Source organism: Halichoerus grypus, chromosome 2 (genome assembly GCF_964656455.1).
Source record: "Halichoerus grypus chromosome 2, mHalGry1.hap1.1, whole genome shotgun sequence".
Classification (NCBI taxonomy): domain Eukaryota; kingdom Metazoa; phylum Chordata; class Mammalia; order Carnivora; family Phocidae; genus Halichoerus; species Halichoerus grypus.
This window is the reverse complement of record NC_135713.1, coordinates 50,863,215-51,417,323: the sequence shown is the minus strand read 5'-3', so window position 1 is coordinate 51,417,323 and position 554,109 is coordinate 50,863,215. Positions and strand designations below refer to the sequence as shown.

Below are 554,109 nucleotides of genomic sequence, written 5' to 3'. Positions count from 1 at the left end.
CTCCATTTCCGGAATCATTCCCTTGCCTCGAACTCCATCATTCTCTGGATTAGGAAAATGGAGGGGGGAGGAGAGAAGATTAACAAAAAGATTTTAGAAGTCAGGCAAAACCGTCTTCTACTTTTTTTTTTTTTTTTTTCCTGCCCTCTTCTATTACCCTCCCTGGTGACTCTCCACCCACGAATAATTATACACTTAGGGAAGGAGGGTGTGTTTCAATATCAATCTAACTAAATTTCCAAGGAACCAGGGGCAACATAGTTCTCTCTTCGGATTTTGTGAATGGGTGTTTGCAGCACAGAGGAGATGGGTGCTTTCTTTCTTTTCTTTTTTTTTTTTTTTTAGATGGGTGCTTTCTGAAATGGCCTGAAGCTCTGGAAACTGTCCCTTCAGTACTTGCGCCAGACTAGGTAGGAGGCGCTGAAAAGATAGGGTGCCTCCAGGTAATTCTTCTGGTGAGTAAGGTCCGAAATTTGAGCTCCCTAGTTATTTTGCCCAAGAAGACTTCTAGCAGAGGAGACTTTTTTTTTTTTAATAGGGGCGGAGCTTGGCAAAGTAAAGAAAAACCTAAATGGCCAGTCTATACCACTCACTGGTTTTTGAGGCTAGAAGCCTTCCTTGACCTTGTGCTGCAATGCAACCAGCTTAGGTGGTTAAAACTTAGGACAGGTGATTGAAAATAAACCTATCCTATTGAAAAAAAACAAGGAAAATAAAACTGATGACCACATTCAGAATCGGGCTTGGTAATCATGAGTTTTGAAAGGGAAATGTTACTGGGAAATGATTTTAGAAATAAATCTTCAAGGAAGAGAGATTTGAAGATCATCTTATGTTGCCTACTCTGTTCAGATAGGACAAAGGTCAATGTATTCTTAAAGATATCCATTGAGGATCATCACAGCTTCCCTATATGACATTACTCAATTTTTATTTACTTATGTACTTATCCATTAATTCACTTACTCATTGAGCAGTTCTGAGAATAAAACTCACTTCAGTAAAGTTCTGAAACCCTGGGTTAACAATTAGAAAATACTGTTTTCTTACCTGACAATATAAAATGCAATTCCATAGTTTTGTTTTGATTCAACAAAGACTGATAGTCCTAGAAATGTAATCTTTTCATCTTTTTTTTTTTCCTCCTGGTAAAACTGTCACAGCTCCTTCTATTCTCCTCTGCAAATGGGAATAACTTTATATCCTATATCTAATACCATACAACAAATCACTCTACTGATTGTTTTTTTTTCAATTACAGTTACTGAAACGTTATCATTTGCAAAATACTCTGAGAACAATGTCAATCACATCTTTCTTCAGATTAAATGTTATGTGACTATCCAACAGGATACAACTGCACAGCATTTCCATACGTTTTAAAACAATAAATATTTATAAATAATTATTGGGTTTATCTTAAAAGTATAATGCATATATGGAAATGGCAATGTCCATACTATGATCCTCTAAGTAAAACAAGGCAGTTTTTACTAGATGATATATGTATGATTTGTTTTGGGACATATATATATTTTTTTTATTTATCCATTTGACAGAGAGAGAGACTGAGAGCACAAGCAGGTGGAGCAGCAGACTGAGGGAGAGGGAGAAGCAGGCCTCCCGCCAAGCAGGAAGCCTGATGCGGGACTCGATCCCAGGACCCTGGGATCATGACCTGAGCCGAAGGCAGACGCTTAACCGACTGAGCCACCCAGGGGCCCCGGGACATATGTTTTTAATAAATGAATTTAATAAATAAAGTGTGGCTGTTTAAAACATTGATAATTTTTCTACTCCAAAAATAACAATTGCAACTCTAAATTATCAGTGTGTTTATTATTTCCCATCAAGGTATCATTAACATATACACATAATACCAAGGAATAAATAAAAGAAATAATATAAGAAATTAATGGCAAGGAAATAATTACTTTATGTTGTCTTGTTATATTGAATCTTTTAGATAATTGGTGACACTCTTGTTTTTTCTTCTACCTAGGGGAATAAATCCCTTCAAAGTGTGTGTGCATCTGATTGAAGTAAGTTTTTGAAATAGTAATAACCATGATATTTAATATTCTTAAAGTGTTTACTTGGTGCCAAGTAATATGCTAACAAATTTGCATAAATCATTTACTTTAATTCACAAAACATGTCTGTGAGAGATAGTCTTAATATACCTGCTTTACAAATCATTCAATAAATTATGGATTAGAGAGAGTGAGAGATTTTCCAAAGGTTACATAGGTATGGAATGTTCATGCTAGAATGCAAACCCAGATCTTCTGACTTCAAAGCTTATTTTCTTAACCACCCTTCTACATTACTTTTATTTCCTTAATTACTATACAGTTGTAAGTTCACGTTAAAATCTGTTTTATTCATCTTATATCTATGTTTGCCATTTTCATATCAGTTACATAAAACCTACCTCTGAACATTTTTTAAAATATTTGTTCGGGACAAGATTCTTTCTTTAGAATGCTGGTTTAGTGCATCAAACTGCAACACAGTGTCAGGCTTACTTTAGTGTTTCAGAGGTTTCTGCTATTTTCCTTCTTACGAGGCCACTCCCTCAAAGGACCTCCAAACCATCACTGGTTGTAGGCAGAAGGGATTTGAGGTCACACCTAGGACCACAGATCCTGGGGAGGCCTAATAGCTCTATTTCCAGTGTTGTAGTCTGGTACATTTTGCTTTTTCTGTCAATTTTAAATGGCAGGAAGCCCTGACCTAATTGAAGAAGTGGTACTGATTCTTTTCAACAAAAATGTTTTTACTTTCTCCAACTAAATGTTAACCAAATGAGAAAAAAAGTAGCAAGAGTGTTCTCATTAATTCAGTGTGGCTTTTTATCATTTACAAAATAATTTGAGGTGAGGGAGAAGAAGAAGCAAGTAAAAATAATGAGATATCAAATAAGTGTCAACTGAAATCTAGAATAAAGTGGTCTTTTTAATGTCTTTGCATGGCTTAGATATGTATGTTGAAAGTACATTTTGGGGCGCCTGGGTGGCTCAGTTGGTTAAGCGACTGCCTTCGGCTCAGGTCATGATCCTGGAGTCCCGGGATCGAGTCCCACATCAGGCTCCCTGCTCAGCCTGGAGTCTGCTTCTCCCTCTGACCCTCCTCCCTCTCGTGCTCTCTGTCTCTCATTGTCTCTCTCACAAATAAATAAAATCTTAAAAAAAAAAAAAAAAATTAAAAAAAAAAAAAAAAAGAAAGTACATTTTAACATGTAGGAAACATGGTTATCATTCTGCAACAATAAATGTACAGGTTGCAGTTAAACATGATGCCACCTACATTTATTTATATATACACTCGGGTATTAAAATGGAATTTTTTTTTTTTTTTTTTTTTTTTTTTTTTTTTAAAGATTTTATTTATTTATTTGACAGAGAGAGAGTTAGCGAGAGCCGGAACACAAGCAGAGGGAGTGGGAGAGGGAGAAGCAGGCTTCCCGCGGAGCAGGGAGCCCGATGCGGGGCTCGATCCCAGGACTCCGGGATCATGACCTGGGCCGAAGGCAGACGCTTAACGACTGAGCCACCCAGGCGCCCCAAAAAATGGAATTTTTTTTAAGATTTTTTTTTTTTTGACAGAGAGAGAGCGAGAGAGGGAACACAAGCAGGGGGAGTGGGAGAGGGTGAAGCAGGCTTCCCGCTAAGCAGAGAGCCCGATGTGGGGCTTGATCCCAGGACCCTGGGATCATGACCTGAGCCAAAGGCAGACGCTTAATGACTGAGCCACCCAGATGCCCCTAAAATGGAATTTTTATACTCACTAAACTAGTCCCCCTTTTCTGATTCCCTATTTATCATACAAACCATCTTGCTAATGAACTATATGAGCACATCCAGAGGGCTATACCTTCTATTCTAATTGGTACTGAAATAATAGCTCAGTGGGAAAAAGAACTGCGATTTAAGTAATAGAGTACTTTTTGTACCTTCACCTAGACACCTTTGTCATCTGGGTTACTTAGACAAATTCTTTTTACCCATGCTAGAAGGCTAGTTTGACATCTTAGCATAGTGAGAGACAGGGTATGTATAATAGAAACAAAATCAACATTTTCTCATGTTTGGCTCATAAATGTTTGGCACTCTAAAGGGATTTAGAGATTGTCTGCCCCAACCAATTTAACAGATCAAAGATTATGTAAGGAAAAACCTGTGATCTTTGTAGAAGTAGAACCTGGGTTAGCATGGCACACATGGATATATATCTGAAGTCATTGGTATCTAATAGCTTCATGACCACTGGTATACTGCTGAACTTTTCTGAACCGCATTTTCTGAAGATTTAAAATGAGGTAATGCAATGGGCACCTGGGTGGCACAGTAGGTTAAGTGACGGACTCCTGGTTTCCACTCAGGTCGTGGTCTCAGGGTTGTGAAATCAAGCTCCACATGGGGCTCCATGCTCAGCGCAGAGTCTGCTTCAGATTCTCTCCTTCTGCTCCTCCCACTCATGCGCGCTCTCTCTAAAATAAATAAATAAATCTTTGAAAAAAATAAATGAAATGAGGTCATGTTACCTCATTTGCTGATTGTGGCATTATATGGGAAAACAAATGTGAGTCACATAGTCCTCTTGCATACACCTAGGAGGTATCCAATGAATGCCACTTTCCTTCACGCTCTTTTATCTCAATGCAAATTCATTATTTTTCAAGCACTGTAATCCATTCTGCACAGCATCTTCATATAACTCACAATAATGATTCTATTATCCCTATTATATATTAGATTTAACTGAAACATGAACTCCCATTATTGGCCAAGATACCACAACAAGCTGGCTTACATGCCAGGCTTAATCCCAGGCCCATATTCTTATCTCTATGTTGTTCTGAGAAGAAGAATGCTTCTCACTACACCTGCCTTAGGCACTGAATATTTAACATACACTCTAAACCAGGAAATTTGGAGTCAGCTCCAAGACAGAACCAACCACAACACATGCTTCAACCACAGCTTCTACAGTCAGCCACAGACACCCCCCCCCCAAGGGACATTTTACAACGTTTTCCCATAAGATTCAAGAAAAACACAACTAATACCTTTTAGGAATAAAACATATGTGTGAGAGCCAGACTCTTTTTAATAGTCACGTAACTAGGACAGTACCCAGTTTTCTTGTGGCAGTTTTCAGTTTATCAGCAACTCACGTGTAACCCAGATTCACCCATTTTCTTTCAACATCTTTTCTTTTCACAGATGTCAAACACATCAACCCAGGCAAGAAAACGCAGATTTACTCACAGTTCAGAGGAATGATAATAAGCTGATAGGTGTAAGAATTATTTATTTTCAAATATCAAGTATCAATAATTTTCAAAACTTTGAGAAGATTTTAGACTCTAGATTCCATTAGCAATGTGAAGACTGCAATGCAAGTCAGGAGGGAGGTAAGAAAATGAGCATAGTCTATTAAAATGTTGTCACAACTCTAGATTGGGTTTTTTAAATGGCATATCCTATATAACTTGAATTGAGGAAACACGCATTCTCTATTTTTATGGTAACATTAAGCCATTCAGGATGTGTCTTCTTTGGTAAACTTCAAGTGTGTATATGTACACATAGTCTGGGTAAACTCCTCTAACTCATTAGAATGCATATTTGCCCTTATTTTTCTCTGTTAAGGTGAACATAATGAATAGCTCTTCAATCAATATCAGTTATTAAGTGTCTAGCATACAGAAAGGAAAAATAAAGATCTGAGTTGGGGAATCAATTTAGAAAGATTACTTATCAGAAACAGTAAAAAAAAAAAAGTCATGTTGGTACCAAGAAATTGCATTTAGTTTATGCAGAATCTTTTGACATGATAAGGATACACCTAGTTTAGAATATTTGAGGATTTTAACATGGCCTCATTATCCTGTTGGGCAGCTTCATTTACATATTTGTTTGAAATCATAAAACATAAAAAGTGACACAAACGTTAAAGCAGCATTTAAAAAATCATTCATCATGCCCTGAATGGCCATAGGATTTGTGGAAAGGATATGAAATGGAAGGATTTACTAGAACAAAGATCAAGAATTAAGACACTAATGCCCCATCTGTTCAGTAGCTCCCAATTTTTGATGTTTACAATAATTGTGTTCTGTGGAGTCAAATGAAAATGAGTTTGTAGCTATGGATGCATTTTTATTATGGTTGGTCATAAATATATCCCAAATCATCTAATGTCCTTGTGTTAAATGTAGAACATAGAACCAATTAAATTTTTTTAACTATAATTTACAACTAAACAATCTCAACCTAACTCACTTCCTACTTTGCTTATAAGAACATTCAGCATACTTTCTCTTGGAGAAAATTCCACAACTTCCATTTTAATTATATATATGATCTTGGGCAGGGTTAGGAAGGAACAAAAGAATTTTAAAGATGAGTAATAATTACTCTTGAGTAATTTCATTTATGAAACAATCAGCCCATGCAAATCTCAGGAATGTGGACCATCCCCCATGAGAACTGGAGATTTAGTCCAGAAAGCATTGCTCTAGATGGGGAAAGACATACAACATCAGAAACCATATAGACCAATATCAACTTAACATAAAGGATCAAGATGACAAGTGAAGCTAGATTTACTTGTTCCACACTTCATCTGCTTATAAAGATGACAGCACAAAGTTGCCTTTGAAAGATGTAAAGTGTAGTTCTGAAAGCAATAGAGCGGGCTTACTGTTTGTTACTACTCACATTTAGTATTAGAATTTCAACATAAAGTGGACCGTTCTTAAATTTCATTTAAGGAGGTGAGAGAATGAATTCTAAAATGCCTCCCCCTCCCCCCATAAAAGAGATGATCTCCTATTTAGTAGCTAAAGTATACCAGAAACTGTGTTGTTTTTCTCCCCCCACATAATCTTTGCTATTGCAGTCTTGCAATAATGTTGTTCATAGACAGAGAACCTAGGTTCAAAAGAATAGTGGACTTTCCTAGACACACCTGGTTCATAATTCAGGGCCCAGATTTGAACCCAATGAAGACATCGATTTTGTGGCTTCCAAAAACTCATGATTATAAGGTAAGTGAAGGTAAGTCCCTTCCTCGTAGGCTGGGAGTAGAACTGTCATGAGAGACTCATGAATATATTTCTGATCACAGTTTGCGGTTTGTGAAGAAATGTAATTATATGAATTAAAATTTTAAAAATGTTTAGTACAGGGAAGCAGAATAACATATTTAAGAAAGTGGAATTTGGAGTCAGACGTTTTCTTTCTCTGTCAATTACTTACTGTTCAGCCACTTAATTTTTCTGAATTTCTGTTTCTTTTTTTGTAATAGAGGATTAATAACTTCATTTTACATGGAATATTCATGAGATAATAGCCATAAAGTAGGTAATACATTAAAATATTTTCAACAATTGGTAACTATGGTTATTATTAACAAAATCTTTATACCTTAACCATTTGTGATAACATGTAACTTTCCTTAAAACGTTTCTTAGCTTTTCAATTATTAAGTTTTTATACATGGCAACCAATTAAGTTATGGCTTTGTAGTTGGACCAACTCATTCAGCCCAAATTTATTAAATATCAGATTGGCCATTTGATTTTTTTTTAATCATATAGTTATTGCCTGAAGCAAGAAAGCATTGGCTTTTACAAGGAAAGTGAATTCATTATTTCAGAGAAATTCGACTCAGCAGGTGGTAGAACATAAGACATAAAATGCTTAAGGCGGAAGCAACTGCAAGACTCAACCATAACTCCACAACAGGAGATGAAAAATTCTCTCTTCCAACTTCGCTCAACTATTTTGCCAATAAGATGATGTAGGTTTAGTCAAAATATAGGATGGCTTAGTATTAAAATCAGATAAAATGGAATACAAAATAAATGGGATAAAAATTAATGAACAAATTAGAAGTTAAGAAAAATGATCTACTCTTACTACGTCTAACTCTTTTTCTGACAATTGGAGTAGATAGATATCCCTGAAGGAAGAAGCAGTTCAGAAATTCTAGAAGGGAACACAGAAAGGCAAATTATTTCTTATGGATTCAGCAAATTCTGAAATTGAAAAGTAACTTTCACTAGACAAAGAAAGGATCAGGGACAAGTCTTGCAGAGATTCATTTTTTTATACCATGCTTTTGATTTTATTTATTTGTGTGGGAATATTTGATTTTATCAAGGAGGTTCATTCCATAACAGACCACTTGAATCATATCAATGTTTTAGAATTCAAATTAAACACAAATATCAACTACTCCTGGATTGAAAATCATGAAGAGCATTTTGTTTGTTTTACAATTCTTTCTATAAGCTAATTTCAGTTAAATGTATGCTTTTCTAAACTGCCAAAGTGGAATAAAGGCAGAAGTCAGAAAAAAATGTTTGAAAACCAGCTTCACTAGACTGCTGTTCTGTTCTTTCCCTTCATTATTAGTTCTGTGAACCATGTTAAAATATTATAGTTACTCTTTGAGTGACCTTGAGAGACTTGATACCTCTAGGAAAACTAGCTATTTCAGGGATTGAACTGTCCTAAGTTAGTCTGACAGCCATATGTTTAAATCATGATTTCAGTGCCTGGAGAAATTTTTGTCAGGCTCCCAAGCAAGTCAGCGAATTCAGGAGAATTGCCTTGTGGTTTTGGAAGAACGTGGTTGGGGAAGGTCAGTCAAGGTTCAGAAGCCTTTGTCAAAGGCTTAAGGAAGACAAAAATACAAGCCCTGTTCCCAGACAAAACAGCATCAATCTCCCATTTACACTCTCATGGAAGGCCCCATAAACTAAAAAAAAAAAAAAAAAAAAAAATCCATTAGAAAATTTGCCTACCTCACCTCCCACTTTTTAAAATAAGTGTGTGATTTTGTTGTGAGCAATATATAAAAACAAAAGAAAAAAAAAAACAAATAGAAGAAGGGCTAATATTTTCCTTGAGAAGAGCTTGTGAGTCACCAAAAAAAGGTAAGAGAAAACCCAAATATTTTAGGACTAAATTTGTTTAGACTGTAGAGCAGCTCCTCTACTCTAATATATGGGAACAGGTAGAGAAAGTGTTTGCAATATTTGAAATTATAATCCCCAATTTTATCATTCTTTCCCTTTGAAAAATCATGCTAAATCTAAAGTTGCTAAACTCCCTTCTCTTTTGAAGCACATTTTTTTTTAAAGATTTTATTTATTTATTTGACAGAGAGAGACACAGCGAGAGAGGGAACACAAGCAGGGGGAGTGGGAGAGGGAGAAGCAGGCCTCCCGCTGAGCAGGGAGCCTGATATGGGGCTCAATCCCAGGACCCTGGGATCATGACCTGAGCCGAAAGCAGACGCTTAACGACTGAGCCACCCAGGCACCCCTCTTTTGAAGCACATTAAGACATAAAGAGAAGTATAGTCTTCAGAGCTCAGCACACCAAATACCACGCAAAACTAAAATTTTATATAAAAGTCTTAACAAAAATGACTCCTGGACAATATTAAGTAGTTATTTGTTCATGACATTTTTACTGAAAGAAGGTTCAGTAACTATCCTTTGTATAGATCCTTATTTTTATCTAGTTTCCAAATCCAAAACCAAATCTGAGATTTCCTCATTTAACAGCACACTGTATTAAAGGACTCACCTGCTCAGGTCTACTACTTTCACTTTCTCATACCCACTTGCAAAATTCATGTCTATAATTATTACTGCCTTTGAGTTTCTAGAATTTATTTCATTCAAAATCTTTACAAATATACTGAATAATCTAATCAGTTTATTTTTAGAACTGTTTAAGTCAATTCAAAAGTTCTTCTGAGGAGTAAATAGGAACAAAATCATCAAAATATTTTTGGGAGAAAATTCTAGGCATAGGGATTGTTCTATCAGATATAAAAATGTACATGAAGAAACTATAGTAAATAAACTAAATAGTTCTGGCCCAGATGCAGATGAAAGCTTAATGTAGGATTATCTGTAAATGCCCCTAAAATTAGAGGCATCTTAAATGTCCAAAAATAGGGAAGAAATTGAATAAATTTTAGTATATTCATATCATGAAATTATATGTAGTACTTTAAAAAATGAAGTAAATTTTGACCCATTCACATAAAATGATACTTACAGTGTATTGCTACATCAAAAAAGCAAACATATAAATAGTATGATTACTGTTTTGTAAAATACATATAACAACATAAAATATAGGTCTGAAATGGTACACATTCAGATACATAGAGCTGTCAATAAAGATCACACCTTTTAATTTTATCCTTTCCATATAGTATTTTTTGTGTATGTATACCTTTTGTAAAATTTTTTATAAAACAATAACAAAAAGAAAAAAAGAAAAGCGATATGATTTAGCTTCCTGGATACAGAAGAAATGAAACATTGACACTAACCCCAGAATTGTGACTCTAGGTTTTTTACTGTAATTGTTATCACCCAGAAAGAGTTGGATTCTCAAAATTGCTGAGATTTCATTCACTTGTCTTAGAAGTTGAAGAGGAAATGGTAGCACAGTGCCAGAAATTCAGACTCACTTTCTTCATCTTCCTAATTATATAGTGATCCAGGAGTGAAATTTCCCTTCAGAAATAAGATACCTAGTTCACAATCTTAGGCACTACTCCAAATGAAATATTTATAGGTTTACTGTAAACTCAACAATAAATGATCAAAAAATAAAGGCTGTCAATCAACTAAACAGACATGGTTGAGTATAAAAAACTCTCTGGTGCATGTTATAAATCTCAGATCATTTTACAATATTACCATTCTGGAGCCTTACAGCCACTCTTTTTCTTTTCTTTCCTTTTTTTTTTTTTTTTTGTGTGTGTGTGTGTGTGTGCCTGCTGGATACCCTAGGGAGCATATGTTTAAATATGTTAGCATCACATTGATGGGAACCAAAGCTCTTCACCTAGCTCTCTGCCTATAGACCTTGGAACTCTTCACTAGTCACATAATTCTCACAGTTCTATTGTTAAATGAATCACCTCCTCTTCCTTATGTTGAAGCATGTGTAAGTTTAGCTGTGTGGTTTTCCACAACAGTTATGTAAGTAAACATCTCCAAATCCCTATTAAGCATGTTCTTTTCTCTCATTTGAAAGGTTGTCTCCCCACCCCCTGCCCCCGCCCCCTGACACACACAGCCTTGGCAAGAAGAGCAAGTTTTAAATAGAGAGTAAATTTAAATGACACAAATTTCTTTGTTTCACTCCTAAAAAATGTACTATCATAAGTTAGTGTTTATGGAAACATTAAAGAAACAGCCTCATGGTCAGGAGAGAATTATAATTCTGCTTTGCATCTTTGTATGAAGAAAGAAAAACAATTCTTCCATATATGAATAGCACTCGACTTTGGGCATCTGTTTTCTATGGGTTGAAAACCTCTCTGTCTATTTTTTTTTTAAAGATTCATTTATTTATTTGAGAGAGAGAGAGAGGAGGGACAGGCAGAGGGAGAGGGAGAGAATCCTCAAGCAGACTCCATGTTGAGCACGGAGACCAATGTGGGACCTAATCCCAGGACCCTGAGATCATGACCTGAGCTAAAACCAAGAGTTGGATGTTTAACTAACTAAGCCACCTAGGCACCCTGAAAACCTAGCTTTCTATCTAAAGGGTGAAAAGATCAGTTACTAAAACACTTCTAAGTTTAAAACTCTGATCATTACATTTACTATTAAGCTGTGGTAGATGAGATTAGCATTTCTTATTTTTCACTTAGCTAAAATAGGTTTGCCTTTCAGAAGAGTAGGTAAGCAAAGATAAACTTGACAGTTGTGTAGTGTGGGCATGCATCTGTCTCCAGATTGGTTGTAGAAAGGATTTCCTTTTTTCTCTTGAAATCAAATGAGAGTAGATGTTGGCAGTAGGGGCTAAGTGTCCAGTCTTGGATGGGCATAAAGATGGCAGAGATGTTCTGTTCAAAACTCAGTGAAATAAAAGTCCAACAGGAGAACAGTAAAGCAGTTTCAGGGAAACACGGGTCATGTCTGAACTCAGCTAATTACTGAGCTGAGACAAGTTACTTAACTTTTTTGTATTTCCAATTTTTCATCTGAAAATTAGGAATAAGAGCCAATTTTTTCTTAAGAAGCCTAAATTAGATAACTTAAAGTGCTTAGCACAGTGCATGGCACATGATAAATGCTCAATGAACACTTTTTAATGTTACTGATACTATTTCTACTCATTAATATTATATCATCACTACAATAAAACCTTTCTGATATTCAGTTTCTAAATTTTTATGGATTGAGATTAATATTTCTTCCTCACAGTGAGGTTAGAAATCAATAGTCCAAAGGAAATTGTACTATAGACACTATTACTGGAGACACTGACATTATAATGTTTTTATTTAGGGAATACCACTATGTCACCATCACTGGAGAATTTACAAAATAGCCATGTAAATGGCACCCATCAGGGAACACATGTCTCTCAATGCACTGTACAATTTAGGATTTAATGGATGAATTCAAGATTCTTAGAAGAAGTGATGCCAATGTATATTAGCATGAACAGTCATTATATTCTTTAGATAACCTTATTTTAAATACAGCACTCTATAGTCACAGAGATTTAAAAAGATTCAGGTTATAGAAATACTGATGTTAAATCAGTCAGAATGCACAGTTACTTCTCCTTGGCTCCATGACTCTATGCATAGGTGAAAATATGTTGATGTTGCAATTTTCAAATTGTGTATGCTCCCATTCTCTTCCCTGTTTCTTTTCGAATATGAAATCCCATGTGTCTTATTGTAATAATTAAGCAAAAAAATTGTTTCCCAGTATATCAGCCCCCAAATCCCTTATGCATAAAGCAAAGACCTAACCGAACATTTGCAAAAACTTGACAGCTCAGGTATCGATGCCTAGGATTCTCCTGGACTAAAAACTTCCCTCCCCTAATCCTGACCCTACAAATATAGACTGACTGTATTCCAAGCTATGATAGGCCCATTTCCAACTCCAAAGTATCAGAACCATGATGATTAGGGATATTCTGGTTATTAAAAATTCCAGTATTAGTGATTCACATGAAGGATTTCTTCTCAATGCAGTCATGCTTGAACTTCTCCTGCTGGGTTTAATATTTCTAAGTGCTTCAGAAGACACCCAACCCTCCATTCTCATCAGAAAGTATGAGTTGACTACCTCCTGTCTACTATACTTAGGGAGATAGCTCCAAGAAGGAGTGGCAACCACTTCAAGTATTTAGGAGGCTGTGCTCACGGGAGTGAGATGGGGTAGGGAATGCTGGTTTGGGAGCTGGAAACTCTGGATTTCCTTATTCACTAACATTAGATTGTAGGTTCCCTGAAAGCCAGAAATGTTCAGAGTAAACAAGTAAATTGGATATGTCATATAAAAGGTAAAATCTAGAAGAGCAAAATAGACATTGGGGTGAATTGTAAGAGTTAGAGGGACTTATTGGGAGGCAATTCTCTATTGTTTTCCAGCATTTCTGCACATGTTATAAGCAGAGAAAATGATTGCTTTGTTCCAGATTATTTTTTCAAGGATGTTTCTGTAGTAAACAGTCTGGAAGGTAAAGACAGCATTGCTCTGGAACAAAGGGCAGGGCGTGCTTCTTATAATAAGAGATGTGGGCTCCTGGGGTGCCTGACTTGCTCAGTCGGTAGAGCATTCAACTCTTGATCTCATGAGTTCAAGCCCCATGTAGGGCATGAACTCGACTCAGAATAAATAAAATAATAAAATAAAATAAATAACATAAAATAATAAGATAAAATAAAATAAAATAAAATCTTAACAAAAGAGATGTGGGTTCCCTAAGTTCCAGGTTCCTATCCTGTGATGCATCGTGCTCCATACGCAGGTGCCATCTGGCCCTCTTCATGTTGCCCTGTGGAAATTGGGGTATGGAGCACTGATGCAAACGTTATGCTGCTGGTTGTGCTTTGAATAATAAAGCCCTTTGTCTTTGACCCAGGTGTCTTACGCCTTCTGTGTGCATCTAAAAAACTGCAGAAGAATAAAGCATTAGCTTGCAAGTAAAGTATTGGACACCTCATAGTTCTTGACAGAATATAGAGAAATAAAGGGATACAGCATATAAAAGAACTCTAGAAAGGTAAAAGTGGAATACCACTTCCACAAAACTACCAATGGTCATAGGAGATAAAGATAAACAAAATCCCTTTATTTCAGCAACTAGCCTGCAATTCCCTTCCTTCATGTTTAATAAAGGTTCACTTAGCATTAATTCATTTATTCATATATTGAGCACCTTCTTATGGGCAGGTATTATTCTAGGACCAGGAATATAGTACTGACTATGACTGATAATGCCTCTTCTCTCTTGCTAAATGCCTATGAATAACCAGAGACAAATATAAATAAGTGAACAAATACATCTTAAAATTTCAGATGGTCATAAATGTTATAAAGCCAAATAAAAAGGATAATGTAATTAGGGACAGCTTCTTTAATTAGAGTGGTCAGGGAAAGCCTTTCTTTTTTTAAATTTTTTATTTAAATTCAATTTAATTAACATATAGCGTATTATTAGTTTCAGATGTAAAATTTAGCGATTCATCAGTTGCATATAACAACCAATGCTCATTACATTAAGTGCCCTCCTTAATGCCTATCACCCAACTACCCCATCCCCCCAACCCTAGGGAAGGCCTTTGTGAAGTGGTAACATTTGGTATAAGGTCTGTCATGTAGAATTTGGGGGAAGAACATTCCAGGAGGATAGGGAAAAGGAAGGGAATGGAAGAAAGTGAGGAGAGAAAAAGGAGAAAGAGAGAGAAACAGAGACAGCATGAGTAGAGACAAGGAAGCTTGAATAAGAGAAATAAAAGCAGTGTTGCTGGAACATGAGTGATGAATGAGAGGAAAAGTGACACTGGATGATTTTAGCAATTTGTGCAGGAGCCAGATCATATTGTAAATTATAGACTACAGTAGGCAATCAGATGAGATAGATGCTGTCTCTTTTCCTTTGTGAAATTAAATTGGTTCACTTTCTTCATTATTTTTAAAAAGATTCAAAGTTTAATGATGTTATGAAAATAAGGAATACATTTGTGCTGCGTAAGGCAGGTGTTTGGATTTACAGAAAAAATGAAAAAAAAAGTTTTTGCCTAGAAACTTCTGGAGAACAGAGCTAAGTATATTTGCAACAAAGTACTATTAATATTAAAACACTAATACTTCTATTACTACTAAAAATAACAATATAAAGATAAGGAAAAGGATGAGGAGGGAGACAAGAAGAAAAATAGCAAATTATAGAGAGAATCACTGCCAAGAATTATGCTCAATGCTTTACATACTTTTTTTTTAAACTTCAAAATTATGCTGCAAAATGCTTTGATGCTCCTTTCAGAATTGGGAATTCAGGCTCAGAGAGAAGAGGTCTTTGCCTGAGATTTTCCAGCTAGCCTATGTCTGAGCCAGGATTTGAACCCTGGAACTCTGTGGCTCCAGGGCCAGAAACTTTGCAGAATATTCAGCCTGTATTCTAATGCAGCATCTCTATGCGGAAGATGTTCTTTCCTTATAAAGCAGGCAGCTTTGTCATCAGTTGATAGAGAATTGTAGTATCCCAGAGATTGTTAGATTTAGTCATGGAACAAAATGATTGGTTGTTTTTATCTGCATTGTTTGAAAAGTCTGGCTCTATACAGAGGCTGAAATACAGCACATAATATTTTTTTCCAGTGGATGCCATAGCAGACCACAGACGTACAATGTCTATGCAATAAGATGGGCAAAAATGCCTAAATCGATCATCTAGCATGAGAATATAGCTGACCCATGCTTTATTCCAGGTGCTTCTAGACTTTGGTCCTCTGGAAGAAAAATGATGAGTTTCTGGAAAATATCTCTAAAGAGAAAGGATTATTGTCATCCTAAAGAAAATACTTCATAAATGCACAAAGTCAAAGGTAAGGGAACAGAAAAAAAATTCTGAAAACTAAAAAGGCAGGTTTTGATCTAATAGAACAATAGAATATCAAATCCAAGGGGATCTGGAATTTACTTCTTAGGTAATTAGTAACTAATAACATGTTATACTGGGGAGAAATGTCTGAAACAGATTGTCTAGATGAATGCTTTCAAAACTGTTGCAACGAACGCATGTTTCTAGAAATGCCAAAATTTCATGAAATTAAGATTCCATTGTTTGGAAAACCTCTAGCAAAATTTACCCAAATTTCTTCTTTCTTATAACAGAAAGAACTCTTATTTAGTTTTATTTGGGGTTGAAGGTGAGGCCAGTGGTTTGGTGGGCTCACTATTGGTGAATTTAAAACATAAGAGTGGGAATTTAAGGCAAAGAAAGAGAAAAACAAGCAGCCAGATGGTCAGTTATTGAAATCAACCAATCTCTTTAAAACAAAGGAATGCGGGGAGAGGTGTCCTGGCTCTTTCTCTAGTCATGTGGTTGGCAATGTGTTTATTGGAGATAGCTATCTTTGAAGTGGATGCCCCTTTGAAATGGATGTCTCAGCAATCAAAGCTTAAGTCAGGCACTTGGATCACAAAAACCTACAGATGAGACTTACTCTGTGGCATTGCCTCATCAGCCCTGGTGTACCATCTTAACTCTTTTTTTTTTGGTGGGGGGGGTGAAAATATAAATCCTAATGTGTTTAAACAATGGTGAGTAGATCTCTGTTACTTACCAGCAATTGCGTGCAATTCTTGATACACCCTGTGTATTATACATTTCACTTAAAGGTTTACAGGCACATTTACTCATTAAAGACTGAAAATTAATGTCATAAATAATGCATTCATAAATAAAACAACTATTAAGAAATTACTATGTGACAGACACTGTGCAAAATGCTGAGGATGTGGGAAACTAAAAGACAGAGTGATTGACTCTGAGTATGTCATGGAAGTCTTCTCAAAAGAAGCTCAATTAAGTCTTGAGGGGTGAAAAGGAGTTTTGTAAATAGAGAAGAAATGGAAATACAAGACAGGTAGGAAATGTGATAAATGAAAAGAGATAGCAGAATGTCCCAAGAACTTCAGCATCTTTGATAACAGCTGAGGAACAGAAGTAAGTTGGGTCTTCTGGGTGTATACATGGTCCTGTGACAGAATTACACATTTGGAGAGGTAGACAAAGGCCAAACTATGCAAGGCTTTTTATGTCAATCTACTGCACTAAGGCATTATACTCTAGGCCATGTGGCACTATTAAGCAATTTTAGACAAGGAGAAACAAAGTCAGTTTTGTGTTCTCGAGTGACCTCTCTGGCATTAATGTGGAGAATGGATAAGGGACGTTGACTGTGAAAAGTGGGCAAGGTGGGGCATGAAACCAGATATGAGAACATCAAATTGGGGTCTACTCAAGAGGCCATCAACCACTGCAGTTGTAACTTCTCTGACTTACTAGCAAAAGGCTACTAATATTTATTTGTGGAACAATACCACTTCCACAAAACTACCAACGGTCATAGGAGATAAAGAAATCCTGACTTCTACACCAATAGAAAGCCTACGTTTGAGGAAACTGATTCCATGAATTAAAATTTTAAAAAACTTCCCATTTTCCAATTTGTTAAAGAACAACTTTTTGGGGGGTGCCTGGGTGGCTCAGTCATTAAGCGTCTGCCTTCGGCTCAGGTCACGATCCCAGGGTCCTGGGATCAAGCCCCACATCGGGCTCCCTGCTCAGCGAGAAGCCTGCTTCTCCCTCTCCCACTCCCCCTGCTTGTGTTCCCTCTCTCGTTGTGTCTCTCTCTGTCAAATAAATAAATAAAATCTTTAAAAAAAAAAAGAACTTTTTTTTTTTTTGAGAGAGAGAGCACACGTGTGTGTGCGCACGCATGCGTAGGGGGGAGGGGGAGAGGGAGAGAATATTAAGCAGGCTCTACACCCAGTGCAGAGCCCAACACAGGGCTCGATCTCACCACCCTGAGATCATGACCTGAGCCGAAATCAAGAGTGGGACACTTAACCGACTGAGCCACTCAGGTGCCCCAAGAACAACTTTTTTTAAAGAGCACAAAAATGCAGATACATCTTTCATCTACTCTGATTCTCCCACTAACAGCTCCATGCTGAAGATGGTTTTGATTTCTTTGCCACTTTGCAGATATCTCACTATCCCAGGATGAGAGAACAGAGTCTGTTCATCTCTTCATGTCTGTAGTCAAGGAGGTTTCCATTTTCCCAGGGGCCAACATTCCTGGCATTGAGACGATGCTGAGAAATTGTCCACTATGGTGTTTAGCATTACACTTGCTTGCAGCATTGTGACTGAAGCCAGATCATTTTCACTGAGGTAGTACCATTGATACTAAGAGTCAATGACTGCAGCGTCAATAAAAACCTGCATAGTCCTGATTTCAGAGTGATTTCTGTGGGAGACAATAACACCTTTCCACTACACTTAGCATCCCTAAAATTAAAAAAACTACAACAGTGCATATCCAACTTCATGAGCTCTTGTAACAACCTTCTACCACACCAAATTATGAGGAGATTCTGAGCTTTTGAACAATCCTACCTCTGAAGTATAGAGTGTTTACTTTGTAACTTTTGTGGAAGAGCTGTAAAATATTTCTGAATGAGATTCCTAGATTCCCACTTTTTTTTAAATTTTATTTATTTATTTGACAGAAAGAGAGAGCACAGGCAGGGGGGAGCAGCAGAGGGAGAGGGAGAAGCAGGGCTCCCCGCTGAGCAAGGATCCTAGGACCCTAGGAATATGACCTGAGCCTAAGGCAGACGCTTAACTGATTGAGCCACCCAGGTGCCCCTAGATTCCCATTTTTATCAGTATCTTCCTCGTGAGGTGGTTGGAGGTTGGTTATCTTTTTTATTGTTGTTTTGCTGTCGTTTCTATCCCTTCCACAACTCTCATCACCTCCACCCTGCCAACTAGATTTCAGGGTGGAATCAGTCAGTGTGTGAAGAATTAGAACTCAAGTTCTTTCCATGATGCTTTTGCCCACCATCTATATTTTTTTACAAAGACTCCTGCCTCTGATTTCATTCCTTTAGGAAACTTTTTCCTTTCAAACAAATGAAATGCATCACCTTTTGAAGAGAATGTATCCAAGAAACTCTACTCAGAAGGATTTCTGGCAGAAAGCATCACTACCCCCATCAGATAATGGCAGAGGCTGAATATACAGACTGGGTGGGGGGGGAGGGATTGTCTGTGTTACATACCCAGTAAGCTTAATAAATATTTTACTTAGAAAGTAATGATTAGAGCAGCCTACTTATAGAAAAGTATAAAAGTATATATATATATATTTTTTATTTGGACTTTACCTAGTTCCCAAAGAGAACAAGGAGTAGCTAGTGGTATACACTCCCTCTGCTTTATTAACTGTTCTACTGAAAGTTTTGCTGAGGTCCCAGAGTATAAATTCGAAGAAAAGGACACCATTACACATAGTACTTTCTCCTTTCCTGAAATTGAATTCAACTTTTTTATTTCTGTAAGAACAATATATTCAATGAGATGAAAAGGCAGCAACAGTTGAGAATTAGGAGGAGAAAGAGCCATGTGGCTCAGTCTTTGTTTTTCACAAATGGAGAAGAAAACATTGAGATAAGAATCATGGTAGTGAACCTTTAAAATATTTACAAAGCAAATCTTTTCAAGAATTAGAGGCATGTCCTCAGGTCTAGAAAATATCCTGACTACAGCCCTATAAAATTAGTAAGAATCATGAAATCTTAACAGATCCTGAGATCAGTTTTTGGAATGATCATTTTTAGAGAGCATTTAATCCAATGCTTAAACATCACAGTAAGAAAACAAACATTCCAGAGCATTAAAGTGACTTTTCCAATGTCACGTGGTAATAGGGGCTATCTGGACGGGGCTATATTTCAAAATTATTACTATGTGGTGTGCTCCCAGGCAATTTATTCTAGGGGAAAAGCCCTGGGCAGGGATGCAGGTTTTCTCCCTTCCACAAAGTAGACAGGTGTGTGTGTAATTTAGGACACACTGATTTCCTGAGTTTTTGTTAGAAGATACAATCTTGACTTTTGAAAATCTAACAAAAAAAACACCTAAAGTAACAACATCTGAACCCGTGTCAGAGATCAAAGACTGAAAGTTCCCCTGTTTAGAAACTAAATGTGATATAATTCAAATCAGATTTTCAAAACTAGGCAGAACACTTTGTGTCATTACTTCCCTTAAGGAAGGGAGACATGAGAACACCTTATTTCAAATAAAAAGGCCTTTATTATATTCAGTTGAGGCTCCACCAGTTAAAAGATTAAAGAAACTTCTTTAGGTTTCTGGAAATACTTAGTAACCCAGTTTCATAAGATCCCATCGCATCACAGCAGGATGCATGTTTGAGAGCTCTTCGATATAAAAGTTTAGACCTGGGAAAAAGAAGAGCCAATCTAGTGGAGGGAAAGTATTCTCTTTTTTTGGAGTTTTACCTTTAGCAATTAAATTAATCAAATAGATATTTTTCACTTTCCTTCCATAAAATACACATTTAAAGACCATTCAAATATAAAATGCTCTCAAAATCATGCTAATTGGCTCTCTGGTAATTCAAGAGATGACTTCTTGATGAAGAAAATAATGATGAGCTCTCAAGGGAATGTAAGGAATTTTGATTTTTAAGAGTAGTCCCACTTACATTTTTTTTCAAGTTATAAATAAGAAACACTTTAGAATGGAAGCTTGAGAAGGGTTCCTGAAAGGGAGAGTAATGGCGATAATTCATCATCTCTAAACCTCAGGGTAAAAAGAAGGGAAACCTCAGAATTACAACCTTTAAGTTGAGTAAGATCAGATAATAGGATGAAGCTATGTGTCCCACTTAGCTTCACAGGTATGGTTTTCCCAAAATGTAAAGACTTTGTAAATGCTTATATTCCATTATTGTAGGTGAAAGAGAAAGACCATTTTCTACCTCTGTGCTGCAAAAGAAATGCTTAAAATTTATAGAGCAGAAAGGCAGAAATATTCCTGGAATCTAGAAGCCTAGCAGTCTCAGTTGGTTGCCCCATCTGCCTACTTTTTTGCTGCAGAACCTCCATTTGTTTGGATATTCACTCTCACATGGTTCAGAAAAAAAAAAAAAAAAATAGAGGAGGATAATTATGATAGGTCTCAAACCCCTTGGTTGTGATTGATTAGGTATGAATGTGTGACCCAATCCTGACCAAAGGGATAGACAGGTAAATCTATCAGTGTGGCTTCACAAACAAACAAACAAACAAACTAAATGATGCAAGAGTAGAAATATCTCTCTTTTTCACTAGATATGGCCATATGTCAAGATGATAACACAGAACTGCTATAAACATCTCACAACCATAAGTAAAAACATTTCCAAGTCGCTAAAGATAACAGAAGACTAATGAACTGAGCATCTGGGGCCATGATGATATTGTTGCCTTGCAAAACCAATTCTGGAATCAACCATCAGCTGAGCACTGAGAGACAATTTTCCATGGGTCTCTTCATTTCTGCACATCTTACAAGCAGCAGTACTGCCTGCCTTTGTTGCTGACTACATTTTCAAGGATGCTCGTATAATGAAGAGACTTGGAAAATAGAGATAGTGTCTCCTGTAACAGAGCCAGTTTGTTTACTTTTCAGTATGATAAAGATAATGTTTACCTCCAAGACAAGATGTAGGCAAGCCCACTAAAAAAAGATAGGTTTCCTAAGCTTAGAGTTCTTCTCTTGTAATGCAACCAACTTTATGGGCATGTATCACCTGGAGCTTTTAATTTCCATGTGGAAATGTGACTCATGAAACCAGCAAAAACTGATACTCTGGCTGTTGTTACTGTTGTAATAAAGCCTTTATTTCTGACCCAGAGTCTTGTAGTTCACATGCACTCATGAAACTGTTACAGGCTAATTATGTTACCTCACATGTAAAGTAAAATCTCAGACCATTCACAGTTATTCATATTAAACTTCCTATTGTGTGAGGTAATATATATCCTCAATAATTAATCTCTTTTTAGTGGGACATTCTACTGTTTATGGCTAAAATCATCCACTGAGATACTGTCACAAAACTGTATATTTTTGGAAGAGGAGAGTAAAATATTTTCTAGGTGTATGCTTCATGTTATCATAAAGTCAGAGGCATGATATAGTGAAACTGGAGGAATTGGATACTTCTGAGATCTTAGGAAACTATTTGATCTTTTGGCCTAAGTGTTCTTTTTCATTAAATGGTGACAGTAAATATGCTCTACCTACATATGCTCTTATATAAGGGCCATGCTTTGCAGAAAATGTAGTTATTTTTATTGAATTAAAAAAATCATATAATTTACATGATTATTCTCTAGAAATAGACCTAAAACTGTTTATATAATTAGTATCTCAATACAACATTTTTTATTATAACACCAGGGTTTACAAATGGAAGATGTCTTTAATTCTACAATAAACACCTTTAATTTAACATAATTTTGGGGGGGATAGAACTGCAAAGAAATATCTTAGGCACAAGTATAGAATCCTTTCTTTCTTTAAAAAAAATTTATTTATTTATTTTAGAGGGAGAGAGGGCGTGTGCACATGAGTTGGGGGAGAGGCTGAGGAAGAGGATCTCAAGCAGACTTTGTGCTCAGCTTGGAGCCCAATGTGGGGCTCGATCCAACGACCCCAAGATCATGACCTGAGCTGAAACCAAGAGTAAGACACTGAACTGACTGAGCCACCCAGGTGCCCCTAGAATCATTTACAGATAACTCAACTGTAAATATGTAACCCAAAGAGCAACAAGAAAGAGCTGTTTTTTCCCTCTTCTTTTCCTTTCTTTTTTTCATGTTGGTATAGCATAGACTTTCTTTAATGAATATTTTGTGAAGTACCCATCAGTGGACAGAAATGTTGTTAAAAATTCTTTACCAGTCTTTCTTTCCTTTCTCTTTCCTTTGTAGAGGAGAACATATGGCACATGGAATGTGAGGTGGAGAGGGAAGAGGGAGTTGAAGAACTACATGGAGGTATGGAATGGCAGGATTGATAGTCAGGGATGCTGGGCAGACCAGAAGATGTAATGACCAACAACAGGAGTAATGAGAAGGTCAGAGATGACAGAAAAGATGGCTGGCATGGCTAGAGTTCGGTTACATTGAGCAAATAAGTAAATGTATTGAGAATAATATGAAGCCCCTGGAAGCAAGAGAAGATATTAACAAAGAAAGGTAAAATGATGAAAAGAAACATGAGGTGTTTGACTAAAATTAAAGATTTTAATATAGACGCATGATTTTGTAATATATATACACAACTATATGTATAATAGTTGTAGTTGTATATGCGTTCATATACATATCCTTCCAAGCTCTGCCCATTGATAGGGCAATGATACTCTTTAACAGTAAGTACAGTGAGTACCAAGACATTGGTTTTCTAAGTGCTGACCTCACTAAAAAGAACCAGGGCTTCTTGAAGTACTAACTTTTCCTAGGACAAGGACAAGGAAAGTAGGAGATGAGCTCTGAGTATCGTATTGTGCCTGAAATTAAGGTAATGCTCAATGAGTGTTAAGGACATCTCTAAAGCACATAGGAGCCAGTTTGAATGGGATGATTTTGGTATTAAAGTAAATAACAGTAACAATGGATTGCAACCTATTGAATAAGTTAAGAATCCATGATATATTGATAATAAATGGATGAATAAATGAATAGAATTATGGGTTCTATTATATATTCTATTATAGATAGATTTTATTTATACATCTATATATTCTATTACAGTTATATACAAAAATATATGTATAGATAAAATTTTTCCTTACAGTAGAATGCCAACAAATTTTGAAGGAATAATGAAAATAGAGAATTGCCATTTGGCAACTTCAGAGATCATGATTAATTAAGTAGATGCTATCAATAGATACCAAAGTCATTTGGTGGTGGTTTGATGAGGAATGGGTTTATATAATTATTATGAAATATTTCCCTATATTACTCTTGTCAATTAAACTGGTAAAATGCTGGCTGTAAGTGGAAAAACTTGGCAAAGGCCAGTATTACCCAGTGTTTTCAGTTGAAGTCACCAGAGAAAGGACTGTTTCACAAGTGTCTCAAGAGGTGATGCACCAAGAAGTGTGCAACAACATTTCTGCAGAATTCCTGCCAAAAGTGATGAGCTGAGTCAGGACAGGAAGAATTACCACATGGACTCAGGTTGAGGGTCATATTATATAGAATGGAAGGCCTGCTACCTTTAAACTTGTCAAAGACACAAAAGACAGAAAAACACTAAGGGACTGAATCAGGATGGAAGAATCAGAAAAGACCTAACAATTAAATGCCACATGGTGTCTTGGATAGGAACCAGAATCAGAATGGGAAAGTTGTCACTATTGGGGCAACTGATAAAATTTGAATGGGAACTTGGGCTTGAATGGTAATATTGTACTAATTTTAAATTCCTGATTTGGAGGGTTATGTGATTGTTAATCAAGAAAGCATGCTTGTTTGGGGAACAGAAATATTGTACTGTTTGGAGTAAGGGGACACTATGTCCACATCTTACTCGTGAAACTTCAGAAAGAGATAAAAGATAATGGCTATATATTTATATACAGAGAGAGAGAGATTGGGAGACAGAACAAATGTGGCAAAATTTAATAACTGGAAGATCTGGTAGATATATAGCAATACTGATGTGCACATAACTATTAGAAAAAATGGAATTATTTCCATTTAAATTTAAGGTGGGTATTCAATATATCATTTGTTAGTCCAACAAATAGTAGGATTCTGCATTGTTTGTCCCATATTTTGGGTGCAAGATTTACAGAGGGAACAAGAAAAACACTCTAGACACTAGTGGAATTCATATAACCATGGAGGTCTGTGATTCCTTTTTTGAAGTAATTAATTCATTACAACATTATTTTCATTTATGCTATTTTTAGACATTCCAATGACCTTGTGGAAGGCAGCGAGGAAATATGAGCAGAAAATTATAATATTCAACAAAATAATAAATATATCCACTGAAGCCTGTACTTTATAACAAATGTCCTCTATTTCTTAATTTCTGGGATCTGGAGTCTAGAAGGTATGTCATTTCCATTATTGTTACCAGAATTATGAATAGAGGTTGCTTTTTTTTTTTTTTTAACTTTTTCAAGGACCTTCGCAAGTATGATCTCGTTTGTCAGGGCTGAAAGCAGTCTAGTAGTGCACTGCCTCCTCAAATAATAAATACTGTATTTCTTTCCTTCCAGCTCCCAGTTCCTTAAATTTCAAAGGTCAGCAGCATTCTGAATAAAAGAGTAAAGACCAAAAACCCTTATAAATTGTGGTAGAGGCCCTCAGTGGAAACATTATTTTTAAAGTGCTTAAATCAAAACAATAAAGAAGGTGGTTTCTACAATATATTGACACATTTCTTCCAAGTTCAATTTTTTTAAACAATAAAACTTTTGTTGACTTTATTCTTTATTCTGTTCTGTATCTATCAGAAGTATAGACTTCCAATACCACAAAATATATTAAAATTCTTAAGAATGTTTGCAGTCTCACAAAGGGTCTATGGTTTATTTCCCTTTGTTTTGTTAAGTTGCAATACTTTTTGCCACTGAAGTTTGACAGATGACTAATAAGAATTATCCTGGATTCCCTCTTACTGCATATTGTGAATTTATTTTATTTCTATGTGAATAGTAGTTATTCAGGATATCTGCATATATGAAAAGTTGATTTCAACCAGAACATATTTGTCCAATGGCTGAACTATCTCAAGCCCAATGCTACTATACACATGAAACATAAAACAAATGAAAAGTAATCCCTCAACCGGAAACTCATTTTGGTAATAAATGATTAAGAATCCAGTAAAGAAATCCATTACTCTATTCATAAATAAGGGGTAGAAAAAATTGAGAGAAAAGTGTGACTCTCCAATTAAGGAGGTACCAGGGATGGTTTTCTGTGGAAGAGAACAATAACCAAGGTTTTAAAAATGAATAGAAGTTTATCTAAAACTAATGATGTAACGTATGGGGATTAACATAACAATAAAAAAATTAAAAAAAAAAAGAAATTATTATCTGCATGGCTATAAAAAAAAAATGAATAGAAGTTTATCAAACCGAAAACTAAAAGTACCCAAAGATACAGAAACATAGGAAAAATAATAGCATGTGATGAATATATTCACTACTGCCTCAACACAGAATATGGGTGTGTGTGAGCAAGATGAGCAGGACTGCTTGTAAATGTGAGAATGGAGAGGGATAGAGGGGCCAGATCATGAAGAACTTTAAATGCCTGCATTTTATCCTGCAAAGTAAAAGAAAATGGGGAGCTAATAAAGAACATTAGATGGAAGAATCACATGGTCCTAGAAAAAAAAATCAAAGAAAACCATACTTAATAACTGGATAGTATGCAGGAGTAAAATGCATCCTAACAATGGAAAATATATAAGTCATCATTACACACTGAATATTTTGCATATGAAATTATATCTAGTTCAGTGTTCCATTCGTATTAGAGTTGCCATCTGTACGGTAGGGTCCCATTCCATGTGAGGCTGCTCATGCTGCTGCAGAGGGCAGGCAGCTGGACAGAGAAAGAGGGAGACATAACATTTGGTATTCAGAGACGTGGGATGCAATCATTAACTTCAGTGTCACCATGTGCCTAGTACTATGCAAAATCCTCTTTTTCCCCATCCTATAAATCCAAAGGCAGCATGTGGGGTGTGAAGGTGTATGTGCATGCACGTATATTTTGCTCATTCCTAGTTCCTTCTCACACAACAGCTAGAGTGACTATTCAAAAACTCAAATCAGATCATCTTACTCTTCTGGCATAAAACTTCCAGTGGCTTCCTACTGCACTTGGAATAAAATGTGAATTCCTTTACATAACTTATAGCATCATGCAGTATCTAGACTTTGCCCAATTCTCAAACACTCTCTTTGTCACTAATTTCTGACCATGCTGGCCTTTTGTCATCCTGTAGAATAACTCAGGGTCTCCCCTAAAATATGGACCTTTGAACTTACTGATTCTCTTGCACAAGATGTCCTTTCTACTAGCAGAGTGGCTGCTTTATATACTTCATGTTAGAGATGAAATGCCACTCAACTCTGGAAGGCAAATCCATATGGTTCAAACTAATATTACATAATGTTGCTCTTCATGGCCATGGTGACATTAAATGTTGGAAACAAGATGGAAACAGTTGGCACAATGGGATGTCCACAGGGTTTGGGCCCAAATCTGTAGTTAAGATTCCAATTGTACAACTTACTAACTGTGATTGTTTAGATAAATTCCTTAACAATCTCTTAGCTTCATTCAATTTTGCATTCACAGATTCATTCATTTGTTCATGCAAGCACTGTTCTAGACAGTGGGGATTAAGCAGGGACCAAGATAGATAATACCTCTGCATTTTTTTGAAGCTTCCACTGATGATGGGGGAGATAGATAGATAGATAGATAGATAGATAGACAGACAGACAGATAGATAGATAATAGATAGATATTACAAGTTCAGAGAGTGATGAGTGATATGACTTGGGTAGAGCCTCTTTTCCACAGTTTGACCAAAAAAGTCTTTCTTAGGAAGCATTTTGGCTAAGTGGAAAATGTTATATAGTGAAATTAGTGACAGAATGTCAGCAAGCACCAATCCAGAAACACTACTGGAGTGCTTCAGGATTAAAATTTATAGATACTGAGACCACCATTTTACAAGGTTCCTATCCTAGGAATTAAGTAAAGTGTAAGATATGTAGCATAGTGCATGAAACCTGATCAGTATTCAATAAATGTTAGTTTCCCATACAACAAGGGACTAATGAGGACTGAGAAAAAGATAAAATCACACTGATGTTGGCCAGCACTGTTATTTCTTGCAAACTCAAATACTCTCTCTCATACTCTGTCCGTGTGCACCTAAATGTGGCAAGTTATATATATCACTGAAATATAATACACTAGGGGAAAAAAGTTATTTCTTTCCAAATTCTTGAACATATTTCTAATAGCATATTGATAGGTATTTCTAACAATAGGAATTTCCCAGTAATATAATGTAAGAAAAGGAGGGATTTAATTCAAACCACTTTTAGTGTGAGTCTGTGATCCATCATTTGCTAGTTGTCTGACCTTTGTTTAAAACACCTCATCTTTTTGAGGCTTAATTTTCTTATCTATAAGATAATAGAATTTCAATCATAAAGTTAACATTTAGTGTGCCTGTAATGTCTCCTTCTGCATAAGTGTGTTACATGTGCTAACATATATTCTTCATAACCACCTCCTGATATATTCGTATGATTACTCCCACTGTACAGATGAGGAATCTGATGTACAGATAAGTCACTTGCCCAACATCATATCACGTGAGTGTAAGAACATTTGAAAAAAAAGAACAAATATTTGAAACTAGCCTACATATAAGTGAAAAATTAATATTTGTCATTACAAACTATTGAGATCTTGTAGTTGTTCATTATCACAACATGGCTGTTGTGTTGTTGGAGTTTTAATATACTCATGCATTATGACTCTAAAGAGAGAGCTACTGTATAAGCATTTCTCAAACATTTTATTTAACATATTCAACAATTACTACGCATAGGCAATGTTTTAAGAACTTTATAATTATTAACTTAATTCTCATATCAACAGAGATGATTACATTAGCATTTGTAAATTATGTGGCATTATGGTGCAGAAGTGAATTATTTTCTTTAACTTTCTTATTTTGAAAGTTCAGAGTTACTGGATTGCTTTAAAAACTATCTATTGGCAAATGATGTGTATTAGCATGGTACAACATGAGTGGGAAAACTTCAAATTTTGCATGATGCTGACCACATAATGTAAAACTCTATGCAATTTATGAAAGCTAAAGCAAACATATATATATTATATATATTATATATATATATATTATATATATATATATCACTGTGCCATAACAAGACAAAGTACATATTTTAGAAATAGTCTGAATTCTGATTTTCTCCTTTAGGGTCTTCCTATAGCTTCCATCTACTTGGTGAGACATTGAGTTAGTATCATAGGATTGATGGCTTGAAAAGAAGTATTATTGGTATTCCATCACATGTCACTATCTACACAAAAATGTTTAATAAGAAAAAAAAATGTTTGCCCTCCATGTTGCACCTTCCAATAGCTCTTCACATGACCCTTCTTTAATGGGTATTTGCAGACTATCTCAGGAGAAAGAAGACGGTCACTCTGAATATGTTACCATCTTTTTAAAAGTTTTAAGCCGCAGTGGACCTAAGTTTCTCCAATATTGATAATTGCTGTGTTTGCAGAAAGGTCAGTGGAGGGCTGTTCTTGAGAGTGGTAAGGAACATTCGTACGCTCAAGGTTATTTATAGTTCAACCTACCATTTACTTATTAAGGATCACATGAGCTTGTTCACCTAATTCCATCCCACTCTCCCTAAATATACTTGGTGCCCATGCTAGTATTATGATAGTTTTTTAAAAAGAAATTTATTTATTTTTTTGTTCACTCACAGCAGATTTGGGAGGAAGGTACAGAGATTTCCCATATATCCCCTACTCCCGCATATGCACAATCTCCCCCTATTTTCAACATCCCCCACCAAAGTGGTACATTTGTTACAATTGTTGAACCTACATTGACACATTGTTATCAATCAGTTCATATGTAGCATTTTCAGATTGTTTTCTTTCACTTAGTAGTATGCCTTTAAATTTCTTCCAAATCTTTTCATGGCTTGATAGCTCATTTCTCTTTAGCACTGAATAATGTTCCACTGTCTGGATGCACCAAGTTTATTCATCCATTCACTTGCTACAAGACATCTTGGTTGCTTCCAAGTTTTGGTAATTATGAATGAAGCGGCTATAAACATTCGTGTGCAGAATTTTACGTGGAAGTAAATTTTCACCTCTTTTGGAACATGATTGCTGGATCATATGCTAAGAGAAGCTTTAGTTTTGTAACATACCATCAAACTGTCTTCCAAAGTGGCTGTGCCATTTCATATTCCCACTCTTGACAGGGTCTTTTGCAGAGCTGAAAATTTTAATAGAGTACAACTTACTATTTTTTTCATGGATCATGCCTTTGGTGTGATACCTAAAAAGTCACAGCCATACCCAAGGCCATCTAGGTTTTCTCCTATGTTATCTTCTAGGAGTTTTATAGTTTTGTGTTTTAAATTTAGGTCTGTGATCCATTTTGAGGAAATTTTCATGAAGAGTGTAAGTTTCGTGTCTACGTTCATTTTTTTGCATATAGATTCCAAATTCTCTCAGCACCATTTTTTGAAAAGACTAACTTTCTCTACTATATTGTTTGCTCGTTTGTCAAAGGTCAGTTAACTATATTTATATGGATCTGTTTCTGGGCTCTCTATTCTGTTTTATTGATCTGGGTATTCTTTTGCCAATACCATGCTGTCCTGATTACTGTAGATTTATAGTTAAGTCTTGAGGTCAGGGAGTGTCAGTTCTCCAACTTCGTTCTTCAATATTGTGTTGCCTAGTCTAGGTCTTTTGCCTCTTCCCATAAACTTTAGAATCAGTTTGTCAATATCTACAAAATAACTTACTGAGATTTTCACTGGGATTGCATTGATCCATGCTAGTATTACGATATATAGATTTTATAGGTTTCTAAGTGCTATTTCTACACTGAAGTGTGAAACAAACATCTTTAGATTTTGTTTTAGTCTAGACCTAAGGACAGGAGTGCCATCTGCTGAATTATTGGTCACCTTTCATATCTTGCCCAGATTAAGATGTGAAGACATCAAACCCTGGAATAAGATCATGTGATACTTAAGGGTCCCATAAGCCTTAAAGGGATGATGGATAGCTAGCACTTTTTATTTTAAAGATTTTATTTATTTTTTCATGAGAGGCAGAGAGACAGAGAGAGGCAGAGGCAGAGGGAGAAGCAGGCTCCCCATGGAGCAGGGAGCCCGATAGGGGACTCGATCCCAGGATCCTGAGATCACGACCTGAGCCAAAGGAAGTTGTTTAACTGACTGAGCCATCCAGGCGCACCACGCTGGCACTTTTTAGTGTATTAAGCCACTAAAATTTCATCTTTAGTAAATGTTTCATTAAAGTGTAAGTTTTTAATTATTTTGTGGTATCTTTCTTTTACAGGGCATCCTCAGACACTTTCTATCTGACTCTAAATTATATACAGGGAAAAAAAATCTACTAAGTGACTCAGAAATCACTTGTTTAAGTTTCATTGTTGTTTTGCCTATTTTTAAGTTATGGTTCTTTTTCCAAATAGATGCAACACATACTAAACCTAACATAGTGAAAAGTTTAGTCATTGAAACATGGAAAAAATATAATGATAATCTCACTGTTCAAGTATGTCTGTCATGAATATTTTATTTCTCATTCTCTTTAACTTTTGTTATTAATAGAAAAATACCTACACATAGAAATTAATCTTTTTTCCTCTTCATAAATGTCATAAAATAATGAACACTTTTGGAAATGCATATTCAAGGTAGTAAACAGTATGTCAATCTGGCACTATAGTTAATTCAATATCCCAAAAACTGGATGGATTTACATTTGAGGCTGGCAGCAATTTAACGAAAATTTTATTTAATTAATCTTTTCATAATGCTTCTGGATTTTAAGCATACTTTACCAGAACTAGAGTCTTTCAAAAATTCAGTTACTATCATTTGTATTCCAGATTCATAACTTTTTTCAAGTATGTAAATTGATTTGATTAGTGAACGCTTCCGTTTAATATCTTTCAAATGGCATTTTCAATTCAGCTGAATAGATAAGTCTTCACTACTTGCTAAGGAAGATGTACATTCTTAAGTATAGAACACTTTTTTGTATGCTTATTATATTATGAGTAAGGTAAGATACACACACAGACACACAAACACACACAAAGCAGTGAAATAATATGATATTGCTTAGATTTGGTGAAAATAAATAAGTAAAACAGAAACCTCATTGTTCCCTTCATCTATGGCAGCATACACTATGTGTTTCTGAGATCAGAAATGGAAATTTTCTTGTCTGGAGTCAGGGATAATCTCTAAAGAAGAGCCATTATTCACCCGGTTTCCAGTCTTGTGGCACTGTACTTCATACCATAGCTCTGTGGGGAATGATGGGGGACAGAAAAAGTAATTTTGCAGTATGGAGACTGGTGACCTAAGGAGCAAGCCGAAGCTGGATTTAGAGACAAATGGATGAAAATGAAGGCAGGATACCAGGTGCATATGGTGAAGAACCTCCTATGGGTCCTGCATCACACTCTGCACCTACTTTTCCGTGTAGGTGGTCAACAATATTTGTTGAATGAGCTAATGAGTCAGGTTTAAAATTTTCTTAATGACTAGGAAGAAAAGCTGACATTATCAATGGGGATTATTTACATTGAGTTGATGAAGTTTCATACCCAAACTCATATATCAGGTTTGATTGCTAATGTCTCTTTGAAAACAGATCTTATGAAGCTAGATCCTCTGCCAGTAACACACGTAGGAGAGAAGGGGCCAAAAAAAAAAAAAAAAAAAAAAAAAAAAAAAAAAAAAAGCCATGAAATCTGAAACTACAATGCTTATTTATTTTTTTCAGGATATAATTTTTTTTGTTTGTCTTTCTCTTTTCTGTTTCAGGTGATTTGAGCTAATGACTGAAACTAGGTAAAACTCTTATAATTTCTTTTGGGTCTTTTTAAAATGTAAGGAAAAAGTCCTCTTTGCTCTTCTTTTGTTATTGGGAAAATATTTTGAAAGCAATAATATTCTCTAAGCTAAAATATATCTTGCAAAACTGAAATTTTAAAAGATTTCAGGAACTGATGCCCAAATCAATGATAAATTATTCAGTTTAAAATTGATGCCGACTGCTTAATTTTTAAATAATTGTCTAAATATGGAATTATAATATTGTAAGTATTTAGACAAATATCCTTGGTTGTTGCTTTTATTAGAGCCTCTGTTTATGTGTAGTTTACTAAAATAAATCTAAGTATGTAGTTATATTTATCCATTAAAAATGTCTTGTATTAATAGCATTCACTCAATATATTTGTATATATTCCTATTGTTTGTAAGACAGTGTTCTAGGTGCTGGTTAGTATCAGTACAACAGCAGCCCAAATTTTCTCCCCACAGAGCACTTTCATCCTAGTGGGAAGAGATCACATAAATAATATAAAAATTCTATACTTGGTTAAAAGGTATTAAGTATTAAAGAGAAAAAGAAAGCAAAAAAGGGGTATAGGAAGGATAGAGAGGAAGGTGAAATCTTAAGGCGAGTGACCATAGAACACCTCACTGAGCAGATGATATCTGAGCAACATCTTGAAGAAAGTGAGGGAGAAAGTCCTGTGGTGGTTTGAGGAAGTGTTCCAGACAGAAGGAACAGCAGTGGCAAAGTTGTAACACACAATGCCCAGAATATTGCAGGAACAGAGAACAGGTACTGTCTAATCATAACCACTAATGAAGAACCAAAGCTGGGATTATGCCCCTAGAACACATGTTCAAGACAAAGGCTTATAAATGAGATCAAGGATCAGGAAGTATTTTTGCTTCAACTTTCCTCTCCCTCTATCTATACGGCATAAAATAATGTATCTCTGTATTAACCTATACAGAACCCAGCCACAGAAAATATGTGTGATTCTGTATTTTTTTTCCTGACATTGTTCCAAAGATAGTGTCCCTGCTTGAAAAATAAAGCAGACCATTATGATGCTATCCATATAATCCAAGCAAGCAAAAATCCCATTAGTCTGAGTTGCTGAGATAATTTAGCCAGGTCACTGCATCCACAGTTTCTCTGCCCATTGCACAACTAAGCAACGCTAGGTCTTTGTTTCTTCTCTCTGCCTCTTCTCGTTGTAACAACCCTATACGCAATAAATCATTTATGTGGAATCCAGATAGTCAAACATACCCAAAGAGATTACCATATTACGCTGCTCTGGTAAGACCAAAGTTGCAGCCCCCTCACCAGCTCTTAGTGGAACCCGCTTTTGTGTTACCTGCACACTGCACCCTCCTCACTTTTGCTTTAGTCCCTTTCAGCTCAGCTCTCTCAGGCAGACAGCTAAACCTATTCCCTGAAAATTCATTCTGAATGAAATGCTGAAGAAGAGCTTCAAAGAGTATCTCTCCTAAGGGAAGAAGTCTGTAGGGTAGAGTACTTTCTAGTCAGCCTTCAGGCAGGCTGACTTTCTCACCTGGCCTGTTATTTTCTGTCACCTGGGCATTCTCTAAAACAAGCCAGGTTCCTGGATAAAAGGAACAAAAAGTATTAACCTAACCAACTGTTCTTTCTTATGCTTTATATCAGAGACACTTAAACAAAGGAACAGAGGATGTCAGTATCTGCTAGGAAAGACATAGGTAAGATATTTATCTGTGGATAGATATTTGGGTTCACAATATGATGCAATGGCATAAAAACATTTAAAATTGAACTTTGGAAAAACTTAGATTGACAAGAGCAAACTTCCAAGACATAAGAATAAGTGAAGAAAGCATTCTACAATGTGGTATGTCTTCATAAATATGTGTACTCATGCATCTGCCTACAAATACATATATAGGAATGTACAAATATAGAGGCAAATATATGTGCATAAAAGAAATAAAACATTATCAGTAGTAGTAAAATTATAGATAACTTTTTCTGTATTTTCCAATGTATATAGTTCATCTGCAGAGCTAGTTTTACTTCTTCATTTCCTTAGAGATTCACACAAAAAACAAACTTATAAACAAGTAAGAAAAACCTGTTGGAACTAGTAAGTGAATCAGTAAAGTTGTAGGATACAAAATCAACACACAAAAATCAGTTGTATTTCTGTGTACTAACAACAACCAATGTGAAAAGAAAACTAAGGAAACAATTCATTTACATTAGTTAGCATCAAAAAGAGTAAAATACTTAGGAATAAATTAACCAAGGAGGTGAAAGACTTGAGCACCAAAAACTACAAAACATTGATGAAAGAAATTAAAATAAATAAATAAAAGACATCTTTGTTCATGGATTGAAGAATTAATTTTTTTTAAATCTCCATATTCCCCAAAGTGACTTGTAGATTCAGTGCACTCCTTATCAAAATCCCACTGACATTTTTTTACAGAAATAGAAAAAAATTCTAAATTTCATATAGAACCACAAAAGACTTTGAATTGCTAAAGCAATTTTGACAAGAAGAACAGAGTCAGAGGCATCACATGCCCTGTAACAAAGCTATAGTAATTAAAACAGTACAGTTATAGCACAAAAACAAACATATAGACTAATGGAAGAGAATCAAAAGCCCAGAAATAAACCTATTCATATACAGTCAGCTGATCTTTTTTTTAAAAATATTTTATTTATTTGAGAGAGAGAGAGAGAGTGAGAGAGAGCACAAGCAGGGTGAAGGGCAGAGGGAGAAGCAGACTCCCCGCTGAGCAGGGAGCCTGATGTGGGATTCAATCCCAGGACTCCAGGATCATGACCTGAGCCAAAAGCAGACTCTTAACCGACTGAGCCACCCAGGTGCCCTGCAGTCAGCTGATCTTTGACAGATGCCAAGAACACACAGTGGAAAAAAGATAGTCTCTTCAATATGGTGTTGGGAAAACAGGATATCCATATGCAAAAGATTGAAATTGGATCCTTACCTCATAGCATATACAAATATGAACTCAAAATGTGTTAAAGACTTAAGCATAAAATCTAAAAGAATAAAACTCTTGGAAGAAAACTGAGGGAAAAACTACTTGACATTGGACTGGGTAATGATTTCTTGTATATGACATCAAAAGCACAGGCAACAAAAGCAAAAATAGACAAGTGGGATTATATAAAACTAAAAAGCTTCTGGGAAGCAAAGAAAACAACAAAATGAAAAGGCAACCTACAGAATGGGAGAAAATATTTGCAGATCATATATCTCAAAAGGAATTAATATGCAAAATATATAGGGGACTCCTCAATACCATAGCAAAAAACAAATAACTCAATTAAAAAATGAGAAAAGGACCTAAATAGACATTTACCTAAAGATGACATACAAATGGCCAGTAGATACAACATCACTAATCATCACGGAAATACAAATCAAAACCACAATGAGATATCACTTCACACCTATTAGGATATTTTCAGAAAAACAAAACAAAACAAAAACAAAGGATAGCAACTGCTGGTAAGAATGTGGAGAAAAAAGAATCTTGGTACACTCTTGGTAGGAATATAAATTGGTAGAGCCATTATGGAAAATAATACAGAAGTTCCTCAAAAAATTAAAAACAGAGTTACCTTTTGATCCCAACAATCCCAGCTCTGGGTACATATCCAAAGGAATTAGGATCTTGAAGAGATATCTGCATCCCTGTTCATTGCAGCATAATTCACAATAGCAAGATACATAAACAATCTGAATGTCCATCAGTGGATGAATGGATAAGAAAAATGTGGTATACACATACAATGAAATATTAAGGCTTAAAAGAAAAGGAAATCAGACCATGTGTGACAACATGGATGGATTTGGAATATATGATGCTAAGTGAAATAAGCCAGACAAAGAAAGACAAATGCTGCATGATCTCACTTATATATGGAATCTAAATAGTCAAACACAAAGAAGCAGAGTATAGAATTAACAGATCTAAGAGGATAGATCTTATGTTAAGTATTCTAAACACAAAAAGAAAATAGGGGGGTGGCAAGAGGAAACTTTTGGAAGTGATAGATAAGTTTATGGCATTGATAGTGATAATGCTTTCACAGGTGTATATTTATCTTCATACACATCAGGTTGTAGAAATTAAATATTTACAGTTTTTTGTATGTTAATCATACCTCAATAGAGCAGTTAAGATTGTAGTGTTTACAATTTAGATTTTACAATCAGGGAAAATGGTCTTTTCAAATGATATATTGTATTATCTGCATTATTGTTTTGCTTCTGTCCTCAACAGAGAACCAAATGTATGTGTTAAATAGGAACATATCTTAAAGACATAAATTCCTTATGGGGGAGAAGAAAATCTTACCATCAAATAGTTTCTCTCCAGCCTCTATGGCACCAACTACAGAGATGCACAAGTTGCTAAGGTCAAGGAGTATGTGACCGCTATTGTGTGTGGACTTGTCCCCAAGGGGGTAATTCAGAGGACACTCAGCCTGGTGAATATGGCAACAAATGTCCTAATTTCTCAGACTGTTGCAACATTTAAATGTATTTGACAGCCTAAGCACATAATTTCTTTCTGAAGGAGGTTTTCTGCTGAAGGTTATGCTGTACATTTCATTAAAACATAAATCTGTTGGCTGTTTGTTAAGCCTCCTGTACAATGAAATCAAAGCAATCGCCAATGGATATGGTTCACTGGAAAAATGTAAACTGGCTTCTCCATCCCAAGAAAAATGGATTCAGTTATGCAGGAGGTTTTGCACACATTCTCTATACACATCATGTCTCTTCGTAAGGGAAAGCTTTACTGCAACACTTCTCATTGCACCTGCCAACTCCCTCTTTTCTCCTGAAAGCACAAATCCCCATTCTACATCGAAGAACGACTAATGCCTCTCAGTGCCCAGAATGTGTTTGTAATAATCGATATTTCATCCTCTGGTGCCAGGCTAAATGAATAGAATGCTTTATGTTGAAGGCTCAGGAATGTGCTTTTATCTCTTTGGTATTGTAGGGGAGGAAAACTTCTCTTCTTCCCTTCTAGGTTCTTTGGCTGGCCTAATGATTAAATTGACATAAGACAGATAACAGGAGAAAAGCAAATTTAATTTTGTGTGTACACAAGTCCCATAAGACACGAAAGGTTAACTGACATGTAATTGAGGTTTATATGCCATCCTGAGCTAAAGAGAAGGAGATAGAGGCCTAAGACTTCAAAGAGGAGGAAGGCAATTCATAAATAAATGTTTACCATGCCATGCAGAGAGGCCTTTCTTATGTAAAAAAAAAAAAAAAAAGTTATCTTTGGTAATAGCTCTCTTCAGGGTATAAGCTCTTTACATAAAATTCTTTCAGAAAGTTAAGGGACAGGTAAAAACTCTTGAGTCTGTTGGGTTCTGATCATTTTCAGTTTGAAATAATTCATATGCAAATATGGTACATTCTGGGGTGGCCTGCCCTGAACCCCATCAGTATCCCACCCAGATTAAATATGCCCACAATCTATGCAGGGCCAATGCAACCCAAGCACATAAGACAGGTATCTCACAAAGTACAGGAGCACCAGAGGTTTACATAATGTATCAGAGATATACAAATTTTCTTTGGGGGAGATAAAATATGATATAGAAAATACCTGAGGGAACCAAAAGCACCTCGGTTTTTCTAAGTCTGATCTTTATTCATAGGGACATCATGGCATGGAATTTAGACTCCAAAACTTATCATACCTCTAAACTTCTTTATTTAAATCAAGTATTGTAGTTTATTGTTATAAACTGCCTCTGCTCTTCACCCAAGCTATCTCCACTCTTATACTTTACATCAATGTTTAATTATAAAAACAGATAACTCTTAATTTAAGTAATTTTAGCATAATTATCTACCACAGTGACAAAAGAGAATAAAAGAGAGTGGGAAAGGAAAAATGACCTTAAAAATAATTTGATGGTTGGTATATGAAAAGTCAAATATCTTTCCAATACTGGGAGTTTAGGAGAGAAAAATCTTTTATCATCATATGAATCTCATCTATCATTTTATGAATGTAGCTCTATTATTTAAATAATATTAAATAATTCTTATCCATTTATTTAAACTTCTCTTGGATATTCTTGACTGTGAAATATGAATTATAAGGGTTGAGAACGAAAACTGGTATCTGTCTCTGGGTAATTTTAAAAAATGCATAGTTGGTGATCAGTTGGTTATTTGTATTACTAATTAATTGGTTGATAAATTATCAGCATTTTTTCTATTCCCTATACTGTTCCACCTCACCTATCTATCCCATCCTCACACCTTCACAATGTAGTATTTTTGCCAAATCAAGGAAAGGATAACTAACCTAAGCCTGACCCTAAAATGCCATCAATTGAAAGTCAAAGTTCTCATTTTGCATCCTTTGAAGATATCTCCAATTGTCATCACAGTCAAGAGTTGAGCCCTTGAGATTGGGAAGCCTGGAAAGTTCTTTTTTTTTTACATTTCTTTTGCCTACAGTACTTTCAGAACAACAACAAACATGACTTATTAGGTGCTTGTTATGATCATTTCTCCCTAAATGGAACATGCGCATATTTTTATCTGACCACCACTGAGACTCTTCCAGGCTTCCCAGTCTCAAGGGCTCAACTCTGTACCAGGGCCAAGGTTTTCAATGGAGCTTCTCAGAAGTAAAACCATTTGGGCATATGGATTATTTAACTTAAACACAGCTGAACACCAACAATGAAATATCTGAAAAAGAAATGCTTGCATATATGGTCAACTAATATTTGACAGGGGAGCCAAGGATACTTAATGGGGAAAGGATATTCTCTTCAATAAACAGTAATGGAAAATTGGATAAGCATATGCAAAAGAATGAAACTGAACTCCTATTTTACACCACTTACAAAAATTAATTCCAAATGCATTAAAGACTTAAAAACAAGACCTGAAAATGTAAAACCTCTAGCATAAAACAGGGAAAAAGCTCCTGGACATTGGTTTTGGTAGTGACTGCCTGGATATGTCACAAAAAACACAAGCAACAAAAGCAAAAATCAATGTGGGACTACATGAAACTGAAAAGCTTCTGAACAGCAAAAGAAACAATAAACACAATGAAAAGGTAATCTACAAAATGGAGAAAATATTTGCAAGCAGTCTATCTGATAATGGGTTAATACCCCAAATATATAAGCAACTCATACAACTCAACAACAACAACCCCAAACAGTTCAATTAAAAATGGGCAGAGAACCTGAATAGACATTTTTTCAAAGAAGACATACAAATGGCAATAGGCATATGAAAAGGTTCTCAACATAACTAAACACCAGGGAAATGAGATAAAAACCATAATGAGGTATCACCTCACACCTTTCAGAAGGACAATTATCAAAAAGTTAAAAAATAACAAGTGTTGGCTAGGGTATGGAGAAAAGGGTGCTACTGAGGGGAATGTGAATTGGTGCAACCACTATGGAAAGCATTATAAAGTTTCCTCAAAAAATTAAAAATAGAACTGCCATATGATTCATCAATCCTACTTCTGGATGTATATCAAAAAAAAAAAAAAGTGAAATCAGGATTTCGAAGAGGTATCTGCCCTCCCATGTTCGTTGCAGCATTATTCACAACAGCCACATATAGAAACAACCTAAGTGACCATCTACAGATAAATGGATAAAGATGTGATATGTATATTCCACTATATGCAGCCATGAGAAGGAAGGAAATGCTATTTGTGACAACATGGATGGAACTGAGGGCATTATATTAAGATAAGTCAGAGAAAGACAAATACTGTATAATCTCACTTACATGTGGAATTTAAAAAGCCAAACTCACAGAGACAGAGAGTAGAATGGTAGTTGCCAAGGCGTGGGTGGTGGGTAGGGGAAATGGGGACATGTTGGTCAAAGGGAGCAGACTTTCAGTTTTAAGTTGAATAAGTTCTGGAAATCCATTGTATAGCATTGTATTACATACAAGAAAGTTGCTAAGAGAGCAGATCATAAACATTTTCACCACACACACACACACACACACAGGTAATTATGTGAGATGATGGAAGTGTTAACTGACGCTCTGTTAATCATTTCACAATATGATACAGGTATTAATTCATCACCTGTACACCTGAAACATATACAATATTAGATATCAATTACATCTCAAAAAATCTGGAAAAATACATAGTCGAAACCACTTTTCTTGAGTTCTGCATTTGATATTTGTCCGTATCCAGGTTCTATTATTAATAATACATCTCCCCTGGCTCACACATGTCCCTTAACACAATGACCCTGCTGGGAGCTCAGGTCTTATGTAGTGTTATCCCAACTTTGGTAAGTCTAACTTCCTTAAGCGTTAAATTTGTACTCCAGTCTTTTCTCCCAGGTTACTCATCGAGGCCTGAGCCCAATTTAATTTACTAATCTAGTCATGTATCTTATGTCATGAAATCTAATTTTTGAGTTTCAAGCTTCTATGAAAGGACATTGCCTGGTACACAATGTTGAAATGGGAAAAAGAATAGCTAGGTAAATAGAGACTGGCTGTCAGAAAATATATGGGCAGTAAGTTGCAGTTATAGCAGATGATTTGAAAAATGATGGCCCACATTGTGTAAAAGGAAACATCCTCTAAGAGTGGCAGAAAATGGCAATGGGAGAGTTTGAGAACAGGTATTACATAGATATTAGGACTGGTTTTATTTGTCATAAAATTCAAGAATTAGATGTATAATTATTGAAGTATTTTTTGAGAATAAAACATCTTAACAAACAACCACCTTTCTATATTTCACACATTTGTAATTTAGGGAAGGAAGAGTGACGGTACTCACACAGACCTGCAGTACAATCCGCCACAGGAACTTGGCTCCTGCGGATTTCAGCCAAAAACCTGATTGTTTTCATCATCTAGATTTTATATAATTTCAGTGGATAAAGCTAGTATTACTTGAAGTTCTCTTACAAGTAATGTTAAATATTAATAGTATTTATTTTTTATTCCTCTCAGTATAATCACTGACGTTAGCTTTGGGCTTTAAAATTCATTCATTCATTCATTTTTTAAAAACTCACTGCAGAAAACAAGTATTTGTTAGTTGCTTATTATTTGGCAGATTTATGCTACTCACTAGTGATATAAAAGTGAATCAAATCAGTGAGGTTTCTTCTCTCAGTATCCTAACAGTTAAGTAGGGGAAACAGACCTTCATCAAATAATCACAGAAAAACTATAGTTGAAAAATTTGCTAAGTCCTATGAATACTAATAATTAAGATCAGTTGAGAGCTTGTTATGTGCCAGACATTGGTGTAAATACTTTAACAGTATTAGCTCATTTAATTCTCACCACCACCCTAAGTGGTATATCCTAGTATTATTTCCATTTTACAAGTGAAGTCACTGAGGCCAGAGATAGTAAATCATGTGGTATCTTAGAACACAAAACACCAACTAGCAGAATGGACACTGACTATAGGAGCGTGATCTTAGAGCCTGTCTTATATTAACATAACCTTACTTCCTCTCCTGTTAAAAAAAAAAAAAAAAAGTATGCTATGACAATGCAAGAGTCAGCTTTCACTATATTACGCTGAAATAACAAATATACACCCAAGTCTCTGTGGCTTATAACAATGAAGGTTGATTTATTTATTGCTCATGTCAGTGTCCCTTGCAGGTCAGCTGCAACTCTGTTTCATGTCCTTTTCTTTCTGGAATCCAGGAGAAAACAAAATTTCCTGTCTTAGCTATAAGACCCGAAACCTCTTAGTAGACATGACATCACTTCCACTTGCATGTTACCGTACAAAACAAGCCTTGTTATAAAATTGGGCATCAATGGGGAAAGAAATGTCTTCCTCCTACAAGAAGAGATACCTAGGAAGGGTCCTACCAGGGTCAATCGAGAAAGCAGGAAATATTTTTAACAACTAATATAGCCCACAAAAGATATGTAATGTAAGAGAAATCCTTAATCTAGTCAAGGAGTCAAAGAAAGCTTGAGGTACTGTCTTAGTAGTGTTCTAATGGATAAAATGTGATTACCTAAAAGCTGTGGTCCACAGAGAACATTCCACACAGTAGAAATGGCAGGCACAAATATCATGAGATTCAAGTAAGCATGGCCTTTTAAAGAATTGAAAGAAATAAGGCTGAAGTAAAGACTATAAAGACAGGGGAGACTGTCCTGAGATGAGTATGTAGAAGTAAGCAATGACAAAATTATACAGGCCCTTCGGGGCCTCATTAAGATTTTGCACATTTATCTTGATAGGAACACACTGAAGTATTTTAAATAAGGGGATGATTTCCCCAGTGATTTTGGCTGCTTTATAAAAGAATCATTCTAGGTGAGCTTCACTAACCTAAAGATGTCTCCATCTCCCAGATCTTCCTAATACTATTGTTTTAACTGTTTAACAAGAGAAAGTAGAGCTAGCTTTTCTATTGTTACCCCTAGCAGAGTTCACTATCAGATCCATCCAAATACAGTGATTCAGAACAGAGTCAGTAACTTCTTCCTTTTTTCTCAGAAGGCAGTTTATACCCTGTCACTTCTATGGTTCAAGTTCTCCCCAGTCACAGGAATCCTTCTGTGTTCCCCTCTTGTCCCTGAGGAGCTGAACAGGGAGCCAACGGTGATGTAGCAAGTCTGCACAGGAGGCCCTTTGCCCTTTATAGTAAGGAGGAGGACTCAGCTGGGAACTGTAGCAGTTTAGAATAGAAAATACGTGCAAATTACTTCTCAGTAGAGCATTCAATTTGGAAAAGTTGCAGCATGTGCTTCAGATGTTTTTAGTAGAAATAAGTGCCACCACCTCATTGTCATGGCATCCATCATTACGTTCTGATGTGAACTCAGGTTTGCCTCAGGCATTCCATGAAGAATTGTGCCATCCCCCAAATGGTGTGCAGCCCATCCTAGCCTGTCTTCCTGCTACTGGTAATATAGGTCCGTTTTATCTGTCTCTTCAACTGCTAACATTAACTTTCGGATTCTGGTCAGTTAAGAGAAAAACAAACAAGAGAAAAAGCACCCATTGTATATGTTGTATGTTATGCTACTGCAATACCTGGGAAAAGCTACCAGTCTATATTTGTATCAGCTACAGAGAGCACACTGTATTTGTTAGAATAGTGCCAGGTTCTACCACTGTGAAGCATCAAAATTCCAAATTCCACTCCACATTAACTTATCATAGATGCAAGTGAGCACTTCTAAGTGATCATTCAGGAAACCAGCATCCTTCCATCTTGTGAGTCTACTATCCTTGAAGTCCTCTTATTAGTCCTCTCATTAATCAGTAGATAAGGAGAAAACCCGGAGGAACTCTTGATGCACGTATTTTAGGAAGCAAGTATGGAAGGGGAGCATGTTAGCTTCTGCTCACACTCCACACGCCATGAGCTGCAACCCAGCCATATGGCCACACTGAACTAATGGAACAGCTGGGAAATAAAGTATAGCTGTAAGTACAGGAAATAGAAGAAACAGATTTGGAGAAGAGCTAAGTACTCTACCACACATGTTACGTCTTTATTTAATCTTAAAATTTGGAAATGAAATGGTAAATTTTATGTTACATATATTTTACCATCACCACAGCAGAAAATATTGGGGGAATAGGATCTTCAGAAAAGTCAATTTCTGGTTCATTAAATTTTACTAAAAAATATCCTTTGGGTGGTCCAGCTCTTACTACTGAAAGTGAGATTCAATGAACTCATTTTCCTGTCTTATTTAGCATAACACAGTTTGCAATTTTTGGCATCCAGATTGAAGTTCCAGAGGGTGATTTTAAAAATCACTTGAAGTCATACTAATTACAAGTGACTTTGTTTTTTTTTTTCCCTCAACATCCATTATTTTGTTTATTTTTCCAACAAGTATCTATTGACTGCCCATTATATTCAGAAACTGTATGAGACAATGGGTACAAAGAAGTAAACAAACAGATAAATCCCTAACCTGACCTTGTGGAGTTTCTATTCTTTAGAGGCAGAAGAATATTACACAAGGAAAAAAAGCCAGTCTATGAACAACTATATGTTGTCATGACAATGTAGAGCTAGAAAAACAGCTGTGGTCTGTGTAACCAGCAGAAGTTAGTTGCAAGAGAGAAAGTGGGTGGAAAGGCATTTCAGGCACTGCTGGTACAAAGACTCTAGTTGGGAAGGGGTGTAGCAACAATAGAACAACAGTGTGAGGGAGGGGGAAGGGGACAGGAGATAATAATAGGGAGTTAGGTAAGGTCAGATTAAGCATGGACATAAAAATTCTAAAGGACTTTGGACTTGTTTCTGAGCGCAGTGTAGAGCCATTGAAATTTTGGAGCAAGTTATCAGTTACAATTTGGAAAGATGACACCGGTTGTTCTTTTTGTTTTGTTTCTGGGTTTTGTTTTTTTAAATTGTTTATTTAAATTCAATTTAATTAACATATAGTGTATTATTAGTTTCATATCTTCAAGCACTTCAAACTTAATAAAGGCCAAACTGACCCGACCTGGCTCTGCATTATATCCACAGATCCACCACTTACTAATAAACCCACTAAAAAAATTTCAGCTCCCATTTCTCCAAAATCCACATCTAGTTGGTGGATAAATGTCATTGACTTTACCTCCTAAATATCTCCAAGTCCCTTCACTGCTCTCCAAGACCTCTGCATTATCAGCCTCTCTTCATCTTTTCCCGGGTTGTTCCAATAACCTCTAATTTGCCTTACCCTTCAGTGGCTTGTTCTTACTTTCAAGATAAACCCCAAACCATTTGAAATAGCAGAGACACTTCTCCAGCTGGCCAAATCTCTCTCTTCTTTCTCTTCTCCAGCTACAAGCTTAACCAGTTTGTGTTTGTTTGATAATAAGAATTTCAGTATTAATAAGAGTAATGTTATTTTCCCTAAGAAGCCTCCCTGGCTTGTTTCTTGTGGCAGACTTAGCCATTTCTTCCTCTTGGAATCCACAGCTCTGTGTGTATTTTTTTTTTTTTTTTTTTACATTACTTGTACAATTGCATTGTAATAGGTTGTTTCCATGTCTAGCTACCAGCTTGGGATTTGGGCCTGTGGTAAAACATTTTACTCATATTTGTGTGCCTAGTACGTCACACTGCCTAGGCTTACAGTATATGTCTAATATTTACTGAGAATGAAAAATACAGGTGAACAGATAATTTAAAAATGTGGAGAGTTGTATTGATGGTGGGCATTTGATGTTATTAAAATTTTTAAAGAATTTTGCTATGTGGTTTGCATAGACTATTACAAATCTGAAAGCAACTCCAAAATAAGGAATATTATCAATTGACTCTAGATTTCATACTTCAACATTAACAATTCTTCCATTATTTAGAAATCTTGTCTTTGAACTTCATAGGAAGTGTCTACTAGATAAAGTCATTAGTCTCATGCTAAGGATAATTGGTAAGAATTGATAGCTTCTTATATAATTACTAAGAATAAAAGTAAATACAAACTTTTATAAATGTGACTTGGCAATATATTTTGATAGCCTTTAAAAAGTTCATGCAACTTATACAGCAATTTTATCTCTAGGAATCTATCTTAAGGACCTCATCAGAGTGCATACAGATATTTAAGTAAAAGGATATTATGACAATGTTATTGTGTATACAAGCCTGACTGCAGTGAATTGGGGGTAAGTAAATAAAGATGACAAATTTCTAAGAGAGATTATATAGTCACTTAAATTAGTGTGTTTAGGGGAATAAGGAATATAAATATAAGCAACCAGAAATGTGAGATTTATAAAAATACACAGAGATCCTACATCTTTTAAAAAAATGTACATACATAGTATTGGAAACATATGCATGAAAAGAGACTGGAGGAAAATGTACCAGAATAATACAATAATTCAGTGTTATGAAGATAATCATGAATTTTCTTTAACTATTAATTTTATAATCTAAAAAAATAGCCAATAAGTACATGTTCTCACTAGTTGTATTTTGTACCTGCCCGCTTTCCCAGGATTTCTTCTCAGAAATTTGTAACTGTTGATAGCCCTATTGAAAGGTCAGCATGCTACATAACACTGAGCCCACAAATTGCCCAAATAAATTTAGTCTATATGTTGTGTGGCTACTTACTTATAAGATATTTTACTTGGCATTTTTGTTTTAAAGATTTATTTATTTTAGAGAGAGAGCACACAAGCAGGGGGAGGGGCAGAGGTAGAGGGAGAGAAGCAGACTCCCTGCTGAGCTTAGAGCCCATGCAGGGCTTGATCCCAGGACCCTGACATCATGACCTGTGCTGAAATCAAGAGGTGGCTCCTTATCCGACTGAGCCACCCAAGTGCCCCTTCACTTGGCATTTTAAAAATAGGGTATTGAAGGTGTTAGCATTTGGAACCAAAGTATAAGTGTTTTAATAAAGAAAGAGGCAATGGAAACCAAAGGAAGTAAAAGGAAACTGCAGTGATAATTTGTTAAGAGCCCAAAGAAGCAGAGGCAGTGATTTGGCATTGAGAGAGAGATTGACTGGGCAAGACTAGCAAGGCTGGACTGCCCGCCATTCAGCTCCTGAGAGGGACAGAGAGAGCTGGGTCTGTTTCTGAAAGTTTTCCTGTTTCTGTGATTCCTGGATGTATAGTGACCTCTGTACCTCAATCCCCATGAAACATATGTCTCGTTATGATAAATTCCCTTTCCCTCCTTCTTTAGAGATTACTTGTGTCACTGTTCCTTGCACCCAGAAAAATTCTAAATAAAATAAGCCTTTTCCAGTTCATATAGGCAGGATATAGAACTATTGCTCATTAAAAGATTTAATGATTCCCCATTTCTGTTGACTTCACATATTGTTATTCATGTCACTCATCACATAGAACTTGAGCCCTTCATTATAGCACTTAGGATATTTGACTTTGCAATAAAATTGTTTCTATACCATAATATCCAATAGAGGGCAAGGTCCATGCCTTTGTTTACTGTCTTTTATTTTATTCATTTTATTTATTCCATCCACAAAGGTGTATTAACTTCCTACTTTTTTCAAGGACCTAGTACTGTGTGAGGCTCTGGGGATACACTATTAAACAAGGCAGGGGCGCCTGGGTGGCTCAGTCGGTTAAGCGGCTGCCTTCGGCTCGGGTCATGATCCCAGGGTCCTGGGATCGAGCCCCACGTCGGGCTCCCTGCTCAGTAGGAGAGTCTGTTTCTCCCTCTCCCTCTGCCTGCCTCTCTGCCTACTTGTGCTCTCTCTCTGTCAAATAAATAAATAAAATCTTTAAAAAAAATAAAATAAAAAAATAAACAAGGCAAACATTTCTGATACTGTGGAACTTACAGTGCAGTGCAGGGGACTAAATTCTCAGGGTTGCATGGAATAAAGACTAAGTTAAACATTACTCTTTAATTTTTTAAATTTAAATTCAATTAATTAACATAGAGTATATTATTGGTTTCAGAGGTAGAGTTCAGTGATTCATCAGTTGTATATAACACCCAGTACTCATTACATCACCTGCCCTCCTTAATACTCATCACCCAATTACTCTATTCCCCCACCCTCCTCCCCTACAGCAAACCTCAGTCTGTTTCCTATGATTTAGGGTCTCTTATGGTTTGTCTCCCTCTCTGATTTCATCTTTACTTTTTCCTCCCTTCCCCTATGTTCCTCTGTTTTGTTTCTTAAATCCCACATATGAGTGAAATCATATAATTGTCTGAGTGACTTACTTCATTTAGCATAATACCCTCTAGTTCTTTCATTCTTTTTTATGACTGAGTAATATTCCATTGTATATATACACCACATCTTCTTTATCCATTCATCTGTTGATGGACATCTGGGCTCTTTCCATAGTTTGGCTATTGTGGACATTGCTGCTATAAACACTGGGGTTCAGGTGCCCCTTCGGATCCCTGCATTTGTATCTTTGGGGTAAATACCCAGTAGTGCACTTGCTAGGTCAAAGGGTAGCTCTATTCTCAACTTTTTGAGGAACCTCCATACTGTTTTCCAGAGTGGCTGCACCAGCTTGCATTCCACCAACAGTGTAAGAGGGTACCTCTTTCTCCCCACCCTCACCAACATCTGTTGTTTCCTGACTTGTTAATTTTAGTCATTCTGACTGGTGTGAGGTGGTATCTCATTGTGGTTTTGATTTGTATGTTTTTTTTTTTTTTAAAGATTTTATTTATTTATTTGACAGAGAGAGAATGAGAGAGAGAGCACATGAGAGGGGGGAGGGTCAGAGGGAGAAGCAGACTCCCCGCCGAGCAGGGAGCCCAATGCGGGACTCGATCCAGGGACTCCAGGATCATGACCTGAGCCGAAAGCAGTCGCTTAACCAACTGAGCAACCCAGGCGCCCTGATTTGTATGTTCTTGATGCCAAGTGATGTGGAGCATTTTTTCATGTGTCTATTGGCCATTTGTATGTCTTCTTTGGAGAAATGTCTGTTTATGTCTTCTGTCCATTTGTTGATTGGATTATTTGTCCTTTGGGTGTTGAGTTTGATAAGTTCTTTATAGATTTCCGATACTAGCCCTTTATCTGATAAGACCCTTGCAAGTATCTTCTCCCATTCTGTAGGTTGCCTTTTGATTTTGTCAACTATTTCCTTTGTTCTGCAAAAGCTTTTTATCTTGATGAAGTCCCAATAGTTCATTTTTGCCTTTGTTTTCCTTGCCTTTGGCGAAGTGTCTAGGAAGAATTTGCTGCAGCCGAGGTCGAAGAGGTTGCTCCCTGTGTTCTCCTCAAGGATTTTGGATACCTATTCTTCTGAAACTGTTATAAAAAATAGAAATGGAAGGAAAACTTCCAAACTCATTTTATGAGGCCAGCATTACCTTGATCTCAAAACCAGAAAAAGACCCTACCAAAAAGGAGAATTACAGACCAATATCCCTGATGAACATGGATACAAAAATTCTCACCAAAATACTAGCCAATAAGATCCAACAGTACATTAAAAGGATTATTCATCACGAACAAGTGGGATTTATTTCTGGGCTGCAAGGGTGGTTCAACATCCACAAATTAATCAATGTGATATACTCCATTAATAAAAGAAAGGACAAGAACCATATGATACTTAGATGCAGAAAAAGCATTTGACAAAGTACAGCATTCCTTCTTGATTAAAACTCTTCAGAGTGTAGGGAGAGAGGGTACCTACCTCAATATCATAAAAGCTACCTATGTCAGGAACACGGCAGGGATGTCCACTATCATCCCTGCTGTTCAACATAGTACTAGAAGTCCTAGCCTCAGCAATCAGACAACAAAAAGAAATAAAAGGCATCCAAATTGGCAAAGAAGAAGTCAAACTCTCACTCTTTGCAGATGACATGATACTTTATGTGGAAAACCCAAAATTCTCCACCCCAAAACTGCTAGAATTCATACAGGAATTCAGCAAAGTGGCAGGATATAAAATCAATGCACGGAAATCAGGTGCATTTCTATACACCAACAGTGAGAAAGAAGAAGGAGAAATTAAGGAGTCAATCCCATTTACAATTGCACCCCAAGTCATAAAATACCTAGGAATAAATCTAACAAAAGAGTCAAAGGATCTGTACTCAGAAAACTATAGAACATTCATGAAAGAAATTGAGAAAGACACAAAGAAATGGAAAAACGTTCCCTGTTCATGGATTGGAAAAACAAATATTGTTAAAATGTCTATGCTACCTAGAGCAATCTACACATTCAAAGTAATCCCTATCAAAATATCACCAGCTTTTTTCACAGAAATGGAACAAATAATCCTATAATTTGTATGGAACCAGAAAAGACCCCGAATAGCCAGAGGAATGTTGAAAAAGAAATCCAAAGCTGGTGTCATCACAATTCCGGACTTCAAGCTCTATTACAAAGCTGTCATCATCAAGACAGTATGGTACTGGCACAAAAACAGACACATAGATCAATGGAACAGAATAGAGAACTCAGAAATGGACCCTCAACTCTGTAGCCAACTAATTTTGGACAAAGCGGGAAAGAATATCCAATGGGAAAAAAGACAGTCTCTTCAACAAATGGTGTTGGGAAAATTGGACAGCCACATGCAAAAGAATGAAACTGGACTATTTACTTACACCATACACAAAAAGAGGCTCAAAATGGTTGAAAGACCTAAATGTGAGACTGCAATAGAAATATTAAGAATAAATTCATTTTCAATACTACGCTCTGTCACTGTTCCCTTAGAAAACCACACTACCATCTTCTGATTTCCAATAAAATCACTGATGAATCCACCAGAGTTCATTGATGACTACTTCAACTTTCAAATGTTGGGAGCATGGTATATTGGAAAGGAGACAAAAAGCCAGAGTCAGGAGATTTGAGTTTCTCTCCTGTTTCTGCCACTAACTTTATTGACCTCATATAAGCATAGAACCATCATGGGCCTGGTTTCCATCATCTGCAGAGTGAGAAGAATGAACTCAAACATCTATTCAAAAGATTTTCCACCCTTCTCTGATTTTTTTTTTTTTTGGTCCTAATTTACATCGACAAATGAAATGGTTTATATTGGATACTAGCTAAGAGCAAGGAAAGGGACCAGATGAATTGGCAGGTTTATTTCCAGAGATACCAGAATTGCTATATCTTGGATTAGCTGAGGGATGATGAGAAAAAGCACATAGAAACACCATTTGTTTCATTAACTTATTTATTTTCAGGCTAATGCTTTGCAGTGGTCATTAAAATAAAGACTGCAAAAGGAACTGGGATGCTTTATCTATTAATTTCTTTATTGTCTTGTAGTTTTATAATTTCATCTCTATAAGGATCCTTTCTTTCATCAGGTCAAAAATGTATTCACTTTACCCAACATCAGAAAAAAACAAACAGTCCAATTAAAAAATGAGCAGAGGACTTAGACATTTTTCCAAAGAAGACTCACAGATGGCTAACAGACATATGAAAAGATGCTCAACATCACTCATCATCAGGGAAATACAAATCAAAACCACAATGAGATATCACCTCACACCTGTCAGAATGGCTAAAATCAAGGATAAGAAACACTAAGGATTGGTAAGAATGTGGAGAAAAAGGAACCCTTACGCACTGTTGGTGGGAATGTAAATTGGTGAAGCCACTGTGGAAAACAGGATGTAGGTTCCTCAAAAAATTAAAAATAGAAATACCATATGATCCAATAATTCCTCTATTGGGTATTTACCCAGGAAAAATGAAACACTGACTCAGAAAGATATAGGCACCCCTATGTTTACTGTTTACTGCAGCATTATTTACAATAGCCAGAACATGGATGCAACTTAAGTGTCCATCAATAGACGAATGGATAAGGAAAGGCTATATTTTCTGACTGTAAAAAAATGTACTCACTTTATTCTTAAGCGTTAACCCCCCCCCTTTTTTCCTCTCATATGTCTTTTTTTTCCTCTTTTATTACATGTCCTTGAATAAAAGGGAGAGTGGGTCTTGGGAATGACAAAACTAACCCTTTGGCAATCAACATAATTGTTCAGTTACTTTCTTATCATGCCCTTACTCAGGACAAGTTTAGTAAAAGGAAAATTATGTTAGCAAAAATTAACATATTTCAACTGTATTTTCTCTTCCCCTGTCATTTATTCCGTGTACAAATAAATGCATTTATATTTGATTAATTATCCAAGTGAGGTCTGACTATAATTCTTTGTTGGCTATTTATTCTTTTAAAACAAATAATTGGTGCTAATGATTTCTTACAATATAGTATTTTATAATCCTCAAATGTGGTTTAATATACTTTTTCTTAGGAATCGAAAATTCTTGAGAAGTAGTTCCAGGGAAATAAGGTCTCCAATGTACAGATGATGAAGTGAACATCTTAAGATGCTAATTATTTTTTCTAATTAGTTAGCTAATTATATAGCCAGTCAGCCCAGATTTTATAATAAAATGAGACTCACTCTATATTCTTCTTTTTCCCCCATCTTTTTGGCCTTATGTTTTCTAAAGCACCATTCAATTTATTTTCTGGCAGAAAAATTATGAAATTAAAATACGTCCAGATATTTGCAACTATGAGTAAAACATGCTTCAGGTGAGAAAATATAACTATTTCAGTTTACAATATTCCTGTATGCACAATTAACACTTGTTTCTCATCGTAGTGGTGCTGCCTGACCAGTAAGATGCTAGGAACACAACAGAATATCTGGACTCCAACAAAGTCCCCAGATAATGCATAATTGTCACATGCATGGTAAGACTGATGTCATAGACACTGGGAAATGATCTGAAGTTCTTTCATGTGGGTGTCTTTACAACCTGGCTCACAGCAAGCACACGTAGGGCAGGGGAGTGCTGCACCCCAGGTCCTCGAATATCCGGTATGGTGCCTACCTGCCACTGATCCCATAAGATTAGTGTAAAGAGGGGCGCCTGGGTGGCTCAGTCGTTAAGCGTCTGCCTTCGGCTCAGGTCATGATCCCAGGGTCCTGGGATTGAGCCCCGCATCAGGCTCCCTGCTCAGCCAGGAGCCTGCTTCTCCCTCTTCCACTCCCCCTGCTTGTGTTCTCTCTCTAGCTGTCTCTCTCTCTGTGTCAAATAAATAAATCTTAAAAAAAAAAAAAAAAAGATTAGTGTAAAGATCCTGTCAAGAATTTTGGTCTTATCAAGTTGACTGGCATGTGGTGAAGGAGGATTGCACTCTTTTGATATTCCCCACTGATTCTGAGACACTTACATGAATGCTCATTGGGTCAAATAACAAAGAACCACCAATGTCACCAAATTATGAATTCTAAAGGATTTCATCCTTGGCAAGCTGAGATATGAGTCTACCTAAGGTCTTTCTGATTTAAATTAACTGGATTGATATCTCTTGGCTCTCACTGCTACTAGAAGCAAATAAGAATACAGTCAAGACTCACAAAGTAGATATAAAATTTAAGGACCCTTCTGTGTGCTGCTTTATTTTCTGGGCCAGTAAAAATAGCCATCTGACTTTTGTGACAGGTAACTAAATTTTCTGCCAGACTTTCTGTTCAATGGAAACTTCATTTAACCAGATGCCTATTCTCAGCATTGTTCAAGGCATCTGTCTATGCTTACACCAATCTGTGTTCACCTACCAAGACTCAAAATACAGATTCTTGATCTTTGTTTGCTTTTTTGGTTTTGATGAGTGTCAGTGGGGGTAGACTTTTAAACACCATGTTCTAAGTAGAGGAAATTCTTAAATAGTAATGCTATGTGCAATGCTAATTCTTTTGAAAGGTTAAAAAAAAACTCAATGTGCCTTATATAACATGATCTATTTATACTCTGTCACTAAGGAGAGTCAGCTGCATTTATGTTTGGGGTGAACAGAACAATTTATTTGTACCTTCTCACCCAAGTGATCACTATCAGTTTATCCAACTCACTGATGACACTCCGTTAGGTCATGGGAAGTTATCAGAAGCATTAATGTGTTTGGAACTGAATTATTTAGCATAAAAAATATTTAACATAAGAATTCCATGAACAGAGAAATTTAAACACCAGAGTTTCTGTATCTTCTTCCAGTATCATTTAAAATATTAAGTTCTGCCAAAGGATATTATGCATGACAACAGTTACTAAGAGACTCCTGCAGTCTCAATCCCAAATTGCTTTCAAAACTCCTTTAGTATTTCCAGCACCTCGTAGTGACTACTGACACCTCATGTGAGTTTTTTTAACCAATAAGAAACTCTTTAACTGACTCTAAAGCAAATTATTGAATTGTGACCATAACAGAAAATTCAGGAAGGGGGAGAGATATATTCTGGATTGTGTAGCTTCTGAAACCAAAATCTGACTATGATTTCCTAAGACTATTAATCATATCTCCCTCATTTATGTATGGAAACCCACAATACATCAAATATTACTATATTTACATCCCTCTCTTCTCTAGGCTTTCCAAAGCTTGTATCTGCTCTTACTACTTATTTGACGTTTAGCATATACTTTCTTCTGCTTTAATATTCCTCATAATAGGGAGTTTGTTGTATGGTGCACTGTATGGATCACATTACCTGCTATGTTTCCACAAACTGTCACAACAAACCTTATGCAGTAGGGACTACTGTTATACCCATTCACGGAGGTAGAAACTGAGGTTTGGCAAGTTAAGTAACTTGCCTAAAGTGATGCAGCATTTGAGTCCTGACTACCTGCCTTCAGCTTCCACGTTCTTACTCTCCTTCCTCCTTCCCTCATTTTTCTCCCTCCCTCATCCCAACATGATGGCAAAACCAAGGTGCTGGGAATCTGAGACAAGAACAAAATGAAGCCAGTGTCTACATAATGGAAGTCATTGACAGGATTAAAAATAAATTATTTTAGAATTAGACTGTATTTCATGCTTCCTAATTTTTTTCTCTTTTCTAAATCTTATAGATAGGAGGATGCCACTTTTGTATACACGGACCACACAGTTCTCCACCTGGCTGCAGAGACACTGGAAAACCTAGCATGCTGAAAGGCACCATGAGGCTTCCCACCTCAGTCAGATATTTATTACACAAAGGGGCACTCTTTGAAGATTTGTTATTAAATGCTTCAAGTTCCTTTTTGTGTCATTTCATATCTCACTAATGGGCTTCAGTTTAATTCAGTTTTATTTATTCTTTGCTTATTTTATTACAGTAAAAAGGTGCCATTTATAACCTCACAAATTACATCCCTCTTTATATTTGTGTTGTGTAAGTTTTTTGGTAAACCTTACAAAGCAAGGTGTAATGAAAAATGGCCTGCAATTCAAGAAACTAATACAAAGAAAACAGTGCTTTGAGAATGTAAACATAAACAAGTGAAGAATAAATTGGTAAAGTGCACTGTCATAACCACACATCTTTAAGACGTTAAATTACACATAATTTTAAATTCTTCAAATTAGTTACTTAAGGATGGCAGGTAGTTTTAAATGTGCTATATTTTTCCAAGAGAATGATGCTCAGGTTGGAGTTTTTCTTACTGTTATCTTTTGTATTTTTTTTCAAATATGATAACATTTCCATGTTTTTTTTTTATAATACATCCATCTCCACCAGTCAAACTAAGAAATAAAATAAAATAGATATGAACTAGATACTGCAAATTTATTTAAATCAGACAACTTACATATAACCGTGAGATTTAATCAGACTAAAATAATAGGCTAAAATTAATATATCCACCTTTAAAACAATCTAAAATATAACAGATTTATAAAGTTGCAAAGATAAAAAAACTGGCTCTAAACTTTCTCATAATTTCAAAGCTCATGCAGTCTTAAGACTTTCTCTACAGTATAAACATTATTTGAACTGCAACGAGCCCAATAAGGAAATTGTACAAAAAGGGGTGTGAAGAATCAGGATATAGAGTATTTGCATAAATTTGCATCACTTACACATCCAGAAAAATTTCACTCACCAGCCAAATTTAGTTTAACAGATGAGAGCATTTTGATTCAAGCTCCAATTTCTGACTGCAGCATTTGCTTCGGAGGGCCCTGTATCCTCTACTCTTACAAGGGCTTTTGTCGCTTCTTCTGCACACATATCAAAATCTACTGCACAAATTTGGGGGCAGGTATTTGCTTAATGCCTGTTTTCTTCTATTGCTATCGTAAATTCCACAAGGGCAAAACCATTGCCAAGTCTCCCTCTGTATCTCCCAGTGCCCTATTTAGTGCTGAGCATATAGTAGATGTTCAACAAATATTTTTTTAAATGAACAAATGAATACATTGGATATCTCATTAAAATTCTCAGAAGAAGCAAAAAGCATCATCTACTGGCCTAATTTAAGTACTTTTATTCCAGTGCTATGCTGGTTCTTTGATGAGTCTGGCTCATTCTGATGACTAGGAATAACATGGTTCCAAAGTAATCTGAACTGAGCAAGGGAATTAGAGCTAGAGAGATACAGTATGTAGTTTTGGCTCAGAATAGATTTTTAAACTATTTAAATAATGTTCAGGTTTGGTAAGTTAATATTAGAATTTTTAATGGTACTATAAAAATGTTTTGAACTCTGATAAGGTTTAGATTTCAGTTTTGAGGATGGTTTAGTTTATTTTTCAGTTAATTTGAATTAAGTTTCCTAGTAATAACCTACATTCCAGCATGCTTCTTAGAGCAAACTTGTGTATGTGTGTGTGTATGTGTGTGTGTGTGTGTGTGTGTGTGTGTGTATGATACATATATATTCAAATGTACCATCATTCTGGGGCTCCATGCCTATCTCTTCTGGAATCTGATATTGTCAAAATAATGTAGGAGTCAGGGGCGCCTGGGTGGCTCAGTCTGTTAACGTCTGACTCTTGATTTTGGCTCAGGTCCTGATCAGGTTTGTGAGATGGAGCCCTGCATTAGGCTCTGTGCTGGGCGTGGAGCCTATTTAAGATTCTCTTTCTCCTTTTCCCTCTGCCCCCACCTGCCTTCCAAAAAAAAAAAGCTAGAACACTTTGAGGCACCTGGGTGGTACAATCAGTTAAGCGGTTAAGTATCTGACTCTTGGTTTAGGCTCAGGTGGTGATCTGAGGGTTGTGAGATCAAGCTCCACATGGGGCTCCTCAATCAGCACAGAGTCTGCTTAAGACTCTCTCCCTTTCCCTCTGCACCCGCCCCTGCTCTCTCCCTCTCTCAAATAAATAAATCTTTTAAAAAAGTAATAATGTAGGAGGCAGAATTGGGGGACCTCTTTGTACATATTGAGTTACTGCTGCCTATGTCCTTTATATACCATATGAAGACAAAGATATTTAATTCAATGACATGTAGGTTTCCTTTAAACTTTAAAATTCCAAAAAAAAGTCTGTGTAGCCTATACTCACATTTTAAAAAGTACACATCTACATTAAAGTATGCCAAATAATATCTATATATCCAAGATTATAAATACATACCAATTTCCAGATATAAACCACATTGCAAATCCTCTAATTGTTTTAAAAAATAATCGATTTATTCTATCTAGTTATATAGTTTTATTTCTCTCCAAGCTGTTTTATTAACTAAATTAATTTCTGATTTATAGAATCAAAGAAATATCTCTGTATTCATTTCTAATGCCTAATTTCACTTAGCATTCCTGAGACGAAACTTACAATCGCTTCACTGGGCAATCTCCATTCCTTACCACCATCTTCAGCCCTATCTAAATGGAGACCAATTTGCATGTCTCTTCCTTTAGAAGTGAGCAAAGATAATAATGAACAATGATTAAGTAATGAGTTCAATTAATTAATACATATGTTTTAGTCCTTCATTTATTTTGTTTTACTATTTTCTTCCAAAGTCGTCTTTTTGAAGTTCTGCAGAGTGGCCAATTTCATATTTTTTCTTCCTATGTCTCTTCTAATTCAAACATGCAAATGTGTTATTGTGTTGCTTGCTTTTAAGCATTCTGCCATTTTTCAAACTGAGCCTGGACTCAGCCATAAATATATGCTTCAGCATATGTGAATCCCAGGAGCCACCTTAAGTCACTACCACCCGCTGTGACCTCACTCCTTCTGAACTCACAGTGTGTGAACTACTCGTGACACTCACTCAGCAATTAATCCTGCCTGCCTTGTGACATTTCTGATGATGCATATTTAACATCACATAGTTATATAATTTGTCAGTGTATCTATGCCCAGCCACCTCAATTGAACTGCAAGCTCCTTGAGGCAGATTCAATGTTTGCTCTACAGAATGCACTGTAAACAAGGAAAATATGTGCTGATTAATTATTTGATTGACTATATGCATTTAGTTATGAAGGAGGTCAAGCAGCATGAACAATGGAAAGTTAAAAATGTTTTCCCCTAATCAGATCTTCTTGGTTATATTAGTGTCTAGGAAGCAGTTGTGACAGTTCTCAATAAAGAATCCATAGATTTCTTTGCCTTTGAAAAGTCAAGAACAAGAATGAGGTATGAACTGCCATAGCTGACCTGATACACGTTGAGTCCAAATCTTTCTACACTAAGATGCCATTTCCTAGAAATGGTGCCCAGTGAAGTTAACAGTGTGACTTTAATAATGGGACCAAGAATCAAATAAATTTGAGAAGAACTAGCATAAATAACATTAAACAGATTTCCACCTGGTCAGAATTCACAGAGCTTTTTTTTTTTTTTTTTTTTAAGATTTTATTTATTTATTTGACAGACAGAGAGAGATAGCAAAAGAGGGAACACAAGCAGGGGGAGTGGGAAAGGGAGAAGCAGGCTTCCCGCTGAGCAGGGAGCCCGATGTGGGGCTCGATCCCAGGACCCTGGGATCCTGACCTGAGCTGAAGGCAGAAGCTTAACGACTGAGCCACCCAGGCGCCCCTCACAGAGCTTTTAATATTCTCATACTTCCCAAGGTGTGGGACAGAGAATACAGTACACCTCTTTACCCAAATTTGTGTAAGCATAGATTTCTTTTTAAAGCATCTTACAAGATGTGTGTGTCACAGTGGTCACTTTTAGAAACCCTGAGGTAGAAATTTCAGGCACATCTTACATAAATCATAATGCCTAAAAATGGGTTATCAACTGCAGAGGACCATTTCTTATTTTGTGGGCAAAAGTCCAATATTAACTTGACTTTGGTTCTTCACTCCTTTGGTACTTTAAAGGTCCACAGCAGATCCTTCAACCTCTTTCCTATGTGGCCATTTCCCCCCACTGTGTTAATGAAGTTTATGCATTTTGATACTGTGTTATTGCTTTTTTAAAATTCATCTCATTTAACTAACTGGATTTTAGAAATCTATATCATTTTTTCTTTTTCTTCCATTGCACTGTGATGTCCTCTGCAGATTGTATAAGCATGTCTGCCTGTGTAGGATAGCAAGCAGTGTTAAAGACAGAAGATCCATAGCAAAGTCCTACCCTACAAAGTCCTACAGTCATTAGCTGTATGAGATCTAACTTGTCACTTCCCCTTCTAGGTCTCAGCTTTGTTCTCTGCATAAAGATAAAAAATTATAAAAAGGAGAGGTCTTAGTAAACCATCAAATACTTTGCACATGCAAGGTATTATTTTTATGTCATCTTACAATTAATTTCTTATATTTATTCCTATTTTGGTTAATGAGAAACTGTTAATAGTTAAGTCTGGGGTATGAAACAGGAGGTGGTAAAAAGCATAAGGGAATCTTCTACACTATACCTCTCTGTGCTTTTAGAAATTTTATTTTTTTATTCTAAACATATTTTTCTCTATATAACATATATTTAATATAATAATTATATTATAATTATATATATAATATAAACTCAAACCAAGTACCCTCATAATATCTATTTATTTCAAGAGACACAAGCCTAAAACTATAACTTAAACAAATGTGGAACTTCCAAGGGCAGGACCAAATATTGATCAAAATGTTAATAGCCTATTCAGTTCTTTACAACTCTAGACTAAAAAGAACGAACTAGTGCCCTATCCAAAGGGAATGCACAGATGATCTGCCAAAGCATAGTTCTCATCCTTGTACCTCTTTGATGGGAGAAGGCAATGTCCTCTCCATTTTCTTTTATGGATTTGACAAAAACATTAATCACAGCTTTTGTTTGTACTATGAGAGCATCATTTTTTAAAGGAAACTCTTGTGTTTCTCACATTCAGATGTTAATCAGTTATGTCCTCCTTTGCCTTTGGATAAAAATCAAACAAAACATCCATTAGCAAATTATGTTCATTAGACTCTGGGGAAATTTTGAATAATACTTTTAGAGACTCATGGTGCTCCCAGGGGAGACAGTCGTTAAAGAAGCACTGATCATGGAATTAATATTAGTAAAAATTTACACTTACTACTGAAGATTTTTATGACAAATGGTGTTTTCATTTACTGAGACATAGTTTTCTCATATTAGAAATAGACTTTTTCTACATTTAAAAATACTTTTATAGAACTGAAGAAAAATCTGCCTTATTGCTAATGTCAAAAACTGGGTTACATTTTATCAATGTTAATAAGAAGAAAATTACCAAATAGATTTTCTTCTAAAAGTAGAAACATCTATATGTATAATAAGTATAATAAGTAATATAAATATCTGTAGCTCTGGATGGACTTCTGTGCATGTAACTCAGGTTGGACTTCTTTGCAGCACCAGAATCGGGTGTTTATCAAGAAGTCTAGAAAGTTTATACTTTAGTTTTTAAAGATTTATTTATTTATCTTAGAGAGGGGGAGAGAGAAAGAGAGAAAGAAAGCATGGTGGGGAGGGGCAGAGGAAGAGAGAATCTTAAGCAGACTCTGTGCTGAGCACAGAGCCCATGATCCTGAGATCATGAACTGAGAGGAAACCAAGAGGCCACGCTTCACCAACTGAGCCACCCAGGCACCCCTATACTTACTCTATTTTAATAATAGCTTATTTCTTTAACTGTCTTTGGCTTTTAACTGCCCTCACATTTTTCATTTCTATGAGTTTCAAAAGATGTTTGGTATTAAAGTGGCATAAGTTTTATTAGAATTAGAGAAGTTTTTTTCAATATAAATACTCTTACAAGATTTTGTCCAGGCTGTGGCCTTCAGAGACCTTGAACTTTCAAAGAAGAGCTGTAGATTTCTTATCTTTTAAAGAAAGTCATTCCAAAGTCCTTCTCATCTTAGTTCAGGCTTATAACTAAACAATCACAATACTACTTTAATAAAGATCTTTAATTCTTGACTGTTCTCTTTCATATCCACCCTATCCGCCCTTTCCTCCACCTCAAATCTATTCTGTATCCAATGCTTAAGCTTCTTTATTTATGTCACCAGCATCCCCCCAAATTTTCCATGTTCTACCTCCCCCCACCATACTGTAGGATGAAGCTAACATTTAAAATATTTAAGGCTCCTCTAGAATGTGACTTTCCTGACCTCACTACCATTTTCTCCTATTCTTGGCCTACTCAATGACTGCCAAATTCACCCCATACTTTTCTGATTTCATCCCTTTTTACCATGTGCCCTTTATCCTGCCTCTTTATTCTCTACCACTCCACATATGTCCATATTTCTGGGAAGAAATGCTGGACATTTTGAATATCACATTGCTGAGAGCTCTATTTTGTTGTTTTCTTTATAGATTAATGCGCTTTATTTGGCTAGCAGTAAGTTACTTGCAGAACATCTGACTCCTTTTAAAACTTGTTTTTATGCTTTGTTTGAGCAGATCTGTTGTAGTCTTTACAGCTAGTTTGGCTTCCTACAAAGTCTTGTGCACTTTGCCTAATGGCCTGAGTGCTCAACAAAGACTTCCTCGCTCATTGCTTGGAAAAATTCTCCCAGCTTTGAGTAAACTCTAAGAATGTTCTAGTTTACAATTCCCCAGTTATTTTTTTCTCACTCTTGTAGAGTTTCATTCAAGGTACATCCGTTTTAGTATTCAACCACAGATACATGGGGACCCCATTGTAGATTTATGATGTTGTTTTCTCTGTTTAGCTCTCTCTTCTCTGGTGCTCTGACCACAAATATCAGCTGCCTCAGGCTTCTAATATTCCAATTTCTGTCTACTCCACTGAATAATTTGCTGTGTTCTGCTTGGTTTCCTTACTCCTACACTCTGGTCCAGAAAGTGCCCCCAGAAAGCCAAGGTAATTTTAGGCTCACCTCACTTTTTTCTTTCTTCTAAGGGCTGATAGTCCTACACAGCATATTGATCAATGTCTGTAGCAGTTGATTCATACATTTATTCACTTTTTCATTTCCCATTATGGAATATCACGTCTGGTTCCAGTTATTCCATCATGACTAGAAATGCCATACCTAACTTTAAGTAACACCTAGAGTCTCAATTACTTGTTTGGTTTGGGGAGATGATATAATTCTCTAATTCTTATTTTATTCACTGATAAAAATTAATCTGACAGAGACTTTTGTGTTTCCCAAAAAGTTTTCACTTTTTTCCCTGCTATGCTTGCAGTAACAAGTGGCCATGTGACTATCTTCTGTCTAACAGACTATGAATGTAAGGGATGATAGGCACTTTGGGGTTTGTCCCATTAAATACCACCCAGTAGTCCTCTACCCACTCTCTGTCCCTGTTTATTGGATGAATGCAGAATGCTCCAAGGACTTGTAAAATGGGTTCACAAAATGGAAGGCTGACTATGAAGCATATCCACATTGGATGAATACAAATAAACATTTACCATATAACTCCCTCACCTCTTGAGGTTGTCTGTTTCAGCAGTTTGTCTACCTTGACTGAATGAGTGAATAACAATAATGCCTATAAACACATTATTATTTCATGTCAATGCAATTAAATAAAATTAGAAAATATATTTTAATAGGTACACTAGATAAGTTTCTGTTAATGACAAATCTTACCATTGTTACTATTATTCTTACTAATCCTAATATATATATCTTACTATTTTAGTAAAATGATATTTTAAATCAACATTAACATGCTAGATAATATTTTATAAAGTAAATGCACAAAAATAAACTCAGTTTTATATCTGTAAACAGTCAACAAATGTACATAAGTTTTAAGATCTTGAGTATCTTGTAACATTTTAAATTGCTTTTGAATAGGAAATTTGTTCAGTAAGTGGAAATTATTCAAAATAAGAGCTTTTAAGGCTGGCACTGATAGGTTCACCAAAATCATCCTATCCTTTCCTGTGACTAATCTAAGATATATTCTGCCCTTAGATACTTGGGTCTGAATGACCCTTCAGACTTAATATTTGTACTCAATGTGGCCAGAACAGTCATCTAGAAAACAAAGCTGAGAATTCTGTGCTGATAAAGAAACTACTAAAAGTAACTAAGAATCAGCTCTGATGGTCTGTGAGCAGGGAGGAATAATTATTTCTTCTTATAACTCCAGGCTTTCTCCTTGAGTTGTATTTTCTATTATTAGCAATTAAGTAGACTTTAGAATGTCACTTGAATTCTCCATCTCAGCACTGCACTTGGATGATTAAGCAGCCACAAGAGTTAGTAATGATCTAAGGTTGCTTTTAATAACAGCTATGTTTTAGTCAAATCAGGGTGAGGTGGGTGTTAAAGAAGGTGGAAGTAACCTTAACCTGCAGATTAAACAGGCTGCAAAATATGATCTCCTACACAAGGTGCAGGGTGCCATTGCACATCATGGTATGTTTCTAAATCCTATCTGATTCATTACAGTTACCCAACAAGTGAACATCTTTAACACACTATAAAAAGCCTGGCTGACAAAATCACCTCCTGTTTGTGATATGGTAAAAATTATGCATTTTCCAGCCAGATTATCAAAGTAATTAGTTGTTAGTGATGCTTCCAATGTTGGCACTTTATTTATTAGTGGCTCCATGAATTTAGTTTAAGCAAAAATTTAGAAAACTGTCAGAAAATTATTTGTTTATGTCTTAGAAAAATCTGTTCATGTTAACCAGCTTGGTTAACAAGTTTTAATTTTTCATATCTTAGGAAAAAAATAAACATTTTTCTATTAACTAAAAGAATAGTTTTCCAACATTGGTGCCCCCTGGTAAATACTGGAAAACTGCCATGTCTCTCAGGAGTTATTAAAATGAAAACATGGGAAGAGAAGGTCACAAACATGTCACCTGGGATAATTTAATAACACTTTATTTCACAGGATGCTTAGAAAGTATACGTAAAAATAATGATGCACTGAAGATAATGTGTCTTTATATTTACACAGAACAGTGAAATATATACATATTTATGTAATATATGTATACTTTGTGTATGTAATATATGTATACTTTGTATATGTATGTTATATATACATGTATATTTGTGTGTATACATAATAGTAAAATATTTAAGACTATTACAATGGATATCATTTAGAGGGCTCAACAAAATTATCTAGACTAAAATGTTCTGCAATTGTCCTACATCTGCCTGTCCATCTGTCTCCCTTCTTCTCTCTCTCTCTCAACTCTCTAGAAACTGAGCACATCAATGACCTAGCACCTTGAGGGTTAGAGTCTTTTCCTCCCAGGTGTTGTTAGTCTTCTCTACCATAGAACTATGTTTATTTTTCAGATTCAAGAAGATTTCAACTTGATAAGACTTCATTTTTCTTTAATAAAGATTTAGCAACTTCCTACCATGTGCCATCATTCTTCTAAGTGCTGGGGAAAAAATGGCAAAGAAAGACAGGCAGAGTCCCTGCTGTCATGAAAGATGCAGGCCAGTGGAAGAATAGGTCAATTCAAAAAAGGCACACAAATACATAAAACTGATAAGTGTCATGAATGGCTAATATTTGATCATGTGAGAATACGGAATAGTCAAATTTGCCTGAATAAGGGAAGCCAGAAAACACTTCTCCCAGGAATTAATGATTAATGATTAATTTGAAATCCACACAAAATAATGAATCAGGCAAAGAGTAGATGAGAAGTTTTCCAGAGAACATCCATGTGCAATTTATTTCATCGAGAGGAAACTGATATTCTTGACAGGGATTAAAAGCTAACTTTATAAATATAGAGCTTAAATAAATTTAAATATGGAAAGCAAAAAGTAAACAGAACCTCAGTTCATCTCAAAAGTATACTTTTTTGGGGGGGGAAGTCAATGTGGTCTGTTTTAAAGATGAAGTTAAATTTGGGGAGTAATGTTTATTCTGGGAGTATGCATTTTATTTTTTACATCCATTTGATTTCAACTGCTCTTTTTGATGACAACAATGATAAAAATGCTAGTTCACAAAGGTAGCAAATAAAGCAAAACTTAGAAAAAGTTTCATTGTCGGACATTGATCCTCATGCATTGATGCTCAGCAGGATTCTACAGGACTTGTGGAGGGGACTGGATTTGAAGCATTTACTTTGCTCACAAGATTGTTTTTGGCAAGTTTCAGTTCATCCATAATCTGAGATGTAGTATAGGAAGAGAAATCCACAAATCAACTTTAAAGTCATTTAGGAATAATCAACCTTCAGAAGAGTTTGACCCTCCTTCTGTATGGCAGTTTCTACCTACAGAGAAGTCAAGAAGGCTTGCCACTAAGAAGCAGTTACTCCCCAGCGCAGCAAAGTCCAAGTATTTGTTCCCATAAATAGTTCACTGTACAGTGGCAGACTGGTTTAGTAGCTACCTTCGGTCGCACTTTGAGGTAGCTGAATGAATGATACTGAATAATAAAATTTACTTTATTCAATGGTTCAAGTAATTTACTAATTAATCCCAAGCAATTAATATACTCCTTATTTTAATATTTAATGTTCAAGTTGAACATTTTTTCACTTCTCAAAGAAGTGAAGTATCTGTAAAAACTTTTTCTTTTGCTATTAAGCCATAGATTGTCTGTATCGTCAGAAATTCTCTTGACAAAATTTTAATTGGTGACTTTTAAGCTGGTGGGCAAGAATTATTTGAGGATTGCTGGCAGCATCTTTCACATCATTTGATGCCCATGGGTTACAATGACAGAAGAATTTCTTGTTCCAAGAGCAGCAAACTAGATTTGTTGCCAAGATCCCAGATGGCCCATACTTTTTTACAGTCAAAACTTTGCTTGGCAAAGAAACTTTTTATCATTTCAAAGATCTCAATTGCCTTTGCAGTTTCCAAAAGGAGTTTACAAAAATAGGGAGTTTTTGATGTTGTTAGCATGCACACAATAAAGGAAAATCAAACGTTTGGTTGCACTGAGAGAAATCAGTAGTTTCTTTGTTGAATGATGAAAGAAAATGGTGTCATTGCAATTTTACTATGTCCGGTGTCAAAGTCTTAGAGAGAATGTCAGCAGACACACAATAGATGTCATAATTTATTAGAGGGCTTGCTGCAATTTTCTTCCTCTGCTCTAAGCCACAAACTGTATTAATTCATACACATTAGTCCACTAAACTCACACCTGTCAGAGGTCCTACTCTGACAAAGCAATAAGCAGTGCAGTGTAATTAAAGTCAAAGCTTTTCTGTAGGGGCAAACCTAGACTTTAGTAAATGTCCAGCAATTCCAGACTGAGATGTTATACTTCAAAAAGGATCCACATTATCTAAAGTATTTCTCAGCATGGGAAAAGGCAAAATGCTCCTTCACCTCTTATTACTTTAGGCTCCTGTTGTTAGGAGACCTGCTATAGAGTAAGCTTCATAACTTCCATATCTTATGTGTTTTTATTAATCAGAGTTCTCTAGAAAAACAGACTCCAATAGGATATATATATAGAGAGAGATCTACATCTAGATCCCTCTCTATATATATCCAGATCTAAAGGTCTGATAACCAGGACTGCTGAGGAAAGAAGACTGATGTCTTAGTTCACATAGTCAGCAGAAAGTGAATTCAACCTTCCTTCACTTTTTTGTTCTGTTCAGGCCCTCAGCAGATTGGATGATGCCCAACCAGACTAGGGAGGGCAATCTACTTTACTCAGTCTATCAGTTCAAATGCTAATCTCTTTTGGAAGCACCTTCACAGACAAACCCCAAAATAATATTTAACTAGGTATCTGGGCATCCTGTGACCCAGTCAAGTTGACATAAAATTAACTATCATAGTATTCCTTTACATTCAAAAAGCAAAGTAAAATTAAGCACACACAATTTATCACACCTTGTTTTCTGTCAGTTTTTACCTTAAGCAAGACCCAAAGCATGAAAAAAATAAGATACCATAATCATAATGGCAAAGTGTTTTTCTTTAATTCCCATCATGGCATGAGCACTCACATCATGTAAATAATGATAACTGTGCATTATGTGAGTATGCCTCCATGCTGCCCCGCACATGGCTGACGAGAGAAATCATAATGACATGAGTTTACATAATTATTAGTATCTCATAAAGAAAATGTGCAAAGTAACAGAAAAGGAAAGAAAGCAGGAAAAAAAAATTCCCACCTTAGTACTCCATGAAATCCATTTATGTTGATGTAGCTGACATGTTAAGATCAAACTCCCATCCTCCCAGAGAAACAGATACTGTCAGCTGGAAATTAACAAAAAGTCCCTTAAGATAAATTAATATAATCAATCATATATTCTGAATGTAGTAGTCATTTCCCTATGGTATTTATAATTATGTCTCCTCTGGACATTCTGCAGATTTTTTAAGCCTTAATTGGCTAAACATGTTTGTGAAGTGCCTTATTATCAAACTCATTATTATTGTTGTCAAAGTTGTGCCAAGCATTGTACTAATTGTTATGTCAATCTCAATTTATATTTACCTTTATGTCTATACATACATTCTCTGAGAGAAAGAGAAGGCAGATATTGTTATCTTCATTTAGAAGTCTAAGGCCTCACCACTCAAAAGACTTAGAGCCTCTCACCCTAAAGTATTCACTTTCAGAAAAATGTATATATTATGATGTATATCATACATCATATGTATAATTTATATTTTTTCATTGACATACCTTCAAAGTTTACAAATTTTTGTTTCTAAATAATTTTCCATTTCTTATACCATCTAATATTTCAAAACTAATTTCCTTTTTATCCTGGCTTCTTTTCATAAACTAATCAATCCTTTGTCACTTAATTAGGAAAATCATTATTGAAGTAACCCAGATAATTCAATTTACCAGAAAATTCACCGACCTTTCATTTTGTTAGTTGAAGATTTTAGAACTCTATTTACCAGAACAGAAAAACAACTTTAATTTTAAAACTTCTGAAAAAATTTCCAATAAACCTAATAGTAAGTTGAAATTTTACAATAGTAAGTTGAATTATTACATTAACCATAGCTACCATCTATTGTTTTCTATGTCTAATTACTGTATTCATATATGTATGTCATATATTATGCATATATATAATTTCTATATATGCATATAATTTCATATCTTCATGTATATATAATAATTATATTGTAATTATTATAAATGATAATAATTATATTTATATTTTATATAATTATTAATGTATATAAACATAATTTCATACATAATTTAATATCTTCTCAACCATACTATGAGATAGACATTCTTTTCCAATTTATAGATGACAGAATGAAAGAACTGAGGCTTACAAAGATTATATAATTTGCCCAAGATTATAATGGTAGTGAGCAAGTGGGTATTTGAAACCAGAAAAGACTGATTCAAAATTAGATACCTTACACATAATGCTACACTTTGGTCCATGAAAAATATCTCTATTAATTAATGGTCATATTCCTATCACAACAAGTTATAGCCTAACAATGCTATAATAAATATTTTCTTCAAAATTTAAGGATTTGATGGTTTCTCATTCTCAACAAATTTACATTTAAAGATTAGTCCCTATCTCAAGAAGATATCTAGGTATCTCCAACATATAAGTTGTTTCTTTTGGACTGTTTTTTGCCTTTACTTTAAATTCTAACAGGGATTTTCATCTATTCACTCAATAGGCAATTATTTAGGATTTATTATGTTCTTTCCTAGACCCAAATCATTCAGTGATGAACATTACATATAGGTTCCCAGCTTCATGGAATTTGCCCTATGAAGACAAACAAACTACAAATATATTACTATAGTATAATCTTGTGTTGTGTCTTAATTTCTGAAAATATGAATGTTGAGGAAAAATGAATGTAAGATTTCTACAAATCTGACTGTGCTAATTAGAAAGTTACTGAATTAGTCTGTTAGAGTGCACCTATTCATCAAAAATAAATTCCTAAATACTTTAACAAGTGCATCCTGAAATTCTTAGTAGTACTTAGTATGCAACCAAAATTTACTCATAATTATCCTGCCTGAAAGAGTTAACTAGCAAATAAGCCCCTCTCAAAATTAACCTAAATTACAGGTGACTGATTTCAAATTCCACTAACAATCATCTTTGTGTTATTATTCTTAAAAAAAAGGAAAAATCATTTATTAGTTTAGGTATCATATGCTTAATATTCTATTATCTCTAAATTAAAAAAAATTCAAATTTCCTTTCTATTGGTTAATTATAATCAACATCCAGGCAGAGGGCATGTTTCTGTCTGCAAGGTTACCCCAAAAACATTCAACTATATTCAATAAAATATTCAATAAAATTGATGCTTTGTTTTCCCCAGATCTTAGTGTGAAGGGTTTAGGAAACAAATGGATTACATAACAGTTACTATTTAAAATAATAAGTTACCCTGTCAAATTACTGCTAAATTTATAACCTAGAAACATTCACGTGATTTTCAGAGAAACCCAACTTATCACAATGCGGTATCTTAGGCATTAAGAAGACTCCCTGGCTTATAAAATGATAGGAGGTAAATTCAAAAATACTTCTTTAAGGTTCATTTCCCCTTTCTTTTGAGTTACTAGAAAACATAAGTTTACCTGATCAATAACATAAACATAGTTAACATTATAATATGTTAAACCCAGGTGTTAAATAATGAAGCTAGCATCAATTGACTGGTTTGTAGTCAAGCTAAGACAGGTCTCCTGACTTAACATTGTACTCTTTTTGAACCATGTCTCATGTTGAGGTCAAATTTATTTTCAAAATTGTTGACATACTTTATTTGAATAGCCACAACAGATAATGAAATAATTCCAAGTAATTCTGAAAATGTGTTTTATTTGTAGGTCATTTTTGTTTTAGAAGATAAATATCAAAATATCAATTTTGAGATATCTAGTATCTCAAAATCAGATGATAGATAAGGAACAAACAAAATCAACCTTCAAGAACTATTCCCCTTTTTGCTATGTTCATGATAGACATTTCCAACACTTCCTACTCATTCCAAGCATGGTTTTAGAATCCATAGCAGTATATTACTGGAGGCTAGTACCAGTTCATCTTGGTGACATAAAAGCTGAAACCTCTTTGAAAATCTTTGTTTAAACAGATGATTGTTCTGAAACATCCTGCGTGTTTGTCTCCTTTAACAGAGTCAAACTTTCGGAGGCAACTTCATGGGAAATCCACAATTTATATTGGTCTTGAATCTTCCAAGTTTTTCTCCAGCAAAACCTAGAATCAGGGTCCTAAAGTTGGAGATGGTATTAGAAATCTTAAATCCTCTTCTCCATAAAAGATCATGTCCTTCTTTGATTTGTGTGTGATTCAGTCAAACCACAAAAATGTGTTATCCTCTTCTACACAAAACAACTCGTATTTGTAGATGCAGATATTATCTCCCTTTAGTATTTGATTCTCTAAGATGAATGCATCCAGGTCCTTTGAGGTTCCTCATAGAACATTCATTCTAGAGTTTTCACTATCTTGGATGCTCTAATCTGAACACATTTGAAATTACCACTATCCTTTTAATTATAGAGCCTCAAATATCCTGTATATCACTTTCTCAGGAACTATTTGGGAGTCTGTTAATCAGAAAAAAGTGAAACTATTATTTCACTCAGGGAATTTTTATCTTGAGCTACTCAGAACACATTTCCAATCACTTCCCACTTCACAAAGAGTCCCATTAAAAAAATATTTTCTGCAAAGCCCCATCTAAATATGCATTTTGTCTGTTCATTTCTTCCCTCCCTCCTTCCCTTCTCTCTCCCTTTCTTTCTCCTCTCTCATTTTCTTTTTGCTACTCTGGTTTAATGTTTTTTGGGGGTTTTGTTTTGTTTTTGTTTTTAATGATGCTTACCGTTCTCATAGCTACCCATAATTCCCTGACCCATCTGAGCCTGGTGAATATCCTCAAGTTAACTTTCTCCCTCTATGCCCTTAGGGAACTCAATTATTCCCACAGGGCCAGGTGTGTGTGTGTGTGTGTATTTCTATATATATATATTTCTTCCCATTCTTTCTTGAAAAATAAGCCCTTCTCCTTGGCATTTTTTTATGACCAAACCCATGCCATGTAATCAGAGAAAACTAGGCCAAGTATCCTGTATTATTCTGAGGTACTTACAAAAAGCTTAATATTAAAGCAGTTTCCCATTGTGCAGGCAAATCAGAACACTTTTGAATGTGTTCCCTTTCTACATGCCCTTTTCATATTTCATAGATACCCAGATGTCTAAAATAGCTCTTGGGTTTTGTGTGTATGTGTGTGTGTGTGTGTGTGTGTGTGTGTGTGTATGCAACAGATTTTCCAAACAGCAGACTGTGACCCATAAGTGGTGATTATAGCAACTTAATGGATCATAAGCAATTTTTAAATGAAATATAAGAGAAATGAAAGAAAATATGTGAGTAGAGAATACATACTGCAGATAAATATAGATGTATATGTAAGTGTGTACTGTGTTGTGATATCAGATGGATTTTTACAGTGTATCACAATGAGAAAAATATTTGAAAGCCACTGATTTAACTAATTTTGGGGGGACATCCTTATTAATTTTGTCTCTTGCTTCTAAGTTTTTTATAGTTCTTATTGTGACCTAGATTATGCTCTATAGTTTCAAAGTTAGACAATTTGGGAATTAAAGAGCAAGATGCTGAAATGATCAGCAAACATCTGGAAACACTCTGTCTGGAATATTCTAAAGTATATGCAACTCCAGAAAATACAGATTCCACAATCCTCTTTTCCTGCTATTTTCTGATATAAATCTTTTATAAACTTGTTTCGAGAGGTACTCTTATGATTATATAAGACATCACATTGCTCACTTCTGTATAGAATTGACTTCATAAGAATAATACATTCATCCAAGTTCCCAACTGTTTTGCCTTTATCTCTTCAAGCTAACTTAGGGATCTACCAGAGACCACTACTCTAAGGAAGGGCCAATGAACATAATGGTTTCACTTAAGAATAGTCTTGTATGGTGACAGATGGTGGCTACACTTGTGGTGATCACAGCATAATGTATAAACTTGTTGAATCATTGTGTCATACACCTGAAACTAACATAACATTGTGTGCCAACTCTACTCAAATAAAAAAAAAAAAAAGAATGGGAATATTGAGTTCATTTACAACAAAAAATCTTAATTATGGTCATAGGTGTTTCTTCTGCATTTTGAATTTGCCCTTTTCTTGCATTCACTTTTACAAAGAATCTATGTGTACATTTATCACAAAATGCTTTGTAATATAATTATATGATAAGGAAATTACATCCCCTACATCCAGTGACATGACAGTATAGCTCTGTCCCTATTCTACAGGCCAACGGAATCCACGTATCATCACATTTCAGCATGTAAACAGTTTAGCACAACACCCAACATTAGAGCAGAGTGTCTTTAGAAAGTGGCAAGTGAGGAACAAAGGGCTAAATCATGACTCTTTCTTACTAAAAGCCTAGGTGTTGGATTTTCAAATGAAAACAGATAATAGTATTTGTCTATTCATGTTAGGATAGATGATTAATTTCCCAATGTAGTGTGCATTTAGCATAAAATGGTCCCATATACTCTGGGGTCCTTGGTATTTGTTAGTCATTTCTCTTGCAAAATTTGATGTCCTGGAGAGACACAATCCATTTAGAAATTTGAATCAGCAGTTAAAGTCTCTGCTTTTCAGTGTATCACACATCTTATTTTTAGTAAGAGAGGGCTAATCTGTGTGATTATCTACTCCCTCTCTTTCTCCCTTCCATCCTCCCTCATCCCCATTCCCAACCTTGGAATTTCTCTCTTTCATTTCTTACCAGTGTGTTAAGATGTCTCTCACACTTGGAGAGCTGTTATGTGCAGCAGAAAGGAAAGAAATGGCAGGTGTAGACTGGGAGGATGCAGTGTTAAGATTCTGTAGAAATGGTGGTTATAGAAAACTCAGAAACAATGAGGATGATAAACTCTAGTCCAGACCTGGCTCCCTCTAGACAAAAATAAATCAGTACTGGGAAAAGTCCAGTGAGCTTTCAGTAACTTACAGGCTAAAATTAGTCCTCTCTAAAGTCTATTAACTACTTCAGAGAGGTCTAGGGTTGATGCTTATGTGGCATCAGGAATAGGTCATTCACTACAACCTCTTGGTTCTATCCCCAGGCTGTTGCTGCCAAGATGACCCTCATGAACACATGTGTCTGAACCATTTAGTGACCACTCCGCTCTTCCCCCTTCATGAGCTCAGTGGACAGGATCCCTCTTTCCACTTTTCTATTCTACCCCAAGCATAGAGAAAGATCTTCCATTCTGTTTGCCATGTTGCTGAAAAGCCCAGACTGTATTATTTCATGAGAATTTACTGACAGCTTGAGATAATGGGAGGGAAGTATAACACATAAACTAAATTACTTTTCCCCAGGAGCTCTGCCTAAGCTTCTTCTTTGCTCTGGGATGTCTCCACATACCCAGAAGAAGCTCAACACCCACTCCCTCCATGGGCAACACTCTAAGAATCTCCATGCTCTGGAATGGTTCTTACCAGAAAGGGGAGAAAGTTTTCTCTCACTAATGTCTGAGGATTGCCTTCTGCTGCAAGAATGACCTCTTCTCAAGATATTTGACAAGGAAAAAATGTCGTTGCTTTAAAAAGAAAACCTCATTCCTGTCCATAGCCATTAACATAGTTTTCTGACATTAGAACATCTATTGGACTTATTATTTAATCAGGCTTAAATAAAATTATGTATGGGGCATAAAGAGTACAATTTTGGTAGACTAAAACAAGCTAATTCCAATTTTCAAGCTTGCAAACATTTGCGAGATTTTGAATCACTGTAGTTCACCCAATGGGAGTCCACTAATATGGAATTCATGAACTTTTTAGAGTAGTTAGCCTGATGTTTTCTTTTATTAAACAATGAAAAAAGAATTTTTGAATTCAAATATTAGAAATGTGCAAGAAAAATCTCAAATATACAACCTAAGCTTACACTAAAGGAACTAGAAAAATAACAACAAATGAAGCCTAAAGCCAGCAGAAGAAGGGAAATAATAAAGATAAGAGCAGAAATAAATGATAAAGAAACAAACAAAAATCAGCAGAACAGATCAATGAAACCAGGAGCTGGTTCTTTGAAAAAAATAAAATTGATAAACCCCTTGCCAAACTTAACAAAAAGAAAAGAAAAAGGACCCAAATAAATAAAATCATGAAGGAGAAAGGAGAAATCACAACCAATACCACAGAAATACGAACACTTATAAGAAAATACTATGAAAAACTACATGCCAACAAATTGGGCAATCTGGAAGAAATGGATAAATTCCTAGAAACATATAAACTACCAAAACTGAAACAGGAAGAAATAGAAAACTTGAACAGATTGATAACCAGCAAAGAAACTGAATCAGTAATCAAAAATCTCCCGACAAAAAAAGTCCAGGGCCAGAAGGCTTCCCAGGGGAATTCTACCAAACATTTAAAGAATAGTTAATACCTATTCTTCTCAAAATATTCCAAAAACTAGAAATGGAAGGAAAACTTCCAAACTCATTCTACAAGGCCAGCATTACGTTGATTCCAAAACCAGCCAAACACCCAACGAAAAAAAGAGAACTATAGGCCAATATCCCTGATGAACATGGATGCAAAAATTCTCAACAAAAACACTAGCAAATTGAATCCAACAGTACATTAAAAATATCATTCACCATGATCAAATGGAATTTATTCCTGGATTGCAAGGGTGGTTCAATATTCGCAAATCAATTAACATGATAAACCACATTAATAAAAGAAAGGATAAGAACCGTATGATCCTCTCAATAGATGCAGAAACAGCATTTGACAAAGTACATCATCCATTCTTGATAAAAACCCTTAATAAGGTAGGGATAGAGGGAACATACCTCAACATCATAAAGGATATACACAAAAAACCCACAGCTTATATCATCCTCAATGGGAAAAAACTGAGAGCTTTCCTCTGTGGTCACGAACAAAACAGGGATGTCCACTCTCACCACTGTTATTTATGTATGTATGTATGTATGTATGCATGAATTATTTATTTATTTTTATTTTCATCTTGATATTGTCTTTATTCATGTACTTGAAAAGGCTTCTAAAGCTAAAGTAAAATATTTTCAAATATTCAAATGTTTTTTTTTTTTATTATGTTCAGTTAGCCACTGCATAGTACACCACCACTGTTATTTAACACAGTACTGGAAGTCCTAGCCTCAGCAATCAGACACTAGAATGAAATAAAAGGCATTCAAATTGGCAAGGAAGAAGTTAAACTTTCACCTTTTGTAGACGACATGATACCCTATGTAAAAAACCCAAAAGACTCTGAAAAAAAAAATTCTAGAACTGATAACACAAATTCAGCAAAGTCACAGGAAACAAAATCAACATAGAGAAATCTGTTGCATGTTTATGCACAAATAATTAAGCAGCAGAAAGAGAAATCAAGGAATCAATCCCATTTACAGTTGCACCAAAACCATAAGATACCTAGGAATAAACCTAACCAAAGAGGCAAAAGATCTGGATGCTGAAAACCACAGAACACTTATGAAAGAAATTGAAGAAGACACAAAGAAATGGAAAAACATTCCATGCTGCAGGTGCCTGGGTGACTCAGCTGGTTAAGTGTCCGACTCTTGATTTCAGCCCAGGTCATGATCTCAGGGTTGTGAGATCGAACCTCATGTAAGGATCTGCACTCAGTGGGGAGTCTGCTTGAGATTCTCTCTCTCCCTCTCCTTCTGCCCCTTTCCCCCATACTCACTCTTTCTAAGTAAATAAATCTTTTAAAAAACAAAACAAAAATATTCCATGCTCCTGGATTGAAAGAATAAATATTGTTAAAATGTCTATACTACCCTAAGCAATCTATAACTTTGATGTAATCCCTATCAAAATAACCACCAGCATTTTTCACAAAGCTAGAAAAAACAATCCTAAACTTTTTTATGGAACCACAAAAGACCCCAAATAGCCAAAGTGATTTTGAAAAAGAAAAGTGAAACTGGAAGCATCACAATTCAAGCTATATTACTTGAGTTATAGTTACCAACACAGTATGGTACTGGCACAAAAACAGACACATAGATCAATGGAACAGAATATAAAACCCAGAAATGGACCCACAACTATATGGCCAACTAATCTTTCAACAAAGCAAGAAAGAATATCCAATGGAAAAAGACAGACTCTCTAAGAAATGTTATTGGGAAAACTGGACAGCAATGTGCAGAAGAATGAAACTGGACCACTTTCTTACACCATACAGAAAAATATATTCAAAATGGATGAAAGACCTAAATGTGAGATAGGAAACCATAAAAATTCTAGAGGAGAACACAGGCAGCAACCTCTTTGACCTTGACTATAGCAATTTCTTACTAGACACGTTGCCCAGGGCAAGGGAAACAAAAACAAAAATGAACTATTGGGACTTCATCAAGATAAAAACCTTCTGGACAGTGAAAGAAACAATCAACAAAACTAAAAGGCAATCTTCAGAATGGGAGAAGATATTTGCAAATGACATATCTGATAAAGGGTTAGTATCCAAATGAATGAAGACTTTATCAACCTCAACATCCAGAAAACAAATAATCCAGTTAAAAAATGGGAAGAAGGGAAATACAAATCAAAACCACAATGAAATATCACCTCACACCAGGCAGAATGGCTACAATTATCAACTCAGGAAACAAAAGATGTTGACAAGGATGTGGAGAAAGGGGAACCCTCTTACACTGCTGGTGGGAATGCAAACTGGTGCAGCCACACTGGAAAACAGTATGGAGGTTCCTCAAAAAGTTGAGAATAGAGCTACCCTATGACCCAGTATTTGCACTACTAGATATTTACCCAAAGGGTAAAAACATAGTGATTTGAAGGGGCACATGTATCTCAATGTTTATAGCAGTAATGTCCACAATAGCCAAACTATGGAAAGAGCCCAGATGTCCATCGACAGATGAATGAATAAAGAAGATGTGGTATATATGTACAATGGAATATGACTCATCCATCAAAAAGAATGAAATCTTGCCATTTGCAACAATGTGGATGGAGCTAGTGTGTATTATGCTAAGCAAAATAAGTCATTCAGAGAAAGACAAACACTATATGATTTCACTCATATGTAGAATTTAAGAAACAAAACATGAACATAGGGAAAGGGGAGGAAAAATGAACTAAGATGAAAATTGAGAGGGAAGCAAACCATAAGAGATGCTGAACTCTAGAAAACAAACTAAGGGTTGCTGGAGAGGCAATGGAAGGGGGAAGGGATAATTGGGTGATGGGCATTAAGGAGGGTACTTGAAGTAATGAGCATTGGGTATTATATGCAAGTGATGAATCACTAAATTCCACCTCTAACTAATAAAAAAAAATTGGCAGAAGACATGAATAGACATTTTTCCAAAGAAGACATACAGATGGCTAACAGACACATGAAGAGATGCTCAACATTACTCATCATCAGGGAAATATAAATCAAAACTACAATGAGATATCACCTCACACCAGTCAGACTGGCTAAAATTAACAAATCAGGAAATAACAGATGTTGTCAAGGATGTGGAGAAAGGGGAACCCTCTTACACTGTTGGTGGGAATGCAAACTAGTGCAGTCACTCTGGAAAACAGTATGGAGGTCTCTCAAAAAGTTAAAAATAGAACTATCCTATGACCCAGCAATTGCACTACTAGGCATTTACCCAAAGGATACAAAAATACTGATTCAAAGGGATACATGCACCCCAATGTTTATAGCAGCATTATCAACAATAGCCAAATTTGGAAGGAGCCCAGATGTCCATCAACAGATGAATGGATAGAAGATGTGGTGTATATACACACACACACACACACACACACACACAATGAAATATTACTCAGCTATTAAAAGAATGAAATCTCGCCATTTGCAACAGCATGGATGGAACTAGAGACTTATTATGCTAAGCAAAATAAGTCAGTCAGAGAAACAAATACTACATGATTTCACTCATATGTGGAATTTAAGAAATAAAACAGATGAACATAGGGGGAAAAAAGAGAAAGAGGCAAACCATAAAACAGACTCTTAACTATAGAGAATAAACTGAGGTTTGCTGGAGTGGAGGTAGGTGGGGGATAGATTAAATAGGTGATAGGTATTAAGGATGGCATTTGTGATGAGCACTGGGTGTTGTATGTAAGTGATGAGCCACTAAATTCTACACCTGAAACTAATATTACATCATATGTTAACTAATTGGAATTTAAATAAAAACTTGAAAGAAAAAAAAGAAATGTGTTGCAAGAGAAATGTAGTCTGATGAATACAAACTTTTTTCTTAATCCTTTTTACTTCCATTATATAAAATTTTTATGTAGTTGTTCAGGCACATTTATAAGGACTGGCCACTTGACAACATTTTTAAGTGACACTGAGTTTTACTTACTGAAAAATATTTAACTTTTAGTTTTAAATAATTTTAAATGGAAACAATGGCCAGGTAATACATCTAAAATGAATTACCTAGGATTTTTGTCTTGATTCTTCTCAACCCAGTAAGTCAATGAAATAACTGTTAAGATTTACAAAGAAGTTATGGATTCTAATCAACTATGAATTACCCGTGTTGTAAAGAATCAAAGAAATAGCATGGATTAATGGAACCCCCAGGAAATCCAAGAGCCACATTTTAGCCAATAAATTCATGTGAACTGCTAAGAGGTAGCCAGAATGATTGATTTAATATTGATTTCCTTTTCCTCACTCTAAAAAAAGGTATAGTAAATGTCTGAGAATATATAAAAGGAAAAAAACCAAAACTTTCATGACAATATGCATGTATATATACACACATGCACAAGATACACACATTTTTTTGGAGAGGGTTCTTGTACTTTAAATTGGCTATTGTATATAAATAAGTACAAATTCTCAGCATGAAAATTTGGCAGTGGTATTAAAATGTTAGCATGTTTCACACTTTTTTCAACCAGGAAATCTATGTCTGGAATATATATGTTAAAGAAATCATCATGGTTGTGGGCAAAAATCTAGCAACAACAAAAAAATTACAGCATCTGTATCTTCCATGAACACAGAACATTTATCAGTTTTGTTTACCATTATATTTCCAAAGCCTTAGATGGTACCAGAAAAACAATCAGGTGACAGTCAACATATGTTTTATGTTACATACACACACACACACACACACACACACACACAGACATATATATAGTCTATATATATAGAGAGAGAGACAAAAAATAAATGACATCAAAAGAATAATATTCATTCAGGGTCAATGGTATTAAATATTGATGATATTAGAGAATAAGCACTAAAGTAAAAATGATGGATAAAATATAGCAAAAACTTTTTCAAACACAAATGACATATTGCAACATATGTCTAATAGAATTTCTAAAAAGAGACAACAGATATTAAAAGCTAGAGTCAATATTCAAGAGGATAATAGTTAAAATTATCCAAAATTGATGGAAAACAAGACAAGAGAATTAATGAGAGTAAATCCACACAAAGACACAATGTAGTAAAACTTCAGAACCACAAAAGCAAATAATAAAATTGAAGCATCAGAAAGAGAAAAAAATGAATAATTTCTTTAGAGTGTTGAAAAAATGGAAAGAAAATACATATATAAAAAGATGATATATAATTTTACACATAATACATTTGAAAACTTAAATAGACAACAAATACCAAAACTAGAGAAGGAAAAGAAAATCTGAATAAACTAACCATTGAACAATGTGACTCTATAACTGAAAATCAGCCCATGATATCAATAATATCAGATCTAGATAGATTTATGGAAAATTCTTCCAAATTTCAAAGGAAAGAATAATTTGTATCTCAAATAAAATATTAGGGAGAATAGAAAAATGGAAAATGTTCCCAAATCATCTTATGAGGCAGGAATAAAACTGATACCAAAGCAAGGCAAGAATGGTATAAAGAATAAAGTTACCATCCAATCTTACTTGTAACATGAAAAAAATTCCTAAAACAAAAAAAAAAAAATTAAAAATCATATGATTATCTCAATAGATGCAGAAAAAAAATTTATAAAATTCAAACCAATCATCATAAGGATTCTTTTAAAACTAGGAATTGAGGACATTTTTATTCTGATAAATTGCGTATCAGATACTTCTTGTTCTTGCCCCCAAACCTCTCAGCCTCCTCTAACTTTGTCAACTGCTGAACCATCTAGGTTTTTGAAGAGCTAACTTGGAAATAACTCTCTTCATCTTCAATGAATATTTCTCATCTTCTGTCCCAAAGTTTCTCTGATGTCATGGGTTAAAAATTTATGAGAACCTACCTGGCACTAACATATGTGAATTTGGGGATTGCTGAATCATAGGGTAGTTCTATTTTTAATTTTTTGAGGAACCACCAGGCTGTTTTCCACAGTGGCTGCATAAATTTACATTCCCACCCACAGTGCATGAGGGTTCCCTTTACTCCTCATCCCCACCAGCATTTGTTGTCTATTGTCATTTTGACACCAGCCATTCTAAGAGCTGTAAGGCAATATCTCAATATCTCATGGTTTTGATTTGCATTTCCATGATGATTAGTGATGTTGAGCATGACTTTTCATATACATTTTGGTCACTTGTGTGCCTTCTTTGGAATGTCTATTCAGTTCCTCTGCCATTTTTTAACTGGATTGTTTGTTTTTGCTACTGAGTTGTATGAGTAATTCATATATGTTAGATATTAATACCTTATCAGATATATGGCCTGTGAATATTTTCTCCCATTGTGTTCAATTTGTTGTTTGCTTTGGGGTGCAGAAACTCTTTAGGTTTATGTAGTCCCACTTATTTTACCTTTTGGTATCTGTGCTTTGTGGTTTGCCCAAGAAATCATTGATGAGACCAATGTCCAGGATCCTTTTCCTTATGTACTTTTTTCTAGGAGTTTTATGGTTTCAGTTCTTATATTTAAGTCATTTATCCATTCTGATTTCATTTTTGTGATGGTATAAGGGTCCAGTTTCATTGTTTTGCATGTGGATATCCAGCTTTCCTCACTGCATGTTCTTGGCATTACTGTCAAAAACTGGTTGTGTGGGTTTATGTCTGAACTCTCCATTCTGTTCCATTGGTCTATGTGTCTTTTTTTTTTTTTTTTTTTAGTGCCAGTACTATACTGTTTTGATTACTATAGCTTTGTAATATAGCTTGAAATCAGAAAGTGTGATGCCTCCAGTTTTGTTCTTTCTCAGGATTGCTTTGGCTATTTAGGGGCCTTTGTAGTTCCATACAAATGTTAGAATAGTTTTCTATTTCTATAAAAAATGACATTGGAATTTTCATAGGGATTGTGTGAATCTATAGATTGCTTTGAGTACTATGGATATTTTCACAATATAAATTCCAACCCAGGAACACAGGATATCAATGTCATATAGTTTTCAGTGTACAGGTCTTTCACCTCCTCGGTTAAATTTATTCCTAAGTCATTTATTGTTTACAACACTGTAAATGTTTTCAATATTGTTTTCAATATTGTAAATATTGCTTTCTTACTTTCTCTTTCAGATAGTTTGTTAGTCTATAAAAATGCAACTGAGTTCTGTATGTTGATTTTGTATCCTGAAACTTTACGGAGCTCCTTATTAGTTATTAGCTTATTTATTATTTACTAATCCATGTATATGACAGTTTTTAGTGGAGTTTTAGACTTTTCTGTATGTAAGATCAAGGACAACTTTGCTAGGCAATGTATTCTCATTTGGATTTTTTTCTTTGAACACTTTGAATATATCATCACATTCTCTCATGGCCTGCAAGGCTTCTTCTGAGAAATCAGCTTATAGCCTTACTGGGATTCTCTTGTATGTGATGAGTCTTTTTCCCTCTTGGTGCTTTCAAATTCTCCCTTTGTCTTCAATTTTTGAGAGCTTGATTATAATGTGTCTCCATGAAGATCTCTTTGGCTTGTATCTGTTTATGGATCTGTGAAGTTCATGTACCTAGATGGCCATAATTCTCCCCAGGTTTATGTTGTTATTTGCACATTTAAGGGCACAATCATCTCTTCTGGCTTTTTTGGGCTTGCTTCAGTGAGGAAAGGCATTTACCTGAAGGTAGCTGCAAGGACACCAGCTGGATGGTATGCAGTGTCTTTGGTGCCAAGAAGGTGCAGTGATGTAATGCAACCCCCTCAGCTGAGGTCAGCATCAGTGCAACTGCGCACGGGGGGGGGGGGGGGGTTCTTCTGTAGTCAAGGCTATGGAGGATCTGTAAGTGGCAGTGATGGATGAGGCCATTAGGATCCTCAGAGGCTAAAAGTGTTAGGCTTTTCCTGTTCTATTTTTGCCTGTGGGAGAAAGTTCTCACTGACAGGATCTCTCATGGTACCTGGGCTGGCATGCTGGCGCTCAGAGCAGTAGCAGAACTAGGGTCCTGGCATCAGGTACATGCAAAATTACCATAGCACCTGGGTCCTGGGACACAGGTGCACTTGGTGCAGCTGTGGCACTGGTGTCTGAATGATAGGTCTGTACACATCTCCCATGGAACTGGGGTCTGGATCTCTGGGGCTCACCACAGTGACTCTGGCCTGAGCAGTGAAAAGCAGTAGGGTGACAAGGTGTATAGAGCTTGGGCTGAGGGGGCAGAGTGCAGTAGCAGCATGGCCTGGGACTACTGGGTCAAAGTCTCAATGCTAGCCCCAGGGGAGGGGGAGGAAGTCATAGGACAGCAGCTTATCTCCAGTTGTATTCCATTAAAGCCACATGTCAGGACCCAGAGAGAAGTGCCCAGATCAATTACAGTGTGGCTGGGCAATGACAAGTCAGAGATATGACCTGAGACCCAGGAGGTGGATCTTAGGACAACAGCAACTCTAGTCCTGTCTATGGCAAAGTACTATGGCAACTTGATCCCAGAGAGTGGTGTACATCCATGACTGGGGACCCTAGTGGCAGGTCTTACTGCAGCATTTCCTGTCTTGGGAATTAGATGCCGTGGGGGCAACTCCAGGCAACTCCATCATCTGGGATCAGCATTGATACACATCATAGAAGACACTGGTCTTCTGCAAATTTCCACAGAAGTGAGACATGTTGGGATGCTCTTACTTTTTTCTCTGTGGGGATCCCTCCTTGTACTAAGCTTCTCTGAACTGGGGGATAGTGTGAACAGCTGAAATGTTTCCTGTACTTTCTATGAGGTCATCCTCAGCCTTTGAGCTCTGCAGGATTTTTGCTCCTTCTTCCTTATAGTCCAAAGATTTCTCTGAACTGTTTTTGTCAATTTGTAGTTGTTTATTTATTGTATTTGTTGCTTTTCTGGGGAAGTTAAGATAAGGACCTCTTAGACCTCCATTTTTCTGACCCCCCAACCCTCCGTTTACTTTGAGACATTTTTGAAAATTAGAAATGAAATAAGATTGTGCACACAGAAGCAAAAAAGTGAATAAATCTCTGCTCAAAATTTGTAGAAGAATTTTATTTTTTTTTTAAAGATTTTATTTATTTATTTGAGACAGAGAGAATGAGAGAGAGAGCACATGAGAGGGGGGAGGGTCAGAGGGAGAAGCAGGCTCCCTGCCGAGCAGGGAGCCCGATGTGGGACTCGATCCAGGGACTCCAGGATCATGACCTGAGCCGAAGGCAGTCGCTTAACCAACTGAGCCACCCAGGCGCCCTGTAGAAGAATTTTAAAGCCCAAAGCCAAATTCTATGAAAAGGAGGAAACCATATTGCATCCAACTCAGGGATCATTTGCGTAATGTCTTCAAAACAGTAAGGTTTATCAAGCAATTTTCCCTACTAGGATAAACACAAAGAAGCATTTATGATTACCCACAGGCTAAAGTAGTGGGTTGAATATTGTGTCTGCAAAGGTATGGCTGTACTCCTTGGCTTTTGACCCAGAGGAGTGATGCAGAATCCCAACACCTATGATTAAAACCATCAGAGCACACCTCCCAATAATACATTCTCTTCTTCTCAGTCACCACAGATGGGCTTGGGAACAGAAACTGAAACCAGATTCAAGAAAAGTAGAATCTTAAATAGAAATGTGATCATATCATCAGAAATAAAAATTAATTTTCAGGGGGGAAAAAGAAATAGGAACAAGAGACATCTGATTCACAAAAGAAGAAGGAAGATTTGAGGAAAGTGTTGCTAGAGTAAAACAACAAAAGAAAATTTGAAAAGACATGTAGCCTCAATGAAATAACAGTGGATACTGAAGCAGCAAAATAAAAATGGAATATTATTGTATCATGTCATCAGTTGCTTGTTTATAATTTGTTATTTTAAAATGCAGTTAGATATACTAACATTAAAATATGTTAATTAAAGTAAAAACTCAATAGATGGACTACAGCCCTTTGGTTATAGAGAGAATTAGTGATCTTGAAGATTTGAGTCCAGGAAATTTTTCAGGGAAAAATAAAATCACTGGGGTGCCTGGGTGGCTCAGTTGGTTAAGCATCTGCCTTCAACTCAGGTCATGATCTCAGGCTCCTGGGAAAGAGTCCCACACGGGGCTCCCTGCTCAGTGGGGAGTCTGCTTCTCCCGTTGCCTTTCTCTCCTGCTAATGATTTCTCTCTCTCTCTCACTCACTCTCTCAAATAAATAAATAAAATCTTAAAAAAAAAAAAAAGAGAGAAAGAAAATCACCAAATAAAGAACCTAAAAAGTAACAAAAACTTAAGAACAATGGAGTCTAAAAGTTTCAACATCATCTGGTGTACCAGAAGAAAAGGTCAAGAATAAATAGGAAGATAACATTATTGGCTGCTTTCTCCATCTCAACTCTAGAGAGAATACAGCAGCTAAACAAGACAAACAACAACAACAGAAAGAAAGAAAAAAAAACAAAAACCCAAACCCAAAGTGAAATAACATTAAGCTGTGGATCTGCAGAGCTTAAGAAAAAAAGGAAAACCTTGGAGAAAGGAGGAAGCTGTGCTCTCCCATAGAAAAGGAACACTGGTTGGGACACAAAAAATTAGAGAGTCAACTGTGAGTGAGACTTTTCTTTTAATTTTTAAAATTATGTGAAGATATATAAAACTAGAAAAAAAGTTTATATGCCACTTTGTTTTTCAAATATTACCTATCTTGTTTCATAAACCCTCCACACACACTTTTAGAATTTTTGCTAGAAAAGTCCTTTGATTTGACTTTTGTACTATAGTATAAATCTTGAATAGATAAACCCTTTCTTTCATTATAGTGCCATTATCACACATAATAAAATAATTATAGTTCTTTTGGTATCATCAAATAACCAGTCCATATTCAAATTACTTTATTGTCACAAAACTTTTTGAGAGTCTTTTTTAAAAATTCAGATTCCATGTTAATCACCATACATTACATCATTAGTTTTTGATGTAGTGTTCCATGATTCATTGTTTACATAATAAAATAAAAAAAAATTCAGGTTCCAAATAATTTCTATATTGCATTTGAGTGTCATGTCCCTTACTGTTTTTTTTTACTGTTTTTTTAAAGTAAACTTTTGTTTTGAGGTAATTATAGATTAACATCCAATTATACAAAATAACACAGAGAGAAGTGGGTGTGGACACAAAAGGGCAACATGAGTGATCTTTGTGGTGATGAAAATGTTCTGTATCTTGATTATATCTAATGTAAGTATTCTGGTTGTGATATTATGCTATAGAGTTGCAAAATGTTCCCAGTTGAGGAAACTTGTATTTGTATTATTTGGTATAACTGAAAGTATTCTCCCTGTATTATTTTTTCAAGATTGTTTTAGCTATTCTAGGGCGCCTGGGTGGCTCAGTTGGTTAAGCGACTGCCTTCGGCTCAGGTCATGATCCTGGAGTCCCTGGATCGAGTCCCACATCGGGCTCCCTGCTCGGCAGGGAGTCTGCTTCTCCCTCTGACCCTCCTCCCTCTCATGCTCTCTGTCTCTCATTCTCTCTGTCTCAAATAAATAAATAAAATCTTTAAAAAAAAAAAAAAAGATTGTTTTAGCTATTCTAATTAATTTACACGGGGAACTTGACTTTGACATTCTTGAACTATTGAACAAATGTCAGAATCTAACTTTTTTCAGACCTATCACATGGGAAAAATAACCCATTTGACATAGAAAGATAACCCAACTAACATAGATTTCTGTAATTCACAGAAAGTGCAAAATCTAAATGAACATGAGTACTAGCCAGCCATATATTGAGATATAACCTGAGAACAATTGTCAGCAAAATAATTATACTATTGGGAAAGCAACAGGTTAAATACACCAGACAGACATGAGGGCAGAAAATTAGACCTACAAATATATGAGAATTTGACATACAACAAAGATAACATCAAAAAACAAGTTCTGGAACAAAATGGCACAGATTCACTTTTCCCTGAGCTTTCCCTCTAAATACAATGTAACACTCTGGAAATAATTCAGTAATTCAATCATAAAAGAACTCTTAATGATGGATTGAAGAAAGTGGACTGGCCTGAAACCACTGGCTTGAAGAATGACACTACAGTGAGTTTCCCATATATTCTAAGATTGGGCACCAGAGAGTCCTGCAACCCAGAACTGCCAAAAGGCATGTAAAACAAGCAAGCAAGCAAGCAAACAAGAAGGCTCTGCTTTCTCTATGCAAAGGATCAGCAAGGGAGAAGCCCAGATGGGACTTAATGAAGAGATCTATGCCCAGTGGCAGTGGTGGGGCCTGATCTGCCTGCAGCAACAGCACCAGCAGAACCCAGATGAGCTGTTCTATCCCATGCCCAACATCTTCCAGCAGCAGGAATCCTGATATTCCTGTACTTGTGACACCAGCAGAATGCAGAGACAATCACATATCCCTCCCCATACCTGCTGACAGCCGATAACCTGGTCCGCCCACAGGAATGGCAAGAGTAGAACCTGTACTAGCTAACTTGTATTCTGTCCCACACAGAAGAACAAAGCAGACCAGAAAAGCATTACAAAGGCTTAGAAAACTAAATCATCATTGGAACTACGGCCCACAAAAGTAGACTGAAACTTATACACTAAACTTAAAGAGGGTGGATTCTTATTAAAATACAAGATTTAAATAGAATAAGAAATCTCAAAATAATGTCCAAAATGTCTAGGATTCAAGTGAAAACCATTTTTCATGCCAGAAAGCAAAAAAGCAACAACTTAAATAATAAATGACAATCAAAAGGTGCCAATAAAGAAATGAACCAGATATTGAAACTACCTACTAATGATTTTTTTTAAATCCATCACAAGATTGTCTCAACAGAACTTTTGAATTTCTTTGAAACAAATACAAAAACCTCAGCAAAGAAATAGATGTTATTTAAAACCCTCAAATACAGACTGTAGACAAAAAAATAACTGAAATAAAAATAAAAACTCGCTCAATGCAAACTTAATTAAAAAATACAATAACCAAAATAAAAAGTGGATGGATTTGACAGTAGAGATGACAATGATATAATTAGTGAACCTAAGGATAGATCAATAGAATTTACTTCATCTAAACAGAGAAAATAGACTGGATAAAAAACAGACACTTGGGACTCTAAGAATAACAAAAGAGCTAACATATATATCATTGGAGTCACAGAAGGAGAGGAGAAAGGATATATGGCTGAAATATTATTCAAAGAAATAATGCCTGAATCTTCCTAGATTTATGCAAGATATAAGTCTATAATAAAAGAAGTTAAAGGAATCTTAAATTAGATAAACTCAAAGAAACACATGCCAAGACACATCATAATTAAACTTGTGGAATCTAAAATCAAAGAAAAAAAAAAAAACCTTAAAAGCAGCAAGATAGAAATGATACATTACCTATAGGGGATATTAATTTGATAGCCAATTTCTTATGTGAAATCATGGAGGACATTTTTTATGTGCTGAAAACAAAAAACTCATAACTTCTAAATCCAAAGAAACTATCCTTCATGAATGAAGAGGAAATCAAGACATTTTTAGGTTCAAAAAAACAAAACAAAAAAGAGCAACAACAAAGAGAACTGTTTGCTAGTAAAACTACTCTTAAAGAACAACAAAAGGAGGCTATTTAAACAAAAAGGAGATAATAGAAGAAAAATTGGAACTTATATAATAAAGATAAACAATGAAATTGATAAAAATAGGGTAAACCACATTGATTATCCTTCTCCTAAAGCTCTTCTTAAGTCATATGTGAAGGTTGAAACAAAAATTATAACACAATCTGTTGTTATGTTCAACGCATGTAGAAAAAATTCTTAAAACAACAATATTTTAAAAGTGTGAGCATATAGGGACCTAAATGAAAGTAAGGTCAATAAATAATAGTTTGTGATAAATTACTTATGGATATTAAAATGACTAACACACCTATATAGTTTACTCAAAAACAGCACAGATAAGAGGGAATCCCCAAAACATTAAAATTACTCAAAGTAAGGCAAGAAAAGCAGAAGAATGAGAATTAGAAGATATAAATATAAAATAAATAATAAAATGATAGGCTGAAACCCTAACATATCTGTAATGGTATTAAATGTAAGTGCTCTAAACATACCAATTAAAAGAGAGATTGGTAAAGGGGAATTTAAAAAGTTATGACCTAAGTATATCTCTATAAGCTACCTATAAGAAAATCACTTCAATAGCCATGAAATAGGTAGGATGGAATCAAAAGGATGGAAAAGACATATCATGATCATGTTAATTTAAAAAACCCTATGATTAGCCATGTTACTAGCAGGTAAAGTAGAGATCAGAGAAAAAGATATAACTAGGGGCAAAAGGGGACATGACATAATCATACATGGAAAAATCTACCAAGAAGACTAAATATTTATGCAATGAAGAGCAGAGTTTCAAAATGCATGGAAAAAAACTGATAGAGCTGAACAGAAAAAAAAAAAAATTAGAGAAATCTACAACTACAATTAGAGAAGCTAATACTTCTCTCTCAATAATTGATAAAAGTCCTACAGAGAAAATCTGAAAATATATAAAGTAACTGAAAAATGATGTCAAGCCACAGAATATAATTGACAATTATAGAGCACTCCACACAACAATATCAGAATACACATTATTTTCCATTGCCCATGGAACATTCATTAAACTAGGCCAAATCCTGTGTCTTAAAACAGACCGCAAAAAACTTAAGATAATTGAAATCATACAGAATATTTTCCAGTCACAATGTAATCAAACTAGAAATTAAGAGAAAGATAAGAGGATATATCCAAACAGTTGAAAACTAAACAAGATATTTCCAAATAATTCACTGCCCATTTTAATTAAAAATGAAAACACAATACATCAAAAGTTGTGGGATGCAGTTAAAACAGTGCTCAGAGGGAGATTTATAGCACCAAAAAATGCCTACACTAGAAAACAGAAAAAGTTTCAAGTAAATAATTTATGGTCTTACCTCAAGAAGCCAGAGAACAACAAAATGCACACAAAGTAAGTACAAGAGAAGAAATAATAAAAACAAGAGTAGAAACCAGTGAAATTGAAAATAGGAAAGCAATAGAGAAATGCAATGAAACCAAAAGTTGGTTCTTTAAAAATATCAATTAAATTGATTAATCCCTAGCAACATTGATAATGGTCAGAAGAGAAGAGATACAAATTGTTAACATCAAGAATGAAAAGGGATGTCACTATAGTTCCTGCAGGGAATACCACATGCAAATTTAAGCTCAAAATTTCAGCAACTTAAAAGAAATTGGCCAATTCTTTGAAAACTACAAGCTGTTAAAAATCAATGAAGATGAAGAAGAAAAGTAATTTTGTTTTTTGTTTTTTTTAATTTGTACTTTTAAAACTCCTGAAAAAGAAATTTCCATGCCCAGGTGGCTTCCCTGGAGAATGTTACCAAAAATTAAAGAAGAATTAACCATTTTCCACACAACTTCTCCCAGAAAATAAAACAGGAGAGGAGACTCTCCACCTTATTGTATATGGCCAGCATTACACTGATATGCTACCAAACACAGCGATTGGGGGGAGGGGGGGAGAAAGAAAGAGAGAGAAAGAGAGAGAGAGAAATACACAGTAGGGGGAGAGAGAAAGAGAGAGACAAAAGAGAGAGACAGAGAGAATTACTACAGGTGCATATCTCTCATGAATTTAGGAGCAATATCCTCAATAAATAAAATAAATCAAATCCAGCAAAATATGAAATAAGTTATATAACATGTCCAAGTAGGATTTATTTCAAATATGCAAGACTGGTTCAATATTTGAAAAATCAATCATTATAATCCACCACATCAACAGACATAGAAAGTTATATATCCATTTTTATAGGAAAATCACTCCACAAAATTCAACCACCATTCATGATAAAAACAAAACAAAACAAAAAACCCTTAGCACTCTAGTCAAGAGAATAATTTCCCAATATGATAAAGAGCATCTACAAAAGACCCCACTGTTAACATCATACTTCATGATGAAAGACTCAGTGTTTTGCACTTTAAATTTTTAAAAAGGCAAAAATTTAAAATTTTACCACTGTTATTTAACATAGTGCTGAAAGGCTGTGAGCCAACCTAGAATTCTCTACCCAGCAAAATTATCTTTAAAACTGGATGAGAAATAAAAACTGTCTCAGACAAAGCCAGAGGGAATTTATAGCCACCAGACCTGCCTGAAAGAAACATTTAAAGGAGTTATTTAGTGAAAAAACAATTGATATAGGGCAGAAATTGAGATCTACATAAAGGAAAAAGAGGTATCTGAGAAAGAATAGATGAAGGCAAAACCTTTTATTTTTATTATTTAATTCATCTAAAAGACAACTTGTCATTTAAAATAATTATAGTAAAAAGGTATTGGGTAAATGTAGCATATTGATAAGTGAAATAAAGGACAGCATTACCACAAGGGATGGGAGGGAGGAACTGGAAATTCTGTTGTACATACTTCACTACATGTGAAGCAGCGTAGCATTATTTGAAGATCAACTTAGATAACTTGAGAATATATATTGTAAACAAAAAGGCAGACACTCAAAAGTAAAAAAATGTATATATTTTAACAGAAGAGACAAAATAGAATATAAATATAAAATGCTCAATTAAAACTAAAGAAAGACAGAAAATAAGTAGGGCAGGGGGCAAAAATAAAAGCAGTGAATTGAAGACAGTTACAGATTTGATAGATATCAATATGATTATATCAATAATAACTGTAAATGAGAAAGACCTAAATGCATGAATTAAGAGATTATCAGAATTTAAAAAAAAGACTCAACTATCTGCTGTACAAAAGAAACCCACTTTCATAGATGAAAAAGAAGGAGATGGAGAAAGTTATACCATGTAAACATTAATGAAAAGAAAGGTGTAGTAGCTATATTAATTTCAGACACAGCAAACTTCAGAACTAGGAAGAATATTAATAAAGAAGAGCATTGAAAAATCATAAAGGATTGAGTCTCCAAGATGACACAATAATCCTTAATGTGCATTCACCTAACAACAGAATATCAAACTACGTGAGTCAAAGACTGAAGGAACTGAAAAAAGAAAAATCTACTATTATATTTTGAGACTTCAATACTCATCTGCCAAATCGAGCAGGCGGAAAAATCAGTAAGAATACAGATAAACTTAGTACTGCCAAACAACCTGTTCTAATCAATATTTTAAAAATACTACATCACACAACAGCAGAATACACTTTCTATTTAAGCATAGTGGGACATTCAATAAGACAGACCATACTCTGGGCCATAAAACATATAACAGTTTTTTTTAATAGAAATCTTACAGTGTATATTCTCAGACCACAATAGGATTATACTAGAAATCGTAACAGAAAGACTGCTGAAGGATTCCAAAATATTTGGGGATTAAACTGTACATATCTAAATTTGATGTGGGCTAATAAAGAAGTCTCAAGAGAAATGAAAAAACATTTTTAAATGAAAATGAAAATACAACTTAACAAAATTTTTAGGATGCAACAAATGCAGTGCATAGAGGGAAACTTACAGCATTAAAAGTTATATTAGAAAAGAAAAAAATTTTAGAACAATAACCTAAATTTCCAGTTTAGGAAACTAGGAAAAGGAGAGAAATGTAAACCTAAAGCAAGAAGAAAAAATAAATAATAACAATTAGAGGAGAAATCAATGAAATTGAAAACAGGAAAGCAATAGAGAAAAATCAACAAAACAAAAGTTGGCTCTTATGAGATGTCAATAACCATCTAACCAGGCTAACCAAGAAATAAGACACAATTCACTAATATTAAAAATGAAGAAAAAAGTATAATTTTTGATTCTATGGAAAAATTCCTTGAAAGACACTGAAGTGCTACTATTCACACAAGGCATAATATATAACTTGAGTGACCCTATTTCTATTAAATAAATTGAATCAATAATTAACATTTTGAAAAGAAAGCAACATACCCAAATGATTTTAATTAGTGAATCCTAGCAAACTCTTTCTATTTTTTTATTACGTTATGTTAATCACCATACATTACATCATTAGTTTTTGATGTAGTGTTCCATGATTCATTGTTTGCATATAACACCCAGTGCTCCATGCAGAACGTGCCCTCTTTAATACCCATCACCAGGTTAACCCATCCTCCCACCCCCCTCCCCTCTAGAACCCTCAGTTTGTTTTTCAGAGTCCATAGTCTCTCATGGTTCATCTCCCCGTCCGATTTCCACCCCTTCATTCTTCCCCTCCTGCTATCTTCTTTTTTTTTTTAACATATAATGTATTATTTGCGTCAGAGGTACAGATCTGTGATTCAACAGTCTTGCACAATTCACAGCACTCACCATAGCACGTACCCTCCCCAATGTCTATCACCCAGCCACCCCATCCCTCCCACCCCCCACCACTCCAGCACCCCTCAGTTTGTTTCCTGAGATTAAGAATTCCTCATATCAGTGAGGTCATATGATACATGTCTTTCTCTGATTGACTTATTTCCCTCAGCATAATACCCTCCAGTTCCATCCACGTCGTTGCAAATGGCAAGATTTCATTCCTTTGATGGCTGCATAATATTCCATTGTATACATACACCACATCTTCTTTATCCATTCATCTGTCAATGGACATCTTGGCTCTTTCCAGTTTGGCTATTGTGGACATTACAGCTATAAACATCGGGGTGCACATACCCCTTCGGATCACTACATTTGTGTCTTTGGGGTAAATACCCAGTAGTGACATTGCTGGGTCATATGGTAGCTCTATTTTCAACTTTTTGAGGAACCTCCATACTGTTTTCCAGAGTGGCTGCACCAGCTTGCATTCCCACCAACAGTGTAGAAGGGTTCCCCTTTCACCGCATCCCCACCAACATCTGTCATTTCCTGACTTGTTAATTTTAATCATTCTGACTGGTGTGAGGTGATATCGCATTGAGGTTTTGATTTGGATTTCCCTGATGCCGAGCGATATTGAGCACTTTTTCATGTGTCTGTTGGCCATTTGGATGTCTTCTTTGGAAAAATATCTGTTCATGTCTTCTGCCCATTTCTTGATTGGATCATTTGTTCTTTGGGTATTGAGTTTAAGAAGTTCTTTATAGATTTTGGATACTAGCCCTTTATCTGATATGTCATTTGCAAATATCTTCTCCCATTCTGTCAGTTGTCTTTTGGTTTTGTTCACTGTTTCTTTTGCCATGCAAAAGCTTTTTATCTTGATGAGGCCCCAATAGTTCATTTTTGCCCTTGCTTCCCTTGCCTTTGGCGATGTTTCTCGGAAGAAGTTGCTGCGGCTGAGGTCGAAGAGGTTGCTGCCTGTGTTCTCCTTTAGGATTTTGATGGACTCCTGTCTCACATTGAGGTCTTTCAACCATTTGGAGTCTATTTTTGTGTGTGGTGTAAGGAAATGGTCCAGTTTCATTCTTCTGCATGTGGCTATCCAATTTTCCCAACACCATTTGTTGAAGAGACTGTCTTTTTTCCCATTGGACATTCTTTCCTGCTTTGTCGAAGATTAGTTGACCGTAGAGTTGAGGGTCCATTTCTGGGCTCTCTATTCTGTTCCATTGATCTATGTGCTTGTTTTTGTGCCAGTACCATACTGTCTTGATGATGACAGCTTTGTAATAGAGCTGGAAGTCCGGAATTGTGATGCCGCCAGCTTTGCTTTTCTTTTTCAACATTCCTCTGGCTATGCGGGGTCTTTTTTGGTTCCATACAAATTTTAGGATTATTTGTTCCATTTCTTTGAAAAAAGTGGATGGTATTTTGATGGGGATTGCATTGAATGTGTAGATTGCTCTAGGTAGCATTGACATCTTCACAATATTTGTTCTTCCAATCCATGAGCATGGAACGTTTTTCCATTTCTTTGTGTCTTCCTCAATTTCTTTCATGAGTATTTTATAGTTTTCTGAGTACAGATTCTTTGCCTCTTTGGTTAGATTTATTCCTAGGTATCTTATGGTTTTGGGTGCAACTGTAAATGGGATCGACTCCTTAATTTCTCTTTCTTCTGTCTTGTTGTTGGTGTATAGGAATGCCACTGATTTCTGTGCATTGATTTTATATCCTGCCACTTTACTGAATTCCTGTATGAGTTCTAGCAGTTTTGGGGTGGAGTCTTTTGGGTTTTCCACATAAAGTATCATATCATCTGCAAAGAGTGAGAGTTTGACTTCTTTGCCAATTTGGATGCCTTTTATTTCTTTTTGTTGTCTCATTGCTGTGGCTAGGACTTCTAATACTATGTTGAATAGCAGTGGTGATAGTGGACATCCCTGACATGTTCCTGACCTTAGGGGGAAAGCTCTCAGTTTTTCCCCATTGAGAATGATAGTCACTGTGGGTTTTTCATAGATGGCTTTTATATTGAGGTATGCACCCTCTATGCCTATACTTTGAAGAGTTTTGATCAAGAAAGGATGCTGTACTTTGTCAAATGCTTTTTCTGCATCTATTGAGAGGATCATATGGTTCTTGTTCTTTCTTTTATTAATGTATTGTATCACAGTGATTGATTTGCAGATGTTGAACCAATCTTGCAGCCCAGGGATAAATCCCACTTGGTCGTGGTGAATAATCCTTTTAATGTACTGTTGGATCCTATTGGTTAGTATTTTGGTGAGAATTTTTGCATCCATGTTCATCAGGGATATTGGTCTGTAATTCTCCTTTTTGATGGGGTCTCTGTCTGGTTTGGGGTTCAAGGTAATGGTGGCCTCATAAAAAGAGTTTGGAAGTTTTCCTTCCATTTCTATTTTTTGGAACAGTTTCAGAAAAATAGGTATTAATTCTTCTTGAAATGTTTGGTAGAATTCCCCTGGGAAGCCATCTGGCCCTGGGCTTTTGTTTGTTGGGAGATTTTTGATGACTGCTTCAATTTCCTTAGTGGTTATAGGCCTGTTCAGGTTTTCTATTTCTTCCTGGTTCAGTTTTGGTAGTTGATACATCTCTAGGAACACATCCATTTCTTCCAGATTATCTAATTTACTGGCATACAGTTGCTCCTAATATGTTCTTATACTTGTTTGTATTTCTTTGGTGTTGGTTGTGATCTCTCCTCTTTCATTCATGGTTTTGTTGATTTGGGTCATTTCCCTTTTCTTTTTGATAAGTCTGGCCAGGGGTTTATCAATCTTGTTAATTCTTTCAAAGAACCAGCTCCTAGTTTCGTTGATCTGTTCTATTATTCTTTTGGTTTGTATTTCATTGATTTCTGCACTGATCTTTATTATTTCTCTTCTCCTACTGGGTTTAGGCTTTAGTTGCTGTTCTCTCCCCAGCTTCTTTAGGTGTAGGGTAGGTTGTGTATTTGAGACCTTTCTTGTTTCTTGAGAAAAGCTTGTATTGCTATATACTTTCCTCTTAGGACTGCCTTTGCTGTATCCCAAAGATTTGGAGCAGTTGTGTTTTCATTTTCATTTGTTTCCATGAATTTTTTAAACTCTTCTTTAATTTCCTGGTTGACCTGTTCATTCTTTAGTAGGATGCTCTTTAGCCTCCATGTATTTGAGTTCTTTCTGACTTTCCTCTTGTGATTGAGTTCTAGTTTCAAAGCATTATGGTCCGAAAATATGCAGGGAATGATCCCAATCTTTTGGTACCAGTTGAGACCTGATTTGTGACCTAGGATGTGATCTATTCTGGAGAATGTTCCATGGGCACTAGAGAAGAATGTGTATTCTGTTGTTTTGGGATGGAATGTTCTGAATATTTCTGTGAAGTCCATTTGGTCCAGTGTGTCATTTAAAGTCTTTATTTCCTTGTTGATCTTTTGCTTAGATGATCTGTCCGTTTCAGTAAGGGGGGGGGTGTTAAAGTCCCCTACTATTATTATATTGTTGTCGATGTGTTTCTTTGCTTTTGTTATTAATTGGCTTATATAATTGGCTGCTTGAGTTCGACTTGGTTAGATTTTAGTTCTTTTATTTCTCCAGAAAGCATTTCTCTAATAACTTCCATGCTTTTTTCAAGCCCAGCTAGTATCTTTAAAATCATCATTCTGAATTCTAGTTCCAACATTGTACTAATGTCCGTATTGAGTAGGTCCCTGGCAGTCAGTACTGCCTCTTGTTCTTTTTGTTGAGGTGATTTTTTCCATCTTGTCATTTTGTCCAGAGGAGAATAGATTAATGAGAGAACAAAATGCTAACAGGGTAACAATGTCCCCAGAAAATATACTCTAAACAAATCAGAAAAGACCTGAAACCAGGGGAAAAGAAAGGGAAAGAAAGAAAGAAGAAAAAGAAAAAAAAAAAGAAAATGATAAAGATAAAAACAAACAAAAACAGAACAAGACAAAAAAAACAGAATATGATCAAATATGATCAGGCTGGTGCATAGATCAGTGCCACACACTAAATTTTGGGTGTATTTTGGTCTGTTCGAAGAAAGTGCCTCCCAAAATTTTAAAGAAAGAAAAACTTATATGTGTACAAAAATAAGGGTTAATATGATGAAGGGATGGAATATGACTGTAAAGATGAAAATTATAAAAGATTTTATAAAAGGAATTGATAAGAAGTTGTTTGAAAAAAGAAAGAAGAGATTTAAAAAAGAAAAAAGAAAAAAAAAGGAGAGAATGTGATCAGGCAGGAGACTAGAACAAAGCCATACTCTAAAGATTTGGGGTATATCTTGATGTGTTAGAAGAAACTGTATCTCAAAATTTTAAAGAGAGAACAACTTATATATATATGCCAAAAATAAGGGTAACTACTATGAAGGGATAGAATATGACTCTAAAAATGAAAAATAAAAACGTTTTTTAAAAAAGGGATTGATAAGATGTTGGTTGAAAAAGGGAAAAAGAAAAATTCAAAAAAAAAAAAAAAACAGTTAAAAAAAAATTAACTTTGAAAGACTAAAGAATCATGGTAAAAAAGCCATGGATTCTATGTGCAGTATTCCCCTAGCGCTGGAGTTCTGCCGTTCTCATTGATCGGTAAACTTGGTCTTGGCTGGCTGTTCTTGCTGATCTTCTGGGGGAGGGGCCTGTTGCCATGGTTCCCAAATGTCTTTGCCGGAGGCGGAATTGCCCCACCCTTGCCTGTCCAGGCTAAGTAATCTGCTCTGGTTTGCTCTCGGGAGCTTTTGTTCCCTGCAAGCTTTTTGTACAGCTTTGGAGGATGAGAGTGAAATGGCGGCCTCCCAATCTCCGCCCTGGAGGAGCCAAGAACTCGGGCCCCGCTCCTCAGTGAGCCCCCAGAGAAAAGCAGTCAATCACTCCCGTCTCCCTGGTCTCCGGCCGCACTCCGTGCTCACCCGGCCTGCGACCAAGTGTTTCTATCTCTGGCACCGGACCCCATGTGGAGTCTCCAAACCCAGGAGATCCCTGCGGTGCGCTCCTGTGCTGCTCCTTCCGGGGGAGGAAGGGGAGTCTCCCCGGATCTGCCGCTTTTTGGGGTCCCTGCTGGAAGAGCAGTGGCCCGACTGTGCTGCAGATCACGGTTTATGGCAACCCGAGCTGAGAGCCCGAGCCTCGGCTCCGTCTCTGCAGCTGGCTTCCCCGCTCTGATACCAGGGAGCTCTGCTGCACTCAGGTTGCCCTGGTCTTTCTGTGACCCCGAGGGTCCTGAGACCACACTGTCCCACGAGGGTTCCACCCCCCGCTTAGCCACTGGAATGACGTCCCTCAGCGGAGCCGACTTCTAAAAGTTCCGATTTTGTGCTCTGTGGCTCTATCACTTGCCAGAAGCGGCTGATGGAGGCCCCCTCCCCCGCCGTCTATCCTCCCGAATATCGCCTCGGATTCACTTCTCCGCATGTCCTACCTTCCAGAAAGTGGTCACTTTTCTGTTCAGAGAGTTGTTGTTATTCTTTCCTTTGATGTCCTGTTGAGTTCATAGGTGTTCAGAATGGTTTGATCCCTATCCAGCTGAATTCCTGGGACCAGACGAAATCCAGGTGTCCTACTCCTTCGAAATCTTGCTCCACCCCCCTCTAGCAAACATTTTTTTGTTATTATGTTCAATTAGCCAGCATGCGGTAGGTACATCATTAGTTTTTGATGCAGTGTTCAATGATTCATTAGTTGTGCACATCTCACATTTAAAGGAGAAATAATACTAATTCTTCCCAATCTGTTTCAGAAAGTAGAAACAGAGAGATGCCTGCCTTCCTAACTTGTTAACTTTCAAGTAACTTACAAGTTAGCTTCTTTATCTTGATGAAGAACATCTATTTAAAAAAATGTACAATTAACATCACACTTAATAATGACAGAGTAGATGCTTTTTCCCTAAGCAGAGCTAGGCAAAAATGTCCTCTCTCACAAATCCTAGTCTATATTGTAGAGATTTTAGTACAATAAAAGAAGAAAAAGAAATTAAAGATACACAAGATGAAAATAAATAATAATGTTGTTATTCTCAATTGACAGTATCGTCTATGTAGAAAAACCCAAGCCACCCCCTAGGACTCTAAAACTCCTAGAAATAATATGCAAGTATAATAGGGTTTTAGAATTAAAAGGTCAATACACAGATCAATTGCTTTTCTATATACCCATGACATATTATTGGAATGAATAAAAAATACATTTGCAACAGCACCAAACAAGCAATACTTAGGCAAAAATCTAACAAAATAGGTCTTAATTCTCTTCATACATTTATCCATCTGTCTATCTATTCATCCCTTCATTAAAAAAAGTATTTCCAGAAATTTATGGGCACTATGTATTTGGAAATGAACTAAAATATCACACAAATAAAAAATCATACATGTTGATAAATGTAACAGGGGAAACAAACAGATTGGAAGACTGCCACAAAAGTCCTTTCTAAGAAGGTGGCATTGAAGCTCTGGAAGCGGTGAGATAGTCACAAGAAGAGGGAGATGAAGTACAATTCAAGGAATAGCAACAGGCATCTTAGAAAAATCCTCGAAAGGGAACAAACTTCACGTGCCAGCGAACTGAAAAAGGAATTGTGGACAGTAGAGAAGTTGGCAAAAAAAAGTTGGAAAGGTTGCCAGAAGCTAATCCTGAAGCCCACATTAAGATTTTTTTAAAAGATTTTATTTATTTGAGGGAGAGAGAGAAAGAGAGCACAAGTTGGCAGAGGGAAAAGAGAGAAACAAACTCCCCACTGAGCAGGGAGCCTGATGTGGGACTTGATCCCAGGACCCTGACATTATGACCTGAGCCAAAGGCAGATGCTTAACCGACTGAGCCACCCAGGTGCCCTGAAGTCCACATTAAGATTTTAAAATTTTTGTCCTTAGTAATGTGGATCACCCATTTGACATGTTTTTAAATTATAATAATACAACCAAATTCAAGCTACTCACTTAGAAAACAGGAATTAATCATACACTAAACGGGTGTATCAGAGAAGCGAAAGGCAAGATTTTAACAGCCCCAAGAAGAACCTAGAATATGATATGGAAGAGCTGATAGGACTCCACAAGCAATCTCCGCATTTCTGCTTTATTCTTTTCTAACTAATCCTTTCGGGTTCTCAGGCCCATGAGCTTATCTTTCCTTATAAATGCAGATAAGTGGGGGGAAGGGCAGAATTGTCAATCTTCCAAGCACAATCTGATATCCATTATATCATATTGCTTCCCCACCCCATATGCGCCAGAATTCTCTTTGCTCTACATTTATTTGTTTTATATAATGTAGAGTGGTTTGGCCTCCAGTCCCTTTCTATCCATTTCTTTAAAGCCCAATTTGTGCCTCATCTATATACAGAAAATCTACCCATGCTCTCTTAGTCTCGATAAATTACTCTGGTTTCCTTATTCTCAAAACATGGTTTCTTTTTTTTTTTTTTTTAAGATTTTATTTATTTATTTGACAGAGAGAGACACAGTGAGAGAGGGAACACAAGCAGGGGGAAAGGGAAAGGGAGAAGCAGGCTTCCCGCCTAGCAGGGAGCCCGATGTGGGGCTCAATCCCAGGACCCTGGGATCACGACCTGAGCCGAAGGCAGATGCTTAACGACTGAGCCACCCAGGTGCCCTTCAAAACATGTTTTCTTAAATATCTTGGTATTTTATTAAATTTTGCCTTCAACTATTTTTAAATAAATATCTTTTTTAAAATTTGTATCTTGCCAACAAAAATTCTAGGTATTTCAGGACTCAAACATTTGCTGAGCATTCACTGTGTGCCTGTATGTATAATTCCCTATATGCCTCCCATTGTGCCACACACACACAGTGAATGTAACAAAACACACAGTGAATGCTCAACGAATGTTTGCATAGCTAAATAAATAATAATATTAGATACATAAAACTATTATTTATAAAATGTATTTTAAAATGTTATGATGTATCCTTGTTGGCAGGGTTTATAAAATACTTATATTGGACCAGTTTAAATTTAGCTATAGGATAGATTTACTTTACTCCACCTAGCCCACAAGTTAAGGAAATACCATATCACTAGTCATTCAGACAAGGGTATTCTCATAAGGAGGGAACCCCTTCCTATATTCCTAAAGATCTTCATTTGTCATCTGGATTATTACATTAGCCTACACTCTGGAACTTGCTTGGCCTTGCCCCTCTTTCAATCAGTCTTCAACAATGCTGCCTAAGGAATCCTTCCAGTGCATAAATCCAAAGGCTCACTGCCCTGGTTTAAACCCTTCAATAGATTCTACCATTTGGATAAAATCCACACTAGCATAACACTCAAGGTCCACTATGATCAAGCATCTTTCTATCTATTTTTATTGAGTTGTCTATTGCCAGTCATCCAGAGATATACTAGACATTCTGTGTTTTCTCACCCACAACCATCCTTATTGAACCCTACTCACTCTTTAAGTCTTAGCTGAGGAAGCTTCGCCTACAATCATTGAGATAAAGAACTGATGTTTTACCCTTCAGTCACCAATGGTCATCTTGTGATAAATCATGAATCCTGGAGACCAGGGATAGGGTCTGAACTCTTTTTAATTAGTTAGTAGCACATGTCCTGGTGTTCAGTGGATTCTCAATTAGAATATGTTAACTAAATGGGGCGTGGGGAACACTGGTACCCAAAGGTGAGGTTTAAAAAACTCTAATTGCTGGGGCGCCTGGGTGGCCCAGTCAGTTAAGCATCCAATTCTTGGTTTCGACTCAAGATCGTGATCTCAGGGTCATGAGATGGAGCCTCGCATCAGGCTCTGCACTTAGCAAAGAGTCTGCTTAAGAATCTCTCTCCCTCTTCCTCTACCCCTCCCGCTCATGCTCTCTCTCTCTAAAATAAATAAGTAAATCTTAAAAAAAAAAAAAAAAAAAAGCTAAATTGCTTAAATGGACTGATTTCTGCATTTTGTGCCAAAAAAACCCTGGATTTTGGATTGAGTTAATAGTCCCAGAACAGAAAATATTTAGACTATTTAAAATCATCTTAATTAAAAGTTCCTGAAAATATCTAAATTTTTTTTTTTTTTTTTTTTTAATAAACAAGACTTGCATAACCTCAGTGACCACACCATCTGTTAAGATTTTAGTAACATTACTGAGAGTGAATTGCATTTTCTAAGTTTGGCCCATCACTCATCTGTTCTGTGTGGTAAAAGGCATGGCATTTTTAGCATGTTCAAATTGCAAGTAATTTAGCATTTCCGAAAGTTCCTTGGTGATTTGAGTCATATTCAGACAGTAATTATGATTTGTTTGAAAATGGACCATAATGCATGATTATTGTATCATATACATTGAAATGCATTTATTGACTTTCTAAATTTTGAGTACAGTAATTACCCTGAAATGAAGCAAAGCCAATTTTACTTGTTTTTATCAACTCCAAAATGTGCAAGTTAATGAGATTTACACACTGGCAATTTTTATTGTTTTACTTGCTCTGTTGTGAACATTAGCATCTCAAATCAATATATGATCCCTTTGAACTGACAGTCATCAGAGGAATAGGTTAGGTTTTATTCTCTTTTGTTTTTTCATATAGGTGATACTCTAGATCATGAGGACAAGTCAAGATGGAAGGGTTTTATTCCCCAGAGTGTCTTTTATGATTGCTCAGGAGCAATGCCCTCCCTATTTCCACTTCCCCATCAGCAGGTAAATGTAATAGCAGACTTACAACCAATGGTGAGAATAACCCAGGATATTTACATTCCTGGTAACAGGTAAGTCTTTAATTCATTCATTTGTTCTTTCATTGATATGTATTTAGTAATCATTTATTATATGGTAGACACCATTATAGGCATAGAAGGATTCTCAATAGAAAGGCATGCTCTCTGCCTTCATGGAGCTTATAATGTGGTATGGGACAAATGTACATAAATAGGCTAAGTAAGACACCAGTATGTGCTATGACCCAAGAAATAAAGAACATTCGGTGAATGTATAAGAAGGACAGGAAATCCAGTTTGGGGAATAGGAAAAACTTCCTGACCAGGGTGACAACTCAACTGAGAGCTAAGTAACAGGGGAGGAAGCTCCCTGCCTAAGTGATGCAAGACACCTATGTATAAGATCAGGTCTGAATCCTGGAAAGTAAAGCAGTTCAGACCATGTGGTCCACAAAGTACCAAAACAGTAATAATTGTTCCTAAACAAACATCACTCCTTTCCACCTTTTGGAAATTGCTGTATTCATTGTTAAATGAGTCAGTAGCAGGTCTCACCGTAAAGGGATAACCTTGTACTTTTGCTCTCCTTTGAGAAAAATGCAGAGTTCTGCCAGCTTTTCCCTGTTTAATCATGTGTTAAATCTCAAGAGCTCCTTTTAGGACATTTTTTCTTTAAATGAGTCCCTTAACAAGTCTAGATGCTAAAATCACACCTCACCTGAATATACTTCAGAAGGTTTGGTGCTATGCACGAGTCTTCATTAGGAAAGTGACAGAATCTTGATTGTTATTTAATTTAGAGAAAATGATACCTCGTGTCTGGGCATGCTAGTTTGTGGATTTAAAAATAAATGTGAGATCTCAGAGTCAGGTGGACTTAGCTCAGGCTGTGTGGAATTCTGAACAGGGAAAATGATTCAGTGATTAGGACAATTTAGGGGACTATTTTTATTCATTCTTTAATTTTGCATTTTTAAAGGATCCTCATATTATTTGCAAATTCACAAGAAGTGTTTAGTATATGAGACTTTTCATAATACACGTCTATTTCTACACTGAATTAGAAGTGCATATAATTGATCTGTAATTAGAGTTTTGTAGGATCTTGGGCAGTAAATTCCTTCCTTTCAAAGGGCTTCTGTTTTGTCATCTATAAAATGAGGGAGCTGATTTAGATAACAAAGGGCAAACACCTGAGAAACACTGCAATTTCCACATTCTACACCCATGGTAGGCACCATTACTCAACCACAGCACTCCTCCCTACTGAAGCCAAGTGTGGCTTCAGAATCATTCTTAGCACAATGCCCTAGGCAACTGTAAATTAGAGCTAGAAGAGAAAATAAAATATATTTACCATGTTTTGGCCAGATCTCTTTGGCCTCTTATGCCACTAACAGTCCTCAAATAGGATAATTCTATGGAGTGTTGTACTAGCTTTATTTTATTTTCTATTTTAAAAGATTTATTTATTTTGAGAGAGAGAGAGAGCACGTGCATGAGCACAGGTGGGAGGGGCAGAGGGAGAGAGAATCTCAAGCAGACTCCCCGCTGAGTGTGGCCTCATCTCACAACCCTGAGGTTACGACCCTTAGATCACGACTTGAGCCAAAACCAAGAGTTGGATGTTTAACCAACTGAGTCACCCAGGCACCCTATGGAGGGTTGTACTGGTTTTAGTTCTCAATGTTACTTTTATGCAAAGAATAGATGCACATTAAAAAAACAAACTCAGGTAAGCAAAATAATAAAAGGAGAATAAAAGAATAATCACTCTTAATCCTGTACCTAGAAATAGCTCTTATTAATATCTTGAGAATTTTTATTTTTTAGCACTATACATAGTGCTAAATTTTCTTAAGAATGCTTTAGTTGGAACTATTTTTTACTCTCAAAATGTTTGGCCCCCAGATGAACAAGGTTTATTTTGAACACCTATGGATTAACATGATCATTTTCAAGGCATTTTGAGGATTTTTTTTTTAAATGTGAGATCTCATTTTTACTGACCAATTCTCATCTTTTCCCTAGGAAAGCAAATTCTCATGTGACCAATTAACATCTTTATAACTAGAGGCCAAATGGCTCCTCTTCTTTATTCTCTTTATAGCAGAAGGGTAATCTGTCTAAAACTTGTAAGGAATAGGAATGTAGTGAAAGGGAATATAGAGGAAAGATAACCTTTTACTAACAGTATGTTTAAGAAATAAAGACACTAGTGGCTCTTATAGTTTTTAACACATAATACAACTTTATAATGTGCAAATTTCAGGGAAATAAAGTATTCTATTATAATGTTTCTCTAGCAACCTTGTTATTTACCTGCAGCTAAATTTCTAGGTTTCTCATATTTCAGTATATATATACACCTTAAGTATATATACTACATATAATATACATACTTTATTATACAGTGTATAAAGTATATATAAGTCATACTCAATGTATATACTTAATATATATAACACATACTTCAATATATTTATTTTTATATATTTATATAAAATACAAATAAAATTATACTTAATATATATATTTATGCATTTTATATATATACTTTATACTGTAAATATACACATATACTTAAAAGACACCATTTAGTTTTCATATATTGAAAATGCAATATAATTAATTATATAATTAAGAAATTGGAGCACTATATTCAGTCTTTCTCATCCTAAAGGTATGCTCCAGCAATTCTCCTCTCACCTACATTATTTTTCACCCTCTAGTGGATCATCTCCATGAGCATATAAAAAGATATTATTATTCTCATTTTTTAAAAAAATCATTAAACTCATTAAGAAAACACGCTACTCAATAAAAAAAAAAAAAAACAGGCAAAAGATCTGAACAGACACTTCACCAAAGAAGATATATAAATGCTTAATTTAAGCATATAAAAAGATGCTCCATATCATATGTCACTTGGGAAGTGTAATAAAAATAAAAATAAAAATAAAATACCATTATTAATACCTATTAGAATGGCCAAAATCTAGAATATTGACAACACAGTATTTGTGAGAATGTGGAGCAACAAGAACTCTCTTATTCATTACTGGTGGGAATGCAAAATGGTGAAGCCACTTTGGAAGACATTTTGGTGGTTTCTTAACAAAACTGTTGAACATAATTTTACCATAAAATCTAGCAGTTACACTCCTTGGTATTTATTCAGATGAGTTTGCAATGGACTGCATGCTTGTATCCCCACAAAACTGTATGTTGAACTCCTAATGCCAATGTGATGATATTTGGAAATGTGGCCTTTAGGAAGTAATTAGATCTTGAGGGTAGGACCTTCACGAATGAGATCAGTGCCATTAAAAGAGGCCAGAGAGATAGCTACCTAGCTTTCTTTCCACCAAGTAAGGATACAAGAATTCAGCAGTCTGCCCTAAAAATCCTCTGTACTTCACCTATTCATCATCTCTCCCTCCACCTTCCACCTTGGCAACCACTGACCTTTTCAAGGTGATTCAATGTCACATAGTTAGAATCATACAGTACATAGGCTTTTCAGGTTGGCTTCTTTCACTTAGTCATATTTAAGCTTCCTCCATGCCTTTTTACAGCTTGATAGCTCATTTCCTTCCAGCACTGAATAATATTTCATTGTCTGGATGTACCACATTATCCATTCACTATGGAGGACATCTTGATTGCTTCAAAGTTTTGACAATTATGAATAAATCTGCTATAAACATCTGTGCGTGGATTTTTGTGTGAATATAAGTTTTCCACTACTTTGGGTAAATACCAAGAAGCACGATTGCTGGATCATATGGCAAGAGTATGCTTAGTTTTGTAATAAAACACCAAACTGTCTTCTAAAGTGGCTCTACCATTTTGCATTCACACTAGGAATGAATGAGGGTTTCTACTGCCTCACATCCTTGCCAGCATTTGGTGTTGTCTGTCAGTGTTCTGGATTTTGGTCATTGTAATAGGTATACAGTGGCACGTCACTTTTTTTTTTAATTTGCCTTTCCCTGATGACATATGATGAGGAACATCGTTTCATATGCTTATGCTTATTTTCCATCTGCATAACTTCTTTGGTGAGGTGTCTGTTAAAAAAATTTTTTTAATCAGGTTATTTCCTGATTTTTGAGTTTTAAGAGGTCTTTGTATATTTTAGATAACAATCCTTTATCAGGTATGTCCTTTGTCAATATTTTCTCCAGCCTGTGGCTTGTCTTTTTAGTCCCTTGCTAGTGTATTCACAGAGCAAAAAATTTCAATTTTAATGTACAGCTTATCAATTCTTTCTTTCATGATTGGGTCTTCGATATTGTATCTTAAGAATCATGACCAAACACTACATCATCTAGATTTTCTTCTTTGTTCACTTCTAGTAGTTGTATAGTTCTAATAGCTTCTAAGATATTTGGGGAGGGTAGTTTTATATCCACACAATCATATTATGTATTTTTGTACTGTATACCTAATATCTTCTCTTGATTACACTGGCTGATGCTTCCAAGACAATATTGTGCAATAACATTGACAGTGGGTCCTTATTTTCTTTGTGTCTTTAATAGATTGCCCCTGGTGTTTTGATAGTGGTGATGTTGATTATATATATATATATATATATGTATATGTATACATATATATATGATTTTATATATATACACATATATATGTAAAAGAAACCTTAATTAGCTTATTATTTATTTTTTCTTACTTATTTTTGTGTCAATTTGAAATATAACGGACTGAAAAATGTTAGTCACACTATTATTTCATTTCTATAAATGTTTCTTTGCTTTTCCTATTGATTTTATACCCTGACTTTTGTTTCTATAATTCTTTGTTTCTTAAAGATTCATGACATAGAGATCTTAAATATATTAAAATGGGATCCTTAAAAATTAGGTGTCCTCAAACAACAAGACAGAAGAAAGAGAAATTAAGGAGTCGATCCCATTTACAATTGCACCCAAAACCATAAGATACCTAGGAATAAATCTAACCAAAGAGGCAAAGAATCTGTACTCAGAAAACTATAAAATACTCATGAAAGAAATTGAGGAAGACACAAAGAAATGGAAAAACGTTCCATGCTCATGGATTGGAAGAACAAATATTGTGAAGATGTCAATGCTACCTAGAGCAATCTACACATTCAATGCAATCCCCATCAAAATACCATCCACTTTTTTCAAAGAAATGGAACAAATAATCCTAAAATTTGTATGGAACCAGAAAAGACCCCGCATAGCCAGAGGAATGTTGAAAAAGAAAAGCAAAGCTGGCGGCATCACAATTCCGGACTTCCAGCTCTATTACAAAGCTGTCATCATCAAGACAGTATGGTACTGGCACAAAAACAGGCACATAAATCAATGGAACAGAATAGAGAGCCCAGAAATGGACCCTCAACTCTATGGTCAACTAATCTTCGACAAAGCAGGAAAGAATGTCCAATGGAAAAAAGACAGTCTCTTCAACAAATGGTGTTGGGAAAATTGGATAGCCACATGCAGAATGAAACTGGACCATTTCCTTACACCACACACAAAAATAGACTCCAAATGGTTGAAAGACCTCAGTGTGAGACAGGAGTCCATCAAAATCCTAAAGGAGAACACAGGCAGCAACCTCTTTGACCTCAGCTGCAGCAACTTCTTCCTAGAAACATTGCCAAAGGCAAGGGAAGCAAGGGCAAAAATGAACTATTGGGACTTCACCAAGATAAAAAGCTTTTGCACAGCAAAAGAAACAGTCAACAAAACCAAAAGACAACTGACAGAATGGGAGGAGATATTTGCAAATGACATATCAGATAAAGGGCTAGTATCCAAAATCTATAAAGAACTCATCAAACTCAACACCCAAAGAACAAAGAATCCAATCAAGAAATGGGCAGAAGACATGAACAGATATTTTTCCAAAGAAGACATCCAAATGGCCAACAGACACATGAAAAAGTGCTCAATATCGCTCGGCATCAGGGAAATCCAAATCAAAACCTCCATGAGATACCACCTCACACCAGTCAGCGTGGCTCAAATTAACAAGTCAGGAAATGACAGATGTTGGCGGGGATGCGGAGAAAGGGGAACCCTCCTACACTGTTGGTGGGAATGCAAGCTGGTGCAGCCACTCTGGAAAACAGTATGGAGGTTCCTCAAAAAGTTGAAAATAGAGCTACCATATGATCCAGCAATTGCACTACTGGGTATTTACCCCAAAGATACAAAAGTAGGGATCCGAAAGGGTATGTGCACCCCGATGTTTATAGCAGCAATGTCCACAATAGCCAAACGGTGGAAAGAGCCAAGATGTCCATCAACAGATGAATGGATAAAGAAGAAGTGGTATATATATATACAATGGAATATTATGCAGCCATCAAAAGGAATGAGATCTTGCCATTTGCAACGACGTGGATGGAATTGGAGGGTATTATGCTGAGCGAAATAAGTCAAACAGAGAAAGACATGTATCATATGACCTCACTGATATGAGGAATTCTTAATCTCAGGAAACAAACTGAGGGTGCTGGAGTGGGGGGTGGGGTGGGAGGGATGGGGTGACTGGGTGATGGACACTGGGGAGGGTATGTGCTCTGGTAAGCGCTGTGAATTGTGCAAGACTGTTGAATCACAGATCTGTACCTCTGAAACAAATAATGCAATATATGTTAAGAAAGAAAAAAAAAAAGAAGAAGAATGTAGCAGGAGGGGAAGAATGAAGGGGGGGAAATCGGAGGGGTAGACGAACCATGAGAGACGATGGACTCTGAAAAACAAACTGAGGGTTCTAGAGGGGAGGGGGGTGGGAGGATGGGTTAGCCTGGTGATGGGTATTGAGGAGGGCACGTTCTGCATGGAGCACTGGTGTTATGCACAAACAATGAATCATGGAACACTACATCTAAAACTAATGATGTAATGTATGGGGATTAACATAACTAAAAAAAATTAAAACACACACACACACAAAAAATTAGGTGTCCTGATTCTCTGAATCGGGTGGAAGAAAATCCTTATTATACCAAATTTTAGTCATATATATATATATATATATATATGTAGTCCTCTATTATATTTTCAGAATAAAGATCATAAATTCTCTTACTCCATTTATGTTAATGCATTTTTGAGGAATTAGGAAGGAACTACCCTTGTTTGTAGGTAAAAAATTGGGTTTTTTTGGTACAAAGATGTTATTTGTACAATAGTTATGCATAATGATATTGATCTCAGAGCATGAAATGCCATTGGTTTTTTTATATAGTATTAGGAATAATTTTGCCTTAAGACATCCACATTTTTTTCAACCAAGCTCTTCTTTGTAAGCATGAATAAAAATTGATAGATGGCCATCACAGGTTAAAAGTTTAATCTGACGTCCATGGAACAGGATGGATTAACCCAGAAAGGATTTATCTTTACAGCCTCCTTACAGAAATTAATGTGGCAATTTACAAGAATTTGTGTGTATTGTTCCATAAATATTTGAGTATTTTATTGATAGTCTGTATTAAATATTTTAAAGGAAGGGAAACCAAATTGTGCTAAGCACTTGATAACCCCTGCTCCTAATTCTTAAGATTCTTATGATATACTATGTTTTCTTTCCTAATCTATATACAAAACAACCCAGTAAGAGTCAAACAGTAGGACAACTGCTACTTATCCCATTGAGAGCAATAAATAAGATCCTTTATAGATGAAGGTGATGGCATTGAAGTTTTCCTACCAGTGCAAAAGTTTATGACTACACTTAAAATAAAGCTTGACCTCCTAAGTAGATTTGTTAAATTTATGTTTTATCCTACCTGCACATAATTTCCTGTGTTAAAGATTTCACAGTTAAATCCAGAATACCTAATGCAGCACAGCAAGTGATAAAATGTATCTTAAGTTCAGGAATAAAACTGCTATTAGTCTTCTATGACAGTAACACATAGCTGTATTTGCAGGACTGTGTTTGAACTCCATTAAGTATCATTCACACACAGCCACACTTATACACACTCATTAGATAAGTGAATATATTGTGGAAAATAACATTTTAGTGATTATGAATGCTGGTGACTACAGCAGTGATCTAGATTCTGCAGAATTCTTTTTTTTTTTTTTAGATTAATTTATTTATTTGAGAGGGAGAGAAAGGAGCATGGGAGGGTGCAGGGGCAGAGGGAGAGGGACTGAGTGAGGAGGCGGACATAGGGCTCCATTTCAAAGCCTTGAGATCACAACCTGGGTAAAACCAAGAGTCCGAAGTTTAACCCACTGGGTTACCCAGGTGCCCCTAGATTCTGCAGAATTCTTAATTCAAATTACAAAAGAAATGCTGCTGATAATAAAAAAGGAAAACACCTCTACATAATAGAAAACCTGTTCTATGTTTAAGAGCAAAGCAATAAATATTATTGATCATTACATCTTGCACAGTACTTGTATATTATAGATGTGTGATTCATGCCTGGATTGATGGATATATCAGGCTGCTATATAGCCAAGCTATTAAAAAAGCATCAATTTATTACGGATTATCCACTGGCTACTACTTTAACTCACTACTCTTAGGAAACTATTCATATAAAATTCAATTAAACCCTTCCTTTGAATAGAAATTTTTTATGTAGAGGGATAACAGTTTTCCTCCTCGCCACACCTCCTCATTGCAGTCAAGTACTCCACTGAATTGGTGGAAATGGATGTAACTTAGCAAAAGTATATATACAATTTATAAATATGTCTGAGTGGTGCTTGAAAATAAGAACTATACAAGTCAACAAATCCTGTGGCCAACACGTCATTTTAGGCTTAATAGAATAGGATAGGAGATAGTGCACCTTTATATTGGATTAAAACTTGTTTGACCAATTGTTTTCAGGTCTGAGCTTACATGTGTAAAAAAAAAAAAAAAAGAAAAAAGAAAAAAAGATGGTGCCTGCAGCCGAGCAAGCAGCGCAAAGATGCCCATCCCCAGACAGCACCCCAGCCGACTGACTCCAGTCGCCAGTTCTTCAGGCTCACGCTTCAAGAGGAGCAATTAGGCATCTCCAAAACAAAGTCAGCGAGCCCCTCTAGCAGCCGCTTCTGCGTTGGGCTCTGCCGGGGCTGAGTCAGAACAGGTGAGCTCCTTTCTCACATTGCTATACCCACGTGGGTCTCTTGGACATGAGCCTGTTTTCGAAGTTAAATGTTTTGAGGGCTTGTGTCTTAGGTGCAGGTCTTAAAAGTCGGGGTGCTGTATGTGAGGTTTAAACCCTTCCCTCCTCAGGAAGAAGCTCCCATTTTGAGCTCCCTCCCGCCTGTCGGTCGCCCTGCTGGGGTGGGATTTCTGGCGGGATTGTGTCCCAGCCTCTCCTACCTGCTTTCATGTGGGCCTTCTCTCCTTCCCTCAGGCTTAGGTGTTGTTAAGCTGGGTTGGTTTGTTTGTTTGTTCATTAAAAGTTGTTCCCCACGTCTGTAGCGTCCATTTGTTCCCGGGAGGAGGCGAGTTCAGGGTCCTCACGTCGCCACCTTGAATCGGAACCGCACTCTTAGTGGAAGAGTGAAAACAGCTGAGGGAGACACGGTGCGAGAGCGCAACAGCACTTTATACAAGGGCAGTGAAAGGAAGTGGGGGCAGGTGTGTTTAGCTTAAGACGCGAATGCTTAAAAAAGAGTAATGCTTTTAAAATGTAAGGTTAAGAACACAACAGCAAAAAATAAAAGGTAAAGTCATTTTATTCTGTTTAAAACTATCAAGTGGAGTCCCATCTTATTCAGAGAAAGATGGAACCTCTAAAACAGTGGTTGTCAATGATGTGGAAAGAGTGGATTTTACCTAAGGATATTTAGCAAAGTCGGGAGACATTTTTGGTTGCCATCGTGTGGGATGAGTGTGCTACTGGAATCTGGTGGGTAGAGGTCAGGATGCTGATAAACATCTACACTGTACAGGACAGCCCCTCATAAGAATCATCCAGCTCAAAGTGTAGGTGCTGAGGTTGAGAAAGACCTAAAAAGACCTCAAGGCCCTTCTTAACAAGCTCGGGTCACTTCTTTGTCATCTCCTCCAATTGTCCATGTATTTGCTGAGCCCCAACCATAATGGCTTCCTCCCTCTTTCTAATATGTTTCTTCCTCAAAAGTCTTGTACTATTCCCTCTCTTTAGAAGCTACTTTCCTCAAATAACAGCATGGTCTTTGTCCTCATCTCTTTCAGGGTTTTGCTCTCAGTAAGCACTTCTTGAACTCTCTGCTTGAAATTTTCTTCGCCACTACTGTCTTCGTGGCCTATGCTTCTTCCTTCTCTATATTGCATTCATTTATTTTATTGCCTACCTCTCCCCACTATCATGTAAACCTAAAAGGGAAAGAATTGTATCTATTTTGTTCCCTCCTGTATCCCTATTTCTGGGAATTGTATTTTTGAGTGAATGAATAAAAGGAAGAACTGTATAAAATTTCTCATGTAAAGCATTCTATATATATGAACAAAGAAAAATTTGGGACCAATTGACAGGGCCTATAGGAAGATGAACTTCAAAAAATACAATTTATTAAGGTATCAAAAAAGAATTAATAGAGAGCTCTATGTTGCAGATTTCTTTATGTTCAAGCAATAACAAAATTATCACTGAACAAGGATAAATAGATGGGATTCAAGCATTGGCTCTTAAAGTTTCTGACAAGCTACAAGGTGGTAATATGCACAGGCTTTGGAGCTAGACTTATCCAGGCTTGGCTTCAGTTCTACCACCCTGCATATTCACTGTGAACCCTTGGGCAGATTACTGAATCTCTCTGAGCATTACATTGCTTTTTATGTAAAATAAGGATAGCAATAATATATTCTGCAAAAGATCAATTAGAGGAGTAAATAAGATATTCTGTGTGATGTATCTCACACATAGTTAAATGCATATATTTGTTAATAATAATAATTATTGAAAAATAAATAATACTTACTAGTGTTAATATTATATTTTTTCCAGAGTATATAACTTTGTCTCTTTTATTTTAAGTATTTCAGATTTGTTATCTCTACCTTAATACCCACCATATTTTCCCCAGAATTTTCCTAAGGACAGAAGCTTAATCAATCCTCAGTGCCAGTACAGAATTATTACACTACTCTTCTGTCAACCCAGGCCCTCTCTCAAAATACTTAGGATAAGTTCTCAGTCTCAATGCTGACATGCCTATTACATTTTAAATGTCTAGAAATTTTATTTGCAGAATAAAAATAAGAATTTTATTCATAGAAATTTTCCTGTAGCTCTTATTTTTTAAATTTTATTTTATTATGTTATGTTAGTCCCCATACAGTACATCATTAGTTTCTGATGTAGTGTTCCATGATTCATTGTTTTCGAATAACACCCAGGGCTCCATGCAATACGTGTCCTCCTTAATACTCATCACCGGGCTAATCCATCTCCCCACCCCCTCTCTTCTAAAACCCTCAGTTTGTTTCTTGGAGTCCATAGTCCTCATGGTTCGTCTCCTCCTCCGATTTCCCCCCCTTCATTTTTCCCTTCCTTCCCCTAATGTCCTCCATGCTATTCCTTATGTTCCACAAATAAGTGAAACCATATGATAATTGACTTTCTCTGCTTGACTTATTTTACTTAGCATAATCTCCTCCAGTTCCACCCATGTTGATGTAAAAGTTGGGTATTCATCCTTTCTGATGGCTAAGTAATATTCCATTGTATATATGGACCACATCTTCTTTATCCATTCGTCTGTTGAAGGACATCTCGGCTCTTTCCACAGTCTGGTTATTGCAGACATTGCTGCTATGAACATTGGGGTGCAAATGGCCCTTCTTTTCACTACATCTGTGTCTTTGGAGTAAATTCCCAGGAGTGCAATTGCTGGGTCATAGGGTAGCTCTATTTTTAATTTTTTGAGGAATCTCCACACTGCTTTCCAAAGTGGCAGTATCAACTTGCATTCCCACCAATAGTGTAAGAGGGTTCCCCTTTCTCCACTATCTCTCCAACATTTGTTGTTTCTTGCCTTGTCAATTTTTGCCATTCTAACTGGTGTAAGGTGGTATCTCAATGTGGTTTTGATTTTAATTTCCCTGATGGCTAATGATGATGGACATTTTTTCATGTGTCTGTTAGCCATTTGTATGTCAGCTTTTGAAAAGTGTCTGTTGATGTCTTCTGCCCATTTTTTGACTTGATTATTTGTTTTTTGGGTGTTGAATTTGAGAAGTTCTTTATAGATCTTGGATATCAGCCCTTTGTCTGTAGTGTCATTTGGAAATATCTTCTCCCATTCTGTGGGTTGCCTCTTTGTTTTATTGACTGTTTCCTTTACTGTGTAGAAGTTTTTTATCTTGATGAAGTCCCAAAACTGCATTTTTGCTTTTGTTTCACTTGCCTTTGGAAATGTATCTTGAAAGAAGTTGCTGTGGCAGATGTCGAAGAGGTTACTGCCTATGTTCTCCTCTAGGATTTTGATGGATTCCTGTCTCACATTGAGGTCTTTCATCCGTTTTGAGTCTATCTTTGTGTATGGTGTTAGAGAATGGTCGAGTTTCATTCTTCTGTATATAGCTGTCCAATTTTCCCAGCACCATTTATTGAAGAGACTGTCTTTTTTCATTGCATATTTTTTCCTGCTTTATCGAAGATTATTTGACCATAGAGTTGAGGGTCCATATCTGGGCTCTCTATTCTGTTCCATTGGTCTGTATGTCTGTTTTTGTGCCAATACCATGCTGTCTTGGTGATCATAGCTTTGTAATATAGCTTGAAATCAGGCAACGTGATGCCCCCAGCTTTGTTTTTCTTTTTCAACATTTCCCTGGCAATTCGGGGTCCTTTCTGATTCCGTACACATTTTAGGATTGTTTGGTCCAGCACTTTGAAAAATGTCATTGGAATTTTGATCAGGATGGCATTGAAGGTATAGATTGCTCTGGGTAGCATAAACATTTTAACAATGTTTATTCTCTGATCCATGAGTATGGAATGTTTTTCCATCTTTTTTGTCTTCTTCAATTTCTTTCATGAGTGTTCTGTAGTTCCTAGGGTATAGATCCTTTACCTCTTTGGTTAGGTTTATTCTGAGGTATCTTATGGTTTTTGGTGCTATTGTAAATGGAATCGATTCTCTAATTTCTCTTTCTACAGTTGCATTATTAGTGTATAAGAAAGCAACTGATTTCTGTGCATTGGTTTTGTATCCTGCCACATTATTGAATTGCTGTATAAGTTCTAGTAATTTGGGGGTGGAGTCTTTTGGATTTTCCACATAAAGTATCATGTCATCTGCGAAGAGAGAGAGTTTGACTTCTTCTTTGCCAATTTGTATATATTTTATTTCTTTTTGTTGTCTGATTGCTGTTGCTAGGACTTCTAGTACTATGTTGAACAATAGTGGCGAGAGTGGGCATCCTTGATGTCTTCCTGATCTTAAGGGAAAGGCTCTCAGCTTTTCCCCATTGAAGATGATATTCGCTGTGGGTTTTTCATAGATTGATTTTATGAACTTAAGGAATGTTCCCTCTATCCCTATACTCTGAAGAGTTTTAATCAAGAAAGGATGCTGTATTTTGTCAAATGCTTCTTGTGCATCAATTGAGAGGACCCTATGGTTCTTCTCTCTACTTTTATTAATGTGTTCTATCACATTGATTGTTTTGTGAATGTTGAACCACCCTTCCATCCCGGGGATAAATCCCACTTGGTCGTGGTGGATGATCCTTTTAATGTATTGTTGGATCCTGTTAGCTAGGATTTTGTTGAGAATTTTGGAATCCATATTCATCAGGGATATCAGTCTGAAATTCTCCTTTTTGATGAGGTCTTTGCCTGGTTTGGGGATTAAGGTAATGCTGGCCTCATAGAATGAGTCTGGAAGCTTTCCTTCTGTTTTTATTTTTTGAAACAGCTTCAGGAGAATAGGTATTATTTCTTCTTTGAATGTTTGGTAGAATTCCCCAGGGAATCCATCAGGCCCTGGACTCTTGTTTTCTGGGACGTTTTTGATCACTGCTTCAATCTCGTTACTGGTTATTGGCCTATTCAGGTTGTCAGTTTCTTCCTGTTTCAGTCTTGGGAGTTTATAGGTTTCCAGGAGGCATCCATTTATACCAGGTTGCTTAATTTATTGGCATATGGTTGTTGATAATAATTTCTAATAATTGTTTCTATTTCCTTGGTGTTAGTTGTGATCTCTCCCCTTTCGTTCATAATTTTCCTAATTTGGGTCCTTTCTCTTTTCTTTTGGATAAGTCTGGCCAGTGGTTTATCGATCTTATTAATTCTTTCAAAGAACCAGCTTCTTGTTTCGTTGATCTGATCCACTGTGTTTCTGGTTTCTAATTCATTGATCTCTGCTCTAATCTTAATTATTTCTCTTCTAATGCTTGGCTTAGGCATCATTTGTTTTTGTTTTTTTTTTCTCCAGTTCTTTAACGTGTAAAGTTAGTTGGTGAATTTGGGATTTTTCTATTTTTTTGAGTGAGACTATGTATTTCCCCCTTAGGACCGCTTTTGCAGTATCCCATAAGTTTTGGACTGATGTGTTTTCGTTCTCATTGGTTTCCATGAATTGTTTAAGTTCTTCTTTGATTTCCTGGTTGACCCAAACATTCTTGAGCAGAGTGGTCTTTAGCTTCCAAGTGTTTGAATTTCTTCCAAATTTTTTCTTCTGATTGAGTTCCAGTTTTAAAGCATTATGGTCTGAGAATATGCAGGGAATAATCTCAATATTTTGGTATCGGTTGAGACCTGATTTGTGACCCAGTATGTGGTCTATTCTGGAGAAAGTTCCATGTGAGCTCGAGAAGAATGAGTAATCTGTTGTTTTAGGGTGGAATGTTCTGTATATATCTATGAGGTCCATCTGGTACAGTGTGTCATTCAAAGCTCTTGTTTCTTTGTTGATTTTCAGCTTAGATGATCTGTCTATTGCTGAGAGTGGAGTATTGAGGTCTCCTACAATTAACATATTATTATCAATATGACTCTTTATTTTGGTTAACAGTTGGCTTATGCAGTTGGCTGCTCCCATGTTGGGGTCGTAGATATTTACAATTGTTAGATCTTCTTGTTGGATAGACCCTTTAAGAATGATATAGTGTCCTTCTGTGTCTCTAACTACAGTCTTTAGCTTAAAATCTAATTTGTCTGATATAAGAATTGCTACCCCAGCTTTCTTTTGAGGTCCGTTGGCATGGAAGATGGATCTTCATCCCTTCACTTTCAGTCTGGATGTATCTTTAGGTTCAAAATGAGTCTCTTGACAGCATATGGATGGGTCCTGCCTTTTGATCCAATCTGCAACCCTGTGCCATTTTATGGGAACATTTAGGCCGTTCACGTTGAGAGTAATTATTGAAAGATATGAATTTATTGTCATCATGTTGCCTGTGAAGTCCTTGTTTCTATAGATTGTCTCTGTAAATTTCTGTTCTATATCACTCTTGGGGTCTTTCTCTTTTTATAGAACCGCCCTTAATATTTCTTGTAGGGCCAGCTTAGTGGTCACATATTCTTTCAACTTCTGCCGGTCGTGGAAGCTCTGCATCTCTCCATCCATTCTAAATGAAAGCCTTGCCGGATAAAGTATTCTTGGCTGCATGTTCTTCTCATTTAGTACCCTGAATATGTCTTGCCAGCCCTTTCTGGCTTGCCAGGTCTCTGTGGATAGGTCTGATGTTATTCTGATGTTCCTCCCTCTGTACGTAAGGAATCTCTTCCCCCTAACTGCCCCTAAGATGGTTTCCTTGGTTCTAAGATTTGCGAGTTTTACTATTACATGCCAGGGTGTTGGCCTGTTTTCCTCGATCTTGGGAGGGTCCTCTCTGCCTCTAGGACATGAATGTTTGTTTCATTCCCCAGATTAGGGAAGTTCTCTGCTATGATTTGCTTAAATATATCTTCTAGTCCTCTCTCTCTCTCCACCCCCTCAGGGATCCCAGTAATTCTGACATTGGAACGTTTCATGGTGTCAGTTATTTCTCTAATTCTGTTTTCATGGATTATAAGCTGTTTCTCCAAGGCCTCCTCTTTTGCCTTCTTTTCTATCAATTGGTCTTCTAGATCACTAATTCGTTCTTCTGCCTCGTTTACCCTAGCTGTTAAGAGTATCCAGGTTAGATTGGATCTCATTGATAGCATTTTTAAGTTCTGCCACTTCAGCTTTCATTCCTGGCCTTAGAGACTCTATGTTGCCATTAATCAATTTCTCCATTCTAGCTATCATCTTCATAACTGTTACCCTGAAGTCCATTTCCGACATCTTGGTTTTATCTGTATCCATTTGTAAATTTGTGGCAGAAGTCACAGTCTCTGAGTCTTTCCTATTTTGGGGTTCCTCCACCTAGTCATTCTGTTGAGGGGTGGTTGAGGGAATGTACAGAGTCTAAATTATTGACCACAACCCAAGCAAGATGCATTTGTTTTGTAGGGACCTTAGGGTTGTTGGCCTCTTGTTGTTCCAGCCTATCTTCTGGGGGAGGGGCCTGCCACACTGTTACTCAGGCAACCCTGTTTGGGCAGAGTTGCCCTGCCCCCTTTGGGGGGGGTGGGCTCAGTGAAAACCAGTTTCGGGGGGCTTTTGTTCTCTGGCGTCTTTCCCTGGCAGCTTTCCATGTCTCTTCCGAAAGTCGGAGCAGAAGAGACCATTTCCAACCCTCTGCCTCAGAACAGAGAAATCACAGTCTGTTCTTCAGTGAGCTCTCCAGGCCGCACTCTCTCCATTTCTGCCTGTGCTGCTATAAACTGCAGCATCCTGCATTGTGCACCCCTCAGCAGGGCTCCCAGTCCTCGCCTCCAGGTTGGGGCATGTCTCTGCCCTTTGTGCTTCTAAAACTGCCAGCTGCCCCAGTTCACACAGGCGGCCCCACCACTCCATGTTTCAGTCCAGGGGGCTGCCCTAAAGTCCTTTCCTCACTGCTACTGGTGTGCGAGTCTGTGCCCCGTCCCCAGCGCAGGAGGTTTTCACTCACTGGTGGTGCAGGATCCCAACGGCTCTCTCCCCCCTTCCATTTATCTTCTGATATCTTCCCATGGAATCATGGCTTACCAATTCATACCTCGAAACCAACCACCTGCAATATTCTGTTTGTAGAAATCCAGATATATCTTCTTTTTTTTAATTTATGGTTTGTTTATTACATAGTAGCATAAATAAATGTGCTCATCATATAAATCTTCTTTTTTTAATCTTCTTTTTTTATGTTATGTTAATCACCATATACTACATCATTAGTTTTTGATGTAGTGTTCCATGATTCATTGTTTGCATATAACACCCAGTGCTCCATTCAATACATGCCCTCTTTAATATCCATCACCAGGCTAACCCATCCCCCCACTCCATCCCCCTCTTCTAGAACCCTCAGTTTGTTTCTCAGAGTCCATAGTCTCTCATGGTTTGTCTCCCCCTCCAAATTCCCCCCCTTCATTTTTCCCTTCCTACTATCTTTTTTTTTTTTTTTTTAACATATAATGTATTTTTTGTTTCAGAGGTACAGGTCTGTGACTCATCAGTCTTACACAATTTGCAGCACTCACCATAGCACATACCCTCCCCAATGTCTATCAGCCAGCCACCCCATCCCTCCCACCCACTACTCCTCCAGCACCCCTCAGTTTGTTTCCCGAGATTAAGAATTCCTCATATCAGTGAGATCATATGATACATGTCTTTCGCTGGTTGACTTATTTCGCTTAGCATAATACCCTCTAGTTCCATCCACGTTGTTGCAAATGGCAAGATTTCATTCCTTTTGATGGCTGCATAATATTCCATTGTTTATGTATACCACATCTTCTTTATCCATTCATCTGTTGATGGACATCTGAGCTCTTTCCATAGTTTGGCTATTGTGGATATTGCTGCTATAAACATTGGGGTGCATGCCCCTTCGGAGCACTACATTTGTATCCTTGAGGTAAATACCCAGTAGTGCAATTGCTGGGTCATACAGTAGCTCTATTTTCAACTTTTTGAGGAACCTCCATACTGTTTTCCAGAGTGGCTGCACCAGCTTGCATTCCCACCAACAGTGTAGGAGGGTTCCCCTTTCTCCACATCCTCACCAACATCTGCCGTTTCCTGACTTGTTAATTTGAGCCACGCTGACTGGTGTGAGGTGGTATCTCATTGAGGTTTTGATTTGGATTTCCCTGATGCCAAGCGATGTTGAGCACTTTTTCATGTGTCTGTTGGCCATTTGGATGTCTTCTTTGGAAAAATGTCTGTTCATGTCTTCTGCCCATTTCTTGATTGGATTATTTGTTTTGGGTGTTGAGTTTGATAAGTTCTTTATAGATTTTGGATACTAGCCCTTTATCTGATATGTCATTTGCAAATATCTTCTCCCATTCTGTCAGTTGTCTTTTGGTTTTGTTGACTGTTTGTTTTGCCGTGCAAAAGCTTTTTATCTTGATGAAGTCCCAATAGTTCATTTTTGCCCTTGCTTCCCTTGCCTTTGGCGATGTTTCTCGGAAGAAGTTGCTGTGGCTGAGGTCAAAGAGGTTGCTGCCTGTGTTCTGCTTTAGGATTTTGATGGACTCCTGTCTCACATTTAGGTCTTTCAACCCTTTGAGTCTATTTTTGTGTGTGGTGTAAGGAAATGGTCCAATTTCATTCTTCTGCATGTGGCTGTCCAATTTTCCCAACACCATTTGTTGAAGAGACTGTCTTTTTTCCATTGGATATTCTTTCCTGCTTTGTCAAAGATTAGTTGACCATAGAGTTGAGGGTCCATTTCTGGGCTCTCTATTCTGTTCTATTGATCTATGTGTCTGTTTTTGTGCCAGTACCATACTGTCTTGATGATTACAGCTTTGTAATAGAGCTTGAAGTCCAGAATTCAATATGATACTTTAGGTGGAAAACCCAAAAGACTCCACCCCAAAACTGCTAGAACTCATACAGGAATTCAGTAAAGTGGCAGGATATAAAATCAATGCACAGAAATCAGTTGCACTTATATACACCAACAACAAGCAGAAGAAAAAGAAATTAAGCAGTCGATCCCATTTACAATTGCACCCAAAACCATAACATACCTAAGAATAAATCTAACCAAAGAGGCAAAGAATCTGTACTCAGAAAACTATAAAATACTCATGAAAGAAATTGAGGAAGACACAAATAAATGGAAAAACGTTCCATGCTCATAGACCGGAAGAACAAATATTGTGAAGATGTCAATGCTACCTAGAGCAATCTACACATTCAATGCAATCCCTATCCAAATACCATCAACTTTTTTCAAAGAAATGGAACAAATAATCCTAAAATTTGTATGGAACCAGAAAAGACCTCGAATAGCCAAAAGAATGTTGAAAAAGAAAAGCAAAGCTGGTGGCATCACAATTCCAGACTTTAAGCTCTTCTAGTGTCCAGTTTTCATAATATTGTAATGTACCTGGTAAAAACTTAATAAGTACTTAACTATGTGTGGCTCATAGTATCCCTACTGATGATTGTAAGGTAGAAATTTAAAGCAGGGTGCTAAAACTCTTGTACTGTCTCAATTCCTATCACTATACCTTCAGGATTTTCTGATGACTGTATTTTAGTCACATGAATCCAACTTTTTCCCCCCAACTGATAGAGGAAAGGAGAATGAGAGAAGGAGACAGGGAGAGAAGAGAGATAAGAAGAAGGAGAAGGAGGGAGAGACGGAGAGAGAGAGGCAGAGAGAGAGAAATAGAGAACAATTTAAAAGAGCTGATTTCATTGACCACTTCTCACCATGGTTGTATGGGCTGGAGTGATCTTGAAATGACACAGTGAATTTCCTATTTTCTCATTCATTCCCAAATACTCAGAGTATATCATATGACATGGGATTCTAGGATTTACAGATACTTAATTTTTATCACATGACCTTTTAGTATGAACATAGCAGACATATTGCATATTTTATTTTACGTGGACATTTTAAAGAATTACAACCTATTTCTGACAGCATATAATTCTTATCTTACCTATTGGCTTTAAAAGCAAATCCCATTTCCTGTGTTTCCATTGCATACATCCTAGTTTCAGAAAAGTTAAATATGTAACATTTTGTATCATAGATACAGGACAATTTTTTAAAAAATTGAAGTAGCTGCATAGTGACAACTGTATTATCATTAAGAATTGGTACTTCTCAAAAGAATAGTAGCTAAGTTATCTGTAGTCTCTTGTATGGCAACACAAATGTTGATTTTTAAAAATAACAGCTCTCTATAATTTAGTCCTCCCCACATTATGATGCCTCACAAAAAAGCTTTTCAAATATGTTTGTCCTTCCTTTGGTTGAAAGAGCCTTTGGAAAGGTACAATGTTTTACTAGAATTATAACAAAATGACAATCAATGGTTGCTGGGGTTGCAATAGTGAGCTATATGAACAAGTATAATTAGAAAGTAAAATCTTCCTGTATTTAATTACATTATTAAGATAGAGGCATTAGTGGAGTTTCACATCTTTTTAACTTCAGTCATTACCTATGGAGGCTGTATAGAGCACCTATCTGCAAGTATCGTCAAATAGTATTTTCAAAGATGCCTGAACTATTGGAACCAACCACTGATACCATGTTTTTTGTTTTTCTTTTTCTTTTTCTTTTTCACTTAAATTAATCCTCAGCTGAGAAAAGTGGTTCTTAATTGTTATGACGATAGTCATGTTTATTCAAATAATGAAAAATAAGGTTATCAGCAGGAAAGAACAACTTTGTGTCCTGAATTACAGTTTTCTTATACCTTACGGAGGAAATGAAATATTCACATTGTCTCCATGTGGAGAGATTTTGTGGTAGGAATAGACACTGTAATTTGTCTGTGGTACAAATATTCCTATATAGATCACACTCATTCAGGAAATGCCCAGGATCTAAATTACAATAAAACTATTTTGGTCAAGATGGATTCAGGGTAAACCATCAGGGTACTTAGAATATACGTGTGTGTATGTGTGTGTGTGTGTGTGTGTTTATGTATTATATATATATATATATATATATATATCTCAATAAATAAATCAGGGACTTAAAATATATACCCTAATATACTTGGAGATAATTGTATTGTATATACAATTCTCTACTTTGTTAATAAGGATAAAAGAAGAAAAAGAAGGCATGATGAGAAAAGAAGAAGCATGATGAAGATAAAATCACCATTTCAGATATAAATGAAATGTAGCTATCTCCAGATTAACATCTTGGTGATTATAAAGCTTTCATTTTGATTTGTTTTCCAAGCTGTCAAGAAAAGCATGCTCACGTGTTTTACTTATTGAATGTCATTTCCTGAATATTAATAATTAAGCTGCCTTTAAGAGATACGAAATGATAGAAATTCTGAGTGTTCTTTCTTCACTACCCTTCTGCATTTATTTTCAGATTTGGGTTGATAGAATGTTCACTGAATTATTAAGGTTACTTTAAAAATGAAATGCAAGAAGTTTTTTTTTCTTTTTTTCTTTACCTCTTTTAAGAAAAATTCTAGACCACAGTGAAAAATTCACCCCAGAAATAGCCTAAATAGGCTAAGTTAAGTCATTATTTTGAAATAGAGGATAGCAGTTGCTTAAGCAGTATTATCAATACTGTATGATGAGACTAATTCTATCAAGCCCTTGGGTATACAAGCCATATCTACATAATACCTCCCAGAAAAAGAAAATAAGAATTTTGTGTGTCTGTAGGATAAATAGAAGAGGAAGACTGGAACATCGTATCTATTAGTAACCTAACAGATTTTTCCCCCAGTTCCCTGTTTTCAACTATCCTTTACTGCTTCAGCATTTCTTTCAGTATTTGCTGCAATTTTAAGATTTTCTCCAACCTCACAGCATATAATCTTAAAAATATATAAATAAATAAATAACATTATCAACTATTTGAGAGAGGTTTTTTTCCCTACATAATTTTCTACAGTGGCTCAAAAAACATATCAACAAAAGCTTTGAACAACAGCTTTAAATCTGAATCACTGTGCCATAAATGGAATTTGATATAAACTTATTGCCTCTCTTAAGGTTTACAGAAGACATAGAGAAACTATCTGTGTTATAAATTTAACTTTGAGGAAATGCTCCAAAAGAGTTTTAAAAATGCCAGGGAACCTGGGTGGCTAGTCGGTTAAATGTCTGCCATTGGCTCAGGTCCTGATTCCGGGGTCCTGGGATAGGTCCATGTCAGGTTCCCTGCTCAGCGGGGAGCCTGCTTCTCCCTCTCCCTCTGCCTGCTGCTTCCCCAGCTTGTGCTCTCTCTTTCTCTCTCTGTCAAATAAATAAATCCTTTAAAAGAAAAGAGTTTTAAAAATGCGAAAAAACTGGGGGAAATAATGTGTTCTCTTGACCTTCTTCAAAGAGCGAACAATTTTACAGTATTTGTGAGCTAAGAAAAACAATTGTATAAATGTGTATCTCTGAAGTCTTTGCCTTTCCAGCATGCTTTGTGTTGTGGGCAGTGAAATGGAGAAGTGAATAAAGATTTTCTTCCTATTCAGACACAGTTTCCAGTCCAGATCTTCCATTTGACCTTAAAAAACAATACCCCCTCCTATGTATGTCTAAAAGAAAGAGCTATGAAATACTGCCTTTAGCTATTATAGTGTGTCTGAACCATATTATCATATTTTATGTATTTGATTTTTATGTGAATTTTGTCCAGATTTGGTATCAAATATAATGTCATGAGGTAGAATGCTATAAAATTAACTAAACGCTGAGACCCACAGAGTTCAATTCTATACAGACCATGCACTGACTAACTATGGAAACCAAAAAAAAAAAATCACTTGACCACTTGTGCCTTCTATTTTCTTATCCTCAGAATGAGAATAATGGTACTTGCTCGTGTGGATTTTACTGAGATTCCAAGAGATTCAGCTCAGAAGGTAGATTTCAAGGGCTTTGAAATGTATAAAATATGAGGACAGAAATAAAATATTATCAATAAAATGATGAAAATAAGTGAAATTTTATAGAATGAATAGACCAACAAATAGAGATCTATGTTATTTTGCTTCTGTGATTAAATTTAGGAAAATTTATCATTTTTTTCTTACACTTTAATAACTGGTACATAAACATTGAGATTTATGTCAAAAGGAAGGCCTTTGAATTTGTTTGAAATATATACATTTTAATATATTTTCCAACCCATGAACATGAACATCTTTCAATTTATTTATGTCTTCTTTAATTTCTTTTATCAATGTATTGTACTTTTCAGTATAGCTCTTTCATCTCCTTGGTTAAGTATATTCTTAAGTATTTTATTCGTTTTGACACTATTATAAATGGGATTGATTACTTAATTTCCTTTTCACATATTTCATTGTTAGTGTGTAGAAATGCAACTGATTTTTCTATGTTGATTTTGTATCCTGCAACTTTGCAACGTAAATATCAATCACTACATTAATGGATAAAAAAATGTGGTATCTAAACACACACACACACACACACACACACAAAATATGTAATATTATTCAGCTTTAACAGAAGAAGAAAATCCTACCATTTGCAACAACAGGAATGGACTTGGAACACATTGTTCTAAGTAAAATAAATAAGTCAATTACAGAAGGACAAACTGCATGATTCCACTTTTATGTGATATCTGAAATAGTCAAACTTACAGAAGCAGAACCTAGAATAGTGGTTGCCAGGGTACAAGAGGAGGGGAAATAGGGAGTTGTTCAATGGGCATAAAGCTAGGGTTATACAAGATGAATCAATTCCAGAGATCTGCTGTACAGCATCGTTAGCAGTACAGTATAATGTACTTAGAAATGGTAAGGGTGGGTCTCATGTTAAGTGTTTTTACAACAGTAATAGGAAGGTAGGAAGGGAGGGAGGGAGGGGAAAAGGGATACTAGGAAAATATTGGAGGTGATGGATATATTTATAACCTTGATAGTGATGATGGTATCCCAGATGTACGTAATGTCCAAACTCATAAAACTGTATATATTAAATGTGTGCAGTTTTTGTATATAAATTTTACCTCAGTACAGTTGCAAAAAAATTTTTAAATAAAACTAGAGTACACACACAGACACATAGACATAGACACACACACACACACACTAATACACTAGACGACATACAGTGGATATGTTGAACTATGCAAATATAAATAAGTAACCCACTATTACAAATTATTGATGTTATATTCCAAAACCCCTTTTAAATACTATGAGAATTGAAACTGATTTTAAAACAAAAAGAAGAGTAAAAGAAATTGAAAAGAAACTTTTAACAAAGCTTGCAAGAAAGTTGTTTTATTATTAATCCATATTGCTATGGAAGTAAATTTAAAAAAATTAGGTAAACAGGAAGCTTATAGATCTGACTGCTTGAAAGAAATATTCTGCACAGCATTATTTAGGTTTGTTTGCTTTGTTCATTAATTTAAAATGTTAGTCTTTAAAACTAATTCTTTTAAAATTATTTGAATTCACTAAGCTTGTCTTCTGAGTAATTGACCTCATAGGTAAATACTTGGTTTATTTAAAAAGGAAATAGGGTAGGCACCACTGCAGTTTCATGAGTCTGGAATTTATGCCAAAACAAAAAAGGAAATAATTTTGGCACTTAACAAATGGAGGAACATTTTCATCTATTGATTTATACTCCTAAAAACAGTTCACACATTTATTTCCTACATGTGGCATTATAGTAAATATGAAATATGGACTTTGGTTTCTTATGTCATCTGGAGAAGAAATAATTGATATCACTGATTTGTTGAGCTCACCGCAGCTGGTTGGCTACATTAATTATAACTTGAAGGCTTTTATTTTTACTATAAGTATATTCTATGCTTTCCTACCAAAGCCCAGGATGGTTTTTACATCACTGTGCATAGATTCATGATTGACAACCTCTTGTAATTCTCATTAATGGTCATAATTTTGGTCAGGAGTGATCACTTGAGCAATCTGCATGCCATAAATAAGCACTCAGGTTGGCATACCTATCTCACTATTAATATAAATGGTGTATAACACTGTATTGTATAATTGAAGTTTGGTAAGAGAGAACTTAACTGTTCTCAGCAAAAAAAAATTAAAAAGGTAAATATGTGAGGTGATGGATATGTTAATTGACTAACTCAGTGAGGGGAATCATTTCCTAATGTATTCATATATCAAATCATCACATTGTACACTTTAAGTACCTTACAATTTTGTCAATTATACCTCAATAAAGCTGAAAAATAAATGAATGAGACTACTTTTCTTTCTGCTATCCCCGCTCTTCCTGATGCTGACTGTAGCCATGTTTCTCCCACATAGAATAAATAGTCTTAGGGAAACAGGAACGAGGCATAGGAAAAAGCATGTAGTGTCGTTTGTCCAAATTGATAAACCCTTTCAGGAGCCATCCCTCTTCTGTACTGAAAGGTCGATATATCCTGATGCTTCTGTGAATGCCCAAATCCCAAATGCCCAGAGAGAACCACTGAACAATACAATAGAAAGTGAAGGAGCTCAAGTTGAGAGTATACCAAGCTGTAGTGTTATGTGGGTGAATCACTTTACTACTCTGGCTTTCATTTTTTTCATATAAAATAGATGTTGGATTAATTGCTGTGTATGATTCCTTCCTGCCTTGTCATTCCATAATATGTGTCTGAAATTTTGCTGAATCCTTTGAGATGCAGCTGCTAAACAGTGGAAATTCGGTTCCTCAAGGGTTATTCTAAGGAGTAGAGTCGCACCATGTATTCACTAAAATTTGCCTCTTTTAATCCTTTCCGTAGCTTCTGAAAAGAGTGAGCCTCAAGCATTGATTGGCTTTTCTGTTTTCCTCAAAGAACCAATAAGATTGAAATTTAAGTCAAGAAAGAGTAAAATTGGAGATAATTGTGGTGAAATCATGCTAATAATTTTGAGTACTCAGGTTTTTTTTTCATAAATTACTCTCCATCGTGAACCAATTAATCATCATCATATCTCCTTGAGGGAGTTAAGTAGCTAATATTACTAGGTGAATTAAGATGCCCATTTTTACTTTAAGAGGTATCTTTCCCAGCTTTATTTTTAACACCAATTACCTCTTTATCTAGAGTAGGCTGAAGTATACCAATAATATCACGTATGTTCTTTTTGTGTGGTCAAAAATAGGTTATCTTACTGATTTATTTCATGAATTTGATGGTATTTCAAAAAAAGTAATTTTGTATCACAGCGTAGTGAATTCTAAGATTTTCTGATTGTCCAAATAAGACTTTAATAACTAAATTGAATCCACAGTTTTCATGAACTTATCAGCTCTTCCATTAATTTGCTGTGTGTTCTTGCCCAAATTCTTTAATGTATTTGTGCCTCACTGTAAGAAACTGGTAACTTAATTGCTCTGTTAATATTTACATTTCTTAGATGTGTTGTACAAATTCAAAATAATATTATTGTCATTATGTCTGATATCAATATTTGTCCATTATAATGAGAACTGCCAGGGGAAACAATGACCAGCTTTTTAAACCCCAATGCTCTAAAACTTTTTCAACTTTGTACAAATGTGTATACAAAGTGACATTTGTATGTATTTGTATGACAAAGTGTACATCTAACTAGGTCTTTCTTTTTATTTTTCATTGAGCAAGTGAATCATGGTTAAGGTAGAAATAAAATTAGGAATTTTCTCCAAGTATTTGGTATTTACAGAATTATAGAACTGGACATGATCCTAGAAAGAATGTACTTCTGTTCCCTCATTTCCTGTAATGTATTCACGCTGTGTAGGAGAGTGATTTAGGAGAGAGTATTTGGAGACAAACACTGAATTTCGACTACTGACTACCACTGAATAGCTCTGTAGATTTGGCCAAAACCTAGACCTTAATTTTTTGCAGTTTTGTAACTGAATGATTAATTTCTAATTCATTGAACTTTTAGTTAAGTTAAGGGATGTATTCAAAACACTTGATATGCTGAAAATAAAAGAAGGGACAGAGGGTGAGAAGAGATAAAATGATGTGTTTCTTTGTCCAGTGAGCTACTAGGTGAATTCTTCCTTTTGGTCTTTAAGAATTCTCTTTGGGGACGCCTGGGTGGCTCAGTCAGTTAAGCGTCTGCCTTCGGCTCAGGTCATGATCCTAGGGTCCTGGGATCGAGTCCCACATCGGGCTCCTTGCTCAGCAAGGGGCCTGCTTCTCCCTCTGCCTGCCTCTGTCTCTCTGATAAATAAATAAAATCTTAAAAATATATATATATTAAAAAAAAAAGAATTCTTTTTGATTCAATTTTCTGATGCCCTCTGCTCTGGATGAGGCCACAGAAAACGAATGCACAGGCATTGACCTCTGGATATTTCTATTTTGCCTTCATATCTCTTAGCTTCCATTGCTGCTGTTTCTACAGAGAAACAAAATGAACAAGTTTGGGGAGTGAGCCAATTTGGCAAAGATCACTCTTCTCTTCCTGTGTTACTTAATGCCCCTAGCAGAGCATGGCACTCACTCACCCATGTATTCTTCATTACTACCATATTGTGTTACAAATATCTCTATTAGCACTTCTTTCCCTAGATTCTAATTATCTGTTGATGTTTCTTTTCACTAGACTGAGTTCCTTGAGGGCATAGGATATATATTACTTTTTTTTTAATTTCAGCACAGCTCTGACACATGGTAAGTGTCATTTAGTCTGAATGAATGAAGTTTATGTTAGATTAATGTGGGAAATAAATTTAGAAAAAAGAGAAAAGACAACCATATATAGGTTGGAAGTAGAAATCAATATATGGGGGCACCTGGGTGGCTCAGTCATTAAGTGTCTGCCTTCAGCTCAGGTCATGGTCCCAGGGTCCTGGGATCGAGCCTCACATCGGGCTCTCTGCTCTGCAGGAAGCCTGCTCCTCCCTCTCCCACTCCCCCCTGCTTGTATTCCCTCTCTCGCTCTCTCTCTCTCTGTCAAATAAATAAAATATTAAAAAAAAAATCAATCTATGTGGAATAGAGACTTTGATATATATAATCTATTGTCACCATACATACTAAACTTATGTGAATTTTCTATAGTCCTGCCTATGTGAGCCTTCTTTTAAGCCTGATGGCCACACTTGGTATGAATTAAATATGTGCAGGATAAATGAAGAATGAGCCACAATTACTTTAACATTGATTATTCTATGGATATTTTAGTTTTAAATTTGCAACCTTTATTCTAATTGCTATTCACAGTATGCTATGGTTTATTGATCTCCACATATGTACCAGGCACTGTAGAGGGATCTCTACATTAAAATTTTAAACTTCACGATTATAGTGAAGTAATTTTGGTATCCTTATTTTATAAATGAGTACATTGGAGCATGAATTGAAACTGATGATACTAAATTCATAGGTGATTATGTAAATATGCTGGTGTTTCTCTCTTTCTCCAAGTGACTTTCAGATGATCTGCTAATGAATGTCACAATGGTCTGATCAAAATATATTTTTACTAATCATAGTGAGAAAAGAGCCAGCAGTTGGACAATTGCTAGAAAGATGAAAGGGTAGGAATAATGCTTCTCAGTGTCTAGGATAGCTCATAAACCAGGAAACAGAGTGCATGATTTGCTGAGGAGAACTAGTTAAGAGGCTACTGGCACAAATTTGCTAACATATGCAAATGTCTTATATAAGCATATGCTTTTCAGTATCCTAAACCCTTTCTCATAAACTAGCTTATAATATGTAAGCTAGCAGAGAGAAGCAACAAAGTATCCTGGTTCAGACACAAGACAAACCTGGATGCAGATTCTGACTCTGCTTTTCTTTGCTGACTGTGAGCAAGTTATATGACTTTCCTTGTCGGTAAAACATGGGGGGATAAAACAGATATCATAAAAACAAACTACTTAGTATATTATATGACCTGTAATAACCCTTTCCATGAGGCAAGGGTGACAATTTAGTTCCATTCGAGATGGGAAAAACAGACAACCTTGGAGAAGTAAATGACATTCATTCAAAAATTTATGGAGCATCTGTAAGGCATCAGATACTCCACTAGACGCTAGATAAATAAAGAGAAATAGATTCCAAATAGGCTTCAGTTGTCTCAAACTATCAGTGGACTCCTAAGTCATAGTTGTGTAGTCAGCTAGTAGTAACTAACCTTTTTTTTCAACACTTACCTTATGTCAGATGCTATTTTACTCATTTAATCTTTGCAACAACCTTATAAGCTAAGAACTATTATATCGCCAATTTTTAGATGATAAAACCAAGGTTGTGAGAGTTTAAGTAATTTGCCTAAAAATGGCATATTTCAAGTGTTTAGATATACCAGACAGCCTTCACATCCATGCTCCCTGCTGTGAGATATTGCCTCTTACGTGTGATTTCTATTCTTACATATCTGCTTAGGGGGAAAAAAAAGGTCAATAACATCTGATCAAGATGTCATGGGGAGATCTTTGTGCATACTTGATCACTTCAAATACACAGGCATAATATATTTTAAAAAATAGACAATTAGCCATATTCAAAAAAGAAAACTCTCCATTTACCAGCAATCCCTTAGTGATAAGTTGGTATTCAAATCATATGGTGGCACAGGAGTGGGAATTATGTTTAATCACTTGAATATTCTTGAAGAAACTGGGGCCACCAAACAGTGGAATCTATAGCTGTGTATATATGGGGTGGGGAGGGGGGGTGGTCAGGGGCCATGCTGCTCATCAATGAGCTGTGGTGGGAATAGCACCATATAACCAACAGTTTCATGTCCAACTTTGCAAACCAGAAATGTGCTGGTTGCCTGTGACCCAGGAATAAAGCAGAACCACCCATGCAAGTATATGGAGCTTATCTGTACTACTTGAAGAGGTAGTACAAAGTTTTGCAGAAGACAAAATTAGATTGTAGGTCTTGTCTCACCATGGGATATCATGCAATTAATATCACTTGTGTGAGCCTGTTTCCTCATTTGTAAAATGTGCATAAATTGAATGTACTTCACTGAATTGTTGTAAAGATTAAACCAAATAATATATCTCAATATTTACAAAAATGCTTGACTCATACTAAGTAACATATATTTACTAAGATTACGACTAAACCATTTTTACTTTGACTATTTTGGGTAGAAATACTTTAAAATATTTTATCTCACTCTCATGACATTCTACATGGAGGTCGTTGAAAATTCATTATACAATTACTATAAAATAATAGAAATTTAGGTTGTTAAAGGATTTTGGAAATCATCTCATCAAATCTCCCTCCCCATTACAGAGATGCAGAAATGGAGGTGCAGAGAAGTAAGTGACTTGCTCATGGTTCACCTAACCTAGTGCAGGATTCTGTTCAGTGCACTGTAGACTTTAAGGCATTAAGGCTACACTACTTTATTCTTACAAAGGAGGTCTGTGTGCTCCCGATGCACAGTGAGCCCACAATTGTGAAGCTGATTTTTATATTCCTCTGCCTCACTGCTTTCCATGTACTGTCATTTCTATTTTGGATGCCTGATTCTAAAGCGCCTCCTATTTTTCCACATTTTACTCCTCTCATCCACTTTGGACAAAACAAATTAGGGTGAACTAGGTTTAAAATAGGAGTGAACAGGCTTTGAGTGAAAATAGAGTGACTCTGCTGTGAGTAAAACACTTGCCTTTCAATACCTATATTTTGGTTAATTTACTTTGTGGATGGTAGTGGGAGTTGAGGGGAATTCTGGGCTAAGCATCAGGTTATCAATTTTTTTAAAGATGTATTTATTTTAGAGAGAGAGCATAGGGGCAGGGGCACAGGGATAGGGATAGAGAGAATTTCAAGCCGACTTTCCACTGAGTGGGGAGCCCAGCATGGGGCTTGATCTCACAACCCTGAGATCATGACCTGAGCCAAAACCAGGAGTTGGACACTTAACCAACTGAGCCACCCAGGAGCCCTGCATCAGGTTATCAATTTTTTGAAAAAATTAAAATCCCTAGAAAAGTGAATTACAGATAAAAGTGAGGCATTGTTACATTAACATTTGGATAAATGTAAAACTCAGTCATTGAGAATGAATTAGTAAACTACCAGCACCAACAAAAAATAATCCAAGAATAGTAACTAAATTATGAGATTTTAATGTGTTCAATTAGAACTAAAATGTAGAAGTTAAACAGAGAAGGTTGTCTGTCAATTCATTTTGTAATAATTGAGAAACAAGCAAATTAATTTTAGAAATGTAGGGAAAGTCTATTTGCATATTATCTTTATGACTGTACATAAAGCATCTAGTCTGGAAGACTTCCCATTCAAAGGGACATTAAATTAGCATAGTGCTGGTCTACAGGTCTTCCCCAGTATTTACCCACATGCTCAGGAACACACACAGTCAGAAAGCTGAATGTAGCTCAGGTTCTGGAGGATTTAAGACAATAATTGCCTTCAGTATTTCCAGGGCAGAAAGCATTAGACTGCCAAAATCTGGATTAAAGACATTTTTAAGCCATAACACATAGTCAAATAGCCAAACTTTGTGGGAAGCTCTTTGAAAATGTACACTTCACATTACTAGCGCCTCACATCATTCAAACTTCTCTACAGCAATTTGTGGTTTTCTTTTGTTTTTTGGTGTGGTAATACACATTTCATTTCTGTATCAGCTAATATTTGTTATAAGCAAGTGTATGAGTACAGATTTCCTAGACCTGATACGGAACGCTTTTAACTTTATTTTTATCAATTGTATACCAATGCTTAATCCTAGCCTATAGTGAGATGGTATGATGATGACCACAACAATGAGGACACCATAAACATTCTTTTATTATGGTGCCTCATATATGCTAGACACTGTTCTGCACAATTTATGCATGTAAATTCATTTGATGATAACATATGGAAATAGGTTTTTACCGGTAAGTGCTTTCTGACAAGTCCCTCTGCTCCTGTGTGGCTCCACCACCAGCTCATTATGGCTCCTGAAATCCAACCATTAGGAAGTATTTTAAAGAGCTTAAACTGGACATCAGAATAGTTTAGGTCCCAGTCTGTGCTCATGTTTAAGCTATTATCTCTTGGTTGCAAATCTACCCTTCTATATTTTGTAACGCTGGTACTAAACCACACAGCTTTTATTCCTCCCTTTAAGATGCTTCCTACCCAGTTCTGGGAATAGGAAGTCCTCTAGGGAGATGAGAAGAAAGAAGAGAAAAGGAAGAAGGGACTTCCTCAGTCCATTCTAAGTCTGTTCTTCTATAAGGACTGTCCTGATAATGGCCCTCCACTCTGGCAAGCCCTTGTTTCGGCCTCTGAGTTCTTACTGCATTCCCAGGACTAGCCCCATCATGCCCCAGGTATCGACCCCTTTAAAAGTCTGGGCCCCAGCTTCTTGGGAATCTTTCTCAGGATGATGTTCCCAGCCCCTTCTCTTTTTTTTCCCCTAGCTTTAAGGATAGTAGGTGTTTCTCCAGCTGAACTGCACTTGATACCAGGAGATTCTGAAGTTTATTTGATCATGTCCATGTCCTTTAATATTGTACTGCTCTCCTTTCCAATAGGACCTGTCATACTAGTAATTCATAATATGAAGTCACATCACAATTAATTAAATCATCACTCTTGTTGGTTGTAATGAAATAATCCTGAGAATCAAGTGCCTTCACTTCTTAATTTTTATAGTAGTTATGATGGATATAAGAATTGTGCATGGTTGGTCGTCTTCTGACTGCGCTGGAGAATCAACAGGCAGAAAAGTATAAGCTCGGGCTTTTAATTCTCAGTTCAAGTAATAGAGAACAAAGGAGCTTTTATGGCAGTCTCAAAAGAATCTCATTTCTTGTAGCTACAAGCCTGGCTTCTCTTAAAAAGTAGATGCATATTTTAATTGTGCTGATTGTAGAATTACAATGTAATTCAAAATCTTACATTGGCCATGTCTCTCATGAGAAAAACATTAATTGGGAAGGAAAGTGAGGCTAAAACTTGTATGGTGACATCTGAGAGGACTTTACTGTGCTTAGAACTCTAAGGTTTTCTATGACTTTTTTTTTTTTTAAAGATTTTTATTTGAGAGAATAAGCACATGCCTGCGCATGTGAGTAGGGGGAGAAGCAGAGGAGGAAGGAGAGGGACAAGCAGACTCCTCACTGAGCACGGAGCTGGATGGGGGACTCGGTGTGAGGCTGGATGTCAGGATTCTGAAATAATGACCTGAGCGGAAATCAAGAGTCAGATGCTCAACCAACTGAGCCACCCAGGCACCCCTCTAAGACAGTCTTAGTAATGGAAGCAATCCACCTTCCTGGATGTGAGATGACTATCCTGCTCTTGGGTTAAGACCCTTCAGTAATTCTGTCAGGTAAAGAATTGTAAATCAACCAGTTGATAGGCTGAAAGAAAAGGGTAGTAGAAGAAGGAAGTTATTTATATCAACTACAATCATGTAATTCATTACACATATGGGGACTATAGAGGGTATGCGTATTTTATTCCTTACTTGCTATTATTTTCATAGACATATAAAGAGCTCTGTCTTTCTGTAAAGTTCACATGGGTATTTAAACAAATTTCAACAAACTGAGTTATATTTGAGTATATTATATGTATATATTATATTTGAGTATATGTTGAGTAAATAGTTTTTTTTTTATCTCCCTTCTCCTATTCCCTTACTGTTCTATAGAAAGGTATTTTCATCATAGACAGGCTTACAATTGAATCTTTGGGAAACAGATTATTGAAGTGGGACCATGATTATATTAGAAGATTACATGTCATCACTCAGAAATGGATGCTGTGATTCTTGCCTAGAAATGGATATGATGGTTTTGATGGCTGTTTGGATTTTGTGTATCTCCTTTTTGGACAAATGCTGAGAGCATTTTGTTTGTATGAAGGATAATTGCATCTTATTGTTGTGAGACAGTATACATATGCACAGAAGTGAATGTATGGTACCAAATAACCGACGGGGTGAAGTTTGTCAGGTATTAAGCATTTATCTGTCACCTCCAAATCCAACCTTCCATACTCTATTTTGTGATGCTGGAGCTGGGACTGTTTAGTTTTCATTTCTTCTCTTCCACTGTCAGGTTATCCCAATAGAAGGCACCGAGGAAGCCTAGAGAGCAGGTAGAAAGGGAAAGGGAAAAGAACGTTTTCCTTTTTGTTGATTTACTTTGCCTTTTAATGTTACCCTTCACCTTGTGAAAACAGTTGATTCCAGTCTCCAGTGTTTGGCATTCCCAGATCCAGCCTCATTGTGCCTTCCCAGGGTTATTGGTTTCAGTCAAGCAACACCTCTTCCTTGCAAGTCTGATCCCAAATGTGCAAGTGTTCTCCTGCACACAGCTGAGATCCTAGCAGCATGTGGACAGACCACAGAGGTCTGAGACCCAGTGCCAAGGCACCCCTCTTCTGATTACCTGTGATTCCACCATCCGCCATGTGGTACCCTGTCCTTGGAGGTCTGATTCCCAGCTCTGGGGTTTCCTTCTCTGAGCTGCTGAGCTACTCTCACCATTCAGGTGATATCCTCTCTTCAGATGACTGAGTCCAGCTCTATAAAGCCGCTTGCCTAACGTTTTAGGCTCTGTGAACCCTATCAGATTTCTTTTGGTGTCTACTCCTATAGTTACTATCTCTGTGTTGCTCGTTTATCAGTTCCTTCTATATTGAGTTCTCTTTATTAAAATACATAATCTGGTTTCTGTTTTACACAATCCTAATTTGTGTTAGCTGGGGTAAGTCATGTCACCATTCAGATTCAATTCCTTACTTGTTCTATTCATGTGTGGTTATGGAAGGGATAGTTCAAATAACATTAAGGTAGTGTTTCACCACCTTTTCTGGCGAATACTAGTCCCAACATTTCCTCCCTGCAAAATAATACTTATGGCCATGTGGATTTGGGAAATGTTAAATATGATAGCAAACTATGAGAGAATCATCGTGCACATAAGCATAATAAAGGCTTTGAGAGGTCCAGCAGAAACGAAACCTATTTTACTCTGATTCAACATCTCTTCCCAAATTATTTGACTAGGAAAACTGTTTTATTTTCAGTTAACCTCTATCACCATTCCATGACATACATTGAATAATAGTATTCTCTAGAATACTTAGAAATTCAGAAGTTTTATAATTTTATGAGTTTTTTCAAGATCCTTTTATTGAGGAGAAATCTAATGCCAATAAACTGGTTTCACTTATCTGTTTCAGCTCTAAGCATAAATGTTGACTGAAAGTAATGTGTTTTGCAGTGAAATGTAGAATGAATGCTGAGGAAGGGGCGGGAAGGATGTCAGAACACCAGGAAAATTATTACAGGAAATGAAAGAGAAGATGAGAGAATTCTGGAGGGGATTAAAAAATAGAGTCACCATGGGTTCTATGAGGATAAGCATGGTTATGGTTAAGTGCACAAGCTGTGGATTGACACTGCCTGGGTGTGACTCTCAGCTTTGCCACCTGAGTGCCACTTGCTTTTGAAGAACATGAGTTATCTTCTCTGTATCTTGGTTTCTCATCTTTAAATGGAAGATAATAGTAGTATATACTTTACCAGTTTGTGAAGAAGATTAAATGTAACATAGCATATAAGATGATAACACTTGCCTAATATTTAATATACTCCCTAAAACGGAAGCAGGCCCTATATTAGACTCATTTAATTTACATAGAAAAGAATAGTAATGAAACAACCATAAATAGTTCAAAATGGAAGGACTCTAAAGGGCATCTGATCAATCCCTCTCATCCTATAGCTGAGAATACAAGGAAGTCTCCCACAGACCAAGATTTGGTCAGGGAGCTAATTCATAGAGACATTGGATGGAGCTCTCGGTCTCCTCGCCCTTAGCAAAGCGCTATTTTAATTACCCTCTAATTTGTTGGGCTGTAGAATTTTTGCATTTTTCTGGATTAAGTCAAGAGTAGTAATCTCAAAATAGTTCTTTCTGGGTTCATAGCTCAGGGTGACCTCAATGATATTTAAGGCCCAACAACAGCTAATGAAGGGTTTATCAATTTGGACAAACGACACTACATGCTTTTTCCTATGCCTCGTTCCTGTTTCCCTAAGACTATTTATTCTATGTGGGAGAAACATGGCTACAGTCAGCATCAGGAAGAGCGGGGATAGCAGAAAGAGAGAAAAGTAGTCTCATTCATTTATTTTTCAGCTTTACTGAGGTATAATTGACAAAATTGTAAGGTACTTAAAGTGTACAATGTGATGATTTGATATATGAATACATTAGGAAATGATTCCCCTCACTGAGTTAGTCAATTAACATATCCATCACCTCACATATTTACCTTTTTAATTTTTTTTTGCTGAGAACAGTTAAGTTCTCTCTTACCAAACTTCAGTTATACAATACAGTGTTATACTATAGTTACCATGTTATTTATTAGATACTCAGACTGTATTCATCTTATAATTGAAAGTGTGTTGAGTGAGCAGGAAGGAGATGAAATATTGATTCTGAATATAAATTCGACTCCCTGTTTAGAGTGAGGTGACTGAGCCCACCTGTCCTGTACCTTCTACTTGTCAGAATCACCAGGGACACTAACATTGAGTAGAGGTAGCCTCTTCATTTCTTCATACTTAAGAAAAGTCTTCTCCCTAGCTTTATTAAACAGAGAGAACCATGTTTATTGTTGTTTTCTTTAGTGGTATACATAGAAACGTAGAAAATATGAGATATAGCCACAGTCATAATAGAACAAGGCTTCATTATAGTTACAATTTTTTCTACAATTTCATGGGATTATGATGAGCATATTATTTTGAAAGGAGAGCTTACTGAGATAAAACAGCACTGCATTGCAGTCCAACTATGTAAAGCTATGTACATATGCATACTTATTTATTTATTTATTTACTTATTGAGGTAAAATAGCATCACAACAAATGGCTAAGCTCAATACAGGCTTGATACTGAAAACTATTTTATTAGCATAAGGGCCTCCAACATACTGGTATTAACCTATTGATAAATATTTAGACTATTTATATTTTGCTCTCTTTGACAACTAAGCCGAAATAAACATAGTTTAAGGCAACCTTTGGAAGTGTCAGCATTTCTTATTTTATCTTCTTTGTGGTAAATGCTATTCACAGTGACAATTAAAATATTGAACAATGAAGGACAAAGATTGGCAAATTCATCTTGAGTTCATCTTATTCTCTTACCAGTTTTTTCTCTAACATACAGAAAAGTCATATTTTTCAACAACCTTCAACTTACAGTTTTGAGGAGTAACATTAGTGCTTTTTGGCCCAGACGTGCTTACTCAAAGCTATGTGTTACAGATTTTCAGTGTTCAGAAAAGCATCTATACAAGTGTTAATGCTATTTAAAAAATTTCAGAAAATGAGAACTTACAGAATACAAGTTGTCCTGGCCTCAAGCTATTCAACACTGCTGCTCACTTCCATCGTGTCTTTGGAAAGATAAACTACCCAGTATACAAGGTTAAATCCTGCAAATGCAACTGGGAAGAGAATCCGAGAATACTGGTCTATTTTACTGGTGCCTCCAAAGGCTGGAGAGAGTGGTGGGGGTGTGACAGGTGTTGATTGTAAGATAGGAGCTCTGGTGAGGACTTTGCTGGCCTCAGGGGATGGAACTATTGGCAAAGTCAGAGAGGTGATTCTTTTCTTCAGATGATACTTGGAATCAGGATGCTGTAGGGAAAAGACATAAATATTCAGCCTAGGTAAAAGACTAGAGATCACTTAGTTATTCACTTTTTCACCATGAACAGATATTTATTGACTACTTACTATGTAAGATAAAATATTAGCAAATTCCTTTTTTTAATATTAGCAAATTCTTAGTATTTGATGGTGCTACTTTTCCAAGAAAGTGGTAAAACAAATTTAAAAAAAATGATTTGCAGCCATCCAACATCCTATAATTTCATACATCAGCAATTGATGCCAAGCATATTCCACGTCCCAGAACCTGTGTTGACCACTGGGCCATTAGGAAGAAATGAACCAGGTTGCAAAGGCTTATCCACCCCCTTCTCCTCACTGGTGATGCATAAGCCTATAGGGCAATGTGTGTGGGCAATGAGAGGGCATTTAAATTTGGAATATATGGACAATTAATTAATACAAGAAAATATAACAGTTCAGTTAGTTGATATCATTCTTCTAGCCTACATCCTCATCTTCACAAGTTCATATATTTGAACCAGCTGAGATAACAGCAACAAAAAATATTAAGGTGCTCATGTATGTGAAAACCAGTGACAAAGTGGCAATACCCTTAAACTGAGTGGGATGACTGTTCATCCCTTGAAATACAACTGCCTCTTAAGCCCAGAAGTTCTATATTGAGAGCTTTCTGCTTCCCATTCAGAACTTCTCCACTGGTCTCATCTTCCTCCATCCTAAGTCACCAAAAAATGATTCATTTACTGACCTCAGAATTGTCAGAATTATTATATGTTCTTTTTTATCATTAGAAATCCTAAGACAACAATTTTTAGTCCTGAAAAGGATATTTAGCACATTAATTGTTAGGTGAAAAGGCTAAGTCCAGAGAGTGGAGCTGGAAATGCCTCGCCCGTAGTCACACAGCTAGTAATAAACTACCCTGGTCAAATGCAATGCTTGTTTCATCATCCCCACATTTTCTTGTCTTCACTCTAAAGTACTGGGTGTAGTTCAGAGACTCTAATTCTGTTTGCTTTCGACTCCTTTCATACTGTGGAGACTAGAGGACCTTGCTCTGATTTGTATCTTTTCTTGTCTATATCCTGTAATAGTCACTCTCCTTGTGACCAGGTTGCCCTTGCTGGGTCTCTGCCTTCAAACACGTGCTGTACATTATCTCTGCTCTTGTAAAACTGCCTTGTTTTCTCCCTGGCAACAAAATCACCACTTTGATGCCTGGCAGGGTATGTTACTCACATGGGCAGACTCCCGTGGCTTTAGCCAGCCACCCCGCAGAAACAGGATGAGGCAGCCACCTCCCCTGTGCCGGCTGAGCCACAGGACCAGAATGACCTGCCGATGTGGTGACATTTGGAGTGCGAGAAACAGCGATTCCAAAAACCTCTTCTCTCTGTATTCCCCTTTCGAATTTTGCTGTTTGATTTGTCATGGAATTTACTGAGTATCTAAATAATACTAGTCATCATTGAGAGTTCAAGCCCAGTATGCATTTAGAGGCCATGGGAAAATCTCCCTCTTCACCGAAAACACAAATGAGTCTCTGATTTCTCATGACCGTGGTGAGTTGCAAGGAAAGAATATCTTTACTTGTTATGTGTTGGCCCAAGATTGTGCTAGGGACTCTTGACATAATTAAATAAAGAAGATAGAAGGTAGAAGATAATTTAAAATAGTAGAGGCCTCAGTCTGCTGATCTTAGGAAATAAGTGACACTTCCTACTAAAAACATGTGACAGCTAAGGACTGCTGTGCCCAGAGTCACGAGTCAGCATGTGGATAGGACCAGAGTAGTGATATTTTGGTCTCAGTGCATGCTGCCTGTCTTAGAGAATAAACATAACACCTTCTTTCCAGAGTTTCTATCATGTATCTCAGACTCTGATTTGAAGTTTCAGCCATTAACAATGTTATTGAAATATTCTCCACCTGAAAGAGCAAAATGTGTTACTGTTTCATTTTCCAAAAAGAGTTATCCTCCTCCCAGATACATGGAATATTAAAATATTTTACTCTAGTAAAATTTCTAAGGATCATGATGGAGTAAAATGAGGGCAAGCCTGTGGAGCAGATACTCTTTCTAAACTCATGATTTTTCATAGCATGCATTCCCTGTGTTTATTTCTTTTTTTAAGGAGAAAGAGGGCAGACATGAAAAAGTTCGTTGAGACAAAAAAGTAATTATAAAACATAATCTACCATAAAGATGTAAGGCATTGTTTTATCTTCCCCTCTTTAGAGCTGTGGGGGAAAAAATTTAATTGTCAGTCTTTTGGCATTGTCACAATGTCACACATGACTTAATAAGAATTACCAAATGACCCTTGTCCAGAGTTAAGCAACATCACTCAAAAATACCATGAAAAATTTAATAGCACTAGCCTGGAATGAAAGATCCCCTACAACAGGATTCACCCTTTCCTCATCTACTTTTCCAAACAGTCTCTATGGAGGGTTGTGTAAGAGTTAAGAGAGGACAAGAGAGTCAGAAAGCCCTCGATTGCAATACCATATATACTACTTACCTGCTATATGTAGTTCCCATCTTTAAAGCTAGGGAAGATTATTACTTTCTCTATAAGTTTTTCTTTTCTTTAAGAATTTGAGAAAGAAAATGTAAGGTATAAATTTATAGATAAGATAGATGGATAGACATTAGATATATATAATATATATCATAGATATACTAGAAAGAGAACACTTTTTTGCCTACTTAGATGTTATAATTTGTTCAGCAGTTATCACATTCTTCCTTGTAAATATTATTTCTGTTGCACCTTATCTCCTTTCCTGACATGAAATCTCCTTATTGGTAGAGGGCATATTATTTTCAAGTATAAGTGTTCCACGGTGCCTAGTCAGTGCACAGAACATAGTATGTGCTTAATAAGCATATGCTGAATCAACAAATGAATGAAAATATAAACATTTCCAGGATTTCTTAGAGTAATCAGGCAAGGAGAAGAAAATAAAAATTTTGATGATTATTTTACATTATATTTTAGTGTATTGTTTCATATTACAAGTACCATATATAAATGCTTACAATTGACAAGCACTACACAGCGTTTTGCATGCATTATTTTGCCTATTCCTAGAAAAAAAACTATAATGTAATATTATTATTTTCATTTTAAAGATGAGCAGATGAAGGCTTGAGTGGGAAGCTCACGCAGTAACTGGCAGTGTCTGAATGTAATCACTCTCGGATGTTAAGATCACACTCTTAATAATTATTATGGTTTCTTCCCATGAGCTTTAAGGTTCAGGGCATGGTTTCTCAAACACAGAACTATTGACATTTTGGGTAGGATACTTTTTTGTTGTGGAGGATTGTCCTGTACATCATAGGATGTTGAGCAGCATCCCTGGGTTCTACTTCTACCCACGAGATGCCTGTAGCATCTCCCCGCCCCCCAAAGCTGTGACAACCAAAAATATCTCCAGACATTGCCAAATATTCTCTGGGGAGAAAAGCCACCTACCACTGAGTACCGCTGGCTTGGAGTAACAGATATCTCAGTGTCCAGCAGCGGCTGGGCGTGTTTCTAGCAGGCAGCAAATGTGATATGTTCAAGGAAATGCAAGAGGCCTGGCTAACCTACATGCTGGATAATCAGCTCCTGCAGAGTTGGGAATTGGCAGTACAGGAAACTGGACCCCAATTTAGAAGAATCACATTGAATTTCTGAAGTGAAAAGAAAGCCAATTTTGCAAGCCATTCAAGATACAGGTTTGCATCAGACCCCGCCTGTTCTATTGTAACCCCGGCAGCTTCAGCTGATGGTAAAATAGGTTTTTGTCAGAGTCCAGATGAGGGCTCAGCTTGGGGCTGTCACTGTTTTGAGTGGAACACCTGTGGTTTTGAATTTTTCCAGGGCTCCCCTGCTGCTGAATGCCATCCTACTTTGGGTATTTATAGAGCATTACCATATTGCAAAGGTACTTTGAGTCAAACTGGACTTTATGACAATCAATTATTTGATGTAAATATAAGACATTTGTAAAGTACTTAAAGCAATTTTTATACAACATTCAGTGAGTCTAATATGTTAAAGAAGAGGGGGCAATGGGTTACCTCTCAAGAGAGATATTCTAACCATGGCTGCATTATCCAATGGACAAACAAAGCACCTGGTTTTAGAACCAGCAAACAAGGGCACTAAATATAAATTTGAAAATATTTAGTACTTAATATTTTTTTAAAAACTATTATATTAATTATTGTGGAGGAAATAAGAATTTCAAATCAAATTTTCTTGCATCTAAATAATAGCTGGTAGAATTGGGACAGAGACAATTCCAGAATTTCTATAAAGAAGCAGCTTATTGGCAGCAATCTGGTGGGTCTGTGGTGCTAAGTGCATGTCTAGAAACCATATTGGAATGTTTGGAGGGTAAAGAAGGGAATATTGGATGGGGATTTGATAGAAGGTATGGGGAAAGAACTAACCACCTACACCCCTTATCTAATCCACCCTACCCTCTCTATAAGTTATGAAATAGCACAACCATGGTGAAGGGACTCAGAGTCTCTGATGGGCTTAATTCAACCCTTAGTTCTACAGAGTAATGACAGTCTTCAAAGAAATCTCGGCAATATTTGGAAATGGGAAGTAAATCTTTCAGTATTCTATGCTTCATATCTCTCTACATAGGTGGAAGGCAATATGATAATGACCCAGCAGATCATCCCAACCTTGAAAGGGAATATAGAAAGGATATGTCTTATTTCCCTCTCTATTTCCAGGTTGCTAGCAACTGACTTAGTGTTTCCAGAACAGGACCAGGCTAATCCTTCTGTTCTCAGCTGAGGAAACACTTCCTCCAGAATGATGATCCCTCCAGGCTGTGTTAGGTACTCTTGCATGGCTCTTCTTTAACCACTATACATCTCTAACCACAGCCTTTATCATAGTGTATTGTTATGGCTCATTGGTTTGTCTTTCTTCCTGTTCAGCAAGAAGCTAGTGAGGGAAGAGGCCATACTGATGTCATACACTAATGTATCCCCAGCATTCTACAAAGGATATGGAACATAAGAGCATCTAACAAGTGCTTATAGTATGAATAATTCATTGAAGACGTAGGTACTCAATAAATGGATGCCAGATGAAAAGGAAAAAAAAATAGTGAATAAACAATGTAATCAGTATAAATATAATTATTGTCCTGACGAATGAAATTTTGGCCAATTTTGTTTGTAGATAATTTACCAAGAATGTCACACCTCCTGTGAAAAAGGAAAGCCACACTGGATGTGTCGATGGGTGGGAGGAATTCATTCTTAGGAACATAGTAATGAGAGTTTAGACCTTTAAAATAACAAGGAAACTAGCAAAACATCCAAAAAGTGATTGAGGTCCAAACTTGGTCTCACACACAGAATAAGTATACCCCAGACACATAATAATTTATGATACATGAAGATAAGAATAACTCTCTAATGCCAAGACAGCATACCAGATAAAAGCAATAAGGAAAGGTACCATAGAAGCAGGAAAGAAGCTGTGGGTAATTTGTTCTCAAAATCTAAAACAAAAAACAACAACAACAAAACCCGGTATCTAGTTCCAAATGCCTTAAAACCAGAAAGATCATTAGTAAACTAAGCACTTCTGATGATTTAGTTTTAGATGTCTCTTTGGGTTTGAGTATTAGATTTAAAACCCCTGAATTTCTTTGTCTTTATTATATTAAATTTCAAGGTCAAAATCAAAGTGATAAACTTTTTCCCATATTCATTCTAAGTAGTTTCTTGTGAAAAGCAATTAGGACATTAAAATATAACTTAGAATCACATGAAACATCTAAGCACTTAATTTTATTTCAACCTCACCACATTGGTTTGCTATTTCAATGTCCAACTTACTCAGATAACATTATTTTGATTACAACTGAATAGGCGTTTTTAAATGTCATGGTATTTGAAAGAAAAAATGGCCTAGCAATCATAATATATACATTGTGTTGTATAAATTGCAAATGTATAATTTATGTTTGTTCCTTTACATTATATAAAACAAATTGCCAAGGTTTGACATGAATAAATAAAATGAAAATGTTCTTTGTAATCATCTATATTTATTTTTGGTACCTACAAGGTTTGTATTGTTAAGTTTGCTTATTTTGGTTTTTATTTTTATGCTTTGACCTACCCTTTCAGAAACAAAATGCTGCTTTTCATTGCCTTAAAATGTTTTAAGTGAAGCCAGGTTTAGAAATAAAATTTTTCATAAGAAAAAAGTCAACTTGCAAGAAAAAAGTACTTTGAGATGATTTAAATGCATTTTTTTAATCCAGCTTCCCAAAGGACCTGCTCATTATGTTACTATTTTAGAATTGTAGAAGATAGCTATATGAAGACCTGAGATCTTAAATTCCATCTTATTAATAAATTATATCTTTAAAATAAAAGACAAAGAGAATACTAACTCTCTGCTTTCTCCAAGGGTTTGAAATCATATTTCTCTCAGGAATACATATTTCAAAAAAGTTGAAGTAAGGAAGTTGGTCTTTCTTTTATCTCAATATCAGATCAATGAACATATTCAAAATCATTGGACTTATTTTTTTATCTTGTTTCTCATGAATTTCTCTTTTCAATTTTACTGCATTTCTGGAAGGAAACAAACTGCATTCTGATAAATATGAATTCTTCATTTATAGATATATGTTAAGGTGATATGTGACCACTGGGCAATATGTTGATTATATACCCATATTAATACAGATGGCTTATAACATAATAACTTTTATTTTTACAAACATAAACTAATTCTCAAAAATATTTTCTGAAAAAAATTATTTTCAAGTGTTTTGGATTGAGTCTTCAGACTATCATCCTTTTGCTATAAAATTTATATTTTTATGGCCTTTAAAAATACACATATATAAAGAAAACATCATTAGGTCAAGGGAAGAATTTTGGGAATGACCTCACATTCTGAAAATGTTTTATCTTGTGGTGTGCACTCTTTTATATATCAGCCTTTGAGGATTGTTGGAGAGGGGATAGTCTCTGCCTCTGTAAATCTGTGTGTATTGGACTTCTGCGATCAATTCCTAGCTTTTCTACCGACTAGTAAATAACATCTTCCCTCCCCGAGATACTGTTTTTGATTTGTAAGCAGAGGTAATTAGCCTGGATCACTGGATGGGAAACTTTTTTTCTTAATTTTATAGGTATTTATCACTGATTATAAGTCTTTGAATAAAAACACTTTAAGATACATGTATTTAATATACAAATGTGAACATGAGTGTTTTCATGAAAATCAAAAACCGTGCTTATGATTCAGCATTCGTAGAACCTAATATTAACATCTTGCCTTCATGGAATGAAGTAGCAAGCAGATTTCTAACAAAAATTGTCCATTCTATAGGAGTCCCTGTTTATTTCCCTCAGACTCTGAAGCCTCATTAGGAACTTTTTTTTTTTCACTTTATTCTCCCTAGTTGGTATAAGTAAACCTGTTCAAAGGAAACATCTAAAGGCTGAGAAGAATGTTCTCATCTCCTCTGAGAGCTCAGAATCTGCTAGTACCGGTGAGGATGATAAAAGAAGAATGCCAAAAGTTTAGAGCAAAGATAAATGAAGGATTATTGCTTGTTTTTTTGCTATGAAGTAGGAAAAGAAGTTGGCCTTCGAATCAGAATTATGTAACTTGTGCTCAACTAATAGTACTTTTGGACTATTTAGTTGTTTGTGATCACTGTTAGGCTGCCTTTTCCTATATTGATGGGTAACATTAGAAAAGTAAACAATTACCAAAACAATCTCAGCTTCCAATGGTTCGCTGGCTTTTGATATTGTCACTGGGGGTGAGGCTGCAATCTGTGCCCTCCTTTTGGCCTTCTGTGTCTGAAGATTGGTAAAGTAGTTGACAGCCGCGAACTCAATAAGAGCTGAGAAGACGAAAGCAAAGCAAACAGCTATGAACCAATCCATAGCGGTTGCATACGACACTTTTGGCAAGGAGTGCCGGGCACTGATGCTTAATGTGGTCATGGTTAAAACAGTGGTGATCCCTAAAGTGAAAAAGAATAAGAAATGCAGTATTAGCATTTGGAATCCAATAACAACATCAAATGAGAATGTGTCAGTGGATTAAACACTCTGCAAATGTAATTTTTGTTCTTGTTTTATAATTGTTCACAATTATTATCATAGGTATTACATTTTTGTATGTTTCAATACCTAGTAAGGTGCCATATACACCATAGTTGCTCAAAAAATATTTTCTGATTTGATTTAGTTTAACTATTATAAAGTTAAACTCATGAATAATTCTAGTTGTGTACTTCTTAAGAAAATTTACAGCAAATTATCGTATAAGTACTAAAACCTTGAATTCCTGGTCAGTTTGAATAGCTGATAATATCTATCAACATATTTAAGAAGTCTATTTAGTATGAATAGTAAACATAAAATTAGGTTCCTCATTTTTTTACATTTCTAGCTTGGTTTTAAGGTAAAATATTTACTCATGAGAAAATAATTTCATCACTCAGTCACCAGCAGTTTTATATCTTGTATAATAGTTGGGGAATATATGTAATTTGAAGATGGTCAACATCATTATATAGATATTCTTTTATAATTTGCAGAAAGAAATCTATTTTAATATAGTAAATTAGAAAGTCAAAATTCATCTGAGATTTCAATTCAACTCAGGTCTTCGCTATGAACCTTTCTAAATGTATAATCATGAAAACTCAGAAAAAGTTGGATTTTGTTATTGATGATACTTTCCATTACAACTCTTTTTCTCAAAATTAATAGTGCTTCTACATATCAAAAATGGAACTCAATATTTAGGTTGAACCATGGGAAATTGGTTATATTTAACTATTTTTATATCTAGAAAAATGACAGTTTCTTATGGTTCACCTAATTAAAGCAAGATATCATTTATATATTAAATATAATTTATATATTAGGTTTCAATATCTTTGCCTTTCTTTTCATGGATTTACATGTCAGTTTTTACTTTTCTGCTTTTCCTTAATTATGAAAAAGCAAATTGAGATTTAAAAAATAAGTAAAAAAAAAAAAAACACTCCTAAATAGGGCACATGAAAGTCACAGGAATCCAGCCAGAATTCTTGCCAAGACAAATGTTTTCGTGAATTCACCACATAGCTTGGGATAATCTAAGGGTCATTTAATATCATACATATGCCTTAATGAGATAGGAGTCTATTTCCTTTGTGGATTGAAAAAGTGCCCTAGTGTGAATATGCCCCGAACATTCACAATTCCCCGAACATTCACAATTCCCCCAACATATCACAAGCAATAAGAGCTGGAGGATGAGTGGAAGTATAGCCAAAGAGTGAAGCATACCAAAGACAGTTCTAGCTGGGACAGATTCCTTATTAATCCAGAAAGACACTTGGGAAAGAATGACCGTCATAATGCAAGGAGTGTATATCTGTATCATGAAGTAACCCATCTTCCTTTGCAAGTGGAAATAAACTGTCATTATTACGTATTCACCTGTTGGAAAACACGTATATCAGTATTATTGCTGTTGACAGTGTGCAGAAAGAATGCAGCTGGAAATAAATCTTGCAGATCTTTAAATTAACATGGGCTGGAATAAAACAAGTAAAGGCATATTTCATTGTATGACAAAGATACTTGATCAAGCAGATGATAGATACATCAGCTCATTGTTTTTGGTCGGGTTCTTTGTGTCATATACATACAAAACTATTTATTCCAAGGTTACACAAATCTTTATATGCACATGGTTGCAAAATCAATTTTAAAGAATGCTACTCATCACTTCAAAACAGCAAGCATAGCTGAGGATGGCTAATGCAGAGAAGAAAAAAATAGATATTTTGAAAATGTGCATGGGAGTCACCTTGCTGAATTACATTCATTAATTGGTCTAATTCTTACCTGTGTTAGATTTAATTGTCTCACTAGATACTGTTTGTCCAATCAGATCGTACTGGAGGAGACTTGAAGATTCTTCTGGAACTTCGACTGAGTAAAGTGGTCCTTTTTTCCATGTATATATGATTTCACTTTTGGGGTAAGCATCTGAATTTTTTAAACAAATTAAACAAAGCAGTGAATCTGACTAGTTGTGTTTTTTTTCAAAGCAAATTTTTTCCATATAAAAAAGAAATACAAACATAAATTTTCTTTAATGTTTTTCTTAATCTGGGTGACTAAAGCCTCCGACTATTTACAAGATTGACAGACATGATTAAGTAAGTATATTCCTGGAATCACACTGAGAGTATCATAGCAATATTTCTCTTTTGCTTTCTGGTCTCTGACTACAATCAAATAATTATATATATGTATTTTTTTAAAGACTGCTGCCTTTATTTATTTATTTAGACTTATTTATTTATTTCAGAGAAAGGGGTGGGGGAGAGGAGACAAGTAGACTCCCCACTGAGCCCAGGGAGTCCTGAGATGGGGCTTGATCCCAGGAGCCTGAGATCATGACCTGAGGTGAAATCCAGAGTTGGACACTTAACCGACTGAGCCACCCAGGTGCCCCAATAATTACATATTTTGAATGCATTATTTGACTTTCAGAAGCTTTTTGTAACTTACAACTCCCAAACTTGAGTGGACAAGCATGCCCATCCATAGGAAAGTTAACCAGCCTCATGGGACAGTCAGCATTGATGGTAAGCCTAGGGACATTGAAATAAATGGTTCCAAGTTAGTATGTTGGACAAATCATTTGGGTTAGAGGAAGTTGAATTGGGGAAACCTCACCTCATGGTATATAAAATGGTTCCATTCTGCATTATTCTGAAGAGTTTATTAGGGGTTGTCATATTGTGTGCAATTGATTTTTTGCCATTCCTGAAAAAAGTGTCAGGTGTCCAGATTTTACTGACCATCAAGTTATTCAAACTCAAAATCTCAATTGGCCCCCCAAACTTCAACCTCTCATCAGTCCAAGTCTGGCGGAAGAAAACGTCCATTGTATACTCCTAGGAGAAAATAAGATATTCATGAAAGCTGGGGAGATAGTTTATTAAGAATAGTTTATTCACTAGCTTATATCCCCAATTCTAAAATTTAAGAAATAAAAAACTTTTTATGATAATAACCTTCAGAGAACCTGTGATTTCAGGAAATTATTATTTTTCTCAAACTCAGAGTTTGTAATATTATCATAAAAGATGGTGCGATGTTGTGCAAACCTCCCTCCTGCACCTTGACCCTCTTTAACAATCTTCTTCTTTTCTATCAGTCATCCACCTCTCCATCTATTGACCTATTAATTTCCCCTCCATAAATTTAGAAAAAAAATATGAAAAGATTTACAGTCTAGGTTTTGTGCTGGTCTTCCTACCATTACTTAGTCTAACCATTCCCCTCAATGCCTTGTTCACTTTCAAAGGTGTCTCCTAACACCATGGTACCATTTAGCAAACTTCCAAGGATAGGTAAACTTTGCTTGATAAGTGTACTCTGGTTGCACATCACAATAATTTTATATTATTCTGGAGAATATAAAAGCAAATGTTACCATGATTACTTAGAGCATCATTTAAGTATCCATAATTAAAATTTTGAGTTTTAATTTGTGGCTTTTATGAAATAACATTAGAAATCTTAAGAATTATGGTGAGAGCCATTGCAAAAGTCAATGATAATTAAAGCTTGTAAGTATAACAAAATATTGCCAATAATTGCTTTGCCTACTTTATGTGTTCCTGTATGAGACCTATTACTGCAAGTTGTGATTAGATTTTCAAAATATAATTTGACACACAGTATATCCATATAATAATGATCCAGGCAATAACAAGTCTCCACTGTACAAATATACTTAAATAATGAGACACATACATAAAATGAAGTGCCAAGTGTTCCCCAGACTTCAATAATATAGTATAGTATGGTTGTGGTTATTTATATTTGGGGTGAATCAGTACTAAATGAAAAATATGATAGTAAAATAATTGAGGATTCTGGATAATGCTGACCCTCCTTTCTTTCAAGTCTTAAGACATTTATCTCTTAAATAAAGTTCTTCTCCCTCTCCTTCACTTCCTCGTTTTCTTTCTTACTTTTTTCCCTCCCTTCCCTTTCCCTTCCTCTGGTACTCCTTCCTTTTTTTTCATCCCTTCTTGCTTCTTTCTTTTCTTGTCAACTCAAAGATCAGAAGATAAAAAAGTCTCCAATAACTATTTATCCAGAGCAGCATTTCCCTAATAAACTTTAATGACTCAACTATTTAAAGAGTTATATTCATTTTGATTTTAGTATTTATATTTTACTTTTAGGGGGAAATGGTACCTGAAAACTGTGAAAAAAATATCATGATGCACTTTGTCCTAGCAGACTAGTTCAGATTTTCATTGCCACTTACTATAAATACTCTCTTATGAATCCTACAGCCATCTGTACCTGGAACAGAGTTCCCAGAACACCTACTGGTCCATTTGCAACACAAAAGGTACAAAGCACTAGCTTTTCCAAATGATGCCCTTTACTGTTTTAATAAAATATACTGAAAATGACGTGCTACAGGAAACAGCTATATTTTAAGTTTCATAGATACTTTCAATATACTCTTACGTGACATATCTTTGTTGATTTTTCTTTTTTCTATTCTAAAAATTTACCAGGACTTCATAAAGATGGGGAAAATCTTATCTTTGTAGAAAAGAATCAGTGCATGATATGTGGTCCAAAGAGAGAATAGAATCTTAGAAAGTCCCTCAGGTTAAAGTGTTCAAGCAGAGCCCTAGTGAAAGGTGAAGGAGATTAAGCCAGTAATCTGCTCTAATGACCATGCCCTCCCAGCATGAGTACACATATTGCATTAGGACTCTGGAGCCAAGCTTGGTAACAATGCCCAAGATCATTAGTTCTGGGACTCTGCCCTCCCGCCAATAAGTAAAATTACCCTCCCCACTCAGAGCTCACTCACCATCTCCACGTCTGACACGGGCCCAAAACTGGTCACATAAATGTCTGTTTTGACTTCAGTGACAGCACCTGAAATTAGCCCAGAAGAATGGGGGCAAATATCACCAGTGATTTTAAGGACGCTGAACTTAGTGACCCTACCACAAAGTCCCTTTTCATGGTCAGAACCTGCAATCCATCCTAAAGGAATCCAGTAGCAGGAGCCTTTGGGTTTTTCAACTCTGAAAACTCATACGAGTTGCATTATTTTGAAATTTTTCTGGTCAATTTGGGGAATTTAAGGAATGGAAGAGAACTAAGTTAGTATTCTCATAAAAATTATAACAATAAGTAACACATCTTATCGTTTTTTTGGGACAAATGCTTAGGAAAGTGCTTTAGATGGAGAATCTCATTCTACACTCACACAACTCTATGAGGCAAGCACTGTTCATACTCCCACACTACAGATGAGGAAGCTGAGGCTTAGAGGGTTCAAATAACATGCATAGAAGGTCACAAACAGAGGAAGGGACAGAGACTGGACAGGAACACGTGGCCTCTCCCAGTACCCCTGCACCTTACCGCTCTGCTATCCTTATGAAGCGTCTGGCTCTTGGAACAGAGGGAAGGGGGAAAGAGAGTAGAGATGTTTGGTTGAGTAAGGATGCTGCCTCTCACCTCCAAATCCCGGCCGCAGCCGGTTGTCATAGCCTTCAAGCAAGTTGTCCAGGATACGACTGATGTTTTTGGAGTAGAAGTTTCCTTCATCTTCAAGTTTCCCTAGGGTATTTTCTACCCTGTGAGTAAACAGTCCATGATCCTCACTCCCAGGCTCAGAGAGAATAGGCTGTTCAATCTACTCATCTATCCCACCACAAATACATGCCACACCACCCAGGCTTCTTCCATGATTTGGTATAGAAGTCACCCAGTAGGTATGTGCTTTCGCTTTCCTCTGAACTAAAAGGAAAAATCAGAAAAAGTCTTACTCACCATAGAATAAGGTACAGCCAGGACAGAGGCGACGCCATCCTGCAGTGCTCTGCAGTGCCCAGTTCACCCTCCTCCTGGGTTCTCCTCCCTCTTAACAACCCCCCCCCCCTTTGCCAATCAACTAGAGTAATCTTCCAGACCCCTCATATCTCTTTTTCCTGTTTGTGTCCAGCCAGTAATCCGTAGATGAAGAGGTTGCCAGCAAAACTTTAAATGTTCCCCTTGCTCTCTTGTTCTTGCTTCTGCCTTTTCATGTAGAACAAGGTGGCTTGTGGTCTTAGACTACATCCTGTTGGACACTCAGACTCTTCTGGTGGACTCACTTGGGAAAGGAGAGTCTGAAGGGACAGTGTATGGTCGGAGAGCGGTGACAATAATCGAATAAGGCATTAGGGGAGATTAGAAGGAAGAAATCCACGGCTAGTTTTGGCATGGAATTAGCAGGGCCCTGTGAGGAAATCTGGAAAGCAGTGGCATCTCGCTGAGTGAGATTATGTTCCAATGGGCTCAGCATTTATTATTTCTGTGGTTCACAGAAGGATTCCTACACAGCTCTTACTGCTTAAAAAGTCTAACAATATTGAGATCCTTTTGGGTTCTCTTTCTGATTTCATCATCTTTAATGCATCAGACACACCTTTCCTCTGCATTTAAAAATTGTCCCTTATTATTCTTTGAAAAGTGTTTATAATATACTAGAACAATGCCTGGCTGTCTTGCTATTGGGTTAATATTTTTTAAGTACTTTGCTGATCCTTCTTAAGATACAACATCTCAAGCTAAGCCATAAATGGGTCCTACCACTATCTTTAGAAACTTGGCCAGTTTCATGGATGCTGCCTATTAGAGACAATGTCCGGAAATATCTGATTAAGGTTATCCATGTAGAAATACTGTAAGAATAAAACATCCATGGACATGGTTAATGATGATGTTGCTGGCACTATTTCACTAGGCTTGCCACAGGTCAAAAGCAAAATGTTTGAACCCAAGAAATAGCATTCTCTGCCTAGTCTGGTAGATGGAAGTTGACGTAAAAGAAGTCACTTTAAGCCTTAAAATTTTAATCTTTAAGTAATTTAAAATAAGAATAAAGAAAAGCATTGTGAATCTCTCTCTCTCTATATATATATATGTAGAGAGAGAGAATATATATATATATACATATATATATATATGTATATATATATATATTTTTTTTTTTTTTAAGTTTTCTTACATTGTTTTACTTGTGCTAAGCTGAAACCTGCACCCTGGTCCTAGCTCTCACCTTTGAAACCATACACAATAATTTGTCAGGGAAAGAGCACATGGCAGCCATTTAAACAAATATATCTATCATGTCCTCTCAAATTTAAGCTAAACATTCCTAAAATCGGGCGCCTGGGTGGCTCAGTCGGTTAAGCGACTGCCTTAGGCTCAGGTCATGATCCCGGAGTCCTGGGATCGAGTCCCGCGTCAGGCTCCCGGCTCGGCGGGGAGCCTGCTTCTCCCTCTGACCCTATCCCCTCTCATGCTGTTTCTCTCTCTCTCTCTCAAATGAATAAATAAATAAAATCTTTAAAAAAAAATTCCTAAAATCTTCTCTTGTTCCTTACAAGACCTGGCTTCCATATATCTTCTTATTCTTTTCACTCTAAACTTACTCTAACTGATGACCACAACACATTTTCAGCTCCCATTGATTGTACAGTTACAGTCTAAACCCTAACTATCTGGTATATATGATGCTATGAAATAATTCTCTGTTCATTTTTACTACAGCTTACTATTTTCATTCAAGCATAGGACTATGTATTGATCTCTGCAAACTTGCATGATTTTTTTCTATCAATATGTGTATTATCCATCTCTGATTTCTATCATCAGTGAGAAAACTTAGTGAGGTGTTTAAGACTGGATGTTTTTATATGGTTAAAAAAAAATGATCATGGGTGAGTTGTACCTACTCCTATAGAATGGGCATGTTTTTCTCATTAAAATTATTTATTTAAAAGAAACAAATAATAGGTCACATTTGTCTCTAAAAAGAAGATTAACTCCTTCTACTATCACCACCAACAAGGTTTGTGTATAAAATAACTTATAAAGACTCAGGGGTGATTAGAGGAAATTGTTGCACAGAAAAAGCAAACTTGGCACCAAACACTAAGTAGTACTTTCTATGATATTAGAGAGCCATTAGTCTTCTCATGTATAGAAGGGGCTTGAACCAAAGGATTCTGGTATTTATGTAAGTACTTCCCACCTAGTAAGAACTTGAAACATTTCCTGTCTGTGTTAGAAACTGTTATGGGGAGCAAGTCAGTCTAAAAATAATAAATGCAATTTAAGACTGTATCAGTGAAAATTAACATAATATTAATAATAACTACCAAATATTTAACATTTACTATTTGCCTAGAATTATGTTAAGAAGTCCATATACTCCAACTCATTCATGGCTAACACAAAAATATATGAGTTGTCTATAATTGAGTCCATTTTGTAAATCAGTAAGTGTGTAACTTGCCTAATCTCACAGCTAAAAAATGGCAGAATCAGAATTCAAAACTGGGTATAAGCTAAGGCCACTGGACTGAACACAGTGAAAAATAAGGTTCCATTCTATTAAAGAAATAATTTCTAACTGTGGTACTTATCCAAGATGGAACGAGTACCATAAAAGAAAATGAGTTACCTGTTAACAAAATATTCAAGTATAGCATAGAACACCATGGGTAGGTTTCATGGATGTATGTTTCAGGAGGAAATGACATAATCCCTAAGAACATACAGTCAGAGATTGAGGCTATTTGGGGTCATTGTGAGGAAGAGCTGTTTGGTAGAGACCTCGAGTGAATATTTGGATTCAAAGATTCTGTGATGGAATTTCTCTGAAATGATGTGAGAAGAGTGATTTAAAGAGGTTCCTAGTGGTAAAATGTATCTTGGTGGTACACTGGAGGAGAAAAATGGAGAGATAACTGCTAGGCTGTACTAAAGGAAGAAAAAAAGTGGTAGAATATGATAATAGTTAATAGTTACTGAATGCTTACTATATGTCAATCATGTACATTGATATTATCTCTAATCCGTGCAACTACCTTGCAAGGTAGCAATTTTTATCTTTATTTTACAAAAGGGTAAAATAAGGCTCACAAAAGATATATAACTATCTTAATGTCCCAGAGCTAGTAATTATCTCTAATTCCAAAGTATACGCTTTTATACTTGATGCTTTACATATGATAACTGATTCTGTTTTCTGAAGTTGGGGCTCTTAAACTCCCTGGACCAATAATATTTTTTATAGTGTTAAGGGATACTTGATCTCTCTGTGGGCACTAGAAAATTTCAATGCAATACTGTTTGGGAATCCAGTGCAATAAGAATAAAATTGCACTGGGAGATAAAGGACAATAAAGAGAGAGTCCTCTGGTCACCAGCTTTAAATTGTTCTGGCTTGATTACCAATAGAATGTTGAACACATTCTAGGGCATGGAAGTAGAGGCAGGCAATATCAATTTCAAATCTTAAAACACAAACATGGAGGGACCAATAGTCATGTCCAAAAGATCACAGGTCTATAAATTCATGATTTATACTCTTCAATTTAATGCTTATTTATTAAGTGCTTGATGACTAGCACTTGATGCTGAGGATATAGAAATTTTAAAAAACAATGCTTACCCTCAGGAAGTTCATATTCTAGATGTTAATATCAACATAATAGAACTGATAAGATACTGAGTACTAAACATGGTTAATTACTAACCATGTGCAATGGAACAGAGTAAAAAGGTATCTGTGTGTGGGGGTGGTGGTCAGTGATTATTTCATGAAAGACACAACATTTGGACTGAGCTTGAGACGTTGAATAAACTTTTAATAGATTAGGAAATGCCATTCCAGGCTGCATGATGAACTTAGAGGGGTGGCAATTCATGATATATTTATAAACAGCAAATAAGTCTGAGAAACTAGAAAATAGGAAACAAAGAATACAATGGATAAAAAGTCTGGAAGATAAACATAGTCCAATAGATAGAGATTTCATGCTTCTCACTGGAGGATTTTAGAAAACCCATGGCCATGTGTAGCAGACTACGATGGAGTTGTCTAAGGAACTCATATCAGCACTTTTTCTCTGAGACTTGCCCTACTATTTCTTAGGGGTAGGGACTTAATTTGTCATGCTTGTACTGCTTGATCCTGTATCAAGCTTCTGTTGATTGTATCACTTTGGTATTAGCTAACTTGGGTTCATTAGCAGGCAAGTTACTTAGGCAAATTATTTATTATCTTGAGGTATTATCTTCATCACTTATAAAATGGAATTACAGAATCTTGATGAGGATTACGTTAAAAATGCATTCAAGCCTTTATCACAGGAAATTGCCCATGGTAAACAAGAAACAAAAACACCCATCAACATCACTACTAATATCATCACCCATAATCATCATTGTTACCATTTTTGGCCAAACCGATTTTTTTTCTCCAGCTTTTAGAAATGAAGCAAAAAAATTAGAGATTGGTCTATGTCATTTGCTGAGGCTGCCAGTGTTAGAGGAAGGCATGTTTGACCGAATTCATGCTACATCAGAAAAATATCTACGGACAGAGAGAAACCAGAAATGCAGTGGTCCTACAGAAAGAAACAGAGACAAATCACTGCAACCCAAAAATCTGAGAGAGCAGCTGCCAAATTTCTGATGGCATCCCTGATTCCATTCCTTCATAATCTAGGTGTCATTGCTGCCCTGAGTTCCCCCTGAAAGCACTGTATCCTTTTTATAGATTATTTTTATTTTTATTTATTTATTTTTGCTCCAGGTAGTGGGTTAATGCCACTAGCTCCTAAGGGGTCTTTTATAGCTCAGAAGACTACATCCCAAACTTGAAAGCAAAATTTCAGATGATGATACAGTATGACACCTGGATGGACTGACTGCATGACCCACTGGAGAGCACACCTAGACAAAGTGGAATCATGAGTGTACTTCCTGGGCCTTCTGGAAAGGAAGGTGCTAATTGGCAAATACATAGTGATCTTGCTGTTTAATGAATCTCTCACACCTCCGTGGAGTAGAGTAAGCATTTCAGTAAACTGCATGAACTCTTTCAGGCCACTAGGGGACTACTGAGCATCATCTTCTGGCCCATGCCCCAGAATTTGTTTGCCTATTTATCAGGTGCTTGGAGTATAGGAAAAGGAGGACAGAATTTTGGGTTCAAGCCCAGTGATGAGCTCTGGGGAAATGTTATAGAAGTGCAAGCAGAATGGAAGTCTATTAACATGGTTTCTATTGGATAAAATGTAAATTCCAAACCTACCGCCACGTAGAGGGATATTCTCAAAGCAAGTGATAAAAACAAACATTTGAAAGTGCCATGGAAAGGTCAGAGGCCTTCATGGAATAATTTTGTCCTTCATGTTGTTATATTAAATGACTTTATGTTTCTTCTCAGAATAAAATATAAGCGGATTGCTATTTATATATGTGTTATTTAATCTGAGAGGAAAAATAAATGATGGGGTGGAGAGGCTTTTCTGAGAAGAGGCTAGAGGTATTTGACGCACAGTTTGGAGCTAATGACTCAGCAGTGACTGAATGATGTTGTACACACACACACGCGCGCACGCGCGCACAAACACACAATGCTGGTAAATGCTCTTTTACAAACCCTGACCATCAAAGAAACAAATTATTTTAAAATAGACTTTAACAGGCTTTGGAGAGAGTGTGGTAGAAGTAGTATATCTAATATGTCAGAATTAAAGGAGCTATATAGCTCTGTGAACTTGCTGTGAGCATATTGTTGTTGCTGCCTGTTTTGTTATTATGGCACTCTATCAGTAGGAATGTTTTAGATGTAAAAACAAAAAACCTAACTTGCAGTAGTGTAAACAAAAGTAGAGAAAAGGATGGAAGTAGGCAGCTCCTGGCTTTGGTAGCTAAGTAATGCCAGAGAGGACTGGGCTGCATTTCATGTTGCTTTCCTGCATGGTTGCAATATGGCTACCTCAGTTTCAGTCATCCGATCTGCATTTAACAGAAGAAATAAAGAATAGGGTCATGTAGCCCTGTCTAACTACAGAGGAAGTTGAGAAACTTACAAGATATTCTTTGCTTTCCGATTTAGGAAATGAATAAATACGGATAAATATTCATATCAATCCTACAAAAATCTTTTGGTACTTGCTGTAGAAATCTAGATAACTGAACTGATTACAATAGCAAGGAATATTCTTTTTTAGTTTTGTCATCCTTTATAACGTAGGTGGCCAATAAAGATGAGGATTAGGAATGGAAGTTAAGTGGGCTATCTGTCACAGGCAGGGATCTGCCTCTAGATAGATTAATTACAGCAAGATAGCCCTTACTCTGGTATGATGGCTTAGGGAGTAGAGTGCAGGTTACATTTCTGTTGCCGCTGGCACACTCAGCTTTTGGGCCAGGGACAATCTGCACGAGTATGTGCAGAAGCCTCGTGACAGGCTTGTGAGAATTTTGCAAAAATCCTTTCTCAATATTTTTCTTAATATCTTTCTCGATAATTTAAAGATAGTTTTCTGAATTCCATTGTCATCTAATATGGATAATACAGCCACTGTCCAAAAGGCTAATAGAACGAGAGACCTGACATTCAGTTAAAACACTTAGACCATCAAAGGCCCAAATGGTTGAAGCACATTAGTTTAGCGCCTACAGAATAGGAGCTGGGTTCCTGGGTTGCATTTCTAAGTTATAAGCTGATAAAATTTTTTAAAGTTTCCTACAGGAAGGAATCAAAAGGTGTTACACCTGTTACATCTATTAGTATCCATTATATTAAATCCCAAAAAAATTTCTTTTTTTTTCTTTTTTAAAAATTTTATTTTATTATGTTATGTTAGTCACCATACAGTACATCATTAGTTTTTGATGTAGTTTCCATGATTCATTGTTTTCGTATAACATCCGGTGCTCCATGCAGTACGTGCCCTCCTTAATACCCATCACCGGGCTAACCCATCCCCCCACCGCCCCCTCCCCTCTAAAACCCTCAGTTTGTTTCTCAGAATCCGTAGTCTCTCATGGTTCGTCTCCCCCTCTGATTTCCCCCCTTCATTTTTCCCTTCCTTCTCCTAATGTCCTCCATGCTATTCCTTATGTTCCACAAATAAGTGAAACTATATGATAATTGAATTTCTCTGCTTGACTTATTTCACTTAGCATAATCTCCTCCAGTCCCATCCATGTTGATGTAAAAGTTGGGTATTCATCTTTTCTGATGGCTGAGTAATATTCCATTGTATATATGGACCACATCTTCTTTATCCATTCATCTGTTGAAGGGCACCTCAGCTCTTTCCACAGTTTGGCTATTGCGGACATTGCTGCTATGAACATTGGGGTGCAGGTGCCCCTTTGGATCACTATATCTGTGTCTTTGGGGTAAATACCCAGTAGTGCAATTGCTGGGTCATAGAGTAGCTCTATTTTTAATTTTTTGAGGAACCTCCACACTGTCTTCCAAAGTGGCTGTACCAGCTTGCATTCCCACCTGGGAAATTTCTTGTAAAATTAAGTAATAGGAAAATATTTGTCTTGATGAGAAACTAAAATACTATTCTTCTTTCCACAAACTATATAAATGAGCATGTTTCTCCTTTTGACCTTGCTGCCTGGATACTCAAAGTCAGAACTGAATGATAGCTGACTTTTTGTGTGTGTTAATCTTCTTTTATTCTTGTACCTGGTTTTCTATTTCTATTCTATATTTTGCATTTGTTTTTTTTCTGAGAGGCTCCTCAAAACTTCTAGGGAAAAAGAATATAAATAAATACTAATAAGTGAAACAGTTATTGGTGATTTTTTGGGACTACTCAGTCGTTTGGATCAATTATATCACATTATCTATTGATTACCTGGTGTTTTGTTTGAACTAAAATCCAGTATTAAATAAAATAATACCAAATGGAAAAGACATTAACCGTAAGAGGACAGTTGGAACCAGAAGACTCAGCAAAATCAGACACAGAACTGGAGATAATATATTTTACCGAAAAGACCTAGTTACTTTGAAATTCCTTCCAATTTATACTTTGAAACTACTTTAGCAAAATGTCATATATCTTCTTGTTTTTAAGGTAAGAAGGAAATACTGTTTTATTTATGTGATAAAAATAATTACTCTTCTTTTCTTTAGACCCTTTTTTATTTAGGTTCACAAAAAAATTAAGAGGAAAGTACTGAAATTTCGCATATATCCCCTACTCCTACACATGCATAGTCTCCCTCATATTCAAGAGTGGTACATTTGTTGCAATTGATGAACCTACACTGGCACATCATTATCACCCAAGGTCCATAGTTTACATTTTAGTTCACTCTTGGTGTTTTACATTCTATGGGTTTGGACAAATGTAGAATGACATGTATCCATCATTATTGTATCTTACAGAGTATTTTCACAGTCCTCAAAATCTTCTGTCTTCAACCTATTCAACCTTCCCTCAGCCCGACCCCTAGAAACCACTGATCTTTTTACTGTCTACATAGTTTTGCCTTCTCCAGAATGTCCTATAGCTGGGATTATATAATATCTAGAGTTTCAGATTGGCTTCTTTCACTTAGCAATATGCATGTAAGTGTCCTCCACACCTTTTATGACTTGACACCTTGTTTCTTTTTAGCATTAAATAATAGTCCATTGGGGCGCCTGGGTGGCTCAGTCGTTAAGCGTCTGCCTTCGGCTCAGGTCCTGGGATTGAGCCCCGCATCGGGCTTCCTGCTCCTCAGGAAGCCTGCTTCTCCCTCTCCCACTCCCCCTGCTTGTGTTCCCTCTTGCTGTGTCTCTCTCTGTCAAAAAAAATAATAATAATAGTTCATTGTTTGGATATACCATAGTGTATTTATTCACCTACTGAAGGACATCTTGTTGCTTCCAAATTTGAGGAAATATGAATAAAGCTGCTATAAACACCTGTATGCAGATTTTTGTGTCAACGTAAATTTTGTAAGAAATCATAAAACTATTTTCCAAAGTGGCTGTACCATTTTGAATCCCCACCAGCAGTGAATGAGAGTTTCTGTTGCTCCACGTCCTTACTAGCATTTGGTGTTATCAGTGTTCTGGATTTCGGCCATTCTTATAAGTGTGTAGTGGTAAAACATTGTTGTTTTAATTTTATTTTCCTAATGACATATGATGTGGAGCATCTTTCATATACTTATTTTCCATCTGTGTAATATTTATTATATCTGCTGAGGTGTCTGTTAAGGTTTTCTGTCCACTTGTTAATCAAGTTATCTGTTTCTTATTTTTGAATTTTAAAAAGTTTTCGTGTGTTTTGGATAACAGTCTTTTGTCAGGTATGTCTTTGGCAAATATTTTCTCCCAGTCTGTGGCTAGTCTTCTTATTCTTTTGACATTATTTTTGTGGGGCAGAAATTTTTAATTTTAATGAAGTCCCGCTTATCAACTATTTCTTTTATGGAGTGTGTCCTTAGTGTTGTATCTAAGAACCATACCCAAGGTCATCCAGGTTTTCTCCTATGTTATCTTCTAGTTTTGTGTGTAACATTCATTTTGAGTTAATTTTTGTGAATGTCGTAAGGTTTTGGGCTAGATTAATTTTCTTGCATGTGGATGTCTAGTTGTCCTACCACCATTGGTTGACAAGACTATTTTTGCTCCATTAAATTGCCTTTGCTCTTTGTCAAATATCAGTTGATTATATTTATGGGAGTCTGGTCTAAGCTCTATATCCTCTTCCACTGATCTATTTTTTCACTAATGCCATGCTGTCTTGATTACTGTGGCTTTATATTAAGTTTTGAAGTTTGTTAACATCAGTCCTCCAACTTTATTCTTCTTCAGTGTTTTGTAACTGTTCTAGATCTTTTGCCCCTGCATAAAAACTTTAGAGCTAATTGATTTGTGAATATCCATAAAATAACTTGGTGGAGTTTTTATTGGGATTGCATTGATGACTTTATAAATCTATAGATCGAGTTAGAAGTAATCAACCTTTGTCAATATTTATTTTATTTTGAAGAGCTTTTTAAAATACAGAAACGTATAGAGAACAGTTACCATACACTCTGTTACCTACCACGAGAATTACAAACATGTTTTTTTCTCTTTAGGTAAAGTGTTTTAGACAGAGAAAATTCCAGATCAAGGTGAAGTTCTGTTTGTTCCCTTTGACCCTTTTTTTTCTACTCCCTTGAGAGAGTCAACTGATATCTTGAATATGCTATATACTTTATAGTACATGTTTTTGTATTTTTACTGTGTGTGCATATGTAGACTTCTTTGTGTTTTTAATTTATAAAAATGTTGTTACACTGTATCAATATTTCTTTCACTAAATATTGCTTTCTAGACATGCTGAATATACCACAATACAATTTTATATTCACCACTGGATAAACATTTGAATTGGGTTGTTTTTTAGATTACAAATAATGTTATAATGCATATCCTTTTATATGTCCCTAACACAAGTACAGAATATCCTTGAAGGATTTTATACTTGTGCATATTCATCTTTATTAGACATTGCAATTCCAAATTTGTTTTACCAATGCATCAATTCATCAGCACTATTATATGAAAAGAACTTGTCTCGAACATACCAAATCTTGATATTTTCACTTTTTTTTTGGCTAATCTGATATGTTTGACAAAATATCTCATTGTTTTAATTTCCCTAAATTTACTATTAAGATTGAGGGTTTTTTTTTTAAAGTTTAATGACCCTTTGGGATTTCTTAATATTTTGGTTTTTTTTTTAAGTTTTATTTATTTATTTTGAGAGAAAGAGAGAGTGAACAGGGGAGGGGCAGAGGGAGAGAATCTCAAGCAGACTCCACACTGAACACAGAGCCCAATGTGGGGCTCAATCTCATGACCCTGAGCTGAAAACCAAGAGTCAGAAGCTTAACTGACTGAGACACCCAGGCATCCCAAAGGATTTTTTCATATTTGAATTGCCTATTTATAGCCCTTATCCATTTTATTACTTCATTGTTTATCTTTTTCATAGTAATTTATGTTATAATTAATACACATATAGATGAACAATATGGGTTTGAACTGGGCAGGTCCATTTATATACAGATATTTTACAGTACCATAAATGTATTTTCTCTTCCTTATTATTTTCTTAATAACATTTTCTTTATTCTAGCTTATTTTACAAATAAAACATATAATACATATATAAAATATGTCTTAATTGACTATGTTATTGGCAAAGCTTCTAGTCAACAATAGGCTATTATTACAGTATATATATATTTATGCATATATTACTTTGCCCTTATATGTTCAACCAGTGGCTTCTCTGAGTCTATTACTTTGTTTACAGTATATTTTGTCATATAATTTTTTATTTTAATGTTGTAAACTTTATTTTGTTTTTCCTTAATAACATGTGATCTAAGTTGCTATCTAATAAATTATTTCCTCCTGTGAGTAAAAATATTTAATACATTTTCTTCTAATAGTTTTAAAGTATTTTTTCCATTTAAACCCTTAATTATCTGGAATATGTTTTTGTGAATGGGGATTATTAAGGATCTGTTTTCTTGTCCTAATTCTAATGCAATTATTCTAATACCAAGTGTGGAATAGTCTGTATTTTCCTCACAGATTTGTAATATCCCCTCTACAATATAACAATTTTCCATTTTTGCTGGGGATATATTTGGGCCCCCAATTCTTTCTTTTTTTTTTTTTTAAGATTTTATTTATTTATTTGACAGAGCGAGACACCGCGAGAGAGGGAACACAAGCAGAGGCAGAGGGAGAAGCAGGCTCCCCGCTGAGCAGGGACCCTGATGCAGGGCTCGATCCCAGGACCCTGGGATCATGACCTGAGCTGAAGGCAGACGCTTAACCGACTGAGCCACCCAGGCGCCCCTCCCAATTCTGTTCTATTGACTTATTTACTTATATGCACACCATTGTTTTTCACTGTTTTCCTTAAATATTATGTGTAATGGATGTTATGGTATGCCTCCTCTGGTAAATTTTTAATAATAAAGGACTTATTTCTCTATCTGCTGGGAGTGCTGTGAGCCCTTTCCCAAATTTCCTCAGCTGAAGAGTCTTGTACTCAGCATGAATCTTTATTGGAGTAGTCAACCTTCAATAACATAGATACAAATATTTATATCCCTCCCCAGAACTTGAGACAAATGTATAGGACCATCTCAGCTTCAGAACTGCCATGAGCTTGTCCAGGGCCATTGTTGAGACTGCATATTTTCTATTCCAATCCTTTCCTTTCCACAGGTGGTAATCCCAAAACACTCCCTAAAAAACTGCCTACATGCCATCCTTTGTCTTAAAATCTGCTGTTCAGGGAATGAAACTTGTGACTAAAGGCAGATTTCATTGGCAACCTGCCAGTTTCTGGCCTCTTGCACAAACTTCTCTCTCTATATATGTTTTTATATCTTATATTTCTAAGCTGTAAGCTACCTGTTCTTGAGAAGATCTGTGGGTATGCCACAACAAGGAATTAGACCATATATGCAAATTTTAAAATACCATTAAAGAGTGTTTCGAAAGAATCTATTATGGAAATATATACACTATGCAGTTTTTTTCAAAATTTCAACAAGCGCTTAGATCTAGTATGTACTAGACCTTACACGTGATTCCAGAGATTCAAAGAAAAAGTCTGGGTACTGTCATCATGAAGCTCATTACCCACCGTTTGGCTTCTCTTTTTAACCACTATGCCAATATTTCTTTTGATTTTCATGTATTTGAAATGCTATGTAAAATATTCCTTTTTTGTATTCAGTAATTTGTTTGGCAAACAGTCAGTGGTAGTTATATGCCAAATACTGAAGTGGTTTTTAAGGAGGAAACAACAAGAAAAGCAAGATACTGGATTTGTCTCAAGGGAGAACATGACAAACATGCAATGACTGTGTTGCAAACAGACTATCAACAGGGATATGTGGAGGTGCAGGAGTCAGTGGACATTTAGATTAGGGAGACTTGAAGGCTCAACTTTATTCCACATGTCAATGGATTATCTGTTTTTCAATTTAATCATCTATTGTAGACCACTCTTATTCCATATTTGCTTGGAAAATATTTTGAAATCTTAATTTGTGTTTTATTTCTTTCCCTTCAGTTTACCTCTATCCTCCCCCCCCCCTTTAAGCAGTTGGCAAATTTTGTCCTTTTTTGCTTCAGGAGATTTGTGGCAGGGCAGAAAGCAATGAGTACACTTTAGTTCCTAAATTTTGTGTCCAGAAAGCCCTATAGTGGTAGGCATACACAAGGTGGTTTGAAAAAACATGAAAAAAGAAAGATTTCATTCAGATTCCAAGTAGATTCCCCCAGGCTAAGGGAGTAGAGAAACATGGGCATATACACCTGGGAAAAATATGATTGCTGTGCCTTGCTTCCCAGTACAACATCTGAAAGGCAAAGAACCAGTGTGGAAATGGTGGCATGGTAGATCAGGCAAATGGGACTATAAGCAGATGTTTGTCTGCCAGGACTAACTCAGAAACCATGGAGAACCACTAGATTTCACAGGGCCATGCAAGCAGAGACAATGAGATTTCACTGTCAACTCTGAGCTGATGTTTGAGAACAGATACCCTGTCCTCAATCAATGTCTTGGCACTGAATAAAATGTTACCGCTGTAGCATCAGGAAAGAAGAGGTTTCATTTTTTGCATACCAGAATTTGTCAACAGAGATTTATGTTATGTCTACAACAAATGTATAATATTATGGTCTCCTGTTTATTATTTGCTTTTTGTTCAAATAGTGCTTCTTTCACTGTGTTATAGGACTCTATGGGACTCTTTAGGACTCTGGGGGGGGTCAAGATGAGAAAAGGGTTTATGGAGAAAATGGGAGCTGGATCAGAGAAATAGAAGCAATAAACTAGTTTTCTTCTCAAAAAAACATTTTTGCCTCAGTCTTTAGCTGCAAATTGGTATTTCATATGCAATGGTCATGGGGGGATTACTAATCATTCACAGACTTGATGCCTACTTTTCATTCATTACCTAGTCTTTCCTGCTGAGGCATATCCCTAAGAGATTTCTGAATTTATAATCCAAGGAATGGATCTATTATGATGAATATCACTTGTTAATCCTTTTTACCTTGCAACTCATACTCCAGTTTGCAACTTAAAATGTCAATTTCAACACTAAATCTACCTTTTCCCAATTTCCTCCCCCCGAATAACTGGTTTTGATTTTTCAGTTATATATTCTTGCCGCACATAGCACTTATATTGTGCACTTCTCATAATAGTAGTTAAATTTATTTTATATAATTCTTTGGCAAAGGATCTCCCTTCTCCCACTTAGAATGTAAGCTGTTGTTTAAAGAGTTATTTCGATAGCACCTAGTACAATGTTTGACACATAATAAGTATTTAGTAAATATTGCTTGACCGAAAATATGAATGAATAAACTTCAGTTTATTGTTTCCATTCTTCTCAATTATTTATATATATAAATATATGTGTGAATATGAATATACACATGCATATATTCCATAAAAGATGACATTTTAATAACTGTCATTTTACAATGGATAGAAAAAACTTATATGGTAACATTTCATATGAGAATAATGTAGATTGAAAAACTGCAAGTTATATGAAGGATTTTTTGCTTTCCTTTCTATGGTCTGTGCTGTTGGACCAGGCTTGCTTAATATTCCATTAACACATGTGCAGAGAGATCTACGTGACCAGATAAGAACCATGGTGTGATGAGTAATTCCAGATTGCTATTCAGTTATACTTCTCTCCTGTAGTGCTCATGTATTTGCACATCTGAGGGAGATTTGTGGGGCTCTATCTTAGCTTTTTATGCAAAAAAAATAATTGAGAAAAAATTTAATTACGTACCTCCAAAACTCACAGTGTGTTGGGTAGCAGAATCTGAATATCAGAAAGCATTGTCAAGAAGGAGCATGAATATGGCAAAAGAAAAATGCAATCCCAAAGTGTCCAAAACAACCTATTAAATATTACTTGTAACTTGTCACATCACATCATTCAGTTACATTTGAAGGTCTTGGAAACACAAGTCCCTTAAGATTTGTAAATGATGAAAGATGATCTCACTTTAGACTACAGTACCTTATTGCTCAAGAGCGGTACCTTCATTTTAGAATATATCTATTCTAGAAGTGAAACCCAGTAACAGGCAATTCATTTCTATGTAATGTGCTTGGGATCAGAAACTCCATAAACACATTACTGAATATGGTGTCCTAGTAAATGTAAAAACATTAAGCTAACTTTGGTCATTTCTGTTTTATTTCTATTTCTGATCCACAAGATGAGGAAACAACTTTCAAAAGACACTCATCTTTCCTTTAAGCTTTGCTATATTCTGTTTAAATCTTACTTTTATTTATTGCTTACATCAGTGAAATAGCATAATAATAGGATATAATATGAGTATTTAATTGAAAATATAAGTAATGAGCTGTACAAATATTTACTTGGTTGCAAATCAGGTTATTCAAGCATTCTAGTAAATGCCAATGTGAGTGATTAGAATATAAGTGTATATGGATATTATTAAGAAAACTAGATATTTTATCAGTATTTTATTTTTATTTTTTCTATAATAGAAAGGTAGATATAAATGTATACCTATTTCTAATGTTCTTCACTTGGGGTTATTTATAAGGACATCACAAAGGGTGTTACAATATTGCATTGCCTGAAATGTGCTTATTTTATTTAGTGTGGATTCTTGTTTTTAGGTAAGTATATAGATGAATCAGCCATATGACACCCCTATGTACTCTGAAAACATCCCAGAAAGCTATAGGCAATGTTACACTAAAGCTGGAAAAGAATCACATCCCAAGCATTTTTATTAAATTACAGTCTTACTTGGTTGGTACCCACCGAGTATCCACGATAGATCAGAAACTCAGTAGAAGAAATGATGATATTCCTAGAATTTGCGTGAAGGTGGAAAGAGGGGAGTAGGAGAATAGGAAAGGAGAGAGATTTATACTGGGCAAAAAGACCTACCCACATTTTGTTACTCCTTTGTATTTATAAGGGTTCTCTAGAAAAATAGAATCAACAACATATAAAGAGATTTATTATAAGGAATTTGCTCCCATGGTTGTGGAGGTTGAGTAGCCCAACAATCTGCAGTCACAAGCTGGAGACTCAGGAGAGCTGGTGGTGTAAGTTCCAGTCTGAGCTCAAAGGCCTGAGAAACAAGAGAGCCGATGATGGAAGTTTCAGTCCAAGTGCAAGAAAAAACTAATTCCCAGCTCAAAGACAGTCAGGTAAAGAGTGAATTCTGCATTACTCTGCCTTTTTGTTCTATTCAGATCCTTAATAAATCAGATGATGCCACCCATATTGGGAGGGCAATATGCTTTACCCAATCTACTGATGCAAATGCTGAAACACTTTCACAGACATACGCAGAGGTAATGTTTAACCAAATGTCTGAGTATCCTACGGCCTACTCAAGTTGGTGTATAAATTAACTATCACACCCTATTTTATTCCTAATATCCTTCATTATCAGAATGCCAGGGTTTAAAATTGCTCCACTACTTTCAAGTTATAAATACTCTGTGCCTTCACTTTCCCTCATCTATGTCAGAGATAATAATCGTTAGGATTGTTATAAGATTTAAGTGAAATAATACATTTAAATTGCCTGGCACAATGCAGGCCTCATCAGCAAGCACTCAATGAGTAGTATCTGCTGTTACCATTATTAACATTACTAGAAATAAAAAAGTTTGAGTGCATCTGAAATCTACTATCTTGGTTTTCAAGAGAGCCAGGATGTGCAATTCTATCATGGGCCTATAAGGAAGAGAGTCAGAAGAATTTGACAAACAGCATGACTGGCTGACACAGAGAGGGAGTCATGTGGAGAAGGTCAAATATCAGTTGCATAGAAAAATGACAGGAAATATAAAGTCAGCCACTCTCCTTTGAGTCTCTTGGCCTTATTCACTTAGAAACATGCACAGCTTCCACCTGGACCAAAACTTCTATCATAATGATGAGATATTTTGCTATTCATGTAACTGGCTCATCTTGGATCTATTTTACTTCAGCAATGTTCTCATTGAGTCTCCTTCAGCCATCTATTTTCAGGAACACATCTTGGAAACTTCATGACCTAGAAAAGCCCTACCTCAGAAATATATAACAATATTTACTCTCTAAACACCAGCCTCATCAGTCTAAATTTCTCATCTCATTCTTGTTGCTTCTACTCCTGATTCTCATAGAGATTTTCACTTTTGATCTGTTGGATTCCCTCAACCTATACACCTCTTCTTAGTATCGCTTCCCTACTAATGGAACCATAAGTTTGATTTTTTTTTTTTAAGATTCTATTTATTTATTTGCCAGAGAGAGAGTGAAAGAGAGAGAGAGAGCACAAGCGGAGGGAGAAGCAGTCTCCCCACTGAGCAAGGAGCCCGAGAGCGGGACTATATGAGCGGGACTGTATCTCAGGACCCTGCGATCATGACCTGAGTTGAAGGCAGACGCTTAACTGACTGAGCCACCCAGGTGCCCCTAAGCTTGATTGTCTTAACTGTTTCTCACCAGTAGTACCAATTGGCAGGTAAGTCTATCTAACAACATTTGTCTGGAAAACAACTCTGCTCTGAACACCAAACATCTCAGATTGCTGTTCACTGTTGGAAGAAAATTTTAAACCATCATTATAAACATGCTAACTCCAGAGTGTCCAAAATTATCATGGTTCTCTGTGCATATATCATTCATTTGACTAATTCTTAGTCAGTTTGAGCCCTCATATTCTCTAATGCCTATTCTAAGGCTTCATTTTTTTAGCAGCTAGGCCCATCCTCTCTCTGTACTCAAAGATTCTACAGGAAGTACTTGGTTAGTAAAAATTCAGGAGATTTTATTGAACACGTGATGCATTCCAAGACTGAAAAAAACAGACATTCAGGAGATTTTTATTGAACATGTGATGCATTCCAAGACTGAAAAAAACAGACATTCAAGGAGATTATATAAATTTCAATATCACAATCATTTTCCAATTCTTATACTTCCCTTCTAATAAAATCTGCCCAAAAACATCCTTAAATTTAGTGAGTTAAGATCATGTTTCTGTTTATAGATTTTAAATTACATAACTCAAAAACTAAGAGTGGGGACGACCAATAATTATTTTTGATTCATGACAGCTCTTGTGACTTTTAAAAAGTATATGAAATGATTTCAATTATTGTTATGACTTTGGTGCTTCTGTTTTGCTGGAATTTATGCAGCTATTTAAGTTACCTATTGGGTAATACAGAACTTAACACCAGAAACGCTTACATACAATAAGGGAAGGGAGTGTAATGAAAAACATTAAGAAATTTCACAACCTTAATTCTTTGTACTGGGAAGTCTTTTCCCCTTCCTTAATATTGTAAATAACTCATGAATAGTTTTTTTAGCTCCTCATGCTATGCCTCAAAAATCCAAATTTTATGGTTATTATATCAGATGGAGAAGTGAGGCAATGTGGACGGACTTTTTATACCTTTCCCACTTTACCTCATGTTCACAGATGGCTGTAAATGTGCCCAAGAAATGAACCTTGTTTGTTTAATATAGATATTTTAATTCAATTGGCTATAAAAGAATAAAAGAAAGTGGTTTTTTAGATATGAGTCTATTGAAAGCCCCCCACATCAGAGATTCATTAAAGACTGGGTCAATGGAACAGATCTAAATTTTTCTGATCAGTTCATTTTCAATTTTATTTTAATCTTAGACCTCCATATTTTTTCAATAACAGACTTAATGATATATAATTAAATTCACAGAGTATAAAATTCACCCTTAAAGTAATACAATTCAATAGTTTTAGTATATCACAAGGTTGTGTAATCAACACCACTATCTCATTCCAGAAGACTTTTCACACTGAAAAGAAATTCTATACTCATTAGCATTCAGTCCTATTTTCCTCACTCCCAAGTGCCTGGTAACTACAAGTCTACTTTTTACTTCTATGAATTTGCCTATTCTGAACATACTGTAGAAATGGCACCATACAAAATGTGGCCAACTGGAATGACTTCTTTCACTTAACATAATGTTTTCAAGGTTCATCGTGTTGTAGCATGTATCAGTACTTAATTCTTCTTTATAATTGGAATAGTTTTAGATTTCCAGAGAAACTGTGAAAGTGGATAATAAAGCATGATCCCTTATACCCTGCATCTAGCCTCCCTTTCTATTAGCATCTTACATAAGTATGGTACATTTGTTACAATCAGTGAACCAATATTGATATATCATTATTAACTAAAATCTATACTTTCTATTTCCCTGGTTTATACCTAACGATATTTTTCTGCCTTACAGTCCCATCCAGACTATCACATTACATTTAGTCACCATGATTTTTTAGGCTCCTTTTGGCTGTGACTGTTGCTCAATCTTGCTCTCAATTACTTGCACCATTTCAAAGAGTACTTTTCAAATATTTGGCAGAATGTCCATCTATTAAGATATGTCTGAAGTTTTTCTTATTACTAGATTGGGAACATGGGCTTGGGGGAGTGAGAACCTAAAAATAAAGTGCCATTTTCATCGTACATCAAAGGTACTTACTATCAACAGGATTCATTATTATTTATGTCAACTTTGAAAAATGTGGCTGAAATAGTGTTTGTCAGATTATTCTACTGTAAAGTTATTCTTTTCCCTGCCTTTCCATGCTGTACTCTTTGGAAGGTAGTCACTATGTGCAGGCCACATTTAAAATATAGGGAATTATGATCCATGTGCTTGAAGACACAGTATCTACATAAATTATTTGTGATTTTTCTGCATAGAATAGCCTTTTCCCTCATTTATTTACTTATTCAAACTTTATTTACACCAGAAATTTATTCATTTTATTTCTGAATAATATCCCATTTTATGAGTATACTATGTATTTTTTTGAAGATTTTATTTATTTATTCGACAGAGAGAGAGAACTCAAGCAGGGGGCAGTGGCAGGCAGAGGAAGAGGGAGAAGCAGGATCCCCACCGAGCAAGGAGCCAGATGTGGGACTCAATCCCAGGACCCTGGGTTCATGACCTGAGCTGAAGGCAGATGCTTAACCAACTGAGCCACCCAGATGCCCCAGAATATACTACATTTTCAATCCATTCATCAATAAATGTACATTTGGATTATTTCTGAGGGGGTTGGTCTATTATAAGTAAAGTTGCTATGAATATTTTTATAAAAGTTTTTGTGTGGATGTGCATTTTCAATTCCTTTGGATACATACCCAAAAGTGAAATTGCTGGGTTGTACAGTAAATCAATATTTAACATACTGGGGAACTGCTAAACTCTTTTCCTAAGTGTCTTTACCATTTTACAACCCCTGCCACCAGAAATATATGTGGGTTCTAATTTTTCCACATCCTTGCCAATACTTAATATTTTCTGTCTGTTTATGTCAGCCATCCCAGTGGGTACAAAGTTTCAATTTACCTTAGTTTTGATCTTCATTTCAGTAATGATTAATAATTTTGAGCATCTTGTCATATGCTTATTGGCCATTTATATATCTTCTTGGAAAATGTTTATTCGTATCTTTTAACTAATTTTGCTTGTTTGTCTTTTTATCGTTGAGGGTAAGAGTTCTTTATTTTGGATACAAGTCCCTTATCAGAACATGATTTTGAAATATTTTTCCCATTCTATGGGTTGCTTTTTCACTTTCTTAAAGGTGTCCTTTGAGGCACAATTTTTTTAAATTTGATGAAATCCAGTTTACTTATTTTTTTGATGTTACCTATGCTTTTTGGTGTCATATCTTTAAAAAATTGCTTAATCCAAGGAAGTGAAAATTTATTTTGATGGTTTCTCCTAAGACTTTCCTAGATTTCAATTTTATATATAGATCTGTGGTCAATTTTGAGTTACTTTTTATAAATTGCGTGAAATAAATATCCTTTGCATGTGGATATCCAGTTGTTCCAGGACCATTTGTTGAGAAGACAACATTTTTCCCATTAAATGATCTTGGAACCCTTCTCAAAATTAAGTGACCATAAATACAACATCTTGCTTATAGACTTTTAATTTTATTCCATTGATTTATATCCCTAGCCTTAAACTAATACCACACTGTCTTGATATGAAATTGGGAAGAATGAGTCTTACAAATTTGTTCTTTTTTTAACATTGTTTTAACTATTCTGTGTCCCTTGCATTCATTTCCACATGACTTTTACAATTTCCTTATCAACCCATGCAAAATAGCCAGCAGGGATTTTGATAGAGATTGCATAAAAGATAAATTTAGGGACAGTTATCATCTTTGGAAGACTTGGTGTTGTACATGAAATGTCTTTCCATTTATTTAAAAACAGTGTTTTGTAGTTTTCAGTACACGTCTTTTACTCTTGCTAAATTTAGTTCAAAGAATTTTATTCTTTTGGTGTTATTGTAAATGAAATTGTTTTCTTAACTACAATGACATACATTTCATTTTATTGTTAGTTTATAGAAATAAAATAGATTTGTATTAATTTTATATTTTAATACCTTACTGAACTTGTTTATCAGTTCCAAAAGACTTTTCATGGAATCCACAGGATTTTCTACATACAAATCCTTAGCATCTTTGAATAGATACATAGTATAACTTATTCTTTCCCAATATCAATATCTAACTTTGTGCCTTCATGAATAGAACTATCTGTTGGAAGAGGAAGTTCATCTTCTGTGGTGAATAGTGGATATCTTACTAGACATGGTCTCTGAAAGCAAAACTGATGTTTACTTAATGTAAAAGAAATTAGTTGAATAGAAAAAGTGTCAACTGAAGGAGAAAATGAAGACCATGAAGAGAATGATTAGAAGATTAGGAAGAAAATCATCGACCAAGGAAATACATTATAGATGAGATTTTCTTAGCCAAACTGATAGATCTTGTTCCAGGGGAGAATGTGGCGATAAGTGAAACTGATAATTTTAGATTGGCAGTACAAATATAACACCGAGTAAAGGCAGAAACAAATTTTCTGGGTAAGAATAACAAGGGATATATCTCTTATGTAGATATCAGGCACACACAAATATAGAACCTGTGTGAAAGGTTCCCAGGAATGTTTGTGGGTTGTGTAATGTCTGTGAATTGTTTTCACATATACATAGGTCTTAAATTCATCTACCATGGGACAGATGCAGTTGGGAGAAGGTACCTAGAGTTCATTCCAAAGGAAAGAGTTATCTGTTAAGTTGATATTTTTGGTGAGGAATACATTCATTCTTTGCTTGCAGCAAGAATTTCAAATACTGCAGCACTATTGGTTTTCACATCCCTGTCCATGTTGTCCCTACCTTTGAAGAAAACTTACCCCTCAGATTCTCAATCTTCTCCAATGACTTCAGCTTTAGAGGAGCAAGATCTATCTTCCCATAACTTTTTTGTACTTTTTAATATTTTACTAAGTTATATTAACTAAATTAAAAAGACTCAACACAAGCACCATCTCTTCCAGGATGCCATCTGGATCAGATAGCCCTTATCTATAGTCTAAGTAAAGTAAGCTAGAAGTCTAAAAATTAAATAAAGGTACTCAGTCTTGCACTGCTGGGGAGACTGAATTTGGAATTCGCATTCTACAAAGGTAAAGAATATCTGGCAAAATCCCTAGGCTTTCAGTTCAGGCTCTAATTTGCTACAGCCTAGATGCATGGAATATCCCCCTAGGATTAAGAGCAAACCAGACAAAGAACATTCTTAACAACACCTTAAAACCTAGTTTTGGCTGTACCCTAGCTGCTTGGCAGAAAAAAATTTTAAATTAACTTTGAAGGAAGATAACACCAGCCAGAACCATTTATTTTTCATATTTAATATGGAGCATTCACTCTTAAATTATCAGATATGCCCAAAAATGAGCAAATAAACTCCAAGAACAACAAATAATAAAAATAGACATATATTTGTTCAGATATTGTAGTTATCAGAGAGAAACATTATAACTATGATTAATATTTTCAATAAAATACAGAAAAAATTGGAAATTTTCAGCAGAGAAATTGTTAAAAAGATGAGTCATTACCAAGAACTGAAAATTACAACAATTGAAATTCAGAATTGAACATACAGTTTTAAGACAAGATTTGATGTGGCAGAAGAAAGGATAAGTGAACTGGAAAATAAATTAGTAGAAAAATACCCAGATATAAAAGTAAAGAATTTTAAGATACACAAGAGAATATAAAATATGTATATGTGTGTATTTGTGTGTGTATATAATGTGTGTATGTGTGTATACAGTGAAAAAAGTTTACCATATGAATATCTAGAGGCTTAGGAAAAGAGGCAAAAGAGAATAGAAAAGAAGCAATATTGGAAGAAATAAAAGCTGTGATTCTTCCAAAATGGGTGAACACAACGATCTATAGACGTGAAAACTTATGAACCCCAAACAAATTAAATAAACAAAACAAAACAAAATATATCCTGGCACATAATAGTGAAATTGTTAAAAGCCAAAGGTAAAAGAAAAATCACCAAAACTTTTCTGAGTCCTCTCATCCCTTTCTGAGTTTTTCTAATTGTGATTTATATTATCCCTTCACACCCTTCATTGTTTCTAAGTATCTATTAGCTTATTTTAAAATGATGGGTTACTGATTTGATCTGGCTTCATGCACACAGCCTTCCTCAAGTAGGTTATTTTGCTTCTTATGATTTTTTTCTTATAATAATTTTGTACTAGATCTTATCTTGATACTTTTCTGTTGTTCTTCTTTGTGTGAAATTAACATTCCTAAACTTTTAGAATGAAGTGGAATTTAGGAAAGCAGCTCTAACTTCACAGAGCTTCCTCTTTTGTTATTATTGTGTAAAGTTCAAAAACAAGGAAGCTTGCTCTCTGGGATTTTTTGGCTACTCTTTCACAAACTTTGGTTTGACATTTTGTTTCCTTTCTCTTTCTTGTGCCTATCCTGCTCAATTTTTATTCTACCCTTAATAGTTTCTCATCATGGGCTGTATTCTAGAAAGGAACACTGGTGGTCAGTTTGAGAAATCATAAGAGCAAAACTGCTTTAAAGGCAACTCATTTAGTCCTCACTGGAACTCCTTGTACTTACTCACTAGTAAGGGGAACACAATCCCACCCATTTTAGTCACTGTCTTCAAAACAATCCCCTTACTTTGCAGTGAATATCAATTGGCTATTTGGGGATTATCCCTTTCTGAGGTCCTCAGATGACAACCTTGTTCCTTTATCCTTATTTCTCCAGCACTGATGCCAATACCATTCAGGTCTTGAGATTTTTGATGGTTTTTCTGTATCCAGTTAGAATTTTAGTGTCCATGGAGTTTGTCTCCAAGGTTTGTTGTAAATATTGACTATGGGCTTTTGGTTTTGTTATATAATTGCTCTACCTGCTTTTATTTGTAGATATAGAAGGCCACCACCACCTATATTTCTGAAATCCTCAACCTCATTTATGAGACAAGTTTTGATATTATAATCTGACAAAGATATTATGTTAGTAAGATCATAAGGCAAACTTCTCATGAATCTCAGTGCAAAAATTTGAAATAAAATATCAGCAAATCAATTCCAGCAATATGTAGAAAGGATAATACATCATGAGAAGTTGGAATTTATTCCAGCAATGCAAGGTTATCCAAAAATTTAAAAAAAATGATGTTAATCACCACATTAACAAAATAAAGTAGGAAAATCACAATGTCATCTGAAAAAGGCATCTGATAATAATCATTACCCATTTCATAATTAAAAGAAAAACCCTGTCAGCTAAGTAGGAAAAAAAAAAACTTTCTTAATCTATAAAGTTTTCATAAAACATGATCCCATATTTAGTTGTAAAATATTGAAAATTTTCTCTTGAGATAAATAATAAGACAATGATGTTCACTAACACCAACTCTATTCAATAGTATATTGGAAAATCAAACTAGTAGATAAACCCCACTCCACCCCCAAAAAGTAAAAATGTAAGGATTGGAAAGAAGAAATAAAATTGTCGTTATTCATACAACATGAATGTGTATATTGAAAAATCTAAAAAGATCACTAATAAACTCTAATTAATGATTTAAAGGGGGTTGCTGAATACAAGTTAAATATATAAAATAAACTATATATCTTAATACTGCAATGATCTGAAAATAGTGAAATTTTACAAAGCAATGTATCTATCAAAGTATCAAAATCAAATAGCTAGGAATAAACCTAAAAATTATGTGAATGATCTCTACATGGAAATTTAACAAAACATTTATGTGAAAACCTAAGGAGATCTAAACAAATGAAGGATTATATTAAGTTTAGTGATTATAAAACTTAGTGTGATAAAGACATCAAATCTCTCTAATTTGATCTATAGATTTATGCAATGTTATTTAAAATCCAAGCATTTTTCACAAGCTGATTTAAAAATTTATATGAAAATGCAAGCAAAAAAGCCAGAAGAAACTTGAAGAGCAAAGCTAAAGGATTTATATTATCATATATCAAACTTATTTCAAATCTACCATAATTTACAAGATGTGAAATGGCAGTGGGATATAAAAACATACCACTAGAACAGAATAATAAACTCAGATTTAGACCTATCACATATGGATACCTGATTTATCTATCAGGAAGGCACCATTGCAATGCTGAAAAGATGGTCTTTCTGATAAATGATGCTAAATAAATTGGAAATTAATATAAAAAAATAAACTTTGGTCTGCACCTCAATAAATTCCAGATAGATCATATATCTACATGAAAAAAAGGTAAATCAATAAAGTTTCTTAAAGATAACATAAGCTGAACCTATTTCCTGATAAGGACAAGCTAGATTACAGGAAAAGTAAATGAGATCAGATACTAACCCTCATTCCAACCATGTATTCCTCCATCCATGACCTGTAAATTCTATAAATTAATTACTACACTGTAAAATATTCCTGAAGAGTTCTTGTACCTCCTCACTCCAGTAACATTATAGACTAGAATGTAATGAAATATATTAGGTAGAATATATTTTTATCACAATACTGTATTAATAATTCTCGGTATTTTGGCCTATAATCTTCTAAGAGTCAGAGACAATGCCTGTTATCTCAAAAATATATGGATAAAAATGTATTTCATTCTTCATTCATTTCTCAAGTCATCACATGTTAATTATTAGGTGCATTCTATAAGTGAATGCTAGGTTAAGGTAATGAGGAAGTGTACTTTTTTGGTCTTTAATTGGCTTACAATCTAGTTGGGAAAATATATATAATTTTAAACTGTTTAAGTGCTTTCTTGCTGCTTCATATTTTAATATTATAGTTAAAATATATAAATTCACTTCCAGACAATTAATATTTATTGAATATCTACATCATGCTTTGCAGTCTGCAATGTCATATATACCAGAGAGATATGAAAAAAATATGGTCATGGTTCTTGCTCCCAAGGATTTTATAAAGTAATGAATGAGGGTTATAAAGAGATTCTACTCTGTGATTTCAATAAATTTTTACTATAATCATGACTTTACCTCCTTGAAATAAAACATAAATCATAAATAAAGAGGTACTGCCTCCAATATAACTCTGTATATTTCATGGTAGAAATTGATAAGTCAAATAATTTTTAAAATGAGTTTGAATTGCAACAAAGGTACCACTGTGGTGTAAGATTTTGATACTTGGGGAGACTGTGTCTGGGGAGGAACAAGGGTTTATGGAACTTTTCTGTACTTTCTGCTCAATTTTGCAGCCAACTTAAACTGTTCTAAAAAGTAAAATTTCTATGTAAAAGGAAAAAAAAGATGGGTTTATCATGTTATACCAATGATGCGTTCTTTTGGAAACAATGCCTAACACTTCTTCATTTTATGAGGTCAGCATTGCCTTAAGCCCAAACAAAATAAATAGATTATAAGAAAAGTAAATTGCAGACCAATATTTCTTATTAATGTAGATATAAAAATCCTCAACTAAATATTAAAAACTTGAATCCAAAACTGTATAAGAAGAATTATATGCGGCCACAAAGTGTAATTTATCCAAGCATGCAAGACTGTGTCAAAATTTGGGCGCCTGGGTGGCTCAGTTGGTTAAGCGACTGCCTTCGGCTCAGGTCATGATCCTGGAGTCCCTGGATCGAGTCCCGCATCGGGCTCCCTGCTCGGCAGGGAGTCTGCTTCTCCCTCTGACCCTCCCTCCTCTCATGTGCTTGCTCTCTCATTCTCTCTCTCTCAAATAAATAAATAAAAAAATCTTAAAAAAAAAAAAAAAAAAAAAAGACTGTGTCAAAATTTGAGAATACATTGGTGTAATATACCACAGGGACAAAATAAAGAAGCAAAATCATATGATTGCATTGATTGACGCTGAAAAAGCATTCAACAAAACCAACACTTCATTCATGATAACAACTCTTAGCAAACTAGGAATAGAGGGAAACTTAAACTTGATAGAGAATAACTACAAAAACAAAACCCACCACAAGTAACATAATAATTGTGAGAATCTAAGGACTTCCCTGTAAGATTAAGAAAAAGACAACAATTTTCCCTTTCATCACTCTTATTCAACAGTGTATTGGAAGTTCTACCTAGTACAATAAGACAAGAAAAAGAAATATCAGACATACAGATTAGAAAAGAATAAATAATAACTGCCTTTATTCATAGGTGACATGATTGTATAGAAAACACAAAATAATCAGAAACTATCTCCTGAAACTTATAGTAAGTATTGTGAAATCACAGATACAAGGTCAATAAACTGAAGTCAATTGCTTTCTTATATGCCAGTGATGAATATTAGACATTGAAATTTAAAAGACAATAAACTTACAGTAAAATCAAAATAAATTAAACATTTACATATACATCCAAGAAATATGTACAGGATCTGTAAGTGAAAAACTACAAAAAACTAATAAAGGAAGTCAAAGCAGATCCAAATAAATGGAGATATATTTTGTGCCCATGGATTTGAAGACTCAATATCATTAGTGTCAATTCTTCCAAACCTCATTTTCAGATCTCCAATAAATATCCCTACTTGGTATATAACAACAAACTGATTCTAAAGTTTAAATTGAAATGCCAAACCTAGAATAAGCAGCACAATACCAAAAATATAAAAATAAGACAAAGCAGGAGGATTCACACCAACCAACTTCAATACTTATTATAAACTTGTAATAATCAATATAGCATGGTATTAGCAGAAGAGTAGACAGATTAATGGATGAGAATAGAATGCTGTCATATTGTGATTTATAAGAAATCATTCAGATTAAATTATATTATTAATAATTATATTATTATTATTAAATATATATATATATATATATATATATATATACTTGATCTTCATCTACAGTTTCTAATGCACAACTCCCCAAACTCTTGGAATTTGTAAGTGTTGAGAATGATAAACATGTCTTTTGTTACATTAGTGAGGTGATTTTTGGAAGGCAGTTAAGGATGGGGGCTAGTAGTCGATAGAGGCAACCAGGTGATTAGAGAGTTGAAAATTTCAGTCCCACCCCATCTCTAGGGAGAGGAGAGGAGCTGGAGGTTGAATCAACTGCCAATGGCCAATGGTTTAATTAATCATGCCTATATACTGACACCTACATAAAAAAAAAAAAACAAAAAACAAAAGAACAGGTTTCAGGGAGTTTCCATGTTGGTGGACATGTGGAGTTGTGGGGACAACACTGTGCCCAGAGAGGGCATAGAAGCTTTGCACCCCTTCCCACATATCTTGCCCTATGCATCTTTTTCATTTGGCTGTTCCTGAGTTGTATGCTTTTATAATAAACCAGTAATTTAGTCTGTAAATGGGTTTCCTGAGTTCTGTGAGCTGCTCTAGCAAATTAAGAGAACCCGAGGAGTGAATTTTGGGAACCTCCGATTTATAGCCAGTTTATCAGAAGCGAAGGTAACAACCTGGGATTGTAACTGGCATCTGAGGTGGGAGGCAGAGGGTAATCTTGTAGACTGAACACTTAACCTGTGGAATTTGATGCTATCTCTCAGTAGATAAATATCAGAATTGAGATGAATTATAGGGCACCCAGCTGGTGTCCTGAGAATTGCTTGTTGGTGTGGAGAACCATCCCCACTCCACATTGGAACTGGGTCCAGAAACACACAATGACAGTCTAGTCATGAGAAAAAATGGCAGATAAATTCCAATTGAGGGACATCCTACAAAATACCCTAATCACTACTCCTCAAAACTGTTAAGGTCATAGAAAAGGAAAAACCATAATCTCTAAAAAAGAAGAAATTTAGTTTGGGCTATATGGGAACTCTCTTGTACCTTCACAACTTTTCTGGAAATCTAAATCTATTCTAAATTTAAAAGATCTTTTTTAAAGAAAAAGCCATCCTTTGTGTGAAAAGTTTATATGTATTTTGTAAGTGCACAAGAGACTTTTTTAGGATAATAAAACTATTCTGTATGATACTGTAATGGTGGATGCATGACATTATGCATTTACAAACCCATAGAAATTTAGAGCCAAAAGAGTAGGACTTAACATATATAAATTAAATAATTATTTAAGAATCTGGTGGATCTCAGAATGGAATGAAGACAATGAAAAAAAATTAAACTGTATTATAAGTATATGAAACAGTCTCATTGAAGGTCCTGGCCCAAATGATGCTGACCTAACATTGGAAAAGAGTGGCATCTGTAAGGCTAAAGCAGAAGGAAATGTACATAAGCACATAAATTATTTTATTTTCCTCTGCAGGGGTATGATTTTATTTTCCTCTACAGGGGTATGACTAACAATTTGGCAACCACTCTACATGTGTACTGGAATTGAACATTTATTTCAATAGATGGTGAATTGTGGAAGCCAGGTTTCTCAGTCTTGGAATGGGAGATTACACACAAACAAGGAAAAAAGGCTAGGATAATCCATATGATAATGGTTTAGAGTTGGAGACACCCACATTATCTCATGTTTAGCTCAATATAGATACAGATGGGTAAATATTATATATAATGAGCACACTTAGTATCTACACCTTTTTTGCCACTGTCATTCTCTAATAAAAGGGCCAGGACTCTTTGGAGAAAGGGCTGATTCTAGGACAAGCAGGAAATATACAGGATGAGCCCGGAGCATTTTGTAATTAGAGAAAGTAAGGAAGTACTCTAAACAACAAATACAACAATGGAAATATTTCAAAGGGACACAAAAGCCAACTGGAAGATAATCCAATGGCCAAAGCTGGAACATTGTGAGCCACAAAATAATCTAGTATTGGAATTTAATTCTAAGAATAAAAAAAAAAATCCATGAGTCCATGCCAATATAAAAAAATACATAATTGAATAAATAAATGGGGGAAAGTGGACACATTTCCCAGGCAGAAAATTCCAGATAATTTTCGTAGGTACTCCACCCTCAGGAAAATGGAGCATTTAATTCCCACTCCTTACACACACACACACACACACACACAGATGTTTCTTATTTTGCACCATGAAAGAACATCCAAAGTCCAAATGTGGATATTCTTCTGTAAACTGGGTCATAGGGTAAAAGGAATAGAGGTTGTGATAATAATCTAAATATACCATACGAGAATCAAGTAGAGATGATGACATCAGGAATCCCATGTTAGTATATTTGGAAAATGGCTTCCAAAATATTAAAATAAAGCTTTTCATTTATCCTCTGTTGAAATAATCTGGATTCTTTCTACTGCAATTAATAGAAACCGACTCAAATTGAATCAACAAGTGAGAATTTATTTGCTCAGGGAACTGCAAAGATCAGAAATAGCTGCTAACATCAGGAATGGACAAGAACTAAGAGATCAAAAATGTTTTTAATATCTATATTTCTTTATAGTCAATCCATGATTTACTCTGGTTTTATTCTCAGATTTCTCCCTCACGGCAGCTGCAGGCTCTCCCAGCTCAGCAGCATCTCTAGAAAATACAATTCCCCCTTCCAAATAAGTAAATAAATAAATAAATAAATAAATCCAGTTGAGTCTCATTAGGCCAGCTGCTTCTTCATTTATCACTCTTGTAAAGTGCAGTGGGATGTTCCAGAACAGAATAATGCAGTTATCTCCACTTAATCGTCATGGAAGGACAGGACGGACAATGAAGTGGTAACTCAATGGAAATGGCCCTTGATGGTTGATTGAATAAGGACCAATTTTTTTTAAAAAAATTGTGTGATTTCAAGTTATGTATCTTGGATAACTGAGTGTATGTAAAAACAGTAAAAATAGATAAATGTAAAAATAGAAACAGGAGTAACTTTAAGGCAAGAGTAGGATAACATAGCCAGTTTTGAATAATTTGACTTTCGAGTGGCATGGGGATAATTAATTGCGGTTGTCTAAAAAGAAATACATTTTGAGAAACTATTGAACAAAGGTTATGAAATGAAGAGCCTTCTGTTTATATTTTATATTTTGATTTTATATACTATTAGGAGTTTTATGTACATATAATGTCTTTTTTTAATCAGCTGCAAGAATCCTTGTGTAGAATAGACCAGATGTCTCAGTGTGTAACTCACTGCTTCAAATAACAAATGTAATACGGTATTTTGTCATTCTTTGAGCTTAAATAAATAAATAATAATGCTTTAATAAAGCTTTAAATAAATGGCTAAAATCACTCTTCATTTTGTTAGGGAAATAAGATTTTCAATAACAAAATGAAGTATGATATGTAAAACTTGTACAAATTTAAGAATCTCATTTTAGGTTGGTATAAGCTTAATCAAAGGTGGCTGCTATCTCTCCACTGTTCCCTAAATGACTTTCCCTTCTCCTTGAACAAGTAAAAATTCCCACAGTTGCCAGGAAAAAAAGAAAAGCTAATTTAAAAATTTCAAAAAAAATTGTTTGGCCCTAAATAAAGGTAGCAAAAGTGTCCATATTCAGTTATGCCTCATAAAGTTCCTTTCACACAACTAAATGACCATATATTTTTGTATTTTCTGTAAACAGAACATAAAATGGCATAATGGTTCAATTCAATGAGTCCCCAACTTGAAATATATATATAATATATATAATATATATATATTATATATATATTAAAAGAAACTAATGTCCATTATAGTTGTTTGAGCACTTTGCCTGCAAGCAACAGAGACTGATTCAGAAAAAGCAAAACAAAACATTTATGTGTATTGGGAGATTACAGGTCAGTCTTAAAATCAAAGAGATTATTTGTTACGAGTTCAATTGTGTCCCCCCCAAAATACACTTACTGAAGTCCCAAACCTCCAGTACTTCAGAATATGAACAGTGTTCGGAAATAGTACCTTTAAAGAGGCAATTAAACTAAAGTGAGGTCTTATCGGTGGGCTCTAATCCAATATGACTGATGTCTTGATAAAAAGAGGAGATTAGGCTACAGACATGCACAAAGGTAAGATCATGTGAAAACACAAGCCCCTGAGAGGTCTCAGAAGAAACCAACTCTGCTGACACCTCGATCTTGGACTTCTAGACTACAAAACTATGGAAAATAAATTTTTATTGTTTAAACCTCCCAATCTGTGGTACTTTGCTATGGCAGCCCTGACAAATACACTACTGAACACTAAGTCTCAGAAAGAATGCAAATAAGGTTATTTCCAGGAATTGCTGTGAAATCTAATGAATAATTATTTCAGAATTGCAGCCCTTGTATTAAATAAGTGTAAACTCTGTCCACCCTTACATAAATTCAAAATACAAATTCCCAGGAGAAAGAAGCTGATTTGTTAGGATTGAGTAACATGCTTACCTCTTGAGCAGGCCACAAATATGTTGATTTACAGCTGTACCAAAATTGCATAAAAAAGAGAGAAATGGAATCTGAATAATGTAATAAATAATTTCTGCCACAGTTATTAAGATCTTCCAGAATGTCACCCTCTTCACAGAGGAAGGTCAAGTAGAGTCTCAAAGTCCACAGAACAGGGAAAAGGCTAGAATATTCTATGACCAGAGAGAAACTCTGCATGCCTGGAGAGTGATGGGAGAGGACAGTACTAGGTTGTAAGATCAGAGAGGAAAAGAAAGAGGCCATATTTTTTTTAGAAATGGTTTCATAAGTCACAGAAAAAAGTTTAGATTTAATTTTCAGTGCAGTGTGAAGCCATTGCAGTTTTATTTAGGGAAGTTACATGAATTTTTTTATAGTTCTAAATGATAAATCAAACTACTATGACAGGAATATACCAGGAAAAGTGTGTAGTGAGAAACAAAACAATAGGCCATGTTAAGAAGATTATTGCATTATAAATGAGGGAGATATTTACCTAGACCAAAGCAAAAGTAGAAGAGTTGATGAGATGTGGTCAGATTCAGGATATATCTTGAGGAGAAAGCTAAGAGCACTTGCTCATTAATTGGATATCAAGGGGTAGAAAAAAGGGGAACCATAATTCTTAGTTCTTTGACCTGTATAATTAAGTGAAATATATATAATTAACTGAGAGATGGAATTTAGGAAGGCACAGTTGGGAAGAGGGGAAACTTGGTAAGAAATAAAGAGGTCAGTGTTGACTATGTTAATTTCAAATGCTTATTCTCTAGGAAAGAAAAATCTTCACCTGGGTTAAATACTGAGGAAATAAGACAGGTTCAGAAATTAAATTTGGTAAGATTGAAAGCCATTATTGATGTTAACAAAAGTAATTTCTTTTTTAAATGATATCTTTTGTTTTTATTTATTTTTTCCCCAGATATACTAAGATACAACTGACATATAACATGAGCAAGTTTTAGGAGTAGAAAATGTGAATATCTATACATAAAATTATTACCACTGTAGTCCTAGCTAACACTCATATCACATCACATCATTACCCTTTCTTCTTTGTGGTGAGAACCTTTAAGACCTACTCTCTTAGAAGTTTTCAAGTCTGTAATACAATCATATTAACTACATGAATCATGTACCATGCTGTACATTAGCGCCTCAGGACTTTTTCTACTTAAAACTGAAAGTTTTTTACTCTTTGCCCAACATCTCCCACTTCTCCTACTGCTCCACCATGGGCAATGACCATTCTACTCTCTGTATCTACAAGTTCAGCTTTTCTGGATCCCACAGTTAGACGTGAGATCACAGAGTATTTGTCTTTCTCTTCTGACTTGTTTCACTTAGCATGATACCCTCAAGGTCCATCCATGTTGTCACAAATGGCAGGATTTCCTTCCTTCTCGTGGCTGAATAATATTCCTTTACAAATGTATGCCACATCTTCTTTACCCATTCATCTGTTTGGAAACTTAGGTTGTTTCCATACCTTGTCTATTGTGATTAATGCTGCAATGAATATGGGAGTGCATAAATATCTTTGATATCCTGATTTCACGTCCTTTTGCTATGTACCTAGAAGTTGGTTGCTAGATGCAATAGCAGTTCCATTAATTTTGGGAGAATCTCCATACTACTTTCCATAGTGGCTGTATTAGTTTACATTCCCACCACAAGTGCACAAGGGTTCCCTCACCAATTCTTATTATCTTTTGTCTTTTTGATGATAGCCAGTCTAACAGGTGTGAGGTAATAATCTGATTATGGTTTTGGTTTGCATTTTCCTTATGATTGGTGACGTGGAGTATCTTTCGTGTATTTCTTGGCCATTTGCTTGTCTTCTTTGGAAAAATATCCATTTAGTAACTCTGTCCTTTTAAAAAAATGGAATTGTCTTTATGCTACTGAGTTACATGAGTTCCTTATATATTTTGGTTATTAACCCCTTATCATGTAGAAGATGTGTATTTTCTCCCATTCCATAGATTGACTTTTCATTTTGTTGATTGTTTCTTTTGCTGTGCAGAATCTTTTTAGATTGGGGTAATTTCACTTATTAATATTTTTGCTTTAGTTGCTAGTGCTTTTGGTGTCATATTCAGGTTCTGGGTTGAAATTGGATCACAGAGGATCATAGGGGAAGGGAGGTGAAAAATAAAACAAGATGAAATCAAAGAGGGAGACAAATCATAAGAGACTCAATCATAGGAAACAAACTGAGGGTTGCTGGAGGGGAGAGGGTGGGGGCATGGGGTAACTGGGTGGTGGACATTAAGGAGGCATGTATTCCTCATGATATAGTAGTTCTTTGAATTGGCTTTGTTTACAAGCAATTTTGGTAGCTTGCTTCTTTGTTTACCCTACCTGCCTCTTGCTGCCAACATTTCAATCTCTCTTTTACATTGACTCCTTACTCCTTGGACATTCTCTCTCAAATTAAACTCTCCAGGTAAATTCTTACCCCTGGTTAAAGCCACCTGTATATATTGAACTCCTGCTTCTGGAGAGGTGAATGTGGCAGGAGAAAACTATCAACTGTGCTTTAAATTTATGACCACAGATCACAAGTGGGGATGCAGCACCCCCTAACAATTCCATTGAATTTCCTAGTAAATGTGTTGTCCCCTTTATGCCATGACTATTTCATATCTTTACCTTATAGTTAAACTTCATTTTCCTGACTCACCCCCAGCTGCTTGGTTTACTTTGGTACTTCTTTCACTGAGAAAGAAGAAACAATTACACAAGTACTACTTCATCTTCTCACCACTTAATATATGAATCCACTGGAGCTGTAACAAAACATGCTGCTTCCACTTTTGTAATTGTGATCAAACTACTTTTGCTTCTTTGGATGTGAGGAATACATCTATCAAAGCCCAATGCGACATGTTCCTTCCATCATAAATGTACACCTGGTTGATCAAATGAGGCAACAGAAGCAGGAGCATAGGTTTCTTCATACTCACTAAAACCCAAGTCATATAGGGGGTAGCAGAAGTTCCCAACACACCTGCTTATTCCCAAGACCATCAATAGCATCCCTGTGAACTTACTCTTTGTCTAAAGAACAATCATAATGTCTGCAAGAATGTGGAAAGTTTATTATTGTCTGCAAGAATGTAAACATTATTCAGCCTCCTTTTTTCTTATCTTTCCATTTCTTTCCAAAGTCTCCCCAGATATTATCTCCTATTATTTCGAATTCATGAACTCAAAATGTTCTTTATACTAAATAAATAATGCATTTTCATCTCCAGATATGGCAGACTTATGTTTTGATTAATAATTCTTAATATTGTCACAGATATATTAACTCTACTGATGTATTTTGTATTGTTATTTCCTCGTTCATGTGGTAGGTTCATTCATATAGATGGCTCATAGTAAAAGGAATTTTAGGATTAGAGAATCAGAAGGCATCTTAGAGAGTTATTTTAATAGCAATCACTTTGTATACATGCTAGGTACCAGGTGTTATGTTATGCTGCATTAGCTTTTTACAGTGCATGGCAAATATAATTATTCCTATTTTACTATTATAGCCACAGTTATAAATTGTGCAAAACTTGCCCAAAATCGTATCCCTTCACATACCTGAAAGTTAGGTTTCACTCTCAGATCTGCATGTCTGAAAGTTTGGGCTCATATCTTACAGCTATGAAATATTGCTCCCTTTTTAATTAAAGGAGTCTGTTGCGCCTTGGCTCACCTTCTCCCCACTTCCTTCTCTCCCAGTTATATATAGTGCGCTGGCATATTGGTGTTGCCATAGTATTACAAGTGATTATCCAGTACTAGATTGTCAGTTGCAGAGCGATCATTTTTCTATCTCTTCTTTTTCTTCTTCTTTCCTTTTCTCTCCTCCACTTCCTCCTCCCTCTTCCTCTTCCTCTTCTTTTTTGCTACTACATTTTTCCAATTATGGCTCTTAAGTCTTTGAAAGCCTAAAAAAACTGTTCCTAAATTCATTACTTTGTACTCTGTAGTGCCTAGCTATCATGGGATTTTGCTCTATTAGATTATACTCCAGAATGTAAACAAATATTAGCTCTTTGTCTGATAAAACAATGATAAATGAATTCCCAGGCCAAAGGCTAACAAGAAAAATAAATATATCAGGTATTTTAAGTTGATGACTTTCTAGAACTTAATTCCAGCCTTATCACTGATGTTTGGATGGAAGAAAAGAAGAAAACATAGGCTGTGGATAGTTCTTCCATTTGTTGGCAGGCTATATGTTATATGTTCTAGAAAATGGGGGGGAGGGAGATTCTCTTCTGTTTCTATGCCTACCCTACTAAAAGCATGTACTCCCTTACAAATCAATGCTTCAGTTGTGAGAACTCGGTGCAGAGCTCTTTCCCTCCCAGAGATGGAATAATTTTATTCTCTGTTTTATTTGCATAATGTATTATAACAAAGTGTTCTTTCAGAGTTCTGTGATGAGCATCCCTAGTATCCCTAGTAAATTGTATTCAAATACATGTGTTTCTCAAACCCTTGTAACATTTTTTCAGGGCTGTTCAATACTCTTCTCACTGATCATAATACCAAGTACAACACCTTTACTTGGTAGCAATTAAATAGTTTGTACCTGTAACATTGAAAAGGCTTTTAGGGACTGGTTACAATGAGGTAACTCGGGTATATCAGCCTGAAGTATTCTGGCATTATAGTTCGTTCTATTTGGATGGAAATCAAATTTGAAGAAAAGAAACACTTTTGGTCTGGCAGAGAGGTGAGTGATACTTTTGAAATAGCTACAAATCCCATTTTCCTTTCAAGTTCACAGTACTTTTAAGGAAGATTCTTGCCAATTTCTCAAAGGAAGCTGCTTGCCTCAGAAGAGAGCCCCAGGAAAGGAAAGTGATGTGAGAGGGGGAGAGTGTAAAAGGATGGAAAGCAAGCATTTCTGCAATCTTTTACTTGGTTTATCCTCAATCTACTTTTGAATTTGTTTTGGCTAAGAAACTTCCTTCTTTTGCACTTCAGAAAAGATACGGGTTTTAAAAAGACAAATAAGATTTTTACATGAGAAAAATTAGATACTCTGTTAATTTCACCAACATAGTTCTATCAAAAGAAGTGTCTTAGTAGAGTCTCTAAAATCATTCAAATATGTGCCAGTCTCGCCAGGAAGTGATGACACGGGATATTTCAGCACCTTCTGTGTCCTTTCAGTACTGAGAGCATGAGAACAGAGATTCACATCTCCGATCCTCAAGTCTTAGTGCTCTTCCTGTTCCTGAAAATGTCATCCTAACAGGTCTGTTCAGCCTGAAACGTGTCACCCGACTTCAGTTTGATCCAAGGATGTTTCAGGGAATAGTCTTTGATGTGGACATATGGTCTAAGGATGCATCGCCAAAGTGTAAATGGAGGCTAGTAACACTACTGAGTTAACACCTACATAAATTTTTAAGAGTACTTTTCTTCACAGTCATCATTCCATTTTCACACCTCAGATCCCAACTCTGGCTTGTCAATGACTATTGTTTGACAGCAAAATGGCAAATTGTGGTTCCAAAAAAGAATTATTTCCTTTATATAAATCCTTTGGAAGCAAAACAAAGGAGGGCTTTATGGCTAAGAGATTTCTTAAAATGTAGCTTTCACCACCCAGATCTATAGCTATTGTGTTCGTATTATTATGCGTATAGTGTTCATGTTATTAATTTCCACCTAATCTTTTGTAAAACACAATATTGAATTAATTGCTTTATTTATATTGACTTTCTTTGAGCTTTTTGTGCCTTTGAAGATAGGAGTTGAAATATTCAGCAATCAATGACTATATTTTTCCTCTATATCTTTGAACATAATGGCCTTTTGTCTGAGTTGAGTATTACTGAGTTAAAAAGAAAAATAAATTTTCCATTTTTGATTTTTCACTCACAAGTGTATGATTTCTCAGGTAAAATTTTTGATGAAGATAGCTGGAAAAACAAAATGAAGTGTTGGTATGTTCAATTGTTAATGATACTTTGAAGAAGTCATTGAACCCAAATAAAAACCTATGTGAAATGGATGAATTAGTTAAAATGTGTAAGTTGTTTTTTCTTTATATTGGAAATACTTGAATGATGGCTTGAATTTTAAAACATCCAAATATGTGTTGGTGTATTTATCAAAAAATATAAGAAAAATTGATCAATTTTTTCATTAATATATACACCAACTTTAAGGCTTGGATTATAGATTTATATTGTTGAATTTACCTAGATATTTGATAAAAAACATAAATGACAATGAAAGTGAAAAATTGTAAATCCTACTGTTGATTACCAGAATTATGAAAAAGTTTATGTATCAAAGCAAAAATGTAAAGAAAAGCCATTAGGCCAGCATAAAATTAGCACAAAATTATTGTTCTGTATATGGTTTTAGACCTCACATTATTAAGTTGCAGTTGTCATGTGAACTATGAAGTAAATTCAACAATTCTTTTATTAGTCTGTACCACCTAAGTAGTGTTATAGTCATTTTTAACATCCATATAACCCCAAAATTAAAACATAGCAGAAAATGATGAATGCAAAACTTAATATATATTAACAAAAAAATCCAATTTTCTAATAAGACCAATTAAAAATTGCACATTTTTCACTGAAACAGTTAACGGCAACAAGTGAATACATACAATGAAATAATTGGGAAACCAAGTCTACAAATGTGTCATTGTAAGTTTTCTGAGTTTTATGTGCTTTAGCAGTGTCTGTCATCATATCAGGCCTTGGGAAAAGGGGAAATAAATGTTACAGCAAATAAGAATAAATGTTTGTCAAATATGACAAAGAGCTAGAAGCATTATTTTATTTCAGCTGTTCTTAGAAAACACTTGCTACATAAAAAAAAATGAAGATTTGACCTTTTTTTTCTTTTTTTTTTACAAAGGTCACTTAATAAGTAACCAAACATTAGTTTTAAGAAAATATGATTCCATGGTTCTTCTAAAAAATGAAAATGAAAGAGTACAGAACAAATATTTCAATGGGTATCAATCACATATTTATTTCCTATCATTTCCCAAACATTGCCCATCTTTCCATTTTCAAGGATCAGACTTGCCCTTAGAAATGTTAGAGATGTTGACAGTGTAAGGAATCTTAGAAAATGAATTTGCTAAAGAATTCCTAATGCATGGAAGAATAAATATTGTTAATATGCTTATGCTACCCAAAGCATGTATACATTCAATGCAATCCTTATCAAAATACCATCAACTTCTTTACAGAGCTGGAATAAACATTCCTAAAATTTGTATGGAACCGGAAAAACCCCAAATAGCCAAAGGAATGTTGAAAGAAAACCAAAGCTGGTGACATCACAATTCCAGACATAAAGCTCTTTTACAAAGTTGTAATCTTCAAGACAGTATGGCACTAGCACAAAAGCAGACACATAGATCAATGGAACAGAATAGAAAGCCCAGAAATGGACCCTTAATTCTATTGTCAACTAATCATCAATAAAGTAGGAAAGAATATCCAATGGAAAAAAAGACGGTCTCTTCAACAAATGATGTTGCAAAAATTGAGCAGCCACAATGCAGAAAAATGAAACTGGACCATTTCCTTACACCATACACAAAAATAGACTCAAAATGGATGAAAGACCTAAATGTGAGACAGGAGTCCATCAAAATCCTAGAGGAGAACACAGGCAGCAACCTCTGTGACCTTGGCTGCAGCAACTTCTTGCTAGAAACATCTACAAAGGCAAGGGAAACAAAGGCAAAAATGAACTATTGGGACTTCATCAAGATAAAAAGCTTGCACAGCAAAGGAAACAGTCCACAAACTTAAAGGCAACCTATGGAATAGGAGATGATATCTGCAAATGTCTTGTCAGATAAAGGGCTAATATCCAAAATCTATGAAGAACTTATCAAACTCAACACCCAAAGAACAAATAAACCAATCAATAAATGGGAAGAAGACATGAACAGACATTTCTCCAAGGAAGACATCCAAATGGCCAACAGACACATGAAAAAATATTCAACATCACTCAGCATCAGGGAAATGCCAGTCAAAATCACAATGAGATACCAGCTCACACCAGTCAGAATGGCGAGTATTTTTTTAAAGATTTTATTTATTTATTTGACAGAGAGAGAGGGAGCACAAGCAGGGGGAACAGCAGACAGAGGGAGAGGGAGAAGCAGGCTCCCCACCAAGCAAGGAGCTTGATGTGGGGCTTGATCCCAGGACCCTGGGATCACGACCTGAGCTGAAGGCAGGTGTCTAACCCTCTGAGCCATCCAGGTCCCCCAAAATGGAGAATATTAACAAGTCAGGAAACAACAGATATTGGCAAGGATGGGGAGGAAGGGGAACCCTCTTACGCCGTTGGTGGGAATGCAAACTGATGCAACCACTCTGGACAACAGTATGGAGGTTCCTCAAATAGTTAAAAATAGAGCTACCCTATGACCCAGCCATTGCACTGCTAGGTATTTATCCAAAGGATACAAACATAGTGATCTGAAGGGGCACCTGCCCCCCAATGTTTATAGCAGCAATGCCCACAATAGCCAAAATATGGAAAAAGCCCAGATGTCCATTGACAGATGAATGGATAAAGAAGATGTGGCATATATATACACAATGGGATATTACTCAGCCATCAAAAAAAATGAAATCTTGCCATTTTCAACGATGTGGATGGAACTAGAGTGTATTATGCTAAGCAAAATAAGTCAGAGAAAGCCAAATACCATGTGATTTTACTCATATGTGGAATTTAAGAAACAAAATGAATGAACATAGGGGAAGGGAAGGAAAAATAAAATAAGATAAAAACAGAGAGAGACACAAACCATAAGAGACTCTTAACTATAGGGAACAAACTGAGGGTTGCTGGAGGGGAGGTAGTTGGGGGGTGAGGTAATTGGGTGATGGACATTAAGGAGGGCACGTGATGTAATGAGCACTGAGTATTATATAAGACTGACAAATCACTGACCTCTACCTCTGAAACTAATAATATATTATATGTTAATTAATTGAATTTAAATTTAAAAAATAAAGGAAAAAGGTTGACGCATAAAATTAACTTTCAGGAGTGGCTTCTTTTCAGCCCAAGCATAAAGCATAGGGCCAACTCTACCACTAGACTTCCTGATTGAATGAGCCCAAAATTCCCTTTAATAATTGCAGGCAAATAGGATTGAGTTTTCTGCCATGGCACATTAAGTCTCCTAATATGTATTAGGCTGGACATTTTAAGGCTTTCTATAAATGAAAAAAATATACTTATTTCATAATTTTTATCTTATTAAAAATGTATAATACACCAGGAAACTATGTGACACAAAATATTTCACACAAATTTTAGTTTATATTTTAGCATAGTGCATTTTGTGGGGAAAGAAAAATACAACCTTTGAATTTCTTTATTTTTTTATTATTATGTTCAATTAGCCAGCATATAGTGCATCATTAGTTTTTGATTTGTTCAATGACTCATTAGTTGCATATAACACCCAGTGTTCATCACCACACGTGCCCTTCTTAATATCCATCATCTGGTTACCCCATCTCCCCATCCCCCTCCGTTCTGGAACCCTCAGTTTGGTTCCTGGAGTCCAGAGTCTCTCATGCTTTGTCTCCCTCTCTGATTTCTTTCCATTCAGTTTTCCCTCCCTTTCCCTGTGGTCCTCCACTCTATTTCTCATGTTCCACATATGAGTGAAACCATATGATAACTGTCTTTCTCTGCTTGACTTATTTCATTTAGCATAATCCCCTCCAGTTCCATCCATGTTGATGCAAATGGTGGATATTCATCCTTTCTGATGGCTGAGTAATATTCCATTGTATATATGAGCCTCGGATTTCTTTAATTCTTCCTTCTTTAACGGATGGAATGGTGATTCTCACCAACTTAAAATAATTTTTATCACTTTCTATTTATTCTCTAAACTCACTTCTTTGCTTTCAGCATTTATGAGATTCTTATGATTGTGTCACTGTTTCTCTAATTTTTTGTTATCTTTTCCTCATTTTTTCAGTCTTAACTCATAGATTTCAGCATTAATTTTATTTCCTTCAGAAATGGTAACCAGAGGAAGAGAATTTTTCCAATTTATTTTGGAAAGATGCTTTTGTATTTGATGGGGTTAAGAGCAGGCCACCCTCAAATATGCCACTTTGGCATATTGATTATTTTGAATTAAAGTTACTTAAAAAGCAGCCAGTGCAAAAAAGTACACTCTGTCCCTTCTTTGACCCCATGAAGGCAGGAAATAAATCCCTATGTGAAGGGTATCTTCCCTGTACCGGGAGGTAAAAAGACATCCTTATCACCAGAGACAGGAAAGCCAAGGCCAAGAAGGCTATATAAACAAACCTTGTTACTTCTTTACTAATTTACTACCTCAAGCCAAAACTTCTTTGTCTCGTCAATTCTTTTTTTTTTTTTTAAGATTTTATTTATTTGACAGAGAGAGACACAGCGAGAGAGGGAACACAAGCAGGGGGAGTGGGAGAGGGAGAAGCAGGCTTCCCGCGGAGCAGGGAGCCCGATGTGAGGCTCTATCCCAGGACCCTGGGACCATGACCTGAGCCGAAGGCAGACGCTTAACGACTGAGCCACCCAGGTGCCCCAGTCTTGTCAATTCTTCATAAATTTACTGTTTCCTTGTCAAAAAGGTTTAAAAGCTGTCTGCTTAGGTCACTTTTTTGTGTCTCATATCTTTGGGGCCCCTATACATGTTAAGTTAAATATGTTTTTCTCCTGTAAATATCTCTTTTATCACAGGGGGTGTTTCAGCCAAGAATCTAGAAGGGTAGAGGGAAATTTATTTTTCCTTCCCTACATATTTTACATCAAAACAAAAGATTTCACCATAGTAGCCTGCCTCCACAATGACAATGTCTCTTCAGAGTTGGTATATAACCAAAAACTTAAAACTAACTGAAAATTCAAATATTCACTCCGGAAGTTTAAATTATTTTAAATAAAATCAATGTCTGTTGTATGAGATAACACATTCAAGAGGGTTTTTTCTAATTTAGTAAATGTCAATCGATAGTATATAACTAAAATATTATTGCATAATTAATTATCTATTTATACGTTCCCAAATTTGTTTCAAAATATTCTTCTTTTGTCAACCCCTAAATGGAAAAGGCAGCTGAACACATGACACAAACTTTTACAAAAATGAAATGGTATGTCAATTATTCCTCAATAAAACTGGAAAAAAAAGAAATAAAACAATGCATCCATTGAATATGCAAATATGACAATCATTACAGCATAATGCCTTTAATTTGATGGCTCTTTGAGTTGTTTGCTAAGAAAATTAGTGAGTATAGGCAGTTACTGATAGAGAAGAAAAATAACGAATATGTTAAAAACTCTTTGCAATAATTGGCATACCCATATTGTCATGTAAAATAAAATTGCTTTTATAATATAGCTTGCATGGTTTCTCTTACATCAAAGAAATGTTGTCATCACAGCTATTGCTAATGCACAGAAGAAATTGAAAACACATGGTAATTTGGCCATATGGAATATAAGAAATTGAAAACTTTGGAGAGATTGACCATATGAAATATGGTTCTCTGATGTATTTAGCTAGGTTGTGCATGTGGTAGCTAAAGTAACTGTTTAAGTAACAGTTCTTACCTCTTTGTACACAGCTGAGTGAATTGATTCTATGGTTAATCTGGGTTGGTTGTTTCTAATGGCTCAAAAACCATAATCAGAATTGTTCTGAATATCAGATTTTGTTCCATTTTACAAACGTTCAAAATAAAACTGGGAATATTATCTGCATATCATAGACACAGTGTTCTTTTGTGTACATGTGGGCAATAATCTGAACATGCAACAAAGAAGACTTCTGTTTGGCCTGTTGCTTTGGGAATAGATATCAGTGGAATTATTCTCTCATGCTGTGTCATCCTTCTGATCACTGGTACCATGATTCTCTTTCCAAAGATGTGTCCTTTTTACTTTATTTCCTTATGTGGAATAGGGTATTATATATATATATATATAGTCTTATTTATTTTAATGTGTATTTCAATTGTGTGCTAAGAAATTATTGAATACAGGAAGTTGCTGATAGAGACAGTAGGAAAATAATAATTTAAAAACTCTTTGCAATAATTGTTAAATATTGAAATTCTCTAAATCCTCCTAACAGAAGGGAAATGTGAAGGCCAAATATTCTAAACCAAAGGCGTTAGGTTAATCTCTTGTGGTTTATTTAAGAGATGCAGAAATTAAGGGTGATAAAGGACTAAAACATAGGCTTGGAGCATATTATCCAGAATGGTTCTTTCATACTGAAGTCATTCTTAGCACATGCTAGCAGGGATAGAAGCAGATAGTATGTCAAAGGGAAAAAAAGTAACTATTCTTGAGTGCATACTTTGTTTCAGAGATTTTGCTTAGCACTTTTCATGCCATATTTCTTGTGGTACTCATGACTTTATCATAATTATTAAAGTAGATTAAGTCTTTAATAGAAAATAAAAAAAATTATAAATCAAAAGAGAAATAGATGGATTATTCATTATGTTACTTTAGTAATGAGAAAACCAATTCAGGAAAAAAATAAATTATGCACCAAAATAGATTTCAATTGAAATAACAAGTTAAATGTAATAAATAAAACATTTAAAAAATGCAACCTAATGGGACAATCATAAATAAACCAACAGTTTTTTACTGAGTACCTACCATGTACAGGACATTGTGCTAGGCTTTATGGTTAATATAAAACGAATATGCTTTTTGGTCTTTCTGAATATCGTGAAGTTACTTGGAAACAAGTGGTTCTCAAAGTGGTTTCCCTAGAGAAAGTAGAAGTAAGGTATATTAAATACCCCTTGTACACCACTTTAAAATCTTTTCATTTCGTTTTCCATTCTAGTACTGCCCTGTGACCAATTCAGAACAAGTTTTAATTGACCTATTTCACCTAGACAGAATTTCCTAACATCTGCTTCCAACTCTAGGGATTTTTATTAGATACCTTAAAATGTTGTAACCTGGAAATTTGTTTGAATTAATGTCCTCCTGGATAGTGGGGAATAGGAGTCTATGGATAAATAATTCCTTCTTTCATCACTGGTTGGACAGTTTTAAGGAGATATTTTCTAAGGCTTCTTAGGATATCCCTCAGAATGGAGAAGCCATGGCACATAAGTGGTGACAAACCATATAACACATGTTTGCATTGATTTTTTATTATTGCTTCAATTTCCTTGCTGGTTCAGGTTTTCTATTTCTTCCTGTTACAGTTTTCATAGTTTATACATCTCTAGGAATGCATCAATTTCTTCCAGATTGCCTAGTTTGTTGGCATATAGTTGCTCATAATATGTCCTTATAATTGTTTGTATTTCTTCAGGGTTGGTTGTGATCTCTACTCTTTCATTCATGTTTTTATTCATTTGGGTCCTTTCTCTTTTCTTTTTGATAAATCTGGCCAGGGGTTTATCAATATTATTAATTCTTTCAAAGAACCAGCTCCTAGTTTCGTTGATCTGTTCTACTGTTCTTTTTGTTTTTATTTCATTGATTTCTGCTCTAATCTTTATTAATTCTGTTCTCCTGCTGGGTTCTTGAGAAAGGCCTGTATTGCTATATACTTTGCTCTTAGGACTACCTTTGTTGAATCCCAAAGGTTTTGTTTTTTTTTTTTAATTTTATTATGTTATGTTAATCACCATACATTACATCATTAGTTTTTGATGTAGTGTTCCATGATTCATTGTTTGTGTATAACACCCAGTGCTCCATTCAATACGAGCCCTCTTTAGTACCCATCACCAGGCTAACCCATCCCCCCAACCCCCACTCCTAGAACCCTCAGTTTGTTTCTCAGAGTCCATAGTCTCTCATGGTTCATCTCTGCCTCTGATTTCCCCCCCTCCATTTTACCTTTCCTATTATCTTCTTCTTTTTTTTAACATATACTGTATTATTTGTTTCAGAGGTACAGGTCTGTGACTAAACAGTCTTGCACAATTCACAGCACTCACCATAGCACATACCCTCCCCAATGTCTATCACCCAGCTACCCCATCCCTCCCACCCCCTACCACTCCAGCAACCCTCAGTTTGTTTCCTGAGATTAAGAATTCCTCATATCAGTGAGATCATATGATACATGTCTTTCTCTGATTGACTTATTTCATTCAGCATAACTAGAGGGTATTATGCTGACCAAAGGTTTTGAACAGTTGCATTTTCATTTTCCTTTGCTTCCATGATTTTTTAAACTTCTTCTTTAATTTCCTGGTTGACCCATTCATTCTTTAGTCAGATGCTCTTTATCCTCCGTGTGTGTGAGCTCTTTCCAAATTTCCTCTTGTGATTGAGTTCAAGTTACAAAGCATTGTGGTCCAAAAATATGCAGAGAATGATCCCAATCATTTGGTACTGGTTGAGACCTGATTTGTGACCCAGTATGTGATCTATTCTGGAGAATGTTCCATGTGCACTTGAGAAGAATGTGTATGCTGTTGCTTTAGGATTGAATGCTCTGAATAGATCTTTGAAGTCCATCTGGCCCAGTGTGTCATTCAAAGCCCTTGTTTCCTTGTTGATCTTCTGCTTAAATGATCTCTCCATTGCTGTGAGGGGAGTGCTAAAGTCCCCTACTATTATAGCATTATTATCAATGTGTTTCTTTAATTTTGTTATTAATTGGTTTATATAATTAGCTGCTCCCATGTTAGGGGCATACATATTTACAATTCTTAGAACTTCTTGTTGGTTAGACCCTTTAATTATGATATTTTGTCCTTCCTCATTTCTTATTACAGTCCTTGGTTTAAAATCTAATTTGTCTGATATAAGGATTGCTACCTCAGCTTTCTTTTGATGTCCATTACCATGATAAATGGACCCTCACTTTCAATCTGGAGATGTCTTTGGGTCTAAAATGAGTCTCTTCTCAACAGTATATTGATAGGTCTTGCTTCTTTTTATCCAATCTGATACCCTGTGTCTTTTGATTGGGGCATTTAACCCATTTATATTCAGAGTAACTATTGAAAGATACGAACTTAGTGCCATTGTATTGCCTATAAAGTTACTATTTCTGTATATTGTCTCTGTTCCTTTTTTGTCTATGTTACTTTTAGGCTCTCTCTTTGCTTAAAGGATACCTTTTAATATTTCTCGCAGGGTGGGTTAGTGATCACAAATTCTTTTAGTTTCTGTTTGTCCTGGAAGCTTTTTATCTCTCCTCATATTTTGAATGACATCCTTACTGGATAAAGTATTCTTGGCTGCATATTTTTCTTATTTAGCACCCTGAATATATCATGCCAGTCCTTTCTGGCCTGCCAGGTTTCTGTGGTTAGGTCAACTGCCAGTCTAATGTTTCTACCCTTGTAGATTATGGACCTTTTGTGCCCAGCTGCTTTCAGGATTTCTCTTTGTCTCAGAGATTTCCAAATTTCGCTATTATATGTTGGGGTGATGGCCTATTTTTATTGATTTTGAGGGGAGTTCTCTCTGTCTCCTGGACTTGAATGCCTGTTTCCTTCCCCAGATTAGGGAAGTTCTCCACTATAATTTGCTCCAATGTTTTGCTCCAATAATTTTGCCCCCCCCCTTCTGGGATCCCAATTATTCTAATATTGTTTTGCTTTATGGTATCACTTATCTCTCAAATTCTCCCCTATGATCTAGTAGTTATTTATCTCCCTTTTTCTCAGTTTCTTTATTCTCCATCATTTTGTCTTCTATATCACTAATTTTCTCTTCTGCCTCATTTACCCTAGCAGTTAGGGCCTCCATTTTTTATTATCTCATTAATAGCCTTTTTTATTTTGATCTGATTAGATTTCAGTTCTTTTATTTCTCCAGAAAGGGATTCTCTAGTGTCTTTTATGCTTTTTTCATGCCCAGTTAGTATCTTTATAATTGTTATTCTGAACTCTAGTTCCAACATCTTACTTATATCCATACTGATTAGGCCCCTGGCAGTCAGTACTGCCTCTTGTTCTCTTTTGGGGGTTGAGTTTTTCCATTTGTCTTTCTGTCCAAGAAGAATAGATGAACTTGAGAACAAAATAATAAAACGGAACAACAACCCTAGAGCAATATACACTAAACAAATCAGAAGAGACCTGAAACCAAAAAAAATTAAAATTAAAATAAAATTTAAAAAAACCCCAAATATAATCAGATAGGTGAACAGAAGAGAGCAATACACTGGATCCTCTGTATATTTTGGTCTGTTTGTTAGAAAGGTAGATCCCAAAACTCTAAAGAAAGAAAAACTTAGATATGTACAAAAATAAAATTAAATACGATGAAAGGATAGAATGTAACTGTGAAAATGAAAAGTGAAAGAGAAAAAAAAAGAAGGAATATAAACAGACAGGTGAACAGAACAGAGCAATATACTCTATCCTGAGTGTATTTTGTTTGGTTTGTTAGAAGAAACTACATCCCAAAATTGTAAAGAAAGAAAAAACTTATATATATATATATATATATATATATATAATATATATATAAAATAAAATTAAATACAATGAAAGGATAGAATGTAACTGTAAAGATGAAAATTAAAAAAGACTTTAACAAGAAAAAGAAAAAGAAAAAAAGAGAGACAGATAATTTGATCAGACAGGTGAAGAGAACTGAGCCATACACTAGATTAAGGGAGTATTTTGATCTGTTTGTTAGAAGACACTGCATTCCAAGTTGTAAAGAAAGAAAAACTTATATATATACAAAAATGAAAGTAAATACAATGAAAGGATAGAATGTAACTGTAAAGATGAACATTAAGTTTAAAAAAAAAGAGTTGATAAAATAAGAAATTGGTTGAAAAAGTAAAGAAAAAATTATTTTCCCCTAGTGCTGGAGTTTTGCAGTTTTCTGTGATCAGTAAACTTGGTCTTAGTTGGAGGTTCTTGCTGATCTTCTCGGGGAGGGGCCTTTTGTGTTGAATTTCAAGTGTTTTTACCCCAGGCAGAATTGCACCACCCTTGCCAGGGTGCCAGGCTAAGTAATCTGCTCCGGATTGCTCTATGTGGCTTTTGTTCCCTGAAGATTTTCTACACTGCTTTAGAGAATGGATGAGAATGAAAATGGTGGCCTCCCAATCTCCAGCCCCAGAGCTGAAAGTTCAGGGTCCCACTCCTCCATGTGCCCTCAGGGAAAAGCAATCAATCATTCCTGGCTCCCTGGTATCTGTCCCCACTCCATGCTCACCGAACCTGTGACTGAGCATTTTTATCTCAGGCATGTGACCCCGTTTCTATTCTCCAAACCTTGCAGACTCCTGTGGTGTGCACCCATGACCCTCCTCCTGGGGGAGAAAGGAGGGGGTCTTGCTGCAGTACTGCTGCTTGCTGGGCCTCGGCTTGGAGAGCAGTCACCTGACTGTGCCACGATTTGTGATATATGGCAACCCCGAGCTGAGAGCCCACTCTTTGGCTTGCTGATTGAAGCTGGCTTTCCTGCTTCAATGCCTGGGAACTCTGCCACTCTCAGGCACCCCTGATCTTCCTGTGACCCCAGGGATCCTGGACCACAATTGTCCCACCTAGGATTCCTCCCTGCTTTGCCACCTGAATGCCTTTCAGGCAGGGATGTCCCTTACTGGAGCAGACTTCTAAAAGTTCTGATTTTGTGTTCCTCTGCTACATCACTTTCTGGTGCTGGCTTACAGAAGTTCCCTCCCCCTGTGGTTTATCTTCCGATATATTGCCTCGGATTCACTTCTCTGCACCTCCTACTTTGCAGAAAGTGGTCACTTTTCTATTTGTAGAATTGCAGCTATTCTTAGATTTTTGGTTGAGTTCACAGGTATTCAGAATGATTTGATAGCTATTTAGCTGAATTCCTGGGACCAGACAAAACTAAGGTCTCCTACTGACCCACCATCTTGGACTCAACATCTTTATGTGTCAACTTGACTGGGCTAAGCAATACTCAGATGACTCATAAAACATGATTTCTGGGTGTGTCTCTGAGGGTGTTTCTGAAAGAAATTAGCATCAAATCAGTTGACTGAGTAAAGATTGCCCTCACCAAAGCAGGTGGGCATCATTGAATTCCCTGAGAGCCTGAATAGAACAGAAAAGGTAGAGAACGGGTAAATTTTCTCTCTGCTTGAGCTAGGGCATAGAACTTTTCCTGCCCTTGGATATCAGTTCTCCTGGTCCACAGGCCTTTGGACGCAGACTGGGACTTACACCATTGGCTCCCCTGGTTCTTAGGCCTTTGCATTTGGACCGCAAATACACCACCAGTTTTCCTGGGTTTCCAGCTTGAAGATGGCAGATCATGAGACTTCTTAGCCTCCATAATCTCATGAACCAATCCCTTATAATAAATCTTTTATATATCCATATCTGTACTATATATATACTATATCTATCTATCTATCATCTATCTCCAATTGGTTCTGATTCTCTGTTTCTCTGGAGAATCCTGACTAAGGTACCATCAAAACTCAGTTTTACCTATTTCTGGCTTGGTTTCTTCTGAGTTGACTTTATAATAATAATAATAATAATTATTATTATTATTATTATTATTATTTATTATTTAGTTTCAGGGCTAGAATTTAGTGATTCATCAATTGCATATAACACCTAGTGCTCATTACATCATTTGTTAACTTCATTATTAAGCACCCTCATCCCTCATGGTTGTAGGATGTATGTCAGATAATCCTTAAATTATATGTTCTCCTCCCCACAGTCCACCAGGAAAGATAAAGTATCCCCAATAGCTATGAACTTCATATACTCACTTTAATTGGTTGTCTGGGTTGTGTATCTATTCCTGAGCCAATCATGAGGGCCAGAGGAATGTAGTGTGATTGGCTTAGGACTGGCCAAATGCACCACTCCTAGGGACAAGGGTGTAATCATTTTCAATCAGGAACACAGGAGTAAAAAGTAGGGAAGAGATGGTGATCCAGGGGAAAATCAGATTATTGTTACTTGTATTCGTTTCCTGAAATTGCTGTAACAAATTATCACAACTTTGATTGCTTAAAACAAAACAAAACAAAAATATTTGTTTACAGTTCTGGAGTCAAGTAGCCCAAAATCAGGCAGGGCCATACTCCCAGGGCCTCTAAAGTTGAATCTGTTCCAGGCTTTTCCTAGCTCCTGGTGACTCCAAGAGTACCTTGGCTGGTGACTACATCACTCCAAGGTCTGCCTCTGTGGTAACATTGCTTTTTCTTGTTTATTTCTCTCTAAACTCCCTTTGCCTTTTTCTTATAAGAATACCTGTGTGTTTACTTAAGTCCCACCTGGATAATTTAGGTTAATCTCCTCATCTCAAAATCCTTAATTTAATACATCTGCAAAGATCTTTTCCATATCTTTCCAAATATGATAAAATTTATAAGTTCTAGAGATTAAGACTTAATATCTTTGGATGGCTATTATTATAGCTATCAACAATATGAAATCGAAGCTGGATGACCCTAAACAATAAATGTCCACCACATTCACCATATTTGTAAAAGGAGACAATATGATAGGATGATAGATGAGTAGGAGTTACCACCTTTGGTAACTGATTTGGAATCTTACCTATGCCAAATTATAGTCTTTGTGTCCTGGGCAATTTACCTAACCTCTCTGAGCCTCGGTTTCTTATTAGTAAAAAAAGAGATAATGAAAGTATCTACCTCATAGTCTTGGGTGGGGAGTAAATAAAATGCATGTAAAAACAGCATATTACACAATACATAGTACTGAATAAATAAATATTGGCTAATAGTATTTGTCTGTTTAATATTTTTATATTTACATATCAGAAGTAAAACACTCTTGATTATTTTAGTTTTCAGTGCCATTTGTTTCCCTACTTTTTTTTATTTTTCCACAAATAGAAGTGATGTAACAGTATGCAAAGAGTGAACAACTGGGAAGTAGGAGCCCTGATTTCCCGCCAGTGATCTGAAACCAGAGGCAAGTTATGTCCTCTCTGGATAGCGCTCTATCTATCTACAAATGGAGATAAATTTAGATCAGAGATCAGCAAACGATAGCTTATGGGCCAAATCCAGCCACATCCATTCATTTAGCTTTTGTCTAAAAACCGCTGCCCTACAAAAGCAAAGCTGAGCAGTCCCTAGGTGACTAGTCTAGCCCACAAAGTCAAAAATATTTACTATCTGACCCTTTCCAGAAAAAATTGCTAATCTTTAGTTTAGGTGCTTACTTAGGACTTTCTGCCTTAAGTTTCTGTAAATCCAAAAACTCATTTTAAACATTCTTTTGGACCACGTAAACCAGCAGATAATGCTAATTTATCTAGATCATACACCGAATTATAGAGCCTCATAGAGATAATACATTTATAAATCATACATTTCCAAAAAAATCAATTGGTACTTGATAATTTAATTGGAGGAAGATAGGGTCAAAACCAAAAGGAAGGGGCACCTGGGTGGCTCAGTTGGTTAGGCGACTGCCTTCGGCTCAGGTCATGATCCCAGAGTCCCGGGATCGAATCCCGCATCGGGCTCAGGGAGTCTGCTTCTCCCTCTGACCCTCCCCCTCTCATGCTCTCTCTCTACATTCTCTCTCTCAAATAAATAAAATCTTAAAAAAAAAAACAAAAAAAACAAAAGGAAACAGTTTCTTCTGAGTAAATGAAAAAGCCTTCTCAAATGAATAGATAACAAGAACATAGCCGTGTTTTCTGTTTTGATTTTATCCTAACTAGGACCCATTTGAGAAAGAAATGTTTTAAAATATAAAGTGTTATTTATTAGAAGTACACAAATAATGACAACATTCTACCCTTCTCTATTTGCCTAGTAGAAGTCTGTTTTAAGGAATGGATAAGAATAATTAAAATTGGCATATCAAAATACCAATTAAGTAAGACTGGCCTCTACTGGTATTGATGTTATAATACTAGATCTTTATGACTATCTTAGAGGTTCATGCATTGATAATACCTTTCCCTTAAGATTACCATTCTTTAGCGAATGTGTCAAAAATATAAAATAAAATAAAATAAAATAAAATAACAAAAACACCTTGCTTCAAGTTTAATAAGCACTCAGTAAGAGATTGTCTTTGCACCTGAGAGGAAGTGGTCTGAGACTAAGGCAGCCAGATCCCTCTTCCCACTATTTCCAGGCAGCCTCATCTGTTTACCCTAGTGTGCCAAAAAATACAATTGTTTATCTGTGCCATGATGTGATGAACACTGGGAAGCACTCTAGAATCTGAATTGTGGAGGGGGATATATTAATGGGTGAAATTGTTTCAACTTTTAGAGATGTGGTGCCACTTGATCATCTACCCCTCCACTCCTAAAATTTCTAACAAATTGATAAGTACACTTCATTAGCCAAATGAAGCAGAGTTCTCAACATTATTGTAAAGCAGAACTGGATAATGTGACAGAGAGATACATAGATTCTATTATGCTTTTGAGAAACCTATTGTTAAACATACCTCCTTAGATTGATTTCTGCATGGAAAGAAGGAAATGAGGAGTTGAAGGGAGGAAGCATACATTCAAATATTCATTCCTAAAAATAGGAAGTCTCCTCCCTCTAGATGCACAAAAGAAAGGGTACAAGCACATCTCCTAAGAAATATACATAGAATAATAACAAAACTTTGGCCTAACACCAGGAATTTGGGATACTATCTCTTTACTAGTGTGTTGCTAATTCTAGCATGTACCTTAACTGCTCTGAGTCTCAAGTGCTTCTATTATGTATAAATTAAACTATCTTACCTTTAGAAGTCATTGTAACATATTATCATGTACATTTCCCTCTCTTCTAAAATCAGTATAAGGTAAAAAGTGACTAATACTCAGTTCTTGGGAGGACCATAAACTTTGACTTAATTAGAAGAAATCAACTTATCTCAAACATCTTATTCTAAGAAACTATAGTGGGAAGTGGGATGGCATTGTACCATCATATATCCTATTTTTTTCCTCATGACTCCCTGTTTATAGATGGCACAATCATTACTGCCTATGGGATTAAACTTGCTTAAAATCTTGTGTAGGAAATATGATTTTTCTATCGAAGAGGAAGTTTATTAGTGGAAAAAGCAATATCTTCTAATAGAAAAGACACTCTGGGAGCTAATTAAAAATAAACAAATAAACAGTAATCTTGGGTCATGAATTAAAAGATATATTCCCTGTCTAAATCTGCTAGTAATCTTGAAAGAATGTGTTAATTGCCTTATTATTAAAGATTTTATCTCAGGAAAATTGGCCCAATAAAAAATAATTTTGATTTTACAGAAGCTTATTTTATTATGGAATAATATAATCTCTGCAGCACAAAGCAACTTCACAAATATATTTATGAACATACTAAAGTGAAACAATCTATTTTCCATAATTATTTTTCATCTATTTTATAGTCATTTAGGTTAGTAAATATAGTTAAATTATAAAGGGATATGAAAAATGATTTGTATAATGAACATTGAAAGCATTGTACTTTTGACACAGACTTATGTATAAAATTATTTGTCCTGGGAGTAAATTATAATATAAATCAGTGTTAATAATTTATTTTAGCCCTATTCCTCCCAAATAATTACATTTGTATCATAATAGAGAAACTATCTTAAATTTAATGATGCTAAAAAATCATAACTGGCAGTAGAATAAAATCAATTTGTAATTTTTCAGAAATGCTCACCAGAAACAGAGATATCATCTGCATTAATAGAGCACTTTCTATTTGTACAGTGCTTTTGTTTAATTGGCTGTGCAAAATTATCATTTATAGCATCACAGCATTCATCTTATTCACAAATTTTAAGATGTTTTAAAAGATATTTTCTGATGTACTTTCTTTTGACAGGAGTAGAAGATAGAGAGTCATGCATATAATGAAAGAAATTTTGACCCTATAAGATTAAGATGAGGAATAAATAATATATATAATGCATCTACTGTAATTTTTGGAACAATGCAACTATTCAAATCCTCCAAATTTGCTATTGGTGATTAGAACAAAAAAGGGATCAATATTAAATTAGTAGCAAAGGCTTCAAGGTAGAGATGGGTGTTTGAATTCATTCCATCTTTTGTTTAAGCAGCAAAATCAGTCACCTCCTATATGCCAGACATTGCACTATGTAGTAGAGATACAATGGTGAAAAAAATCCCTGCCTGTAGTTTAGAAATAGGGAAACTAATAAACTAATATTTAGGAAAAAAGTTTATTCAATCCTATATACTATATTTATATTCCATAAATCTCTTCTTAAAGTAAATGAGATCAATTATGTGAAATAACCTAATCTAGTAGTTAGCCTAGTTTAGGCAATAAGAAAATAAAATTACAGTTGCAACTGTGCTATGATACAAACATCTGCTTTTGTAACTTAAAAAAACAGACAGAGATGTAAGGACCATACATAAGTATGCACTGCTCTTTTTCATTTTGTACAGAGCTAAATATTTTTCTGACACCTGTAATTTTATTTTGAAAACTTTGTAAATTTCTTACTAGGTATATACCCAATATTTCTATAGCATGGAGAGAGCGTTTAAAAAGGAATCAAAAAATAAACAAAAAAAAAACCCAAAAAGGAATCAAGAATATTTCCAACAAAATTTAAGAACACAATTGGACAAGTTCAGTGTCTCACACTGGTCCAAAATGATTGGAATTATTTTTTGAAGTTTATTTATTTATTTATTTGAGACAGCGAGAGTGTGAGCAGGGGGAGGAGCAGATGGAGAAGGACAAGCAGACTCAGTGCTAATCCCAAAGCCCAAGGTGGGGCTTGATCTCAGGATCCTGACCATTATTATTTTTTTTTTTAAAGATTTTATTTATTTATTTGACAGAGAGAGACACAGCGAGAGAAGGAACACAAGCAGGGGGAGTGGGAGAGGGAGAAGCAGGCTTTCCACTGAGCAGGGAGCCCGATGCGGGGCTCGATCCCAGGAACCTGAGATCATGACCTGAGCCAAAGGCAGACGCTTAACGACTGAGCCACCCAGGTGCCCCGATCCTGACCATTATTGATGACTGGATTTAAGTCTATCTTCTGGCTCTTTGTTTCCTCTATGTCCTGTCTTGTATTTTGTTTCTTTCTTCGTCCTTTCCCACTGAGTACTTCACATTATTTCATTTTATGTCTTTTAATCTACTATCTTCATTTCTTTGTTTAGTTGTCAATGGTTGCTTTAAATCATTAAATTCTCATTGTCTAACTTAACATTATACTTCAACATATATAACTTAATCTACCCATTCCACTACTATTATCATATATTTTATTTCTATGAATCTCATTATTATTTTAAACAGTCAACAAACATTTAAAGAAGTTAAGAAAATTGTAATTCTTTTTTTTTTTTTTCAAGATTTTATTTATTTATTTGACAGAGAGAGCACAAGTAGGCAGAGCGGCAGGCAGAGGGAGAGGGAAAAGCAGGCTTCCCACTGAGCAGGGAGCCCGATGCGGGGCTCGATCCCAGGACCTTGGGATCATGACCTGAGCCGAAGGCAGACGCTTAACAACTGAGCCACCCAGGCGCCCCTGTAATTCTTCTTATATACCCATATTTACCAGTTGTCTTCATCTTTTCTTACATGTGGGTTTCCTTAGTGGATTATTTTTCTTCAGGTTGAACACATTTTATTAGCTTTTTTAGGACAAATTATTTCCCCAAAAAAGTCATCTCCTCTTTCATTTATGAAAGATATTTAAGGAGGGGATCTAGAATTCACAATTTTCTTACCACCTCACATCCACCAGCACTTAGGAGATATCTTTCTATTATCTTCTGGCTTTGATTTTTCTTTTTTTTTTAATAAGAAGTGAGTCTTTATTCTTATTGTTGTTCAGTGGAATACAATGTACTTTTATTCTTCAAGCTGCTCTTCAACATTTTTTTTCCTCATATTTGTTTTTCAACAGGCTGATTATAATGCACATAGGTGTGTTTTTCTTTGTTTTTTTCTTGCTTGGGGTTTCCAGAGATTTTTGGTTCTGTGACTTGATATCTTTTTATCAATTTTGACATTTTGACTATAATTTTTACTATTATCTCAAATATGTAAATATTTATTTCCATCACTATTCTCTCTCACTCCTCTGCTTAAGGGACCACAATTATATATTACCATTTGGTATCATGTATCTCTGTTATTTTACTTTTATTTTTGGATCTAATTTTTCCTTTCTCATATCTTCTATTTTTGAACTATATACTGGATATTGTGGATATGTTGTAGAAAATTTGGATTATGCTATCTTCTTTGAAAGAATATTTCATTCCAGTAGGAATTAAAAACAAGCAGATTGACTTGATCTGATTTAAGCTTTGTGGGCCTCTTAAGAACTTTGGTTTTCCTCTTAGAGCTAAAATGTAGTCCTGGATCCTTCCTCTTAAGGCATGGTTCTTCTGGGATCTCATTGGAAATTCCAAGACGTTTACCAAGCCCCTCCAACTTGGTGGGAGGTGAACTCCAAATGTTTCTCTACCACTTAGTTGCTGAAATTTCTGCTCAAGTCTTTATTCTCCCAGCTGCAACCTTTTTCTGGGTTCTTTTAAATCACCTTGCACATGCAGAGTTTAGGCATCAGCCGATATCTGACAAGTTGTACATCATTTTGGTGCTTCCCTCTCTGTGGTGTCTGCCTTTGAAGAATGTTTCCCCTCAATTTCCAGTCATTCTAGCAGCTCCAGACTCCAACCTCTGTGTCTTCATCACGGTAAAACTGATGATTTTCCTTCAAGGTCTGTTCCTTCTTTGCCATTGGACACTGGGGAGTGCCCTTGGGGAAAACCTATTTAATTGCAAAACTTGAATAGTTTGCTTCCCTTCATTTAAAGATTTTTTCTTTTATTTTCTACTTCTTTTCGTTCTTTCCAGAGCTTCACAATTGTTTTATGACAATTGTTTTCATATTTGCCCAAAGTTTATCATTGTTATTTGCAGGTTAATTAGTGTGAATCAAGCTACTCTACCCTTAGTTGAAACCAGCACTTTTAAGTATTAATTTTAAAAATTGCTAACATTAGTTGAGCACTTTTTTAACATTTTTATTTAAATTCCAGTTATTTAACATAGAGTGCAATATTACTTTCAGATGTACAATTTAGTGAGTCAACACACACAGTTGAGCACTTTTTATAAAAGTCAGGTACTATATTTTCCATGCATTTTAAAATTTAATTATCAGAAAAGTCTTATAAGGTATTTGCTAATTTCATTTCATTTTGTCAGATAAGAAAACTTTAACAAAGAGAATGAAGGTAACTTCCACAAAGCACATAACTAGTAGGAGGCAGCACTGGGTTTTAAAGCTAGGATAGCTGGCTTTGATTTTAATGCCTATTATATATTGTATCTCCAAACTGGTCCTTTGCTTTAATACTAGAAAGTGATAGAAATTTTATCTAGGTTATTATTTCCACAGCTCAAACATATATTTTTTCTCTATAAGATTTATCATGTAACTAAATTTTGTATCACTGGAACCAAGACGTCTCTTTTGTGACTTGTTCATATCCAGTGACTTACCAGACTGTTGCAATCTCTCAAAAGTACATTTAAGGCCCTTTGAATTGTGCATTTCCCCAAAGCATGTTGGCCTAAAGTGGCTATTAACTGAGCTTACCCATGAATTGGTATTCTCAAATAACCTCATACTACTAAAGGCACATTTTCAACTGGTTCAAGTAGAATATATGGTGTGCTAGATTGACTTACCTTCATTTCGATCATATTTCTGACATCTCTACGTTGTTTCATAGAATAAGAGATTTTCAGACTCCAAAAAGCATGGTTTAAGCTTTGCTGTGTATGTAAAAAATGCAGGGTCACAGAAGTAAAGTGGCATCATCTAATGTCACACAGCTATTTAGCGGCAGATATAGGACCCAAGTAACAAATTCATCTCTCTTTGGAATTAAAAATAAAATAAAATAAACCCAAAATAACCATTCTTATATTCAAAAAGAGAAAATAAGTATAACAAAGAGCATTTATTCTAAAAGTGGTAGAAATCCTTTGTCCTTGGCCATTTAACCTCTGAAATAAGGTGATTAATTGTTTAGGTTTCCACAAAATAGCTCTCATGGATCAAATCTATATTAAATATCATATCATTCAATTTTCCCTTGGTACACTGTATCCTTAAAATCTATAATTGATTTCCTTTATTATGAAATTTCATATTATTTCAATTGCCCAAATCAATCATTTTTTGACCAACTATTTTAGAGACACACATAATCAAATCCAATAATGTATGACTGAATAGTAATAACCTATCAGTGCTGTATTAAAGAAAATGGGAGAAATCACTAAAATTCTCTCGATTTCCCTTTGGGAGTGCCACAGCTCTTTCAATGAGTTGCACCAACTGAAAGTTAACCATATCCAATATGTTCTTTCCGTGTCCTATATTCATAACTTCTTAGGTACACTATAGTTTATGTTTAATCCTAATAACATTATAAACATACATCCTTATTCTCAAAATTGACAAGGATAAGATCAAGAAATCATAAGGCTACTCCTTTAGAGTATAAATCCATTGTTATTTCACTTTTTTAAAATGGAAATAATTTGGCCCAAGAGATCAAGTGACTTTCTCAGTTAAACAGATTCTGAAATTTATTTATTTATTTATTTTTAAAGATTTTATTTATTTATTTGAGAGAGAGAATGAGAGACAGAGAGCACGAGAGGGAAGAGGGTCAGAGGGAGAAGCAGACCCCCCACTGAGCAGGGAGCCCGATGCGGGACTCGATCCCAGGACTCCAGGATCATGACCTGAGCTGAAGGCAGTCGCTTAACCAACTGAGCCACCCAGGCGCCCCAATTCTGAAATTTAAATTGAAATCCTGATTACCTTCCAAACAGGACACCATTCTCCTATGAGACATTGTATCTCCATCAATATGTATATGTCAGCATGGACAAGACTTTATAAGCTATACCGAGACAATGCTAAGACTGATAAAGTTTATTTTCCATAGGGTTATCTACTGGTAACTGGTATAGTTGAATGAGAGAGAACATAATTTTTTTTTTTCCAGTAAAGAAGTGTGGGAGAAGCTGGATTAAATAAAGTGAAGCATGTTTCTTTAGTGTTGGACTTATCTGAAGTTTTCATAAGCTAATATACATGTACTTCTCTAAAAGGAGAATAAAAACATTTCTCAACACAATTGACGAAAAGATTTTTCTTATTTTTCCAAAGACCATCTATTCTAATAAATATCTGGTAGAATAATTTATTTTTTTAAAGATTTTATTCATTTATTTGAGAGAGAACAATAGAGCATAAGCAGGGGGACACAGCAGAGGGAGAGGGAGAAGCAGACTCCCCGCTGAGCAGGGAGTCCGACATGGGGCTCTATCCCAGGACCCTGAGATCCTGACCTGAGCCGAAGGCAGCCATTTAACCGACTGAGCCACCCGGGCACCCCTCTGATAGAATAATTTAGAAAAATTCTTCTCTAGATGTTTCGGTGACACAATCCTCAGAACAGTGTGGCCACTTAATAACATTTTATTGAAAGCAGGAATGGATATTAAAATTGTATGTACATTCATAATAATTTATACCTAAGTCCATCCATTATCAAATCCTGTTTCAGATAATGTCACTAAGGGCCATCTTGTGGGACAAGAAGGTAGTTTATCTTCATGATGGTGACCTCAGTGGATGGAGATATATTCCAAAGACTTCTAACTTCACTCTAAATACTGATGGGGAACCATCACTCTTAATCTCATTTAACTGCTTTGTCGTTTAAAGTGACTGTCTTTTAAAAAGATTAATAGAATCCATTATTGTATGTGAAATTTTAACTGAGTTTAAACAGCTACAGAAACACCATCACCTGGGAAAATTGCCATGTTGTTTTCAGAAGAGAAGTTTGTGAACTGACAGCCCTTTTTAAGTCTCTTCCAGCTAGAGAGGGACTCAAAAAAGAAGTAGGTTAGCCAATTTTAATTTTCCTGGAAGCATTGGCTTTACTTTCCAATGGAATAAGGCATTATATTGAAATATGTTAGGGAAAAAAAAAGCTCACTCAGTAGCAATGGCTTCTTCTAAATTTATTTAAAAGAGGAAAAAATTCATCCAAATCACTGAATTGATGATAGACTTTAGTCTATTTTTATAATATGTATCACCTTATTTATTTATAATATTTATTCATTTAATTATAATATTTTATGTTTTAATTTTAGTTATAGGCTTGTAAATAAGAATCAAAACAAGCATTAGTTTACTTGTTGGAATTTTCCAATTTAATAAATACTGAATGAATATGCTGCAAAAAATCATACTCTCAAGGAGATTGAAATCTAATAAGGGAGAATGATAAGTACAAAGAAAAACCCCAAAACTATAATGACAGTCAGAAAGTGGTAAGCCAATTTTATTTTATTTTATTTATTTTTTTATTTTCTTTAAGATTTATTTTATTTCTTTAAGATTTTATTTATTTGTCAGACGTCGGAGTGGATCCCAGGACCCTGGGATCATGACCTGAGCCAAAGGCAAACGTTTAACCAACTGAACCACCCAGAATCACAGTAAGCCAGTTTTAGACAAGACAAAGAACATTAAAGTTTCCAAAATAGGGAAAAACTACATTCCACTGTATGGACATCAGAAAGGTATCACATAGCTGGGTATATTTGGGTTCTCAATCTAGTATTAAAATAAGTGTTGTGAAGGGTCAATGCAGGGTTTTATATAAGCATATTGCAGGGAGCCTGCCGTTTAACAAGTACTACTTCTTCCATGTCTGTTCTGAGTCTCCATAACTGAATAATCTCTGTTTATTTGAGCAAAGCATAAATTGCATGAGTGGAAATATGGAAATGAAGTTTTTTAAATAAAAAAATAGCATAATCAGGTTGATCTGGAACCTTTGTTTGTGAAAGGGAAATGGAGAGAAGATAAACTGGATGCAGGGAAATAAGTGCAATGATTCAAGCAAACAGTCCTCAACTTATATACTGGAAGTGATAACTGAACAAAAGTGTTGTACAAGAGGTATTACAAAGTGGAAATGACAAGATGGAGCAATTAATGAGCAATGGAGAGAGATGTGCAACTTAAAAAAGAAATCAAAATTTAGTTTTCAAGCCTGAGTGAAAAGAAAATCATCATGCCATATACCAAAATAAGCATTAGAGGGAAGAAAGCCAATTTGTGCAGAGCAGACAGAGTTCAGGTTTAGTGATTATGTTTGATGGGTTGGTGAGACTTCCAGGTGCAATTTTTGAAAAAGAAGTTGGAAATGTGGGACAAGAATTATATAAGGCAAAGGTAAGAGTTAATAACTAGTATGGCATGGGCAATGAGCAATAAAGTGTGTGTGCATTGGGCAATCAGAACAGTTGCTGGCTGTAAATAGCTGGTATCAGTGAAAACCACTGGAAGATCCACCCTGCATGGATGGAAAATAATTGAATCCATCCAGTGAGAAAAGATGTAGCAAAGTAAGTTGGGAGAAAGCTTTGGGGAATATTTCTATAAGAGGCTACTGGAAGTGGAGCCAAACAAAAGTCCAGAGAGGAAATTGTTGGAAGAGGAGGAAATAAAATTCAATAGACATAGTCGATGCTTTTAGCTGCTATGTATATACTGTCTAGAAGACTGATCATTCATTGTATCTCATTCTTTACTTGATTCATATATGGAACTGGTCTTCAAACTACACTGGAAGAATCTGAAGGTAACCTATGCTCTATCTAGGTATTCCTTATAGTGTTTTAGGTCCTCATGGATATAGAAGGTTTAAATTTTGAATTAACAAAGTTTGCAAATCACTTTAACACAGTATATCATTTGAGTTACACAATAATGTGGGATAAGCTAGACAAACACAACAGATTCCATTTTACAGATAAAGCTCAAAGAAGTTAAGTGATTTGGTCAATGTCTTTGATTTAATTAGTGGAGGATTTGGGACTTCATCATGGGTCTACTGGTTCATTGTTAAATGTTCTTTTCTAAATGTCTTACTGGTTTACATTCTACTCCTATTCCTCTGAATTCCCCAGGTAATCAGAATTTTCCTAGTACCTACACCATGGCCATATTCACTGTCCTTCATCAAATATGGCAGAAAACACCCTACCCGCCATGCTGTACAGTGGACAATTTTTCCAGAAAATTAAGCCTCTCCTTTCTTCCTTCTAAAATATATTAAGTTTGGATAACCTTCTAGGATAATAGGTTTTTCTTATATTTGTTTTTTTGTTTTTGTTTTATTGTCTTTATTTTCGATCATAGTATACCTAAGAGGTATCCAATCCCTTTGCCCACTAGTGGATAACAGACAGTATATATCAGCATCAAAATCAAATAAACACATGTGCCAGGATAGTAGAGTATTTGCTTCAGCTGGAGTATCCAAAAGGCCATTGATGATTAAAATTGCCCTCAAACAACCTTTTAATGAATTTAAGCTAGAAGGCCTTCCTGAATTCTCAGCTCTTCACTTTGATTACTGTGCTTGGCTCTTTTCTGAAGACTATCTAATGCATTTGGATTGATCTTGTATTGTAGGAAATATATCCCTTTCAGCTTAGGTAACACCATCAAATCATACCTGAAAATAGACTTCACTTGAGTTCAAGAAACCTGAAAGGACAACTATACTGTCATTGACCCACTGCATCTTCAGGAGTCCACTGTTCCCTAAGACATTTCACAGTTTTTAGTTTAGGTCAGCATTTCTCTGGTAGGCTCAATGAGCTTGAAAGTTAAACATTTTAGAGCCAGCCTTAGAAAATAAATATTTAAACATATTTTGCTTTCTTTGTATACCCACAGGCTTATTTATAGTATTATAAATGTCACATATGCATATATTTACACCTAAATGGGCATGGTCATGTTGTAGTTGATGTTTAATACACATACCTCCATAAAATGCACCACCATAAAATGGAACTCTAACACATTTGCTGAATCACCATTTTCATATTCTGATTTAATGCCTGAATATACTATATATAACAAAACATTTTTGATGTAACCCTAGACTGGTAAGCAAGAAGGATTATTGTAGAAGACTCTATATCATTTCAAAATTATAGAATTTTTTATTTGGAAGGCAACAGAGGTCATTAATGTCATTTTATTGATGAGAAAACTGAAGTCTTGAGAGTAATCTTGAGATTCCTGGGGCAGAACTAAGATTGGGACATCATTTCATCCAATCCCGAGACCAATCTCTATCAATAAAAATTGGCTTTAAAAGATGGAGTCATATGATTAAGCCATCTTTAAATTAGTTACTGGATATTTATTTTCTGAGCAAAATGGGTCTATGATAATCTTTCAAATAAGAATTTTGTTTTTAAAATATCAAATTGCTTTTACTGTCATTCTAGCAGTTACATTTATTGAACATTTATTTTGTGCCAGAAATTTCTCTAAGGACTTTGCATAGATTGTCTCTTTTCATTGTCATAAAAATCCTAACGGGTTATACTATTATGATAGAACAAAAGCCCAGAGAATTCAATTTCTTAAGATCACACAGCTGGTGTTGAGAATCCAGGATTCAAACAGAAGCTCATCTGTTTTAAAGGTATTCCTTTTAAGTACTACATTATAAAAACACTAATAGGTATGCCCATTTAAAATTTCAAGATTCCAGTAAATTTAAATGTTTACAAAGAGATATTCTCACAGAAAACATGCATAAATAATATAGATCATAAAACAGCATTGGAGTAAAATTAATTATTGTTTATATGTTCATGAGACAGCGTTGTTGTAAGCATTAAATGAGATAATTCCCTATTATTTAAATACATTAAGTCTGTCAGGCTCTACTCTTGACTACTCACCTATAATTAAAAAAAAGAAAGAACACAGAGCCATAAAACTTAGGATTGGACAGTAGCATGAACAGCCAAAAAATGAGGATTAAAGGCTGGTTACTTTTGTAAAAGTTTAGTGGTTCGCATGCTTGCCTCATAAAAGCTACATCTCCTGTCTATGACTGGAAGAAAGTATTTTTGTTCCTTTGCCTGAATGTCTCTTTTTCTCTCTGTCTCTTTCGCCCTTATTTATGTTTCAAGGCATGTTCAAACAACTTCTGTGGAGCCTTCCCTAGCATCTCCACCTACCCCTAGACCTGCTATGTCCCAGACAGGAAAAATAATAAATTTTACTTCCTCTGTTTTCATATAGCACTTCACTTATACTTCTACTACACAACACATAACAGTAAATTTTTATTGGCTTATACATTTTTCTTCGCAGTAGACTATCAACCTCCCAAATGTTTTATTTCATTCTGATTATTCAGTCCCTGGCATAGTACTTTCCACAGAATAGTTGCTCATGTTCAACTTTTTTGGATTAATTAATTAAGCAGAATTTTATATTTAACAAAACAATTATTTCTGCATTGTTCTAACTACAACTACTAAATTTCTTTGGTACAACATCTGTTCTTGGCTTTAATCCATGCTGATCAGAACTCCAAACACATGTGTGTAACCTAGGTCTAAGCCAATCTGAAGAATTTGCAGGGATTGACTCATACATGGGCACATGACCCAGGTTGGTCAATCAGACAGCATGTCAGGACTTCCTAAGAAGCTTTGAGGAGGAGGAAGAATTTTCCAATATGGCTCCCCATAGCTTTACTTTTCCTACCCAAGAGAGAAGAAAGCAAAGTTGAGAAATGAAAGAACGGTTCTTTATCAATGTCATTTAAGTTCCTAGACTCAGTCATTTCTGTTTTTTTTAATTTTCTTTTTTGTTTTTATTATTTTTTTGTTATGTTAATCACCATACATTACATCATTAGTTTTTGATGTAGTGTTCCATGATTCATTGTTTGCGTATAACACCCAGTGCTCCATTCAGTACGTGCCCTCTTCAATACCCATCACCAGGCTAACCCATCCTCCCACCCCCCCTCCCCTCTAGAACCCTCAGTTTGTTTTTCAGAGTCCATTGTCTCTCATGGTTCATCTCCCCCTCCAATTTCCCCCCCTTCATTTTTCCCTTCCTCAGTCATTTCTGAATCCATCACCACAATCCTGAACTTTAATTTTTAAATAAAAGTTCATTTTACTCTAAGTTAGGTTTTCTATCACTTTTAAAAGAACAATTCTAAATAACACAATTTATATCTCAGTGTCAGGCAGGTCAAGGAAAAGGACAAGAAAAACAGAAGACATAAAGTCTTAATTCTTCTATCAGTAGCTAATATTTTTCCAAACCAAAAAAAAAAAAAAAAAAAAATCAATGCTAAGAAATGAGTAAGGGAGAGAGAGGAGTAAATTAAAATGGCTTTTATCAGGTAGATAAAGCCCCCACATACTTTACTCAGGGGCTGACAACCATAATCAAACATTTCTCAGGATTTTGTTGCTCTCCAATCCCTGCACAACCTGGAGGATCCTGTTATAGCCAACATCGCTAATGTCTAACAACCTGGTTTGATGGTGACATATAAAGTACCAGCTGACAGACCAAGGAGTTTCAAAAGTAGAGATCACCCACATAAACATATCCATGTAGCATTTCTCATTGGTGAAGTGGCCTGTTAGCAAGATTCAGGACAGATTCAGGCAAATAACTCTTTTACCTGCTGTAATGTCTTCTCTTCTTCCACTTGTGGTCACTTGATAAGTAAGTCTATTATTGCTCTGCGTATCAGTTTCTTAGGGTTGCCATAACAAAGTACCACAAACTGAGTGTTTTAAAACAATAAAAATTTATTGTCTCACAGTTACGGAAGCTAGAAGTCCAAAATTAAGGTGTCAGCAGGGCTGATTCCATCTGAGGGCTGTAGGGGAAAAGCTGTTCCATACCTTTGTCTTAGCTTCTGATGGTTTGTTGGCAATACTTTGCCTTCCCTGGCTAATATCTCCCTTCACTTTATACATTTTTTTCCCTGTCTGTCTGGCTATGTCCAAATTGCCCTTTGTGAGGATTCTGTTCATACTGGATTAGGAGCCCACTCTCCTCTAGAATGGCCTCATCCTAACCATATCTGCAACAATGCTATTTCCAAATAAGGTCTCATTCTGAGGTACTCAGGGTTAGGACTTTAACATATCAGTTTGTAGGAAGTGAGAACTTACATCCTGTAACACTCCAGCATTCAGCAATGTCCTCATTTTCAAGAAAATTTCAGAAATTTATGGACCATCTATTTAATGCAATAATGCTAAAGAATAAGAGTTTTATTAGAACTAGTTTAGGAGTCTAGGTCTGTTAATATGCTTTTCACAAAATTTTTAAAAAGAAGAAAGTTCAATGGATCCAATGACAAGTGAAGTAATATGAAGGTTACAGCTGACTCATCCTGATTACCACAATATACACACACATACAGAGTTTCAGAAACCTTGAAATTAGAACTGACTGGCTCAGCTGTGCCTGAATTTATTTCACCTGTGGAAATTTTCTAGACCTGATTTTAATTTGCAATTTGAAAGTGCTAAGTCTAAAGTATGAAGAATGCTTTATTTCCCTATTTCTAAGTAAAAGTAAAACAAGTGACTTTTAGAGATGATTTCTGAGAACAGGAGTAGAAACAAAACTAAATGCATAAAGGGTAGATCTAGCCAGAAAGGTCATACACACAAAAAGAGTGTTTACGTTTAATAGATGAAGAACATGGGAAGAAAATTTATCAGATAGTGTATGGCAACACATCAGATTCTACAGTCAGAGTTATTGTTATTTTGAATGAAAGAAGAAAATCAATAGCTGGAGTGAAGGTCTGCAGCTTCTTTTTTATACATGTTCTCTTCATTTTCTAAAATGATTGTTTGATTAAATCAAAGAAAATTGTGATCTAACCCAGAGACCTTTCTTGATGGGACCTGGAATGACTTATCTTTCTTGGACAATTTCCCAAAGAAGGAAATGCCAGGGGAATTTAAAACAAGGAGCTGGGTCAGCTGATTTTTCCTTCCTTCTGTAAGCTTCTTATGATTAGGATTTTTAATAGATGTTTCTATCTGCAATTCACTGAGTATAAGAAAATTGCTTCAAGAAATAAACAAATTCAAATTCCTTCATGAAGCTATTACTAGGGTTTATATAGCCACTGAAAGTGGTGATTTGCTGAAGACCAGACTGAAATGGTTTTCATTAACAGGTGAAAATCATGTCAGTGATAGCCTCCATCACGCACTTTGGCATCACAATTCTTAATCTGAGCAGGCTGAGAGTGTTAGAAATCAGCCTCACCTTCTTTAAGTTATGTATTTGTGACTGTGCCACATGAATCACATACATATCATGAAAATTAAAACTAACACATGCCTATTAAAATACCTGACAATGGTGTCAGTAAGTTCATTGATACTGTAGTTTATAAAAATGTTTAACAAAGAATGAAACAGGAAGAGAAGGTCACAGAAATATATGAATTGAACCATCATTTAGTAAGCAGAATATATCTGAGAGTACTCTGCCAGCAATGATGAAAAGTCAAAGACGAATGAAACCAAATCCCTGAACGTTATAGCATAAAAAAGCAAAAAGCTGGATTCCCTCCTTCCCTTCAGTTATAATGGAGAAGGCACCCTCCTGAAATATTCTGATCTTAAGTGAATCATTTAATAAGCTTTAGAAAATAAGTACACACATAGAATCTAAATCCCAACAAAATATATGTCACTTCCATCACCTCAAAAATTTCCTCATACTCCTTACTAGTCAGTCCCATCTCTGTCACTTTCAGAGACAAACCATGTTCTGATTATTTTTCACCAAGATTAATTTTACCTGCTTCAGAATTTCAGATAAATGAAATCTTATGGCATGTACTCTTTTGGATTAGTCTTTTACTCAGCATATTATTTTTGAGATTCATCCAGGTTTTTGCATGTATCAGTTCCTTACTTTTTAATGTTGACTGGCATACCATTATACCTATACCAGTTTTGCGCAAGCATGTGGTGTGTGTGTGCGTGTGTGTGTGTGTGTGTGTGTGTGTGTGGTTTAGTTACTCTCCTCTTGATGGATACCTAGATTGTTTTCTGTTTTTGGCTATTATGAATAAAGATGCCACAAATATTTTTGTACAAGTCTTTTTGTAGAATATATGATCATTTCTCTTGGATAAATATCCAGAAGCAGAATTGATGTATATAGTAGGCCTTTGTTTGGTTTTATAATATGAAATTGCCATATATTTCTCCAAAGTGGTGGTAGCATTTTACTTTCATACTGTAATGTATGAGATTTCTAGTTGCTCCAAATTTTCACCAGCACATGGAGTTGTCCCTCTTTTTTAACTTTAGCCATTCTTATGGATGTGTAGCAGGATCTCAGAGATTTAATTTAAATTTCTCTGATAACTAATGTTAAGCACATCTTCATGTGCTTACTGGAAATTCATATGCTCATATCTTTTGTCTACTTTCAATTCAGTTATCTTTTTATTATTCAGTTTTAGGGGTTCTTTCTATATTTGATATAAATGTTCTGTCAGGTATATATTTTGTCAATATTTTCTTCCAATCTGTAGCTTGCTTTTTAATTTTCTTAACTGCGTCTGGTTTTGCTGAATTTTTAAAAATTTAGGGATTTCCAGGATTATATACTGTTATTAATTTCTAATTCAATTCCATAATTGTTAGATAATACAGTCATTAGGGTTTCAGTGAAGGTGGCATGCAAACTTGAAAAGAATGTGTATCCTGAATTTCTTGGGTGTAGCGTTCTTTACATGCTAGTTAAGTTAAAGTGTTCCATAGTGTTGTTCAGGTCTTCTTGTCTTTACTGATTCTTTTGACTCATTTTTTGAAAGATTTTATTTATTTATTTGACAGAGAGAGATAGCGAGAGCAGGAACACAAGCAGGGGGAGTGGGAGGGGGAGAAGAAGGCTTCCCACCAAGCAGGGAGCCCGATGCGGGGCTCGATCCCAGGATCCTGGGATCATGACCTGAGCCAAAGGCAGACGCTTAACGACTGAGCCACCCAGGCACACCTGACTCAATTTTTTTTTTTTTTATTACCAAGAAGGAGTGTTAAATCTCCAAATATATTTGTCTATTTATCCCTTTTAATTCGGTCAAATTTTGCTTCAGATATTTTGATGCTTTGTTATTATGTGCACATATATTAGGATTATAATGTCTTGCCAGTGAATTGGCCCTACATCATTTAAAAATGTCTTGCTTCACTGATGGTAATGCACTGTAATGAGGTCTACTTTATCTGATATTAATACAGTCTAGTCGTCAATTCTTTTTACTTTCAGTTGACCAGTGTCTTCATATTTAATATGTGATTCTTGTAGGAATCATAAAGTGCTGTCTTATTTTTTAAATTTAGTTTGATAACTTATGTCTTTAATGGGCATGTTCAATCCATCTACACTTATGTTTCCTATTTTTATTTTTGTCAATCTCATAGGTGTAAGACAGAATCTTGTACTGGTCTTAATTTCCATTTCTTTGATTAATAATGAGGATAAGTATCTGTATTAGTTCCCTAAGGCTTCCATAATAAAATATCACAGACTGGTTGGCTCAAACAACAGAAATTTATTTCCTCACAGTTCTGGAGATTAGAAGTCCAAGATGAAGGGTTGGTTTCTTCTGAGAGCCTCTCTCCTTGACCTGCAGATAGCCATCTTTTTCTGGTGTCTTCACATGGTCTTCCCTCTGTGCCTGTTTGTGTCCTAATTTCCTCTTATAAGGACACCAGTCACATTGGATTAGAGCCCACCCATATGACTTCATTTTACCTTGATAACCTCTTTAAAGTTCTTATCTCCAAATAAAACCACATTCTGAGGTAATAGGGATTAGGACTTCAACATATGAATTTTGGGGGGACACAGTTCGGCCCATAACAGCATCTTTTTTTATGTGGTATAGTTGTTTATATATTTTATTCTGTGGGCTATCCATCTACATTTAATGTAGTTATTGATATGGTTGAATTTTGCTACTTGTTTTCAACTCATCCCATCCTTTGTTTTTCTCCCTCTGTCCCACCTTTCATTCCTTCTTTTGGTTTTAATACTTGCTAAAATTCTTTCTCAATTTCTCTATTGGCTTTTTAGCTATTCTTCTTTTCATTATTATTTTTTAGTGTTTCCTCTAGATATTACAATTTATATTTTTAACATTTCACAATCTAATTAGAGTTAATATCGTACTAGGTTATGTAAAATGAAAAATCCATGCATCAGATAACTTTATTCCCCACTTTTTTATTTTTTAAGATTTTATTTATTTATCTGACAGAGAGAGACACAGCGAGAGAGGGAACACAAGCAGGGGGAGTGGGAGAGGGAGAAGCAGGCTTTCTGCAGAGCAGGGAGCCCAATGCAGGGCTGGATCCCAAGACCCTGGGATCATGACCTGAGCCAAAGGCAGACGCTTAACGACTGAGCCACCCAGGTGCCCCTATTTATTCCCCACTTTTATGATACAGTTGTCCTATACATTATGTCTAAATATGTTATACAGTCCACAATACAAAGTTATACTTCCAAATTAAACAATATCTAAATTTTAAGCAATTAGGAGAAATATAAAATATAGTGTTTTGTACTTACTTATTTAACACTTGGAATGATCTTTCCTCTTTTCTGAACATTCAAGTTTCATCTAGGATTATTTATTTTCAGCCAGAATTATTTCTATTTAACATTTTTTCTCATGCAGGTCTGAAGCTAACAAATACATAAAAATCTATTTCAATATGCAGTTATTTCTCCTTCATTCTGGAGTGATATTTTTCTTGGATATAAATTTCTGGGTGACAAGTTTTTCTTTCTCTCAGCACTTTAAGTACATTGTTTCTTTGTCTTCTTAACATCCTTCCTTGCTCTGATGAGACTTCAGCAATAATTTGTATCATTGTTATTATTGTATATAATGTTATTTTTTTCTGTACCTTAAAGATTTTCTCTTTATCTTTTTCAGTAATTCGACAATGAGTGTCAAGTGTGGTTTTTGTTACAGTTATCCTTGAAATTTGCTAAGCTTTTTGAAACATGTAATTTCTGTCTTTCAATGAGTTTAGGAGATATTTCTTCTGTCCCATTCTCTCTCTTCTCTCTCTCTAAAGGTCCAATACACATATGTTAGACATTTAGGTATTACTTCACAAATCTGAGTCCCTGATCATAATTTTCCAATCTTTTTTCCCTTCTGTTTTTCAACTTGAATAATGTCTATTGATCTATCTTCATTGACTCTGTCTTCTGTCATCTTAAATATGCTGCTAAATCCAGTGAATTTTTTACTTCAGACATTGTACTTTTTAGTCCTCAAATTTCCATTTGATTCTTTTTATAATTTCTATCTTTCTGATGAGATTTGCTATCTTGTTATTCTTTATGTTCTTATTTCCCTTTACATATATAGTTGCAATATCTACTTTAAAATGTTTGCTAATTCCAAATTCTGGGTCATCTTGGGTCTTGATTGTCTTTTCTCTTGAGTATGGGGCATGTTTTCCAGTTCCTTCATATATTATACATTGGATTATATCCTAAATATTGTCAATGATTTGTTGTAAAGACTCTGTATTCTATTATACTCTTCTCAAGAGTGTTTGATTTGTTTTTATTAGACTGCTAAATTCCTGAACCCAAACTCCACACCCTGTCCCTTGTCTCTGAAATCTCTATTCAATTATTTTAGCCTAGCTAATAAGCTTGGAGTTTATTCCACACATGCATAGTTCATGGTTAGGTAGTTGGCTGAAGTTTATATGCAGTATAGCATATAGTAAAGCTCAATAAATCTTCTGAAATTAATAAATAAATGAAACTAAATTACATATGAGGCATTAGAGTCAAGCAGACATTAATCCAAATTTCTCCTCTGCATGTTTTCTGTTATTTGATCTTGAGAAAGTCACTCAGTGTCTCTGAGTTAGGTTTTCTCCACCTTAAAATGAAGAAAATAATAGCTACTTCTCAAGTTTGAGTTAGAGAGTGAGTTAATTAGGTAGTGTTTGGCACATCAGCATGTGAGGGCTCTCATTATTATTTGAAGTTTGAGAAAAGTTTCATGAGAAGAGTGTATTGTTGAGGGGCTCAAAGGAGTCAGCAATCATTTTCATTTGGAAGAGAAACTTTTTGGAGGAATTTAGTATTTGAGGTAGGCCTTGAGGCATAAATGTTATTTAATTCAAAGTATTTGCTTCCAGTGTTCCACATTTACATATCGTGTCCTTATTCATCTCTATAAGTATATATGTGTATATATTTATGTATATATTTTCTAAGATGTATCTATAGATCTCTATATGTATGTACATATATATACATACAGATCTATAGATAGCATACATACAGATGTATACGTATATGCATATGTATATATACAGAAAGATCTATAGATAGAGGTACAGATATGAATATAAATTAGATATATCTATGGATAGATATTTATTTCAATATATAGAAAAATAAATATACACATACAAATATAGATTTAAGAATATAAACAAATAATCAAAATGTCATTTAAAAATGGGTCAAGAATGAAGTCAAAAGTCCTTGAATGCTAAGGCTTTTGCAAAGCTAAGATGATGAGGAAAGTCATGAAATGTATGAGTTCAAAGCACTTACCAGAATTATTATACTCCCTCTGTCAGAGATATGCTAAAATCAGAATTAACGTCATGTCTGATACTTGAAATTTGGATACAAAATTCCTTATTCAAGAGAATTACAAAATGTGTGCCTCTGAGCTGAGTTTTTGTTATCTTTGTAGTTAATCTGGTTGTGGTTTCAGATGATGTTTGAAATTCTACTTAGTGTTGCAAACGGAATGGGTTACATAAAATATTCAGGACTTCCTCCTCTGACATGTTTGACCAAACCTTCACAAGGGTCTTGATGGTCTGGCATAATAATATAAAATATAGTTGATCATTTTAAGTCACTGGGACCCAATGACCTGGAAACTAATATCTTGGAGTTCTGAGTGCTAGTCCTAGCTCAGCTACTTGCTGTGCAGACTTACCCAAGTAAAGCAATATCCCTTGCTCATTCCCTCCTGATTAAAATCAAGGAAGATAGGGGTGGGAAACCTCTCATTTCCCTTCCAGATAACACTTACAAAAATGAATTTGGTGAAGAGTCTACAAAAAGAATAGGCACTATCATGCTGAAATTTACCTAACTAATATAGCACTTTCAGAATTTTTTTATTGTACCACATTTAATAACAGAAGGCTAAGAAATTACTTGTAACCACATAATTTTTTAAATACTGTATAATTACAAAAAGAAATATTAGGTAAACATATTCTCAATTAGTGATCAATAAGTTTATTAAAATGGAACTTTAAAATTATATATAATCAATAATGAGGAGTAAACTGGTTTTGAAGTTGAAAGAAATCTAAACTTGTTCACATGGTAACAATTGTATACTTTCAAAAATACAATTTCTCAAATATACAATGCATTTGCTTTGACACATAGGTCCAATTTTTTTGACAATTTAAATTTGTTTCTTCTTGATAATCTCTCACTTTGGGAAATTTCAAAAAGATACTTAAGGATCATAAATAAACTCTAAGTATTTTCATTTGGGTCTAAGACTTGGTTTGAGTTACTTTCTTAACTGTGATCATCTTACAATCTAAGTCTGAATTGTTCTACTAATTTTAGGGCAATATTAATCAGTTCTATCTTTAGAACTGGTTACAATACAGAGTGATTGAAAATGTTATCGATGATACTATTTGTAAAATAAAATTGCAGATTTCAGAGCTGAGTTTAACAACAGGCTTCTCTCTACCATGCCAGGAATGATCACTACCTTTACAGACCTTCCTCCTGCTGTTGTCATTGGAGAATAATTCTTGACTCTGGTATTCTCATCTCAAAATTTGTCATTGCCTAGCTATTTGACCTGGAGCATGTCAACTATTAACTTTCCTGTACCTTTTCTTTGCTTGTCTTGCCTAAGACACAGGTTTACTGTGAAGATATGTTACTATTTATGAAAATGATTTGTAAGTCATAAAGAGTTATAGAAAGTATTTTTATTTTCTTGGTTTGGCTTTTAAAAGGTATTCCAAAGAAACAGTATCACAAACAAGTCTTTTTTAGGACCACTAAGTCTAAGGAAGTTCACACAAAAATAAACATATTACAAGCACTAATTCAAGTCTGTGAAATAAGTTTAGTGGTAAAAGAGTTGGACTCTAAAGTCAGAAAGAATTGTTCAAATCACAATTCTGTCTTTTATTGAGTCCTTGACCTTGAACAAATTAGAAAATTTACTTGAGCCTTCAACTTATCAATAAAATGCAGATAATATCTACTTGATAACCTGTTAATTAGGACAGGCTAGGACAGGTTATGCTGTGATAACAAACAATTCCAAAATTTTAGTGGCATATACAAAAAAAGTTGGTTTGTTTTCCCTCTCACTCATGCTGTATGTCCTTTGTGGGTCAGTTGAGGCACTCCATTTCTTCTCGCTCTGGAACCTCTGCTGTTAGAGCAGCTGCCACATAAAATTGTGATCACCAGAGCAGAGGGAAAGTGAGAGCAATAAGTGTGTACTGACTTAGTTTTAACTGCTTATATTTCACCAGCCAAGGAAAGTCATATGGCCTCACCTGACTTCAAGGGGGAAGAAACTTGCAATCCTATCACAGACTTAGAGGAGAATTGAAAATATTTGAAAGACAGCCTAATCATGTTTGTTACAAACATGTTGTTCTAAAATTACATAGATATGAAATACTTATAACACTGCCTGGCAAATATATTAAGGTTTCAATAATGTCTTATTATGGTGTACTTAGTATTATCTCATTTAACTTATGTTTACACACAGAAATAATTTTTAGATTTCCATAATCTACACTTACAATGCCTAGACTCATGAGGTAAAAACTGGAGAACCTATCAGAAATTTGAGTGTCTCCGTTATTCTGTCATAAGGGATAATAATTTCTCTCCCCCTTAAATACTTATTTTCCTCTCTTAAAAATAATTGCAAAGAGAAATATTGTGACTACATGGAAGTATTATATGATATTACAAAGCAGTTTTAGCTTCTAAAAAGTACCTGCATGACACATATTGGATCTATTTATTACTGAGAGATACCCCAGAGCTATCATTCCTGATGCTTCAAAGAAGAGATAAAACTTACAAATAGATCTTGTTTTTAAAATGACTTTGTTGGTTCTTTCCCTGGAAGCCCTGTGGTTCTTTCCCTGGAAGCGCTGTGACTGTACTTTCATTCTTCATGGAGACCGTGATTCAGGTTGACTCTCTGTGATCCCCAAAATATCCTAGCTCTTAGTTCAGATGACAATTACAAATAAGCAAGTCAGAGGGAGAAAAAATGGAAAAACAAAAGTGCTCACAGAGTGACCAGTATAGTTCCTTGGTACATAGTATACATACTGACATTTTCTTCTTTTTAGGTGGTTTGTATATTACCTCCTATTTAGTCCTACAATTGCCCATATTTCTGAAACCTGATGCCAATTATTCAGCCTTTTTTCAATTATGTGAGAATAAATATTCAGGCTCTGTTTTTTATGTCTAATGTAAAGGTATCCTGTACAAAATCACAAATATATAAATCAGTAATATTATATAAAAATGATAAATGTATGGAACCATAAGGTCCATGAGAGAAGAAATGGGTCATACTTATTTGGTAGCAGGCACTCCCACCTCTTATTTCCCCTGCCCTGTCCCCACAGCTGCAGCACAGACTCAAAAATGTTCATTAAAAAACGAATGATGTTATTTAATACCAACTCAAGTATCTGGGTTGTTATGCATCAAATTCTAGACAAGCTTCTTGAATATGGTACTCCAGATTGAGGTGCATGAAGTAGGCAGTATTCTTAACCAGTTTAGAATTCAGAGTTATAAAAGAATGGTTGTCAGAGGGGAGTTGGGTGGGGGTGATGCGTTAAATAGGTGATGTGATTAAGGAGTGCGCTTGTGATGAGCACTGAGTGTTTGGAACTGTTGAATCATTATATTTTACACCTGAAACTAATATTACACTGTATGTTAACTGGAGTTTGAATAAAAACTTTAAAAAAAATGGTGGTTATAATCAGTTCCAGAAAGAATTTTCATATTTCCAAGCCTATCATTCCCATGACCAGAAGTGTTTAACTATGGTACCATTTAGACACATGCACTGGTTTTGAGACAGCAACTCTTGGTTGCTTTGAAAAATACTATTTTGGGAGTATGGGCACAATTAGATATTCAATTTCATGCAGGTGTTGTATCTCTGACAGGCTTTATTTTCTTTCTCCCCTTTCTTTTCTTTTCTTTTTATTTTTGTAAATCCGTTTGTTAAAGTAGAATTCTGGCCTGGAGATCCATAGCATTTGTCAGTGGGAGAAGATGTGGGTGGGAACAAATGTATTTTTCAAGTCACAGCCTCACTCTGCACTCAGAGCACGGCTCCTACTGCTGGGTGGACACCTATGAGTGCTCTTCCCTTAGGGGCAAGCTTCAAAACTTAATTTATGGATGTGCTCAGCCTGATTTTAGAAAATACCTGGTGATGTAAGACTAAGAATTAAGAAAAAAGATCAAGTTCTCACAGTTGCTGCTTGCTAATTAATCCCGGTGATTAACCACCTGAGAGAATCATCTAAGAATAGCTATTTTGGGCAGTATTTCTATTTTTTTTCCCTCTATCTTTGGCTGTCCACAAACAGGATAAAATAGAGGGTATTTGGAAGCGAATATTTTGACAGTTTTAAAACAATAATCAAAGCTGTAATTACTTTAGTAATTTTTGCTTCGGTGAGCTCTCTTGAAAAGAAGCAGGTCTGCCTTTCTTTCATTTGCAGCCTTGTTTTCCTTTTCAAATAATTCAGCTTGGGATATCTTCAGATGTATGCACAAACTATATAAAAGATTTAAGATTTTCATAAAACCCAAACTCAAGACAACATGATCAATTCTAGATAGCAAAATCCATTTCACTATAAGGTATGTAGCCCTATCAGGACTGAAAAATTTATAATTAATGCTTTCACCATATAGACAAATTCTTAATTAGTTCATTTTAAATTATATAAAGTATGTAATAATGTATTAAGTAGTCAAAAGGGCTCTATAGCAGGTATGTTTTTATGTATGCATAAATTACATATAAACCATTCAAAAATGTATTGAAAACCTACCAGATGCCAAGCACTATTTTATATTTATACACACAATTAGATGTATGATGTTGTATATTCATATATTTATCTTAAACCTAATAATGAAAGTGTTGGTTAAAATGGTCTTATAATCAACTTTAATGTTCCATAACTCTGAGATGACATAAAATCCTACCACCCAGAGATCTCTGATGGCATTTCATTGTAGATCACTCTAGAAGGTTCTCTCTACAGATACATATATAGAAAGTTTTTAAAATTTGGATCTATAGACCATTTGGAAATATAGTATGATTTAAAAATCATAAAAATAATTTTTTTAAAATTGTATTACTTTTGGGGGAGATGAACCATGAGAGACGATGGACTCTGAAAAACAAACTGAGGGTTCTAGAGGGGAGGGGGTGGAAGGATGAGTTAGCCTGGTGATGGGTATTAAAGAGGGCACGTTCTGCATGGAGCACTGGGTGTTATGCATGAACAATGAATCATGGAACGCTACATCTAAAACTAATGATGTAATGTATGGGGATTAACATAACAATAAAAAATTAAAAAACAAACAAAAAAATTGTATTACTTCTTAAAATTATCTTTACTATGCAGAAGTTTATTCTTAGGGTCTAATTCTCTCTAAGAGATCATGCATATTTCCTTGAAAAGGGACCACACTGAGTTTCTTCATCCAATGGTCAAGTCCATTAATTCCTTCCAATCACACTGTGGTACAGTAGGAAGACAGAACAAGCTCAGAAATTCTCCCACTAACTAGACATATGACCTTCAGCAAATATTACCTTCCCTGGAATTCATTATTTCTATCCATTCAAAGAAGGAAATAGAACAAATGACTCCTCCATCTCAGTGACTTCATCTAAACTCTCCAGGGAGGTGAAGGATTTCTCTCAGACCCTTACTCCCCAACTCTGGTCTACTGAGATGGGTCCTAGGGGAAAGAGGCACAAAAGAGCTCACTTTCATTCTTTCATTCAGCAAAACTGTATTAAGCTCAGCTTCTGTGCTAAGCGCTGAAGCTATAGGGGTAAATAAGAAGATACGATTCCCCATATAACAAATTTTATATTCTGGATACTAAACTTCCTCTAGCCTAGATTTTAGGATAATTCAGCTAGATTTTAGAAATTCTGGATACTGATTTGAGGACTACCAGGGCAAGAGATCAAATAAGTAGGATTTAGAGTTATAGCTTAGCTAGTAATAAAGAAAATGCATTTGTCTGGCTGGTTTTCTATGTGTCATTTAGTTTCTAATCTATCACAGTGATTGCTGATAAATGGCATTCAAAGATTTAGAGATCCTAAGTCTAGCCACATATCAACATAGTTCTTTGAAGCTCTAAAATCTGTTATATTTGGTGAGGCCCAGTATACAAAAATTCATTAATTTTTGGATGTTAAGTATTTGTTCAAAATCTGTTACGATACCAGTCAGCATTTCCAGCACCTGACATACTGTAAGGACTTAATAAAATACATGTTTGTTAGATGAATTAATTACTCAAGTTCATCTCTTCTAAAAAGTGCTAGAAAAGTAAGAGTCAGGAATTCATTTCATCTACTCAGACCTTAGCTAGAACATGCTGATTGCATTCTAGATCAGCAGAAAGTGAAGGCAAATTTTAAAAAGGAAAAATGGCCAAAGACTGCTGTTCTTTTGCCGCCTTGATCTGGTGCTTGCTCATCATCCACTGAACTAATCATGCTTATTCCTTGAGTTGAGAATAGAACAGGAACGTTATGAATTCAGAAAATTCAGTGCTATTTCTTTATTGATGTAACCATTTTTGTTGAGAGCCTACTATGTCTGGGGTATGTTCTACTTTCTGTAAGTTAAGAAGCAAATACATATCTTTCAATATCCACACAATTAGATCTTCATAAAAAATAATCCAAACCAACAAATCTTAGTTTAGAATGAGGATAGAACAAGAATGTTATCCTAATGATATTCTCTAGGAAGTTAAAATATTTTTCAAATCACATCACTATTTTCAATTTTATTATCTGCAACTATATCCCAGAAGACAATTGTATTCATAGATTTGGACAACAGGGGTATTCTGGCCCTTTGTTTCATTGCTATGTTGGTTTTAGTGTTCTGTTTTTCCAAAACTGATCCTTGTTATGTATATACATATATTCTTTTTAGGAAGAAAAGTATCAGTAAGGTGAAATTGCTGCAGTATTTTTCTTCTCAACTGTGTGCAATTCATTTTTTAGCTGTGTGTCTGTTTCCTAGGAAACCTTAGTGGAGTAATGTTTGATTGGCTGTCATGCTGGACTTATCATGAGAGTTCTGAGCACAGAGTTAGAATGGCATAGGTCCAGATAAGTTGTTCCAAGGATCTAACAATGCCACTCTGTGCTTATTTGCAAGCAGATGCATACTATCCTGAGTTTGAGGTGTTATCATGTTGCAGGAATATCTGTGCATGGAATTTTGAAGACTCTCCTAATAGACATGATATAGCACAATTTCTCAGTACTGCAAACTTCATCTCTCACCAGGTATTCAAAATTTGTTTTCCAACCCAGATTTAAATTTGAGATTCTTAGTTGTAATATCCCTTCAGAGAAACAGAGCTCTTTATTATCCTAGGATATTTTATCTGTTCATGGTTGCTGATTAAAGTATCCATGATATATTTTCCAGTGCTGTCATACTGCTTACATAATGTATTTAATAATAATTTTTAAATCTGTAATACATTACAGTTTATTAACTTTCCACATATATTACCTCATTCAATTCTTTCTGGAACCTATGAGTTAAGTAGACAAAAAGTCTAATCTCACTTTAAAAGATGAGATATTAGAAGCCTCAAACAGATGAAGGTGTGTGATCACACAATTGAAAAGTAGCAGACCTGAAACTGATATCTGGGTCTGTTGATAAACTTCAGAGTTCTCTTCCTAAAAATTTCTAATTGTCTACATCTAATAAAACAGCATATGCTGGTTGCCTCCAGCTCCAAAACATATCCCCAATCTATCTATTCTTTCATTTTCCGCCTTATCACTTATTTTTCCTCCAGAGTTCCACAATAACCTCTTCAATAGTCTCCTTGATACTAATCTTCCTAAAAATCATTCTCTCCACAGTAGCCAAGTACTTTAAAATTTGTAATGTGAGTGTTTCTTAAGTAAAATTTATATGCCATGAAAGGCACAGATTATAAAAATACAATTTAGTGACTTTTAATACATATATACTTCATGCTACACCAAAATTGAAATATAGGACATTTTCAAAACTCCAGAAATTTCTCTCATGCTGTGTTCCAATGCCCATCCCTCAGCAGCAACCACTATGTTGATTTTTTTTTTCACATGGAAACTTATATAGATGAAATAATACTGTATATACTCTTTATTCTGGCTTATTTCCTCAAAAAAATTTTTTTGAAATGCATCCATACTGTTGTATGAATAAGTTAGTTATTTTTAGCACAGTGTAGTATTCCACCGAAAGCATAGACCTAAATTTGTTTACCTATTTTACTGTTGATGGACTTTGGAGTTATTTCCTATTTTTTATTATCATGTCACAGTAATTTTTAAGTAAAAGTCTTATTTTAGGGATGCCTGGGTGGCTCAGTCCATTGGGTGTCTTCGGCTCAGGTCATGATACCAGGGTCCTGGAATGGAGTCCCGCTTCAGGCTTCCTGCTCAGCAGGGAGCCTGCTTCTCCCTCTGCCTGCCGCTCCCCCTGCTTGTGCTCTCTCTCTCTCCCTGACAAATAAATAAACAAAATCTTTTTTTTTAAAGTCTTATTTTAGAATAGTCTCAGATTTACAGAAAAGTTGTAAGATAGTAAAAATAGTTCCTGTATAGCTCACTTCCAGTTCACCCTATTGTTAACATCTTATGTTAGTATTGTGTATTTGTTGCAACTAATAAACCAATGTTGAAACATTATCATTACCTAAAGTTCACACTTCATTTGGATTTTCTTAGATTTTTATTTTAAACTTGGGCATTTTATTTTATTTTTTCCAGTTGTATTGAGAAACAATTGATGTACCTCACTGAATAAGTTGAAGGCTTAGAGCATGGTGATTTCATCTATATATACTGTGAAATTATTATATAAGAGGTTCAGCTAACATCCATCTACTCATGTAAATAAAATAAAAAGAAAAAAAAAGGAAAAAAATTCCCTGTGATGAGAACTCTTAGAATTTACTCTCTTAACTTTCTTGTTTATCAAGCAGTGTTAGCTCTGGTCATCATGTTGTACATTATGTCCCTAGTACTTATTTATCTTGTAACTGGAAATTTATAACTTTTGACCACCTTCTTCAAATTCCCCCTCCCTCATCCGCACCTCTGATGACCATAACTCTCTTTTTCTTTAAGTTATTTTTGTGTTTTGTTTTTAGAGTCCAGATATAAGTGAGATCATGCAGTATTTGTGTTTCTCTAACTTATTTCACTTAGCATAATGGCTTCAAGGTCCATATATGTTCTTATAAATGGCAAGATTTCTTTGTTTTTTTATGGCTAAATAATGTTTCAGTGTGTGTGTGTGTGTGTGTGTGTGTGTGTGTGTGTGTAAAATAACTTCTTTATCTATTCATCCATTGATGGACACTTAATTATTTCCATGTCTTGACTACTGTAAATACTACTGCTGTGAACATGGGGATGCAGATATCTTTTTTGAATTAGTGTTTTTTTTTCCCCTTTGGATATATTCCCAGAAATAGAATTGCTGGGTCAAATGATAGTTCTATTCTTATTTTTTGACAATTCTCCATACTGTTTTCCATAGTGTCTATACAAATTTACAATCCCACTGACAATGTGCAAGGATTCCCTTTGCTCCACATCCACACCAGCATTTGTCATCTCTTATCCTTTTGACAATAACCATTCTAACATTTGTGAGGTGACATCACATTGTGGTTTTAATTTGTATTTCCTTAATCATCTTTTAACATACCTCTTGGCCTTTCATATATCTTCTTTAAGGAAGTATCTATTCAGGTCCTTTGCCCATTTTTTAAATTGTTTTTTTGTTTTGTTTTGTTTTTCTGTTTGTTTTTGTTTGTTGCTAGTGGGTTGTATGAGTTCTTTATATATTTTGAATATTAACCCTTTATCAGATATATGGTTTGGAAATATTTTTTCCCATTCCTTAGGTTTTCTTTGCACTTTGTTGATGGCTTCTTTTGCTGAGCAGAAGCATTTTAGTTGATGTGTCCCACTGTTAATTTTTTATTTTGTGGCTGTCCTTTAGGTGTCATATCCAAAATATCATTACCAAGACCCATGTCAAGGAGCTTTATGCCTATGTTTTCTTCTAGGATTTTAATGGTTTCAGGTCTTACATTTAAGTCTCTAATTCATTTTAATTAGTTTTTGTGGGTACTGTAAGATATAGGCCTAGTTTCATTCTTTTACATGTGAATAACCAATTACTCTAGCACCATTTATTGAAAAGACTTTTTTCTCCATTGAATATTCTTAGATCCCTTGTTAAGTATTAGTTGACCATATATGCTTGGGTTTATTTATGGACTCTCAATTCTGTTCCATTGGTCTATTTGTTTGTTTTTATGCCAGGACTATACTTTTTTGATGACTATAGCTTTATAGTACAGCTTGAAATCAGGTGTGATGCCTCTTGCCTATTTCTTCTCTCTCAGGATTTGTTTGGCTCTTTGAAGTCTTTTCTGATACTACATAAATTTTATGAGTGTTTTTTCTACTTCTGTAAAGAATGGCATTGGAATCTTGATAGGGATTATATTGTATCTATAGATGGCTTAGCAGTATTAACATTTAAATAATAATAATTATTCTAATGCATGAACACAGGGTACATTTCTATTTATTTGTGTTTTCTTCAAATTTTTTCACCGTCTTGTAGTTTTCAGAGTAGATATCTTTCACTTCAGTTAAATTTATTCCTGTGCTTTTTATTGTTTTTGATGATATTGTAAATGGGATCAATTTCTTTATTTTTCAGAAAATTGTTCATGCATAGAAACATTGCTGATTTTTGTATGTTAATTTTGTATCCTGCAACTTTACTGAATTCATTGATTAGATATAAGTTTTTTGGTTGCATATTTAGGATTTTCTGTATATAAAATTATGTCATTTCCAAATAGAGACCATTTTACTTCTTCCTTTTCAATTCTAATATTTTGTTTATATTTTTCCTGCCTGATTGTTCTACCTAGGACTTCTAGTATTATGTTGAATAAGAGTGGTGAAAGTAGGCACACTTGTCTTATTTCTGATCTTAGAGGAACATCTTTCAACCTTTCACCAGTAAGTATGATGTTAGCTGTGGGCTTGCTATTATGGCCATTAATGTATTGAGATATATTTCTTTTATGCCTAATTTGTTAAGAGTTTATATCATAATTGAATGTTGAATTTTGTCAAATGCTTTTTCTGCACCTATTGAGATGATCATGTGATTCTTTTCTTTCATTCTATTAATGCGATTTTTTACATCAATTGATTTGCATATATTGAATCATCCTTGCAACCCAGAGATAAATCCCACTTGATTATGGTGAATGATCCTTTTGATGTACTGCTGAATTTGGTTTTCTGACATTTTATAGAGAATTTTTGCATTTATAATGAAAGATATTGGTGTGAAGATTTCTTTTCTAGTAACATTCTTTTTTGGTTTTGATACCAGGATAATGCTGGCTTCATACAAAGAATTTGGGAGTTTTCTCTCCTCTCTCATTTTTTGGAAGAGTTTGAGAATCATTGTTGTTAATTTTTCTTTAAATATTTGTTAAAATTCACCAGTGAAGCCATCTGATCCTTGACTTTTCTTCATAGGGAGTTTTTGACTGATTCAATCTCCTTAGTAATAATTGGTTTATTCAGATTTTCTATTTTCTTTTCCTAATTGAGTCCTGGTAAGTTGTATCTTTCTAGGAATTTTACTCTCTTTTCTAGGTTGTTTAGTTTGTTGGCATATAGTTCTTTTTACTAGCCTCTGATGATTCTTTGAATTCTGTTGTGAAATCTCCTTTTTCATTTATAATTTTGATTTTTGTCCTTTCTCTTTTTTCCTTGGTTAGTCTAGATAGGGGTTTGTCACTTATTTATCTTTTCAAAGAAATAACTTTGTTTGTTTAATATTTTCTATTGTTTTTCTGTTCCTTATGTCATTTATTTCTGCTCTAATTTGTATGATTTCCTTTTTTTATGTGAAATTTGGGCTCAGTTTGTCCTTCTTTTCCAAAGGAAAAGTTACTTAAGGTGTAGAGTTAGGTTGTTTATTTGGGATCTTCTTTTTTCCTAATGTAGGTGTTTACTGCTTTGAACTTCCCCCTTAGGACTGTTTTTGCTACATCTCATATATTCTGATATGTCGTATTTCCATTTTCTTGAGACAAATTAAAATGGATATACAATGGAGAATTAAAGTCCCCAACTCTTAGTGTATTACTGTTTATTTCTCATTTTAGCTCTGTTAATTTTTGCCTTTTATATTTAGTTGCTCCAATGTTGGGTGCATAAATATTTATAATTGTTCTATCTCCTTCATGTATTGACCCTTTTATCATTCTATAATGTCCTTTTTTATCTCTTTTTACTATTTCTAAGGTTTATTTCTGATATACATATAGCTATCCCTGCTTTTTTGCTGTTGTAATAATTTGTTGGAAATCTCTATTTTCATCCCTTCACTCTCAGTCTATGTGTGTTTTTAAGGCTAAAGTGTGCCTCTTGTAGACAGTGTATTGCAGGATCTTGTTTTTTCTTTTCTTTTTTTCCTTTTTATATCTACTCAGCTACTTTATGTCTTTAATTGGGGAATTTAATTCATTTAAAATGTTTAAAGTAATTATTGATAGTTAAGGACTTACTATGGCCATTGTGTTAATTGCTTTCTAGCTATTTTGTAGATCTGTTGTTCCTTGTTTCTTATCTTGCTATTTTTTTAATAGCCTTTTTTTTTTTAAGTAAATTCTACCCCCCAAAATGGGGCTTGAACTCATGACTCCAAGATCAAGAGTCATATGTTCTACTGACTGAGCCAGCCAGGCACCCCATCTTGCTGTCTTTTTTGTGTGTCTTGATGTCTTTTGCTCTCATATGCTTTGACTTCTTATCATGTTCTTTTGTGTAATGACTACAAGATTTTCCCTTGTTACCATGAGGCTTACATAAAATATCTTAAACTTACAACACCTTATTTTAAACTGATAACAACTAAACTTTAATACAGTTTGTAAACTTTGCACTTTTGCTTTTCCTTCCCTTCACATTTTAGATTATTTTTGTTATAATTTGCATGTTTTTATATTATTAACTAGTAACAGATTATTATAGCTATGGTTATTTTTACTACATTTATTTTTTTAAACCGGAGGGGTTTTTTTATAGTTTTTTTTTTTTTTTAAGATTTTATTTATTTATTTGACAGAGAGAGAGAGCACAAGCAGGGGAAGTGGCAGGCAGAGTCAGAGGGAGAAGCAGGCTCCCCGCAGAGCAGGGAGAGCCTGATGTGGGACTCGATCCCAGGACTCCGGGATCATGACCTGAACTGAAGGTAGTAGCTTAAACTGAGACACCCGGGCCCCCCTTAAACTGGAGTTTTAAGTGAATTATGCATCATTATATTGCTAGTGTTATTGATATTACTATATTGCCCAATCTAACTTTGACTATATATTTACAATTACCAACTATTACCAGTGTGATTTATACAACCTTTTTATGTTTTTGTGATGTTAATTCTCATTCTTTTACTTCCACTCAAAGAACTACCTTTAGCATTTCTTATAGAGTAGGTATGGTGATAATGGAGTCCTTCAGCTTTTATCTGTTCAGAAAAGTCGTTGTTCCTCATTTGTTTCTGAAGGACAGGTTTGCCAGGTATAGAGTTCATCTTCCTATTCTCTCCTTGAAGTTTCTGTTGAAAAATCTGCCAATAATCTCATTGGGGTTTGTTACCTTGTACATAACTTCTCTCTTTTCTATTGTCACTCAAATTTCTTTCTTTGTCTTTAACTTTTGTCAATTTATTTATAATGTGTTTCGGTGTATCCCTAATAGAATTCAACTATTTGAGTCCTCTGGGACTCATGGATCTGGTTGTCCATGTCTCTTCCCAGGTTTGGAAATTTTTCAGTCATTATTTCCTTAAATGTACTTTCTCTCCCTTTCTCTCTTTTTCTGGAATTCCATAAAGCAAATATTTTTTTCTTTGTGCCTTATAATTCCCATAGGAAATTTCTTCATTCTTTTTCATTCTTTTAGTTTTTGCTCCTCTGTCAGGGTAATTTCCAATGTCCTATCCTCTAAATGGTTGATTCTTTCTTCTGTGTGGTTGAGTGTATTTTTGAAACTTTCTATTGAATTCTTCAATTTAGTTATTGCATTTTTCAACTCTAAAATTTCTCTCTGTGTCTGTGTGTGTTTTGATGGTTGCTATTTCTGTCAAACTTCTTGTTTTGTTCATGCATTGCTTTCCTGATTTTGTTTAGGTGTCTGTGTCTTCACTAAATTTGTTAAAAAGATTATTCTGAATTCTTTATCTGACAATTCATAGATCTCTATTTCTTTAAGGCCAGTTTATTGGAGATTTATTAGTTTCCTCTGGCGGTGTCATATTTACCTGATATTTTTTTTGTGATTCTTGACTACTTACATTGACATCTGCACACTTGAGTAATTGGGCTCCTCTTCCAGACTTAACATGTTTGCTTTTGCAGGAACAGTTTTTCATCAGTCAGATTAGTTTAGGTTTCTGGGTGCTTCTGCTGGTAATGTTCTTGGGCAGGTGGAGCCTGCTATTATGGTCTATTTTTGGGTGAGGCAACTGTTCGAGCTCTAAAGACAAGGATGGGGAGTGTGACACTGGTGCGAACAGTTGGAGAAGACTGCTGGCTTGGTTTCCTACACAAATGAGGCTGTAGGGTAGGCTCCACATTTGCCTGAATTCTCTGGTCAGGCTTACTAAATGGGCAGGACAGGGTACCCTATTCTATAGTAGATGGGGAGATGAATTAGCTTCCCTTCTCTGGCAAGGCAGCAGGATGGGACCCAGGGCCCGTACAACTCATTGTTTGGGGATCCAAATCAGGCCAGAGTGTACAAGGAATTCCCTGATCAGGTGAGGCCACCAGTTATGCTCTGCAGATGGGAGAAGCCATGAGTTGTGCTCTCTGTTCAAATGTTACTGTACATAGGACTATTGAGTGGGCTATGCAGCTTCCTGTGTTCTGTAATGTTCCATAGTTGGACAAGCTTTATTCAGCCATGAGCATGGCTCCAAATTAGATTCCCCACCCAGTCACAGTGGGAGAAGCAGCTCTAAGGCTGGTAATGTTGTTGTCTTAACTCAAGTGAACCCACACCCCAAGTTTCCTGATCAAACAGGGCCACTGGCTTTGTTCTGCGAACTGTTGGTTCTGCCTGCTCCTCTCTCAGCTTGAGGGCTGCTGGGCCACACTGCTTCCAGGAGTTGTTGCCAATGCTTCTGGTCAGATGGGGCTGAAAAACATTCTCCACAGTTGATGGGGCTACATCTCAGTTTCCTTGCTGGGGCAGGAGGAGGGGCATGTCCAGACTACTCTTGAATTCCAAACAGGATCTCCAGTTGAATGGAGCCAGGGACTATCCACAGCTTAGCTATGAATTAATAACCCTGCCTGTGCATTGCACCAGAATACTCCATGTCTGTCACTGGCTTTGCTCTGGGGATGATCAGCTCTGCCTGCACCCCCCTCAGCTCAAGCACCACTGGGCCACACTGCTTCCAGGAGTTCTCACCAGCCTTTCTGGTCAGATGGTACTGGAAGACACTCTCCACAATGGGTGGGCCTGAAATCCAGCTCCTTGCCTGGGCATTGGCAAACTAGGCTTTATGGCCCCAAATTCCTCATTTGAGGATGCAAATTAGGCAGATATATATTCTACCAAGTTCCCTGGTCAGAATGTGTACCAAATATGATTCTGCTGATGAACAAAACTGCTGGTTGAGATTACTACTTAGGCCCTGCTGTTATGAAATCAGTGTCCCAAGGTATGTGTACTGATTGGTGGAAGCCCTCCCTCCCTTCTCTGTCACAGTCAGATTCCCAGTTGTTCGGCGCTGTATATTCCCCTACAATCCCCATGGTTTCAAGATCAGAGTAAGGGCTCCCACAAAGTGACCTACAATGCTGGGAAGTGATTGTCCCCCCAGTTTCTCTTTCTCCACTGGAGGAACCAGAGGCTCAAGGGAGACCTCTCTGCATGGTGCTGTGCTGGGCAGTGCAGTCAACATGTAGCCATTTCTCTTACCTTATAATACAGCCTGTCTTGGTCTCGGTGGTACAGGGGGCTTCAGCCTCACTGTCATGCTTTAATATTCTCTCGGGGTTTGTCTTGTGCTTAAATAGTTGTTAGTTGTCATTGTAAGGGAGAGTGAAGTCAGGAACAACTTATGTCATTGACATCACTCCCCCAAATTTCTTTGGGATTTTACCTAATGTTATTTCTCTGTTCCAGAATTCCTTCCAGGATACCACATTACATTTAGCTGGCATGTTTCCTTAGGCTTCTCCGGACTGTGGCAGTTCTTTAAACTTTCCCTGTTTCTGATGACTTTGAGAATTTTGGAGAGTACTACAGAGACATTTTTCTAGAGGCATTTTGTATCCCTGAATTGGGGTTTCTTTTTTTCTTATGATTAAACTGGAGTTATGGGTTTGGGGGGAAGAGGTCACAGAAGTAAGGTGCCATTCTCATCATATCATAGCAAGAGATCATGCCGTCAACATGACAGTGCTGTGGAATAAACCATGATCACTTGGCTGAGATAATGTTTGTCAGGCTTCTCTACCATAAGCTTACTTTTTTTCTCCTTTCCATAAAGTACTTTGGGATGGAAGTTATTGTGCACACACTGAAGGAGTTATGCTCACTCCCCACATCTTGATGGAGGAGTGTCTACATAAATATTTCAAAATTCTTCAGAGGAAACTTGGCTATTCTTCTTCACATATTTATTTACTAAATTACTTATTTGTACAAGTATGAGGTCATGGATATTTATTTTATATTTTATGTTATAATTCAATGCTGTGTTATTTATTTTGCCTCTCAAGTAATTCTGGCTTTGGCCATTGGGAATTCTTGCAGTTGGCTTCTGTGCCTTTTGGCATACTCCCACAGTGGTGTGTGGCGTTTTGTTTTGTTTTCAGTTCTTCCTTTCTTTCTGGCATTACAATATACTCCAGGTTCATCATGCATATACCTGTCCCAGTCCCAGAATTAGGCTTTTCTTCAAAGACACTTGGCTCCTTTTATTTGGAGAATAGTATTAGAAATCAAGAGCCTCTATAAGTCTGTCTGTATCTTTCACAGCATGAAAGATTTTAATTTTAATAAAGTCCAATTTATCATCTTTTTTTTTTCTTTCATGAATTTTGTTTTTGGTGTTGTATCCAAAATGTTATCACCAAACCCAGGGTCACATAGATTTTCTCCTGTGTTTTCTTCTAGAATTTTTATAGTTTTTCATTTTACATTTAGGTATATAATCAATTTTAAATTAATTTTTGTGTAAGGTATAATATCTATTTAAGTTCATATTTTTATATGGATTTCCAATTGCTTTTTTCAACACCAGTGTATAAAAAGACTATCCTTTCCAGCACCATTTAAAAGGTTTAAAAGACTATCCTTTTTATACTGAATTGCCTTGTGTCTTTGCTAAAAATAAGTTAACTAAATTTCTGTGGGTCTTTTTCTGTTCTCTATACTGTTACATTCATCTATGTATATATTCTTTTATCAAAAGCAAGGTGCTGTGATTACTGGAACTTTATAGTAAATCTTGAAGTAGGGTAGTTAAGTCAACAAATTTTATTTTGCTTTTTTAGGATTGTGTTGGCTATTCTATGTCCTTCTCATTTGCATATAAATGTTAAAACCACTGTGCTGATACCTATAAAATAGCTTGCTGGAATTTTGATTGGGATAGGGTTGAATCTATAGATCAAGTTGGAAAGAACTGACATCTTAATGACATTGAATCTTTCATTCTATAAATACACAATGTGTTTGCACTTCTTTAGATCTTCTTTCAACAGTGTTCTTTTTGTTTTTCTCCTACAGATCTTGTGCATATTATCTTAGATTTATACATAACTACTTACTTTTGGGAGGGGGGGCTAATATATGAATAGTATTTTTTTATTTTAAATTCTAATTTTTTATAACTGCTATACATAGTAAATTTTGGAACATAAGCAATGTCATGTTTAACCATTGAAATTAAAGTACAAATTCCTTAACTCTGGCCTACAAGACCCTGCCAGTCTTTCTAATTAACCTTTAATTCCTAAAGTTTCAAACTCACTCTCTTTTTTATTTCTTGACTTATTCCAAGCTTTTTCATACCTCAGGGTTTTTGCACTCGCCCTTCATTTTGCCTGGATTTCTCTTCTCCTAAGTGTTTTCCTCTTTGCTTCTGGCACTTTTCATCCTTTGGGTCTCAATTCAAATGTCAAAGCGGCCCTCTCTAATCACTACATCTAAAATAGCCAGCTTTTTTCCCTTCACTTCTTTTCATTTATCCTTTGTAGCCTGAATAATACTTACCATTATTTGGCATTATATTGTTTGTTTATTTTTCTTCTTGTTAATATTGGTCTTTACCCAAATAGAATATAAAGTAAACAAGAGTAGGGACTTGGCTTTTTTTCATTCACTATCTTATTCCCAGTGCATATTACCATGCCTAAAATATAATAGACACTCATTTAAATATCTCTGAATGAATGAATATATTTTCTTTTCTTTTTATATATATATATATTTTTTTCTTTTAATACACCAAGGTCAAATATCTCAACTTCAATAAAATCTTCCTTTAGTCCCTAAACTGGAAGTGATTATTCTCTGCTCTGATTCTCCCTTAAGATGTATTCTTTTTTATGCAATTATTTATAGTCCTTGTTCATATGCATCTTTTGTCTCCTATAATCACTATGAATAGGGACAGTAATTTATTCATCTTTGTATTCTCCATAACTTCAAAGAGAGTATCTTTCATTTGAATTTTTAAAAATGAATAGATAGTAAATGGGCTAGTTACTAGAGGACCTTAGATCTGATCCAAACACATTTCACCAATTGACTGTATAACTATTTGAGAACCACCTCACCTTAGTAGGTCTTATTTTAAAACAAGGAAATTAGACTAAATTGGTAATTCTTAAACTTTTTGTTTCTTTTCAAGGAAGTATAGCAGACCCTGTCAGTGCTCTACCCATATCCTCTGGGATCTTTTGACCACTTTCATGAACATCAGATTCCAGTGTGCTTTTATTTTCAACAGCTAGAAGCTGCCTCCCTTCATTGGAAGACTACACTTAGGCTTCCTGAGAAAGCTTTATCTGAAAACTGAGAGGGTCAGAATTACAACCCCTATCCCCATCCTCACCCCTGGGAAACCATAAGCCAATGACTAAACATGTAGGTTTTAAATGTCCCAGCTTCTTAGGCCCTTGATCTCCACCACTCTGAGTGAAGCTTACTCAGTTTCCAGAGCCCCTCCTGCAAAACAAACCCAAAGTTACCCTCATCAGAATTTCGTTTGATATCTCACCCTTCCTTGGCTTGCTTCCATTCCTAGTCTCACTTCCTTGCTTGGCAACCTGCTTTTCATGGAAACACTTCCTAATACATCACTTTCACATGAATCCTCCTCTTAGAGCTGCTTCTGGGGAATCCAACTTGAGATATGAGAGTGGTTCAGAGACTCCTTTGACAGTCTGCTGAAAACCATGGCTTACCTTTAGGAAAACACACACACACACACACACACACATTATTCATGCAAAGGTATTTATATAATCTATGGATTTCAATTTAAGAATCACTTGACTAAAAATCTCTAAAGTAATGTCTTCTCAAATTCATTCACTCCTTCAAAAATATTTATTGAGTGTTTATTTATACCTGTCAGTGTTGTTATTTCTAAGGATACTGGAGTGAACAAAACCAATCAGAAACTTGCTTCTGTGGAGTTTATCTTCAAGTGGAGCAAAATGATAATAAAATGTTTAAGAAATTAAGAGAAGGTAATGTTAAGTGTCAAACAGATAATTAAAATAGAAAGCTAGTGAGTGACTACCTTATGCATGATGATCAAAGTAGACCTCTGGGAGGATGGGGCATTTAAGCCGAAATTGTAATGACAAGCAGAAGCCAGTCATAGAAAGATCAAGGGGTGGCAACACAGGCAGAAGGACAGCCAGTGCAAAATTTCTAATTAGGAACAAGCTTGATAAGTCTGAGAATCAAAAATGTCTGAGTGTCACAAGCATGGTATGAAAAGTAGGGAATGGTATGAGATGAAGTTGGAAAAGTTGTCAGGCATCAATGACAGAGGGTAAGTCAGCATAAGAAGTTTGGATTATATTCTAGATAAAATGGGGATAACAATAATCAGTGTCAGTCTTCTACTGGAACATTCCACTGCTAAGTGCTAATAATATAGGGCTTGGACTCTAATTGCGCTTTGATCAGTTCCACTGACACCAACCCTTCACTCTACTTTCCTTGCCTATCCCTTCCTCATCACCTGACTATAATTTGCTTCTCACTAAATCTTCCCTCACAGGAAAAAATGGGAAAAGAACATGATGAATATTCGTATGAACTAAAAGTCATTTCTGAATGATCCTAATTCCATGCATGATGAGAATGTCCCTGAATACCTGCACTGAAAAAATGAACCATTCTTGACCTTTGACTAGATCTAGAGCAAGGCTTTTATTCAGATGAAGTCACACGCAGGTGACAAAGTCTTAAAGCACACAGGATATATGTGACTGATGTCTTCACTTTGCTTTATGTTGGGCGGGTGGAGATTTGCACTGATGGCCATTGTTAGTATTGATTCCATGTGAGTTTAATTTCAAAGAAAAAAGCTATAGATTCTAATTTTCTGAAGTCCCTAAAATCCAGTGGAAGTTTGTCTAAAAGCACAGTAGATACTATTAGAATCTCAAATTCTAGCAAAGCAAACAAACAAAATAAAAACAAAAACAAAACCTACAATATGGCTTCTGAAATACATATTTTTTAAACTCTTTCACTAGCACCATTGTGGTTCTTCTACAACTCATGCCCTCTAAAAGGAAAGGAGTCTTTCTGACAAAGAAATCTTGATAAAGACAGCTGGAATTTCTTGGAAAATGTTGACCAAAGTAATTACTGTTTTTTCTGATAGCAGCTGTAAAGTTTCTGTTGCTAGGGTAGAGTTTAACCCCAAACTAACTGAATTCTGAAGAATTTATTGTTATAACTTGCTGACATACACATCAGGATATTACTTTTAAAAATATGAGCTATTTAATTGGATTAACAGCAATGATTTCTTCCTTAATACTTTAGGTTCAAAGGTTTGCAAAAATATTTATAAAACAGATGAAGAAAAGGAGATTCTCCTTACTGGTCAGCTTATCCCTGCTGTGGTTTCCATAGTTGCATGTACCCTAACATTCAGCCCACTCAGTAAGCAACAAAACATAGGCTGCCCTTGGATACAATTAAGCTTGAAGCAATATGGATGTAAAATAGAGTCTAATCCCAGATTGCCAAATTATATCTAAATTTCTGTCTCCTACTCTTATCCTAAATTATCAAAACTCATTGTTTTGTAACAACCAGTTGCCAAATATTTGCTAAGTGTCTACTATTTATAAAACCGTAATCACTTATATATTACAAAGAAGTATAAAACATAATTTCTGTCTTCAGAGTTTAAGCTACAGAAGTGGCACTAAGATATATGGAAAAATAACTATCAAGAGTAGGCAATAAATTCACAGGCATGAACATTATCAGAAGTTTATTATTTAGTGCCTGGATGCTGTGCAGGAGGATTCTGAGTAATACTCAAATAAATTATGTGCACAACATTGCTTTAGGAATTTTGAGGATGTCAAACTGTGAGAATAAAATGCTACCTTGATTATAACAAATGTGTTTATGGCAGTCATAATAGTAGTGGTAAAGTTAGTAGGTATAAGAACAGCAAATATTTACTAATCAGACACTGCATACCACATGTTTTGCATTTATTATTTCTAGACCTCTCAACTATTCTATGAAGTAAGTGCTATGTGCCACATTTTTACAAACAGGAACTCAGGCTCATATATACCCAAATTAGGAATTCAATCAGAATTTCAAAGTCAGGATTTCTTGTCTCAGTCATGATATCCTTAAACATATCAAATCAGGCTTCAAGGAGGACACTAGATCAGAAATAAGTTTAGCACATATGAAACTTGTTTCAAAACATTCAGCCCTAAAGAAAGTATCCATTTATTTTCTATAAATCAACTTAAAACCTTTTTTAGTTCCCCAACATGTGGAACATCACATCAGTTTTTTTTTTTTTTTAATTCCACCTCCAACCATTTATACAAAGGTTCTGAGTTTGTTTAAATATGGAGAGGAAGAAGCTTCCTTCCACCAGTGACCAAAATTCTCATTTTTATGTGCTAAACTTGCTTTTATGTGCTTGCCTTTCTGGCAAGGTTGGGAGCTCTACTACGAGGGTTCCTGCACCAGGAACAGCAGGCAACCATCCCCTTAGACATTTTGGCCTCCTCAGACCCCATTCCCTTCCTAAGCATGGGATTCTCCTCAGTGCTGCCACTTCTCAAAGAGCCAGACTCTCTTCTCCTCCTAAAGAAAGACAACACAATTCCTCTCAATCACTTAGGCTTCAGGAAAACAAAAACCAGAGTAGGATGTATATTGTAAGTCACCTTTCTTTTGGCCCAGAAACAGATATCTCTCCTGGGACAAGGAGGCATACAAGGTCATGATATCTTTGTGGAATGGATGAAGAATGAGAATGGACCATAAGGGAAAGAAAGCAAATTAATATCTCAGTTAATCACTCTACATTGAAGACAAGTAGAAATGAGGCAAGCAAAGAAGACAAGATAGGGCATTCTGGTTCACCAGAGATTTTATTAGCCTATGTGTAAATCCTTGCTACCCAAGTGTGGTTCTAGCACCAACAGCAAATTGTATCACATGGGAGTTTGTTAGAAATGTAGAGCCTCATTGTGCACCCTATAATGAACACTCTTAAACATGTTCAACAATATATGCTAGTAAACACGTACCTTAACAAGATTCCAAAGTGATTTATATGCATATTAGAGTGGTTTGAGAACCACTGGTATAGAGGGCAAAAAGCATAAAGTATATTCAGGGTACAGTAAATAGATCATTTGGCTAAAGCACGGGATTTCTCCAAAAGAAAAATTTGACATGTCTAGAAATGATGGTTGTTCCAGATAGTCAAGGGACTTGAAAGCCATGTTCAAGAAATTAAAAGTTTTCTGCAGTCATGGGAAGCCACTGGAAGTTTTTGCACTGAGAAATGACAATCGAAGAAATGACTTACGAAGATTGGAAGAAGGGAACCATTTGTGAAAGAACATGATGATCTGTAGTCTCAAATCTTTTCTGTAAGATGCTCCTTCAAGTCCATCAGACACTTTCAGAAATACATAGGCTCTTTCAGGCTGCTGGGAGACTATTAAATGTACTAACATTTTATGATGCAAATATGTTCCTACTAATGACTTGAAAGAGTAATTTTTAGCTCTTATTGTCACTGGGTTCTACAAAGAGGCAGTGGGAGCTAGGGTTTCAGGGATGAGAGAATGAACGTTCATAGCCAGTTAGAAATTAATACCAAACAGGGAACACAGTCTATAGATCTCTCAGGTTCCTTAATGCTGAAGTATGTACCTTTTTTCATCTTCCCTTTGGCAATTCCACCACTTATTTGAATTCTTACCTTAGGTAGGTCAGGATACAGAGGGGAGTTAGCTGTCGTCCTCCTACTGAAACAGCCTTAAGGTCAGTGGTTTGCAACCGTCGCTGCACATTAGAATCACCTGGGGAGTTTTTAAACCCTACAGCTGCCCAGCCATGCCCCCATACCAATTAAATGATTATTTCTGGCAGTTCTAACAAGTAGCCAGGTTTGGCTAGAGTCAAATAAATGCCTTCAAACTGAAAATTAAAATAAAAAAGAAAATATTCTTCTGGTTCAGTGGGTGGAGTAAAATATAATGGTTTCCATTTATTAAGTCCATAACACCTGACAAACACTGAGATCTGTATTTCACATGCATTATCTGTTTAGGCTCCCCCTTGACAACTTGTGTGTCAAGTAAGATTTTTACCATAATCTCCAGTTTACAAAACAGTAAACTGAGGCTCAAAGAAAAGAATACACTTGCCTATGCTCAGGAAGTGGTCGAGCCAGGATTCAACCTAAAGGAGTAAGATTTGGAGCCTGATCCTTGGTCCAAATCACCAATTCTGAGAATTATTTGTGAATTCATTCATCCTTTCTACCCTAACCCAAGGCTACTGCATACAAAATATATATTTCTAATATTATGAAAATAATGTATTCTGTGATTCAGCTTGTATATGCTTGAATTTTTTTTTAGCATGCTGGGTCATTTCTAAATGCCACCAGTGCATAGGGTGGTGCCTTGCATTTTGAAGGTATGTGATAGCTGCTTTTTAAATGAAAACATGAGTGAATTTGCAGGGGCTTTGTAAAAGAAAACAAAGGTATCTTATTGAATCAATCATACCACCAAAAAAATACACATGACAATGTATTTTTAACAGTCGTCAGTATTTCCATCTTATTCGGTTTACTTACCAAATATGGTCTATTCTCTGTATTTGGGATCTCCTTTGATCACTTCACTCCAGTCACACTGGAGTTCCTCAGTCTAGTCTGTCTATTCCCTATCTCAGAATGGGGAGAACCTCACACTCACTGTCCTCTCCACCAGATTCATCCCCTTTACTCCCTTCCCCTTGTCCATCCCAACACCATCACTACCAGTCTATGCCTGGGTAATACCTTCAGATTCTAATCTAAATGTAATTTTGTCACATAGCATATAGTGACTTCTCAACACCCCTTCCTCACATAGTTTTCCCTATTTCCCCATTCTTTTTTTTTTTTTTAAAGATTTTATTTATTTATTTGACAGAGAGAGAGATAGCGAGAGCAGGAACACAAGCAGGGGGAGTGGGAGAGGGAGAAGCAGGCTTCCTGCCGAGCAGGGAGTCCGATGTGGGACTCGATCCCAGGACCTTGGGAATCATGACCTGAGCCGAAGGCAGACGCTTAACAACTGAGCCACCCAGGCACCCTCCCCATTCTTTTCTTAAAATGACTTTATCACAATTTGTTATTATGTATCTACTCTTAGGTTTATTTATTCAATAACATATTCCCTACTAAAACGTGCCTTCCTGGAGCAAAGGAATAATGTCTTGTTTACCACTGTGTTTCTAGTGCCTAGAAAGTACCCACCACACAGTAGATGCTCAGTAAAAGCATTGACTGTTAAGTGTTTCTAAGCATTAGCTGGTTTAATCCCTAAAAATAGCATTGGTTTCTTTTAATTCCCAGTCTTACTAGGTGATCTAAATTACATATAGTTGTTTTTCTTCACTTCAGTGTTTTCAAACGATGCTTAAAAAATAAATAACCAACTCGGGGCGCCTGGGTGGCTCAGTCGTTAAGCGTCTGCCTTTGGCTCAGGTCATGATCCCAGGGTCCTGGGATCGAGCCCTGCATTGGGCTCCCGGCTCAGCAGGAAGCCTGCTTCTCCCTCTCCCACTCCCCCTGCTTGTGTTCCCTCTCTCGTTGTGTCTCTCTCTGTCAAATAAATAAATAAAATCTTTAAAATAAATAAATAAATAAATAACCAACTCAATGTGTAGTATTTCCATTAAGTAACCTACTCATTTTTTGGAAAGCTCTTTATCTGTAGGAAGTCAGAGAATCAATGTAAAGTCAAGAAAATTCCTCAGAGGCAGAAAGTAACCAGAAGATGAGTCTAATTTGAGACAAGAGTTTTGTGATATGACCTGCTAATCTGGGGGGTGGGGGGAGAGAATATTTTACTTCAAATCAATATCCTGGAATTTCTCAATAAATTTGAAAGGACTGGTTAATTTTCACATATAACTATACCATTCTCTTACACCAATTCACCTTAAGGGATATACAGTGATGATTCTGATTCCATATTTGTTTGAACAGTAAATTTCATTCAGTGCAGAACCAGTGTGTACTCTCAAAAACTTTCTAGGAGATTTTCCCTATTTTTATCATCTGTCTATCCATTTAGAAAATTCACTTCAACAAGCATTGATAACATGTCTACAATGTGACTTACCCCATGCTCCTTGCTGTTAGAATGCAAAAGGAACCTAAAACAAGGTATTCAAAGAACTATCAAAAATATCAAAGTTACAAGATAAAGTCCATGACTTGGGGTAGGGGGAATGTTGGAGTAGAAAAGCATAGGAGACAGCATTTACTAAAATGAGATATTGAGCACAACCAAGGACCTCACTTTAATATTGCCATATATGAGAAGTCCATATCACATTTAGTGGTGAATTGTTGAAAGCTTTTCCTCTAAGATCAGAAACAAAACAAGGGTGCCCACTCTTACCACTCCTGCACAACATAGTATTTGAAGTCCTAACCAGAGCAATGGGGAAAAAAAAAAAAAAAAAGCCATCCACATTAGTTAGCAAATAGTTGCACAGTTTAATAAGACTTTCACTTTGAAATCATCTGACCTACCCTCCCCTCCACTCATGTTCTCTGTCTCTCTCTCCCTCTCAAATAAATAAACAAAAAATCTTTAAAAAAATGAAATCATTTGATCTTCATTTGAATTTTAGTTCTGATATTTATTAGCTTTGTCAGTTTCCATGAGCATATTCCTGGTTACCTCACTAAGTTGCTATAAGGATTAAAATATGCAATGTGTCTCACATAATATTCTCAAAAATATGCAACTCTTATACCTGATGAGAGGAAGAAAACAGCAATATTAAGTCAAAGAGGAAAGATTCATGGAGAAGGAAAGATTCAAAATTCAGCCATCCATTCAATGTAAATTTTATTTTAGACCTATTATATGTCAGATCTTTGGTATACTGTGTTAAAGAAGATAGACATAATTTCTTGAAGTCTACGTTTTAATGCGAGAAGTCAAACAATGAACAAGTTTTTAAAAATTACAGTCAGAAGAGAAGATAGTGAAAAGCTGTAACATGACAGAGAAAGACTTGACTGGAGTTGTTGAAGCATAGGAATGGCCAGTCTGAGCAGGTTACGTGTGAGATGATGAGACCTAGACATGCAGCTAGCCATGTGAAAATCTCAGGGGAGAGTATTCCAGGCAAAGGGCCACAAGGGCAAAGCTCAGAGGCAGGAGCCTGCTTATGTGGATGGCCAGTGCATATGGAGTATAGTGAAGGAGGGAGTAAGTGAGGTGAGGGTCCAGAAGTAATTCTGGGTTCTAACACAGAGTGCCTGAAAGGCCATGGAGCAAAAGGATCTGATGAGATGGACCTGCTGCCGTCCTTGAAGTTGTGCAAATAGCGCAAGTAAACCACTTTGGAAAGAAATGGGAGCTTAAGGAATGAGGCAAGGGAAAAGGAGCCTGGCTGGAATATAAAGTCATGATTTGTGTAAGTTCTTAGAAGAGTACTTTAGATTTAAGCAAAGGAAATTTGACGCCATAGTTATTACTTTTTCTTAAAACGTATATATGGATTGCAAAACAAAATTCATCAAGAATTCTAATGCCTTCCAGGGCTTGTCTCTTCACTTTGGATTCCATTTCCTAATGGGTCAAATCTTAGTGAGAAATTTTTGACAAAAGAAGTTGTTAAATACTAAGTGCATTGTAGTCTTCATAGAAAACCCTGCTAAAAATGAAAAGTATTAGGGAGGCACAATTTCTATTTTTAAACAGCCTGTCTGTACTTCTCAAGAGAACTTGTAGCTTTTTTCTTATTTTCTCTACACTTTTCCAGCCTCAGAGACAGATTCAGTGGTTTACACATCTGAATTCCACAAGCATAGCATTAAAATATAGGTGAAGAATGATGTATACTTCTTTCAAAGCAATAGATATTATTTATATAATGGATATTTTCAAAACTATGATACTCTGTACCTTTGCTTTCTTTAAATCAATTTACATTTCTTTAAATCGATTTACTTTGCATTCCCACCGACAGTGCAAGAGAGTTCCCCTTTCTCCATATCCTCAACAAAACCTGTTGTTTCTTGTGTGATTTTAGCCATTCTGACAGCTGTGAGGTGATATCACATTGAAGTTTTGATTTGTAGTTCCCTGATGATCAGTGATGTTGAGCACCTTTTCATGTGTCTGTTGGCCATCTGGATGTTTTCTTTAGAGAAATGTCTGTTCATTTCTTCAACCCATTTTTTAATCAGATTATTCATTTTTTGGGTGTTGAGTTTTATAAGTTCTTTGTATATTTTGGATACTAACCCTTTATCAGGTATGTCATTTGCAAATATCTTCTCCCATTCCATAGTTGCCTTTTAGTTTTGTTGATTGTTTCCTTTGCTGTCCAGAAGCTTTTTATTTTGATGTAGTCTCAACAGGTTATTTTTGCTTTTGTTTCCCAATATCACTCATCCATAAAAAAAGAGTGAAATCTTGCCACTTGCAACAACGTGGATGGAGCTACAGAGTATTTTGCTAAGCGAAATAAGTCAGTCAGAGAAAGACAAATACCATATGATTTCACTCATGTATGGAATTTAACAAAACAAATGAGCAAAGGGAAAAAAAAAAAAGAGAAAGAGAGAGAGGCAAACCAAGAAACAGACTCTTAACTATAGAGAAGAAACAGATGGTTACCAGAGGGAGGTAGATGGGGAGATGGGTTAAATAGGTGATGGGATTAAGGAGTGCACTTGTGATAAGCACTGGTGTTGTATGGAAATACTGAATCACTATACTGTACACCTGACATTAGTATTACACCATATGTTAACTAACTGGAATTTGAATAAAAACTTAAAAAATAAACTTTATTGAACAACAACAACAAAAAACCCAAAACTTTGGAACATCCCTAAATTATCAGAACTTTTTCTTCTATAAGCTTATAGTAGCACCACTTTATAATGAAAAACATTTTTCAGTTTACAAGTGAAATGCCAACATGCTTTCCAATGCTACTGCACATCCATATTCTGCCTTGTTACCTGTGTGGTTGTAGAAAAGATAATTAACTTCTCTAGTCTCTCCTGAATTTTTGTGAAGAAAAAATAAGCTAACATATACAGTCTGTGCACAATATTCAACACAAAGTAGGTGTTCCATAAATGCTGATTCATTTCCTCAGTTTGGAAAATTTCTGCTTCAGAGTCAGGTCCCTTTACATCTTTTATGTTAATGGAAGATTTTGGTGTTAGTAGGTCTTTCTATGCTAGCTCTGAGTTCAGGGGCTGTTCTGAACATCAGTCACCTACCTGTCTCCCAAACCCTAATATCTATCAAGTTTCAGGCCAGGATAAATGTTTCATTCTCCAAATACCTTGGTGAATGATATCACTGATCTGTTCTTGACCTGGGTAATACAATTTCTTAAACTTTTCTCTGTTTCTCTGTTTTCTCTGATTCATCACTACTATCTGATCCCCATTTGGCAACCTGTATCTTTCTTGATTCACACTACTATTTGAGAATTTTTATACTTTACTTGTTTTGGTTCTTGTACAGAATTTAAGGTAACTACCTAGAGGCAGACTGACCTGAGTTAGAATCTAGAATGCATTATTTACCAGTTTTGTGACTTTGGGGCAGTCCCTTAACTTTTAACAATCTTAGTTTCCTCATCTGAAAATTATAGACAGCAAACCCAACCTCAGGGATTTATGTGAAGACTGAATGAAGTAAAGCATGTTAAGCACTTAGCACAGTGGCTAGTACAATTATATACTCAGGCAATCATTTAATAACGGCAAAATTAAATACACACACATACCCCCCCCCCCACACACACACAAAGAGAGAAGGAAACTGATTTAATTTTATTGCAGACCCAGACACTGCTAAAAATGATCATGCAAGGAAATTCTGGCTTGGGCAGAATAAGGAATGTATCACCCACTTTTCCTACATGAGGAACGGCGTTAAATTACAGCTACAATGTCCAAAACCAGATTATTTTAGCCAAGTTCACATGATGTGATTGTCAAATTGTGAGTGACAAAATATTTACCAGAAAATAATACCTTTTCTAAAAAAAAAAAAAACACAGAAATTCATATTGGCTACCCCTACTCCTCCATGATTTAAATCCTACCTATCATTCATTTAAGGAAAATAAATTGAAAAATTCCTCTCCATCCTCCCCTCTTTCGGATATTTCCTTCTTCCTCAACTTATATCCGTATATGAATTTGTTCCATTCGAATGAGTCTTTAACTCAGTGGAAAAGGATACACAAATGTATGTTGAGGGAATTTATGTCAATGGCTCTAAAACAAACAAAACATATGACGCAGACTGGGCTGATGCGGTATAACACTGTGGACTGTCAGAAGTAAAATTGTCTGCCCTTGGCATTGTCATCCATCATGTTGCCTAAGCAAAACTGCAATCTCAGAGGAAGGGGATGAGAAGTGAGAAGTGACTTAAAATGATTAGTTCTGCTCCACAAACACAGGAGCTGGCGTGCTAAGGACCGAGTCAAGCATCTTAGTTGTGAATTTGTTTGTGAACCTGTCTGCGATTTGCACCATGAGGGAAAATGAAGAGAACATGAAACCACATTTTAGAACTGCATGTGATGGTGAAAAAATAAGTAGGTTTTATTTTATTCTTGTTATTTCCTAACAACTTTGTTGAACCTGCAGACTCCCGCCCCCCTTCCTTTTCTCCATTCATACTTCCACATGTGTTCCTGTTAATGTTAACCCTGCTACTAAAAACAAAAGAAACACAATGTGGTTACTATGAGTCAGAGGGATTTAACATTTGTTTTCATCATATCCTTCCTAAATTAGGGAAGCTCAGCACTGTGGTTAAAAGCACCAACTCTGGAGGCAGATTGGCTGAATGTGAATCTCAGCCCTGCCATTACTTGCCTTGTGAACTTGGGCAAGTTGTTTAACCTTACTTTGTCTTAATTTCCTCATCTCACTTACAAAATGTTGAGGATGATAACAGACCTACCTCATAGGCTACTTAATTCTGTAGTTGTGGCATAAAAGCAACCGTAGATAGTATCTAAAATAATGAGCACGACCATGCTCCAATAAAACAGGGGCAAGGTTATATTTGGTTAGTGATCCAGTTTGTCACCTCCCTGATTTAATTCACAGAATTTTAGATATGGAAGGAACTTTAGAGATCACTTAGTCTGACATTCTTATATCACATATGAGACAACTAAGAGACAGGAAGAGGCTGTACTTTGCCCACCTCCTCCCCCCAAAAAAAATCACACAGCTGGTGTGAAAACAACAACAAAACTAATTGTTTTTCTTACATAACTCAAGATATAATTTTCATCTGCAGAGTTCCAAAAATGATGTCTTATTTTCCAGAAACAAAGGTTTTCTCTAGAATGGATCTCATACTTTCCAGTGGTCTTAGGTCCACTCCCCAAAAGCAGACCAAGAAAGAAAAACTTTTTGACAAGTGATAAGCAAGTAGGGGAAATAAGAAAGGGAAGCAGGGGCAAACAAAATAAGGGTGAGATTTCAAGGAAAAGCCATTCAAAGGATAAGTTTGAGCCTAGTTTTATGAGGACATGCTGGAGTGTAAGTTGTTTAAGGATTGCTCTGTTCTCCACCACATAATCATCAGTTATGGGCACCTGCAAGGCTCCAAATTCTCCAGTGGTCCCAGTGGTACAAAGCTGCCCCAGTAGCCCAAGGGTGCTATGCTGAAGAAGCTGAATGCAGGACTGGCCATAGAAATCACTCAAAATAATGTGTGTGTGTGTGTGTGTGTATGTGTGTAGTGGGGGGTGTGTGGGGTTGGGAGGATAAAAAATTATCTGAGGGAATTTAGGTAGAGCACTAGCATTGTCTTCTGCATGACCTTAATAATAGAGGAAAACAAATAAATAAGCCCGTTTGAAGGTATAGACCAGAAATTTCTGCTGTAAGCTAGGTCTCTATTTGAAGTTTTTTGTTTTATCTATAAAAATTCATATGAATTTTGTATTTTACCTTAACATCTCAATGATTACTTGAGGGTCTTTCCAAAACTATGAGTTTGATTTGCTATCTTCAAAAGTTGTTTTATCTGATACCTGACATTTTTAACTTTAAATTTTAGTGGGTTTTTTTTTTCAACCATCACTCTCCCACTCTACTTTCTTTCTTAAGATTTTATTTATTTATTTGACAGAGAGAGATACAGCAAGAAAAGGAACACAAGCGGGGGGGTGAGAGAGGGAGAAGCAGGCTTCCTGTGGAGCAGGGAGCCTGATGCTGGGCTCAATCCCAGGACCCTGGGATTCATGACCTAAGCCGAAGGCAGACACTTAAGGACTGATCCACACAGGCACCCCTCTACTTTCTTTCTTTCCTGGTAATACATCAGTTTTAGTCAAAATAACATCGTAATGGTTTTCTTTTCTCATATCCATTTATACTCTCCTCTCCATATAGAAGAATGGAAGGGGGCAGCTAGTTTCTTATGTACCACATAACCCCACTGCCAAGATGAAAAAGAAATTAGTAAGCATTCATTTTATTAGTCAGGTTTCCTGCAGTAAATTCTTAAGTGCTTTTTCAGTGTAATTTTAAAAGAATCTAAGACATAAGTTTTCTTCCCCAAGTGAGTTTAACTTCACACTAAGATTAAAATGATCTATGATGCCATGCCATTCCTTTCAAATACTCTCATGCCCCTTTGTAAATGGAAATGACATAAAAGATCCTCTCAAATCATTAGTGCCATTTATATGAGAAGGGTTTTGTTTGTTTGCTTTGTTTGCTTTCTTTCCTGGTAAAGATCTTATCACATTTTCCCAGAAGTGTTTTGGCTTTGCTTTTGTTTGTTTGTTTTTTTTTCCTTCTCTATTGCTCCTTAATCCATGACTTATCTGTATTGTTTAGGTTTGTCTATGCTGCTTTCATGACACTACCGCATAGTTAAGTAGCTTGTAAAACCTAAAATGTTTAATATCAGAAAAATTTGCTCATCTTTGATCAAAATGATGTGGCAATTATAATGGTTAATTAATGATCAAAGGGTGACTGGATTCCAGGCTACCCCACATCTATCTCCATAATTTGAAATCCTTGTCCTGATATTAACATTCTCCACATCATGGCTGACTTTGCCAGCCATTTATCTCTCTAACCAGACACTGGTTTGCCAATAAAGAAACTTACCCCAAACTTTCCCATTCCCCATCCTTCCAGGGCCATTTCAAATAGCATCTTTTCAGTAAAGGCTTTCCTATTTAATTCCAACCAGTTGTGATTGCTTTTTCCTTCAGTCTCTTCAGATTAGGTTCTTCTTGGCCTATCCCTTTCTTGTGACATTAATAGTCTACTGCTTAAAGTAATCATTTTTGCTATCCTCCTCACACTGCTACAATTTAGCTCCTTGAGGGGAGGAGCACTGTCTAATTCATCTTTTTGTTTACCCCAGAACCAAGCACATTTCTACATGCATAGATGCTCAGTATATCCATTGAATTGCTGAATTAGATTTTGATACCCTACTTATAAAAAGACCTTGTTGTCTGAAAATGTTCAGGTTCACCTCACATCTGAATGCTGATCACTCATACTAGTGACTTCTGATAATTATAGATACTTAAGAGTTAGAAGGTCCTCACTGTAGCCTAAACTACGAGGATTTCTCTTATAGAACTTTGGCAGATTGTTCCTGCCCAAATAGTTTAGTCAGAGTTTCCCAAATGTTTGCATAACAGGATCTCTGCATACCACCTACATTATTTTTGTCAAATGCATGTATCACCTGCTCTGTTATTTTTATCGGTATTTCCTTGAATTTATTCACCTTTAACTTACATAAATGTATTTTAAAGAAAGGTGATATCACTACCTTTTGTGGAATTTTAGTATTATTGACCATAAATGGAATACAGCTATAATGAGAAAGATAATAATTTGCATCTGAAGACTTATACCTTTTAGTTAAAATGGAGAAGGAACAAATTTGGTAAGGGTAGGTTAATGGCATCAAACTGAGACTTTCTCGGCAGCTTAATCAGGATGGAAAGGAAATTGAGACATGTTGTGATACAATCCTATTTAAATCTCTGTCCACGTACTATGCAAAACCATCTCCCAAACCATCAGGGTCTACATGCAAACTTCTAGATAAAGGGCATGTTTGAAGCATACCAAACTCCCAAAGTACTCATGCTTCTAGTTGAATCATCATTGGCTCTAACAGCTAAATCACTTAATACTAAACCCTCATTAAGATAAAGTCTGCTTAACAAAAAATAAAATAATCCAATTTAAAAAATAGACAAAGGACCTGAATAGATATTTTTTAAAAGAAGATATATGAATGGCCAACAGGTACATGAAAAAGTGCTTGCCATCACTAATCATTAGAAAAATGCAAATCAAAACCACAATGAGACAACAACTCATACCTGTTAGAATGACATCAAAAATACAAAAGACAACAAATGCTGGTAAGGATGTGGAGAAAAGGGAATCCTTGTGTATTGTTGATGGGATTGTAAACTGGTACAGCCACTTTGTAAAACAGTATGGATTTTCCTCAAAAAATTAAAAATAGAATTATCATATAATGCAATAATTCTACTTCTGGGAATAAATGCAAAGGAAACAAAAACACTACATTGAAGAGATTTCTGTACCTCCATGTTTACAACAACATTATTTACAATAGCTAAGACATGGAAACTAAGTGTACACTGATGGATGAATGGATAAAGAAGTTGTAGTACATATACCCAGTGGAATAAAAAACAAGGAAATCCTGCCTTTTGTGACAACATGATGGAAACTGAGGGACTTCAATGCTAAGTGAATTAAGTCAGACAAAGACAAATACTGCATGATCTCACTTATATATGGAATCTAAAAAATAAATAAATAAACAAACAAACTCATAGAAAAGAGATATCAGAGTCTGGTTACCAGAGGTGGAGGGTGGGTGGGGGAGAATTGAGGAAGGTGGTCAAAAGGTACAAACATCCAATTGTGGGATGAAGAAGTACTAGGGATGTAATGTACAACATGATGACTACAGTTAACACTGCTGTATGCATATTTGAAAATTGTTAAGAAAGTAAATGCTGGGTGCCTGGCGGGCTCAGACAGTTAAGCATCTGCCTTGGGCTCAGGTCATGATCCTTAGGTCCTGGGAATGAGCCCTGATTCGGGCTCCCTGCTCAGCGAGGAGTCTGCTTCTCCCTCTCCCTCTGCCCTTCCCTCCTTCTCATGCTGGCTCTTTCTCGTGCTGTCTCTCTCTCTCTCAAATAAATAAATAAAATCTTAAAAAAAAAAAAGTAAATGCTAAGCATTCTCATCACAAGAAAAAACCTTTTCTTTTCTTTTTTTCTTTTTTTGTATCTATATGAGATAACTGATGTTACTAAGATTACTGTGGTAATCATTTCATAATATATGTAAGTCAAATCATTAAGCTATACACCTCAAATCTATACAGTCCTATATGTCAATTATATCTCAAGAAAACTGGAATTTTTTTTAAAAAGATAAATTACAGTCAAAACAATGACATTGGTTGATATTGGCTGTTGGGCTTTCTAGCCTGAAAGGAACGGTCTTTATTTTATAGAGCCATCGTTGTGCTCTAGGCCACTACATACCACATCCCTCAGTGGGAACACCTCCTTCACAGCTCTTAATAATTTATTTGAACCCAAAGCAACTTCATTTTCTCAGGAACTAGGAACAAAACATGTCTTCATGCAGTTGCTAATATGGGAGAATTATGTTAAAACATGGAAGGAAACATTGGTTGTTATCACCTGCTCTTAAGTTTTCCAATTAAAGAAAATCTTCACTCTGACAGACTTTGACTAGTTCTCCATTCCTCCTTTTCTGCAGAGAATCTTTCTTAATCACAAAACCTTTGACACTTCCATAATATTGTGAAATGGAGATAATATTAGAACTTACTTCATAGCATTTTGTGAAAATTAGTGAGGTATAGAGAGGTGAGAATATAAGTATTAGGAAAGGTCATTTGGTATCCACAATGACTTATGTGTCATAGTTAAATACCAAACAAAGGTATATTTTTATTATTAAGAAAGATTGCATTTTAACACTAATTAAACTATTCTATGATTATTAATATGGGAGGTCTTTTATTAAAAGATTTTATTTATTTATTCGAGTGAGAGAGAGAGAGAGAGAGAGTGATGGGAGGGGCATAGGGAGCAGCAGACTCCCCGCTGAGCAGGGAGCCTAATGTGGGGCTCAATTCCAGGACCCTGGGATCATAACCTGAGCCAAAGGCAGAGGCTTCACCGAGGGAGCCACCCAGACACCCTGGGAGATCTACTATTTAAATGCTTAGACAGCAAAAATGTGGAATTCATTCAACATATATTGATAAGGTCTTATTATGTATAAGTGGAGCTAATTCAATTATTTGACATTAATACTGCAATACTGGTAATAATAGGTCCCAGTTACTCAAATATTCATTTATTGAGGACCTTTTATCCCTAGTCATTCTTGTTCATAATTTTATTAAATTTTTATATGAGTTCCTGCATGTATTTACTTATGTTTATTCCATTACAGCATGATTATTTTTAAACAGTTTTCAGGGTGGTTGTTTCACACATGACTATGGGAGCTGCTAAAATGTAAGTAGCAATCCTTCACCCTTGACATGAATCTGAGAGATCAGATGTCCTAGACTGACATATTCATTCATTCATCCTTATTGGCCAGTTGCAGGGACATTCATGTAAAACAGATATGGTGAATTTGGGTTCTTCTTCTAGCCATATTCAAGTCCCCATGTTACAATTTCTGTATCAAAAACATATGGTTAGTAATAACACCTATCCCACCTATAGTAGACATCTGTGACTTTATCTGTTCAGCATCCATTCCTCCTCTTTCTGGTAATAGCACATTAATACTCGGACTTTGGATCACTGTTCAACCACTCATTGTCCACATAGTTTGGATATGGTTCATCCCAACTTCAGGACCAGGAGTGAGCGCAGGCCCAGCAATCAGAGTAAGTGATAGGTTGAAAACAGGAGTGGGATCCAAGCCCCCCAGAGTGTCCTATCATGTAGTTTAGTGCAGTTACAAAATTGCTAATCTTCTCAATGTTGCTAAACTAGAGCAGCTGATGGTTATCTTTCTTTTTTATTATTATTATGTTCAGTTAGCCACTGTATAGTACATAATTCGTCCTTGATGCAGTGTTCGATGATCCATTAGTTAACACCCAGTGATCATCACAGTATGTGCCCTCCTTGATACCCATCACCCTGTTACCCTCTCCCCCCAACCTCCTCCCCTCTGAAACCCTCAGTTTGTTTCCCAGTGTCCATAGTCTCCCTCTCTGATTTCTCCCCCTTTGGATTTCCTCCCTTCCCCTATGGACCTCTGTGCTATTGCTTATGTTCCACATATGAGTGAAACCATAGGATAATTGTCTTTCTCTGTTTGACTTACTTCACTTAACATAATCCCCTCCAGTTCCATCCATGTCAATGCAAATGGTGGGTATTCATTTCTGATGGCTGAATAATATTTCATTGTGTATATGAACCATATCCTCTTTATCCATTCATCTATGACGGTTATCTTTGGAAGACAGCCTGAGATTGAAGCCAACTTTCATTAAACAGAACTGTGAGATGAGCTACTTTAGGCCTTCTGAATCTACCTGTACTGAGTTGAACACTCTTGACTTATTCAGCTACATAACCTAATATTTACTTACATTAGCTAGTTTGCTTTCGGTTTCTGTCCCTTTCAACCCCAAGAGCACTGAATAATATACTTCACAGAATTAAATGAGCAATTGTTGATGTTCATCACAGAATAAGCAAGCTAGTAAACAAGTAGTACTAATAAGTGTTCTCCATGAATAATAATTGGGAATTATAATTTATCAATTACTGAGTGTCTCAAACAAGGTAGGTGAATGCAGTGAGCATGGAGAATAATAAAATAAGATTATAAGTCCCTTGTAGAATTAGCAAATGGAGAAGTTTTCAGAGAGAATTTAAAGAAAAACAAAACAAAACCAAAAAAGCAAGACTCTACAATTGGCTTCAGATGCATAGAAGTAGGAAGAGACTAACCCTGCCTGAAGCTGGTGACAGCTGGAACATTTTAAGACCTTCATATGCCCACATCCTCTAACTTTTGGAGGCTCCTTGACATATAATATAAAACATATTAAAATATACATTTCCCATATGAAATTTAAATTTGATAATTACAGACATAATATTACATTTTATAGACATTTAATTAAACATTAATTAATTTCAGCATTGTAGTTTGCTTTTCAAATTTGGAACCAATATGTACTTTTTTTAAAGATTCCAACATTTTTTATAGGCCCTCAGAAAGTTTGTAAACCCTAGGTTCTCTCAGGTATCTACTGGATAAATAGTCCTGGTAGAGGAGCATCAGGAGATACCTCAGAGTTTGTGACCCACATTCTGGAAAGCTTCATTTTACACATTGGATTACCTCTCTTTGGCCATCTCTCAAAGTCATCCCTAAGTAACCAAGCAACTTGAGAGAGATTTTGAAAAGTTGTTCCTTGGGATCTTCAGTGTCACTGCTTACACATCAGTTTTGCTCTACTTATATTAATGAGGCACACGTTCCTCCACCTTCAGGTTTTGAGAAGTAGTTGGTAAAAAGTTAAGGGATGTAGTGTTTTGTTACTACTGAGACTGTGAATTTAATTTGTTTCCTCGTGTGGCATCACAGAGCTAAAGTAATTTCCTCATCTAACAATTTTACCTCCATTTGGAGCATCGGTAATTTCATTTTGTACTTTAAGGCACACTTTTTCTGTACTCTTGAAGATCGATTAATTTGAGGTGGTGCTAAAAGGTATAGAGGACTAAAGAATATTCAAGGTAAAAGAACTTTCAAAAAGTATCCAGTAACTCAAAATTTCCTATTGGTCATTTGACTGTTAAATCAAATCCCTGTTAGATGCAGAGATCCTTTGTTTGGGCTAAGATATTATTTCTGTTGTATTAACTACTAGATGAGACAAGCTGAGAACTAACTGCAAAGTAGACAAATCCACATAAGTTTTATTTATAAAGTCACATAGTTATCAGGAAGGGCTGAGTCCTTCAGTATTTGCTTAAAATCTGTATAATCTTATAGCACTTAATTTCTACTTTTATTTCCTCATATAAGAAAAGGTTATAATAATAACATTTCATAGGCATATTATAAGGATTAAATGTTATTACATGTAGAACAATGAAACAGTATCTGACACATTATTATTATTTTATTATTATTATATGTTAATTTTTAGTTAAGTAATTTAAATTGATTTTTATGTCATCAGGCTTACCATGGCCAAGAATTATATAGAAACCTAGGTTTAATGTTAGTGTTAAAATGCTGAAGGAGAAACAGGCAGGACTCAGTGAATACAGAATTCACATTTCTAATTCTGCAGAATTTGGAATAATTTGGAATTTGTAGTAATTTAGGAGAAATTTTATTTTCCAGTGTTTGCGAAAGCAAGGTTTGCCAGACAAATAAATAAATTTTTGATTGGCATAATGGAAAAAATGTTTGATAAAATTTAAACCACATACAGTTGAGCAGTCCTTCTTTATCAGAATATTCTCTTTCCTTGGCTTTTATCACCATGGTAGTTTTCCTCTTACCTTTTGGCCCAGTCCTAATTTGACTCTTCTGATGGCTGTAATTGTCCTTTACCAGAAGATTCTCTTCTAGATCCTCTAGTCTTCTCATTCTGTTCATCCTCTTGAGAAAAGTCTCATATGCTCCTGTGATTTAAGTTATTTACACCCTCAGGATCTTCACATATATGCCCATTCATTAAAACATATGTATTAAGTGTCTACTATAGGCACTAGGTACTGCAATGCAGGGTTGAATAAGGCAGACAGAAATCTCTGTTTTCTTTTTTTAACTTTTATTCAATGCAGTAAGATGGAAATAAAATGGGTAAAATATAATGTGATAGTAATATGTTCTAAAGAGACAAATCAAAGCAGGAAAGAGAAATAAAAGTGTTAGAATGGAACACAGAAATTTGGTCCCACCTCACCCCTCACTTCTGAGCTGAAGCTGAAGCTCAGAAGTGCATGAGATCAAAACATCCGGTGCACTTTGGATGGCTAACAGTTCCTTAAACTTATCATGACCCAAACCAAGTGTATTATCGCCAGCAACTTTCTTGTACCACCACTACTGAATTGTTCAAACAAGAAATGTATGAGTTATCTTTGGATACTTCTCTCTCATTCCCCATATTCTACCTCTCACAAAGTTCAGTCAGTTCTATCACATAACTCTGGTCACTTCTCTCCATCTTCACTGTCACTATCCTAATTCAGGTCAACATCAACTCCCATCTGGATTCCTGCAATAACAGATCTTCCTACAGCTACTACCATCTTCCTCCAGTGTCATTAAAACTCATCTTGTCACTCCTCTACCTCCACAGATTGCTACTGCGAAGCTTTCCAACTACATCACTCTGGGGGGTCACTCTTACTCTTCTCCTCTAGTCTTAATTTTTTTTAAGATTTTATTTATTTACTTGAGAGAGAGAGAATGAGAGAGAGAGAGAAAGAGAGTACGAGAATGGGGAGGGTCAGAGGGAGAAGCAGACTCTCCACTGAGCAGGGAGCCCAACTCTCAGGGCTTAACCCCAGGACTCCGGGATCATGACCTGAACTGAAGGGAGAAGCTTAAACGACTGAGCCACCCAGGTGCCCCTCTTTTCCTCTAGTCTTACAGTTCTTCCTTCATTCTTCATTTATGCCATCCTCTCTTGGCCCAGGATATTTGCACATACTATTCCTTCTTCCTGGAACACTCTTCCCCCAACTCTTCATCAGGCTAACCCATCTTTCAAATCTCAATTGATGCACTAACTTATCAAGCAAATTTTATCCAATACCTCAAGCTGATTTATTTGTACCAATTATGGATTCCATAATATCCTATCTACCACATAAAGAAAATATTCTTTTTTCATTTCTCTTTTAGATTGCCTTTAATACATTGCCTTCTTAACCTTATCTTAATTCCCTTGAAATGTCAGCTCCTCTCTTCTCAAGCCAGTCTATGATAACTGCATTAAATTTATGTCCACTCAGTCTTTATACATTAATGTTATTAATTCTTGTTTGTTTTCCTGTCCACTGATTATGCTTTATTCATTAAAATTTATTAATATTTGTTAATTTCATGCCAAATGCTACACATATATTTACATCATTCTATAATCAAATGGAGAAGGTACAATTATCATTCTTATTTTTAAAGAAGAGTAAACCGTGGCTTAGACAGGCTTACTGACCTATCCAAGTTACAAAGATACTAAGCATTCAAACTGGGATTTGAACCCAAAGTTCTGCCTCCAGTTCCTTTGAAACTCACAGTTTGCACTGTGCTATTGTTTTACTTGCTGAGATGCAAGTTACTTTTATTTTAATTCTTTGCCCTCCTCTTCCTTAATTTTCTGTATAGGGCAAGGCTTCCACAAGTACTTGTTTAATTGTTCACTGGGCTATTTTTATTACTGCTGGATGACAGTATTTTTGGTATTGTTCTCTTTACTGAATATTTTTCTTTCAACCCAAAATGAAGGGAGTCAAGTAGGAGAGGCTGACAGTGCAGAAAGTGCAACATGGATAACTAATGGTCAGAAGGAAAATCCTGTTTGGGGGTGTTTTCAAGAAAAAGACAAGTTTCCTAGGTTTTCACCGGTTAGTTAACCTGGGGTTCAAACTGATTTAGGAATCCTCTGGATATAATGCTGGTAACCTAAACTTTGTTTTCCCTTATATGTTAGCTTATGTAAAAGATTCTCATTGTATATAAGTAAAAAAAGAGGAAAACTGGCAGACAAAATATAGATTTTGTCCTTGGAACTCTCAACCGGAATAATTACAGATGGGAGACTTACGAATTTCCTCTCTCTCTCTCCTTCTCTCTCCCCGTCTGTCTGTCTGTCTCTCAACGGACTCCTGTGAGCCTGGAGCCCCGCAGTACGCCAGACTGTAGAACTGCATGGTTTATGGCGTTGTTTTACCTGACTCAAATCCAGAAACTCCCTTAGTGAAGGCACACAGCTCTCCCTTCCGGCTCGCGTTCCCTCCTAGGGGAGCTGTTGGATTCCCGCCTCGAAGCCCTCCCGCCCCCACCCTCCCCTAGGAGTCATTCCCCGGAGCCGCCCCAGGATGACCCTCTGACCTAGGCGGGGTGCGGGGAGGGAGGGAGGTGGTCAAGAGGTAAATGGGTCAGGAGCTTGGCTGGGACCAGGACCCTGAGGAGTCCCGCGTGCTGCGGAGACCACTACAGCTGGCGCGGGCGACGGGCGCCTCTCCTCTGTTCAGACCGGGCCATGCAAGCCTGCAACCGCGCGTTCCCGCTTCTCCCGCAGCCGCGGACGGCTCCGCGGGCTCGGGGAGCTGTGCTGTAGCTGAGAGCCGGCAGCCCGCAGCCGGCATGGTCTCGGACTTGGGGACCAAGGCTGTCTAGTCGAATGGTTAGGGACACTGGCTTTGGAGTCCAATTCGGGTTCCGCCTCTAGCCTACTAGGTGACCTTGGGCAAGTTCCTTCGCTTCAGTGCGCCAGTTTCTAAATCCATGAGGGAACTGAGGTGATGGCTAACTCCTAGGACTGTTGTAAGAATTAATTAATAAAGCACTCCTGGCAAGTAGTAAGCGCTCAGTTAATGGTTAGCAATGATCAGCAATAGGAGTTAGAAACGAAAACTGCTCCGGGTCCAGAATGTAGGTTTGGACTCTGGCTTTTCCCGTTCTTCACTGAGGAGTGGGGGAAGGGGGAGCGGGAGCACCTGCCCTACATCCCCTCCTCCCTCCTCCCCCGTTCCAAGATAACTCCGGAGTACCGGGAGAGGCATTCGTCCTGGCCTCGGGCTCCTTCACACGCCCAGACCCCCCAGCCTTGTAGCAGCTCCCGGCTCCCGCGGCACGTCTCTCTCCCTCGAGCTGAGGAAACATTTCGGCCGTGAATTGAGTATCTCCCTCCGTCTCAAACCGCCGAGCTCGCTCGCTGCCTCCTCCGGGTCCCAGTGGCGGTGGGGAGCCGGGAAAAGCCTCGGACGAGAGGGAATAGGCAGCCTCGGGGTCTGAGAGTATCTCCTGGCCCTGGGAAGGCGAGCGAGGACGAGGTGGAGCGGAGACAGAGGGAGAACGCCGGGCCCCCGGGCGTCCCTAGGCCCCTTCCTCATTTTGCCGCCTTCTAGAGACCTCTCTGGCTTTTCCCATCCCGAGCCACACTCAGCCACTGAACAGCCAGGTGTCCCTAGACGCCACTGGCCCTCTCCAGCTGGGACAGAGCTCCGGGGGGCGCCGGCTCCGCCCGCGGCGAGAGTGGGCGGCGAGCGCAGGCCGGGGAGGTAAGGAGGGGCGGGAGGCGGGTTGGGAGAGTGCCTGCACGTGCGCGCGCCTCTGCGCGTGCTCCGAGGGGCTGTGGGGGGGGGGGTCCGCCAGGGGCGCCCCCCCTGGGGCCACCTGCCCTTGCTGCACCGTATCGCCGCTCCAGCCCTCTCGCCCCCAGCACCCAGGGTCAGGCGCTAGCCACCGGCGTTCCCCACGCTCCCACGTCCCATCACCCCCCTCATCCAAACCCCACCCTCCCCACTAATAATTTCCCAATGCAGAATCAGACCGAAACCTGGAGAGACAGCGTTGCCTTTCTGCTCCCCTCGCCCCCCCCCTTCTATAAATAATCCGGACTAGCGGGTCAGGCACGTCACACGGCAAGAAACCGGGACCCCGAGGTTTTCTTCTCTGGGAATAGGGGGCAAAGGGTGAGGTGGAGGAGAAAGAAATCGCTCGTGAGTAGTGAAGAAAAGCTTGTTCCTAGACTCCTAGAAGAGACCAGGCATCATTTTATTCTTCCTTTCTTTTTCTTTTTTTATTTTTCCGTTTCTTTCTTATTCTCTACTCCCCCACCCCCCCTCCCGCCCCAAATCCGACGGATTGCTCAGCACTTCTCCCATTGGTTTCTTTCTTCCCTCCCCCTTTGACTACTGCACCCACCGTCCCTTCCCCCTCTCCCCCCACCGCACAACCCCCATCTCCAGCACACATCTCGCCCCACGCAGGGGATGCTATTTGCCAGGAAATAAAGTTCAAACTCCTCTCCTCCTAGGCTTGCCGATACCAGAAGTGGGCTCCCAGGCACCCCTTTTCCACTAGCACTCCACACCTGCTGTCTTTTAAATTCCCTATCTGGATTTGCATATTTAAGAGGAAACACACATACACGCCCCAAAAACCCGTGAGGTGCAAAACTGCCTCCAGGAACTACCAAAACTTACCAGACGCTCTAGTTGTTTTTGTCTTAACGAAAGGAAAACAAAGATTTTACTCTGGGTCCTCCTGTGGGGTGACTTTCCTATATTACTCAAATATGTATATGTTATACATATATATGTTTTTCCTTTTTCCCCTTTAATTTTTTTTTTTTTTCTTAGCCAGAAAATCTGCTCGGTCCCAGGCAGCCGCCGCTGCCCCTTTGATGTTTTGGTACACCGTGCGCATGCGCCTCACATTAGAATTACTGCACTGGGCAGTCTAAGTTGGATCTCCTCTCTTCAGTGAAACCCTCAATCCCATCAAAAACTAAAGGGATGTGGAGAGTCCGGAAAAAGGGCTACTTTGGGATTTGGTCATTCCCCTTAATAATCGCCGCTGTCTGTGCGCAGAGGTAAGTGTGCCCAGCATTTCTCTTTTTCATTTCACTTTGAAGGGCTCGGTCTGCATACCTCTGTGAGCAGGGATCTGTAGTGAGGCTCAGATAGATGCTGAAGACGCTGTGCCTGCTGCCTTATTGATGCCTGTTTATTGTCTTTTCTTTCTTTAGTGTCAATGACCCTAGTAATATGTCGCTGGTTAAAGAGACAGTGGATAGACTCCTGAAAGGCTATGACATTCGTCTGAGACCAGATTTTGGAGGTAATGGGGTTGCCTTGGAAATAAGAAACAGCCCAGCTATAGCCTAAGCTGTCTTGTGAGCTTTGTGCGCGCTGTGTCTTCCTTCTCCCTCATTGTTGGCTGCATGTGGTATATCGAATGTGTCTCTGTGTTACCATATTGAGAAAGTGATCCAAACTTAAGCCGATTTGTTGCTATCCAGCAGTTAGATGGTCTTTCAATGAGACCCTCTTAGAGTGTATAGGTGACTGCTGTTCTTTAGCTTCACTGCTGAGATCCTTTGCTTCACCGTCTTTGCTTCATTGAGATACAAACCTCTTAAGTTTAGTTAATGGTGTGCCTAGAGAACCTGGCTTACTGGAGGCCATCGTGAACATTTTTGAGAACAAAATGTGCAGGCAATTGGTTGAAAAGTGACATTAATCCCCTGTGCCCGCCTACTTTGGAAGAGTTCTGGCAATGGTTTAAAGTGGCTGATGTCTGGATGTTATCCAGTCCTGGAAGCCCCACTGTTTGTGGCGGTGGGAGGGAAGGGGTTGGGGAGGGCTAAAAGGCAGGGAGGGTAAATGGGAGAAGGGCTAGGGACCTCTTGCTGCAGCCTTAGATACACTGATATGCCCATTTAATTTTGCTTTAGACTCTAACGAAGCTCAAAGAGTTAAAACCTGCGCGCACTGAAGGGGAGTGGGAAAGAATGAGGAGGAGGGGGTTTTAGTGCAATATATAAAAATTCCCTCGGGCTAGACAGGTTTCTCCGGCTTCTGTGAGTTGTGTGTTTTCTCATACTGAGACATCTACATATGTAGATAGGATTGGAATCCCTCTTCCAGGAGGGCACGTGTGTACATGTTCCATAGAGAATTCCCTCGAGGAGTGTCGGGCATTCTTTTTTAAAAAGGAGCGGAGAAGTGAAGAATATAAGGGTGAGCAGTGGGGGAGGAATTTGGGGCAGAATACCCCATGCCCAGGGACAGCTCTTGCTGAGAATGAATGAAGTTCTGAGAAATCACGTGGCTGGCTATCTTGGTTCGCAGGTCCCCCTGTGGCCGTGGGAATGAACATTGACATCGCCAGCATTGATATGGTTTCCGAAGTCAATATGGTGAGTACTGAGGTTTATGGTTGTGTCTCCGCAGACCTTCATTTGGGGACAGGAAGTAGAAAGGAGCCGTTTGGTGGGGGTGGTGTATGCATGAGTATGTGTATGAAGTGGGGGTGAGGACTGGGGATTTTGCTTTGGAGCCCACTGTGTTTGAAGTTTCAAAGCCTTTGCTTTTGGTCCCTAACGATTTTTCCAACCTGGTTTGGATACTTAGGAATTGGTACAGAGCAAGTAAAATGCATCATAATTCACGTGCAAATCACAGCCACATGCAGAAGATCCTCTGCAGAAGCTACATTTCCTAAGGTTTAGTGGGAAACCAGATCATCAAGTATTTTCTGAGTTTGGGGTGGGGTCGGGAAAAGAGGGAAGGGTTTTGATTTGATATTTCACAGGGAATATAACCTGCAACCTAAACTGTCACAAAGAGGCTGAATAAATGACCCTGGGATACTGATGTCCACTTGTTGCTTTCAGAGATGGCCTCTTTACAGCTGATGGCAATCACCTCCTCCCACAATTGTTAACCAGCTCTTTTAACGTCTGCTGCCCACCAAAGTAAATAACAAAAATTGGTCACCCTGTTTTCTAAAGGCAAGCTCAGACCCATGTGCCCTAGTCAGTCACTTCTGCAATGTTATTCACCGCATGTTCTAAGCTTGTACGGTTTATGGACGACAGCACTCCTTATTGGCTACCTCGTTGGACTTGGGGCAAATACTAAGAGAAAAAGCCTCGGTATTCTCGCCCAGGGACACTTGTGGGGGGTTTGCTTCATGCAGGAGCGCCCCCTGCTGCCCATGTTGGGACACTGCAGACATACAAAACAATGAAAAGTGTCCCAGATACTCCCTGATTACTTGGGCTGCTTACTTGTTTCTCCAGTGACTTTTCTACTCTGTGTTTTTGAAGTTTTCTCCTTTGGAAAAGTCTCTTTAGAAAGGCCACATTTGAATGTAAGATGCAAATATTACTTTCAATACTGAAGGCACACAGCACATTTCAGAAGATTGTGTTGTGGCATGGTTCTTCCTAGAAATGAAATGCACTATTTAAAGAAGAGGATGTCGTGTGTAAAGTTTTATGCAAAACACTTCTAAGTCAGCCACCAGGACTTGAAAGTTAGGACACTTATTAATTAACTCAAGAGAGACAAAATACTACATAGTGGATATGCTCTCAACATAATGCAGATTTTCATATTCTCAGAATTTGAATAGAGAGCAAGCTCAAATAACCAACCTTATCCCTATACACTCTCCAAAGATAGTTTTGATAATCCTGAGGTATCACAAGGTTATAAAACATCTCACGACTACTCCGGGGAATATTCAAATTTCAGCAATATTTTAATGTCGTGTGTATCTTCTTATATTCTAATTATTGGGGAGGTTTTTGATATATAGGATACAAACACAGACTGAGACAATATTGGGTGATTCAGAACCACAGATTTCCCACACATTATGAAAATCCCCTGTTTTCTAGAGAATACGTCTTCCTAGGGAAACTAATTTCTCAGATACACAAATATTCACTTTGTGGGATTATGGAGGTGTTTCATTGATTTAAATTTGGAGTTTTACCATAACAATTTAAAAATGTCCTAATGTGGGTACCTCCCAAGTCCCAAACACTTGAATCTAAATTGTGTTGCTAGAAATAAAGTGATATAGAAATCAGGTATGGTTCTGTGTGCCCTATATGTGGTTAAATTAGACTCCTTTCTTTTGCCTTTTGATTTATTTGTTGTTTTTTACATAACAACATCACAAAATGGTATTCTATGGAAAAATTAGGGAATAGAATCCAAACAGACAATGATGAGAAGATTAGAAGTTGCTGTGATAGGTCAGCTAAGAACTTAGATGTGTTATATCCCCCAATTGTTTAGAGTAGTGTTTTTTTTTTTTTTTCTTCCTTAAGTTTTGTTCACCTTTTACCTGCATGCAACATTTTGGAGAGGCATCTGAGCTGGACACAGAGCCAAGACCTGCTAGTCAAAATATAGACACCAGCTAAGGCGAGGTGTCATCTCTTAAAGCTATTTAGTGTTGCTGAAAAATCATGGGATGTTGAAAGTGCAAAAACAAATATCAGGTTGTAAATAGGCCAATACTGCAGCATTAATGATTAGAACCAAGTGTTAAGAATCCCATGCCAGATTCCTTTCTTAGCCTACTGCTAACACATGTGGACTTGTCCAGACACATTTTTACTTGTTGAAAAATTAACACTTATTTCAGCTAACAATCAGAGTGATTTAAAATTAATCCCTCAAAGAAAAATTTTTGCAATGTATGTTATTTTTAAGTATGCTTATTTGATTTGAAGCAACAGATGGGAAATTTCATCACTGGTGTGTAAAGAAAAAAAAAAGAATATGTTCATGGCATATTGCCCCCTGTATATAGGTCTAAAATTATTAGTATCTTTTGATTATTTTTAGTTCTGAAAGAATGATTGATTGATTATTTAAATGAAACCTCAAAATTAATTAACATATATATTTTCGCCTCATTATCTTTTGTGACCTGAAAACTCTGGTAATTGTAACTTTCTTTTACTATAGTAAATCTTCCTTTGAGGGATGGTAGACACCAGCCCATTTAGATTGTAAATGACTCATTTGTACCAAAGGAAAAGACCCATGTCAATTTGATGCTCCTGGTAAATGACAATAATAGAAATATCTGAACCAAGTCAAGAGTCTTGAATACTAGTTCTGCTTCTGCTGCTCAGTCATCCTGAGGGAATTCACAGACAGATGGGGCTCAATTTCCTCACCTGTTACAGGGGAGGAATAGTCCCATTTTACCTATCTCAGGTGACTACTAGAATTAATAAAACAATATATGTGAAAGCATTGATGTTCCATGAACATAGCTTATGTGGAAGACTGGATAACAGGTTATCACTCAAGAGACTCTGCTACTCCAGCTGTGCCCTAAATGTACTTGGGTCAATAATTTATATTACCAGGTCTCAATTTTTTTTGTTTGAAATGAGAGGGGACAGGTTAAATTGACTTCAACTCAAAGTTATATGTGTTGCTGGTTGGTTTAGTATAATAGCTCTGTTGAGTACAAAGAAGTTCCTGGAAAACTTGGAAATCCAGCATAAACGTAAGGAAAATGCAGAATTCCTAAATATCATGCAGTTGTGAGGTCCTACTCATGAAGGTGAGGATGGTAGCTTACTCAGGTGACTATTGGCCCAATGCTAGGTCTTTGGAAGAATGTGATTTCAATTAGAATGCTCCTGAACGGAAAGCTTGGCTTTAGAATGAAATATTTTTAGATGTCTTGGTTACATTGGCAGGAATCTTTTTGTTAAGACTCTTTGATGAAAAGTGCATTTTAAGATCCAAAATTGGCTCTGAGAATTATGGACCGAAATAGCTTTCTCTTCATTTAAAGCAGATACTTCTCCATCTTGAAACAACACATTTGCCAACCAAAGAGTGAAGCAATATTTCACTTTTGAGGAAATAGTTCTAGTAAACACACACACAAATTACCTTTTTATGGAATGGCAAAAGAGAAAAAGTGCTGTTTTTTTTTTTTTAACAGATGTTTTCTTGCATCACCAGATGCACAGTTTAAAATTCAATTCAACACAAATGCTTAGTTAGCTACTATGATTCAGCCATGCTGATAGGCCTTAGAAACGGAGCAATGAACAAGATTGATTTGTCTCCTGACCTCATGAGACTTAGCATCTAGGTGTTCACTATTTTTAATTCTTCTGTAGACTCTTACTATAATTATACTTATCTTTTCTCTAAAACTTTTTTTATGAGCAGCCAATTGAGTACCTAGTGGTCTGTATTTCCCATGGGTTCCTTTGTCACTTGTTGGTTTCACCATTCATTTGGTATTTGCCACTTCAAATTGCTATATATGTTACATATTCATTCTAGCTTCCTAATTCATGTTTATAAACTGCATATAGACAGAATTATAGTGTATCTCCCCATGTGATTTTGCTCTATACACAATGGTTGGCTGGATGTTTGACTCCTGGTGAATGTCGCAAATATTGCGTGAACTATTTTGTTTTCATAGCAACAATTTGTTATTATTCACTAGACACTGTACTGGTATGTGGAGAAACAGAGCATAGACTCATAGGCCTCAAATTCAAGGCATTCACTGTTTAACTAATGTAGAAAGAATCACAATGCAGGATTATAAATGAAGGAGGAAATAGACAGGGTATATTGGGAATACAGAATACTGAGATATTACATAGTAATTACTAGGTGAAGATGGGGTTAGAGGGCTATGGAATGATGTTCCAAGCAGAAATAATGGCACATAGAAGAAAAAAACACAGGAAAGATAAATGGGTTAGGGATTTGCAAGTAGCTTTAAATGGCTGGAGTTGGGAGTGGGAGTAAGGAGGTGATAAGAGCTGGTATTGAGATCATAGGCAGTGATCAACCAATAAAGACCATTTTTACACCTTTCTGAAGAATTTAAATTTTGTTTTGAAGACTGTAGGGACCCATGAAAGGATGTGAATAGGGGAATTGCATGAATAGATTCACACTTCAGGAAGATGCTTCTGAAATACAGAGTTAAGCAAAACCTAAAGTTGGGAGATAAGATGAAAACTCATTGCAAAAATCCAGGAAGAATTGATGAATTGAGAAAGGGATGTCAAAGAGAAGATATAAAACTGGGGCATTTACAAGGTAGAAGCAAAAGGACTTGGTGAATCCCAAATTTCTGATGGCACCATTTATTGATATGGAGGACGCAAAAAGGGCAGCCAAGTTGGAGGTGGGGTGGGGGATTAGGCATGTGGACAGACAAGGAACTCAGTTTGGGCTATGTTGACTTTTCTACAGACATGAAATCTCCCAATGGAGATTGGAAAATATAGGTCTAGAGCTATGTAAAAAGTCATGACTAGAGAGATGAACTTGGACATTGTCAGCATGTAAGTAGTACTTATAACAATATGAATGGGTACAATTAAATAGGGAAAGTGACAAATGGAGATCTGGTGAGCACTGTAATTTAAGTGGAGGAATGCTGAAAAGGAGTCCACAAAGATTAATAAGTAGCTAAGCAGCAATCAGAGAGTTAGGAAGAGAACCTGCAGATAAGAGTGTTTTGGAAGCTGAGGCACAAGAGAGTTTCAAAAAGAAGAAAGTGGGGCACCTAGGTGGCTTAGTCAGTTAAGCCTATAATTTGGAGAAGTTTCCTTTAGAGGGGAGTAGGTTGCAGATACAACGCAAGGGATTGGTAGAGTGGCAGGACAAGGTGGCTTTATGGAAGACCTCTCTATTCTCTCTGACATGGGAAACACTTTCTGTTGAGAATAGAGGAGGTTAAAATTGGCCTCTGTGGAGAATGGGTAAGTAAGTGAGGTTACCTGGGACACACAGAAGGATAGCCAGAAAGCATGAAGCATGGTGAAGGGTATGGGAACACTCACTGGCCACAGGCACACTTAATTCTAAATAAATTATGCTTAGAAACCCTCCTACCCAGCTTTTAGCAAGCTGTCATGTTCTCTCCTTTTTCTTCTTCTTCTTCCCACTCTCCTACCCCTCTCCCTCTCTTGTATGTACCCAACATTTTTCATTGTCATCATAACACTAATATAATAAAATAATTATAGTTAATGCTTATTGAGTTTTTAACTCATGTAAGTATCCTGTTGATTTACATTATCTCATCCAATTTTCCTATAAAAACAGTGAGATGGCTACCATCAACCTACTTGCAAAAGAGGAACCTGAGGCCCAGAGAGGTTAAGTGACTTGTTCAAGGTCACACAGCTAGTAAATGACTGATTTCATGTCCCTTAATCTTAGCCGTATGATTATACTGCAGTTTTAAATGTAGCAAGGCCTCATTTGAAAAAAAATCATTTTCATTCCTTGAGGACCCTCTTTTGTTGTAGTGTTTGTTTTTATTCTTTTTTTTTGAAACAGTGAATAGACTGGATAAACTAATCCTTCATACTCACTCTCTCCACCTTAAAAAAAAAAATCTCAATTTTATTAAAGTAATTCCAAGTAGGTACTTTATTCAGTATATATTAAGGTCCTCATCCTTGAGAAACTTATATGTTAAATTATATCTATTGAGCATAATTTAAACCATGCAATAAAGGAAGTTTACATAACATCTTGAAGAATCCAGGATATTTCTTGTGCCATAATTTATTTCATTATGAATGGGTACTGTTTTTAACTTGTCTAATAATTTTCTTGTTGCTCCAGAAGAATCTGCCAATCATTGTCAGAAAATAGTGGCTGGTATATGTTTAAGAACCATAAACTCAGTGATTATGAGATGTAGGTGGACACTATGTGAAAAGACCATACCCTTTCCCTTATTTTTTTTATTATAAAGACCTCATTTCAATTGAACTTTTTGCATTGAGAACACATTTTTCTGATTTCTGATAAATTCTCCTACAAATAATTCTCTCAAAGGTGGTTGAATTTTTTTTCTTCCCAGATCTTTCCTTCCTCCATCCCACGTAGTATCAATGAGACTCATTATAAAGATTATATCTCTAGAAGACTTACCTATTTTTAAACATCTATGCCACTTGATATTACAGTTTATAAATCTATTTTTTTCTTGGTTAACTCTTAGGAAAAATTATTTTGCTGTGACTTTATGGGTACCCTGAACAATGCTCTTGCTTAACTATGGCATGAAATAAAGATATGATTATAGGCTTACTCTGCAAGAGAAAGCAGGTTAAGGAAGTATCTCAGATTTCATATTATAGTGCATCATGGGTATTTCCATGCAGTCTTCTCAACCCCCACTCAAATAATTAAATGGTTGTGAGAATTCCTTTAAGAATGGAAGTCAGACAAAGTATTTTTCCTAGCTATATGGGAGGGGTGTGTGTGTATATTAATTTTGGGGAAGGGCACTGATTTGTTTTGTGATCATTCTATAGCAAGATTTCTTACCCTCAGCATTATTGTCACTTTGGACCAGAAACTTCTTTGTTGTTAGGGGGCTGTCATGTGTGTTGTAAGATGTTAAACAGCATCCTCGCCTCTACCTATTAGCTGCCAGAAGTACTCCTGCTATTGTGAAAACCAAAAATGTCTCCAGAAATTGTTAAATGTGTCATGTAGGGTGAGGCGATTGTCTCCAGTTGAGAACCATTGGTATAAAGAATGGTGTTGTGGTTTTATCTCCAAACAAAGAGAAAAGAGGAGATTTGTCATTGAGATGTTTCTCAATAATCTTTTGCTTAATCACGATTTTCATTTATGTTTGGTGGTACATTGTGACAAAACCAATTTTAAAATGCCAACAAACAACAAAAGCAAGAATTATCCACATCCCCATCACTTCATTAAAACTGTATTTTAATTGGTGTATATTACCTTCTAGTTCTCATCTATTTGTTTATTCATATTTGACACATTGCAGTTATTTTGTAGAGAAAATTTTATAGTCTACATTTTCACTTAATACACCGTGAGTATTTTTACAGACTTTTGCTTCCTTTAAAAAAAACAGTCATCTGTACTACCACTAATGTGAACTGATGTGTATTTTTCCATGATCTTACAAACATACACATGAATATACTGACATTTTATTTTTTATTCACTCTGTATTTTTTCAGAAAACAATTTAAAAATAAATTTTATAGATTATTAGTCATAATTCTAGCTATCAATTATTTGAAAATATATTTACTTTTACTTATGCACCACTAACAATAATATACAAATCATATACAAAATAGAGAACTGGATTTAAATAGCATATAAATGGAAATTTTAAAAAAAATTATAAATCAACTTGACTCATATTTATACAGCTACTCTTTACTCTGTTTCTATTCTGATATTACTCAGTTTTTCCAAAGTCAACTTACATTTTTCAGAGGACAAAAATACTTAGAAACAGTTAAAAGAGGAATAAGAGGAAGGATGGTTATGAGTTTTTAAAAGACACAAACACAATATTTTTTTTTAGTATTTATTTATTTAATTTTGCGAGAGAGAGAGAGCATGAGCAGGGGGGAGCAGCAGAGGGAGAGGGAGAAGTAGGCTCCCTGATGAGCAGGGAGCCTGACATGGGACCCGATCCCAGAACCCCGGGATCATGACCCGAGCTGAAGGCAGACACTTAACTGACTGAGCCACCCAGGTGCCCACAAACACATGATTTATATGTTGCTTCCAGTTGTGCATTTTATTTACAAAATACATATTTTATTAAACAAGGAGAGAAATGGGTTTATATTATCCTGTCCCTATTTATATGGAAAAATATAGGAATGTCTTTAGCCCATTGGCTCTTGCTGGTCCTCATTTTGTTAACATTCTATTGGCATTTTTATTGCCAAGTCTCATTTTTCCTTGCTCTATAATTTGGCACTTACCGCCCACTTACTTGCCAAGAAGTCTTAACTTAGAAGTAATTGGCAATTGAAGATATAACTTCTCTCCTAACACAATAGCAACAATTAGTGAATTTTGAAGGTGAATCTACATATATCTTAGAAAAGTAACACACAAAAGTAAGCCATAGAAGAAGATCAGAGATGCATGGACAGTACCTACCACAATGCCTGACAATTAATAGATGCTCAACAGATATGGATTGGATGAATTTGTTGAAGGGGTAGTTAGTTGAAGGACTGCAGGACATCAAGCTACAAGAAAATATTTATTAAGTGCTAACTTAAGTAGCACTATGCCAATTAAGCTGGATTGTGGAAGGATGTGAAATGGTTCTTACACAGGGGCTAAGTCTAGAGTCAAGAAAGCTTAATCTTATTGTCTGAAGAGGGAGGTGAGGGTATATGGAAAGAAGAATATTTCAGATGGTGAGAGAGGAGAGTGGTGTGTCTTTCAGGTAGAAACATCAAAATAAAAATTTGAGAATCAAATTTTTACAGTGATTCTCAGACTTTTCTGTGCAGTAGAATCATCTGAGTCTAGTATTAATATTCACATTTTTAGGGCCCATATCTAGAGTCTGACTCAGTAGGTCTGGGATGGGGTTCAGGAATCTGCATATTTAAAAGCTTTCTACATGACTGACACAGATACTATCTGAAGGGCACTGTTTGAGGAACACTAATTTTATAGTGAAGTTGGAAGCCAATATAATCACTAATAAAGGAATTTTACAACAACTGACTGGCCTCTAATTATAATGTGGGTTTTTGCAACAATAAAGAGCTAAGTGGTCAGAGTGGGTGGCATTTGTAGAAGAAGACTTCATGAAAGAGAGAGTTGAACTGAACTAACAGGATCAGTGTGATTTAAATAGATGGAAAATAGGAACAGTTCTGTGGGAAAGGGCAGTAGGGTTTAGACAACATGAAGAAAGTCATTGCATATTAGCAATAGTAATATTGCAAAAATATAAATTTAGGGTGTGTATGACTCTCAATATTCACAAAAATCCTATGAGCTAGATAATAGTATTATCACCTTCTTTTATAAATGCAGAAATTAAGAACTAGACGGATTATATAATTTCTAATATTTTACAGCTAATGTGAGTGGATTGGAATGATAGGGTGCATATATATGGTATGAATATGCAGGGTATGAATACGTAGGGTGAAGCTTAATTCCATAGGACCATGACAGCTATGCAGAAGTGCCCTTGGAAATTCCTGAGTGAATGCTCTGACGTGATGAGAGAATCTGAAGCATCTTCATAAAGACTGAAGTAGAAGGCAGGCGACACTAAAGAAGGTATGAGGAAGTTGAAAAACATTTTCCAGATCTGATTTTTATTTTTATAAAATGTCCTTTGGAGCCTTCACACTAATTTTATTGATCCAGATGATGAAAATATTTAGGAAGAACAAAAGTTGAAACAAAGATTGTGAAATGGGGTAGGGATGAGCATCTAGCACAGTGTTTGATACTATGAATAAATTAATAATAGCTACATGAATTATTTAGTTTTAAGATGTTTGAAAAAATCAGAAATACTGATATTTTAATACACATTTCAGGGTAATATGATTTGACTATTCCTTGTTTAGAAAGGTAGCTAATTGGTGGTAAGTAATAGTAGTATTGCAAATTTACATATAGCAACAATGCCACTGAATAGCTTCCTATAAATTATTTATGGCTGCTTAATTATAATTCTGGAAGTATATGCTTAAACCTAATGTCTCAATGATTAAGCATCTTGAGATTGCTCCTCTAAAGATCAATAATTCAGTGCCTAATTGGTACAAGACCATCAAATCAAAAACATTTTTAAAAATGTTTATCTACAGACTTTTCCATGAAGTTTTTAAAATTAAATAGGTTGGTTTTTTAAAAAGATTTTATTCATTTGAGACACAGATAAAGAAAGAGAGAGAGAGCATGAGCAGGAGGAGAGGCAGAGGGAGAGGGAGAAGCAGGCTCCTCACGGAGCAGGGAGCCCGATGTAGGGCTCGATTCCAGGACCCTGGGATCATGACCTGAGCCGAAGGCAGACGCTTAACGACTGAGCCACCCAGGTGCCCTAAATAGGTTGTTTTTAAAAGCCATGTTTCACTCAGCTATTTTATTTTATTTTATTTTTAAAGATTTTATTTATTTATTTGAGAGAGAGAGAGAAAGCATGAGTGGGATGAGGGACAGAGGGAGAAGCACACTCCCCGCTAAGCAGGGAGCCTGATGCGGGACTCAATCCTGGGACTCCAGGATCATGACCTGAGCCGAAGGCAGACACTTAACTGACTGAGCCACCCAGGTGCCCCTTATTTTTTATTTTAGATAGAAATGATGGTTGCATCATGAGAATTTAATCTGTCTACTTGACTTGCTCAATAAATGTGTATTTACTTATCTGTGCACTAATATATAATGTACACTATCAAACATACTTGAAATAGAGATTTATTTACTTATTTATAAGATTTTTATTTATTTATTTATTTATTTATTTATTTATTTATTTATTTATTTGAGAGAGAGCAAAGAGGAAGGTAGAAGGAAGGGGAAAGAATCTCAAGCAGACTCCATGCTGAGCATGGAAAGCCTGAAGCAGAGCTCCATCCCACCACCTAGAGATCATGACCTGAGCTGAAACCAACAGTTGGATGCTTAACCCACTGAGCCACCCAGATGCCCCACAAAATAGGAATTTAAAGATGATTTCATAAAATGCATATAAAGTTATATTTTTATCTCATGCTCATCTACACTGGGTTAGGTTTTGCATTTTCCATGAAAATAGAAATAGAGTGAATAAGAACGGAAATTAAAGTCTGTTTTATTCTGCATTATTATTCTGTTAAGGAGAAATATTGGATAGTATGGCTTATAATATAGATAATTCAAAGGTGACTGTTTTTTTTGTGGAAACAGTCCTATTTATTCCTACTTTCCAATTTTTAAAGCATCAACATCGGGCAAGTAGTATTTTAGAGAGTGCTGTTCATCGCTTCCAGGAGGGAGCCTTTATTTTAAAATAATTATTGAATATTCCTGATTCTTAGGACTATAAGTTAACTGGATTTTACAAAGGACGGTGTAGCCACAGAGCCAGCTTTTAAACAATTCTGCAAAGATAATCTTAAAAAATTGTCCGATTTTGTGAGAGTGTTAACATTTCATCAACTGTAGATTTCTCAAGAAATATTTTTAACATTAATCTTTAAAGAAATGATATATAGGCCATTTTAAGGAATATCATAAAATAAGCAGAGATGTCAAGAGTTTTAAATACAAGTGAGTAGGTGCCAATTATTGGGTTGTAAAATCTAATCGCCATTCTGCAAACTTAACCACTGTTGAATATATTGTGCTCCTAAAAAATGAAATTTAGGTACTTCTTCTGTTTGCTTTCTTTGACCTACAGAGAAACTTCAAGACTTATTTTGTAAATACATATTTCTATGTCTTTTTCCAAATGAGTGTTTGAGTTAATAGACTGAAGATCTCTTGAAGCGTTCTACCACCAATCAGTTGTGTAAACCATTCCTCTTTCAAGCACCGTTAAGCCAACACTCTCTTTTGACACTAGTGGGGCTGATCTGCTAGGCTGTGTAAATTTGCATCTGGCTTATGTGTTGGAAGAATGCTTTAAAGTGTTTACTTGAATCACATTAGCATGCCTGTGTGGCAAGCCATTTTTCTAACTGAATTCATTAGAGAATGATACCTTTCTTACTCTAAAAGTCAAAATATTTTAAGTACTTGCCAAATTTACAGGTGAAAGATCTAGAATTACAGAGCATAGGAAAAACACAACTTTCCTCATTTCCTTCAGATTATTCAGATGCTTTATTTTAAACTTTAGGTGTTGGAGACCAAGTTCTGTACTGTAAGAAATCTGAATAAAAGCATTTTGCCAATTGCTTTTTTTTTAACACTACAAAGTAATATTTTCTGACAAATATATTATTTTCTGGTTACTCAGAAAGATCAACTCTCATTTTCATATCTTAATTGCACATTTTCTAACAGACCAGAAAATTCTTCCTATCTATTTAATGAACCAGCTTTGAGAGTCACATTTTAAAATGGCTTTATCTTATTAGTTTACCAAACTGACTCTGATCATCGTCACCACCACTTAGGTGGAAATTTGTTTTTAATGGAACTTTCTTTACTTAGGTTACTTGAGTCTAAGTGGCAATGCTATAGATGTGTCCTAGTTTTAAATTCCCAGATTTGGACAAAATACTTTTTAATTAAAAAATAGCCACAATCCTGGAGCTCTGGGTTTCCCATTTTGTTGTTGCTCTTGTGCAATCATGGTAGGAATAAAACCTGATTAAATCAAATACTACTTAAGTCTGAGCTTTAAAGAGAGAGGGAGAGACAAAGATAGAGAGACCCAGAGAGGGCGAGGAAAAGAGGGATAGACATATGTGCCCCTCTTCTTGAGGAGTGTGTAATGTGTTTTCAATAGTTGAAAAATAGCAGAAGGCCTTTCTTACATAGTTGCTGGGTCCTGTTTAGTATAAATGGGTATTTATATATGTAAAGTATGCAACAAAGATTTACCATGTAAGAATGTATGTATAATTAAGGACTGTCTTTTTGAATTTACATGATATGAAATCAACAATATCAAAGTGCACGTGGATTCTCTGTTCTTTTAAGCATTTGATAGTTAATAAATATTTTAATTAAAAAAGGTCAATGAAAAACAGGAGTTGAGAAATTGCAGTATACCTTTCACATATAACTGGGATATATTTATTTTAATCAATGACGCTACTGAAAGTCACTACCATTTTTTGAGAAACCTTAATTTTTAAATGTTTTCACATTTAATTCTGAAAAACTCTATGAAATAAGAAGTGTTATCACATTTTACAGATGGATAAACTGTGGGTTAGAAGATTTTTGTGAGTTAGAACCTATTAGAACCAAGACAATACAGCCCTCCTTATGTTACAGCTGGAAAGTGCTGGAACTGGAATTCGAGCCTGATTTTTTCCCTATCCCATTTATTTTGTGTTTTTCTGATGTTAAAGGAAAAGGAAGTTGAAAAAATTGAATGGGCCTGCGTCTATCATAATCTCCCAGGATGATCATTAATAGTCCACATTCCAGATCCCAGATGACTTTTGGGAAACCTACAAAAATAAAATAAATAGAACATAAGGAATAAAATCTATAATACACAAAAGTAGGCAGTCTAAGTCATTGAGAGATCAATTAAATTAATGATTTTCACTATGTCAGCATCATTAGAGTTTGTGGGTAAATTGAAGATTATTATTTACTTTTTTCTTGGCTATTATAAATCATCTTTCATCACTGGAGAATGAATTCAATTCTTACTTGAAACAAAAATCTACTCTGAAAAAAAGATATGGTAATCTTGAGAATTAAGAATAAAATTAGATTTTGATTAAATATTATGACTTTTAGAACCAAGAAAATATCAGCCCTTAGTATCTTACTTGTTATTTTAATGAGGTGGTACATATCTCAGTATCTGAGTGTCTCAGAATATTCAGTAAAATGATGATTAGCATTTATGTGAAATAATAATTGTGATGTATTTCAAGGTCAACCTAAAAGACTTCAGTTTGAATACATTTGTGGTCTTCAAGGTTGAGAAAAACATGTGGCTTAAAATGTTTCTAATTTCTTTTTTTCTACTTTATCAAATATACACCTGGGTTGATAAAAATTAAGAATAAAATTAGGGTACATATATTTTATATATCTAATTTTATACATATATATATAATTATTAAGTTCTAGATTTCTTTTAAAAGTAAGCAATCCTTGGGCTAAAGTATGCTATTACATTTTTTAAGAGATTATTTCTATAGTTATTGTGAAAAACTCAGTACTTATATCAAAAGCAAAGACTAGGAAGTTCTGAATTTGTCCTGAATTTGTCACTGATGATAAAACCTCCTATAAAATTCTTGTTCAGAGTTTCTATATTTGGAAATCAAGGAAATTAAATAAAAGATATAAGGTAACTTCCAGCTGTTTGTTATGCTTATTTTGTAAAGTGGGCAAATTTATGTTATATAATTTTCTTAAAATATTTTTTGAACATCTTTTGATGACATCTAAAATTTTTCTATAACATAGTACCCAAGGATTGCAGAATTTCATTGATTTTATTAAATCAATCCTGTTGATAGACATTATGATTATTTGGGGGATTTTTACTATCATAAATGAAACTATATTAAACCATCATGTGTGGTCATATTTGATGCAATTATAAAAGTATCTACCCTGGTAAATTCTTAGAAATGAGATTACTGGCAGCCAGAGCATGTAGATTTTAGGTATTGATACATATAACAAAACTATGCTTCCTTTAGGTGCTAATTTATGTTCACACCACCAGTGTATGAACTCCATGTGCACATACTTAGACCATTCCTGGGTATTTCCCTCAGTGTGTTCATTCTTTCTACCTTTGCCAACCTAATACGTGACATTGGTAATTTCCTCGATAGGTTAAATTTTTTATTGCAAAATAACTATCTCAAATACTGTTTTTGTTTATAGGACATTTGTATTTCTTCTCTCTGAATTGGCTTTTCCTGTCATTTATTGATATCTTTTTTCTATTAGAGAATTCATTTTTTCATTTTGATTTGTTGGAACTTCTTATATATTAAGGGTATTAACCCCTTATTACACATTATAAACATATTTCCTTATGTAATAACTCTTTGAATAATATACTTTAGTATCCAGAAGATTTATATTCGTATTTACTAAAATATGTTATGGTTTTTGATCTTGGTTTTCAGACTTTGAAGTCTTGTCTACCCCAAGATTTAAAAAGAATGTTCAAATGATCTTTCAGTATTTTATGTGATTTTTCACTTCAATGTTTTATGTAAATATTGACTCCATTTGAAATGTGTTTTTGGGTAAGTTCTGAAATGGGACTATCCATAGGATAGATGGGTAGATAGCTGGATACATAGTTGTGACAGTAAAATTTAATGAAATAATCTGTTCTTGTCCTATAATTTGAAATGTTGTCTTTATCATATAGGGAATCTCATGTGTTCTTAAGTCTATGTTTTTACTCGGTAATTTTCCTCATTAATATTTTTCTCTCTCTCTATTTTTGTGCCAGCATCATGTAGTTTTAATTATTCTAGACTTAAATATCAAGGCAAATCTACCCTCATTATGTTTCTATTTATTTACATTTAAACACTGAGGTAGTTATACTTTCATACAATCTTTATATTTTGGCAAGTTAAAAAAATGCAACCAATATTTTGGTTGTAATTGCTTTGAAATTTGGAGGAAAATTTACTTCTCAACAATATTGGTTCTTTCTAATGAAAAACATACAATGTCTCACCATTTATACATATTCTATTATGTCCTTCAGTAAAATTTTATAGTTTTCTACGGTAAGTCTTGCACATTTCTTGTTAAATTTATTCCCATTGGCCTTACATAATTCTTGTTAAATTAGTTCTTCAATACTTTACAGTTTTTATGGTTATTGTGAATAGGATTTTTATATCCAACGATTATTTTTGATTCTTGGCCAAAAGAATAAATGCCATATAACCATCTGAGAAGGATGCTTTTTATCTTTGTAACTCAGAGTACCATTTCTATTTCAATTTATGCATGAGGTGTCTTAGGTGTCACTAACCTGTTTAAAATGTGTGTGTGTGTGTGTGTGTGTGTATAGAGAGAGAGAGAGAGAGAAAGGAAATATATGTGTGTATATATACACACACACAGAGGAAGAGGGAGAGAGAGAGAAACATTATGTACCTTTCTTGCAGTTTATTATCCCTAACCAACTTAAACATTTAAAATGATCGTTTTATTTCAATTTCAATCTCCAACATAGGGTTCACTTACTTGGCCCCATAAAAACAAGATGAATTACCACTGAAGGCATAGTCTTAAAGATTCCTTCTATTCCTTTAACCTTATTGAGTAAAATTTAGATTTAAAGCAGAATTCTCTGTTTATTAAACATTGCATTTTTATCTTGCACATTATGAACCATATGAAAATAATAAAGCTTTTTTTTTTTTTGATGTAGTAAGCCAAATCATCACCACATGCTACATTTAAGCTCTGGTATCCATTACTTGAAGTATGGATGATTTAATTACAAATAGCTGAAGAGGGTATATTTTATATCCAGAGCAGTTACAACCAGAGAACAAAACAATGTAATTGACACAGTATGTGACTATTGTTACAGATACCTGTTTCAGAGTGAAGACTTGTCTGGATTTAATACTAAACCTAATCATGACCTTTATCCACAGACTTGATCACCAAAGATTGAGAACCGTAAAGGCACCCCCATTATGGTAGTCTAAATTCATAAATGATTTGATCATTTTAAATACATTGACTGAACAGTTTTAGTTTTCATGATGAATCCTTCAGCTAAGAATGGTTTAGTTGTGCATGAAGTTAGAGATTTCTGGAAAATATCCCAATAGATGTTACAAAAGTTTAGGGAAAGCATAGCATGCCATATACATTTTAGGGGATTTTAGTGACTCCTTAGTTGAATTGTAACTTTTGTATTGGTTAAGTCAGAAGTGCCTTTAAGGAAAAGCAAAAGCTCAGATGTAGGAGAAAAGACTTCCTATAAACTAGTCCAGCATTGTCAGTAGCATATAGTTTTTGGCCGTGACACACATAGACACACACACATACATATATAAAATTGAGTATAAATTTTTTTCTGTTTAAATAAAATTTACCACTTTCTGGATGAATTATTTAATATTGGTAAACTTAAATTAGATGCATTAGTAGATGGGGATATAATATGAAATAATAATGCCACATGCATAAGTTGGAAAAGACTATATATCCTTGGACAGGAAAATGTGTTTCTTATAATTAAATAGCAAACAGAGTGGAATTCCATGCTCTTTTGCATGAGTTTAAATATACATTTTTACTTGCAAAATGTTTATACTAGATGAATGTTTTTTAATATTAAAGTATTGATGTGCTACACATTAATGAATTTAGACTTCTGAGTGATGTATCAAGGAAGGCTTGATGAGGGGCACCTGGGTGGCTCAGTCGTTAAGCGTCTGCCTTCGGCTCAGGTCATGGTCCCACGGTTCTGAGATCGAGCCCCGCATCAGGCTCCCTGCTCTGCGGGAAGCCTGCTTCTCCCTCTCCCACTCCCCCTGCTTGTGTTTCCTCTCTGGCTGTGTCTCTCTGTCAAATAAATAAATACAATCTTAAAAAAAAAAAAAAGAAACCTCGATCTTTTGACAACTAGTTTTGGTTCTATTTATTTTTATAAAAATACAGTTACAGTACTATCATAAATAGAATACTAGCGGGCGCCTGGGTGGCTCAGTTGGTTAAGCGACTGCCTTCGGCTCGGGTCATGGTCCTGGAGTCCCGGGATCGAGTCCCGCATCGGGCTCCCTGCTCAGCGGGGAGTCTGCTTCTCCCTCTCCCGCTCCCCCCTCTTGTGCTCTCTCTCTCTCTCTCATTCTCTCTCAAATAAATAAATAAAATCTTTAAAAAAAAAAAAAAATAGAATACTAGCACAATTGAAAGGGAATTTGAAAAAAAAAAGGAATTTGGTTTTTAATCTTTATAGATGTATCCTCCCTTCTAAAAGATAATTATAAAATTTATCTTCAAAGATATATTGTAGAATATTTTATTTTTTAAGCTGGATTTTAGTGAGACATGCTTTTGATAATCATGCTCATCTTTATTCAGCTAGTGTTGGCCAAAAGATTGTTGATATTTTAGAGTGAGGGTCAACCAAATATGGCCAATATTTGCCTATTTTTATAAGTAAACTTTTATTGGAATGCACTTGGACCCACCTGGTTACATATCATCCATATCTGCTTTTGCACTTTAAAGGCAGAATTGAGTAGTTACAACAGAGACCATATGGCCTACAAAGTCCAAAATATTTACTCTGTGGTCATTACAGAAGAAAAGTTTCTGACTTGTGTTTTAGAGCATTAAATATGGAATGAATATAAAATACTCTGGATATATGAACCAATAGAATAGGAAGCATGTGAAATTGCATATCATTGTTCTTGCTTATATATCTACTTGGACTTTACTTGAATGAGAGATTTCATAAGTCATCATTTTTCTCATCTATAGAATAGGAATAATGGTATCCAGCCTCAAAAGATAATTGTAAAAATTAAATGATTTCATATACATAGAGGGCTCAGTAAAGTTCTTTGCACATAATAAATCTCAATAAATTGTATCTATTAATAACATTGCACCCCTACAAAATTGACTTTGTATGGTGCTACAAGACCTCTGACACATTCACGATCTCAGTTTATGCAGAATGGACACCAGATCAAGGGTAATGATATCTTGAAAAGAACATGATCATGTGATGGTCAAAAAAGCTTTGTGCTAGAAAGGAATCCTAGGACATTAGGCTAGTATTCAGGAGACCTAAATTCTAACTCCAATTCACCTACACACTAGTGTGTGATCTCAAGTATGTCATTTTAACCCCTCTCTGGACCATAGTTACATTTCTGTGTGTGTTATGGGGACAGGGTTGGGGATGAGAGTAATGACTGGATTGATATAATCTTCTAGTTCTGAAATCCTGAAGATCTTTCAGTTAAAAAAAGCAGTTTTTAAAAAAAATTATTTCTAAATTGTTAAATTTGCAATCAAAGTTGGAAAGAACTAGGAAAAAAAAAAAAGACAGCATTGCCTATTAGGCCAGAAGAAAAGCTGACAAAATGGTAGTTGTGTTGTTTATCAGGAAGTGTGCTTCTTTCCAATGGACTATTTTGCAGTAGTTTTGCAGAATAAGCACTTTGCTAATTCTTTAGAGCTTTAGGGGTATAATCCTTTCAAGGTGTTCTGTCTGCAGGAGTCTGCTATGAAGTTGTTAGATGCTAATACTTCTGGATGCTAATATCTGTTTATATTTCTGAAAAGAATTTTATTGAGAAGCTAAAATGCAAATAAGGCACAACTCTACTCTCTTTCCAAAGGTAGTTTTCTTTCTGAATCAAATGTATCTAATCTTAAATGTGTGATAACAACTAGGGGGCTATTAATTGTATGAATGTAATAAGAGTTTTATGTTCAATGGATAAAGATCCAAGGTTCATATATGGAAAATGATACCCTTCTTATTGGATATAGCATGGTATTTCACCTTGAGAAATGCAGATGCCCTATAACATGGCTTTATAGCTACTATTTGCCTTCTGTGATGGAAGAAAATAAAAGAACTGATTGTACAGTTTAGTAATGCTAGAAAGGCAACTCTGTCTTCTCTGATTCATTTGGAAGTCATTGCCAAAGTCATTCTCAGAGAGTGAAAACTCTTAAAATAAAATACAGATGTTCAGAATGTAAGTCCCTTCCTACCTTCAAAGTTTGATTTACCTGCTTTGCCGAGACAGAAAATTATGATTTGTCATCACACAGTTGCTCAGATTGCAACCTCCATAGTTTGGTTTAGATACAGTCTTTCAACAATGCATCATGGCCCATTATTTTTTTGAATTTATTATGTGCTACCAAGGCTTTTCCTAGTTGAGTGTAAATACTTACAACAATGATAATACCAATACTAACATTTTTATCACATTTTAGGATTTTAAAAGTGCTTTAGTATAATCTACTTCATTTGCTCTTCCCACCATTCCTGGGAGATAAATATAAGTTGTTTATATTTTTTTCCTCCCTTCCTGCCTCCCTTCCTCCCTTCTTGTCTTCTTCTCTTCTTCCCTGCCTCCCTCCTCTTCTCTGTCTTTTTCAAAAATAAAATGCAGCAACATTAAGTGACTTATTAATACTTAGTCATATTATTAACTAAATAGTAGAATTTGAACTAGAATCCTGATTTTACAAACTCAAATCTGGTTCTACTTACTAATTCCGGAAGCAAGTTATTGGAAGTATGATTTTTAAAAATCTTAAGAAAGTGTGGTAGAGGTTTTAGTGACCGTGGATAAAGTACTTGGAGCAAGCACCAAATACATTCCTTTAAAGAGTCAATAAACCTAATAGTTAATCCAAAAGGAGCAGCTTGGATTTGCTAAGCATCATTTCATTTTAATGCCTTGGGTAATCTCAGGAAACCACTAAAACCAATGTTCCTTCAGCTTGCCTGTCCCCATGAGATCTGTCTACATTTGAAGGATTGGCACTTAATCAAGCATCATAAATTATAGATGTTCCAAGTCACAGCCAACAAAGTAGACCTCCTGCAGAAAACCTCCCCAAATCAGTAAATATGATTTGCAATACCTGTTTTCTGAGGCAGTGTATTATAGCAGCAATTGATTGTTTGGAAAGTTTTACTGATCATTGAGATCCAATGTGGCAAGATGTGATGAGAAGTTTAGCCATGCTCCTTTTTTGTTCATTTCAGAAAGGCAAATATGCTTTTCTGGGGGCCTATGGCCCATACCAAAACAACAGAGCTTCTCCTCTGGGATGGCCAGGGTACCAACTGTCATAGGACGTGTTTCTTATGAACGGGTTTCATAGTACATGGTCTGGACACAGACAGACTGCATTAACATCCCAAGCTCATGTGAATTAGACAGGTTGCTTAATTTCTGAGCCTCAATTTCTTCATCTGTCCAATGAAGTAAATCTCTTGGAGTTTATTGAAGGTTAAATTTCTTTAATGTTTTTAGGATACTTCCTGTGAAAGAAAGCATTCATTAGAAATTAGCTTTGAGGGGCACCTGGGTGGTGTAGACGGTTAAGTGTCCAACTCTTGATTTCAGCTCAAGTCTTGATCTCAGTGTCATAAGATCAAGCCCCACATCAGGCTCCATGCTCAGTGAGGAGTCCACTTGAGATTCTCTCTCCCTCTCCCTCTGCCCCTCCCACTAATGCTGTCTCTCAAATAAATAAATAAATCTTTAAAAAAAATTAGCTTTGTTTCATATGAATGTTGGCTATCACATTATGTCTAAAGGGATGCTATTCCCAAAGAAGTTATGTAAAAGAGATGAAATAGTGGGCATCTGGGAACTGAATATTAAGAATTTGAATAGGTTAAAATAATAAAAGAATGTTTTCATTTTGTAACCATAGAGTTTCATGAAGATTTGTTCTTTGATAAATTAAAGACTAAAAATAAAAATTAGCAAAGCAGAAAGGCATTTTGCAATTCATAAAATCCAAATCTCTTTATTTTGTGATGAAAGAGCTGAGTATCAGGTAAGTATTCAAGGTTATAGGTGACTTAAGACAACTGCTCTGACATGTAGCTTTTATTTTTATTTTTATTTATTTTTTTTAAAGATTAATTTAGTGGTAGAATGATTCTCAGAAGGGTAGGTACCTAGAGGAGAGCTCCATAAGCCTCCTGTATAAATTAATGGGTATGTTTCTGGAAAAACTACTCCTGTTCAAACAAGGGGTGATGCCTTAGTGTAGGCCAAATATAATCACTGTATCTGAAGCAAAATAGTTTTGAATTGCAAGATAATCGAAATGAACCTATGGTGAGCCCACCCTGAGTCTATATGTGTGCATGGATCCATTTCTAGTCTCTTTTCAAAGTGTTCCCAGTTCTGCTGTGGCTCATGGTCTCCAGAAGGGAACCTCTGACTAGCCTATTCATCTCTTTTCTGGTATGTGTTAAAGGGCATAGTGGTTTTCAAAATAACTTAACATCCAAACTTAACCTTTCTTTAGAGACTCTGAATGGCGGTCTGAACATGTTCATTACCACTTCATAAATTCTGCCCTGAAGATACATGCGGTTCTTTGTTAACCTTATAAAATTCAAAGGTAGTTGTTTTCAGGTTGGTGCCTAAGCAACTGCCCTACCGCTTTCCACAGTGATTTGTTTCAAGAGTTGGTCAATTCTGGGCCTCTGGGTGGCTCAGTCGTTAAGCGTCTGCCTTCGGCTCAGGTCATGATCCCAGGGTACTAGGATTGAGCCCCGCATCGGGCTCACTGTGCGGCGGGAAGCCTGCTTTTCTCACTGTGTCTCTCTCTGTCAAATAAATAAATAAAATCTTTAAAAAGAAAAGAGTTAGTCAATTCCTTTACAAACTAAAATTTGGTCATAGAATTTAGGTAAAGAGCTAGTGTTATAGGTATGGTGCAAAAAATTCCAATTTCATTTATAAATTGTACTTTGTAGTATGTCTCTTTTTTTACATTTGAAAACAATGTGTATGCTTTAAGATGTCTTTTTAAAATACCCAGTGGCTTTATTGGTGTCCTTTTTATCATACCTTGCATTAATCAGAGTATCTCTCTGTTATGTGGATATATTTCGAGCAAGTTTTAGAAATCTTTGGCTTCTGTGGGATGCAGTGTTTATGAATGTTATGCTCTCAATAATCAAGAAGAATTTTATAGTCAAGTAGTATTACCTATAAAAGACTGTTTTATGGTGGGAAATATTAAATATATTTTCACTTTTTACAATCAAATGTACTTTTTACTATAAACTATTGCAAAAGTTAAGGAACCCCATAGGACTTTAACTGACCATTAAAGATATTTGAAATCTATCCTGACTACCTGTCCTTCAGTTAAGTTACGACAACGGGATGGTAATGTCTACAGCTGCAGGTATCTATATGAGGCCCCCTTTCTAGAATGGATTAAAACTTGGTCTTCATTTTCCTTTTAGCTCATTGTTCACATCATTGGAATTTTTCTAGATCAAGAACTTGTTTTTTCAAAGGAATTCTTTATGTTCATACTTTTTATTTTATATGGCATAATTAGAAAATAATAAGCTTTTCCCATGTAGTGCAGAAGGGAGGATTGGCTAAGCTCTTTACTTCAAATGTACCTCAGTGTTCTCTTATGAACAAATCAGAAACTTTCAGTTGTATTTTGTCATCTGTGGGTTATTTCAGTCACACTTCCCTCTCACCAAAATTTAGGTAAAGTGTGGTCATTAGACTCGGCCCTATAAACAGTTCTTGTGGCACTAAGTCACCATTCTATGACTTATTATGACCCATTTTGTGCAGTCTAAGTATAGAGAGTGATGTAGTTAGTGGTCACTGCAACTGTTTTAATGTCCTGCCAAATAACACCGGGTACCTAGAGAGGCAGTTTACATCAGTTTGCTCTCTAAGTTTTCTTCCAGGCCACAATGAGGATGAGTATTACTGACATAAAAATGTGTATGGGCAACCATATATTACCCCAACTGAGTTCAACCAAAGTCACTGGGAAAAACAGTGATTATCGACCATACTTATAAGTCAAGATGGAAGTTCACCCTTTTAAATCTAACTCATATTCTTTCTTTAATGACTTCACCCTTTGATGCACAAATTTATTCTCAGAAACTCAAATCTGAGTTAATCCCAGCCATAAGGATCCAGTGTTATATATCCTACCAGATTGAGGTCTTTGTGTTGCCTTTGGTAGACATGACCATATTACTTCTCCCAGAAAGATGTGAGATCTTTCGTCAGGGTCAATGATCTAACCCCAGGAGTGATGGAAGAAGGAAACTTTTATTCCTCTCAAGTACACCATAATGATAACTGCATATACCTGAAACTGTTTATCTTATCCAAATTCCACCTAAATCCCAGCTGTCTTTGTGAAAAGTTTGGGCATAAACATCTAATAACATTGCATATCATATCCCCCAACATGTCAGTTTCTGTCCTGTTAATTTATATATTCATATCAGGAATTGTCCAACCCATCAAATTCAGTCACAGAGCAGAAAAGAGCCTAGCAAAATATCTGAAAAATAAGAGGTGCTGCTTTATACACAAAAAAGGTGAGACAATAGTCTAAGTGAGATGAGGTGAAATGTTCCCTTAAGTCAAGTGTACATTATTGCTAGAAAAAAAAGTAGAGACATGTCAAAGACTGGGAACTAAGAGCCAAGTGAAATATTTTTCAGTTCCCTGGGTCAGAGCTTCATTTTTATTTTTGTTACCAGGGCTATTGGTAACAGTACCTTGTGATTTGATTATTTGAACATGGATTAAGCAAAAACAATTTTTGGAAGTTTGTAATTTCTTAGTAAGAATATTCCATGAAATGTGCTGGACATTATATAAAGTCCATTGTGTTTAAATCTTCCTCAAAGACAAGAATCAGGTCTTCTTTTACTTTGCAAACCCTGAAGCACATATAATAGAAGAGTGTGGCATATCAGAAACAGCATTACTCTTAAATATAAATAAAATAGCTAAATTCAAGTTTAGGTGGTCCCTTATTAATTATATGTATGTGTGGGGAAGCTTCATTGTATTTCTTATCTTTACTTTCCTCTTCCATAATTTGGACACAGAAATTATTACCTCTGGTTGCTATGATGAAATCATGGATGTCTTTTGCAGAAACCATGGTATCCATAGTGGTTAAGATGGGGGGCTTTGGAAGTCATGCAAAGCAGGGATTATAATATTTACTTCACAAAGTTGTGAGGATTAAAAGACTGTATAAAGCCCTTAGTACAGTTTCAGGCATATACTAAACACTCAATAAATATTAACTAAAATATTATGCAATATAAATGCCAAAGGAGATAAAATTAGTCAACAACAATAAAAGATTTTTTATTTATTTAAGTCTTATTATATGCAATTCATGCTAATAAGTATTTTTTTGCAGATGAAGAAAGTAAGAATGAGAGATAAAATACAATACACTCAACTAGCAAATGCTAAGGTCGAGAGTCAAAGTCTTGCAAATGACACTCCATAGTCTGTTTGTTTTCTATAGCAGCTGCCTCTTAACAAACCTCCATGAAGTGGCAGGCAGAAAAGCTACCATACTAGTAGGCCGATGCCAGGTTAGTCACACAGCGGACTTGCATCTTTCTAGTGTGGCATGCTGTTTGTACTTTGGTTCTACCTAAATTATATTGTCTGTTTTTGATACCTGTTGATTAGTCCATAAACTGAAGCTAAAAATGTTTTCTTACCTATAAAACAAATATGCTGATGGGTTGTTTGAAGTTAATTAAGAACTACATTTTTAGTATATTGGAAATAATCTTAAAGAATTACAGCTACAGAGTAGGAATTCACAATTATGTTGTTGTTGTTATTAACAAAAAAGGGAGAAATTCTTTTATCAGCTCTCTAGCATGTGCTTCTAACCTTTAAGAAGCTTAGTTAATGCATTTGCATGGTAATTAAAAATCAGTGACGTTTAAAGGAACTTAAACCTAGTGTGGAATTAATGGGATATGTGAAGCATACCAGAACTTAAATATTTTGTCTGGGTAATTAAACTGCTTAGAAAAAATAAAAACAGGAAAACCTCTAGTAAAATTGAGTTTCCCACAGCTATACTTGTATGCAATTCATTCATTTTCCAAATTAAAAGATCTGTTTTGCAAATTGTCTCCTGGGTAGAGCAGTGCATATTTTCCAATAATAGACTCATATTGCTGAAAACAAAATTTTTTTTTTACTTTTGATTTTTCTTTATTTTAATTTCATTTCCATTCACATTTAATCAAAATGTTAAATACAGTTTCAGAGAAATCTGTTGAAGATTTTAGTGTAGAACTGATTGTAGGGATATTTTTAATGAAAAAAAAAATGATGACACTCAAAGAAGAGGTTGACTTTTTAGACTGAGTTTATTTTGCCTAACATGGTCCTTTTCCTTATCTAAACTGTATTTCAAGTGAACTCAGTAGCTGTTGAAATTAACTGATCTAAATGAATAGACTATTATTACATACAGCAGCATCAACAAATAAGGATCAATAATATTGTAATGGTTAATTTTGTGTCAACTTGACTTTAATAGAGGTATAACTACTCCTTCAGGAGCACTTGCTCTGGTAAGGTTTTGGGTTAACATACATTTTCTTAATAAAAAGTAATTAATGATTATGAGACTAAAGTATATTTAATGTGAAGAAACTAGAGATTAGAAAGAGTAAGCAATCTTCTAAACTCACACATCTCATAAATGAAGAAAACCAGTTTGACTCAAAATTCAAGCTAAGGTTTGAGATGACTGGAATGCAGAGTGGTATGTGGACGTCAATCTTGGCTGGGGAATCTGGGAGACCTTAACACTATAGGATTGTCCAAAGGGCCATTATTTTAATGTGACTGGATCCACTGTGCATAACATTCATAATCAGTGCACATAAGAATGACTCGATTAAAAATGTATATACTGTATGGCATTATGGCACATAAGAATGACTCGATTAAAAATGTGTATACTGGGTGGCATCTGCCTTTGGCTCAGGTCATGATCTCAGGCTCCTGGGATTGAGCCCCTCCTCTGTCCAGCTCCCTGCTCAGCAGAGAGTCTGCTTCTCCCTCTCCCTCTGCCCCTCACCCCCACTCATGTGCTCTCTCTCTCTCTCAAATAAATAAACAAAATCTAAAAAATACTTTAATGATAAAGAGAAGGCAAGAGAATTTACTTTCTCTTTCTTGTTTTCATTTATCCAACAAATATTCATTAAGCATTCAGTCTAGGATAGATACTCTTCTATGTGTTTCATATTAAGGAGATAAAAAGATGAATGAAACAGACCAGATCTTTCATCTTATGTGCTTCTTCTACAAGAGACAAATAGTCAAGTGAACATGCAAATAGGAATATTACACATTCTGTGTAGGAAATAAACAGAATATGGAAATGAAGGGTATGATGAGAGAGTAGCTTAGGGGTGGAAGGACTGTTTTAGAACAAGTGGTTGTATTTTTAAAGAGGTTGCATTTAAGCTCATGATGAAGGATGAGAGGAAACCACCCTTGGGAAGAGTTGAGGGAAGAGTATCCAAAACTCTGGTTAGATAATCAGCAAACACATTTGCAACTGTTTAAGCAAAAGTGTCAGGAGATGAGCACATCACTGTGCTGTGATTATAAAGTTCTGGAATGAAATCACACTTGGCTAATATTTTTTGGCATGGGAAGAGTATACCTATATGAAAAATATTTGCTTTCTTGCTCCAGATGAAATGGAGTCAAGATGGTGTGATTTCAAAATGAATTTGTCTTTGAAAAAGCAATTGAATGATGAAGAAGCCAGAATTTGGTAATGTATAGGTCATCTCCAGCTTCATTGTAGGTAGCATTTCCAGTGTGATTTTTTTTTTTTTTTTTTGGTAGCAATTTCTTTCCATTGATAGTCAGTTTTAGTTGGGATCTATGGATACATGTTACAGATGAGTATAGTAGTGATTTATCTAAACCCTAGAATGTTACTATAAAATCCTGTTTGAAATTTAATTTGTTTGGTTTGGTGATATTAATCATCAGGTTTTCAAAATAAATATGTAAAAAACTTAGGCTAAAATAGTGTTTGGGTATATTTCTTATGCTAAAATATTATTATTTTGCATTTGTGGCTTTGTTTGAATCTATCACTTTTCTCTTTCACTGAAGTGACAGCAAATTTGTTTTGTTTTAATTAGTAGCTTAGTAAGAATAGCTTATGTAATATGTACCTGGGTGGTGAGCATTATGAATGTTTCAATTTTGTATATTTCTCCATATTTTTAAAGTTTTTTTCCAAAGACTGTGTATTCTACAGTCTGAAAAGGATATATTTTGGGATGTAAAATAAAATTGTTTCATACAATATATAATTCTTTTTGCATAAGAATAGAACAAGATTTTCCAATTGTATTGATTTATCTTTTTAAGTTCCCTATAGTTCCCTTTGGTTTTGATGTAGATTAATACAGGAACCTCTGCCATCAGACCAAACCTATTCAGGAGAAATAACCCTATAATCACGTATTTAGTATGTATGTGAGGTTGCTACTTTCTCAATCATTGTGGACTAGCCCTTTTGTTTTACTATGAAACTAACTGGTATGGTAAAATAACACAGTCAAAATACTGATAGCATCATGATTGTTACCTTAACCTGATTATCATTTTCCTGACTACTGTGATGTGGAAAGAATATGGTTGTGAGCCTCTAGCAATTATGGATATGTCCTTAAAAGACCAACAAAGTATAATAGAAGATAAAAAAAAAAGCTTAGAGCTATTCAAATCATCATAAGAAATGAATTTTTCTTCCATAATGCTTCTTTTTTTTATGAAGTCTAGGTGGTAGAAGAAAAAAAAAAAACCACGTTATCCTCTAGACTAGAGTAGAAATCTAGGGTTAAATAATTAAAATTCACAAATACTATGTAACAAAATAACTTTTTAAAGAGTTTAGTGGGAGAATTTATTCTTTTCATTTATGTTAAAAAATAACTTTCTGAGGTGAAAGTAAAGCTAGATCTTAAGGAGTAAAAATAAATTAGCTTTATAAAAAAGACCATGCTGGTCAAAATGTGAAGAGAAGATTAAAGGGAATGAAACTAGAGGCTGGAAGGTCTTTAGGAAAGAATGCAGAAGGCTAAGCAGAGGTGGTGGCAGTCTTCTTTAGGGCAGTGGCTGTGGGGTATAGAGGAGGGGTTTATATTCATCCACTAGAGCTGTTCTAGTTGGATAATGTCAGTGTTTGTTCTGATTGCTCAGTTTACATACCCTACTGGGTATAATATCTTAACTGTGATGAATGGGCGGAGGTGATATGAAGTGAGGATTGAGAAAGAGGAGTCAGCGTGAAAAGGATAGACATGTAAACAAATAATGCCGTACAGTGCTATGAGTGCAGTAATCGACATGGGTATATATAAGATGGAGCTGATTCTAAAGATAGAGTGATTCATTCTCTGAGGATGTCAGAGAAGACTTTTTAGAGAATGTGATGTCCGAGCTGATTTCCTCATGAAAAAGAATGGGATAAAGGCTTTTCAGGCAAAGGAAACAGCATATGCCAAATTTGCAAAGTAATAAAACTGAATGTGATATTCAGGGACGTATACATGGATTGATATTGCTAGACTGTGGTACATAAAATGAGAAGGCATGGTAGAGATATTACTGGAAAGCTATTTTATCCTGGAAGACATTGGAATGGATGGAAATCATTGAAGTTCACACAGCAAATCATATTTAATATATGCTTTGTGTCTGATACTGTACTGGTTGTCGGGGCACTTTAATCAGAGAGTGAATTGTCCATGCTATGTTTTATGTCTATTATTTTGAGACTAATGCAAAGCAAATGAAATAAGAGAGATCTAATACCTCATTTATGTAGTGTTGCCTCATTTCGTTATATAGCTATCTGTAATGGAGTTAAGTACTTGCTAGTTCAAAAAGGAACCACAAAACCTCTCCAACGAGAATAGCTTAGAGGAAATTAGGTTGTTCTGGCGAATTAATTCTACCTTACTTATACAATGGTGGTTTACAGATTTCCATGCCTAATTTTTATGATATTAGCTGAAAAAATGATGATTCTGTGGTCATGTACAAAGATGGTCATAAATATGATGTGTGAAGCCAATTAAGAATAAGAGATAGAACAATTTGGCCTACAGCATTATGAATCAGTTGTCAGGGCAAGATATTGTACACTTACCATTTTACCTACTAAGTACATCCTTCAGGTTTCTGCATAATTGCCTCCTTCTTGTGGAAACCATAGGTCCAGTCTTATTTTCTCTTTAAAAACCTGGCCAGTTTATTTTCCTTATTATAAATTTGATTAAACATTACCTATCATAGTTTGTTTTAATGTCCCTCTACTTGCTAAAGTGATAACAACTTGAAAGAAGGGGTGATGTCTTAAGAAGCAGGGAGTATGGCATGCTATTTGGCATGATAGTGCGGTAGTCAGGGAGTCTGCATTTTGGGTCAGAGAGATTGGATTCAGATCTCAGCCACCATCCCTCAGGCCTCATCTATAAAATGGGGACAATATTGCTACCCATCTTAATATAGTCTTTATTTATCAACTGTCTCCTCCTTGTAGAGTGTAAGCTTTAAGAGGACAAAGAACTTGGGGTGCCTGGGTGGCTCAGTTGGTTGAGTGACCGATTCTTGATTGTGGCTCAGATCATGATCTTGGGGTTGTGGGACCAAGCCCTGTGTGGGGTTCCACACTCAGCAAGGAGTCTGCTTGAGGTTCTCTCCCTCTCCCTCTGCCCCTTCCCCTGCTTGCATGCTCTCTCTCTCTCACTCTCTAAAAATAAATAAATAAATCTTAAAAAAAGAGAGAGAGAGAACAAAGAATTTGACATCTAGCTTGTATGTCTCCAGTGCCCAAAACATTGCTTTGTACAATATAGGTTTTTAATGAATGTGGAATATATGTATTAATAGACAACATATGTAGCTACATAAGGTTTTTTGAGAGTTAAGTAAGTTTGAATCTATAAAGTTTTTAACATCGTACCTCTCACAGAATAGGTATTTAGTAATATATTTTTTTTACTTAATAGCTAGTATTAAAATAGTGCTTATCTTAAAACGGTATTTGAACATCGTTGTTCAAATCTTTTTGTATATGTGTGTTTCCATTTTTCTTGTATAAATACCCAATACTAAGTGCGATTAGTGGGATTAGGAAACTGCCCAGCTCTTTTCCACAGTGGTTATTTCATTTTACACTTCCACCAGCAGTGTATGAAAATTTGGGTTGCTCTATATCCTTGCCAGTCGTTGGTGTTGTTCTTTATAAATTTAGCCATTCTAGTGGGGGTGTAGTGGTATCTCATTGTGGTTTTAATTTGCCTTTTCTCTGATGACTAATGCTGTTGAGCAATTTTTCATATGCTTATTGGCCAGTTTGCATATATTCTTTTGTAAAATATCTGTTTTAGTCTTGTTCATTTTTAGTTGGGTTGTTTGTCATTTTATTATTGAGTTGTAGCACTTATGTACACATTCTGGGTACAGTCCCTTACAAGATTATCTCTATCTCTTTCTATCTCTATCTCTAGCTCTAGCTCTAGCTCTAGCTCTAGCTCTAACTCTATCTCATCTCTATCTATCTCTATATATAGTTTTTCCTCCTGGCCTGTGGTTTGCCTATTCATTTTCATAACAACCATTTTTTTCCCCCTCAGTAATTTTATTTCAAAATAATTTTAGATTTACAGAGGAGTTGCAAAGATAGTACAGAGAGTTCTCAAATACCCTCCCCCTAGCTTTCTCTATTGTTAACATCTTACATAACATTTATCAAAACTAAGAAATTAACATTGGTAAGATACTATTAAATAAGCTACAGACTACAGATTTTCCTAGTTTTTCCACTAATGTCCTTTTTCTGGTTCAGAATCCAATCCAGGATACCATATATGTTTAGTTTTCATTTCTCCTCCAATCTGTGACAGTTTCCTGGACTGGTCCTGTCTTTTATGACCTTGAAAGTCTTGAAAAGTCCAGTCATTTATTTTTTAGAATATGCCTCAGTTTGAGTTTAACAGTTTTTTGATGAGCAGAATGTTTAAAATTTTCTATGAAGTTCAATGTATCAGTGTTTTCTTTCCTAATTTATGCTTTCTGTATCCTAGTCAAAAAATCTCTGAGTATCCAAGTTTACAAAGATATTCTATGTTTTCTTAAAAGTATTGTAGTTGTTGCTTTTGTGTTTAGGTCTATGATCAAACTTGAGTTAATTTTTCTCTATGGATTGAGATAAGAAATCAAAGTTCTTTTTTTTTAAATGGGTAGTTAATTAGTTTTCCAACTTTGCCTATTTAAAAGATTGACCCTTTTTCATTGTATTGCTTTGATGCCATTGTCAAAAGTTAAAATAGGCAAGTATCGGTCTATTGCTGGATTCTAGTCTGTTTCATTGCTCTATTTGTCTCTTATGCTAATATTGTAGCTTTAGATCAGAGGTAGATAAACTTTTCCTTAAAGGGCCAAGTAGAATTTTAGATTTGCAGAGCATAAGATCTCTCTTAAAATTACTCATCTTTGTTGTAGCGTAGGTAATATGCAAATAAATTGCTGTGGCTATGTTTCACTAAAATCTTATTTATAAAAACAAGCCAGCCTGTGGACAGTAGTTTGTTGATCCCTATTTCAGAGTAAGACTCAAAATCACGTAATGTTAAGTCTTCTCAATTTGATTTTTCTTTTCCTTAATTGTTGAGGTTATTCTGGTCCTTTGTAGGTTTATGTAAATTGTAGAAGAAGCAATTAATTTTGAAAACAATACCTGTTGAAATATTTAGTTTGATTGCATTGAATTTATAGATCAATTTGGGGAGAATTGACATCTTTTTTTTTTTTTTTTTTAATTTGAGAGAATGAGAGAGTGTGTGCTCATGTGCGAGCACCAGTGGGGGGGGGGGGCGGGCAGATGGGGAGGGATAAGCAACCATGCAGGGCTTCATCCCAGGACTCTAGGATCATGACCTGAACTGAAGGCAGACACTTAACTGACTGAGCCACCCAGGCACCCTGAGAAGTGATATCTTAACAATATTTAGTCTTCCAGTTCATGAGCATGACATACTGTTTTCATTTATTTAGGTCTTCTCTTTTTTTTTCTTTCTAATTTATCTCATAAATGTTTGTGTAGAGATATTGTACATGAATGTTAAAATGTTTCCTAAGTATTTTGTGGGTTTGATGTTTTTATAAATGGTATGAATTAATTTATTTTGCAGTTTCACTATTGTTAACCTTGCATTCTGTGAGCTTCCTAAATTCCTTAGTAATCCTAGTACTTTTGTTTGTAGTTTCCTTAAAATTTTCTATGTACATAATCATCTCATCTATGGATAAAGACAGTTATATGTCTTCCTTTCTAATCTTTATGATTTTATTTACTTATTTATTTTAGTGGCTTTGGTTTCCAATAAATTATTGAAGTAGAAGTGATGATAGCAGGGAATCTAGCTTTGATTCTGATCTCAGGAGGAAATAAATTTCTTAATATTAAGTATGATATTATTTACAAATTCTTCAGAGATGTCTTTTATTGGAATAAGGATGTTCCCTTCTATTTCTAATTGCTGTGGGTTTTTTTAAAAAATCACAAATGAGTATTGAATTTTGCCATATACTTTTTCTGAACCTAATAATATGATCAAATTATTTTTCTTTATATTATGTCAATGAGTAGGAGAAATATATTGATTTATTTAAAAATATTAATACATGTTGACATGCCTAAGATGAACTCCATTTGATCATTCTGTATTATCTTTTTAATTTATTACTAGATTTATTTGCTAATTTTTTTAAGGATTTTGGTGTATGTTGATGTGGAGTTGAAAATAGGTATATAATTTTTTTTTCTTGTAATATCCTTTTCTTGTTTTATCAAGGTTATGTTGGCTTCAGGACAAGACTTGGGAATGTTGATCTTATCATTTTTTAAAGTTGTTTGTGTAAAATTAGTAACATTTCTTCTTTAAATTTGGTAGCACTCACTAGTGAAGCCATTGGGGGTTATAGGGCTTCTTTATATGCAAAAAAATTCATTATGAATTGTTTTTATTTTATAGTTATTGGGCAATTTATATTTACTCTTTATTCTTGTATCATTTTTTTTTATTCTTGTATCATTTTTGTGAGTTTTCTCCATCAGTGAATTTGGAATCTAATTTGGAAAATGTGTGCACATAAAGTTGTTCATCGTATTTCATTTTTTTTCTTTTTAATGTCTTGAGGCTTTGTACTGATATTCCCTTTGTATTTTAGATATTGGTTTGTATTCTCTTTGTATCTTTGTTTTTCTCTCTCCCCCTCATTAATGTGGCTAAAAGTTTATCAATTTAATTGATATTTTCAAAGAATCTGCTTTTGGTCTAATTACTTTTTCTCTTATATTTATTAATTCCTTCCTTCTACTTTGTGCTTGATTCGTACCTGTTTTTATAATTTATTACAGTAAACCTTACATTATTAAATTTAACTTTTCTTCTTTTTAAATATAGGCATATAGGGGCGCCTGGGTGGCTCAGTCGTTAAACGTCTGCCTTCAGCTCAGGTCATGATCCCAGGGTCCTGGGATCCAGCCTTGCATCAGGCTCCCTGCTTAGCAGGAAGCCTGCTTCTCCCTCTCCCTCTCCCCCTGCTTGTGTTCCATCTCTCTCTATGTCTGTCTTTGTCAAATAAATAAATAAAATCTTTTATAAAAAATATAGACATATAAAGAGCTATGGATTTCTCTATTTCTCTATTTTGGCTACATTCCACAAATTTTGGAATGCTTTGTTTTTGTTATTTAATTCAAAATATTTAAATATTCCTTGTGATAGCTTAAGTCATTCATGAGTTACTTAAAATTATTTTGTTTAATTTCTAAATACTGTATGGTTTCCAAGGTTTTCTTTGTTGTCATTGTCACTGAAATCTAGATTGATTCAGTGTTGTCAGAGAACATACTATATATGACCTCAGTCCTTATAAGTTTTTGACCTATTGAATGTCCTGGCATATGGTTTATCTTAGTGAATATTCCCTGTACACTAGAAAATTATGTGTATTCTTCTGTCTGGGTGTAGTGTTCTATAAATATTAGTTAGGTTATTTGGTATGTAGAGTCAATCACATCTTCAGTGTCCTTCTTGATTTTTTGGTCTACTTTGTCTATCAACTACTGGAAGAGGGTTGTTAAAATTTCCAACCATAGTTGTGGATTTAGTCTGTTTCTCCCATTAGGTCTGTCAGTTTTTGCTTCATATTTTCGAAGCTCTGTAATGAGATGTATGTGCATTTCATGTTATGTCTTTTGGTGAATTTATGCTTTTATTATGACATTCCCTCTTGATAATTAGTCATGTTCCTTGTTTAGAAGTCTTGTCTGTTTTTAATGCTTCCACTCTAGTTTTCATATGATTAAGTTTCAAATGATTAAGTGTCTACTCCATTATATCTTCATTTAATGTACCTATTGAAATATTTGGGAGGTTAAACCATATTGCTATTCCATTCCATTTGTCTCATTTGCTTTTTTTTGTTCATTTTTTCATTCTTTCCTGCCACATTTTGGATTTATTGAAGGTTTTTAGTTAAATATTTTTCTTCTCTTTTTCAATTGTAGGATCTTTATTTGATTTTTAAAAATTAATTTCTATACCTCTGCTGAGATTTCCTATGTTTCCTTTTTGTACACAGCTTTTCCTTTGAATCCATGAAAATATTTATAAAAGTTTTTTTTAATGTCCCTATCTAAGAAAACCAAAATACTCCCCCCACAAACAAACAAATAAAAAATAACAACAAATAAAGACAACCCTCTGTCTTCTTTTATTGACTATTTTCTCTCTTGTTTATTAGTCACATTTTCTTTTTTCTTTTAGTCTAGTAATTTTTGAATGTATAGTGAACTTTTTTAACGCCACATTATCAATAGTTTGTTGTTTTCTTTATTTAAAATTTGTTGAGTTTTGCAATAGGTAGTTACTTTACTTGTGGGTTAGTTTGATCTTGTTAAGACTTGCTTTTAGGTGGCACTTGGGTGTCTCCGTCAGTTAAGGGTCTGCCTTTGGCTCAGGTCATGATCCTGGAATCCTGGGTTGGAGCCACACATTGGGCTCCCTCCTCAGCAGAGAGTCTGCAAATCCCTCTCCTTCGGCACCCCCCCACCCCACCCCCTCTCGTGTCTCTCTCTCAAATAAATAAATAAAATCTTTAAAAAAAAAAAGACTTGCTTTTAGGCTTTTTTTTTTTTCTTTCTTTCTACAGTAGCCTGACTCCTAAGAAATGGCCTTTTTGAGTCTCAGCTGAATGACTGGAATGTTTCTCTGAAGTCTTTGTTCTCTGGCTTGTTGGAAGTCCAGTGTCTGCAATCACTGTATGACCTATAAAATTCCCAGATTCCCAGCTCACAAATCCCCATAAATTATTTTCTTCAGGGCCTTACAGAGTTTTGCCCTATTCTTGTACTGCTTAGCATTTGGCCAACTCTCACTGGAAAACTCCTGTGGAGATTGCTGGAGTTTCTTCTGTGTTTAACTCTCTCCTCTCCAGTACTCTGCTTAGTACCTCGCCCCACAAATTCCAGCTGCTTTACCAGCCCCAAATCTTGATATCCATTTCTTCTACTTACCAGACTATTGCTCCCTATTTAAGATATACTTCCTTCTGCTGTGCTTTGAACAGTGCTTCCAGGCAGGAGGTTGTGGTGCTTGTGAACCTCACTACCTGTGTTTCCTTTCTTCCAAGGGTCGCAGTCCTCTGCTGTATTATGTTCAGTATTTGAACACAGTTGACACAGTTGATTTATATATTTTATCTGGTTTTACAGTTATTTACATCAGGCACTAAAGGGAGGAGGGACATAAGTTATGGAAATGTAAGTCTAATATCCATCAGTCTTCATAGCCAGAACCAAATGTTAGAAATAGGTTTTAATCTCATGTTGCTTATCAAGATAGCTTTTGATTAGTAGATGTTTCAGTTCATTTATTTGGATATATATGTATGCATTTCATGTCTAGTCTAATAAACAACTTGTCTCTTTCATGGTGATTTTATTAAATAATGAAAATACTGATATTTTAAACAATCTGAATACTTTTCTTTATAATCATTTGCATTGGAATATATATATGTCTATAATGTTGTCAAGTTTATTATACCAAAAATACTTTATTTTTTACTCTGTTTTATATTCTTATTTAGATCATATTTTCCCCATCAATATAATGAAATTATACTAAGGTTTCCATAACACAATGGAAATATAAATAATATTACATGTTATATAAAATATGAGATATTTTATATTAAATATGCAGACATGTTTATGTATAAGAATAAAATAACATAAAATATAAATATAAAATAACTATAAATAATTGTAATTATTTATATATAATCACTTATAATTATAGATGCATTTTATGCATGTATATAAAATAAATTTAACAATAATATATTTAAGGTATTTTATATTTATTAATTATTTAACATGTCACTCCAGCTTTCTTTTTCTTTTTTCTTAAACATTTATTTATTTATTTGAGAGAAAGCTTGAGCACAAACAGGGGAGGGGAGAGAGAGAGAGAGAGAGAATATCCAAAGGGATTCCTGCTGAGCACAGAACTGGATGTGGGGCTGGATCTCACAACTGATGTGATCAGGACCTTAAGCGAAACCAACTAAGCCACCCAGGCACCCCACTCCAGCATTTGTTCAGTTGTAGAGAAGAAGAAATAGATAAATATCCAGATTTGAATACAGATAAGTGCACAGACCACCTACAAGAAAATCAGGATCAATATCAAATAAATATACTAGATTATTCTTGGAAAATACACTAAATATTGGTGTAATACTGAAAAACTATAGCAGTAATTTAACACTGAATACTTCAGTTGGTACGTCTCTAAAACTGAGCTACTAACATTGAAAAATAAAAGCATAATTAGGTCACTATCTTTTAAATTGTCAAAAGGGAAAGTGGAATAGTTAAACATTTTCTAAAATAAAGCACTCAAAAGGCTACTGTGATTTAAAATGGATAATGGAAAACCTGTCTGTTTAAAGATCTGTGGTTGAAAGGTAATTAATTCCACCTTGCTAAAGGCACATTATTTTCTCATTCTTTGAATACCACTCACAGCACTTTTTTTCTTTTTCTTTTCTTTTCTTGGCACAAAAAAGATTTTTTAAAAGAAGCTTAGATTTCTTTAGGAGAGTAAATCTCATATATGTGTATAGCTTTTTGTGTTTCCTTCTTGATTTTAAGATAGTTTTATAATTTTGTCAATGAGTTTTCAATATATATTTTTTTCACAGGATCACTTACTCAGGAACTTTTAAGAGGTTTCACTAAGCACTGAAAATTCATTTATTATTTAAAACATTCTATGTACTGGATGATACATGCCCATTTTTAAATAAATATATCAGGAAAAATTTGATTAAAAATAATAGTTTGAGATTAAAAAATTTACAATATGAGTCTATAATTATTCAAGCCTTCAGGGATATCGATGTTAATAGTTTGATATCATTCAAAAAGGGTTATGAAGTAAGAGAAGGGAAGGGAAAACAAATCAAGGACAACAACAATAGCAACAAAAAACAAGCAAAGCAAAAAGTCCATTCACCCAACTGCCAATTAAGGATTACCCCAAATTATAGTCACTTTATATACATTTACCAATTAATCCCCACAACAATCCTAGTATATTCATTTTACAAGTGGAGCCCCATTTACCAGATCCCTATACCCATGTTCTTTCCATTTCTTCACACTGACTTCAAGGTCATTTATTCCAGCCCTTTGTTTTATATATAGAGGGGAAAAAAAAAAAGAAACAACCAACCAAACACACAGAAAACAGAAACTGAGTCCCAGAAAGATACTTAGTTTACTTAATTAAAGACAGACAGCAAGTAGTAGCCTGGATATTCAGTCCCAGATCTCCTCAGTGTTTGTGTCGGCAGCAGACTCAACAATATTATCCTCATCGTGATAAAATGCATCTTAGAAAATGAACCCTAGGAGAACCTATATATTTAAGTTTTTAAAAATCTGCCATTTTGCATCTACAAAATTCCCAAGTCTTTCAGTTTGTGGATTTACACCACTTGCTTTGTTATATTGTTTGGAATGACTTCTTTTTTTCATTGCTGTCCTAACTAGTAGGCTTAGGATTTGAACCATGAAATCAATTTTCCTCATCATAGAGTATGAAGAGCTACAGGATATAGTACTTTATTAAAAAATGTTTAATAGAGATAAGAAAAGCAATTAGTGAGCTTTCATGTTCATTGCGGTTTGTATTCCTTCCCTCTCTCCCACCCCAGAAGGAAGATAAAATACTTGGCCTGTTCATGCTTCTCTTTTGTCCCACCTATCCAGTGGTCATTGTGATAAATAGGTTGAAAATATTCCCCAGATAGTTCTCATATTAGTAAAAAAAATATTTTTGTTATATTTAATATTTACCTAGTTTATTGTTTTCAAAATGCTACACAGCCATTAAAAGACATGATATTGGCAATGCCTGAAGAGGGGCTTATAATTTCATTATTTAGAGATAGTCGCATTCTGTGTGTTTTACTGACTTCAACTACCCAGTGAAATCATGAACTCTTAAATATTTGGAAGGAAGGCCTTGAAGTTTCAACGCTTATAAGGGCCCATAGACGATTAAGTAGTTAGTTTATTCCCCTTATTTTATAGATGACGAAATGCAGCATGCTTTGTAGGCTCCTAACATAATTCAGTTTCAGTAAGAAAAAAGAATTACTTTTTAAAATATTTTAATATGAGATTCTGTTCTCCTCATGTTTGGCCACTTTTTATTGCTGGTAATGCAGGCCTCAAGAAGTGGTGCATGCTTTCTCTCAAATAAGAGAACTGATATTTACTCCTTATTTTTGAAATTATTTTTGAATATAATTTTTGAATAATTTGAATAATTTTTGAGTAATTGTAGAATTATTTTTGAAATATAGTGATTGATAGAGTATTATTGGAGAAAGATTAATGCATAAATTTTGAAAAAGGGTACAAGAAGAATCTAATAGATTACTGTCCTTGGTTTGGTAAATGGATTTTAATAGTTTTTTAACCAAAATTTAAGGTTACTGTAGTTCCAGAGTATCAGAGTGAATAGAAATACAGGAACATGATATTTTTGGTTCTAAATTTATTTTTTTTTAATTCATTGACATTGGTGCTATTTAAGTATGGCTAAGAGAAATGATGTAAAACTAAATAATTTTAGTATGTCCTAACTCTTTATGAAAGGAAGAACAGTGATTCCTCAAAGATACCAAGGGGAGTCCCTGATACCAAGAAGAGTTAAACTAATATGCTTATGTAATGCACAGTCTTTGCTATGTGAATACTTAAGAGGATCAATTATGATGTGTTTTAAGGCATCCACTTCAGTCAGACTTCTATATTTGTATCCTTTGGGTCTGACTCATGATGAAAACATGCTCAAAGATCCATGCAAAGCATTCTAAATTTCACAGTTAAATTAGTATTCCCCATATGCAATAAAGTAGTATTTTCATGACTGCACTACTTTGCAGTAGCTTTTCAAAGAAAATTAGGGGTGAAGCTATGTTTACCCTCTTTATTTCCAAAAGTTGATTATTATTTCCAAATATTTCTCTAAGAAACATCTCTAAACATCCCCAAAATAAACATCCCAATATTTCATATTGCAAACAGTCAGGAAATCTTTAACTAATTTTGAATTTGACCAAGAGACCCAAGTAAAGGAAATTTTCTCCCAGAGTGATGTAGGCGGGGGTAGCTGCACTCCAAGACAGAATCATTGGAGGCTTCCCGACTGAGGATCAGTGTGAGGACAGGCTAACAACCCAGCTGGAGAGGGAATAAAATACATAATCTTTGTCAAGTAACTTGAAAGGTAGTAACAAAAGTCAGTTTATGTGATGTGTAGAAGAAATTGAACTGTCAGGGAACAAAGAGGTTCCGTAGAGAATGCCATGTTGGGTATTATTATCGTGATTATGGTATTGCATATTGCAGGCTTCACAGGTCCTTTTCCCCATCACAGACTGGCTGTCTTCCACACAGGTCACTGGGAAATTCTAGTTATTATTCAAAAAAGAAGAAGGCAGTACATTTAAACTTGAGTTCCTATGAGATCACATGATTATGCCCTGCTGAATTCAGATTAGATTCTGCCTATCAGATATAACAGTAATCTTAATGTCTCAGGACTCAGTGGTGCTTTCAACCTGGGCAAGGCTGATGACCATCACCTCACCTGGGGCTGTGTCCTTCAGGTTTAGTCCTTTAGCAAGACTCAAAGTTCAAGGACTGGGAGGGGTTTGCCAGGTGCTAAGTGAATTATTGCTAAGATTCTCTGCTGCCTTCTCTTTTTAAAGAAGTAATCATATTGAAAATCATTTTTGAGCTTGAAGCAAATTTTTTAATCTAAAGCATAATACAGAGGCTCATTGAATTAGAACTCATCATGAGAGTTTTAGTAACTTTGAGCTCAGTTTCTAAGCACTCCATATATAAGATTAATAACTTCTATCTGAGGGGTATGTCCAATAATGTTGGACATTATTGGGTTATTTACTTTTTGAATGGAGAAAGGGCCTAAAGGCACCTGAGGAGGCATGAGTCTTATGGAGACTGCAGCATTTATTATGTATTAGTTATATCAAGTAATAATAATAATAATAATAATAGATATGAACTATTCCCTAAGAAGATATTTTGCCAAGTGTATAAAAATGAAATATTTAAGAATACTCTTTACAAATTTATCAATTTTAGTAGAAAAAAATGTACAGATTAAAAAACCCACATTAATCAATAAGAGAGTATTGTTGGTATCTAGAATTGAGGAGACTCCTCTGCAGACATTGAAGTGATAATGTAGAAGGTATCAATGATATATATGTATATCTTTAAAAGCAAGTAACAAAATAGCATGTATAATATGGTCATAAAGTTTATATTTATATTTGTTTTCTGGAAGTTTATATGATAGTCTTTTAACAGTGGCTATTTCTGGTGGTGAGTTATGCTTGATTATTTTCTCCTTTATTCTTTATTGTGTCTTCTAGTTTTTCTATAATCTATAGATTATTTTTGTAAGAAAAACAAATCACTTTCTATTTTGAGGAAAATAATCTTATCTAGATACAAAATAAATTGAAAAATCAATATGTAATAAGCAGTTAACTGTGTACTTTATACTTGTTTGGGAATTTTGAATGATTAATTTATTTAATCCTTCCATAAATCCTCTACTAGAGGTATTACAGTCACTATTTTACAGGCAGGAAGAAAGAATCAGAGAGGTTACATAACTTGTCCAATTTCAAATTACATAGCTAGTAAGGAATAGAATCAAGGATCATTACCAGGTTTCTCTGAATCTTTTTGTTGTGCCCACATTGCCTTACTAAGGGCAGTTTAGTGGCATGTTGTCAAAGACCTATCAGTCTTGGAAAGGGAAAGGGAAGAGTGGTATGTGTTTGTCATCATTGCTAATAGTCCTCCCTATCACCTCTGCTTTCCAGTGTGGGTTGTAGCAACATTTACAGTATTCAGTTAGGAATGGAAATGTGAAGAGCTATTTGGTTAGGAAGTCTAATGTGAAGATTAATAGGAGTGGATCAAAGGCATACTTAATCTGCTTCAATTTAATTTTTCCAACTTATTGCAGAAGACATAGGGAAGAGAACTATGAAATCCCTTTCTCGTGTACTCCCTACTCATGAGGAGGTCTCACTCTGTCCTCTGTTTTAGAGTGGCATATTTCCTTGTGGAGTGCATCCCTAACTTTATCTCTGGTTCAGTTAATAGCATGGTTGAAACCCCACTAATAATAGCAGAGAAATCTTCCATTTATGGCCACAATTTTAATCATTGAGCCTTGAATACCATTCAGCCTCTGGAGTATGGAATCCACTATTTTGAGATGTTGACATTTAATTTCTCAAGGGTACCTTGATAGAGTGGAAATTCAGGGTGATTCAGGGAAACCATATTCAGATTTTTCTACAGGAGTATAACTGAAAAAAAATTCTTTGAATGAAACAGAAACTCAAAAGGAAAAAAAGTCTGATGGCATTAAACTACTTATTTGCTTTAAATTATTCTATATAAATCAGTTTGCCCTTACCCTATAGTATTTTGTTATAGATAATGATTCATATTTCTTTCCATATTATTTTGATTTTTAATCAAACTTGTAGGATTCAAACAACTATGAGTATCATTTGTAATAGATAACTCTCAGGAGGAGCATATAAGGAAGAGTTTATTCAAGAAAATTTTCCCTGTGATAACAGTGTTTAAATAATCTAACATTTAATCACACAGAACAGACTAATACTTGTGAATTCAATTTTAAAGAATTCAAAACATGAGAATTATAACTTTAGGAGTAGCTAGATATTAATTTATGACTTAATATGTGATTTTGGGCCTTAACTGTAAAAAACAACAAAGGTTATAACAGCAACCACTTTAAACGTAGTATATTTTGTAAGCCGATTAAAACTGTAAAGGTCAAACTACTGGGAATGATAGTTAGGAAGCTAGAATCTATGATAAGGACTTTGTATAGGCTAGTTCTCTAAATTTCTACTACTCATATACATATAGGGTTGCTGAGTAATGAAATATACTCTGTCTTTAAGGAAGTATTATGATAAATAACTGTGAGATGTTTGTTTAATGATTTGAATTTTTCTTTAGGATTTTAAAAGAAACCGACACACCAAGGGCTATTTCAGATTTGAAAATGCACAATATTCCAGTAACTCTGGACATTACATATTATCTGGAGAAATACCAAGTAGATTATGAGGTGCAAAATTTGACTTTACATTTAATGCTTCTCCACATAGAAAAGTAAACTTACTCTTTATATTTCAGGAGATACTAGAAAATGCTTTCAGTCTTCAATCACCCTGTATACACACTTAGACACACATACACACAAACACACACATGCACAAACAAACATACATATCAATAAATATATCCCTGCTGTTTTTGAATTGTTAAGATGAATTTGTATGTCTAGTGATGGGTCAGTTCATTTAGATAATATATGGTAAGACACCATAATTTGCAATCCATATTGGAACTAGGGAAGAAGGGGAGAAATTAAGTCAATTCTCACAATCTCTCCCCATCTATTACATAATCCAGTAGGCAGTTCTCAAATTCTTCTTTTTTCATCATCAAATGCAGATAGTCTTAGCAGAGCATGTAACAATCTGGTAATTTATATAATTTTTTATTATGTGTTTATGATTAGATGATAAGTTCCTAAAGGGAAGAGATCATGTTTTATTCAATTCTGTCACCACTATAGTACCTAAAATGATGTTTTATACACATAATAAGCCAGTGGTCAATATATGATTACTGAATGAGTGAAAAACAGAGAACAGATAACTTTTGCACAAAAGAACACATACCAAGAGATATTGTTATCACTTATTTATTAATTCATTTTTTTAATTTGACAGACATATAATAAATGTGTTTTTTAAACACCACACATCTATTTTTAGTTCATAACAGTCTAATTCTTTATTAGTTTACACCATCTGCTGGGCTCTTATAGGCATCTGAGTTTGAGATCTTATTAGAGAGCATTATTTATTGTTACTATAGATGTATATTTAGCAGTGTGTTTAGAGAAGTATATACCATACCAAGTAGTAGTTTAAAACACAAGAATCCTTCAACATTAACAAATATATTGGTGCAATACACTATATTAATATATTAACATCCCCATGGATCCTAAGATGGTCAGATACCATATAAATATAAAAAAACTGGTGATTTTCCTTTCTTTCAGCAATCACCCATTAAAATGTGATGGGAAATATACCTTGAAATATGCATAGTTATTGGGGCGCCTGGGTGGCTCAGATGGTTAAGCGTCTGCCTTCGGCTCGGGTCATGATCCCGGGGTCCTGGGATCGAGCCCCACATCGGGCTCCTGACTCAGCAGGGAGTCTGCTTCTTCCTCTCCCTCTGCCTCTGCCTCTCCCACTGCTCATGCTCTCTCTCTCTCTCTGTATCTCTGTATCTCAAATGAATAAATAAAATCTAAAAAAAAAAAAAAAAAAAAAAAAAAAGAAATATGCATAGTTATTTATAAAAGGAAAAATAAACCTGAATTTGAATAATTTTATAAACACATATATTGAGTGTTATAAAAACCTCAATTTTATGAAATTAATCTGAAAATGCAATAGAATTTTTATCAAAATCTCAATTTTTTAAAGACAGAATGGGAGTCTTTCATCTGAAAGCATAAAATTTGTGGATTAAATAAATCAATGGAAGTTAGTATATGAAAAGGTGACATTTTAAATCAGTGAGAAAAGGGTGAAATATCTAAAATGATTAATGGCTATATGATAAAACATGGCACTAATAAAAAAGGAGATTTTTTTTCTCTACTTCTTTTCCAGAATCAAGAGAGGGAAAACTACTTAGAACAAAGTGTTATTATCTATAATACGTAAGCATTTAATTTGTATGAATAAGAAACAAAAAATAGAAAAATGAGAAGACATTAATGACAGATTAATATGTAAACTATTCCTCAGCCTCAGTAATAATTGAAGAAATGATAAAGTAATAAAGAGATACCACCTTATTTTTGAAAGATGCTAAAATATCATTACTATTCTCAACTATTGAAGACATTGTTGCTGGCTATTTGACAATATCTATCAAAATTAAAAATGCAGGGGCACCTGGGTGGCTCAGTCGTTAAGCATCTGCCTTCGGCTCAGGTCATGGTCCCAGGGTCCTGGGATAGAGCCCCACATCGGGCTCCCTGCTCAGCAGGAAGCCTGCTTCTCCCTCTCCCACTCCCCGTACTTGTGTTCCCTCTCTCGCTGTGTCTCTCTCTGTCAAATAAATAAATAAAATCTTAAAAAAAAAAATTAAAAATGCAGCTTGAAGCAGCTCTCTTTTACTTGGTATATGTTACTGGATGCAGCTAACTTTCTTTTAAGAATCTATAATTGAGAAATGTTTCATTAGTTCAAAAATATATGTTAGCAGTCATATTTGTTTTAGCACTTTTTGTAATAGGAAAAAACAAACATTGAAAGCAACATAAAAGTATCTGAATGAGGAAATGAATGTATCAATTTTTGTAAACCCATACAATAAAACACTAGGTGGAAATAAAAATATTAAAGTAAGTTCATTTATACTTATTTGAAAAATGTCTGGGATGTATCATGAAGTGCAAATGCCTGTTGGAGATAAACATGTCTAGTGTGAATTCATTAGACCTATACCAGGCTGTTTGCAGTGGCTACCTTTAGGATGTGGGTATAAAATGATGAAGAAAGAACATTTACTTTTCACATTTTATATTTTGTTTGAATGTAATACAAGTGTTTGTTACTTTTTATTTTAAAAAATGAACAAACACTAAAAAAGGAAAAAAAGGAAATAAGTGCAAAGTTATAGATCCTGGTAGCCATGTAGATCATGCATGAATTGCAGGGAAATGGGATGAGTAGCAGGAATACCTTTTAGTTGCTCTGCATTAATCCAAGGAGTGGACAAACATTTAGGGATAGAGACTAGAAAGGAGAGAGGGGACTAGATTCTGTAAACATTTACAAGGTAGGATCAACATGATTGATTATAGAGAGGAAGAGACAGAGAAATGCTAACAGTAACATCTAATGATAGCAACTGGACACTAATGTTTTTAATTAATAAATTAAGACCCTTTGTCTGGATTATAGGTATGCTGAAAGATATTTGTTGAGGCTAGCTACCTGATATTAAAATTAAGAATAATCAAATTTCTCTTTTTTAAAGTTCTAAAATACTAGTGACTTGTATTTTCTAAGATCTTGTAGTGAAGGCATGGGTTGTTAATAAGCAAGATTGAAATATAGGCCTATAATCAGATACACTTTTTCCTATTGGGAACATAAATTTAGTTTAATCAATTTTTACATCTAAGTTAGAGGGAGTCACCCTCCCTAACATACCACTTTCTTTATTGGCCTTTTCACATGATGCTACTACATCATCAAAACTTGATATGTCACTGCTTCTTGATACTCCTGGTTCTGGTGATGATGCTGAACATATACCAAAAGGTAAAATAGCTGTTCTATAATAGGAAGAATGCAGTGTATATGCAATCAGAATGTCAATTTACTTAATTTGCTCTAAGACTTAATCTCACTGATATGTGGAATTTAAGAAACAAAATAGAGGATCATAGGGGAAGGGAGGGAAAAAATAAAACAAGACAAATTTAAATAAATAAATAAATAAATAAAAGAATCTTCGGTACTATATGGGATAGATTCGTCAAGTTGAGAATTTTCTAGGCAAACATCTTTTACCTTTAAAATGAACTTCTGAAAGACTAATCACTTTCCTTGGTTTTGGAGATTCTAAAAGGGATGCTGCCCACTACACCCTTGGGCAAATATCTTTCCAAATGAATAGGACAATCACTGCAGTACTGATGGATCCTTAGGAAAGATTCCAAATGACACCTTCAGATGTCTTTCTTCTGATCTGGAACCAGAACTAATCTTATCAGAAGATCATAGGAATAATTGCTTTTATTTAATTACTTCAGTAGTCTCATTCACATAGTTCCTGTGAATTACGTTTGCATCCAAGAAGTTTGGCATTGAGAACATGATTTGTAAATAAAATCATTCCTTTTTAAAGGAACATTAATTAATGACAAGTCATGAGTCATTGACTTAAATTCATGGGAAAGACCTTTAATTTCCCAACTATTATTCAGTTTTCATTTTTATTAAGCATCGTAACAATATTCTACTTGTAAATAATTTCCTGGGATACTCATACTTGGGAAACTTTTTTTCTCCTCCTTTTCCTTACAACTACTACTACCACTACTACATTATTATTTTCCTGACCCTTTTCTGTGAATTACAAGGCCAGCAGTTTTATCTTTTTTAAAATTGATTTTGTTATCATGGGTAATTTTGATAAGGATTACTTTCATTTTGCAGTACTGGCTTTACCCCAGTAAAAGATTTCTCTTTTTTGAAAAAAGATTTACAAATGGGGAAGGAGTTCATGGTTTGTGATACCATTAAGAATCTCCTCAAAACTGCAATGAAATTCTATCTTATGGGGGAAAAAAGTTCTAAATCGGTTATTCTGACTGCTATTTGGAGACAGACCTAGAAGAAATGATTTTTTAGAAATAATTTAGGAACCGGGATGCTTGGGTGGCTCAGTTGGTTGAGCCGCTGCTGTTGATTTCAGCTCAGGTCATGATCTCAAGGTCCTGGGATTGAGCCCCGCATTGGGCTTTGTGCTCAGAAGGGAGTCTGCTTGGAGATTCTCACTTTTCCTCTCCCTCTGTCCCTCCCCCGGCCCACAGGTTCTCTCTCCATCTCTCTCTCTCTAACATAAATAAATTTTAAAAAATAACTTAGGAACCATAAACATGTGAAAAAGATCATTTCTCTTGCCTTTAGAGGCATGGTATGAGAATACTTTAAAGAAAAAGTAATGTACCAGGAGGCAGATATGTATTTTAGGTTCTATTAGCTATTTATCAAAATTTATTGTGAACTTATTATGTGACAAATTCAGTATAAGGCCATGGTATCTCTGTCAGTTTACTCATTAATTTTAGACTCATGTGGCCTCTTCTGTAAAACTGAGATAATTTTTAACAGCCCAAAGCTTGGGAATTAGGCAGACAGTAATAAATTCTATATGCTTATTGAACACTTACTGTGTGCTGAGTAGTATCTTGAAAGCTTAATAAATAATATGTCAATTAAGCCTCACAGTGGTTCTACCAGGTAGAATTGATTATCCCCATTTTATAATCCATTGAAAAGGTTTAGGAGGTGCCTATATAACTTACCCAAGTTCACATTATTAATAAACTGTAAGCCACTTTTGTGAGCCACATTTGTCTGTCTCTAAACCAGAATCCTCAACCACTACACCAAAATGTGTCCACAGATGATTTCTCCAGACTTTTTATTTTGAAAATCTGTGTTTATTCTATCTCCCAAAATGCTTAGCCTAGTGCTGAATGCACCTACTGTTTACACTTTTTAAAATTGCTTTCATCCATGGCATGTGGAATCCAAGACAATCTCAGAAAATTTATTTGTGAAATTGAAAGACTCCTAGCCAGAGAGAGTAAGCATATGTAAGTGGCCTAAATGGTTATACAAGTGAACACATTGCAGCTTAGACAATCATATCCCTCCTCCCAAAACCACTGAAAGCTTTTATTTGTGGGGCAAATTTCTTTTTTTTCTGAAGTCTAGCAATCACCTTCCGTGCTTAAAGCACAAACATTGGATTTTCTGACCTCCTACAAAGACGTGTTCTTATCCATTGCCCCATGATCCATAATTTGAGACCCATAGAATGCTTTAGGGAAATATTTGATTGAGTTTAGAATTTAAATCTATAAAAACAGTTCAATGTCATAAAGAGAAGGCACTGGCAGTGTTATAGTCATCAAGTAAAGAGCTTTTAATAAGCTTAAGGTGAAGCATTTGGGGATAGTATTATTATTATTATTATTATTATTATTATTATTATTATTTGCTTTTCAAAAGACTGCTCCTTGAGTACATAAATCCTTCAGTACAGCTTGTCTAACTTGGTATGGAGAAAAAAACCTTGTATGGAAACTTCAGTGTTTCCCAATCATATGGCCTGATATATTTTTCTCAGTGTAGTTTCTGTCAGCAATTTCACTAAGATGCTGTATTGGTGAAAACTTCAGCTCAGTAGTCAAACTGCCTGGATTTGAGTTCAGGTTCCCTCATTTACTATCTGTGTGACCTTGACACTTTTATTTACCCTGTCCCTCCTTGGGTTTCCTCATACGTAAGAAAGAAGATAGTGGTAATACCTACCTCATAGGGTTGTTGTTCAATTAACTGAGATAATTATGTAAATTGGCTGGCCAAGAATATGTGCTTCATAAGTATTACCTATTATTATCTGCCTCATTTATGTTGTCTTTTTTCATGGGTTTCTAAAAAATATTTGTACATAATTTTGAGGATCATCCTATCTTCTACTATATTAATCTTCTGAGATATAGTTTACTACAAAACTAGGCTGATCATTTCTGCAGGGAAGAAACAGATTAGAAAGCCTATTTGCAGCTTTGTTACTCAGCAGCCATCTACCTTCAACACCAATCATCTGTCCATTTGAAGAATAGTGGCTGTTTCATTAGAGTCCAGGGTTCCAACTATCAAGTGATGATCAGCTTGAATTTCAGTATGTCTTGCATTTCTTTACAAGGCATTTCTGTTCTCTAATCATACATTAACCTCTTGACACATAATCGAAGTATAGGCACTTAACAAAATGTAAAACATAATTATCCTTTGCAACACAACCAAGAACCAATTTCTGATTCATGAGTTTGCTAAGTGCTTTTTCCGAGCTGGGGATAATATCTATGACTTACTGTACAGCCATGATATCAATCTATACCTTTTGTAAGTATTTTCTTCTGAAGAAATACCACACAAAATTTGTAACAAAGCAACAGGTAAGCACATTTTTGCCTTAGGCCAGAGAAAAGCTTTTTTGGCGCTATGTGTACTGAATGGATTAGACAAGAATTTAGAAGAGGAATTAATTTCATTGCTTGGGGATAATAAAAAGATAACTGTAATGTGAAAAAAATCAGCTATTTTAACAACAGAGATTTCCTTAAAACATTCTGTAATCAAAAGCCAATAATCATAAAATAGTAAAAGGCAATAACTTTTTTCCCACCCTAAGGGTTTCATAAGTATTTCTCTAGCCATAAAACCATATTTATACAGTCATTTCTCACCAAAACTGCATAAAGTGAGATAATGAGCCCTAGGTAAAGAAGAGTAAAGACCAGAATAAGATAAGGAAACATCCTTCCTCAAGAGAGGCTGAGAAACAAAGCTCCCTGGGCCTGAAATCTTGTCCTATGACTGAACCTCAGTATCCACATCAGGATGTGACTTGAAGCGTATCTTGAAACTATTGGAATTTTAAAGTCTTAAAGTCTTCAGAAAAAAGTGAAATACCAAAACCAGAAGAAAAATCTAAACCATTTGTGCCAAGCCAGGTTTTTCTGTTTCACTCTCTCAAGGCTCTCCACTTTTCATCTAAACCATATTGACCTTTGAACCATTATTTATATTAATAGAAAAAGCCATGGAGGAGGAACAATGATTAATTTGTTCCTCTTACTAAACCACTCAATTATTCTTGTGCATGAAGGTACATGGAAAATATTCATATGCATTTTAATGGAGGTGGTCATACTCTGTACTCTTCTAGTTCTTTTTTTTTCTTTGTGTTTTTACATTTTTTTTCTTCTAGTTCTTAAGGATTTTTTATCCCATGCCACTAGATCATCTGGTTTCAGCCAGTAGTTTTACAGGGTTAGGTGTAGTCAAACTTTCCTTTCAAATTTAAGGTATTTAAAACAACAAAACATAGGAATCTAATTAGGAGTAAAGTCATGAGGAAATTCTCTTTACTATTTGTGATTCCCATCACTCTAGCTACCATTTATTCAGTGCTTACTAGATAGCAGGTACTAGTTTACATGTTTTTTACATGTTATTTTGTTTAACCTTTGTGGCTGCTTGAATTGGGCATTCATCTTACAGGTAAGGAAACTGACAAAAGGGTAAATGACCAGCCAAATTCACACAGCCTGGAAGGAGCAGAGCCAGGCCTGAGTTTCAAACACATGGATGTGCTGTATCTCTATAGACAATGGTCTATAGTCAACAGATAGAAGCATTTTCCTTACATTTAAGATCTTCTCGAAATCTTTCTCCTTGTCCCCATAAGCCAAAAATTTATTTGGAATTTTTCCTTTTTAAGTCCAAATTCGACAGCTTTCAACCCAAATAGTAATGCATTTACAATTTCACATGCATGACTTTTTTTTTTTTTTTTTTTTTTTTTTACTGACACTCTCCCCAAATCTCTCACATTACCAGCCTAAGTCCAATTTTTATCATTTTCTACTACTTTTTGGGAAAAACATATGGGAGAGCTTTGTGACTACTTATCTGGGAATGCAACATTATTTTTCTACAATGAGCTAAAAACACCAAACCTTGAATTAATTTTTCAGATTAGTTTCTCACTTAGAAGAAAACCCTGGGCAAAGGGGTAATGGTTTTCACCAGGAAAATTCGGGGAGGAACATTTTCAGAATCTGTGTTGCTACTAAGTCAGGCACACCTGGAAAAAAAATCTCAATCCTCTGGCTTTTAGACAGCATGAGGACAGCTATAGAATGAGGTACTTGTAATCTTGAATTTTGCTTAGGGACTACCTGATCTTATTGTTGAATCAAAAACTAAATTTATTCTTTCTTCTTGGTAAATTTGGTAATGATTCCTTGTCTATTGGTAACCAAAGCATATAGAAAAGCTAGGGTACATGGGTTATGTTCCATGATGTCCAAAATTATTTATATGAGGCAGCTTATCACAGTGACCTCTCCAGCATCTGGAAGACAGTAGATGGCTAGTGTTGAGCTGTTGCCTTTCTGAAATGAATATTTATTATCTCCAGCTGTGGAAGAGGAGACTTAGAAAGATAGGACTGCATGGGAGGAAAAAGCATATCAGTCTTTTTCAGGGTGGCATAAAGAAAGTCACCAAGTTAATATATAAATTTATATGTTACACAGCTGACTTAACATTCATGAACTAATGCACTTAAAATTGATGCACCATCCTTCCAGCCTAACCTGTTGTGTGCTCAGCCTGAGATATCATGGTGTGCCCACATAAGCCAGGCTGGAGCAAATCAGATGTGGATCAGAATCTTTCAGTGATATGTGAAGGAGATTATAATGTAATCCATCATTGTTGACAAGGTGTCTTCATGTCTGCATTTTACTGGAAGTTAGATTCAATGGGAAATATATTTAGTTCTGGAGATTATTTAGTTGTGGTAGATGAAATGTACAGACCAAACTCTCGAGAACCTTGAGGGCAAGAACAGTGCCTAATAAGTTTTATAATTCCTGTTTCTAAGCAGGTGGTCTGGTACAGGGTGGCCATTTAATAATTATTTGTGTAACTAAAGAGGAAGACATTTTCTCTTCTCTTTTTTTGCAAATTCTACCTATTTTTCAAGTTCAGTGTGAACCCATTTGTCTGCAATTACCCTAACCATAAGTAGGTGTATCATATATCAGGTATGTTTCACTTAAATGGCTAATGACAGAGACAAAGCACAAACAGGTTTAAACAAAGAGGGAATGTATTATCTCCATAATTACAATGATGAGGAGGGATTGTTCTAGTTTTAGACATGGCTGAGTCTAGATGCTCATATAATATGATCAGGAAGTAACATTTTCCCATCTCTTGGGAAAAAAGTAACCTTTTCCCATCTCTTTCTTTATTCCCAGGGAAGTGCTTTCCAAATGGTGACCATCAAAGTTCCAGGGCACAAAGGCAAATAGCTTCTTTTTTCAAATTGCGGAAACAGAAGTCATAGATTGAGTCTCACTGATTTAGCTGCAGTCACATGACCATCTGTAAACAAACAGAATGAAATAATCTAGCCAGGTGTATCTCATCTCAAGAGTGGGAAGTCAATATTATCCAAATTACATGGACACGGTAGGGAGAGGATTTGTTCCTCAAAGGAGAGGTTTAGGTTGCTGTAACCAGAAGTTGAAGAAATGGAATCTGGGCAGGCAGAGGCAACAAATGGCAACTACTCTCATTCTAAACCCCAGTATTGGGCATTCTAGTCTCTGGACCTTAGGTTGTAGTTACAGTGGCCCTGGAAATAGATAGTCTTGAGTTTGAATCCTCCTCTGTCATTTAACTGTATTCCTTAAATAAGTAACAAATTCTCAATTTCCTAATTTTGAAAAAAATGAGAATAACATTATACTTTAAAGTTATTGTGAAGATTATAAGTAATTTATATAAAACATAAAACAGTGTGTTTTGCACATATTAGACCCTTAATACTGAGTGGTGCTGGCAGCAGCAGTAGTAGTAATAGTAGTAATGATTCCTCACTTTAACTATAACTATAATGCGCTATCTTTTTAAAGTCTTCATCTGATAATTGTCTTCTCTACATCATTGATATCTACAATGACCCTCTGACAAGTGATTTTTTTAATCTTATGTCTGCACCGTACTCATACATGGTAGGTTATTCCTTTTGTTTCATAGCGGACATATATATCTTGATAGCTGTAATTTTCAGATAATTATGTCTTTTGTTAATTCAGATATTTCTCCTTAAACTTCTACCTATTAGCCATGGTTTCTAGCTCCAGAGTTATACATAAGTGGTCCCTTTTCCTTCTAAGTAATGGCTTTGTTATCATATGACCAAGTGAGCCCATGTGAACATTACTCCCTTTCCCCCAGATATCTTCAACTATCTCCTTTAACTTGTTGTATTTGGAAGTGCTTTATCCATCCATCCATGTGTTCAACAAATGTTTTTGAATTACTACTCTGTGCTAGTCATCAGTAGTGCTAAGGATATAATAGTAAGTATAATGACCAGGACAGTGACAAGTTCAGGGTTTTATGTGTACAGGGGTAGAGGACTGCAGTAGAGGTGGAGAATCAATCATTAGAAAAGAAGTGGCATATATTTTAGGACCTGAAGAGTTCATAGGAATTGCTCAAATGAAGAGGAAATGGCTAGGTAGGAGGGAAAAGAAAAAGTAATATAGGCAGAAGAAACAGCTTATGCAAAGGTCTGGCTGTTAGGTAGACTAACAGATCCAGGACATTAAGTAAGTTCAATGTTCTGAAGAATAACTTCTGAGCTTGGACATTTCTGGAGATGAGGCTGGAAAAATATGCAGGTCCTTATATACTACACTGAGAAGTCTGAACTGTATATTGAGGACTACAGATCACTACTGAAAAAATTACAAGCAGGGTAATGACAAGATCAGAATTTCATTTTCAGAAGCTCTCTCTAGCAAAATGTGGAGAACATAAGTTAGAAGGAATGAGATTGGTTGCAGAGAGACTAGTTTTAATAAACAGGTGAGACAGTGGTAGTCTAAATATAGTCGGGAGTTGTGGGATGGAGGTTAAGTGGATACATTATGTACACTGTGTTTACATAAACTCCTTGAAATGGAATTTGGATTTTTTTTAAATTTATTTGAGAGAGAAAGTGAGAGCATGAGTTGGGGGGGAGGGGCAAAGGGAGAAGGAGAAACAGACTCCGCACTGAGCAGGAAGCCTGACATGGGGCTTGATCCCAGGACCCTGAGCATGACCTGAGCTCAAGGCAAACGCTTAACTAACTGAGTCACTCAGGTGCCCCTGGATGTTTTTTTAGGTATTTAGTGTTATACATAGCCTAGTGTTTTATAACATGAACAATAGAAACAGTGAGCTTCACTTTTGGTCTCCTTTGAGTGGAAATGGGGTGGGAGAGGGAATTCATGGACAAGAAGCTGATTCGTTTGGAGGTCCTTCTTCCCAGGCTGACACCTTTTTCCTGTATGATTGCCTCATCTCTGCTTCTCTGTTGTATTTTGAGAAATGAACCATTTATCGGTGGAGAAGTGTCCAATTAATCACATGGTGGGAGATGTAGGGCATACAGGAGTAGAGGACTGCAGTAGAGGTGGAGAATCAATCATTAGAAAAGAAGTGGTGTATATTTTAGGACCTAAAGAGTTCATAGGAATTGCTCAGATGAAGAGGAAATGGCTAGGTAGGAAGGAAAAGGAAAAGTAATGTAGGCAGAAGAAACAGCATAGTACATCTCTTACTCTGTGGGGCATAGTAAGAGAGTTCATGAAAAAGAAGAAATGAACACAAATTGATGACTTCTTTTTACTCAAGAGTGGATGGTCAATACATGTGAATGTGTTTGGGAAATAAATATCTCTCTCTAGACATATGTTGGGCTTATGTTTTTAATCCAGGAATAGTTCTAAAGAAACGACCCATGCAGGGGTGCCTGAGTGGTACGATCTGTTAAGCCTCTGACTCTTGATTTTGGCTCAGGTTATGATCTCAGGGTTGTGAGATCAAGCTCCGTGTTGGCTCTGCACTGAGCGCAGAGTCTGCTTAAGACTCTTTCTTCCTGGGGCATCTGGGTGACTCAGTTGGTTAAGTGTCTGCCTTCAGCTTTGGTCATGATCCCAGGGGCTGCCTATTCAGCGGGGAGCCTGCTTCTCTCTCTCCCTCTGCTGTTCCCCCTGCTTGTGCCCTCTGGCTCTCTCTCTGTGTGTGTCAAATAAATAAATAAAATCTTTTTTTTTTAAAAGACTCTTTCTTCCTTGCCCTCTGCCCCTCCTCCACTCACTCATGCATGATCTCTCTCCCACTCTGTCCCTCTCAAATAAATAAATAAATCGTAAAAGAAAAAGAAACCATCCATGCAAAAAATTGAAGACTGAATCAAATAGGATAGGCACAGTGATAACCAAGTGAACATGGAACATGCTTAAATGAAATAAAACTATGCTTTTTTTTGTCATTCCCTCTGTGTTTGAGCCATAGTTTATGACCATTTCTCAAGCTACATACCAGTTTACATTTTTAAAGATAGAATCAGTTTTAGTATACTCTATGAGTGAAAATCATAGGGAAGCACAATTTTTATAGTTGTCGTCATCTAAGGGTGCAATACCAGCCTTGCCAGGTAGAGATTTTTGTTACTGGACATATCCAAGCACAATTTGGGTTACCATCTGTCAGGGATTTGGGAGAATTGATTCTTTCATTAAAGAGGAAGTTTGGAATCAGAAAATAAAATCACAATAATCCCACCACTTTTAACACCTTATTGTATTTTCATCCAGATTTCTTTAGTCTAAATCATAAATATATATATTTATACTATTTTATGTCACATTTTATAACAGCAACAACTTCTACTTTTCTATTTTAATATGTTTGCTCCTATAACATACTGTATTATTTTTTTTCCTCATGTTTTCCTTCGCAGTGGACTTTTCTGAAGCAGAATTCTGAATCCAGGATTACAACGTGTATCTGGGAGTTATTCATCTTAAATCTATTTTAATCCACTTCAATCCCATTTTTTTAAACAATACTGATTCAATAATGAGATGAGATAATAGTCTTGTAGAATATTTAACTTATCTGTTTTTTTTTTTTGTTTTCTTGGTTGTATCCAATTTTTATATAATGGAACTCTTCCACCCATTCATTCAGAATTTTTTTTGAGACATAACCATGTGTTAGGTTCTCTATTCATCCCTGGAAAACAGCAGTAAGCAAGATACAGGTGAGCTTTGTCCTGGTATGTTTTGCAGGCTAAGAAAGAAAGAAAAATCAAGAGGTCCTTCCTAAATAACAAAGAAACATCATATGTAAATGGGAATTCTGCTAGTTCCTATTTATTACATGGTCAATGAGTTTGAGAAATTCTGTAATGAATTAGGTTAATAAGTTTCTTTTCTGGGGTGCCTGGGTGGCTCAGTCAGTTAAGCGTCTGCCTTCAGCTCAGATCATGATCCCGGAGTCCTGGGATCGAGCCCTGCATTGGGCTCCCTGCTCAGCGGGGAGTCTGCTTCTCCCTCTACCCTTCCCCCCGCTTGTGATCTCTCTCTCCCTCTCTCTAATAAATAAATAAAATCTTTAAAAAAATAAATTTCTTCTCTATAAGACTTCTCAGTAATAAGCAAATTCCTAAGAAAAAAATAGAATGCATGTAGTGTTTTCCCAACACACTTGACCATAGCACACTTTCCTTGAGAAACATCTTACAGGAATTATTGTTGTGTGCAACACATTTTAGCCAGACTGATGATATATATGAAACTTCGTAGCACAGTCAAGTAGGAAATACAATGAAATCTAGATATTCTGAAGTCAAAAAGAATACTTGTCTACCTTTCAAATTTCTTCATTGGTGGCAATTAAATATGGAACAAAATGCTCAACTCAAAATAAAATAATCTTCTCAAACTTCTGTGTTTAATAAGACACATTGGACCAGTGGACTTTTATGCCAGAAGAAGTATCTTTGAATATTTGTCCCTGATCTACAAAGTATATGTTTTAAAGGAATCGATATGATCATGCTCATGCCTCTGAAGTACCACTTTTTTAAAAATTGAAGTATAATTAACATACAGTGCTATATTAGTTTCAGGTGTACAACACATTGATAAAACAATTCTATACATTACTCAGTGCTCACCACAGTAATTCTAGTCAAGATCTGTTACCAAACAACTTTGTTATAATATTACTTACTGTATTCTCTATGGTGTACTTCTCATCTTGATGGGGTACCACCTTTTTAAGACTGAGATTGTAGGTCTGACATTATCTAGGGAAAGTTACTGTGCTATAAATAGATTTCACAACAGCTCAAAGACCAACTTACCTAGTGTAGAGAAGGCAGTATCAGTATTAATGCACATTAAAGATGCTCGTTTCTGCCATGAGACCGCCTCTGAGACACTCTTGAGATTCCTGGGATTCTTAAGGAGCATTAAAGTGAGACGGAATGATGCTGGACTTGGAAAACTGCCACAGTAACTATGTTGCTATAAAGTCATCTAAATTCTTTCAATCAGGAATCAACTCTACCTCATGGAACCAAAAGAAGATAGGGAAACTTGCTGGTTGGACTTAGAATAGTTTTCCAGGTCTCCTTTTGTAGAAAGTGTATAGTTTCATTTTCTAAATCTCTGAAATCAAGGCACAAATGCACACATCATGAGGGACTTGTTTTCCTGCTATCTTCCCACCCACTCAATATGTGATCATTATAGTCATTTTTAGCACTTTCTCTTCAATGGTTAATGAGAAAGTTTGACAGCAGCGAAGCTTATTGTGCATGGTAAAGCTGAGAATGGGGAGAATGCACAAGATGGCATGGTGTGGCACCCTGGAGTCTGTCTCCACCTAGCCCTTACGTGCATTTATGGTTGTGGGAAGGATTATAAGTTTCAGGGTTTCAGTTTCCTCTTCTGTAAGTTGAGAGGACTGGACTCAAACTGAGCAAGGGTCTCCCAGCTCTAGGAATTGGACTCTCTGTGATAATTTGGAGATTTGGAACCATTGGCTGCCTCCTAGATCATTTGAACTGGAGCATGGGAAAGATGAATGGCCAAATTATTCTAGTTCCAGAATATGAATTTTCAGTTTGGTATTAAGTATTAAAAGCACATCATCAACTTTGCCCTCAAAACTCATGGAGTCAGAATGTACATGAACTTTTTTTTTTTTTATTATGTTATGTTAGTCACCATACAGAGTACATGAACTTTTTATAAGACTCTTGCCATAGTTTTATTATTAAAGTTCCTTGAATGGATTAAAGTTAACCATGTAATACCAGATTTGGGGATGGAATAAATTGTTAACATGCTTCTGCTTTTGGTTAAGGTAAGATACTATTCCTCTCTGTGGAAAAAGGATTCAGAAAACAGGCCTATCCTGAGTGATGTATGTGCCATATATAGAAGTGTGCAACATAGTTTTAGACTGCCATTCATATTTTCACTTTGGGGGAAGTCAGAAATTTATTTTGATATACAACAACTCCGTTTATCATAGGGCCCTGGAGCACCTATGACAACTTTTTTCTCTTCAGAAATAAGAAAGCATGATTATTAGAAAGAGACATATTGAAGAGAAAGTGCTAAAAATTACTATAATGATCACATATTGAGCTCCTGTGCTGTGCCAAGTCCTTTATGTATATTAATGCTAATTCTTGCTATGATTCTGCCGGTAGGCTTTTTCACCTGTATGGCTATATTTAATATGTGATTCTGTTCACCCAGTTGCCTTTAATTTGTTTTCAGGGAAAACTAGATTTAGTATATAAAATACAGTACTTGAAAACTGGGCCTGTATATTACACTTAGCATTGTACTTAATACTTGATAGGTAACCAAGTATTTGTTAAATGCATTTGTTGCTTAACTAGATGCATATTTATATTATTAGATATGTATAGACTGTTTAATATTTGCTTTTCATCTCTTTAGTATTTGTTTTTCATGTCATATATCTCCTGTTGGGCAAGAATGGAAGTATACATTTACTGTTGATTTGAAAACCCAAATTGACAGCCCTTTAACTTAGTTGACAGAATGTTTTTTTCATCATCTCAAGTATGCTAAAATGAGAAGCATTATTATATTCATCATCAAACTATAAACTTTCATGCATTTCTTAATGGATGAAAGTAACACTTTTTGAATTTTATGAAGTGCCCCAGTGGCCCTAAGTTGACCAAGTTTATACTTGCAGAGTATCTAACTTGCTTCAACATTGATTCCTGACAAACATGTTCAAGTCCACTCAGTTCTTCTTGAGAAGTAGGTATGTTACAATATACAAAATGATAAAGAAATGAAAAAATTTTTAAATTTGGTACAAAAAAACCCAATGGCTATCCTATTAAGAACAGTTATTATTTGTTTGATTTGCTTGCTTCAATAATAACTGCCAGCACTGACCTCTTACTTTGCACCAGGCTCAGAAACACATGTACTCTTCAGTTCTTACAAGAGTCTTGCAAGATAGGCACCATTCTCTGCTGTATGCAGAGACTGCAGGACTCATCTTGTTGGAGACTGCACAGGAAATAAGTCATCTAGTCATTGAAACTCCAGTTCTATCACAATCCATGAACTTAATAGATGAACATCTATGCTCTCTGCAGCATTAGGCTAAAACCAGCTTTTGTAACTGGCTTAACATAATAGAAGTTTATTTCTCACTCATTGAACAGATGAGTGCATATGTTCCTTTTTTGAACAGGCAGCTTTCCTTTTTGCTTTGACCCAGGCGTTCTGGTTCTTTCCATTTGGGGGCTGTCATTTTCCAGGATCATGGAGGGATGAAAAAGGGCCACTATGTTCAGGAAGTGACACATTGTACTGGCTTGTATTTTATAGCTTCAAAAATACAATGAGGAGAGAGGAGGTGGGAGGACTGGGAAAAAATAGTCCTAGGCTTAGCTTGATAAGTTGTAAAGATTTTGAAGTGTGTGTGTGTGTGTGTGTGTGTGTGTGTAGGATAAGACCATAAATTTGTAATATTTGGACTGCATTGAGAAGATTACCTGAAGAAAAAGTCCAATGTGTTTGTGGTTACTCTGGATAGTGGTATTTTGAGCTGTTTAAATTTTCTTCATCCTAATGTTTATGTAGTACTCAAATCTTCTATAATCAGTTTTATGATAATAAAAACCAATAAGCATTTTTTTTTTAAAAATCTGAGAAACATGCTTATATATCATGCAGGGCCAGGACTAGGGCAGGGTGTTAGGGATGCAAAATTTTAAAAGGATTGTCAAATTCTGACTCTGCACTTGCAGAAGGCAGATATGTAGGGGGTAGTCATACTCACAAGAAAGAAGGATGCCACTTCAACTTCAGAACTCCTGGCCTGTTGATGCATTCAGTAGATATTAAGACTATCTGATGCAGACAGGGCAATGGCAAAGCTCTGTGCCTAATGCCACTCTCATCTCAAATTTTTTTAAATTGGCTTTGCCTCCAAAAGTGATCATATGCATTTGTTTCATCTTAGCACATCAGGTATTCTCTTGGAAGCAATGACTAAGCATATTCTCTTTGTTCTAGCCTGGGTCTGCAGACTGGCCTTCTCAGCTTCTACAAGCTTGTCAAAAGTATGAAAGCAGTGATGTGTACTTATTTTAAAATGTCCTTTCTTTTTAATACTGTCAGATCTCTTCAGAGGCTACTGCTTCAGAAAGAATGAGCCTATCTCATGCCTAGCAGAACAAAAATAAGCATCTAAAATATTGAAAAGGGTCTACATAACACTTCCTGTCTCTGTCATTTCCTCAGAATTTTCTCTTTTCCTATAAAATCAACTGCTTAGAATTGAAGGAAAAACTAAAATAGCCAAATAAGATAGGATGAGCTCTACCCATTGCAAGTATATATAAATAAGGTAAGACAAATTTATTTGAAAGAACACATAATATGATGTAGTATACATTATTATAGTCAATCATGACAAATGCTCATGGAAATCTATGTGGAAATATGTGTTTGCCTATTCCCTTCTCCCTAAAATCTCTTGCAAAGTTATTCTTTTGTAACTGACAGATTAGTGCACCATTGTAGAAAACTCCATGGGAGATCAAAAAACACTAGAAGCATCTTGTAAATAATTTCATTTTGATGTACTTAATAATAATATGCACCACTGGCCAGTGTGCTGTAGGCTGAAAATGAATTCTTAAAACTTGGTAATTTCAAAGATCACTTTTGAGACCAACCATCAGATGTATCATATCTGGTGAAAGTAGTAATTTACATCAATGATAACTCAATGAATTTGTTTGATTTGAAAAAAGAATGGTGATAAGTATATAACTTCTGTTATTCAAGGTGAGTTTTAAAAAATAACTTAATAGTGTCATGTCAAGGGGCGCCTGGGTGGCTTAGTTGGTTAAGCAACTGCCTTCGGCTCAGGTCATGATCCTGGAGTCCCAGGATCGAGTCCCGCATCGGGCTCCCTGCTCAGCAGGGAGTCTGCTTCTCCCTCTGACCCTCCCCCCTCTCATGTGCTCTCTCTCTCTCATTCTCTCTATCAAAATAAATAAATAAAATCTTAAAAAAAAAATAGTGTCATGTCAAGTAGCCATAAATGCAATTTTCCTTGGAGATTTTAAATATATCTATGAATTCCAAGTAAAATTTTTCCTATTAACTTGATCAAACTGATCTTTCTATATCGTATAGCAACAAAGACTTTGTAACATTACTTTTTTACTCAATGCATTTGTGCAAAATGAGGGAGAAAGGATAGTTCCAGCTTTTCTTACATTTTTCCAAAATACCGTGTAAAGAGTAGAAGGTTTACTAAATAAATCTACACAAATCCAAAATTATAAAGCAAGTGATTGCTTTATAAAACGATTCTTCATTTTTTGCACATGGTAACTTAGCTAGTAAGTGTCCTTAATATACTTTTTGTAAGTGAACATTTCAGTAGTATTAAGTATACTTATATTGTTGTGTCACCAGTCTCCAGAACTCTTTCCATCTTGCAAAACTGGAAACTATACCGATTAAACATCTCTACCTTTCTTTCTTCTCCCACTCCCTAGAAAACACCATTATATTTTCTGTTTCTGTGAATTTGACCACTTTAGATATCTCATATGAACAGAATCATACATTATCTGTCTCTCTCTGACTGACTTGTTTCACTTAGCATAGTATCTGCAAGTTTCATCCATTCTGTAGCATGTACCAGAATTTTTTCCTTTAAAGGGTGGAAAAATAATCCATTGTATATGCTACATTTTGTTTAACTGTGCATCCATTAATGGATATTTGGGTTGTTTTCACCTCTTGGCTATTGTGAGTAATGCTGCTATGAACATGGGTGTGCAAATATCTCAACATCCTGCTTTCAATTATTTTTGGATATACACCCAGAAGTGGGATTGCTGAATCATGTAGTAATTCTATTTTTAATATTTTGAAAAGCTACCATACTTTTTTCCACAGCAACTGTATCACTTTACATTCCCACAAAGAGTATGCAAGGGTTCTAATTTCTCCACATCCTTAACAGCACTTACTATTTTCCCTCCCTTTTATCTAAGCTGAGCATGCTTTAGTTTGCTGAAAATAGTTTTCCAATTGAATTATTTCTGAGTAAGTGCATTACAACAGATAGTACCCTACAGTCCCTCTGATTACCTTGGGCTTCTCAGTAGTAAGGTATACACTCTGCCAAAACCAAAGCTATTTTAATCATTCTTCAGGGTCAGAGGGAGTTGAGGCAATCACCTTTGATGTAAAATTGAGTCTCTCTATGTCTATTCAGGAAGATGTTCATATATACACAACTTTAGTATTCAAATCCCAGAGAATTCTCAGGGATCAACATTTACCTTTTCCCCTCGAGAAATAACTTATGTATGCCCATGATTGTTCTAGTTTCTTTGTTCTTCTATGTAAATTTGTAGATAGCTAGCTAGCTAGATAGATAGAAATATAATTTCCTCCCTCAATTTTTGGAGGGGGTGGAGTAGAATAGAAGCAATGTTAGGAAATAATGACTCAAAATCAAAACTGGCAGTAAGATCAGTGTTCTAGAGGTAGCTCATTATAGTACTAAAAACATGGGCTCCATGGTCAGAGATTTCCCTAACCAAATCATGACTTAGAAAATTATTGACTGAGTGGCATTGGAAAATTGACTCACATCTCCATGTTTCATTTTATTTTTTCTAAGATTTTTTAATTTATTCATTACAGAGAGAGAGTGAGAGAGTGCATGGGCCGGGGAAAGGGGCAGAGGGAGAGGGAGAAACAGACTCCCTGCTGAGCAGGGAGCCCAATACGGGGCTCCACCCTAGGACCCTGGGATCATGACCTGAACCGAGAGCAGACACTTAACTGACTGAGCCACCCAGGCGCCCCTCACATCTCCATGTTTCAGATGTGTCACCTGGAAAATGGAGATAATGAAAACAATGATGATAATAACAGCAAATGTTTATAGAACAATTAATCTGAGCCAGGCATTCTACTAATCACTTTCCTTGAGTGAACTTATTTGTTAATAGGGACTATGATTTACTTTGTTTTATGGAACATGATGTCTCAGGGAAGTTAGGTAGCATGCCCAAAATCTCACAGCAGCAATAAATGGTGAATCCATCCAATGCATAACTTATAGGGCTGTTATGATGATTAATGAGATAATGCATGTAAAAAGTGTTAGCCTACGGTCAATGTTTGGTATTAAAATTGGGGAGACTTTAAAGCAATTTGAGATAAACTTACTGAGTAAGAAAAAAAGCACAAAATGATAGGGAACAAATCATACATACAAAGTGTAATTTTGATGTTGATTATCTCAGGGTGAACTGAGTTCCCTACTGAGGGTGCATAATATAGTAAGATAGGGACAGAGATAACCAGTTATACTGGCTCAGTTTTTTAGCCATCCTTGGATTTGGTCTCATCAACACTGCGAAGGTTAGTCTGTAATAAAATGCAAAGTGAACTAAGCAAAATAGTGGAAGAGCTCATTGTCTTGACCATGTGCATTTTAGTTTCACATACAAAAAAATAATCAGTCACTTGTGAACTTAGATTTCCCTTATGGGTGATCTTAGGTGTAGCTCTCATGTCCCGAATGTGTCTCTAGCAATTAGTCAGAGCTGCAGCCTTGTGTTTCTTCTGAAATGCTGCAATTGAACATCTGGTGTGATGACTTCTATTAAGTCAGGGCTGAGTTTTACTCCATTACATTCTAGTTTAGGAGGTTGCAAATGTGGAAATATTGCCATGACCTATAATTGGATCACCAATTTGTGGGCTCAGATGTGGAAGACAGAGAGCATTTTAAAGAGCTAGGAATGTGGAAAGGGCTTTGTGGGAATATTTGTACTTCTCTCTGAGTTCTTTCTGCTTTGGACAGATAATTGTGTCCTTCAGAAATCCTCATTCTCAGCCCTGGGGACTTTACTAGTAGAATTAGAGGAGCTATAAAAAACTGAAAAACAAAAAACAAAAAACAAAACAAAAAACAGTAGCTCTGAGGGTATTGGAAACATGTGGGAAAGGGATAGTATGAAAACTCACTCTCAAATGCCAGTAGTTGGGGAGAACAAATTCCTTAGTAGATTCAGGAGTAATGATTAGTAAGGGTGGTTAAAGAATCAAAATTTGAAACCCATAAGGACAAGTGAAGAAGTGAGAACAAGTTTTATTTTAGTGTGTCCGTGAATAAATATTTATAAGGCATCAATTATGTTAAAGACAAGATGCTCGGGTCATGTTGTGAAGAAATGATGGCATGGTTTCTGACTTTGGAGAACACAGTACAGTTTAGTTGGGGAGGTTACCCCCCTCCTCTAATTAACATCACAGTAGGTAACAGTTCAATTCAACAATGCTTAAGATGCTACAAACCACCGCATTAAAGGATTCAGAGGATGAAAGTGGATGGTGGCAGAGGGAGAAGTGGGAGAGTCCTCATAAATGGGTCAGATTTGGGAAGGCAGACAGGGAAGTACGGGCAAAAGAATAAGCAAAGTGGAAAGTAAGGATGTTTTGGGGAGGTAGAAAAGTTTAGTTGAAACAAAAAGTTCAGGAGAGTGATTAGTTGAAGAAAAATGGAGTGACACAGAATCCTAGAACATCTGAAACTCAAAACTCTGAAAGCCCTGAAGCTCTCAATTTCTGTTCACTTTGGATGAGGAAACAGAGATGCAGAGAGATGAAGTGAGTAGAACAGATCTCAAAGAGGAGTTTAGAATTTATAAACAATGAAGTCTCTTTGAAAGCTTTTTGGAAGAATCCATTGACTCAAACTCCCATTGCAGTATAGAGGGTGGTGTGTGTGTGTGTGTGTTCATCTCTTCTGAATATTAAACAAGGAACAGATATGAAGCCTTTACATTAATAATAAAATGAAATTTCCCAATGGTTAGTATGAAGAAGACTGATATTACTGTCAGAGGAAGAGTCTGGGATCTCCTCTTTTGGTATTTAGGGGGAAAATTAGGGATGGATTTTCACTTCTCAATGATGGCTTAGCTGTGAATTTCCCTGGGATGGAAAAATGGTTTACCACTTAAAGGTCTTACTTCTTGTGTGATTCTTGATAAAATCCCTTGATCAATACAAAGGAGATGTGTGTTTTGTTAATAGCAAGCCAAAAGGCTGAGAATTTTTCATTTATGACTGTAAGTATATTTCCTTTTCCTTTATGCTGAGCTCTAAAATATGCAGAAAGCAAAGACATATTTTTAACATTAGATTCTATTTTTATAATTTAATTCAACAAGGAACTATTTATTTATATAGTTTTTGTTGTGAGTATGATATATATATGTAATGGAATATTACTCAGCCATCAAAAATAATGAACTCTTGCCATTTGCAATGATATGGGTGGAACTAGAGGGTATTATGCTAAGCAAAATAAGTCAGAGAAAGACAAATACCATAGGATTCACTCACAGGTGGAATTTAAGAAACAAAACAGATGAACATAGGAGAAGGGAAGAAAAATAAAATAGGATAAAAACAGAGAGGGAAACAAACCATAAGAGACTGTTAAGGAAACAAACTGAGGGTTGCTGGAAGGGCTGGGGTAACTGGGTGATGGGTATTAAGGAGGGCACTTAATATAATGAGCATTGGGTGTTATATATAACTGATGAATCACTAAATTCTACCCCAAAATTAATAATACACTCACTATATGTTAACTAACTTGAATTTGAATAAAAGCAAAAAAGAAATAATTTATATTTATGAAACAAAATAATCCAGATTACAAAAAGAATTAAAAATCTCTTGTCATCTCATGATACAGAGATAGCACTGTTAATATTTATATTTTCTTTTAGACACCTTTTTCCAGTATATATGTATATATTTCAAAATGGGATCATATTGTACATATTGTTTTGCAGTATTCTTTAAAAAAGAAAAATACATAATAATATCTTCAGAACATCTATTCATGTCAGTAAATATTTTTACAATGTTATTTTTAATTCTAGCATGTATTCCATTATATATTTGTACTTTATTGTATTTACTCAGTTCCATGCTGATGGTCTTTATTAATTTTTTTTTGCTAATACAGAAATAAGTATTTTGGGGAGATAAATATTTGTGCATTGTCTTTCATTCAGTCTTTCACATCTTTCAATAGATAGTTCTTGTATTGCTACTCTGCTAAACTCTTTTTTAGACATGAGAACCTAGTGATAAACAAATTCAAGAAAGCTTCATATTTTCATGGAATGTACCTTCTACTTGGGAGAGATGAAAAATAAAGCAAGCCAATAAATAAATAGGACTAGTTAAAAAAAATGGTCGGTGCTATAAACATAATAAAAATGGAGTATGTGATAGGACTTCTGGGGTTGAGAGTAAGATGGTCAGGGAAGGGTCTACTGAGTAGGTTTGATTTTTGAGTTGAGCTCTGAGTCCCAAAGAAGAGCCAATTACACTCAAGTACATAGCTTTTCCAGTTAGTTGATTGTTAAGACAAAGTTTGTAAGGCTGAAGGAGCTTGGGAGTATTTGTGAAACAGAGAAAAGGCTTAAGTAGATGAGCTTAATGCATTGAAGTGAGGGAAGAAATGAGGTTGTAGGAGGTGAGATCAGAGAGGCATGCAGAGTCCAGGTCATGTAGGAACTTTAAGGCCATGGTAGTAAGTTTGGGTTTTATTCTAAGTGCAATGAAAAGCATCCAGATGATATTAACCAAGGGAGATATGAACAGCTTTATGTTTCTACTGTCCTGTGAAGGCAAGGGTTATAAGCAAGGTGACGGTAAGAGTGGCATTATAGTCACTCACCAATGGTGGTGATTTAAACTAGATTCTTAGTCTTGGAGACAGAAAAGGAAGAGACTTTTGGTAATTGTAGATAAAGTTGTCAAAACATACTGCTTATTTTCTACAAATATCTCTAGGAATGTAAATATCAGAGCAAAAGATATACACAATTTAGACCTCTCTACATATTCCCACGTATTCACAAGGAAATCTGTACCATTAATTCTTTGCTCTCAAGGAGGTGACAGCTTAAGATGTTGAGAATGCACTTACTATGTACTTACTGTGTCTTCCTATGGTATTTAATTAAGTATTAATTTCTACATCAGATCTAAAGTCTTTTCTTTCATTAAGGGGTAAAAACAGAAGTTATTAATTAGGGGAATAATTTGGCATCCTAATCTTTGAATTCAAACTCTTGTGTGACATTTTTTGAAAATGGAATTTCCAAGCAGAAACAATGAAAAACTTTTCTAAACATGCCCCAAATTAAAAGACTATGCCCAGAATGATAATAAAAGTGATAAATGTGCTATGTTGAACAAACTGTCATGGAGTTTTATTGACATGAAACTTGCATTATATTTAAATTAAGTTAAACTTGTGCTCATAGTTCCTAAATCACAGATTTTACTACTGACTTAAAAAACATTAGCTCTGTCTTACAAAAGACAGAAACTCATATTCTTAGCTTAAAACCTCAATTTTGACCTAGTATAATGCATTAAAGGAAAATAACAGATGATAATAGATTAGGCACAGTTATTATTTCAGCAAGAGGTAACTAAGATAAAGCTAAAAATTTTATTTTCTTTTAAAAATATGAAAGCCTAAGCAGAGAGAGAGAGGTATCTTTCTCTGAAAATATCTAATTTAGGAGGCAAAACTATTATCTAGAAGATCTCAAGAAAAAAGATTAATCACCAAAGCTCAATATTTTAGCACAGAAACAGCAGTTATTGTCAAGCTTAGAGAATGTAGTTCCAATAAGTAAAGCAAATTAAACAACCCACACACTATCACTGATGAAAATAAGCCTTAAACCCTGATCATTGAAAAATTAACTGTTAGGTGTCTTTATGTCCTCAGATGGCAGAGTAAACACATGTGAAACCAGCCCCCTACCCCACTATCTGTTACCTCAAACAAAAAACTAAGAAAAAGGTCATAAAAGGATGGGAAATGATGTAATTACATTTATTTTTCTCGCATACATAAAGCTCCACTGATTAGAAAGGGTGAGGCCTCCAGAGAACAAAAAAGCGTATGGAAAACCATAGAGATAAATGAAGATAGAATGCTGAAGCTTTGTAGTGGAGCAGCAAATCAGGCGCATGTATGAATATAGACCACAAAGTGCAATCTGCAGGCTTGAGATAGGATAAGATACTGCACCGTACATACAGAGTGAAAGTCTATAGCTGAGAGCAGGATCCAGAACAATTCCACTAGTTTGTGAAAGGAGGTAGACAGAATGATCCTCAAGAAGATAGTTCTCATTATTTAATAATAAAACACATTAAATGGCTTATGTTGGTATTTACTTCTTTTGGTTTGTCTTTTTTAATAGTTAAGCATTGTCAACGGATTGAATACATCAATTCAGGTTGAGGTGAATGAAGAGAAATAGAAATCTGGAAAGCATGCAAATGATTAGAGTAATTATAGAAGGCAACCTAATAATCTTACTGCTTTCACAGTTCTAAAGTGTCTACCCCAAGAGATTTATTTATTACACAGGAAAACATTAACTTCCCAGTGAAGAAGCCTGGCAGATACAACCTTAATCAGTTGTTCAAGATTAGTATCACAAGTAATGAGATATATGGACATCATTCATGTACCCCTTATATAATGCTTCTTTGGTGATATTCTTGCCCAAACTATATAAACAATCTGATCATAAGCATGCATCAGACAAACTCAAACTGAGAGACATTCAACAAAATAAATGACTGGTATTCTTTGGAAGCATAAATATCATCAAAGAGGAACTGCCACAGATTGAAGGAGGCTAAGGAGCATAAAAACTAAGTGCAAGGTGGTATCTTGGATTGGATCCTAGAACAGTAAAAGGACCTTAGTGAACAAATGGGTGGTGTTCTAATAATGTCTATAGTTTAGTTAATAGTATTACATTAATGTTACTATCCTGGTTTGATATCGTTCTATGGTTTTGCAAAATGTTAATTTTAGAGGAAGCTGTGTGAAACTCTGTACTAGTGTGTTTCAAAATATAAAGTTAAGATAAATATAAAAAGAAATTTAAAAGAAAATAGCAAAGTAAGAATGTTTTATCTGTATCTATGCCTATATCATTTACTTATATCTCTATCTGTATCTATATCTATCTATCTTGAAATATCCAAGAACAAGCAGTAAACACTCAAGCAGAAAAATATTCAAAGAGCATGAATAGGCAATTTGCAAAATAATAAACTTAAAACAGTTAATAAGACACAGAAATTATTTCATATGATACATTTTCTGGAAGACTAAGCCAAAAAAACAGGAAAAGCTCGAATCTTGGTTATTAGAAAATAAATTACAAAGATAGCAAAAAACAAATATAAGAAATATTTTAGACATTTAAAAGATTTTAAAGTGACAACATGCATTTGAACACAAAGTCAGTAAAACATTTCTCAGAATGGAATTATTTTATTCCTAGAAGCAGCCTTAGGGGCTGCCTAGTCCAGCTGCTTCATCAAACCAGTGAGGAATTGTGAGCTTATAATTGTTTAGTGGGAGTCTTTTCAGCCCATCCTGATGGGATTGTTTGTCCCCCCAGTATGCACAGAAGAGACTTATTTTGTAGCATTAGTCTGCTTTTCCCCACAGATGTCAAAGCAGTTTTGTTTAGCCCAATTTCTAAGTTAATTAACTGTAGTTATTCTTCCGAGTTGAAAGCAGGTGCAGAAATATAAGAGGATTCACCCAAGGTCACAACAGAGGAATGAAAATTTCTAGGGTATGAACCTGGATGTGTCTGACCCTACAGACTATGTTTTCTTTAAGCAGTTTTAAATTTCATTTTTTTAAATTTACTTACATAAAAAATACACTCATTCTGGTGTACAGTTCCATGAGTTTTGACAAATGCCTAGTCATGTAACCACCACTGCAATTAGGATGCAGGACAATTCTATTATCCCAAATCATTCCCTTATGCTGGCGTTTTGTAGTCAACCTTTTCCCCATCTTGAATCCCAGGAAACTACTAATCTGTTCTTTGCCCCTATAGTTTTACCTTTTACAGAATGTTGTATAAATGGAGTCCTATAATATGTATCCTTTTGAATCTGGCTTCTTTTACTTAATATTCTGTATTTGAAAAATATTGATGATGTTGCATATATCAAGAGTTTGTTCTTTTATTTATAGATTAGTTTGGGGAGATTGACATCTTAACAATACTTTTCAAATCCAGGAATATGGTATATCTCTCCATTCATTTGCTTCGGGTTTTTTGTGTGTTTGTGTTTAATGAGATAAAAGAGGGAGAAAAAATAAAACAATAAACTCACCAATGGAATGGTCTCTCTTCACATTTTGATTCCCTCCCCAATCTACATACTATTCTTACTTTGCATAGTCCTTAGGTAGGTTTTTTTTCTTTTTTTAAAAATTATTTCCAAGATATTTCGTTGTAATTAGTGAGAAAAATAGCCTGTAGTGGGCTACTGCATCTTATTCAACATTCAAAGTCAATTGGTTTTAGTTATGATTATCTAAGTCCTTCTTGCATGGTGATGCCATGGATTGAGAAGCATCCAGAAGTTATTTATTTGTTTTTATTTTTGTTTGTTTTTGTTTTTTCAGTGTGAATAAACCAGTTGTGAGACAACTTCCAAAAGGTGGGGTTGTTAAATGTAAAGGATTTACTTTTTTATGTGAATGTTCAACGGATTTATCTTGGGTGGATGGAAGCTTGGGAGAGAGGATGGAACACAGAACCACTCTTTCTTCTTAAGTCCAATAACATTTATTTAGATTCAGGAGTTTCTTCTACTCTTGACAGTGTCATTTGATGTGTCATTTAAAATAAATGAAATGAAAATTGATGTGACAGCAGACTTACTAGGGTCTGTCTGGGTGCATTTCTTAGCAGGCTTTGCCTTGCTGACAAATAACAGGAGTTAACATATGGTTCTGGTTATCACAGTGGTACCATTTATTTAGCCCCAAAGAGAATACAGTTTCTGTGTCCAAACACATCTCAGCTGACTGATAAATTCCAGCACCTTCCAAGCAGTATTATCTCCCCTAAATCTTAACAGGGTTTATGATCAAAGAAGCATAAATAACTTTATCTTCTAATAGAGATAATAATCAAATTTTCAATTTTTTAAATTTTGTATTATTATGTTATGTTAATTACCATACATTACATCATTAGTTTTTGATGTAGTGTTCCGTGATTCATTGTTTGTGTATACTTTTCCTGTTAAAACTGTTCGGTGTTTTTAGCAGGTAATATATTACAAGTTATATTTTAGAATTATATAACCAAGTTAGGATGTATAAATCTCAATAAGGGTTGGAAAAACTTAGGGACTTCACAGAGATTGAGTTGTGTATCTTATACAAAAGTATGCAGATACGTACAGAACTCCAGTAGGTGTACCTTACTGTATTCATTCATTCATTCATTCACTATTTGTGCCTAGGACTGGCTAGCTCTCAGGTTGCAGAGATGATTAATACATGATTCTGGTTTTTTGAAAAGCCCTCAAGTAGAGCATTGTGAACTGATTTTAAAATAGAATGGTAATTATCTTTTGAAATGAATATTTGGTCTTTCATTAAGTCATTCAAATGAGGGTGAAGGAGCAATTACATTGTACCCATAGGCCTCTAATGGATAAAACATGTCACAATATATATGTAAATGCTTTATTCATAATATATAACTTTTTGTAATTTACAAATTGCATTTGAGTTGTACATTTGTCATAACAATCTTCTGCTTAGATCAGGTATGTATTAAAAGTCCCATTTATAGTTAATGGAAATTAAGCAAAAGAAGTTGTATAAATTTACATGCTAGAAACAATTGAGAAATGCCAGATCTGGGACCCCAAGGCCAGTGCTCTCTTTATAACAACTCATTGTTTCTCAAAAGCTAAGAGCCTCCTGATGATTCAGAATCCTGGGATTCAAATTCTCATGAAATACTGACTGAGCTAATATTGTTTAGCCGAGAAGCTACATAAGTCTCAGTGTAAATGTCACCTCTCCTGGGAAATCCACCTTGATTAGACTGGTTAGGTTTCTCCTTGACAAACTCTGACAATTACTGCTATAACAAATTAACCACTTTTTTACAATTGCATTTGTATCCCACCTAAAACAATTATAAGTACCCCACTTTGGAAAAGACTAGTTAATTCACTAATTATTCCTTACCATCTTTCTTCCTGGGTAATATATAATAAATTTCACTAGGATATGCTCTCCTCATTTCCATATTTACAGTGCCTGCCATGGGGCCTGACAGACACATAGTGGGTGTTCAGTAAGAAAGGGTTTAATAAATTAATATTTGCCTATATGTGAATAGTATACGTTTCTAGTGTGTGGTTGTATATATTTTCTTTTCTTATGAATACTAGAGTGTTTGCCTATCTCCCAAGTCTATTTGGGTACAAAATAACCATTTTCTTTTCATATTTACAGGATTATACCTTGACAATGTACTTCCAGCAAGCCTGGAGAGATAAGAGACTGTCCTATAATGTAATACCTTTAAACTTGACTCTGGACAACAGAGTGGCAGATCAGCTCTGGGTGCCTGATACCTACTTCCTGAATGATAAGAAGTCATTTGTACACGGAGTGACCGTCAAGAACCGCATGATCCGCCTGCATCCAGATGGGACGGTTCTTTATGGCCTCAGGTTTGTAGTGTCCATTTCAAAATTGAACTTTTCGTGAATGAAATAGTTATTGATTTTTATTGGAGGGAAATATTGTGCTGTTTTCCTTATTTCTCCTTCAATTCTGTCATAAGCAGTTAAATCTCCTATCCAGTAGGCATCTGAAAGCTTAGGGGAACATGTTTACAAAGGGACTTAGCCCTAGCTAAGAATAAGTTTTTCTGAATTATCTTCTAATATCAGCTGCTGATCCTAAAGCTACTTTCTTCAAGGAGTAAGGATAAACAGTCAAAATAGTTGAGATATAGGGCTTCCTTAAAATGGAAAAAAAAAAATTGAATGCTGAATACTTGTTTGAGCGTGGCAGATGCTCTGTTTCATAAATTGCTCCTAAGCTGCATGAATTGGGTCTGGTCCTTTGATGACAGGAAGGCTTTTGTGCCTTCTTACCCTCCAAGGGGCAATCAGACTTGCAAATAAATAAAGTTGTTATCCCATGTTTATTAATAATAAATTTACACTATTCAATGTACTGTTATGTCGGAAAGTAATTGTGATGCTCTGCTGTTAAGGTGAGGATGAATTGTAAAATAAGACAGTTTCTTCTTTTAAAGATTATTTTGTATTAGAAGCAATAGATGGTTTCCTGAAAGAAAATGGAGAAAAAAGATATCTATCTTACTCTGAGAAATTACGTTATTATAATATAGAGGATTCCTCTGTGTTATTGGGAAGAAACTCTAAATTCTGAAACATTCAAATGTCTCTGATCAGTTCTGTTTTACACACGTGTGGTTATCTTATCATAATAATGACAGTAGTAACAATAGTATTATTCATTCATTAGGGGATAAGGGTCAGATATTGACTTAAATGTTTTCCATGCATTGTTACAGTTAATCCTTACACAACTTCCTAAGTTAGAAATTGTTATGATCTTTATTTTCAAATGAGGAAACTGAGGCTGACATTTAAAATCACAAAGCAAGTAAGCTACAAAGATGAGAACTGAACTCAGATCCAAGTTCAGAGCCACAGGTCTTAACCACTACCCTGGGATGCTTCTCACTTCCACATTTTTCTTATCTGTCATGTCTTGTTTTCATTGTCTGATATATTCAGTGTGTGTGACTGGCACATTGTCTTAGGTGCTTATGAACCAGCTTCTTTGCTGATCATATTTTTAGAGAGAGTGGCATTTGGCTATCAAGGGAAAGTGGGTGAGAGTGAGGCACGGAGAAGTCATGTGTGTACTCTGTCAGCCACTGGAGGTAAGGAGATAGATTGGATATGGGCAGGCTCACGTGCATGTCTTAGAAAATAGACAAACAGCAGAGAGAAAAATTGTCAGTGTCGGCAAAGATTCCACCAAAGCGGTGGACTTTGAGAGCACTAATGGAAAGAATTATGTTAGCGGATACATTGTGCTAAAGTTCCACTTGGAATGAACTATAAAACATTTAGAATCTCAAAGACCTTGATGAGAGGGTGACCATGCAGGCTGTGTGGGAGATGGGGGTTCAAAAGAGGCTATAGTTGACACTTTTTAAGAGTTAAGCACAGAGAGTGGTCAGAATCCTGAAGAAGGCAGAAGGAGGCATAGAAATAACACCCACTTGGCAATGAATGAGGGGGAGGACTGGCAAGTGGTAAGTTTCGGCTAAACACCAGAACCAGTGCTGGAGGCATTTGCTCAGCAAATCACTTAATCTGCACAGCAGTCATGCAGAAATTACCCTGAGCTCTTCCCATTTCCGTGGAACACCCACCTTGAAAGCAGAGAACAAGTTGTATTCTCCTTGGTATACCCAGCACTGACCAAGCACCTACACCATAAACACGTTCAGTAAAGTTTGTCAATTCTGCATTCATGTATGCAAAGTTGAATGGATGGGAAAATCAATAATCAGGATGTCTTTGGAATTGAGAAGAAAAGAGAGGACCAATATAGATGATAAATATGGCTTCGTTATATCATTATATAACCAGACAAAAACATGGATGACTGTTCATTCTTATCATTAAGACTGACTATATGACACTGCTGTAACTCAAATTCACAACAATGAGAAATCATCGCTCTTCTATCCCCCTTTCCAACAAAGGGTTTGAACACATCTGACATGTATGAAATTAACACTACTAGACAGAGAAGGCGTATGAATTGTAATCATTTTATCAGGTGTATTGTTAATTCTGACTTTGAAATTGATAACAAGGTTTTTCAGGAAATTTACAAGTATCCTATTCCAGTTTTTACTGATTGATCATAGAATGATTTGTTCCATGGCTAGAAATTTAATGCAGACCACAAATTCTCTTCTCAACTCCAGGTTCATTTGCAATGTATAAGTAAAAGGAATTCAATTAAAATTACCATTGCTAGGGTTGATTTCATAAAGTCTCTTTTCCTACTTACCCTTAAACTCCTCTCCCATTGAGATCCACACACATTGGCAGGGACAAGGGGGCCAGAGAAGAGAACATTCAGAGGATCTGGGAAAGCTTCTTTTGTAGGGCTTACTTTAGTGAAATGTTCAGGTATTAAAACATAAGAAGGAGGAAGTAGTATGCAAAATATTAATGCTTGTTTAATTTTTCTTTTTGTTTTAGAAAAGGAGAAGGGGGGATGGGCAGAGAGAGAGGGAGAAAGAGACTCTTAAGCAGGCTCTACGCCTGGTGCAGAGCCCAGCGCAGGGCTCGATCTCACAAGAGATCATGGCCTGAGCTGAAATCAAGAATCAGTCCCTTAACCTACTGAGCCACCTAGGTGCCCCAATGCTTGCTTAATTTTGTCATTGGTATAGAGGTGTTCATTTTGCTGTTCTTTCAATTTGTCTGTAGGTTTGAAAATTTTTATGATAAAATTTGGAAAAGGAAAAATGTTATGTTTCAGAGACCTAGGAATATCTGATTCTAATATCCAGGAAATATCATTCAAGATTTAAGAGTCTGTAGCCGAGAAATGATATTTCTAATCTCTTGGAGGTAGATAATCTTCTATACATGACATCTACTTTCAGGAGCTGTGTCTGAAAATGAGGTCATCTCATTTCAAAGGATGTGTGGCTCAGAGGGTGGGATCCATGACCATAGACAACGAGGCTAAGTCATAACCCAGGAAGGAGTGGTCAAAGCCCTTCAGTTAAAACCTTGATAACCTCCTTATGAAATCAGTTGTCCTCCTGCATGAGTGGAGTATCCTCCTCCCTTTGTGTCTGAGTGTACACAGCAGGAGCTCTGAGTACATTCATGCCGATATATTGTGTTTGGATAGCAAAAGTTTTGAGGATAGCAATATCGCAGCCACTCAGCAAACTTGCATTAAGGTATAGTGGCTTTGAGGAGCTCAGGAAATGGAGACTGAGATTTAGAAATATGGATTATTTTAGGTGCTACTGTTACAGGCTAGGTTTTAATGGTTTTCATTCTGATTGGATTTTTGTTTCCCCGTCACAAAAGCACAGATTAGCAGCTTACTCTCCATTATCCCAGTGCTCTTCTGGTTGGTAATTGTATTAGAGGTTCAGAGAACAAAGTTTTAATGTTGCTCAGATACACAAACGGACACAAGTAGGCGATGCAGCCAACTTCCTTAAATGCACAATGATAATGAAACCTAGGTTTTAGTTTGGACTTTTGTACAAACTTCTTTTTGAACCTTGAGTATCTTATCCAGGTTTTAATTTCCTTGTATATAAAACAGAGGGGTAAATTAGATGATACCAATGTTTTTACAACCCAGTCATCCTCTGAATCAATAATTAATGAATCTAAAAGAATATATAATCTAACGTCAGACTAGAAAATGAAATTATATATTTGGAGTAGTAGATAATAAGTGCTCAGTGTTACTATTTAATGAATGAATGAATGTGGGGGTATTTGAAGGCTGGCAAAGGGAAAGCTTCATATATCAAGTCAGCCATTTTATATTGTAGAATTTCACTTCAGTTATCTTTTCACAATTCAGTGAAGTAAGACACTAGGTCTGTTGTGTAGAACCAGAAGAGTGAGCAAGTGGATTGAAGAGAATGGGAAACGCCTAGCCCAGGCATATCTAGAATGAAAAAGGAAACCACTAAAGAAAATGTGTACTGAAGTCAGTTAACCCTAGCCATTGCATTTGGCAGCACACAATCTGGAGCAAGGAAAATGGATGCCTGGCTTGAGACCCAAGTGGCATGACCACCTGTAAAAGCTGCCGTGGAGCCCCAACCCAGGGCCTCGCTTGTAGCATGCACACAGTAATTATTTAATCCAGTATTGCACAGTTTCTTAAAAAGACTTTTCCTTTTCCTCATCATGTTTCATTGTGTGTCTAGTTTCTCAACTTATTTATAAGATCTATGGGATACAGGGACACCTGGGTGGCTCAGTCAGTTAAGTGTCTGCCTTCGGCTCAGGTCACGATACCAGGGTTCTGGGATCGAGTCCCGCATTGGGCTCCTTGCTAAGCAGGGGAGCCTGCTTCTCCTCCTTCCTGCCGCTCCCCCCTGCTTATACTCTCACTCGCTCTCTCTCTCTCTGGCAAATAAATAAATAAATAAATAAAATCTTAAAAAAAAGATCTATGGGGTACAGGAATAATTAACCAAAGTTATGAATAATGCCTTTTTGAAACTTAAATTTATAGTTTGTGGCTAAAGAATAATGAAATCTTTGAATGTAGATTCTCACCTTCACTCTTGACTGGTTGATGGCTCAATTACACCAATTTGATCATAAAATCAAATACCTCTTGTCTTTAACAATGCTATTTAGAGATTTCTGTCAGGAGATATAGCTGGAGGAGGAAGAATATTTTCTCAGGAGTAAGCCAGCTGGATAAATGGTGACAAACGACTTTCCGGTTGACGAGGCAGAAGAATTCCTAGCAATTTACAAAGGAAATATTTCAAACAGATTAACTATATATTGTTCACAAATAAGATTGGCCCAATCAAATCATTTTCAGAACACTTCAAGGGAAAATGATATAGAAAATGTAGGATTTTTGTTAATGAATCCAGCTAAAGCCCTAGCAGGTAAAAATCAGGTTTAATCTGATATTGACATTATAAAGAATGTTACATAGATAGAATTTAGACTGTTATTTACTTGAAATTGGAGATATGTGTTAGATTTCAACAGTAAATGAATATTTACAATAGGCAGAAAATTAGGAGGCCTTGTCTTACAATTAATGATTCTTACAATTACCCGTTTAAGTGATTTCTAAATTTTTTTCTAGCTCCCCAAATCCCATAGTCCTATGATTTTGCTAATATATGGCACATATATTTTTAAATATATATACTCCCATCTCATTATGCATACAGCAGTATTTAACATGATATTTCAGTTATTTAGCAATTATATTTATCTACTTGAAAAAATCTGATTAAGAAAACAAAATCAGGGGGCGCCTGGGTGGCTCAGTCGTTAAGCGTCTGCCTTCAGCTCAGGTCATGATCCCAGGGTGCTGGGATCGAGCCCCACATCGGGCTCCCTGCTCCACGGGAAGCCTGCTTCTCCCTCTCCCATTCCCCCTTCTTGTGTTCCCTCTCTCACTGTGTCTCTCTCTATCAAATAAATAAATAAAATTAAAAGAAAAAAGAAAACAAAATCATTACATTTTGGTATACAAGAAAACCTGAATTATCAAATGATGACATCTTTTTTGAATATAGCAATGTACATTTTGTTAACATTTAGAATCTGAATCCAAATTGGACTGCATATTATTATAAGCATTATCATAAGCATTTTATCACATATTAAAAACTCTTCAACAAACATAATTAAGACAAAACACTTTTCCTATCAGGAGGTGATGCACATTTATTATTAAAAATTTAGAAAATGCAGTTATGAAAATAAAATTACCCTTAATTCTACCACCCAGAGATAACCACTACCTCTACCTTGCTTTATAGTCTTCCAGATACTTTTCTAGTAAAAAAGCATATAGGGAGTTTTTTATAAAAGCAGATTTACATTATACAAACTATTTTGTGATTTGAATTTTTTTCTATAACAATGGATATATCATAAACTTGTTTGCATGTCAACAAAACCCTCCTCCCTGTCATTGTTTAGCCATTATGGGACATATTTGGGATATATTTCTTTATCCCATATAGGATATGGTTTAAGGTTTTGATATAAGGTGAGAAATATGTGGTTGTTGCTATAAAATATAGGACTACCATTTAAAATTTACTTATTATTTTAGTGACAAAGCTATTTGTGGCACAATTTATAATCTTTTAGTTGTGCTGTTATACTTTGTAATCTCATTGGTTAAATAAATGGCTCTGGAGATGTACTGATGCTGGTTTTATTAGGCCAGTTCTTATAGAAAGAATGACTTAGTCTTTCAGTAATAGCTGACCCATCTAAAAATAGCTGTTTGTCTTTTGATGTGAGGGGGAGGCCTTGACTTCAAATGCCATACACCTCCCATATGTAACATTAGATCAAAAACATGTCACTTCTGATTAAATATTCACATTCTTAAAGAAAAATTCAGCAGGAAGCAGAGGCAATTCAACCACCTCCTGCTATGTATGTTCTGTTATTGGGAAAATGGCAAAGGATAATGTTAGCTTATAATGAATTTAGACAGGAAGGGTTTTATTAATTTTGCCTTCTTCTTCTTCTGTTCCTAAAGTTTTACCACAGGATATTAAACAAGCAAATAATCAAGTAGCCATCCTTCACTGAAATGTAGTCTATCAAATAATAAAATATCAATTTTTACTCAGATTTCCTAATTGATTTAATGCATTTTCATAGAGATAGTAATTGCATTTTGTCAAGCAGAAAAACAGAAATTTTATTAAGAATATCAGTCGTCATGGCCAGAGTATGAGACCCTGTTCTCTAGATTTTCTTAGTCTTCTAAGAAGGAAAAATCATCTTCATCTACCTCCCCCTCTGGGGGAAAAAGTGCATACAATGATACTGTTTTATAAAATATCCTCTCTAGGGCGCCTGGGTGGCTCAGTTGGTTAAGCGACTGCCTTCGGCTCAGGTCATGATCCTGGAGTCCCGGGATCGAGTCCCGCATCGGGCTCCCTGCTCAGCAGGGAGTCTGCTTCTCCCTCTGACCCTCCTCCCTCTCATGCTCTCTGTCTCTCATTCTCTCTCTCTCAAATAAATAAATAAAAAATCTTTAAAAAAAAAAAAATAAAATATCCTCTCTAAAGAGCTGTAAATAATTTTTAAATAAATTTCTTGGGGCTCCTGGGTGGCTCAGTGGTTAAGCGTCTGCCTTCGGCTCAGGTCATGATCCCAGGGTCCTGGGATCGAGTCCCGCATCGGGCTCCCTGCTCAGCGGGGAGTCTGCTTCTCCCTCTGCCCCTCACCCTCCACTCATCCTCTCTTTCTCTCCAAATAAATAAATAAAATCTTTTAAAAAATTTCTTGCTCATTATTTTTCCCCTATTAGGGAAAATTATTTAGATTAAAAATATTTAGAAATAATTTCTGACAGCTCCAAGTTACCTCCTTTTTTAATGGCTGAGAAGAGGGAGGCTCAGAGAAGAAAGGGATTGTGTCTAACATCCCACAGGTACGGCAACGCACGGAGTAGAGCCCCAGACTCCTAACTACTAATCCAGGGCTTACTATTGTTGTTGCTGCTGCTTCTGGAGTCATCCGGTTATTTGGAGTCATCATTGTCTGACTGACATCAGCAAGTAAGTCAAATCCAATTCTAAAAAGTAGAATCAGGATCATGCCATTCTTTGAACTTGAGAAATGGAGGCAGTGTGTATTTAGGAGCCCTAGGAAATGATCCAGGACTCTTTCTGTTGCCACGTTTTGCTGGACTTTCAGATGAAAAACATATTATTTTAATATTTATTTATTTGAGAGAGAGAGCAGGGAGAGGGGCAGAGGAAGAGGGAGACAATCCTCAAGGAGACTCCCCACTGAGCACGGAGCCCATTGAGGGGATCGATCCAGGGACTCTGAAATCATGACCTGAGCCAAAACCAAGAGTCGGACGCTCAACTGACTAAGGCACCCAGGTGCCCCTAGATGAAAAACATTTAAAGAGGAGAAGAAAGTCTGGCCAACTTCTTTTTCTTAAACATTACTGACTCATAATATTCCAGGAGTCAGGGAGTCTCTTTCAGTGCCAGCTAGATGGGTCCCTAGTTGTCCTCATGTTCATTGATTTCAGTCAAATGATAGCTGGACGTTGCAAAACCGAAACCAAAGATGTCAAAGGGCTGCTGGGGAAAAGATGAATGGTCAGAGACTCCAGGCGTTTCAAAGCTCTACTCCCAGTAAAGACATGGGTCTTGTATTGCAGACCCCACGAATGAGTACAATGGTGCCATTGAAGTGGGCTTTGTCTGCAAAGGGAAGAAGCATTGAAACTCATTGCAGACACGTTATTTGTAGGCTTGTGAACGTAGCTATCTACAGCACTGCTATACATAGCACATCCGGAGGTGGCACTTGCACGTTCCTGACCCCACTGGGAGTGAACTCTCTGGGTCACAAGAATACTGTCATCATGGAAAGAAGCCCCATCTTCACTTTTTAATTAATTTAAATTAAATTATTCTATTTTATTTTATTTTAAAGAAAGTATTTCCTGGTGGATAATTAAAGTTGTAGCTGTTGTATATAGGTGTATCTCTCCATTTATAGGTATAAATATGCATATGTATCAGTTTAGAGGTATACACATGTGTGTACATATATGTATGTGTGTATATATTTGGACATATATATCTCAGCAACATTTTTTTCTTCTGTTTGTCTTATGTTCAAACTAAAGAAAACAGAAGGGACTTCCATAAATCTAACCTTCAAACAGTGCAGACTGTCCTCAACATTAATTTAAAGATAAAATTTTTTTCCAGTTACATTTGGAGTAACTTTTGTAACATTCTGATTTCATGAAATCAGTGCATTTTGTTGGCAGCTTTTGCTGGCAACTTGCTTGGCAAATAGACAAAATGCAGTTAGATTAGATAGTCTTTGTAAGGAGTTAATTCATGGCAGAGTTTTAACTAAACAACGACCTTTTCAAAGCAAATATAAATGAGCAGTGTTTAATTGAAAGAATTTTAGTAGTGTTAGCAGTAGGAGTACTAACGTGTATCAAGTTCTTTCTATATGTCACACCCTGAATTATCTGCATTAAATAACCCTGTGAAGCAAGCTACTGTTATTTCTATTTTATAACTGAGAATACTGAAGCATTAGGGAAGTAGATAACTTGCTGGTTGGTTTTGGGCTCAGAACTGAACTCAAAGCCCATGATCTCAGTCACCTCCCCAGAGTCTGAGAAAATGCAGTATCTGTCCAGGTAGATGGATGCAAAAGACCCTTAGGGAAAGCAAGTACTAAAAATCTTGATGGAAGAAGAATGGAGAGCCCAAATTTCCAAGGCTCCTCCTAAAAGGAACTTCTAATAGTCATTTCTCTCCTAGAGAAACTGTCATAGTCACTGTTCATAAATAAATGAGTATGACTTTCTCAGTCTTAAACAAGCTCCACAATGGGGATTTATGCACTGTTTTTGGCTAGTCTGTAGACATTTCTATACATACAGCACATGTAGTGTATTCCTCAGGTTTAAATTAATATCATCACCTCTACTTTCATCCTTTATCCTTGAAGGATTTTCTACTTTACAATTTAAATGCAGAAAGTTATTTTTGTTTCATGTTTTTGAACCCCCAAGTTCAAGGAAAAGCAATATGCACTACAGTTTATAATTTGGGGTATAGTGTTTTGAAATTCTCTTCATTTTCAGAATTATATAGCTGGAGTTTGGTTGCAGACTAGGGAAAGAACAACCACTATGAGATTAGACTAAGTGTCAGTTAGCCATAGATGTAATACCTCAGTGGAAGTGAGGAGGCCACCTAGCTTCTGTGGTTCCCAGAGACTGAAAGCCACCCTAGACTTACTCTGTCCACAGGCTTTCTGCTGGATTGAAGAAGCTAAATTCTTCATGATCTGGGAAGGGATTACCCCAGTAAACTGTACACTTTCATGTCAAGGATTCATAGGCATTCTTTCACTGAGATCCTTGACCCTAACTCTACATTAATACTCATCCTGGAAGGGAAAACAGAAAAGTACTGAGCCATTAGTTGTACCTCTGACTTCCAGATAACTAGAAAAGTACCTTTGTCTACAAGGCTATTGGGGAAGATCTCAGAGTACACTGAAGAAAATCTGTATTTATTTTGTGGCATAAGTAAAAAATATATATATATTATATATATGTATATTTATATATACTGAGGTATTTTTCAGCCTTATTCCCCATGGAGAGAAAAAAAATAAAGGAGATAAAAAGCTATCCAATCTAAGGCTATCACCTCCAAAATTTTTTGTTAAAGGACTTTTGGTAAAAGTTTTAATGCCTTGATTTGCTAAATGGTTAGTAAGAGAGGATTTCTAACCCATCCCTACCGTTTTATTCTGGAGGTCACAAATAAAGCAAACCTTCCTTTTGGAAACCAAGCCAGTATAATAGCTTAATGACTCAAATCACAGTCACTACATTATGAAATGCTCAAGCTATTTCATTTCTCAGAAGCAGCTCATTATATGCACTCTTATGGACAGAATAAAAGGCAACAAAATGCTAACTGGCCATAAATCCTTGGAGGAAGATATTAATTCCATGTTGGATTGTTCTCACTAGCCATAATAGAGGAAATAATTAGGACTTTTATTTTAGCAGCTGTAACAGTCTGACGACTAAGGGAAACTACTAAAAGATCAGGATAAAGACCAGAGCTGCTTCTGGCATCAACGTAGCAGGACGCATCTGTACTTTTTACGTTACTGTATAGTGAGGCCACAGAATGCAAAACCACTGGAGAAGCAGTATTGCTGAGTACTAAGAGCATGGGTTTGGGATCTGACTGCCTTGTTTCAAGGACTTCCTCTGTCACAAACTCACTGTGCTCCATCTTTCTGAGGCTCAATTCCCTTATCAGTGATACAGGGTTTTATAGCACCCACCTTATAGGATTACTGGGGAGATGGAGTGAACAAATACTTTTAAGGCACTTAGTAAAGTGCTCGGCACACACTTAGTTCTTTGTATAGATTAATTGCTATTGTAAGATTGCTACATGTGTTTAACTTTGACCTATCGTGCTGTTTCTATCATGATTAGTACTGGATGATATTTGGCAAGAGGAAATGATGGTGTTAAACCCTTGTTACATATCAACACTGGCCTAGTGCTGGGGATACACGAAGATGAATGAGACAACCAAATATTGAGACTCAAGGGGGCACCTGGGTGGCTCAGTCGTTGAGCGTTTGCCTTCGGCTCGGGTCATGGTCCCAGGGTCCTGGGATGGAGCCCCGCGTCGGGCTCCCTGCTCAGTGGGAAGCCAGCTTCTCCCTCTCCCACTCCCCCTGCTGTGTTCCTTCTCTCGCTGTGTCTCTCTGTCAAATAAATTTAAAAAAATAAAAAAAAATAAAAAAAAATTGAGACTCAAAACATGGAGGTTAGTGGGATGAGAAAATATGTAATAGTGAGATGAAGAGAAATAGGATAGGGTGGTGGGAGAGGGTCAGGTTCTAGAGTTTGTTTTTATAGGTTTTGTGGCTTTTTCAAAAGTTCCCCTAACCACTTTAAATTGAAAATAATAATATCATTTAATTTATAGGGATATGATCAAAATTAAATAACGTAACTTACAGAAAATAACCAGTACACAGTAGGTGCCCAATAAATAATTGTTGTGGCTTTATTTATTGCTGTAGTTACCCAGATAACTGTAACCATCAAAATCAAGTAGGTACATGCTGTGTATCATATACTGTGCATATATCATATCTTCTGATCTCCAAATAATCCCATCTGGCAGATATTAATATCATCCCATTTTTATAGAAGAGGAAACTGAGGTCCATACAAATCTAGTAACTTGTTCAAAGCAGCACAACTTCAAATGTCAAGGCTGGGAATAAAATTCAAGTCTGTTGGACTCTGAAGCCCATGTCCTTCATGTTTTAACAGGTTTTAATGCAGAGAAGTGACCCGGTGCGTGGACCGGAATGTAGCAGCGCAGACACAGACATGCTCAGAAGTCTCATTAGACTGACAGCTCAGTGCCGTTATTCACGGTGACTACCTAATGTTAGGAATGTCTGTGTACTGTACCCAGAAGGAGCATGAGAAAATACTAGTGTTTTAATTTATGTTTAATGAAACATGGACATTGTAGTCAAGTCAGTTTCTGAACCTTTAGTTCATTTATGCATCGATCCACCTAATCAACTGCCGAGTGAGCACTTCTTGTTGCTCTAAGTGGGGAGTAGGGGTGCAGGAGTGAATAAGCCAGATGTCGTCCCTAACTCCAGAGGTTTGTCCTTGGTAAAGGAAACATATAAGCCACCAGGAAAAAATAAGGATATTTAATGATAAATATGAGGCTTGCAAATTGTTACGAATTCCATGAAGAAAATTAAACAGCATGAATGATCCTCCAGAGTGACTGGAGGAGAGGGCTGGAGTCCTACCTTAGGAGTGACATCTGAACCAAGATGTTATTTATGAAGATCAATAGGCAGAGATCTGAGGAATGAGTGTTCCAGTTAGAAAGAACAAAAGCACAATGGTCCTAAGGACAGAACACACTCATGTGCTCCCAGGAAGAAAGTTAAGTAATGCTGCTTTACCCAGACTTTCTGTTTCCTCTCCTTCACATTACTGCATTTTATGTTCTTTATAACGAAATACATTATTCATTTGTTTACTATTCTTATTGGCCTCGCTCCATTAAACTGTAAGCTCCATGAGAGCAGGGACCTCTGTTTTTTTTCCCCTGCTGTATCCCAACATCTCGAACAGTGCCTGTCTCCGAAGAGTCGATGAAAAACTACTTGTTGAGTAAATGCCTGCATGAATAAGTAATAGCAATTTCTCCGCAGCACTTCCTACTTTATCAGTGTAACTACCTGACTCTATCAGTTGGAAGGGATCTGTGGTCTCTGCAGGGCTTATCTCAAATTGATTTATCATTCTGTCTCAATGTAAGCAACTCGGGCAAAATGGCATCTAATGTTTTTAAACAATGAATTTGCTACTAAGGTAAATTAAGAGGAGAAAAAGAGAAGCATAAAATCAAATCAATATCATGGAGAACCCAATTATCAAAGGTTATTATGTTTTAATAAGGTGAAAAAATCTGATTGTCCTACCTAGTAGACACTGTACATTTCCCTTTATTAGTAAGGACAGCTACATTACCAGTGAGATGGTACTTGAGGTGATATTTATATAAGCAGATGATAAGAAGGCTTTCTGAAAACAAAGACGGGATCAGCACTTGTCATGAATTCAGCCAACTTGTGACTTAAATGCAAATATGAGTTGACTGTGTAGAAACTTCCATTGGTGTGGTGTTTTCTTACATTACCTTATTATTTGTTGTCCATGTGTTATTTTAAAAGATACACGGAGAGTGGTGGCGCCTGGGTGGCTCAGTCGTTGAGCGTCTGCCTTCGGCTCAGGTTATGATCCCAGGGTGTTGGGATCGAGCCCCGCATCGGGCTCCCTGCTCCACGGGAAGCCTGTTCTCCCTCTCCCACTCCGCCTGCTTGTGTTCCCTCTCTCGCTGTGTCTCTCTCTGTCAAATAAATAAACAAAATCTTTAAAAAAAAATACGGAGATGGAAAGGTGAAGAGAATTGTATAAACGTGGAATTTAGGTGACCCATATTAGCCTTCTACTGCAGAATGAGTCAGTGAGAAAACACTTTCTAATGAGAGTTAGTGCTTTTCAGACACACATCTCAAAAAATTCATTATGGCTGAGTTCAAGTGAGATGTTCTTTTTTATTTATGATAATCAAACCTTTTATGATTAAAAAGGTATATAGTTTCTCGTTGATTGCAGAGCAGAAATATCATATTCTTTGCCTAGCATAGAGTATGTCTTTATGTTATTTGAACTATCTTGTCTATATTTCAAATTGTGTGTTTGTGTGTGTGTGCATGTGCACCAATGTGCGCACATGTATGTTTTCTGTGTCTGTGTGATAGGAAGCAAGGCAGGAAGTGGGAGGAGTGAGGGTTGACTACTGTGTGGAGAAAAGAAGCACTTATATTTGCTCAGAACAGTATTTTCGCAAATCGTAAGTATTTTAGCCCATTTGACTGGAATCATGGGTTGATTTTTCCTTTGGGAAGTTAGATATAAGGGACACAAGGGTCAGTCTTCTGCCCAGGTAAAAGAAGTCTATGGTGTGATAATGAGAAACATTGCCCCCCAACTCCCAACTGGCTCTTTCTTAGCCTATTTAGTGTGTGACAAAATTGTACATTTCACTGCTTCACTAACCTTACTCTCTAAGGGTTAGTTCATGGATCCTTGTGAAGTTACTTAATCTCTGCACAGTCAGTCATCACCCAGTGATGAGGGGATGAGACAAACCATACGTCTCATCTTTATTTGTGGAAGGTGGAGTTACCCTGAAGGAGGAAAAGTCTGTGTCCACTGTATGCATGGCCAGGGCCTGGGTGGGGATTCACGCTGAAAGAACAGAGGGGGAAATCAACACAGGAGTGAAAATGCATTTCTAAATTCTAGGCATAAGAAAAACAGTGTTTAAGTCTGAGAGGCCAAGCTCTAAATAATATGGATTATCAGACATTCTACTCTGAGAACATGTAAGATTCTGAAATTGCCTAAGAGGCTGAATTTAGTCTGTGTCATTGGATAGGTTTTAGTTTTAATGTTTATTTTATTATGAAGATCTCAGACATCTTAGACAAAGTAGAGACTGTATCCCAGGGTTACTTTTCCTTTATTTGTGATTTTGTTCATTTTGATTGATGCTCAGGCTTTTGTTTTCTCCATTATGAGTGGGATGCTTGGCTCAATTTCATCTTTTGTAGTATTTTAAAATTGTGCAAAATCAAATTACTATTGTTTAGTGACAACCTTCCTTCTTTTCAAAAAGCTATTTTGTCCTTGCAAGTTTTCAGTTTTCATAGGCATGAATAGAAAAAAGCATAAAATATACATGGAGCCAAATTTCCACAGATCATTAGTGTAGTTGCTGACTTGTAAGATTTGGTGGGGGTTGGAGGCAGCGGGAGGTTTAATTCTATATTTCAGGTGCTGTCAGCTATTGCAAACACAGTTTTGTTCAGGAGAATGTCAGAGTAAGAGTTTACCTATGCAGACAGCATTCACTGCAAACCAGACACTGAACATGGATGTATTCCTTATATGAGCCATTACCTTTCTGTGCTTTAAAAAATAGTTTCGGGGAAGCCTGGGTGACTGGTTAAGCATCCAACTCTTGGTTTTGGCTCAGGTCATGATTTCAGGGTCATGGGATTAAGCCACATATTGGGCTCTGTGCTCAGCATGGAGTCTGCTAGAGGTTGTCTCCTTCTTCCTCCTCCTCTGCTCCTCCCCCTCCTTGTGCTCTCTCTTTCTCAAATTAATAAATAAAATCTTTTAAATAAATAAATAAAATAAATGTGTCTTCCAATTCCTCATTTATTTTCTCCACTGCTCTGTGTTAAAGAGAACCAACTGAATCAGGAGAGATTTGGGGACACCAGACTTTTTTTACTTATCTGGATAGCACCATCTGCATGAACAGATGGGGAGACATGTCACAGGGCTAGAGGGGGACTCCAAGATCAAAAAAAGAGGAGAGCAGTGAAAAAGAAATGCAATGGCAGGGTAGAACAGATGAGTGCCAGTGGCTGGGAATTCTCTACCATCTGACCCAGGTAATGGTCACTGAAGAGCGGCTACCCAAGGAATCCGAAAGTCCCCAGAGCAATGATGCTCTTCATGTGCTGTGGGCAGGTTGCTCAGCACTGGGAAGGCACATACACATCCATTTCTCTGTGCTGACAGGAGGAGAGCCCAGGTACTGTTAGTTAAAATCCCTATAGTGGGTAGTAAGGTTTAGTTTCCATTAAGATTTCCACGGGGCCGCTGACCAGCAAAGTGGCTACTTCCATGTGCTGGTGGAAGATTCTACACAAGACTAGATATATCATTTTTAAATACATTCCGCAAATTGACACAAAGCATATACCTTTTACTCATGACATTTTATTTATTTCCATGTTTCTTTATTTTTTCCGTTAATTTATTGCTCATTCAAACATTCATTTTAATTCATATCTATTTAGCAGTTATTTTGGGCCAGGCACACTATACTAAATGCTTTATATACTTCAACTCCAAGAAGAAGGTATTTTTACACAAGAAAAAGTGAAGCTCAAAAACGTTAAATAAGTACCTAACGTCGCACATCTGGTGAGTGCAGAGCTGAATATTGGATCCAAGTCTATCTGACTTCTGAAATTGTAACAGTGACCTTTCTGTGAACACATAGGTTATTATAACTGACAAAAATTGGTCTTCATATTTAAAGATACATAAATTGTGAATGATTTGCTTTCTTAGCTATAGCTCCTATATTATAGAAAAACAAATCTTATAAATTTAAATTCCAGCCACATATTTTGTAGGTAAGAGATTTTGTTCACAGATTATTCAATTTAAAACATCATTCTATATCTATATCTATGTATCATTCCATATCTGCCATGTCTATAGGCCATATGGGCTGATAGGATTTGCAGCATAATTGTTGGCATTGTTGTAAAGTCATATATCTGTAAAATGATGAGGCACCGGAGGTTTGAAAAATTATTGAGTCCTCTCTCTACCATCTTATATGGAGTTATTCAAGAAATGTTATTCTCTATTTCTCTCTCCCTTCCATTTTAGTAAGACTAAGAGTTTGTTTTCCAGTTACCTAAATAATAAATGTTTGTCATAGAAAATTTGGAAAGTAAAGTATTTTATTTTATTTTAAGATTTTATTTATTTATTAGAGAGAGAGAGCACAAGGTGGGTGAGGGGCAGAGGGAGAAACAGACTCCCCACTGAGCAGGCAGCCTAATGTGGGGCTCCATCCCAGGACCCTGAGATCATGACCTGAGCCAAAAGCAGACGCTTAACCGACTGAACCACCCAGGTGCCCCAAGTAAAGTATTTTAAAAAGTATCAAATTTTGAAGAAAAAAATACCTTCAGAGATACCTATCATTGTCAGGTAAGGTAGAGTTCCCTTCTGTAGTCTTTGAATATTTTTTCACATAAAATTGTGATTATGTTTTATGTCCATTTGATAATTTTTTTTATTCACTTAATATTGTTCCTTCATTTTTCTGCAGTATGATTTTTGAGGCTACCTAATCTATCTTATTTGTGGGTAATGCTGCGCATTGCCAACCCTGTACTTTAACTATTTAAGTGGTTTTCAACTTTTAAGTATAGTCATACCTTGTTTTATTGTGCTTCTCTTTATTGTACTTTATAGAAACAGATTGGAGGTTTGTAGCAACTGTGCAACAAACAAGTCTACCAGCACCATTTTCCCCACAGCATTTGCTTACCTCATGTCTCTGGGTCACATTTTGGTAATTCTCACAATATTTCAAACTTTTTCATTATTATTATATTTGTTACAGTGATCTGTGTTCAGTGATATTTAGTGCTACTATTTTAATTGTTTTGGGTGATCACAAACTGTACCCCGCAAGATGGCAAACTTAACTGATAAATGTTGCTTGTGTTCTGACTGCTCCACCAAGCAACCATTCCCCTCATCTCTTTCTCTCTCCTCAAGCCTCCATATTTCTTGAGACACAACAGTGTTAAAATGAGGCCAGTTAATAATCCTACAATGGCCTCTTAATGTTCAAGTGAAAGGAAGAGTCACACATCTGTCTCTCACTTTAAATCAAAAGCTAGACATGATTTAGTGCAGTGAGGAAGGCCTGTTAGAAGCTGAGATAGGAGGGAAACTTGGCCTCTTGTGCCAGCTACCCAGGTTGTGAAAGCAAAGGAACAGTTCTTGAAGGAAATTAAAAATGCCACTCTGGTGAACACATGAATGATAAGAAAGCAAGACAACCTTATTGCTCATATGGAGAGAGTAATAGTGGTCTGAATAGAAGATCACATCAGCCACAACACTCCCTTAAGCCAAAGCCTAACTCAGAGCAGGGCCCTGACTCTCTTCAATATATGAAGGTTGAGAGAGGTGAGGAAGCTGCAGGAGAAAAGTATGAAACTAGTAGAGCTTGATTCATGAGGCTTAAGGAGAAAAGTCATCTCCATAACAGAAAAGTGCAAGGTGAAACAGCAAGTGCTGATGAAGAAGCTGCCGTAAGTTATTTAGAAGGTCTAGCTAAGATAACTAATAAAAGTGACTACATTAAACAGCAGATATTCAGTGTAGACAAAACAGACTTCTATTGAAAGAAAATACCTTCTAAGACTTTTGTAGCTAGAGAGGAGAAGTCACTGCCTGGTTTCAAAGCTTCAAATGATAGGCTGACTCTCAATACAGCTGGTGACTTTAAGTGGAAACCAATGCTCATTTACCATTCTGAAAATCCTAGACCTTTAAGAATTATGCTAAATCTATTTTGCCTGTGTTCTGTAAATGGAACAATGGAGTCTGGATGACAGCACATCTGTTTATAGTCCACTGTTGAGACACACTGCTTGGGAACAAAGATTCCTTTCAAAATATCACTGCTCATTAATAACGCACCTGATCACCCAAGAGCTCCGATGGAGATGTACAACTGATTAATGTTTTTTACATGTCTGCTAACACATCCATTCTGCAGCCCATGGATCAAGGAGTAATTGTGACTTTCAAGTTTTATTATTTCAGAAATACATTCCATAAGGCCATAAATTTCATAGTTGTCTTAGGTTTCATAGTTCCATAGATTTCATAGTTGCCATAGATAGTGATTCCTCTGATGGATCTGGGCAAAGTAAATTGAAAACCTCTGGCAAAGATTCATCATTCTAGATGCCATTAAGAACACTTGTGATTCATGGAAAGAGGTCAAACTATCAACATGAACAGGAGTTTGGAAGAAGTTGATTCCAACCTGCATGGATGACTTTGATGAATTCACCACTACAGTGGAGGAAGTAACTGCTGATGTGGTGGAAATAACAAGAGAACTAGAATGAGGAGTGGAGCCTGAAGATGTGACTGAATTGCTACAATCTCATGATAAAACTTGAGTGGATGAGGATTTGCTTCTTATGGATGAGCAAAGAAAGTGTTTCTTGAGATGGCATCTACTCCTGATGAAGATGCTGTGAAGATTGTCAAAGTAACAACAAAGGATTTAGAACATTACATCAACTGAGTTGACAAAGGCAGGAGTTGAGAGAATTGACACCAATTGTGAAAGAAGTTCTACTATGGGTAAAAAGCTATCAAACAGCATTGCATGCTACAGAGAAATCATTCACGGGGGTTTTTCATTGTTTTTTTTTTTAAGATTTTATTTATGTATTTGACAGAGAGAGAGAGTACACAAGCAGGGGGAACGGCAGGCAGAGGGAGAAGGAGGTTCCCCACTGAGCAGGGAGCCCAATGCGGGACTTGATCCCAGGGCCCTGGGATCATTACCTGAGCCGAAGGCAGATGCCTAACCAACTGAGCCACCCAGGCGCCCCACAGAGGAATCATTTGTGGAGAGAAGAGTCAATCAAGGTAGCAAACTGCATTGTTTTATTTTAAGAAATTGACACAGGCACCCCCATCTTTCTGCAACTATCACCTTGATCAGTCAGTAGCCATCAACATAGAGAAGAGACATTCCACCAGCAAAAGAATTATAAACTGCTGGAAGCTCAGATAATGGTTAGCATTTTTTAGCAATAAATTGTTTTAAGTTGTGTACATTGTTTTTTAGACATAATATACTACACACTTAATAGACTACAATAGATTATAGACTTAATAGACTATAGTACAAACATAACTTTTATATTACTGGGAAACCAGAAAATTCATTTGAATCACTTTATTGTGATCTTTGCTTTATTATGGTGGTCTGGAACCAAACCTGCAGTATCTCTGAGGTATGCCTGTATCTTAAAGCCAGTGTCACAGAGTCAAACATCCACTGGGCATGGGTAGATTATCTGGAAAGATGGAACTTAGAGAATCTGGAAAATGCATGTCTTCATTAAAGGCCTTTTAACTCACATTTTAAAGCTATATGCTAACCAATTGAAATAAGTGGTGATCTGCTTATATATATATATATATATACACTGAGAGAATTGACACCAATTTTAAAGAAGTTCTACTATGGGTAAAAAGCTATCAAACAGCATTGCATGCTACAGAGAAATCATTCGCGGGGGTTTTTCATTGTTTTTTTTAAGATTTTATTTATGTATTTGACAGAGGGAGAGAGTACACAAGCAGGGGGAACGGCAGGCAGAGGGAGAAGGAGGCTCCCCACTGAGCGGGGAGCCCAATGCGGGACAGTCAATATATATATATATATATATATATATATATATATATATATATATATACACTGGGCCAGGTTCCTCAGATGGATAAAACACTCCCAAAATCTTTAGTTAACATTTTGTATTTAATGAACACTAGCCCTATAAATGGTACCAGTTCTATATATATATTATATATATTGCTATATATAATATATATATATATATATATGAGCATTATTCAGTCATTAAAAAAAGAAAGAAATCTTGCCATTTGCAATGACATGGATGGAGCTAGAGAGTATAATACCAAGCAAAAAAAGTCAGTCAGAGAAAGATAAATACCATGGGATTTCATTCATATGTGGAATTTAAGAAACAAAGAAATGAGCAAAGGGGGATAAAAAGAGAGTGACAAACCAAGAAACAGACTGTTAACTATAGAGAACAAACAGATGGTTACCAGAAAGGAGGTGGGTGGGGGATGGGTGGACTAGGTGAAGGGGATTAAGAGTACACTTATCTTGACGAGCACTGAATAATATATGGAATTGTTGAATCACTATATATCTGAAACTAATTTAACACTGTTGTTAACTGTACTGGAATTAAAATTCAATTCAATTTAATTTAATTAAAAAAAAAAAAAGAAAGAACTGGTTGGCCAAATTCATCATGTGGTCCGATAGCTTGGTCCCTAGAGAGTATTATTCTGTATATAACTTGTTCCCTTATCGGAGTGCCTGGCCCAGTTCTTCAGATAGATACTCCCAAAATCTTTAGTTAACATTTTGTATTTAATGAACACTATTCCTATAAATGGTACCAGTTCAAAATCTATGGAATTCAAAGATTACATTAATTATGCTTTAAATATAAAATAGTATTTTCCAGAATGAGAAAATTGATTGAACAATCACCTCAAGAAATTACTAATCTTAGGTATTTATTTTTAAATGAACCTAAGGTTGGAAGTGCTGTATTTCTTACTGCTTTGTGTTTCTTCTTTTAAAAAAAGCCATTATTAGAGGGGTGCCTGGGTGGCTCAGTGGTTGGGTGTCCGACTCTTGGTTTTGGCTCAGGTCATGATTTCAGGGTTGTGGGATCGAGTGCTATGTTGGGCTCTGTGTTCAGCACGGAGTCTACTGGAAATTGTCTCTCACTCTCCTTCTGCCTCTGCTCCTCCCTCTGCTTGCATGCGTGTGCTCTCCCTATCTCTAAGGTAAATAAATAAAATCGTTAAAAAAATTATTTAAAAAAAGTCATTATTAGAGAAAGAAGTAGAAAAATCATGCAGAGGAAATCTAGAAACTATTCTTTATCAAGTGCTTTTCTTACATTGTTTTTGTGGGATATTTTACTGATTATTAGGACAAACATAAAAGGTATAATAATGTGTTTCCTGCTGTCATGAAAGCTGCTGTTTGACAGAGCATTCCTGTCAATTATGTAAAACAAAGGCATAAATATGAATTTACCATTCTAGATTTGACATAAGTCATATTACTTTTAATATAAAAATTCATATTATCCATGTTTCAAAGCATTAATTGTAATATTTTTTGCAATAGTATTTTTAACTACTCCTTTCTTTTTCTTTTTTAAAAAATATTCTAGGGGTGCTTGGGTGGCTCAGTCAGTTAAGCCTCCAACTCTTGGTTTCAGCTCAGGTCATGATCTCAAGGTTGTGAGATCAAGCCCAGCATCTGCACTCAGCTTGGATTCTGCTTGGAATTCTCTCCCTCTCCATCCCCCGCTCTCCCCACCATTCTCTCTTTCTCTCAAATAAACAAATAAAATCTTAAAAAAATATTCTATTCCCCCTTGACCTCACTCAGAGTCTTAAAATAGATTATAATAGTGTTGATAAGAGCAGTTACCATCTACCTAACACGGAGGATTTGCAAGTAATTGCTCTAAGTGATTCATAGACATTATTTGCTTGATTTCTCATAGCATTGCTATAAAATAGACATTTTTATCCACAAGTTACAGAAAAGCAAACTGCGAGAGGGATTAATAATATCCCCAATGTCACAGAGCTGGAAATGCCAGGTCCAGATTGAAATCCAAGACTGATTCCAAATATTATCCCATCTCTTTTCCAAAAATGCTAATTCTGTGTCCTTTGGAGTCACAATTGTAAATGCAGGAGATTTCTGTTCTATTACAAAGCTTGCTTATTTCCCCAACTCATCCATTTTCTTGAAGATTTACAGTACCTCAGCTCATTTCTTTAACTATGAAAATTGGCTTTAACTCACAATTCTTCTATCTTGTAATACATTATAAAAGCAATTAATCTTAATAACAATACCATGTGTAACCCATCCTTATTTCTGCTTAAACAATGTCTGAATTTTTCACTGATCTATATTATATGAATGGTAGAGCAGTTTATTAGTAATTTAATTGGTTGTTATCATTGCTGTTTTAAATTATACTTCCTAGGGAACTTAACTATAAGTGCTCACATCAGAACATGCTTTCCTGATTCTTAAATTATTCATTCTTTCCTTGACTTTCTAAATCAATGTTTGAAAACCAAGTTTTATGACATTACCACTCAAATGTTGTGATAACATGCCATCAAGTTATCGAGTTCCATGTTATCCTCCAGCAACCCTACATGCTAGGCATCATTATTCCCATTTTATTTTATTTTTTTTTTTTAAAGAGTTTATTTATTTGACAGAGAGAGACACAGGGAGAGAGGGAACACAAGCAAGGGGAGTGGGAGAGGGAGAAGCAGGCTTCCCGCGGAGCAGGGAGCCCGACGCGGGGCTCGATCCCAGGACCCCGGGATCAGACCCAAGCCAAAGGCAGACACCAACGACTGAGCCACCCAGGCGCCCCATTTTAAAAACAAGCAAACTAACCTCCTCAAGTGACATGACTAGGAAATGATAAACACAGGACCAGATGACTCCCCCGGACGGACATGTTCTTTCTTCTCTATTACACTAATACCAAGAAAAGAGAACCAATGCTTATACTTGCTTTTTTAAATTTTATTTTGACCTGTGTTCATCTGCTACATTGTTTACCTTAAGACTGTAATGAAAAATAATCTTGAACTTAAAGACCTGTATTAGTACAATGGACATTTCCCTGAAACGTCAGAGATGTCCTGGCTCTGGGTAAGTGCCCACATGGTTCCATACTGACTGGAATAAAGCCGGGCCCCCAGTGAGTTTTAGTTTAACTTTGGATAAAATTACCATTGGCTCAGATCCCAGTGGTGCCTCTAACTCACTCTCTGTGTCAATTAGGGTGGATCACTTAATGTCTCAGAAACTTGCATTCTTCATTCGTAAAATTACAGATTATATCAAGAGATGCCTACTATCGGCCTTTAGGACATATCCAATTCATGGAGGTGTTTTATTTGACCAACACAGTACTTTAAAAAATTAGGACATCTCATTTTAAAATTTATGTTTTCTAATTATTTATTTAAAAATCTAAAGATCGGAGACATTGGGCCTTATTTCCCACAAAGTAACAATCAGCTAGAGCTGAGAAATATATACTTTGCTCAGACAGGGTATGTTTTCTCCAGTTCACCCTAGTCCTCACCGTTCCCAATTGTTTCATGTTGAGCCTATGCCACATACTACAGAGGCCATAAACTGGACCCTCTAGGTGTCTGAGTGTGTGACTCATCAATCAGATTTAAGTATCTCATAATTTTATCACTTTGTTTCATATTCTATCATACCATGTTCTACAATTTTCAGTGGATAAAATATACACTAAGTTGCCTGGAATGTAAGGTCAACCACTACATCCAGCCTCTCAAACAGGTATGAATCTCAACAAATTTGTTTACCACGCAAGTTTCTCTATTCATTTCACTCATATGTCCTAGCTCTGACCATGTGCTCACACTGTGCCATGCTGATGAGAAAATCTTCCCAGATACATTCTGTCTAGGAAAATCTTATATATTCTCCATCACCTAGCTGATAGTTCATTTTCTCTGCAATGGATGCTTCACATTCCAATCATCTTCCTTATTGGGAATTTATAATACAAATTACTCATAATTAACACATTTGCATCCCAGTGCTGTAAAGATAGTCTTGAATGGTTTTGTTAATGATTACTTGACAGAAATATATCTTTACCTAGCCTTTGTTGTCATTAAGCATGCATTGAAATACTTTAACATTTATAGACTGTATTACAACTCTTTAATTATTTAATTACATTTAGTGAGTCCTCAAGTTATTGTCTGTTTTATTAAGCTAAAATCCATTACAAGCCAAATTAGCAAAGGTGTGCTGAAGCTGCAAAGGATTTTGGCATTTGCTTTGGTAGCTGAAAATTAAAGATAGACACTGCTTTAGTGAACCAGAAAGTACAGCCCATCACTGAGACTTTCCTTGTGCCATGGTTAGCCCCTGCCTTCATCACCCTGACAGATGAGCCTATTCTTTACACATCTTCAGAAAGGGAAATCTACCATCTACCCTGGGAAGCCATTTCATTATTTTACAGCCCTCATGACCAGCCAAGTCATCTTTCTATTTAACCTAAATCTTCCACGTCCTTCATGATAGAATTTATTACCATAGCTTCCGTTTGGTCCATAGGAGAAAATGTGAACAGCAGATCATCACTCCCTTGAGCCCTCCATATAAATAGAGGCTGTTATTATATCTATCAGTCTGCTCTCTCTTCTCCAGCTGGAACAGCAGAGCTCATCCAGCCATTTGCTAAACAATTAATTTTCAGGTTTTAATACCCAGTAACATTTCACTGAATTATGAAGCTATTTTGTCATATTCTTTTTTTTTTCCTAGAGAGAGAAACAGACAGAGACCAGTACAGCAATTTAGACAAAATATTGACACTGTAGGTATTCTTTAACTTAGTTGTCCATTCTCTCATTCTTCCAGCTTTTTTTCCCTCTCCAGCTTTGGTGAAATGAAATTGTCCATATAAAAACAGTGCTACACACCTTTTCCCTTACAATAGCTTCTGTTATCAATTTTCATTTTTCATCCCAGAATTGAATGTGCTTGTTTTCATTCTTGCCTTTTTGCAATGTGCTATAATAATATTTGAGTAATTTTTATTGTAAATTGTCATTTTAATGTGTTTATGCTTTTTTGTGAGTCTTTTCTGTTTCTTTGAAATCCTCCTTTAAAATGACCCCATTTTAAAAATTATGAACCACTTTATTCTGCTTTAACTGTTTATTTTGTCAACTAAACTTCTTAAGAAAGTGTGCCATCATTTGGGTACGAGGCGTTATTTTTTTTTCTTTTCCTCTTGTGTTTTCAAACAACTCTGCATTATAGATGTGTTTTAGTAGGGATTTTTCAAATACACCTTTTTCCAATTTAGCCTCTAATTTTTTTAATTTAAAGATTTTATTTATTTATTTGAGAGAGAGAGAAAGGGCTTGTGTGAGCACACCAGCAGGGGGAGGGTCAGAAGGAGAGAGACAAGCAGACTCCTTGCTGAGCAGGGAGCCTGATGCGGGGCTGGATCCCAGAACTCTGAGATCATGACCTGAGCTGAAGTCAGATGCTTAACTGACTGAGCCACCAAGGCGCCCCTTTTTTGTTTTGTTTTAATCAATCTTTAGTTGTATGGGACTCTCTGAATTTCAGTTTTTAGTTGTTGTGACCTGCATTCGTCACCCCCCACACTCACTTCAAAACTCCGTGCTAAGTAACTAAACATCTCTGGTTAAATAAAATGGTTTCCACAAGTCAAAAAAAAGTTAGTCTTAAGTGCTTTTTGGTGAGATTCTCAGAGTCATGCTTCCATAGAATTCTGAATAAATAATTGTCCAGAGTTCAGAAGGACCTTTTGCATTGTAGAAGTTCCTCTTCATATGTTGGCTCAAGGTCACACAGCAAAAGGCAGAATCAGGACCTGAGCTCAAGACTGCTCATTTCCAAGGTGTCTGTTCTTGATGTCTGTGTTCATGTGTATGAGAGTTTTATACCATCAATTTACCAAACACCGTGTTCTCCACTCCTCACGTGCCATGCAAGGATGAATATCCTTGTACATGCTTCTTTGTCCCTTCTCTGTTTCCCCCAATAAATTTCCAAAAGCAAAACTACTGGCCAGTATCTGATAACCAAACTGACCTTTATAAAGGTTGAATCAATTTATGTTTTTACCAGCAATTATGAGAATCCCAGTTTATCCATATTCTCACCATTTATTACATTAAAAAAATGATAATTTGCTGGTCAAAAAATCATAGCCCATTGTTTCCATGAAAAATGTTAGGTATGTCCTTGGTACACACAATATATCAATATCAATTCCAGATGGACTTAAGAATTACTATAAAATTTGAAACATAAAACAGAAATACAATAAAAACTTTATCTCATCTTAGGATGGAGAGGGACTGTCTAGACATAAAACAATTTAAGAAACAAAAATGTAAATGATTTATAGCTTTGATGATAAAATAACATCAAAAACTCTAATGAATCACTAAGTAAAATAAAAACACTCCCTAGACAAAAAACTGCAAAGTATATGGATAAACAATTTAAATTAAAGAAATTGAAACTACTGTCAAATATAGAAAAACTTTCTGGTAATCATAGCTTTTCAAAGATGGAATAGGGTCCTTTCAGAAAGAGTGAGTTCCAAGTCACTGGAGAGGTTCAAGTTAGAACAATAATTATAGAGGTCTTATGAAAGGAATTCACTCATCAGAAAGGTATTTGTATATCTGTACATCATTTAATCATCCTTTCTACCTTGAGAATCCATAATCAAATGATGACATTTCTGCCAACATTTTAATGGTGCAGGAAATTTATTGAAGCGCCTACATTTGACACAATTAGCATGCTGACCAACACTTCCAACCCATGGAATCCAAGTATCCTAGGCATTATCAAACGTTCTCAATACAGAACAAATATTGCTGCAAATAGAGTAAGTGAGTAATAATGAATAGTCTTGGTCAAGACTAAAGCAGAAAGGAAAATTTACCTTAATAACATTTTTCAGAAAGAAAAGCAATATACGTTCATCAGAAAGATGGTGAAACTACAGAAAATGTGAGAAAATGAAACCCAAATACATTTCCACTATTTATTTTAGTATACTTTTAGTCATTTAATTGTGCATCGATATACCTCCTTAAATAAATATGAAATTGCACTTAACTGCTTTCTAATGTTTTTTTCTCTGAAAAAAATCAAGAGCACTTTTCTATGTCCACACTCTTCTCAAAGTGCTTTTTATTGCATCATGTTATTAAATCAAAATGCATTTAATTATCCTTATAAGTTATCCTTAATAAGTATAAAATGTTTCCATTTCTTCCCAGTTTAAAGTCGTAATTAACATCTTTGTATATAGCTTTACATGATTTTATTTTCACATTAATTTCTTAAAGCGGAATTTCAGGAACAAAGGTTGCTCATTTGGTGGGTTTTGATTAGTGTTGTCAAATTACCATCCAGAAAGTTTGTACTGATTTACGTACAGTTCTACCACCAGCATAAGAGTGTTTGTTTCCCTGCAGAATCTATAGTACTGAATATTATAATTCCTTTACATTTTTGCTGATTATCAAACAATAATAATCATGGCTTAATTTGTATTTCTACAAATTTGTGGTTTCTAATGGTGTTAAGCATTTTTTCCACATATCTGGTGCCTATTTTATGTAAAAGACTTAACTCTTAAATAGTGAAACTGCCATTAGTTGGAAATCTTTACCATCAGAGATCAGAGTGGCAGAAAGGCCAGAGACTGCAGTGTTTGTGGATTTTGTTGGAGTTGGAAGTACAAGGTGAGTTGCAAGTATGTGACAGGAGGCAGCTTTCTGTAATCCATTTTTCATGTTTAAAACATAACAGCAGTTATGTTACTGTTACTTCAGTAAAGCCTATTTTACTTTACTGATTAAGGTCATCACAGTTGCAACCATGTACTGCAAGGAAAATATATTGTGAGGGCATATTAAAGGCTGGATCTACTACAAAAAAAATGTTTCTCTGAGCTTTTCATAGGGTATGTTTTCCCTCAGATATTGGAGTGTGTGTGTGTGTGTGTGTGTGTGTGTGTGTGTGTGTGTGTAGCAGTGGTGGGGAGGGAGATGGTTTAAAGGCCATTTCAGGCTCATTTGGGTACTCTGATGGCAATATTCCCTCCAGAACTTCCATGTCATTGGGCCTGAATCCTGCGCTGACATTTTTTGTGTCCAATCCTTCTTCTTATCCCTTTCTTTCATAGGTGATGATGCCTGATGAGCATCCTTCAGGGTCTACTGGAAAACCCAACTTCAGACAGACTCTGAGTCTCCTAGGGAGACAGAAAATAATGAACAAGCAAATGCATACACAGGATAATTTCAGATAATGACAAGTATAATGAAAGAAGTAAAATGAGATATGACAGTGACCAATGGGGAGGAGGGTTAGGGCTACTTTAGCTAAGGTGGAGGGAGAAGGCTTCCTAGGTGGGCTGGGATGAACTGAGACTGCAGTCATAGAAGGGGAAATTCATTTAAGGTAGAGGGAACCTTCATCCCCTCATCCCTAAAATCCCAAGACAAAGGACCCAGGAATGGAATGCCTCTAATTTTTTTGACAGCCTAACTCAAAAACCTCAGATTTTAAATACATTTCTACAATATATTTTATCAGTCAAGAACCCAACAGAAAACAGATCACATCCTGAAAGTGGGATAATTTGAAGGCAATGTATTAAAAGGGAAGTTTACAAAGAGAACAGCACTTCCTCCCTCCCAGAGATAGGATCAGCAGATTGCCCATCCACTCCCTGGTGTTCCAGACATGAAGAGGGAGAACAAAGCAGGGCTGGGGGGAACCTGGACACAAGTTTCACAAGAATGGAGCCTAGGAAACAGTTCCTCTGGTCTCACTCTCCTCCCTCCTCTAAACTCCTGGTCTGCTCCCTATTGGCCAAAGCCAACCTGAAGCCAGAGAATCAGGGAGACAGTTTATGAAATCCAAACATTCTAGTCTGTAAGGCCACAGAACGTGGTGATTAAGGGTGGAGGGTGGAGCTGGAGAGGCAAAGGAAGACATCCAGCATGTGTAGTTTATATTTTAAAATAATACTGGATGGGATTTGGAAGAAGTGGCAACAGACCCACGTGAGGTTGTAACCTTGGCCTGTCACTGGCTAGCTATAAATCAGCATTCGTGAACCACTTACTTTGTTAAAATAAACAAATACATGGCTAGAATAAAACTGATTAACTTATTCTGAAATGGTATGACTCTAATGTGTTAAAAATCAAAATTAAATATTTTAAATATATTTTAATGAATCCAACAAAAAGTTTCTGGCATACCTGGGCATTGTTTTAAATTAAAAACAACAACAACAACAACAAATCACTGCTGAAATAATCTGCGTCCCAGCTATATGTCTTCCTAGTTGGTAAGTGGCTCTGGTTCAATTAAATCCCTTACATTGATCTGAAATCAAATTTCAGTTAGGTTATGAGTCAAAAAATAGAATGATTACTTGTTCTCAGGGACTCAGGCTTCCTTTAAGACATAGAAGTGAGCATGTTCTCATTGCTGAGATAAGCACACACTTTGCAGATGAGACCATCAGGGTTGTAATGTAGGAAATCTTGGTAAACAAACTTGGACTGTATGTCCATATCGATTAATATTTTTGATTGAGTGGGATTTACATACTCACAAAGTGAGATTTTGTTTGATACTGCTGTTTGGATTCTACAGGCATGGTATTTAAGGAAATGTCTTTGAGAATAACACCTGGACTTGTAGCAGAAACCTGTGTAGCCTTTAAATGGTCACAGTATATTTACAGAGGATAAGATTCCAGAAAAGCAAAGAGTCACAGAAGGCCAAACAGCTGCAGAAGAGTACAAATAGCTCTAATCTCAAATGCATGATTTATCAAATGGGAACATGATTGCTAGCAATCTTACTTTTTTTGGTGATTACAAAGTTGAGCATACTAGCGCATGTGACTCTATATGAGGACTTGTAAAGGGCTTTTAAAAACAATTATGCATGAGTGTTGGAGATTTTAATTTAAGCAGGACTCTGTGGAGGTAAATCAAGAGCATAGGCTGGAAGAAAAATGCTGAGGGAGACCTTCAATCAGGGGAGAATATTAAGTAGGACTCCTTGGGGAGAGGCCTGTATTTGCTTGTCTGGGGTAGGCTAATCTACATAATTGACTAAAACAGAATGAACAGCTGTGAAATACAGCATTTGAATGTGTGGGTAAAACACAATTACAAAATATACAGGGTCACAGAACATGTAATGTATTTTCATAGGATTACAGAATATCCGAGCTCATTTGGGATTTCAGAAATCGGCCAGTTCCCCAGAGAAGCTAAATGACTTTATCAAAGTCAACTAGCTAGTTAGTTATAGCATAGTAGTTAAGTATGTGGGTTCTGGAGTCAAACATCCTAGATTTAAATCCCAACTCCACCACTCACTGTGTGACTATTGGAGAAAAACACTCTACCTTTCTGTGCCTCAATTTTCTTATCTATAAAATGAGAATAACAGGACACTGATATTAAATGAGATGATACATTTAAGCAACACTAGATTATATCTGGAACTCAGTAAGTGATCAGTTAATATGAGTTATGCTTATTATTAGCAAGAATGCAAAGCTGAAGTCATTTAAGTCTTGTATCAATGCTCTACCTACTCTACAAAATGCAAGAGCATATCACAAGAGGGATATATGTGAGAAATTAGTTTCCCAACTAAAGTGGTTGTGAGAAACAAATCTGCTTGGAGATACAGAAGCAAATCTTTTAAAGTACTTTTTGGGGAAGTGACTCAGATGAGCTCTTAAGAACTTTTCAAAATTTCAGTTTGTACTCTCGTGCTTAAATTTAGTATATTGATCTTCCCCCACCCCTACCTGAAGTCTTTAATTAGTTTGTTTAACAGCCAGAAAAAATATATATCAATATATGTTTTTTAATAATTGGTTGTTTTCAACATCCTAATTTTTCTCTAACAATGATGCCAACTCATACTATAGGATTCCCCTATCCTTTGTAATTAGAGGAAGTTGTGCTTTTAAGTAAATGTACATTTTGAACAAAATGAAAGCATGCTGTGAATTAAAATAACATGTTTTGAATATAGTTGGAGATAGGCATCTGATTTTCAAAAAAAATACAAAGATATTGAAAAAAAGAATTTTGTGTGCATAGAATAATTGGATGGTTATCTAGATAAAGAAATCAAAGTAGAAATCCTCAGTCACTTTCTTATCATCTCTTGTTGAAATCCTAACAAGCTTCTCACCTGTTAAGGTACTTGTTTGACCATATATTCTAGTGCCTGAAGCCCATCTTGAGGAGTCTGTTGAGGTGCCTCTGGGTGGTTCAGTTGGTTAAGCGTGGGACTCTTGGTTGGAGCTCAGGTCGTGATCTCAGGGTCGTGAGATTGAGCCTTGCTTTGGGCTCCACGTTCAGCATGCAGTCTGCTTAGGACTCACTCTCCCCCACCCTCTCCCTCTCCCCCTTGCTCTCCCTCTCCTCCTTCTCAAATAAATAAATAAATCTTAAAAAAGGAAAAGTCTGTTGAAAGTGCCAAAACATGTCACGTTTATTATGATTTTGAGTTATCTCCTATTGGCTGAGAGGCAAAGGCAGTTATTACTACTTAATAACTACCTTTGATCATATTCAATCTCAGAATGATACGGTAGAATCATTAAGTCTCAGGTAATGACACTGTAAAATATTTGTTATGGCTTTGGTGCAAAATGCTGGCATAGCTGTTGTATTTCCTGATTTTATAGGTACCTTTAGTGACTGTTTTAGGGTATGTTATATATATAGTTGTCTTGCACTGTGTCAGTATTTTATGGTTGACAAGGTCCAATGACTAAGGATTAAAAAGTTTCTCCAAAGATCTAGGCTTTGGAATAGCCCAGTCAGAATACTGACATTCCCCAAAGGTGGCTTTCATCATGCAATAGTATTCAGCCCCAAAAAGGCATATTTCCACTTGTAACTAGAGAAAATTTGTTACATGTAAATGAGGTACATTCTGAAAGCATCACTGACTGTTTCTTGTAATTGAAGACAAAGCTATCTCTATATATTTCACAGTCGTCTTAAAATTTAATCAGGATACCTGCATAATGAGTTAGTAGCTTCACTTCAAAGACTCCTAGTATTAGTGTTGAGTAACTTAAGGCCCATTAGGGATGTTTATCAGGATTGAGAAAGGCATGTTCATGAAAACGCCATTAAGTATATTTGTTGTATTGACTTATTCCTAGAGAAACTTAACACTGCTATAAATCATAAAGTTCCAAAGAACAGATTTTGATGTTGATCATTAAGCTTTTCTGAATAAGATTCATTTCTGAGTAGCTTCTTCTATAAATCTATTCTTTTAGAATTTTTTACGTAAATTAAATGAGGCACTTAATATAGAGAATTGTTTCAAAATTCTCAGTTTGAGAATGCTTATGACCATTGCTTTCTTTTTTTCTTCTCTTTATTTTTTATTATTATTACTATTTTAATCTTGGGTTAGCGATACATGCCAGAGACATGCCAAAGTGCTGAGATACAAATAAAACAAAAACAGATGTAGTTCCTGATCTGACAAATCATGTAGCAAAGATGCAGGTTTGTTACACATGTCTGTACCTTGTATTAAAATCTGTTGAATATATTCTATATACATACATGGCATAATTTTTTGCACATTTATATGTTTTGATGTTATTTACATCATATTTTGTAGCTCAGCTTTGCTTTTAATATAGGTGTATGAGTATTCTACATTTCTTCATGTATATAAACATATACATATGCATATTTCCAAATACCAACCACTGATCAAATGAGTTATCATTGTATCTTCTCATTAGCAGGTGGTCATAACAAAAGTTACAGAATATTTTATGAGTTACAGATCTCTTTTTGCTTTTATCATCTCACAACCAATTAGGATGACAAGTTTTTATTTCAGGTGTTCAGGAGCATCCAAGCATTACAGGATCTAAGTGATTCATCCCAGCTCACTCGCTCTGGTCTGTATGAACAGGACTCCACAGGGATTATTTTGTCTACAGAGTTTCTGCTTTAACCCAATAGGAGACACAAATGCCTTGTAAGCATTGACTAGAAAATATTTATACGTATTTTTTTCTTTGTTTTACGAAGCATAGCATTAAAAATTAAAACACTGGTGTAAATATAAATGTTGATATGACAAAAACATTTTCATCTGTTTTATTTTTTAAATATGGGTAGAAACTCATTTCTTCTGCAATAGCCTTAGTCAGTTTATTTTTCTTGTTCACAGCACTCATGTTTATAGCACTAGTTCACAGATGTTAGTTGCCATGAATATGTATCTGCAGAAAGTGTGAGCCACAACCTATGTAGTAGCTATTGCAAGCTTCACTTCCCTTACACAGTCGAGCATCTGTTTATGGCTCTTGCTTCTTTTTTTTATCGTAGGTGTGCCCTTGTGCCTTTAAGGTCCTTTGTGTTCGTTCTGTCAGATGAAGTTAATTTTCTCTAGTTTCTCAAGATGGGGATTATTTCTGCTATTTTACAAAAGTAATATGGAAGTTTTGGTATGCCCATCATATACCTTATTTTATTTTCTTTGAAAATTTCTCTTCTACATAATACAGGCTTTTGTATGTTAGTAGCAATTCAGGTTGTTAACTACATGTTAAAAATGAAAAAAAAAGTTGGGGCGCCTGGGTGGCTCAGATGGTTAAGCGTCTGCCTTCGGCTCAGGTCATGATCCCAGGGTCCTGGGATCGAGCCCCACATCGGGCTCCCTGCTCAGCGGGGAGTCTGCTTCTCCCTCTCCCTCTGCCTCTCCCCCTTCTCATGCTCTCTCTCTCTCTCTGTATCTCTCTGTCTCAAATGAAAAATAAAAAATCTTTAAAAAAAAAAAAATGAAAAAAAAGTAGAAAGAAAGAAAAAGAAAAGAAAGAAAGAAAGAAAAGGAAGGAAGAGAGAAAGAAAGAAAGGAAGAAAAAAGAAAGAAAGAAAAAGAAAGGAAGGAAGGAAGGAAGAAAGAAAGAAAGAAAGAAAGAAAGAAAGAAAGAAAGAAAGAAGAGAGAAAAGGACCAGTGAGAAATTCAGTCAAATATTGCATAGCCAAAATAAGTTGATATTTTTAAGCCCCGAGTAAATAATTAAATGTGAATGTTAATTTTTATATAATTTTTAGAATTTGTAAAATATAAGTGTTTGGTAAGTCCCACTGAAAGCAAAAACAATCAGTTTGATGGTAAGATAAACTCTAGTACTATATATGCAATGTCAATTAAATGGATTAAAATTCATTTACTGTTAAAAATATAAGAAGAATCCCTAAAACTTAAGGCACATATAAGTTGAATAAAAGAAGAGAAACAATGCAATAAGATAGTCCTCCAAATAAAAGATCTATATCAGAAAAACGAACTGCTTGTTCTTTATAATTCATGTTTGTATTTATCCAATGGATGTTTATTGATTGCCTTACAATAAATAGAACAAAGTCTGTGCCCCTAAACAGCTTACATTTTATTGAGAGAAATAGTACTAAAAAAAAAAAAGAAAGAAAGAAAAGAAAAGAAAGAAGCAGAAGTTTTTACTTCTTATCCCCTTCACCTATCCCCCAATCCCTCCCCTTTGGCAATCACCAGTTTGTTTCTCTCTCTTTGTTGTTGTTTGTTTGTTCATTTGCTTTGTTTATTATATTCCACATAGAACTGAAATCATATGGTATTTGTCTTTCTCTGGCTTATTTCACTTAGCATAATATCTGCTAGGTCCATCCATGTTGTCATGAATGACAAGATTTCATTCTTTTCTTATGGCTGAGTAATTGTTAAATCATTATGTTATATACCTGAAACTAATTTAAATTTTTAAAAGTGAAAAAAAAAGCAAGATAATTTCAGATTGTGATACTTGCCTGAAGGAAATAAACAGGTAAGATGCAACATTAGTTAAGGCAGTCACTTTGGGTGGGCTGTTTGGGAAAAGCCTCTCAGAGGAGGTGATTTTTGACTTGAAGGATCAGAAGAGAAGGCCTTGTGAAGATCAGGGAGACACATGTTCGAAGCAGAAAGAAAAAATGTGCAGACTGGAAGATAGCAAGTAAGGACTTGGTAGGAGATAATATTGGGAAGGAAGAGGCAGATTATTCAGGGCACAGAAGGACACAGCCAAGACTCTGGATTTTATTGGAAGAACCACTAATTAAGCAGAGGAGTGATACAATCTATGTTTTTAAAGATCTGATGGCTGTGTGGATAATGGATAGTTGGGAGGCAAATGGAGAGGCCAGGAGACCAATCCACCATAATAACATGAGGTGAGGCAGTGGGAGCCATAGATTTTGAGGGAGGCAGTAGAGATGAAAAGGAGCCAAGGCCGAGTAGCTAACTCTTGGTGAAGGAAAGGAAGGAATCAGGGATGAACATCAGCCCTAGGATACTCACTTATTGCGAAAAAGAAAAACAAAAATTAACAGAGCACAAACCTTAATGAAGCGGTAATCAAACTAAAGAGGCATGAACTACTTACATTAAGTTAATCACTTACTTCCATCCTACAACTGAGGAGTGGGACGTGCACACCTAACTGAGGAATTTCATAAGCTCGGTCTACTTAGATTACTTGTAAACTCTGACCAACCTTTCAGTGAAAAATATCTATCTGGGACTCTTTCTCCCAAGTTGGGGCTGTATCATATTTCTCTATTCCAAACTCATAGTAAAGTGCCCTTCAGAGTAGAGGGAGCCAAAGTTGGTCAAATTCAATATCAATTTCTTCTCTTAGTTTTTTTCAGCAGATGTAAAGGACCTGCTATATGTAGGTACTCTTTTACATTCTATACATAAATTATTAATTCTTATAGAAACCTTGTTATGTAATTATTATTATTGTTAATAATATCCCCTTCTTAGAGATAAAGAAAGGTTGGTTAAGAGATATTAACCATGTTGATGTCAGTCAGTGAGACAGAATTAGAATTTATACCTATGTCTGTTGTGTTCTAAAACTTGTGTTTTTCATGACATTATGCTGCTGTATTGATCAGAAAATATATATTAACAAATCATTTAGGACTATATGCTTTGTGACTCCTTTTAGTAGGTCTTCAATAAGAGATTACTGAAAAATGATGATAGATGAATATAAAGACATTAAAGAGACATATTCATATCTCTCTGATAAAATAATAAAGGTGCCAGGTGTTCTAAATAAGTAACTCTGCCAGCCCATAGGAGGATGCTTTCTAACAAGTCATGAGAATATCAGATTGCTCAGCACAGAGCAAACCAGGCGATAGATGAAAGGCTGATTGTATGTTGTATTAAAGCAGTTGAAAAGTACTACACTATGCATGGAAATGTCAAAAATGATGAATCAAAGCCAAGATTTAATGAAGATTAGATTTGAGGGAGGAGGAAACAAATGTGAGTGGGAGAGGAATTATCTATGTTGATATTCTTAATCACCTGTGATGCTTATAAAATAAAGAGTCCCAGGACCGTCCTTCCCTATACCAAGACGTTCCAAAGCATGGAAACTTCCTGTTTAACAAACACTCCCAGGTGATTTTGGTTCAAGTAGGTAATGGACCACACTTTGGGAAAACACTGATTTAGTTCTGTCTTTTTTTTTTTTTTTTTTAATAAGTCAGCCTGAGGCTTATAAAGGAAAATGGTTATCCAAAGCTGTAGCACCCTTTTTTGCTAGAACTTTGGCTAAGTCAGTCTCCTAGAGGCCCAGTTCTGCCATCTTTGATACTTGGATTTAATTTTTCCAACTCCAGCCATGGACCAGCTAACAGTATATATCTATTTCTCTTCTAGAATCACAACCACAGCTGCTTGCATGATGGACCTAAGGCGGTACCCACTGGACGAACAAAACTGCACCTTGGAAATTGAAAGCTGTAAGTTTTTCTAAGAATGCAGCTAGACTGAACTCTGCTTTAAGGTTATTCTGGTTCATGTCCAGACCACAGGTCCTGCAAAGGTCCTGCTACTACAGTAAATCTGGTGGAGGGAGATATAGTATCCTTCCTCAGTGATGCTACCAACCTCTTAGTCTCATCTCTAAATCCCTGGGAGAAATATATAAGGGAAGATATAATCTAGCAATAAAAGGAAGACCCTAAGGCCCTGGAAGGAGACCAAGTGCTATTCCAGGCATTTAAGTATGGAATTGGTGCATAGAGCTGCAACATGGTTGGGAAAATAGGTGGTGATGGCAGGGTGACACAGGAAATCCCAATTGTCTTTGCCTCTCATAAACGTCTGCAATTGCAAAATCAATGTGGCCTCTGGACCAGTTAAAACATTCACAAGAGTGTGAGGGGCGCCTGGGTGGCTTAGTCGTTAAGCGTCTGCCTTTGGCTCAGGTGATGATCCCAGGGTCCTGGGATCGAGCCACGCATGGGGCTCCCTGCTCAGTGGGAAGCCTGCTTCTCCCTCTCACACTCCCCTTGCTTGTGTTCCCTCTCTCGCTGTCTCTCTGTCAAATAAATAAATAAAATCTTAAAAAAAAAAATTCACAGAGTGTGGATTGGTGGATTTTTTTTTTTCCCAAAGATTTTATTTAACAGAGAGAGACACAGCGAGAGAGGGAACACAAGCAGGGGCAGTGGGAGAGGGAAAAAGCAGGCTACCCACGGAGCAGGGAGCCCGATGCAGGGCTCAATCCCAGGGTCCTGGGATCATGACCTGAGCCGAAGGCAGATGCTTAACGACTGATCCACCCAGGCGCCCGTGGTGGAATGTTTTTTGTTTCGAGGGACTATTTTCGGTGTCTAAAATTTATTTTATATTCTTGCTGAAGGCCATATGATGAGCAAGATTGGTGTATATGTGCATGTTTATTTTCTTTCCTGTGCTGACCTGTTTTGCAGTGTTGTTGCTTTTCTGGGCCGCAGTTTCAGCGTCCTTCTTGATGACTCAATCACCTACCCTGTTGGGTGGGCGAAAACATTGATTTCATAACCTGTCTCCTTTTTGGAGGTCACACACGGAGGTCATTTGAGATGGAATAGGATTGTGAATCTCTTTTCTTTGTCAGCTCTTTGCAATGTTTTCGTAGCTCATCCCACCTAACAATTGGAAGCTGACGATTTTATATCCAGCATTCTAGATAATGAGTGAATTGACTGCTGTGCAGATAGGATACTCTCAGCTGTTATGAGGAGCTCTAGCTGTGACAAGCGGTCCAACTCTAAGTCACTGCTCGGAGCAGAAATACAAGCATTTATGGCACATTGCTGGTATTTTGCCCGTTAAAAAAAAAAAAAAGCTTCCAGGGATACTTAAATTTACATACATTTTTTTAAGAACTTGATTTCATATTTGTGTTCTCAAATCATCATTATTTTCACATTTGATCTTTACAATAAAGAACTATTTAATGAAATTGGTTTATAGGATTTTGATGATTATGTAAGTATGTTTGGGATAACTTCGCATTTTCATAACTTATGATACAGTTTAAGTATAGAATGTTCTTCAAAGTCGAAATTCTTTGGTTGTTTCAAATTGTTGGTGTAAGGATGTGTTTGTTTTTTTTAAAGTAGGTTGCCATGTACTAATATTGACTTTTTATGGTAAGAGAATTTTTCATGATGAAATTTGAGTGAAATTTTAAATAATCATAATTTTGCACATAGTTAAAGCACTTTCACTGATTTTATTCCATTTGAGCTGTTTACAACCCCCTCAGGTAAGTAAAAAAAAGGCCTTTTTATTTTAAAGAACTGATGCCTAAGGACAGAGGCAACACCCAGGTGTTTAACATAATTAAATTGTAATTCTGACATGAGTATTTTTAAATTAACATGATAATTCTTCAGACTTCTAGGAAGTTTAAGTTTTTTTTTTTTTTTTAAAGATTTTATTTATTTATTTGAGAGAGAGAGAGAGAGCATGAGGGGGGGAGGGTCAGAGGGAGAAGCAGACTCCTCGCAGAGCAAGGAGCCCGACGCGGGACTCGATCCTGGGACTCCAGGATCATGACCTGAGCCGAAGGCAGTCGCTTAACCAACTGAGCCACCCAGGCGCCCCAAGAAGTTTAAGTTTTAATAAAGGGACATTTACATCTCTTATTTCAATTCACAGTTACCCTGTTAATAGACTTTTTCCCCCAGCTTTACTGAAATATAATTGATATATATAACATTGTATAAGTTTAAGATGTACAATGCCATGATTTGAGATATAGATAGATAGATAGATAGATAGATAGATAGATAGATAGATATTTGGTGAAATGATTGCCACAATAAGGTTATTTAACATATCCATTATTTCACAGTTACCTTGTGTGTGTGTGTGTGCGTGTGTGTGTGTTGAGAAATGATCTACTCTCTTAGCAACTTTCAAGTATACAATACAGAGTTGTTAACTATAACCACTATTCTGTAGACACCCAGATCTTATTCATCTTTTAACTGAACATTTGTAACCCTTTAACCACCTTCAACTATCTCCCCCATACTCCCACCCCTGGCATCCACCAAGTTACTCTCTATTTCTATGACTTCAGTATTTATTTTTAGATTCCGTATAAATAAGATCATACATTATTGGTCTTCTCTGTCTGACTTATTTCACTTAGTATAATTACCTTAAGTTTTGAGATGCCTGGGTGGCTCAGTCGGTTGAGTGGTCGACTCTTGGTTTCGGCTCAGATCATGATCTCAGGGTCCTGAAATCGAGCCCCGCATCGGAGTTCGTGCTCAGCACAGAGTCTCCTTAAGGTTCTCTCTCTTCCTCTCCCTCTGCCCTTCCCCCATGCAAATAAATAAATAAATAAATAAATAAATAAATAAATAAATCTTTTAAAAAATTCCCTTAAGTTTTATCTATGTTGGCACAAATGACAGGATTTCCTTTATGACTAAATATTCCATTGTATACATATATCACTTTTTCTTTTTTTTTTTTTTACCTACTCATCCATCAGTGGACACTTAGGTTGTCTCTATGCCTTGGCTATTGTAAATAATTCTGCAATGAACATGGAAGAGCAGGTATCTCTTTGAGACAGAGATTTCATTTCTTTCATATATTTACCCAGAAGGATTGCTGGATGATAGATGGTTCTACTTTTAATTTTTTGAGAAACTTTCATACTGTTTTCCATGGGGTCTGTACCAATTTACATCCTCACCATCCGTGCACAAGAGTCCCTTTTCTTCACATCCTTGCTAGCACTTGTTCTCTTGTCTTTTTGATAATAGCTATTCTAAAAAGTATGAAGCAATATCTCATTATGGTTTTGATTTATATTTCCCTGATACAAATTCTTTTGCAAGTATATATCGTTTCCCCAACACCATTTGCTGAAGAGACTATTTTTTTCCCATTTTATTCTTGGCTTCCTTGTCAAGCATGAGTTGACCATATATGTGAGAGTTTATTTCTGGGTGCTTGATTCTGTTCCATTGGTCTATGTGTCTGTTTTTATGCCAGTACTATACTGTTTGGATTACTATAGCTTTGCAGTATAGTTTGAAATCAGGAAGTGTGATGCCTCCAGCTTTGTTATTCTTGTTTAAGATTGCTTTAACTATTCAAAGTCTTTTGTGGTTCCATACAAATTTTAGGATTGTTTATTGTTTTATTTCTGTAAAAATACATTGGAATTTAGATAAGGAATACATTAAATCTATGGGTAGTTTTGGGTAATACAGACATGTAAATAATATTAATTCTTCTGATCTGTGAACACAGACTATCTTTCCATTTATTTATATCTTCAGTTTCTTTCGTCAGTGTCTTATACTTTTCATTGTACAGATCTTTTACCTCCTCGGTTAAATTTATTCCTAACTATTTTATTGTTTTTGATGCTATTCTAAATGGGATTGTTTTGTTTTTAGAGTTCATTGTTTGTATATAGAAATGCAACTGATTTTTGTATGTTTATTTTGTATCCTGCAACTTTACTGAATTTGTTTATTAGTTCTAACAGCTTTTTCGCAGTCTTTAAGGGTTTTCTATATATAAGATTATGTCATCTGCAAACAGAAATAATTTTACTTCTTCCTTACCAATTTGGATATCTTTTATTTCTTTTTCTTGTCTGATTTTTCTGGCTAGGACTTTCAGTACTATGCTGAACCAGAGCATTGAGAGTGGGTACCCTTGTCTTGTTCCTGATCTTAGAGGAAACACTTTCAATCATTAACCATTGAGTATGATGTTAGCTATGGATTTGTCATATATAGCCTTTATTATGTTGAAGTACAGTCCTTCTATACCAAATTTTTCGAGAGTTTCTATCATGAAAGGTTGTTAGATTTTGTCAAATGCTTTTTCTACATCTATTGAGATGATTTTATTAATCTGATGTATCACATTTATTGATCTACGTATAGTGAACCACCCCTACATCCCAGGGACAAATCCCACTTGCTTATGGTATATGATTTTTTTAATGTACTGTTGAATTTGTTTTGCTGAGAAAAATTTTGTTGAGAATTTTTGTATCTATATGTATCAGGTATATTAACCTGTAATTTTCTTGCAGTATTCTTATCTGACTTTGGTGTCCAGGTAATATTGACCTTGTAAAATGAGTTTGAGAGCATTCCTTCCTCTTCAACTTTTTAGAAGAGTTTGAGAAGGATTGACATTAATCTTTATTAAACCTGGTTCTGGGCTTTTCTTTGTTGAGAAGTTTTTGAGAACTGATTCAATCTCCTTACTTGTTATTGGTCTGTTCATATTTTCTAGTTCTTCATGAATCAGTCTTCATAGATTGTATGTTTCTAGGTATTTATTAATTTCTTCTAGGTTGTCTAATTTCTTCTAATTTATTGGCATATGATTCTTCATGGTAGTCACTTTGATCCTTTGTATTTCTGTGGTATCAGTTGTAATGTCTTCTCTTTCATTTATAATTTTATCTATTTGGGCTCACTTTTTTTTTTTTTTTTTTGGTTAGTCCAGCTAAAGATTTATCAATCTTGTTTATCTTTTTAGAGAATGAACTCTGAATTTTAATTTTTTCTTTTATACTTTTGTCTTTTCATTGCTTTTGTTTCTATTTCATTTATTTCTGCTCTAATCTTTATTATTTCATTCTTTCTGCTAACTTTGGGCTTAGTTTGTTCTTTTCTAAGTTTCTTGAGATATAATGTTAGGTTGTTTATCTGAGATCTTTCTTTTATCTTGATACATGTGTTTGTAACTATAAACTTTCCTCTCAGAACTGCTTTTGCTGCATCCCATAAGTTTTGATATGTTGTTTCCATTTCATTTGTCTTAAGATTTTTTTTGTTTCCCTTTTTATTTCTTTTTTTAATCATTGGTGGTTCAGGGTTGTTTTATTTCCATACATTTTTGCATTTTCCATCTTTCCTATTGTTACTGATTTCTAGTTTCATACCTTTGTGGTCAGAAAAGACCCTTGATATAATTTGTGTCTTCTTGAATTTTTTGACTTATTTTGTGGCCTAACATATGATCTATCCTAGAAAATGTTCTGTGCATGCTTGAGGAGAATATGTATCCTATTGCCGTTGGATGGAATATTCCGTATGTCTGTTTGGTCCATTTGGTTTGTAGTGTTGTTCAAATCTGCTGTTTCCTTATTGATTGTCTGTCTGGATGATCTAGACATTGTTGAGAGTGCGTTATTAAAGTCCCCAACTCTTATTGTATTCCGTTTATCTCTTCTTTTAGTTCTGTTAGTAGTTTCTTTATATATTAGGGTGCTCCAATGTTGGATAAATGTTTATGATTGTTATATCTTTTTGATTAATTTACCCCTTTATCATTATATAATGACCTTCTTTGTCTTTTGTGAGCATTTTTACCTAAAAGTTTATAGTTAGATGGGGTGCCTGGGTGGCTCAGTTGGTTAAGCGACTGCCTTCGGCTCAGGTCATGATCCTGGAGTCCCGGGATCGAGTCCCACATCGGGCTCCCTGCTCGGCAGGGAGTCTGCTTCTCCCTCTGACCCTCCTCCCTCTCATGCTCTCTGTCTCTCATTCTCTCTCTCTCAAATAAATAAATAAAATCTTTAAAAAAAATAAATAAATAAAAGTTTATAGTTAGGTATTAATATTCCTGTCTTTACATCTAAGGAAACAGACTCAAAGAGGTAAAGTGATTTGCCCAAGATCATGCAGCCACTGAGTGGAATAATGGCTCTGTGCTGATGTAGTAATTGATAGCTGGCTTAACTTTTAAAGCCACTGATTTTATAGGGACCAGATTAATAAGAAGATCCCTATTGTAGAAACCAAGAAAATATCCTATACTTACAAAAAATTGGAACTTATTCATATTTAGCCAGACAGTAAATCATTGCTATATGAATGAATATGAATGATAATGAAATATGGTGTTATATTAATAGTGTATATGATGTGCAGGTCTTGCTATTATAAGGAGGTAGTTAACTAGTTAAGCTTATTGAAATGAATTTAGGATCCTGTCCCTTAAACAAGTAGCTCTGAAGTTCATGTCTGACATTTGACCTTATTTAACCATTTCTTTCTGTTAAGCAAAATCTAGACATTCATTTATTTTCCTTCTCCCTCTCCTTCACCCTCTCCCCTCCCTCTTTGCCTCTATCTTCCTTCTCCTTACTTTTCTTCTTCTCTCCCTCCTTCCCCTCCTTACTGCCCTTCCTCCCTACCTCTTTCAAATGCAAATGGCCTTAGTAGTGGCGTTACTAAATCATTATTACCTTGTCTCTATGTCAGCAATTAGTATATTTGTTTAATGTCAGAGAAAATAATATAACTTGATTCTGAGTGAGGGACTATTAGGATTGAGCTTATTGCAAGGCTATTTAATATATTCCACCCAGAAATGGAAAATAGTGCAAAGGGGGCAAGGAGAATATTATGTATCTTTGAAATGGGAATTGTTAGAGGGCTAATCTCTTATATTCTGAGCTAGGTTAGCTGCTCAATATCAGTATCAGCTACATGGCCTCTCTCCCCTCCTTAGAAGGGTAAGATACTCTTAAACCCCATTTCCAGGTTCCCCACTTGGGGCATGTGAACACTTGTGTGAAAGGAGTGTGGAATTCTCTCAACTAGATCTATTGACAGGCTGCTCACATTTCCAAAAACCCAAAGGTTTCTCTTTTCTTCCTCATTTGTTGGTGTGCTTTTTCTCAGCCCATCTCTGGGTGACTTGGACTGGACAGCCTCAGTGTCTCAGAGAATAAGGTTAATGCTCTTATTTTCAGTATTGTTGGTTTTTCCATCAGTCTCAGCCTTGGTGCAACCTATAGCAAATTAGAGAGTATGGAACTTTCCCAGCAACTCTTTCATAGACAACTTCACATGGCTTTGCCAAGTGTTCACTGGGATGGCCAGTCAGCCATCTCTTTTTAGGATCCCCCCCCAAAAAAATCCCACACTGCCCTTGAGGCAGCATCAGAAACCAGTTGTTGCTGGCCTCTCACAGTCACTGATTACCTACACTGTGTCAGGGAAGTCACCTGATTTATCCGTGCCTCAGTTTCCTCATACATAAAATGGGAATAATAATACCTACCACATCAGGTTGTTTGAAGATTAAATGAACTAATAAAGAAGATAAGCACTTTGCTTGGTCCATGGTAGATACCTAACGAGCAGTAACTTTGGTAATTAATTATTATTATTATAGCACTGATTTTATTATATTTAAAGATGCCCGTACTACCACAGATTTGACCAAACTATGTGATCTAGTAAATCCAGCCAAAGAGAGGCTCAAAACATCGACCTTCTCAACTCTTGTAGATCTTATTCCAGCTCTTGTTTTTACGTTCTGAGTAAAGTCTCATTATCTGCAGGGCTGTCTACTTACTCACAGAATGTCTCAGTCAGCTGTGCCTACAGTGTGAAGTGCAAATTAATTTCTTCTACTTCTGTCACAGGGAAAAGGAATTAATAGCTAGCTTCAGAATCCAAAGAGGGAGATTTAAAAGCTCTTTGACACCTGTACTTAGACGAAATGGAAGTATGGTCCATTTTAAAATATAATTCATTTGTGATTTTACTAATGTTTTAAACTGACCAGAGAAGGAAGTCATCACCTGCTGACCATCTCAAGTCTCTGCAATCAATGTAGCAAATGTGCCTATGAGTGTGTGAGAGTGTGTTGGCACAGGTCTCTCTTCTTCCTGGAGATACTCACCATGCTTTAGGAAAGGAGGAAATAGAAATGTGCCTGTGGTTGTCTTACTGAATTCCAGTTTGGATATTATATAAAACAACTTGCTGTTAGGTTATTGATGGAATAAAGGCTCTATTTTCTTTCAACAACTTTATTTAAAATAATCCTTATTAAAGAAGAAGTCAATATAGATTGACACATGTAAACAGATTAAGGTATTGAATCCATATTTACTGTGTCACGGGTTAATATATTTTGGATATAGTTTATGCTATGTACTGGTCAATATTTTAGTAAATATACATATAGGATTTTTAAGAACTTAGAGGAAAGGAGAATTTCTTCCACTCCTAATGTGAAAATTGATCTTACCTTAAAGTATGTCATTAGATTCAAAATACCTGATTCTGAGTTAATGCGTATAGTGGATGAGAGGACATTTATTGAATACAGGTAGCTTTCTGGTATTGATTTCTCAAGCTAACCAAGCAGGTCACTCAGCTTTTTCAAGCTATGGTTTCTCATCTCTACAATACTGCAAATACCGTAAAGTTAACGAGATAGTCAGGACAGAGATCTTTGTGCAGTGCTTGGTACTGATATTTCCATAGATAGCAGCTGTTATCTTTATTACCACTATTGTTATAATTATCAATTTCAACTGGAATATTGTGCTCAATTAGAGTCCCAATGTTTTAAGAGGAATATTTAGCAGTCAGAATAAACAAAATATGAATGATAGGTAAACCATGGAGTATGATGAACCAATAGAAGAAATTTACCAGTACATTTACCTTGAGGAACAGAAACCCAGGGAGAGTGGCAGTATTTGAATGGGATAACTCTTTTCAAAAACTTACAGCATTTCCTATTAAGAGAGCAGACTGTGTCTGCTCTAAGGGCAAAACTAGGCTAATGACAAATGATGCCAAAAGGCAATTTTGGACTGAAATATTAAAAAAAAAAAGTTCATAGCAGTTAAAGCTGGTGAAAATCCAGCAGGTTATTGAATGCTGTAGACCATTTTCTGGAAAAAAGGGAATTTTTGCACTGGGCAAGTGATGGGATTATATGATTTCTAAGGAGCTCTGGTTTGATGGTTACTTGGCACCAGCAAAAATATGTAGAACTTTAGTTAAAGGACAATTAGGTGAACACTGGTTTCTGTGAAGATGCAGATCCCATATGCATATACATCTGGAAGCAATGCTATTTAGGAAAAGATGAAAATCGCATGCTGGCTAAGATTTTAAGTAGATTCTATGTGTGTTTTGCTGATGGTCTGTTGTTATTTAGCTAGCAATCTTTCTATTCTCAGAGTTTCCTCATAGGAGTACCTCTTAGCATTGGGTGTATGAGGATTAAGACTAAGACCCCCACATTTTCCTGCCTTTCTAAAAAATTTAGAACTCCCTTGAGGGTTTTGATCTCATTAAGGTTTTAAGAATCATCACAGCAGAAGAGAATGTATGTGCGCATGTGTCTGTGTGGGGGGGGGCGGGGTTGGTAATGTTAAATCATGACACTACTAAGTATTTCAGGTGATCCTAGAATTATTCAAGTTAGAAAAATATTCCTGTGACATTCCAGTGGGACGTAGTCATAATCATTTATCTAGAGAAAATCAAAGAGCATTGCAAATGCTCTGTGGTGTTACTGCATGCAAGTTTAATTTGCATCATTGTGCCATTTTGGTATTTTCTTGAATTGTATCTAGCAGTGTGGAAGAGGAGGATTTGTTTTCCCCTCCTTGCTGTGTGATACTTGGTTGGAATATGATCACTGTTTAACAATTATTATTACCTTTTCACAATAAACAAGTGCCGGATGTGTATTTAGAAACTCTGGCACCTTGTGAAGATAATACTTGTGATCTTGTGTGTCTGGACTTTAGGACTTCTGTTCTTTCAGTTCTTCCATTATGAGAAAGTGAAGAAGTGACTTAGATATAAAGGGTACACTCTAATATTGAGTATGAAAAATGAGAATATTGAACCCTTTCCATCTAAAGCTTTTTGTTTCCCCCAAAGAGAAACCTTATTTTTTATTCACATTTTTGATTTTCTCTTTCTGCAGACTCTATTTTCTCCTTCTGGAATTCCCACAGATAGACCTGGGGTCTCTCACATTTATCTGCCATGGCTCTGAAATAAAATTTGTAGATTTTTATCTTCCAGATTACTAATATTTATTTTATTCTAAAGAAATTATTACTAGTAAGTATTCTATTTTGGCCATCCTGTTTTCAATTTCTAAGAACTCTTTCTTATTCTTTGATTACTCATTTTTCCATGGTCACTTGTTTTCTTATGGAATGTCCTTTTTAATTTAAGGATACCATTTTAAATTATTTTGCAAGTTTTCTTCTGCTCTCTTCATCTTTCTATTTCCTTTTGTGATGATGTATGTTTATTTATTGTGGTCCTTTTTTATGCTGATGGTTTTTCTTGTAAGTCTACTGATCTTGGTAGTCCATTCGTATTTGTATGTAAGGGGCTAGTTTGACCAACAAGATACTGATATAGGTTTTCTGAACTGATGTGGGTTTTCTTAGCACTTTTACATGGCTGTTTTCATAGTCAGCCTATTCCCTGAATAAGGAGAATGGAGGAAGGAGGAGAACTGGGCATGCTGAGCAGGCAGCCTCCCCCTTTAGGAGAGTGGGCTAAGATCTTTCACGGGGAACCAAGGCTCATCTGAGGCTTCAGCACCTTACATTATTTTACCCTTTCATTCCTAGAAGGATCTGATGGAAGAACAACTTATCTTTTTTTTTTTTTCCTCCCTCCATTTGTAGCAGTACCCAAGGCTATCTGGGGGCTCTGTACTGATTCTCTCTTCAGCCCAATATCTAAACTAGGAACCCAGGCAGCCTCCAATTTGTTTAAGGAGCCTTTTTCCAGCATTATCTCAGGGGCAGTCACCACAGCCAGATGTAAGAGAAGCAAGGGGACTGGTCTGGTGGTGGCATGGTGGCTCCTACTCTGTGAACTTCCTGAGTCTGAAAATTCTCTAACGCATAGGTTCTCAACATTGCTGCACATCAGACCCCCTGGGAAGTCCTTAAAAATCCAAATGAACAGGCCACACCACGGATCTATTGAATCAGTCATTTTAAAATCTCCGCAGGTGATGACAATGAACAAAGAGAGTCCTCTAGGGCATGGTTCTCACACTTGAGTGAGCAGGAGAATGTCCTGGAGAGTTTGCTAAACACAGATTGCTGGGCCCCATCCCTGCGGTTTCTAACTAAAATGGGTCTGAAGTGAGGCTCAAGACTGCATTTTTCACATTTACTGGTGATGCTAACGCTGCAGGTGTAAAGACAACACTACTCCAGGACTTTAGTGGAAAGATTGGCCCTCTTCTGTTGCACTTGTCATGGAAAACTTGTTTCTTTGGTTTTCTCAGTCTACATAACCTCATCTATATTCTAACTTTTGTACATTTTTCAAAATTACTCACCCATTGATGTAATACTTTGCTATAATTTATAGTGCTATTATGGATTTTGACCATCCCTTCTTCTTACAGTTATTTCTATGAGATTCGAGTAAGGCAGGAAAGGTAAATATGCCATCTTAAGCTGGAATTCTCCTTTTTCATACACATATTCAGTTTTTAACTACATACACAATTTTCAACCTCATTTTAAAAATGTAATAGCATATCACAAATATCTTATTTTCTGAAATCCTCTCATAATTTCTCATGTCGGTCTGGTATTCCACATGTGGATGAATCATAATTTATTTAACCAGTTCCCAATTGTAGAATACAAATTAATTCCACTATGTTGCTATTTTTAATAATGTTATAATTTGTATTTGATTGAAGCTATTTATCATTAAATACAATCATGATTTTGTATATGTATGTATATATATGGCTCTTCTGTACAATGTAATGTATAATGTTAAATTTAAATTAATTAAAATTAAAAAAACTAAAAATTCAGTTCCTCAGTCTCACTAGGCATATTTCATGTGCTCAGTAGCCACAGGCGACTAGTTCCTGCCATATTGGACAGTGCAAGTATATAGAACATTTTCATCATTTCAAAGAGTCTGAGTAACAATAATTTAAAAGGTAAATTCATAGAAGTTGAATAACTACATTATAGAAAATATAAAATTTAAAGTCTTTTGATATGGTTTTACGTATATCCTGATTTCGAAAACATTAATGTAAAAGGAAACCAAAGGGCATTAGAAGTGAGTACATTTTCTTAATTGAAAAGGAAACCATTATTTTATTGTTCCTAAGTGGGCAAACTGAAAGGAAGCACAATTCATAGTGTTATCAAATTAGCATCTCCCAGTCTCACAGGTGAAAATCTGCCTGTTTTGTTCATTCCCCTCAAGGCACCATTAGGCTGTCTCCCACATGGTGTGCAAAGTGAAGCAGTTTATGAAGTATGTATGTATACCTTCGTAAATGCTAGCCCAAAAGGTAGAATGTGGATAAACCATATTATCCTGGCAGTGATCAAGATTTCCGCATGAATTAACAGGTAACTTTGGAATCTAGAGTTTTAGATACAGAGAATTTGGGAAGAAATTTTTTAGCAGTAGACTCAGTCCCTTAGCAGATTTTTGTCCTGTATACATCAATATAAATACTATGCCAAACCCAGGTAAATTAAACACAAAGGCTTCCACGCCTCACCTGTATGAAGCTGACTGGATAACTAAATGAGCCCAGAGCTTATGAGACCCTCGCCCATCTGACCTGTGTTATAGCACAGGTATAAAATTTAGGATGGGTTGGCACAGGCTCAGCTTGCAACTCAAAGAACAGGAAGGAGCAATTACAAGGAAACTGATTCCCATTATGGGTTCTTATAGGTGGAGTGTTTTCTTAAAGACTAAATGAATTCCTAAGCCACTCAAGACAGAGTGCTGGATGAGGCTCTGCTCAAAACCCTGCATTTTGTATATTTATCTTCCTGAAAGTGATGGCCACTTTCTTTTGTGTTTCTAATGCTCATTTTTTTTTTTTTCCGCTTTGAAATTTTCCATTAAAACTAAAAATGCAGTTTAGGTTCTCATTGTATATTATAAATTTTTCTATGGCAGATCTCATGGGGGAAGGGTGGTGGGTATACAAACTTGTTTACTTGGTTCTCCTTTAGACTCAGGAAAGGTGCCAATAGTGCTGTCAACAAAAATTGCTCTTTTTGGCTAGGCTTCAATTTATACTTGATCCTAATTAAGTGAAAATGCCACATTTGTGGCTTTCTTAGCATTTTTAGTGAAAGCTGGAGCGCACTTCATGAAACCTGATGTGAACATCATAAGCCAGAGGCATAAATACACCCACAGACCTTCCCTGAAGCATTTCCAGAAGACTCATGTTGTTTTGTTAGATAGTTGCAGCCCAATAAATTATAACTCAGACTGACTTTTCTCAGATCCTGAATCTAGCTCCCTGTGTTACCACTTGAAGATATTTTCCTTTCAGTAGGCTTTTAATACTGTTGATTTGTTTTTGCAAATCTAATACCTTTTTCTTCATGATAGCTTCCAGAGTTTATCTTCTATCCCTGCTCCCACCTCCACTGCAGGCAGTACCATGATTATTATATTTATTGTTATCATGATCAGCATCAATAATATTTACTACCATTTATTAAATGTTTACTTTGTATGAGACATGGTGCTGTGTATATACACACATGATCTCATCTAAATTCCTCATATGGCAGCTACTAATATTATTTCTTCTTTACAAATGAGGATGTGGTACCTTTGAGAGGTTGTGTAACTTACAAAAGGATACACAGGTTAGCAGGTGAATGTCTAGCTGAAGAAAACAAAAACCAATGTGGCTAGTTTAAACAGAAAGAGACTTATTTGGCTTACTGAATTCTAGGGAAGACTGAGGAAACAGACTCTAGGCTGAGGTTTTATATAGAATTCCTACAATCACAGCTGGGGCCTCTATTGGCAAGGCAGTCATTTATTCCTGCCAGACTGACTGCTGAACAAAAGGGCCACTGTTCTAGTGGCTAGACCAAAGCCACACTGCTTTTCAGGTAGTGTGTACTAATAAAAGGTGTTTTGTGCTGTACGTCTCTCTCAGGTGCTGAATTCAGGTCTCCAGCAAGTGTATCCAATTGTCAGAGCCTAGATCACATTTAGAACTATAAGCAAAAGTGAAGAATGTAGTCAGGCAGTCTTCATTATTGAGCAGAGTGGCCAAGCTGTGATGTGAACCCAGATCAATCTGATTGTAGAGCTCATTCCTAACCATTATACATACTGTTTCTTTGTTTATATCCCTAACGTAAAATCAATATATTCCTGTTTGTATTATAAATAATTTATTTCTAAGAATTCTATATTTGTTAAATTCTACCTGCTGAATTGTATGCTTTCAGTGGACTTTACTATTTTCTTTGCCTGCCCATATCTGAACACTAGATTTGAAGAATCCCCTACTTTATGAAACAGAGCCAACCTCCCGTAACAGACGCTGTAAAAGCCTCGCACTCATTCTCTCAACCTTACGTGCAACTAGAAGGTGGGTGCAAGACCAAAGTGCTACCAATCCTATAACTCTGAATTGGAAATCTATGCCATGAAAACCAGCGACTGTGGGAAAACCCAGTCTAAGAAAGGTAGGAGCCATGGCAGTGGATGGGTAGAAGTGTTCAGGGGCACAAGTCGCTCTAAGAATTGCAGTGAGAGCTGCAGGACCTCGACCCAATGGAGGTGCCTTGACAACTTCACTACAACAGTTCTACTCTATGATTGTGGGCATTATTCCTGACTTCATAGCTTCCACACCTGGATCTTGGGCTTATTGTAAGCTGTTCAATACCATTTTAATAAATGCCTGTTCTATTTCGTTTAACCCAAGTCACTTTATATTATCTGCAACTAAGTACCCTGATTGTTATGTTTCTTGAAGGCAGGGTTATATCTTATATTATCCTTTATCTCCTGTATTGCTTTGTTTTTTTGTTTGTTTGTTTTTTAAAGATTTTATTTATTTGACACAGAGAGAGAGAGACATAGCAAGAGAGGGAACACAAGCAAGGGGAGTGGGAGAGGGAGAAGCAGGCTTTCCGCCAAGCAGGGAGCCCGATGCGGGGCTCGATCCCAGGATCCTGGGATCATGACCTGAGCGGAAGGCAGACGCTTAACGACTGAGCCACCCAGGCGCCCCTCTCCTGTATTGCTTTGTAAATGACAGGTAGGTAGTTAAGAAATTCTTCACCAATTTAATTCATTTGTTTCATCAAAGTTCACTCTAGAACCAAGTCCTCCCCAAACAAAATAGTGCAATTAGGAATTCCCTAAATGTAAGCCCCTCTGTTGGGATTTATCACTCTCCTTGCCCCCAAGCTATTTGGCAAGTGATTTCAGGCTATTTGAATGAAAATACTAGAGACTTTATGTTAATTTTTCTGTGGCCACATTAGGTAGATAGATAGAATTTATTGAGCGCTTACTAAGTGCTAAGTGCCTTATATTCATTGTCTCATTTTATTCCATCAACCCCACGAGAATAGGAGGTTACATAAAGGTCATATACTGAGGCACAATCCGGATTCAGTCCCAACCAGTCATCCTCAGGGACCTTGCTCTCAGTCAGTATACCACCTGTTTTGAAAGTATACAAGGAAATTGGAGCACCTGCGTAGCTCAGTCAGTTGAGCCTCAGACTCGTGTTTTTGGCTCAGGTCATGATCTCAGGGTCATGAGATCAAGCCCCACATGGGACTCAGTCTCAGAGCACGTGCACGCTCTCTTTCTCTAAATAAATAAACAAACAAACAACACCTTAAAAGAAATTGTACAAGGAAGATGATGCCAAAGTCAAATAAACACTAATGGTGAAACTAGGAATTAAGTTTTTAAGCTATTTTAAGGTAGGAAGTTGCTCTACTCCAGTTTAGTCCCCATAATTAAAGGAGTGTTTATACTCTGTTGGTATATGCATGTTAATCATAATATATCCATAAATGTGTCAAGAATTTCTTAAACCATTGCTAGTCAGTCACTTTGTTTCTCTAACTTTTTTTCTGATAAACAGAAAAAAAATTATTTTTTAAAAAGATTTTATTTATTTGAGAGAGAGAGAGAGCATGAGCCAATGGGGGAGGGGAGGGGCAGAGGGAGAAACAGACTCATGACCTGACCTGAAGGTAGACACTTAACCACTGAGCCACCCAGGCACCCCCAGAAAAAAAAAAAAAAATTAAAGATTTATTTTTCACTAAAAGAAAGCCACTCATTGATAGATTAATTGATTTCAAATGGCCCTTTTTATCACCTTAAGAAATAAATATTTAGTATGGTTATATATTCTGAAGCATTTTTGTACTTACCCCTGACATACTTGAGTCTAAACTTAATCAAATTTACTGCCCAAAGGTAAGCCTTGGTGGACAGACATGGAAAAAATACATTAAGGATGATCTGGCTTTAAAAGTTGAGTAATTGTGGCTGTTCTGATTACAATTGTATCAAAATAACTTAATATATAAGCAGAAGACAGAGTACTATAAATTACTTACATATTCCAAAAAAGGTTACTTTAATATGTCTTTCCAATTCTACCTTCTCTTCTTAGTGCTTATGTAAATAAAGGTCATGCTAATTGGCTACAATTTTCTAGTTGTGAAGATACATTAACCGAGTGTTCCTTAAAGTTTAACTAAAAGACCCTTTTAGGATTTAAAGAAGTATATTCAATGCAATACTAACAATAGCTACCACTTGGAATGCCAGTTTTGTGGTGAGCCCTTTACACTGATAATCATTTAATCTTCACCAACAGGCCCTTGGGTAAGTACAGTGTCATCACTATTTTACAGAGGGGGAAAATGAGGGTTAAGTAATTTAAAACACACATTTGGAAGTGGTGAGAATAGAGTTCATTAAATCCCCAAAGTCTAATTACAGAATGATAATTTAACCATGTTGGTGATGCTTATTCATTGAGTTAATAAAAACAATACAGGCTTAAGAATAGAACTTGAAACTGTAGCTCATCGTCAATTAAACACACACTTACTGATACCTTACTGGGTTTAGGAAACTATCAAAGGAATTGGGGGAAATTATGCAAAAAAGACTCATTCAAGAACCAACAGAAGGATTTATGATATAAGCCAAAGGGGTTTGGGATTCTCATTTTAACCATCTCTCTCCTCTGGGAAATCTGAGACAACAAGAATGCTTTATCAGGTTTTCCAGAAGAAGAAAACAGATAATCTGCCCTATTCTCCATTGCCAAGAAGGAGATGAGTGACATTCCTGGAGCAATGAGAAATCCTCCGTCCCTCTAATCACTCTGTTGTAACATTTTAAAGTCCCAGTGGACCATAATGCAACTCCTGCACCTGGGGGAAGGGATGGAATGTATTTAGACTCAGTGTGGTCCTCTGCATCCTTATAGGGCTAAACTGTTACTTTTCAAGACCTAATTTCTGACATTTTAAGCTTCTTAGTTAACCATTATGTGCATCTATGACTCAAAAAGAAGACCAAAAATATATGAGAATAATTTCTGAAGCACAATATACCATATAGAAAACTATTATCTAAAATTTTTACTCAAAGAGAGTAAATTTTTCCTCTTTTTGTTTTGGCTATGGAAAGCAGGAAGAGAGAATCAGAGATTAGAAGCTTCTTTCCTGGACCTTCACAAGTTCCCCAAAGAAGATGTATTAATGATTATTATATTCTTGTAAATAACATTGAGTTGGTGAACTACCTCTTGATCACTGAAAGGCAGGTGTGTGAAGTGGGGAGATCAGTCTTGGCTCTTCAGCCTAACCATTCTTTACCTAAAATCCAGAGAAGAAAGTCACTGCACCTGTACCAGGAAAAAAAATTTTCAGTAGCCTCAGGGATTTCTACTTTGCTGTTCTCTTTGCCTACAATACTTTTTCCTCTCTTTGCCTAGCTCACTCCTACTCATCCTTCAAATCTAGAGCTAGAATTAATTTCTTAGCATTGCTTTTCCTAATTTCCCTCTCTCAAAGCGCCTGTACCATTTCTTCATAGCACTTGTTAAAATTGTAATATTTGTGGGTTTTATTCTTTTACAATTATTGTCTGCCTTTCTTTCTTGACTGTAAACTCCACAAGATAAGTACAATGGCTGTTTTTCATCATTCCATCCACTGTGCTGAATGCAAAGCATTATAAAATTCAAAAATATTTGTTGAATAATAAATGGGTGAATGGATGGTTGGATGAATAAGGAATAGCCGGCCCAATCCATTTTTGTTTATCATTTGCTGTACTTAAGGAGCTCTTTTCAGTTTTACCATCAAACTCAGGCTATCACTGCCTCCTCAAATTAAGGAGAAAAATAACAGGAAGGGAAAATGAGCCTACTGTGTTTCATTAAGCTCTCGGAATGTAAAAGATATCCAGCTATCAGCTGCCTCCTCAACCTTACTAAAAATGGAGAGTAACTAGCCCCTCAGTGGTTGATCACGTGGTTTTTTTTTGTCATTATGGTATTTTGGTGGATTATATTAATTGATTTTGAAGGATAAACCAATCTTATATTCCTGGGATAAATCTTACTGGGTTATGGTGCACTGTCATTGTTACATGGTGTTGAGTGTGATATTCTAAGATTTTGCAAAAGATTTTTGCATCATGAGAGGTATTGAACTATAAATTTTCATTTTTGACACTGCCTTTTTTAAGATTTGGCATTAGAGTTAAGGGGCCTTAAAAATGACTAAGCACAGTGGGCCTCCTCTATTTTATGAAAGTGTTTGTAAGCTTAGTGTTTTTGTTTGTTTGTTTTTCTTTCTTGAATGTTTGATAGAATTCACAAGTGAAGCTATCTGGGCCGAGAAGTTTTTTGTTTCTTTGTTTTCGTTTGTTTAGAAGGGGGGTCTGATAAATGTAATGTCTTCAATAAATATAGAATTAGTCAGATTTTCTTTCTTCTTATGTCATTTTTGGTAATTCTATTTCTACATAAATGTTTCTATATCTTCTAAGATGTTGAATTTTGACACAAAGTTGTTCAGAGTATTCTCTTATAATTCTTTTAATACCTATAACATCTTTAGTGATAATCCCTTTTTGAGTATTAATATTGGTGATTTGTGTTCTTTCCTTGTTTTTTGATCAGTTTTGCTAGAGGTGTGTCAATTTTGATAGCATTTTCAAAAATCATCTTTTGGCTCTGCTAGTTTTCTCTAATATCTATTTTGTACTTTATTGATTTCTGTTCTTTATTATCTTCCTCCTTTGCTTCTTTTATATTTACGTTACTCATCATTCCTCTAGATTTTTTTAGATGAAACCTGGGGCTACTTGTTCAAAATCTTTTACCTACTCTAGTGTGAGGATTTAAAGATACAAGTTTCTCTCTAAGCCCTGATTTATTTGCTTTCCCAAATTTTAATGTATTTTCATGGTCATTCTTTTTAAAATATTTTCTAATTTCTCTTGTGATTTCCTTTTTGTCTTATGAATTATTTGAAATTGTGTTGTTTTATTTCCAATTAGTTGAAGTATTTCTAGATATAGTATTATTAGTAATTTCTTTTTTTAAGATTTATTTATTTATTTTATTTATTTTATTTTTTTATTATTATGTTATGTTAATCACCATACATTACATCATTAGTTTTTGATGTAGTGTTCCATGATTCATTGTTTGCATGTAACACCCAGTGCTCCATGCAGAATGTACCCTCTTTAATACCCATCACCAGGCTAACCCATCCCCCACCCCCTCCCCTCTAGAACCCTCAGTCTGTTTTTCAGAGTCCATTGTCTCTCATAGATTTATTTATTTATTTTAGAGAGAAAGAGCATGGGCAAGGTAGGGGGAAGGGCAGAGGGAGAAAGAGAATCTCAAGCAGACTCCCCACTGAGCGTGGAGCCCATTGAAGGCTCCGTCTCACAACTCTGAGATCATTACCTCAGCTGAAATTAAAAGTCAGATGCTTAACCAACTGAGTCACCCAGGCATCCCAGTATTATTAGTAATTTCTAATTCAGTACTCTTGTATTCAGAGAATACTTTCTTTATAGTTTCTACCCTTTTAAAATTTACAGAGGATTATCTATCGTGGGTAAACATGCACTTAAAAAGAACAGGTATTCTGTACCTCATGGATATATTGTTCTACACATGACAATTAGATCAAGATGGTTAATAGTATTGTTTGTATGTTCTCCGTCTTTACCAATTTATTTTCTAGCCCTATCAAATCCTGGGAGAGGGGTGTAAAAGAATTCCTGCTATATTTGTGTAATTTTTCTTTCTTTCATTCTGTAAATATTTGCCTCATGCATCTTAAGACTATTATTTGTGGCATACATGTTGATAATTAATATGTCTTCCAGATGAATTTTCCCTTTTATTATTATGAATTGTCATTCTTTATCTCCAGTAATATTCTTTGTCTCAAAGCATATTTTATTTTATATTAAAAGAGCCATCTGGCATTATTATGCTTGCTTTGCTTTTTACATGATTAATCTTTTTTATCCATTTATTATCAATGTATCTATGCCTTTATATTTAAAATAGGACTCTTATAGGTCTCATATAGTAGGGTCTTACTTTTTATATTCTTTGATAATTTCTGTTTTTCAATTGGATGAAAATGTTTAGACCAGAGGTTGGCAAACTATGACCCATGGGCCAAATCTAGCCTATGTCCTTTTTTTGTATGGCATATTGCTAAAAATGGTTTATATTTTTAAAGAGTTTTGAAAAGGAATATACTGAGAAAACTTAGGCCTGGGTGGTTACTTGTGGTTGCACTATTGATTGACATTAAAATTTGACCTCTTTTCACCCTTTCCTTCACTGGATACTCTATCTATACAGCTTAGAATTATACTTAATTTCTGGAAAGTCACATTATCTTGTGATTTCATGTGGAACTTCTGGTCAACTTTAAAGTCATATATCTTTGATATCTTTTTTCATAAAAAAGAACCCAGGTCTCCCTGTGAAATTTCATCTTGTTTGCTTTAGTTCTTCCTCTGTCAGTCATTTCTGTATCACAATACTTAAAAAAAAAAAAAAAAAAAAATTCCCTCCCAGAATTGTTCCATTAACAAATTTAAAATCATATCACATACATTTTTATCTAAACTGTTAGTAAAAAGTTTGAATAATGTACAAGAGTAGCCCTGCCATATACATATGAACTCATTAATAATTTGTTTTATAAAGTTATCCAATTGGCTATAGATCCACTCTCTAATTTAGCTTACTTTTCTCCCACTAATCAATATGGTTATCCACTGCTTGCCTCAAAAAAGGTGTTTTTAGAGGTGAAGCATGAAATATTAATAGCTAATATTTATTGAACACTCTATATAATAACCAGTGTTTTGAACTAGTTATAAAAAAATTGAATTTAATCCTGTGAAGTACTCTTAGAATGCCCATTTTCTGATAAGGGAACTGAGGTACAGAGAAGTTAAGCAACTTGCCCAAGGTTTCACAGAGTAGTGGAACCAGAATTTGGGTCCAGACTATTTGGTTCCAAAGCCTGAGCCATTAACAAACACTCTTGCCCCACAACGTTACTGAAAGAGCATTGCATTTGGGATCAGAAGACCCAAGTCAGAGGCATGGACTAGTGCCAGACATCAAGTAATTTCTTCAGAGAGTGGAGGAGTTAGACCAGATTGTCACTAGGTGTTCTTTTAGTTCAAAATAGTATGATTATTCTTATTTACCTAGATGCCTGACCATTTCCATAAGAAGAGACAAGGATAATCATAAATACTATCACATGGGCCTTTTATCAAGGTCCTAGATGAATATTCTTGTGTCTCAGTACATGACAGAACTAGAGTTTGAGCACAGCTTTGTCTGAATCCAGAGTTTAACACTCCATCAGAGTTGGCTTCATGGGCACAAGACCTGGGCAGGCAAACAGGGCTCCATAATTACAGGGTTCTCATGCTTGGCGTAATTTTCTGCTGTTGTCCTGAAATTCATAATAATTTGTCAGCAAGAGACTTCTCATTTTAATTTTGCACCCCACAAAATTATGTCACCAGTTCTGCTTTCAATCCATGTGCAGTAGTCTTGAGCTGCTGCTCTGATATCAGAAGTTCACTTGGCGTGGGAGTCAGGGTTAGGAGATGCTCTGTAATATGGGAACATGATCTGTGATCCAGCCCCCCTTCTTAGAGACAACTAATAACTCATCAGTGAATGCTGAGTCTCTTGGTTTGATGGTCTCTATTATTTCTTGCCTTTTGGATTCTGGAAGAGCAGAATTTTTCATTACATCTTGTTAATATCTGCACCAAGTTCTGTGGGTCAGTATCAGTTATCTTTCTAACTGGAGAGATAATGAAACATATTTACATAGATCTCATATACATAAAGAGAGAGAAAGAGAGATTTCTTAATGTGTATTCCTGGTTTTCTCTCTGAGCATGATTCCTAATGCTAACATTATGCATTCTCTGTTGGCTATGATGTTGTTTCCTATGCCATATGAGAATTCAAAATTTATATTTTAAGTAGAACAAGGTTTTATTCTACCCTGTGAAACTACTTCACATTTGACTTACTCCCACCACTCTACCCCAGGAGAATATCTCAATGATTAAAGAAACTAAATGAAAGTTGTTTTGCGCAAGGAGTATATAGCCTACTAATGCTTCTTTGATATCACAGATTTTTGAAAATCTGTTTTGTTAAAGTGACCCACCATTCTCTCTCTCTCTCTCTCTCTCACACACACACACACACACACACACACAAAAGAGGGCATGGTTTCCCATTTTTAACATATGCTCCTGCTTTACAAAGTTAGTTGAAGCAAACCTGTCAAATGCCGAAGTGTAGAGTATGAAAATTTCAACAAAATGTCAGGAGAAATGGGAAAACTAGTGAATTTAAGAAAATCTGTCATAAAGATTGCATTGCATGTTTCTTTCTGCCTAACTTTGGATGACATATGGAAGTTTAAAAATATAACCTAATGATGTGTCTTTATGGTAAGAAGTTTATATAACCTAATTGCCACAAAACTGTCATTGCTGGTTAATTTATTAGAGTAATAAAAAGATGTTGTGCTCTTAGAACTTAGCTGGAATGGATTCTGTCCAATAACACTGATGGCCCTGAACCATAAATTTTTTATTTTTGATGCTTATTTGAAACCTGAGAAGATGCACATGTGGGTATACTCTTCTTAACCATTTTCCTTGGAGCACTGGCGTGGATACAGAACATAGGTGAGTTAGGGACAGTGCTGTGAGCCTCCTGTTATGGGAGAAGCTGAGGTGTAAAGGATTGGGTGAAAGGAAATAGAGACTAATTTAAAGCCTGATCATTTATGGGAAGTATTAGCCCTCAGATTCCACCCAAATTTTAGTGTTTGTTTTTTTTTTGTTTTTTTTTTTGAACTAACTTCAGGTTAACCAAAAAGTTGCAAAGATAGTACAGAGTGTTCCCTCAGGGTTTTCACCTAGCTTCCCCTAATGTTATGATTTTACATACCATAATGCATTTCTCAAAACTAGGAAATTAACATTGGTAAAATCCTACTGAATAAACAAGTCTTCAATAAGATTTCATCAGTTCTAGGGACGCCTGGGTGGCTCAGTCGGTTAAGCCTCTGCCTTCAGCTCAGGTCATGATCCCAGGGTCCTGGGATCGAGTCCCACATCGGGCTCCTTGCTCAGCAGGGAGCCTGCTTCTCCCTCTGCCTGCCTCTGTCTCTCTCTCTCTGATAAATAAATAAAATCTTTAAAAAAAAAAAAAAAAAAAAAAAAAAGATTTCATCAGTTCTTTTTTTCATGGAGGGCCTTTTTCTGTCCAAGAATCTAATCCAGTTGTTGTAGTTAGTCATCATGCCTTCTTAGTCTCTTTTCACGTGACAGTTCCCAGCTTTCCTTTTTGTTTCATAGTCTCAGCACTTTGAAGAGAACTGGTCAAATATTTTTAGAATGTCCCTCCAGATTTATCCCTGGGCTGCAAGGTTGGTTCAACATCCACAAATCAATCAATGTGATACAATACATTAACAAAAGAAAGAGCAAGAATCATATGATCCTCTCAATAGATGCAGAAAAAGCATTTGACAAAGTACAGCATCCTTTCTTGATCAAAATTCTTCAGAGTATAGGGATAGAGGATACATACCTCAATATCATAAAAGCCATCTATGAAAAACCTACCACAAATATCATTCTCAATGGGGAAAAACTGAGAGCTTTCCCCCTAAGGTCAGGAACATGGCAGAGATGTCCACTATCACTACTGCTATTCAACATAGTATTAGAAGTCCTAGCCTCAGCAATCAGACCACAAAAAGAAATAAAAGGCATCCGAATCAGCAAAGAAGAAGTCAAACTCTCACTCTTTGCAGATGATATGATACTTTATGTGGAAAACCCAAAAGACTCCACCCAAAAATGGCTAGAACTCATCAGGAATTCAGTAAAGTGGCAGGATATAAAATCAATGCACAGAAATCAGTGGCATTCCTATACACCAACAACAAGACAGAAGAAAGAGAAATTAAGGAGTCAACCCCATTTACAATTGCACCCAAAACCATAAGATACCTAGGAATAAATCTAACCAAAGAGGCAAAGAATCTGTATGCAGAAAACTATAAAATACTCATGAAAGAAATTGAGGAAGACACAAAGAAATGGAAAAAGGTTCCGTGTTCATGGATTGGAAGAACAAATATTGTGAAGATGTCAATGCTACCTAGAGCAATCTACACATTCAATGCAATCCCCATCAAAATACCATCCACTTTTTTCAAAGAAATGGAACAAATAATCCTAAAATTTGTATGGAATCAAAAAAGACCCCGAATAGCCAGAGGAATGTTGAAAAAGAAAAGCAAAGCTGACAGCATCACAATTCCGGACTTCCAGCTCTATTACAAAGCTGTAATCATCAAGACAGTATGGTACTGACACAAAAACAGACACATAGATCAATGGAACAGAATAGAGAGCCCAGAAATGGACCCTCAACTCTATGGTCAACTAATCTTTGACAAAGCAGGCAAACTAGGAATGGCAAAAAGACAGTCTCTTCAACAAATGGTGTTGGGAAAATTGGACAGCCACATGCAGAAGAATGAAACTGGGCCATTTCCTTACACCACACACAAAAATAGACTCAAAATGGTTGAAAGACCTGAATGTGAGACAAAGAGTCCATCAAAATCCTAAAGCAGAACACAGGCAGCAACCTCTTTGACCTCAGCCACAGCAACTTCTTCCTAGAAACATCGCCAAAGGCAAGGGAAGCAAGGGCAAAAATGAACTATTGGGACTTCATCAAGATAAAAAGCTTTTGCACAGCAAAAGAAACAGTCAACAAAACCAAAAGACAACTGACAGAATGGGAGAAGATATTTGCAAATGACATATCAGATAAAGGACTAGTATCCAAAATCTGTAAAGAACTTATCAAACTCAACACCCAAAGAACAGATAATCCAATCAAGAAATGGGCAGAAGACATGAACACACATTTTTCCAAAGAAGACATCCAAATGGCCAACAGACACATGAAAAAGTGCTCAACATCGCTCGGCATCAGGGAAATCCAAATCAAAACCTCAATGAGATACCACCTCACACCAGTCAGAATGGCTAAAATTAACAAGTCAGGAAATGACAGATGTTGGCGGGGATGCGGAGAAAGGGGAACCCTCCTACACTGTTGGTGGGAATGCAAGCTGGTGCAACCACTCTGGAAAACAGTATGGAGGTTCCTCAAAAAGTTGAAAATAGAGCTACCATACGATCCAGGAATTGCACTACTGGGTATTTACCCCAAAGATACAAATGTAGGGATCCAAAGGGATACATGCACCCTGATGTTTATAGCAGCAATGTCCACAATAGCCAAACTGTGGAAAGAGCCAAGAGCCAAGATGTCCATCGACAGATGAATGGATAAAGAAGATGTGGTATATATATATATATATACATATATATATACACACACACACACACACACACACACACACACACACACACACACACAATGGAATATTATGCAGCCATCAAAAGGAATGAGATCTTGCCATTTGCAACGATGTGGATGGAACTGGAGGGTGTTATGCTGAGCGAAATAAGTCAATCAGAGAAAGACATGTATCATATGACCTCACTGATATGAGGAATTCTTAATCTTAGGAAACAAACTGAGGGTTGCTGGAGTGGGGAGTGGGGTGGGAGGATGGGGTGGCTGAGTGATAGACATTGGGGAGGGTATGTGCTATGGTGAGCGCTGTGAATTGTGCAAGACTGTTGAATCACAGATCTGTACCTCTGAAACAAATAATGCAATATGTGTTAAGAGAAAAAAAAAGAAGAAGATAGCAGGAGGGGAAGAATGAAGGGGGGGAAATCAGAGGGGGAGACGAACCATGAGAGACGATGGACTCTGAAAAACAAACTGAGGGTTCTAGAGGGGAGGGGGGTGGGAGGATGGGTTAGCCTGGTGATGGGTATTAAAGAGGGCACATTCTGCATGGAGCACTGGGTGTTATGCACAAACAATGAATCATGGAACACTACATCAAAAACTAAGGATGTAATGTATGGTGATTAACATAACAATAAAAAATTGTTTAAAAAAAGAATGTCCCTCCACTTGGGCTCATCTCATATTTCTAATGATTAAACGAGTCCACACAAATATTTAATCTACTTCCTTAAGAAACTACATGAAATCCAGCAGAGCTGACTTGAAAGCAGGAAAGAGCAGGGCTACCCTGATCATATTTGATCATGTAAAGGCCAACATGATCAACTGGACTAATAATCTATTAGTTTAAACATTGGATGAAAGTTTACCATATGGAAATTTATTTCACAAAAGAAAATAACCCCAATAATATGTCCCAGGCACTGTGTTTTATATACACTGCCTAATTTTATTGTCAAAACAACCTATGATTTAGGTGTCAGTATTATTATTACTACTATTACAGTCATTATCATCATCATCATCATCATCATCATCTTGGAGTTGAGGGAATTTAAGATCAGGAAAAGTTAAGTTCCCAGTAGTACAACTCATACTGTGTGTGGAATGCATCCTTAAGCATGTCTTTCTGATTGCAAAGTCCATACTACTTATTCATTAAGCAATAAAAATGTAGGTCTTCCCTAATTTGTTGCCCTTCTCTGAGAGAAGCCCATGTGAAATTTATAGTAAAGGTGTATTTCAGAGGTTTTTAATGGAGTTATTCCAGATATTGATACTATATTGGTGAAAATTTCTGTGATACAATTCCTTTCATAGATATTGGTCAAAACATACTCTAAAACAATTCCTTAATCCCCTGTCTTCCTCCGTCTCTCTTCTTGTGTCTCTCTGTTTCTCCCATCTCTTTTTCTCTTTCTATATACAACACACACACATGTGCACACATGCACATTATAGATATGTGTGTGTGTATATAAGCACTTATCTATAATCTGTCTGCAAATGTAATACTGAATATGAGATCTATGAAAAATCATGCTTTCAAAACAAATATAATTAATTGGTGAAACTTCTTATGCTTCAGTGCCAAGGTGATATTAGTCGAAGTCCATTTTTTTTTCACACTTTTTTTCACACAGTAGAAATAAGGAATTTGAGGAGTATATTTTAGAAGTTTAATTATCTACAATTTTGACATGGTGCCTCCTACTAAGTTGGATGATCTGGATGGTTACAAACTATTAAACTAAAACCACTAATGGTTTGTGTTTTAATTTAGATGCATCACATTTTGGCATTGTTCCCATTGTCCATCGTTATGACAGAGTGCATTTAATTGAGAGTTATATATTGTCTAGTTCAACAATTCAATTTTACAGATAAGTAATCAATATTTTTAAGGTCATTAATCTGGTTAATTACAGAATAATGGCTAGAATGTCTAGGTTATAAGTTCCTTCCTCCTTGATATTCTGTGATTATGAGAAAACAAATTGAGCTCAGGATTGATTAAAATAAAGTTTTCTAATTATATTTATTTTGCACATATGATTATAAGAGAAGAATTGTCCAAGACCTATAGGATGCTTTGTGGGTATTATGTGTGATTTTATTTCCGTTTTTACCAAAATTAAAGCAAAACTATATATTCTCGATTAGAGTAATTAATCAATATGTTGCCATTGAAGACAGATTGGAATTTATGGATGGCTAAGAGATTTGGTGACACATTAACCAGTAGTAAAAATACTTTTAAAAATCTAACACTATCTGATTTTATGGAGGATGTTGCATGGCCTAAGAATGATTAAATGTATAATGGCCAATATATCTCATGTTATCTATCTTCTACAGTTAAAATTAATAAAAAATGTGTGCCAATAAAAATGCCGTTTTTATAATAAAAAGCCAGCATCACAAGCAAATTATACCTCTCAGTTTGAAAAATGCTGATAGACTATTGATAATAAATTTGTGGAATAATGAATCTTTAAATGGTTATTTTTTAATATATCAATGGACTAATTTTTATAGCTTTCGTCTGTTGACATCTTTGATGAATGATATCTTGAAAATCTTTTCTACTGATCTTTCTGAAATGCTTTTTTTATAAGTTGGAGTCAAAGGAAAGGCAACTCATTATGTGACATCTTTAGATACTTTGAGCACCTCATAAAATCACTTTAGAGGAATGTTTTGGAACAGAATTTGCCACTATTTTAAATCCTTTCACAGATTCTTATAATTATGGCCATCATGTTTGCTCCTAGTAGAATATGAGCAACTTTAAATTGAAAGATGTATATATTTAGTTTGTCATTCCAAATCATAGTTCAGTTGTCTGTGTTCTGACAAACCTACATTTTGAACTTTGCATTTCAAAACCTGCTACTGGCTTTCTGTGCCAATTTTATGAGGTTTAGTTGAATTTAAATCCTTAAAGCTGTTAGGATTTGTGTATTAATATCTCCCTAGATTTAATTATGTATGGTTCATTAAAAAAAATGTCATTTGAAAATCTCTAGGTGTGTTAAATCTTTAGTAGTTTAACTATTTATTTACACTAATAGTTTCTTATATAATATTTCATTTGATTTTACACTTTTTAGGTTTAACTATTTTTAGTTATATAGTTCTTTCCTAAGAAAAATAGTTGACATGAAAGATGGGGTTGTTCACATCTATCACATGGGATTTATTATCCATTTCAGCATGAAAAGAAAAATATGAGCGGTTATTGACATTAGGTAATATATGGATTCTGTGTGGTATAGATACTCTATATTCTCCACACAGCTAATTTGTACAAATGATTTTAATATATATGTTCTTTTTTTTTTTAAGATTTTATTTATTTATTTGACAGAGAGAGAGACAGCGAGAGAGGGAACACAAGCAGGGGGAGTGGGAAAGGGAGAAGCAGGCTTTCCGCGGAGCAGGGAGCCCGATGGAGGGCTCAATCCCAGGACCCTGAGATCATGACCTGAGCTGAAGGCAGATGCTTAACCAACTGAGCCACTCAGGCGCCCCTACATATGTTCTTTGATTCTATTAAATCTCTCAGAGGACTTGTTTGACAAAAAAATTAATATTTTGACATAATCTTAGAAAAGTTTCAGTTTCCTCTGATAACCTCAAAGGATACATTCTCAACAGAGTGACCAGGATACATCAGGTTGGGGAATGCTTTGAGTGAGTGTAGCCTCTTGGGTCTCCAGAAGATTTGGTGGTATTAGTACTTCACCTGTCTTGGGTGAGAGACTGTCAGAACATAGGAGATCCCATGTTGGGATGAACAAAGCTGTTATACCAACAATTCCAACGTGATTAACATACGCTGCTAGAAGTACCAGTCTGCGATTATGTGCAATCAGTAATTCACAAAGCTAAGGACAGAGGGAGCATGGCAGGCTCAGGTAGTGAATGCCACAGGATTAGAAAATGGACATTTCATTTATTTTAATTACAAGTATCACATTTGAATTTGATTATGATATGTAAATATAAACATACAAAGTAAAGTATAAAATTTCTTTATTGAGGCACCTGGGTGGCTTAGTTGGTTAAGCAACTGCCTTCGGCTCAGGTCATGGTCCTGGAGTCCCGGGATCGAGTCCCGCATCGGGCTCACTGCTAGGTGGGGAGTCTGCTTCTCCCTCTGACCCTCCCCCATCTCATGCTCTCTCTCTCATTCTCTCTCTCTCAAATAAATAAATAAAATCTTTAAAAAAAAATTTCTTTATCATCCCTTCTACTCTCTAGAGATAACCAGCATTAATAGATTGTGTAGCCAGAACTTTTTTCTATGAATATTGTTTTGTAACCACCCCCTCAGTACTGTATGCATCATGGGTATCCTTCAATGTCAATAGTAATAGATATCATTCAATTTTTTCAAAACTTGCCTAGTATTGCATTATATAGATGTGCCATAAATTGTTTTTTTTTTTAAGATTTTATTTATTTATTTGAGAGAGAGACAGAGATGGCAACAGAGATAGCGAGAGAGGGGAGGAGAGGGAGAAGTAAGCTCGCCACTGAGCAGGGAGCCCACCACCACAGGGCTCCATCCCAGGACCCTGGGATCATGACCTGAGCTGAAGGCAAATGTTTAACTGACTGAGCCACCAAGGCGCCCTAGATGTGCCGTAAATTGTTTGATCATTACCTTATTGATGAACCTTTAAGTCTTCTCTGAGTTTTCAACTATCATATACAATGAAAACAATGAAAAGCACTATTTACCTGTCTTTGTACTCTTGTATTCCATAGGATATTGGATTAATAGGACAGGAAGTGTTGGTTGAAAGGGAAATTTCCGCTTAAAATATTTACAAATAAATTACAAACAGTATATTTTATCAATATTTAACATTTTTTTGCAGTCTGATTGATGAAAACTTCTCTAATTAACCTGCATTTTTCTGTGACCACTAGTCAATTTGTGCATCTCTTCAAATATTTATCAGATATTGATATTTTTCTTCTATCAATTTTTGGCTAGTATTATGCTAATTTTTCTTCTTTTCTTTTTTTTAAATTTTATTTTATTATGGTATGTTAATCACCATACATTACATCATTAGTTTTTGATGTAGTGTTCCATGATTCATTGTTTGCTATAACACCCAGTGCTCCATTCAATACATGCCCTAAAATGTTTTATTCTTCGTATATGGAAAAGGGTAACCCTTTGTTTCACATTTATAAAGACTCAGTTCACCATTTGTCTTTTCATTTGGTTTATGGTGAATTTCATCATAGAGAAGTTGAATTTTTTATGTGGTCTAATCAACTGGTCTTTTGTTTTCTTGCCTTTGGATGTTGTTTTCTTCTTATGATATTTTGCTACCCCAGAATAATAAACATGTTCTTAAATAATCTTATATGTTCTTTCAATATACTGATATAACCCTATATCTCCATCACAAATTGAGCTCCTTACATTCTTTGGCAGAATTATAAGTGCTGGTCAGCTTCCTAAGATGTATAAAGAATAGGTCTGGGGCACCTGGGTGGCTCAGTCCATTAAGCATCTGCCTTTGGCTCAGGTAATGATCCCAGGGTCCTGGGATGGAGCCCTGCGGTGGGCTCCTGCTCAGCGGGGAGCTTCCTTCTCGCTCTCCTCCTCACTTGTGCTCTCCGTCATTATCTCTGTCTCTCTCTGCCTCTCTCTCTCTCTGAAATAAATAAATAAAATCTTAAAAAAAAAAAAAAAGAATAAGCCTGTGTATTCCCAGTCAGAGGAATGGAAGGAGTTGGCAGTCCAAATTTTGCAAAAGTGTACTGTATTGGGGTGTCAAACTTCATATTTTAGTTTCTCGACTGTCTTCACTATAGATTGCATAATATTGAAAATTATTAAAGTTTTTAAATCACAATAAGGTACTTTAGGCTGGGAGATTTTAGGGGGAAATCGTGTTGCTATTTAAAATGTTAGCAGAAATCACAAGCTTAAATAAATCTATGAGGGCCACTTAGGTTAAGTATAAACCTCAGATGGGTGAAAATAATGATTGGGTAGGTCCATAACATCAAACCACAGATTTTTTTTTCTCGTGGTTATTTTAGAATAATTCGAATGTGAAGGGAGAACAGTTTGACCTGGGAGTGCTCAAGAAATATCCAGTGAAATCCAGGGATCCACTCAACTTCTGAAAATGTATTTCTACATATTACATCCCAACACACACACACACACACACACACACCACAATAGGTAACAGCTATTAAAAGCTAATTATGTGACAGGCACTGTTCTAGATGCTCAACTTGATTATCTCAGTTGATCCTTATAATAAGTGGATGAACTAGGGACTATTCTTTCCCTTGTTTTCTGGGTAAGGAAATGGAGGTGCAGACAAGGTCAGTCAGTTATGTAAACTGGCACAAGTAGAAGTGTAGAAGTGAGGGAGGCAGTTTGGATACTGGCATTTTGATTCTGGAGCCCAAGAGCATAGCCACTGCACAGATTGTCATGCACCTCCTCACAACTCCACTCCAAAAGGAAAAAAATAAATAAATAAAAATGACATAGGGAATATGTGTGTAGCACATCATATTTTGCAAGATAATTTCATAATTTTAACACATTTAATTGTCCCAGCCATCTGCTAAATTCCCCAAGGTTAACTTTATTATTCTAGTTATATAGACAGGGGAACTGAGGCACAGAATTTTTAAACAAGTTGTCAAAAGGTCACACAAAAGTTAATCCCAGACCTCAGGGTAAAAAAACAAAAAACAAAAAAACCCCACCGGTTTGGATCTTTCTAGGGTGATAATTCTACTCTCCCCCCCAATAACAACATCAAAGGCCACATTGGAATATCATGTTTAAAACATACCAAGACTTTTAAAAATGTACCAATAGAAGCATCAGTGCAGCAATGGACTTAAAATTTAAAGTGTGTTTTCTACAGTGTCTTTAGACTAACCTGTATCTTATCAATCCCTCTGCCTTTTATTGGAAGATAATATTGAAGAATTAAATATATACGAGTCAAAACTTAATTTATTTGAAAAAAAATGCATAGCACAGAATGTGCTCCAAGCTTATCCCAGATCTGACAGAAAGAACACTTCAAATTGAAAGATAGAGGCCCCTCTAATTGCCACATGTTCTTCCATTCTCCCTGTGCTGTTCTTCAAACTGACTGACTCCTTTCCTCTTTATTATTTTTGCAAATGCTTTTTTTCCTCCTCCTGGGGTATACTTCCATAGCCAAGTCTTCACCTGACTAATTCCTACCCACTTTTTTTTGGAGAAGTTTTCCCTCACCAATCAAATTAACTAAGCACTCTTATTATTAAGGCTTTTAGTACCAATATTTTTCCTACTACATAGTTCTTCTTACAGTGCCTAGTTATGTATTTACTCTGGTGCTCGTTTGTTCAGGGTCTGTTTCCCCATTATTCTCCACTAGGGCAGGGACCATGTTTATGTCCCTCAATGTTCAGTATCTAGCGGTTAGCACAGAGCATGGCACAGAGCAAACAGTCGATATTTATTGACTTAATAAAATAATTTTGCTTTCAGATCTTGTGAGTGTAGGGATTCTTAAACTACTGAATGCTAACAAGCTAAGATCAATTTCCCCATCTCCTATTTTGCCACCAAGAATTTTCCCCCGCCTTAAAATGAAACAACCTTGAAGTACTAAGGAAAATGTAAAATGACTGTTTCAAGCATCAATAACCAAGACTGTTTCTGTTTGTTTTATAAAGAATTTTCCAAATGAGAGGGCCTGTCCACATCATCACTACTGAGAAAGAAATGAGAGAAAAGTTTGCTGGAAAAAGTATTTACAGAGAAATGTTCATGAAAGATTTTGCATTAAAGACTTCAAAAATAATTGATATACTAGAATTCAGCTGGAAATATGTGCAGACTGTGTGGAGAGACAGATACAGTGGGCAGATATCTGCCTCTGGAGTGCGAGAGAATATTCATCGGAGCTTTTTTGATGGGGACTCTTAGTTCAAGAAAGACTAGAGGAAATCAGAGACTTAGAACTTTCTGGAAAAGGTCACAGGTACTCAAGAGGAAGACTCCAGCTGCAGTTGGGGATTGCTCATTCTCTTGTTAACTTAAAGGGTGTCTAGACTGTGATCCTGGGGAAGATCATGCAAAGGCGCAACAGGTTAACTACCATTCTGAGAGTACAAAATCAGAAACACAACTTAAGAGAATGAAAGAAGAGAAGTCACAGCAAATGTAAAACTATATAATCCCTTGGGGCCCCTGGGTGGCTCAGTCAGTTAAGTGTCTGCCTTTGGTTCAGGTCATGATCCCAGGGTCCTTCCTCTGCATGCTGCTCCCCCTGCTTGTGTTCTCTCTCTCTCTCTTTGTCTGTCAAATAAATAAATAAAAATCTTAAAAAAACAAAAAACTATATAATCCCACCTTCTCTTACTTACTGCCAGAAACAGTGTACATCAAGAGACAATCCTCTCCCCAACTCTCAGGATAGGGATATTGGGTAGAATGCAAATGGAGAATATAATCTCTGTGAGGAAAAGATTGTATCTGTCTGGCTTACCCACTACAAGGCCTGCCTTATAGTAATTATTGGAAAATATTTGGAGTTGAATTAAGGAAACTCTCTTCTCTCACCTCTCCTTGGACTTTGGCACAGTAATCCTTAGTAATGCTAACTGTCCCAAGAACCAAAGTTGCATTCCCGGTAGGGGTTTATTTAGAGCTGAGATCATCTCTCTCTCTTTTTTAAAGATTTTATTTATTTATTGACAGAGGGAGAGAGAGCACAAGTAGGGGGAGCATCAGGCAGAGGGAGAGGGAGAAGAAGGCTCCCCTCTGGAGCCCACCGCAGGGCTCCATCCCAGGACCCTGGGATTGTGACTTGAGCCTAAGCCAGACGCTTAACGTTACTGAGCCACCCAGGTGCCCCTAGAGCTGAGATCATCTCTTAACCATATCAAAACCACGAACTTATATTACTGGCACATGGCTGGTCCTATTAGTAAATAGGTATTGGATGAATGAGTGGATAGATGGGGGATAAATGAATGGAGGTGAACATTATGGTTACCACAAGAGAAGCCTAGGGCAAACTCTCCACTTTTCTAAGAAGTCTTAACCTAATCATACCAAAAACAAGCTAAGAAGCATGTTACCCTCTTCTCCATACCCAATTATACACTACTATACAACAAATGAAAACTCCAGACACCCATCTATATTTTATAGTTAAAAATAATGAAATGTATAGAAAAAAAACATGTCTCTAAGAATACATTCTTTATTTCACATTTATAAGGCCAGATTTACAGTTGTATTAACAATTAAACTACTTCATCTCTTTAATTATCTAGTTGACCACACATTTTTCTAAGGGAGTGTTTCTTGAATTTGGAAAAACTGACCCTTATCAGAATTTTAGAACTACTACCATAAGTCATCTCTTCAGAAAAAGGCATGTATATTCTTTAACAAATTTTTGCTTGTAACTTTTGCTCAGCCCTTGAAGGCTCCTATGTAGTCCAGGTTAAAAAATTTTATTATAAGGGGGAAATTTTAACACTGACTCCATATTTGATGTTATTACATATTATTTTTCTTATATATTATTGCTACATACATATATTTATAATATTATATTGCTAATATATTGATGTTATGTTTAGATGACATAGTATTTGCTTCAAAATACTCTGTGGTGAGAGTGGGATATAGGTTAGCACTGTCCAATAAAAAGTTCTATGATGATTGGGGCACCTGGGTGGCTCAGTCATTAAGCGTCTGCCTTTGGCTCAGGTCATGATCCCAGGGTCCGGGGATCGAGCCCCGCATTGGGCTCCCCGCTCAGTGGGAAGCCTGCTTCTCCCTCTCCCACTCCCCCTGCTTGTGTTCCCTCTCTTGCTGTCTCTGTCTGTCAAATAAATAAATAAAATCTGTAAAAAAAAAAAAAAAAAGTTCTATGATGATGGAAGTGTTCAACTGTTTTGTAGTGTTGCAATGTCCAATGATAGTCACTTGCCACATGTGGCCATTGATCCCTTGAAATGTGGCTAGAGTACATGAGGATCTGAACTTTTGTATGTTTTTTTTGACTTTAATGAATTAACAAGTGCAAGTGTTACTGTACTGAACAGTACAGGAAGAGATCAACATAGTTGGACATCCAGTGATAATGCTTAAAGCTGAGTGATGGGGATATGACTGTTATTTAAACCATTTTCTTGATTATATGTTTGGAATGGTCCATAGTAAGCCAGTCACAGAAAGACAAGTACTGTATGATTCCACTTACACAGGGTATCTGAAATAGTCGAAGTCATAGAAGCAGAGAGTAGAATGGTGGCTGCCAATGGCCGTGGGTTGGGAAAATAGGGAGTTGATGTTCAACAGGTAAAATGTTTCAGTTTTGCAAGATGAATAAGTTCTAGAATTCTGCTGTGCAACATTGTGCCCAAAATTAATAGTACTGTATGGTATACTTAAAAATGTCTTAAAAGGGTAGATCTCATGTTAAACAGTCTTACTACTATAAAGAAACAAAAAATAGTATGAATGTTCTAAAATTAAAGAAAAAAAGAAAAACACTTGAATAGACAAAGGAAGAAGAAAAAATTAAGTCTTTAAAACCTAATTCTTTTGTTGTCCATCCAGAGTTCTCTTTGAAGTATGAGCAGATGTTTGTTGTGTCTTGGCAGCCTTTCTGCAGGAGAGGTTGCCAAGAGACTGGCACAAGAGGATGCATGGCAGGACTGGAAGGCTCTGGGTATCCACAGAGTTGCTTGAGTGAAAAATGGAACCTTGGCCTGTCAAAGTGAAAAATAGGCCTTTATGACTAGATTGTAGGGTGAGATAAATCAGTGATTTAGAATTGAGCCATGGGGCTACCACTCCTGTTATGTATAAGAGACAGAAAGGTAACATGTCATAGAAGCCAGAAGATTCTGAACCAATGAGTAGAATTTAGGTCCTTGGGAGAAAAGTCATGTGACAATGACTGAGAAGGAGCAAGACCGAGTAAAAGGTGAAGGAGGATAATATTCATTTGCCCAGCAAAGAAAGAGAGCGGCTGAGAATAAGCAGAAGTATAATTGCTATGGAATTAGTCACTCACAAGACTAAAGACTATGACCCTGATAGAGGATTGTGAGAGTTCAAACTATGATCAGTAGACACAATGGAGATAAATGGATTTGTGCTGTGCCAGGAGATAGGGACCTTCAATTTTGTACACCCTCAGTCCGAGTACCTAAGTAATTTGGGCAAAGTCTCTGATGAACTACTTCCTTATGCCGTAACAACCTACTGTCCAGCTTTGTCAGGCTCGCTACGAGGACAGAGCTCTTCCTGGCAGTGGAAGGGACTGAGCCAGCAGCCCTGACATTTGCTCTCATCTGCCACTTGGAGTTTCTTCCCCCTCCTCTTCCTTCTTCTCTGCCCCATCTTTTCAATATCTTGGGTCAAGAATAGACAAAAGAAATACTTTTTAAAATCTGCATAGCAAGGCTTAGATTAGATTGACTAAGCAGCACTTCACTCTAAGGCATGGCAATATCAAAAGGGAAATGAACAGGAAGCCTAATAGGCAGCCAGATAATATATTTTATTAATAATATTAAGGAGATTAAAGTGTATTGAAAATATACTGCATATCCAATACTGTAGTGTTTGTTTATAAATCTTAGTCAATCCATACACCAGATATATGAAATAGATATTCTTATTTAATAGAAAAACTGAAGTAATTTTTGGCATAACTTGCAAAGCTAAAGCTATTCAAATCAGATTGGACTTGAATCTGAGTTTGACTAATCCAAAGCTCATGCCCTTAACCACTTTAGGATATTTTCTTATTTTACATTCAGCTTGGAAACTCCTAGAGAGCATCGCCTAACCTGTTTCCTGACCTGCCTCCAAGTGTCAGGGGACATGTTTTGTTTTGCTTTGTTTTCCTTTTGGAGAGAGCACACTGAATAATTACTCACCCCCTTCAGAATAAAGCCCATCCCCTCCACAGGGATGCAGCCTTATCCTCATCCTAAGACCTCAACCAGTCAACCATCTCTTCATGTAATAAATGGATCATTCATCCAAATCACCTGTAGACTCTCTATGGAGAGTCTAGTCCCCTAATCCCCGACCCTGCGTACCTCTCTTGCCTTACGTCCAAAGGAGGGCACAAGTTCACTTCATGTGTTTTCTTCATCATAATTCTTTATGATGATAATGCTACTGTGGTAGTACTGTTGGTGGTGGGGCTTCCATTTATTGAGTACCTCATATATCCAAGGAGCTATACTTAGTGCTTGACACATTGACAAGAGACCCAATAGTAGATAATGTGATCTCCATTTTACAGTTGTAGAAACTGAGGCTCTAATAATTTAAGTGATCACCCAAGGTCACTCAAACTGATAAATGCAAGTGCTGAGATTTGAATTCAGCATTGCCTGGTTCCAATGCCCACATTTCTTTTACTGAAAAAGGTTAAAGGGGAAATAAGAATATCTGTGGGGAGGGTTGAAGGCCCCCCGAAATCTGCCATTTGGGTACCAGCATTTGTCTTTCAACGTCTTTTCTTGTTCTGAAGTTTTGTGGTAGGGCCTTTGAAGTCAGGTAAAGATCTGTTTATTTTAGAACACATGGAATTTTTATATCTTCCCTCTGACCCCCTCTTACTCACCCTTAGACTCAATAAAGCCATTTCTTTTTTCCCTTGTAAAATCATGAGAACAATTGATCTCTTGTCACATCATGTTGTATCAACACACAGCCATTTTATTTCACCTAATTATAATCTGTGATTCTGGTTCCATGGGATAAGTATGTGTTCACCCTCAGGTTTATAGCATTGTGTTGTCAAAAGTTTCTGCATTCCCTAAAGCTTGATTTAATTTAGCTCTAGCCACTCTGTTTTCTAATTTTCAAAAGTCAGAATCCTTTATCACAAGAGCATTGCATGTCCTGAACAGAAAGGTTACTGACTCAGCATTGCTCTTGAAACTTTTCACAGGAAGCTAATTCCCCCCCCGACAGTCACAGTGCAGCTCAGTTCTTAACTCCCCAAATCAGAAGTTGTTATTTGCAAATGCAATTGGTAAAAAGCTGGTACACTTGGGTTCTAAATAGAATTTGAAGAACATTTGAGCATGTCATTAAGAAAAAGAAAGAAAAAGGAATTTTTAACGTCCAGAATTTTGATAAGCTACAGTAAAAGTGATCTGGCCTTTCATAAAATAATAAAGCAGCTTTCCAGCCCAGGTGATAGTTTATACCCTCAATGGTAAAATAAGTTCCTAAAGAGGTATAATTTTGTGGAAAGAAGTTTGGGGTTTTTGTTTGCTTGTCTGTTTTTTTATTATAGATTTGCAGAATAAGGCAGATCAGATTCCAATGATAATAGACTCTGTTTCAGAGGGTATGTTTGATAATGTGTGGTTATCAGAACACTTGCATCAAACTGACTTGGGATGTTTGCTTAAAATGTAGGTTTCTGATACTTATCTTGGTGAGCATTGAGTAATATACAGCATATGTTGTATGCCTGAAACTAATATAACATTGCATATCACTTATTCTTCAGTAATAAATAAAAATAGACTTCTGGAGTCAAGCTTAATAAATCAGATTCTATAGACGTATAGCCCCAACCAAAACATTTAAGGACAGAAAAGTCATTTATAAGGTAATTAAATGAGACCAGCTCCATAGATTAGCAGGTATTGAGCTCTCAGTATTTCTTATCTATTACTGTTGTTAATTGCATCCTTTGCCTCCCATTTGCACCTTGTCCCTTTCCTCCTTCAGGCTTCTTTCAGTATATTTTCATATTTGCTTTCTAGAAAGAATGCTTTCAGCACTTTCACACTGTGGCACAAACAATTGACAATGATTTCAAGAGTTATCCCTCCTAGGAGCAGCATATACAATTTAACATATATTAAACCCTAAGCTTCATTTGAGCCAAAGGAGTGAAATGCTAATAATACAGTTTGAGTTGAGTCAGGGAGAGGTGATAATTGGAAGTGGTGGGCAATGAAGTCTTATTTTAATTGATACTAGAAATAATGTATGAAAATATACTCTATGGTCAGAGAGTGTTGACTCATCATCCAAAATACTTTAACACCTGGAAGGTGAGAACCAATGTAATAGGAATGGAATGAAATTTGAGAATGTGTTATATGAAATATTTTATTTTTTATTTTATTTTTTAAGGTTTTACTTATTTATTTGTCAGAGAGAGAGAGAGCACAAGCAGGGGGAGTAGCAGGCAGAGGGACAAACAGGCTTCCCGCTGAGCAGGGAGCCCCATGCGGGACTCTATCCCAGCACCCTGGGATCATGACCTGAGCAGAAGGCAGACGCTTTACCAACTGAGCCACCCAGGCACCTCTTTTTTTATTTTTTTTAAGATTTTATTTATTTATCTGTCAGAGAGAGAGAGAAAGCACAAGCAGGGGGTGAAATATTTTAATAGAGATCATCTTATAGGTATGAGAAAGCACAAGCAGGGGGTGAAATATTTTAATAGAGATCATCTTATAGGTATGTTGCTCTTTGATTGATGTTATGAGTATTTTTCTTTTTGGCTTAAATATTTGTAGTATTTACAAATACAAGCACATGTCTCAGGGCAAAAAGGACAAAATCTTTAAAACTCAGAAAATTCAAACACACACACACACACCACAAACCCTGCAGTATTGTTCTGGGGACATTAAGGACGTATGTTTGAAGCTCCTTATACGTTTCACAGAGCGGAAGTGAGTATCAAGGCCTATGTTGTACACCATTTTGTTTTTGCTTTTGTTTTTGTGGTGTTTAGCTTCACTCAGCATGTGTATTATATTGCTTAGACAACTGTAATGGGTTTATGTTTGAAATAACTCTCTTTCACTGAGCACCAGCTCCTGGAGACCTCACCTTTCTGTTTTATTCATTCTCTGTATGCCCAGCAACTACTTAGGATAGGTGCATAAAGATGGCCAGGTACATGTTTTGTGAAAGACTGAAAATATGTTTTATATGTTTAATTTAAAACGATAGCTAATGTCAGAAAGTCAGAGAGTATGGTTTAGTATGAGTAATGACAATGAGATTAAATTTCTAGTCTAGTTGAATGACTTTAGAAAGCCACTTCTCCAGATTGTTTTATCTTTAAAATGAGACCATTCAAGTAGCTCTCCTGTGACCTCTGTGAGTGGACCCTTCTGCATGTTATGTTCCAAATTCCATCAGACACTCTGGCTTGAATAAAACTATAGCTGGTTCTGTTTAATAGTTCTCAGTTTTGCTTCAAATTTTAAATATGTGCTTTTCAAAGGCACTACATGTTTTTGAGATTTACAAGTTTGTGGTAAAATGCATTTTATTTTATCATTATTCGCTGTACCTTTCAGACCCATTATAATCAATTTATATCAAGTTTTATTTTTAGCAGAATAGAACTAGTTTAGGGAAATTCCTTTTACTCAGTCTCAGAAATTCTCATAACTGCCTTTCCACTTGTGCATCATACTAAACATATCACCATGATTGCTATTAGCTTAAAGCCAGAAATGGTACCAGTTGGTGAAAACATGTGTTTGCCTCCAGAATTATAAAAATATCACATGATCTCAATCCACCAAGTCTTGCCATTGGCTTGTTTTAAGGGCTAGAGTCAGTTCATTGGGAATATATTTAATTACAGATATTGTAGGAAATTAAGGTTAATGTAGAAATAATGGCTTCTTCCCTCATGAAGTTCATATTTCAGTATGATTTAAGATTGAATATTTTTACTTTCCTGTTTATCAATAACAACTTTTATTGAACATTCACTATGTGCTACCTAGTTGCATAATTTAGCTTACTTAAGCCACACAACAACTTTCTATTAACTGTGATTATTCCTCCATTTTACAGATGAGGAAACACAGCTTCCAAAAGATTAAATAAATTTTGCAAAGGCATGAAGCTAGTAAGCCTGTTTTCTTAAGTACTTAGTTTCACAGTTCTCAAAGTTTTCAATCTCAAAGTTTTCAATCTCAAAGAAATAGAGTAGAAAAATTGAAATTGGAATCCTCAGAGGGAAATTCTCTCTCTCTGTCCCTTTTTTTAATGTCTGCAAAAAGGTGCTTTTGTTATAGCACAGGGACAGGATCCCTGGGCAGAAAGAACTGCATTGGTGATTGTGAGGAAGGACTGATTATATACTTTTAAGTTGGGGGAGGGGGGAGATAATGTAATAATGTAAGATATGTAAGTCTTTAAGAGATTTTTGCATGTTAAAGAAGAGTTATAGGATCCTGGAGGTCTAGCTATTGTCAAGATAAGGTTGCTTTTAGTCTCTAGCAAAACATACATTAAGGCGGCCCTGAGTTCCTTGAGAAATGTCACACTTGGCGTCTAAGGTATTTATCAGGGGGCTGCACATTCTAAGGAGATTTAATTCTAGCTACATTTCTCTTGCCTTGGTTCTCCTCAACTATAAGCACTCATGAAATTCAGCCCCTCTAATTTTCAAGGCCAAATGCCTGGAGATTTTTTTCCCCTTGTAGGTTCCCCAGTGTGCCAGTCTGCCCCTTGCCCCTCCCTCCGGTGGTCAGACCTTTGGAGTCTTAAGTTCCCACAGAGTCCTCACCCCTCCTACCCTCTTCAGTACGGCCTCTTCTCTACATGTAGTTGTGGAATCCGTTCAGCCAGTCTTTGGGTCCCTTTCTGGACTATTTGCTCCAAAGTATCTGTTACCTAGTTGTATCCATGGGACAAGACTAGTTCATGGTCCCAAGAGGGAAATTCTAACTGGATTTCCTACCTAAATAGCATTATATATGGTGGTTAAATACTTAGTATTAAGTCTAATACTATAGTCAAACAAGTTATGAGTTCAAAGAAATTTTGTGAGCTGATCTGCAAATGTAGCCACTTATTATAGGAAAGTAAGTGCTGCTACCAAAAAACAGGTTTATAAATTTAATAAGGGTTTTCTGTTATGAGTAAAATAAGTGTTGAACTCCCTGGGAGCCTAGACCACCCATAACTTAGCTAAAACTAGTTATTTATTAACACATTAAACATTTATCTTGAGACATTGTGTAAATTACTTTCTACCTTAAAGTAGCCTTTGCTATCAGAGAACTTGCAGTCAGAACAGTTCTTGTTCCTTTCTTTTTAGGAAACATCGACAACTCCATTTTGTTTTGTTTTGTTTTGTTTTTATAGACTTCAAATAGCTAATAGCAGGAAAATTCTTGTCAGGCAGAAGGATTTCAACTGCATTTTTTGCTGAGAATACGTTTTTCTCAGTAACATAGGTTTAATCTCTCAGTAATGATATCATGTATTGTATGTCTCCCTTAGTAAACATTCTCTGTAAAAATGAAAAGTTTACTTCAGAGACTTATCACTAATTCCTGAAGAGGAGCCACAATTAATATCCTTAGAGAACAAATTTGAGAAATGGAGGCCCTGTTCTTCTATTGGGGTTTTCCATAATGCTAGTGGGCTACCAAGGCTTTTTCCATGAGTGTCAACCCACACACACGCTCTACCCTTTAGACACTCAAACTCAAAAAGTGATGTCTATGCCTGTATACATATTTTAAAGATTATTTACCCAAACTTCAAACTTGACAATTATGACTTACAATGAAAAAAAAAAAAAAGCTGTATTTTAGATATGGAAGAGAAATAGTCACAATAAAATGTTCATTATTTTAGGTAAAGCTTTAAATGTTAGCAACAGCACAAGTATATTTAAGTAACCTGACATAGTTGCCCTAGGTTCCACCCCTCCTTTTTATTGCTTTGTCTGTTTTTTTTTTCTTTCCTCCCTCCTCATTTATAATTTTCTCAAATTACATAAACTCTCCTTACTTATATACCAAGGCTACCTTTATAAACATTTTAAAATATGCAGTAAATATTTTCCCTCACATTTATCACATGACCCACTTGCCCTGTCACCTGAAATGAAATTGACCATGATTATAGTAGCAATTAAAATTCATTGCAGGAAATGGGGTATATAGCAGTTTATATTGTTTTTTTTAGGAGCATTCAAGATATTGAAAATATCCTTCTTATTGACAAATGTTAGGACAGGAAGTATTATGTTTTACCACAGATATGTTACATTTAGTTTTAAATTTATATTTAATTAACCCATTGGTTAATTCCCTATAAAATCCAACAATACCATAAGTATTCTTACATAAACAGCAGATGAGACCAAAAGTTTAAAGATTTCTGCAAATTCTTCCTCCAGATAACCTTTGAATATCTTCTTTTATTCTGGTTCTAAACAACTTACAACTTAGGAAAGAGTCATTCTTTCTCATCTTTTTACATATGGACTTGATTTCCCACATTTATATATGTTGGACCTTATTACCCATGTTGGGTACTAACAGAGTTTAAATTCATCTGTATCCTAGAATTCTCTTGACACTGTGGCTGGTTCAAGTCCAATTATCTGCATATGTGGAAAGTTGGCTCCACCACCATCATCTCTGTTATTAACATAAACTAAGGTTACTAAATGTTCTATTAGTTCATCACTTGTATCTGAAAGAGCCTTCCCCCTCACTTTTATTTTCTTTTTCTGCTGTGAAGATGTTTGAGGATATGTCTTTGTGATACCCAATAAATGATTTTAGATATTTAAATTTATTAATTTTTTAAAAATGATGAATGTAGGCCTGCCTAAATGACTAAATCCTATAAATGTGATGGAGGAAAAAAAGATGCATATTTTTATCTGAGGAGATATTTCATCTTGACTATGTATTAAGTAGAAACTTCAACAAAAGATTATAGTACGCAATGATATGGTCAATGATAGAACTTTAAACAATGATTGATTATATTTTCCATTGATAAGCCAAAAATAGTAGGATTTCTTTTTTTTTTTTTTTTTTGGTTAGACAAGAATTATCATTCTGATCATTATTGATATAATCACTAACTCATTGACTATTTTTAAATGCCAGAATATTTAAGGACATTATCTTATTTAAACTTCACAATGCCCTTGTGTTGCCCCTGTTTTACATATGAGAAAACTGAGATTTAAAGAATCTAAGTAAAATTTTCCTAGCCCCACAGCTAGAAATGATGGGGCTCACACTGGAAACCAAGTCTGTTTGATTCAAAACCCCTCACCTTTGTCCTTGCTATAATATTGTTTTTCCAGGAGCCATTTTTAGTTATGGAATCACAGGGATAGTCATCTGTGCAAAGGCAGAATCACAAAGACAGATTGCTATGGAGTTAAGTGGGCAGTGTCCGTGAGTGAAGCAGGAAGTGCAGGGGCTCTCACGTGCCCTTTCTAAGGCAAGGAACCACTGCGGCCTCACTTCAACTCCAGCTGACGGCTTCCAGGAGGGAACAACAAGCCACTGTTGCTGGATCTTCTGACTTTTCAAGAGAAACTAGATACCTAATTTTTATATAAAATTATTTTTAAAGCAGTATTTGTTTATTTAGTCCCCTGGCCAACAATTTATAACCTCTCTCCTAAAGATTTTAATTTGATCTCTTCCTTCTTGGTGTTTTGAAGTCATTTGTTTGATAAGTAGTTATTGGATACTGACTAAGGACTATGATTTATGCTCATGTCTGAGAACTAGTTCAACTCATGCATTCAAGTAGCTTCCTCAATAATGGAGGATGTGAGAAGGAAATAATCAGTTTCTAAATCTCCTTTTTGTGTTTCATACTGAGCTAGATACCATAAGGGATAGTAAGACATATAAAATATGGCATTTTGTCTACCAGGAGTATTCATTCATTTATCTATTCAACAAATCTTTTAAGTGTTCACTAGGTGCTAAGTACTCTCCTCAGCACTGGAGTTAAGAAGTTAAAAAAAAAAAACAATCATGCCTTCGAAGAGATTCAATTCTACTGAAGGGGACATATAATAAACCAATAAATATATAATGTGGGAGATAGCATTTGCCATGAAGATCGTAACATGAGGTAGAGAAGTAGAGGGTAATAAGGAATCACTATTTATTAAGTACTAATTTATATATGGTGATCATGGAAGGCCATTCCAATAAAGTGAGATTTGAGCAGAGACCTGAATTAAGTTAGGGATTGGGTCATGTGTATATTGAGGAAAGATTATCCCTGGGAAGAAAGTAAAGCAAATGCAAAGGCCCTGGGGAAGCCAGTTTGAAGGTTTTTGCTGATAGCCCAGAGAAGATATTTGATAGCTTGGACAGGGTGGAATTTATGAGAGATGATTAATCTCAGATATATTTGGAAGGAAACGCCAGTAGTATATGCTGATGGCTATTCAGCGAGAGAAGGAGAAGTCAAGGATGACTTAGCAATTTAAAGAATGGAGGTTTCATTTACTGAGATGGAGATTTGTGAGGAAAAGCTTTGTTGTAGAAATCAAAATTTCCATTTTGAAGGTGTTAAATTTGAGATACCTCTATAAATTCAAGTCTTGATGAAATGTCAAGAAGGCACTTGGCTCAGAAGGGAAGAATGAACTAGAAATGGCAACATAAAAAAAAAAAGAGATAGAAAAAAACACTCAAGGGCAGCCTGGGTGGCTCAGTCAGTTAAGCGTCTGCCTTCAGCTCAGGTCATGATCCTAGGGTACTGGGATGGAGCCCCGCATCAGGCTCCCTGCTCAGCGGGGAGCCTGCTTCTCCCTTCCCTACTGCTCGTGCTCTCTGTCGCTATCTCTGTCTCTCTCGCAAACAAATAAATAAAATCTATTTAAAAAAAAGAAAAAAGAAAAACACTCAATCAAGTCACACAGACTTGAAGTACCATGGGTGTTCAGAGAATGAAGGACTTGCTGTGATCTGAAAAATCTGCAGACTGCTTAGTAAAGAGATGGACCTTAGAGGAGAAGCTGTAAAATAAATGTAGTTTGAGGCAGCAAAGCTCTGGCATGTGTGGAGGCTAAAGATGAGAATGAATGAGAGTCACAACACTCAAGTATCCTAACTTCTTTGCCCAGAACAGTTCTGAAACTTTTGACACATAGGATTCAATTTTTTTTTTTTTTTAAGATTTTATTTATTTATTTGACAGAGAGACACTGCGAGAGAGGGAACACAAGCAAGGAGAGTGAGAGAGGGAGAAGCAGGCTTCCCGCCAAGCAGGGATCCCGATGCGGGGCTCGATCCCAAGACCCCGGGATCATGACCTGAGCCAAAGGCAGATGCTTAACGACTGAGCCACCCAGGTGCCCCAATTTCAAAGGTGATCTATTGGAGGGAGAGAGACAGACAGAGAGGGAGATGCCACATTATTAAAGTAGAAAGATTTAGTACACAATGGCCGATAAAATTTGTTCCAGCAGTGGAACAATGGGTGAAAGGTAAATTTTTTAAATGAAGTTCTCATTGAGTGTGAGCCTCAAAAGGAGCACAGTTCCAAAATTAATATAGGTACCAGCGCTGCTATGTATACCCTTCGTACTTTATTTTTCTTTATTTTATGAGTGTACTGAGGTTGATTCTCTTGAAATGTATTGTCTATTGAAATGCTTTTGTAAGTCACGGAATCAGTGGATACCTGTGGGGAAATTGAGCCCAGAAAGGCCGAACTTGTTTGTCTGTGACTGATATCTCTCTTGTATCTGAGCTGAGAAGGGACTGTTACTTGGGTCTTTTTTTAATGATAATTTACCCATAGTTATTGCACTTGAATGCCCAAGGGATGTCCTTATGTAACACATATTTGCATATGGAATTCCAATTTACATTAGAATTTCCAAGAAGAAAAAGAGTATAGGCAGCCACCTAAGGAGGTGTGTTGTTTTGGAATATTGATGCTCCTGGCATTTCACAGTTTTGATTTTCCCCATAAATAAGTGTTTTGTGTTAGTGCTTTCTTTCTAAAGAGGCCGGGGCTGCTCATTTCCTGAGTGGGGGAATCCTGTTCCAATGATTTTAATGTAGTAGAACTTAGTGCTTGCAGCACAGCAGAATGGAGCATAGGGTCTGGGAACCACACTGACCACGTATAGATCTCACCTCTACCACTGCTTGTATGGTCCTTTAATTGTCTCTTCTATAAAAGGGAGATTACAATACCGAATAAGAATTGATGTGGACTTTAAATGAGTGAATGACTCATGCAAAAAGGTTAGGACACTATTTGGAACAGGGTAAGCATTCAATAAATATTAAGCACATCTATAATTATGAATATTATCTATATTTTGTTGATGGCGGGAAGGCAGGTACATGAAGAGAAGTATCGGAAAAGAGAGAGCCATGAAGATTATTATACTTTTGTGTAAGTTATTCTCACTCTAAGGGCCACATATAAATGAGTATGTTTCCCATACTTAAGGACATATTTTAGAAATGACCCAAAATAGGAATACAATCTCAAATACCTGTGGAAGGAGGTAAAGAAAATAAGTGAAGATGGCCATGCATACCACAGAAGGGAGATGGAGACTGTGGAGAATTAGAAGGGGACATTGCCCTCTCCCCAGGAGAGGGCAGACAGCATCAGCAGCAGGTGGTTGTGGCCACGCAAGACTGTCCTGTGCAGAAGTGCAGTCCCGGGGGGCCACATTCACTGATTTTTCAAAAAGAATTTCCGAATTCATTTGTGTGAAATTAAGACATAAAATGTTTGGCAAGTATTTTTTTTTTTTTTTGGCAAGTAATTTTTTAAAAAATTGTAAAACACTGAGGGTGATCCAAAACAATAGATATGCAGATCAGATTTGATCTCTCTGTCACTTCTGAGTAAAATGGCAATGACACATGTCCAACAGATAGAAATAATTTAATCAGTTAGCTAATGATTGGATTCATCTCCTTACAAAGTATTTTTATGAACCGTGTATTGGGTTCTCATTTGGGTCAAACAATAGGACTTTTGGAAACCTTTCCCATCCTTAGACTCATCACTGATAAATAAAGTTCCTTCAAAATCGCATTTAAAAACTGTTACCTGATCATACCCTTGTCCTTGACAGCCCAGCTCTGGAACAAAGCTCTGCTGCGTAGGCTGATTGTGGTTCTATTGCACATCATCCCATCAGCGCTTTCTTTTCATAGAAATAAACCAATGGGCATTTTAAATTTCTAGTCCACAGGATGCATTAAAAGCTATTAAAAGAGATTAGATTGTGCTTGTCTTCTCTTTAGATACTTATTTTAGAAATTTAGATGTGGCCCAAGATAGATAGAGATAGATACTAGATATTGTTATTTTAAGACAATTCATGTATTTAAATAAATGGTCATTAATTTACCTTTTTTTTTTTTTAACTCTGAGGTCATTCTAAAAGTGTACTTCCAAGAAAGTTTCTGCCCAGATCATGACTAAGAAATGAAGAATTATTTAATAATAAGAATATCCGGTCTTTTATATTCTGGAAGTTGATTCTTGTCAGAGAGAGCTACGGATACAAGAATATGGCTTAACACACCTTTGGTACCCAGTCTGGCCAGCACTTAGAGCTAAAAGGAGGAAGAGGTGAGAAGTGTAGGACTACCCACCTCAGAACTATTAAATAATAACAACATACTGCTATAGGATTTTTCTGAAGACAAGGTTAGAAACATTCTTTTCTGCTCTTAGAAATCCATAGCACAATAGATACTGACTTTCCCAATAGCTGAAGGCTGGTGTTTCTTATTCACATCAGTGGCTTTTCCACCAACCGGGTCATCAAGGCAACATCTTTAATGACTATGTGGCTATTCTTCTAAGGTAGATTTTCCAGTGATTAATAAAGGTGGCTGCTGCCCCTTGATTTCGGTTTTGTTGTTACCTCCCTGGCAGGAAGATTCTTAGAGTGTATGGACTACTAAATCATTACTTTATTTACAAGTAGCAAAAGATTTAATTCTCTGGCTAAAAGACTCTGAGTACCTGATTTTGCCAAAACACCAAATTGAATGCTGAAGGAGAAAAAAGGAAAGCAGATTTTTTTTGGATGATCCACAGCCGATGGGAAGTTATACAACACAATTTCCTCTAGGCAAAATGACAGATTTACAGAGTTTGGCTGCAAAGGTTTCTGGCCCATTTTGACAAATGGAGATGGTAGATCTGTTCACATTCCTCTTTCTAGATAGGCTATCCCAAGTCATGTATTCTTCTAAAATTATTTTCAACTCTGCTTCCACACAGCTAGGTCTCTTAAAACCGAAGCTAAGGGGTGACGGGGTGGCTCAGTCGGTAAGTGTCTACCTTCGGCTCAGGTCCTGATCCCAGGGTCCTGGGATCGAGCCCCACATCGGGCTCCCTGCTCTGCAGGAAGCCTGCTTCTCCCTCTCCCACTCCCCCTGCTTGTGTTCCCTCTCTCGCTGTGTCTCTGTCAAATAAATAAATAAAATCTTAAAAAAAAAAATTAAGTTCAGATTTATCAGCACTGTGATTGATAGATTGAGCTAAGCCTACCTACTGTTTAACAAAAGGACAAGACACCAAATAACACTTGTCTAACACTGTATTTCTCGTTTATAGTAAATCATTCGTACATACAGCCATAAAGTACATATGATCCTGTATGCCATCTGGTATTTTATTTTTCCTCTTCATTTTTGAAAAGGAAAAATCTTCTTGATAAAGAATGGATTCCAGTGCCATGCACTACTAAAGTAAGTCTCATCTTTATTTTTTCTTCTTAATCATTAGCCTTAAGATTTTTAGTGCTGCTGAGTACTTCATTATATGGAACTTTAGCTATCACTGAACTGATAGGTAAAAACTTACTGAATGATTCTAGACGTAAGTTGGCAAGCAGAGACAGCTTAATTTATTACAAAAGAAGAAATCTGAAGACACCAGTCAGAGAAACTTATTTGACATCACTAATTACCTTCTCAAGTTAGGTGCACTTTAAGAAAGCTACCATTTAATATTAAACTCTGAAGAAAAGCAAATAAGAAGACAAGCAAATGTACTGAAGAATATTGTCTTAAAGGTTTTAAATCAATAATAACATGGTTGAATTCTAATACCCAAAGTATATCAACTCTTTAATTTCTTTTTTTTCCAATAAAATGATATAATTGACATATAACATTGTATTACTTTAAGGTGTACAACATAATGATTTGATATATATATATATAAGTATATACATATAGCAAAATGATTACCATAATAATTTTAGTTAACATCCATCATCTCATATAGTTATATTTTTTTCTGGCAATAAGAACTTTTAAGGTCCACTGCCTTAGCAACTTCAAATATATAATACAGTATTGTTAACTATAGTCACCACGCTGTACATTACATCTCCAAGTTATTCATCTTGTAACTGGAAGTTTCTATCTTTTGGTCCCCTTAACCCATTTCCCCACTCCCAACCACCCATCCCTGGCAACCACTAATCTTTCTCTGTTCATCACTCTGTTCCTTGAGTTCAGATTTGTTAGATTCCACAAATAAGTGAGATAATACAATTTTGTCTTTCTCTGCTAATATGAACTTAGGATCTTTTATTACATTCTCTCTCAATTTCTCTCTCTCAGAGATAAAGAGGCAGAAAGAAATCTCACTTTCTCCCATCATAAATTAGCTTTTTATTGCATGTTATTTCAATGATCAGACTCAATCATTTCTTTCCAGTTTAAAGGAAGAGTTCAAATCGGTCTCATATAAATGTTATCTTTATAAAAGAAGAGGAGGTTTTTACTCATGTGTATGAGAAATCTGCGCTATCTGTGCATAGTTTAATACATATTCTTATCTGCATTGTTTAAAAATAGAATTGCTATTTAAGATATTATTTTTAGGGGAAAAAATGTTGCTCTTAAAGCACCTTAATTGAGAACAATTCAATGGTCTCTCAGCAGCAGCTGCTAGTTTCCCTGCAGGAAATCTATTTCACAGCATAGATTTGGGTATGCTAATGTGCTCACAGCCACACAAGAGAAACTGGGAATTTTATCAGATTTTCTTAGACAAGTTCTTCTAATAATAAAACCTAAAGAAATCTGAAGGCAGGCATCCCCAGGGTTAGAGTTGCCAAATGTAGACCTGCAGGTCCACCAGGGCCCATAGGCATTATTTAGTTGTTAATGTTTATAATTGGGTTGATTTCTGTGTTCTCTAGAAAAGAGAACTGAGGATACTGATTCTGTCATAAAAATAAAAGTTGCTATATAGGACCCTACATTTTACTTTCAAACACATTTCTAAACATGAAAACTTTACTACAAGAAGAGATGGAATAAACAGCCATCTATCAATTCTGGAACTTGGAAGACATAACTAAAATGATGCCTCACTCTTTCCACTTAATCTCTAACAGGTTCTACAAGTCCTCCGTCAAAGTGTCTTTTAGCTTCTTCTCTTGTCCCACTCCACAAATACTTCTCTAGTTTAATCCTTTATCATGTCTTGTTTGGATCACTAGAGCTTCTTACACAGACACTGAAACGTGAAAGGCCTCCCCTAAAACCAGGTGGGATGTATAAATAAGTCACTCGGAACAGGTGAGAAGAGTACGCAACATCCATAGTGGGCAGCTTCTACTCAACTTCAGAAGATTGCCAGAGAGGTTTTGTTTTGTTTTGTTTTCCAAGAGAAATTAGAAATCTCCCATTTCTTAAGTGTTAGCCACATGTAATGTCCGTGGGCCAAGCTGGATCTGAAGATCCATGGTTGGCAGTTTCTGACACTACAGCTCCCTGCTTTTAGGTTTTTCTATTTTCCATTGTTATTTCTAAAATATTGCCAGATCTTTCTAAAATCATGCCTTCCTTTATACCTTGCTGCTCAAGAACATAAGACAATTTCCATGGCTGACAATATCAAAACAGAATTGCTCTTCCAGCACTCAAGATCTTAAGTGCCCAGTTTTGATTTAAAAAATTATTTGAGAGTGCCTGGGTGGCTCAGTCAGTTAAGCATCCGACTCTTGATTTTGGCTCAGGTCATGATCTCAAGGTTATGAGATAGAGCCCTGCATCCGGCCCTGTGCTGGGCGTGGAGCCTGCTTAAGATTCTCTCTCTCCTTCTCCCTCTGCCTCTCCTCTCTCTCTCTCTCTCTCTCCCTCTCTCCCTCCCTCCCTCTCTAAAAAAATAAAATAAAATAACTTGAGATTTGTCCGGTAAGTGATGGAGAACCCATCAAAGGCTTTAAATAGGAAGTGACAAGGTCATTATTTCATGTGGGCAATTTACTTATCAGCTGTGGGAGATGGCTTTCAGACACTGGTTATGCCATAGGATTGAGAATTAACTTTATCAGCACAGTCAATGCATCTCCAATTTAGGCAAGAAAAAATTGAACTGATAGATTGGGAAGTTCGGGAGGAGTAGAACATCAAACAATTAGAAAAGTATCCATAAACTTTAAGAAATAAAAGCAGTTTAGTTAGCAGAAGTATCAGTAATGGAGAAAGGTTTCGGAGATTATGGAGCTGACTGCTTTCTCTGCAGTCTGGCAGTATATTCATTTAAAGGACAACTCATTTCACCACAAGACATTGTGATATTAATGCTTTTCTATTTCACTTGCGTTTTCTCATCTAAAATTTGTAGTAGCCTTCTGAGGTGGGAAGAGTAGTATGATCCCTGTTTTGTTTATGAGGAAGGGCTATCTAAGAGAGACTGTGGCTTGTCTAAAGCCAGAGGTTTGATCAGCAGTTGAACGTGAGGTGATAGAACTGTTTCCCAAATCCTAGACTAATAAAAAAATTACTTCACTAATTCTATAAGGGCAGATGCTTTGGGCACCATAGGCATGTGCTGCATTTGTCATCCCATCCCCTAACCAGTAATACCCAACACAGTGGCACAGAGGTCTCTAACCAAATCACTGGCCTCTAAGTGGCCATTCGCTATCACTTTAACTGACTTTCCTACAGTTAATTCCATGAAAGCATTAGTATTTTGTGGAAAAGTTTGCCTAATTTTTTCTCCCTTTCCAGCTATTATTTTCTTTTCCTCTGTATTTTGTCTTTTAAATATTTTAGGAGATGGAAATATGTCTGGAAGGTTGTGCGTGTGAAAATTGGGTCATAAATTAAACAGGATATTTGTATGAAATGAGGTCACAAAGTTAAAACACAGTTTGGAGGCAGGGAGCTTAGATTTCCCCATGCACATTAGATAGTAGATTTGGGATTTCTACCTCAAGTACACTGTGTGCAGTGGAATGAATCTCTGCTGAGTTGCCTGACTACAGATGGACTATGAAGTTTCATTCCAGATGAATCTTGAAAATTTCCCATTAAAATGTCTCCTTATCTTTGGTGGAGACATTTAATCCTGTGAAATTCTGTTATTTCCTGGTGTTAATGTTTTGAACTAAACTTGGTCTTTGAATGTATATGTGAATCTCACTGAACTTTGAAACATGCTGTAACATTTTCTGACACTCAAAGTGACATTTCTTGGGGTGTTTTGAAGAGAAGGGATAATTAGGCTTTAAACAATGCATCTGAGAAAAACACCACCTATCATAAATTCATGTGTGCATATGAATTGTGCTGTAAGTAGAAATTGGGGAATGGATGGGATTGAATTAAATGCAACAAATAAGCCAGAAATTCCAATGTATTAATTGGAGAGGACTGAAATAAGATGATAATTCCTAGTCACTGCTTTTGGAAAGAAAAAAAAAAATGTTAACTCATCGTATTTCAGCAAACTCTAAATACATGATTGGTTATTTTTAACATTTTATTTGAATTTTCAACAACAAAAGTAATATCTAACACTGATTGAGCTCTTAACATGTGCCAGACCTCACGCTGATCATTTTCATGTGGACGATCTCACTATGTCTTCACAACAACCCCATGTGTGTGAATTCAGTTACTGCATTTAAGTCTGTTTTTTAATTCATATACAGAAAACTTCACTCATGCTTACAATTTGAAATTTATAAATACTCTACATCATGAGGTTAAAAAAATTAAAGAGAACTTAATATGGACTACTGATATCAAAAGATTCCTAATCAGATTCTTGAGAGATTAATACATTAGAAAATGTGTTTATCGTTTTTCATAGATTTTTCCCCTTATCAGTTGAACATATCTTAGAGCAATGTCTGAATTTCTAAGAGGGTACTTCAAACAATATTTTGGTAATCTTTATCAACAACAGAGTGGATAATGACCAATTTGCCCTAGTAACCATGCCCTGATATTTCTATTAAAAATGGGACACCATTCATTCATCTATGTATGCATACATTCTTTCCACTAAGAATTAACTGATCACTTACCATGTGCTAAGTAGGACAGTGATGAATATTGTTCCTGCTCTTAAGGTACCCAGATGACTGGCATTTGAATAGAAATTTTTCTTTGGTTAAATTAGATCTCTGCTGATTTTGCTCAGATAATGTCAGATGATTGGTTCTAAATTTATAGTCCTTTGTGCACATTTACTTGAATGAGATTCAAGTATCCAAATGTGGAGAACAATCACTTGCCTATTTCATAGCTAAGAGCAATGGAAACATAGAAACCCTTGGATGATGGAGAGATAATAGATATTCTTTGGTCATTGCTTCATCAGCAGCATTCTGCCTTGGAGCTAACTGTGCCAGTCATATTTTTCATTTTAAATGCACTTTTGAAAGAGATTCCCTTTCTATGACTGTCATTTCCTTTTGAAATGGTTTATTGTATTCTTTAGAATCTAGGTTACTTTTTATAACATTGAGTCTCTGGGGAATTGGGCAGAACAAAATGCTCCCTGACATAAAAGTGCCAGCTTAGCTGGCTTTACAGAACTCATTCTAGATAAGTTGAGAACTTTTAATGCCAACTCATTGGACACCTGAAGTACCTAATATCTGCCAGGTGCAGGCAAAAGGCCCACCTAAGCGTAACCCCAGCTCTAAAGAGTGTCCCAAGTTTTGTAACATGGTCAGATTCCAGAGAGAGAAAGAAGAGTCATTCACAGATCCCACCTTGCCACAAGAATAAAAATAAGACATCATTAGTCCTCAGCATCTTCATGACATTGCTATCTCAGAGGCTCATGTGCATCTTACTTAAACAAGAGGAAAAAGAGAAGCCCCAAAGCACAATGAATAAGAAAACACTTTGGAGATAGACAGGCAAAGGATAGAATCTGGTTCTACTACTTACTAGTTGATCAGAGCAGATATCTTAACCTCTCTGTATCCCTAATTCTTCATCTGTAAAATTGGGATGATAATAATATTTTTAATGTGCATAAAAATGCCTGGTTATTAAAAATGCCTCTAGGTTATTAAAACATGGTGGTAGCAGCAGCAACAGTGAAGTATTAGATTAATGAGGTCATATTATGTGCATTATGAGTGATTCAGTCACATACCACTACTAATTTAAAAAGTATTTCAGAAAATAAGCCAAACAGGGCAGGAAGCAATTGTCAAACAAATTGAAATACTTTATAAAAATGTCAGATTTTATTTTCAAGTTATTCAGGATAGGGGGAATTTAATATGGGCTAGAGAGATCGAGTCTTCCTATAAGAAGCGATTTAATCTGGTCCTTAAAAGCTTAATATGTGAGAACAACACTTGTTGACTCTGACATCTTTTTTCCCATATAGGTAAGATATATTTTAGAACCAGGCAATGCTGGGGATATGAACCTTGGCTTTCTAATCCTATCTACGTCTGTGGCTTGTACTTCCTACTAACTCTCCTTAACACATAGTTTCCCTTTAGCTATCACTCTGAGCTTATTTTAGTATCAGTAATTTGTCTTAACACGTCTAAACCCTTCTTGATCTGAAAAAGTATACATTTGTGATAATTACTATAGACTTGAAGAAATCCATGGGAGTAACAATGGATTGTGAAAGCATCTTCCAATAAAGCAGGTTTTCTTGATCAAAGCATTTTTAAAAAATACTTATTAAATTGTTCTGGGCAAGTAACTTTATCCTATAGAGTAAATGTTCTTTATAGGATTTTAAACATTAGACAGAATGGTATTTCTTATAGATTTACTACACTTTTAGTATCAAACTTGAGAATTGTATTAAAGGAAGAAACACATAAAAAATAGATTTTTTTCCCTGTAGAGTAAGAAGATAAGTGTCTTATTATCAGCCTAGCCAGCAGGAGCTAATTTAAATATTTAAGGCAAATCCGTGTCAAATTATTTTTCTCTCACCTTAAGGTATTCTGTAAGTGTATCTATACACAGAGAAGTATAACCAAATACGAAACAGGTAGATGGAGTAGATAAATTTCAAGGTCCCTTTATATCCAAAATTTTACATTTAAACATTCATTCTGTATATAAATACTTTGGAATGTTGCCATTTTTAAATTCAGAATAAAGAATTCAGTGCCATTCATTCTGTTTTTATCAAGTACCTATTATGTCCCAGGCACTGTTTCAGCAATTGGGATAATATGATGAACAAAACAAAGAAGGAAATAAACCAAAACCTATGTCATACAAAGTCTCCATATTTAGTTATCATAATGTCCAGATTATTTTACTTTAACACATAAGTTTTGAGAATCTGGTTCTACTACTTACTAGTTGATCAGAGCAGATATCTTAACCTCTCTGTATCCCTAATTCATACACACATGTATTTTCCTATGTAGATTTATATATATGCAAATAATCATAAAAGAATCATTATTTTTGTGTATTTCCTACTCAGTATACATACATGAAAATTGAAGTAGTGTGCACTATAAATAATGTAACTGGATTAATGTTATCCCAGGATTACACACTTACAGAATGAATGTTTAGACATTATATGTATTTTTAAGTATGTGATTTTTATCACTTGAACAACCTGAATAAAATGTGAAGCAGAGAAAAATGAGTATTACTAAAATAGTGTAACATTATTCTCCTTCAACTTACTAAAACAAAACAAAAAGAACAAATTAACAAACAAGTCAGACCATTTACAAATAAGGCAAGTTGATTCCAAGAACCTAGCTTTTACTAATATTCCATCTTGTCTTATTTGTAAATATAGTTTGTCGCTTTCCATATAAAGGACGAAAGATTACTTAATAGTTCAAAGCTTCATATGCTATACAAACAGTACATGTTTTCGGTGGTAACACCAAAGATAAGGACTATTTTTAAAACATAAATGAATACCATTATTATACCTAACAATTTACAACAATTTCTTCATATCAAAAATTCAGTATTCAAATATATTTATCTCTTTTTTAAACAATTTGTTGAAATCTAGATCCAAATGAGGCTCATACAATTTTCATTGTTTCAGTCTCTTAACTTTTAATCTATAATTTCTTGCCACCTTCTCTTTTTTTCCTTATAATTTTTATTGAAAAAGCAGTCATATTTTCCTTCAGAGTTTCCCATAGTCTAAAAGATTGGTGATTGCATTATTATGGTGTCTTAACATGTTCTTATCTATTATCTTTTTCTATTTCCCATAATTTGTTTTAATTAGATCTAAGGCTTAATCAAATTCAGTTTATTGTGTTTTTTGGTAAAATACTTCATAGTGAAAATTGTCTATCGGGAAATATATAACATTTGGTTGACTGTCTTTGTGATGTTAGCAGCCTAAATTATACTTCATTAAAACTAGAAGAATGGTCCTATTCTTCTACCATTGTTTTATTTTAATTTATTAGCTGGAATATTTCTATAGAAAAACAATCCCTTTATATTAACTATTTGGTTACCTTGAGAATAGAAAAGGCAGAATAAAGGCTTTGTTTTTCCTCTTTATTTACCAGTTTTCAAAATGATGAGTTGACTCCCTAATAACCTCCAATAATGACTATTTGAAGGGCTTGTGTGTGTGTGTGTGTGTGTGTGTGTGTGAACAATTCAGAGATTTAAATATATTACAAGTATTTTGATCCATTGCAGATACCATCTTAGTTGATGTTCAAATCATCTCATTCTTTTTGCCAGTGGGAGCCTCTTTAAATTGACACCTGAGCCTTTTTGATATACCCTAATTTGGTTTGTTTGGTTCCTTCATTGGTTCCTTCCTTGCTTTCTAGTATGACAAGATAGTCTAGGCTCATCTTGTACATTTCCTGCCACTGGGAATCAGCTATTTTTATGAATAGCTGTGGTTCTTCTTCATGAGAAATGAGAGTTAGAAACTACAGTCTGGGCAACAGAGGTGCTCAATGCTGCAGGGTGGGTCATTTCTGAGGCTTTTATTGTTAACAAATCTAAGAAATACATATTCCTTTTTTAAAAATTTTCTTAAAGATAAAACACAACATGAATCCCTACAGACTCATGTCAGGGTTCTTTCATTTGTACCTCTTTTATACCATAATGAAAATCCCTATTCTCAACATTTCTGATAGTTTATAAACCAAAATGGGAGCAAAAATAACCCATTAATAGGATTATTGTAAGTATTAAGAGGTAATTTAAAGCATTCCATGGTGTTTGGCATATGGCAATACGTCAATAAATACACTGTTGTCATTTATTACTGTCATCATCAAAATTCTCGTAGAGACATATCTATCCTGCTGCCACCCTTATACCCTGAGAGAAAATCGTGTTTCTTCAGAAACTCTGTGTGTGTGTGTGTGTGTGTGTGTGTGTGTGTGTGTGTGTGTGATGTGTCTTAGTCCCTTCAGGCTGCTCTAACAGAATACTACAGACTGTGTGGCTTGTAAACAACAGACTTCTATTTTTCATGGTTCTGGAGGCTGGAAGTCCAAGTTGGAGGCACCAGCAGATTTAGTGTCTGGTGACAGCCCACTTTCTGGTTCATATATAGTTCATAGTAGGCTTGCTGTGTTCTCACATGGTAGAAGAGGCAAAGGAGCTCTCTGGTCTCTTAAGAGGGCACTAATCTCAGTCATGAGGGCTCGACCTCCATGAACTAATCACCTCCCAAAGGCCCCACCTCCAAATACCATCACATTAGGGTTTAGGTTTCAACAAATAAATTTGGGGAAAACAAATAAGCAACCTTGTGCTCTAGAAGAATATTTTATTTCAAACTGAACTACAATGCTATTTAAAACAATGAAACAAATTTGATGTTTATAAAATTTATCAGTGTTGTTATGCAGAGATCCTAAAACTATGCACTATATTGTCAGCACTGCCTAATAGCGAAAGACTGGAAAATGACATTGGTGAGACAAAGTAGCAAATATTTCAAAAATTGTTCTTGAATTTTGAATACATGTATTTTTTTCTAATACATCTAACTTGTGAGTCCTTAACAGTTTGGACAAAATTTTTTTAATTTATTTTTATTTTTTTATTATGTTAGACACCATACAGTACATCATTAATTTTTTTTAATCAGAATATTTTTTATTATTGTGTTAATCACCATACATTACATCATTAGTTTTTGATGTAGTGTTCCATGATTCATTGTTTGCGTGTAACACCCAGTGCTCCATTCAATATGTGCCCTCTTTAATACCCAACACCAGGCTAACCCATCCCTCCACCCCCTCCCCTCTAGAACCCTCAGTTTGTTTCTCATATTCCATTGTCTCTCATGGTTCGTCTCCTCCTCTGATTTTCCCCCCTTCATTCTTCCCTTCCTGCTATCTTTTTCTTCTTCTTCTTCTTTTTTTAACATTTAATGTATTATTTGTTTCAGAGGTACAGGTCTGTGATTCAACAGTCTTACACAATTCACAGCATTCACCATAGCACATATCCTCCCCAATGTCTATCACCCAGCCACCCCATCCCTCCCACCCCCACCACTCCAGCAACCCTCAGTTTGTTTCCTGAGATTAAGAATTCCTCATATCAGTGAGGTCATATGATACATGTCTTTCTCTGATTGACTTATTTCGCTCAGCATAATACCCTCCAGTTCCATCCACATCGTTGCAAATGGCAAGATTTCATTCCTTTTGATGTCTGCATAATATTCCATTGTGTATATACACTGCATCTTCTTTATCCATTCATCTGTCGATGGACATGTGGGCTCTTTCCATAGTTTGGCTATTGTGGACATTGCTGCTATAAATATCTGGGTGCATGTACCCCTTCGGATCCCTACATTTGTATCTTTGGGGTAAATACCCAGTAGTGCAATTGCTGGGTCATAGGGTAGCTTTATTTTCAACTTTTTGAGGAACCTCCACACTATTTTCCAGAGTGGCTGCACCAGCTTGCATTCCCACCAACAGTTTAGGAGGGTTCCCCTCTCTCCACATCCCCACCAACATCTGTCGTTTCCTGACTTGTTAATTTTAGCCATTCTGACTGGTGTGAGGTGGTATCTCATTGAGGTTTTGGTTTGGATTTCCCTGATGCCGAGCGATGTTGAGCACTTTTTCATGTGTCTGTTGGCCATTTGGATGTCTTCTTTGGAAAAATGTCTGTTCATGTCTTCTGCCCATTTCTTGATTGGATCATTTGTTCTTTGGGTGTTGAGTTTAAGAAGTTCTTTATAGATTTTGGATACTAGCCCTTTATCTGATATGTCATTTGCAAATATCTTCTCCCATTCTCTCAGTTGTCTTTTGGTTTTGTTGACTGTTTCTTTAGCTGTGCAAAAGCTTTTTATCTTGATGAAGTCCCAATAGCTCACTTTTGCCCTTGCTTCCCTTGCCTTTGGTGATGTTTCTAGGAAGAAGTTGCTGCGGCTGAGGTCGAAGAGGTTGCTGCCTGTGTTCTCCTTTAGGATTTTGATGGACTCCTGTCTCACATTGAGGTCTTTCAACCATTTGGAGTCTATTTTTGTGTGTGGTGTAAAGAAATGGTCCAATTTTCTTCTTCTGCATGTGGCTGTCCAATTTTCCCAACACCATTTGTTGACGAGACTGTCTTTTCTCCATTGGACATTCTTTCCTGCTTTGTCAAAGATTAGTTGACCATAGAGTTGAGGGTCCATTTCTGGGCTCTCTATTCTGTTCTATTGATCTATGTGTCTGTTTTTGTGCCAGTACCATACTGTCTTGATGATTACAGCTTTGTAATAGAGCTTGAAGTCTGGAATTGTGATGCCACCAGCTTTGCTTTTCTTTTTCAACATTCCTCTGGCTATTCGGGTTCTTTCAGTTTGGACTAAATTTGCTTAGATGTGCTAAAATGAGTTAGGCTTTTTTCCCTTTCCAATGCAAAAAAAAAAAAAAAGTTAACACATAATGGTGCCCTAGATTTTCATTACTAAAACATCAAAATAAAAAATTGCTACCCACAGGTTTCCCAGGAGGCAAAACTGCTTCCATGTAATTCTGTATTCTGGTCAAGGCTTTTTGGATACAAAGAAAAAGTCCACTTACACTAGCTCAAGTAAAAGACCTTTAAATTCATGACCACAGACTTCAAACTTTAATGCTGCTGAATAATAATATACTGTTCTGGTCCATTCATTCTTCTCCTCTCTTAAATGACTACTTTGTGTCTTCTTCCCTCTCTTCTCACTTTCTCAACACCTCCTGTGGCATTCTTACCCTCAGCTAGTGACTTTGCTTCCTACCTCATTATGAAAACTGAATCATTGTAAAAGAACTCAGGATACTCCCACCACTACACCTATTCACCTACTATCATCCGTGCCCACACATCTGCCTTACCCCTGCAGTTATCATGCTTCCATCTAAATATAATTTCATCTTGCCCACTTAAGAAGATGATTCTAGCAATCTACCCTCTCTTTCCTATAGCATTAATTTTTAGTTCTCTACTGATCACTCCCATCAGTATTGTAAACATGCTGTTGTTATTTCTTCCAACTTTAAAAGAAACTAATCTTCCTTCTTCCCAACAAACCCTGCTAGCTACCACGCCACTTCTTTTTTCCCTTTTGTAGCAAAATTCCTTTAGTAGTATATTTTCTCATGTTATCATAAAACCATTCCAGTATGCCTTTCTCTTCCACTGTGCCACCAAAACTGCATTTGTCATGGTTGACAATGCTTCTTCATATTGCTAACCTCAAATGGGCATTCCTCAGCTTTCATCTTGTGCAGTTTCCACAACCTGTTACATCAGGATCGTTTGACACTGTTGATTACCCTCTTCCTCCTTAATACATTTTCCTCCCTTGATTTCATTGACTGCACTCTCTCTAGGCTTCCTTCTTACTTCTGATTTTTTTCCCTCAATCTCCTTTGTGGTTTCTTTCTCTGCATCCTGGATTCTTAATATAAAAGCACACCAAGATTCACTTCTTGGATTACTTTCTAATTTACGTTCACTTCTTTGGGCTATCTCATAAGGTTGCATTGCTTTACATTCATCAATATGCTGATTGCACCCAAATATTTATCTCTAATCCAGACTTGTCTCCCAAACAAACTCCTTTCCCAGACTTTATATATTCAACTGTATGCCCAAAATGGAACTCCTTCTCTTCTCTTCAAAATCTGTAATGTGTGTAGCCCTTCTTATGTCATTAATGTCAACTCCGTCTTTCCATTTGCTCAGGGCAGAAACCTTGGGGTTATAACTGTCCACTCTCTTTTTTTCACATCTTATATAAAATCCTATTAGCTGGAACTTCAAAATATTTCTAAAATTCCAGCACTTCTCACCACTTCTTTTGCTTCTACCATGCCATAAGATACTGTTATCTCTTACTTGGATTACTACAAGAGTCTTCTGACTGGTTTCCCTTCTTCCAACTTTATCTAACTCCATATTGATCATTCTCTACATAGAAGCTAGGATAACCCCCTTAATACATATGCCAGATCTTGCCATCTTTGCTCGAAGCCCTCACTCAGAGTTTGAAACCAAATTCCAAATAATAGTTTACGTGATTCTATATTATAAGACCCCCTTCCCCAGTGCCTCTCTGACTTCATCTCCTGTTCATTCACCTTGCTCATTCTGTTCCACCTGCACTGGATTTCTTACTGTCCTTCCAGGACATCATGTATCATCCCAGCTGTGGGCCTTTGAACCTTCTGTTTTCTCTACCTGAAATGCTCTTCCTGCAATAGGCTTAGTCTTTGCTTATATTCAGCTTTCCAAGGAAGCCTGCACTGAACACCCTTTTTAAAATTGCAACCTAAGTGCCCTTCCAAGACTCTACATACTACTCACCTTGCTCTACTTTTTTATTTGTCCATAGTCAACATAAATCATATTACTTTCTAATACACTATATAATTCACCTGTTTGTTATGCCCACTATTGTCCATCTCCCCCTGCTTGAATACATTCTCAGTAAGGGCAGCTGGGTTTTTTAATTTTTTTTTCCACCAATGTGCCATAAGTGCTGAGAACCATGCTTACACATAGCTGGCATTCAATAAATATGTATTGAATAAGAAAAAAACAAGCAGTCTCAGAGACATCTCAGAAAAGGATGTTCAAGATTGTTTGGGAATATCCAGAATTCCAAGGATATCTTTTAAGCTTTGAGAGCTAGAACACCTCTCTGTCCATGTGTCTCTCTGCCTCTCTCTGATCGTCTCAGGAGCCCCATATACCTTTTCCCATGGTGTCTGTGCTTCATTGCTCATTCTCTGCATATTGACTTCCTCTACTTTCTTATAGCCAATTATGGCTTCTTTGTTCCTATTCTCCCCTCCTTTTCTAAATCATTACCTTTTCCTATTTCACTGGTAAATATATTGATTCAGTCTCTCAATATTTGGATTCCATATTCTTAGCAAAGGAATATGCTTAATCCAGCCTAAAGTAGGCATCCGTCATGCATAACCAGCCATGGCTGCAATGAGGGTACAGTCCTGGTTCAGCAGGGGCTGTGGAGAGGAGAAGTTTCAACTGATGTTTGGCTTTTGGTGGGCAGAGAATCCTAAATTTATGTACTATAGTTATTCTCTTTAATATGTCATATCTCTAGCATAAGTTGTGAAGATAGATATGAGCCAGATTCAGATTATACAAGCTCTCCTAGACCACATTACAACTTAAAAAGTCATAAAATTTTCTGGAGTTTCCTTATTATGAAAAATCTTAAAATATGATGTCCATTTGGTCTATTCAGCCATCTATTTATTTTTAATAAATTTAAATTTAGGTAGGCTTGCAAATGTGAAAAAGTGTAGCAAAGCATCAATCTTCCTTTGTCTACACCTGATCCTATTTTTTTGTATGTGTTTGGTTCTAAACTCTGGTTTTAAATTTTACTTACTTCATTCTTGTCCCTTGTATTTGTTAAAACCATATATCCACCAGTGTGCCTTGTATTTCGGAGCAACTGTTGACAACAGAATAAGGAATAGGAACTAAAGGGGTATGTCAACAAATTAATAACAAGTCTATTTTTGAGTAATACATTTTTATGATATCAATAAGACACTTTATAAAGTATCACCATCCATAAAGCATGAACCAAGAAGACTTATTCCTTTGTAGTATGAATACTAAATAAGGTTTCAAATGCTCTTGTACATATTAAAAAATGGCAAAGCTTCCATGTAGATATCTTCCAATCTGTGTATTTATATAGGTTTGTTGTGATTTGAGTCGAATACTTCCTTTTAAAAGTCTGTTCTTAATCTGTTAGATTTTAAACTATATACCTACTGAAGAACTTTTTGGTTTATTTTGAATATATGCAGATGATGAGACCAATGTTATCTGTTACATAGATGTTAATCAACAGGGTTTACTTATTCGTTCAAAAACATTTATTTAGCACCTACCATGTACCAAGCAATATCTTAGACATTTTACATACCACAGTGAACAAAATAGACACATTTCTGCCCTATAGGAATGTACATCATAGTACAGAGAGACAGACAATGGAATGAATAGAGAAACTCATTCCTGAATGATCAAGTATAAGAAAATTAAACAAGATAAAAATGTAGAGAACAACTATTTGGGGGAATCAGGGTGACAACTCAGAATAAGATAGAGAGGCCAAGCTTCATTTGGAGGTCATTGAAGCTGAAATCTGAATGAGGAATAATAGACATTCACGTGAAGATCTATATGAAGGGAGTGCAAGGCAAGTGCTAAGGCCTCAAGACCGGGAAGAAGCTTCCTCTGTTTAAAGAGCCAAGCAGGCCAGTATAGTTTGGCTAAAAGACTAAGGGAAACGTAGTGGAAGTTGACTTCAAAGAGGTAGGCAAGATCAGTCAGATCATGTAAGGGTTTTTTTTTTTTTTTCCATTATTATTATTTATAAGGTAAAATGAGAAGTACCTAGAAGCTTTTGAACAGAGTGACATGGTCAGGTTATTCTTTTAAAGCTTACTGCTGGGGCACCTAGGTGGCTCAGTCAGTTAAGCGTCTGCCTTCGGTGCAGGTCATGATCCCAGGGTCCTGGGATGGAGCCCCACATTGGGCTCCCTGCTCAGCGGAGAGCCTTCTTCTGCCTGCCACTCTGTCTACTTGTGCTCTCTCTCTCTCTCTCTGTCAAATAAATGAATAAAATCTTAAAAAAAAAAAATAAAGCTTACTGCCTACTATATATTGTAGAAGAATACAAGTGGAAACTGGGAAACCAGTTAGGCAGTGATAGTAATTTTGCAGGCTGAGATGATGTAGTCATAGTCTATGACATCAGTACTGGGAGACAGAATTCAATGAATATATTTTGAAGGTAGAGCCCACAGCTAGGGTTTTATTTTGGACAAATGGAAATAATAGATTTGCAGATATATATGCTGTAAGCCAGAGGAGAGGTTCATTATCTCATACACAGACTCCAAGATTATAGAGTCCCTAGCTTCCAGGATATCCTACATCTAAGAAAATATAAACACATGTATGTCTTAGGCATTCCTGAGTTTTTAAGGAACTTTTCAAACTCTATAGAGCAGTGTCTCTCCAAGCATGGACATGCAGGCCATGCATCAGAATCTGCTGGTACATTTATCAATGTACCTACACAGTTAGCCTACACAATTACACTCTGTAGGTATGGCCCAGGAATAGGCATGCTTAACAGGTCCTGGAGGTGATTCATTGGTTTACTAAAATTTGAGGATATTGCTTCGGTGAATCACTCTTGTAAGTCCTAGAGCTGTTATAGTAAATGCCAATTTGCTATATTGGTAATATTTGTCCTTCATTTTCCCCCTCATCATTGAGACCATTTGTACTGTAAAACCATAGTCCTATAAAGATAATGTGGTTTGGAGAAAACTGCCCCTTGGATTTGAAAATCAAGTGAGTTTTTCCTCCAGATAGAAAATTGCCCTATTATCTGCAATTTCACAATCCTTAGGAACTAAGGAAATAAATTTTAGTAGTTTGGTTTCTTTTTGTTTTGCTTTATGAAATCTTTGTGGATAGTTTGCTTTAATGTCACATGCTAAAAAATATCCAAGTTCTATATAGAAAAAGTACTAATAAAAAAGTTGATTTGGATTGGTAGGATCAGTACAAGGTATCATGTACACTGAACTTACCTGCTGCCAAATCAAAGGTATTACCTTATCTATGTTTAGACATTCAAGCAGCTTGCCTTAAACAAGCTGGGCTGCAAATATTCAAAGTGCAAATGCTCGAGCTTCAATTCTGGAGTCTGGAAACAGCTTGCACAAATCACCTAAACACCTCACCATCTTGAAAATTATGTTTGCTTTTGGTGTTTATTGCTTTGAAATCACTGACCTAATTACCATTATGTTAGGAGAGGCACACAGCTCCTGAGTCTGTTAATAAGCAATGGTGGAAGAAAGGGGCTTCCACATTTCCAAACAAATTAGTTTTACCCAATTTAGAAAGAAAACTAATAGCAGAGGTGGACCATCAGGTCACTCTACAAGCATGGAAATGTGCTTCTGTGATTTTTTAGGATGGGAACTCATAGATTCAGATGACAGATTTATTCAGAATATACTTTTTTGTTTGTTTGTTCATTTGCCAGCACAATGTCACTGTTTCTGGCATTAGTGCTTGAATTTGAATTACTTCAGATACAGGAGCACACTCTGCAGTTCAGCACTGTCCTCAGGACTTGAACATTACCCATTTAATTTGACCCCTGAAGCATTTGAGAATCTTAGCCCTTATTTGACTGCCAAATGTTTTAACCCAGGTACTGGTAGGATGAGACAGCAAATACATCAGCTTCCTTCCTTTGCTACTTGGTTCAGAACCTCCAAGGGAAGAAATATTACTCTATCACATATTACAAATTGTGCCCATTATTTACTGAAGATAGACATTAAAATGATTTACCCAATATTATTTATTGCTGCGTAACAAACTATCCTAAAGCTTAATAGCTTAAAAGAGCAGACATTTATTATCTCATAGTTTCTGAGGGTCAGAAATCACGAGTCAGTTAGCGAGGTGATTCTGGCTCAGGGTTTTCATGAGGTTTGGCCAAGCTGTTGGTCAGCGTTGTGGTCTCATCTGAAGGTTCAGCTGGGCAAGGACCCATTTTTTTTTTTTTTTTTAAGCTCACTCACAGAGTTGTGGCAGGTCTGAGTTCCTCACAGTGTTCCTGTTAGACTGAGGGCCTCAGTTTCTCAGTCAGCTGGAGGCCTCCCTCAGTTCCTTACCATGTGGGTCTCTCCACAGAGCAGCTCCCTATATAGTGGAACCTGAAGAAGTGAAGGAGAAAGAGAGACAGAGGGAGTACATTCAAAAGAAGCCTCAGTCTTTTTATAACCTAATCTCAGAAGTGACATCTCATCACTTCTGCTGTATTCTGTATCACTAAGTCCAGCCCACACTCCAGAAGACGGAAACTAAGCTTCACCATTTGTGGGTAGTAATAGCAAAGAGTTTGTGGACATTTTATTAAAATCACCACAGGAAGCTAGTTCTCTATTCAGCTTGAAAAAAAAAACAAAGAACAAAAACTATAGAGACGTAAGGATGCTGCACTTAGCTTGGCTGAATTTGGGTCATGTCTTAATAATTATTTAGTTTTAATCATCTTCCACATGTCCTATATTTCATCTTTGGTGTCAACATTTAAAAAAATGTATTTAAGGAATAATTTTATTCTCAAGCCAGGAATATAATCAATAGTTTAAAAAAGTGCAGATTTGCATCAACATTGCTCAAGGCTTTGGGCATTACTTTAGCTGTTTTCATCATAACATTATTTTTTAAGATGAAAATGTCTTATTCCATGTTAGAAGCTCCAAATGTTAACTGCTTGGCTTGCACTAATGATGTCACTTTCAGGGTCTTATTTATATGAATTAATTTGCATAGGTATTCAGAAGCCAAACAAAGAGAATTGGCAGTGAGCTGCATTCACAACTTCCACCAGACCGATAGTCTGATAGGAATGGACAATAGCTTCAATTGTATACAAATGCATTAACTTCCTTTTTAAAAAAAATACACAAGTATTTCACTGCACTGAAGAACGAAATGATTTACATTTAATTTCAAGAATTTCAGGGTCACCTGGGTGGCTCAGTTGGTTAAGTGTCTGCCTTCGGCTCAGGTCATGATCCCAGGGTCCTGGGATCGAGTTCCGCATCAGGCTGCTTGTTCAGCAGGGAGCCTGCTTTTCCCTCTCTCTCGGCCCCTCCTTCTGCTCATGCTCTCATTCTCTCTCTCGCTCTCTCTCTGACAAATAAATAAATAAAATCTTAAAAAAAAAAAAAAAAAAGAATTTCATACATACACACACACTTAGTCTAAGGAATAAAAATGATTTTTCAAGGTCCCTTATTTATAGTTCTACTATAAAGGAAACAAAATTACTTGTTTTTGGTAGTCCTTAATAATTTAAATTAAAATGAATTATTTGGAGTTTTCCTTAAATTTAACCAAATTTCAGATTAGAGATCCTCTAAAATAGTGACTCAAAGTGTGATCCACAAGGCCACTGAGGGGTTGCTGAGATCCTTTCAGAGTGTCCTCAAGGTTAAAGCTTCCTTCATAATAATTCTATGCCTTTATTAGCTTTTTTCACTTTCATTATTTCAAAATGTACAGTCATGTTTTCTAAAGGCTCCATGAAACAAATTATCACAACCACTGAATGCAGAAGTAAATATGAGAATCCAGCTGTCTTTTGTTAAGCCAACCATTAAAGAAATTTACAAAAATACAAAACAATGCCAGTCTTTTTGTGTGTTTTGTAAAATATAGCTACTATTCATAAAAATCTCATTTATATTAACATGTAAATAAGACCATTATTATTATTTTAAATGAATTAATGAATAAATACTTTTAAATATCTGTTTTAATTTCTAACATAGTATGTATCAGTAGGTATAATCCACATAAACAAAAGCTTTTGGGAGTTCTCAATAATTTTTTGAATATAAAGGGGTTCTAAGACCAAAAATTTGAGGATTGTTATTTAGAACAACTTTATTATTTAGGCATAGAAACTGAGTTCTATGATTTGCCCAAAATTCTACAGCCTGTATGTAGCAGCACCGGGATAGGAACCTAGGTAGCTCTTCTGATTTGGGTTATGCCATATGGCTGAGCCCATAGTATTTATAAATCCAGTTGGAGATTCTCTGAAGCAATGCCCAGCTGCAAGTGTGAATTTTACCCTGGAAATGAAGGTGTATATACCATTCTATGAAGAAAAATGTTTTTGTTTCTACAGAACCTAGTGTCCTCTATTAGCTTTTACTAATTTACAATCTACCCCCAAAACTAGTGGATTCAAACAGAAACTATTTATTATTGCTTAGGAAGCTACAGGTGAGCTGGGAGGCTCTGAGCCAGGCTCACACATGCATGTGTGGTTCTCACGCAGACAGGCTTGGACTGGCTGACAACTGTGATGGGGTGAGTGGCCACATGTCCCTCCTTCTCCCCAGGCTATGCAAGGCCTTTCACAGAGTGGCAGCAGGATTCCAAAAGAGAAGGAGAGGGAGCTGCCAAACCTTCACTAGCCCCAGCTTAGAACTGGCTCAATGTTACTTCTTTGATTAAAACAAGGGTCAAGGGCAACTCAGATTCAGGGTGTAGGGAAATACTCTACCTCTTTTTGGGAGGAGCTGCAGAGTCACACTGCAAAAAGGCATTGATACAGTGAGAGGGATGATTACAGACATATTTTGGTGATATTACAGAATAATTTGAAAACAGGGCTTTGAATAGCAGTGTGAGGTAGTAAAAAGAGTTACTGAGGAACTGGACCCTGGTGTTGAAGGGGATTTAGTTCAATTCCCATTTCTGACATTTGAGCAAGTCACTTAACCTCTTTAAATTGTAGTTCCTTCATCTGTAAACTGGGGATAACAGTTTTTGCATCAAAAGGATTAAAGGAGATCATGCTTGGGAAGCACATGGGCATCACACAGGAAATGATTTTAAAAGGTTAGCTAGTAGTGCCTTTAAAACTCCCTTGCATCTGATCACCTCACTGAATTCTTTCTGACTCCCCCAAACAAAATAGCAATGCCATATTTAACATGGGCCCCCAAGCCTCACTCCTGCTGTTCATATACGCCCGTCACCAAACACAATTCCAGTCCGTCTTGGCAAAAGTACTAATAATCTGGTATTTACCACCTTTCCACTCCAGGTCATGGATACCAATTTGAAAAATGTATGCTCACTGTTTAAATGAGAACTCATCATTGAGTATAGTGTATGGATTCCTTACCAGATAATTTAAATTAAATTTATTTAGTGCTACTACAGGATATTATGCAAGCACAGAAGAAGGCGGCTCACATCTGGAGTTTAAAAGCAGTATGAAGGGGCGCCTGGGTGGCTCAGTCAGTTAAGGCTCTGCCTTCATCTCAGGTCATGATCTATGGAGCCCCGCCTCATTGGGCTCCCTGCTCAGCTGCTCAGCAGGGAGCTTGCTTCTCTCTCTCCAGCTCCCCAACCCCTACTCCGCCTAGTGCTCTCTCTTGCTCTCTCTCAAATAAATAAATAAAATCTTAAAAAAAAATAAAAGCAGTATGAAATTTTTTCTTATTAGTCAAGACACATGTTAACAGTCTGTTTCACAGACCAGCCAGTCATTCAGACTAAAAATTCCTCTGCAAGAACATCCTGTCTGATATCCTTCAATGTGTGAGTCCCCAGCAGAGGCCTGTCACAGTGAAGGTGTGTGAGAGAATGGGTTAAGACAGAGAGGCTCAGACCATTTTCAACATCAGCAAGCTAGGCCTTCACTTTCTCTGTCACCCCTTATGAGAAAGCAGATGGGTTGGTGTAACACTTGATAGCATTTTATTACACAGCTGTGCATATCTCCTAGGCCATTCAGTTGGCCTTGTTAATTTAAATATCTTCCATTATTGCTCTTGAGCTAACAAACTCTTCCATGGGACTAAATCCCCTTGTCACCGGGGAGCACTATTCCATTTGTGCTGTAGGTATTGGCTGCCCCTGGAGGCTATTGTTGCAGTTTGGTTTTCAGAATCTATCAGCCCAGAGAAAGTCATTACCAGAGGCCCATGGCCACTCCAAGAAACTGTTGTTCACCTAAGAATGATAATGTATATTGAAAGTCAGCAACACCAGGAAGTTTCTTTTGACACAATGGCCTTTGTTCCAACTTAGCAGCTGCCTCTTATGGACTGGTACCAACAGCACTGCCTTTCTTTCAGTGACTCTACAGCTGGTGCATGGGAATTCCACATCCCAAGTCACTAATGATGCCCAGGTTTGCAATCCAACCACCTTGCAATTCAGCAAGTAGCATCTGCTCATCACTCCAGTCTCTCTCAGGAGTGGGATCTGGTGAACCACAGCCTAAGGTTCAGTGCAGCAATCCTGTGTGAGTGCCTTCCTTAGTTAAGACCTTTATTAAGAGGACACCAGCCACAGAGAATTATCAGACTTGGTTCTTCACCCTCCAGGGTAGTCTAGTGGCTAAGACCAATACATCCACAAACCTGCTGCTGCAAAACTGGCTGTGACAACTAAATGAGTAGAAATTCAAGCAGAGTGTTGTGAAAACATGAGGAAGAAAAGACAGAAGGATCTTGGGAGAGGTGGAAGTTGAGATGGGCCCTGAAATTGTACAGAAATTTGATATGAGTGGGGAAAATGTTCCAGTTAGCTGAAATCTCTTGGACCAAGGCCTGGAGCCCAAAGGACTACAAAAGAGTATGGGTGGAAGATGGGAGCTTTGGAAGAGGAAGAAGTGTAATAGAAGATGAGGCTGTGAGGTAGATAGAAGCCCCGTGATAGAGTGTTGAATGCCTGAGTGAAGAATTTGCTTTTAAATCTGGACCTATTGAGAAGGCCATAAAGAAATTTTTCCACAATTTTGTTTTCCATTTTGTCATGTGATTTTTGAGGCATAGAAATGGCACATCAACCTGTTTGTGAATGAAGGGTAAGAGCAGCATGTGTAGCACAGACTAGAAGAGGGGGGCCTGAAGGCTGTTGACTCGTCTATTGAAGAATATAAACAAAAGATGCAGAGATCTGATGCCAGAGTGGACTATCCTTCATCCCAAATGTTCAAATAAAACTGATGTGAATCAGATGTGCAGAAACCATTCAGACCTGGCTCCATCTCTCTGTTCTATGCTATTGGTGATTGTAGGCCATAGATTATTGAAGAGAACCAGACTGCTAGAGAGAGACAGCATCAGAAACATCTCCTCTCGTCTCTTACAAGAAAGACAGAGCTGGGAGAAAATATTTCAATCTTGGAGATTATAAAACCTTGGTTCAGGAGAAACATTGTTCATCTCTTGGTCAGGCTAGATGGCGGACATCCCTTGCCTGACTCCCATGGCAAGGTAAATGCCATCCACTCTGCAGCATTCTCCTCATCACTTGCCCTGTGGAGGTGAGTCCATGTGGTAAACACCATCTGCCTCGCCTGGAAGTTTATTAGAACTAGAGAATCCCAGGCTCCACCCACTTAATCCTAGTTTGCTTTGCATTTTTTTTTTCTGTTTTCTCCAAGTTTTTTTTTTTTTATTAACATATAAGGTATTATTTTTTCAGGGGTACAGGTCTGTGATTCATCAGTCTTACACAATTCACAGCGCTCACCATAGCACATACCCTCCCCAATGTCTATCACCCAGCCACCCCATCCCTCCCACCCCCCACCTCTCCAGCAACCCTCAGTTTGTTTCCTGAGATTAAGAGTCTCTTATGGTTTGCCTCCCTCTCTGGTTTTGTCTTGTTTCATTTTTCCCCCCCTTCCCCTACAATCCTCTGCCTTGTTTCTCAAATTCCACATATCAGCATAATACCCCCTAGTTCCATCCACATTGTTGCAAATGGCAAGATTTCATTTTTTATGGCTGCATAATATTCCATTATATATATATATATATATATATATATATATATATATATATATACATACACACACATATATATATACACACACACACACACACCACATCTTCTTTATCCATTCATCTGTCAATGGACATTTTGGCTCTTTCCATAGTTTGGCTATTGTGGACGTTGCTGCTCTAAACATTGGAGTGCAGGTGCCCCTTCGGATTACTACATTTGTATTGCATTTTAATAAGATTTCCAGATCATTTCTGTACATGTTATATTTGAGAAGTACTGCCCTGTCCTTTTAGCCAATAGGGCTTTGCCTCTTCTATGTTACTTTAGGACTTAGGGCTCATGCATATCGAAGAAACAGGGTTGAGTAGAGGGGAAGAATCCTGGTAACCATAACCCAATTTGTTTATATGGTTCTACACAGAACCATATAGGGAGTTTAAAGCAGTGCCTGTCACATAAGGGCTGTGAAATGTCAGTTGCTATTGTTGTTGTGGCTATTTTTATTATTATAATATAATTATCATCATTATTATTTATTATTAATGATTTCTCTTACCTGGAGCATCAGTTTAATTGCTTGAGCTCTACAAATATAAGGAAGCTTAAGAAACACATCATGGAGTCAAGCTTATAGGAACAGCCACCAGAGCACTCTGCTTCCATACAAAGACAACAAATATTGAGTTTTCCAAAGAAATCCAAAGAGAGAAATTATCTTTAGAGCACAAAATCTGACATTTTACTTGATTATTATCAATTTCATATCCTTTTACAAAAGATTTGAATTTGAAAATGCTAATAACATAAAAAATAGGTTATCTTTGATGTAGGGGTTGAATGCCAGGCCATGCCACTTGGTAATCAAGTCTGACCTACCCTAGGCCGATTATTTTGAACTTTAAGGCTGAGAAATGATTTGATAGCAGAACATTTGTGTCTAGCAGTCCATCTAAAGAGGAGAGTAAAGAATAAGATGCAAGTAAGGAGTCAGAGCAATTACTCAGAGTGTCCTTGGAACACTTTCTTTGCTGAATTTAAAGAGTCGTAGCTGACAAGTGAGTTTCTCTCTCTCTCTTTTGAAAAATCCCCATAACTAATTGGTATTGACGGTATTCAATCTTGCACCTTTGCACAACATACAGGACTCTGTATGGAGGGGCGTCCCTTCTGACTGTGGACTGATAGACTTCTAATTGTGGTCACTGAGTTAGTCAATGAGACAAAATCTTGCTTCCTTGTTGCACATTTGGTCATGCTACTTCCCTGAAATATTTGTCTGCCTTTAAAGGCAATTTGATCTCTGTTGTTATTGCAAATGTTTTTCCTCTCTTCTGGAGACTTTTGGAGGGAAAAAAATTTTTTTTAATCCACTAAAGAGCAAGATATGGTTCCAAGGGACTATGTGCCTTCTCAAGTACTTACCTGGTTTTGGGGGAATGTAATAAAGCACCCTAAATTGTGTGAATAGCTCCAGCATTTTATGAAATCATTACACTGTGTGAATATTTTTTATATCCTGAAAAAACAATGTGTCTGGTCAAATACGTGTGGGAAATGCCAGGGGTAAGTAATATTAAGCAAATTCTTTATTGAGGGATATCCTAAACTGTACTGTGCTAAATGTTTGTGATTTCAAGAGGCTGCCCAAAATATGCAGGTACTCCTAAATACCTTTACTGTAGAGCTCTTTTGCATGAAGCACATCACAGGATTAGTGTTCCCCTGAATGTAAATTAAGTTTTAATTATAGTTACTTATATACTGATAACAGTAACCACATAAAATTTTAAATACTAATAGGAGAGTGACATGCTAAAATTTTTACAATGAGGTGTTCAATTCAAAAAAGCTTTTAAAGTGCTATGATAGTGGGGCACCTGGGTGGCTCAGTCGGTTGAGTGTCTGCCTTTGGCTCAGGTCATGATCCTGGGGTCCTGGGATGGAGCCCTGCATCAAGCTCCCTGCTCAGCAGGGAGCCTGCTTCTCCCTCTCCCTCTGCCACCCCCCCACACATATGCTCTCTCTCTTTCTCTTGCTCTCACTCTCTCTCTATCTCAAATGGATGAATAAAATCTTTTTTTTTTTTAAGTGCTGTGATAGATACATAAAAGGGCAGAAAATTTGAAATAAGATAGTTCTTAAAAAATCAAAACCATCCGGGGCGCCTGGGTGGCTCAGTCATTAAGCGTCTGCCTTTGGCTCAGGTCATGATCCCAGGGTCCTGGGATCGAGCCCCGCATCGGGCTCCCTGCTCCGTGGGAAGCCTGCTTCTCCCTCTCCCACTCCCCCTGCTTGTGTTCCCTCTCTCGCTGTGTCTCTCTCTGTCAAATAAATAAATTAAATTAAATAAAAAATCAAAACCATCCATGACTAGAGTGGATTGTCCCAATAATACTAGCCCCTAATTCTCAAACATCACCAATTGGTTATGATGATTGAGAATTAACAGTTTAAAGCCACTACAAGGGCGCCTGGGAGGCTCAGTTGGTGAAGCCTCCTACTCTTGATTTTGGCTCAGGTCATGATCTCAGAGTCATGATCTCAGGGTCCTGAGATCTAGACCCACATCCCACTCTGTGCTCAGAGCCAAGGCTCCTTGAGATTCCCTCTCCCTTTGCCCCTCCCTGTGCCCCTCCCCACCCCCACCCCGTGCATGGGTGCGTGTTCACACCCTTCCTCGCACTTTCTCTCTCTCAAGTAAATAAATAAAATCTATAAAGCAACTACAATGTTACTATTGCTATTTGGCTACAATGAAAGACAGAAAATAGATAATTACCCTAGAATGTTTAACAGTCCAATTGGGGAACAAAGTTTAATTAAATAAGAAGAGAACAGTAAGTCACATTAATTTCTCATTAGGAAAAAAGAATGATGGCATTGATAATTAATTTCTTCTAAATGTTCTCACCAGCCCCCACTGTTTAATATCTTGGTATAGGTTCATATTCCCTACACAGTAAAATCCTTCTAAAATGAAATATTTACTTAGTAGATAACAAAATAGACAAGTAGACTGACACTAAAGAGTGAAAAATAACTTTTTAAAATGCCATGTTATGTAATAAGAAATTGTCACAATTGTTAAGAACATGTTCAGTTATTATGTGAATGTTTTTAAAATGGCATTTTTGCCTCTTAGATCTCATATAGTACATATTTTCATCAATATTTAAAAGAAAGCATATCTATCATTCATATCTTATATAAGATTTTAAGTTTACATATTTATTCATCCTGACCAAAAACTTTAACATTTTATACAGTTTTAATTCCTTCAGGTAAATTCCAGTGAATTTATATTTTGGTTTATTCATAGGCCATCTGAATTTATGTGGCTTATGTTTTTAATGATAACAATACAATATAATTTAATGACTCAGTTTCTGGAATCCCATGAATAAAATATCAAAGATGAATTTAATTTGCAAGACATTAATGAGAAGCTTCAGTACATCTCCTCCTTCTGATATCTTTTAAAAGATATCTAATTATTTTTTACTCATCAGTATTATGAAAACTGTAAAACAATTCAGGTCATATATATTTGCATATGTTTTATTTTTTAATCACTTTGAGAGACTGTTAAATATTTCTTCCAAGAAGATGAAGAAGAAGAAGAGGAGGAGGAAGAGGAGGGGGAGAGAAAGGGGAGGAGGAGGAGGAAGAAGAAGAAAAACTAGGTCTGCTTTCAGTTTATCCTACACAGTATATTGAGTATATTGAGCTGGCTTGTGAACTTGACCACCCTGGCACTGTCATGGATTGTTGGTCATTCATCTTCAAAAATCAGTGAAGCAAGAGCATACATTTGCTTTCCATTGGCAACATTCTACACTTGGTTAAACCAAAACGAAGTCAAGAAGATTGGGATTTTTAAGATCAGCAGTAACCAAGAAGTATTACAATGTGCTGCTCCATTATGTCAGATTCCAAAATCTTAGACATCAAAATAAATTTCAAATGTTTCACTTTCAACTTCCAAATACCTTGGACGGTTCTGTGTCATTGAACACCAAAGGTTCTCATTGTGTAAATACATTCATGTGTTCATGAAATAGAAGCAAAGTGACATGCAACTAAATATGAGTTTATAATTCATTTTAAACAATTCTTATTTGAAAAGAACATATTAGCTAACCTTTTTGAGCATTATCTACCAGGTACTTTTCTAAGCATTTTGTAAGTAACAACTCATTTTTTCCTGCAAAACAACTCTGAAGTAGCTTTTATTGTTGTTGTTATTGTTGTTACAATTTACGGATTTAAAAAATGGAGGACAGAGAGAGGTTAAGCAACTTGCTGAACTATTACATAAAGATAAATACATAATAAAGAACTTTTGGATTTTTCTTAAGGGCTATGTTATCATTGGGTGACTTTTTTTTTAATTCACTCAGAAGATATTTATTTAATACAACTATGTGCCAGGTACTGTATTAGGAGCAAGAGACAGAAGTAAAAACATGATGAATACCTCCACAATGCCAAGCATCTGGATAAGCAACCATCACCCAAATCCACACATGTATTAAATAATTATTGTGTTAATTCAACAATATATCCCAAATGCCTCTCCTCTACCAAGTATTACCTAGAAAGCACTGTTTCAAATAGCTGCCATTTTGACAAAAGTCTATAATCAATAATAATATTTTTACCTATTAAACAATTATTAGGCATCTCCTATACAGCTGTATTGAAATGCTATATATTCCCATGCCTCTGCCTACAGAGAGCTTCTGTGATAAGGTTTGTAGCAATGGACAAGCAAGGTAAAAACTGAGGTAAGGAAGCTGCAGGACCAGAAACACATTCTTCACTAATTTAGACTTAGTTCTCTATTGGAAATGTTAGAGTTGACTTACTCTCATTCTCTTTTGAAGATGGCAGCATTCAACACTTTTTTTCGCTGGAAAACTATGGACTTCTTGTTTCATAAATACTTTCTTTCATGTTTATACACCATAAATCCAATTTTACAATGCATTTCTAACTAGCTAGCTTGATTCTAAGAGCAAATTGTCCTTCTTTTATTATTTTAAGCTGTTTTATCAAAGGTGGGATTGTCATTGACTAAACAATTTCATAACTGAGAGATGTGTGCAAAAAAACAATGAAATATGGGATTATATTTGAGATGAAGTCCTGGATGGTGAAGATTCCCATAGCCATATTAAGACAGTTGCAATCACAGAAAACAGCAGTTATCCTTTGGGACAGATACCTTAGTTCTTAGGATTAGAGAGAGAATATTAATGGGGTAGATTAATGGAGAATAAGAAGAATCTGTTTACTGTGCCATTCACTTTATACCTGGACTTCCCTTTAAAATTATGAATAAGTTTCTTTTAAATCAAAGTTTCATATGAAGAAAGACATTCTCTAATAAAACAAATGGCTCCAAATGAGATCATGCTAATAAAAATGGTGGTGGTGTATAATCTATTAAATTTTTCAATCTTGATTATAATTTATGATGTTTGCAAGTACACAAGCCTTTTAAAAAATCATTAGCTATTATCTAAAAGCCTATAGTTTTGGAACCAGAAGTTCAATAACTCTTCTAAAAATCTGTATTTCTGCATCAGATAAAGATGGTTGCTCTTATGAGTAAAAAGGAGTGCAGAGTTCTAGAAAAGTTAAGACAATGTCTAGCTGTGCTATGGTTGATGTAGATTCTCAAATCAAGAGCACTGTAATTTTTTGAAAAATAATCCATTTCCACTTTTTTTGAGATTTGACTTGCTCTCTTTGGAAGAAATGTGATTTAATGAAAATTATAAGAGTTAAGAGTGAAAGGATTGGTATTCTAGTCCTGTATTACACTAACTTGTCACACGCCAAAAGGCAAAGAACTTACGCAGTCTTAACTTATTTGTTTGTTTGTTTGTTTTGCTTTAAATTGGGGAGCGATATCTGTCCTGCCTACCTCCTAGACTTGTAAAAATTCAACTCTCTGGATGCAAAAGTTCTTTGAAGGGATAAATATGATATACAAATATAATTTATGCTTTGCAAGGGGGATTTTGGGGGTGGGTGTACCATTTATAAATATTAATGTTTACTGGATTTCATTGCATGCTTCCCTGTATTGTTCTGTTTATAATCTAATATGTGCTTATTCATTGCAGTTATTTGGGGGAATATATTTTGGAATTTAGATCTGCTGCAAAATCAAATTTGGACATCATGTCTATAATATTAAAAAATGATGACTCACTTCTTCATAATCACTACTCTTCTGACTTGAAACCAAATATATTGTAATTCAAAAATTTTATACGGGGGGTTTGATAGCATTCAGTACTGCACTGATAACTTAAATGATATTTTTCTCTGCTTTTGTCTTCACTTCGAGTACCATCCAGGGTCATGTAATAATGTGATAATGTTTGAGAAAATGAGATTCATAATCAGATGAACCAAGGTGCAAGTTGGAACTATATACTACTTCCTACTTGCAAGCTGTTAATTTCACTAAACCTTTGCAGCCTCCTGTGGGCCTAATTATACTCCCCTCATGAGACTGTTGGGAAAACTAAATGTGGTGATATATTTCAGGTGCTTAGCGGGATACCTAACACAGAGTAGCCTTTAGCTGTGGCTGTTATCATTAACATAGTTGATCTTTCAAACAAGTATTTTTTCCTGTTTTGTTTTGCTTGTTTTGTGTATCTGTATATATGTGTGTATATGTGTGTGTTTCCTTTTACAGATGGATATACCACTGATGACATTGAGTTTTACTGGCGTGGGGATGATAACGCAGTAACAGGAGTGACAAAGATTGAACTTCCACAGTTCTCTATCGTGGATTACAAACTTATCACCAAGAAGGTTGTTTTTTCCACAGGTTTGTATCAGGGAAGAGGGTTAAGGGAAAAGGGGCTTCCACATATTTTGCAAAAGGGTCCATTGATATCACGACTGGGTCCCAGGGAAGGATGATGAGTAGAAGATTTAGATCTGCTGAAAACCTTCAGAACCCCATCAAGCTCATTGCTCATTTGGGACCCATGCAGTTATTTCCCCGGAGGCACCCGCAACAAAGCCGAGAGGGTTCTTCTATGCCTCCCATCTACCAAGAATGGACTAATGGTTAGAGATAGAATGCAGAAAGAGAAATGAAGACCTGGGTCAGAGTTGTTTCCCCAATTTTATGCATCCTACAGAACTCCTCTTAATCCTTTGAAAAATACTGGGGAGAGCCAAGTCAGTAGGAGAATTCCACATTTTCCTCAAAGATTAAGAATTTCTTAATTTCTTAATTTCCTTACCTCCTGTTTTGGAGCTAAAAGCCCTTCCAGATGTTGAGATTATCCTGATGCTTTCTCCATTGTTACTCTTCTAGCATTGAGGTTTTAGGTTGTCAAATTTGGTTTCATCAGTACAAAATTTTAACAAAAAAGCTCAGGAAAGTAATACTTTGCTACATACTCATTAAGGGAAAAAACAAACAATAAACCCACAGGAATATTTCTTTTTATGTTTTTCTTATTGGAATGAATTCCCCAGGCACAGAAATAGCTAGTACTGTAACTATACATTTTTAATTGCCCTTCTGCTAAGGACTTAGGCACTTCCTTTCCCTGCAAACTACTTCAAGAAAGAGTTGTATGATTTTGTAAGAATACGAAGCCTCTAGCTTTAAAAAACAAACAACAGAAACTTTTCCTAAATTTGAGGTCTTCTGAATCCCTGAGACTATAGATATGAGTTCATACTTAAAATATTCTTATTTCAATATTATGATACTTACTAGAGCCCAAGATGGCTAGACAGGCTTTCTTTCAATATTAGTAAGAATATCGGGGCACCTGGGTGGCTCAGTTGGTTGAGCGACTGCCTTCGGCTCAGGTCATGATCCTGGAGTCCCTGGATCGAGTCCCGCATCGGGCTCTCTGCTCGGCAGGGAGTCTGCTTCTCCCTCTGACCCTCCTCCCTCTCATGCCGTCTCTCATTCTCTCTCAAATAAATAAATAAAATCTTTAAAAAAAAAAAAAAAAATATTAGTAAGAATATCACCCCCAAAACACATTATTTATCAATGTGATTTTTTATTTTCTAAGACTATGTTTGGTTACATATCTTGTTTAAAGAGTAATTCCCCAGATCATCAAATCAAAGGACCTAGCTACAGGAATCTGATCCTTTAGTTTTGTCTCCCACAAATATCTTTGAAACCAGTGATTCTCCATCGTTCGGTGAGTCAGAAATCCCCTTAGAACTTTGATGGATTCAATGGAATCAGAAAAATGTGATCCATACATGTGAAAACCACAGAACATTAGGGAGTTGCTGTGTACCTGAAGCCTTGCCATTGATCCCAGACTTACAATAAATTCTAGGGCTTGTGAAGAGATTTCTAAAATATGATCAGACTGTGCAGCCTTATTGTTATATACAAAAACTAAAACAAACAAAAAAATTCTTACAGGATAGTCTTGTTGAGAAACAGCTGAAGGGGAACAAAGGGGCGGTACCAAACTATCTTGTCTTCATAGTTGTAGAGAATGAGTATCTTTGATCGAGTGCCTGAGGCTGAGCAAGGAAGAGCTGGAGTTCTTTTAACTACTCAGGAGTATGAGTGTACTCAACTCTGAGTGACTCTTGCTAATTAAAAGCCCGGTGTTCTCAGACTACTTTTGCAGGAGAAAGTGCCCTTCACCAGGAGCTAAAATTGAATTTAAGAAAGATATACAAACTACTTACTGGCCTTAAAAGGAAAGTATCCTATAAATACTGATTGATAATGATGATGTTCTAAAATTGCCTTTCTAGGTTCCTATCCCAGGTTGTCCCTCAGCTTTAAGCTTAAGAGAAACATTGGTTACTTTATTCTGCAAACATACATGCCTTCCATCCTGATCACTATCCTCTCCTGGGTCTCCTTCTGGATTAATTATGATGCATCAGCTGCAAGAGTGGCATTAGGTAGGCCATTTTCTAACTGCTTATGGAGCTTGACTCTGTGTGCACGCCTGTGTGCATGTGTGTGTGTGTATGCGCATGCACGTCCACTCACATCCTTTCCTTACCCTGGTATTTATGATGCGTGACAAGGCTGGACTGTGCACGTTACAAGAATTTGGCTGTGAGACTTTGGGTTATCTGATTCAGCATTAAATCAATTAAATACAAATTAAAACTCTTTCATGTCAAAATTAGTTAACCATATAGCAGTTGGTAATGAAATTAGTCCCGTCAATTTGATATTTTTATTGAAGCATAGTTCATGTAATATCACTTGATAATTGTTCAATTTGCATCGGTGCTTTCTTACCTGGAAAGAGCTCCCTTCTGTCTTTTTTTTTTTTTTTTTCTGAGCAGAAGACAAGGAAATGTATTACGCAACTAACAGATAAGCAAAAAGACTTCTAAAGCCTTATTAAGATTTTGGAGTAGCAGGGTAGAGTGCAGAAGACAACAAAGTAAGATTGCTTGGAAATCATCCATAGCATCGCTTATCTTATGCTTGATTTTTTTTCTATTATAACACCAGAGGAAGAGAATAAATTATATTTCATGAACATTTTTATGTTACTAACTTCAGATATAGTAAATTATGATCTTTTACACAATTTTTATTATTTTTAGTTCTGACTAAGCCCTTTAAAATGTTGGGCTGTTAACTTCTTCACTGTGATATCTCAATTCAATCATCACTTCCTTAGAGAAGTCATTCATTTATTCATTCCACAAATATTTGTTGAACACCTACTATGTGCCAAACATACTAGACACTAGAGATAAAGCAGTGCCCTTCTGGAAGATATGTTAGCAGTAAAAAGACAATAAATATATTTTGCTTATAATATGTGAACTGTGTAATACAGTAACTCTATAGAGGGAAATAAGCAAGGTAAGGGTGGGATATGCCAGGAGGTACAGTTTACAATAACTTCATTCAGAAATTATCGATGGAACAAAGACTTCAAGAAGACAGACTCACTTAAATGTCTGGATGGGAATATTCTAACCTATATAAAAATGCCCTGAGATAGGAAAGTGCCAAGGATGTCAGCGAGGTGGCCAGTGAGGTGAATGCAAGAGGGAGTTCAGGGGTCAAGATAATGTTGGGGAGAGGGGACTACAAGATTCTGAAGCAGTTCCAGGGCCATGATAAAGGTTTTGCTTTTATTCTGAGTGAAATTAGAGAGTCACTGAGTGAAGACGTGATATGATTTGATTTCAGATTGAAAGGGGTAACTCTGGCTACTGTGTTAAGATTAGATTGTGGCAGTTCAAGAATGGAAGGGAGAAGTAATGACCTCCTGGACTGAGTCCAGTCCCCTGTGATATATTCTCTTAAAATACTAGAGAACTTCCTTTTGTAGACCAATTGCAGTTATAATTTATATTTATTTGGTTTGTGATGTCCCTTTTCTTCATGGTACTGAAAGATACATTGAAGAAAGGTCCTTATCTAATTTTGCTTCCATTATACCTGTGACATCTCACACAATGAATGGTGTTCAGTAAATATTTGCTGAATAAAGTAATGAATGGAATTTATAAATATCCTCTTATTCCAAAATGAAAATCTACTGTCAATTTAATGTCTGTTACAGGAATAATAAATACATTATTTACTTTTTAAAAGAAATTTGTAAAACGTCTTTTGATGTGAGTAATTTATTACTTGGTCAGAAATATCTTAAAATGAGTTTGAGATAAAAAGCAAAATCAGCACTGTCAGTCTTATAATATACACGTTGAACAGGATAATCTGCAGTTGAAATAATGAAAAGATAAATGAAACTGGGAAATGTTTCAAAATGACTGATATTATAGAAAAGATACAAAAACTCTAAGACACCTAAAGTAAGAACAGAGTTTTTCTGGCCCTGCTCAGAATCGGACATGCAAATTTATTTTTTCTATAGCTGTTTTATGAGCATGTAGAAAAACAAGACAAAAATTATTATCTTTTTAGAGAAATAAAATTAAATCAGAAAACTTATACTTCCAAAAAATCATAGAAATGAAACTTAACTCAGCTTTCTGAGTCAGAGAGACCCCCATTCAAATGTTGATTATACCATTTCCCATCTATGTGATCTTGATCTCTGGGCTCTATTTTTACATCACTATTTTGCTACAAAACTGGACCTTGCCATACTCAGGACTCTGGACTTCCAGTGCTTTTACCCAGCATATCTCTATCTATCCTTCCAACTGTAGAGGGAAACTACTGTTCACTGTTGGAGATGACCACTCAGGGGGATGAACAATTATAACTTGACCCAGTATGCCATTTCCCATAATCTTATAATGCTTCTATATTATTTATCTGTGCATTACATGCCTAGTTGCCCAATCCAGAAACATGAGGTCTAGACACCTGCCTCTTTGTTACCCATCATTTCCAGCTTTGATGTTTTTATAGTCATTTGTCTATATCATCTGTATAATACATTCAATGATTTCAGTACTATTGTGATTATTTTAATTTATTTTCTCTGTATCACATAGACGATTCTGAAAAACTATTAGCTGGTATTCTTTATTCCTGTCTTGTATGCTTTCCTTCTATCCTCCACACTAGTACCAGATTGATTGTCCTAAACACAATTTGTCCCTTGCTTCCCTGCTTAAAGCTGGTCAAAGGCCCCACCTCACCTTCAGTTTTAAGTTCAGACTCCCCATTAGGCTCTGTATATATGGCTTTCCATTATGAAGGCTTACTTAATCTTCACTCTCCTCTCCGTGCTTCCTGTCATATTCTATAATATACCCCATTCACTTTCTTGAGATGCTTTTGAAGAGCCATGTTCTTTCTCCCCCACACATAAAGCACACCTTTATAAAAGCTCTCTCTACCACACCTTGAGCTCCGGTCCTTGGTTGCTTGGGTATCTCCCACTCATCCTTCAGGACTCAGCTCCAGATTTTATTTCCTGACTTCTCTCCTGCTGCATCACGAGGCTCAACTAGGGTCTTCTCCATATCCTCAATGTTCACCCTATACAGATGTCTGCCATAGCATTTAATTCACATCTCTAGCCCCTCACTAGATATATAACTATAAATATAAAAATGTAAATAAAGGAAAAGTTTCCAAGTGATTAATTTTACTGTAAATTCATTATTTAAATGTGTCTTCAGGGCCTATCACAGCACAGGTATGTAATCAGTACCCAGTAAGTATTTTGTGGTGTATATGAATGAGTGAATGAGTCAATTAATCTTTCCAACTATAATGAAAGCAGCAAGGAAACAGGGACGTTATGATTCTAAATCTGTCATTTTTTTTTTCAGGAATTACAACCGTTCTTACAATGACCACGATCAATACCCACCTGCGGGAGACTCTCCCTAAAATTCCCTATGTGAAGGCCATTGACATGTACCTGATGGGGTGCTTTGTCTTTGTTTTCATGGCCCTTCTGGAATATGCTTTGGTCAACTACATCTTTTTTGGGAGGGGACCCCAACGCCAAAAGAAGGCAGCTGAGAAAGCTGCTAGTGCCAACAATGAGAAGATGCGCCTGGATGTCAACAAGGTAAATTCAGAGGGCAAGCCCTCCTTGCTTCTTAAACTCATAGAAGAATGCCAGCAATATAGGTTAATGGCCTTGTTTAACAAATGAGGAAACCAAGGCCCAGGGAAGAGAATGGGTAGTTTTTCCAAAATCATAAAGTTAATTAGTGATGGAGGGACGATTAGGGCCAAAACTTATGATACAACATTTGGATACCCCTTACCTTAACAATAGGGTTTCCCAAACCATATTCACCTGAGAACTACCCTTGTGACTTTTTCCATATATGAATATAATGTGTACTGTTGTTTACTTTATATTTATTTACAGTTACTTTAAATAACTAACAAAGGAAATTTTATATCACTTAAATCTGTATTACTTGCTGGAAGATAATCTTAAGTGAGAAATATGAAACTATGTTATTAAATTCTAGATATACTAGATGAAGGCTCTGGGCCTGAGCCCATTCTCTGATTTAAAAGGGAGATAAACAAGTACAGAGATGTATTAAAGAGCCACCAGCAACAAATGAAGTCTTTCTCTTTGAAGTCATCAGGAGGATAGAAAGATAAGTGGAGGGGGAAAAAGAATAATTTTTTCCTTCAGTGACAGATAATCACTTAATGCCTTGCACATGTACCACTTAAGATCACTGGAGCACGTGACTATAAGAGACTGCCATCTTGCTTAAGTTACACATAGTCAAAGAACAGTTTCCATGCAGCTCTAAACCCTGTTTAGTCTTTAAGGCAATGGTTCTCAACCTTGGGTGCCCAATTGACTGACTGGGAGAGCATTAACAAATACTGAAGCCTGATTCCTTTCCCAGAAATTCTTAATGCCTGGACATCATAACTTTTAAAAACTCTTCAAATGTCATTCTAATTTGCAGTCAAGATTTAGAATCTCCATTTTGAGGTTTTTGACAGCAGTCCCAATGCATCCATCCCTTTTTACTATCCAAATGTGACTTCACCTGGCTTCCTCTATCAAACTTTCTGACTAAACAGAATATTTATAAATGTATTTTCCCATAGTCCAAATTTAAATCCTTCAAAATAGACAAAAAAATAAGGTCTTATTTTAGTATCTGCCATAAATAATGTTTATAAAGTAGTGCATAGTGTTAAATTTAATAAATAGTTCACTGTGATGAAACTAGGAAAACAGTAATACTTTTAAACCATCTGGAATTATCAATTATTATTTAATTGACATTTTAATATTTCTATCTTCAAGTGATTTCCAAGGATAGCACACCATAAATAATCTCTACAGTTGAATTTTATTTGGAGCAAACACAATGAGAGCTTCTAACTGACTAATGTTTTCACATATCCATAGGTCTCATTTTTGGGGGGGGCTATTCTCTAAGAAAAGGCACTCCTTCCCTGGGAGATGATATTTGTAATGATGCAAATTTTAAGTATGACCTTTAAAAGCTAATGAACCACGGGTCTAGAAAATTGTCAATTTCTTTACAGTACCTGAGTTTTCACTTATTAGAATCTGTCAGTAGATTCCAACCTAGCATTATGGCTCTCTCAAGCTGTCAGACGAAAGAATGCTTTTTAAATCCATTCTATGATTTTTCTGATATTGTAGTGTTAGTTAAATAAATAAACAAACAAACAAACAAATAAGTAAAACTGTCTCATAGGACTGCAGTTTGAAATGATTCTAAATCAATTGCCTAATGAAATGCTGACTTAATAAGATAACATCTGATCTCTTTTAACTTTCATCTACCCTATTTTTTTATGGCAATTTGCATTTAAATGATAAATTTAAGAGCCAGAGAGTGGCAGTTTTATAGCAAACTGAATCTGGAGAGCTTCAGAATTTAAATTCAATGTACTGAGATGAGATAGAGAATGGTTCACTGGGCGAATACCCCACAATGGTAAAAAGCCCATCCTCTTGGCTGAAGTTGGACCTACAATTCAGAGCATAGAATATGAGAGAACAAAAAAGATATCAGAGTTCTTCTAGAACAGTGGTTCTCAAAAACAGGTGATTTTTCCCCCAGAGGATTTTTGACAATGTCTGTAGACATTTTGGATTGTCAAAACTGGGAGGAGGGAATTGTTATCGGTATCTAGTGAATAGAGGCCCAGGATGCTGCCAAACATCCTTCTGTGCTTTGAACAGCCTCCTCATAACAAATAACTATCCAGCCCCAAATGTCGATAATGCTGAGGTTAAAAAACCCTACTGTAATCCAATCCTCTAGTTTCAAACATAGGAAACTGAGGCCCAGAAAAATATAAGATGCTTGTCCTGTTCTTAAATCTCTTAAATACAAGTGGTTTCTCCACTTTCTTCAATCAAGATGTATAATATCAAGACATCAGGAGTTATAATTAGCACAACAGTTCTAAACAAGTATTTTGTAGTCAGTCAGGTCCAGCATTTACCATCCACTTACAGTTGTGTGACAGTACGTAATAAACAAACAAATAAGCAAGGAAGCAAGCAAGCCTCTCTGACCCTTCAGTTTCTTCATCTGTAAAAATGGGGTTAATGCCTCTCTCATAAGTTATTATGAAGATTATTTGTGATCATGTGTAGAGAGGATAACATAGTCCTCAATAAATGGTAAATACTCTAAAAGGTAAATACTAATAAAATATTAAAATATTATAAATGATAGGGATTATTACTTTTTAAAGTAAAATTTATAGTCTCCAGACATATTGCCAATGTTTGTGTATTTTACAGTGTAAATATATAGCATATAGGGTGAAATCCCATTCCTAAAAGAGAGTACTATCTGCAGAGGAATGTGTCATGTTAGAAGTTTTAAAGTCAGTGCAAGGAAATAATTTTTCAACAGGTATTAGCTATAAAATCTATAGCAAACCAGCTACAAACTTTATCATTTCTTAGGCCAGAAAACTTAGAGCCATCTTGATTTGATTAAAACAAAAGGTGACCATCTCACATTCCATACTCCCATGGTTTCTTTTTTAACCCAGCATGAAGGATTAGAGATCTACATAGGGCTCTGATTGCACATCACTTTCTTTTGTGTTGGCATATGAATAATGCCACTCTATTTCTTATCAAGAATGTCCCTTCTTTTCAACTGTAATTCTAATTTTTTCTTTTTTTTTTTTTGTCCTAAAGCTGGGGCACATATAATCAGCTAAGGATTGTTGGATGCTCTGGAAAATTCAGTCACTAGGAGAGGGATTGACCTTTTCAGCTTCTCTTGATGGTTTCCTAGAGACGCAGGCAGCATGTCAGATCATCTAAAGTGATTTTTAAACTGGGCTCTGTCCTGAGGTCAGGGAGGGATGAATATGGGAACCCTAGCCAAGTGGGAGCCAACTGTTGCTTCGAGGGCATACTTCCACATTTTTCTAATCTCTGTATTGGTTTCCTGTAAATTTTTAATTTAACAAGAGTATATGCAGCTCTTAAAACAATTCTTATCTTGCCATTTAATTGATGCAAAAACTAAGGCTCTTAAGGAGAGTAAAATACCCAAGGTTGCATAACAAAATTAATAAAATTTCTGAGACTTGATCTGGATTTTCCAGTCTATATCTGGTATACATTCTGCTATGCTAGCAAGTACAAAAACAAAATAAAATTTAAAACCTGATTCCACATTACTCCATATATTCAATTCAGTTGACTTCACCTGAAAAAAAAAAACAAAACATCTGTTTACACACTAGAGTCCATGGCCAACAAACTGTATCACTTTCATTGTCTTCATGTGACAAATTAAGTCATAAAATACTAAGAATTTTAAATAAACCTCAAACCAAAAAGAGGTCTACTGAATATTTTTTCCAAGTATCTTCTAGAGTTGTTAATTAAAAAACAAAGCAAAACAATATATATATATATAATATATATATATATTATATATATATAAAATCTCTATCCTAGTGTTAGGAGAGTCCTTCCTATTATCCCTTGCATTCTTCTATTTGTGTGTGTGTGTGTGTGTATGTTTCCTTATAGAATTTGCTCTTGATTAATTTCACTTCCTTTTCTTGCTTATGCCTTCAAGTTTTCAACTCTCCTTTCTTTTAAGCTTTATGTTGTTCATTGTTTATTTTGCTGCCAATAACTAAGTATATGTATATTTGAGAATTTAGTTACTCCTGCCATTTCACCACCTTGACTCCTACATATCTGAAAAGCCTCCAATATCTTAATTGCAATGAGGGACCCATAACCACCAGTTTTCCAAATAGAGCTGTGCCAAAAAGATCTCCATTTGGGGAGCATTCTTTATTCTGTGTTCATAGGTGTTGCGAGTCTCTGTGTTGCCTTTATCCATTGTGCCTAATTTTTGGTAATGCAAAGCTACTAAAACTTTTTAAATCTATTTATTTCTAGTGCTTGGAATTAGATTTTTTTAAATGATACATTAAAAAAATACAGCTAATTCAAAATCCTACTCTCTGTTAGCATCAGTCTTTCTAAAGACCAGTAGCATTTATCTATATCCAATTTACTTTAACCACAAATCCTATTCTACTGGCATCAGTCGACTTAATTAGCACATTCTCTACTTTGTCTTCCAGATTTTTTATAAAGATATTAAACAAAATGGGACCCAATATCGATCCTTGTGGGACCCAACTGGAAACCTCTCCCCAACTAGACGGACTACCAATTACGATTTCTCTCTGTATACGGTTAGATAGCCAGTTTTTAATCCATTTATTTGTATTTTTGTTGGAGCCAATTTGTTTAGCTGTTCCCTGTAAAATAATGTATGGGGTCTTTGCAGATAACCTATGGACTTATATCCACAGAGACTTGGAAATAACTTAAATGTTTTCACGAGACCTAAATGGAATTTTCCTGTTTTTTTTTTTTTAATATAGCTATGATGAGCCTAAGCTTCAGTGTTCTATTCAGTCATTATTCTTGTGCTAGAGAAAGAAACCAAGTGCATCATATTTTGAGATTCCTTTTCATTTGTATTGAGAGAATAGAATGTCATTATATACTGTGGCATTTCTTAGTTTTCTTGTGTTTCTTTTGGTTAGTGGAATAGGTAGAGAATTATACATCCTTCTATTGGTTGGCTCAAAATTTAAGGACCTATATTTTCTGTCGTAGATTATTAATTTATGTCTAGGAATGTTATGTTTGCATCAAGTCCTTGTTGCTTTATTGTTATATATTTTACAAATAACTATTACCTTGGTGGACTCAGCATTATTATAATGATAGGTAAAAGGCAATAATTGAGATTGTTCTTTGTTATAGCTCTTGACTTAAATTAATTCCAAAGAAAACCTTTTTTTTTTTTTTTTTTTTGCTAATACTTACAGTTTAGTTTCTGAATCCTCATGTGTTTGCAATTCTTAATTGGCAAATTGTCATTCATATTGCCCTCCACTCCAGGAGGAGGAGAATTGTCCCCATTCTACCTTATCATCCACTACTTATCCAACTACATTTTTTAAAAATTTCTATTTCTTGGTGAGACAGTGAATGATAGTGAATGCTTGTAAATCTTTCCTATGAGGACTTGATGCTTAATAAGCTGTTATTGTATCCTCTGAGTATCATGTTCTTCTCTAATTTTACTGTTCTGACCCAAGATTCCTCAGTTCCAAATTTTTATTGCCTTTGGGGTGGGAGAAAGGTATGGTTTATCTATTAAATTACTACTCTGTTATGGTGTTTTAACCTGCCTTTCAACTTTATTACTTGTTGTGGTATCCATAGTAACAGAGTCTGATAAATGGTATTAGGTAGATTCCAGGAGAAGAGATATTTGACATTTTGCCATCACTAATTTAGTCCTAGTTCCCTAAACATCCAGCCTCTACTGTGTCTGTTCTCCTAGGCTATCTTATTTGTGTTGTTGATGCTGTTCTTGTTTTTAACTCTAGCTACTCTTGTTAAAAATTGAAGTAGACTGATTTGGTTGGGCAGTATTCTGGATAGAAGGCTAATCATTTAGAAGAAAACATGTTTGACAGTTGGAATTTGGGTTTATGATGAAAACAATTGAAGAATATTGTATTTTTCAAAACCAAAACCAAAGTATACTGCATGATTGTTCTAGTGACTGGGTAAAGTTACATGAAAATTCAGGAAAATCCCCAGATTGTGAGGTTATTTCAAAGACAAGTTGCCTCTTTGGTGCATTCAGTTTTTCAACTGATGGTTTGAAAGAGTTAATGATACTCTAATGCCATGATTTAGATCCTAATTTGTTAAGAACTCTTTCCCTATTTCCTTAAACATTATGTTAAAGAGAATATTCAATCATTTACATTGAAATATGAATCTTAATGTCTTCTGCTTTAATGCTTTTTTTTGTTGGGTATGTCTTTATTCTGTCCTTCAAGTTCTCTTTTAAGTTCAAATTTAGTGTATGAAATAAGGACTGGTGTTCAAAAGTTTGAATAATGATCTATTAAATATGTAACCTGTAAAAACATCAAGATGTATGTGACAGTCCTCCGAGGCAATAGGGTCCACTGGGAAAATGGTGGCTTTTAGAATCAGACTGAACTGGGTTTACATTCAGGCATGGTCTTTTATGAGCTGTGTGACATTAGATATGCTTAACCTTTCCACCCTTCAGGTTACTCAACTGAAAACTAAAACACTAATTTCTGCCTCATGGAGCTGCTGAGGGGATTAAATGAGATAATTATGTTAAGGGCCTTATATAGTACCAGACAAAGAGCACTTAATAAATAGTGGCTATTATTCTGGAGATGGTAGTAGAGAATGTATATCTTTCTCATTTTTTTCTTTTTTTCTTAGTTCTGTTACTATATTTCTAATTATAAAACTAATTCATGATTTATTTAATGTATAAAAGACAATGAAAACTGTCTGTAGCGCCATACCCAGGCATAATCATTGTTAAAATTGCCTTTTATTCACATGACATACTTTTATTTAAAGAATTATGCCCTGCTATTGTGTATACTGCTATTTTCCACTTCCCTTTTTGTACTTCAAGTATAAATATACATCATTTCTAGTAGCTACAAGATACTTTATTGATATATGTACCATAATTTATGTAACCAGAACCTATCGTTCTCGTCACAATATAAATATCTACATTGTTTCCAAGTGGTTTTCCATTATAAACAACACTAAGCATTCCATTGCTACATGTTTGTACACCATTGATTCCTGATACACTGCTTAAAATGGAATTGCTGGGTAAAAAAAAGTACCTGCCTTTAAAATGGTGATACATTATTGCCAAGTTGTTCCCTAGTAAAGTTCTGCTATAGTTTACATACCTACCAGCACCTTATGAGAGCGGGGCAGTACACACACATACACACACACACACACACACACAATGTCACCCAGCCCTTAAAATGACAGAGAGACAGAAAACTGATGCCGGCATCCAATTGAAAAAGTGTTAGGAAGTGAAGGTAGAAGAATCCAAAACCTATGTCCTCTCTATTCAAAAGCCATAGAGAATAAAATAGCAATAGAAAGAACAAAACAAAAACAATCAACACTCAACTCAAACTGAAGCTCTACAGAGAGACAGAGACGCATAAGCAGGGTCAGTATTCTTGCAGGCAGAATCCAGGCAAACCCACCCAAGCTATATTTGAACAAATGGGGGAACCATTAAACACATCTAAGCAAGGAAACAGCATGGCAGCTCTGTAAGAAAACTATAAATGACTCTATCTTCTTAGGTAGAGAAAGAAAGGAAGTCAGGATGCTAAAGACAGATAACTCTTACTGGAAAAAAAATACTTCGGGAAAAATTAAAATTTCCCTAAAAAAAGCTTTTTCTCACCAAAAATTGGAAGAGAGTATGAAACAAAAGATCAAGGATGGGATGATAAACAAGGTGCTAGGAGGTGATTAAGAAGGCAAAAATGAAGACAAAGCAATCTCTGTAGAAACTAGTAACTGAATCTAAAATAGTAAGAAAGAGAGTAAGCGTGGCAAAGAATCAATGCAGTAAAACAAGAGTTCAGATTGTAGAACATCATGCCAAATGGAGAGAAGAGAGATGCAGAGAGAAAAACCACTTAGAAAAAGACATAATAAATATGTAAAACAGGTACAGGAGATTAAATATGCAGAATCATGTTGTTAGTATAGAATGGAATAAAATGGAACAGAAAAAATCTGATGTCAATAATTATAATAATGAATACTTATTGAATGCCTTTTCTGTTTTTAAACACTTTACATATATTATGACATGACATAGTTCTTATTATTATCCTTTGTTGTAGTAATTATAATTTTACAGATGAAGAACTGAGACCCAGAGTGTGTAATTAACTTGCTTAAGTTTAGACAGCTAAAAAATGGTTGAACAGAAAATATGACTACAAGCTACACTCTTAACAAATATGCTAGACATTATATATTTATACATAGCTGCAATGAAATTAATCAGTAAGCCAAAAGGATGTACTGGGTTCCAAGGTAAAAATTATACAATCTCATTTCCACCTTATTATATTCTTCTGACATTACTAAACTTCCAGTCAGAAATAGTGAATGATCTACAAGGAAGGAAAAAAAAAGTTAGGACTCAAACTACTCCATAGCAATATTAAATTTTGTAAAATAATGCAAAAACGTTACAGGGCTCTGAGGGGAGAAAATGTAACCTAAGAATATTATTATTGATAGATAAAGGCAAAAGAAAATAAACTATCCTCAGTATCCAAGGTTTAGTGAACAGAGCATCCATGACACCTTATTTAAAAAGCTTCATATAAATAAATAAATAAATAAATAAATAAATAAATAAATAAAATAAAAAAGTTTCATAAAAAAGTCTCACCCCAATTAAAGATAGTCAAAGTAAGGAAATTTAGACTAGGAAAAGCCAGTGTGCTAAGCATTCAGAACTAAAGACAGCATGTCAATCTAAAGCTAAACAGCTCCAGAAATTAAAGTTACAGAATAAAAGATAATTCAATTATTTTAAAAAACTAAATACTATATAAAAAGAATAAATCAGGATATGTATTTTTGAAGAGGGAGAAAGTATTGTTCCCTAGTTCATAGCAAGGACTCGACATTTACTCTTTTCTTTAGAGTTTATGAATCAAGAAGTTGAAGATTAAGGATATGTTTAAAATTAACATAGATTATTACGACTGTGTTTCTTGAAGGGTGTACCATAGACTGCCTACATTAGGATCATCTGGGGTGCTCGCTTAAAAAGTAGATTCCACTTGAGATATCGTAAATCACAATTTTTAGTGGGACAGCTGAGGAATCTGCATTTTATCTCCCAGATCTGTCGTATCCACTGAAACATAAAGTTTAAGGATCAGGATCAGTATGATGAACTGACAATTCATCGTATACAAACCTTAGATAATAAGAAGGAGATAAAGAAAGTTGCAGATAAGCCATCTAAAGCTAGATGTCAGAAGAAAAGATAAGGACAACTTAAAAGCAAATTTAGAGCATAAATTAAGGTGATAGAATTAAAACCAAACTTGTCTTAACTGCTATAAGTAGAGCACCTAATCAACTTTATCAGAAGAGTAATATTCTTAGATTAAATCAAGCAACTAAACCCAACAAAATGCTATTTATTAGAGACACCTTTAAAGTAAAGGTATTGAGAAATATTCTTTGTAAAGTCATAGGCAAAACCAAATGGGGCGAATGCAAGTCTGAGGATAACTGAGGATTGCATAGTATTACTTTTTAATAGTATTAATATTATGACTATTATTAGGTTATAAGGATGAATTGGAGGTAAAATATATCGACTGAGAGATATTTTATAAAAATTGCAATCCAAAATAAAGGTGTTATCATTGATTAATAATTTATATGTAGTTCATAAAATTAAAATTGAAACAGCATCCAAATAAAATGATAGGAAATAAAAAGAGAAAATGATAGAAACATTACCTGAGTCATGTATTTAATAAAGTTTATTAGTTGTATAACCTCATTTTTATACAACTCATGTGTCAAAGATACAATAAAAATTAATTTGAAGAACATCTAGAAAATAATGGCAATTTAAAATACTATATAATTAATTCCAAGGGATATGGTTAAAGTAATAGTGGGAGAGTTATAGTTTCAAACACATTTCTAGCAAGTAATTTTAAAAAGTGAATTAAATGCACAATTCAAAAAGTTAAAAAAAGATCAACAATATATCTAAAAGAAGCAGAAGGTAATTCATCAAGATCAATTATAAGTTAACAAAATAGAAAATCAAAATAAAATAATGTACAAATAAATCAGTTCTTTTAGGGACACCTGGGTGGTTCAGTGGGTTGAGCTCCGCCTTCAGCTCAGGTCATGATCCCAGGGTCCTGGGATCAAGTCCCATGTCAGGCTCCTTGCTCAGCGGGGAGCCTGCTTCTCTCTCTGTCTGCTACTCCCCCTGCTTGTGCTCTCTCACTCTCTCTGACAAATAAATAAATAAAATTTTAAAAAATAAATAAATCAGTTCTTTTAAAAAAATAAGTAAAATAGGGAAATAATTGATCAAGGAAAAGCTTATTAAAGAAGCAAAGAAGGAGCCAAAGTAGAAATTTTTTAAAGGCGTAATTGTTTTTTTTAAAGGTGAAATTAAAAGAAAATTATGCAAAGATCTTAGAAAATGTGGATAAAATATATGATATTCTTAGAAAATATAAATTAGCAAACTGACCTAGCAGAAAGAGAAAATAAAAACAGAGCAATTACCAAAGATAAAACTAAGAAAACTGACAAAACAATGTAACCCCACTCCAGCCAGAAGGCTTCAGCAATAAATCTTGTCAAATATTATAAGCAAATGCTTCCAGTGCCAAAACCATATCTGAGAAAAACAAAAGTATATGAAAAAAAGCTATGAATCCACTTTATCAATGAATATTTCAGTGGAGAAAAAAAATCTTTAAATATCAAGTTTAACCCAAAAAATATTAAAAGCAAACTGCAACATAAGCACAGTCATTTCAAAATAAAATTATAATATAATTTACCATATTAATACATTGAAAAGGTGAAAATTTTTTCATCCTTTCAGTAGATTGCCAAGAGACATTCAAAGGTATCTATTGATTTCAGTATTCATTTTTGGCTGTAAATTTAAAATCCCTTAGGAAATTGGGAAATGATGGGTATTTTTCTTGCTGTTTCTTTACTTCTCTTCATCTAACCAAAAGCTCTCTCTTACATTTTGTCTTAGGGTGGAAAAGTAGAGGCAGGGACAAGAAATGGATGCTTACCATCACACTATTATTTAATTTTATAAAAATTATTAGCCAGTGAAACTACATGAGAAAAAATAAGGAATGTTAGAAAAGGAGGAAAAAGGATTTCACTCTTAGCAAAAAAAAAAAAAAAAAAGAAAAAAATTCTGGGAGAAACTTTTAGAAACCTTATGAGAAAGGAGAAAGGGAAGTTTTCACAGCTTTTCTATATAAAGTGTATATAAACAATAATAAAAATATTGGAAGGAAAGGAAAGAGCCCTTTTATTACTAGTAATGTTTTTGATGAAAGAAAAATTTGTTTAAAAAATTGCTTTTTTAAAAAAGTTAACATTTTAAGAGAATCAGTTTTTTTCTAAATTATTCTATGAGTTTAGTGAAATCCCATTGGATGACCAATGGCTTCCTTTGAAGCTTTGATCTTTAGTGGTTTGTTTTAGAACTTTGATAGAGTAATTCTAAAGTTTTTTTGGAAGAAAAAAATACATGTGAAGAATCAGGAAAGTGAAAAAAAATAAGAAAAGAATAGCTTTACCAGAAGTTTAAATGAATTATAAAACCAGAGTGATTAATGCAGTATAGTACTGAATCAGTGCCATCTAAATGAAGAGCACAGAAATTGTCTTAGAAACATTAGAAAATTAAATTATTAATAAAAGTATCATTTAATATCACAGGGAGATGTGAGTTATTTAATAAACAGTGGTGAGTAATTGGATGGTCTGACCATTTGGGGATATTTAAATGTAATACCATACATCTAACCTACCCCTTCCTCCAGATTAAATTCTAGATAAATTAAAGAGCTAGATATTTTTTAAAGAGGAAAAGATACATAAAAAGCAGAAAATCATGTATAAATATTTTAATAAACATGGATTAGGTAAAATAAGACAGGAAATCTAGAATCCAGAAAAGAATAATATATTTGAGCTTGTAAAAATGTTTAATTTCTGTATTTTTCTTTTTCTCTTATCATTCTCATCAGGTAAAGCTTTTCTTTTCACAAGGAACATAATTTTTTGTCTTCTTTCTAATTACTAATTGCTTTTTAAAGCATATGGTTATTTTCAATTAATAATCCCACTTTTAAATCCCACTTTTTGGGGCGCCTGGGTGGCTCAGTTGGTTAAGCGACTGCCTTCGGCTCAGGTCATGATCCTGGAGTCCCTGGATCGAGTCCCGCATCGGGCTCCCTGCTCGGCAGGGAGCCTGCTTCTCCCTATGACCCTCACCCCTCTCATGTGCTCTCTCTCTCTCATTCTCTCTGTCTCAAATAAATAAAAAAAAAAAAAAAAAAAAAAAAAAAAAAATCCCACTTTTTGAGGGGAAAAACAATCAAAATGTTTTATAATCATTTTTTTAAGATTTTTTTTTTTTTAATTTGAGAGAGAGAGAGAGCACCAGCAGGGGGGGAGGAGCAGAGGGACAAGCAGACTCCCCGCTAAGCTGGAAGCTGAGCACAGGGCTGGATCCCAGGACCTCCCAGAACCCCAGGATCATGACCTGAAGCGAAGGCAGACGCTTAAGTGACTGAGCCCCCCCAGGTGTCCCTATAGTCATTTTTTTTCATGCATCTGTTTCATCTGTTTATACTTTTATATGAGCAGATTCTCTTTCTCATTTTCCCTTCAACAGTATTGATTATTGATTGTTCTTCACAATTTATTATGGGTATAATCTTATGTTAACTTGTATTTCCCACATTTCTTAAGCAATTTAATAACTTTTCATATAGTTATGTGGTGAAATCAGCTTCCCTATGAGTTGCCTATGGTTACTCTTTTTTTTTTTTTTTAAGATTTTATTTATTTATTTGAGAGAGAGAGAGAGCATTGGGAGCAGGCAGAGGGACAAGCAGACTCCCCACTGAGTGGGGAGCCCAACACCAGTCTTGATCCTAGGACCCTGAGATCATGACCTGAGCCCAAGTCAGATGCTTAACAGACTGAGCCACCCAGGAGCCCCTTGTCTATGATTACTCTTACCCATTTCTCTTTTTTCAGTTTCAAGAGGTCTAAATATAATAAATATACTAACCATTTATTAGTATGTGCATTGCAGATATTATTCCCAAGTTCTCCCTCATTCCATAACAAGTTTTCAATTTTTATATTGTCTAATTATTTATACTTTTGTAATTTCTGCATTTTCTGGAATGTATAAAAATTCCTCTTGAAACTCTAAGTTAGGCATATGGTCTAATGAATTTTTCTGAAAGTTTTTTTTTCCTTTTCATACTTTTGATTACTTTGTGTTTTACATTTAATCCATCTTAAATAATATATTATTGTTAGTGCAAGATAATGATCAACTTTATATTTTTCCAGGGGTAAAACCAATAGCACAAGCATTATTGTATTTTTACATGTTAAAAATCCATTTTCCCAGTGGTTACATTTGGAGAGTGGGATGGGATGATAAAAGACTTCCATTTTTCATTCTATATCTTTCTGTAGTGTTTGAACTGTTACAATGAGTGTATATTACTTTTAAAATTTAAGACAGGGTGTAAGTGTGATATATATACATATTCCCACTCAATTTGCCAGTATGAGCCTATGACCCATTTATTACATTCTCTCTTTCTTACACAGAGACACACACACTTACTCACCATACCCACCACACCCATACAGACACAAACCACACACAGATACAATTCCTACTTTTCCCAATGCTTCATATATCACTTAGCCAGAATAACTCAATTACATATAAATAGCACATGCTCATTTTTGGTAATTATTGCTTATATTCTAATAATTATTGCTATCAGAAAGAAAAAGAAGGAAGGAAGGGAGCAGGAAGTAAGGAGAGGGAGGAAAGAAGAGAGAAAGAGGGAGAGAATGGTGTGGGCTGAATAGTAACTGGTCTGCCTTGGGAGCAGTCAAGCCCAGGCTGTCTGACTTTCTTGTTGATGTTGTCACCAGTGATACAGTTAGACAAAGAGACCTCTACTGTTTTGTTTTGTTTTTTTAACTTGAACATACCCATAGCAACACTGCCCATGGATCCCTGCAGATATAGTTCCCCATGAAAAAATTAATCCTCTAACTTGGTGCAGCAAACTGAAATTCAGATGACTCGAGATTTAAGTTTTAATTCTGACACTTAAGCCATACTTATAATATCGAGAAGTCAACCTGTCCTGCAAAATAAGGATGTGATCTCCAAGACCTCAACCACCTTAAAAATCATGTGGTTCTAGAATATTTACTGAGCCTTCTTGCCTGAAATTCGTTAGTTCCATAGCTTCCTTTTGATTAAACCTCCTATCACTTATTTCTACTACAAGCAATTGCTTATTAATTTAAAATTTATAAACAGTTGCACAGAGTTTATATCATACTCTATGGTTAAAAACCGTTTTATTTGGGGTGCCTGGGTGGCTCAGTCGTTAAACGTCTGCCTTCAGCTCGGGTCATGATCCCAGGGTCCTGGGATCGAGCCCCTCATTGGGCTCCCTGCTCGGTGGGAAGCCTGCTTCTCCCTCTCCCACTCCCCCTGCTGTGTTCCCTCTCTTGCTGTCTCTCTCTCTGTCAAATAAATAAATAAAATCTTAAAAAAGAAAACCATTTTATTTAATAATGTTCCTTTTGGAAAAATGTGGAAAAATGGCTATAGAGAGAAATATTATAAAACAATTTCCTGGGTTATGAACAACTAAAAGTACTAGGAATCCAAGTCCTATTCTAAAGTTAACTCATCTAAATAAGATATAATTCTTACATTGGATAAATCAGAATGTAAATTAAATGTAAGCTATAAAGAAGGTAGTAAGTAGCCAAGTAGGCAGGTCCATTAGATTATGATAATATTGTGCCCTGGTATAGTATTTATACTTTTTCAATGTGCTTCAATTATCTCAAAAATAACCAGATACATAGAGGGTAAATATAACCCATTTTATAAATGAGTAAATGGAACAGACACCTAGGCATTCACTGACGAAACACATTTTCAGGACCAAAACCTCTTGAATCTTACTGCCATGTTCTTGTCCATTGCCTGGTCAGTTTCTCTGTTGAGTCCCTTCTTTTTTTTTTTTTTAAGATTTTATTTATTTGACAAAGAGAGACAGCCAGAGAGGGAACACAAGCAGGGGGAGTGGGAGAGGGAGAAGCAGGCTTCCCGCAGAGTAGGGAGCCCGGTGGGGGGCTCCATCCCAGGACCTTGGGATCATGTGTTGAGTCCCTTCTTAATCAGAGAAACTGGTTATCTCCTGTCCTACAAGGAGGCCAATGTTTACCAACTATGACTCATTTCCCTTCAATCTGGTTTTTTTGGTAGAATGAGAACCACAACCAAAGAGTTAAATTTTGAAAACATATTTGTTCTGTCAGAGGGCCCGTGTTGCCAGTAAACAAAATTTAGCAAACAATAGAAAAAGTATATATACAATACTTTTGTGGTTTTTCAAAGCACTAGTAATACATTACCTCTTCAGGTGCTCCATTCCATTCTAGAATTCGAAATACAGTACTGCTAACATATACAAGTACCATGTTGCTTAAATCGGTACTGGAAGTCAAGCACAACTTGTGGATTATTAACATAGTCTTTAAGGAAAGACATGCAATGGTTTTCAATTTTAAGACAAAGCTTCACTTTTGAAGAGCTCCTGAAGTTAGTATGATACTTACCTATACTGTAAACATGTAATTTCTTTCCTTTTCTCCTTAATAAAAACCTGCCAGTAAATTAATGGATTTTTTAGTTTTAAAAATCTCAGATTTTAGAGGTGCCTGGGTGGCTCAGTCATTAAGCGTCTGCCTTCAGCTTGGGTCATAATCCCAGGGTCCTGGAATCGAGCCCCACATCGGGCTCCCTGCTCCGTGGGAAGCCTGCTTCTCCCTCTCCCACTCCCCCTGCTTGTGTTCCCTCTCTCGCTGTGTCTCTCTCTGTCAAATAAATAAATAAAATCTTTAAAAAAATAAATAAATAAAAATAAAATCTCAGATTTTAGGAAATGTAGTAACAGTTGTAGTATAATGAATACAATTATTACTCAGAAAACTCTGGAAAGATTATGAATTGTTGAAAAATAGAAAACTGTGTGTTCCATGGGCAGCTCTGGGAATTAAGGACTGGCATTAAATTTTTAGTAACCATCTTTCTATTAATATTAAATTATTTAAAAACAAAGCAAAACAATTAAAGAACCTCCAGCAAGTCTTGTGTTCCTAAAGAAATTAGGAGTTTTTTATGGCCTCTGCTGAGAAAAGGTTTACAGAATTGCTTGATGCTTGTTTAATTTTGGCAAAGAGCACCAAGAGAGACATAACAAAAATGGAACCTGACATAATTTTGAAATCTCCCTCAGCAATAAATAAGCTGTCTCTTTGCCTCTCAATACTACTACTAACTTCTGCTGTAGAAAATTTCTGGAAGCTGAACCAGCTTCAAAGACCCCATAGCCAGTTTCTTCCACTGAGTCCCAGATACTGCTGTGACTCCCTAGCGGGGTAAGCATCTCTGAATCCTGGAGCGCAAGCCTGCTAACCCAGGTGCCACCCTGAGAGTGCACTGTGGTAAGAGTCCTCAACAGTGAATACTGCTTTCTGAAGCATTTCACATTTCCTCACTCACGTCAGGGTTGTTTACTTCAGCAGTTGAGAATGTTGGTCCCCTGATGCCAGCAACATGGGCTGCATTCCTGTGAGAGTCTTTCAGATACACGTTGCTCGCTTCACTGTAGCCAGCTGCAGGGCAGCCTTAAACTTTTCTCACAAGGGACAAGATTTAGAAGGAACATCACAAATGTGTTGATCATTCAGCAAGTTTATCAAATTATTGCTCTTGAAGAGTACCACAGCTGTTAAGAGCACAGACATACCCGGCTTCATCAAACCTACTCGATTCTGAATTTGAGACCGTCCTGTGTTTAAGCCCCATAATTCTCACTTATTAGATATGTCAGCCTGAGAAAGCTCTCTGAGCCTCAGTTTCCTAATTTGTAAAATAGGGCTGACTGTTCTACCCTCAAAAGATAGTTTTAAGGATTGCAGGAGGAAATATGAGGAAGTACTTGGAAAGTAAGCATTTCTTAAGCACTAACCTCAAAATTGATGTCTATCGTGAAAAGGATTGCAACCTCAAAATTGATGTCTATTGTGAAAAGGATTGCAAGGGCAGAACTCTGACTTTTCCCATTTCTCAAGATTTGTTTCTAAATTCAGAAGCACTGTCTCCATCAGTCTGATGGAACAGTCCACTGCCCCTATAATATTCTTTTAAATTATGTGACATAATCAGAATGAATAGTACATAGTATACGTGATACATGCTACTGAGTTTCTTGCTACTGAGGTGTTAATTTTAAATGCACCTTCTGGAAAAGCTTCACAGAGTAAAAGACACATTCCATTTCAGGGGAAACAAAAGAACAAGGAGCTCTTCTATCCTGCCAGGATATACATAGCTATGACAGAATAACAGTATTTTAACCCTTAAAAGAATATGAATTGATCTTCTCATTTTATAAATGAAGAAACTGATACCCAGAGAAATAGACTGACTAGTCCACGGACACACAGCAATTAAATAACAAAGACCCCAATTCTGTGGCATAACCTGCCCATTGTGCCTCACTGCCTTTCACTCCCTGACTTGACAATACATAATAATTTGATCTGCATCCTTCCTCAATCCCTTGCATTTTTCAACAAAGTACTCTGACAAATATTAGTAAACAGGAAACCATTCTGGTGCATTGGAAATTGTTCCATCCTGCTCCTACCCAGTATGTAACGTTGAACAAAGCACTTCTGAACTACTACTAATATATCTAAAAAACTAACATTTACCAAGAGTTTACAAGTGCTTTACTTGAATTTTTACCATCCACTGTCCCATAGTAGCATTTTATAGGGGGTCATCCTCAGACTACAACATCAGAATCACCAATACTTTAGGAAATGCGGAACCCCAGCCCATTCCTGGATTTATTGAATCAGAATTTCTGATGACCCAAGAATTTAAATTTTAGCACATTCTCCAAACGATTCTGATGCCCATGAAAGTTTGAAGCTTATTGAGTTACTAGATACTCTTACAGTCCTCTAAAATTTTAACGATGACAAAAGCTGAGGTCCAGAGAGAAATAACATATTCAGTCACACAGCTAGTGAGTTGCAAACCTGGGATTTCAACCAGGTCTTTTATTATTATTATTATTATTATTATTATTATTATTATTTATTATTATTATCTGAGGGTTTTCAATATTTGACACAGAGTCTAGCTGATATTCTTTAACAAAGCATCAGCTTAGATTTGATATTCTTTTTTTTAACACTTTATTTTATTTTATTTTATTATGTTATGTTAATCACTATACATTACATCATTAGTTTTTGATGTAGTGTTCCATGATTCATTGTTTGCATATAACACCCAGTGCTCCATGCAATATATGCCTTCCTTAATACCCATCACTGGACTAACTCATCCCCCCACCCCCTCCCCTCTGAAACCCTCAGTTTGTTTCTCAGAATCCATAGTCTCTCATGGTTCATCTCCCCCTCCAATTTCCCCCCCCTTCATTTTTCCCTTCCTGCTATCTTCTTCTTCTTTTTTTTTTAACATATAATGTATTATTTGTTTCACAGGTACAGGTCTGTGATTCATCAGTCTTAACACAATTCACAGCACTCACCATAGCTCTTTCCTGTCTCCTTAAATTCATAATTTCTTCATTTCTTAATTCAACCTACAGCCTGCGTTTTGTAAAGTTAAATCATTTACTGTCCACCATCATCGGCAGATCTCAGAGCCAAGGGTTCTTTGGTGTTAAGATGGAACAGAGAGATGTTTGATAAGGCTGTGTCAGATTAATAGCAGTCTCCCAACAAGGGTTGGGTTGTGAGAGTGGATGGTGCATTTGGCAAATTCTCACTGCAGTAATTCACTGTGTAATTGACTAAATGTACAGGAATTGTTGGCCACCGCTGGACAGGGATCCCTGGTTGAAGTGGATTTAATTGCTCCCTCTCCAGTTCACTGTCCCCCTGGGGTTTATCCAATCAAGTCAGTGCCTTGATTGTGATTAATTCAGCATTCTGAAAAGGGAGCACAAAAAATTACCAGTGAACTCCTCTACCCCTTTACCGTATAGACGTTGAAGACCTGGCTTAGCAGCCTTGGAGAGCTACCCAAGATCCTTAAAAAATTCCTTTTTTTTTTTCAGTCCTACAGTCATTGACTTTGAGAACTTTAAGGGAATCTAAGAGATGATGTAACCCAGTGCTTCTCAATCTTTAATGTGCATCAAAGTTATCTACATATCTTGCTCAAGTGCGGATTCTTATTCTGTAGGTCTAGGGTGAGGCTTGAGATTCTGCACTTCTAACAAACTTCCCGGTGATGCCAAAGCTGTTGAGCTCCAGACCACACTCAATAGCAAGGAGCTAGCCCAGGGAATGCAAATGAGTCCAACCCTGAAGGAGTATTGGCTGCTGCCTTAAGAACTAGACTGAAGTTTCTGTAGTTGTTGCGGGGACCAGCTGGTCCATTTGCCTAGTTTGTGCCTCTCTCGGGGGTAAGGATAGGAAACTTCACCTCAACATCATTTTTTGTGGTTTTTAATTAACACTTCCTTTTCCTTGTAGTTGCATTTTTTAGCTCCTTTTTTTTTAAATTGAGGTATAATTGACCTAACATTATATTAGTTTCAGGTTTGCAACATAATGATTGTTATTTGTATATATTGCAAAATGATTGTCATAAGTTCAGTTAACATCCATCACTGTACATACTTACAATTTTTTTCTTGTGATGTCTCATTTTTTTTTAAAGATTTTATTTATTTATTTGACAGAGAGAGACACAATGAGAGAGGGGACACAAGCAGGGGGAGTGGGAAAGGGAGAAGCAGGCTTCCCGCGGAACAGGGAGTCCAATGCGGGGCTCGATCCCAGGACCCTGAGATCATGACCTGAGCCGAAGGCAGACGCTTAATGACTGAGCCACCCAGGCACCCCATGATGTCTCATTTTTATATGCAGACAAAGAAACCCAGAAATGTCAGTAACTTCCACAGGGTCATATAAGCTAGTTAGTGGTAGAGCTGGGACTAACTAAAGCTGGAACCTAAACCTAGGTTTCTCTCTCTGAGTTGCACAATTTAATCACAGATTGCATGTGAAGCTGTTTTAAAATATCTTTCCTCAGTTCTGTCATTGGCAGAGCAAGCCGCAGAGTACAGTTTGGATTCAAGAAGCCAAAAGTCAAATTCAGCCTCTGAAAAGTTCTGCAACTTTGGGAAAAGAATTTCTCTGTGTCTCAATTTTGTTAATCTGCGAGATGATAAGTCCTTGCCTGGCCTTTCAGATTCCTTCTGACGTTGTAGAAGACAATGAAATAAAAGCCATGAAAGCCATTTGATAAAACATAAGTAACTTAAATAAATGGAGGGCATTTTTATTAAAATTACTGTAGGATCACATTATTCTTACAGGATTATTGATTTTGGAAAACTGTCTCTATATTTCTATATATCTATATTTTATATAGATAAAAACATATATATACTTACATATATAAAAATATATATGAATAATACATGACCTTACTATTGTCCTATGTTGAATTTTATCTGAAATTATTGAAATTACTATTTTGAACTTTATTAATGATACCTTTTTGATTTTCTACCCACCTTTAATGTATCTGGTCTGTGCAAAGCATGCATAGAGGCATGGGAAGTGAAAGAGAGAGAGAGAGAGATATCAAGCAAGCCAGCCAAAATCTTGTCAGTGATATATTGTTCTGGCTACCAGTAGCAACAAGGCTCCAGGTTTCTTTATTCACATCCAGAAGGAGAGATGGGGACTTTTTTTTTTTTTAACCCAAAATCCTCCAGTAAACCTTTCTTTTCTTTTCATTGGTTCAGTTGCCTTATGCCCTCCCATTCCTGAACTAGTCCCTGGAAGGGGAGGGGAAACACCAAGACTGGTTTATAGCAATCAGGCCCACATCTGGAACAGAGGATCAGTCTCTCCCATTGTTACAACGGGTGGGATAGATTCAGCCACAGTCCACTACAGAGGTTAATGGGGAAATATAAAGAATTCGTTTTACCTACCTATGTAAACCAGCAAATTTACATTTTCTTCCCCAGTTGAGAAATGTTAAAGTTGTAAGTACTGTAGCCATGTTACCTTTTGTTACACACCTAATTGTATGCAGGACATGAGGGTAGGCTCCTTAAGTATCTTGTCTCCAGATTAAAACAAACCATCATATAATGTGCTTTTATGTTGAAGAGGAGGTGATATAACCTCATTTTAAAGATGAGAAACCTGAGGCTCAACTAAGCTATGGAGCTTGACCAAGGGCACAGCAGAGAAGCTAGAAAACAAAGCTGATTTCAAAACTCATGCCTTTAAGACTTAACTAACTATATATATGTTCTGAAATTTAAAATAGTGCTGCACAAAGATGATCTACAGAATATAATTTCATATCATCTCTACATCGTAATGAAACTCTCATTATAAATGCATTTAATTGCGGAAAGAAACTCATTTCCCATAAGTTAGAGAAGACAGGAATAAATCTGAAAACTTAGCTTTGCTGATGGGTGCAAGCTCTCCCTTCCCCAAATTTTACTGATCCTGTTGGCAAAAACAAAATGGAACACTCTGAGTCGCCTCTTGCCTCTGCCCACTATAAAGACGAAGAACCAAACAAAATTAAGCATTAGGAAGAAATATTATTCACAGTTTCTTGTATTAGTGAATAATGAGGTCTCAACATTAGACGCTTTCCCGGACGACAGAAACTAGAAGATTCACACAGCCCAAAACCAACAGGAAGCTCACTGCCAAAGGGCTGTAGCCAAGAGTGCTACAGGTGTCTTGCTGCATTCATTCGTTTCTTAAAGAGTAATTGAGCAAGTGCTCTGTGTGGTCTTCTGTCACCACCTCCGGAGCTGTTTTAATTCAAAAACTGGTTTACCATCCCAAACCTCTCCTGGCCATGATGTGACACTAGTTCAATTCCCTTATTTCTATCTAATGTCTCATGAAGTCTTCCACATTATCTTTAGTATGCGCTCTCCAGAGTCTCTGCCTCCCTCACCTGTCCCTGACTTAGAACTTTCTCCTCTCTGATGAAAGTTCCGTTCCATGAGTTTATCATATAGGGCACTGTTTCAGGTACTTTATATGAATTCTCTCATTTAATCCTTATAATCACCTAATAAGGCTGACATTGTTTTACCTATTTTACAGTTGAGAAGTTGAGAGTTTGGATATTTGTATTAGCTTATTTTAAAATCTAACGTGAGTCCCTCTCACTTCACAAAGTAGCTCTTTCTAAAATGAAGTAAAATCAAAGTTAGCAGGAAAGGTCCAGAGGGAAAAGATGAGATCCCTCAAGCTGTCTAACTTGGCACTTACTGAATATAATGTTGTGTAGACAAAGGGCTCCCCCCCTCTCTACCTTCCCCCTTTCTCTTCCCCTGCCTGATAGGCCTGACTCTCTCTTTATAAAGGCTCAGTGCCATATTTATCGTCCCCGCCTTCTCTGAGCTCAGGCCATTATCTCTTATTTGACCACTGCCCCTGCCCCATTCTTGTCACTGTTCCTTCCGCTGCACGGTGCATATTCATATTCCTAAATGTCTCCCCCTCAAAACAAGAGGGAATTTTACCCTCTCAAGGGAACATATAAATCCTAGTGTACCATCAATCTTTAGTGTGGTGACTCTGAAATAGGACTGTCTGGGTTCAAATTTCAGATCCCTTATTTACTCGTTGTGTTACTTTCTGCAAGTGACTTCAATTTTTAGTCTCAGCAGGCTTATCTATGAAATGAGAGTTGTTAATAAGAGTACCTACCATAAAGGAGTGTGGTGAGGAATACATGCCATAACCCGTGTAGAATGCTTATAACTACCTGGGATATAGTATACAGGCCCACTAAATATTGACTACAAATATTACCTGCGAATTCAACTGATACTTCTTGAGTCCCTATGCAACATGTTCTTGCCCTCACAGGGACCACATCTTAAAGGGAGGATACACTTTCAACAGACATCTATGGAAATAATACATAAGCGAAAATAAAGGCAGTGAGGGAAATGTCTTCATTGCTATGAAAGCATATTTCAGAGGACCTGACAGAGTGGTGTACGATCAAGGAAGACTCCTCAATGGAAGGAACGTTTTTGAACTGAGCTGTGAAAGATGCAAGATACATACGAGTAAGGAAGGATGAATATGGATCCCCTTACTCCCTATTATCTGATGACACAAACATTAGAAATTCCATGGTCCTATTAAGAAACCGTGTGGAGTTTATAAATACTTTTGTTGTAATTAGATATTTGCCATTCGTATTTGTTACGAACGCATTTGTTCTGTAATCATACTGCCCTTCACATCAGTTATTTTGCTTTTGTTCTATACAGTGGGTACATGCTGACAAGTTATTTGGACTACACCACTCTTTAATTACTGCTGAGTCACTTTTCCCTGGTGTATTTTTTTAAGCACAGGTACTAGATCCAGTGCTCTTTAGTGCTAAATATGTGTCTCAACTCCCACTCATAGGATTCCATAATCAGTGTGAATCCGTGTACCCTCCCCATCCAGCCCACTTCTGTTCAAGAGACCCATTTCAGCACCACTTTCATGCCCCCTGCCATTCAAGAACCAAACCAAACTTTAAATCCATAGAAGCAAAGGTCACTGGCTGTGTTCCCGGCATCTCTGGGGAGCTGAATATGCTGCTCCTTTCTGTTACCCTTTTGCTACATGTTCACTGGAATCCTGCCTATTTGGTCTGCATTAGATCAGCTTTCTGGCATCTTAGCCAAATTAAATGAAAAACAATAGGAGGCAGTGGGTAACGTTCTGTGGAGGGAGAAAGTGTCTCTGATACATACATAGGAGTGGAGCTGGTAATAGTCTAGATGGCTTGTTTTTGTTTGGTTAGAGTAGGCTAATTCTCTTTTTTGAGTCAATATCTTACAAGGGGAGGGAACTATCAGATTTTTACCTGCATTAAAACCTTGGTGCCTTGACTAAGGAGACAGAAACTAAAACGACTTTGCTTCTACATGACAAATAGAAGCAGATGCTAATTTCCCTCTGACACAGAAGTGAAGCAATAGCAATGAATGGTTTTGTATGCCCAAACTCCTCCTCACAGCTTATGGGACAAGTTGGGTTTCAAAACCCAGTAGCAAGAGAAAACCATGGGTCTCCCAATGACCTGGGATAATTATGGATCACACCTTTAAGTCAAATGTCACCTGCCAGTGAGTCTTGAAATTTGACCTGATCAATTGTCACATTTTTAATTCACTGTTCTGGGCTTTGGAAGCTAGAAAAGCCACCCCTTTTCCCTCTTAGGAACATGCACTGTTATCACCCTTGAGCCCCAGAGGGAAAATGTAGCTCCTCTTTTGCTAAAGTTTATCCATTTTTCTCCTGCTCCCTATCCTTGTGCATTAGAAACACTTGACTGGCATGTTTGCTGCCTTGCAGAAAGAAACTAAAACAAATGCCCTCTATGGTATTAGTTAAAAATGGATTGGGAAATTGTGAATTACTAGTTACATGTTGTGTATAAAAATCTTTAACAAGTCATCACCCATAATGCTTTGAGTTGTATGAACCAGCTAATAAAAAGATTAGATCAATTGTTTCTCTCTAGCTTGGGACTTGAGCCAATTATTCAGATGGAAATTGAACTGGAACAAACCTTTGCCTCTTAGGACCTGAGTTTCAGGTGTTAAATCTTCTTTGAATTATCAGGATTGGGTGGGCAAATTCTCACATCTACCTCTGAAATTTATCAAAATAAGACTCTGGGCTTATGTAAGCTCATTTTAAACCTGGCTCCATTCTACACATCCTAAGGATCTATAGTAATTCAAGGCAAGTCCCTCCTTTGGATGGAAGAAATGTCCATTAAAATTAATAGGTTGTGAATACAGTTTCTTTCACTTCTTCCAGCTTCAGGGAATTTCAATATGATTCCAATCTTTTATATTTTTCCCATACAATTAAAATGACTCCTGACTTTCAACTTTAGTTGAAACTAGTATCTTTATTTATTAAATTAAGAAGAAGAACCCAGAGAGAATTCTATCAGCCTTCTAAAAGAAATTAGTCAATTCATCATATATTTTATTAATTTTACTTTATTATTAAATGTAGCAATTTGAATGTAGTCTCATTTCCCCAAAATTTAGCATTCACCCTTCAATCTCAATCCAAATGTTATTTTTAAAAATACGTGATCTGTCATTTACATTTCATTCTTAATGAATTCCACATAAATTAACACATATATAGAAAGGAATCATTTTCCAAGAGAAATAAATTTGATTCCGTGAAAGTAAAAGCCTGGAAGAGATTAAGCCACAAAGAATTAAGAAGGCTACTTAGGAAGTTCAGAAACAGAGAGATACTGCAGAATTTTTCACAGCAAGGCCCTATGTGGTTAGGAAAACAAGTACAATACTAGCACTAGATCTGGATCACAGATCTTCCTTTGAAGGAAGCTCCAGAACTATAGGATTTTTGCTAGGCAAATTTTCCCTATGCATTATTCCTATGTTATGCCATGAATTTTTTAAAAAGGCAATAAAGCAGTTCGTAATTATAGACTAAATGGAACTGAAAGGCAACGTTTTTATAAATTATACCTACAATGACTGATGTAGCAGCCCATGGGCTGAATCCTTGGATGTGATTTTGACCACTATGGTGATGTTTGTTTAAAAATTTGGATTTAAATGTCCTTCAGGCAGGCCTGTATTTTTTAGTCTAGTTCATTACAAGGCCAACTTCTTCCTATTCTCCATTACACCTGCTTCACACTTTTATATGATCTCCCTAGCCAGATTTGAATGTGTGATCCTAGACTTAGTCTAACCCTCTAATAACTCTAGCAAGTTTTATTTTGAATACTTACTTCGTATCAACTATAGTGGTCAGCTTTAGGAATATATAAGCAGAATCTTTCCACATTGTGATGACTATAGAGTAGGATTTCCTTAACAGGGAATCAGTTTACTAAGCAAACCTTGAGGTATGCACTCATTTGATCTACCTATGAAAAATTAAAAATTGAAGAACTAAACAGCAATAACTAGACTTACCCATATCCTTTACATAAGTATTTCTCCTCATGTGAAAATAGTAGAGAAAATACAAGATTTGAATCTGCAAACATAAATTTAAATGACTGCTTTACCAGTTAATAAACTTTAAGCTACCTATGAACTTCTGGATTTTGATGGGAAGGGTTGTTTACAAAATGCTGATAGGGCTAACTTTATCCTCATAATGTGGTTGTGAGATTTCAAACACTTCACAACAGCATAACAGAATAAAAAAAAAAAGAGTAGAAATCTCAGTTCTTTTTTTTGTTTTTCCTACAGTTATTAAAAAAATGACCACCCTCCTGCAACTACCTGGGTAGTTCAGCAGTATTTTCCTATATTTATGTTCCAGATCTAAACTCCATATGTGGTTACTATTTCCCCATTTACTTTGGTGGAGGGATTCAACAAAGATATTAGCCTTTTCTTGTTCTCTTAGAATCTCCATTTCATATTCTAGTTGGGTGAACTTTCTTTCACCTCTTAGAATACCAAATGCATGTTAGGTGGTTTCTGAGTGTTTTTCCTTTGGAAAGAGTGTTTTGGATATTCTCAGGGGGTTAACAGTTCATTGCCTTAGCATTTCAAGTTACTCAGGTTACCGTCATTTCATGGAAGATAAAACAAGATCTCCTACCCAACTAGTCACAGCAATTGGAAATTGCAGAGCTAGGATTTCTTGGAGTTTTGCAATTTCTCACTCTTCTCTTGATGATATGAGTAGTGAACTGGGATTTAAAATAGCCCCATCTCACATCCCAAGATAAGCATTCGATGCTCCTGGCCACTGAGGGATGTGATTTGTTTTTCTGTATAAGATTATAGGACAAGGACATTCTTCCAGAGGACACACCTGTCATTGGGAAAGGTGCAGAAAAGGGAGCAAGAAAACTGAAACTAGACCTGGAATTAACAAATTATATAAAAATAATGTCCACTCATCATTGTTTAATATGATATCTTTTAAGCAAAATGGAACTCTGTTAATCAAAGCATGTTCTGTTCCTTGATGGGAAAAAAAATGTTGGGTTGAGAAATGGAAAGAAGGAAGAGAAAACCTCTGAATCCAAATGTTAAACATGAATTTACCCTTGTTTGAACCATCAGCACACTGGTCAGTCTGAGAAATAAGTCAGCAAAGAGGTCCATCCTTCTACCCAATAGAATGGCTGATTCAATCAGTGTGCAAACTGCCTTATTCACAGAGATTCATTCATAGGAGGCTCTGGAATGCTGGAGTAAATAAATCAGTCTGTTTCTCAGAATTTCAGCATTTCCTTCTTGATTGATAAGCAAAATAACTCCAGGTAAAGCACAATTTTCAGATGGATTGCTGAATGGGAAATAGGAGACTTTATTCACACTGGCCTGCTTAATAGGGCCTCTCCAAAAACCCTTGTTGGAAGGGACACTTGTGAGTTAAAGTCCAAGATGAGAAAGCAGATAGTGTAGACGCTTGGACTAAAGCAAGGCCTCGGCATAGCTCTTACAAAGGCAATTTATCTGGGGAGAATGGCAGTTTATTCACTAGTCTCTCTTCCTTCTCTTTCCCTTCATTTACTTTTGCTTCCTTCTCTCTCTTGTTTTAAGTACTACCAACAAATTTCTCATGGCTTGAGTAAGTAAAAATACCAAGAAATGAAAATTTGATAAATATTTTGTTATGTTTTCCAGAGCAATAGAAATTGCTACATGATCTTTCTGGTTAAAGGGAAGCTAGGTCTTGTTTATCTCCTAATCAGAAAAAGGACAGTTTAGTGTTTTCTCCTGTGTCTCACTGCTCATGTGAAGAAAAAGGCAATTAGGAAATCCACCTGGGCAAGCCTGGAAAGGTTGGTGTGGAGACCCAATTTCAAAGATTAGCTAAATCAGGTGACAATTGCTATTCCTTCCATTTTCTGGAATGTCTGCACCTAAATACACCCCAATAGAGAGATGGCATTTCAAGACAGAACTCCTAATTGAAGAAAGTCTCAAGATATGCAATTGTATTGTTTGATCATTAGAAGTAGGAACCTTGGAACAAATAGATGAAGTGCCAGTACATTCCATACCAACTGTGCAACTCTGGGCAGATCACTAATTATCCAAAATTCTCAACCTCCTCATTTTCAAAATGAGAATATTAGAAATAACTTTCTCATAGGGTTATTGTCCAAGATGAAGTATCACAACTGTGTAAAGCCTTTACTACAATACTTACCTACAGAAAATAATAAATGGAGGTCACATATATTCTCTATGAAAGCTGCTTTTCAACGTGGTGGTGTGGACTGCGGTCAGAACTTCAGCTTTTTCTTCATTTCTCAGGGCCTCTGCCTCTTCTTTATTTAAAGTCATGCCCTTCAGCTGCTTCCAATAAACTGATAGTTTTCCAACTGTGAACTTCATCCCCACAGCCTGACATCACCTGGGAGCTTGTTAGAAATGCAGATTGTTGAGCCTTATTCCAGACATTACTGACTCAGGAACTCTGGGAGTGGGGCCCAGCGACCTCTGTGTTTTAATGAGCTTTCCAAGGGATTCTGATGCATGTTCAAGTTTAGAAAGCACTGAAACAAACTATACCATCCACCAAACCAAAGAGATACTGAGAGTGGTGTTTCCCAGACAGAAATTGTCACTGGGAGGGCTGGTGAATAGTCAAACCACAGACGTCTGCTCTACTCAGGTGAAAGCATTGCAGTTGACAAGATTTTACATCGGCTGTCATCTTTGTGACGTATTTAAATACAGACACTCTTATTCATTCCTCATTAAGGAAAATTGTGCAAGCCTTCAGATGACTTGCCCCTACCATGCACTGAGAGGGTCCTCTTTTATGAGCTATAGAGTGCACATGGGTTTGGGTTTGGGGGCTGCTGCTGTGCCTCAGCATGACACAGTGAAAAAGACCAGATTCTAATTCTTGCTCTAATTCGCTGTGCAAACACGTGGTAGGTTTCTTAACTTCTCTGTGCTTTATTTTCTGAGCATGAGATCAGTACCTGGCCCACAGGGCCACTGGGATAACTGAAAGAGGTCAAAATGTAAAATGACTAGTCCTGGCTTCCGGTGGCTACTCTCTAAGCCCCCTTCTCTGGGGTAAGAATGAGGCATCCATCATGGAAATGGCCAGGGCACAGTGGGAAATCTGCTTCCAGATTTCAGGCTCCTGAGTATGATGCTCCAGCAAGACACCTATATAGAGGGAGAAGCACTAGAGCAGGAAAGGAATTCAAGAGGTAGCCCCAAGCAATTCCAATCTTCAGACTGGTGTTGCAAAATTAAATCCACCTTTTTTAAAAGATATTATTTATTTATTTATTATTTTAGAGCGAGCCAGTGAGAGAGAGAGCGCGCCTGCGTGCACAGGAACAGGGGAAGAGCAGAGGGGGAGGGGAAGGAGGGGGAAAGAATAGAGCAGACCCAGAGCTGAGCACCACAGAGCCCCACGTGGGGCTTGATATTAGGACCCTGAGGCCATGACCTGAGCCAAAACCAAGAGTCGGACGCTTAACCAACTGAGCTACCCAGGCACACCAAAATCCACCTTATTGATGACTCACAAAGGGATTGAGTTACTAAGGGTCACAAAATTAATTCCATCCAATCAGCATTGTTTGTTGAGCATACTATGTGCCAGGCACCATGTCAAGTGCTTGGGGATACAACAGTGAAAGGTCAAACCTTGTTTCTGCCTTTACCAAGAAATGTAGTCTGGTGAGGCAGACAAATATTAAACAGATGATCGTGATGACAAGCATTGTGGTGGAATGTTGAAGGGCCATGAGGAAACAAGCTGGGCCCTTTCCCTGCTCTGCCACACCAGCAATGGCGCCATTTCCCTCTTTGATGCTCGCCTTGGGTTTCCCTTGGTGGTCAGGAGGATGCTGGTGCATCTGTGAACCCACGAACACTGTGTTCCCTCTCCACCTATGAAATGAAAGGCAGCTGCTACCCATCTCACCTCAACACTCAGAAGTAACTCAGTCTAGACTTATTTATTATATTTAATAAATGTATCGTGTATTATAACAAAAACATATTTAGTGTTTACTTTGTACTAAGCAGTTCTCAGCACTTTACAGAAGCCACTAATCAAAGCAAAATTAAGTAATCTGATGAATTCAAAGCTCTGGTTTGCTCCTACAGTCCATGGCATTTAAAAAAATGGCAGTGGAAGATCAAATGTATTCATTTAATGAATATTTATTGCTTTTTAAAAACAAGATCAGTTATGATTTTTTGAGTGCTTACTATGTGCAAAGCTGGGCTAAGATTTTGCATGTGCTGTCTTATTTAACCCTCTCAAACAACTCGAGGAGACTGATGTTGGCATTTTCCTTCACTTTACCTATAAGAAAAATGAACTCAGAGAGGTTGAATGAGTTGCCCATGGTCTCAAAGCTTGTGAATGGCTCATTCCAGAATCAAAGGCTGGATTGTGAGTCCAGAATTAGAATTTGGAAACACTGCACTGTATCCCCACTTCTAAAAGAAAACCAATACAATTCCAGGGGTTGATTAGGACATGATGGCATACCTCAAAAAACAAAAACAAAAACAAAAACAAACAAAAAAAATCCTCAGAACTGGTGATTCCAAAGCAAGTTGGGGAAACGGATGTTAAGGTGTGGTGTCAGGGGAGGGATGCAGCTCATTTCTAAGGAGGCAAGTAAAAAGGTCGGCATTATCTGGAAGGCTTTAGATAGGACATGAGAAAATGGTGAGAAAACTGGTCTTTCAAAGAAGGACAAGGTGGGGTAATCAGAGCACTGTCTCACGGCTTAGCTCTGAGGTGCAGGCTAATAAACTACAACCTGCTTGAGCTGCTTCCTCCAGGTCACTGTTAATTGGGAAATAAATTAGAAATGAAGGTGGTTATACTTTATACCTCTCCACTTTACAGCGGTAAAATGTAGGTTTACCTTTATGTAAAGGTAAGGATGAGAGTGAAGGATGAGAGTTTTCTGGAAAAGCATTGTTTTGTTTTTTAATTCAAGTTCATTTATTCCTTGACTGTTAGGGACATTATTTGAGACAATACAGGCAGTCAGATTTTGAGGTTGAAGTATCCTAATGTAGCACAACATTGAGGAGCAGCACCATATAAACTGGTGCACATGTCCAATCCACCTCCCCCACCCGCACCCCTCCCCCACTTCAGCCTGAGCAAGTCTCCAGCAGTGCTGAGATGATTAGGCTTACCTACGGAAAGCTCATCACCTGTATCTATTCCACATACACTACAAGAACAACATACTTTTTTTCAGGCAAAACTATTTACTGTGTTTTCCCAGCCCACTAGCACCTCTGTATCCCACTGCATTTGTAGCCTGTCATGACAATCAGCTTGTGTAGCACTTCTGTTTCCCAAGTCCTTCCCACATACCTGTCTCAGTTAATCTCTCAAAACTCTATTCTTACAGTTGAAGCAAACTAGCTTCAGAGGGATTAAATCACTTTTCTGGGCCATCTGGGTGGCTCAGTCAGTTAAGCGTCTGACTCTTGGTTTAGGCTCAAGTGATGATCTCAGGGTCCTGGGATCAAGCCCCACATTGGGCTCCACCCTTAGCCAGGAGTCTGCTTGTCCCTCTCCCTCTCTGCTCCTCCTCCACTCTCTCTTTCTTTCCCTCTCTTAATAAATAAATAAAATCTGAATGAATGAATGAATGAATGAATGAATAAATCACTTTTCCAAGGTCAAAAATAACAAATAGAGCAGCCAGACCTCCAATCTTTTGACTCCAACTCCAGTATTCTTTCTGGAGACTGTTATTGGACCAGCAGCAGGGACCAGCAACAATGCCATCTTTTCCTTACCACTGTGTCTATGATACTTGGCACAGTGCCAGACACACACTAGTGTTCAGTAGATAAATTTTTTAAATTTTTGATTAAAAAATAGATAATAGTGGCACCTGGATGGCTCAGTCAGTTGAGCATCTGCCTTCGGCTCAGGTCATAATCCCAGGGTGCTAGGATCGAGCCCCGCATCGGGCTCCCTGCTCAGTGGGGAGTCTGCTTCTCCCTCTCCCTCTGCCTGCCACTCCCCCTGCTTGTGCTCTCTCTCTCTCTCAAATAAATAAATAAAAATCTTTATAAAAAATATAAATAAATAATAGGTAATAAAGCTTTAAGAATAATCTAACAAGTCTTGAATTTCATCGATAACAAAACAGAAACTCACTAAAATCAGACAAATTATCCAAGTTAGAACAAGTTTCCTTTATTTATTTATTTATTTATTTATTTATTTATTTATTTATTTATTTAGGTGGGCAGCAAAGCAAAGTTTATTGAGTGATAGTAAAGTGATAGTACAAAGCTCCCGAAGAGGCAGGGGACCCAAGAGGGTTGCCATGCTCCTGTTATTTTTATAATGCTTATTATTATTGACTTGTATTTTTACCTCAGTCAAGTCTGATAGATATTCACAACTGTTCTCAATACAATCACTCAATAGAAAAACAAATATCCTGGTGCTTAGAAGGGGGGGTGCGGGGGACAGGGACTCCTGAACATTGTCATGCATGGTGGCCAAAGAAATTTTGCTAATCAGTTATTTTCTACATAGTTAAAATAAGAGTTAACAACCCAGAGCAGAACAGAAAATAAGCACCCAGTCTGAAATAATGAGGGGTGCTAAGTTCCCCACGTCCATCAGCTTCACTTTCCTTGAGTGTTGTGAAGTCATACTTCTCTCCCCCAAGCTGTACACTCTAATGATCAAGGTTTGAATGCCACCTCTACCATTTAGTAAATGTGTGAGTTTGTGAAATTTAGGTGAACACCTTCACTGAAAACCTAGGAAAGAATTCCTTTTCAAAAGATGGTTGTGAGCATTCACCGAGACAGTTTCCACAAAACCTTGGTGCATGGTACATGCTTTTGAATATTTGCTTTCTTCCCTGGGGCCACTGGGTCCATCACTAAAGCCATTACCTGGCCCTTCCTTGACAGAAGTGTTTCAACATTTATTGGGTTTCATTTCCAAATCTTATAAACTTTAGAAATTAATCTTAGGAATGTATTTGTTTAACATGTCCACTAAGCAAAATACTACCATAAACCAAACATACAGAATGTCTAATGAGTGGGCAGAGGTTAATTGGTCAATTACTAGGTTCTAGCATATTTTACAGCTTCTATTTCTCAAAAGATTTTAGATTTGAATTTATAATACAGGGTCATTAAACCACATTTGAAAGCTAATTGTTAGTATATAATCTTAGCAGCCTTCTTTTTGCCTTCTGCATAATTCATGAAGCTCAGACCATTTTATCTTCCAATTAAGTGTTTGGTTATATCCCTTGCTTCCATATATCACCAGTATCTACTATTGACCATTTTTCCTTTATTTATGTTTCAGAAATTTTACTGGCAATTGGCATATCCTGATTCTCCACCAAAATAAATGTACTCTGTTATTAATAATAATGTATTGCATCTAGGTTTTATTATCTGTAGCAATTGAGAGCTCTTAAAAATAAGACACACAAATCTTCCCTTCTTAACAAAACAAAATAAAACAAAAAAAATTACATGGTCATTTAATATTTAGGTATCACAACATCAGTATTCATTCTTTACTTTTAGCTTTGCCAAGAAGAAATCACCCAAGAGAGAAAAGGATCACCCTATGTATAGGCCACCTTAATTCTACTCCCTGGGCCCAGAATTCCACTTAGTATAGCCAGCTTTGGACTGACTCTCTTCTTCTTGAACCCTGCCTCCTTCCCTCCTCTCTCAAGTCAATCCCTCACCCCACTCACCCCTCTACCAGGCACAGTTTGTCCAGCTATTAATTTTCAAGTTCCTTGTTGCTCTGAGTGCTATTGCATTTTGGCATGTCACATGATGCCTGAATTTCCATTGTTCAAAAATCTTCTTTTACCCTCTTTATGTTGACCCAGCAAATTTAAGGTGATATCTTATAACTGTGAGTGTTAAGAAGCATAATCAAATGAAGTTATATGAAAATGTCTCTGGCATATATAGCCAGTGCTTAACAAATATTATTTACTGTTTTTAGTTCTAGTTTTATCATGAATTTATCTGTAATTAGGCTATTATTGTGAGCACAATTCAGTAATTAATCCCTTAATACTATTTCATACCTAGCACAGCTTAATTTTGTGTGTATTCATATCAGAACGGTAAATTCTTTATAGTGTGTCATGCTTCTATTTCTCTGTATGCCCCTAAGTAGAAACAATGAAAATGGTACTAGCAGCAGTCTATTATATCATGATGTCATTACAGAAATCCTCTAGGGTTGCACTGTCATACCATTTAATAGATGGAGAAACTGAAACTTGTGTAGCTTATAGTGATGGAGCCACTGTTCAATTTAGGAATTCGCCCAGCGTCATTTAGCTAGTAAGTGGCAGAACCAGGATTTACACCCAGACACCTGGCTCCCAAACCCACAGACCCAGCCAGTATGCTCCTCTTCCTTCTTCATCGCTTGAATGGCCACTTTGAAACAACTTGGTAATTGCGAGGTTCTCTGAAAGAAGATCATTAGAATGGTGAATGTCAGAGTGCCTCTGATTTTTGAGCATCAAAATTATACCCAATAGGGAAAAAAAATACATCCATTAGAAGATATTTATGAGATTGTTAAACTGTGAGACTCTAGCCTTGATCAAACTATATTCTCATCTCAGAGCATAGCTTGATGATCCTCAGTGATCTCAAATGGCTCTAAATGATACACTGATTTGGGGGCCATGCTGGTTGTCAAATGATGAGTCATATCTGTTCGTAATCCCTCTCGGATAATGTAACCTCACAGCCAGTTCTCTTAGCCACTCTGATAAATGCAACCTAACCCACCTATCGTAGTGCCTTGCATAATTAGCACCAACAAAGACTTCCCATTTTGGTCATCTTCTCTGATTCTTCTCCCTTGCAGATGGACCCACACGAGAACATCTTACTGAGCACTCTTGAGATAAAGAATGAAATGGCCACATCTGAGGCTGTGATGGGACTTGGAGACCCCAGGAGCACAATGCTGGCCTACGATGCCACCAGCATTCAGTACCGGAAAGCCGGCTTGCCCAGGCACAGCTTTGGCCGTAATGCCCTGGAACGGCATGTGGCACAGAAGAAAAGCCGCCTGAGGAGACGCGCCTCCCAACTGAAAATCACCATCCCCGACTTGACTGATGTGAATGCCATAGATCGGTGGTCCCGCATATTCTTCCCAGTGGTTTTTTCCTTCTTCAACATCGTCTATTGGCTTTATTATGTGAACTAAAACACAGCCTCCCATGGGAAGCAAGGACTAGATTCCTCCTCAAACCAGTTGTACAGCCTGATGTAGGACTTGGAAAACACATCTATCCAGGACAAAAGTGATGCTAAAATACCTTAGTTGCTGGCCTATCCTGTGGTCCATTTCATACCATTTGGGTTGCTTCTGCTAAGTAATGAATACACTAAGGTCCTTGTGGTTTTCCAGTTAAAATGCAAGTGATTTGTACACATGTTGGCAAGACTGTGTCTGAGTGTTCCACTTTATCTGCTTAGTGTGCAGGCTCAATTGAGGGGAATTATTTAGAAGCTATTCTTAGAGGGCTCAGGAGCATTGCCAGTCATTTCACTGAGAAGTGGTCATATCCAGATACTCCCCATCTTCATTTTTAACATTGGCATGCTGTTGAGATGGCACTGTGCTTATGAAACATTATCTGCAATGCCATGCCAACATGCTTACTGAAGGTGGTTTATGCCTGTCTTATGAAGGTGATAATGGCATCATGGGAAGATAATTCCCACTGAATTATAGAAGGTTCTCATGTAGTTCAAACAGGATAGGGAGAGTGAAGACAGAGACTTGTAACCAATTTGGCCAGTCTCTGCTTGAGCATAGGGAGTCAATACTGACGTCTTCCATTTTGACATTTAGAAACTGGGAACTGCTGAACATTATCATGCACGGTGGCCAAGAAATGTTTCTAAAAAGCTATTTCCTAGGTGGTTAAAATAAGAGTTAATTATCCAGAACAGAGTAAAAAATCCAGAAGTAACTATTGTAACAAAATTAAAACAAGTAAGCAACATGACCCTTATCATCAGCCCCACACAGCATCTGGTTTATACATATTTTGTGTAATGGCAAAAGGTCCAGTGAGAGAGATTTTTTTCCCCCAACTTCACAAGCTTTTGATAGCAGACCTAAGGAAGTTTTTATAGTTAATCTAGTCAAAACACAACCACAAAATAGAAAAGTTAGCAAAATTAGACGTATCTTAGATGTAGGTTAGATTGGGAGTCATTCAAATATACTAACATAGAGCACAGACAAAGCTAGCAAACAGGTTGATCTTCTCAGACAATGTCAGCTGTCTCTACAACATTTCCCTGTAAGTTTATTTCTGAATTTAATAGGGTATTTCAAAAGAAGGATTTGTTCATTTCTTTAAAGGATTAATGGTCCTTTCCAGCTTTTCTTGTTTCTGAAATCCTGATTATATTCTTAGGAGACAGACAAAGTAAGGCTTTGAAGAGATTGATTGAACTACATTTCCTTATGTGCAGTAAAATTCACCTTTGTATTTTTCATAGCAAACAATACTTAAAGGATTATGTGCACAAGTAGAGTTAGTTTGTGGGTTTGTTGGGTTTGACTTTTTAAGGGTGCTTTCATTGTGTATGTTGCAATTGGCCTAATGAAAGAACATATGAAAAGTAATGTAGCATAGGATAACAACAAAGCCACATTAACATGATGAATGTTATGAGCCTCAGTTGATATTACAGAAAAATATATAACTGATAGGCAGGCATGATGTATTGTTTTTATTCAATTTTTGAATTATGTCAGTGTGCTTTTTTCTATACTAATGGACATATGCATTCATATGTGAGACAGGAAAGAGAATAAGCTAATATATTTTATTTCTATCAATGTGAGGTTCATATTTTGCTTTTCTCGGGGAAAATAGTGAATTGCTAATTTCTCCTTAAAGTTTGATTTGATTGAATGTTTTCTTGGAGGATGACTTTGCTATTTCTATTTTAAAAACAAAAAAAAAAACACTTATTTTTCAAAGTAATATCCCTAATTGTGCATAGTAAGCCAAGGCCAGTATTTGCCTGTGGATTAAGTGTATGGTTTTTCCCCCTGATAATTCAGCAGCTTGGAATATGATGGAGTCCTACTGCCCTCCTATTCTAACTTTCAGAGACAGAGGGGGTAGGAAAGGGTTTAGCATTCAGCTTTCTAAATTTGCTCTAAGATGGGAGCTTTTTTTTTCCTTCACCAGCAAAGGGAACTCTGGCCTTTATTTTTTGATTATACACTTGAACACCTCTGAGTATGGTCTTTGGGCAGAATCCAACCAAGTTTCTGCCCATGGGCTCAGAGTAGAAATTCTTCAAGCTTCTCCAGAGACACACTTTCTCCTAGGCAATCATTTTGGGGCATCACTCTAATAAAAGTGCCTGTCCCTTGTCGTCAGGGGTTAAAGTTTGGGTAGCATATATCAGGAAGGAGCATTTCGATAACTCAGGTGCACAACTCCAAAATGCCATTCTGGAAAGGTTTTTCTAGAGACAACTCAGAGCCCAAGTCTAGAAGTGGGCTCTTATTTGCAATTACCATAAAAGCCATAAAAATCCTTGATATTGTCATTTATGGTTACAACAAAATTTAGATGTCCAGGGAAGTCAACATAGTAATCTAGATCAAAGTGAGAGATGAAACTTTGCAGCATGAGCCTCAAAAACATATGACCAGGGATTCATTTCTGCTCGCAGTGACAAGAAGAAACCAGAAAAGGGAGAAACACAGGAGCTTGAAACAGATACCCTAGAGCAAAATCCATATATTGGCATTCAATAACCATGTAGGTAGAAACGACTGACTCATCCTGCCCAGAGATATCAGTAGATGTAGAATTTATTTTTAACTATATTTTTACTGTAGTTGAATTGGATTGTAGTCGCCAAATTGAGGGCGGGTCAGGGAGGGGTGCTAGATCTCATAAGTCTTTGAAGACCAGTCAGCTTGATATCCAGTGGTTAAATTTAAGGACCGCAAAAATGTGTTTTGGCAATTCTGATATGGTATTACTATCACTTTATACATATATATATATATAGTTTTCTTTTGATTATGAAACAGCCAGATAGCCAGCAATTAAGGTGTTTTTCATCTTTGTGAAATTCATAGGCAAATTCTGACTCTAAAATGCAGTCTAAATGAAACCTTTGATCTCAATCTGTATATATATATTGTACATGACTGCTAGTAGGTATGAAATGCATTTTCAGAATTGAAAACTCATGCAACATAATCATGTGTTTGCATAAGGAATGTTACAATTCTTTCTACTGCAATTTAATAACAGGGGAAAATACTTAAGCAGTGCCATCTAGACCTTTTCTCTTCTCATGTCTTCAAAAGCAGTGCTAAGTAAAAATAATAATAATAATAATAATAATGGTTTATGAACCAAAAGACTTTACATTCTAGCATTAGGAACACAAAAATTCTGTCAGCTTATACAAAAGCACAACACATAGAGAAAGTTCAGTGGAATGCAGTGGGAAAATGAATCACGTTCATTTAAAGCAAGACCTGCATTAAATTGGCAACTAACACAATTTCCATTTTCTATAGGTAACTGTGTTCCAGTTTTATGATTAAATTAATACTCAACAACAAAAACAGCAAAACAATCAACAAAAGACAGGTCTTACAACATATCTACATGTATATATGTGTATATATCAATCCATATAAACATACATACATGTATATGCATTCATATGTTGGAAAACAAAAGGAATAAGCTAATACATTTTATTTCCTTCATTAAACCAGTGTAGGAGTATTTTTAATTGGCAACCAACAAATCAGTATATTGAAACTAGTAATACAGGGTACTGAGCATTTCTCTATCAGCAGATCAATGCCTACAGTTCTTATGAACCATTGCACAGTTTGACACCACAATAGTACTGTACCTCAGAACATCGGGAATTAACTAGTTCTCACATTGCTTGTCTACTTGCTCTCTTTTTCAAGGAAACAAATAACATTGTCTATTGGTGATTTAAAAACAAAGTCTTAAGAAAACAGAAAATGATAAAAAAAAAAATTCCTCCTTGAAGGAGGAAAAAAAAAATAACTAAACCCCACCATGTTGGTTAGGGCAAATACTCTCAACTGTAGCAATCATGCCATTTTGCGAAGTGTACAGAGTCCATGTAATGTGAGCAACCATAACTTTCACTGAGCGTGTGTAAATATTAAAACAGATTTCTTAAATATTTTTAACTTCTAATTTGTATTTTATGGTAAGGCAACGTGTTAATTCTGTTTATGGCTTAAGTTTATGTGTCATAATATGTAAATAATTCAACATGCTGTAAATGAATAGTCAATAGATACAAATAATTGTTTAATTTTTTTCTTAATTTTTATTTATTTTTTACTAAGTACAGTTACTGCAGTGCCCCAGCAGAGTAATTTAAACACCTTTTGCATAAATGGTTTGGGATCCCAGACAGAAGGGTTTCAATTTGCTATCACACACACATGTACACATACATGCATGCACACACACACACACACACACATTCAAACACACGTACTCTCACTTTCTGCTCACTCGCTCCCACTCTCATCCCCTTTATGGGAAATGCTGTAGTGTTTCTGTAGTCAATGTAACAACCAAGAGGTAGCCTTAGCAATGGAAATGGGAAAAGCAGAAGTGATCATTGATAACTTGGTGGCGTTTTTTATATGTCAGAGTTCAAGAAACCAAAGGTTGTAACTTAAATCTCAATTTTAAAAGAGTAAAAGTTTATATTGATGGCACTACAGGAAATAAAAGTGCTTATTATTCATACCTGTTCCAGAAATTTATTACACATAATACACACAAGACTTTTTTTTAAATAATAGCATTTTGTCCTTAGATAGTATCATTCCTTTTAACCAAAGACTCCAGAATTATTAAAAAACAAAAAAAGGAAAGAAAAAAGGAAAAATGGAAGAAAATTAAAAAAAAAGACCGCTTTACACCAAAGGTTTAAAAATATTTTCCAAATACACTAAGAACATTGTAAAAACTAGTAAGGAGCCAACAGAACGTGAATTAAGATACTGCCCTAAAGAAATCATTTAAGAAAAAAAAAGCAGCAACACCCTTAAGTAATCTATTAGTTATTTGAAAATTGAAATAAAACATTTCTGTGGATATATGCAAAATTCTGACATTAGATTTTAATTTGCTTTGAAAAGTTCTTTTGTGATAAAGATAAATATGATCCAAATGATGACAAACAAAACTTTGTGTTTTTTAACTTTCAAAACCAACTGTCTCTCTCCTGTCAAATGTCCACTAATCTGATGCCCCTGTGTGTGTCCTTGTACCACTTGAAGCAAGTTGACAGTTCCATCAGCTTGTATCTCTTCCTTTTCAGTTCAGTAATTTTAGTTCAACCATGGTCATTTTAAGCATAATTATTTCAAACAAAGTTGCAAATGATTTGAATTCCATAGCATTTTTAAAATTTTATTTGCATGGGTGTTTAAATAGTTCTGTTATGAATATTGTCCCTGCACAGTTCTGAATTGTCCTTTTATAAAAAGTGATATTCTAGTTTCTTCACAATGTAGTGATTATCAGCCTTACTGATTACCTTGTAGCCTTTCTTAATATGCACATAATGCACATTTTCCAATGGCTAGAAAATGCAAAACACAAGTGAATATCATTGCATCTATTTTCATGTCTTTCTAAAAACAGGACTACTAAAATCTCTGGGATACATGAGATAGTAACAAATGAGGATTATAAATGAGTAGCACATAAGAATTATTTTCTTGAATTTAAACTTATTACAACCAGTTTCAGCATGTAAATATATAATAATGTTGGCTAGTGTGTAATTCTTGAACTAAGAAATATAAATAAAACTTAAAAGGACGTGTGTGTGTAGTTTCATTGGGTTCAAAACATATATATATGTGCACATATATATACAACATATATAATCTATTAGTATAAGTTAGTTTGTAGAATCCTTTTTGTTTGTTCGTTTTTGTTTTTTAAAGATTTTATTTATCTATTTGACAAAGGAGACACAGCGAGAGAGGGAACACAAGCAGGGGGAGTGGGAGAGAGAGAAGCAGGCTTCCCGCCGAGCAGGGAGCCCGATGTGGGGTTCGATCCCAGGACCCTGGGATCATGACCTGAGCTGAAGGCAGACACTTAACGACTGAGCCACCCAGGTGCCCCTAGAATCTTGGTTTTTGCAAAAAGCAATGGAAAGCTTCAGAACTTGGGACCTGCTGTTGGGCCGATTTGAGTTTGAGCTCAAACTTGTCACATATTTGGTATATGACTGTGTAGCTACTTAATCCATCTAACTCTGTTTTCTTATCTCTAAAGCAAAGATACAATTGCACCTCCCTCATAGGCCTGTTGTAAAGATGAAATGTAATAACACATGAGAAGTCCTTAGCAACATACAAGATACATGGTAAGTGGTATGTAAACAGTAGATATTATTGTTGTTGCTTATGTTAATTATCATCATCACTAGAATAGTCAGCATATATATCACAAATTCTATTATATATAAAACTTCACAGTAATTATTAAATGTTCTCTTAGATTAGGTATTTTATATAAGGATAATTAATTTAAAAATTGGCTTTAATCATGAAACATGATAAACGTGCTCATTCATTTAACATTCAATACATATCTGCTGGAAACATTATGCTAAACTCTGTACAAATTTAATACTCATTTAATCCTTACCATATTCCTCAAGTAAAATAAACTCAATATCAGAAAGAGTAAGTTCCTTGCCTGTGAGAGTGGATGGACTTGGATTTGTACCCAGGCTGGTCTCATCCCCAAATCCTTGTAAGTTCTTTCCAATTCATCATTAAAAGTGGGCAACCAGGCTTATTCACTTCTCATTGATTTTGGTCATTTCTCAAAAAACATTTGCTCAGAGCCTGCCATCTGCCAGATCTTGTACTAGTAATGGAAAAATAGAGGTTGAGCGCACAAAGCCCCTGCCCAGTTAGATTATGTGGCACCTCTCAAACGTGTGGGAACTTTCCTAAACCCAGCAAATCATTTGGTTACAAGCTTAGTGATTTTCACCTCTCGTGACTTTATAATGTCCAAGCAGCAGCCCATAGACCCTGTCTGTAAGGTAGGCAGCCTGTCAGGACACAATGGTCCAATAACGTCAAGATTAAAAGGAGCTATTGCTACCAAAGAATGAACACCACTGAACAGACCCAATTATGGGATGAGTGGAGAATCAGTTCTTCTCAGCTTGCACTGTAAATTTCAAATTATGTAAATCTAGAAATGCAAAATTCATGCATTTGAGGTTGATACCTTTAGTGCTAAGTTTCAGCATTTTGTCCAGCAAAGAGAACACAAATATGCTCAAATACATGAACATGTTCAAATAACTGGTGGTGTGTGTGTATGTGTGTGTGTATGTGTGCACATAAACTCATGTAGGTGGGGGATGGTGAGAGAGCCAATAGGAAATGATACTATAGGTGTGGCTCATGGTTTATTACTTAGCTTGGGAAGGGAAAATCCCCAGACATCCCCAATTCATAATGGGTAAATTCCTCTACTCATGTTCCAACTACTATGATTTCTTCTAAGGACCCTTCAGATATCCTGGCTCTCTTCTGAGACTTGTTCTAATTCTGAAATATCACATATCATTTTTCATGCAGAATATCCCTCTAAACCATGAAATCTGCCCTCCAAAATAATACCAGGTTAGTAGGAAAACTTCTCAGACATATGAACAGGCATAATCAGTCCATAATCCTTGATTTCCTCAAGCAGACAGCAGCAAAATAATGTAAAAACTTTCTTATCCCCATGTGATGTAATGTGACAGAGCATTAGCTAAATGTGCAGCCCACCTTACCCACCATGGTACTAGAACCACTACATGGTTCTAGAACCAAAGAATAATAATAGGATGATAAGTTCCAGACAGCCCCAGAATGATTAGGCTGGGGTTAATGGTCAGTAGGTAACAAAGAATGGTGGGTCTCCTTATCAATGTATTGATTTGTATAGATCAAATTTTGGTCCTTCCTCTTGTTTCAAGTGGCTAGCTAAGACATTAGTATTCATTTATATATTTATTTTTTCACTTAAGAGATTTTTATTAGAAAGAACAGAAGAACATACTCAAAGACAATGCTTAGTGTTCCACAAATACTGAGGAAAATGAGTGTCATTGAGGGTAAAGAGAGAGAAAGGGAATTTCTCTCAGATTGGACAGAAGGGTAGTTGGAAACATGGAAGTAGAGATTTGCACACGATTCAGTGGTGGTGACCTGAAGAAATGAAAGACCTCAGGGCAAATGGTGTAATGAAGCTTGGGAAGCCAACCTCTGTCACTGACCCAGACATGTCTATAAAGTGACAGAGTCTTGTGATCACAGTGAAAGCATCAGCAACATCTCAGTAGAAAAGAAATGTGTTTTTTTCTAAATAGCTTCATTTAAGAATTTAGATTCATTACTACATTCCCATCTGGGACTCACTGTACCCTTAGTCCCTCAACCCCGGAAAGTGGTATGAGAAACAACAGGATGAATTTGATGCTAGATCAGCAATATATTATTTCTAGGACTAGAGGGTACAAAGCAAGTGGGTATAATTGGCTTCAGTTCTGAAAGTTAGAAGGCTAACAAGAGATACAAAATTTGGCTAGACGATGAATATATCTCACATTCTATGTTTTAGAAACTCAAATGTGTATACAGGGCTTTATGGGAGTTGTAAAAAAATAATACAGACCCCGCATAATACAATAGGGAGTGGTGGGAACTGTGGGTAACTAGGGAGGACAAGCTCTGTCTAAAGGCAGCCACTATTAAGTCCCATCCAATTGTTGCCTTGAGAAACTGCAAGCCCAAGGTTGCCAATTAGTCTTAGAATGCAAGAAACCCTCAAAGCACTGAATCTTCTCTTTTTTTCTTTTTTTTTTTAAGATTTTATTTATTCATGAGAGACAGAGAGAGAGAGAGGCAGAGGCAGAGGGAGAAGCAGGCTCGATCCGAGGACCCCAGGATCATGACCTGAGCTGAAAGTAGGTGCTTAACTGACTAAGCCACCCAGGCACCCTGAATCTTTTAATTTCTGGACAAGTGCATTATGGTCAGACACCGAAATTTTCCTCTTTTCTATGCCAAAAATCCCATGCTGATGTTCTGCATCTGTAATCCTAGAAAAAAGCATATTACAAGCTCCATGAGAGTGTTTGCAGATTGAGCAAGCTTCTATGCCATTATAATTGTGGCAAGATCACTTTTCTTCCCTTTCCTGCAGGGATGCCTTATAAATGAAGTAAAATGAGATTTTTTTGTGCTCACCCCAAATAAAAAGATATAGAATTTTTTTTGCAGTATAAACAAGTATAGAACAGAAGTATTGCAACAGAAGTTTTCACAATGCGAACATGTGATTGACTATTTTAAGTCATTCACTTTGAAGGTCATTGTCTCTTTTCCCTATCCTCTGACTCAGAAGCACCTTACCCTCCCCCAACACTTCCCAGACCCATCCAGCAGTGGGTGAGAACTTGACTGAGAGCAACACACAAAACCACCTAAGGAGGGCTTTTGGTGAAGAGCAAAGAGTTATGAAGGGGCAAGGAACTTTTGGGACAGAGATGGAGAGAGAGAAGGGGAGGGCAAGGGTGGAAGCTCAAGGGATCTCCATCACTACAGAGTGTGCCATGGACTTTGATTCTTGACTATGTCAACAACTTCAGAGATAACACCTGGGACACCAATTAAATGAGCAATAGAAGCTACTTAAAAATTTCATCTCCCCAAAGACCCTGTGTGGAGTGGAACTTAGTAAATGAACCTGAAGTGAAGAACTAATCTGGAAACTTCTGAGGTGAAGCAGCAGTAGTAGAAGAAGGGAACTATACATGGAAAGGAGCAGTTTGAAAATCACTAGTCCATAGTGGTGGGTTGAAGAACCTGGTCCCATCCATAATACTGCTGGGGAAGGACAGAAGGAGGAAGAAAGAGAAGGGGAAAGGGAAAAATGAAGAGAGGAAGGAAAAACTTTTAAAAATGTTTTCAGCACTTGACACCACCCCCCTCTGGTACGTGATGTGAATTTAATTCTCAAAACAACAGCATGAGGTATAAACCATTGCTATACCTATGTTACAGACGACGGACATAACATGGCAACAATCGGTATTGCATCCAGAGCTAGCTAACTCCAAATCCCATGCACTTAACCCCTTTATTTTCCTGATGCAAAATATACTGCATAGCTTCAGTTAGCTATTGAAGACCAGTATTTTTAAGAGTGAAGCTAGAAACAAAGCCAAAATCTTCAGGGAGAAAGAAAGGGAGGAGTGTTTACTCCTAAACCTCAAGATTTTATGTTTATAGTTTTACACATTTTCAATGTTATTTTTTGGATGAGAATTGTCAAATGCTAGATATTTTGATGTTTTTCTTAATTTATTTGGGTGAGAGCAGAGAGTTGTTTAAATAAATCAAATAAGTTAACTTTAACACATCTTCCAAAGGATTCTGAAAATCCAATTTCTTGCTTTCTCTTTAAATAGGGTTATCTTTTTTCTGTCATCATTTAGGACAATTTTGAATTGTAAAGGCAATACTTCTCAATGTGGAAGACGTTCTTATTTTTTTTGGTCCCCAAAGTAATGGTTGAACCTTTCTTTATAGCTAGGACAATAGAGAGAGAGAAAGCACACCTCTGTGGTTAACTGGTCAACTGCACATGAGGAAAGCTACTGAGGAGCCTGGTTTTCCAAGAGATCAAGAGAATTTCTGGATGTGCAGGCTAATAAATGCTCCTGAAAGTTGTGTGAGGTTTGTGGCAGGGAACCACCAAGGTTCTTGGAACATCAATAGAGAAGTGGCCCTGGGTAGAGCTTCCATTTCTCTTTCTGAATGGACCAAGCCTGACTGGAAAAAAAAAAAAAAAAAAGGAAAGATTCTTCACCTAGTTTTCTTTACTTGCTTAAAAACACCCTTGGAGGGATCAAAGAACCATTTGAGTTGGCAACCTTTCAAAGGGGCTTGCCAAATCCTTATTTATTCATTCTTATTTCTCATTCCACTTGCCAGGAATTCATTTGAACATTTAGAGAATATCTCTGTATGTATAAGACAAAACTATTGATGCATACAAAGTACAAGATGATTAATAAATAAAAACTTCTAAATGTTTTAGACGTCATTTAAAATTAAATTACAGGGCTGATCTTGCCAGTTTGAAATGAGCTTTTCCCATTTCAGCTTTGGCAGATAATAAGGACACTGGCTCCTGGCTCTGGTTCTTGTTCCAGGAGCAGTCTTGAAGCACTTGGGACAGGCTATTTAGAATCCTTGGTTTGGAGTGGGCTGGGAAAAGCAAATGTTTAGGGAGGTTCCCAAGCTCACACAGCATATGCAGAGCCTGGGGGGCCCTGTTTTTAATCCCCCCTTCCCAGCTATATTAGGGTTCCCCAGAGAAACAGAGCCAACAGGATGTGTGTTTGTATATAGAGAGATGGAATTATTTTAAGGAATTTGCTCATGAAATTATGGAGTCTAACATATCCAAAATCTGCAGGGTGGACCAACAGGCTGGACTCCCAGGGAAAGGCTGATGTTACAGTTCAAGTCCAAAGGCCCTCAGGCTAGAGGCCAGAAAAGATCCAAAGTTGTGGTTCAAGTCCAAAGGCCATCTGCTGGCAGAATTTCTTCTTGCTCAGGGGAGGTCAATCTTTTGTTCTATTCAGGCTTCAACTGATTGGATGAGGCCCACACACAATCTGGAAAGGCCACTGATTTAAATGTCAACAGAAATACCCAGAATAGTATTTGACCATGTATCTAGGCATAATGGTCTAGCCAACTTGACACATAAAATTAACCATCACACCAGCCCATATGTTATAAAGCAACCAAGGTAATGTCAAAATGCAAATTAATCATGTCACTTCCCTTCTTTAAAGTTTCTACTCTGTCCTTAGGAAAAGCACCAATTTATCCTGGTTCTCAAGGTCCCTTGTGATCTGTCTATTGCTCATTTCTAGACCTTGCTTCTTCCATCCGGTGCTTGAATCCTGGGATCCCACCTGGCTGAATTACTTTCAATTTCACAGAGATACTAGTTGCCTCTAGAAATTTGGTGTTTCTTCTTCCTGAAACATTTTCCATCATCCCCAAAACTCTCTCCCTCATTAATTTCTATTCATCTTTTCCATGTAAAAATTTAGACATCACTTCATCTGAGAGAGCTTTCCTGACTCTAGAGGTTGAGGATTAATTCCCAGCAGTCTGCCTAGCACACAGCATATGCTTAGTAACTATTTGTTAAATAGCCAAATAGAATCCACATGTTCTGCAGAACCAAGAGTAATCCTGAATATGGTTAAGTGTAGTGTTAAGTGACAGCATAAACTATTTCATAATGGACAATTTTCTCATGGAACCAACCTTCTTGGCACTCTCTGGGTTTTGCTTCTACGTCAGTGATTGCCCCTTCTTGGAGTCGTTTGCTGGTTTCTCATCGGACCCCAAATTCTTCCTGTTGAAGTGCCTCATATCTATATCTTCATTCTATACTTCTTTCTTAAACCTCAGGCACTTGCTTGGCATTATATTTTGGATGTCTAATGGACCTCTCAAACCAAAAATAGTCAAAACCGCTCTTTCTCCCAAAATTGCTGGCAACTTCAGCTACTCTGGCCAAGACCCCTGTAGTGGTTTTTTGTTCCTCTTCTTCTCTCACCTTACATACAATTCATCAGAAGATCGTGGTGGTTACAACTTCAAAATATATCCAGAAGCTTGTCACTTCTCACTCTCTCTACCTGTTACCACCTTTCTCTGAGCTACCACTCTTAGCCTGGCCTTTTTCAACAGCCTCCTAGCCGATCTTCTTGCTGTGGCCCTTCCCAATCTACAGACTGTTTTCAACACAACACTCAGAATGATCCCTTTGATCATGGAATCCCTTTGCTCAAAATGCTGCATGCCTCCTCAACTCAGTCAGAGTAAAAGCCAACTTTTATAAATGTCCTGAAAGTTCATACACAACCTGGTTCTCTGCACTTGCCTAATTGAGGCTGAATCTTACTCTTCCCCTGACTCTTTGAGCTCCAAACACACTGACCTCCTTGCTGTATCTTGCAGGGCTTTTACTCTGTTCACTCTGCCTAGAACCATCCTCCTTAGAATATACTTGATTAATTCCCTCAACCCCTTCAAGTCTTTCAGTGAGTTCTATCCTTACCAATTTATTTATTTTAGTAGTTACTTGCCCTCTAATCCCTAACTACACCCACTCTGGTATTCCTAACCCCATCCCTTGCTCTACTTTTTCTCCACCCATGATATTATATAGCTGAATTACCTATTTTGCTCTTTTCCATCTGTCTCTCCTGGTAGAATGTATATCCTTAAGGTTATGAGTCCTGTCTTTATTTTTTACTGATATATTCCAATGCAGGAAAGTATCTATAGTACATATTTTATATTTATTAGAGGAAAACATGAATTACTTTAATAACCAAAACGTTTCCAGGCATGAAACCCATATTGGGGAATTTATTGAAAGAATATTGCCTTGGTCATAACCAAAGATTCTAATTTAGTAAGCTTGGGAATAGTACCTAGTGACCCCATATTTTCCATAAGAAACATAGGTATTGTCATGACCACTAAAGTTTTTGAATACTGCTGAAAAATTCTCAGGGTTGTGGTTTGGCTTGACAGTGTCAGTGTCCCGGAAAATGTTCTGAGTTGCCACATTAGGGCTCTGGCTAAAGATTTTGTTTTATCTATAAATCATCAGCACATCTAAAGAATGTCCTAAAAAAAAAAAAAAAAAAGCTCTTGATCTTTATAATTAATAATAACAGTAATAGTTATGTTTGGGAATGTACAGGGCTTAATCGGAAAATATTTTTGCATTTAGCAAAATACAGATGCTCCTAATTTCTCTCTGAAAATAGATATTTTTTCATTATGGGAACTTTTATCCTGATATTTGTTGACCCCAAGGCTCATCATATTTATTTTTAACTCATGATTTTCTCTTTCTGTGACTCTGACACCTATTAGAAGCAAAGGGCTGACAATGAAAATGAAACTGTGATGTTTGATCTAGGGTATAAATAGAAAAGCCCACAACTTAGAGAAATTGAACAAACAGACCTTAACTTTCTATGTGACCTTAGGAACTCCATTTCAACTCTATAAACCTCAGTTTCCTCATCTGTGACACAGAAGGAAGAGTCTTTTAATATCAATGTGAAAGCATTCTATAACGTGTAAAGTACTGTATGCACTCAGATACTATTAGTATTATTAAACAGTCATCTTCATTTTCTTGATCTACATTTATAATGGAAACTTGCTATATTTTCCTTTCCCTGTGTTATTAGAGACAGTGACTTACCAAAAATTAGGGAGGGTTAGCCATGATGGCAATTCTTCCTGGGTGTAAGCAAAAGGAGATACATTGTCTGAAAAGAGTTTGAAATAATAGTAAAATTGACAGAAATTTAGTCTGGTTTTTTTTTTTTTTTTTTTTCATTTTCATCATAAGCCCACAATGCTAAAAAAGTTGGAGATAAAATGTCACCCCGCTTCAGACTCCTTTCATTGCTCTGACTCTACTTAAGAGCTACCTTCTCCCACTCATAATCCCTGTGATTTACTAGGGCTCATTCCCCTGTGGACTCGAGTATGGGCACAGTTATTTTATTCTATCTAACTTGGCCACAGTGATTTTTGGAAGATGAATAAGTGACCAAGTCAGTCTAATCAATGGCATGCAACCCTAGGACACTTGTGCGTGGAGGGTGGGATAGCTCTTTATTTCAGCTGGAGTTAAAAACAGGGTGGGGCATACATGTGGCACATCTGGCAGCCCTCCTGCCAGGACAAAGAGAGAGTCTGCCTGGAAACTGAGCCAATATAACTGAAAGCAGAGACAAGATAAGGGAAGAGTGAGACCATGTCCAGATAGCACCATTGGATCATGTGGAAACACTTGGGCCTGTACTCTCTACAATCAGATAAGCCCATGTTAGTTTGATTTGGGTTTTTATCACTTACATTCTGAAGATCACTAAGGAAAAAGTGTTTACTAAAATGAGTTTGATTTACACTGGGAGGCATGTGAGGGGAATGTTAGCTCATGTCAGAAGTAAAGTGAATAGTGTGGCCCAGTCAGTGAAAGATTCCTGGGTTCTAGTGTCAACTCATTTCTGAGCCTCAGTTTCACCTCTTACAAGGTGAAAGAGGGAAAGGTAGAGGGGATGATTTCTGGATATTTCAAACTCCTAACACCAGGAGTTTCTAAGCATAGCTCAGGCATACCTTGGTACACGATGGAAATTTTGGAAACTGATCCAGATTTGAAAGTAGAAGGACTGTGAATCGCCTGCCAAAACATCAATAATCCATATAAGACATTCTTTCTACCACACATTATGACACTGGATTGATGGTATGGACACTTTGAGGTAATTACCATGACTTTGGCTGCCACATCATCTCAGTCATTTTTATTGCTTTCACCATTGTATTTTGATGTCAAAAGCACATGAGGCTTCTGTATTTACAGTTGTTCTGTTAATGCATTATAATTACAGATGTAATCAAAAAGAGGAGGTTGATTTTTTGCCTAAATGACACCTTTAATCACTTCTGAATAAGGCATGACTCCAATTAGAGATATCTTCAGAAAATCACACCTAATAGCATCATTTATTAGAATTCTAAATAGGAGCTCTTTGTTTCAATCTGTTTTCCTAGAGAAGAGCATGGTTTCCTGCACATTATGGCAGAGGGCAAAATTCTTATAATTGGGATTCAGCATATCTGATCTTATACCAGATAAATCACTGAACATGTTTTTCTCACTTAAAATAAATTCAACAAGCTGTTTTGACAACCCACCAAATGCCAAGTAGTATAGAAAAATATGGAAGTGAGCAAGTCTTCAAACCTGTCCACAATACATATAGAATGTAATGGAGGATGCAGATGCATGAGATAGCATATGACCAGCTGAGAAAGGGAAGTATATTTCATGCAAGAGGAATAGCTTGGGTAACTATTAAGTCTGGTGAATAGAAAAGGAAAATTGTGTTTGGAAATACAATCAAGTGAAGACAAGGTTATAGTGGGTTAGGATGGGCCCTAATCCAATGACTGGTGTCCTTATAAGAAGAAATTTAGACACAAAGACACCAAGGAAGATGGCTATGCTAAATTTGGAGGCAGAGATTGGAGTTATAATGCTGCAAGCTAAGGAATGCCAAGGATTGCTGGTAACCACTAGAAGATAGGAAGAAAGGAAGGATCCTCTCCTAAAGCCTGCAGAGAGAACATGGCCCTGCCATCCATCATGAGAAAAGGATGTCCCTGGAAGTCACCGATCCCTCCAAAAGAACAAAAAGAGCAGGTCTGAAATCAACTCATCGCTGCAGAGCTACCGCAGCAGACAAGCAGACCCATAAGCAAAGACCAAATGGTTGCCACTGAGATTTAGGAGTTGTTCACCATCTTGCATAATTGCATTAAAAACAACAACAACAACAATAACAACAACAACCACCACCACAACAACTATTACAATGCCCTAGTATTTTACCTTGCTTTTTAATTTCTTTTCCCACCTCAATCATCTATTTTCATTTTCTCTGACCTTCCCAGAAGAAGCAGTTTTATCTGCTAGCCAACTTCTTTTTACCTAATGATCCAACATCCTATTATAGATACTTAAATAGTTCATAATCTCTCACTTCCAGACATTAAGAATGGAAAGACTTTTTCCTGAATCTGTATGCCAACATGCCTCATGAGATAATTTCCCATAAGTTTCATTTTTTTCTCATGGAAATGTATTTCTCCCAAAGAGTAAGACCTTTGGCAGAAGTAACTACAGCAATAATGAAGAAGGTCTTGGTTCTCTGTGTGTCCTCAGTGCCTAGCACTATGCCTTATACCATGCAAGAACTCAGCCAGTATTCAACAGAGAAATATGTGATTGAGAGAACAAGTACGTTTTTGCTTTCTTTTAAGGCCGAAAATACATGAAAATATTTAAGGCGTCCATCTTAGAAGATAAATGAAAAAAAATTGAAAAGGCTTAAAAAGTTTGACTATTCAAATGGAATGGGATGAGCTCTATGGAGTTACCACAGCTCCAATGGCAAAGACAGGAAAGGGATATAAAATATTCTCAATGGAAATAAAGTGTCATAATTAAAAATTAGGGCATCAAGTGTCACAGGCCCTAGAATTGAAGCCTGGTTCTAGCTCCTATTATATGAGTTTCTTGGCTAATTTCCTAATTATTCCTCTTTTTTTTCCCTTCTACAAACAGGGAATGATAAATAACATTACCAATCTCATGAGTTTCTTTGTGAAGTTCACATGATTTAATTACTGTAGAATATTCAATTATACACAAATTGGGCATTAGGTAAATGCTAGCTACTTTTGTTACTGTTGTTGTTATTTATTGTTACATCACAGTTCAGATCACATTCCTTTTCTCTTTTAATCCCATTAGCATACCCTTTATGACAGTTAATGTATTCTTTAACAGCCTGCTTTCTTAATCATCCTTCGTAGAGCTTTTTACAGTCACTATTTGTTAGGACTCTTTAAGGTGCAAGTAACACAAACCCAGCTAAAATTATCATGAGTCAAAAAAGATAATTCAGCAGTTGCCACCTCTGGTCCTGCCCACTCTCCCACCTTGAGAGTGTACTTCCATTTTAATAAACCATTTTGTGCTTCCAAAAAAAAAAAGATAATTCATGTACTTTATATAGATAATAAGGAGAGATTCTTTTGGTCTCTTTGACCCAGTGTCCAGCTTCCATTTACTCATGAGAGACAGGGGTGCTAAAATAATTACTCAAATTGTGACATAGTAAAGGACTATGTTTAATGATGTGCAAGATGACCATGCAGCAACACTCTATATATGGCTGTTTCATATACAATGGGACCTGTGTTTGTTGTAAGAGTTATATGCGGGGTTCAGCATGTTGTGAAGTGTGTGGAAGTAGTGGAAACGATAAAGGAAGACCAGAAGAAAAAGATGAAGTAGTGTAAATCATGTCATAAACAATCAAGAACTGAGATAGTCTGGTTAGGACAAGATAGTCTGGTTTGGAGAAGTAACGTTTGGGCTCAACTTCATAGTTAACTTTGTATAGGATATAGTTTATTGCTAAGAGGATGTTAACCAATTATTTGCTAACTGAACAGAGACCAAAATAAATGCCAATAAATTTAAGTGAAAAAAAAAAAAGCTTTCAATTAGTACAGATTAGCCCACTTTTTGCCTTTAAAAATGTCTCAGAATTATATGTGGAATTTAAGAAGCAAAACAAACAAGCAAAGGGGAAAGAAAAAAGAGAGAGAAGCAAACCAAGAAACAGACTCTTACTATAGAGAACAAACTGATGGTTACCAGAGGGGAGGTCAGTGGGGCGTGGGTTAAATAGGTGATGGAGATTAAGAATTGCACTTGTGATGAGTACCCAGTGTTGCATGGAAGTTTTGATTGCTAAGTTGTACCTCTGAAACTAAAATTACACTGTATGTTAACTAAGTGGAATTTAAATAAAAGCTTAAAAAAAACTAGACAGAGGTGGATGAAAGAACATGGAATCTTTTGTAGAGCATTTGTAGTTTAATGGTCTTTAGACAAAGAAAATGAAATTGATTTTTTTTTTACTTAAATGTTTAATGTAATTGTAGAACCCCCAAATACTTCAGTGATTCTATTAAAATGAAATGACATTATTCAGAGTCAGTATTGTTGATTCTTACTATAATGTTACAGTTCAAAAATAAGGTTTAGTATAAAATGTTTATAGCTTTGGTGAGAAATTATGGAATATAAATTTTGATTTTAAGAATAACTATATTTCCATAGTCACAATGTTATTAAAACACCTTGCATGGATTTGATATCAGTAAGGGATGGATAAGAAGGGATGGACTTATTATTACATCCATTATAATTTATTTCAAAAAAGTCTCAGAGTTTATTGCCACAAGTAAATGTGGAATTTCTGACACTGATAAATAATCAATAGATATTAACTAATATTATCATCATTCTCATCACCAATATCGTTTACTAACAATAATGTGTTAGGATCCACAAACTGCAAAGTGAACAGCTTCAGTTCTTTTCCCTGCCCTTGAGGAACTTGTCATCTAGAGGGAGATTATTACTAGTTATATTCCTATCAAAAGCCCTCTTCTGTTGAATCTCAGCATTTCATATTTTGCAACTGTGTAACGCAGCAACTAATGTGACAGAATTTGCTACAGCAGTGTTTGTGATTGGGGAAATTCCCCCCTTTTGGAATAATCAAGGGCCTGAGGTCTAGCCTTGAGGTTGTCCAGGACTAATTACTTAACTACTGAGACAGACTGGTTTCCATGGAGCTTTCCATGATGACAAACTCCTTAACTGGTGGCACGTTAGCCTAGGGAAGATTAGTCTTAGGCAAGTTAATGCTTATCCTCATTTGCAATACCTATCTATAAAAGAAACTGCTAAGTTAAATTATATGAATATTTTTGAAAAAATTATACACATCGTCATATTTCTTATCATCAGTGTTTTCCCAATTCTCTCCAACATTGTTATAATTTTGCTTAACTTTAAACATTTTAAGACTCCATTTTCTTTTGCATTTCATAGGTGGTTAAAAAGATCAAATATCTTCATATGTTTATTGGCCATTTTTCTTCTTTTGTGAACTGCCTAGCAATGGCAAGTTTGAAAATAGACACATTTCTGGGCTATCAGGTTAAATAGAATTAAACTCAGAGAAATAGCAAGCAGGTTACAATGAAACCGATACTTCCAAATGATCTTTTCTGAAGGATGTAAGAAAATTTGTATTGTTACTAATTACTTATGAATAAGTCCTTCGCTTTTCTTCTCTACTAAAGAATGACCAAGAATACAGTAAGCCTATCTTCATCAGTGTGTGTCCTTTATTGTTTTTTTCCAATGATATTATGTATATATTACAGATATATATTTCAAGACACTAAAATTCTTGGCTTTCTGAATAATGGAAAAGGGTAGGGAAACCGACCAAATTACAGTCAAAATTCTTTCAGAAGAAATGCATATAAGCTTGGGAATTCCATCATTCCTTGAGGGAGATAAGTTGCAAGGTTCATGTTGTTGTCAATGTTGAATAAAAGTTATGTTCAGAGCCCCTTTGGCAGCTGTACAGTTCTAGAAGCCACCATCTCTGATATTCCTCAGGAAAGTCTCTGAATTTGTATAGTCTCTTTACTTTTCAAAATGCTCACATGGAATTTTTATAGATACAGAAAACTAAAACCAAGAGAGGTTCAGAACACAGGTCTCTTGGCACTTAATCCAGTCTGTTATCATTGTGACCTTTCCAATATGACCTAGCAATTACAGATCATAATTATCAAACTTCAGTCTAGCAATGGGCATTGGAGATGGGACCACATCTAACAAGAAGCAAGTTAATTTTTGAGTTGCTAGACCAAGGTTTTCTAAAATGTTGCCTGCTGGAAAACCACTTGTCTCTAAATCACCTGGGCTGGTCCCCTTTCAGATCTACAAAAGTATGATCTCTGTGATTAGGACCTTAAAAAACTTCCTTTCTTAACAAGCGCCCAGAGGTTATTCTGTTGTATACTGCTCTCTAAGATAATTAATTATTGCCTCTCTTTCTCTTGGTGGAAGGCATTAGGATGGACTTAAACTCAACTTCAGCTGCTCATAGATTTTGTTGTGGTATTTTATGCACTGATCGTTTTCATTCACTTATTAATTTGAGCAGAGTGAGAGAAAAGAAAAAAAAATGATGTAAGTGATTCAGGATGCTGAAACAAATTAACTATTAATGACCCCAAAGGTTTGTATGAACAGTATTCCCCAGTCTCACACACACAAAAAAAGCATCCCTTATTTAATAGGGCCTTCACTTAACTGTTTTAATGAGAGCTAGTCAACTGAAAGACATCTTTGAACAAATGATAAAGAACACGGTGTCTCATGCATAAACAATGTGATGTCCTGAGAGATGGGTAGATGGGCTTGGAGCCAGACAGATCTGGGTATGAATCCCAGCTCCTCTCTTTATTAATTCTTTGGCCCTGCTTAAACAATTCAAACATTCTAATCTTTAGTTTCATTATCTATAAAATGAGGCTAATAATCATTCTTCCTTACAAATTTGTAAATATTTTTAAAGTTCTTAGCATTAAGTAGACACTTAGTCAGGACCAAGATAGGAAATGATTAGTCAAAAATATTGACTATGACCAATGCCAAAGAATGTGGCATTACATGAAGTTTCTGAGTCTTGTAACAGGTAGCTTTTATTTGTTTAATGTGAGACTATCTCAATGGTCTGCTCATGGTTTTATTGACCTGAGAGATTAAAAAACAACAACAACAACAACAACGCAAGAACATAGCTCAATTCTTTTTCCTCCTGTCAGATAACATGATAAGAAATAGAAGAAACAAGCTCTTGGTCTCAAATTATCTTAATTTTTGTGTTACTAAAATTTTCTTTCACTGTGGAACATAAGGCCAATTGTTCCAATAAGAAGGAAGCCTCTATCTCTAATAAGTGTGCTCTAGGAGTAAACAAACCAATAAGAAATAAGCTTCTACCTTTGATGTAACAAGCGCAGGGGAGGGCAGGGAAATACCTTGCTTTGCAGGACAGAAGTAGAAGAAAATAATTAAAGCTGGAGTCCTGGTTCTGAATGGAAGCCCTGCCATGCACATCCTATTCATAGGAAGGAAGGAAATCCAACTCAACCTTTTCACTTTCTTCCTTTGAATAAGCAAGTGAATGGGCACATCAGAAGCCCTATTTCCTGGGTCCAGGTGGACCCCCACATTCCCCTTCTCCAGAGTGGACTTTGTGAAGCAATTAACCGATCCCCCTAAACTCAGTGATTTGTACCAGAGTGGGCACATCACCCACAGGCCATGTGGAGTCCCTTTGGGGAGACTGATACACAATTTGAGAAAGAGTGCTTTCCTTTTTCAAACAGAGAAAAGAAAAAGAATCCTGATGAGATTGTTAGTGCCTACATCTAGCTGTTACATAAGCCCAGGACTTCCCAGTTACATGAGTCAATAAATTCCTTTTCTGTGCTTGAGCTGATTGGACTTGATCAGTTAAGAGTCTAATTTCAGTGGTCAGAGAGGTTGGGCTACAAAAAACCTGGATTCTGCTGTGATTTGCAATACCCCTTGATTCTGCCAACTAACTCTGTGGTCTGTAGCAATGGTTTGCCATTTTTAAACATTTTAAGTAAATTTACCAAGATGTTGTTATTGCTGCTGCTACTGTTGTCATTCTTGTGTTAACACGAAACTATGAATGTCATAACTCTGCTTTTTATCCCACTAATTTTGACCTGACCCTGGAAGATGCATAAAAGGCATGTGTATTCCTCTGGTTCTGAAGCTTGGGTGAGCTTTAGAGCATGCAGTTAGCTGGAAAGCCCATGAACAAGTCCAGCTTTCTGAGAAAGAGCCTGCCAGAAAAGCTGCTACAAGCATATTGTGTGGGCAGCTGGTCTCAGCAGCAGTGAGAATCTACCAGAAAAGAAGATGGAGAAATACATTTGCAAGCAACAGTTTGAGATCAAGAGGGTCTAGAAGGCATAGCCTTTATGTGTATCCCACCGCATTCAAAATGGAATCCTCAAGAAAGAAGTCTCAATCCACCCATCCAATGGAATGGAGTCAGTAATTTGCTATAAATCTCATTTACAATTTGAATGGAATTTATCTTATTCTAAACTCAAACGATGATTCACTCTGTAGTTAAACCTCTTCCATTGAACAGGCCTGTGCAACCTCCTTGGTTACTAGGCCAAGTGGAGGGCTACCAGGTAGCTTCTTTCCTCCTGCCTTCATCCCTTCCATTCTTGAACCTCATTCAATAAAAAATGACCTTCTAAGTCACTGGGATCTAGCCAATAATCCTCAGGGAGGTTTACAGTGCAAGACAGAATGAAGACTGAGAGAGCAACTTTTGAAATCAGACTGACCTTGGTTTCAATCTCAATTTTCCTCCTTCCCTCTCTCTTTTCCTTCCTTCCTTATTTATAGAGTACCCATTATATGCCAGACACTATTAGGTACTAATAGGGATGAACCAAAAAAAAACCCCAAAATTTGTCTTTACTGTCTTAAAATTCAGAGGATCATTCAATGAGTAAACACCTTAAGTAATTTCCTGTTTGAGCCAAGTCATTTCCTCTGATTTAGCCTCATTTTCCTCATCTGTAACATGAATAGTAAAATGCCTACCTTGCATGACTAAAGAAGACTTCACGTATGAGAGATCTTGAGAGCTGGATGATCCAGGAGTGAAAAAAGACATGTCTTAAAGATTATTAAAGTTAGTTAATATTATCCAGAAACCTCTATGTGTTTTACTTTGTTGTAGGAGGAGCTAAATAGAAGAAAAACTATGAACCTATGTCGCTGGACCTCATCTGCTCTTAGTCTCACAGAGCCTCTTCTATAAAATGGTGACAGTCATATTCACCCTACTTCCTCATAGGGCTATGCGAGAATTGTGTGAGTTATTTTAAAGAGAAAGAGAGAGAGAGCTCAAACATTTAAAGCATTCTTTGCAAATTGAAAGCAGTGGTTCTTGATTTGGGGCAATTCCCACCCTCTCCACCCCCCCCCCCCCCGCAGGAGACATTTGGCAACATCATTTTTTTTCAAAAAGCACCTTTTATTTTACTTATTTTTGTACATTTTTTGTGAGAATGCTTAAGTTCAAGTCTCTTAATAAATTTAAATTATATAATATAGTGTTATCTGTAGACACGTTATGCATGATATCCTCGGTTTATATTATTATATTTACTCAGTTTATAATTGGACGTTTGTATACCTTTATCAGCCTTCACCTATTTCCCCCAACTTCCTGTCCCTGTCAACCACTTTTCTATTCTCTTTTTCTAGGAGTTTGACTTTTCTTTCTTTCTTTCTTTCTTTCTTTTTTTAAGATTCTATGTTTAAGTGATATCATGCACTATTCACTACTTGTCTTCCTCTGCCTGGCATTATTTAACTTACCATAATATCCTCTGGGTTCATCCATATTGTCACAAATGACAGGATTCCTTTCTTTTTTAAAGCTGAATAATACTCCATTGTGTGTGTGTGTGTGTGTGTGTGTGTGTGCATCACATTTTCTTTATCAATTCATTTGTCAATGAATATTTAGGTTGTTTCTATTCTTTGGTTTTATGAATAATGCTGCTGTGAACATGGAAATACAGATATCGCCTTGATATCTCATTTCCTTTGGCTGTATATCCAGAAGTGGAATGGCTGGATCTTTTGGTAGTTCTATTTTTAACTTCTTGTAGAAGCTTCATACTGTTTTCCATAGTGGCTTTGCCAGTTTACAAGAGTACAAGGGTTCCCTTTTCTCCACATTCTCACCAGGATTTATTATCTCTTTTCTTTTTGATAATAGCCATTTTAACAAGTGTGAGGTGGTATCTGTTTTGACTTCTATTTCCCTGGTAATTAATGATGTTGAGCACCTTTTCATGTGCCTATTGCCATGTGTATGCCTTCTGTGGAAAAATGTCTATTTAGATTCTTTGCACATTTTTTAATTGTGTTACTTGATTTTTTGCAATTGAGTTGTAAGAGTTCTTTATATATTCTGGATTTTGGCCCCTTATTAAATATGTTGTTTGTAAATATTTCTCCCATTTCACAGGTTGTATTTTAATGTTATTGATGGTTTCCTTTTTTTGCACCAAAACTTTTTAGTTTGATGTAGTCCTTCTTATTTATTTTTTGCCTTTGTTGTCTTTGCTTTTGGTGCCACCAAAAAAATCATTGCCAAGACCAATGTGAAAGAGTTTACCCCCTATGTTTTCTTCTAGGAATTTTTTGGTTTTGGTTCTTACATTCAAGTCTTTAATCCATTTTCAGTTGATATTCATGTATTTTCTAAGATAGGAGTTCCGTTTCATTCTTTTGCATATGGCTAACTAGTTTCCCAACACCATTTATTAAAAAGAATATCCTTCCCTCATTGTACACTCTTATCTCCTTGTCAAAAGTTAATTTACCATAAATGAGAGGCTTTATTTCTGGGCTCTCTATTCTGTTCCACTGATCCACGTATCTGTTTTTATGCCAATACCAGACTCTTTTGATTATTATAGCTTTGCAACATAGTTTAAAGTCAGGAAGTATGACGCCTCCATCTGTGTTCTTCTTTCTCAAGATTGCTTTGGCTATTTAGGGTCTTTTGTGATTCCATACAAACTTTAGGATCTTTTTTAATTTCTTCAAAAAATGCCATTGAAATATCGAAAAGGATTGCAAAGAATCTATAGATCACTCTGGGTAGTGTGGACATTTTACAATATTATTTCTTCCAATCCATGAGCAAAGAATGTGTTTCCATTTATTTGTATCCTTTTCAATTTCTTTTATCAATGTCTTATAGTTTTCAGTGTACAGATCTTTCACCTTCTTGGTTAAATTCATTCTTAAATATTTTATTCTTTTTGATTCTACTATAATGGGGTCCTTTTCTTAATTTCTCTTTCTGATAGTTTGTCATTGGTGCATAGGAAACAAATTGACTTTTGTATACTGATTTTGTATCCTGCTACTTTGCAGAAAGTGTTTGTTCTAACAGTTTTTGATGGAGTCTCAATCTTCTCTATAATATTATGTTTTCTGCAAATAGAGACAATTTTACTTCTTCCTTTTCCATTTGGGTGCCTTTTATTCTTTTTCTTGCCTAATGACTTCCAGTACTATGTTTAATAAAAGTGGTGAGAGTTGGCATCATTGTCTTGTTCCTGCTCTTAGAGGAAAAACTTTCATTCATTTTACCATTGGGTAAATGTTAACTGTGGGATTTTCATACATGGCCTTTATTATGTTGAAGTATGCTCCCTCTACATTTAGTTTGTTCAGGGTTTTTATCATGAAAGAATGTTAAATTTTGTCAAATGCTTTTTCTGCATCTATTGAGATGATCATCTGATTTTTATCCTTCATTTTGTCAATGTAGTATATCACATTTCTTGATTTGTGGATTTTGAACTATCCTTTTATGCCTGGAATACATCCAACTTGATCATGGCAGACAATATTTTAATGTATTGTTGAATTTGGTTTGTTAATATTTTGTTGAGTATTTTTGCAACTATGTTCATTAGGGATATTGGCATGTAATTTTTTTCCTGTATTGTCCTTGTCTGGTTTTGGTATCAAGGGAATACTGATCTCATAAATGAGTTTGGAAGTATTTCCTCCTCTCCTATTTTTTGGAAGAGTTTGAAAAGTATTGGTAGTAGGTCTTTTTAAATGTTTGGTAGCATTCATTAATGAAGCCATCTGGTCCTGGACTTTTCTTCGTTGAAAGGATTTGATTACTAATTAAATGTCCTTACTAGTAATTGGTCTGTTCAGATTTTCTTTTTGCTCATAATTCAGTGTTGGTAGGTTGGGTGTTTCTAGAAATTCATCCATTTCTTCCAGATCATCCAATTTGTTGGTATATAATTGCTCATAGTAGTTTCTTTTTATTCTTTGTACGTATGTGGTGTCAATTGTAATGGCTCCTCTTTGATTTATAACTTTATTTTCTTGTCCTTGCTCATTTTTTCTAGGTGAGTCTAGCTAACAGTTTGTCTATTTTTTTTATCTTTTCAAACAACAAGCACTTAGCTTCATTGATTTTTCTCTATTGTCTTTTTAGTCTCTATTTCATTTATTTCTGCTCTTATCTTTGTTATTTTCTTCCTTCTATTAACTTTGGACTTAATACGTCCTCCATTTTTTAGTTCTCTGAGGTGTAAAGTTAGGATGTTTACATTTGCCAATTTTTGAAGATGTATTTGGTTGTCATAACTGGTAGAAGAAGTGGAGAGGATCTCTTGGCATCTAGTTATTAGAGGCCAGGGATGCTACTAAACATCCCAAAACACACAAGGCATCCCCCACCCACTTCCAACAAAGAATGATTGAGACCAAAATATCTTAAGTGTCAAGGTTGAGAACCTCTGCTGTAAAGTACTATGGAAAAACAAATTAATATTATTCTAATTATATCTGGATGTTTGTAGCTAAACATGGGGGGGGCAAAAGGGGGAGGTGATAGCAAAGTCTAAGAGGCAATACTGCCCTCAAGACTCACACATGAAAATAATTTCTAGAACAAAATCAAAATAAAGATATACATCAGTATAAAATACTTGAAAAGAATTTAGATGATAATTCTTCCAGATCTGTTATTGACTTGTTGTATGACCATGGATATGGACAAGGCATTTACCCTTTCTGGACTGCTAAATTTACCATTAAGAATAGGCTAGTGAACTGGGTATTTACCCCAAAGATACAAAAGTAGGGACCCGAAAGGCTATGTGCACCCCGATGTTTATAGCAGCAATGTCCACAGTAGCCAAACTGTGGAAAGAGCCAAGATGTCCAACAACAGATGAATGGATAAAGAAGATGTGGTATATATATACAATGGAATATTATGCAGCCATCAAAAGGAATAAGATCTTGCCATTTGCAACGACGTGGATGGAACTGGAGGGTATTATGCTGAGCGAAATAAGTCAAACAGAGAAAGACATGTATCATATGACCTCACTGATATGAGGAATTCTTAATCTCAGGAAACAAACTGAGGGTTGCTGGAGTGGGGGGTGGGGTGGGAGGGATGGGGTGACTGGGTGATGGACACTGGGGAGGGTATGTGTTCTGGTAAGCGCTGTGAATTGTGCAAGACTGTTGAATCTCAGATCTGTACCTCTGAAACAAATAATGCAATATATGTTAAGAAAGAAAAAAAGAAGAAGAAGAATGTAGCAGGAGGGGAAGAATGAAGGGGGGGAAATCGGAGGGGGAGAAGAACCATGAGAGACAATGGACTCTGAAAAACAAACTGAGGGTTCTAGAGGGGAAGGGGTTGGGAGGATGGGTTAGCCTGGTGATGGGTATTGAGGAGGGCACGTTCTGCATGGAGCACTGGGTGTTATGCACAAACAATGAATCATGGAACACTATATCTAAAACTAATGATGTAATGTATGGGGATTAACATAACAATAAAAAATTAAAAAAAAAAAAAAAGAATAGGCTAGTGAGTTCTCAAGGCATATCTAACACTAGCATTCCATTTTCAATTATTTGTGAAAGACAAGAAGCATAGAATTTTGATTCCAGTATCACAGACTCAGGTTTTTCCACTTATTAGGTGGAAGTATTTAGAAAACTCACTGAAGGATTTTGAGCCTCAGTTTTATTATCTGTACCTGGGGGGAAATAAATATGTTACAGTAAAGAACTTGGCGCATAGTACCTATTATTTCCAGTTATTATATTACTATGGGCTGTGGAGAATTTTTCAATCTTTTTCATGAGCCTGCATTTGGTTGAGAGCATGCTTCCACAGTACTGACCAGAAACAAGAGAAAGGCTTATGGTCTTTATGGAGTGAATGTGTATAGCCTCTCAATAAGCCTTTTAGCATGGACCAAAGACTATTTTGACCACGCAGTTTGGGTAAGTCATTGCCCTTCTGAAAACACAACCACCCCATCAAGGTGGCATAATTATGCCCTAAAAGAACAATAGGAAGTTATCTGTGTATTTTTAACGCTTCTATTTAAGTCTATTTCCTCTATTTCCTAGTGTTCCTGCCCATCGTGTAGGATATTCTCATCTTCTCCCTCACTAGGTCCAAAAAGGAACAAACCTTGCCTTCAAAAGTCAGCTCCCAGTCCCTCAGAAATATATTTATATGAAGGCAAAGAGAAATCAAGTTTCTCTTTCCCCATGCTACTTAATCTATGAAGCATTGTTTTTCTGGTCATAAATAGTGCCCAATTTACTTCATAGTATTTTGAATATTGACTTCAGGAAGATTGTAGATGTCATGAAGTTATTTCATGAAGGAATAAGCTGGTCTGTTCTCTCTGTCAGGCCTCAAAAAATAGTCTCAGTAGTCTAAAGAAGTCTGGAACAAATTCCAGGTCAAATTAAATATAATAGTTGTTAATAAAAATTCTTGTCAATAGCCCAAGGAAGCTGATTCTAACATGCCAGTAAATTTTAATTGTGCCCTTATAAGTGACATTTTCAACTACTTATGCTATTTTGTGAAACTATTGCATACGTATTTTTAAGAACAGCTTTATTGAGATATAATTCACTTACCATAAAATTCACCATTTTGAAGTATACAATTTAGTAGATTTTTGCAAATTCAGAGTTGAACAATCATCACCACTATCTAACTTTGAAACACTTTTCAAAAAAAATAAAAAGCTAGAAACAATAGTCTTCCCTAATCACACCACTCCTCCATTTGGGAGCTGAGAAACTTTTGGCTATTTATTACCACACTTGACAATTGTCTGATTTTGTATGAGAAACCACATTAGCCATCAATGTTCTTTCTCTTTGTTCTCAGGAGCAATGGCTCCATCTTCAATATATCTGCTCCAATGCATACTCTTTCGGTTCTGCATCTCCTCTTAGTAAATAGTGGATTTACCAGTTGTTCTTCTCATACTTATTAAAGAAAATGACCATTAGGGCCATATTCCAGCAAAAGGGGTCTGACTATGTGAAATGAATACCTTTCTGGAGCCATGGTTGCTGTGGCTAAGGGCCTAGGCTCTATTTTGAGGTAGTTTCTCACATTCTGACTTGAAGAAGTTTGCTCTATTCAAATATTAATTTTGAAAAAAAATATTGTCAGTTTAATAACATTTTCTTCCCAAATTAATGTCTTGATTAGGATCGTGTTAGTAAAGGAAAACTCAAAGAATTATCTCATTCAACTTTCTGTCTTCTAAAAGTGGAATTTGTAAGCCTTGAACTTCAAAATAAACAAAATAAATGAAGTACTAAAATCTGGAAAACTTGGAAAATGTTTCTTCAACAAATTCTCTTATCTCTCACTCTTTCTCCATTCTCACTGGTTTATAAACTTGTTCTCAACTGTCTTATCCAGAGTTACTTTTGTTACAAGTAATAGAAACCCACTCAAATTAATTTACATATAAATATTTTAGGGTTTGTTCTTGTTGTTGAGATTTCAGGGTTATGTCTCATTTCTCAAGAAATGCTTTAGAATGAATTAGAACAGGAAAAACTTTCAGGAAGCAGCCAGTCTCACTTTCTCGTTCTCTGGACACTTATAAACTCACCTCTCTGCCTCTCATTTTATATTTCTGTCTCATTCTTCTCTTTTCCTCACGTTTTCTGCTTCTCTGTAAACATAATTTAAAAGGACCACCCACAGCTGCCAAGTTTAAATGTCCTCTAAGTTCAAATACTAAAATAATCTAACTAAAATAATCTAACTTTGAATAATATTTCCAAACTCTCAAGAGAGAATGTGATGGGCTTACATTGGGCTTACCTTGGTCAGGTTTCCTCTCTGGCCCAGAATCATTTCCAACAATTGTCTGATAAAATGGGGTTGAGCTGTTGACCCATAAGGTGTCTATTATCACACCCCATGATGCTTTCTCATTCTTACCTTTCTTTCTCAGAATAGCAGCCCAAACTTTTTTTTCTCTCTAAGCATTTCGGAGAATCAATCCTATCAGTCTTAACTCTTTCAAGTACAAAAAAAGTCAAGATTTCTAGCAAGGAAAGCAGCAGTATGGTAAAAAGTCAGTAGCAGTTTTGGGGGGCAATCCAAGAGCCTGCAGATTGTGATGAGCCTTATACATGGGGCGAATGAATGAGTTACTGATGGACAGAAATCCTGTTCCTTTTGATTCTGTAGTCTGGCAGTTCACACATTAAAGTCACCACTATTATTCTCTCTCAGAGCAATGTCCAAATACTGTAATAACATTTCACAGTTATTAGCCTTTTCTAAGTTATTGCACTTTGCTCAGTCTTGCCTAGAAGCCCATGTCCTGGAGCAGAACTTAACTTCTAAACACTATAGTGATTGCCCTATTTTAAATAATGGATTTGCCAATGGAGACAAAGGAATTTTAGATCCTTAAAGAATCATTCACTTATCTATTTTAAATGTTAGGAGTTTCATGCTCTTCATTGATTAAATCAAAGTCAGGGCAGTGATTTCTCTACAGGTGTCAGAAGAAATTGTGAAACCGCATTTCTGCCTTTTAAGTCCTCCGGTCTGTGAGGTTCCAGTAACTCAAAAGGAAAATTTTCAACATAATAGAAGATTATAGCTTTGGAAATTACTGGGGGGAGGGTATGTTTGTGAGGCATGGAGGTAACATGTGCTATACAGTAAAAGGATAATATTTGTTATCTTAAATATCTTATTATGGCCCATAATGACCTTAGGTCTCTTCTCAAGGGCCTAATTAGATTCAATTATACCTGAGTAACACTGGGAAAAGTCATTTACCTTACCTTATTCCTTAATCCTGAATCTAAAAGGATCATTTGATTGTAGAGAGGTATTCAGTGCAGAATATTTTTGAATTTCTCTCAAGAAATCTACTGTGCCTACCTCGAGTATTGATGACAACCCTTTCTTTCTCATTCATACCTCCTCTTGTAAGAAGTGTCCCATCATAGCCTAGAAAAGCTACCTTACCCACCTTTGACCCAGAGCCTCTATCTACAACTGATTGAACACTGAGGTCCACATCTGAACTAACCTGAGTCCATCACATGGTTTCTCTTTGGACTTGGAAACTGAGACCCAGAGATTGATGTAGTTAACCCAGGACAGCCAAAATGGAGAGTCACATAGACTTCAGGGGCTTCGGGTGCCCCAATAGACAGCTATGTGTATGTGGCTAAGTGGACAGAAAAGTTGGTCTTTTAGAAAAAAGAATTAAGCAGACGTCTAGAAGATAACAAGTGTTGAGAGGTAAGGAAAAAAGGAAGAGAAAATTACTGGATTCTTGGCAGCTGTTCTTGTGAGTTGTGACTGTACTAATTAAATTTTATGAGATACCCAGGACCCTTACAATACACCTCGCTGTAGTAAGTTAGATTGAGTCAGTTTCTATTGCTTGCTATTGTTAGCTTAAACATTTCTTATTTATGCAACTAGATTGAGAAACATTATATTAACTGGAGATTCATTAGAATAAAAGAACAGAGATGTACTATTGGCCAAATCAGACCAATAGCTACATACAGAACTGAATCAGAGCCAAAGGTTTTCAGTGACACTGCAAAATTTAACCTCCATACTATTCTATATAAGCAGAACTAATTTTACAGATAAGAAAAAGAAGGCTCAGAAAGGTTAAATAACTTGTTCAAAACTACATAAATCATATGTGACAGAAACAGAGCCAGATGAAAGTCTTCTGACTTCTATATTTCTGCACTTTTCATGGCATATTATCTCCAGATGAAAATAATAAGTTCCAGGAACAAACTCCAGCTGCATATAAAAAAACTCCTCGTATCTTACTAGTTATAATTGTTAACCTAGTCCTCCAACAATGTCCTAATTGTTCCCAGCTAAACCAATCACTAGCATATGTAGATTCAGGTGGTTACTTGTTCTCTCTGTCTCAGTCCTCATTTGTAAGGTGCAGGCAAGACGGCGGTGAAGCTTAGAGAATAATGGAAAGGATCCAGCATAGTAACTGGCCTCCAAAAAACTTTTACCCAGTACTCTCCCATTACAATATAGAACCACTCTTTCCAGGTAAATGAAGCAAGGTAGAGGTGGATCCAGCAATGCCTCTTTCTTTGCATCCGCAAGTGCCTTGGAGTAGCAGATTGACCAGCAGAACTGGTAAGCGCTTAAAGTCTTCAGAAAGGGCTGTCTCTCTAGCTGGTGAATGGGTTTGAAGCCTCTCCAAGCTCTGGAATTGATTGTCTTCATTCTGAGACCTTTTTTAGCTATGTTTCTTTTCACAGATCTTTCTTTTTTTGAGTTCTGGCTGGGTAAATACACAAATTCTTAGGTTCCGATTCTGCGTATTGTGTATAGCCTATATTTGCTCTAGCCCCGGGTACCAGATAAATTTCTGTCCAAAAAGACCAAGCATTGACTCTACTCCTGACCTGATCAAATTCTTCACTGGGCATTTTCATTGACTCTGCTCTTTAAGGGAGTCACTTTCATGAGCATATGTCTATTCCTACTCAACTATTACCTTTCTCATAGAAACTTCTACTTCTTATTTTGTGAGGTCATATTCTGATTACTTTCAATCACACCCAAATCACAGAAATATTATAAGTATTTTTTTCCTGACATTTTTAGACATTTTCCCTTTTATCTTCCCTAAATATTGTATGAGCAAACTCCTACCAGGTCAGCATTCCAAACCTGCCCATTATTTCAGGATCTTTGTTTCTCTCCCTCTCTCTAAATTTCTTTGCCTTTTTGTTCCGTTTCCCCAGAAGTAACTACTCCCAATTTGTCAACGACCTTCATTTTATTTCTTATCATTCTCACTGTAAAACATTTGAAACACTTTGTGTAAGAGGCACTAGATAAAAATAAGTTGAATGGCATCTACATGAAAAACAGCAGCATTTGGCTCAGGGCTGTATATGTGGAAAAATGCTTAGTCTCTTCAGATCTCTTGTTTATCTCCTCAAGCTCTTGTGAAGGAACTAATGAACATCAGGAAAGCATAATTTAAGTATTCTATTTAATGTGTTCTCGTGATTTCTTATTAGGGCTGCATTTTCCCTCCCCAAAAGAAAAAAAAGGAGGAGTTGTAGTGTTATGTTATTTTTTGGAAAAATAAATCTGAGACACTCAGTGTTTGTTCTGAAAAGGGATAGAGAGATCTCAGTTCTGGTGTCAATGCTGCCTATCACCCTCACTGCAGACTTGAAAAAAGCTTCCCACTGGTTGACTTTGCACTGGGAAGGAATGCCAGGTACATTGACCTTGAGCCCAACCTGAGAAATGGATCTCAGATTGAAGCCTTAAAAAAAGAAATTAAATGTCAAACTTTATTAAGTCTTTGTGTAACCCCCATGAAGTCTTAAATTTGATGTTAAAAGTCATGTTTCTCTTGTTTGGGGGGAAAATATGTCATTGAAACATCTTAGTTTTTCAAAGTCATGGTGAGTACCTCTACTGGAATGAAAAGGTGGGGATATGAGGAGCTGGAAGTCTGTCTTCACCGGTGGCAGAGTATAATACCGCATGAATTATTTATATTTTTAGGGTCTTTTCCCTCTGTCTAAAGGGCACCGTGGGCAGGGCCAAGAAAAAGAAGGGGGCTAATATTTCTGTGATTTGGGGGGCTAACCTTCTTGTATATATCTGCAAATTGTGGCAGGCCAAGGTAGAGGAGGAGGCTCAGTTGGGCAGCCCCTGAGAATAGCTGAAGTCAATGGACCCCAGGAACAGTGGTATTTGATGTCCAGTTGAAAAGGTTGAAATTTTCCATTTCTGCATTTAAATTCCTATATGTTATACTTAAGTCTTTAGTAAAGTTTGATTAAACACCAAACCTCTTTTCAGCCATGCTCATGGGGAAAATGATGTTTGGTTCATGGGTGGAGAGAAGCTGGTTAAGAAGGGGGTCCACAATGCAGAGAGGGACGATCATCAGAGGAATAGTGCAAAGAGTGATAGAAAACGAGAGACAATCAGAATGGATTTCAATGACATATTGTCATTCCTAGAGGATTTGCAGAACTCCTTGCAAAGAATGGGGAAAAAACCTGATTTTCCGCTGTGTAGAATGGGGGCTCAAGCTGTGTTAGTCAACTACTAAAAAATGCACTTGATGCTGGAGAAATGAGGACTTTTGGGTTGTACACACAAAGTCCTTCATGTGTAAGGCAGTAGGTTTCTCTCACTGATTTTTATTCTTAGAGATTTGGTATTTGGAGACACATTATTCGTTCTTATTTATTCTTCTGATGATCCTGCATATCTGCTTTACTCTCTTACAGTCTTACCTCTAAGCAGAATTTTTATCGGTTCCTGTCTCTGTTTCTATAATACATATTTGGATTCAAGATCCAGTCAGTTAAATCCGTTAGGGAGAAATTCAAAGGAGAGAAGGAGGGGAGATGGAAGAAAGGGAAACTAAAAGAGGAGAGAGAGGGAGGGTGGGGAGGTGTAGGAAAGTGGTAGGTTGAACCATTGCTTAGGCTAAACTATGTAGCACCGACTTTCTTAGACTCTTCTGGAGCTAAGACATCACCATCATCTAATTTAATCCATTGTCACCGACTGTCACATAACGATGATGTGATCCTGAGAGCTAACCTTTGTATTAGGCTGCATCATTATCCATAAACCAGTGGGGAATGACTCAAAATATCACTCCAGAAAGTCACATCACTGTCAGATGAAGAAGGACATGCACAAATGGACACAGGGAAGTGTGACTTCACTTTACATGCCTAAGCATAGTCACTAGTTCATGCACAGCAAAATGGTCTTAACTCCATCATTCCACTATCTAATAATTAACTAATATGTACTGAGCACTTCCTTAGCATCCAGGCTTGGGCTAAGTGCTTTACCTGCAACAATGGAGGGAGGTCAGTGCTATGATTATCCATATTTTAAATAAGCAAATTAAGGTTTAAGGGAGTTCTAAAACTTGTTCGAGGTGTCCCAGATCATATGATAAAGAACAGAGATTTGTACGCAGTCTGGCCCTCTAACCATGGTAATCCCATGCTGTCCCCTGCCTTGCTTGCTTTCGCCTCATCTGCAATTATTACTTATTTTTCTTTCTTAATTCCCTTGCATGTGTTTTACTTATTTCAGGTGATTCTAATTTTTTAAATATCTCTGCCTACCTTGAGTGGCTAAAGCAGGAGACATTCCTAATTATCCATACCTGAACTTTATCCTGCTGATCTTTTTCCTCTGAAGGGCTTCTCGATGACACTGCGCAGGCATTTCATCATCCAGCTCTCATCAGCATTGATGTGCTCACAGAATGGAAATCCTTGTTAGTAGGTCTGAAATCTGAAAATCTAAGGATATTGTCAGAACTCCTTCTCATACAGTGGTTCTCCAGATGGGACAGTTTATTTAAATCCTCGCAGACTCCATTTTCTCATCCGTAAATAAGGCAGATTATAATGCCTACTGCATAAAACTGTTGTATGGAACAAGTGGGATGAAGCCAGACAAGTTCATAGTCTATGCCTGACATAAAGTATGTGCTCCGGAAGTTTTAGTTGCCATTATTATTATTAATTAGGGAAGGTTATAATTCCCATTTAGCAAGGGAAGAAATGGAGATTCAGAAGTGAGGTGTCTTACGACAAATTTTACCCTAGTCAGTGGCAGGGGCAAAAGCCTCTTTCACTCAATAAGCTTTACTGAACATCTACTATGTGCCAGGTTCTGTGGTACATGCTGGGGATACTCAAATTAATACATGCATAATTAATACCTTAAGTTCCCTCTTTGTAATACAACACATTTCTCTAAATATTCATGAATATCCTGAAAGGGAAAGATGTTGAGGATCCTGGAGAAACAAGTTGTCCTCACAAGGTCAAATGGTAGGTGCTGTAGAGAGTGTGTACTAAATAATCACACAGACATTCAGAAACCTAAGCTGCTGCCCATTTCATGCCACTCTGCTGCCTTCACCTGAATGTAATTGGAAAAGTAGGTCTTTAGAAAACACCCATTATAGAATGTATTCCAACATGAACTATAAATTATTCTCTCCATTAGTGCAAAAAATTGAGTCTTGACTGGGTTTAAATTAGGAAAAAAAAGGGGGGAGGGTTGATTTAAAGCCACATGAGAATATCATTTAGGGAGGTAATTGGTACAAAGAGCCAAAGACTAAGATTTAGAAAACATGGTTCTAGTCCAGCTTGCTCCTAGCTGTGTTTCTTTCTCCTTTGTTGAATGACCAGGGTTTCAGTTTTGGTACAAAACTGTGTATATGGGGAGGGACTGGTTAGAGAAGTGAGGAGTGGGAAATGGGTCAGAATGTCTATAAGCTGCCTTTCCGGCCGGCACTGCCTTTATATTACTTTATTTTATGTTATTTTTCCTTAATTCTTGGAGACATTACCACTGGATAGATTCTTTATACCCAAAGAACAGAAGAGGACTGACTCATCCATAGGCACTGGAAGATGTTAGTTCTCAGGCTTCTAGTGTAAATACTAGGGGCCCAGGTTCTGGGGAAATGAACGGAGAAAGTGGGAAGTGGCTGGTGCCTTCCCAGCTTCAGGAGTCAATCAGCAGAAAGGAGACTTTTTCTTTCCTGGCACCACTCCCTGTTCTGGTTCTGGCCCTGTAGGTACTGTCCTGGCTAGACTTGGAATGAGATGACAAGCAGAGACAAAGATGAAAAGGATGACCGCAGGCAATATGAGGCTGAGAGAGTAAGGAGCGGAGAAGAAATGGAAACACAGAGGCTGCTATCTCCGCCGTGAGAGACTGATATTGACAATAAGAGTGGCTCCCATTTGAAGTGCCTACCACATGCCAAGCCTTGCTCAGAAGTTGTTTCTTATATTTACAAGTTGAGTGCAACATCTATAGTTTAGAGATGAGGAAGTAGAGACTCAAAGAGGTCAAATAACTTACCCAAGGCTAAACAGTAAACGTCAGAGCTTAGATTTAAACCCGTTTCTGTCTATTTCTAAAATCTATTCACTTTCTCCATGCTATGCTGGGGTATGGCTATGGAAAAACATAGAAAGCTGAAAATATTGATATCTGTTACTGCCTATATTCAAAACAAAAATCTCAGTTTCCTCCTCTGTAAGACAAAGAGATTGAGGTCCCATCTGGAAACAGTTTTTGGACAATAGAGCTTAACACCCTCTGACATCTGCCTTGGCAAAGAAGTATAACTCAAATAACTCAAAAGAAATGTCATCTCATTCTCAGTGAATAAAATCCACTTTGGATAAACAGGATAAACAAGATAAGCACAATAGCCATATAAGATTGTGCAAGTGGAGACAAATAACTATAATTAAAAAAGCAAGGTTCGGGGGGCGCCTGGGTGGCTCAGTTGTTAAGCATCTGCCTTCGGCTCAGGTCATGATTCCGGGGTCCTGGGATCGAGCCCCACATCGGGCTCCCTGCTTGGCGGGAAGCCTGCTTCTCCCTCTCCCACTCCCCCTGCTTCTGTTCCCTCTCTCGCTGTGTCTCTCTCTGTCAAATAAATAAATAAAATCTTAAAAAAAAAAAAAAAAAAAAGCAAGGTTTGGTTTCTTGAGGTTTACAAAGCCTAACAACTAAAATAGAGATAGAGATTTGGGTATAGTGGCCTGACAATAAATAATGGGGGGAATGGTTGGGAGGGATTTTTTAAAGGTCATTCATTCTGGTGCATCTACTTCACCTTCATGCCCCCAAGTAATCTTCCAGGCTCTGCTTAAACATGTTCAGAAATGTAGAACACACAATGTTTGAGAAATTCTTGTATTGAGCTCAGCTCTCTGCCATGGTAAATCATTGAGAATATAATGCTTAAATAATTCATTTTAGTTGAGAAGTGGTATTCATTTGGTAGGTACTGTCTCTGAACTCCTGACAGGCTAAAATAAAGGGGAGGAAAGGCTTAAACATTTTGGTGGAATGTTTCCAAGACAGTGTGTAATCAGAATAATTAATACAAGTGTAGATGTGATATTAGTTTCTGGAAACATTTATCTTATGAAATGAATAATAATTACAATGGCAAGAATTGGCATTAAAAGAAAGGAACGAAAAGTTGCTTTACAAATTCTCCCCCTTTTTTCCCCAGTAGGATCGAGGCAAATCACTTGAGGTAGGCTATTTCATGAGATTTATAATCAAGGGTATTCTTTCAGGCTCTAGCTTTTTTATAAGGCCATCTTGGATGCATTGGTTTGGTGAAAAGAGGGTATTACATGTAGTCAAATGGCTATTCTCATAAACAAAAAGTACTTGGGAAATATAGAAGAAATGAATTTCCTGGGTGCTGTGGACCCACAGAATTTTGTCTTGCCTCCCATTCATTTGTTGGAGTCTTAATCCCCAAGGTGACTGTATTTGGAGATAGGGCCTTTAGGAGATAATTAAAGCTAAATGACATCATATGGGTAAGCACATAATCTTGTGTGCTTATACAAAGAGACATCGGAGTGCTTGTTCTCTATCTCTTACCATCCCATCTACATACATTGAGGCAAGGTCACATGAGCATACAGGGAGATGGTGGCCATCTGTAAGCCAGGAAGAGATACCTCATGGGAAATTAAGTCCTGCTAGACCTTGATCTTGGACTTTCTAGCCTCTAGAACAATGAGGAAATTAATTTCTGTTGTTTAAACAATACAGTCTGTGGTATTTTTTATGGCAGCCCAAGCAGAGTATCATTATTGATCATAGATGATATATTTTCCCATATGATTAAAATATACTCTATGATCTCCTCCTGTTTACCTCTCCAGCCTCTCATTTTACCACTCTCCATCCACACCATTTTTGACTTCCCATCAGATGGAATTTCTTTTGGGGTTCCTAAATCCATACTTCTTCATTCATGAACTACTGAAATGCTCTCCAAAAATCAAATACAATAAAATGCTGCTCTGTCTCATCTTCAGTGGACTCTTACTGCACTAAGGCTTAAGTCAAAATCTTTCACCTGACCCTTGGGGTCCTGTGCAGTTGGGTTGCTGCCCACCTTTCCACCTTGTCTTGTACCATGACTCCTGGAGCTCCTTCTTCCACTCACACTGATCTCAAGTGCCTCTCCTTCCTTCCACTTTGTCTCTTAGGTCTAGTCCTCCTTTAGCTAAATAAGCAGAAGTAAGATGAGCCATCCCCATCGTCTGATGAGGGGATTTTCCTTTTTCCCTTTTTTTCTTTTTTAAATTTTTTATATTTGTTATTGTGTTCAGTTAACCAGTATACAGTACATAATTAGTTTTTGATGTAGTGTTCAATGACTCATTAGTTGCATGTAACACCCAGTGCTCATAGCAGCAATGTCCACAATAGCCAAACTGTGGAAGGAACCGAGATGACCTTCAACAAATGAATGGATAAAGAAGATGTGGTACATATAATAGGGAATATTACTCACCCATCAGAAAGGATGAATTTCCCTTATACTTTTCCTTCCTAGCAGTCATCACTGCATAGCTGATATTTTGATTACTCTTGTGCCTCCCCCATTCCACTGAAAATTCAGAGACTATGTGAGTTAGTCAAACTTGTATCCCCCAGCGTGTATCACAAAGGCTGGCACATCACCATTTGTTTAATAAATATATACCCTCAATTAACTGTTTTTACCTCATTTACTCTTTCCTCTCTACTTCAACCTCCCAAACATCCTTCGGGTCCAATCACAGAAAACATTCTTCCAAAGTCATCTTTCTCCATCCCAAAACTTATTTCCTGTGTCTTAACATCTTCCTGTTTGCCTAACCCTCCCTTCCACTCAATCATGATCTCTCTAAGTGTATGGGCCATACTTTGTGTACTCCTTTATCATCGGATCTGAGCAGAGTATCTGGCACTAGCAGAGCCTCAAAAATTATTCGTTTGCAAATGATTGAATGATAGAGTACAGTGCTATCCCATGCTTATTAGCTAGCTTTCCAGTTGTTTTTAAAAATAACCTAAATTCTACCTTAAAAATGCCTCTGTGTGTGTGAGTGTGGGGTGTGTTTGTGTCAGAAGAAAACTGATTGGCTGGAATGTGTTCTTGACGTTTTCTAAGGTTCCACAACTGTCTAAAAAAGCAAAGGCAGTAGAGAAGCTTCTCAGCATGTCTATAAGATGCTAGCCTGGATGGTTTTGTTTTAACCAAATTGATTTCTTTGTTGAGCATCATCTGGCTGTGCAGGATGCCTTCCAGATATTAGCTATGGTGTCTTCATTTGCTTTTGAAAATGTGAATAGCTTTGGCATTGCTTGGCAGAATTTATCCTCTTCACATTCTCCCTGAGGTAATAAAAATGGGAAAATCTTTTTAGGGAAGAATGCGGATGGGAAATTATCTTTTTAAAATTGAGAACAGGATGGTAGACACCATACACATACACCACATACCATACACATATGCCCCCTACCCATGCAGAGCAGGGGGAGCTGGAAAGTGGTGCTGACATCCTATTTGTGTTCTATAAATTCCCTCTCCCAGACAGAAATTACTGGATCAAGTATATGTTTGATTCACATGGGTTAATTCCAATTCCTCTCCTAGAAGTCTGAAATTAGCATTTCCAGATGTTGGTCATCTTTTCTTCTTCTTGACTTGAGGAGATATAAGCTCAGGGATGACAGGGTGGCCATTATACATCATGAGCAACAGAGGGAGAGAAAGCCAGTCTGCCAAGAGGAAGAATTGAAAGAGACAAAGGGGAACAGCAGGGATGAAAGATGATGTGGCTCCAGAGATATACAGATGAGGTTGTGTGTTAGCTGCCTTTGAGCCTGGAGTGTTTCCTTGTTTCCACCCTTGTAAGACTGGACTCTGGACTACCTATGTTTCTTGGGATGTATTCTTGCTTCTTTCTAAGTTGCTCTTGATTTAATATAATTTGAGTAGATTTCCCTTACTTGAGACCAGAAATGCTTGACCAAGGCAAGTATTTTATAGAGTCTCAAGACTTTGAAAAGTGACTTACATATAAAAAACAAAACAAAACAAGACCTAGAAGGAAGTGAGGGAAGGGGAAATTGGCTGAAGATGGGTTCAGCTGGACCGATATGGGGATTTGTTTTTTTTTTTTTTTATCCTTCTCTAGGCAAGATGATCAAAGTGCATAGACTCCCTGACTTGGTGTTTTGTCCTCTATATTGTCATGGGAAAATCAGCAGGTGATTAGAAAGCAATGCTCCAAATTCTGTGAAAAACCAAATTGTTTACTAGTTATTTATTGGTTAAATTACTGAGAAAAGTGCTTGTCTTCCAGGCCCCAAAACTCTCTTTTCCTGCTTAAGCCTCACTAGTTTTGAGTCACAAAGGATTTTTTTAGTTTCCAAAGTCAATTGATGACACAATGGTTTGCAGTAAATGAAGTGTGAAGACACTTGTACCCTCAGAAATAAACCCTGATATCATGTGGATGTAAAAAACTTAATTGTGAAATGGCAAGGCTGGCTCTTTCATTATTATTAGCTGGTTTATAAGCTGGTTGTATAGTGTGGTCTCAATGCTCTTGTAACATTTTGAGTAATAGGGGCACCATTGGAATAAGTGTAGAACTAGGTAATCTACCCATGCTGTGAATTCAAGAAGATATAAAGTAATTGCAATACTTTGTAGTTAATCTGATAATACAGACATTTTCCTGTGAGGTTTTGTTAGCTCTACTTGTTAGTAGTTAAGGCTGGTAATGGCACAATAGCAACTACCATTTGTGGAGAGTTTACTGTATGCTAGGCACTCTGCAAAAGGAGGCATGGACAGTTCACTTGAGCCGTTCAACAACCTTTTGATGGACATAATTTTAAAAAGTATATAGATTAGAAAGTGTATATGTATATAATTTGTTCATGTAGATTTGAACCAGTCTTCATTCTTAACAAATCGTTACAATATATAAAATTCATGTAAGACCAAGAAGTAAGATGGCACCTGGTACATTTAAATATTTTTGGTTTTATACCTTGATGGCAAATCTTAAAGAAATTGTCAGGAAGGGATTTCAAAGCCTAAAACTCTACATCTAGGTATTAAAAACTAATGAATTTTCAGGGTCTCTGAGAACTTGTCTTTTTTTCTTTCTTGAAAAGATCTACTATTGAGTATTTCACGGAGTCTTTCAAAGTTTATTTTATCTTCTAATCTTAAAAAAAAAAAAAAAAAGGAAGGGGAATTTTGTTCATGAAGCAGTTGCCCAAAATCATCCTTCTAAGTTTATCTACTTTTGTAATAAACAAAAAAAATCATTTTTATGTAAAGTACTTATAATGTTTGTCTCTCAATGCTTACAGTGTGTGTATGTGTTCTAGATGAGAACAAAACACAAAAAAAGACTTAAGAAATCTAAATTATAGTCCTGCCTTTGACTTTAATTCTCTTTGTATATCTGGACAATCACTTAACTTCCATTTCCCTATTTTTCTCAGTTGTAAAGTTGAAATTTAAATATGCACGGTCTGGTTTGAGAATGAAAATGCAGAGTAATGGAATTATGTGCTTAATCTTGTTGCTATTTTTTTTCCCCACATGGAGTATAATTATTCACAAACCATGGGAAAGTTGCTGTTAAGGGGTTTTCCAAAGTATTTTGCTTTCTTTTTCTTCACCTTTGCCTTAGACTTTTAGAAAACATTATTTGATAGGGGAACTGTACTTTCTTTAGGGGGTTAATGGGAATTTTTATAGCGTAAAATTGTACAAATGTGATTGAAACAAATGGAGCATTTAAATCAATAACAACAAATCATTAGAACAGCCGGTAATTAACCTTTCATCCCTGTAAAGGATTATTTAGATGGAACACAGGGCAGCATCTTGTGTACAAGAATGGTGTTAGTGGAAAACCTGCTGGTCCAAACGCTGTTTTAATCATGATTTAGAAATAGGAAATGGAGCATAATTTGATTTAAAACTGATGCTTTTCAGATGCAAAACTTCCAAAGGTGACTGAAGATAGTAGCACAGGGTTTCCATTCACATAGCCATTTTCATCTCTAGATTACAGCTTATTTTTATAAACATAATTTATTTATGGTCTGCATGACTGGGATAAGAAGGGATCACTTTGGAGAAATGAGAAATATATCCTATAAAGAGAAAAAAAATTCTCTTCAAAGCAATGGATAAGGGAGAAAAATGACTCTTTTTCTCAAGTCAAATAACCACCAAACCAGAGATAGTTCTTAGGCTTTCAGACTAATTTATATGTCACTTTTAGGCAGATCTCAAAAGAATTCAAGTTTTACATGAAATAAGCTAGACCTTAGTGAAGACATTGGGTCTGATGCATAGCATAGCCTCACCAAAATACGGTAACTGAAATACCCTTCAAAGGCAAATAGTAGGACAGATCTCATTCTTGTGTCATTTATTCATTCAACAAAATTATTAAGACCTATTATGTGCATAGCACTTTGCAAGATACTGGGAAAGCACAGTGACAACTTATTATCTAAACTCCAGAAATACAAAAGCTAATAAGGGCAACTCATAACTGCTATAATAAGTCACTGGATAAAGCAGGAACACATAAAAAGAAAATATAATTCATTTCTTCGAGGGCCATGAAAAGCCACCTATAAAAAGCATCACCTAACCCAAGGTCCGAGGGATGAGTAGGAGGGATTCAGGGGAAGAAAGAAGGAATGGGTCTGTGCTTAGAGGAATAGCAATGCAATAGTATAGAAATAAGAAAGAACTGTAGAGCTCCAAGTACTTTAGTCTAGCAGGAGTTTAGAGCTCAATGAAGAGAGAGAAGAAAGATAAGGCTAAGGGGATGAAAAATAGCCTGATCATTAAGTGTCCAGTGCCCCTACTAAAATTTTTAAGGGGGAGCTCACTGCATGGTTCTACACATTTAAGTCTCTGCCTCCAAGCCACCCTTGTGGGTTATTTAAGCTCAGCATTTAGGTTTCAGATATATTTTATAAAACCATCCTCACATCTTTCCCAGAGTCATGCTATCAAACTTACTTAGCAATACCAGTTTGTCTTAGCACTTCTGTACCCCAACAAAAATTTTGTCTCTCACATGTGCCAACATGGTCTTATTTCCAGTGTTTTCCATCCTTGATCTGCTGGGGTAAGCAAATCTTCCCTGGCTGTGTCATACTCACTTTAAAGTATAGGTAAAGTATTGCTAGCTCATAAAAATTTCAATCTAACTGGAAGATTCTGTCTCAAGGGCCAGTGCAAATCATCCACAAAAACAAGCCAAGAATTGACACTCCCTGATATAAGCCCAAAGAAAGCTTAACTTTCATTACCATCAGGTGCAGAATTCTTCCCTAGTAGAGAAAACCTGATGGTTATATTCCTTCATGATTTATAAATGAGTTTCCCTGGTAGCCATTTTAGTTTGAATTAAAAGTATGATATTATGAGGTTGTTTTTTACCAGTCAAAATTATGCCAAAGTTTTGTGTATGTAGGTATAATATAGGAGCTTGATTAAGGAACTTTGACCCAACTGTAATTTTGAAAAAAAAAAAATGTGTCTAGCATTTTAGTTTCTCTGAGATCAGCAACTAGGGACACCAAATTTTTATCTTACCTAAAGGATTCAAAGCAAGTTAGAAGTGGAGGAAGAAATCCTGACAAAAGCATTATTTTCTCTAGATAGCATCTTCACTATGGCTATTACAGGTAGGTGATAGAAAATTCCAACAAAATTATTCAAGCCTTCTTCATTCTTAGAATCATAGAAAGAATATATACTACTTCAGTCAATCTTAAAACTCTTCTTCCTTCTACTGTGTTTGATTTGAACTTTCATAAATAGTATGACTTTCGCTACTCTACCATTTTCAGATTTCTTTTCTTGAATCCACCTAAAGTGGGGTGAAGGAGCCATTCATTCAAATAATACATTTTAAACTGTGAATAAGTATTTGATGTTGAATAACCAAAAAGAAAAAAGAGAATTAATAAAATCTCCCTTAACATAGAGGAGAAATATTCAATGAAATGTTATTAACTATAATAGCCATTATTGCTATTTGAAGCATTCATTGTAAGTAATAAACTTCTTACAACATTTGAGAGGAGATGGGCATCTCTATTTCTAGATGAGGAAAATCATGCAGAGAGAGATCAAGTATTGTGTAGTCACTCAGAATGAAAGAGCCTGCCTACCTCATAACCTAATCTGTTTTGTCTTCTTTCTGGAAACACACTCAGAGCAGGTTCCCCAGCTTTTCTTCTCAGTTGATTGCGGTCATGTTACTGAGTTCTAGCCAATACACTCTGAGAAAAGTGAAGAGTGCCACTTCCAGGCTTAACTCATAGTAATAACGCCCGACTCAGTCTTCCATGCTTCTTTCCCCTTTTACCATAAATTTTAGAAGCCATCTTTGAGAATGGCAAAATTACAAGATGGATGAGCCTGGTAACTTGAATCACTGCTTGGAGGCCAGCCACTAACCAATCAGGAGTACTTGTTTTTGTCTTTTCATATGAGAACAATTGACATCTTTTGTATTTTTTAAAAGATTTTTATTTTTATTTATTAGAGAAAGAGAGAAAGCACACAAGCTGTGGGGGCAGGGGCAAAGGGAGAGGAAGAAGCAGGCTCCCTGCTGAGTGTGGAACTCAGCACAGGGCTCTATCCCAGGACCCTAAGATCATGACCTGAGCCAAAATCAGATGCTTACCTGACTGAGCCACCCAGGTGCCCCTGATGTCTTTTGTATTAAACCACTGAGATTTGGGGGTTTCTTACAGCAGCTAGTGTTACCCTAACTAATACATGCAGCTAGTAACTGGAGAAAGCAGGATTTGAATGAAGTTATGCCTTGCCCCAAAGCGTATACTCTGAACCATTTTTCAGCTGTCAGACAATATAATGCCTTCCATATGTTGCCTCCGGGATTGTCATAATGGGGACACTATTTTGGAGACTAATTACCTGAAACATTGGCAAAATAGTCCCCAAGCCTTAAGCTCTGGGCTGATTCCATCCGGAAGGTGCAGTTTTTCCCTCTGTAGGAACTCAGAATTGTAGAAAATAGGATATGCCTAATGGGTCACAAAATGGGTCAATAGCAATGACAGCTTGCTTATTTATAACAAGTTGTTTACTGACTTAGTGATTTCATGGATTAAGATCATGCTCAACAACTGCATCCAA

The 554,109-nt window shown here is 36.0% G+C and overlaps 2 protein-coding genes and 2 long non-coding RNA genes across 6 annotated transcripts; 2 read left to right on the top strand and 2 right to left on the bottom strand.

Annotated features, from left to right (window-relative positions):
* The first annotated feature begins 24,946 nt into the window (after positions 1 to 24,946).
* On the top strand, positions 24,947 to 112,360 carry LOC144380957 (uncharacterized). Its single transcript, XR_013445316.1, has 3 exons — positions 24,947 to 25,022; positions 111,652 to 111,892; positions 112,234 to 112,360. It is a non-coding gene; the product is annotated as an uncharacterized LOC144380957 (long non-coding RNA).
* Positions 112,361 to 138,951: 26,591 nt separating this feature from the next.
* On the bottom strand, positions 138,952 to 153,890 carry GABRA6 (gamma-aminobutyric acid type A receptor subunit alpha6). The gene is made up of 8 exons (XM_078066820.1): positions 153,858 to 153,890; positions 153,295 to 153,362; positions 151,122 to 151,342; positions 150,954 to 151,036; positions 150,282 to 150,425; positions 149,718 to 149,870; positions 148,140 to 148,399; positions 138,952 to 140,371 (listed from the first exon to the last, which is right to left on the bottom strand). The coding sequence occupies exons 2-8, from the start codon at positions 153,295 to 153,297 to the stop codon at positions 140,096 to 140,098; spliced, it is 1,140 nt and encodes a 379-aa protein (XP_077922946.1). The 5' UTR covers positions 153,298 to 153,362; positions 153,858 to 153,890; the 3' UTR covers positions 138,952 to 140,095.
* A 60-nt stretch (positions 153,891 to 153,950) lies between these two features.
* Positions 153,951 to 271,020, bottom strand: LOC144381089 (uncharacterized). The gene is made up of 3 exons (XR_013445607.1): positions 270,240 to 271,020; positions 267,964 to 268,086; positions 153,951 to 154,072 (listed from the first exon to the last, which is right to left on the bottom strand). It is a non-coding gene; the product is annotated as an uncharacterized LOC144381089 (long non-coding RNA).
* Positions 271,021 to 271,454: 434 nt separating this feature from the next.
* Positions 271,455 to 512,180, top strand: GABRB2 (gamma-aminobutyric acid type A receptor subunit beta2). Of its 3 annotated transcripts, none has more exons than XM_036081030.2 (11): positions 271,455 to 271,698; positions 272,782 to 273,014; positions 273,171 to 273,262; positions 274,276 to 274,343; positions 348,006 to 348,226; positions 385,352 to 385,434; positions 466,254 to 466,391; positions 468,320 to 468,472; positions 471,800 to 472,044; positions 476,574 to 476,687; positions 507,232 to 512,180. In XM_036081030.2, the coding sequence occupies exons 2-11, from the start codon at positions 272,938 to 272,940 to the stop codon at positions 507,577 to 507,579; spliced, it is 1,539 nt and encodes a 512-aa protein (XP_035936923.1). In that variant the 5' UTR covers positions 271,455 to 271,698; positions 272,782 to 272,937; the 3' UTR covers positions 507,580 to 512,180. The 3 variants fall into 3 exon arrangements, with proteins under 3 accessions (XP_035936923.1, XP_077922945.1, XP_035936922.1); XM_036081029.2 differs by lacking the exon at positions 271,455 to 271,698 and adding an exon at positions 272,034 to 272,139; XM_078066819.1 differs by lacking the exon at positions 476,574 to 476,687 and having other exon boundaries at positions 271,565 to 271,698.
* Positions 512,181 to 554,109: the final 41,929 nt, after the last annotated feature.

Excerpts from the sequence above, each read along its gene's own strand:
- GABRA6 (XM_078066820.1), bottom strand. Across the intron at positions 151,037-151,121 it reads ACCATTTTATATACCATGAG|GCTTACCATCAATGCTGACT; the intron begins GTGAGGTTTCCC and ends CAATGTCCCTAG. Across the intron at positions 148,400-149,717 it reads CCCAGCTAGAACTGTCTTTG|GGATCACCACTGTTTTAACC; the intron begins GTATGCTTCACT and ends TTTTCACTTTAG.
- GABRB2 (XM_036081030.2), top strand. The coding sequence starts at position 272,938 with ATGTGGAGAGTCCGGAAAAAGGGCTACTTTGGGATTTGGTCATTCCCC. Across the intron at positions 468,473-471,799 it reads AGCTGCAAGAGTGGCATTAG|GAATTACAACCGTTCTTACA; the intron begins GTAGGCCATTTT and ends TTTTTTTTTCAG. Across the intron at positions 476,688-507,231 it reads ACGATTTCTCTCTGTATACG|ATGGACCCACACGAGAACAT; the intron begins GTTAGATAGCCA and ends TCTCCCTTGCAG.